General features: G+C 38.2%; 1 protein-coding gene, 3 long non-coding RNA genes and 1 pseudogene across 6 annotated transcripts in view; 2 read left to right on the forward strand and 3 right to left on the reverse strand.

Annotated features, from left to right (window-relative positions):
- The window catches only part of MEIS1 (Meis homeobox 1), a 138,258-nt gene extending 137,054 nt beyond the window's left edge, over nucleotides 1–1,204 (forward strand). For both annotated transcript variants that reach the window (XM_007970426.3, XM_007970422.3), the window contains one exon: nucleotides 1–1,204. This exon is cut by the window's left edge and continues 308 nt beyond it. The gene's annotated coding sequence lies outside the window, so the exon portion shown is untranslated.
- A 2,266-nt stretch (nucleotides 1,205–3,470) lies between these two features.
- Nucleotides 3,471–446,289, forward strand: LOC119627259 (uncharacterized). Of its 2 annotated transcripts, XR_005243376.2 has the most exons (8): nucleotides 3,471–4,020; nucleotides 80,518–80,614; nucleotides 90,603–90,666; nucleotides 106,521–106,572; nucleotides 368,592–368,761; nucleotides 388,819–388,851; nucleotides 389,888–389,938; nucleotides 445,476–446,289. It is a non-coding gene; the product is annotated as an uncharacterized lncRNA (long non-coding RNA). The 2 variants fall into 2 exon arrangements; XR_005243374.2 differs by lacking the exons at nucleotides 368,592–368,761; nucleotides 388,819–388,851; nucleotides 389,888–389,938; nucleotides 445,476–446,289 and adding an exon at nucleotides 112,433–113,663.
- LOC119627258 (uncharacterized) lies at nucleotides 111,742–118,096 on the reverse strand. The gene is made up of 3 exons (XR_005243375.2): nucleotides 117,987–118,096; nucleotides 114,773–115,256; nucleotides 111,742–112,147 (listed from the first exon to the last, which is right to left on the reverse strand). It is a non-coding gene; the product is annotated as an uncharacterized lncRNA (long non-coding RNA).
- On the reverse strand, nucleotides 238,919–241,375 carry LOC103220996 (DNA (cytosine-5)-methyltransferase 3A pseudogene; annotated as a pseudogene).
- On the reverse strand, nucleotides 341,470–342,458 carry LOC103220140 (uncharacterized). The gene is made up of 3 exons (XR_005243157.2): nucleotides 342,262–342,458; nucleotides 342,125–342,182; nucleotides 341,470–341,652 (listed from the first exon to the last, which is right to left on the reverse strand). It is a non-coding gene; the product is annotated as an uncharacterized lncRNA (long non-coding RNA).
- Nucleotides 446,290–502,623: the final 56,334 nt, after the last annotated feature.

The raw sequence follows: 502,623 nt of genomic DNA on the forward strand, positions 1-502,623 counted from the left end.
AATTGTGACTGATTTCAAATCATGTTTTTTCTGCAATGACTGTGGAGTTCCATTCTTGGCATCTACTCTGGACCAAGGAGCATCCCTAATTCTTCATAGGGACCTTAAAAAGCAGGAAATACCAACTGAAGTCAATTTGGGGGACATGCTAAATAACTATATAAGACATTAAGAGAACAAAGAGTGAAATATTGTAAATGCTATTATACTGTTATCCATATTACGTTGTTTCTTATAGATTTTTTAAAAAAAATGTGAAATTTTTCCACACTATGTGTGTTGTTTCCATAGCTCTTCACTTCCTCCAGAAGCCTCCTTACATTAAAAAGCCTTACAGTTATCCTGCAAGGGACAGGAAGGTCTGATTTGCAGGATTTTTAGAGCATTAAAATAACTATCAGGCAGAAGAATCTTTCTTCTCGCCTAGGATTTCAGCCATGCGCGCGCTCTCTCTCTTTCTCTCTCTTTTCCTCTCTCTCCCTCTCTCTAGCCTGGGGCTTGAATTTGCATGTCTAATTCATTTACTCACCATATTTGAATTGGCCTGAACAGATGTAAATCGGGAAGGATGGGAAAAACTGCAGTCATCAACAATGATTAATCAGCTGTTGCAGGCAGTGTCTTAAGGAGACTGGTAGGAGGAGGCATGGAAACCAAAAGGCCGTGTGTTTAGAAGCCTAATTGTCACATCAAGCATCATTGTCCCCATGCAACAACCACCACCTTATACATCACTTCCTGTTTTAAGCAGCTCTAAAACATAGACTGAAGATTTATTTTTAATATGTTGACTTTATTTCTGAGCAAAGCATCAGTCATGTGTGTATTTTTTCATAGTCCCACCTTGGAGCATTTATGTAGACATTGTAAATAAATTTTGTGCAAAAAGGACTGGAAAAATGAACTGTATTATTGCAATTTTTTTTGTAAAAGTAGCAGTTTGGTATGAGTTGGCATGCATACAAGATTTACTAAGTGGGATAAGCTAATTATACTTTTTGTTGTGGATAAACAAATGCTTGTTGATAGCCTTTTTCTATCAAGAAACCAAGGAGCTAATTATTAATAACAATCATTGCACACTGAGTCTTAGCGTTTCTGATGGAAACAGTTTGGATTGTATAATAACGCCAAGCCCAGTTGTAGTCGTTTGAGTGCAGTAATGAAATCTGAATCTAAAATAAAAACAAGATTATTTTTGTCATGCTGACTCCACTGCTTGAAACATTTGTTTACTGCCCCCCAGATTTTTAAAGATTAATGCAGTAAATATAAAAATTAATTTTGGCTCCCTAAGCCATATATGTATTTGACAATTTTAACCACAAAGTAAGTTATTTAATAATAACCACTGATTTCTTTAAGCTGACTTAATGAACTCCTAATATCAGCAAATTTGAGGCCTAAAGGCACTAAACTAACTCTAGACTCAGAATTACATCCAACAGAATTACTCATCTAATATCATTGAAATTATTCTTGCACATAAAGGCAACCTAAGTACAAAGTTAAGTCTTTTACTAAGGATGTTACCTAGGATGAGCAGTATATGTTTATTAGGAAATTAACTACACGAATTGAAGAGACCAGACTTCAAAATCTAATTTTTATAAATATGCTCTATGTTCTCATTGGATAAAACTGGTTATTAACCAATTTTCCAGAACAGCTGTACAAGACTTCTGCATGGCAGCCGGCTAAATGGTACAAAATAATATGTTTAAGCTGGAATAGCTTATAATTTTATTTAAATAAAATTGCTGCTATAAAAAGTGCTTCCCAAAGCTAAGGAAAATATACAAATATTTTAATTAAGGCAAATTCGTTTTAAAAAATAAACCTTTTAGCAGTGATTGCTTTGTAAACAAAGGATGGGTCGAGGAGAGAGAGCCTTAAACTCAAGTCTGACATTCAGGCCCAAGTCACCCTATAAACCGGTCCTTAGCAATTCTATTTTCTATTCGGAAAAGAGAAACCAGCTGTGGGTTGGCTTTACTAGGTGATGTGTGATTGACTGATTCACCTGCTGGAGCAGCAATGCATTCTCACCTTTTGCTGGTTTCTAAACACGTGGATGCACAGAGAGCAAGGCTCAGCCTACTGCAGCCATCTCTGGCAGCGCCTCTACCCCTCCCCAGCCCATAGATGGGATTGTTTAAATCTCCCTTGTTGACCCAGTGGTAATTCTTCCTCTACCTAAATAGTCGATATGAGTGAAATCATTCTCTTTTGATAGGTGGTTACTAGCAGTTAACAACCATTTATTTACTTTAAAAATTAATAATAAACTTTATAAACTAACCGTCTGTTTGCTTCTCCTCCCCAGTACATGCCTGGGTGAGTTGGTTATTTTCAGCCTTTATTCCTGAGGAGGCTCAGGATGGGTGGGGGAGGGAAAGAAAGGGGAGGAGATGTGGTGGGGAGAGAGAGAGACGCGACAGGGAGAGGGAGAGAGAGAGAGAGAGAGAGAGAGAGAGAGAGAGAGAGAGAGAGAGACAGAGAGAGAGGCCCTAGGGGAGGGAGGTTAACAAGTGAAGAGTAGTTAGGGAATATGGTGACTCTGAAGAATGGAGACCAGTAGTGTCCAGGAATTAGAAAAAAGAAACTGCTATTCCGTGCGTTCCCCGCTCTGTGAGCCATTTAGGTGAGAGCCTCGCTCTTCGCAGTTCCTTTCTTCCCCTGCCTTGATGCCCTCCCCTCTTAATGCTATTTTAGCTTTTCCTCTTGTAAATTTCAGAGCCAGCTCAGAGGTTATTGAGGACACTTATCCGAAAGAGGCAAATAATAGAGGTGCTGAGAGTGTTTTTGATGTTTCTTAAATGGCAAAAACAAAACGCCCTCCTCTAAACAAGGGCACAAAATTGTACCTGGTTTTTATTTTTATTTGGTGGAGTGGGGAGGGGGCTGGCTCTGGCTGAATAAGACTACTTTTTAGTATGATTTAATTTTTTTCAAAAAATTAAAAAATATTTTACTCTATCATATTTAATCAGCTGTAATTATAACACATTCAAAATGAATAATATGCCTTGACAGTATTTTTATTGTTATTGTTCATTGCATGATGTTCGACTGCTTTAGAAGCACAGGAAAGAGAAGTAAACGCGCTACAAATGGGGAATTACCCTCGTTTAGCATTAAAATTCATTTAGATAAAATTGCCACAAACATTTAAATGGGAAGATTAGTTCCCCCTCACGCCTTATTGCACTCGCTCAATGGTTCCGTTAAGAACATTTTACACGTTGGAAATTCCGTCTTCTCAGACGGCTTGCTGTTTCCTAGTTACCCACATTCAAAGCAAAGGCAGCAGCAAAGGCAGCCGCAGCAGCAGCAGCAGGAAAAAAAAAAAAAAAAAAGTTTGGCAACTGGTCTGCAATTCATCCGCTGCTCGCCCCAGTCTCCCCTCCGCCCACTGCAGTCTGCCCCCACCCCTTCCCCTTCCCCACCCCTACCTCTTTCCCCTTATTATGTAATTCGCAGAGTCCCGTCCTCGAGGAAACACGTTGCCTAGTTGTGTAGTATTTATATACAATGTTAAAATACAAAGAAAGACCCCAAAATCAGTCGAGTCGGTTCCTCTCTGGGTCTCCCTCTCCCTCTCCTGTTCTAAAATGAGGGTTTAGCTTGAATGTGCTGAGTTTCTCACATCCCGTACCCTGAGGCCACAAGGCACGTTTTTTTGGCTTTCGTTTCTGCCAGGACTTTTCCAGGAAATTCACCACTGCTTTTTGCTTGCATTAGAAACGTGTGAAAGAATTAGTTTGAAAAGTCCATGCACCGTCTAGCTTTTCTCCCCCCTTTTCCTCCTCCTCCTCTCCTCCTCCCCTCCTCCTCCTCTTCCTCCTCCTCCTTCTTCCTCTTCCTCTTCCTCTTCTTCTCTCCTCTCTCTCTCTTTCCCTCTCCCCGCCACTCTCGCACTCCCCCATCCTCTTCTCTCCCCCTCCCTTCGCAGAGCCACAGGAAAAGAGGAAAGTCGGCTTCGACTGCCATCTTTTGGGGATTTGGAAAAACGACTCGGTAGGAAACGGAGGGAGGCGGAGGTGCGGGAGTGGGGGAAACCCCCTTATTATCCAGTGTCGGAACTGGCTCCCTTAATCTGATGCTTAAATATTTGATGTGGAAAAATTACCCATAAAATTAGTTACTAACAATTTCAAATTGAAATCACTTATCGAATTATAAACGCATTAAAGCTGTATGGATGGTATTAGGAGTTCCTCGGGAGGCAGCGGGTGTCTCCTTGCAGTGAGCGGGGTGGGGCAAGTTTCGCCCCGGGGAAAAGCGCCCCCAGCCGAGCCCGGGGGCAAGGACGGGAGGGCGGCGCGGCAACCTGGGCGCAGGGTCCGGGTCAGGGGGACCGAGCGGGCGGCCAGGTCCGGGCAGAGGCTGCGGCTGGTTCGGCTCGCAGGGGCGGGGAGAAGGGGAGGGGAAGGAGCCTGGGTGGGAGGCTCCGACCCCGGAGCACAGGCGCCTACCAGCAAACTTCGTAGTGAAGTCGAAGGATTCTGAAAAGGAAAAACACAAGCCCTGCCCTCCCCTCCCCTCTCGCGTCTCCCAAGCGTCAAGCAGACTTCGCGCTCAACTTTGCGATCGGGGTTAGTTGCTGTGTGCAGTGTCCCCCAGGTGTGCGGGAGGAGAGGGAGGGGAGAGGCTCCTGTCCTGGGGTTGGGCCCGGCTCCGTGCCGCGAGTGGAAATCCCGCGGGCAGCTGCGTGGAGGTCCAGTCAGGACGTGCTACCCCTGAGTCCCACGATGCGCTGGGTCCCGGCCTAGGCCCAGTGCGTGGGCGGGCAGGTCTTTGCCCGGACACCACAGCTCTGGCCCGGGGCGCTGCACAGGCGCCTGCCTTACCCTCCTGCCCTCTCTTCACCCCCATCTAAGAGTATAGTCTAAGGGACTGTTGACTTTGTCTCTGGAGATGGGGCGACCAGGGGTCTGCGAGGGAGGCTGTGGAGAGGCATCTCCTGGGTGGGCGTCCTCTTTCCTTGGAACCTCTCGGAGTGCTTTGTAGTAGCCCGGAGACTTCCTAATAGACTTTGCCACATCGGGGCCCCAGACTCCAGAGTCCCATAGTGGCCCTGGGAGCGCGACCCAGAAAGCCTGGGGACTCGAGGGCACAGGGAACGAGCGCACGGCCCGCTAGGAGGGCGTTGGGTGGGGAGTGCTGGAGTCTGGAGCAGCAACCGAGAAGCCGTAGAACGCACCCCGACGTCCTAGGCAGAAGCTCCTCAGGATCACTTTATAAGCTCTTCAAACTTTGCCCAGCCTTTCGGATACCCGCAGGCCCTTGGCCCATGGGAAGGCAGTAAAAACGTCACTTCATGCTGCAAAGCTCCCGGGTAGGAGCTTGGACGCCGATGGAGAGAGGCGTGGAATTGGGTAGTGGGGCGCCCTGCCTGGCTGGGCACTTTTCCTTGTCTCATTCTCGTCTCCCATGCCATGCCTTGCCCACTGGCTGCTAGCGGCGCGTTTCACTTAGGTTGGCCACGGAGAGGAGACTACGGGAGGCTGGGAATTCCAAGGTTTGGGGAAAAGGTAGTGAGCGAGAAAGGGGGGTCAGGCAACTGAGGAAGACAGCTGATGGCGGGGAGAGGGAGGGCTCCCTTTTCGGCCCGCTCTACCAGCCAAGGCGTCTGAAACATTCTCTCCCTAGGCGGAGCTGAAAGGAAAAACAAACAACGTATTGAGCAATCAGTTCGCCAACGTTTGAGCTTTAAAGAGCCTTTGCTCTGAAAATAGTACCCTGGGGGTCTCTGTCGGGAGATGGGGGAAGCATTTTTAGGGCCTCGATTCTGGCTTGCCGCGCCCTACGGGTCACCCCTCCGCGCGCTGCCTCCTGACATCCCGGAGCGCTCAGCCCACTGAGGGGAAACCCGGGCGGTGAAGCCCTGGAGAAAAGGGATTTAGTTTTAAGCCAGTCTCCCATCGATCGGGTCGGTAATTTCTACCCCTGCCCACTCTCAAACACACTCACCTCTACCCTAAAGCATTAAGTTCATTACGCGAGCAATGATCTTAATCTCCAGGCGGAAAACGAGTCCCGGGACCTCGCAGATTGGGGAAGCAGTGAATAAAGTCACCTGCTTCGCGCACCGCTTGGCCCGCTCCTCCCGGTGGGGGCCGTGTGTGGCAGGGAGCGCCGAGAGGGGGTCCCTAACTCCACGCCGAGGCGGACCGGGCAGGGGTCAGAAACCCTGTGTCTGTTTTCTGCGGGGTGACGACCTCCTGGAAGGGTGGGATTGCTTTTGCTTGCTTTGCTTCTCCCCTCCCTCTGCCTTTCTTCCTAGGCCTCCCTCACACCTCAGTACTCTTTCTTCCTCCTCCCCTCCCCCAAAGTGGCAACTTCCCCTTCTCCACCTAGCGTCCAGAGGTTCTGCCCCTCTCCTAGTCCTCCGCAGCCTCAGGGCCGTCGCAGAAGTCTGGTAGCCCGACGCCTTTTTGCGCCCATCTACCTCACCCACCTTTCTGGGCATGGGTGGGTGGGGAATGATCAGTGAGGCTCTTTTGAAGCCGCTTACTGAAGGCACCCAGAGGCTTTAAAGAACCAGATTTCTCTATTTAGGGGCGATCTCTGCGCCCATTGATAACTCCATCCCAAAGAAACCCAGCACAGCAGCAAACACCCCCAGCAGTCGCCTGCTCCTCAGCCCCCGCCTTGGCACAGAGCAGCGTCTGGCACTGCGGGGAGATGGAGGCGAGCCACGCGCACCCGTTCCCTTACTGGCCGACCCGCGAGGCGCCAGCTTGTTCTGGAGACTCAGTTTCCACTGGACAAAAGCAGGGGAAACACAACGCAAGGGCTGTGCAAATCCACGTTCCCGACACCCCTCCACCCCATCCCAATCTGATTTTTGAGACGTGCATTTTCAGGTAGTCCTAAACTGTGAACAGCGAGCTTTGTGTGTTATCTAGTGGGGGTGGGGATGAAAGGGGAGGAGACTCCCACTGCCCGTTCCAGTCTTTAATGTCTGAAATAACGAAATGCCTTGTGTAGCAGCTGCTGCTTGAGCCAAAACTAACTCTTTGGAAGACGGAAAAGAGTGAAAGGCAAAGAAAGACTGTTCATTTTTTTTCTTTTGGTGCCGTTTGGGATGTCATCTGTTTCCTTGGCGACTGTGTTCAGCCCCCGGAGCCCCTGGGCTCCTGGATTGTTAGGGGGGAAAAGCATGCTATTTCTGCACCGTCATTTATCACTGTCACCGCATAATGATTCCCCTTGCAGCCCCTTATTGATGTTTGTAATTGCATTATCTCATAAAGGAGGATGATCAATGAAACCGAGCCGTGCATTCTGGGGTCAGAGGAAGCCAAAGTACTGTTTGTCCCCTTTAATACAACAAGTACTCATTATCTTTAGGTCTGCATTCAAAAAATGATCTGATCTAGGGCTGACCCTGTCGGACATCCCAACACTTTCTAAAACGCGGTTTGTGTAACCTTTTGCTTAAATGCTAAATCAAGTACCTGTCTTGCATTTCAACGAAACAAGATGCTAAAACCGAATGAAAACAAGCATTGCTTTTCTTTTTTTTCTGGGAGGGGTGCGATCATCCGAAGGCGCACGAGATTTTACACTGTAACTGCTTGGTGATCTAATATAGAAATGGCAGTCCCAATCCACGTGAGTCCTAATAAATGGGGGAAAAAATGGGGGTGAGGGGAAAAAGGTAGGTAGCTGTGAGCTTTTAACAAGGTCAGTACTAAAAGACCAGAATAAAACCACATCCAGTTTAATTAATAATAGCTATAAACTGAAATAATTCCCCATGATTCTGCCCTTGCTTCTCCCTTTTACAGAGTCATATCTCTTCGGTTTAGATAAATGACTTTTGTGGCTGTTCGATTCTCACAACAACAATAACTAAATCAGTTGCACACTGTTATCTAAAACCATCTACAAACTCCAGCAAATAAAAAGAAGTTCATTTGTCTATTAAGGCAAGTATTTAGTTGAGCAGAAATGTCCCAGTAACACTGAATGGAGTTCATGTAATCCCATGAAAATCAAGTCATCTTGTTTCACTGAAGTAAATGAAAAAATACAAAGGAGAAAAGGTCCAAGTGCAATTTTAAACTAAATGCATTATTGGACTGTCACAGTGAAAACGTGATTGTTCGGCCAGGAAGGGGGCGGGGGGCGGCGAGTGGACATTAGCTTAGCTCACACATTCAACTTAAAGGTTTTAGAAAGGAATGTATTCCAGATTTGGTGATCATTTGTGGAAAGAGGAGAAATTGAAACAATTCTAACTCATCATTTTAGTATACTAGGGGGAATCATTCCTTCAAAAGCAGAATTAAGCAAAGAGCTTATTTTAAACAAGTCTGTATTAGCAGAAAAAAAAGTTTCCAATCTTCTGAAAATATATGTCCTCTCTATGTTAATAAGATGTTGACAGAGAGAGAGAGAGAGAGAGAGAGAGAGAGAGAGAGAGAGAGAACTAAGTCCAGGTGTTTTATTTTTAAAGTTCTAGATATTTATAAATTAATGATAAAAATAAATGTTTTACATAAAAAGATCTAAATGAAAAACTTTCATTATAGTTGAGAAAATGAGTACTTAGAGTGTGCTCTGATAATTTTACACTTTGACATAAAACCTTAAATTGAATAATAAAACAAACGGCTAAAATATTACCCCTTGGAAAAATAACTTTAAAAATAAAGCTAGAAAAGTTTTAACTGTGTTGAACCATCACTTTTTTCTCTGGAAGGCAGATTATCCTAAAGAGTATTATTTTCCAGAAATTCTGTCAAGGCACTTTGAAATAATATATGTTTGTATTATTTAATATTCTGACACTTTCGTTCTTTGAAAATGCTCAGACTGGAATGGATACGCAGTCATGCATATATTTAATATAAATGGTATCTTGTCGTTAACATAAAATATTAAAGAGAAAATAAAACTTTGAGCTTTGTCAGTTAAGATAGAATTTTTTAGCATAATACTTTGGGTTTCAAAACATACAATTGAAACCCCTTGATTTTAACCAATCAACACAAGTCTTACTCTTATTTGGTTGGGGATCTGGCATCATATACTCTTTCTATTTTTAATATTTAGTGTTTTAGCCCACGGTTAAAATAATGAAAAATTAGTCTCGTTTCAAAATTATTTATTTATGGAACGAACATGATTAAAACATAAACACACAAACTGCAGCTGCAACAGAAAAAAAAACTTGATTTATGGTTATTAAATCTTTGATCGCCATGTTAATGTTTCTTTTTCTACCTTTCATTTGCATTTTAATCTATCGAATCTTTACAATTTTGCTGCCTCCTATTTCAATGATTGATTACAGATCTGAAATAAGAAAAACCAAGCCTAGCTTTTCTTTTCCTTTCTTCTCTTTCTTTTTTCTTTCTCTTTTACTTTTTGTCCCCCTCCCTTTCCCCCCGGGTAGATTTCTGAAACTTTCTCTCTATGCTAATGTAGACAAGACAAATTAATTCTGCTCTTTTAAATGTCAAAGATATAAATAAAAAATGTTTTCTGTCCCAAACGTGAATATTTTCCCAGCTGCTTGTTTTCGAGTTGTAAAAGATCATCCCAGCAAAATGCAATTAACAGCGAAACACACACACACATATACACACACACTCGGCGGTGCGGAAATTTTTTAAAGGACGTGTTGTTCTGAGTTAAAGAAAGGTGAGAAGTTCACTGTCCCTTCACCATCTTCACCATCAGCAGCCTCGCTGCGGCTCTCCTTTCTCTCTCTCTCTCTCTCTCTCTTTCTCTCTCTCTCTCTGTCTCTCTCTCTCTCTCTCTGTCTCTCTCTCTCTCTCTCTCTCTCTCTCTCTCTCACACACACACACACACACACACACACACACACACACACACACACTCTCAGAGGTTTGGTCCCTAGTTCTATCTGTGATCAAAGTCACACAAACAAAAACAAGCCTGATGGGGGCTTGCTGTTTTTGAGTTGATTTCTTGAGATAAGCGGTGTAAAGACAAAAGCGGGAGCAACGCAGGTCTGTTTGTTTTCTTTCCCCGCCGCCCCACTGTCCCTTTTCTCGTCTCCCCGCGCACCTCCCCGGACGCCCTGCCAGGGTGGCTCCCCGGATGAAGCGGTCATTTGCTGTCCGCTTTGCGGGGACGGGTCACTTTCCGCGCTGGCGTGAAAGCAAGTGTGGCGCTGCTTTTGGAAGGCGCCGGCCGGACGTCGGCTGGGCTCCTTCTCCCGGCGGGGCTGAGGACCCCCGGGGCTCTGCGAGGCTCTGGCCCCGAACAGATTGCGTCTCCCGCCTGGCTGCCTGTCGGAACTGGGGTGGGAACCGCGTTGTCACAGTTGCGCGCAGGAGGCGAGCCCTAGGAGTGAGCGCAGAGGCTCTCTCCCCAGCCCGCGGGTCTGGGAACCTTTCAGAACGCCCCCCTCCCCAACCCCTACCCGTGCGTCTGTTCCCTAGGTCGAGCCCCCCTCGTGAGGTTTTAACGACCGCGGACGCAGGGGAGCCCACACTTGAGCGAGGACAGACTTCTCAGGCGGGTCCACGCTGCTCGCGCTCGCGTCCGCGGGTAGCGCGCTGTGCCTGGGTCAAGGGGCGAGCTGCGAGAAGCAGGAGGGGTCACGACCCCCAGAAATCCTTCCATGGGCACACACACAATCAAGAATGGGCGTGAGGGTCTTGAGAGGTAGAACTACCCTAGGCAGGGCTTCTCCAACTCGGCCTTTGGACCCCGCGCGCGCCCAAGGGCGTGCCCACCGCGGAAGCACAGATCATCTTCCCCGGACTGGGTGTCCGGGAGCCTGCGTTGCTCCCTTTTTCCTAGCGGCCCCATAGCTGGCTGCCGCGTGGGGGGCGATCTTCATTAACTTGGACGCCCAACGTGGTTGAAACAGAGAGGAGGAAAAAACACATTTGATCTGGGCCGACCCTTTGTCTTGAAGCAGATTAGGCAGCCTAGAAATAGGAGGAAAAACAGAAAGTCTAGGCAGGAAAACTTATTGTGTTCACAAAATATAAAAATGATCCGAGCGGTCTGGTACCTCAAGGGGCGAAGATAGATCCTTGTAGACGAGTGCGAAGACATGACTGGGAAGATTTAAAGTGAAAGAAACGGCAGATTATTAAGAAAGTAATAGTAAGGTGTCCCATACACTACAGTTTTATTGTTGGGTAGTAACTACCCGATTTATTTATTGCCGGGGCTATATAATAGAGATAATGACCACAAACTCAAGATAAATTCTTAGGCGCCCAGCCGGTCAATTCTTTTTTATTTAAGAGACTGAGCCTGAAAGGTGAGCCTCATCCCCTCCCCTTCTCGAAGATCCGTCTTGCTTTCTACCATATTATAAGCATGACATGCAAATAAATAAGTGCTGCTGGGTCTGTGTGGGTAGGCCAGCAGGATTTATTTCAGGTGAGGGAGGAACACACACGGAATATGAATTTCCGCAGGAGCGGCGCCGTGATTCCTTCCCTCTCCCTCTCGGCCACCCTCTACTCAGGGTCTCCCTCCTTTTCTGTGGGAGCAGAGAGCATCCCCTGTTAAAAACATTAACGTGTCATGTCTCAACTCCCTATTCCTTGACATATAGGTCTGGGGAGGGATGGGGGCACTGCAAAATGCAAAACGCATCCCCAAAGTAGGTTGACTTGCTGGGACTGCTGAAAGCGATTCTGGTGGACAAAGAGAAGGGTGAGTTGTAATTATGACTTCCAGTAGGGGAGCACTATAGGAAGTATGTTAATATCATTTTGAAATATGCACAATAGTCCAAAAGTTTGCTGTCCCCGATCTGGCATGGGTCCTCCCCAGCCGGATGGACCCCAAGGGAAGGCCTCCTGGCACCTTGGGACCTGCCCGCCTCTCTTGGCCCTCGGTTTCTCTCCCTAGGAGCCAGGTAAATACTCCCCTGGCCAGGTGATGGAGTTAAAGATGACCTTGCTCGTTGACCGCCAAGGTCGGAAGGGAGCTGGCGGCCTCAGGTGTATGCTCCACCTGACGCCCTGGCCGCAATCATAGTCACCGGCTGGCCTTTAAGGGGGCGGCCTCCCAGAGCTGCTCTCCCCACCTGCGCTCTGCGACCACTCAGGCAGATCCGGAACCTGCCAAGACGAAGTCAGTCAGCATCCTCTTCCGATCTTCTTTTTTTCTTCCTCACTTTTTGGATAATATTCAGACATACAGTGTTTCAGTTTCACAATAATCACGTACATGCAGAACTTCCTTTGATCTATGTTTGGCCAGAGTGGTGGGGGGGAAACACCTGACAGTGAACTGCGGTGAAAAAGAGAGAGGCGCAGGGGAGATGGGAGAGCCAGACGCCTGGGGTGAGGGAGAAAGAGGTGCGTGTGGGGAGATGGAGACCTAGAGAGAGCAAGAAGTAGCAGATGGAGGAGGAAGGTAGGGCGAGAAAGTGAAGAGCAGCTGCGAGCGGGAAGAGAAGAGGCTGCTCCTGTAATTTGGTGGTTTGTGTGAAGAATGGTATTATGAGGCTGAAAGAGAGGACAGTCCTCGTCAATCTTTTACCATATTGGTGTCATTCAAGCACAACTTTATCTTTGAACCAGATTATCTGTTCCAATGATTTCCATAAGAACATAAATTATAATCTTCAGAGCCTTCAATATTTCTTTCGGTACTTTATTACGTGTTGTTGCAGAGGCCATTTATGAAGTGAGTGATTCAACTTTTAATCTTTTGAACATTAAAGTGTATTCCACCGAGTTTCCTTTTCAAAATAATCTAAAATAACAAAAAGAAACTAAGCTCATTACATGAAAAAGTGACAAGCGTTTTTGCTCGCAGCCTGGCAAGTTGCCTTATTCACTTCAAAGGATGATGAACTAATTGTTTCCAGAGTTTATAAGTAATTAAGCTATTATTTGGGGAATTTATGTAACAGTTTTATTCACATTAGAACTTTCTGTTTAAAATAGCCAGAGACAAATCTTCAAAAATGCCAAGATTTTAATATTGAAAAGCCTTCTCATTATTGTTAATAAGGAAAACCATTTTTATTTTAAAAAGCACTGGAAAATGTAAACAAATATAGTTTTCTCCAGAGTATATGATAAGTGGAGATCATTATGGATAATTAATGCTGAAAGGAAAATGAACATGTAATGGCTTCCAAAAATTAAAACATTTGTAACTATCAAGTTAAGTTCTAAAAAGTTAATTTTTAAATCAGCTGAATTTATCTAAATATGCCTGGCAAGAAAAAAGATATGTATATATATTTTTACTGTCCTTTTAGAAATCTATAAAGAAAGTTTTAAACCTTAAATAATTTTAGCATTTTTAAACCAACTTTTGGTGCCTAGGTAATAAGAGTTAATGCCCAGAGATGCTAAGTACTGTAGTTTCTCTAATTTTGCAACAAAGAAATATATTAAGTCACCCATAGTTTAAAATAAAGAAAACATTATAAAAATATTTTGAAATATATAATTCAAATACCACTTTCATAATATTTCAATGCATGTTTGTTGGTTTTAAATAATTAGGTTTGCCCTAAATGAAACAAAATTCATTAAAGGAAAAAGTAGGACTTTAAAAAGAAATGATGCATTATTTTGTAAAATTCAGCAAAGTATAAGACACTTTAGTTTAATAGGCATTTGTATACCTAACAATATACTATTTTAACATAATTTTCCCATCAAGGTGGTATTAGCTCTGTTTGTTAGAAGATGCCTGTTTCACTGTCACATGAAGCATTTCAAAAATAATAAAATTTTCATATTAGGAGGAAATATCTTTGAAGAATAACAAATACAAATGTGAAAATCCAAGTAAATGCCTATAAAATCTTATTTGAAGTAAAATAAATTTTCTGGAAGTTATTTGGAAAAACCTAAAGCATGTGGTAGTTCAATATTAATTCCCCTCACCATAAAAAAATTGGGAGTTGTCTATAGCAATTATTACAAGAGGCAGAATATATATATTAAATAGGAAAAAAAACCACAAACCATTTAGGACATATCCACTTGTTTCAAGTAAAATCCCTCTAAAGCAAAAGTATGGAATTTGATGGAAATTGTATATAAAATGCTTTGTATAATTCACGGTCAGTGTTGTTTTGTGGACTCTGTATAAACTGTGGCAATTTAGATCTGTCATCGTGTCACAATGTCTGATTCAATATTTGCCATAATATGTTCTCTTTATTAGCACAGACTAGCATTACATTATTAAAAACAAAAACTAAAGCACCCTGGTTAGTAGTAATGCAATCCCAATTGTCTAACACCCTGCGATAATTGACCTTCTGGACTCCAGGCACTGGGATTCACTTTCAGACACTTAGCTGTTTAAACTGACTTCATTACAGGAAGACAATGGTGACTCTGTTGCAACTGACACCTGCACTATTTCACACAACACATGGGCCATACCTCGCCAAGTCAGCCACCACCATGATTCACACCAGAGCAGGAAGTCAGCTCAAGACAAATTTTATAATATGAATATGCTGTTATGATTAAGGAGAAATGAATTCTTTTTGCATAGCTCTCTACAATCTTAAGGAGACAATTAGAAGCCTGTTTTCTGGTTTCCTTGTGTTACAATATTGCCATATGCAAAGATGTTTGCATTACTTTATGCTGAAGTTTAAAAGTTAAAGATTTTATGGCACACAGCATTCAAAGTGTCCATAATAACACAGCACATAGATAGAAAAATACTGTTGTGGGAGGCTGAGGCAGGAGAATGGCATGAACGTGGGGGATGGAGCTTGCAGTGAGCCAAGATTGCACCACTGCACTCCAGCCTGGGCGACAGAGCAAGACTCTGTCTAAAAAAACCATATATATATAGTGTTGTATCACACCTATGCCCTTGTTGAAAAGAGTCCATTAGTGGAAAGGTTTGGCGGAGGTGGCTAGCTCAGTGACCAGACTTGGAGACACTCTGATTAGTCATCCTAAATTAATTGCTAGAACACATGCAATTCATTCTGCATGGATCTTTCTCCTGATCTCTAAACAATAATAATATATTTATTTTTTATAAATCATTTTGTATTGCAGAATATGGTAAAGCATTTTTTAAATTATATTGAATAAAATAAAATCTCAGAGGGTTCTAGATTTTTCTGAACTCATAGAGAGTCCTAGTTGTGAGTTCTAGATTTTTTTCTGACTCATAAGGGAATATTGCTCTGTCCTCAAAGTGCTAAGTGTCTCTTAGAATTCTGAGACACTTTCCTTTGCTCTTCTCTGGCCACCAGAAGGAAAGTGACAGTGCCTTATTGTTCCAAAGTATTTGCTGAAGGCAATTAACACCTTTACTGATTAAGTTGCTTCACTGAAATAAAGGTGACTTTTCTACCAATGACTAGATTGTGATCTAACAGACTGAAAAATAACATGCCATATTCCAAAGAGAGAAGCCCAACTTCTAGGGCACACCTCCATCCCTCCCCAGCTTGTAAAAATCCACAGATTTACTAGTTTTTATTTAAATTTTGTGTTATGCTAGCCTGGATCTTGTCTTAAATCCTTGAACATTTCTAGCATACTCCATCAAATGCTTTGTAAGACTGAAAAAATTCTCTGTATGTTTGTGGGTTTTAGAATCTTAAGCAGTCAACAGGACACTGTAGATACTGAAATTAACAGGACATTGTGTCCTCAAGAGCTCATCTTAGTGTAGAACTGATAAAAACTCCACAGTCCAAATCCATAGCAGTATACACAGGTGGTGTGGGAATACAAAAGTTAAACCAAGAAAATGGAAGAAGGGAGCCCCCAGAAGTCTTTGTCATTGGCTAAGGTTAGGGGGAGTAGAGATCAGGGTATGTTTTTACATCAGAGTTTAACCAAGTAAACAGAAACCACTCTGAGTGTATACAAGGGAAAGAATTGAATGCAGGAAATTGGTTACACAGGGTATAGGAGAGGCTGCAAAGCCCACCAAGTATCAGCAAGGCCACCCTGAGGCAGGAAATAGCAGGAAACTGTAACCACTCCTAGACTGGAGGGACAGAGGGCACAGGTGAGTCACCAGACTCCAGGGGGTGGGCCTACTTGGTAGAAGATGTATCCAGGGCAGGCATGTCCAGTGGGAGCTGGAGCTATGGAAGGGATAAGGGAGGGAGACACATTCTGGAGTCCTGCAATCTAGAGCAGAGCAAGGAAGGGCGAAGAATAGCTTTGAAAGGAGACAGTTCCAGGAGTGGCATTTCTTATTATATTTTTTAAAATGAAAACTTTCATATTTATTTCTGAAGATACTCATCTGAGAATGCTGGAGAAGGAAGAGAAGAATGTTCCAGGCAAGGGCACTGAATTGGAAGAGAAAGTGACTTATTTAGAAAGTCACAAGTTTGCCAGTGCAGTCCTAGTAAAGAGGCAGATGTGGGACATTGTAGGACACGAGTTGAAGATTCTAACAGCCAAAGACATGAAATGACCAGTGGCTTCTGTAACAGCTTTACTTGCTCTCAATCATTAAGCCCCAGAGGCCGGGATTATAGAGACTATAGGGGTTAGCATTGCAAAACGCTGCAAAAATAGACACAAGGGTCTCTGTATAGGTGCAATGCTGCCCACCAACAAATGGCATTTCTATGAAGAAATACAGTCATCATCCTGGGCTGCCTTCAGTTAACTTATATTGTTATCTGATTCAACCACAAAGCCAGTGGAACATCGATTCAGTCATTTTAATGAAAAAATTAGACATTGCTCACTAACCCAAAGGAAACATCTTTGTAGCCAGTTTGGTGTTCAGAGGGCTAGATAAAAGGTTTTGTCTACTCCTAGATAATAGGAATAGCTCAGTCCATGACCTCACAGGTGTCAGTCTCATGAATGATAGTTTGAAGGAGATGGAAGTAGAGCCAGGGAGCTAAGAAACCAGTGAAAACACTGTTGTGATGATGGTGGGGATGGGAGGTGAACGTGATGATTACCAGAAGATATTAGGTGATAGGAGCACAGAGGAGGGGGATGAGATATTGAGAACCATGGCATGGTTTCTGGTTTGGAAAATTCAGCAGATTGTGGTTCCATTTGCTAGAAAGATAACCTTAGAAGAAAGAACAGATTGGAAAGGAGGATGTTAAACTTGTTTTAGATACTTTGAGATTAAAGTACTTTTGATTTACCAAGATAGAGATGCTCATTAGGACAATGAAAATATGGGTCTGCATTTTAGTGGAGTCTGGGCTGGAGATAAAAATTCGGGAGGAGTCATTGGAGTAGATGAGATCATTCACAATCTCTTTCAAGAAGTTTATGGTGAAAGAAAAGAAAGGAACAGTCCATCAGTAATAAAGGGGAAAAAGGATATATAATTTTGAAGATGGGAAATACTCGAACATATTTGCATAATGAAGTTAAGGAAGAGGATATGCTGAACTTGCAAGAAAGAGTGTTAAACAATGGAGAAATCCATCATCCAGGTGAAGAACGGAGGAACGGAGCTATTCCTCAGCAGGGGAAGAACCTAGCCTCCAAGGTTGAAAGCAGATAATGGGTAGAGTTGTATGTCCAGGTGGGGGGTAGTGGAGGAAGAATTTGGGAGCAGTTCATACTTAAAACTTTCACCTTTTTTTTTTTTTTTTTGAGATATGGGTAGAGATGCCATTTGATGATGAGTGAGGAAGTAGGAGGGTGACCACGTTGTAGTACTTAAAGGTCTGTCTCCCAGGAACTCCCTCAGTCCTGGACACACTGAGAAGTTTGGTCACCCCAAAAGGAAAGGAAAGGGAAAGGCTTGAGATGAATGTGAAATATTAACAATCATCATGGGAAATGGGAGAGGGAGCTGACCAGAAATGCGAAGCTTGCTAGCTGGCATCGAGAACTTACGTGGAATTGGAGATTAAGGGGCAAGGTTTTGTGCATGGCTGTGTGGTTTTCTTCAGCAATGCCTAAGCATACTGAGTATCATTCCAGGAGAGAGTATGTTCATGCATCCAGGGGTGTGTTTGAAGTACTTTTTAGAACCCAGAAATGTGTAATATCAGAGTTCTCATTCTGGGAACAGGAAGACAGAGTGAAATCAGCAGCAAGGTTGCCAGAACCCTGTTAGCTAGAAGATCATTCTGTCAACGATGTACATCACTCTTGCTTCGTGTTTGCAGTCAGCAAATGGCAGTTTTCACAATCCACAATATCTTGAGGTGCCCCTGCCGTGCAGGCATGTATTCATAATACCTCTTCTCTCTGGAAGGGTAATTTAGACACTGCAGTCATTAAGCAATGTCTTGAGGTAAAAAGCACCCACATGCCTGTAGGTGAACATTATCTGTTATCCCAGCTCATCCACAAGGTGTGTCACGAGAATATTTTGCCTGTGTCATTGACTAAATTATATACTTTTATATTGATAGGAATTTCACCTGTTTTTGGTTATATAAATAAAGAAAAATGTAGATATGTGACTGTCTGGCTGGTCATAGGGCAAATGGGGCAATGAGGTCCCATAAGTAGATTCAAGTAAACATATGGAGTTTTGACTTTTCTTTTTGGAGCAAATGCAATTGGATAGCTCCCAAATAGATGAAGGAGTGTTTTCTCTGGTTTTTGCCCTATACCTGGGACAAACCAGTACCTCTAAGTTTCCAATACAGGACAGACAATAAGCTACAAACGGGACTCAAACTACATGATGAAAATCTGGAAGTGAGCTTGGGTTGAGGAAGGTACTCAAATCTCGTCTGAAATTTGATGCAGTTTGGCTCAAAACTTTCCAGGAATTGGCTGAGGCTCTAGACAATAGATTGAATGGTGTTCCTCAAAATTCATGTGTTGAAGTCCTATCCCAGTACATCAGAATATGACTGTGTTTGGAGATAGGGTCTTTAAAGAAGTAACTGAGGTTAAATGAGGTAATATGTATGGGCCCTAACCCAGTCTAACTGGTGTCTTTATAGGAGAGGAAGTTTGACATAAAAAGAGGCACTAGGGATGCTGGAGCACAGAGGAAGGACCCTGTAAGGACACAGTGAGGAAACGGCCATCTGCAAGCCAGGGAAAAAGGCCCCAGAAGAAAGCAAACCCACTCATACCTTGCATATTAGTTCATTTTCATGTTGCTGATAAAGACATACCCAAGACTGGGTAATTTATAAAGAAAATGAGGTTTAATGGACTCAGAGTTCCATGTGGCTGGGGAGGCCTTACAATTATGACGGAAGGTGAAGGGCACATCTTACATGGTGGCAGACAAGAGATAAATGAGAGCCAAGCAAAAGGGGAAACCCCTCATAAAATCATCAGCTCTCATGAGACTTACTCACTACCATGAGAACAGTATGGGGGAAACCACCCCCATGATTCAATTATCTCCCACCAGGTCCCTCCTACAACACATGGGAATTATGGGAGCTACAATTCAAGATGAGATTTGGGTGAGGACACGGCCAAACCATATCACCTTGATTTCAGACTTCAAGCCTCCAGAACACAAGAACATAAATTTTTGTTAAGTCACCAGGTCTGTGGTATTTTGCTATGGAAGCCCTAGTGAAGCAATACAGGGAGGTTTAGAGTTTGAATTCCTCAACAACCTCAGAAATTGTGGATGTATCAATTATTTTTTAATGTAAAAACAAATCTAGAAGATATCTACTGAGAAACTCTGTTTTTACCTCAACTTTATTTATCAAATATTTACCAAACACTTTTGTAGCACTTACTGTGAGAGGTGCCTTCATTATTCTTTTCAGCTCTTGAACCTTTCTTACTCTCCTTCACCTCATCCTGCATGTCTATCAGCATGAACACTATTAAAGTCATTTTAAAAATACACAATTTTTTAAATGACAATACTTCTTTTTTTTTTTTTTTTGAGATGGAATCTTGCTCTGTTGCCAGGCTGGAGTGCAGTGGCACAATCTCGGCTCACTGCAACCTCTGCCTCCTGGGTTCAAGCAATTCTCCTACCTCAGCCTCTCGAGCAGCTAGGACTACAGGTGTGTGCCACCACAACCAGCTAATTTTTGTATTTTTAGGAGAGACAGGGTTTCACCATGTTGGCCAGGATGGTCTCAATCTCTTGACCTTGTGATCTGCCTGCCTCAGCCTCCCGAAGTGCTAGGATTACAGGCATGAGCCACCACACCCAGTGACAATACTGCATTTTTAACAAAGTTAAGTTATGGCATCTGTAGGCAGCGTTTTCATTGTGTTTAGTAGGAATTAAGCCTGTATGTGAGCATAAAGCTATAGTCAATAATTTTACCCCCTTTATGACTGTGAAATTTGGGCCAGTCACCCTACCTGGTTAATTCTCTACAGTATTTAAGGTATCTATCTCACGTTGATTCTAAGGTTTGGCACTTTTAATTAAAAATGCATTTCTAAAATACTTTAGAACATTTAGAAATGTCAGCATGATGATGTTGACAGGGGAATCTCCATGGCATTAAGTTGTGTGTTTCTGTATTGAGAGCAGATTCTACTAAAAGTATTGCAGAAGAGCAATAGAGTTCATGTTGATAGACATGCAGGATGAGGTGAAGGAGAATAAGAAAGGTGAGCCTATTTGTAGCTGTTGGCTTAGAATAATCTATACTGACCTGTAAGATCTGCTTTAGTAACAATAACAGGTAATGTACCGAACCTGCTATAAGCAGAGGGATGTTCATTAAATGTTTTCCTTTGGTGAATTTTCCTGGTCATTGTTCCTGGAAATAATACGGAGGACTGGAAATTGGGAAATTTTATAAACTAATCCTAGTGTTCCCGGACTGGGCGCGGTGGCTTAAGTCTGTAATCCCAGCACTTTGGGAGGCCGAGGTGGGTGGATCACGAGGTCAGGAGATCGAGACCAATTTGACTAACACGGTGAAACACTGTCTCTACTAAAAATAAGAAAAAATTTAGCCAGCTGTGGTGGTGGGCACCTGTACTCTCAGCTATTGGGGAGGCTGAGGCAGGAGAATGGCATGAACCCAGGAGGTGGAGCTTGCAGTGAGCCGAGATCACACCACTACACTCCAGCCTGGGTGACAGAGCAAGATTCCATCTCAAAAAAAAATAAAAATAAAAATAAAAATCCTAGTGTTCCCATTTACTTATTGTGTGGTTTTGGTAAAGTCAATCATAGCAAACATCAGTTTGTTAGCCTGTAAAATGGGGATGACTCTATCTTTGAACCCTACTTTAAAGGTGTTATGAGAAGAATATTAAATGACTGACGTCTATGTGTTGCTTTTTAAAACACGCTATCCAAATTTAAATATTATATTGTTATTGTAGTTGCCATTAAATGGTTTAATTTAGTAATCCTTTAAAATGGCTTTCTCCAATTCTAATTGAAGTAGCAACTTGGGATCCCTTAAGTGATGAAAATCATAGCAAACACAATCTCTTGTTGATCAGGTTTCCCAGAAAGATCCCTGGTTCCACCATATTTCAGGGAGTATCTACTGGAGCTTTGTCAACATCAACTTTTGTTTTCAGTCTTACATTAGACAATGCTGTTTTTCTACAAATGTCCCCAATATTACCTTTTTAAAACTCAGTTGAAGATGTAAATATTACCTCAGATGAAAAACTTTTATAACCTAATGTCAAGTTGCATGCGGGAATGTGTCATCTCAAAGTGTTGTGAGAAAGGCTCTTTCCCCTACAGTCTCTGATTCTATCCATGCTGTAAAACATCGGTCTCCAACCCCTGGGCTGTGAGCCTTTACTGGTCTGTGGCTGTTAGGGACCAGGCCACCCAGCAGGAGGTGAGCCATGGGTGAGCGATTGAACCAGTAAAGCTTCATCTGTATTTACAGTCCCTTCCCATTGCTTGCATTACTGCCTAAGCTCTGCCTCCTGTCAGATCAGCTGTGGCATTATATTCTCACAGGAGCATGAACCGTATTGTGAACTGTGCATGTGAGGGATCTAGGCTGTGTGCTCCTTATGAGAATCTAATGCCTGATGATCTGTCACTGTCTCCCATCATCCCCAGATAGGACCATCTAGTTGCAGGAAAGCAAGTGCAGGGCTCCCACTAATTCTACATTATGGTGAGTTGTATAATTATTTCATTATATATTACAATGTAATAATACTAATAGAAATAAAGCACACAATAAATGTAATGTACTTGAATTATTCGAAAATTATCCACCCCCCCCCCCCCCCCCCCCCTGCCGATCATGCAGGTCCATGGGAAAATTGTCTTTTATGAAACTGGTTCCTGCTGCCAAAAAGGTTGGGGACTGCTGCCGTACAACATTTATTTGAATAGATTAATGAACATAAGCTGTATCACTTTTTTTTTTTTTTTTTTTGAGACAGAGTCTCTTGCCCATGTCACGCAGGCTGGAGTGCAATACATAGTCGCAGCCTACTGCAACTTCCGAATCCTGGGTTCAAGCGATTCTCCTTGTCTCAGCTTCCCAAGTAGCTGGGATTATAGGAGTGAGCCACTACACCAGTTAATTTTTTGTGTGTGTTTTCAGTAGAGATAGGGTTTCACCATGTTGGCCAGGCTGGTCTTGAACTCCTGACCTCAGGTGATCCGCCCACCTTGGCCTCCCAAAGTGCTGGGATTACACGTGTGAGCCACCACGGCTAGCCTCACTATGTATTAACAAAGCGCATTAAGCATGTTGCTCTCATTTCCTGTGTTGAGACATAGATAAATGTTCATTAAATATGAAATAATTCCCATGAAATGCTGCTTTTGAACCCAAATTATAATTTGGGCAATGATCCAAACCATCTAGAGTCTTTGCCATGAATCTCAGGTGTGGGAGCAAACTAGAATGTGTGTATGTGTGGAAGTGTGGGTTAGGGCGAGTTGTCATTGCTGGGATTGGAGGATTGGCATAGATTTAGAGGAGTTTAACTTTTTAAAAACTTCTCTATTATGGAAAGTTTTCAAATGTACACAAAAGTCAAGAGACTGGTATAACAGACTTCTATGTATTCATCACTCTACTTCAAGAATTACAATGATCAACATTTTGCATTTGCATTTTGGTCCTTTTTTATTTTTTTATTTTTGAGATGGAGACTCACTGTCACTCAGGCTGTAGGCAGCAGTGCAATCTTGGCTCACTGAAAACTCTGCCTCACAGGTTCAAGCAATTCTCCTCCTGCCTCATTTTCCTGAGTTGCTGGGATTACAGGTGTGTACCACCACCCTGGGCTAAGTTTTGTGTTCTTAGTAGAGATGGGATTTCACCATGTTGGCCAGGCTGGTCTCGAACTCCTGACCTCAAGTGATGCACCTGCCTCGGGCTCCCAAAGTGCTAGGATTACAGGTGTGAGCCACTGTGCCCAGCCTGACACTTTGGTACTTTTGTTTCATCTATTCCCTCCCTTCTCTCTGTCTCTCTGTCACACACACTCGTGCGCTTTCTTCCTCCACTTGCTCTAATATTTTAAATCAATCAAACACTAGATATCAGTTTATCTCACTTTTAAATATTTCAGAACGCATATTTAACTAGTAGTGATTTTGTTTTGTTTTAATTTAAGAAAATAACTTTTTCACTTTGATGTAATTTTAAACTTATAGAGAAATTGTAAGAATAGTACAAGAAACTCCTAGAATCCTTTAATTCTTTACTCAGATATCACTAATTGTATACGTCTTAATTTTCCTTTATCACTCTCTTTTTCATATAATTTATATACTTTTTTGTCTGAATCATTTGAAAGTAAGTTGGCGACAATATATTCTTTTTCTTTTTCTTTATCTTTATCTTTTTTTTTTTTTTTTTTTGAGACAGAGTCTCACTCTATCGCCCAGGCTGGTGTGCCATGGTGTGATCTTGGCTCACTGCAACCTCTGCCTCTCAGGTTCAAGTGATTCTTCTGCCACCTAAGTAGCTGGGATTACAGGTGTGCACCAACATGCCCAGCTAATTTTTTTTTTTTTTTTGTATGTTTAGTAGAGATGGGGTTTCACCATGTTGGCCAGGCTGATCTTGAACTACTGACCTTGTGATCTGCCCACCTTGGCATCCCAAAGTGCTGGGATTACAAGCTCGAGCCACTGTACCCAGCCTAACAGTATACTCTTTTACTACTAAATCAGTTTCTATGTTTTATGAACAAAGACATGTTGTTACATAACCACAAGATAACTACGAAAATCAGGAAACTTAATATCAATACAATACTATTATCTAATCCCCAGCCCATACTTAAATGTTATCAATTGTCACAATAATATCCTTTATATCATTTTTTTCCCTAATCCAGAGTCTACTCCAGGATTGTACATTACTTCTCGTCACGTCTCTTTAGTTTCCTTTAATCTGGAACAAGCAGTTCCTCAGCCTGTCTTGGTTTTTCTTGACCTTGACATTTTTGAAGAGTACAGACCAGTTATTCTGTGGAATGTCCTTTAGTTGGGGTTTGTTTGATGTTTCCTTATGATTGGATTTAGGTTATGCTTTGTTGGCAGGAGCACCGCAGAAGGGATGTTGTGCCTTCAGTACACAGTATCAACTGGCACATAATGTCCGTTTGTCTCAGTAATGGTGACATTCACTTTAATCATTTTGATCACAAGTTACTGTCTGCCAAATAAGAGTTATTTTGAGATTATTATAGAAATATTCTGTCCTGCATCAAACGTTGGTCCATTAGTGTTAACACCCATTGATGATTCTCTATTATTTTAATATATTTATCAGTTGGCATTCTATTGTAAGGAAGCATTTTGCCTTTTTCCAACTTTATTTATTCATGCACTTTTTTCTATTAAAAGGGGCTAATGGATTCTTTTATTTAATGGGTTTGATTTATTACTACATTATTTATTTTTGATGTTTTTTATTTATTTTTAGATTTGGTCAATAGAAACCACTCCAAGTTACCTCCTGTGTCTTTTGGATGTCCTAAAAGAGGCTTAACTTCGTACCTTCCATGTTGAAATGGAGACTGAGCTCAGCTCTCCTATTCACATGCTCAGTTTCCAGTAACAATAGACTTTCTATCCAAATCCTTCTGTTATTTTTTGTTTTTAAAGTACATCCCTGGAGTGAGTCGGTGTGGTTAGTGGAGTAGCAGGAAAAGATTGAACTGTTCTCATGTAGGGGAAAGTCCAGTTGATAGTCTCTTTTGGCCCCTCATGGCCGCTATCACGAAAAGTGTTCCCCACTAAAAAGTCAAGCAACAGGCTTCCTAATTTCTGGCTTCTGTCTGAAACAGGCTTTTTGAGCCAGTTAATTGAACATAAATTACAAATGACCTTGGAGGGATTAACTTGCATTTTGGGGTCATCTCAGCTGTATAGCTATTTGGGTGCTCTCTGACTGCTTGTGCTTTTATATACTTTTCAGCTAAGTTAGAGATGAAAATGTAGCACTCAGTGACATTACAGGAATTGTTGACCTTCTCTGGTCAGTTTGAGGTCAAGGAATTAATGCAGAGAATTACCAGAAGATCTATAAATACACATTTCTTACATGAGAGGTGTCATTAAAAAATGATGTTCATTTTACTTAACTGTTTCAGATCCATGTGTAGTATGTGAATAGCAGTCATATAAAGTTTTGGGGAACAATAAGATAAGATTTAAATTAAACATGAAAAAAAAATCTACACTAGCAGTAGGTTTCCTAAAATTCCATTGTGATTGAGCCATTTTAATGTTAAAAATAGGATGATAAACCCATATTCAAAAGAAGAATTATTGTTCATGTCAAAGGCTAAAAACATTCTTTCGAGGTCAAGTCAGTCCTGAAAGTAATCAGGGTGGCCCATGTCTTATGTTTTGCTCAGCCTCTTTGGTATATCAAGAGGTTGAATTAGAAATTGGTATGCCAGCTTATCCCTGATGAATGAGTGGGAAGAGCATGACCTTCAGAAACACAGACCTGGGACCAAATAGCACTACTGACATTGATTAGTTCTCCATCTTTGGCAAGTTCTTTTTATCATTCTAAGTGTCTGTTTTCTATCTATGAAGAGAGTGTCTCAGTCTGTGCCACTATAACAAAAATACCCAAGACTGGGCAATTAATAAGAATAGGAATTTATTCCATACCATTCTGGAGGCTGGGAAGTCCAAGATCAAGGCACCGGTAGAGTCTGTGTCTGTGATAACTGCTGTCTGCTTCCAAGATGGTACCGTGTTGCTGCATCCTCACATGGAAGAAGGGGCAGTCTCTGTGTCCTCTCATGGCAGAAGAGCAGAAGGACAAAAAAGGGCCTACCTAGTTCCCCCAGTCCTTTTAAAAGGTCATTAATTTCATTATAAGGGCTCTCTTCTCATGGCTTAATCACTTCCAGGACCTCACATTTTAATGCTGTTGCACTGGGGGATTAAATTTTAAGATGAGGGTGGGCGTGGTGGCTCATGTCTGTCTGTAATCTCAGCACTTTGGGAGGCCAAGGTGGGTGGATTGCCTGAGGTCAGGAGTTTGAAACAAGCCTGGCCAACATGGTGAAACCCTGTCTCTACTAAAACCACAAAAATTAGCCAGATGTGTTGGCAGGCACCTGTAATCCCCACTACTCGGGAGGCTGAGGCAGGAGAATCACTTGAACCCGGCGGGGTGGAGGTTGCAGTGAGCCGAGAATGTGCCATTCTGGGTGACAAGAGCAAGACTTTGTCTCAAATAATAAAAATGATGATAATAAAAAGAAAACAAAATTTAAGATGAATTTTAGAGGAGACACAAACACCAAGCCATAGCAAAGGCTTAACAATGTGCGGGATTAGTGCAAGGAATAAAAGCTACATAAAACTTTTACACAAAGTGTAATGCCAACACAGAGGCACAGAGGAGGCTCTCCATGAAGGTGATTTCTCATCTTTCCCACTCTTTCTTCTAATAGCATAACTATCACCATCATTTATTAATTGCTTACAACGTGCCAGAATCTGATTTGAGTGCTTTACATGCATGATTTGTGAGAGAGGAATTATTATCTTCAATTTGCAGATGAGAAAAACCAAGATTTAGACATGTTAAGGACCCTTGACCAAATGTTGGTGCTGGGGTTTTACATTTGAGGCCAGAGTCCAAGCTCTTATTTTTTATTTATTTATTTTTTTTTGAGACGGAGTCTCACTGTCGCCCAGGCTGGAGTGCAGTGGCCGGATCTCAGCTCACTGCAAGCTCCACCTCCCGGGTTTACGCCATTCTCCTGCCTCAGCCTCCCGAGTAGCTGGGACTATAGGCGCCTGCCACCTCGCCTGGCTAGTTTTTTTTTTTGTATTTTTTAGTAGGGCGGGGTTTCATCGTGTTAGCCAGGATGGTCTCGATCTCCTGACCTCCTGATCCTTCCGTCTCAGCCTCCCAAAGTGCTGGGATTACAGGCTTGAGCCACCGCGCCCAGCCAGTCCAAGCCCTTAATCATCTTGCTCTCCTGCCTCTCATAACTATGACTCTTTTAAACCATACACTTTATCTACATTTGAAGTAGTAACTCATGGGTTTACTAAGTGGGTGCAGTTGAGAGTCCTAAGGTATGGCAAGGGAGACTTGAAAACCTGAACTAGAAGCAGAAATAATTAAGAGTGCAGGAGAAAAGATAGGGAAAGAGTCAGAGATAAACTTACCAGGTAAACAATGGTGGAATACCACTCTCTGTGTCTCTGGAGCCTTTGATTGCTTACCTTATTTTAAATTAGAGGTTAAAAATATACGTGATTATCCTACACGTTTACCTGTGTAACAAACATGCACATCCTGCACATGTACCCCAGAACTAAAAATACAAATTAAAAGAAAAAATAAGTGATAAAAATACACATGATTAGTCCTAATATTAGGTAGGTGCAAAAGTAGTTGCGGTTTTTGCCATTAAAAGTAATGCTACTATTTAGCTACTATTTCTTGAGCATGTGTACATCAGGCATTACATGCTTTATGGGATTCTCACTTTAAAGTTATAGGAGCCCTATGAGATATATTTCCCCCTTGTTCTTAGAATATGCCTTGAAAAATATTTCACACCCTAGTCATTTAAGCATTTCTGTGCAGAGGCTGCTTGTTGTGTACCCCAACATTGACTTTCCCTTCCTTCTTAAGAAGGGAACCTGAGGTTTAGTCAGGCCCCTTGCCATTCAGAATTAGAGATAATTCCCAGCCTCTCTTGCAGCTAAGTGTGGACGTGTCCAAACTCTGGCCAAACAGATAGAAACAGAGGTGCTCTGTGGGGTTCTGGGAAAGCTGTTTAGAAGGAGTGGACTCCGCTAGGGGAAACCCCTTTGCCCTTCATTTTTTTGAACCTTTATTTTAGGTTTGGGGATACATGTGAAGGTTTATTATGCAAGTAAACTCATGTCATGGGGTTTGCTGTACAGATTATTTCATCACTTGGTTCTTAAGCCCAGTACCCAATAGTTATATTTTCTCCTCCTCTCTCTCCTCCCAAACTCCACTCTCAGGTAGACACTAGTGTCTGTTGTTTCTCCTTTGCCCTTCTTTTTATTCCTACTTGTTAGGTAGCAATTGGAATATTATAGCTAAGTTTTAGCAACTATCCTAAACCATCAAGTGGCTTTGAGGATAGAAACCACCTGGTAAGCTGGCAGAGCAGAAAGAGAGAAGCCTAAGGTTACTGATGACATCTTAAAGTTGCTTTACCAATCCTGGGCTGTCTACCTCTAGTTTTACACAAGAAGGAAACTTAATTTCTTCTTTCTTCCTTCCTTCCTCCCTCCCTTTGTTCCTCTCTCCTCTCCTTTCCTTCCCTCCACTCCTTCCTTCCTTCCTCTCTTCTTCCTTTCCTTCCACCCTCTCCTTGCTCTTTTCCTTCCTCTCTCCCCTTCCTCCCTCCCTCTCTCTTTCTTTCTGTTTGCCACTGTTAGCTTGCTTTCTTCTCTTGTATATAACCAAGTGATTCTAATTACAGCTTCCAAATAGATGCCTAGCTTCCTATGGGCATATTTTGATATATTGGGAAAGCCTGTAAAGCTCTGAGGTTACTGGTTCAACCTTTAGTTGAATACACTTAACTTACAAAATATTAAGCTATCATGGACATATATACAGTTGAATATTTTGGACCTTTATGTCCTTTAACATCTTTTCAGGCTACAGCACTTTTAGCACTTAAAATATATTGACAGCAAACTCACAAGTGTTTCCTCCATTTAATTCAAAGAAAGATGCATTTGGAAGAAAATTAAAGTCTTGCTGCTCTAAAGCTATTCCTATCAAGTCCATCAGAGACTGCACAGCATTCAAGGTCATGCTGCAAACAGATTTGGAATGGGTTTGATGCTTTTGTGACGAAAGTTATTGCATCAAACAAAACTCAAAATTTATTCCAGGTGGGGTCCACCCCCCGCCCCCATCGCCATGCTATCTTAACATCAAACACAAAACTGACACTAAACAATGCTGTCCTCCTGATATACTGAACTTTGGGCACAAGTAGAAGGTGCCTAACAAAGACATGGTTTGATACTTGGGTAAGTGGGTTGGTGAAAGTGAGTTTTCCACTTAAACGTGATCCATTTGAGGATAGCTAAATAAATAGCTAAATACACGCTCTCCTGCTTATTATATTTATGGTCATTTTTGTCTCAGCAAAAGATACTGTTATGGTGAAAATATATTACACGTGTCCTTTGCTGACTGAGAGAGTTAAAATGAATAGAACAATAAAGAAGAAAAGAAGAAAAAAAAAATGGAAGAAATCCCAAACTTTATCACCAAAGCCTTACAAAGACAAATATGGGCAAAATACATATTTAGAGACCTTGGCAAAAGAAAATGCAAATTTGAGCAATTAGCCGAATAATTTAGCCAAAAATGGTTGAGAATATTTATTCTCTTTTAAAATCTTAATTGTCCATCCCATCATAGGCTAGATTTACTGAGTTTTCTAGACAAAGTCGTAAAGCTTTCCTTAACTTTGCGGGAACATGGATTGTAACTACTCAGTAACCACTACCAGTGACTACTTGTTGAAAAGACACCATTTGCAAGACATTGCATTATCTTTGTGGTCATAAATGTATTGTCCTATGAGTTAAATGAAGATTGTTAATAGACTCATAGGATCATACCATTTCAGTGTTTTCAGGAAATTTAGATCTATCGATTTCAATCCTTTAAATCCCTCCCGCAGCACCATTTTAAAGATGAGGAAACTGAGGCCCTGGAGACTTTTCACAACTTGTACTTAAATTCCACTTGTAAAGTAATGGTGTTTTATACTTTTTACTAGTTTTCTAAAATGGTCCAGTGGAGAAAAAGAAGCTTTTGTTCATTACTTTGAATTTGTTTCTAGTTATGTTTGGTATCATGTTTTTCTTCTGTAAAGATTTATCAATAAAAAGATTATAAGATCAAAACCTTCCAAGGGTGAGTTTCCTTAACCTTGTTGAAAATTATTGATATTAGATATTATTACCTACAAGAGACATGGACTATGTGAAAAGACTTCTTTTATTTTCAGTGATAGTACACTAAGCCTTGTAGCAGAACAGAAATAGCAAACTGCATATGATTCCAAAGCAAATCAAGTTAAGTATCTTCTATGGACATATAGTCAGATAATAAAACTCAAGAAAATAATGTATGTTCTTCTCTATTTTCCACTAAGCTAGAGAATCTCCTTTAAACTTTGTATGCAGTATGGAAATAAGGTTTCTGAAGTAACCATTACAACATGTTTTCATGAGTGTTTATTAAGAAGGCCCAAACATTTTTCAGTAATAAATCGGCTGACATATCTATAGATTTAAATCTTTTATTGGTTACTGATTAACTTAACTGCTCTGCCTGACAAATCTTTATAATAAATAAGCCAACCAGTGAGCATTTCACAATGAAACCAACTTTGTTTAAAGGACTATCAGTAAAACATGATTTATGCGCTAATGAATTTTGCAATCAGCATGTGGTGGTGTACAAGTTTCAACATGAATCTAAAATGCAGAAATCCGAAGACACTGAAGTTATTAAAAATCACACCACAACGCAACTACTTTTAATTAAAAAGAAATATATCACATTCATATTTAGCAGCAACATTATAGCATATGAAAAGGAGAACTCAGGGTTACTCTTTGAACATATTCTAACAAAATATGGCTGTTGCTAATATACTGGTTAATGATTCCTTCTCAAAATAAAATTACTTGCTATGCTGATGCAGATTTTTAAAAAAATCAAAATAAGGAACAATGTTTTTTTGTATACATATAAGCCAAGTGAATAGACAAGATGATCCATGATGATGATTCAGTAAAATAAAAGTTGCTTATGGAGATATATATATGTGTGTGTGTGTATATATATGTGTGTGTGTGTGTGTGTGTATATACACACACTTTCAGTATGATTGAATTCTTCTTGGAATGCCTATGTAAGTCACTGGACTTCTTGTCTCTGTTTGAATTAATTAAATTGTTGACAGTGAAATTGTCAAAAGTAGCTTTGGTACAAAAGATGATTCCCAGATCTTTTTTTCTAAAACTTAAAAAAAATTCTGACAAACTTGAAAAAGTTTTAAACATCTGTCTGGACAGATGTCAAAATGCAGAGTGTTATACCATTATGCTGTGTAAGTATCTGACACTATGTTATTACTCTTCAGTTAAATATTCACAGTGAGATTTTATGATCTTTTTAAAAGAAAACTTGCATGAGAGAGTAACTTTATCTTGCACAACACATAAGCACTTTAAACAAATGAATTTCAGAGTAAACAATGAAAAACAACTTTTTGTGCTAGTTTTATATCATATTTTAATCACTTTGGATTTTCACATCAGGATTTTACAAATCATTCAACAGTATGTAATGGATAATGAACCATGTTATTAATTTTGAATATTTCGCTGGAAAGAGAATTTTAGTAAGAGTCATATATAAATAGCATAGAGAATTACATATGGGAAAAAGATGGCATTGCTAAATCCTAATTGTTGTGGAATATATACTATAGTAAAATAATGTTTTTCAAGAAATGAGAGATGAAAACTGTCGTGATATTATAAACGCAACAGTAATTTAGAAAGGAAGACTTCACTGAAAGGAATATTTAGATACAGACACTGGGTTGCTGAGATGTTATTTCATTCTGTGTTCATCTCTACCCCAAATCTTCTAGATTAGATATATTATAGTTAGTTTATTTGATGAACATTTTCATATTAGGATTATAAGTGCCTGAAAATAGAATTTTTAATGCTTTTAATGTGATTAGGGAAGCAAAACCTCTCTTTTCTCCCTAGAAATTACTAGCCCCTTTTGCACTAAATAGCTACCTCATGCAAACTGCCACAACTTCCTTGTATTGCCAGAGAGAATTCTTCAACAAAACACTGCAATTCTCTGTCAAAGAGACTAACAATAGCAAGAGCATCTCACTGTTTTCTTAATGAGATGTGAATGGAAGTGTGAAGGTGAAAAGACAGATTCTAGATTGTCAGATTCTAGGTTGACTGGCAAGGTGAGACCACTTCTTTAGCAAAAGGAACCCGCCTCCTTGAAACGTCATGTTTGATATAAACAGAATCTTCCCTCCCTTCCTGTCTTCCTTCTTTTCTTCTGTTTCATCCTTTACTTGGGGAGCCATCCTCATTTGTCTTAAAAATTCTGAGATAAATTCATTTGCTCTCGAAGCCATCAGACTTGATGTTGATAAATTTAAGTGGTGTAACTTTGGAAAACATCAACTTATGTGTTAATTTCCTTTGTAGCGAATACTTGGTGATAGCCTGGCCTCCAGGTCACACTGTATAGCCTACCTGCTATCAATATCATCATTATTGTTTTAATCATTAAATTAAACTGAATGAAGTTGGTGATGAGCTGTCAAGAAGTCTCAGGGACAAGGGCATGCCATGCCCCATTTCTTCTTCTAAACACTTTGTACCTATTCATAAACATTGAATGAGATTGTGTCTGGGAACCTATTGTACACTGCAAAGCACAGACATAAGGGCAGATGATGCCAGTGGTGATTATGATGATGCCCAGTAATGTTGTTCATTTTTAGGCTAGAGATCTGGTAGCAGTCTTATGTTTTCCGATTAGGATACAGTCTTGAATAGCATAATTTGTACTGATATAAACTAGATTTAGCCATCCCCTGGGATTCTAAAGTATTCTCTTGTGATGCCTCTTCCACTATTGTACAGAATTATTTAGCCAGTACAAGAAAAATTGATTATTTTTTCCTTCTTAGTTTTCTAAATGACATTGTCCAGATTAATTAGAAAATTGCCCAAATCTCTCTTTACTCTGCTATGTAGCACTTGCAAGAAGAAAAAAAGCCAATTTCATACAGAAGTTGCTCAAAATTAGTCAAAAGCAACCTTTGTTCCAGTCCTGTACACATTAAATAATTCTCATTGATCAAAATAGGAAGTGACCCTGAGAAGGAGGGAGAAGAGAGGAGGTTTGCAGATGGACTTTCTCCCCCAGTGTCATTTTCAACCAGGTAAAATGGAGTTCGAAAGGCCCAAATTCTCAGCAGATTTGCACAGCACAGTAATAGCCTTTATACTTGGAAATTTATGGGCCATGGACAGTTTATAAGAAACGATGTAGTTCATCAGAGAGCTAGACTGATGGGGCATATGGGAGCATTCTGCACAGGAAGTTGGGTTTTGGAATAATACTTACTTTGATAGAGTTGTTTTGTTAGCTAAGTAAAACAGTAGGGAAGCCAATGGCCACTTAGGCTTCAAACATAAATATATATTTATAAGTCACCCAGCTGCCTAATTGAGAGCCATAGTGTTTTCACTGAGTATATCTTCAGCAGAAAGCAGTAGAAACAACAATATCATCAACAAAACCCCAGTCTTGGCATAGATTTATTTAATCAGTCTTTGATACTTTGGAGATAATTGAATGCTCTCTAAATGTTGCTCTTTTAAAGCCAGAGGGTGAGGGGATGGTTAAAAAGACAATTTTTTTGTTTTTGTTTTTTAAAGTGGGGCGTGGTGGTTCTTTTATATTTAAGATATTAAGGTGCAAAGATATGAAGTTAAGGTTTATATTACACTTGGGGTAGCAGAGGGCTATTATCAGAGATTTGAAATTGCAGTTCTATGGACTCCTGAAGGGGAGAGTGGGGGAGCTCGGAGGAGCAAGGGCTGGGCATACAATTGTCTGGTGCTTTCAGGTTTCACAGAAGAAGGTTAAGCAGGAGGTGGCTTGTTAAATTTGAGCAGAGAACTGGAAAATAAGATTTCACACTCCTGAGATGGGGAAGGCTGGTGAGTTTGGAGTTTGTCTGGGAGATTTGAAAAAGGTCGAGTGTGCTATAAAGTTTCTGAAATTCTATTTTAGTGCTTATGAACACGAAAAAAGTAAGTGTTATGAAAAAAAGCAAAGGGCATTTTAAAACTCAAATAATTATTTGGCATGTCGAAATAAAATACACATCCACTTCTGCTTGGCTGGACCTCCTAGAATTCAGGCCTTACTAACGATGTCTTGTTACTGTGTCCTCCATTCAAGCCCTCTCTTTCTTTTCTCAAGCTTTTTTTTTTTTTTTTTTTTTTTTCCCCCTCTTTATGGCCACTGCTTTAATTATTTCTCTCTTTGCATTAAGACCCTGAGCTGAACTTGTGTTGCAAGTGGCAGCATGGGAGTCAGAGATTTGGGTTCTAGTCTGAGGTCTGTTTCTTGGTGTGATCTTAAGGCAGGACACCAACTCTCGTTTGGCCCTTGCCTTCCAACTTGGAGGAACCGGGGTTGGGTCCCTGAGGTCTTTCTTAGTTCTGACATTATTTTATCTTAGACTCAGTTTTGTTACTTCAATTCTTTCCTTCTCTTCTGGGACAGGCGTGACCCTTTTATTCAACTTCCTTCCTTCCTGCCTGCCTGCCTGCCTGCCTTCCTTCCTTTCCTCCTTCCTTCCATCTCACTATGTTGCCCAGGCTGCTCTCGAACTTCCAGGCTCAAGAGATCCTCCCACTTCAGCCTCCCAAGCTGTTAGGATTACAGGTGTGAGCCACCACGTCCAGCCAATCAATTGCTTTTTATAAAAGTATTCATTAATGCTATTTGATCTACTTTTACATTTAATTCTCTTTGTCAATTGTTTTTCTATTTTTCACTTCTGATTTTACTGGTATTCTCTTTGCTCCTTGGTTCCCTCTTTTGAGGCTGATTTTATCTTTAAATTGTTATCTAATATAGAATATAATATTCTGTCTCTTCAAGCATTTATTTTTTCCTTGTCTTCAATGTTTGATTTTTAATAGGTAAAATAACACTAAACACATTTTAGGCATTTTATAAATATTTCTTGATTGATTGATTGGTTTAATAAGATTCCCCATGTTTCAGATTGCCCATCTTTTCAATTTGGCTTTGGACTCAGGGCTATCTCCTGTGTTTTTGTAATTAGAGTTAAAGCCATCCTTCACCTACTATAATATGATCACTGGGTCAGGCAACTCACACCTGTGCAATCTCTTGTCTTAAATCCTCTATTCTTAAGGGGCTGACTTAAAAGATGACTCAGTCTCATTTCTTTTGCTCCCATCCAAAATGAACAGGAAACATAAAAGGCATTAAGTATATTGGATAGCAGTCAAACTTCTAATAGTTCAGTTGTGCTAGGAAAATTAAACTTTGTAGTGTCAGAAACTCCCAAATGCTTTTTTTTTTTTCAACTTGCAGGACTATAAAATGAGAGGTGTCTCTACTAAGAGTTACAAAATGTTCTGAAATAACAACTCACTGGAGAAATACAGATAAGAGTCCTTAAAAGTATAACTCGAATTAGATTCACATTTCCCTGTACTATGGAACATTAAAAGAATTTAATAGCTTGAAGGAAATGTTACTCATTGCCCATTATCTTCCTACTAATCTACGTATTTCTAGGAAAATGTGATACATTTTGTATTATATTAAGCACATTTTATCATACACTTAAATAGACATTATTTATTTTTTAAATCCAGAAAGGCCAATGATTGGTCTTTGTTAATTAACATTTTATTAAATGGAACTCATGATAGAGTAAAATAGAAGAAAACCTGTTTCTTCATACTGCTACAGTAAGTAGCTAGTCAGGCATGAGCAGGGCAGGAGAGGGCTCCCCAACACCACACCAGGAATGCCAGGCGACCATCAGGTGATGGTCGGGTGGTTGTTAACTCTCGCTCTAAAATAATAATTGGTCACAACTGGCACCAGGGAAAGGCCATCTCCCAATTGGTAGAAACACCTGAAACTGGTGAGCTGCAGTTTCCCAGTAAAATCTCAGGAGTTGGGCGAGTGGACTCAAGCATGCGCATTAAGAGGCAAAATGGCAGAGTTTAACTGGTATATGACCTTCCTCTAGGAACGCAAGGCTGGTAAGGGAAAAACGACTCAAGTGAGCATGTGTACAACTCCAGTAAACACACTGCACGTGCTCCCTTCCCAAGGGCTACCAGGCCACTGTGCATGTGGACAGCCCACCCCGAGGGAAGAATTAGGAGAGAAGTAACACAGGACCCCAGAAGTATGCCAGTATATAAAATTCCAAGTCAAAATGTCAAACCATGCACTTGACTCTCTCAAGTCGCCTGCTGGCCCTCTTCCAAGTGTATGTTACTTCTTCGTATTCCTGCTTCAAAACTTTGTAATAAACGTTCACTACTGCTCTAAAACTTACCTCAGTCCGGGTCTCTGCCTTAGGCCCCTCAGTCTAATTCTTCCTTCTGAGGAGGCAAGAATCGAGATTGCTACCGACCCTCATGGATATGGATTTGCTGCCGGTAACTAGTATTATTTAACTTATTTTGCTAAGATTTTCCAAGAGGTTTTATGTTTCTTGCAGTCCCACTATAATCTGGTTCTCAGTCTTGCCATTTCAAATTTCCTTTAAGGAGGTATTGGGTTTTGCTTTGAAACACCAACAAGTTGGTTGTCACTAGAGGCTAAGGCCAAGCTCTTGCCTTAAGGGACATACCAAACAACAATCAGAACTTTTTGATAAAAGAGGAGTTTGTAAATTAATTTACTAAAGGTTCATTATGGTATTCCCATAATATATTTTCCTAGAACTTTACCAATAACTTTTTTGGCTTGCATAACATTTTAGAATACTTATGCTTGTTAGAAACGCCATGATTACATTAAAAAAAATTTTGTTGTTATCTATCCACTACTCATGATGCTAGGCTAAATCCTGCTGAAAAGAAATACAAGCATTATATTGCAAAAAGTTACAGACATTGTAAAACCTTGGAAGATAGAGACTGGTTAATGAAATTACTGAAAAACCCAACTACATAGTATTACTCTTTTAGATATTTAAAATTAAATAAAAAGAACTGATCAGAATCCTTCTTAATTAAAGTTTGCTGGTATATGTCGGTAGACGTCAATGTTATAAAGTGCAAAATAAGATTTTCCCATCAATTCAGTGAATTATTGTCTAATTATATTTTATTTATTTATTTTTGAGATAAAGTTTTGCTCTGTCACCCAGGCCGGAGTGCAGTGGCACAATCTCAATCTCAGCTCACTGCAACCTTTGCCTACCAGGTTCAAGCAATTCTCCTGCCTCAGCCTCCTGAGTAGCTGGCATTACAGGTGCACAGCACCACACCCAGCTAATTTTTGTGTTTTTAGTAGAGACGGGGTTTCACCATGTTTGCCAAGCTGGTCTCAAACTCCTGACCTCAAGGGATCTGTCCACCTTAGCCTCCCAAAGTGCTGAGATTACAGGTGTGAACCACCATGCCCAGCTTATTGTCTAATTTTAAACAGTTTGATGCCTATGATGTATGAATTTGTTCATCAAAAGAAATTTAGAACAGTGAACCTCAAGGGGTGTGAAATTATTTTTTAAGGACAAGAGGAAGAATGATGGTTACTTTTGCTCTTAAGAAAAAGGAGGTTATATTGTTCTGCAACCTATTTTTTGGGAAGGTCTGTGTCCTGGCTCTTTTCCTTCTAATTATGTTGGGAAGTACAATGACATGATAAGGCTTTTACAAATTTATTTAAATAAATGAAAGTATTGTCTTAATGTAGTAGTGCATTCAGCCTTGATGTCTACAAACCTTCGGTATGTTGCAGTGATTTAAAAGTACCCTTACAATTCATACGTAAGGATGTTATATGTATTCCAAAAGAAAAACTATTAATGCTAATCCCGAGTAAAGCTGTGAGTCTTAAAGGGTGCCTTGTCCACCAAAAAGGGATTAGAATAGGCCCATTGGTTCAGGGATGTGAAGGATCTTGGCATACACTTGGGCTTCAGGTGAAAAACTATGAGAGTCACCTGATGGAAACACCATGACCAGGAAAGGGATCTGAAAGTTTCCTGCTCTCATCATGTGGACAATTCAAATCAACAAATTATCCTAAAAGAAGTCACAAAATAGGTGAAACATTTAGGATTCTAGCAGGAGCGAATGAAAACTGCTTTTTTTTTTTAAAATTATACTTTAAGTTCTAGGGTACATATGCACAAGGTGTAGGTTTGTTACATATGTATACATGTGCCATGTTGGTTTGCTGCACCCATCAACTCATCATTTACATTAGGTATTTCTCCTAATGCTATCCCTCCCCCTGGTCTTCACCCCATGACAAGCCCTGGGATGTGATGTCCCCCACCCTGTGTCCATATGTTCTCATTGTTCAATTCCCACCTATAAGTGACCACATGCAGTGTTTAGTTTTCTGTCCTTGTGATAGTTTGCTCAGAATGATGGTTTCCAGCTGTATCCATGTCCCTGCAAAGGACATGAACTCATCCTTTTTTATGGCTGCATGGTATTCCATGGTGTATATACGCCACATTTTCTTAATCCAGTCTGTCATTGATGGACATTTGGGTTGGTTCCAAGTCTTTGCTATTGTGAATAGTGCCAGAATAAACATACCTGTGCATGTGTCTTTATAGCAGCATGATTTATAATCCTTTGGGTATATACCCAGTAATGGGGTCACTGGGTCAAATGGTATTTCTAGTTCTGGATCCTTGAGGAATCACCACACTGTCTTCCACAATGGTTGAACTAGTTTACACTCCCACCAACAGTGTAAAAGCGTTCCAATTTCTCCACATCCTCTCCAGCGTCTGTTGTTTCCTGACATTTTAGTGACTGCCATTCTAACTGGTGTGAGATGGTATCTCATTGTGGTTTTGATTTGCATTTCTCTGATGACCAGTGATGGTGAGCATTTTTTCATGTGTCTGTTGACTGCATAAATGTCTTCTTTTGAGAAGTCTCTGTTTATATCCTTCATCCACTTTTTGATGGGGTTGCTTGTTTTTTTCTTGTAAATTTGTTTAAGTTATTTGTAGATTCAGAATATTAGCCCTTTGTCAGATGGGTAGCTTGCAAAAATTGTCTCCCATTCTGTAGGTTGCCTGTTCACTCTGATGGTAGTTTCTTTTGCTGTTCAGAGCTCTTTAGTTTAATTAGATCCCATTTGTCTGTTTTGGCTTTTGTTGCTATTACTTTTGGTATTTTAGTCTTTGCCCGTGTCTATGTCTTGAATGGTATTGCCTAGCTTTTCTTCTAGGGTTTTTATGGTTTAGGTCTAACATTTAAGTCTTTAATCCATCTTGAATTAATTTTTGAATAAAGAGTAAGGAAGGGATCGATCCAGTTTCAGCTTTCTACATATGGTTAGCCAGTTTTCACAGCACTATTTACTAAATAGGGAATCCTTTCCCTATTTCTTGTTTTTGTCAGGTTTGTCAAAGATCAGATGGTTTTAGATGTGTGGTGTTATTTCTGAGGCCTCTGTTTTATTCCATTGGTCTATATGCCTGTTTTGGTACAAGTACCATGCTGTTTTGGTTACTGTAGCCTTATAGTATAGTTTGAAGTCAGGTAGCATGATGCCTCCAGCTTTGTTCTTTTTGCTTAGGATTGTCTTGGCAATGTGGGCTCTTTTTTGTTCCATATGAACTTTAAAGTTGTTTTTTCCAATTCTGTGAAGAAACTCATTGGTAGCTTGATGGGTGTGGCACTGAATCTATAAAATACCTTGGGCAGAATGGCCATTTTCATTATATTGACTCTTCCTATCCATGAGCATGGAATGTTCTTCCATTTATTTGTGTCCTCTTTTATTTTGTTGAGCAGTGGTTTGTGGTTCTCCTTGAAGAGGTCCTTCACATCCCTTGTAAATTAGATTCCTAGGTATTTTATTCTCTTTGTAGCAATTGTGAATGGTAGTTCACTCATGATTTGGTTCTCTGTTTGTCTGTTATTGGTGTATAGGAATGTTTGTGATTTTTGCACATTGGTTTTGTATCCTGAGACTTTGCTGAAGTTGCTTATCAGCTTAAGGAGATTTTGGGCTGAGATGATGGGGTTTTCTAAATATACAATCATGTCATCTGCAAAGAGGGACAATTTGACTTCCTCTTTTCCTAATTGAATATCCTGTATTTCTTTCTTTTGCCTGATTGCCCTGGCCAGAACTTCCAACACCTATGTTGAATAGGAGTGGTGAGAGCGGGCATCCCTGTCTTACCAGTTTTCAAAGGGAATGCTTCCAGTTTTTGCCCATTCAGTATGATATTGGCTGTGGGTTTGTCATAAATAGCTCTTATTATTTTGAGATGTGTTCCACCAATACCTAGTTTGTTGAGAGTTTTTAGCATGAAGAGCTGCTGAATGTTTTCGAAGGTCTTTTCTGCATCTATTGAGATAATCATGTGATTTTTGTCATTGGTTCTGTTTATGTGATGGATTATGATTATTGATTTGTGTATGTTGAACCAGCCTTGCATCCCAGGGATGAAGTTGACTTGATTGTGGTGAATAAGCTTTTTGATGTACTGCTGGATCCAGTTTGCCAGTATTTTATTGAGGATTTTCGCATCGATGTTCATCAGGGATGTTGCTCTAAAATTCTCTTTTTTTGTTGTGTCTCTGCCAGGCTTTTGTATCAGGATGATGCTGGCCTCATAAAATGAGTTAGGGAGGATTCCCTCTTTCTCTATTGGTTGGAATAGTTTCAGAAGGAATGGTACCAGCTCCTCTTTGTACTTCTGGTAGAATTTGGTTGTGAATCCATCTGGCCCTGGACTTTTTTGGTGGGTAGGCTATTAATTATTGCCTTAATTTCAGAGCCTATTATTGGTCTGTTCAGAAATTCAACTTCTTCCTGGTTTAGTCTTGGGAGGGTGTATGCATCCAGGAATTTATCCCTTTCTTCTAGATTTTCTAGTTTATTTGCATAGAGGTGTTTATAGTACTCTCTGATGGTAGTTTGTATTTCTGTGGGATCGGTGGTGATATCCCCTTTATCATATTTTTTTGCATCTATTTGACTCTTCTCTCTTTTCTTCTTTATTAGTCTTGCTAGCAGTCTATTAATTTTGTTGAGCTTTTCAAAAATCCAGCTCCTGGATTGATTGATTTTTTGAAGGGTTTTTTGTGTCTCTATCTCCTTCAGTTCTGCTCCGATCTTAGTTATTTCATGCCTTCTACTAGCTTTTAAATTTGTTTGCTCTTTCTTCTGTAGTTCTTTTATTTGTGATGTTAGGGTGTTGATTTTAGATCTTTCCTGCTTTCTCTTGTGGGCATTTAATGCTATAAATTTCCCTGTACACACTGCTTTAAATATACGTTGTGTCTTTGTTCTCATTAGTTTCAAAGAACATCTTTATTTCTGCCTTCATTTCATTATTTACCCAGTAGTCATTTGGGAGCAGGTTGTTCAGTTTCCATGTAGTTGTGCAGTTTTGAGTGAGTTTCTTAATCCTGAGTTCTAATTTGATTGCACTTTGGTCTGAGAGACATTTTGTTGTGATTTTTGTTCTTTTATATTTGCTGAGGAGTGCTTTACTTCCAACTATGTGGTCAGTTTTGGAATAAGTGTGATATGGTGCTGAGAAGAATGTATATTCTGTTCACTTGGGGTGGAGAGTTCTGTAGATGTCTATTAGGTCTGCTTGGTGCAGAGCTGAGTTCAAGTCCTGGATATCCTTGTTAACCTTCTGTCTCGTTGATCTGTGTAATATTGACAGTGGGGTGTTAAAGTCTCCCATTATTATTGCATGGGAATCCAAGTCTCTTTGTAAGTCTCTAAGGACTTGCTTTATGAATCTGGATGCTCCTGTGTTGGGTGCATATATATTTAGGATATTTAGCTCTTGTTGTTGAATTGATCCCTTTACCGTTAGGTAATGCCCTTCCTTGTCTATTTTGATCTTTGTTGGTTTAAAGTCTGTTTTATCAGAGACTAGGATTGCAACCCCTGCCTTTTTTTTTGTTGTTTTCTATTTGCTTGGTAGATCTTCTTTCATTTCTTTGTTTTGAGCCTATGTGTGTCTCTGCACGTGAGATGGGTCTCCTGAATACAGCACACTGATGGGTCTTGACTCTATCCAATTTGCCAATATGTGGGGCGTTTAGCCCATTTACGTTTAAGGTTAATTTTGTTATGTGTGAATTTGATCCTGTTATTATGATGTTCGCTGGTTATTTTGCTTGTTAGTTGATGCAGTTTCTTCCTAGCATCAATGGTCTTTACAATTTGGCATGTTTTTGTAGTGGCTGGTACTGGTTTTTCCTTTCCATGTTTAGTGCTTCCTTCAGGAGCTCTCATAAGGCAGGCCTCATGGTGACAATCACTCAGCATTTCCTTGTCTGTAAAGGATTTTATTTCTTCTTCACTTATGAAGCTTAGTAAGGCTGCATATGAAATTCTGGGTTGAAAATTCTTTTCTTTTCTTTTCTTTTTTTTTGAGATGGAGTCTCGCTGTGTCACCCAGGCTGGAGTGCAGTGGCCAGATCTCGGCTCACTGCAAGTTCTGCCTCCCGGCTTTATGCCATTCTCCTGCCTCAGCCTCCTGAGTAGCTGGTACTACAGGCGTCCACCACCTCGCCTGGCTAGTTTTTTTATTTTTTTTTTGTATTTTTTTAGTAGAGACGAGGTTTCACCATGTTAGCCAGGATGGTCTCAATCTCCTGACCTCGTGATCTGCCCATCTCGGCCTCCCAAAGTGCTGGGATTACAGGCTTGAGCCACCGTGCCTGGCCGAAAACTCTTTTCTTTAAGAATGTTGAATATTGGTCTCCACTCTCTGCTGGCTTGTGGAGTTCCTGCCAAGAGCTCTGCTGTTAGTCTGATGGGCTTTCCTTTGTGGGTAACCTGACCTTTCTCTATGGCTGCCCTTAACATTTTTTCCTTCATTTCAACCTTGGTGAATCTGACAATTATGTGTCTTGGGGTTGCTCTTCTCGAGGAGTATCTTTGTGGTGTTCTCTGTATTTCCTGAATTTGAATATTGGCCTGCCTTGCTAGGTTGGGAAAGTTCTCCTGGATAATGTCCTGAAGAGTGTTTTCCAACTTGATTCCATTCTCCCCGTCACTTTCAAGTATACCAGTCAAACGTAGATTTGGCCTTTTCACATAGTGCCATATTTCTTGGAGGCTTTGTTCATTTTTTTTTTATTGTTTTGTCTCTAAACTTCTCTTCTCACTTTATTTCATTAATTTGTTCTTCAGTCACTAATACCCTTTCTTCCACTTGATTGAATTGGCTATTGAAGATTGTGTATGCATCATGTAGTTCTCATGCCATGGTTTTCAGCTCCATCAGGTCATTTAAGGTCTCTCTGCACTGTTTATTCTAGTTAGCCATTTGTCTAATCTTTTGTCAAGGTTTTTCGCTTCCTTGCTATGGGTTCAAACATCCTCCTTTAGCTTGGAGAAGTTTGTTATTACCGACCTTCCGAAGCCTACTTCTATCAGCTCATCAAAGTCATTCTCCGTCCAGCTTTGTTCCATCGCTGGTGAGGAGCTGCGATCCTTTGGAGAGGAGGTGCTCTGGTTTTTAGAATTTTCAGCTTTTTTGATCTGCTTTCTCCCCATATTTGTGGTTTTATCTATCTTTTGTCTTTGATGTTGGTGACCTACAGCTGTGGTTTTGGTATGGATGTCCTTTTTGTTGATGTTGATGCTATTCCTTTCTGTTGGTTAGTTTTCCTCCTAACAGTCAGGCCTCTTAGTTGCAGGTCTGTTGGAGTCTGCTAGAGGTCTACTCCAGACCCTGTTTGCCTGGGTATCACCAGTAGAGGCTACAGAACAGCAAATTTTACTGCCTAGTCCTTCCTCTGGAAGCTTCATCCCAGAGGAGCACCCACTTGTATGAGTTGTCAGTCAGCCCCTACTGGGAGGTGTCTCCCAGTCAGGCTACACGGGGGTCAGGGACCCACTTGAGGAGGCAGTCTGCCCATTCTTTGAGCTCAAACATTGTGCTGGGGGAACCACTGCTTTCTTCAGAGCTGTCAGACAGGGACGTTTAAGTCTGCAGAGGTTTCTGCTGCCTTTTGTTCAGCCATGCCCCGCCCCCAGAGGTGGAGTCTACAGAGGCAGGAGGCCTTGCTGAGCTGCAGTGGGCTCTGCCCAGTTCGAGCTTTCCTGGCTGCTTTGTTTACCTACTCAAGCCTCAACAATGGTGGATGCCCCTTCCCCTGCCAGCCTGCTGCCTTGCAGGTAGATCTCAGACTGCTGTGCTAGCAATGAGCCAGGCTCCGTGGGTGTGGGGCCCACCGAGCCAGGCACAGTATATAATCTCCTGGTGTGCCGTTTGCAAAGACCATTGAAAAAGTGCAATATTTGTGTGGAGTGTCCCATTTTTCCAGTTACCGTCTGTCATGGCTTCCCTTGACTAGGAAAGGGAAATCCCCCATCCCCTTGTGCTTCCTGGGTGAGGTGATGCCCTGCCCTGCTTTGGCTTGCCCTCCATGGGCTGCACCACTGTCCAACCAGTCCCAATGAGATGAACCAAGTACCTCAGTTGGAAATGCAGAAATCACTCATCTTCTGCATCAATCACACTGGGAGTTGCAGACCAGAGCTGTTCCTATTTGGCTATCTTGGAATGGAACGTGAAAACTGCTTTGTTAATATGCTTCCTTCACCTCCAGATTTCTCCCAAAATGAACTCCCATAGACCTCATAATGTGAAGATACAAACCTCTATGAGGAAGAATCAGCAGACATAACAAATAAGAGATTTGTTATGTAATGTAATGGCCCCCAAACTGGATATTATAGAATAATGTAAATAAGATTATGTATCCAATATGTTAATTAATTAAGGAAAAAATAAGGAACCGAAATCACAAAGAAACATTAGAAAACCATGGAAAAAGTAGGACCCTATTTATAAAATAGCAAAATAGAAGATAAAGAAATAAAAATATCATTGAAATTAAAAAATGTAAATACATTTTTAATTTATGCTAATTTAAACATTAGACAAATAGAATAATAAGACAGAAATGTATCTGAGCATGTATAAAGATTTATTGTTTGACAGATCAATGAAGAAAATTACAGAGTATTTAGCAATTACCACTGTGTCAAATGATAACCATCTGGAAAGAAGAAAACTGGATTTCTGCTTTATACCAAATAAAAAATCAAAGTTGAGATAGATTAAAGATCTAAAAAACACCCATATTTTCAACACCTTTGGGAAAATTATAGGAAAATATTATATCAGGGTGTAGAAGAACTTTATAAGTAGTCGCAAATAAAATTGTGTCCTGCAAAAGAAAGAAGTTAGACCCCTACCTCACATCATATACAAAATTAACTAAAAAATGGATCAAAGGCCTAAATATAAGAACCTCAAACTACAAAATTCTTAGAAGAAAAAAAGAGTAGATCTTTATAACTTGGATTAGGTAATGGTTTCTTAGCTATGACAGCAAAAGAATAAACAACAAAATAAATGGATAAATTGTACTTTATCAAACTTAAAAACATTTATGTTTCAAAGGATACCATCAAGAAGGTAAAAAGAAAACCTATAGAATGTGAAAAATATTTGCAAACATATATCTAATAAAGTACCTGTATCCAGAATATATAATGAACACTTAGAAATAAACAATAAAAAGACAAATAACCCAATTAAAAATGGGCAAATGATTCACTAGACATTTATCCAAAGAAGATATAAAAGTGACCAATAAGCTCAGGAAAGGATGCTCAACATTGATAGAGAAATGCAAATCAAAGTCACAAACAAAAAGATACCATACCATTTTACACCCACTAGGATGGCTATAATAAAAAAGATGGACAGTTGGAGTTTTGAGGAGTATGTGAGAAAAATTGAACACTCATACATGAATAGTGGAAATGTAAAATGCTCCAGCTGCTTTGGAAAACAGTCTGGTACTTCCTGAAAATATTAAATACAGAGTTTTCATATGACTCAGGAATTCTACTCCTAGGCAGAGTCTCAAGGTAATTGAAAATGTATGTCCACCTAAAACTTGTAGCGTATGTTCATACTGGTGTTAATTATCATAGCCCCAAAGTGGAAACAACCCAAATTTCCATCAGTTGATGAGTGGATAAACAAAATGTGATATATCCATGCAATGGAATATTATTTGGCCATTAAAAGGAAGTACAGTTACATGTTACAACATGCATGAACCTTGAAGCCATTATGCTTAGTGAAGGAAACCATCACACAAAGCCACATATTGTAAGATTTCATGTATATACAACATCCAAAATGGGTAAATCCATAGAGACAGTAGTAGATTCATGGTTGCCAAGGGCTGGGGGTGGGCGAAATGGGAAGTGATTGCTAATTGGTATGAGATTTTTTTGGGGGGGGTGATAAAAATGTTCTGAAATTAAATAGTGGTGATAATTACACAACTTTAAATATACTAAAAACATGGAATTGCATACTTTAAAAGGGTAAGTTTTATGTTATGTGAATTCCATCTGAATTTTAAAAAGAAGAAAAAAATTTAAAAAGATTGATTAACTTAATGTTGAAATTTAAAACAGTTTTATGAAAGAGCATATATAACTAGCTATGTATCATTATCCAGGATATATAAATGACTCCTACAAATAAATGAAGCAAGGGCAAAATTTCCACCAAATAATATACATTAGGTTGGAACAGGAAATTCACAGAAGAGGAAAACCAAATAATTAATAAAACACTTAATAATCAGTGATATGAAAACTAAAACAATGACAGGCTTTTCTGTGTGTATTCAAAGACATGCTAATAGCAAAACTTCAAAAAAGATGTATGTCCAACAAAGAAAGAATTGATAAATTACAGTATATTCATTTAATGGAAGACAGCAGTGGCATTAAAATGAATAAACTAAATCTATATGTACTATATGTGAATAAATATAAACTACAGGTACATAAGTGAATAAATCTCAAAATTATAGTATTGAGTTAAATTTTAAAATACACTTAAATGTAACTTGCTATACAGCATGTTGTTTTGTGTACATCCTTATGTAATAACAGAGCAAAAATCTAGAGAGAAGATTCACAGCATCTTCAAATTATTGGCTAAATCTGGGGAGGAAGTGAAGTGAATGATCAGGAAGATAAAAGGACCCTTCTTTTTATTTTATTTTATCTTATTTATTAATGTATTTATTTTATTATACTTTACGTTCTGGGAAACATGTGCAGAACATGAAGGTTTGTTACATAGATATACATGTGCCATGGTGGTTTGCTGCACCCATCAACCCGTCATCTACATTAGGTATTCTCCTAATGCTAACCCTCCCCTGGTCCCCAATCCCTGACAGGCCCCAGTATGTGATGTTTCCCTCCCTGTGCCCATATGTTATCACTGTTCAACTCCCACCTATGAGTGAGAACATGCCGTGTTTGGCTTTCTGTTCCTTTGTTAGTTTGCAGAGAATGATGGTTTCCAGCTTCATCCATGTCCCTGCAAAGGACATGAACTCATTCTTTTTTATGGCTGCATAGTATTCCATGGTGTGTATGTACCACATTTTCTTTATCCAGTCTATCATTGATGGGCATTTGGGTTGGTTCCAAGTCTTTGCTATTGTGAATAGTGCTGCAATAAACATACGTGTGCATGTGTCTTTATAGTGGAATGATTTATAATCCTTTGGGTATATACCCAGTAATGGGATTGCTGGGTCAAATTGTATTTCTAGTTCTGGATCCTTGAGGAATCACCACACTGTCTTCCACAATAGTTGAACTAATTTACATTCCCACCAACAGTGTAAAAGTGTTCCTATTTCTCCACATCCTCTTCAGCGTCTGTTGTTTCCTGACTTTTTAATGAACGCCATTCTAACTGGTGTGAGATGGTATCTCATTGTGGTTTTGATTTGCATTTCTCTGATGACCGGTGATGATGAGATTTTTTCATATGTTTGTTGGCCACATAAGTGTCTTCTTTTGAGAATTTTCTGTTCATATCTTTTGTGCTCTTTTTGATGGGGTTGTCTGATTTTTTCTTGTAAATTTGTTTAAGTTCCTTGTAAATTCTGGAAATTAGCCCTTTATCAGATGGATAGATTGCAAAAATTTTCTCCCATTCTGTAGGTTGCCTGTTCACTCTGATGATAGTTTCTTTTGCTGTTTAGAAGCTCTTTAGTTTAATTAGATCCCACTTGTCTATTTTGGCTTTCGTTGCCATTGCTTTTGGTGTTTTAGTCATGAAGTCTTTGCCCATGCCTATTTCCTGAATGGTATCTCCTAGGTTTTCTTCTAGGGTTTTTATGGTTTTAGGTATTACATTTAAATCTTTAATCCATCTTGAGTTAATTTTTGTATAAGGTATAAGGAAGGGGTCCAGTTTCAGTTTTCTGCATATGGCTAGCCAGTTTTCTCAACACTATTTATTGAATAAGGAATCCTTTCCCCATTGCTTGTTTTTGTCAGCTTTGTCAAAGATCAGATGGTTGTAGGTTTGTAGTGTTGCTTCTGAGGCCTCTGTTCTGTTCTATTGGTCCATATATCTACCAGTACGATGCTATTTTGGTTGCTGTAGTCTTGTAGTATAGTTTGAATCAGGTAGTGTGATGCCTCCAGCTTTGTTCTCTTTGCTTAGGATTGTCTTGGCTATATGGGCTCTTTTTTGATTCCATATGAAATTAAAGTATTTTTTCTAATTCTGTGAAGAAAGTCAAGGTAGCTTGATGGGAATGGTATTGAATTTATAAATTACTTTGGGCGGTATGGCCATTTTCATGATATTGATTCTTCTTATCCATGAGCATGGAGTGGTTTTCCATTTGTTTGTGTCCTTTCTTATTTCCTTGAGCAGTGGTTTGTAGTTCTCCTTGAAGAGGTCCTCCACATCTCTTTAGGTTGTATTCCAAGGTATTTTATTATCTTTGTAGCAATTGTGAATCGGAGTTCACTCACGATTTGGCTCTCTTTGTCTATTATTCGTGTGTAGGAATGCTTGTGATTTTTGCACATTGATTTTGTATCCTGAGACTTTGCTGAAGTTTAAGGAGTTTTTCTGCTGAGACGATGTGGTTTTCTAAATATACAATCATGTCATCTGCAAACAGATAATTTGACTTCTCTTCCTATTTGAACACCCTTTATTTCTTTCTCTTGCCTGATTGCCCTGGCCAGAGCTTCCAACACTATGTTGAATAGGAGTGGTGAGAGAGGCCATCTTTTCTTGGGCTGGTTTTCAAAGGGAATGTTTTCAGCTTTTGCCCATTCGGTATGATATTGACTGTGGGTTTGTCATAAATAGCTCTTATTATATTGAGATACATTCCATCAATACCAAGTTTATTGAGTGTTTGGAGCATGAAGGGGTTTTGAATTTTTATCAAAGGACTTTTCTGCATCTGTTGAGATAATCATGTGGTTTTTGTCACTGGTTCTGTTTATGTGATGGGTTACATTTATTGATTTGCATATGTTGAACCAGCTTTGCATCCCATGGATGAAGCCGACTTGATCATAGTGGACAAGCTTTTTAATATGTCGCTAGATTCGGTTTGCCAGTATTTTATTGAGGATTTTCACGTCAATATTCATCAGGGATATTGGCCTGAAATTTTCTTTTTTTGTTGTGTCTCTGCTAGGTTTTGGTATCAGGATGATGCTGGCCTCCTAAAATGAGTTAGGGAGGAGCCCTCTTTTTCTACTGTTTGGAATAGTTTTAGAAGGAATGGTACCAGCTCCTCTTTGTACCTGTGGTAGAATTTGGCTGTGAGTCCGTCTGGTCCTGGGCTTTTTCTGGTTGGTAGGTATTAATTACTGCCTCAATTTCAGAACTTGTTATTAGTCTATTTAGGGATTCGACTTCTTTCTGGTTTAGTCTTAGGAGGGTGTATGCGTCCAGGAATTTATCCATTTCTTCCAGATTTTCTAGCTTATTTTTGTAGAACTGTTTAGAGTATTCTCTGATGGTAGTTTCCATTTCTGTGGGATCAGTGATGATATCCTCTTTATCATTTTTTATTGTGTCTATTTAATTCTTCTCTCTTTTGTTCTTTATTAGTCTGGCTAGTGGTCTATCAATTTTGTTAATCTTTTCAAAAAACCAGCTCCTGAATTCATTGATTTTTTTGAAGGGTTTTTTTTTGGTGTCTATCTCCTTCAGTTCTGCTCTGATCTTAGTTATTTCTTGTCTTCTGCTAGCTTTTGGGTTTGTTTGCTCTCGCTTCTCTAGTTCTTTTAATTGTGATGTTAGGGAGTTGATTTTAGATCTTTCCCACTTTCTCCTGTGGGCATTTAGTGCTATAAATTTCCCTCTACACACTGCTGTAGTTGTGTCTGAGATTCTGGTATATTGCATCTTTGTTCTCATTGGTTTCAAAGAACGTATTTATTTCTGCTTTGCAGGTTGTTGAGTTTCCACGTAGTTGTGTGGTTTTGAGTGAGTTTCTGAAACCTGAGTTCTAATTTGATTGCACTGTGGTCTGAGAGACTGTTTGTTACGATTTCTGTTATTTTGCATTTGCTGAGGAATGTTTTACTTTCAACCATGTGGTCAATTTTAGAATAAGTGCTATGTGGTGCTGAGAAGAATGTATATTCTATTCACTTGGGGTGGAGAGTTCTGTAGATGTCTATTAGGTCCACTTGGTTGAGAGCTGAGTTCAAGTCCTGAATATCCTTGTTAATTTTCTGTCTCTATCTGTCTAATATTGACAGTAGGGTGTTAAAATTTCCCACTATTATTGTGTGGGAGTCTAAGTCTCTTTGTAGGTCTCTGAGAACTTGTTTTATGAATCTGGGTGCTCCTGTATTGGGCGCATATGTATTTAGGATAGTTAGCTCTTCTTGTTGCATTGATCCCTTTACCATTATGTAATGCCCTTCCTTGTCTTTTTAAATCTTTGTTGGTTTGAAGTCTGTTTTATCAGAGACTAGGATTGCAACCCCTGCTTTTTTTTTTTACTTTCCATTTGCTTGGTAAATCTTCCTCCATCCCTTTGTTTTGAGCCTATATGTATCTTTGCATGTGAGATGGGTCTCCAGAATACAGCATACTGATGGGTCTTGACTCTATCCAATTTGCCAGTCTCTGTCTTTTAATTGGAGGATTTAGCCTGTTTACATTTAAGATTAATATTGTTATGTGTGAATTTGATCTTGTCATTATGATGCTAGCTGGTGATTTTGCCCGTTAGTAGATGCAGGTTCTTCCTAGCATCAATGGTCTTTACAATTTGGTATGTTTTTGCAGTGGTTGGTACTGGTGTTTCCTTTCCATATTTAGTGCTTCTTTCAGGAACTCTTGTAAGGCAGGCCTGGTGGTGACAAACTCACTCAGCATTTGCTTGTCTGTAAAGGATTTTATTTCTCCTTCACTTTTGAAACTTGGTTTGGCTGGATATGAAATTCTGGGTTGAAAATTCTTTCCTTTAAGAATGTTGAATATTGGCCCCCACTCTCTTCTGTCTTGTAGAGTTTCTGCAGAGAGACCTGCTGTTAGTCTGATGGGCTTCCGTTTGTGGGTAAACTGACCTTTCTCTCTGGTTGTCCTTAACATTTTTTTTCTTCATTACAACCTTGGTGTATCTGGCGATTATGTGTCTTGGGGTTGCTCTTCTTGAGGAGTATCTTTGTGGTGTTCTCTGTATTTCCTGAATTTGAATTGTTAATCTGTCTTGCTAGGTTGGGGAAGTTCTCCTGGATAATATCCTGAAGAGTGTTTTCCAACTTGGTTCCATTTGGTAATGGAGCTTCTTGAAAGCTCCTCGTCACTTTCAACTACACCAATCAAATGTAGGTTTGGTCTCTTCACATAGTCCTATAATTCTTGGAGGCTTTGTTTGTTCCTTTTCATTCTTTTTTTCTCCAGTCTTGTCTTCGTGGTTTATTTCATTGAGTTGATCTTCAATCTCTGAAATCCCTTATTTCACTTGATCAATTTGGCTACTGAAACTTGTGTATGCTTCACGAAGTTCTTGTGCTATGTTTTTCAGCTCCATCAGGTCATTTATGTTCTTCTCTAAACTGGTTATTCTAGTTACCAGTTCTTGTAACCTTTTATCACAGTTCTTAGCTTCCTTGCACTGGCTTAGAACATGCTCCTTTACCTCTGAGGAGTTTATTATTACCCACCTTCTGAAGCCTACTTCTGTCAATTCATCAAACTCATTCTTTATACGGTTTTGTTCCCTTGCTGGTGAGAAGTTGTGATTTTTTGGAGGAGAAGGGGTACTCTGGTTTTTGGAATTTTCAGTCTTTTTGAGCTGTTTTTTTTCCCCAATTTTCATGGATTTATCTACCTTTCATCTTTGATGTTGGTGACCTTCAGATGGGGTTTTTGAATGAGGGTTCTTTTGGTTGATATTGATGCTACTGCTTTCTGTTTGTTGGTTTTCCTTCTAACATTGAAGCCCCTCTTCTGCAGGTCTGCTGGAGGTCCACTCCAGACCCTGTTTGTGTGGGTATCAGCAGTGGAGGTTGCAGAACAGTAAAGATTGCTGCCTGCTCCTTCTTCTGAAAGGTTTGTCCCAGAGGGGCACCTGCCAGATGCCAGTTGGAGCTCTCCTGTATGAGGTGTCTGTTGACTTCTGCTGAGAGTTATCTCTCAGAAGGGGGCCAGGGATCCACTTGAGGAGGCAGTCTGTCCCTTAGCAGAGCTCAAGCACTGTGCTTGGAGATCCTCTGCTCTCTTTAGAGCCAGCAGGCAAGAATGTTTAAGTCTGCTGAAGCTGTATTCACAGCCACCCCTTCCCCCAGGTGCTCTGTCCCAGGGAGATGGGAGTTTCATCCCTAAGCCCCTGACTGGGGCTGCTGCCTTTCTTTCAGAGATGCCCCACCCAAAGAGGAGGAATCTAGAGGTGCAGTCTGGCTACAGTGCATTTGCAGAGCTGCGATGTGCTTCACCCCATTCTAACTTCCCAGTGGCTTTGTTTACACTGTGAGGGGAAAGACACCTACTGAAGCCTCAGTAATGGCAGACATCCCTCTCCCCACCAAGCTCGAGCAGGTCAACTTCAGACCGCTGTGCTGGCAGTGAGAATTTCAAGCCAGTGGATCTTAGCTTGTTGGGCACCATGGCGGTGGAATCTGCTGAGCAAGACCACTCAGCTCCTTAGCTTCAGCCCCCTTTCCAGGGGTGTGAATGGTTCTGTCTTGCTGGTGTTTCAGGTGCCAGTGGGGTATGAAAAAAACTCCTGCAGCTAGCTCGGTGTCTTCCCAAACAGCTGGTCAGTTTTGTGCTTGAAACCCAAAGCCCTGGTGGCATAGGCATCTGAGGAAATCTCCTGGTTTGAGGGTTGAGAAGACTGTGGGAAAAGCTTAGTATCTGGGCCTGAATGCACGGTCCCTCATGGCACAGTCCCTCAAGGCTTCCCTTGGCAAGGGGAAGGAGTTCCCCAACTCCTTGTGCTTCCCAGATGAGGCAATGCCCCACCCTGCTTGGGCTTGCCCTCTGTGGGCTGCACCCACTGTCCAGACAGTCCCAATGAGATGAACTGCATACCTCAGTTGGAAATGCAAAAATCACCCATCTTCTTCATTGGTCTCGCTGGGAATTGCAGACCGGAGCTGTTCCTATTTGGCCATCTTGCCTAGTAGCCAACCCTTCTTTTTTAAATTTAACTTCTATTTTAAGTTCAGGGGTACATATGCAGGTTTGTTATAGAGGTAAACTTGTGTCATGATTATTTCATTACTCAAGTAGTAAGCCTAGTACCTATTAGTTATTTTCCCTGATCCTCTCCCTCCTCCTAACCCTCTACCCTCCAACAGGACCCAGTGTGCGTTGTTCCCCTCTATGTGAATAAAAGGACACTTCTATTGCATTTTATTTCTTTTAAAATGTCAAAAGAGGACGGGCACTGTGGCACATACCTGTAATTCCAGAACTTTGGGAGGCTGAGGTAGGCAGATCCCTTGAGCCCAGAAGTTCAAGACCAACCTAGGCAACATGGTGAAACCCTTTCTAAAAGATACAAAAACTAGCTGGGCATGATGGTGCATGCCTGTAGTCCAAGCTACTTGGCAGACTGAGGTGGGAGAATCACCTAAGCCTGGGTAGATTGAGGCTGCAGTGAGCCATGATTGTACCACTGCATTCCAGCCTGGGTGACAGAGTGAGACCCGCTTTAAGAGCAAGACCCGATTTCAAAAAAAGAAAAGAAAAGCCAGAAGAAAGCATAGCATAATAAAAATAATTGTTATATTTGGTAATTGTCAAATATGGTGTTTTAAATATTATTCTCTATTGTCAACATGACAGCTAAACATGGTGTCATGTTTATATTTATGTATTAATAATAATGTAGTAAGTTTTGTCATAGATGTGCCCAATGTTTGCCTTTTGTTGTTGTTATTGTTAAATTGCCTGTTTGAGTCCTTTGCCTACATTTATATTAGAATGACTAATGTATTGATTGGGAATTGTGTTTGGCCGTGAATAACACAAACCTGGAAACAGTGGATTAAATAAAGACTTATTGTTTTCTCTCAGAATGAAAAGTCCAAAAGTCAAAAACCTAGGATTGGTACTGTGTCTCCATGATGCCAGCAGAGAAATGGACTCGTATCTTTCCACTAAGCCACCCTGGCATGTGCTTTTCATCCTTGGGATTATGAGACGGCTGCTTTGCTTCCAGAATCGAGTCCGTGTTTCAGGCAGGAAGAAATGAAAGAGCCAAGGACGAAATGTCCATGCCAGCCAAGTCTGCCCTCTCCCTCCCTTCCCATGCATCCACATATTTTAAAGAACATTTCTGGAAGTCCCATCAAAAACTGCCCCCTCCCTTTTTTTTCAGTTGCCAGAACTAGGTCAGATGATGACTTGTATCCAGGAATTCAGCAGTGTTTGTTTAATCTTTCCCCCAAGCTGGGGTTATGTAGACAGGAATAAGAATGGATACTGGGAAGAGATCAGTAGGTTTTCGTAGCTGGCAAACAATGATGATAACAATATTGATGATGATCATAATAAAAATCATCACAGTTACCATTTATTGTGTGTGTGCTGTGTGCCAGGTGTGTAAGCTCTGTACGTTTTTCTTGTTTAAACTCCCAGATCCTTAAAGTACTTGTGTTGGCACCCATTTAGAACTGAGGAGACCGAGACTCATTAATGTGGAGTAACATGTTGAAAGTCATGTGGGAGGCAATGCAAACTTGAATCCAGTTCTATTTGACTGTTAAGATTGTCTGGGACTGTACTGGCTTTAGCAGTGAAAGTCTCACATTCTAGGACACCTGTCAGTCATGGAACAGTGTGGCAGGGGTCACCTACTGAAGCTCAAACGGTATTAGGGTGTAAGTTCAATTAAGGTTTTTTGAATGATTAATTTAATAAGTATTATTTATCATTTCACATAAGTTTAAAGACTTGCAATACATTAAGAATGCAACCTTTTAGTTATATGTATTTTCTTTTGCTTTGTAGCTTTTATGACTCTTTTTGATATACTGATATTTAAAAATTTTATGCATCAAATATGTTTTCCTTTATAATTTTTTCCTTTGCTTTTATGTTTAGATATTCTTTCCCATGCTATTGACCAAAAGTTATCTGCATTTTCTTCTGGTCCTTTTATAGTCTACTTTGCAATTCAAAGTGTAAAATGGGGATATGCAGGAATGGGCAAGACTTGCATGCACATGTTCCATCTCCCAAGTTTGGGTGAGTGTTTCAAAACTGTATGCTTGTATGTTTGAAATGTTCATCTCAGGAACAGATTTAAAATCCATAACTTAAGGGAATGAAAACTCTTTCCAATGCATTTCCAATGTGCAATGCACATGTATCTGATCTGCAATCGGCAAATGTCAAAATGTGTCAGCTCATTTCATATTCTTTTAAACTATCCTTTGATTAAGGAGTGCTGTATCAACTTATGTGAGCCTGCAGTCAAATCCACCTTCAAATTATTAGCACCTGGTGAGAAATGTCCTTCCCATTCTAAACACAAGTTCATCATGTCTTATTTGTAATTCATTTGATGATTTTGATATATCATTATAAATATTATACGTGACTAAGCCTTTACACTGAAGCTTTGTTCTTGTAAAAATGGCAGAAAATGTGAATTGCATACTCTGTCTCTGATACAGATGTGTGGATCTAGACTAGGCAGGTGTGGTGCTAGGCTGAGTAAATCACCAGTTCCAAATGTCTTTATGTTGGGAAACATGATGTCATTAATGTTTATCTTGTACCACTGGGTCTAACTTAGTTTTCTAGCCCATGGAGTGGGAAAATGTTTGTGAATTCATTGTTATTGACAAATAATTATTAGAAAATAAAATTAATACTCTAGTCTAAATGTTGGCAAACTTTTGTAAAGGGCCAGATGATAGCTATTTTAGGCTTGACTGGCCATAAGATTTCTAATGCAACTGTTCAACTCTTCCTTTGTAAAAGCAGCAATAGACAATACATAAACAATGGGTTTGGCTGTGCTCCAATAAAACTTTATTTACAAAAACAGGTGGTCTACATGATTTGGTCTGCAGACTGTATTTTGCCAACTACTGTGTAGTCAAATAATTGCTTCTTTCACAATTATTTCTTTTTTTTTTCAGAATTCTTTGAAAACTATGTATTAGATTCCTCATTGTTATATAAAAACTGTTTATTATTTCAAAGGTGGAAATTTATTGCTATCCTGGAATATATTAAACAAGTTCTCCTATAATTGATACTTTAAGACTTGAATGTCTTAAAGTTAAATTGGAAAGTCCTTTGCAAATTATTTCAAGGGAAGTATCATGGTGTAAACATTTCAGAATTGTTTTTTGGGAATAGGTTGTGCCAATTGCAAATGAAAAGTTAGTTTCTCAAAGCTTCTCTCATATTAGTGGCCCATAGCTTTCTTCCCAAACAAATCTTTCTATCTTCTGCCAAAAAGCTAGATATAGCTCTTAGTTTCAGTGGGCTCCACGCTTAAAGGCAGGAAAGCATATGGGTGCCATACATTTGTTAGTATTTGTCTCTACAAAAATCACAAAAATTGAACACTCCAGAGCTCTAAATTACAAATTTGGATGGTCTGTCTTATTGCAGATCACAAAGGCAACGTGTGCAAAGTTCATCATATTGCTTCATGCTTTAGTAAATCAAAATGACTGACTGGAACTTTTACATCTTTTTTCGATGGATTCTCTCACGTTATAGACTGTAACCTGTGTGTCAATCTCTAATTGGATATCATTAATCACATTTCAAAGCTAAATACAATTGGGGGATGTAGGTTTTATATTTATATGTCAAAATATGTACATTTTTATGGGTAGGCAATATACAAACATATATGTATATATGAACAAACAATATTTATATATATAATTTTTAATAATCAGCCTCTTATGGGCCCTGAATATGCATGAATTTTTATTTATGCAAAATTTCAATGATATCAGTGTTGAAAGGAGGTTGGAATTCATGCTTTGAAAGACTTCACAGTCCATGATAGGGCTTTTGTTGTTGTTCTTGCATTTTTTGTTTGTTTTTATAGTCTTGGCAGACACTTGTTTATTGTTTGGTGGTTGCCTTATTTTTGGAAGCACCCTCAAAACAGTTGGAGATAATATATTACAAATAAAGTGGATGTTCAAGCTGGGGATTTTTATCTTTGTTCAAAAATAAGGTGTAATGTTATAGTAATAGGACTGAGTTTTTCCTGTTTTATAATGTAACTTCAAAAATTTATAGCATTAAATCCCCACAGGAGAAAGCAGGAAAGATCTAAAATCAACACCCTAACATCACAATTAAAAGAACTAGAGAAGCAAGAGCAAACAAACCCAAACCTAGCAGAAGACAAGAAATAACTAAGATCAGAGCAGAACTGAAGGAGATAGAGACACAAATAACCCTTCAAAAAACCAATGAATTCAGGAGCTGGTTTTTGAAAAGATGAACAAAATGGATAGACCACTAGCCAGACAAATAAAGAAGAAAAGAGAGAAGAATCAAATAGACACAATAAAAAATGATAAAGGGGATATCACCACTGATTCCACAGAAATACAAACTATCATCAGAGAATACTATACACACCTCTACGCAAATAAACTAGAAAACCTAGAAGAAATGGATAAATTCCTGGACACATACACCCTCCCAAGACTAAACCAGGAAGAAGTCGAATCCCTAAATATTTATTACAATAACAAGTTCTGAAATTGAGGCAGTAATTAATACCTATCAACCAAAAAAACCCCAGGACCAGATGGATTCACAGCCAAATTCTACAACAAGTACAAAGAGGAGCTGGTACTATTCCTTCTGAAACTATTCCAAATAATAGAAAAAGAAGGAATCCTCTCTAACTCATTTTAGGAGGCCAGCATCATCCTGACACCAAAACCTGGCAGAGACACAACAAAAAAAAGAAAATTTCAGGCCCAATACCCTTGATGAACATCAGTGCGAATATCCTCAATAAAATACTGGCAAACTGAATCCAGCAGCACATCAAAAAGCTTATCTACCAGGACTTTTTAAATGCTTTAAGCAGTGGAAGGGTCACTGAAATATGTACTGCCTCCTAACATTAATTTCTGAAGAACAACTTTCATTTGAATATGGAAGCTAAGATCTGTTTTGAAAACCTCATTACTCTATATTCATATCTTGTAAAAATACACTTACACACTTCCTTAGAAATGTAATTTGGACAAAAATTGCATTTCCAAAAAGAGTATTTCTAAATAGTCAAGTTTATTTTTAGTAATAAACTAAGTTTATCTGTAAAACTAAGGGGCTGAAATTTAGCCAAACATAACAAAGTAAATATATAAAAGCAATAAAATAGACAATATTATCAACAGGATTTATAATTTTTGTCTTTCAAGATATCCATGGATGCTTTGCTGCTAATTTTTCAGACCAGTGCAAAGCTATATGATTTGATAATAGGAGTTTCCCTCCCAAGTATCTGTAACTTATACAGTGTTATCTTTGTGGGTGGTATGCTGGGATATTCTGAAAAGTCATTCTGTATTCCTCACATAATGGAACCAAGTGCTGGAAGAGAGCAAGAAGAACATAGTCAGGAAAAAGAGAAGCATTCAGAAAAACACCACATGGGGGTTTAAAAATTTTATAATAGTCCGGGGGCGGTGGCTCACGCCTGTAATCCCAGCACTTTGGGAGGCCGAGGCGGGCGGATCACAAGGTCAGGAGATCGAGACCACGGTGAAACCTCGTCTCTACTAAAAATACAAAAAAAAAATTAGCTGAGCGCGGTGGTGGGCACCTGTAGTCCCAGCTACTCAGGAGGCTGAGGCAGGAGAATGGCGTGAACCCGGGAGGCGGAGCTTGCAGTGAGCCAAGATCGCGCCACAGCACTCCAGCCTGGGGAATAGAGCGAGACTCCGTCTCAAAAAAAAAAAAAAAAAAATTATAATAGATTTAACTTGAGGAAGATAAAGTCTTGTATTAACAGATAAATAGAAGCAACTGCAAATATGTTTGAATGGAGACTATGGTACATATTTTTCTTTGCTCCATTTCTTTTTATCTCTTAAAATACATGTGTGTTCCTTCATACAAAAATTTATTGTTAATTTTCCAATTGCAAAAGTACTTAATAAAGAGCACTTTGAAAACAAAGTAAAATAGTAAGAATTACCTATCATTGATGACCTAGAGACATGAATGGTAAAACTTGAATTCATGCCTTCTCTTTTTTCCTTTTTCTTTACTTATATATTTTTTGTTTTTACAGAAAGAGGATCCATCACATCACATGGGTTTCATAAGTTGCCCTTTTATATAGCAGTGTACTTAAATATCTCTGACATCTTTTTTGTCAATGTGTTTTATTCTCAAAATAATTTTAAAAATAGTTTTTATCTAGCTCATTTTTTAAATCTTAAAAGCAATGCATATTTATTGCAAAATAATTCAGAAAATATACGTAAAAGAGATATCGTCTTTGATACTACTGCCAAAAGTTGCTGAAGTTTGTTTTACGGGACACTTGAAAGAAGTTATTTATAAGCCGGGTGTGGTGGTGCACACCTGTAATCCCAGCATTTTGGGAGGCCGAGGTAGGCGGATCACTTAAGGTCAGGAGTTCAAGACCAGCCTGGCCAAAATGGTGAAACCCTGTCTCTACTAAAAATACAAAAATTAGCCAGGGCAAAGTGGTGGCGGGAGCCTGTAATCCCAGCTACTTGGGAGGCTAAGGCAGGAGAATCACTTGAGCCCAGGAGGCGGAGGCTGCAGTGAGTAGAGATCAAGCCACTGTACTCCAGCCTAGGTGACAGAGCAAGACTCCATCTGAAAAAAAAAAAAAAAAAAAAGAAGGTATTTATGCTAAAATAGGTTTAGGAAATTGGGGGTTAAACGTACATAAACAGGTTTTCTTTTACCACAGGACTTCTCAGAGGCTTTAATATGCTGATGTGTACTATGATATTCACACAAGGGAGGTAAAATGTAGTTTCCCAAACTTATTTGACGAGAGAAGCTTTATTTCAATAGATTAGTTTTTCTTAGAACACACTTTGGTATACAGTGTTCTTTACACACACACACACACACACACAGGGGCATACTCGAACAATCTTTATTTACTTATTACTAGGTGATTAATAATTGGATAATGAGCTTAATATATCATGGTTATCTATTCACATTAATAACTGATCCACATCATCGTTTTAATGGCCGCCAAGTATACCACTGTTTTCATGCATCTTAACTTTTCAAAACAACTTATTGATGGACATTTAAGCTGTTTTCGTTTTTTTGCATTTGCAAATCATGCTGAATCAATACCTTTGTACATTTCTGTATATTTGTTCAATAATTTCTTTAGGGTATACTCCTAACAAAGAGACTGCATGGGCCTTTTCATCTTATCTGTATTCCCAGATTAGTTTCTTTGCCTAGGAATATGACAGTTTTTAATACATTTAGGATAGTTTTTCATAATTAGGATAAAGAATTGTCCACTCATGAAGTATGAATAGGATCAGAGTAAGCTGTCAGAAAAATAGTTTCTTAAATACTTGCAATTATTCACAAGAGTAATATGCATTTATGAAGGAATAATTATTAACACTTTCTAGGATGGAAGCTTAATATAAGTGATGTAAAAAAATTAGAAACCAAATTCCAGAAATATTATTCTCCCCCCTTCCTTCTACAGAATAAAAAAGGTTAAAAGGAACAATACCTTCCGAATTTTAAATGAAAAAGAAACACATTTTAAGTCCCAGTTAAGACGTAGAAATAGACCCACATTTATTTGTCTCTTCTCATTAATTAAAACCTGAAATACCCCATCCAGTGTTTTATGACTACTTTCTATCAAAAATCCCATAAGTTATTGCATTGGAGTTTACATAGGCTGAGATCTCATCCCGCTTTGAATAAAAAGTCAGAAAGCAAATCTGTTTGATCAGATTTGCTCTGAGTATTGGAGTCTACACTGAAGCTTTTGAACAATTATATACAGGACTGAGCAAAGGCTATTGTTTGCTTATGTGGTAGATTGGAATCGCGAATGTTAATGTTATCTGCAAGAACACTTTTTAATTTATATCAAAATTGTATAAACAGGGTCACCAGTGCTAAATGGGATGTCAATGACCTATGAAGATCAGAAAGTAAGCAAAGGTCTTAAAATAAGCAAGTAACCTGAACACCTTGAGAATTGTTGTATATTGAAAGGCATTTGTTTACATAAAGAAAGGGAAAATTACTTAGTGCTAATTCAGTTTGTGGCAGGCTCCTTCTTTCTCAATCCATCAGCAAAATTGTGATGGACCAAAGTTTCACCCTGTCTATTTTAAAGGGCTGTGGAGAAAACCAACATGAACCAATGGTTCATTCACGTCCTTTGAAATCATGGGCATTCAGAAGCTACTTCCTTTATGGGCTATTTAACTTCAGGCCAAGTTCTTTTTTTCAGGATGAGCATCACTGAGGAAAGAGGATAGCCAGGAAACTTGAATAAGATTGAAGGAGTAAGATACAGCCGGCAGGAAGAGGTAGGTAGATTCACTGAGGACATGTTCAGGGATTTCTTTGAAGCCCAAACTCCCAACTTTAAAAGGAATTCCAGACAGATGGAGAACAAATGGGAACATGTTTTGGGGTGGGTGAGCCACATGTTTTGGTTTCAGGGGTGAAGGAGTGATGCGTCCAAAAAATGTTTGTGTAAAAAGAGGAGAATGAATTAAGAAAAAGAAACACTATTTTTATTATGACTTATTAGATACATATGATTATGGATCTGAAACTGAGGTAAATTAAAAATTCACCAAAATATTGTCATCCTCCCTTATCCTTGGGGATACATTCCAAGAACCTCAGTGGATTTCTGAAACCGCAGGTGGTGCCAAACCCGATTGCTGTCAATTGAAACACATTTTTGTTCATTTCTTCGACAAATTTAATGCCTTTTCTATCTTAATTATTTATCAGACCCTGTAACCTTAACATTTGTAGCTAAGGTGTGACAGCAAAACTGGTACAAATTTGTTTTTCCTTCTTCACAATTTAATGGATAGAAGATTTATTCTTACCATAGATCTTAGCAGATCTTAGCATCCCCAGCATAGGATTTTTTTCTTTCCTTATTAAGTCTAGAACTTTCATCTTTTCACTTAAAGGAAGTATTTAATACCTTCTTTTTGGTGTATTCGAATGGCTAACATCATTACTCTTGCCTTTCGGAGCCATTATTAAGTAAAAGAAGAGTTACTTGAACACAGCACTGGGATGCTGCAAGAGTCCATTTGATAACCGCACCAGTTACTATTAATAGGTGACTGACTGGAGGGTAGTGTAGACAGCCTTCCGAGTCACCAAGGACGTGATTCCAGAGGCAGTGTAGTCTAGCAACTATGGCTCTGTGGTCATACTGCCTAGATTTGGATCCAGACTCTTCAAGTTACACTGCATGACTCTCAGGAGGTAATTTGGCCTCTCTGTGCCTGACTTTCCTTATCACTAAAATGAAAGTAATAATAGTTTCCACCTGCTAGGTTAGTTGTAAAGAGTAAATGAGCTATTAGGTGCAATGTGCTTAGAACAGTGCTTGACACATGTAGTAAGTCCTCAATGAACGTTAGTCATTTGTTTGAATAAAGACCCACTAAGCTGGATATACTTCTTGTTCTCCCTCCCTTCCCTCCCTCCCCCTCCTTTGCGTTCTTCCTTCTTTCCTTCCTTCCTTCCTTCCTTCCTTCCTTCCTTCCTTCCTTCCTTCCTTCCTTCCTTCCTTCTTTCACTTTCTCCTTTCTTCCTTCCTCCCTCCCTTTGTCCCTCCCTCCCTCCCTCCCTCCCTCCCTCCCTCCCTTCCTTCCTTCCTTCCTTCCTTCCTTCCTTCCTTCCTTCCTTCCTTCCTTCCTCTTTCTTTCTTTCTTATCTTTCTGTCTTTCAACAGGGCCTTACTTAGTGGCCTAGGCTGGAGTTCAGTGGCTCAATTTCGGTTCATTGCAGCCTCATACTCCTTGGTTTAAGCAATCCTCTCTGCTCAGCCTCCCAAGTAGCTGGGAACACAGTCGTGTGCCACCACATCTGGCTAATTTTTTGATTTTTTTTTTTTTTTTGGTAGAGATGGAGTCTATGTTGCTCCTGGGCTCAAGAGATCCTCCCGCCTCAGGCTCCCAAAATGCTGAGATCACAGGTGTGAGCCACAGGGCCTAGCCACCATTCCTTTTGATATCTTAATTTATTTGGTTCTTAATGACTGTTTTTTTGTCAAGAGTCACTTCTCAAAATATAAAGTCTATTAATTATTTATATTTGAGTGGACCCACCCCAAAGCTGCTATCAATTAATAAATACTACAGCAGGGTTTAATTTGTTTCCATATTTACTCAATGGGATACCACTTTGGGGGAAGAGCAAGAAGTGCTGAACCAGTGGGAAGCATCCTAGGACAAACCTAACCCACCCTTTTCTACTTTATACTAAACAGCCCACCAATTATAATTTTGCTAATTACAAGGAAAATGTTAAGCCTACAATTTTTCATGCAAAGCACTAAAGAAAGAACATGCTAATACAATTCTGTGAGATAAAATAGAAGGTTGTGATACGTTTTCTGGCTCCTTGCCTGAACCACGGGAAGAAAAAAGTGTCTTATTTGAAGGCAGTCATGAAAGGGGAGGAGCTCATGAAAGAGTCGCATAGGTTGATTGTGAAAAAGATGATGTGGAGGAACTCCAGAGTCTCTGTTTTAGTTGCATGCTGTGGAAAGCCAAGTTAGCATAGAGCTGAGGATGAATTCCAAACAACCACATGCTTGAGGCATCAAAAGACAGAGACAGGAAAGGAAGGACAGGCAGGCGCGAGCGCGCGTGCGCGCACACACACACACACACACACACACACACTCTCAAAGGAATTATTTTAAAGCAGTAAACGTGTCTTTTACTGAAATACCAAATTTTATTTTATGGGTTTTTTTTGTTGTTGTTTTTGAGTAATATATGTCAGAGAAGGGCACTCTCATCCTCTCAATGTTTGAGTTTGTTCCAGTGTTGATCCAATCCTAACTGCAAGATTTGTTCAGTGAACAAAGACATGCATCTTTAAAGCCAAAGGTCGTTTCCCTAAAACAGTGATTCTCAAACTTTTCGATCTCATATCTTTATACAACTTTTTTTAAAATTATTGAGAATTTCATTTTGTTATTATATCCATTGATATTTACCATATTAGAAACTGGAACTGAGAAAAAACTACTTATTCATTTATCTAAATCCCATTTCACATTTTGACAAAAATTTTTTTTTTTTGTGAAAACATATTTTTCAAAACAAAAAAATAATGAGAAGAGTGGCAAAATGTTCAGCTTAATAGATGACAGACTCTCATATCAGTTTCTCAATTTAATTTGTATTTCATGTCATGTAGTCTCTAGAAAACTCTGCTGTACTATAATGAGAGAACAAGAATGAAAATGGAAAGAACACTTTAGTATTTTGGGGGAAATAGTTTTGAATTCATAGACTTCCTGAATGTGTCTCAGGAATACCCCGGGAATCTCCATACCGCACTTGGAAAACTACTATCCCAGGACAAAGTCGTATGCTTGGTCAAGACTGAGTGGCCTGATTTAATTGTTGCTGTTGTTATTGCATAACTATAGGTTATTGGTTTTAAAAAGCCCATCTCTTCACACTCTGAATTTGGAAATATCTTACATTGAGAGTGACTTACGACAGCTGTTGGCCCAGTGGCAGTTGTGATGTAGTTATTACCTGCTCAAGCCTGAATTTGGTCATAGCTATTCATATATCATCTTTTTTATTGAATTATCTGCATTGTTGTTATTATGTGTTCAGAGTTTAATTGTCATTTAAAGTCTCCTTCTCTTAGAATTTATAGTATAGTATAGTTCTGAGATGAGAAGTTACTATAGAAGCAGAAAGGCAAGAAGAGAGCAGTGGGGCATATATTTGACATTAAGAAAGCAGTTTTGGGAGAAGGAGTAGGATTCTATATTTTCTTGCACAAGAACAACAATGTGCTTCATGGTTCCAAAAAAGGTACTAAGTCCACACGTATCTGTGGCTGAATTGTGTGTGGTTAGTGAGAAATGTGCAAAATGATTGCCTTTCATATGCCAAACCACACACCTGAAGACACAAAAACTTGCCAAATCTCTTGGTATCGAGGAGAGATGCTGCTCAGCAATGAGAGGATGATGTGACCAATTTACGTGTCATGCAGGATTATCATTAAGGTAGGGTGTCATTACTTAATTGGCAGCCTTTTTCCTTTCTTAGAGGTTCATGAAATAATTCATGTCTTTCCATTGATGACACCTTAGGTTGGATACAATACTCACAACGACATTTTTAACTGGTGCATTAGTTTCCTAGACTTGTGGTAACAGGTTACCACAAACCAGGTGGCTTAACACAACAGAAATTTATTCACTCACGGTTTTGGGGACTAGAAGCCTGAAATCAAAGTGTCAGCAGAGTCATGTACCCTAACACTGGTGGAATCCCTTCTTTCCTCCTTCTAGTTTCTGATGGTGGCTGTAATTCCTTGGTGTTTCTTGGCATGCAGGTGTATCATCCCAGTCTTTGCTTCTGTCATCACAGGATGGTCTCCTTGTGTACCTCTGTCTTCACATGGTGTTTTTCCCTCTTTGTAGGGACACCAGTCATATTGGATTAAGGGCTCACCCTACTCCAACATGACCTCATCTTAACTAATTACAACTATAAAATCTCTATTTCCAAAAAAGTCACATTCCGGGGTACTGGGGGTTAGGATTTCAACATGTCTTTTGGGAGGCTATAATTCAACCCATAGCAACAGGTAAGGAACATAGCATTTCTATGTCTGTGGCAGAGAAAATTCTATGAGTTTCCAAATTCTGTTTTGTATCCCTCTCTCCTGGGCACAATAAAGATTTTATTTTCCAGTTCCCTTGCAGTAAAGCAAGAGTGTGTGATCAATTATGGGCAATGAAATATGAGAATAAGTGGCATGTGTCACTTCTGGGCTGAGGCAGTAAAAAGCTGCCGTGTGAGTTTTCAGTTTCTTGATTTTCCTCAGGTAGTGAGTGTAAGAGCAATGTGTTGAGCTAGCAAACCCACAAGATCATAGCAGCCTGGATCTCTGAGTCACTATATGGATGAGGAAGCACTACACTGTTGAGTCTGACCTAAAGCAATCTTTATATTGTGAGAAATTTGTGTGTGTTAAACCACTGAGATTTTGGAGTCATTTGTCACAGAAGCATAATCTAGTCTATCCTGATTAACACATGAAGATGCACCAAAAGGTAGAGGATGGCATGAAGTGATGAATTTCCAATTAACTTTCTATAGCCATATCTATAAATTCTTTCTAAGGATGAAATACTCCTTTTAACATTCAAAAATCAATCAATGTTACACACCACATCAACAGAATAAAGGACAAGAACTACATGATTATCTCAATAGATGCAGAAAAAAACATTTGACAACATCCAACACTTTGTTATGATGAAAACACTGAACAAATGAAGACAAGTCAACTTTCTCAACCTAACAAAGGGCATCTACAAAAAATCCATCACTATGATCATATATAATGGTGATTTCCTCCTGAGATTAAGAACAAAATGAGAATGTCCACTCTCATCAGTTCTGTTCAACATTTGTACTGGAGGTTTGCTAGCCAGAGCAATTAAGCAAGAAAACAAGATAAAGGCATCCAGACAGGAAGGGAAAACGTAAAACTATTTTTATTCACATGTGATATGGTCTTACGTGTAAAAAATTTTAAGGAACCCACAAAAAATGATTAAATATAATAAATTAATTGAGCAAAGTTGCAAGGTACAAGCTCAATATATGAAATCAATTTTATTTATATGTATTAGCAATGAACAAGCCAAAGTGAAGTTAAGAAAACAACTCAATTTATAATAGAATTAAAAGAATAAAATTCTTGGGAATACATTTAAAAAGTGCAAGATGTGTACACTGAAAACAATCAAACATTATTGAAAGATATTAAAGAAGATCTAAATAAATGGAAAGGTATCCCATGTTCATAGATTGGAAGACAGTATTGGGTTTTGTTTGTTTGTTTGTTTACTTTCTTAAGTTGTATTTTAGGTTCAGGGGTACATGTCAAAGTTTGTTACATAGGTAAACTCATGTCAGAGGGGTTTGTTATACAGATTATTTCATCACCTGTGAATTAAGCCCAGTGCCCAATAGTTATATTTTCTGCTCCTGATAATATTGCTAAGGTGATAATACTCCCCCAAATTGATCTATAGATTCACACAATTCCTATTAAATTCCAGTTGCCTTTTTTTTTTGGTAAAAGTTGATAACTAATGTTAAAATACATATGGAAATTCAAGGAACCCAGAACACCTAGAACAACCCTGAGAAACAGCAAAGTTGGAGGACTTACTCATCAGAATAAAATTAACAGGCTCACACATACTGCCTTTCAGAAAAGCAACATCTTTATTTTAAACATAAAATTAATATATTCTTACTTGTACTAGTCAGGATAGGCAAGGTCATTCTTCATGAACAAACTCTCCAAATCTTAAAAGTTTAGAATAATAAGAGTTCATTTTTTACTCTAATTAAGTGTCCACTGGGGATTGGCTGAGAGCTTAGATCCACATCTCATTTCCGAACCTAGACTGATGGAGCCGTCACTATCTCAAACTTGAGCCACCATCTCAGGGTTTTGTGTCAAGAGAAAAGAGCTCAGAAGGATCCTGCACCAGCTATAAAGCATTCCAGCCTGGAAGTGACACATACCATTTTTGCTTATAATTCTTTAGAAAGAACCAATCACGTGGTGCCACCCAACCACAAGGAGTCTGGTATAATTCTTTCATGGGCTCCCATAACAAAGAAATGCAACTCTGTAGTGAAGAGATAGCTTATCTCTTGTAAGAAAATCAAATGATACAAAACCATTTCACTCAGTAATACCCTGGAGATTATCACCGTTAACAAGGTGGCATATATTTTCTAGACTCTTGTAGGAATATACATATCCACACATACACAATTTAATTTTAAAAATCATACTAGAAATGTCATTCTAAAATCCGTTCCTCCCTGGGCCCCCAATCATATAACAGTCACATTTCTCCACAAAAAGACATATAATTTTACCTCACATCTTTTAGCTGCTGCGGGCTAGGATGGACTGTGATTTACTTCATTTACTCTGTATAGAGTTATATTTAGTTTCTTTCTAGTTTTTGATATTATTAAACACTTTGTAATCAATACTCTTGCACATGTATCTTAGCTAACAGTAAAGGTTTATGACTGACTGAATAAAGATGTCAACAAATGAATGAATGAAGATAACCAATCACCAGTGATTTAAGACTCCAAACACACCGTGAGAGAAGTAAAAAATGCATTATTCTAACCTTTTTCACGTTGTTCAGCATGTTCCAGAATGGCAATAAAGGCAGAGGAATTCTTAACTAAGCTAATGTAGCAGTTCATTCACATTAGCGTTTCTAGAGTTCATTGTACCCCTGGATTCCTGTTCAAGTAAAAAATTTTTTTATTATAAAACTTAATATCCACTCTGAGAGCCTGTGGAAATAGAAAGTAGATGGCAATGTTATTGCCGGAAGTCTGAAGCTCCCAAGACATGAACAAGATGGTAATGTGACCCCTCATTTACTTTTTATCTTCAGCTTCAATTTTTTAGTCATCATGTATCTAGAATGACTAGTGATTTAAATGAGAAATTGGAATCTAAAGATAATCTGAGTTTTAGTAGTTTAAACCAATCACCAGTGCACCAGCTTGAAAAGCTTTGTGACTTTGACTGTGGAGGTATTTACAGTCCCAGGAGGAAAGTGTCTTTGGCAGCTCTCAGTTTTGATGGGTTAAGTAGTTTGTAGTTGGTTTTGGAGAGGGTGTTACTGTGGAAGATAAATGAGTTCCTCAGTTTATGAACTTACTCCCCAGGCTGCTCAACTCAGCTAAGCTCTCCTGGCAACTGCTCGATGGGGTTCTCACTGTGAGACAGTCAGCACCGTGCTTGAAGCCCTGCAGGAAAAACAAACCCCACTGAACCAACCAAAATACTTGAGAGAACTTCAGTAGTTTCAGTAAATCCTAAATCAGAGAAGAAGATGGGATGTGTGTGAGTGTGTGTGTGCGTGTGCGTGTGTGTGCGTGTGCGCATGCATGCTTATCATACATCCTTATTCACATGAACTTTATAAGGACTCATCATAAAAGATGACTGAAAGCAACCAGAAAAACATTCTTCTTAGGCTGATCTATTTCATTTTCAATTCAAGCTGTATATAGTATGCATAGCGTATTTTAAAGATCTGTTTAATTTTGGCAATTATATTTGAGTAGTTATTTTCTTAGTCTGTGTGTGTGTGTGTGTGTGTGTGTGTGTGTGTGACAAGGGGGTGGGGGAGGGTGGAGAGAGAGAGAGAGATGGAGAGAGAGAGAGAGAGAGAGAGAGAGAGAGAGAGAGAGAGAGGGAGAGAGATTTGGCCAAGGAGATAATAAGGGGGAAGGTAAATAATATGAGGAATTGAAGCAAATTATTATGTCTGATTTGGGAATATAGAACAGGAATGTATCAATTAACTAGGAATGCACTACAAAATGCCATAGATTGGGCTTATTTCTTACAGTCCTAGAGACAGAGAATTTTAAGATCAAGGTTCCAGCAAGGTAGGCTTCATTCTGAAGCTTTTTCTCATGGCTTGTAGGCAGCCACCATCTGAATGTGTGCTCACATGACTTATTTGTATGAGCACATGGAGAGAGAGAGGTGGAGAGAGGTGTGGGGGGGAGGAGGCAGCACATTAGCTCTCCAGTGTGCTTTCTTGTAAGGGCACCAATCCCATCATGAGTGCTCCTCTCATTACTTCATCTAATCCTAATGGTCTCCCAAAATCCCATCTTCAAACACCGTCACGCTGGGGGTTAGGGTTTCAACCAATGAATTTAGGGATGCACAAACATTCATTCCATAATAAGAGGTGTTAAATTCTTTGCTCACTAATCAGTCCCCAAAAATTTCCTAGGAAACTGAAGTTTAAAACATTTCTATTTTGGACAATCTCCAGGTTAAAAATCTCCACTCTGAAAATGATGTCTACACAAACATTCTTTGTTGCCCCTCCATCTTACACAGGGTTGAACGTCTTCACTTTCATTCCCACCCTGATCTCTTACATCAAATCCTTGTGAAGTTTTTAAAATGGTAGAGTCAGAAAAAGATTAAGGAAAGAAGCAGGGAAAAGCAAATTTGAGAAACTGTTTCCAGGGGCCAACCCCTGGATACTCTCCTGTTTGCCAATTTCCTACTGCTGCTACCCAAACCTTTAATTTGACTTCACTTTCTTACCTGTCTGAAATTTGACAATTAACGATGCATCTAAGCTAACAAGCATTAACATTTTAAAAATGCAAGTGTGTGTGTGTGTGTTTGTGTATGTGTTGAGGAGAATGTCATGTTAATAGACTATTAATTATTTTGACAATAGTAGGATATTGGTCAATCCAAGTCCTTTTCTTTCTAGCAGATAGTTGAAGCTAACTGCACTGAGATCACAGAAGTTGTATGAAGAGGAAGAGATGGAGTATGGAGAAGTGGATATGGGGAGAGGTCAGAATCATGCACCAATGTGTTCACCCCAGTACATATGGCAACTCAAAAGGCTCATTTCCCATAATGGACACTGTATAAATATTTGTTGGATGAGTGAAATGAAGAAAGACTATTGAAGCGTCTTTGCGGTAAATACTAAAAGTTGGGTGTTGGGTCTTATAAAACGATGCTGACACAACATAACAACTTCTTTTAACCTTTGCCAAAATTTCCTGAGTGTAACTCCCTGTTTATCTTTCTTTTGATTTTCTATCAGTACATCCTGAGCTTGATCTTGGGGGTTATCCGACATGTTATTATCACTTAGATAAACTGTTCACTCTCTGTAACTTGCACCTGAAAATGAACAAGGCCAGCCTCTTGCAGAAAAGGGATGACCTTTGTCATGTGCATAATTTACAAATATTTTCCCCATTCTGTAGGTTATTTATTCCGTTGATGGTTTCTTTCATTGTGTATGCAGAAGCTCTTTTGTTTAGCTAGATCCCATTTGTCAGTTTTTGCTTGCAATTGCTTTTGGCATCTTCCTCATGAAATATTTGCTTGTTCCTATGTCCAGAATGTTATTGCCTAGGTTGTCTTCCAGGATTGTTATAGTTTTGGGTTTTACATTTAAATCTTTAATCTATATTGAGTTTATTTTCATATGTGGAATAACGAAGGGGTCCAGTTTTGATCTTCTGCATGTGGCTAGCCAGTTATCCCAGCACCATTTATTGAATAGGGAATCCTTTCCCCATTGCTTGTTTTTGTCAGCTTTGTTGAAGATCATATAGTTGTAGGTGTGCGGCCTTTCTCATAAGGGCTCTCTATTCCGTTCCATTGGTCTATGTGTCAGTTCTTGTACTAGTGCCATGCTGATTGGGTTACTGTAGCCCTATAGTAGAGTTTGAAGTCAGGTAATGTGATGCCTCCAGCTTTTTTTTTTTTTTTTTTTTTTTTTTTTTTTTTTTTTTTTTTTTTTTTTAGGATTACCTTAGCTATTCAGGTTCTTTTTTGGTTCCATATTAATTTTAAAATAGTTTTTTTCTAGTTCTGTGAAGAATGTCATCGGTAGTTTAATAGGAATAGCATTGAATCTATAAATTGCTGTGGGCAGTATGGTCTTTTAAATAATATTGATTCTTCCTATCCATGAGCATGGCATGTTTTTCCATTTGTTTGTGTCATCTCTGATTTCTTTGAACAGTGTTTTTTAATTCTCTCTGTAGAGATCTTTCACTTTCCTGGTTAGCTGTATTCCTAGGTGTTTTATTCTTTTTGTGGCAGTTGTGAATGGGATTGCATTCCTAATTTGGCTTGCAGCTTGGTTGTTGTTGGTGTATAGGAATACTAGTGATTTTATCCTTTGCTTTTGTATCCTGAGATTGCTGAAGTTGTTTATCAGCTTAAGGAGCTTTTGGTCAGAGACTACGGGGTTTTCTCAATATAAAATCATGTCATCTGCAAAGAGTAATTTCCTCTTTTCCTATTTGGATGCCCTTTATTTCTTTCTGTTGCCTGATTTCCCTTGCCAGGACTTTCAGTACAAATGTTGAATAGGAGTGGTGAGAGAGAGCATCCTTGTCTTGTGCCAGTTTTCAAGGGGAATGTTTCCAGCTTTTGCCTGTAAAGTATGTTGCTGGCTGTGGGTTTGTCATAGACGGCTCTTATTACTTTGAGGTATGTTCCTTCAATACCTAGTTTATTGATAATTTTTAATGAAAGGGGTGTTGAATTTTATCCAAAGACTTTTCTGCATTTGTGGTTTTTGTCTTTAGTTCTATTTACGTGATAAATCATATATATTGATTTGTGTATGTTGAACCAACCTTGCATTCACTCAAGTAGGGATAAGGCCTACTTGATTGTAGTGGATAAACTTTTTGATGTGCTGCTGGATTCAATTTGTCAGTATGTTGTTGAGGGATTTTTGCATTGATGTTCATCAAGGATATTGGCTTGATGTTTTCTTTTTCTGTTGTGTCTGCCAGGTTTCAGTATCAGGATGATGCTGGCTTCATATAATGAGTTAGGGAGGAGTCCCTCCTTCTCAAATTTTGGAATAGTTGCAGTAGGAATGGTACCAGCTCTTCATTGTACATCTGGTAGAATTCGGCTGTAAATCCATCTGGTCCTGGGCTTTTTTGGTTGGTGGGCTATTTATTACTGATTCAATTTCAGAGCTTGTTATTGGTCTGTTAATGGATTCACTTTTCCCTGGCTCAGTCTTGGGAGGGTGTATGTGCTCAGGAATTTATCAATTTCTTCTAGATTTTCTAGTTTATGTGCATAGTGGTATTCATAATATTCTCTGATGGTTGTTTGTATTTCTGTGGGGTCAGTGGTATTACCTCCTTTGTCATTTCTAATTGTGCTTATTTTGATCTTCTCTCTTTTCTCCTTTATTGTCTAGCTAGTGGCCTATCATTTTATTTTATTTTTTCAAAAAACACAACTTCTGGATTCACTGATATTTTGAATGTTTTTTCCTGTCTCAACCTCTTTCAGTTCAGCTCTGATTTTGGTTATTTCTTGTCTTCTGCTAGCTTTGGGGTTGGTTTTCTCTTGGTTCTCTAGTTCTTTTAGTTGTGATGTTAGGTTGTTAAATTGATATCTTTCTAACTCTTTGATGTAGGCATTTCGTGCTATAAGTTTTCCTCTTAACACTGCCTTAGCTGTGTCCCAGAGATTCTGGTATGCTGTATCTTTGTTCTTACTACTTTCAAAATAACTTCTTGATTTCTACCTTAATTTCATTATGTATCCAAAAGTCATTCAGGGGCAGCATACTCAATTTTCATAAAGTCATATGATTTTGAGCAAATTTCTTAGTCTTGATTTCTAATTTGATTTTGCTGTGGTCTGATGGAGTGCTTGTTATGATTTCAGTTCTTTTGCATTTGCTGAGCAGTGTTTTGTGTTTATGTGATTGATTTTACAGTATGTGCCATGTGGCGATGGGAAGAATGTATCTTCTGTTGTTTTTATGTGGAGAGTTCTGTAGATGTCTAGCATGTCTGTAGATGTCTAGCAGGTCCATTTGATCCAGTGCTGAGTTCAGGCCCTAAATATCTTTGTTAATTTTTTACCTTGATGATTTATCTAGTACTGTCAGTGGGGTGTTGAAGTACCCCACTGTTATTGTGTGGGAGTCTAAGTCTTTTTGAAGGTCTCAAAAAACTTGCTTTATGAATCTGGGTGCTCCTGTGTTGGTTGTATACATATTTAGGATAGTTAGGTCTTCTTGTTCAATTGGATCCTTTACCATGATGTAATGCCCTTCTTTGTCTTTTTTTGATATTTGTTTGTTTAAAGTCTGTTTTGTGTGAAATTAGATTGCAACACTTGCTTTTCTTCTGTTTTCTATTTGCTTAGGAGATTTTTCTTCTTCCCTTAATTTTGAACTTATGTGTGTCATTGCATGTGAGGTGTGTCTCTTAAAGATAGCATACCAATGGGTCTCAGTTCTTTATCTACCTTGCCACTTAGTGCCTTTTAATTAAGGCATTTAGCCCACTTACATTCAAGGTGAGTATTGATACATGTAGATTTGGTCCTAGTATCATGTTAGCTGGTTATTTTGCAGACTTATTTATGTGTTTGCTTTACAGTGTCATTGGTCTGTGTACTTAAGTGTGTTTTTGTAGTAATTGATAATGACCTTTCCTTTCCACATTTAGCGCTTCTTTCAGGAGACCTTGTAAGGCAGGTCTAATGGTGATGAATTCTCTCAGCATTTGCTTGTCTGAAAAGGATCTTATTTCTCCTTTGAATATAAAGCTTAGTTTGGATAGCTATGAAATTCTGTGTTGGAATTTGTTTTCTTTAAGGATGTTGGCTATAGGCTCCCAATGTCTTCTGGCTTATAAGGTTTCAGCTGGGAGGTCTGCTGTTAGTCGGATGGGCTTCCATTTGTAGGTGACCTGACCTTTCTCTCTAGCTGCCTTTAACATTTTTTCTTGCATTTTGACCTTGAAGAATTTGATGATAATGTGTCTTGAGGATGATCTTCTTATGAAGTATCTTACCTAGGTTCTCTGCATTTCCTGAATTTGAATATTGACCTCTCTAGCTAGGCTGGGGAAGTGCTCGTGGATGATATCCTGAAATACATTTTACAAGTTGCTTATACTCTCCCCATTTCTTTCAGGGATATCAATGAGTCATAGATTTGGTCTCTTTACATAATCCCATATTTCTCAGAGATTTTGTTCATTCCTTTTTATTCTCTTTTCTCTATTCTTGTCTGACTGTTTTATTTCAGAAAGCCAGTCTTCAAGCTCTGAGACTCTCTCTTTCACTTAGTCTATTCTGCTATTAATACTTGTGACTGCATTATGAAATCCCCGTAGTTTGTTTTTCAGCTCTGTCAGGTTGGTTATGTTCTTTTCTACACTGGTTATTTTGTCTGTCAGCTCCAGCATCAGTTTACTGTGATCCTTACCTTCCTTGGATTGGGTTTCAATGTACTCCTGCGTCTCAATGATCTTTGTTCCTATTCATATTCTGAATCATATTTCTGTCGTTTCAGCCATCTTAGCCTGGTTCAGAACCCTTGCTGGAGAGGTGGTGTGGTCATTTGGAGGAAAGGAGGCACTCTGGATTTTTGAGTTGTCAGGGTTTTTGCATTGTATTGGTTCCTTTTCATCTTTGTGGGCTGACGTTCCCTCAGTTTTTGAAGTTGCTGACCTTTGAAATGGGTTTTTTTCTTGTTTTATCTTATTTGATGACCTTGTGAGTTTGATTGTGGTATAGGGTTAAATTCAGCTGACTGGCTTAATTTCTGGAAGATTTTAGGGGGCCACTGCTCAGCTCCCAACTCCTAAACTGTGTGCTCTAAATCTGGGGTACTTGTATCTGGCTCCAACTTTGTTCTTTGGCTCCTCAAGGTTAGGAATCCACTGTGGTGGGGGTGCTGAGGTGGTCCCAGACTGCTGGTCACTACACTCTAATTGGTAGTGTCATCCAGTTTCATAGTGTGGTGACAGTGGAATCTGTCCTAGTTCATATGTGCTAGCAACAGCTGCAGTGGCAGTGAGGTGGGGTGCACCCTCCTCAGCTGCAGCAGGGTGCTAATGGATGCCAAGGTGCCTGCCTCCGTGCAGGTATTCACCACAGTAGTGGAGGCAACATGTCTCAAGGGGACCAGTGGCTCCTGTTGGCAACTGTGTTTACAGTTGTGCTGATGGTGGTGTTGGCACGGGGTGGAGCACCGGCAGGCACAGGTCTGTGTGTGTTCTCTGCACCGCAGGCCGGGGTGGTCGCTCAGGGCAGGGGAGGGTCTGCTGTTTTCTGTACCTAGTTTCACTCTCGCAGCAGTGTTGGTGCAAGAGCAGGGCACTGGTGGGGTTGGGGCTTACTGGCTCTGTGCCTGTCAGGACTCCGACTGCAATGGCAGTCAGTATGGGGAAGTGGGATGGGCTGCACTCTCACTGCAGCAGGGGCAGGGCAGGGTGCATGCACATGCAGCATTGGTGGGGTAAGGAAGGCAATACCGGCCTGTGTACACAAGTCCAGCAAAATAATGTGGGTGGTTGCTGTGGGCACAGGGGAAGCTGCTGTGTGGGGAGTGGTTGAGCTGGTGCATGGCCATGGGGGCCACCCTGCTGGAGCACTACACTGGTTAGGCATGGTTGCCAGTACAGGAGCCATGATGTGGGTTCCCAGGGCACCCGAGGCTGCCTTGCAAGCAGGCCTGGCCAGGCTGGGGCGGCAGGAGAGGTCAGCAGACCAAGGAGTGCCCAGATCAGACCAGGCTGATCTGATGGGTAAGATCAATCTGTAAAGTTCAGGTCTGACAGTTCTTTTAGGGCTAGAGTCTCCTATGGGAGCTACTTGACCCTAGGCGGATGGCTGTCTCTGGTTGTGCTTTGCTACAGATGCAGTGACACCAAAACATCTGAGTTCCACATCATTGCTGCCCCTACCACTTCTCTAAGCAGCTCTCCCTGCCAACTTGAGTGGTGGTCGAGGGGTCTCCTCCTGCAGTGATTCCAGAGCCCTGTGGTGAGAGTCAGTTGCTCCTTGCCAGGAGTTACTGGAAGCCAGGAATAAGTCCTGGTGTGCAGTAGCCCTGTGCAGGGTTCCCAGCTTTGTCTCCCTTCAGCCCATCTTCTGTGTCTTCCCTCTGTCCATCCTCGGGGCCTTCCCTCTGAAGATCTGTTAGGAGATGTCTTGGTCCCTCTGTGGCAGCTGTTCTAGTTGGCTACCTCTAGTCGGCCATCTTGCCCTCTCTCTGAATCCATACTTTCTATGGAAAGATTTTCCTAGCCAAACCCATCTTTGGCTTAATTTCATTGATATATTTATTTTTATGTAACCTTTAAAAAAGTGCATTATAAGTTATCTTTAAATTATCTATAAATTACCTATCTATAAATTACCTTAATTAAGTTATCTATAAATTACCTACAATAAAATACACAGATCTTAAAGGTCCATTTGATGAATATTGACAGTCACAGTTTCATGTGTAACCACCACACAAAACAATATATAGGACATTTCTATCATTCAGAAACTTCTATCCTTCCACGTTACTGTCAACTGCCACACCCCACTCACATACAACTGCTTTCTAACAACTATAACTAAAGATTAGTAGTGTCTGTTCTCAGACTTCATGTAAATGGAAACATACAGTATACACACACACACACACACATATATCTATATGTTTCTGTCTTCTTTGTATCAGTATGATGATTTTGAGGTTCATTCATGATGCTTTGTGTAACAGTATATTGTGCCTTTTTACTGTTGTGTAGTATTCCCTTGCACAGATTTACCTGAGTTTTAAAGGGGCTTCGCAGGAATAAGAACCTTTTCTCAAAATATGAATTAGAATATAATGACTGAAAGAGAAATGTAGAACTAAAGGGCAGAATGATCTGTGTTGAGTACTCACTGTGGATTTCCTGTCATATTTCTCTCCTTATTTAGGGACTCATCATTAATAGTGTCAGTGGATTTCTTCTTTCCTCTGTGTGTCAACTGCAGACCTACACTTGATAGCATTTTGGCCACTAACCTTGCTTAATCTTGTGCTAACCCTTTTGCTATCAATTTCAGACTCCCACACCTGGGTGCCAGACCCACACAACTGTTCCTATCACTGCTACTCCAGCTCCTCAGACATGCTATCAGCCAAGGAACTCCTTTGCCCAATTCCCTCTAAGAACTGCAAGATGCAGCAGCAGTCCCACATCCTCGGCTGCATGTATCTGGCATGCAGGTGTTAGTTTTTATAGTGCACCAGGTGGGAGAGATGCCACTGGAGTAGGCGAGGTTCCCAGGTCCCTTTTTTGGGGATTGCTCTTTTCGTGTCCTTGCACATACTGATCTGACTGTCAAGACAGACCGAGCTGGGTAGCTGAGGACAGAGAGGAAGGAATAGTGCTCTTCATCTTGGGACTTGTCTTTGAGAGGCAACTGAACAATTTTTGATCAATTACTGAATAGCACAAGCCTGGATTCTTCAGAGAGGTGATTATGACATGAAATAAGCACACTCTACAGGTGTTTCTTGGATGCATAACTTCAAATATACAGTTTTAAAGAAGTCATAAAATAAGTGATTTTCCCAGAGAAACTGAAATTACATTCTGAAGAGTGACTTGGCATGATGTCCAGTTAGTTGATATATGACTTCTTGCAGGTATTCCTTTGCATCCCTGCGGCAGTGAAGAAAGCCATTACTACCAGGGAGAAGCGTGGGATTAGTCAGTGACACATGGCTGTCACCACTTGTCTTACACTGTTATTAATTTGTTTAACAATTCTGCTTAGCCATTTATTCACCCAGTACTCCTTAGCAGCAAGGAGAAACGTATCAGGGCAACCAAGCCATGGCTTGGAGCCACGACGTGTATAAATGGAAGGGTTAGTTTCACCCTACTGTTCTTTTCTTCCCCATCATTCTTTCTCCTCTCTTGAAACTCAGGCTCTCAATGGGTGACCATCATGTGGTATATTTACATAATGGGATAATATGCAATGATGAAAAATGTGTAAACTAGAGTAACATGTATCGAAATGTATATATCTTTAAAAGTATGGAGTAAAACAAAAACTAAATCACCTATGTACAATATGATGCCATTCATACAAAATTTTAAAATATGCAACATGATTCTGTATGTTGTCTAGGGATAGTTATATATATGTAAATCTATAAAAATATGCTTCAGATTAATATCCTCCAAATTCAGAATCAGAGTTTCCTTTGGCTGGGGAGTTGGAGAGAGATGCACTTGGAAGGAATACACAACTATGCTTGTAATGTTTAATTTTCTAAACTAGGCCATGACCCAAATGTATTTGGTACATTGTTATTCAGATATTTTTACATATTCAAAAATATTTTACAATAAATGAATAAAAATTAATTAATAAAATAAGATCATTGTTGGTTTACATTGTCTAAATCGTTAAACTTCCAAAGGTTTAATATTCATTCATTTTCACCAGCTGCCAAATTCAAGATTTTGGCAAAAAAATGAGATTGGTATGGAAGTGGGTATTCTCTTTTTTCTCTGATTTTACAACCTTTTAATGTCAATGAATTATTATTAGAAGGCAGTTTGACCCTCTGAGACAAATACATGGTATTATGTACACCTAATTAATGATATAGGACACAGGATTTTAGATAAATGCTGGTGTAACCCCTTTTCTCATAGAATTCTGCAATTCCTGTATTCATTTATGAAATATTTATTGAGGCTGCTATGTCTATTGCTGTGGAGTAGGTATCAGGACAGGTGCAGGTAGAAAAAAATGTCACTTTACAAAATGTGAAATACAAAATGAGAAGTAGAGAAAAAACCATGATGAATTCTAGCCAGCTTGGAAAAAGGAAATGCAGCAAAGTACAATGGACAGAAACCTGTCAGGAGCATCTGTACAAGAATGGATAAATGGGGTGTGCTAAGTCATTTCACTTTGTCTGAGTCTGGTATGGGGTGCTGCAAACTGGACATGGGTCAGGGCCTTCTGGAGCTGAGATCAAACCTCTCAGACCTCAGCCCCGGGCTTGCATTCCTTTCTGGATTATCAAGATCCTGTAGCTCAGATCCTGTGAGAAGAGCCCTTTGTCTAATGAGAACCTATGACAGCCATTCTGGGGACCATGCTGGCCTGGTCTAGAGCTGTGGGCAATGCTGACATCCAGCACACTTGAGGATGCAAGGAGCACCCTATGAGAATGGAGATGCAAAGGCAGAGGAAGAGAAATGATGCAATTTCTTTTTCAGCTAGGGAGAAGTATAGCAGAAATGAACGAGATCTGTGAGGAAATTTATATTAGGGGATAAACAAATGAGTTCTGTGCCCGCCTCTTTAAGTCTCTTCAATGCCATGTTCATTTCTCTTTTTTGATTACCAGGTAGTGCTGTCCTCAGTCTCTTGGGGCATACTTCTTTCCCGATCTGGCACAAACGACCCCTCAGGGCTTAAAGACTTGCGAATGATGGATGATCAAGGTATGCATTTCTTAATCAAGCTGCTGTATTTGCCCATCTAAAGAACTGTTTAAAAAACACATCTAGCAGATCTCTGCCTCCAATGCTCACATATTATTTAACTCCAACGTTTACTTTTGAAAAATCTAACTAAAATCTTATTCAGGCTGTGACCAAAGGAGAGGGCAGGCTAAAAAATGTCCTATGCAGGTGAAGGGCATTTTTTTTTTTTTTAAATTTTCAATTCAGTTGCTGATTTTGTTAGCTGCTGTTCTGACCTTCCAGCTAACTTCAGGATTGTTTCGGTTAAGATTGAAAATGTAAATTTGCATGGCAAGAGTGCTTTTCCAAAGGGTGCTGTTTAGATAGCTCTTCAAATTGTTGGATGATAATGACTATTGTCCCTTACCTTTCAAAGCTGAAGGAAGGTCTGCAGCCTGTTTACCTGCCCAGCTTATCTAGTGAGAACCTACCACGTGTCCAGCCATGGGCGGGGTCCTTTCTACCCAATTAAACCCCTCTGCCAGAATAGCAAAGATCAAGTTTCAAAAATGTTATTCTCACATATTTACAGATATTAGGGAGCAACCCAACAAAAAACAAACCAATATTGGTAATGCTATTCTAGAACATTCAACTTGTTTTACTCTTGCTGACATTTTCCTTTGGGAAAAGTAGTTTGATAGTGAAGATAGTGAAATGATGGGACTTTACAAGGAGATCAGATCCACAGATAAAAAAAAAAAAAGAAAAAAAAAAAAAAAAAAGAGCCAGATGTGCAGGCCCTTGTCTGTAGTCTCAGCTACTCACGAAACAATAGTGGGAGGATTGCTTGAGCCCAGGAGTTTAAATCAGTGTGGGCAATGCAAAAAGCCTTACCTAGTAAATCTCCAAGCAAGTCCCTCTAGAAGTATTCTGGGTGCAACTGTTATCCTCTATGGGACTTCTCTCTCATGCATTACACTGTCAGATTGATCCCCATCTCTGAAAGCCACCGTTGGGTCCCTGCTTCAGTCTGAACTCCTGGGAAATGTAGCATAGCTATTCCTCTTCAACCAAAGATTGGAAGCACTCACTTAACGGTAGGTTTATAGAATGAGAGGAAGTAGGTATTTGACCATTACTTGCCATTCTTCCCACTTGGAACATTTGGGCCTTTGTTGAGCTGTTCGTAGTGATAAGTTGAAATAATAAGCCAGATTTCTACCTTACTCTTTGTTGTGCATAAGATGCTTTACTGAGTACTTCAAATTCACTAATATATGCACTGAACTAGTCATCCCATGTACATTAATTATCTACTGAGACCAAGACCAGAGTGATCTGCTCAATCGAAAACCATTCATATCTTTGAAAAATAAAATTTACTGCTTTTATACAATTTATAATAGTTCCCCCTTTTTTGGGTACTTGATATGTGTCAAGCCCTGACATGGTGTTTTTTTCATACATTATTGTTAACCACGACAACAATACAGAGAGGTTGGTATTAACATACCTATTTCATAGATGAAGAAACTGGGGCTGAGAAATATTATGTGACTTGCTCAGACTTGTATAGACACCCAGTAGCAGCATTAGGGTAAAAACCCATTTCTTATCATATCTTGGAATCTGTTCTCTTTCCATTGAACCAAACTTCTTTCCTGTTCAAACCATCAGTGTGGTCAGTCTGGACCTGGTTAGATCCCTGCAGCTGCTGAATCCACTTGCCTCGTTTGGAGCAACCAGAACAGAAATGTGTTTCATCGGCTTGAGCGAGAAAAATTCATTACAATAGATGTGCTTTATGTAAAGTGGCCCTCCTTTAAAAGGGATTTGCCTTTTCTATACAGCGTAGGACATTAGAAGGGTTTTGCCAAAATAATATACTTTCCAGTATGAATCCTTTTCAGGGAACTTTTGGTTGTTTCTCTCATCATTACATGGGGTATCAAGCTGAAAGCTTTGCCATCCTGGCTACTGAATCCTCAGTCACAGTAAAGTTTTAATTTTAGTTTTTACTAGCATTGAAAATGTAGCAATAAGACACATAAACAGGACATCTAATCCATGAAGTCCTTTGGTACAAGGGAGATTTTCTATCTGCCACTTGGAAAACTTGTATGAAATAAACCCCAATTTGGGGTGTTTTTGGAGGGCAAAGGGTGATGTACCCTATCTGATTGGACTTAGTGATATATTTTAACCTGTGATTTATGCAACCTGACATTGACATTCATTTAGCTCAGATTACAAGTAAAGTAATTCACTCCCTAATGAAGTGTACCCTGCATGACATATTGACCATGGGAGCTGACAATCATTGCTTTAAAACAGACATAGGTTACACTTTCTTTTGTCATTGAAAGTAGGTTATCAGTTAATAAACTTAAAACAGGGCCTGCTGACCTGCCATTCTTCCAGAAGTATTTTATTAGAGCATCAGAAAAGCACATACCAAAATTTACATTGTAATGGAAAAAAGAGTGAAAAACTGCATGAACTCACTGTTGTTCAGAGGAATAGTTTTTCCATGCATTTATACAAGTTCTTTCCAACTTTTTATTTTGGAAATCTTCAAACCTATAGAAAAGCAGAAAACATAGTACCGTGAACACCTGTGTACTCTTCACTTGGATTAATCAGTTAATATTTTGTCACATGTGTGTACTCTCTTTTTCATGTGTACACACACACACACACACACACACAATTTTAAAGTAAATTACAGACATTATGACAATTCACTCCTAAATACTTTAGCATGAATCATCTAAGAATCAGGACATTCTTCTCTATTACCAAAATATCATTATCATACACCTAAGAAAATTAACAATTCAATAACAGAATCTAATATAAAGTCTGTATTCCAGTGTCTTCAATAGTCTCCAAATGTATTTTAAACTTATCTTTTAAAAATCAGAATGCAGTAAAAAATTTCACCTTGCATTCGGTTGTTATGCATTTATACATAATTTTGTGGGGAATAAAAGTGAAAGCACAGGAGCTTTGAGCCACAGTGACTGAAAGCACAGTGATAAAGTGTTGGTTATGTCTTATGCCAAAGTATTTTTCAAGGATCTCTCTTACAATGTATGTATCCCATGATAGTGGTCATTTTTTTTTTCCAAAATATTTCGATCAATTTCCCATTTGACTATATTTAAATGGTGGGCACATGGAATATGCTATTACGTATTCATATTTTTAGAAACCTCAGTCTCATTGAATAGTTGAGTGTTTTATTCTGTTTCCATATAAACTGTAGGATTAGAATTCCAAATCTAGAGGATTTGTTCCAACCCCACTCAAAAACAGAAAAAGAAAAAAAAAAAAAAAAAAAAAAACAAGAACTTTCCTGAGTAAAATGCTTTTCGGCATTATGTTGAGAATGAATTATAAGTTTCAAATAATTGAATTTTCTTCTAATTTAGACTTTTCCTTATACTCCTGAAAGCAAAATGTGTTGTAATTAAAAATGGAAAGAAAAATGAACATTCACTAGGGAAAATATAATGGTTTTATTACTGCCACGGACATTTGGAGATCAAGTTTAAGAAAATGGTTGAATTCAATGTTGCAAGTGCACTTCTCATCTATAATTACACATGTCTAAGGTCTTGTAAAGTGACTGTATAATTGCTTTAGAGTTGCATTTAAAGGAAATATTGAGAAACTGCATTTCATGAATTACAGTTTGCATGGATCTTATATACTTTATTTTATGTCCTTGTACTTTCATTAGCAGTGCAAAAGCTATTGCAGAAAATAGAAGAGGGGAACTATGACCTTTTATGTTCACTTTGCAGAAGATAGTAACTTTGTTTTTAAAGAAGCAAAACAATATTATCCTCTTCCATAATAAATCATAAAAAGGCTTATGAACAATGCTATATATTTTGAAACAAAAACAAAAATATCTTGTCCATTGGTGATTGCTATTGAATTTTAAAATTAGCTAGAAGTTTTTTCTCCATCTTTATATGTGTATATATACACACACATATATACCTATATACACACACATACACACACACACACACACACATATATATATATTTTTTTGAGACAGAGTATCACTCTGTCGCCCAGGCTGGAGTGCAGTGGCACAATCTCGGCTCACTGCAAGCTCCACCTCCCGGATTCATGCCATTCTCCTACCGCAGCCTCCTGAGTAGCTGGGAATACAGGCACCCACCACCATGTCCAGCTAATTTCTTTTTGTATTTTTAGTAGAGAAGGGGTTTCACCGTGTTAGCCAGATGGTCTCCATCTCTTGACTTTGTCATCTGCCTGTTTTGGCCTCCCTATATTTATATTTTTTTAGAGACTGCCTCACTCTGTCAACCAGTCTGGAGTGACATGATAATAGTTCACTGCAGCCTTGATCTCCTGGGCTTAAGTAATCCTCCTACCTCAGCTTCTATAGTAGCTGGGACTACAGGTGTACCACATTACACTGGCCAGGATCACTTAATATTATAATAGAAAGTAGATAGGTGTTGTAAGGACTGCCTACCTGTTCTGGTCCACAGGGCCTTCCACATACACACAAACGTCCTGATAGCTACACATACTTTCTATAAAGTTTAGGTTTATTCTGGCCTCTCATAAGAAAATTCTGGGCTTAAAACATAGCTTCAAAGTGCTGCACTGCTCCCCTCACTAACAGATGGTCAAACTAAACACATGTCCATGTCAGCCTGGCTAAACTGGGTTGCAACTCTAGAATATCAATTTAGTACATGTAGAGATCTATTTGTTACACACACACACACACACACGCACAAAAACAACCAAAAAAAAAAAACACCCCTAGACTTGTCAACACAATTGTCTATAATAAATCCAAGGTCTTCTTGGAGAAACATTTTGACCCATACTCCCAGATGGTGCTTCACTTGGTGAGGGAATTAGGACCTTTCTTTATTATTTTTGGTTTTGAGTACCTTCTTGGAGGCAAGCTATAGAAAGAAAAGTGCACAAATGATAAGCTTAGTGAGTTTTCACCAAGTGAATGTCCCTGCATAACCTGCCTCCAGATTAAAAAAAAAAAAAAAATCGGAACATTTCCAGCACCTTGGTGACCTCCCTCATGTCCCTTCAATTCAGGAACCCAATAGGAACTTTAGTACCTTACTGATTTTAATCTCAGCAAATGAGCTTGCTCTACTTTTTGCCCAGTCCCATTAATGAACCCTTCTTCATTTTTAGTAACAACAGAAATGCAGAAGGCACGACTTCTTCATTTCTCGAAGCTGTCTTCAAGGGGTTGGTAAACATGACGGGAAAACTCTTGAGTGATGCAAATGTGGCTTTTCACCTTCATGCCTGCAGAGTGACTGCTACTTCATACTCTGGAGGCATGTACCAAAAGGGTTGTAATAGGGGCAGAAGGGATTGTCCTGGGGCATGTACACAGTTGTATTGATATAAGTACCTTAGTTACAGCAGATAAAAAGCTAAAATTTTCTTAGTCAAATAAGCAGAGTATTTAAATGCATTAAATGCTGGGGAAATCTATAGCTAGCAGGAAATCCTGGATAATTAACTCTTCAAATGTCAAAAGGTAATGCAGACTTCTTTCTGTATCTACGAATCTTACTCTCCACATCGAGTGTTACTTCTCCAACCAGAAGAATCGCCTTGTGAAATAATTTGGGTTCTCTTTCTTGCTATTAACAGGACAACAAGGAATGGGATGGGGGAGGCAGAGGGAAAGGGGTGGTCAGTTAGACCTGGCCCTTCACGCTATTGGGTGGGCATAAAAGGAAATGGACTGGAACGGTCCATATCTTTTCAAGGAGTTGTCAACTCAAACTTAAGAAAATAATTCTAGAGATGTTAATATTTTACCCTAAGCCTTTTGATTGTGCATGAAATGGAAGTGGGTGAGGTTTAGCATGTCACTGAAATTTGCCGTTGATGCATATCCACCATTCTGAGAACTGTATCCTGCCTCTATGATTTAGCATGACAACTGGATTATATTTATACAATTAATTAATATTTGCTTGACCACTTTTATCCAATTTCTTTCCATAGCACATAAAAGAGAACCTGACATAAATTTCTCTTTCAAAACAATTGACTTAGCAACTGCTGACCTTCTGTTCTGTCATTCTAAGGATTGATTGGATATTGTTGAATTGTTTCATTCTACAGTAATTAAACATAAAATTAATTATGCTAGTAACCCATTATTTTTCTGAACCAAGGACTAAGTCATTTGTTTTTGCTTGGTTACTCAGAGAATCTGCCATTAGGTGAACAGGGAAAAGGAAATTGTACTGTTGCAAACAGAAACTAAATATTTTAAGGCACATTTTAATGGCTAAAATATAATCTGAAAGCTTTTCATTTCTATATGCACAGCATATGGAATTTGTTTAATGTAATTTAGGCCATAAATCTTTTACCATATGATATGGTCATTTAAATATTTTCTCAGGTGGCTAATCATTTAGAAAACATGTCAAAGAAGAATATATGTTAAGAAAGAGAGATAGGTGAATAAAACTGGAAGCATCCGTAAAACCATCATGAATCTCTAATTCCTGATTTGGTTTGCTGCTCACCCGAAATGAAATTTACTTCACAAGTCATTTTCTTTGTTAGTTTTGTATAGAAAATGCTTAAAATTATCCTGATATTGTGAGCATTAAATCTGCTATTGAGAGGCATACAAGTATGGCAGGATTAAATTATCAAAATGTATGTGCTGATAGAGACCAAAATAGGTTTTTGCAGTTTTCATTAGTGCAGGTCATACTAATTTAATTAACATGATTGAAGACAGTATCACTAGATGAGGCAGCATATACCTAGCCCTGGCCTATTACTCACCCATAGGCTATAAAACGATGCACCTGACACATGGGTATGCAATCTCACATATTTCACATTTGGACCCTGCCTTTTACTGCAAGGTTCCTATGGCTTTGGAATATGTGGTGAACTTCATCAGATGAAATTCCTGATGCTTTTCACAATTCACGATCCTGATCAGTATTTTAAATATTGAGCAAATCTTTGGCTTTTACTTTATGCAATGTGGACTGTCATATTTATTATCTAGACTGCTGAGCACCCCGTTTCCTTATGTGACGATTGTGCTTCCTTCTAAGTTTAGACTCCTCTCCTCCTAACCTGCCTGTGGTTCTGTGACTCATAATAGCCCACTTTCCTGGCCACAAGAGTGAGTGTGAGGACTAAGGGAGTCAATTAATGGCTCTTTTCAGGATTTGTCTGGTTGGAAATTATAGAGAAGACAACTTACCTACCCAACATCCATTTCTTTCCTTTTCCCCTGTGAAGAAAATCCCATTAAAAAAAATAGTGATAGTGTTTCCAGTTGAAAATATCCATCTCCTCACATTCTCCTGGAGTCAAATGTGATCATGTTCCCATTTCTGGCCAATGTGATTCAAATGGAAGTCTGCAGTCTACACTGGCATGATATTGGTGTCCTGATAAAAGACCCAGCTGACAAGTGACTTTTGCCCTTACTCCTCTTCCATTTTCTGCCTGAAACTTACACACCATGGACTAGTCTTAAGCCTGCTAAGAACAATGGAGTAGGAATCAACAGGACCCTGGATCATTGATGACTGGCTCAAGTAGCTGTGCCAGCCTTCATCTACTCCATTTCAGAATTCTTGTTATGAGAAAAATAAAACTTCTGTTTAGTTATGCTCATGTGAGTGGGTTGCTGTCATACTAAGCAGGACATTGCCCTAATTGTTATAATTCTTTTCCTATATTAAGGTGGATTTGTAGAGAAGGCCAGCGTGAGAAAATGAGTCAACTTACAAAGAAAGAGTCAAGAGACCAATAGCAAGACCTGGTCTTGTGCCCTGAATTTTTACGCAGCCTGGGGTTATGTTATATGAGCCCATGCAACCCTGCTCTGCTGAACTTTCCTAAAGTTGGTTTCTATCACAAATACAAGAATTCTTGGAAATATGAGAATAAAAACACACTCTCCATGCAACAGATATTCAAAACCTTGAATCAGTTTTTCTTAGCACTAATTCCCTATTTTCTGGGATGGGAAGGAGGAGTCCTGAGTTCTTAAGTTGACAGTACAGGTTTAGGGGCTTTGGAACATCACCCAGCATTTTTGAACCTCAGTCTTCTCATCTGCAAAACAATGTGAACAGATTAGAAGTTCTCTAGGGTAGCTTCAGTTCTAAATGACCATGACTCCATGCACATTTTCCACAAATGTGGGCTGGAAGGGAGGATGTAAAATACAGAATTCAATTATGAAAGAAATGTACTCAGAGATTTACCATAAACACCTGCTCCTACAGAGTAATAAAAAAGAATAAAGTTACAGCCCAAGTAGAGATTTTCTGTGGATGAGGTTGCACATGTTCTGGTTATCAGTCTATAAAGGTGGTGTGTACAGAGTCAGGGAAAGAAACAGACTTTTCCTCAGGATTAAATTACTTCTAAGCACTGATGTTTAGATTTGAAGACTTTCATCCTCAAATATGAAAACTATCATACTAATAACAATAATTACAGATAACTACATACTATGAACTATGCTATTTTGTATGCATTATCACATTTCATCCTCAGTGATGCTTTGAGATAGAGAATCATATTATTTCCATTTTATAACTATTTGCTATTTTTTTAGTTACAATCAGAATAATTCCAAATTTGTAAATAGTTAAGGCTTATTTTTTGCTGTTTTCAACAAAGCAGAGAAATCTGAATATCAGTGTTGATTCCAAAGATATTTCTCCATTTTCTCACTACATATTAAAGGAAATAATGGGCTCCAAAGGAAATGTTGATTGGGAATTAATTGTGTAACTGCCTGTAAAACAATTTTGCCTATTAATATACCAGTGCAAGAGAAGAATTTCCTGTTGTATAGATCAGTGAAAATCCAGAGGCACTCAGTGAAGTAAAGTTGCATTGACCTTGGAGAAGATCTGAGAGACAAAATCTACATATTTAAATACAAAATTGTCTTTGTAACAAATGTTGATTAGACTTAAGAGACTGGATTTTAAAAAGAGAAAAAATCCTAACATTTGTTGAGCTCCTTCTGTGGAGCAGGCATTGGGCTACATCCTCTTCACACTGCATCTCATTTAGTCACCAAGGAAGCCCAGGGTAGTAGATATAATTGATTCCATTTTACAGAGGAAGAACAGAGGCACTGAGTAACTTGCTAAAAGTCACACAGGTGGGAACGAGTGAAAGGGGCTGTGAGCCCAGCTCTTTCAGCTGCCAGAGTCTGAGCTCTTGCAGCAGATGGGAGTGTGAGTGTCAGTTTTTCAAATTCCATGATGGGAACCCTGGAAAGAGTCAGATGTCTAGTGAATGAAGGGGAAGAATGAGCTGTAGATTGTGACTGGTCTTGTATTCTGAGCAGGCAAAGAGCTGAGATTAAAGAGTTTAACCTGAAGAAAATTTGTTGTGTTGGCTACTAACCAAATCTGTTTTAATTCTCCTGGAAGCTCTGGACCCATGTTGAAAGCAGACTTCTGTAAGTTTTCCTGAGTTGATGTCTGGGCTTTTTCCTCAAAGGAGATAGATGTGAAGCTCTTAATCTGGTGCCTTCTAGCATGGGGAGCAGAAAGTCAGAAGCCAAGATGCCCTGACTGATCTGTTCTTCTGTCTTGAGGAAAGAGTATACGTTAAACTATTTCCATCTGATGTAAATTTTCCGGTGCGGGAAAACAGAGGAAAAGTTTCTTATCACTCCGATTGAGGAACAAAGGAAGGTAAAATAATAATCTCAGTCCACCAAAAGGTAGAGAAATGGGTCTGGGCCCACCTGAAAATATAGTGTGCTTTGTGCTCTCTCTCTTCTTCCCCTCTATTCAAGTAAGACCTGGAAACTCTTAAAAACCTCCAGGGAGGTAGGTAACACTTTCTCTTAGTAACCCTCTAAGTCCATCATAGTGCTTAATAACCCTTATATAAGGACTTTTCCCCTCTAGAGCAAACTTAAATCATTTGGCTTGCAGGTTAATTCTATTTTCTCTCTTCTCTCTAGTGAGGAGAAAGAACAGCTGTTTACCATCTTCCCAGAGTTGAATTGAACACACCGGAACAGAGAGGTATCAAATCACCCTCAGACTTTCATCATTCAGGCAAAATGGCATTGACATGTCAGTAGTTCTCAAAGTGGTTCTCTGAACAGCAGGATCAGTTTCCCCTGGGAACTTGTTAGATATGCAAATTCTCAGGCCCCACACCAGGTCTGCTGAATCAGAAATTCAGTAGGTGGCCCAGAAGTTGGTGTTTTAACAAGTCTTCCAGGTAATTTTCATGCTATCTGAAGTCTGGGAACTCAATATTTATAAATGATATCACATGTAGATATTTTGATCAGATATGGGTGACTATTACTAGTAATTATTTGAATAATTCATAATGTTTTTCTACATTTGTGTGTATGTCTGTATATAAGAATGTATATCATTATGTATTGATTTAAGTGAGATTTCTAGTTTGGAATCAGTTATTCTTGTAAGATATGGTGAAACTAGTGAGCATGAGAATTGAACCTTTGGCTCTGGCCTCATGATTATACAACTAGCGAAAGTCTAAGAATTTCAGTTGTGTTATGACTTGTGTTAAAGAGTTATGGCCTGCAGAAAGTTTTGAGTTTCTTCCAAACATTTTAAATATTGTTGCTGTGCAATGGTAGTCCGTGCACAGCTGGTAACATCCCCATTTCAAATCTTCCTCTTTACAGAAACTCTCATACCATGATCAACGAGATGCTAAGCTGCCATGACCCAGGGGCCCTCTATATCTTTTCTACTAACTCTTGATAAAGTTGACCTATTTTGAAGGACCTTCTCCTTGTTTTTCACTCAAGCTTAGCTTTGGGAATCTTGCCTATACTAAAGTGAGATTAATGTTTTGAAATATTACTTAGACTCCTTAATTTGTCTTGATTATTCTCAGATTATGTTGCATAGTCAACATAACTCCTGTTCTTCCCCTACAAGCTTTAATGAGGTATAATTGACCCATAAAATTGTATGAATTTAAGATGTTCAATGTGACGATTTGATATACTTATATATCCCTATTTTTTGAAGAAGCTGAGAAAACACATCCAGGCTGCAAGACTAGGACAAAAGATTTTCCACCATTTTTATATGGGTGTACATAAGCCAGCAGGAAATCTTTATCAACCATACCCTTTTAGGCATAGATCATATCTGTTTTGTTCACTGCTGCGTAACTGTAACTAACCTTGGGCTTAGCACAGGTATGTAGTCAATGAAAACTTGCTGAAAGAATGTATGAAGGAAACCATTTTTATGACTATTTCAATGAGGCAACTAGAAATTCTGCTTTAAATGACACCTGGAAGGATATATGAGAAATCTTGTAAAAAACTTTATAGAACCTTTTAGAACACACTCACCGAGGAGCCGATTTTTTTTTTTTAATGTTTAAAATGAGCATGTTCATTAGTTAAAAAAAAAAAAAAAATATATATATATATATATATATATGAGACTTAAAATATTTGTTTGGGGATCTCAACTCAGGTTATTAAGATGTTCCAAAACATGGTATTTATCTGTTCAAATCCAACTTTTAGTAATAAATATTTGCCAAGGTAGATGTACCCTAAATATCCAACAGTTTATTTAACAAAATAACTTGTCTAGAATAATCAAGAGTTCTCAAAAAACTACTGGTTATGAATAAGATTGACTATTAAGACATGAAACACATCATATTTTTTTCCAAATGTTTTGAACCCTTAACGATATACTTTTCATGTTTTTCACTTATTTGCAATATTTTTGTCATGCATATTCTTCAAACAAAACCTTCTCTTATCATGTTATCTCTTTTCTTCCCCTGCTGTCAGTTTAAGATATAAAGTGCTTTTTCTTTCAATAAAGTTGGGGGGGGAAGATCTTATTTTTAAACTAACTTGGAATGGTATAATTTTTTAAAAAATCCAACATTGATATATTAATAGCATGTACTCAATGTCAGACAGTGTTGTATTTCACAAATGTTAACTTATTTATTATTCACAGGAATTAGGTACAAACACTATCCTCATTTTGCGGGAAAATTTGGGCACAGAAAGGTAAGGTGATTTTCCCAAGGTCGCGCAGTCAGGAAAAAGAAGAACTGGGACTCAAACATAGATAGTTTGACTACAGTCCAGATACTTCCTATTGAACCATGAAGCCTTTCTGGGATTATGGCTCTATTTAGGTCATCCTAGGGTATTCTGTCCAATCTTGGGTTTGGGGCGGAGAGGTTCATGTTGAGGATTTATGGATTAGGAGCTGTAGCAGCTGCCCAGATTTTCCATTTTTCTAGTATTAAAGCGGTGAGTTTAAAAAGCTGACATTTGTAAAAGATAATCATTTCTGAATTGGGAGGGTGGTGGTTTCCACTATTTACATGGGACTTTCACAAGCAGAAATAAATTTGCTGAGAAAAATGTGATGTTTTATCTGAACTCCAATTACTTTATTTTTTAAAATAGAAGTTAAAAGTCTCAGAGACAGTTGTCAATAAAGGTTTTGGCTGAAAGTAGTATGTTTGCATGCACCTCCCTCTCCTTCAGATCTTTTCCTTCACCCAACCCTGTGGAAAGTAAAAATGCCAAGAAGAAAAATGGGGAAAGTGATGCTATTAAATATAGCACAGGTGCTATTTTCATAGGTGGTGGGAAGTTTTAGCTTTTCTATCTTTTACATTCTCTATGGAGCTTTATCACCATTTCTCAGGGATACACATACGCAAGAGGGTCCAGGATGACTGGGGAATTGGGTTTTATTCACTTCACTTGTTTCAGGTAGGGGGGAGATTGTGAAAGAGTGGGAAAACAGCAAGAGCCTACTAGATCAGTATCTGTCTTTAAAGTGGCATTCAATTCAATAAAATTTTTAGAGTGCAGGAGTAGAGTTTTCTGATTTTACTTATTTATTATGGCAAATCTTATTCAATTTTATTATAGAAAAATCAAAAAAAGATAACTGCCATGGGTTTCAGCTTTCTTAAATCAGACCTTAATTTGGGAACTGCCCCCAAAAAGTCCCCTCAAGAAAAATCTACCAATACCATTTGCAACTAAAATGGTAAGGAAAGATATTATAAAGTATTAAAATAATAAGGAATACCTTTTTATTCTGAGAGAAAGTAAGGTTTTATATAATTCAACTTGCAGAGTTCAACATTTTGCAAATGAAGGCAGCAACATGTTGGAGCCTTTCCACTCTAGTCAATGGATAAACTCTTGACCCTTAATATGTAATGAACATACGCAAATAATGGAAAATATTTTCCAACCGCTGATTCTTTTGCTCATGTTACCAAAGATCGTTTCATAGTTTAAATCATTGAAATTAGTTTTGCTTCCTTCTCTTACCTTAGTAAAAATATTCTAAATCTGTATTCAAAATCTCCATATCCTTTTGGCTTCCAACTGAGAGTTGACAAATATTACAAAGAAGCAGTTAAAACCTGTCCGTTAAAACTTGTGACACTTAGACTATTTGTATACACATGACCTTCAAGGTTATAAGAAGGTAGTCCATTAATCCCTCTGTCTGGAACTTTATGTTTTCCCTTTACTCTTAAAATGAATGAAGTTGATAAGGAATAAATATCACTAGAACCGCATGATTTTGGACCAAGTTACCTGAATTTCCTGTTTGATAATATTCTGTTGAAGAACCATTTACTGGAGGAGCCAAATGCACATGTTCATGGTGGTGGTGAGGAGGAGGTGGTCAGGGATGGGGAAGGAAGGTGGGGGTGGGTAGGGTGGAGAGCATTACAAAAAGAGACCACAGTGTTCTACCCTGTGCTGCTGGTGTTTTCAGATTAAGATGGGGGATTAAGGAATTTTACTCAGCAATTTGAGATGCTTTGTTAGGGACTGAGGAGATTTGAGCTGCTTTGTTCTCAAACCACATGTTAGTGAAAAAGCAAACAGGCACTTAATCCTGACAGACAGCAGAACTTGACATCAATTTGCCCCTTGGGAGGTGACCAAGAGTTCTCTATGAAGGGCTAAAATGGCCAGCCCTTGTTTTCCTGGAGCCTAATGCCAACATTCCATCCTAACCTGTATTCCTCAGCAGTGGGGCTATAACTTATTTGGTTTGACTAACCAAGAGTTTCTAGATACTATGGACTTTTATATTATTTTAAAAAACAAAACAAAAACCTTTTAAATGCAAATAACCTACAAGGTGGCAAATATTCAAAGAGTTTTCAAACACAGTTAATAGTTTGGTCACTCAGTCTTGAAGTGAAATATAGAAAGGTTGAGATTTTTTTTTTCCTTTTGAAAATAATGGATGGTTTCCTCTAACAATAAAATCACAGGGCAACATATCAATTTTGGAACCCATGGTTATAAAATAAACATCAATTCTTATGTAGATGTTTGAGGGAGATTCTCCTGAATAACCAGTTATATTTTAAGGTCATGTCCTTGAAAGTCACTGAAGTAGGACGAAAGCAAACAAAATGAATAGGAAAGAAATTAATGGCTTCTTAAATTGAATCGTATACATTATAAAACTTAAGTATACACAGTTATATCGTCTGGCACACAATCTGAAATTGTGGGATAAAGGCTCACTTTTCCATCTTGAGTTTGTGCCACCCTAATCCATTGACCAAAAGTGCACTTTTAGTGGCCTATTGATTTACTCAACGTTGGCATGCATAGGGAAGCCATTTTTAAAATCAGAATGGAAGCAGCAAATTTATAAAACACATTTTAAAGCAAATCTTTCTATTATAAAGATTTTCTAGTTGAATATTCAGCTTGAATCAATAGCTACTGTACTCTGGTAGGATGTAAAAATCTGCTACATCTTAATAATTGAAAAGCACATTTTGTCACCATTGCAAAGTTGCTACATATTGCACTATTTAAACACAGAACTTTTGAGTCAAGCCAAGCCTCTGCTCCTGGTCAAACTTATCTCTTCCCTATAAACTCAGGAAAACGTATCTTTTAATATCGACACTATACTTGATTTTCTCCATTCTGCTATACACTCAACATCTTTTTCTTAAATAACCATAGAGTTGTTCAAATAATCTTTTCTTTCAGCATTGGTGCAGCCCTCTTTATGTTCAAATAACGCTAAACTCATTTTTAAATGAGCACGAACACATGATGATAGAATATTTTTATAAGAAAGTGAATGTCAGCTGGGCCTGGCAGCTCACACCTGTATAATCCCAGCAGTTTGGGAGGATGAGGCAGGAGAATCACTTGAGTCCAGGAGTTTGAGACCAGCCTGGACAACATGGTAAAACCTCATCTGTACAAAAAACACAACAATTAGCTGGGTGTGGTGGCATGCACCTGTAGTCCCAGCTACTCAGGAGGCTGAGGCAGGAGGATCACCTGAGCCTGGGAGGGTGAGGGTGCAGTGAGCAAAGATGACCCAACTGTATCCCAGTCTGAGCAACAAAGTGAGAAATTGTCTTAAAAAATTGATGTCACTTTATATTTCCAAAGAAAAATGGTTGTTTTTGATGTTGAAGCTCTAATTTGAGGAAAAAATACCTGTGCACAGGGCAATGGGAATGAGCCTAAAAAAGTGTTTGTATGCTTAGTTGCCAATTTGGGAGACAAGAGACAATTTCCAATATTTTGTATATCCTTAATTATTTATTATAAAAACCAGTGGGGACAGAAATCTGAAATTTAAAATATTATAAAGAGACACTTGCATTAATTTTATTTAAAATACTATATGCTTGGCTTTAGATGACTTTCGAGTTGTATTGTTTCTCTCTCCTTTATGAAGGTTTACCAGGCATATTAAAAGGATCAAATACAAGGTGAACTAAAATCAGAAACACAATATTCATTTATTTAACTCTGGTACAGTAGAGCAAATTCAGGGTGACTCAAGGGACACAATGTCTTGTAAAACATATGTACTTAATATAAGGGTCATAAAACTTATTAAATTAAAAGCTAGGTTAAAAATAGGAAGAAAATTTATGCTGCTGTCTAAAATAGCAATAATTTCCCTTTGGCCTTTCCCTTTCCAAGTAATATGGGTTCTGGTCAGGAGGAAAAAAAAAAAAAGGCAACTTATAAAATCTTCATTTTGGAGGACCAAATGCAAATCTCTTTTAACTACACCGTGCATTTTAACAGGCAAGTGATATGGCTGAAAATAGAGTAGTAAGAAGATAAAATGCTAAGCCTTAAAAAGTGTACTTGTGATGAGGATTCAAGAATATAGGTGGCATTATTCCTGAGTACAAACAATAAACTCCATTCATGTTAGCTGGTAGCCAGGAAGAATAGCTTTAGGGGTATGGGGACAGTAGAAAAAATATTAAAAAATAGTTGATTTGGCTTTGTGGCAGCAGGACAGTGAGTAGGGAGCACAAAGTGTGCACTGCTGTTCAGTCAGGGCGCAGTAGTGCTTCCCTGGACAAAACTTTCTACCCTTGTCCAAGTAAAATTTGGACTGTAACAAAATCTATGTAAACTAGAAAATTTGAAGTGAAGATTGACCTCTTATTTTGTCTCACTCTGCTGCTTGTGGTCCACATCTGTGTAGTAAAGGACGCATTACCCTTACAAACAACTTCAGGGTTTGAGAGTGAGGGTGGCCTCAACTTTGTAAGCACTTGCATTATTTTTTAATCCGTGCAGCTAAAATATATTGAGTTTGCTTGAATGTTTATTCTGAACATGATAGCCATTTTCCTTGCTGGGGTTCCTAGGTATAACACCTTAGTAATTCGAAACCAAAATAAATATCAATTTCCTTCTACTGTAGTCACATGGGGGGTTGTTTGGAATTTTATCTTCACACGAAAGTCTTAAGGCTGTTGAGAAAGGGCTGTGCTGGTCATTTATCTGTTTGCTCTCAGACTCACTCCCATCCTTTCCTTGCTCTTTTGTCTTCCAAGGGGCTTAACCCTGCAAAGTACATTGCCATCTGGCTTCCACAAAGGTTCTGCAAAGGGACATGCTGGTTAGGGAGGAGGAGAGAGGCTGGGATAGCCATTCTCCCACTCTCTCACCTGCATTGAAAGTGCTTCTGCAATGGCTACCTCTCCCCTGAGGTCTCAGACCTGCCTTCTTCTCTTTGTCCTTCTAGTTAAGGGGTGGCAGTGGCTTTCTGTCTTGGCCAAACTCTTGGTGATTTCATCATCCCCATTTGGACTTTCAGTTCTTCCAACACTTTTGTAACTAGCTCCTTAGATTAAATCTCCAGGTTGAACTACTTGGTAGGGATTCTGTTTTTCCTGACTAATGCCAGGACCAACTGCTTTACAAAAATTATTTCCAGGTTATTAGTTTGAAAGATAAGAGATTCTATTTGATGTCTTTGGGGTCTTTGTCTGTTGGCCAGTGGGTAGGCTGTTGAGTCATAGAAGTCACTTTGGCAAGGTTCTCTTTTTGGTTGAAGTGAAGCAAACATGTCTGAAGGTGAAATGAGAAAGTAAGAACTATTCAAGGTCTTTACAGGGTGGACATTTTAGTAACACAAGAGAAGGTGAACTGAAAGGGCTGTGTGGATATGTTGTTGATCTTCGCGAACTCCCTTGAGCTGTATAGCACTGACAATGGGGTGCTGTTATAGCCTTTGGAAAAACTCAGCTAAAACCCCATAATCCATTTTTCTTTCATCCTTGCAATCTTTTTTTTTTTTTTAATTCTGTAATGAACTAGCCTGATATTGTAAATAGCCTCATTTGAGCTAAGATGGGCAATATAAACACACACACTCAGACAGCAGTAGAGGAATTCTGAAAATCATACACCAGTTTCTCTTTCTTTCTCTTTTTCCTCTTTCTCTTCTTGTTCACATTTTCTAATGAAGTTAAAAGTTGGTTCTCATGATAAAACTTCATAGGCTGCTGTCTGGAATGAGTTTTCCTGAAAGAGCTCTAAATGCTGGGGGAAGGAGGGAATGTGGGGTGGGGTGGGGGAGAATCCAGACCTCAAACCCAATAGCTTTGCCATTCAAAATACCAGCTTGAAGGTTGACATTTGCAGGGACCTTGGGAGTATAGCATGTGGGGACTTTTATCCTGCTACTTCAGTGACAGCTGGGCCTGGTCCAAACAACACTGCCAGTAATATTGTCATCGAGTGGGATAAGTGGAGCTGGAGGGGAACTTCCTTTTAGCTTTAGACTTTAGACTACAAAGTCTCAGAGCCTTTGGGCATTCATTCACCATTCAGTGCACTTACACTGTCCTGAAGTTTATTTTCATCAGGCTGTTAGTAGGGCTTGGGAAACCTTGAAAATGGAATGCTCAGTTTTTGTGAAGATTTTCTTTTGAACCCACAGATTGTATGAAGTTTAAGCACATTGTTCACTGTGTAATTATAGATGAAATATTAGAGAAGTGGACTAATTATACACAATGCACTCAAACCCAATTAAATTAGCATCTGTGGTGAACGTAAGGATATTCTCTTTCACTAACAAGAAATACTTTCTGAACAACAGAGAATAAAATCATTAAATTGGATATGCTGTAGAGATTATAAATATCCTATTAGCATATAAAATGAGGATTAACCTTATTTAATCACTGCATGCCAGATCATCAAAAGTCATGTTGCACCCCCATAATGTTGCTGTATTAATTCTACAAAAATAACAATAAAAAACCCTACTATTAATAAACATAACTCTCAATAAATGCTGTTCTTGTCTACTAAATTAAACTGTTAGAGAAATTCAAGTATTCCCATAATTGCTTAACAAAATAGCAAAAATACTTTTACCTATTCATTGTAATATTATGGCTGATTCAGATTTGCGTCATCTAGTGACTGAAGAGGTGTGTCTTCCTGGCTGGGCAAATTAGCCTACTTCAAAATAAATAAAATATACTATCCATCCCAGCTAGCACCACAAGTGACCTTTTGAAAATGTAAATTAAGTGATTGCAAATACCAAGAGTGTATTCAAAATGAAAACGTATGGGCTTTAGACATAGTGCCACCATTGTTCCAGGGATTAATTGGCAGACTATGAATCCAGGGATATCTACCTTTCAATCTGGGTCATTGAATATTCCATTGGAAGATACTCATGACCATTGTTTCTGTGATGAAATCATCAAATCTGGATGGAGCAACAACAAAGGGGATTTGGGATTATCCAGATTCATGTTATAGCTTATTATGAATATTGATTGGATGCAGTAACAAAAAGCAAATGACAGCTAAGTTGAAGGCAGCCATTTTGTATATCATGTTCATAGATTGCCGTCTTTCCCAGCTGAGGGACAGAAACCAGTCAACAGGGATGGTTGATTCAAGAGGAAGTCTTTGTCGGAAGAGAGTGAAAGAGCTAAAATCAATCTTCCTTGCTTTTTCTTTCTTCCCTGTTTCTCTTTCTTCTCTTCTTCCCTCCCTCCCTTCCTTTGTTTTTTCCTTCCTTCCAAAGAGTTCTTTATATTTCTTCCAAAATTTGAAGGGCGTTTTTTCTTTCATTCTTGTGAAAACCGTAATTACAGGGCCTGGAATATAAATGTATTTATAAATATTGAGAATAATTATGGCTATTACAACTTTGTATTTCTAATTTGGTGAATTAAAAAAAATCAACACATACAATTATTTTTCAGTGGAACCCTTCCACTTAGTTTGGCTACTCATTTTTATTTGAGGAAGTAAGTTCAGCTTAAACTGTAAAAAATCAGATGTAATTGGAAAGAAATTTAGAATAAACTGGAGGTAATCGGTCTGCGGGTGCATGGTAGGGCACACTGTGATGGGCCCATGGGCAGGGACTGAATCCAGGAATAAATGTGGAGGGCAGAAAAGTCTACCTGGGAAACTGAAATTTAATAAACACATCAAATACATGAAAGAAAATGTGATTTTATCACACTAGAAGTGTATCTCTCAGTAAGCCAATTCAAAGAAAGAAAGCAGAATGCATGCGCAAGTCAAAGTCCTTTTTCATCCTCAGGACCAAAGCTGCTTAGCCAAGGAGTTTTTCTTTCTGTCCAGGTGCCATACACCATTTAAGTTTTTTTCCAGGTTCCTTGGATTTTAAAGCCACTTGCACTACATACGTGTAGTGCAAAAAGAATATATATTCTTTTTTTTTTGAGACGGAGTCTTGCTCTGCCCTGGCTGGAGTGCAGTGGCACGATCTCAGCTCACTGCAACCTCTGCCTCCCGGGTTCAAGCGATTCTCCTTCCTCAGCCTCCCGAGTAGCTAGGATTACAGACGTGTGCCACCACGCCACCTAATTTTTGTATTTTTAGTAGAGACAGGGCTTCACCATGTTGGCCAGCCTGGTCTTGAACACCTAACCTCAAGTGGTCCACCCTTCTCAGCCTCCCAAAGTGCTGGGATTACAGGCCTGAGCCCAATGCACCTGGCCAATATATGTATATTTAGAAAATCTTCTGTGGCTCCTTTATTCTATAGAGAAAGCAATATGTTGTGAATACAGTGTTAATAATAACTACTATATTTGCCCTTTTCGACCAAACCAACAATTGTGAGTTTTAGCTTTTATTTTTGTTCTCTTTAAGCTCAATTAAAAAGTACTTTTGCCTTCCAGGAGGCATTTATACAATTTATTTGAAGTGCTGGATGAATTAAAGAAAATCCTATGCCTTAAAATCTTAGATGAACTGATAGATTTTCCATAACAGTATTACTTTAAAAGACTCTTTTTCTTCCCCCTTCTTCCAGGTCTCACTGGCACAGCAATTTAGCCTTGCCTCAGAATTGTTACATTATGGGCAAATGGTCTGGTTGTGACACAGGATCGTTTTCAGAAAAGCAGCAGACAGTGTCTAGAGGCGGGAAAAAAGGTCTTTATTGAGAAGGTCAAAAGGGACATAAAGGCAAAAACTGACTTTCACCGAAACAGAACTGGAGACCAGGCCTCCAGTGTCCTTTTTGTAATGCATTGCTTGTTTTCAGGTCCCGTGATAGAATTCTTCCATAACAGACAGAGGACTTTGTTAAATTGTAAATGAGTACTACTTCAAGCACTCTGTGGAAATATATTCTCCCCCTATAGCCCATACATTATTTCTGCTTATAGTGGCTCACATTTCCCGTAACTATCAGAGAGAACTTAATTCAACTCACACCACATCACTTTACAATTGTGCAGGTCTCTTAATCAACCTTTGTATCAGCCACGAATGTGCAGTATGACCTAATTTGAAAATGTCTCAAAGTGCTGACTCAAACTGTTAGTGAATAAAGGCTAGTCATTACCATTATGACACTAATGTGATGCAAAATAAAATTGAGTTGCATCAGCTGGACATTAGTTTGCAAAAATATTAGTGATTGAATCCATTTTCTGTTCATATTTTATTTATACTTATATATGTATATATATGCATATGCATATATTTATTTTTTGTTCGTTTGAAACAGGCTTGCGGCAAAATTATTGAGGGCAGAGGAAGGAAGCCACATTTTAACACTAGATAAAGACACTGGGTTAAAGGCTGATCATATGTATATCATGATCTCCTTTCTATAAGATGAAGACATGTTGCTGTTGAAATCTTATTAGGATATTCATATGTACATAAGCAATAACATATGAAAATTATCATCTTGTTCTGTACTCTGGTGCTAGATTCCATGGTTTCTAACAGCCCTGGTACTTCTTACTACTTCATATTACTCAAAAATTCTGACATTGTATTCACAAATAACAAAAATTTGAGATTTATTTCTTTCATGGGCCTTCTTTCCTTCTTCTTTACTTGACAAAAAAATTACTTTGAGATAGAAATACCTTTAATAAACACTGTCATTAATTACTTGTGAACAAAAGAAAGTGAGATATAAAACTAGACATTATTTAGCCTCATCCCTACTGATAATACTTTGTGGAAGGCAACATCAATGATCTTTTTCTTACACAATTCAGAGGATTTTGAGGAAAAACTCATCGGTTTATTTAATACCTATGCATCCCAAAGCTAGCATTGGTTTCAAATTCTAAGCTGATAAGTAGTCATTGAAAATAAATGAACAGGAAACTTTCTTAATTTAGAGAACTTTTCCTAATGATAAATGAGGAACTCCACTCTGTATCTCATTTTGGGCCTCTGGAATTCTGAAAATCCTGAACATAAAAGTGATATATTAGTGATAAAATACTTCTGATTTTATTTCTCTAATGGTTCTAACAAACCTAGCACACAAATACAAAGGAGATATGTTGTCCTTTAAAATTGTCAAGGACAAGAAATTTTGGCTATCAGGAAATTATTTAACCTGCTTCCAATTGAGAGAATATACGTCTTCATAATATATCACCATAAGCGATCAGTAGAGAATACAGCTAAATTAAAATGCTGGCAAGCTCAGTTCATTCACTTTTTAGAAAAACAAGTAAAACCTTCCAGCAAGATGTGTAGAAATTTTCTACTATGTGATGACTTTCATATTTGAGTCCATTTTACATTGTGTAATATGTGACTTGGGCTGTTTTTATGACCTGTGCTTTATTACCACATTAAGACAATCCACATTTCAAAAAAGAAAAAGTTTGAATAATTTCAAAGTGAACTTGCCAAAACCAGCATTCAGAAGCATGGGTGCTCACGCTCGCAAACACAGGCACACTTTCAACTTACCTAAAAACGGGGATCGCCCTTTGTAGCTAAAATACAATCTTTCTTATTTTTAGGTTACCGTGAAAAAAGGTATGTGGGTGTGATTCCTGCAAATGGATTGCCAGTTTCTTAACAGTTCATCATTCTTAAATGATAGAAGTATAGCAGCACCCTTCTGAAAAACATCTTTTCTGTAGATTTTACTTTGTCCATGCCAGGACAAATTGCGTGCTAAATTGAATAATTCTGAGATGTGAGACACCTCCATAACTGTCCTTGGACTACCAAGGAGCTGGCATTTCTCTTTGGAAGATGAGGGGAGAATGCTCCATGCCCTCTTAATTGATGATTTACTGTGCTTTCCCTTGGGACCACATCCGATGATCTGTAAGCTTGTTGAATTTTGAGGCAGATACTAAATATAATCAATATATAAAAATATAAAAAAAGGAGAGAAAAAAATGCAATGAAAATTTATGACCTTAACATTCCTTCAGGGTCAAGCAATTTATCAAATTCTCTCACTTTCTGGTTTCAATTACACAGCCATTGTGGAAGGAACTTATTTTAGCAGGTTCATTTGCCTCAGTGGGGAATACAGGACTTTGGCCTAATGCTTCACCTTTAGTGCAGGCCATTTGGGCCTTAGAACAAATACCAATCATCACTCTTTGGGAAAAAAGAATCTGCATCGGCGTGGCCTATTGGAATGGGGTTTCTGTCAAGGTAAACGGTTGTCGGCAATGACTGTGGTAGAGTGGCGATAAATCCCATTTTATTGCTGAAAAATTCCAGCTTCTCTCCATGCCTGACAGCTCCCCACATTCTCATACCCATTTGGGCAATTTCTGCACTATGTCCATCTGGTTCTCATTACCTCTCAACCTGCCTGCGTCTGATCCAGAAAAAGAGCAGGTCAGAAACGGGGCTGGCGGGGGGGGGGGGGTAAGAAACCAAGGTGATGAACAAAACAGAAAGCCGGGGGGTGGCCCATGGGGTTCGGGGAAGAGTTGAAGTTGGGCAGAGTGGGGATTCCAGCTAAGACTCTGAGTGGTTTTGAGAAGGGGCCATATCAATTATTAAAAATGATCATGACAGAGTTGGAGCCAGAAGCTGGAGAAACCTGTATCTTTAGACTCAGGTATTAAAAAGACACCTGTTTTAAGGTGAAAGAGAGAGGAGAGAGAGAGAGAATGTGGTAGGTAGAGGAGGGTGGGATGGCATCTCTATTAAGAGCACTGCCGGCTGGTTATCAGAGAAGAGGACCTGTTGTAGAAAAGCACAGAACCCTGTGTACACAGTTGGCAGGCTTCTAAATATGCAGGCGGATCAAACTCTGCTAGAGATTCGATTTTGGTTCAAAAACATACGTTTTTGAGGACAAAGAAAACTCTTGGCTCTCCAACTTTATTGTCTCCATCTCTCGAAGAAGAATAATATTTAAAAACTAACTTGTCTTAATTAGGGCATTTAGAATGACGGGACTAGCACTGAGTCACTTGGGAATTCATAACCCGACATATAATCACTTTTGGAAAGGAGTGCATTTATGCCTTCAAAAAGTTGGCCTCATTTTCTGAAGCTGAAATCCTTTTGATCATAATTACTTCTGACCTAAAATTACCCACAGTCACCATACAATGCCACGCTGGGACAAAAAAGAAATACACATTGTAAGTATCTGATAACAGATATAAACTATCGGCCAACTTAAATAGTACCATAATTTAGACTACGATGAAACTATACAACTATATATTTTTGAATATAACATTTACTCATTATTATTATTATTTGGGTGCAGTGGGTGGGGCCATTGTCACAAATACTAAAATAAGAGTGGTTAAAGTGTATCGAAGTATAAATGATAAAGATCTGATAACTTTCCATACAAATTAGAATCAGATGAATGATTGCATGGATGTAGTTATTTCACCACCTGTTTTGAAGTCAAAGTTTGTATGTAAATGTCTTAAAACCAGGTATGATTGTGTATTCTGAAATATGTTGGAGAGCTGTGGCATTGTTATGATTTGTAGACAGAATCTCTCATGTTAGGTATGTTTGGATGGACATATTGAATGGTCTCTTAGTACCTTCTGGATCCCAGGGGTCCAGAATGTATTTCAAGTCCTCAAAATGGACATTTTTGACAGTCAGAACCCCCAGTACTGCATTGAATGTCTGGTTTTTATTGGTTGAATTCCAATATCGAAATTACGTTAAATTTTAGTTGCTGAGCCAGACCCTTTAGGCAAGAAATACTGTCTTCCAGTAATCGGGATTTAATTTCTAAATTTTCAAGTCATGACTGCTCAAAGGAGGTTTTATGAAATATATCTGAAATAGTAAATGAATCCCACGTAGACATTTAAATTGCGAAATTGTGGCTAAAAATTTTAAATTAAAATGATAAGATAATTTGGATTGACATACATTAGAAATCATAAAAATGGAAGTTTGTTACCTTTAAAATCAATATTTTAGTCAATAAATAAAACTCTAAAACAGACGTTTTCACATGGACATATTAAAAGGCGTAAACTTTTAGCTAGGGTCACATATCTGTTAAAACGGTCTTGATTTTAATGGTGTCTCTAATTTGGAAAGTAATTTCAGATTCTTAGCCAAGAAGAATCTTGCTTGAACTTTACTTTTCTAGGCTGTACATATAGCAGAGAAACGTGATCATTTAAATTCTAAAGGATGTTTGTTTCTTTTAATAGCATAGCAGAGAATTAATGGCATGGGGGAGAGGGACGTGACAACTTAACCTGATGCTTGATAGCTGTTTACTTATGAATGTGTGCCACAGATTTCAGTGTCTGTAAAAGAAGGGGAAATAAAGAAACCGATGGCTTTTAGGGAACTTAAGACACATGGAAGAAAGTGCTTAGAAGGCTATTGAAATATTTACAAAACAAATCATTTACATTAACTTTCTTATGTGTAGAACCTGGAGTGCCCGTGAAAAAACAGAACCAATTTTGGCTATGAGAAGTATTTCAGCATCAAAATGGTTAATAGTATTATAGCTTCAAAAGAGCCTATTGGCTCACCCTCAAGGATGCCCTGCAGTTGTTGTTAAAGTCATCAGATGAAGCTAGCCTTCTCAGCTAGCCTTTAGATTTGTCTGCTAACAGTAAAAATACTATAATAAATCGGTAACATATGTTGCCAGGCAAGGAAAAGTGATATAAATAAAGAGACTGGGAGACCCAAACCAAGTACAATGTGAAAAGAATTTAACTTTCAATCTATTTGCTGGCTAATTACCATTTGAAAAGTAATTTGAAAGTGTTACTGTTATTTGCTGATATTCTTCCTCATTTTTCTTCTTTTCCTCTTCAGATTGCATTCTTACCCAAATTCTCTTCGTGATTGCCTGCTTTGCGGCTTTGGGGTAAGTCCCAGTTTTCCACAACCTTAAGAAAAAAAATGCATAACATAAAAGATGCCAGAAAGACTTATGTGTCCTGATATTCGGGGTCTGTGAAATATACATGGGTTTGTTACTGGGGGTGGGAGGCATAATGAAATAAAGACAAGGGGTTTGTTTCCGCAAGGATCAAAAGTGTGCGAAAGTGTGCATATGCAAACGAGGCTCCCATCAGGAAAGCCACCTCTGGAATGGAAATGACAAAGCTTGGAACACACACAATCAATTATTTTCACCAGCATTTAAAATATAGAAAACAAAATCTGCTTTGGGAATTGACTGAATATTTTATTTAGCTTTTTTATTGAGACATCCTTTGAATAATGGCATAATATAAATAGTTTTACAAAGCAACAATATAATCAATCTCTAAACTAGAATATAAATCAAGGATTTCATTAACTGCTGGTAGCCAGTTTAAATTGTAGTCTTGTCCATAATGTCTATCTATCTATGTATGTCCAAGTTATATTAAAAACCTTTAAATGGCTTTGTAATATCAGCTACATCTAGCTATTATAATAATTAATGGTACTGTTTTATAAATCAATACATGTATTCTTGATAAATTCATATCCAGTTAATGGTGTAATTTAAATAAAAAATTAATGTAATAAAGGACATACAGAAATGGGCAGGAAATCTTTAAAGGTTAAGAGTCAAATTTGTCTAAATTCATTCTTAACCTGTTTTGGAAAAGTTTATATTTAAAATCAGCTGACACTTACCTTGTTTCTGTAAAACTAATCTTGCCATTTCTGGTGGTATCTAGTATTAAATTTGTAAGATGTTTTTTGACGTTGTTTTAATTACATAGTTACAATACTGTGGAATATTTTACTGTCGTTGTACTATTTTGTGACTATTGCATATTCTTCAGTAAAACAGAAGAAAACAAACTAAAGACCTCATACCAGTAATTTATTTTTAATTCACAAATGCATGCAAATGATTTATTTTTTGAAAATCTCCAAAGCTATATACACATTTTATTTAAGGGGAAGAAGGACTGACTAGTTCAAATAATTTGCATGTGGAAGAGCCGAGCATTTTCACTGCTTTCGCTGAGTGAACATTCCAAGAATTTTGGAAAGAAAAGAAAAACGCATGAAAGAGTCTGAAATGTATTTTAACGCTGCACCCGGGTACAGGAACATTCTACCAAAAGATGAGTGTATTATAGTTCTAATTTAAAGAATACATACCAGAGACATATTTAAAAAATAACAAGATTTAGAAAAACAACCAAAGGTTGTATGTTATCAAATACAATATCCAATCTTTCCAAATAAAATTTCATTTGGTTTCTAAGAGTAAGCGTTTTACAAAAAATATCTTTCAAAATTATGCAGACCAGTCTGCCCTGCCATCCTCCTTGACATGGTGCAGAAATGTTCCTTTAATCCACTGAGCTTTTTCTGACATTTTTCTTAACCTTGCTGAGCCTTATTTAGAGCACCAAAGGAGGCGTGTGCAGTTTCCTTTGACACTGATGGGTATTTCAAAATGTTACAGAGAGAGGGGGGAAAAAAAAGAAAGAAAAGATTTGCTGCCAGTCACTTCATCAATAGAGCTACAGAAGCAATTACTATTTGTTAAAAGTTTACATTTCAAATGAAGCTAAATTTTAAAGAAGTCTCATCCTTTTAGAAGGACTGGTGCTTGGAAGAGAGAGGAAGAGAATGCACATTAGTGATTACATGTTAAAGTGCACTCAAGTACTGGAACCATTTAAAATGTATTGTGTTTTTAGTCGAAACCTGCAGCAAAACCACTCCTAAGAGGCTTAATTTAGGTTTTATAGGAGGAACATAAAAAAGACCAGGTTATAGCAACATGCTGAAATATGGGGTACATTTTAAATATCTTCATTTAAAAACGTATGTTTATTTCCCCTCCTGGGATCACTAACGTGCGTCTCCACAGAGAAAGCAAGGACATGCATTCTTAAAAATTATCTGTTAAAGGGATCACATTCCAAGACAGGTTTGGGCATTTTTATTACTACAGATAACCTCTTAATTATGTCACTGCCTTCCACTTGTTAATCAGGGACATTCAACATAGTTAACCATGGAGTAGTTGCCTTTAGAAGAATACATTATTATTAAGGATTAGAAACACATTTTATTCCTATAATCATATTACATGTATGGTTTTAGCACTGCTAAAACCCTATTTACCTGCTTTAAATACATAACACCTAAGAAAGGATCTAGATGCCTATAACAATGTTGTTCATTACTTCAAACTGTGCAGTTCATGAAAAGCTTCAAGAGACAGATAATTTTACTTTTCCTGTCTCCCCGCTCCACCTCCCCCATGTCCCATGCAATTCCGATTTGGATTGATTTTAGGTTTCCTGTGCAGCCACCAGTATCTGAGATACTCAGGTACTCTTTCAGAGACCAAGGTGTAAGTGAAGTAAATAAAATCATGTTTCACTGTTGCTTTATCAACCCTCCTAGGTAGTTTTTCTGCCAGCCAACCTGCACTGTTAAGACCCATAAAATTATGCAATAGTGACTTCTTTGGAGGTTCTCTAATCAGATAATGGCTGGTGTTAGGAGGCAAGGGCCCAAGGCAATGTTGCTGGTACTTAACACTGTGGTTGGTCATTACTTGTCTAGTAGAGACCAATAAACAGCTGATTACTATCCTATACGGAGCCAATATTTTACATTTATCCTGGTTATTTTTTCCTTTTCTTTTCAAGTTCTTATAAGAGGAAGTATTTGTCAAGAAGATCTATGAGTAGTAGCCTCCCAGGCACCTTAAAAATAAGAATATTCCTACCATGAAATGATGGCTTTTGTGGAAAGGTGGGAATGATTCTGGTTTTTACAAGAGCAAAGGTTTGATTTGTTTCAAGTCCATTTCTTTCAGACAGGGACACTCCCCCACACCATCCCTGCTGCTCCCTGTCCCTTTCCCCCTCTATGACAGGTTCACGGGCTGCAACCAAGGGATTTTAAAATCAAAGGTTTATATCAATATTTGCACTCTGGCAATAACAGGCCCATTTTGCTTCCTCTGTAAGCCTGTGATAATTGATGCTTCATACCTGGAACTATGTTTCATTTATCTTTTTACTCATGAAGATAGTATATAAATAAAAGGTAATTTATGGAAAGGAACCAACCATTTGAAATAATAATCCTAAATCCAACTAGATAATCTTTTAAAGCTGTAAGAGTCAGAGATGGAGATTTCTAAACTTCTAAAGAAAACTTGATTGCAAAGAAGAAACCTGTGCATTTTTGAATGCTTGTTGAATTTGAATGTCTGTGTGGGCCAAAAAAGAATCAGAGGGACAAATGGAAACCAGGAAACAAAAGGTGTAAATTTTAGATGTGTTTTAAATTAATGTATTTAATGACCAATTATTAGACTCATTACAATTTTATTGACTTTCCCTTTACATTTGGATATAATTTTATACTAGCCAATGCAAACTGCAAACTGGTGAGTCTCCTAAGGTGCTTTTCCTTTCCTGGGATCCTCATCTTAGAATGAACAGAGGCACATCGATAAGAACTGGACCTTGATTTCACAACCTCTTACAAAGCCAGGCAATTCTTGAGCCAAACAAACAAAGGGGGGTGTAAGCGATTTCATTTATTTTGATAATCCTCCTCTTGCACGGGAGCATTTTGCTGTCTTTGTCAAAGTGAATGACAACAATTTGGCCAACTCTCTCTGAGCTGCACTCAACAGTGACAGGCAAATTATCAGAGGCCCTGCACTTCTTATTATCAGAGGAGAAGCCATCAGGGGGACGCATGGAGGATACCTCTCCCTTGTCACTATTTGTCAGTGGGACAAGGGCCACTGCTATGGGTAGCTGACAGGTAATTTCAACAATAACAATTACTCCTATTACTGGTGTCATAAACAATTCGCCCAAGGCATGACAATAGCAAAGCTTTATAATTCAATGCCATATAAATAAATGCCAGCAGGTAACAAGTAATTTAGCTCCAATCAAGCTTTCACCCCAGCATTAATATTGTTATTGTAAGAAAATGGAAAATTGAAAAAATTCAATATGTTAATGAATTAAGAGAGGTTCAAGGGCTAGACAAGAGGAGTTGGAAAAAGGAAACCAAAATTATTGTGGTATCATATTTGGTGCCATCCTGGGGGCCAAACATCAGTATAATTACTTTAAGACAAGAAGGAGAACTGGAGTGCCTTAGATCTCAGAGCAGGGAAAAATGTGACGTGAGCTTTCAAAAAATCCACCTAACTCCAATTTCCAAAGAATATAAGTAGAAATATGAGAATGTATATATACAATGTAGCATTTCACTGGCTTTCTTTTTCTACCTGAAATATTTCATATGAAGCAGAAGCATGAGTATCAAAGGAATGTTTGCATCTGTTTAAGAAAATTGTATTGGTACCTGCTTCCTTTACATTAAGTCTCATAATGAAACTATTTTAATACTCCTTTTTTATCTGGGGTGAAGGTAAAGCTGAAAGTCACCTTTGCTCTCCAGCTGTCCACCTTTTGGAAGTGGACTAGAGGATACAGTCTTATCTTCACACATAAAACTTCCTGATCAAACCAATTTGCAATTTTAGTATTTGTCCAGCAAGACAATGTGCCATCACAGTGACAGCAGTAAAAGAATTTGAAAATCTCTAATTAGGAGAGCTGCACACCAATTAACGCATGTCAAATTTCACTTCATCAAGTGCCACTCTAATTTTCCCTCTAAAAATTAATGGATTTTTTTTCTTTTGGTATGTGTGTGTGTCCCCTTAAGGCAATGTTGATTCAAATCTGCTCAAGATGCAGTGTTGCACAGCTAAGCATCTTCTTGATTACAATCCGCCACACTTCTAACTGCGCTCATTCGCACTGCCACGGATACTTTGTCAACAGTCAAATTACACCACGCTGATAACAATGCATAATGGTGTTCCTCCTCCAGTCCCCTGTCAGGAGAGGGGCTTCATAAAAATGTGATGTTTTCTTCTCAACTGTATCTAAAGGAAGTTTGTATGACTAGGTCCCCAGTCAGGCGTTAATTTTTAAAATTAGTTTGTTAATTTCAAAAAAAAAAAAAAAAAAGAAGAAGAAGCAGCAGCAAAATGATGGCATATGAAAAGTCCTCACTGGAAAAAAAAAAAAAAAAATCAGCAAAGAAGGAGGAATGGAGAATATCTATGGCCAAAGTTTTACTTAAACACTTTGTTCGGAGACATTTTCAAGAGCACTATTCTTGGTTAAAAACCAGATTTTTTTTTCTTTACTTCTGGTCTATAAACATTGGAAGCCTCTCTTGAACAGACTGTATTTAGATTGTGCTAGAAGTTTGTTTAACTGCCATATTTGCCAGAATCCTCAAAACATCACAGGACACAGAAGACAAATGACTGTGTGTGGGGGGCGGGGGAGAGGGGGTGCGTAAGGGGGTCAGGATTGCATATTCCAGATAAATGTTGATTCACTTTTAACTATTTTTTATCCTAGTTGCTTGTTGCGGATTGGTGTGTCTGAGGCATCAGCACACGTGGGGAATATTTCTCACTGAAAAATGAAAGAAAGAAATGCAGTGATTAGAAGATGATTTTACATTCAGTCTTTTTAGAGATTATTCAGATTTCTTATTTTTCAAACACAATCAAAACCAGAACAAAAACAAGGAAATTAAACAAAATTTTAAATCTATTCTCTTATAGATTCTTCAGGGAGTAGAGAATATTCACAGGGTTGACATCTCAGCCTTCTCAGCGTATAAGCATATTGTAATCCTATTTATTCACTAAAAATGTAAATTCCTCTGATCTACACTTTATTTTCTTTAATCTGCAGGTTGAATACAGCTTCTTATTCACTGACGACTAACTCAAAAATTTAAAACGATATTTTTAGGTTTGTATTTCTGAATATTAAAAGTGTCTTCCTTCTCCTATGGCCCCACCCCAGCATGTTCTTAAGTGTCTCTTTCAAACAAAAGAAAATGACATCCCCCTTTCAACTAGCCAAACATTAGATTCTCTCAGAACTGACTGGGGATTCACTAGAAGTTTTGCAATTAGATTCATTCAAATTGAATTATTTTCTTTTTTTTCCAAACATCGTTCTTAGAACTTTATAAATGTAGCAATACTGGCTTCACAGTTTCATGTGGCTCGTTTATAAATAAAGGTATTTTAATAAAACCAAGTTCTATGTACCTTTGAAAAACAAAAAGCTGGAACAATCTCACATTAAAACATTACAAAAGGATTGTAAAGGGAAATTTAAAAGGAGAAAACTTGATTATATAATGCAATCCAGCAGTAATCAATTTTACCTTCAATATCTTGCTTTTGTTTTCAAAATGCTAAATAAACAGTACATAATGCATCCCTCATCAGCCAAACCATGGAGGCTCTGTGCTCAAATAACAGGAAACATATTCAATTTTCCTAACAGAAGACAGTTCATTAAGCTGTGCCACATCAAATAAAACTTTAATTTCTCCAGCATCAGAGTCGCAATGAAAGCAATTGAAGAAGATGAGCCATATGGTACTTCTATCAGCAAACACATATTGCTCATTCCCCCAAAGTTTTCTAATTCTGCTCCCCAGACCTGTGTAATATAGATAATGTGCTCCGAGAGCAGCAACCATGAGCTATCTAGTGTACACTTCTAATACTGTATTTAATGGGAAATAATGAATCATAAAAGCCTAGAGAAGATGGCTTTTGCTAACCTAAATCTCAGCTGTAATTTCATTGTTCTGTGCCTAAGATGCTGTTTGCCCTTTCCAAACAACAGCAGTTGAACATAATTATGCTGCTTCGAACCTGGGCTTGAAAAAGCATCCCTAATATAACCAACTTTCTATTAACTCCTGAAATTCTGAGTTTAATGATGCACTGATACAGGCCTTGACATAATCAAGCATGTATCATTTAAAAATCCAAATAAGCATTTTTCCCCTTCTTCTCTTTGGTCAGACTGCTCAATGCTTTTATGCTTCCTCCTCCGCCCCCTGCTTGCGTCCATCCCCCACCCCCCACCCCACCCCATGCAACAGGAGTGGCATGATTAAAAATGAGGAGATTTTCTTGTTATTAGCAAATTTGACATTTGCCTGATGAAATGCACATAAAATGTGAAAGCTACACAGTACTCAGAAGAATGTCTCCACTCCAATCCTAGCTACCAAGATGAAATAATTTAGGTAAAGGAAATGTAAAGGTCCTTGTACATCTCTTGCTGCGGAATGCTAGGGTTGTGTTATAAATGAAAGAACCAAATATTGCTGAGCTTTTAGAGTGATAGTATTTTGGCACATGTGAAGCGCATAGTGTTCCTTCTCTCACCTTAGCTGCTTTGACAATTCACTTAAACACAATACATATGCCCAAACACAGCAATGTGTGTGTCGTGAGCCCAACCTTTCTCTGGTTTAAGATCTTGGGGCTGGGGCTTTGTTCATTTTTAGGAAAAAATGTTGCCTTTTCCTCTAACTAGGTCAATAATTCCAGCTTTTCCATTTTTAAAGCTTATCAAATCAATATTTTACCAACATGATGCTAATTTAGAACATCATCAAATAACACCGTGGATACATATTGAAAACATATTTTAATGGTTTTGTTTGTTTTGGCATCATATGAACCAAGAACAATTAAATTAAAAAGAGACTTTTAAAAGTTAGAGATTGCCTTTTTAAAGCTTATTAAAATCAGCATGTTAACATGCCTGTCTCTGAATTAGCTCTCACACTTGATTGCCATCATTAAAACTAGTTGTTTGGGTGCTGCTCAAAGCCGATTCTTACTAGTTATTAACTTGAAATCTCTTTCCATTGAAATGTAAAAAAAAAAAAAAAAAAAAAAAAAATTCATTCTCACGAGTGGAAGAAGCAGTCACCAAAACATGAACTAGCACAGCAAGCCAGCAACATTAAACCACGAAAAGACCAACAGGTAAAATAACTACAGTAACATCTAAAACACACTCATGAAAAAAAAAAAATCACAACAACAACAAAGAAGCAGTCCATTGATTATATTTCATGAATGCCTTAAAACAAATGTTTAAACAGTTTTCTGAAACAGTGCAGAAAACCTCTGCATGCTCCACTGGGTTGCAATGACAATGGTCTATTGCAATGTAAAACACGCTGGAGGATAAAAAGGTGCTTTTTGTTACCATTTTATCAAAGCTGTTCATCTTCGAGCTGCAGGCAGCATTTTGCTGGAATTGCAGATATTTCTCTGTCCAGGCTCCTTTGTTTGTGCATCTCATTTGCATATATTTATCTCCAGCTGAGGGTGCGTTCTGCTCATTAAGGCCTCCCTTCACATTATTTCATAAGCCAGCTGCTGAGAGGGATTTCACCTGTGGTGACTGAGAAAAGAGGGGTGAAAAACTAAATTCTTCATAAAAAGGAAATCTTCTGAGTCTCTTCCCCTATAAATGGGCACCATTTGTGTTAAACAGCCTCTTGTCATGATAGATGCCTCCAGAGGTCAGGGGTTAAAGTTGATTTGAAGGTCAGCAGTAAAACAACAGACAAACCAGACGCCAAACTGGTTCCTTAGCTGTCGGTGGGAGCTGTGGTACAACCAGGTCTTGAACCTTTTTCAACCTCTAATAAAACAGGGGATGAATCTGAAGTGGATCAACCAGGCCCCTGAGGAAGCAGCACAGAAAAACACAAATAATATCAATATCAGGCAGCCACAGGGAAACAATGGGGCATTTCTCCGTGCTACATGCATGCTGCTATTGTTTCAAGGGCTGGGGAATTAATTCCACTTATTTATTTAAGGCGTGTCAACTCACTGCCTAAACCTGTTTCAGTGTCAAGATGAATAAAACTTTTATGGCTCATAAAATAGAGCCATTCATCTCAATGTTCTTTGTGGTGCGTTTTTTTTCTTTTCTTTTCTTTTCTTTTTTTTTTCCTGACATACTGAGCTAGGCCTCTGCTCTGAAATGGTTACATCTGAACCCATTGGTGCTACGATCCACACCATATTAGAGAAAAAAATTATTTTACTGGCAAATGGATCTCAACAGAAATGACACAAGGAAGCATTTTAGCTACGATGTAATAGCTCCAAATATTCTTCTAAATAATCCGCATGCAGTTGCATCTGTTTTGAGTATGCATTATTTACAAAGCAGAAGTTTTACTATTTTAGAGAAGTTCAAAAGAGATAGCAGTAAAGATATTAGTTTTCTAGAATACTATGTCACATATTTCATTTTACTTTAGAAATGCAACCTTGTTAGGATAGCTCTTTCCCATTCATCATTTTTTGCCCAAGTTTCCGCTGTTCTGTAGTCAGCTTATACTGATGTAATAATCAAATGCCTCCTTTAATTCAACTGCTTAGAATTTTATGCTTAATTTTCAGCATAAAATAGCACACATAAATGGAAAAGAAAATGCATTTATGTGCTTTTTGGATTATAAATTTTTTAAAAAGTTCAGTTATAGAATTAATTTTACTTTTGATTTCCTGACAAATGACTTTAATAATAATATAATATAAACAGGTTAACATTCCTAAAGTGCCGCACACAATGCGAAGCACATGTATTTTCTCATGCAGTTATTAATAATAATTCAATCTAAGTCACACAGGTCCCCTTAGAATGGACTGTAACAACATTATTATCCACAACATATTTTAGTTGAGACAAAATGTTCCAGTCACACAATATCATCACTATAGCAGATCATTATAGCTTTAACAGATGACATCATGGGAACATAGTTGCTTTATATCAAAATGAGTAAAAAGAAGCAATTCGATGATATTTAACAAATTTTCTAATCACAGCCTCAGTCATGCATATTAACATTTTTGCTCCATTGTAATGTAAATGGATTTGTGGAGGATTCACTTACTGTCTTGTCCTGGTTGCTTTGTTTTTGAGTTCTCTATTGAATATTGTAGCCTTTACCTATGACGCTGGATTATTTCTGATGTAGTCAGTTGGTAGGTAAGGGTTTTCTCCCACGAACTCAAGTTTTTTCAGCAAGTAGATCATTTGAGAATGGCTCCAAATAAAAGTTGTGCTTTCACATTTTGCTCGTACACAAACATATGGCCCTGAGGAAGATGGATTCATTTGGGGTGCTAAGCACTGCTCAAGATATAAGTGCTTTTTATTTTGCATTTGAACTGGTGCATGCCCCTTAGAGATGGACCAGTTGCTTTACATACTGGTGGCCCATTTACAAAGCAGCCCTGTTTGAAAACAGATGCTTTCAAGTGGGTCACCAGGCTTTAAGAAAAATATTTAAAGTCATAATTGGTTGGCTTTTGGTCATCTATGGCAATGTGTTCTCATTTAAACATAGAGCAGGGGATTTTTCTTCTATAACCAATTACAGTTTAAAAAATGCAACGAATCTTGCTTCACACAAGGAGCTTAACTTGTGGTTGGAGAAATTTTCCAACTTATTAAATGTTGTTTATATCCTCATTTTTGTAGACCCTTTGTCTTCCCAAAGCATTTGATAACTCCCTCTGTAACTGACTTATCAATTTTCTTTCTGACCTTTCATTTTAAATTTAACCACACCCAAACCCCCAAACCCAGAACCTCCAAGCAACTAGACTAGAGCGAAAATATACAATTTACTCTCTCCATATCTCCACCAATGTCTTTCGTTTTTCTTGTACTCTAATCTAATCGGTAATTCGTAAGCTTTGGCCAAATAGTTAAAAATGTTAAGTGCTAGCAAAGCCTTTTACCTCCCCCTCAGATCTGTCTCTGTTTATGGAATAGGTCCCAGTTTCCTCCTCTTCTCCTTCAGCCCGGGGTCTTCAGGTCAGAGCACTGTAAATACACACAGCCCTTGCTGGACCCATAAATCTGAGCAAAGGGCAGGCCTATATATTCAGATAAGCAGGGGCAGAGATAGGGGCTTGAAAGGAGGGAGAACTAGTGGAGTCTGAGGCTCTGCAGCCCTGTTCAGAGAACTGAACTCAAAAGACCAAGAATCCTTAGTGCGGAAGGAGGAATTTTGCCTTGAAACATCTCCTCTTATTTCTAATGGACGAGGTTGGCACTGCTTCCTCTTGGTTTATTTTATTTTTTCCACATTGCTTATATTCACATCCTTACTGAACGTATTATCTTAAAGACAATCAAATTAAACAATAAATTTAATTTATTTCCAATGTCTTTTTTTCTTAAGTGTGTTTGTGTTTTGACCTCTGTGTGTGTGTGCATGTGTGTGTGTGTGATGTTTCTTGAAGTCATTTTACCAGAAATTCTTCTCTACTGTAATTTTTCAATCCCAAAGTTTTCGACTATATAACTATATTCTTAGTTACCACATTGAATCCCCAAGAAAAATACATCTAAAGGAGGAATGACAAAGTGACAAATAAATGCTTACATACCCTTCAGTCTTTAAGGCTTCCATTTTATTCCTGGGTTCAAGTATTTTCTGTTGGATTTTCACTTCTTGAAATTTTCAGTGACTCCTGGAAGACCATCCTTCTTGGGGGATGCACCCATTGTGACCACAGATAAGGTAACCGTGGAAAATCCTGGGCAAGATGACCATGGCTGAGAAGATCCTTTCTATCACACTTGACAGAATCACTGCATGATTCTTCTTTAGATACAATGAGTGGCACTACAGATTCATCTGGGTCATTTCAGACTCCAGGAAAATGTGTCACTCGATTTGTTTCTGAGCAATGTTTTGTATTTTATTGTATATATGTATATATAATTTTAATCTGATTTCTCTAGGTTATTCTTTTTGGCTAATAGAGAATCGATTTTTTAAAAATACTAATTCATGTTCCTCAAAAGCTGCTTCTTTTCTTCTTTTCCTTGGTTGAAAAGTTAGTGATAATTCCGGGTAATTAAGAAAATTTTATGGAAAAAAATTGCCAAGAAAGTAATTGGGCTGGGAGCCCAGCATGTTACACCTACAGTAGAGCCTCATTTTTGACAAATCTCTTAAATGAAAACAAAAATAATGATAATAATCATTAGGTATCATTTATCGAGCACTTACTTTGGAAAGCAATGTACTAGGAACTTAAGATGTATATTGATTTGTATCTTTACAAGTGGTAAATGATGTACAACTCTACAGTCTCAATCTTATAAATGAAAAAACCCTCCGATTTGAAAAGTAAAGAAACTTAATCCAGAACACACATGGAAGCCCAGAACTTGAAAGTGGTTCTGGCTCTAGAGGGCTGTCTTCTGAGCTGCCTCTCATAGCCTCAGGTTCTGCATCTTCAGGATGAGTGTCTTGGGTGGAAGGGGGTCTATGCAGGGGTGATCTTCCATGGCCAGTTGATTTTCTCCAGCCCCTACTCTCCTGAGCCTAGCCTTGGCATTTTCAATAGCTCTCTGGCATCTGGGCCTGTCTCTCAAAGACCTCCTGGACCACATGTCTGAAACCGAACTCACTGATTCTCTACCTGCCGTGTCTGTACTCTGTGATCCATGTGATGTTTAATGGGAGGGAGCACCCTTGATTCTGTAGTCTGAGCTTAAGGCTGTCTAACTACCTACCTTGTTTCACCTATCATGATTATCATCCAACCTGGCAGAGAAGTGACCTGTGCAGGGGGTGTTACAGTCTGACCACCTGGGTTTGAACCCGGACTCCCCTGTTTACCAGCTGTGCAGTGCTGGACAAGTTACTTTACTCTTCTGTGCCTTGATTTTTTTCATCTGTAAAATGGAGTCTAAAATATTATTTATTATTTATGGTGGTCTAGTTCAGACTGTTGGTAATGTTTGACAGAACTATTAAAATAGCCTTCAGGCTGCTGTTTCTGCAGTGAGGCTCTTCCTTTGATAATCCAGCCCCTCTGGATTGCAGAATAAAATAAATAATAAACATGATAATTTCCTGCTTAAAAATCTTTGAGACTCCCTACTGCCCTCAGGTCAAACTATTGAATCAGGAAAAGGCTTTCATTATTTTCCTCCAACTGCCCTTTCCAGAGTCATTTTCCACCATGACCCTCTAAACAATTTCCACTCTAGCAGCAAAAAATTATACATATGATGTTCTTTTATGTCTCCAGACTTTTGACTGTGCTGTGCTCTCTCTATCAGGAATGCCCTTCCTTCCAGTTTCCATGTAGCAAAAGTACATTTATCTTGCATGGCTCAGTTCAAAAGTCACTTTTTATTTTTTAAGGCAGCATAAATTGAGTCAGTCACTTCTAGAATGCATTCCTCTGTTTTAGAACCTAGTATGTTGATAGCAATCATATGCATGGTAATTATTTGTCTACCACTAGGCTGTGGACTGCTGTGGGGAGAGACTGTTTTTTTTAAACTTAATATCTTTTGTTCTAGGGCCCCACATGTAGTGGGAGCCTCCCAAATTTAGATTAATATATAAAATATCTTTCCTCACTCCTAAAAATGACTTAGAGCAAATGTGAATCAAATGACTGTAATGTTGTTAACTAGTTGAATTAACTCCTGTTAGCTTAAGATAATAAAGGCAGTGAACTTGTAACAAAATTAAATTAAAAACTGAAGTGCAATTATAGTGTTCTTACTGTCTCCAAGATAAAACCATGATATATTTTTTTCCTAGCACACATGTTACATTTTTTTCTGACATCATAAGAAAATCTGAGAACGGAAATCCTTTCAAGCATTTCATTTGATATAGAACATCTATATTCCATACAGCATTTCATTAGGAAAGGAGCCTGCTTTTCTCTTATCTGCCCTTACTCTAAACATAATATCTTATGGAGACAGTATACTCGTGGTTAGGATCAGAAGCTCTGAATCTGGAATGTCTGGGTTTAAATGCTGGTGTGGCCATTTATAAGCTGTGTAATGGCTGGAAACAGTTTTCTTGGGGCCTGCTATCTCATCTATAAAATGGGTACCCTGGTAACATTCAGTGTAGAGAGTGGCTATGAGGATCAAATGAGTTAATGCATCTAGCACTTAGATGAGAGTTCATGTATCTCGCACATAGATGAAAGCCTGGCTTATACTAGATGCTCTAAAAATGTGTCTTCTTATTTGATTGGTGTTTATAAGAGAGGCACCTGAAATCCTGATAGAAAGCTGAGGAGGATTTCATCATCAGGGAACAGTGGAAAGAGATGGATGAGTCTTGAGAGCGTGTGAGAATGTCCCTTCGCCTGTGTAAGGACCAGTTTATCTATTTCAGATATAATTCCAACACTTCCATGATTTAATGCTTCATTTCATCATTTTACACATGGAACTACATGTAGGAACGAACCCAAGTATAAACTTGGCCATCAGGAAAGTTAGCTCCAGAACTATCTTGCCTGAGTTTGAATCCCAGTTCCATGACGTGCTGGCTGTCTCACCTTGGGCAAGTGTTTTCATTTATTAAAGATTAAATTTTTTCATCTGGCAAATGAGGAAAAAAGATTAATTTTTGCCTTTTACTTGTGGTGAGAATTAAATGAAAAACCATCATTCAACATGCTTATCACGGTGCCTGTCATATAGTAAGTGCTTAATGTGTTGACTACTAGTTTCATGTTGCAAATATTATTGAATATTTTTACCACATGGTGTGGTTTTATCATGTAGTTATTGAGAGTAAAAACATTTATTTATGTAGATTTAAAAACATAAGGTGAACACCTCTATACTCACCATCCCAGGTTAAAAAAATAAAAGGTTGCCAGTTTCTTAGAAGTCCCTGCAGACCTTTCTGGGCACATTCCCGTCTCTCTCTCCAGCGCGTTACTGTTCTCCTGGCCTTTGGATCATCATATACTTGCTTTACTTTAAAATTTTAGTTCTTATAAATGTATCACTAAATAGTATGCTATTTGGTTTTGTCTTTAATGAATATTATAGTAATGTAATTGATACACATTTATATATTCTGTGTTTTGCACTCAGCAGATGCAGCTGGATTGATGCATGTACTATGGTTCATTTAGTGTCATGCTGAATAGTATTTTATGATATCAACACCCTACAGTTTACTTTGCTATTATTTTTTCTATTGATGGACATCTGGACTGTTATTTATTTATTGCTATTACAAAGCCTGCTGTGTAGAACATTCTTGTACATGTGCCCCTATAGAAGACTTTCTATATATATACCCTGGTGTCTATATAAAGACTTTCTTTAAGAAGTTAGACCTAGGAGTCGAGTTGCTCACTTGTAAGATATGGGAATATTCAAATTTACTTGGTAATGGTAAACTCTTTTCTAAGTGGCAGCACATGAAGGAGTTTTTGGCAGAAGATTATTAGGTACATAATTTCGGATCCTCATAAAAATTATAAATGTGGTAGTTAGTCTCCAAGATTCCACAGTTTCAATATAAAATCCAAATCATCCATGTCTCTTGGTGTTCACACCCTTGTGTGGCCCCTCCCACATTATGCCAAGGTTGGTCTGTGTGACCAGTATAATTCAGGAAGAGTGATGGTATTGTTGCTTCTGTTTTTGGATATCTTTCTTCTTGTCTCTTTTGCATCTCTCACTCTGGGGAACACAGCTTCCCTTTTGGAAGCAATTCTATGGAGAGGTCCATGAGGTGAGGAGCAGAGGTCTCCAGCAAACAGCCAGTGAGGAACTGTAGCATGCCACCAGCCACGTGATTGAGCATAGGAGCCAATTTCTAGCTCCTTGGGTCTTGAGATGTCTACAGTTTGAGAGCTTGACTAGAACAGCATGAAAGATCCTGAACCAGAATTGCCCTGCTAAGCTGTACCTGGTTATGAGTCCACACACACACACACACACACACACACACACACACACACACACAAATGTGAGATTATAAGTATTTGTTGTCTTGAGCTAAGCTTTGACGTAATTTTTTATGCAGCAAACATAGCTAATATATATTCTATTAAAGAGGTGAAAAATTCCAGGTTCCCTTAAGGAATATGTGAAATAAAGTAGGATATTAAAACAAATAGATTTGAAAATGGGTAACATTAAAAGTTGATGCACCTATAATTCTAGGTGCTATTACGTTAGTTAGCCATGTTAAAAAAATAAACAAACCCATAGAGATGGGAGACCAAGGATAATTTGTGATTCATTATCTGTAGCAACACATGTCAAGTGTGTTCACATTTTTTTAGATGATCTTGATTTATCATTATTAGAGTCCTTTAGATGTCTTTATAAGTTATTCTTGATGCAGAAACATTGATTGTAACATAATAGCAAAAAAGAAGCCATTTAGTTATACAGAAATAAGAGAAAAGTTAAATACGTCATATACCTACTCAAGAGAATATTATAAAGTCATGATAAATATATATATTTTTTTAAGTGACATATTCCCAACATAATGTTAAATGACAAGAGCAGGATATGCTATACAAACAGTATAAAACCAACTATGCAGTGACTTAAGGGTGAAAATGGCATCTCTTAGTTGTGAGATTACGTGGGAATTTGTTTTCTTCATGAAACTTCTGTATTTTCAAAGTCTAATAAACATATGTTAAGACTTCTATTGTTAGAAAAAAGTGTATTTAGCATTGAATAAATTACTCTTAATTCATTTTTAGTAATACAAAGAAATGCGGACAGCAAACTTTGCCTTCAGATTGGGAGGAAAATCCCTATCAAATATATATCAACAATGAGCATCTGGAAAGGTTCTGGTTGCTATTTCAAGTTGGCTTCCTTTCACATTATCTTGATCTTTGGATCTAATCATAGTCTTCAATCCTGTTATAATTGCTGGTCCTTTTGATTTCTCTTACAGAAGTGAAGATATATTCTAAGAAGTGTATCCTTAGATGATTTCATGGTTGTGTAAACATTATAGCATGTATTTACATCAACCTAAATATTATAGTATAGCCTTCTACACACTTAGGCTGTGGTGGTCTAGTCTTTTGCTTCTAGTCTACAAACGCGTACAGCATGTTACTATTCTGAATACTGTAGGCAATTGGAACACAATGGTAAGAATTTGTATATTTAAACATAAATGTATAAGAATTAGTATATCCCAACATGCAAAAGGAAATGTTTTATGATAACATCTTACTACGGCTTCAATGTCACTAGGCCATAGATAGGAATTTTTCAGCTCTATTATACTCTGATGGGACCACCATCATATATGTAATCCACTGTTGGTGGAAATGTCATTGGAAGCTATGACTTTTTTATTCATTGTTTTGTGGACGTCAGAGCTATTGGTGAATCAGGGTAAATTCACAGAATGCTCTAAATGTAAATGTGACTAAAGTGTATATTCTTCAGTTTCTGCTCATGAAGTTGAGAAGAATAAGGTAAATGAGATTTCATGGAGGCACTATGGAGGTGAGGGTTGCCTAATACCTTTTTATTCCAGAAATGATTTGTATCTAAGGTAGCCAATGCTGGCATAATTGAAGAAGGAATTTAAGTTGAATAGGAGCTGGAGTCATTGCCTGAACAGTGACACTTCATGGCATCATAGGTATAGACATTTTTGATATTAGTTAAAAAAGAAAAATTCTCAAAACTTAGTGTTTGAATAGACTGGAAGTGTTCTTTTTTGTTTTAAAAATGTTCTTTATAACAACATTTTTGCCCATTAAATTAAGCTTGGAAAAGACCTTAAAATAGAGTATTTAATTTGGAAGAATTAAGCAAAGTTCTACCACGCAGGAACTGCTTCAACATGTTGGTGTATTTATTCTGATACTTGTATTTCCTTTCTGCATTTCCATTACACCCTGGGCTTTTAGCTTGCATGCTTTGTTATTACTGTATATTTCCTTCTAGATTGTCACTTCCCTGGGGACAGAGGCTATGTCTTTCTGGCTTATCATCTTTTCCTCACCTTAGCATTTAGTAGGTGCTTAATAAAAACATGTTGAATGACTAACTTGGCTGGACAATTACATGGAAAAGAGGAAATTCATGAGTAGAAAAATAAGTGAAAGTAAAGCTCTATGCCAGTTGAGACTATTGGCAATTTGAAGTGTCAGTGTCCTACTGCTGTTGGTCCCAGGTGCCATCAAAGGTAGGTGGAACCAAGGCCACGTACCAGGTGCCACCCGAGTGCTTCAGGGCCATGCCAAGTGGAAGTTCTGGGAAGGGTACTCAGTCAGTGCCAAGGAAAGAGATCAAAGCTGGGTTTCTGAACTCCTAAAGGGCAAACCAGAAGAAGGAGCTCATAACTGAAACTTTGGGCTTAGCAGGAAAATATCATGGCTTCTGGCTTTATTTGAAACCTCGAACACTGAATCATTTTTGCTTCTCAAAGCAGTGAGCTTTTTTGTTTTATCATGTACAAAATACTGATCTCAGATATTTCAAGCAATAAGAAAACATATTACCAGTTACGGCAAGCACTCACTGGAATATATAATTTGGTGACTCTGCAAAGATCTAATCATTCCAACATCATGATTCCAAGCATTATTTTATTAATCATTGCATTTATAGAGAATCTCTTAACCAGTATTTATTGTTTAGATTTTTCCAGTGCCCTCATCACTGAGGTCTCTGGTTGCGTGTGTAGAAGATTAAGAGATACAATAAACTAAGAAGAATAGATCAAGCAACACACACTAGACCTAGGCCAAACTAAATAAATATGTCTATTTCTAAGGCCTGGAATTCAACAAGAACAGAAACAAATTCTTGCATACAAAAAAGTAAAATTTTTACAAGAAAGAGATTTCAGCCTTAATTTGATCTGATTTTGTTTAAGTTAAGCAGTTTTTTATCTAAAAGCCAGTGTTCATAATTATTCTTTTCAATTATTTTTTCATATTATTTTTCCAACCATGGTTTGAAGATAATAGGAGCCATGAGGAAGCAGAACCAAGAAATTAAAAATAAAATTCTCCAAGTTGTGAATTGAGGACAAGGCATGTGTTTCCAACTCAAAACAAATAGCTTAAAATCCTTTTTGAATCTGGTGTTAATAAAATCAACCAGAACAAATTACAGCTAAATGCAATTCTTCCTAGTGTCAGTTACAAGCCAAATCCCCTAGTTTAGATTCTGAATTTTAATTTCTGATCATGGGTGAATTACTCACCTCCTTGTGCCTCAGTTTCCTCTCCTATAAAGTGGGGACAATAACAGTATCCATCTCACAGGGTTGCTGTGAGGATCCCACAAGGTAATATGTGTTAAGTTCTGAGAATAATGATGGACAAATAATAAGTGCTATATAAATAGCTGTAATTACGATTAAACAATGAAGCAAAACACTTGCCTGTTGTTCTGGATCATTTCATCTTTTTTTCTTTACAAGAGAATGCATTTGTTCCTCTTTCTAGTTTTACAGTTCATTTTATACTCCTTCTTATCCTTCTTTACAAGACGACTTCTCTTGTTCTTGTGTTGGTAAGTCTTTCTTTAACTGGCCTCTTATAAGGTAGAATGCTACAACACTCTGGGGCCAGAAAATGGCTCAAAGGTGTCTTTGTATTTTTTGACATTCTAGAATCAGCCACAGCATGTGATCCACATTAGAAATCTGTAGGAAAATAAGAGCAATTTCTTAAAATCCTTTTGTGTTCTTATTTTTACTTTTTGAGACAGGGTCTCACTCTGTCACCCAAGCTGGAGTGCAGTGGCATGATTACAGCTCACTGTAGCCGTTATCAACCTCACTGGCTCAAGCAATCCTCTCGCCTCCGCCTCCCAAGTAGCTGGGACCACAGGTGCACACCATCATGCCTGGCTAATTTTTTTAATTTTTCATAGAGATGGGGGTCTCCTTATGTTGCCCTGACTGGTCTCAAACTCCTAGGCTCAAGCGATCCTCCCACCTCAGCCTTCCAAAGTGCTAAGATTGTAGGCCTGAGCCACTGTGCCCAGCCTTTCTCTGTTCCTAAAATGCATCTCTTTATAAATTTGTGTCCTGGAATGCAGGTGCTTGAGTACCTCATTTTGCTATTATTTAAAAATGCGGAATAAGAGAAATTTTTTTTATGTGAGTATCATTATTGACATGACTGTGCATAAGAAAGCTGAATATACTGATTTTTTCCTGGGAGATCTGAGGTGAGAAACCAGTTGTCCATTTCACTGGCTCTTCACTTGGCCATCTCCTCCATGGTGAAGCTGTGCAGTGGACAGAGGTCTCTGGACAGCAGAAGCTGCACCCTGATGCTCTACCCGTTATTGCGGACTCTATCACATGGATGGTTATTTCAGTTCCCAAGCTTCAGTTACCCTGACTATCCTATGTGAGCTGTACAACCATACCTATATCAAAGCAAGAACTTTGTCCAGGGGGCATTAGACCAAGTGGTCCAGGACCCAACTCTTAGGTTGACTCAGTTTACTTGGTTTGCTGGAAAAGCCTTGTAATTCTTCCTACCTATTGAAATGTCTTTAAAATCCAGCACTCAAACAAGAATATCTCTTGCCATGGACTTTTTCTAAATCTATTTGCCTTCAGCTATGGAACTGGGAAGACTCTTTCAAAGGGACATTTTTCTCCTCCCACCCAAAGTGATAGTCACCTTGCTAAATGCCATTTGGATCATGTTGCTTCCCCTCGAGAAATCCTCCAATTGCTTTTCCTAGAGTATGGGGTACCATAACAGTATCTACATGTCATTCACAGCCCTTTGTGCTGGACCTCTGGGCTCTACTTTCCCACTAATATCTTGGCTTTGACCCTAATAAGTGTGACACTTTCCCTCATTTGCTGTATTTTCTCTTCCTCATCCCTTGCCTTTGGATGGATTATTTTTTCTGTTGTTGAGGTATTTCTTTGCTTTTTTGCTAGGCTAAATCCTCCCCTTCCTATACATTAAACTCAGGTGTCTTGTCCTCTAAGAAGTCTGTCCTGAACTCTAGGGTGAGCTGGATGATGCCCTCTGTGCCCATCCAGTGCTGACAGCATTAGCCTCACTGCATTGTACCTGCCTTTTGGTTTTCATGTTGTTCATTGATCTGGAAGCTTCTGAGGACAGGGACTGAAACTTTTGTTTTGGCAACTCCTGCACCCAGTCCAGAGCCTGGCAGATGGTAAGAAGGTCACTAAATGCTTATTGAATGAATAAATGAATGAAGCCTAAATTTGATAAGTTCTCCCATATGATAATTAGAGACATTGTAAACCTAGACGACATTATGATTTTAGGCAGATTTATAGCTAGCGAAAAACTGTTCCCAAAGAATTTAGAGAAGGAAGACATAGATCAGATGATAAATGTATGATGGTTTATAAGAATTAGAAAGAATATAAAGTAAGATGCAGGGGCTCCTGAACCTGGGGAGGAGTTTTCAATAGGTAATATACTCAAATGAGTTAGCTTTGAAACAGATGAGGTGAAAAGTTCTGCTTTTAGGGATTAAAAAGTTCATTAAATTAATACAAATTGTTGGAAGAGAACTTGTCAAAATAAGCCAAGAGTGTAATAGAAGCTCTCTAAACTTTTATTATTATTAACAGTTTATTAAGCACCCAGTACCTGTTGAGCATTTTCAGTAAGTGCTTTAAATGTATAACCTTATAGGATTTAGCCCTCATCACATCTCTATGAAGTAGGTCGCTGGTAATATTAGCCCTGTTTGTGAATGAGGAGCTCAGGTTAAAGTATTGTAACCCACATGCCCAAGCTCACAGGGTTGGAAAAGGTGGGTCTGACTGGATGAGTCCAAAAGCCATGGATTGGAGGAGGGACGGTCTCACTTCATTCTGCATTGTCAGATCGCGGGGAAAGATTAGTTCTATTTTGAGTGACCATTTTAAGATGGTTATAGACAAACTAGAGTACATTCTGTAGGGGGAAGCTGTTGTGAATTTAGGAATGACCATTAATCATGTCTTGTTCTCTTACTCAGATTTCTGAACCAACTGGGAGATACAAAAAGAAGTCAGACAAGGCCGGGCACGGTGGCTCACGCCTGTAATCTCAGCACTTTGGGAGGCCAAGGCAGGCGGATCAAGAGGTCAGGAGATTAAGACCAATCTAGCTAACACGGTGAAACCCCATCTCTACTAAAAATACAAAAACTTAGCCAGATATGGTGGCGGGCACCTGTAGTCCCAGCTACTCGGGAGGTTGAGGCAGGAGAATGGTGTGAACCCGGGAGGCAGAGCTTGCAGTGAGCCGAGATTGCGCCACTGCACTCCAGCCTGGGCAACAGAGCAAGACTCCATCTCAAAACAAACAAACAAACAAAAACAAGTCAGACAAATAGAAATCCAAATGTCAGTTTTTTCAGAGGAAACTTATGTTGTGGTTAAATAGATGGGCTAATCCTGTACCCCTAGCCCCACATTAAGTGTAGCCACCAGAACTGTGGGTTCACCATGGAAGGGCCTAAGCCTGCCTGCTAAACTCACCACAGGCAGGGAGAAAATTGAACTCTGCAGGCTGGTCTGAAGCAGCAGGTGCCATAGACCTATATGGACTTAGCCAGCCATGCCCAGGGATGTCTCTCAGATTCAACAATCACGCCAGCTATTCCTCTTCTTATGGGCAGGAAGGAATCAGAGAGAGGGTAATAGTGTGACTCTAAATCTTCTCAGAGACACATAAAACCCAGGAATAAAGTCCTCATCCTTAGCCATGGCCAGGATGCTAATTGTCACAACTGTGGGACCAACAGGTGGAAAGACTGGTGTAAGAGTTAAATTTATGTGTCCAATTGACTGGGCTGTGGTACCCAGATTTGGGGTCAAACATCAGATGAATTGCTGTGAAGGTGTTTTGTAGATGTGATTAACACTTGAATCAGTAGACTTTGAGTAAAGCAGATGAACTTCCATAATATGTGTGGGCCATATCCAATCAGTTGAAGGTCTCAGGGGCCAGAAGAAATACTCCTCAAGACTACAATATCAACTCTTTCTTGAATTTCCAGCCTGCCCTACAGATTTCAGAGCTGCCAGTCCCCAAAATTCTGTGAGCCATTCTTTAAAGCCAGTCTCCCTCTCTGTCTCTCACTCTCTGTCTCTCTCTAGACATAGGTACATATATATATATAGATGGATGTATGTATACATATACACGTACATATATATGAATATCTCCTATTGGTTCTGTTTCTCTGAAGAGTTCTGATTAATACAATGTGGAATGTGGGAATGTGGAATCTGTAGCTGAGGAGTCAAGATGGTGATCATGGAAGCTCTTTTCACATTTCTGATGGGTTCCCACAGGACAAACTATGTAGCATCTGAGATGGTTTAAATGGAGCGTGATAACCTTGTTGGTCGTATTATAGAAGAAATGCTAATGTTATGAGAAGGCTGACTCATGGCTGGCTGTTTGGGTCACTTCGACCTCTTTTAAGAGTAGTGAAGCTATTTTATGCTTCTGTTAAATAATCTAATACCATTGTGTTTTTTTTTTTTTCACATTTCATTGTTTGTGAATTTCTTTCACATCTCAGTTTATTGGTTTTCCCATAGTGCATAGCACACAAATAGGCAATTATGGAATTGAATTAAGAGTTTAATAATGGTTCATTAGGAACCAAATTTCAACTTTAAATGAGCACATATTTCTCTATTTTTTTGTGTTGCTTTGTTCCTATATGTATTTCTTTTAAAGTATTCATTTGTAAAAAATGACCAGCATATTGGTAAAGTCCGGTATTACTTGGTTATTTAATTATAAATTAAAGTACATAGCTCACAAGATTTTTGGATTTTTGACCAGAATAAAGCAAGAAATTAAAATACAAACAAGAAAATAACCTAACTCGTAAAATAACATTTCTCTGAAATCAATTATCTTAAATTTTCACAGGAAATAAAATTAGGAGAAATCTGCTAAATTTATCCAAAAGAATACAAGAGTTTTGGAATATAAAAAAGTACTACTTCTTTAAATGCTGATGAACACCAGCTTTATCATTTCTAAAGAAGAGGATTTTGGTGTTATTTTTTTCTCCCAGTGAAAAATTTTACGGCTCCTACCTGGTAAAAGGACATGGGCTTGAGCCTGATATTTGAGACTATATAAATAGCTGATCTGGAAATTTGGAAATTTCAAGCCAATTTTATCCTCTTTCTTTTAACTGCAGTTTCATGCTCCCCCCTCTACTCCTTCAATTATCCCATGAACCCTCTTGGTCATTCAGGGTTGATGAAGCCATCATGCCATGGTCAGCTGCTTAACTTTGCACTCTATGAGGGAGGAGGGATCTTTTTGAAGCCCTGCCACCATTGCCCTGTCCAGCTCATCTTGCAGGGCAGTGAACAAGAGCCTGAGCAGAAGGTATCAGAATCTTTGGAAATGGGACCCATCAGATGTTTCACATGTCAAAGTGTTCTGATGAATACTCAGGTTTGAGAGCTACTGGTTTATAGCAGTTCAGCTCCTCATCAACACAAATATATGCATATTTGTGGTATTCCTTCAGTAAAGACGGCTCTGGTCACATTGAAACAGTGAATATGTGCCTTTGTGTGTGTGTGTCTGTGTGTACATGTGTGTGTGTGTGTGTGGTGTTTAGGGGTAGAAGTGATAACCAGGATTGACTGCAATGTCCCATGAAGCAGGGGCAGGGCTAGTTTCTATGAACTATCTCCATTAATCAGTGGGCCTGCATTCCTGGAAAATATTCACTCAGGATCCCCAAGGCTACCTAGAGCAAAGGTGGCCCAGCCTGGGTCTTGGCATAGTATGATCTCAGGGTGTCCAGGCTGAAGACAAGGTGAATGTCCTGCCTCTGCTGCACTGGGCTTGGGAAGCCTGGTGTGCTCCTGCCCCCTCCTTGTCAGGGAACCCTGGACAGGGTCTGGGACCTGAGCTCAATTCCCAGACCCACCTCTATTGAGCTATGTGACCTTGGGTGTGTCCCATGCTCCCTAGGCCATCTGTGGTGAATAGGCCATATGACAGGCCATCTCAGGGAGGTGGGCAGGGATGGTGCTCACCATACAGGCCTGCCTCACCCCTCTTCACCTCCTACTGTACGCAGAAGACTTCAGTATTGCACATCCTTCCATGAAGGACCTATCCTACCAGAAAAAAATTATAAAGCAAAAGGAAATGATTTATCGTTCACTTTCAGCTCGGAAACTCGACAGGCAGGCCTTGACTTGGTGTCCTAACTTGGCAACCCTGTGGTGCTAGGTTTTATACATTATTTCAAAGGGCTAGAGTTCCCCTCTGAAGATTTGTTTTCTGGTGGTGGGCTTAGCAACTCTATTTTTTTCTTCTTAATCTATTTTCTTACACAAAGAACTAATGCCCCCAAGTACAATTGCACCCAGATTACTAGACTCTCAACTTAAACATTACCAAAAGCTATAATTTTGAAATTCTTTTATCTATCCCAAGCTAATAGCAGTTTTGCATGTCTTTATATTGTTTTCATCTGTTTCTTAGCCCCCCTCCTCTTGGGTTATTGTCTCTGGAATATGTGCGGGCTTGTTTAATTTTAGTGCTGAATTTGGGATATGGAAAAGATTACTCTTAATTATATTACTTACTTATTGAAACATAATATATTTATATGGACTTTCCGTGCTCCAGAAGCAGTGTGCTCTTTTATGAAGACATTGCTGGAGGTTGCCAAGGCGGGGATCTGAATTGAACGGGATCTGAATCTAAAGCAATCTAGGAGTAGATCTATCCTGCAGCATCTTCAAACCAGCTTCTCAAATACTTCTTTCAACACGAAACATTCATCCCAGCCCTGCAGCCAACCAGCTCAGTGCTATTTTTTCTACAATTCAATGAACCTGTGAGGCCCCATCTAAAACAATCACCACAGCAGAACCTTGGGGTCTGACAAAGATTTCCCTCCCAGGGAGAATAAGGCATGTTGAATTGGTTTGAATCAATGGGGCATTTTTTCTCTTGTTGGCCTGGTGATTACAACCCTGTCTCTTAAACTGCACTGGGTCAAACCACAACCCAAATGACTTTTTAAAATGATACAATGCTATTAAAGAATAGAAAATACATTCTTGGTCAAGCTATTACCAAGTAGAAAAGAAAAAAAAAAAGTCATCACTTTGAATTTCTTACTTTGTCAATAAAATTATCAACCTCAACTTCCTTTATGTTTCTTGGTGCCTGCTGTTAAGCCGTGCGTCAGAAACCCCCAGCTTTGGATGTTGTCATAGAGCCCAGACACCATATGCTCCTCTGTCATGAGAGCAGGACGAGCTACATGATTCGTGGGGGAGCACAATGCAAAATGAAAGTGTGAGGCCCCCTGTTCAAAAATTATGTCGAATTTCAAGACAGCGACAGCAGAGCGTTTAAGGAAGTGCTGGGCCCTTCGGAACCGCGCAGGTCACATGTGCATGAAGCTAGACCTTGTTCCAAGACAGACCTAGTTGAGGAGGCAGAAGAGTCCATTTCCTTCTCTCCTGCTTGTCAGCCCATGTTATTTAGGTTTATCTCAGAGGTCTGCTTTCAATTCTCCCAACTCAATGAACTGCCTCTCTCCTTTCCAAATTCGCTCCTCATCTGGGACTCTCTCTAAACAAGGCGTGCAGCTCGGTGCAAAGTTGAGTCACATTGCCAAGTCCTCCAAGGCCTGATGAAAGCCTTGGGGCGCCAGGAGGGGCAGAGAGGCAGCCCTTGCACCTCACCATGCTGCTCTGCTCTGCCAGAGGTAATCGCTTTGCAGATCCTCAACTACATCTCCAACTGTGGCGTTTTCTCTCCTTTGTCCTTCTGACAAAGTCTTTTATAATTCTCTTTAGATGTTCCAGGGCTTTTTTTTTTTTTTGCTCTTTCAAATAATTGTTATCAATGCCTACTAAAAGCCTTAGATCTTCTCCTCCTCCTTGTCTTCACTGTAAATATTTTCCCTACTCTTCAGCAGCAATATTATGGCTATACATAGTAACAAAATCTCTACAACTATCTTAGTTTCTTTATTCTTGTGTTTTCAAAGACTCCCAAATCTTGCTCTATTGGTGTTTGTTGAACTTTTCTAATAAGATAACTTTTAAGAGAAAGTTAAATACATATTTATAACTTTTCTATGAAAGTCTGCCTGCTATCCCCACTCCGAAATATATTAGTGATTTCTGAGCATAAAACACAGATTGATTTTGTGACATTATGAACTGGTAGTCATAGTTTGCTTAGTGATAACTATGCCAAACACAAGAGCATGTGGACATTGTTGCCTCTAAACCTAGCTGCATTCCCTGCAAACTGGATGCCCTCAGAGGAGAAGGGTAAGAGGATCCTTTATAGAATATTTTTGCTGGTAGTGGTTGCCACTAGGCAATGACATTCACAGATGTTAGCAAATGGGTGGCTCAATTAAAAGGTTACATAAATCAAGTTCAGGACCTCTGAATCACCCTACCACAGAAAATTGACAGATGCATTGAAAATGAAAATTAAATGCCAGGGCTGCATGAACCATTTCTTCCTGTTCTGTTCAATGTTACTACTTGTTTAGGGGGCACACTTGGAATTTCCACTTCTGCAAGTGGGACCCATTTCTCTCTGAGTCTTAATTCCTCCTGATGACAGGCTGAATATGGCAGTGACTATAGTCTCAGGAAGATACATCAGAAGCCATGCAGTCAGCTTCTCCAATACTTTCTTTCCTATTAATTTCTACATGACTTTGGTCACATCACCAGATGCCTTGATTTCCACATTTAAAAAATAGCAATTGTACCTGTGATCATGGTTTATTTTTTTTCTTTGCAGGGATGTGAGTAATGTGGATAAAAGAAATACCTGTGAGAGAATTTAGAAATATTTGAAAGGAAGAACTCTTCCTTCAAATGTGTTTTGTTTTTAGAGATAGGGTCTTGCTATGTTGTCCAGGCAGGATTTGAACTCCTGGGTTTGAACCATCCTATCACCTGAGCCTCCAGAGTAACTGAGACTACAGGTGCATGCCACCGTGCCCAACTCAAATGTGACTTTTTTTTCTCTCTCTCTAGATCTTATTATGGGATTCCCCACTCATTTATTTGTTATTTTGAAAGACAAGACAGTAAGGTTTATACCTCTGAATGTTTTCTCACTATGTAAGCAAATTTGGACCTAGCTTTTGCATCCATGGCTTCTTGAAAAGAAAGTCTCCTTGAGCCTCTGAGGCTGAGTTCTTAGTACATTAACCCTCCTCTTCTGTGTTGCAACTGTGATATAGGAATGTCTAGTTAGCATCCTGATTTATTTGGTTTTGTTGAGTGTGTGTGTGTGTGTGTTTTCCTTGAAGTGTTCTTGGTGTGGGCATATGTGTCTAATTAAAAAAGTAAATTGACAGGGTTGCATAGATTGTTTTCCCATTCCCGGTCCAGACACACCTCATTTTATCGTGCTTTGCTTTATTGTACTTCATAGATATTGAGCTTTTTAGAAATTGTATATTTGTGTAACCCTGCTTTAAGCAAGTCTATCAGTACCATTTTTTCAACAACATGTGCTCACTTCATGTCTGTACATCACATTTGGGTAATTCTCATAGTATTTCAAACTTTTTCATTACAATTATATCTGTTACGGTGATCTGCCATCAGTGATTTTTAATGTTACTGTTATACTTGTTTTAGGACATCACAAACTGTACTCATATAAGATGACAGACTTAATTGATAAATGTTGCTTTTGTTCTGATTGCTCCACTGACTACCCAGTCCCTCATCTCTCTTCTTCTCCTTGGGCCTCCCTGTTCCCTGAGACACAACAGTACTGAATTTAGGCCAATTAATAACCCTACAATGATCTCTAAGTGTTCAAGTGAAAGAGTCACATATTTCTGACTTTAAATCAAAAGCTACAAATGATTAAGTGAGGAGGGAAGTTGAAAGTCAAGATAGGCTGAAGGCTAGGCCTCTTGTGCCAAATAGTCAAGTTGTCAATGTGAAGGAAATGTTCTTGCAGGAAATTAAAGGTTCTACTCCAATGAACACATGAATCATAAGAAAGCAAAACAGCCTTATTGTTGATATGGAGAAAGTTTGAATGACTTGGATAGAAGATCAAACCAACCACGACACTCCCTTAAGCCAAAGCCTATTCCAGAGCAAGGCTCTAACTCCCTTCAATTCTGTGAAGCCTGAGAGAGGTGAGGATGCTGCAGAAGAAAATTTCAAAGCTGGCAGAGGTTGGTTGATGAGACTTAAGGAAAGAAATCATCTTTATAACATAAAAGTGCAAGGTGAAGCAGCAAGTGCTGATACAGAAGCTGCAGCAAGTTATCCAGGAGATCTAGCTAAGATCATTGATGACAGTGGCTACACTAAACAACAGCTTTTCAATGTAGACAAAAGAGCCTTCTATTGGAAGATGCCATCAAGGACTTTTTTAGCTAGAGAGAAGCCAGTGCCTAGCTTCAAAGGACAGGCTGACTCTCTTGTTAGGGGATAATGCAGATGGTGACTTTCAGTTGAAGCCAATGCTCATTTGCCATTTTGAAAATCCTATCGCCCTTCAGAATTATGCTAAATCTACTCTGCCTGTTCTCTATAAATGGAACCACAACGTCTAGATTACAGCACATCTGCTGGTCATCCAAGAGCTCTGATGGGGATGTACAAGGAGATTAATGTTGTTTTCATGCCTGTTACCACAACATCTATTCTGTAGCCCACGGATCAAGGAGTAATTTTAACTTTCAAGTCTTTTATGTAAGAAATACATTTCATAAGGCTATCACTGCCTTAGATAGTGATTCCTCTGATGGATCTGGGCAAAGTAAACTAAAAGTCTGCTGGAAATGACTTACCATTCTAAATGTTGTTAAGAACATTTGTGATTCATAGGTGGAGGTCAAAATACCAATATTAACAGGAATTTGGAAGAAGTTGATTTCGACCTTCATGAATGACTTTGAGGAATTCAAGACTTCAGTGGAGGAGGTAACTGCAGATGTGGTAGAAATAGCAAGTGTGCTAGAATTAGAATTGGAGCCTGAAGATGTGACTGAATTTCTGCAATCTCCTGATGAAACTTGAATGGATGAGGAATTGCTTCCTTGAGATGGACACTATTCCTGGTAAAAATTCTGCGAATATTGTTGAAATGGTAACAAAGGATTTACAATATCACATAAACTTAGTTGATAAAGCAGTTGCAGGGTTCGAAAGGATTGACTCCAATTTTGAAAGAAGTTCTGCTGTGGGTAAAATGCTACTAAACAACTTTGCATGCTAGAGACATCTTTCCTGAAAGGAAGAATAATTCAATGTGGTAAACTTCCTGTATTGTCATATTTGCTTTATTGCGGTGGTCTGAAACTCAACCTAAAATTTATCAGAGGTATGCCTATACATCAGTTCCTTGAAGAATGACACTTTGTTAAATGTCCTTTTGTTATAACGTTGATGAAAAAATCACTTCCTGGCCGGAGCCACAGTTTGTGTCCAGTTTGCTTGTTTTCTCTATGTCTACATGGGTTTTCTCTTGGTACTCAGCTTCCTCCCACATCCCAAAGATGTGCGTGTCAGGTGAATGGGCATGTCTACATTGTCCCAGTGTAAGGGAGTGTGGAGATGTGTGTGTGTGAGTGCACTGGGATAGGATAGCGACCTTTCCAGGACTGATTTCTGCCCTGCCTCCTGAGCTGCTGGGATAGGGTCCAGCCACTGGCGACCCTGAACTGAAATGAGTGGGTTGGAAAACGAGGGAGTGAATGAATGAATGATTGAATGAATAGACATTATTGTAAAATAACAATTCATAACTTCTACAACAATCATGCAAACGCACCACAGTAAACAATGCATTCTGAATCCACTCAGTAAGCCTGCCAGATTTGTTCTTGTTTGTTTGTAAACTGCACAGTGGTAGTAGGTGCTCCTTACAATTTTTCCTTTGCAAACATTTATTTATTGATTCAATCCACCATCACTAGGACTGCTGTCACTCACTGATTCACCAAAAAATTGGGTAATTATCTTGTTTCTACTAACCTTTCTTTTTTAAAATTATTATTATATTTTAAGTTCTAGGGTACATGTGCACAACGTGCAGGTTTGTTACATATGTATACATGTGCCATGTTGGTGTGCTGCACCCATTAACTTGTCATTTACATTAGGTATATCTCCTAATGCTATCCCTCCCACCTCCCTCCACCCCACGACAGGCCCCAGTGTGTGATATTCCCCTTCCTGTGTCCAAGTGTTCTCATTGTTTAATTCCCACCTATGAGTGAGAACATGTAGTGTTTGGTTTTCTGTTCTTGGGATAGTTTGCTAAGAATGATGGTTTCTAGCTGCATCCATGTCCCTACAAAGGACAGGAACTCATCCTTTTTTATGGCTGCACAGTATTCCATGGTGTATATGTGCCACATTTTCTTAATCCAGTCTATCATTGATGGACATTTGGGTTAGTTCCAAGTCTTTGCTATTGTGAATAGTGCTGCAATAAACATACATGTGCATGTGTCTTTATAGCAGCATGATTTATAATCCTTTGGGTATATACCTAGTAATGGGATGGCTGGGTCAAATGGTATTTCTAGTTCTAGATCCTTGAGGAATCACCACATTGTCTTTCACAATGGTTGAACTAGTTTACAGTCCCAACAACAGTGTAAAAGTGTTTCTATTTCTCCATATCCTCTTCAGCACCTGTTGTTTCCTGACTTTTTAATGATTGCCATTCTAACTGGTGTGAGATGGTATCTCATTGTGGTTTGGATTTGCATTTCTGTGATGGTGAGTGATGATGAGCATTTTTTCATGTGTCTGCTGGCTGCATAAATGTCTTCTTTTGAGAAGTGTCTGTTCATATCGTTTGCCCACTTTTTGATGGGGTTGTTTTTTTTTTCTTGTAAATTTGTTTGAATTCTTTGTAGGTTCTGGATATTAGCCCTTTGTCAGATGAGTAGATTGCAATTTTTTTCTCCCATTCTGTAGGTTGCCTGTTCACTCTGATGGTAGTTTCTTTTGCTGTGCAGCTCTTTAGTTATTAGATCCCATTTCTTTAGTTATTAGATCCCATTTCTCAATTTTGGCTTTTGTTGCCATTGCTTTTGGTGTTTCAGACATGAAGTCCTTGCCCATGCCTATGCCCTGAATAGTATTTCCTAGGTTTTCTTCTAGGGTTGTTTATGGTTTTAGGTCTAACATTTAAGTCTCTAATTCATCTTGAATTAATTTTTGTATAAGGTGTAAGGAAGGGATCCAGTTTCAGCTTTCTACTTACAGCTAGCCAGTTTTCCCAGCACTATTTATTAAATAGGGAATCCTTTCCCCATTTCTTGTTTTTGTCAGGTTTGTCAAAGATCAGATGGTTGTAGATGTGTGGTATTATTTCTGAGGGCTCTGTTCTGTTCCATTGGTCTATATCTCTGTTTTGGTACCAGTACCATGCTGTTTGGGTTACTGTAGCCTTGTAGTATAGTTTGAAGTCAGGTAGCGTGATGCCTCCAGCTTTGTTCTTTTGGCTTAGGGTTGTCTTGGTAATGCACACTCTTTTTTGGTTCCATATGGACTTTAAAGTAGTTTTTTTCCAATTCTGTGAAGAAAGTCATTGGTAGCTTAATGGGGATGGCATTGAATCTATAAATTACCTGGGGCAGTATGGCCATTTTCATGATATTGATTCTTCCTACCCATAAGCATGGAATGTTCTTCCATTTGTTTGTGTCCTCTTTTATTTCATTGAGCAGTGGTTTGCAGTTCTCCTTGAAGAGGTCCTTCACATCCCTTGTAAGTTGGATTCCTAGGTATTTTATTCTCTTTGAAGCAAATGTGAATGGGAACATGATTTGGCTCTCTGTTTGTCTGTTATTGATATATAAGAATGCTTGTGATTTTTGTACATTGATTTTGTATCCTGAGATTTTGCTGAAGTTGCTTACCAGCTTAAGGAGATTTGGGGCTGAGACAATGGGGTTTTCTAAATATACAATCATGTCATCTGCAAAGAGGGACAATTTGACTTCCTCTTTTCCTAATTGAATACCCTTTATTTCTTTATTTGGTCTAATTGCCCTGGCCAGAACTTCCAACACTATGTTGAATAGGAGTGGTAAGAGAGGGCATCCCTATCTTGTGCCAGTTTTCAAGGGGAATGCTTCCAGTTTTTGCCCATTCAGTATGATATTGGCAGTGGGTTTGTCATAAATAGCTCTTATTATTTTGAGATATGTTCCATCAATACCAAATTTATTGAGCGTTTTTAGCATGAAGGGCTGTTGAATTTTGTCAAAGCCCTTTTCTGCATCTATCGAGATAATCTTGGGGGTTTTGTCTTTGGTTCTGTTTATATGCTGTATTACATTTATTGATTGGTGTATATTGAACCAGCCTTGCATCCCAGGGATGAAGCCCACTTGATCATGATGGAGAAGCTTTTTGATGTGCTGCTGGATTTGGTTTGCCAGCATTTTATTGAGGATTTTTGCATCGATGTTCATCATGGATGTTAGTCTAAAATTCTACTTTTTTTTGTTGTGTCTCTGCCAGGCTTTGGTATCAGGATGATGCTGGCCTCATAAAATGAGTTAGGGAGGATTCCCTCTTTTTCTATTGATTGGAATAGTTTCAGAAGGAATGGTACCAGCTCCTTCTTGTACCTCTGGTAGAATTTGGCTGTGAATCCGTCTGGTCCTGGACTTTTTTGGTTGGTAGGCTATTAATTATTGCCTCAATTTCAGAGCCTGTTATTGATCTATTCAGGGATTCAACTTCTTCCTGGTTTAGCCTTGGGAGAGTGTATGTGTCCAGGAATTTATCCATTTCTTCTAGGTTTCTAGTTTATTTGCGTAGAGGTGTTTATAGTATTCTCTGATGGTAGTTTTTATTTCTGTGGGATTGGTGATAATATCCCCTTTATCATTTTTTATTGTGTCTATTTGATTCTTCTCTCTTTTCTTATCAGTCTTGCTAGCGGTCTATCAATTTTGTTAATCTTTTCAAAAGCCAACTCCTGGATTCATTGATTTTTTGAAGGGTTTTTTGTGTCTCTATCTCCTTCAGTTCTGCTCTGATCTTAGTTATTTCTTGCCTTCTGCTAGCTTTTGAATGTGTTTGCTCTTGCTTCTCTAGTTCTTTTAATTGTGATGTTAGGGTGTCAATTTTAGATCTTTCCTGCTTTCTCTTGTGGGCATTTAGTGCTATAAATTTCCCTCTACACACTGCTTTAATGTGTCCCAGAGATTATGGTATGTTGTCTCTTTGTTCTCATTGGTTTCAAAGAATATCTTTATTTCTGCCTTCATTTCGTTATGTACCCAGTAGTCATTCAGGAGTTTCCCTGTAGTTGAGGGGTTTTAAGTGAGTTTCTTAATCCTGAGTTCTAGTTTGATTGCACTGTGGTCTGTGAGACAGTTTGTTATAATTTCTGTTCTTTTACATTTGCTGAGGAGTGCTTTATTTCCAACTATGTGGTCAATTTTGGAATAAGTGCGATGTAGTGCTGAGAAGAATGTATATTCTGTTGATTTGGGGTCCAGAGTTCTGTAGATGTCTATTAGGTCTGCTTGGTGCAGACCTGAGTTCAATTCCTGGATATCCTTGTTAACTTTCTGTCTCGTTGATCTGTCTAATGTTGACAGTAGGGTGTTAAAGTCTACATGATTTTTGTGTAGGAGTCTAAGTCTCTTTGTAAGTCTCTAAGGACTTGCTTTATGAATCTGGGTGCTCCTGTATTGGGTGCATATACATTTAGGATAGTTAACTCTTCTTGTTGCATTGATCCCTTTACCATTATGGAATGGCCTTCTTTGTCTGTTTTGATCTCTGTTGATTTAAAGTCTGTTTTTATCAGAGACTAGGATTGCAACCCCTGCCTTTTTTTGTTTTCCATTTGCTTGCTAGACTTCCTCCATCCCTTTATTTTGAGCCTTTGTATGTCTCTGCATATAAGATGGATCTCCTGAATATAGCACATTGATGGGTCTTGACACTATCCAATTTGCCAGTCTGTGTCTTTTAATTGGAGTATTTAGCCCATTTAAATTTAAGGTTAATATTGTTACGTGTGAATTTGATCCAGTCATTATGATGTTCACTGGTTATTTTGCTTGTTAGTTGATGCAGTTTCTTCCTAGCAGCAATGGTCTTTACATGTTGGCTTTTTTTTTTTGCAATGGCTGGTACTGGTTGTTCCTTTCCATGTTTAGTGCTTCCTTCAGGAGCCCTTGTAGCGCAGGCCTGGTGGTGATAAAATCTCTCAGCATTTGCTCGTCTGTAAAGGATTTTATTTCTCCTTCACTGATGAAACTTAGTTTGCCTGGATATGAAATTCTGGGTTGAAAATTCTTTTCTTTAAGAATGTTAAATATTGGCCCCCACTCTCTTCTGGCTTGTAGAGTTTCTGCCGAGAGATCCGCTGTTAGTCTGATGGGCCTCCCTTTGTGGGTAACCCGACCTTTCTCTCTGGCTGCCCTTAACACTTTTTCCTTCATTTCAACTTTGGTGACTCTGACAATTATGTGTCTTGGAGTTGCTCTTCTCGAGGAGTATCTTTGTGATATTCTCTGTATTTCCTGAATTTGAATGTTGGCCTGCCTTGCTAGGTTGGGAAAGTTCTCCTGGATAATATCCTGCAGAGTGTTTTCCACCTTGGTTCCATTCTTCCCGTCACTTTAGTTACACCAATCAGACGTAGATTTGGTCTTTTCACATAGTCCCATATTTCTTGGAGGCTTTGTTCATTTCTTTTTACTCTTTTTTCTCTAAACTTCTCTTCTCGCTTCATTTCATTCATTTGATCTTCAACCACTAATACCCTTTCTTCCAGTTGATCGAATCGGTTACTGAAGCTTGTGCATTTGTCATGTAGTTTTTGTGCCATGGTTTTCAGCTCTATCAGGTCATTTAAGGACTTCTCTACATTGGTTTTTCTAATTAGTCATTCGTCTAATCTCTTTTCAAGGTTTTTAGCTTCTTTGCGATGGATTTGAACTTCCTCCTTTAGCTCGGAGAAGTTTGATCATCTGAAGCCTTCTTCTCTCAACTCATCAAAGTCATTCTCCATCCAGTTTTGTTCTGTTGCTGATGAGGAGCTGCGTTCCTTTGGAGGGGGAGAGGCACTCTGATTTTTAGAATTTTCAGTTTTTCTGCTCTGTTTTTTCCCCATCTTTGTGGTTTTATTTACCTTTGGTCTTTGATGATGGTAACGTACAGATGGGGTTTTGGTGTGGATGTCCTTTCTGTTTATTAGTTTTCCTTCTCACAATCAGGACCCTCAGCTGCAGATCTGTTGGAGTTTGCTGGAGGTCCACTCCAGACCCTGTTTGCCTGGGTATCAGCAGCAGAGGCTGCAGAAGAGTGAATATTGCTGAACAGCAAATGTTGCTGCCTGATTGTTCCTCTGGAAGCTTCATCTCCCCAGCCGTGTGAGATGTTAGTCTGCCCCTGCTGGGGGGTGCCTCCCCGTTAGGCTACCTGGAGGTCAGGGACCCACTTGAGGAGGCAGTCTGTCTGTTCTCAGATCTCAGACTCCATGCTGGGAGAACCACTACTCTCCTCAAAGCTGTCAGACAGGGATATTTAAATCTGCATAGGTTTCTGCTGCCTTTTGTTTGCATATACCCTGTCCCCAGAGGTGGAGTCTACAGAGGCAGGCAGGCCTCTTTGAGCTGTGGTGGGCTCCACACAGTTTGACCTTCACAATGGCTTTGTTTACCTACTCAAGCCTCAGCAATGGCAGGTGCCCCTCCCCCAGCCTGGCTGCTGCCTTGCAGTTAGATCTCAGACTGCTGTGCTAGCAATGAGGGAGGCCCTGTAGGCATGGGACCCTCCGAGCGAGGTGCGGGATATAATCTTCTGGTATGCCGTTTGCTAAGACCCTTGGAAAAACGCAGTATTAGGGTGGGAGTGACCTGATTTTCCAGGTACTGTGTGTCATGGTTTCCCTTTTGCTAGGAAAGGGTATTCCCTTACCTCTTATGCTTCCCGGGTGAGGCAATGCCTCGCCCTGCTTCGGCTCTTGCTCGGTGGTCTGCACCCTCTGTCCTGCACCCACTGTCTGACACGCCCCAGTGAGATGAACCTGGTACCTCAGTTGGAAATGCAGCAATCACCCATCTTCTGTGTCACTCATGCTGGGAGCTGTAGCCTGGAGCTGTTCCTATTCGGCCATCTTGGAACCACCCCCAATCTTTCTTAGGTACATATATCTCACATGCATTTCACTGTTTGACATTAGAAGTGTTTTGGTTTGGACTCTTTTAGAAGTTTGGTGATATTTTGGGAACCAGAAATAGGCTGTAGGAACTTAATTCTTGTTTATATCAATTAGCCCATAGTAATATTGGTTTTGCTTAATGTTGCAGTTTCCAAAAACATATGAATATTGTTAAGTGAGGACTTACTGTAATTGTTATGCAACTTCTGTTCTGATAACAACCCAGTTGTTGTTCTTTTCAATGAAATGATATTGGAAGGAAATAGCCCTTTGCATTGCTGTAAACTAACAAGGCGTCCTCCTATCCGTGGCTCACTTGTGATTCCTCAGCACTTTGCTGCTCTTTGGCACTCTGGGCAGCAGATCTCATCTGCTGGTGTTTTCCCTTCACTCTGTCATGCCATCAAATACTTTTTGCTAATGTGGCCCAGTTTCAGTTTGTTTCACCAGAAAATAAATTTTATTTCACAGCTTCATAGCTCTTCATCCTTCCCATGTTACTCCAAACACATGCTCACTGGGCTTCCATAGCTCATCAAGTAATTTCTTACACACTCTACATTATAAGAACATTCCCTGTTTGCCTTCCTTGACATCTCTTTCTTAAACTCTTTTCCGACATCAAAATCCTCACTTCCTGGGAGAAAAGACTTGTTGTGAAAAGAGCATATGTGGGATTCAGAGTTTTTAGATTCCAGTGTTACCTCCTTCTGCAACTCACTAGCTGTGAAAATTTAAGCAATTGCTCCATCTTAGTTTTCTTACTTGTAAATGGGAATGACAAACAGGACTTTCCCCGCAGAGGTACTGTGAGGATTACTTGAGATAATACATGTCAAAAGCTGTTCCTAGAGATTTCAAAATGTGTTCATTGTTATTTCAGCAGATCGTTTTTCTTCTAGTTTTTACTTTGATAGACTCTCAATTCATGCAAATAATACATGGCCTATTTGCAGTTTAAATTTAATTACAGATTCACAAAATATGTGGTTACCTTCTCCTAACATTAATCGTTGGTACCAAGCCAGGTTTGACCTTTTCTACCCAAGGAATTTAGAGTTGGAAATAAAAGGCAAAATTATAAGAAGGAGAACTAAGTATAGTTCAAGTCCTAAAGTATGCTAATTAACACATTTGTTTGCCTTTGGAACATCTAGGAAAACAACTATATACTAATTCTCTTAAAAATGATTTATTTAAACATTTGTGGAAGATTCAGGTGTGTGATTTTAATTGCACAATTAATTAATTATTGGTGAGGTCCTTTTATTTCTTCCTAGTAATCAACATAATAAAACACTGTAGTATAAATTATGGCAGAAAAGAAAATTAATAAATGTAGTTGCAGGTTTTAATTTTTATTCTGAAAGTATGTTTAAACAATTGATTATTAATTTTAACTAGATTTTTTCTTCTTCCTCGCTCTTTCCCCCTTCTCCCTCTTTTTGCTGATTAATTCATTCCTTCCTTCTTTCCTTCAGTTTATACAAACAAAACACAATAATGACAACAATGCTATATGAAGGGCCTTACCTAAAAATATTTAAGCTGTGAAAAGATGAAAACAAAGGAATGGACAGCAATGGCTAATCTGGTATTTGTCTATGAATTAATATGTAAGAAGGGAAAAAGGTTGCTGATCGTGTATGTGTGTGTATTTATATTTGTTTGTTTATAAACAATCTGGCACATTCATGCCCAATGAAGAGTTAATTACAATGGCATTATTAGGACTCTTGTAAGAAAATAGTGTCATGTACATGGATATTCATTTCAGCATTCTTTGCAATAACAGAGCCCTAGAAACAACTTAAACACCTGCCAATGGGGAAATAGTAAAACACATTATATTGCAGCATTAGGACAATGGCATAGCTCCATTTGTGATGGAAATGTTTACATAAATGTTCATCAAGCTATAGGTTATGTGAAGAAAGTTTTGCTTAGAAGAACATAGTATTATGCCCCAATCATTGTGTGTGTGTGTGTGTGTGTGTGTATGTATGTTTATGTGTAGCTGAGCTTATATTTCTGTGTACAGTAATTATCTGGGGAAGGAAATTAGAGTTCTGATTGAGACAAAGACATTTTTACTAATTGATTTTTTAAAAAAAACAATCATGTATATTACATCTTCACTTAAAAATACTACTTATAAAAGAACTTAGTCTTTTTGGTTTCAGAACTTGAGTATCAATCTAGGGTCTATCATTTCTTGGCATCATGATCTTAGGCAAGACATTTTGTTTCTGAGTCTCAGTTTTCTCACCTGTAAGATGAAGATGATGATGTTCATCACACGAGTGTTATGCAAATTAACTGAAAAAAGGTCTGTGAAAGTGCTTTCTAAGCTCTCAAGGGGTGATTACTGTGGGATACTTTTCTTAATAATCATCTTCCTCCACCTTTTCTACATAGTTTCCCCACAGCCCACTGCCTCACGGAAGATGTCTGTCATTAAAGGGCAAATGATCTCCTTGGAATTCCTAGTTGGCCAGGAGCACTGCCTGAGAAGGAAGGCTGAAGAATTCAGGGAAGGTTTAAGTTGGATTCCACCAACCTTTTCCCACAATTTGATGAGCATTTTAATTCTGTGCAACTGGACTCAGTGTTCCCAGGTCCTAACTCAACTCTGAAATGGGATTCAGAAATCCTCACTGCATTCTCACCTGTCCAGACAAGATGGAAAAGTCTAATTCCATTTCAATTCATTATTTGTTCAACCAGTAGTTATTGAACACTGACTGTATGCTAGGTGCTCAGGGGAATTCATCAGTCCCCTGGGGTTTACAGTAGAGCAGACACAGCAAATACTTGTTACTATTGTGCACAGTCATGAGAACTTATTTTAAATAAAGGATGTTGGTGAATGAAACACATTTACTAAATCCAACGGCTGCCGTCACAAGAATATCCTGCAAATGCTAGCCTCTTGTTCTCTATTGTTAATATATGAAAAATGTGACTACCTGCCCAGGTGAGTAAAGACACTTCCTGTACATATTTTTCAAAATGTATCAATGGTCAGGGGGCCAGTAGGAGCTAGACATGAGGGTTTTCTAAGAGTTTCACCACGCCTTCTATCCTGGGTCTGTGAGTTTGATCCTTGCATCTCCAGGCATCTGCACAGGACTGTGAAAGTTAATGGGAGAAGCAGAACAAATGGAGATTTCTGGAGACAAGACAAAGACATCTTTTTAGGACTTACCATTATTGATGAAAACTTGAGAGGAGTGACAGGTCATGAACCAACTTTGGATCTTCTTTCATAGAAAGACCATGATTCATATGCAGCAACTTCCTTCCCTTTCCAGCCCTCCCCCACTTGCCCTCTCCCGCAAACCTTCTTACTCACCGCAGAATTTCACTGTGAGAGAGCTTGAATTGAAATAATTCATGTCTGAAAAAGAAACTTCTTGTTAGAACACAGACATCATTGACAATTAGCCAGGATTCCAATGAGAAAAAAGGGAGGCCCAGACAAGGTAAATGCATTTGTGTTTATATAACATGTGATGTGTTTTGAAGTTCTCCCCAAGGAGAAAGGCCTTCTCTTCTACTTCAAAAGTTATTTTCATGTTTTTGAAATTACTGGAAAATTATGGGCTAAACCCCCTTCACACGTAATTTATTTCACCCGGTATCTCATATTTTGTGATAACATGCAAATACCATATGTTGCACTTTCTTTTTATATATGGAGGAGGGAGGGGAAGAGAACTGGCAGAATTATCACTAGGCACTGCAAAACCTTCCACTGAAATCCACGTTTACCATGGTGACATTTACTAGTTACGGCAGAGCTGATCAACTGCAGATTTTCCTGCTGCTGAGGCTAAATTGCAAGCTGCTCATAGTGCCATCAGATGCTGCTGGGTTTCCAGCCAATGAGAACTTTGGGAATACTTTCCTCCCTCCCTGTTTTCCACTGCAGTAGAGCCCCCATGCCACCATGTGTGCAAAGTCGGCACACACTCTGCTGTGTTTGAACTTGATTGACCTCGCACAGCACTTTCTTAGAATAAATACAACTCCCATCATCTTATGGGTTCCAAATGCTGAAGCCAGAAATCCCAGGGCCTTCATTTTTGTTTTCCCTAACATGTATTTACTTTTCTAAATGAAATGGTCAATATCTAGGAGTATACATATTCATAAGACTGAAGAAAGCGGAAAAAAAAAAAAAACCCCACACATCTTGCATTCTGCTATTCTATTTCATCTGAGGCAAAATGTTTTATGCCAGGCCAAGTGAGTCAAAAACACAAAGCTATTATTCAGCCCATAGCTGCTTCAATCATTTCTTTACCAACAATGGTGAAAAGATGTGATTTTACAAGCAAACAGGAAGAAAAAGCTTGAACACACCCTGGGAACGTGTTTAAGACGTTGATTTATGTTTCGTGCTGAGTCTTACACCTGCAGTTCAAGCAAAACCCAACTTGGCTGCCCCACAGAGTCTGGTTTATTAGGTATCAAGGAGTCGCAAGAAGCTATGTAATTAAAACCGTAATTAACTGGAAAAGGAAAGTGCCACCTGAGTTTTGAGAGGCTGTCAATTTTATTTCCATTACAGCTCTCCTTCTGTTTCTCCTCTCAGACTTTTTCTTTTACTTTGCTTGATCAGAAAACAATATATACATACACACTATGTACATATTTGCTTTTTAATGTAGTTAAACCTGCACTAATGGCTACTTCTTATGGAAAAAGTCACAAGAGTTGTTACCTGCTTTGGGTTTTCTAGATCAATTTGATCAGAGGAGAGGGGAAACTGTATGAAATGTGACATCCAATATGGTACCTACCAGCCACATGTGGCTATGGAGCACTCGAACTGTGGTCAGTCGCAGTGAAGACGCGCTGTAAGTTTAAAATACATGTCAGATATTGAAGATGCAGTACAAAACAGAATGTAAGAAATAGCTCAGTGATACTTTTTATATTGATTGCTTGACAAGTGGTATTATTTTGAATATATTGGGTTGTGTTTATTTTTTTTTTTAGAATGACTACTATAACATTTAGAATTGGACAAGGGGCTCATGCTATATTTCTATTGGGCAGTGCTGATCTAGAGGTGAGGTACTGCATAGCCTGCTGAATTATGAAAAGATGTACTAGAAATACTTTTCTGGTCCTTTCTGCCATCCCGAGAGCTGAAAGGGTTCACCAGCAGGGAGGAATTAAGAGCACTTGGTGGCAGTGTGCAAGGGTACTGGAACATGTTATTAAGGCATATGTTTATAATTGCCGGATTGTTCAACTCAATTTCTCAATGAATGGCTCAAAGGGAGATGTGGGAGCAGCACAACTGGAGCTTCAAGGGTCCTTTCTTCTGTAACTGCCCCTTGGCCAAGAGAGGTTCAAACACACCATGAAATATGTGAGCACCAGAACGAGGAGTGCTAGAAACTTCAAATGGAAGTACTGAAAAAGAGTTCAAAACCAACAAGCATGCCTTAATTTGTGAATTAAAGTTCTGATAAAACAATCTTTTAAAGAGGTCAATCCATTTACATTAGATTCTGTAAACATCCGGCTCACATTATTACACCATCTTTCTGAACCACGTCCCTGGTGGGTTATGAAAAGGATTTGTAATAAAGACACAATTATATAAAAGTTTTGAAGGTGGCTAGGGGTGAGGGCTTTTTGGTACTTTATATCTGAAACAGGCAAAAGATTTAAAAATAGCCTAGTCTTCCTCTTTTCCTTTTTTATTTTTTGGCCTGGGGAGGTAGCAGAGACAGTTTTGACACATCCAGAACTGAATGCAGTCAACGGAGTGAAAAGATAATCTAGAGGATGGGAGAAAATATTTGCAAAGTTTTCCACTGACCGGATTCATATCCAGAATATACAAGAAACTCAAACATCTCAACAGCAAAGACATAAACAATCGATTTAAAAAATGGGAAAATGATCTGAGTAGATATTTCTCTAAAGAAGACATACAAATGGCCAAGAAATATTTTTAAATGCTCAACATCATTGATCATCAGGGAAATGCAAATCAAAAACCCACAATGAGTTAATATCTCACCTCAGGATGGCTATTATTATAAAAGACATAAAAGAACAAATGCTGGTGAGGATGCAGGGAAAAGGACCTCTTATGCACTGTTGGTGAGAATGTAGACTAGTACAGCCACTCTGGAGAACATTGTGGAGTTTCCTCAAAAAACTACAAATAAAACTACCACATGATCCAGCAACTCAACTACTGGGCATTTATCCAAAAGTAAGGAAATCAGTATATCAAGACGTCTGCATCCCCATATTTATTGTAGCACTAGTCACAATAGCCAAGATAGGGATTCAACCTAGGTGTTCCACAACAGATGACTGAATAATGAAAATGTGATACACACGCGCGCGTGCGCACACACACACACACAATGGAGCACTATTCAGCCATAAAAATAAATAAAATCCTGTTATTTTCAGCAACATGGATGGTACTGGAGGACATTATGTTAAGTGAAATAATACAGAAAGAGAAATTTAAACACTGCATTTTCTCACTTATATGTGGAAGGTAAAAATAGATGATCTCGTAGAACTAAAAAGTAGACAGAGGATACTAGAGGCTGGGAAAATTAGGAGGAAGGGGAGGATAGAGAGAGATTTGTTAAAGGATACAAAATTCAGCCAGATAGGATGATTAAAGTCTAGTGTTCTATATCACTGTAGGAGGACTATAGTAATCTATATTATACAGTTTCAAATAGCAAGAAGGAGGATATTGAACGTTCCCAATGCAAAGAAATGATAAATGATTAAGATATGGATGTGCCAGTTACCCTGACCTGATCTCTATACATGTCCTGAAACATCATGAGGTACCCCCAAAATACATACAACTATGTCAATTAAAAAAAATTAAAAATATAATTAAAAAAGAGGAATGCAGCATATTGTTTCTCTATTACCAATATAAGAGTGACAAATTGATCAATTGAAATTACCCAAAGGAAGTTAAGACACTGAGAACCCCTTTCTTTGGCCAGAGTGGGGGAAAATATTATGTGTCTTTCTAGCCTAAATCTTTCCCCACGTCTCTGCAGTCACACATTCTTTAAGCTGCATTTATTACAAGGTAAGGGTCTCTGGAATCTTCCAGTTGAGAACAGGAATACGTCACTGCGTAATTTTGGGAAGTGAGCCTGAGGTACTCAGAACAGATGACACAGGGGTCTTAGGTCCTGATTCAGCTACAAGTCAGCAGGGCACCCCAGGACCATCTGTGTTCTATAAATTACAGTAACGCTGGCACATGCGGCTTGTAAATCACCCACGAACAGGCTTCACCTCGTGACACACGACATGAACCCTGTTGTATATTCCAATAAACTCCCATAAACCATCTGATATAAACTCCGGATTATGTTTCTTTGGGGGTTGGAATACTTAGACTTTTCTTTGCTGGTCTGATTCCCTTTCACATGTGAAGTGAATACACACGGCATGTTCCATTCCCTTTCCCATACACTAGCGTTTTGCTATTTTTCAAGGGCAGAATTTTACTTAGTGGCTGACATGAGCAATTTTGTGAACTTTAAAGGACCAATCTTTTTTCCCTGTTGCCTTCTTTAATAAACTTGTTTCTTTCAACACCACCGTGAATGTCAAAGTCTTGTGGTTACTACACATGGAAAATACGATTTATAAACAGCAAATTAATGACCAAATTGTCAGTAACCAACTTCACTGAATATAAATAAACGCTTATCATAAAGGGTCATATCACTTATATGGCTTTGCTGGGTTTCTGGCAATTTACACGGCTGCCTTCTACAATAGTTTTGTGTGTGTGTGCAGGAGCACGAGGAGAAAGAATAGCAGGAGTGGAGACAGCATTCAATTCCATTTATGGCTCCTCCATAAATGCTTCCAAGCAACTGTTTTTGGTTGGAACTCAGTGTTATCTTATTCATGGAGTCTGGTCCTTCCTCCATCTTCAGGGAATTCTTTTCCGAGGAATTCCTTCTTAAGGCTCATCACGCTAACTTGTTGGTCCACATGCCAGAAAAAGTGGCAGAAAAAAATACCTAAATATAAGCTCTTCCCAAGACATCAAGCTATGCTTCTATTAAGAAACATGGTCATTTTTTTCCTTCTCTCTACTTTTCATTTTTTTAAAAATTTATTTATTATTATTAAACTTCAAGTTGTAGGGTACATGTGCACAACGTGCAGGTTTGCTACATATGTATACTTGTGCCATGTTGGTGTGCTGCACCCATCAACTCGTCATTTACATCAGGTATAACTCCCAATGCAATCCCTCCCCCCTCCCCCCTCCCCATGATAGGCCCCGGTGTGTGATGTTCCCCTTCCCGAGTCCAAGTGATCTTATTGTTCAGTTCCCGCCTATGAGTGAGAACATGCGGTGTTTGGTTTTCTGTTCTTGTGATAGTTTGCTGAGAATGATGGTTTCCAGCTGCATCCATGTCCCTACAAAGGACACAAACTCATCCTTTTTTATGGCTGCATAGTATTCCATGGTGTATATGTGCCACATTTTCTTAATCCAATCTGTCACTGATGGACATTTGGGTTGATTCCAAGTCTTTGCTATTGTGAATAGTGCTGCAATAAACATACGTGTGCATGTGTCTTTATAGCAGCATAATTTATAATCCTTTGGGTATATACCCAGTAATGGGATGGCTGGGTCATATGGTACATCTAGTTCTAGATCCTTGAGGAATCGCCATACTGTTTTCCATAATGGTTGAACTAGTTTACACTCCCACCAACAGTGTAAAAGTGTTCCTATTTCTCCACATCCTCTCCAGCACCTGTTGTTTCCTGACTTTTGAATGATCGCCATTCTAACTGGTGTGAGATGGTATCTCATTGTGGTTTTGATTTGCATTTCTCTGATGGCCAGTGATGATGAGCATTTTTTCATGTGTCTGTTGGCTGTATGAATGTCTTCTTTTGAGAAATGTCTGTTCATATCCTTTGCCCACTTTTGGATGGGGTTGTTTGTTTTTTTCTTGTAAATTTGTTTGAGTTCTTTGTAGGTTCTGGATATTAGCCCTTTGTCAGATGAGTAAATGGAACCAAGTTGGAACCTAGTAGGGCAGGCCAACTACTTTTCATTTTTTAAAGCAGTAATGACAAAACTACATTTTCATTTATTTTTGTCACACAATTAAGGTACTTTATTTGGACAATTCTTTCAGTTCGGGGTATTTTGATGTAACATTAAATTATTGTCTTTATGCCACTTTTTACAGATACACAGATGTAAATGAAAAGGAGAGACCATTATTTTGTTGTGGAATTTAAATGAAGCATAAAATATTTGTGAGACAAAATTCAGTAGCTGCTTAAGGGGCTAAAGCATGAGATAATTCAGAATTAATTTTATTGGTCTGATGTATCCTAGTCATATTTAGCTGAAAGTTATGTTAAGTTTCCACATTTGTTGTCTGAAAAATGCATTGATTATTATTTTCCATATAGTAACTCTCAAGCCTACATAAGGAAAACACAATGCTATCTTTAATGATTCAAGAATTGTAAAAGGTTCACATACTCCATAGAAATTAGATAACTTTTTTTCAAAGTTATAGTAGGTCCTTGAGATATAAACATTCTAAAATCAGATAAAGTCTAAATGTTCAGGCTTTGCTGAGAAAATGCCCCTATGACTGAATGTAACACTCTTAGTGGAAAAGAGGTAAACATTAAATTTTACTCAGACACAGAGCAGCTCTGCTATGAATTCAAAAACACAGCTTCCAGAAACTTCTAAATACATAGTATCATTCCTTACTTATCACAATTTATTCTATAAATTTAGGGATTTATTGATTGTAGTGGAAACATTTGCAAATAATTTAAAAATTTCATGACACATTGTACATCTCAAAGGATTTCATTCAGTTCTTCTTTTTCAACTGTAATCAGTAATTTTTTTTTTCAAGACTCTTAATATGTTGAACTAGGGTATAGTTAAGAGATTGTTGGAAATTCCCAGAAGGAGATTTAATAAAACAAATATGAACAAAGATGAACTTTGTAGAATTGTTATTTCTTTCATTCACATAATTTTTGAACAAGTTCTGTTTCTGCTTTCTATTACATCTAAATAGTTCTCATTTTTATTCAACATCAAGAGATATTAATGTGGGTGCATCAAATCAAAGTTTGGGTTCTTTGAACCTATCAAACTACTTTTTTCAAATATTTGGGGTCTGATAAAACCCAAAATACATACTAGCAGCACTTTTTCCATTAATTTTTAAACCCATGTGCATTTTGAGAAAAATTTGATCCATATGGGTTCTGGTTCATTTATGCTTTACTCATCAAAATGCTTTTTCTTGAAGCCCATGTCCAAGAAATCTTTTGAGCCCTGTTAAGTTTTTTGAACTTTGCCAAGAGTAAACAAAGTTGAACACCAGAAGATTCAAGTTGGTTTGTAATCCTATCCCTATGGAGTATTAGTGGGTTCTAAACTTGTATTAAATACATATTCTCATCCCTAATAGGTAGTTGGACATCTCCAGGGGAGGCTTGAGGCTTGATAGAGAAAGCAAAAGTCAGATATATGTCAACAAAACATCAGAAAAATCTCAGAATGCATCACAATTCATTAAAATTAATTTGATTATATTTTATTTTGAGTACATATGCAGAGATGTTCCCTTGAATCAGAACTGGAAGGCTAAAAGGCATCTCAAGTGGGTAACCAAAAAAAAAAAAAAAAAAAAATTCAACAACAATTCCTAAATATTGGGATTTGGCTGGAAATAATCATGAGAAACATTCAAGTGCTTTTTTGGGGAAAAAATGGGAATGTGGTCTATGGTGCTTTGTTTTTCTATTTCTTCCCTTTCGAATATCTATTTTCTTCCCTTTCAAGTGTCTATTGTCGTTGTTTTTTGCTTTTGTTGTTTAAATTGTTTATTTTTGTGCCTTTTTTCTTCTCTGGAACTAACAGGCCAAGTCAAACTAAGGTCACAAGTAGAGATTCCATTTTAAGGGACTAGCTTTTGATTAGTTTGGATTGTTAGTCTCAGAAATTCTAGAAGAGAAAAATTTAAAAATTATTACAAATAATATAAGATATTACTTCTAGAGGCCATAGAAAATAAAATCTCCTAACACTGCCATGATTGGGATTATATTTGGAAAGAGTCCTTGTCTTTTAGACAGTCCTATTGAAAAAAAAATGTAATTATATATATATATGTATAGATATAATTGAATTATATCTATATATATAATTGAAATGGCATGATCATTGGTATTTATTTCAAAACAGAGTATGCATTAAGGATATAGGTGGAGGTATAGATGAAGCAAAATAACTGTCGTTGCTGGATGCTGGGCATGCTAGTGTTCATTATATCACTTGTTTTCCTTTAGCTTATACATTGGATGACTTCTATGCCTACTATGCAGGCTTTGGGTCCACTCAGTCAAAGCTATAGTCACGCCTGGATCAATATCTAGCCTCAGCTACTCCAAGTATCTCTCCTGCCTCTTGAGACATCTGCAGAAACCTACCATCATTATGATGCAGAAATATATTTTGAAAGTATGAGAAAATTAGCACCCCTTGGTGCTGACTTGTGGGGAGAAGGAGCTGCTGGACAATTCTGAAGGATATCTCACACAGCCCCTTAGAAAATCCCTAGAATAATTGCACCCCCAGTTCCCACAGTGTGATCAGCTTGATAATATATTCTTAGATGGGTATTTACCCCTTTCCTGTCACAGTCTTCCTGGTGTCCTTCTCCTGTTCCTTAGAATTTCTTCCTAAAATAAACTACCTGCATTGAGCCCTTATGATAATTTCTAAACACATATAGTCTTAGCCCAAACCTATCTCAGGCTAAGAGCATTTTTATGCTTAAATTTTTTCATAATAAAAAGTTTTAATAAATGTTTTTGCTTTACCTTTTTATATCCCTAATACAATCCAAATTTTATTTAAAAATATAGGAATAAGCATTACTTTAACAATTAGAATTTTATATTGCTACTATTCTCTTAGAAGTTATATTTATGTTTCATTTCTCCCATAGAATTTTAATATTGTTATGATTTAAAGTATTTTATTGATTATTCAATCATGATTCTCTGTCCAAAAATAGCATATAAATTTATTTTATTAATTTTTAAATTTCCTGTAACCATAAGCCTTGAAGCATTAAAATATTTATTCTAGATTGAGTTAATATTACATATATCTATTACACTCAATTGATCAAAAATAATAAAAATATATTTCAAAGTTTAAGAAACTGCTATTAAACATAAAGAGTAAAATTTATTGGAAACACATCTGTTAGTGAAAGGGATATAGCTTTCAGTTCATATGTTGTGGAAAAATATTCCCAGAATGAGAAAGCCTTCAGCATCAATTTTGTTTTTTTCTTTTCATTGTTAAAGATGAAAATTTTGAGAAAATTTGCTCATATAAATAGGTAAGAAGAAGAAATTTTTAAATAGCAGTGTTACTCAGTTTCTTGAAATCATTTTGAGTTGTGTTAAAAATCATATTGTGGTATATAATCAAAAATTATTTTTATTGGAATATTGGCAACATTATTAGTTTTTCCTGCAATTTTATTGATAATGAAAAATTGGAAACCTACTTTCTTATCAAAGGATTTATTAGAGTCATTAACTTTATCAAGACACCAATATTTTGAAGCATTCCTTGTTTGGCAGTGCATCCTGGGAAGTGCACTGTAATAAGATATGATGGGCGAGAGATGCCATTCTTTTATAAAGTAGGAGAGGAACAGTTGTGAAGCGGAGGTTTTCTAAAATGTGAGTTTTTATTTAAATTTAGATGTAATTTATATATCGTAAAATTTACACTTCAAAATTGTACAATTCAGTGGTTTCTAGTAGTTTCCCAAAGTTGTGCAACCATTAGCCCTATTTAATTTCAGACTATTTTTATTACCCCAAAAAGAAACTGAATAATTATTAGCAGCCACACATAGTTTTCTCTCTGCAAGTTCCTGGAAATCACTAAGGTACTTTCTGTCTCTATGAATTGCTTATTCTGGATATTTCATATGTAGTAAGTGGAACAATACACTATGTGACCTTTTATGGCTGGCTTCTTTCACTTAACACAGTGTTTTCAAGGTTTATCCATGTTGTGGCATGTATCAGCATTTCATTCATTTTTATGACTGAATCATGTTCTACTGTATATTTTCTTCATTCATTGATTGATGGGTATTTTGGTTGTTTTGACTTTTTGGCTGTTAGGAAAAATGCTACTATGAACATTCATGCTTTTTGTGGAGGTGTTTTCTATTCTCTTGGGTATCTGCCTGGGAGTGGAATTGCTGAGTTATGTAGTAACTGTTACACTTAACTTTCCGGGGCACTAAGAAACTGTTTTCCAAAGTGTAGGTAGCATATTACACTCCCACCAGCCATGTATGGGGATTTCGGTACTTTACATCCTCGCTAACACTCATTATTTTCTGGATTTTTGATTAGAGCCATCTTAGTGGACATGAAGTGATATCTCCTTGTGATTTTGATTTGCATTTCCCCAGTGGGTGGTGATATTAAACATCTATTTATTTCCATTTCCATATCTTCTTTGGAGGATTGTCTATTCAAATCTTTTGCCTATTGCTAACTGAGTTATTTGTACTTTTACTGTTTAGTTGTATATGTTCTTTGTATTTTCTAGATCTAAGTTCCTTATCAGTTATACGATTCACAAATATTTTCTCCCATTCTGTGGATTATTTATTTTTTCACTTTATTGATAATGTCCTTTGATGCACAAAAGTTTTAAATTTCAATGAAGTCTAATTTCACTATTATTTCTTGTTATTGCTTGTGTGTTTGGTGTCATGTCTGAGAAACCATTGTCTAATCCTAGGTTATAAAGAGTTACACCTATGTTTTCTTCTAAGGGTTATATAGTTTTAGCCCTTATATTTAGGTCTTTGGTACATCCATTCTGAGGTATTTGGTATGAGGTAGGGGCCCAACTTCGTTCTTTTGCATGTGGATACCCAGTTGTCCCAAAGTCACCTGTTGAAAGGCTTTTTTTTCCCCCATTGAATTTTCTTGGTATCCTTGTCAACAATCAATTGACCATAAACGTATGGGCTTATTTCTAGACTCTCAATTCTATTCCTTTCATCTGTATGTCTAGTGGTACCATCCAATCTTGATTTTTCATAGCTTTATATCAAGTTTTGTAACAGTGTGAGTCCTCTCACTTTGTTATTTTTTCAAGATTGTTTTGGCTATTCTGGGTCTCTTGCATTTTCTGTGTGAAATTTGCCATAGCTTCTAAATTTCTTCTTCTTTTTTTTTTCAATGAAGTCTCACTCTGTCGCCCAGGCTGGAGTGCAGCGGTGCAATCTCGGCTCACTGCAGTCTCCGCCTCCCGGGTTCAAGCAATTCTCCTGCCACAGCCTCCTGAGTAGCTGGGACTATAGGTGCCCACCACCATGCCCGGCTAAATTTTTGTATTTTCAGTGGAGACGGGATTTCACCGTGTTAGCCAGGATGGTCTCCATCTCTTGACCTTGGGATCCCCCCACCACAGCCTCCCAAAGTGCTGGGATTACATGCATGAGCCACAGCGCCAGGCCTATATTGCCATCTTAACGATATAGTTGACCCCGAACAAGGTGAGGGTTAGGATCACCAACCCCCAACACAGTAGAAAATCCATGTATAACTTTTGACCGTCTCCCAACTTAACTACTAATAGTCTACTGTTGACTGGAGGCCTTTGGATAACATAAACACTCTATTAACTCATATGTCGTATGTTATATGTATTATATACTGTATTTTTAAAATGAAGTAAGCTAGAGAAAAGAAAATGTTATTAAGACAATTGTTTAAGGAGAAGAAAATCTATTTACTATTCATTAAGTGAAAGTGGATCGCCATAAAGGTCATTTTCATGTTGAGTAGGTTGAGGAAGAGAAGAAGGAAGAGGGGTTGATCTTGCCCTCTCAGGGGCAGCAGAGATGGAAGAGGTGGAGAGGGTGGAAGTGGGGAGGCAGGTGAGGCAGACACACTCAGTGTAACACATATGTTTTATTGAAAAATATCTGTGTTTAAGTGGACATATGCAGTTCAAACCCATGTTGTTTAGGGGTCAACTGTATTAAGTCTTCTAATCCATGAACACAGAATATCTTTTTCTTAAAGTCTCGTTTAATTTCTTCCAACATGGTTGTAGTTTTTAGTATGTAATCTTGCACTTTTATTTGTTAAATATTTGTTAAATTATTTATTTTGTGATGTTACTGTATGTGAAATTACTTTCTTAATTCCATTTTCAGATTGTTTGTTACTAGTGTATAGATATACAGCTGATTTTTGTGTATTGATCCTATACTCTGCAACCTCACTGAACTTGTTTATTAGTTCTGATAGCTGTTTTGTAGATTCTTCAGGCTTTTCAATAAGCAAGATAAGGTCATTTGCAAATAGAGATAGTCTTATGTCTTCTTTTCCAACCTGGATACCTTTTATTTTTTTGTCTTGCCTAATTGCTCTGGATTGAATCTCCAGTACAACAATGAATAGAAGTAGTGACAGCAGATAGCCTTGTATTGTTCCTGTTCTTAGAAGAAATTATAACGTTAGCGTTATGTTTTTGTAGGTGTCGTTTATCAAGGTGAGGAAGTTCCTTCTATTCTTAGGTCTTTAATCCCTCCATTTTGAAGTATATGATATAAGGAAGGGGCCCAACGTCTTTTCAATGTGGATATCCAGTTGTCCCAAAGCTACTTGTTGAAAGGCTTTAGTGTGATATATGTATGTGTGTGTGTTTTATCACAAAAGGATATTGTTGGATCTTGGCAAATGCTTTTCTGCATTCTTAAAGTTTTTTTCCATGACTTTATTAATATAGAATATTACATTGATAGATTTTCACACATTGAGCTGACCTGTCTTCTTGGAATAAATCCTACTTGTTTATGCTGTATAATCCTTTTTACACATTGTTGGATTTGGTCTGCTCACATTGTGTGGAGAGTTTTTGGGTCTGTATTCATAAGGCCTATTGGTCTGTACTTTTCTTTCTTTTTTAGTAATTGAATTGCCTGGTTTTGGTATCAGGGTAATACTGACCTCATAGAATGAGTTAAGAATTGTTCTCACTCCTTCCATTTTTTGTAAGAGTTTCCAAAGGATTGGTTTAGTTCTTTCTTAGGCAGATCAGTTTTATAGAAGTGGAGAAAAGTCTGAACAATGTGGTTATAAGGCATTAATTACTTATGTCAGGTATCAGGCTTTTAGATATTTGAATATGCATCTTATTTTCAAAAATATTGTAAAGTCATTTATTTATTAAACAAATTTATTTTGTTTAGTCATTTATTTCTTAAACAAAAATTAAAAAAATGTTTTGTAAAGCAATTTATTTATTAAACAAATATTTATTGAACATCTACTGTGTGCTAGACCCTGTGGTAGGAGCTACAGGTGAGACAGAACAACATGATCTATGCTCCGTAGAAGGTAACAGTCCAGTGACAATGAGAGACAAGAAAGAAGTGAAACAAATAAACAAAAGCCAAACAAATACTTACTGTTGGCAAGGAAATTACCTATATGTCTCTCTAACACAACCTCCTTAATGTCAGAAACAGTGGCTTAAATGCATTCTGTACCCGATAAAGGTGGAATCATTTATTTTGGTATGATTGTTGTCCTATAGCTTGGCTGAGAAGGTTAGGTTACACACGTGGAATAATAAGAGAATTATTTAAGACAAAATAGGATTTTATAGTTCTCCTGCTATAGTAAAGAAAAGGAGTATATTAAGGTTTGAAAACCTAACTCTCCAAGTCTAATGTATAAGGCAGATAACAACTTAACACTACATCCACAAAGTTAACCATTGTTCAGATGGTGGCTCTTAACATCAGTGTTTCTTAAACTGTCATATGCAGGAAAAAAAAAAAAAAAAAACCACCTAGAGATCTTCTTAAAATGATGATTTTGATCCCACAAGTCTGTGGGACCACAAAATCCTGCATTTCTAATACACTTCCGGATACTGGCTGTGCTACTGGTCCACAGACCTTACTTTGAGTGATGAGATTTTATCTCCCTTCCTTCTTTCCTGAAAGCAAAGAACCAAGAGATATCTGGTGAATTAGATAGGAAAAATTTCCTTCAGATTTTCCAAGGTAACTGAGTGGCTACAAAACTATCCATTGATGAGACAGCTAGAAAAATCACCTGAGTCTTCATATAACTCAGAGTAACATATGAGAAAACCAGCAGAGAGGGAACAGGGAATGCTTATCCTCTTGAATGATGTTATTTATGCCGAAACTTAATTATAAGCAAACATCCATCTTTCCTGTCAAACAATGCAATGCACATAGGCCAAATCATTTTTAATGTAAATATAAATGATTCTTGTGTGTAACCATTGGGGAGATGGTTAATGGGGGGAGGGAGGAGGAGGATGGATAGTTAATTCTACTTTGTAAAGGAAAAATTGCCTCAACGCCTTGAGATTCTCTACTTATTAGAAAAAAAGAAAAAACCCATAAAACATTGGTGATTGGGAATTGGCTTCCTAGTATCCACAATGCAGGGATTTGCCTTGAAGAATTTTACTTTATTTCTGCCTTCCAGTCAGATATTCAACATAGAAATATGTGTTTCTTTTATCAGCATGATGATTTTTCCCCCCTCATTTATATGGTTGTGTTTTCTGGCACATTTCTGTCCCCACAAACAGTTCTCTGGAGTTTTATGTATGAAGAAGCTTTTAAGTAAAAGATCAATTTGGTAAAAACCAAAATTATTCATTGAAACCAATATACTATATGCTGTGAAATCAGAAAATATAGAAACCATGAGCTCTTCTTATTGGTACATAAACTCATGCATTTGAGACCATTGCAAAATTGAAATCACTCAATTTCAAATGCTCTTAAAGTACTAGGTAACTCTGTAAATCTTGATAGGAGAAAATAGGGAACAAGACTAACAAGGGGTGTTGGGCATGGGTCCAGTAGGGAGCTGATTCAAGAGAGGAAAGAGTATGCATATTGACCAACCCAGTAATCGGGATTAAAGGTATTCACTTTGGTCTATAATCTAATATATATACAGGTATACAATGCAATTTTTACAAATGATAGGCAGAAATATGTCCAATAATTTTTGGAAAGCATTTCAAAATCAACTTCCATTAACATGCATTTTTATGCCTGCTAATATGTTTGGGACTGTATTAGAGAATATAAAGGATACAAAAAGGGATAGGGCATTGCTCCTAAAGTCAAGGAAATTATGAGCAAACTGCTAAAGTGATGCTCATCTTGAAGGGAAATGTGAAGAGAGAAAGAGAGAGAGAAAGAGAAAGAGAGAGAGAGAGAGAGAGAGAGAGAGAGAGAGAGAGAGAGCTCACCTCTGTCTATGATGCCTAGGAGACTTTCTAGAGAACATGTGTTTAGGAGGTAGGGGATCAGTGAGTTGAGTCATCTCCCTAAACTGAGAGAAGGACAGGCTCTGGCCTGGTCCCAGGCATTAGAGGGCCCCCTCCAACTCTCCTTGTTGTGTCCTCCCTATGAAGCAAAATCTGCTGGGCCAAATGCATGTGCCCACATAGAGTCCAGTCCTCTTCTAGACATGCTTCAGGTCCAGGCACTTAGAACCATGGGATTGCCTACTTCAATGACCCTGGGTTGGCTTCCAGGGCTGTGCAGGTGCGGATGCCTCACTGCTACAGGGCACACTGAGGCTACCTCACAGGTCTTCATCTGCTGGCCAACTCTTGGGAATGTTCCCAGTGTCCTCAGCACTCTGAAGATGATTTCTGTGAGGCCATGTGGAGGGAGAAGGGTGCTCATGATAAAAAGGAAAGTTGTTGCCCAGGTCATATTTACACTTTTTTATATCAACCAACTTCTGGTTCTGACGGAAAATTGGAATTGAAAATCAAACTTGAGACTCTTAGCTCAGTATACTTTCCCTGTTTTACATTTTCTTCACTGTATGTTTGCATTTTCTCCCCAAATTTAACTTGAAGGTTTTTCTTTTTTTTCTTTTTTTTTTTTTTTTTTAAATTTATTTATTATTATTAAACTTCAAGTTGTAGGGTACATGTGCACAACGTGCAGGTTTGCTACATATGTATACTTGTGCCATGTTGGTGTGCTGCACCCATCAACTCGTCGTTTACATCAGGTATAACTCCCAATGCAATCCCTCCCCCCTCCCCCCTCCCCAAGATAGGCCCCGGTGTGTGATGTTCCCCTTCCCGAGTCCAAGTGATCTCATTGTTCAGTTCCCACCTACGAGTGAGAACATGCGGTGTTTGGTTTTCTGTTCCTGTGATAGTTTGCTGAGAATGATGGTTTCCAGCTGCATCCATGTCCCTACAAAGGACACAAACTCATCCTTTTTTATGGCTGCATAGTATTCCATGGTGTATATGTGCCACATTTTCTTAATCCAATCTGTCACTGATGGACATTTGGGTTGATTCCAAGTCTTTGCTATTGTGAATAGTGCTGCAATAAACATACGTGTGCATGTGTCCTTATAGCAGCATAATTTATAATCCTTTGGGTATATACCCAGTAATGGGATGGCTGGGTCATATGTTAGACCTAATACCATAAAAATCCTAGAGGAAAACCTAGGTAGTACCATTCAGGACATAGGCATGGGCAAAGACTTCATGTCTAAAACACCAAAAGCAACGGCAGCAAAAGCCAAAATTGACAAATGGGATCTCATCAAACTAAAGAGCTTCTGCACAGCAAAAGAAACTACCATCAGAGTGAGCAGGCAACCTACAGAATGGGAGAAAATTTTTGCAATCTACTCATCTGACAAAGGGCTAATATCCAGAACCTACAAAGAACTCAAACAAATTTACAAGAAAAAAACAAACAACCCCATCCAAAAGTGGGCAAAGGATATGAACAGACATTTCTCAAAAGAAGACATTCATACAGCCAACAGACACATGAAAAAATGCTCATCATCACTGGCCATCAGAGAAATGCAAATCAAAACCACAATGAGATACCATCTCACACCAGTTAGAATGGCGATCATTCAAAAGTCAGGAAACAACAGGTGCTGGAGAGGATGTGGAGAAATAGGAACACTTTTACACTGTTGGTGGGATTGTAAACTAGTTCAACCATTATGGAAAACAGTATGGCGATTCCTCAAGGAACTTGAAGGTTTTTCTTGGAACTGGCACTGAAGTAGAAAAAATAACTGGAATAAATTGTCTTTCCACCAACTCTGGCCATTTCTCTCAAATCCTTCATACCATTTCCTATTCCCTTCTTTTAGTTTGGAGGAAATCAGAAAGGAGAGAGGACAGGCCAAAAGGGGAAAGAGAGAAAGAGGAGCAAAAAGAAAAGATTTCCCTGGTGCTGCTTGCATCTCTGCTCTGGGGCTACTTGCCAAGGTATAGAATTATAACTGCTGATGAGCAGAGAGGAAGACTGCTCTTCATTCTTTCTTTCTCCAATCTCCAGAGCTGACATGGAATTAAGAGAATCTCCTTCTTTATCCACAACCAAGAGCAGACACTGGTGGCAGTAGTCCATACTTCATGCTAGGTAGGAGTTTCTGACTTAGTTTCACGGTTTGGGGAAAAAAATGCCATCTACAATGTTTTCCTAGTTGTGACTTTTCTAAAGAAAAGCTTCAGTTGTTTCCATAGTGGCCTTGTGGCTGGCACTATTGCCTGCCTCACTGCCAGCCGCTAGGGAGCCTGTTTTGGCAGGAGAGGTGGTGGAGATGTTTCCTTTATGTTCTATCTGTATGTTTTTATAATTATTGGCTGATATGGTTTGGCCTTGTGTCTCCACCCAAATCTCATCTTGAATTGTAGTTCCCATAATCCCCACATGTTGTTTGAGGGACCAGGTGGAGATAATTGAATCATGGGGCAGTTCCCACAATCCTGTTCTCGACAGTGAGTGAATTCTCAGGAGATATGATGGTTTTATAAGGGGCTTCCTTCTTTGCTTGTCACTCATTCTCTCTCCTGCCACTCTGTGAAAAGGTGCCTTCTGCCATGACTGTAAGTTTCCTGAGGCCTCCCCAGCCATGTGGAACTGTGAGTCAATTACAACTCTTTTCTTTATAAATTACTCAGTCTCAGGCATTTCCTAATAGCAATGTGAGAATGGACTAATACACGGGTTGGTGTGTCAGAAGCTACTGCTTTGATCTTATTGCCCTATTTCTGTATCCATTAGATCCCTATTTGAAAATGCCTTTCTCTTTCTTCCTTATGAATTCACAAAATTTAAACTTAAATCCTCTCCATTTTCTGCAGTATCATCAAGCTGGCCTTGTGATAGGTGACATATTTTGGACCAAATGACCAGGGCATCATTAAAAAATTCATTAGCCATGTCTCTTAGATCCTAGAGTGTCATAACATTAGTAGAAACTTCTAAAAGAGGGAAGATAGTAACTCCAGCCAACATTTTCAATGCACCCTTTTAAGGGAAATCTCAATAGCAAATGAATTGTACCAGTCAGCCAGTAAAAATTAACCACCTTTAAAAGGCTGCTTAGGCCTGGAGTGAGTTAAAAATAAAGTGTAGAATGTGGTCACTGCCCACAACAGGATAGGAGACAGTAAGAGTTGTCTTAGACAAATAACCAGAAATGTTTCTTACTGTATGTCCTTGGCTTTAGGTTGTAGAGGGTGGCTTTTTGTTTGTTTGTTTGTTTGTTTTTGAGATGGAGTCTCACTCTGTAGCCTAGGCTGGAGTGCAGTGGCACAATCTCGGCTCACTGCAACCTCTGCCTTCTGGGTCCCGGTTCAAGCCATTCCCCTGCCTCAGCCTCCTGAGTAGCTGGGATTACAGGAACGTACCACCATTCCCAGTGAATTTTTGTATTTTTAGTAGAGATGGGATTTCACCATGTTGGCCAGGCTGGTCTTGAACTCCTGACCTCGTGATTCACCCACCTTGGCCTCCCAAGTGCTGGGATTACAGGCGTGAGTCACCGTGCCTGGCCTATAGAGGGTATTTCTATGTTTGAGGTCAAATTCAGATAGTAAACTTTATATGCTGGGTCAATTATTCCCTAGATCTGAGGGATAAAATTTGTCCAAAGAGGTTTTAAGACCAGGTAAATTACAGGGAGACCTATTTCCTCTTAACTGGTATAGAATTAGCCTGGCTTTTAATGGACTTCTCTTTCCAAAGAAACAAATATGCAAACAAGTCAATACAAACATGTAGATTACACACACCAACTAAAGAACATCAACACAACCAACAAGGCAAATGGGAGTGTGTTTTTCCAGGTGGAGAAATGAAAAGTCAACATGTTAGAGGAGTTCTGGGAGATTTTGAAAGTAAATGTGTGACCTGTACATTTATTCAAATATGACATTTCCTGAACTGTTGTTATTCAGATATAGTTTTGAGAGCCATAATATGTGTGCTATGGAAAAAAAAAAAAAGGTAGCCAAATTAATGGAAGGGCAAGCATGGTATTTTATTTCACAGAATCTAAGAAACTTTGATTATAAGATGCACCATTTTTTTTATGGACTGCTAAGGAAGAAAAAGCACTGCTAATTAAACTATGTCATGCTATTGATTCTAAGATGCAGCCCAATTTCACAGATGTTAAAATGTAGAAAACAAACATGAGTCTTAGAATTGATGAAATTTGGTATATCTTCTCTTTTAAAGATTTATAACACATTTTAATGGCTTTGAGAAATCCCACAGGAAAGAAATCTGTTTAATTCAGCTTTCTCTTATTTTTCTAACACGAATACTTTTACTGGGCAAATGTCTGTATGAATTCATGCATTTAACATGTTTGACGGATTTACTTCATTCTCCATGCAAATCCCCTCACTCTCCAGGCTCTCTGGTAACCTTCCAGCCTTTGGGCTTTCCTGAAGCTCTGAGTTCTAAGCATCCTGGGTTACCTTTCTAACCCTGAACACCTATTTGCCATTATTCATCTTTCACCAATGATTACACACATATTCTTGTTTCTGCCAAAAAATGCAAAGTTACTTCTTCTCTGACACTTCCAATGCAAGTGTGACCTGCTTGAAGCAAAAGATGATTGCTACTTTGTTTTTTACTGACCTCAGGACCTACCATAGAGTTTTCCACACATAATTAACTAATAAGTGATGCTGATTGATGGGATTTTCAGGTAAATATGCATCCATTTCTAGACACTAAAGGAAAAATAAACTCTTCCTGGAATTTCACTTATAGAACTCAATGGCAATCATGGTTGTAAAAGGAGAGAGATATTTGAAGAGAGAGACAAGGTAGAGAGTTGATTAAAGAAAAAACAAACAAACAAAAAACGAGGTAGTAAGTAGTATGTACACAAAAGAACATGAGAAGCAAGTTAGACTGACGGCTACATTTAGGATTTGAGCACTAGGCTGTACCTCTTCTCTAGAGTAGAGATCAGCAAACTATAGCCCATGGAACAAATATGATCAGTTTCCAGGTTTTATTAAACAATGTCTTATTGAAACACAACCATGGCTATTTTTTTACATAAAGTTTATGGTATCTTCCATGCTACAGTGGCAGAATCAAGTAGTTGCAAAAAAGACCTTATGGCCTGCAAAAGCAGAAAATAAACTACCTGACTCTTTATAGAATACGTTTTCTGATCCCTGCCCTACAGCAAGGACACTTGCCCAGTTATAATGCGGGAGAAAGTTTTCACTGTCTGGAGCCTATTTCTCTCTTCCTTCTGCCTACATTCAATGCCAAGGGAAGGCTATGATAATGTTTCATGGTACCTAGTATTTTTACTTTCTTCCTGGAAATCCCAGTGTTGTGTAAAAGAAAGAAGAAAGAAGAGGACATGCATGGCAGAGCTACCCATGCCTTGAGAGCTCAGATAGACTATTGGCCCTAGTTCCCTGGTAAGTGGAATGTGAAGATGATGCTAGAATAATATATTAAATGTATCTTCCTTTTCTGGGAAAGCAGCTTTTTAGCTATATCACTACTCATGCTCATTGTACATATATCTCGTTAAAGGTTTTATTGCTTCAAAATGAGCTTCTGGTTGAGATAATAGTATTGAATCAAGATTTAGTTTATATTGAAACAGTTTGATTGGAATATCATAATTTGAGGAAGCAAGGAAAAGGCCAAAAGTACTTACATTGGATGTAATTTAGTAAAAATGGAAAGTTCAGGCGTTTCTGGCATATAGAGTACATTTATAGCATTTTGACTTTTCACATTCATCTTTTAAAGTTCCCAGTTACAACATTTTCTTTTCTTGGCTCCTTAAAAATAATGAATAATTTTTCTCTGTACCCATAGCTTGAGATATTTTGTTATGTGTTAATTCAGAAGATAAAATTTCTCTTGAAAATGCTCACTTTGGTCTGAATATTATAAATGAAAAGTCTTAGAGCTAGAATTCTAAAATTACCTCTATCATTGGGTTCACATCATTCAATTGCTTTGAGAGTCTTACTTAGGAGTCTGGAAGTGGTCACCATCTGTTCAGGATATCAACTCCAGAGCTGAGTTCTCATTGAATGAGTACCCCCATAAGCTTCACATTTTGAAAAATTAGCATTGAGTAGGTGCTTTTTAGTAAGCATTAAAAGTCTTTGAAAAGTCATGCCCACCCTCCATCCTGGGAGAATCGCATGTCTTGGAACTCCTAAAAAGATCTCTGTCACTGTCTGTTGTCCATCAAATATTTGTCTTTTTCTACTTCTAGGCAGTTAGTAGTATATTTTCTTGCTTTCTTTATGTTTGAAATTGCCATCGCTTTGACTACTGAAATGGGAAAGGAACTTTTGTATCACTTCTCTTTGGAAGTGTTGAGACTCCACGTGCAAATTCCCTCTACCACTTCCTCTTTTTGCAGCCATAACAGTCAGCAGCATTTCAAATAGTATGGGCTCTGCAAATCTGGGTTCCAGAGTGGAGTGGTGTGCAGAAGAGCTCTCAGCCCACTTGTGCAGGATATGTAGTTAGAGCAAAAAACAAACCTTTGTTTTTTAAGTCACTGAGCTATGTAGTTTCATTTGTCACTGCAGTGTAACCTGGCCCTTCCTGACTGATTCAGTATCTCTAAGATGGCTCATTCATTTATTTATTTAACTCTTCATGGTGAGAGTAGGCTCTATCAAGAAACAATCAATTAGTTTTCAAAGAGACTCATATGAACACGTGGGCATGGCAGTTTAGTCAATGGTTTTATATTTGTATACCTCTGGGATACAATAGATACTCTATATTGTCTGCTTACTTTGTGTTGTTGTAGTTGTTCTCTATTTATTTTATTCCCAAGGAAAAACACATTTGAAGGAATACTTTAGAAATTGAATGTGTTAAAGGCAGTCCAGCATTCCTTGGAGAAAGCAACCCTAAGAAGGAATTGAATGGTATTAGGCCTGGGGGAAATGTAGCTAGAGAGTAACAAGCTATTAGCAAATTGGGTTGCTTTCAGCATAACATAACACAGCATAACAGGATAATATAAATACGGATTAGCACTCACTCCAAGTTTTTATTGCAAGAGGTACAGTTGATATGAGTGGAGGAGTAGCTGAGATGAAGATTTAGAAAGAAAAACACATTTTTGTGTATGTCAGATCATCCATTTCTGGGCTCAGTTTTAAGCCCAGGCATTATGATTGTTAACAATTTGTCACCTTTTTAAACTTAGAGACTAAGGCTCTTCCCACACTCTTGAAAAGCATGCACTTGTTTTAGTTGCAGAGCTATCTTTCTTTTCTCTTCTGTTTAGTGGGCAGCAATCTCTTCCAACAGCTTTCTGTCAGGACTAGGCACTTCCAGACCTCTGAGAAGGCAGCTGCTGGAGAAAAGAAGCCACTTGACTGGTCAGTGTAGGTTTGTGCCTGTGTAGAACAAAGCGATGTTCTTTGCCTATTGTTCCATCTATAGCCACATGCACATATTAGCAGCAATAATAAAATATTGCCGCATTATCCCCAAAGTATAGGTCTCTGATAAGATAAAAGCTTTTTTCCCAGAGGGGTTGGTTAGTGTAAGGGACTGGGAGATTGGAAAGGAAGGAAATATATTAACCCTGTGGTTCTGATAGAAATGGCCTCTTCCATTACAAAGAAAATGCACACGTTAAACATGTGTGACTAGCAAAATCATAAGAGATCGGTTACCATCTCACTGTACTTATCTTAGTTTATAGGACTAGTAAATGGTTAGAATGCTGCAGACTGCTCCAATAAGAAGAGGCCCATGAAAGACATACAATGAGTTAGATAATAAAAACAAAACAAATAAACAAAAAAAAGAATCAGAGCAAGAAACATTATTGGGTAAGTGGAAACTCAGAAAATACCCCAAATATCTACAGTGTTCCTTGTGAGATTCACACAAGAATTCCTTCTTTTCATGCCCTTGGATGAATCTATTATTTGTGGATAATTTTCCTTTATTACAGTCTTTGGTGTGAGAATATATGTAACATACATGTAAGTAATGAAGCAGAATACTACAATAAACAACTGTGAAGTCACCACCCCATTTTAGAACTGCAAACATTATTGCAATTGCTTATATAATCCTCTTGTATCCCACATCCTGCCTCCCAGCCTGAGGACGAATTTGTGTTTAAGATTTCTTGCTTTATTAAAACCATTTACATATACACATACACTCACACCTCCACATCGTGTATTGCTTTGTTTTACTTTTTTTTGAGCTTTTTAAATATGGTATACCTTTTGTTGTCTACTGAGACTTGCTGTTCTTACTCAATATTCTGTTTCTAAGATTCACCCATGTTGTTTGTGGGCTTCTAGTCCAGTTATTTTTCCTGCTCTATAATTTTCCACTGTGGGACCATACTACAGTTTGTTCATCCGTTCTCCTGTTAGTGGGCATTTGAGGAGTTGTTTCCTGGTTTTCTGCTGCTGTGAACAGAACTTCTATGATTATTCTTGTTCATGTCTCCTGGGGTACCTGGGCAGAAGTTTTTCTGGAGTATTACTCTGGGTTGTACTGTGTATGAATATTCAATTTTACACTGTAATGTCACATTTTCTTTAAAAGTAGTTATGCCAGTTTGCTCTCTTACCATCAATGTATATGAACAAAAATTCCTATAAATCCACACCTTCCAATCTTTGATATCATGTCTTAACTTATGCCAATCTAGTATATAAATGGTGTCACATTGTGATCCTAATCTGCATCTCCATGATTGCTAATGAGTTTGAGCATCTTGGCAAATATTTATTAGCAATTTATGTCACCCCTGACTTTTTTTTTTTTTTTATTAGCAAGGTAACTATCTATTCAGCTCTCATTAGAAGAGAAAGAGAAGTCAGTTGATTGAAGTCTTGTAATTAGGTTCAAAACTGGTAGGTGATAGATGACCAAAAGCTAAAATGAGTACAATTGCTTCTCCTTATGATAGCAGAATAGGGCTCTAGAGTGTCCATAGAATTTCTTAAAAATCCTATAATTTTGTATTAATCTGTATGTAATAAGGAACACTGAATTATATCAATAATGATATATGACAAGTGAGGGTTTTCTGTATTCCTATCAGTTAGTACTTCATAGTTGTAAGCAACAGAAAACCACTTTGGCTATCTAAGAAGATTATTTATAGCAATTCTGTTCACAATAGCAAAAAAAAAAAAAAAAAAAAAAAAACTAGAAACACTGAAACACTGAAATGTCCATTAATAGGAGGGAGAATGGATGAATCCATTGTTGGAGAGCAGAGCATCCTGAATGATGGTCCCAGTGAGACTGCACATGGTCCCAGAAAGAATCTAGATGCTGTTTCCAAAAGAAAGGATGGCATGGGTGTTAGGTTGGAAACAACAGACTTCGAACACCTTGACTCACTAAGATCTTTCTTAGGTGGAAAGGCTAAAAGCCGTTGTTGGTTCCCAAAGAAGACAAATGGAAGTTTGATTTTTTTAAATGTATTTTTAACATAATCCATCATGAGCAAATAATGGAGTTGGATTATATTTTTTTAAACTATACTGACATTCCTTTTGGCTGAGGTTTTCTAGGCTCAGCTAATAGCCAATCAAAGAAGTTAATTTGTGCCAAGATGTGAAGATGGCAATGACCTGGTCCAGGGTAGGAGTATGCCCCAACCCCAATGCTGACTTGGACCCATGGGTACTGGTGACTTGAATGTTAATGAACACATTCATGTCCCCTTCCTAGTTAATTGTAAACCACTGGGACAGAAACTAGATCTCCAGTCACAAAAAAATTGAAAACTGCTCTCATAACCCAGGGGAATGGCTGACTGCTAAGATTTCTCTGGGTCCTATCATTGACAGAAGCCTTGTTTAAATTCTATCTCTTCATCAGAGTTTGAAGTTGGCATGAAGTTTATATGAACAATAAATCCAAAATCTGAGCAAGTCAGATACTAAGTGTCTTGGTTCTGGCATGGACCCCCTAAAGCCTGGAAGGTAGAAGGTGTTAAGGTTGTAAAATCCAGTTACCTTTACATATAGCATCAGAGGTAAGGGCAGCCCCATTTGAAATTGAAAGGAGGTATGACCCACAGCAAGGCGATATATAATTAGAGTCATTTTGCTCTAACTTTTATATTTAGAAGGAGACTTATCTTATCAAAGCATTTGACAAAAATAATTAAGATATAGAAGCAATAACAGAATTTTAAATAGCAGTGTCAATAATAACAAAGATAATAGCTACCACTTACTGATTTTCTCCTCTGTATCTTGCAAAGTACCTTATGTGTCATATCTCTGACCCTTACAGCAATTTTTTCAGTAGGGTTCCTATTCCTATTTTAGTTAAGAAAGCGGAAGTGCACGTTAGTTAAATAACTTGCAAAAGGTAACAAGCAATATTGCTGGTGATGCCACATTCGAAATAGTAGAATTAAAATTATGCACAAAATGAATTTTAGTACACATTTGACTTTCTCCTGAAAAGATACAGTATTTGATTATATATAGAATTTAATAACTATGACTGGGATTTCTTTGCAAGATTACATCAATATACCCGGATAGTAATTGTGTATGAAACAATTAGGATTGAAACAGTTTATTTCTAATTGGTGAAGGAAAATTATGTATCACTGGTTGCTTTCCCTCCTTGATAAAACACTTTTGACATTTAGTGTCCCACTTGTGAAATGGCTTTGGCAAACCCCTTTTCTCTACTTCCTTAAGTGGTATGGAGTAGAGGGCAGCTCAGATGAGGCCTGCCTTTTGACTGGATAGAAAAAAAGAGGGACTGGAAAATGTCAACTTATTTGGTGAAAGAGAGTCCTATGTTTGGATCTGCTACAATTTGATCTCTAAAATCTTGGGACATTCAAAAAATGTGACCTGTCTGGATAGTAGCATCATAACAACACTATTAAAATTCTGTTATTTCATTTAAGCAAAATATCTAGATTTAATAAACTTTAAATCCTCTTATATACAAGAAAGTTTAATAAAGCTCAAGAAAACCATGGTCCTTTCTCCTGCTTTAATTTATTGCTTATTGGCCGACAACACTCTGTTGGAAGTCACCAGGCCTGGGTGTGCTATTCCTCTGGTTCATGCACCATGGACTGGAGCTCTGTGTTTTGTGCAGCCGTTATCTTTCAACTCTCACTCTGATCAGCAGTCTTGCACAGCTTGATCTCCCCTTTAATTTAGAATTTTTCTTGTTTTTTTGGCTGCTGGCTGCCTTCAGAAAGGAATGAGCATTCTCAGTGAGTAAATGTAACTAACTCCCCAACCCTCACCCTCTTCCCACCCCAGCAATCATTAGTCAGAACATCTGTTCACCCTGCATTTAGAACATGATAGAGCTCACACTGGGATTTTTGGTTAGGATCTTTTAAACATCAATTATTTACTAGACTGAAAGATCCTGAAAAGAAGGAATCGCATCCTATACTCAACTGTAATTCTGAGCCTGAGCATAAGGCCTAGTACCTATTAGGGCCAAGACAATAGTTGTTCAATCGCATTGAATATTTACATCTGAGATAGTAACTCAAGTTGGTCACTAGACGAGAAGAACCAGAAGTACCACATTTTGTCAGAGAGATTTATGTTATAATTTATCCTTCATTGGGGAAGAACCTTGTTAATGACCTTATTCTTTTTGCATCATTCCTCTTACACATTTAAGTCTGAGGGGCAGTAGTGAGAGTTCAGTTCTTGAGCCAGACACATGTGGAACAGATCCCAGCTTTGTCACTTTCTAGCTGGGTACCTCTGGGCAAATTGCTTCAACATTCTAAGCCTCAGTGTTCTCATCTCTAAAAGGGACATATATAGTCACAACTATCTTAGTGTAGAGTTTTGAGCTGGTATCAGTAAAGTTTATGTAGTGAGTGCTCAGCGAATGATTGCTATAATGATTACTATTTTACAACCAGAATCAAAATTGATATTTATACCACAGTGAACCTGTAGCCAGCTTTTCCATTCAGCTTCATAGATATGAATTTTGCACCATCTGAAACAGTTATTCAAAGAAATAATTATTTGCTTTACCTTCATGTACCATCAACAGACATCCAACGATAGTTGCAACAGTATGATTATTTTGTGGCAGAAAATGAATCTTTTGCCTTAGTGACCATCTTCAAAAATATACTTTTAATTGGCCATAAGATGTAGATCTCAAAACAAGTTTTACTTTATTATTTATTTTTTATTTATTTTGTTTATTATTTTATTTTATTGAATATCAAGTCTTGCAGTGTGTACTAGTCAGCCATTGCTGAAAAACAAACCATTCCAAACACACAGCGACTTGAAATAAAAGTCATTTATTCTCACCCACACAATTGTGGGTTGTATAAAAGTTGGCTGATCTAGGCTGGACTTGGCTCGTTGGCTCTGCTTTAAATTGCAGGTCTGGCTAAGTCCAAGTTCTTATTCCATGTTGGGTTCATGTCTACTCCATATGTGTTCTTTCATTCTGGGTGTAAGCTCTTCTCATGTTGATACTACAGGCACAGAGGCAGGCATATTTTAAGCCATTGTTTGTATCAGACCTGCTAACACCCCACGGGCAAAGCAAGTTACATAGTTGAATTAAGGTCAGAGAAATATATTTATCCTGTAGAGACAGAGGGTCAGAAATAAATATATTGAGAAATAATTAATTTACCAGGAAGTAAAACAACATGGAAAATTCTAAATTAAGACCAGTGGATTTGTGAATAATTTCTTTCTCCAGGGAATTTGATAGCAATAGTGACTGAAAAAGAGACTCCTTTTAGGGGTACATCTTCAACCAAGCTTGTATCCTAAGTGCTCAGAATTTAGACTGTTCCATTCCATATGTCTAAGAGGGAGGTATGCAAGAGAGCTTTAAAAACCCAGCACTTAAGAAAATAGACTGACGTGAGTCCTAGGGGATATTTCTAAAGAGTTCGCTATTACTTCTAGCAAATACAATTTATGCTTCGTGCAAGAGTACTATTTTGGGCTTGTTTTGTTTTGTTTGGAGAGAAAAAGTAAGTTGTGCTGTGTTTGGTTTCATGATTTTACTTCTGAAATACCATGTTGGGCTTTGCCTATTTGTGTTAGTAGAAGCTTTTATTTTGGGAGATTTTTCAGTATCCAGGTTATAGGAAAAATAAAACATTAACACATACTGCATTCTAGATTTCCAGGTGTGTGTATTTTTTGGGAGGTGGGTGAGTTGGCATTGGGCAAAGTGTCTACTCACACTTCTGCTTGCTTTCAATGAGGTCTTATAAAGAAGAACTGTCTTGAGGTCCACTGTTGGCCATGGATAGCTTTATTTAATAAAATATGGTGACTGAAAACAGGTCATTTAGACATTTACCACCTGCAGGGAAAGGAATGTGTTTGGACAAGGAATTTGTATTTTTTGAGAGTGCAATTGTATTAAAATAAACACTTCTGGAGCCAGGTTTTTCCTTCCTCGTCCTTAAGATCAGCAAGCTGAGGGCCTCTCAGCTTCTCTCCTTTGGGTCCCATGTGAGAGAGAGAGGCTGACTTAACTGTGTGGGATGTAGCTTGGGCACTGGACTATTTAAATCTTTCCTGGTGAATTAATTGTGCAGCTAATGTTGTGAACCTCTAATCTAAAGTCTTGCTAATGCCATCTTTGTCATCAGAAAAGCTCGCTGCCTATAGATTAGCATTCAGTGCTATCCCCAGTGGTAGGGTGGGAATAACTGACTGAATGTTGTCATTGTGGCTGGAGATTTGCATGTTATCTCACCGGATTTAATCTTCACAAAAACCCCACAAGGTGGATATTGTTGTCCTCATTCTACTGATGAGGAAATAGAACCTCAGAGAAGGACATAGCTTGCCCTCAAACATAGAGCTTTTAATCACAAGGTTAGGATTTCAGTCTCAACTATTATATTCAAGGCCCTGGACCCTTCTTTACTCTGAAATAAAACTGAGTAGTCACTGTATTTGCCAGTCTCTAAGCTGCCTTCTAAGATGGAGAGCAGTTTCTCATAGATGAGTGTGTGGAGGGATATATAAACAGCAGAGTGAATATTAAGCTAAGATAGGAACAGGCAGCAGTAGCTTGATGCAGATGCAAATTGAAGCTAGGTATGATAAATAAAGAACTAGGAGAGTAAAGGATTAGATCGGAGGTGGGTAGTTGTAACCTGTACAGTCATGCACCAAATAACAATGTTTCAGTCAGGGATGGACTGTATATACAATGGTGGTCCTATAAGATTATAATGTGGCCAAAAAAATTTCTATTGCCTAGTGATGTTGTGGCTGTGTTAATGTCACAGTGCAGTGCATTACTCATGTGTTCTTGGTGATACTGTTGTAAAAAAATCCCACTGTGCTGCCACTCACATAAAAGTATAGACAGCAAAAATTCATATGAAAAAAATGCTCAAAAAAAATGCTCAACATCAAAGTACAAACCACTGCTCAAGGACATGAGAGAGGACATAAACAAATGGAAAAAACATTCCATCCTCATGGATAGGAAGAATCAGTATCGTGAAAATGGCCATACTGCTGAAAGTAATTTATAGATTCAATGCTATTACCATAAAACGAACATTGACATTCTTCACAGAATTAGAAAAACTACTTTAAAATTCATATGAAACCAAAAAAGAGCCTGTATAGCTCAGACAATCCTAAGCAAAAAGAATAAACCTGGAGGTGTCATGCTACCTGACTTCAAACTATACTACAATGCTACAATAACCAAAACAGTATGGTACTGGTACCAAAACAGACATACAGACCAATGGAACAGAATAGAGACCTCATAAATAAGACCACACATTTACAACTATTTGAGCATCAACAAACCTGACATAAACAAGCAATGGGGAAAGGGTTCCCTATTGAATAAATGATGCTGGGAAAACTGTCTAGCCATATGCAGAAAACTGAAACTGGACCCCTCCCTTACACCTTATACAAAAATTAACTCGAGATTGATTAAAGACTTAAATGTAAAATCCAAAACCATAAAAACTCTAGAAGAAAGCCTAGGCAATACTATTCAGGACATAGGCATGGGCAAAGACTTTATGATGAAATTGCCAAAAGCAATTGCAACAAAAGCTAAAATTGACAAATGGGATCTAATTGAAGGACTTCTGCACAGCAGAAGAAACTATCATCAGAGTGAACAGGCAACCTGCAGAATGGGAGAAAATTTTTGCAGTCTACCTATCTGACAAAGGTCTAATATCCAGAATTTACAAGGACCTTAAACAAATTTAAAAGAAAAAAGCAAACAACCCCATCAAAAAGTGAGAAAAGGGTATGAAGGAACACTTCTCAAATGAAGACATTTATGTGGCCAATAAACATATGAAAAAAAGCTCAACATCACTGATCATTATAGAAATGCAAATGAAAATCACAATGAGATACCATCTCACTCCAGTCAGAATGGCAATTATTAAAAAGTCAAGGAAAAAAAGATTCTGGCGAGGCTATGGAGAAATAGGAATGCTTTTACACTGTTGGTGGGAATGTAAGTTAGTTCAGCCATTGTGGAAGACAGCGTGGCAATTCCTTAAGAAACTAGAATCAGAAATACCATTTGAGCCAGCAATCCCATTACTGGGTATAAATGCAAAGGAATATAAATCATTCTATTATCAAGATACATGCACACATATGTTTATTGCCACACTATTCACAATAGCAAAAACATGGAAACAACCCAAATTGCCATCAATGATAGACTGGATAAAGAAAAAGTGGTACACATACACCATGAAATATTGTGCAGCCATGAAAAGAAATGAGATCATGTCCTTTGCAGGGACATGGATGAAGCTGGAAGCCATCATCCTCAGCAAACAAACACAGGAACAGAAAACCAAATACCACATGTTCTCACTCACAAGTGGGAGTTGAACAATGAGAACACATTGACACAGGGAGGGGAACAACACACACTGGAGTCTATTGGGGGTCGGGGTGAGGGGAGGGGGAGCATCAGGACAAAAGCTAATGCATACAGGGCTTAAAACCTAGGTGATGGGTTGATAGATGCGGCAAACCACCATGGCATACACATACCTTTGTAACAAGCCTGCATGTTCTGCACATGTATGTGGAACTTAAAGTAAAAAAAGAAAATTAAACAAAGAAAAAATGTTCAGCACCATTAATGATAAGAGAAATACAAATCAAAACTGCAATGAGATATCATCTCAAGCCAGTTAACATGGCTTTTATCAAAAAGATAGGCAATAACAGATGCTGGAGATGATATGGAGAAAGGGAGAACCTTGTACACTGTTGGTGGGGATGTGAATTACTACAGCCACTATGGACAACAGTAGGGAGGTTCCTCAAAAAACTGAAAATAGAGTTACTATATGACCCAACAATTCCACTATTGAGTATATGTCCAAAAGAAAGGAAATCAATATATCAGAAAGATTATCTGTACTCCTGTGTTTATTGCGACACTTTTCACAATAGCCAAAATATAGAATCATCCTAAGTGCCTATCAATGGATGAATGGATAAAGAAAATGTGATACATACATCTATAGAATGAAATATTATTCAGTCATAAAAAAGAATAAAATCTTGTCATTTGCAGCAACATGGATGGACCTGGAGGTCATTATATCAAGTGAAATAAGCCAGGCATGGAAAGACAAATATCACATGTTCTCACTCATATGTGAGAGCTAAAAAAGCGGATCTCATGAAGATAAAAAGTAGATTGATGGTTACCAGAAGCCAGGAAGGGTGGCAGAGAGGGAACTTGAAGAGAAATTGATTAATGAGTACAAATATGTAGTTTGATTGAAGAAATAAGAGTTAATATTAGATAGATCAGTAGGGTGACTGCAGTTTACAATAATCTATTGTACATTTCAAAATAGCTAGACGAGAATAATTAAAATGTTTCTAGAATAAATAAAAAATAAAAATTGAAAGTGACAGATATGTCAAATACACTGATTTGATACTTACAAATTATATGAATATATTAAATCATCACATGTACTCTAAAATAATGTACCTCGATTATGTAGCAATAAAAATAAAAGAAAACAAGAAAATAAAAAAATAAATAAAATGGATTTGTAAATCTAGATAAGGAACATGCAGGAATTCCTTGTATTATTCTTGTGAGTTTTCTGTCAGCTTGGCATTCTATGAAAACAAAAGGTGAAAGAATAAATTAATGTTAAGAAAAGGCTGTGAAACAATTTTCTTCATTTTAAATGAGCATTCATGAAGCATTTATTAAGCTGTTTAGGGAGGTAAACAAAAAAATAGCACATACAATTATATATAGTACATAATAATAATAATCAACAGTTATATCACTGTTATACGGTATTTATACTTTTTATTGTTATTTTGGAGTCAACTCCTTCTCCTGATTAAAAAAAAAATCTAAATTAACTGTAAGACAGACTCAGGAATTTCCTTCAGGAGGTATTCTAGAGGAAGGCACTCTTACAGGAGATAATGCTCCATGCATGTTATTGCTCCTGAAGACCTTCCAACGGGACAAGATGTGGAGGTGGAAGACAGTGATATTGATGATCCTGACCCTGTGTAGGCCTAGGCTAATTTGTATGTTTATGTTCTAGCTTTTAACTAAGAAAATTTTAAAGTAAAAAATAAAATAAAAGATTTTAAAAGTAGAAAAAACATATAGAAAAGGATATGGAAAAATATTTTGTACAGCTGTGCGAGGTGTTTGTTTTAAACTAAGTGCTTTTACAAAAGAGTCAAAATAGTTAAAATATAAGTTTATAAGGCAAAAAGTTACAATAAGTCAAGATTAATTTAATTTTGAAGAAAGAAAAGCAATTTTTATGAATTTAGTGAACTTTAAGTTTATAGTGTTTATAAGCTCTACAGTAGTACACGGTAATGTCTTGGGCTTTCACATTCACTCACCACTCACTCACAGACTCACCCAGAGCAACTTCCAGTCCTGCAAGCTCCATTCATGGTAAGTGCCATATTCAGGTGTTTAATCGTTGATACTGTATTTTTACTGTACCTTTACTATGTTTAAATACACAAATACTTATCATTGTATTACTATTTCCATACAGTATTTAGTATAGTACCACGATCTACAGGTTTGTAGCCTAGGAACTATAGGTTATGCCACATAGCCTAGGTGTGCAGCAGGCTATACCATCTAGGTGTGCACTCTGATGTTCACACAAAGATGAAATTGCAAAGTAGTGCATTTCTTAGAACTCATCCCATTGTTTAGTGATGCACGACTGTACCTGTATTGGCTAAAGAGAACTCGCCAGATGTTTCTTTGATTACAGAAAGGTGGATGGGAAAAATGGAAATTTCCAAAAATGTTGAAACATTGGGAGAAAGGCTGTTGAAATGGGATTCTGGGGATTGGGAGAATAGAGGATAGGCAAGATGATTCCAGAGGAGCTGCTTTGGAGAAAGTTTGGAGATGGATGTGAGGTGAAGAGAAGGGGAATCAAAGAAGTGCTTGAGATCAAGAGAAAGGTATGCGTTGAGCTGGGGAAGCTGGGTGAGCAGGGCTCTCAGAAGGAACAGTCCTCCAGACTGAGGCCTGGCCTCACCTAGATATTTAACACAGGAAGCCCCTGTTTTCACAGTGATGGCTGGGGAGGAGCCAGGTCTGTTTCAATCCCTCTTCATCCTGAATTCATAAAACAAAACATAAACCTCAGAAGAAAAAAGATCAGATGAGATGAGTGAGAGGTATAGAGAACAGAGAGCAAGACCATGAACTCAGATAATGAGCAATAATGACAAGATAGGCTTTCCTCTAGTTTTCTCTAAAATTTTGCTAGGTAGTGACAACGTGAACATTTAGGACTGTAGGTTTTACTTGGATGATTTAGTTTAGATGTGGGTTTGTCCCTCAGAGCTGAAAGTATTAATACTTTCAGACACTGAGCTGTACTGCTCTTGTAGTTTGTTTCTTGTTAATGTTTCTGAATTAGATCTGGAGTGACACACTAATAAAGTTCCTCTTTGGTCTCTCAAGGCTGAAGAGTGATTTTTGCCTTCTTGTAGTATATTAATAAATTAGAAAGCTTCATTTACATTCTCAATTCACTAATAATAAAATCTTACTGTGTTGCAGCAAAGTGTGCTTTTATCGATTATTTGTATTTATTTGTACATGCTCCTATTTTATTCTTACAAAAGTCTTCTGAAATTGTCGGAATGGGCTTCATTATCCCCAATTTACAAATAGAGAAACTGAGGAGGTTTGATGTGGTTGTGTGATCTGCCCTAGGATCCTGATTAATAAGTTCCTCAGTCAGCAAATTCACTGGCTTGCGTGAAGGGAGCTACAGTGTGGTCTTTGTGCTGCATATTTTGCTCTTCAAAGTGTTTTCTGGTCTAGAGCCATGTTTGGTCCATGGGAACCCTGGGTAAGATAAGGCAAGTATTCCTAGCCATTTCCGGGATGCGGAAGCTGGGGCCTTGAGAGAAGATGTCGTTTTCTCAAGTTCTCTGTGCTAGGCACAATGAAGTTCTCCCAGGACTTTTGTTTTCACGTTGGGATTCCTATCTTTTGTGATGATTAATCAATACTGGTGAATAATCCATTTTCCTGGAGGAAAAGAAAGGAAACAGAGGAAGAGCAAGGACTGCTTCCACTGGGAATGAGATTTTCCTAGTTACTCTTTCTGAATTGTAATAGAATGGGTGGAATGCATTGATGCTGATTCTTTAAGAACAACATTCCCACTTCAAATTAAATGGCGGGTTATTTGAATGATGATGATCTTAAACTTTGTATGTACATTTAACCCCAAACTCTTCAATTTTGTCAAAACCAGATCTTTCTGTTTCAGTCATTTTCCTTCCCTCTTTTTAGTGATTTTTTTCTGCCTCACACCATTGCATGCACCCCCTTCACCGTTATTCAAGAAGCACCGCGTTCACTGAAGAAAGAGAGGACAAGATGATCCACTAGGGTGGAGGGAACTGAGTATTTTCACTTCAATCTCATTTTTCTTATTTTTAATTTCCAGTTTTGTGTTTGCTTTATAATGGATATGACATATTGGTAAGTTAGTGTATTACATATATATATAAAACACGTAATATATGTGTGTGTGTATATATATGTCACATAACCACACAGACATAATGAGGTGAGTGCACAAAATATTTTAAGTTTTGGTCTGTATGTTCATAAAAGTTTGGATACCTCTAGTGTTATGAGTTGAATTGTTTTCCCCCAAAAATAATGTGTTGAAGGCTTTAACCCTCAGTATCTCAGAATGTGACCTTGTTTGGAAGTCACATTCTGATTTAATTAGTTCACATGCAGATTTAATAAGATGAGGTCACATTGGAGTAAGATAGGCCCTATTCCCAATATCACTGGCATTCATATTAAAACAAAACAACAGTCATATGAAGACCCAGAGAAACAGGGAAAATGTCCCGTGAAGATAGAGAAAGAGGTTGGATATCTACAAGTCAAGGAGTACCATGGTGATATGGTTTGACTCTGCGTCCCCACCTAGATCTCATGTTGAATTATAATCCCCAATGTTGGGGGAGGGACCTGGGGGGAGATGATTAGGTCATGGGGGCAGATTTTCCTCTTGCTGTTCTCATGATAGTGAGTAAGTTCTCACATGATCTGGTTGTTTTAAAGTGTGTTGCACTTCCCTCTTCACTCTCTGTCTCTCTGGCTGCCATGTGAAGATGTGCTTGCTTCCCCTTTGCCTGTCCATCATGATTGTAAGTTTCCTGAGATCTCCCAGCCATGCTTCCTGTACAGCCTGTGGAACTGTGAGTCAATTAAACCTCTTTTCTTTATAAATTACCCAGTCTCAAGTAGTTCTTTTTAACAGTGTGAGAGTGGGCTAATACACAAGGATTGCCCGCCATCCACAGAAGTGAGGACAGATGCATTGAACAGGTTATCATTCAAAGCTTTCAGAAGGAACCAGCCTTGCTGCCACCTTGGTTTCAGACTTCTAGCCTCCAGAACTTTGAGACAATAAATTTCTGTTGTTGTAAGCCACCCAGCTTGTGGTACTTTGTTATTGCAGTGCTCAGAAAATAATATACCTAGTTGATGTCAACAAAAAGTCACCAGAAATAGTTTAAGAAAACTTGACAAAAGGACTCAGGATGAGAAAATGTATCAAGTGCTTTTGAAAGACATCCCATTATTAGGGGAAAACCATAAGCATCTCCACAAAAGTATCGCGTTCAAAAAAGTGCTTGGTAGATTGGGAAATGCCGTCAGCCTTTCAGAACAAGTTGAGTGGTTAAAGAAAGACATTGGGAGCTTGAAAGAGAAACCAGAGAGGCCTGGGGATAATTTCTGCTGGTTTATTTTTTTTCCCATTTGTTTATTTTCTACAAGTCAGATTTTGGAGCAATTAGCAAAATATCATGCAAATATTCCCAGTGTGACTACACATGAATAACTTTAATTCTGCTGAACATTTGTCTTGTTGCTACAAAATACATCTGCTATTTGCATTAACTTAATCTGTTAAGATATTGTGAACTAAACCACAGACTTCCAGAGACATTTAGGAAGCAACTTCCCATTTTTATTGGACACTTTTGACTAGCAAAATCTGCTTTTGTGATCACGTGACCCACCCCAGGAACACCTCTTTTCCCAGTGCTGTTTCAGACAATATAAAAAGAAACATAATGGAGCATCACATAGGGGAAGTGTTGGTAGAGCAGAAGGATGCTTATCAGCAACAGAAACAAGCAGTGGAATGAATAATTATAGAAAATGGGGTAACAAAAGAGGGACAGAAATAGATTGAACTTTTGACATGTGTAAAGTACCGTGTTATGTACTTCACATACTTTATATTATGTCAATCCCATGACCATCCCATAGGGTAGACCTTAGGGAGTCAAATCATTTACCCGGCATTAAACACAAAATAAGGAACAGAGTTGGGGTTTCGTTTATTCAACAAATGCACCTACTATATGCCAGATAATGTTCTATTAATTGGGTGTAAAGAGGTAAAGAAAAAAAAAAAAAAAAAAGAAGATGACAAAGAAGAAAGGCCACTGTTCCTAAGGAATTTAATTCTAGTTGTGAGATCCAGACATATAAAAGTAAGCAGACAAATACAGAAAACACTTTCAGGGAGAGATGAATGTTTTTAATAAAGCTGTGTGATGTGATAGTAAGTACCTGGCAGAGAGACTTCTTTCGACCCAGTGATCATGGAAGATATCTTGAAGGAAGTAACAGTAGCTAAGACTGGACCCAGTTATGTAAAGAAGAATATTCTAGGGAGTAAGAAGACCAAGTGCTACAGGTCAGAATAGAGAAGAGTAAGAGATGCAACTGGAATGTTTTCAGCAAGCGGTGATGTGACTCATTACAATTTCTACAAGATTACCTTGGCCGCTATGTAAAGAACAGATTGTGCAGGGCAAGAAACTGAGATACTGGTCCAGAGGCAATTGTTTTTGTCCAGGTGGGCATGGATGGGGCCTTAGACCAGGGTGGAGGTAATGAAGATGCAAGGAATGGACAGATTGTACATGTATTTTGAAAGCAGGTGCTATGGTTTGGATATGTCCCCCAAATTTGAATACGTCCTAGGTAAATGGCATCTGCTGGTAAATGGTAGAGGCTGGACTTTATCCCTGGAAACCTCCATCTGAGCTAGGGATCATAGGCCAGTCATATAAGGTCTCTGTAGAATAAGAATAACAACAGGGTCTCTTTTATAAAGTTTTTGTTATAAATAGACAGGGTTAAAAAAACAGCTTTTTAAAAAAGTTGTTGTTAAAAGAGACAGGATCTCTTTTATAAAGTTACTGTAAAGTTCAATATATGTAACAAATAAGAGTGTCTGGCTCATAGAAAGCTATCTATCTATCTATCTATCTATCTATCTATCTATCTATCTATCTATCCATCCATCCATCCATCTATCTTATTTAAGTGGATATGTCCAGTATTTGAACGTAGGGTTGAGTTATGCCCAAGCTCATGCTCATTATTTATAAGTTGGAAGAAAAGGGTAAAGTTGATTAAAGTTTAGTGCTAGGGACACCTACTCTCTCTCTCCTTTATCAATGAGCTCCCTACTGGTTTTCTGCTTCCCAACCATGCTGTGGCCAAGGTCTGTCTAAACCCACTAAACCCCCAAAAGCATGGCATTTCCTGGACCTAAAGCCTACATAGTCTCCCCATTGCCCATAACGTATAAAACCCATGGACCTTAACTCGGACTTAATGAATGACCTCCATAGTTTGACCTCAAGTGCCATTTTTGGTCCTTTCTCCTCATGTTACTTTCCTGGCCCAAATTAGTTTTCTCATTATAAGAGGAAAACAATATCCACTTTCCATATTTGTATAGTCATTCATTAATTTATTTATTTTAAAGATGCCTTTTATGCACTAGCATTGTGCTAAGAGCAGGGGCAATTGAAATTAATTTATATGTTGGTTCTGCCCTTGAGATGTTCTTGATCAAGTGACAAAGGCATATGTAAAGCACACTTTGTAAAACAACACAGTGTAAAAAGTATACAGTACATACAAGATGACAGACACCCACAGAAGGGAGTGGTGGGAGATGAAGACAACGGAGCACCCACTTGCAAGGTGAAGGCAAGAGTTAGGAGGAAGAAAAGAGGAAGAGCGTTCTAGCAGGGGAATCTGCCTGCCCAATGGCAGGGAGGCATGATGCTTTCGTCATATTTTATGGTTTCACTCTCCTTTTTTCATACCAATTTTTTATCCAGTCCTGCGACCCCTTCACTTTCAAGGCTACCACTCCAGTTACACTGCAACCTGAGGTCTCATAAATTCAGAACGCTGTTGTGATTGAAAGTATGGACCTTGGAGTTGAGGTAAAATACACCGTTTTTGGCCCCACCAATGAATATCTGCTTGAGCTTAAGTGAGTTCTTTATCCTCGCTGAGTCTTGGTTTCCTCATGTGTGAAATGCGGATCATGAAAAAACCCTACCTTATAGTGGTGGGGGGAGGTTAAATGAGGTAATACATGTAAGTCTCTTCTGACAATGTCCTCTTTGTGTGCTGCTCCTTTATATATTTCCATTCCCTCCCTACAAATTCAACACATGACTTAGGGACAGCATGTACCACGACACAGTTGCTCAGTGAACTAACACATGCACACATGGGTCTGGCATTATTAGTTTCTTGACTTCCTATCCTCAATCTGTGGCTAAGGTTTTAATTATGCTTCAGTAAATGACAAATTATTTAGATAGAGTTTCCTCCTGGATCAAGACTTTTAAAACATTTATTTAATTATTATTATTTTTTAACCTCTAAATCCCTATTCCTGGGAAATGTCCACTTTGGAATTTCTTTTCCCAGAAGGAGCAATTCAACAGCTTTTAGAAGGTTATGATTCAACAGGGACTGTTCAAGTTAAGACATAGGCTCCTCTGAGGCTTCAGTACAAGGAAGGCACGTTTAAGGCCTTGTTAACAGAAGTATGAATGTTCATAACAGAACCTTCCATATCTTTTGTATCCCAGACTCATTCCTCTTCTATAACACTCTGATTTGCATTACTTTATCAGCTGTACCTCCAGGGGCTTTGCTGATAATTCACAAAAGAAATAAATCTGCTATTGGCCCTTGTTCCCCAATTATTAGGTTAGTGCAAAAGTGAAAGTAATTGAGGTTGTTGGCATTACTTTCAATGTCAGAACTGCAATTCCTTTTGCACTGACCTAATAGTTTTCCAATGTATCCAAGATCACTTTCCAGTTTTTCTTCAGCTTTGATTTCTCAGTGCAGTGGGATGTGATTGAAGTGCAAGGCTTGGTTCATCAACAGTGAGTGCTGCTGTTGCAGTCACACAAAGAACTTCTCCAACTTCAGGCGGGTCTCAAGAAAGGGCATCCCAGGAGAGGACACCTCTGCCTGCTTCCACACCAGGAAATGTCCTTGTAGAGTGTCATTAAATGAAATAATCACTTGAGCTTATTTCTTATGGTATGATACAGAAATCTACTGAGCTGAAGTGGTTGGGATTTACTGACAACAAACCCCAAACGAAAGTACACAATAGACAGAAGTAGATCAGAGAAGTTGGCTGTATTTGTAATTGGAAATTCATGTTTTTAAAGTCTTGATCCAAGAAATTGACATTTTAGAAACAATGTCTAATTTTACTAGTTGATTTTTTCTGTTTTTCAGAGGTGGAGTGGAATGGGGGAGTGGGTCATAAAAGTGAATTTGTATCTATGTGAATACATACACACACACACACTTAGCTCTGTGTGTGTTTCCTTTGTGATATTTTTGAAACACATATTGACTTTTGCCCCTAAATTATTTGTTTAAGAGTGCTGAAGGAGCTTATTATTTATTTCTTCAATCAAATCAGTAGAGATGTGGGGCTTTCTTTCTTTATAGCTGACACACCCACTATAACACACCTAGTGGGTATTTAAGACACCCACTTTCTTTTCTTTGTTCACTCCCTAAACGTCTGAAAAAGTTGCAATTTCTCCATTAGATTGCTCTTTCACAGCTCGAGTTGCAGTTAGCACAATTGCAGAAAATCTCTGGTCCCCACTTTGAATTCCCCTTTAATGTCGCTCCCCAGAAATTCTTGTTTAGACTCTGTTTCCAAGTTGAATAACCAGAGAGGTATCGTGCAGCCTTTAATCTGAGATCAAGAGGTTGTCTGCTTAAGAAACAACATGGTTCCATACATGTGGTACTAGGAATTGTGCTGTTTCATTTCAAAAAGACCTGAGGAGGTAGGGGAGGTAGGGGTGTGTGTGTGTGTGTGTGTGTGTGTGTGTGTGTGTGTGTACTGTAGCTGAAATATAACTGTTCTTTTTCTCAGAAAAGACAAGAAAGATCACATCTTGGTTCTCAATGCAGCTGGCAAGACAGATATTAATCCATGACTTTGAATTCTATAGTCAAAAGTACTTCTTGGAGACTTACTTGGTATCTAGCGGTAGCCCCCTCCTCAGAGAGCTCACAGCTACATGAAGAGACAGGAAAAAAGAACCTATGGCAAGAATGAACAGGACGCATAGAGCAGAACCCTTCAAGCAACTTTATTTTTATCCCTACCTCTTCCTTTAAACCTGTTCAATGATAACTGAACTGGATGAAAACTCAGAGCCCTGCTGCTTTTTTATTTACTTTCAGGTGATGAAAGTCCAATGGCCACTTTGAGGGGAAAAAAGTCATTAGGATCAGTGCAAAGCAATGTTTCTATTCTCTTGCAGAGGTAAGTCTTTACCTCTGTTCTCCAACTTCTCCAAGTGACCCCCTTCTCCCTTTCTTGCTCACCTCTTCCCTGCTCTAGGACTTATCGCAGGCCCTTCTGAGGTTACAGAGAAAAGTCAGAGAAATAGGACCATTCTTTCATGACTGGTACTGTTGTAAGGTGGCTTTGCTTTCTCTGGGTTGGAAACGGTAACAGATGGTTAAAGATGACTTTCTTCTGGGGAAACAGTTCATAGCTGTGCAGAGATTGCCTGCTGGACACCCCCTACCCTTCTCTTGACACCAGGGCTGTGTATTTCTTGACTTGCCCTTTCTTGTACCTACCTTTAGCTCTACTTCCTCTGCCAGTCTGTTACTGCTGGGGCCCTCATCTCCTCTGTAAGACATAATCTTTTTAAAAATGACCTCAGTCAATACAAAAAAACTAGCCGGGCGTGGTGGCGGGCGCCTGTAGTACCAGCTACTCGGGAGGCTGAGGCAGGAGAATGGCCTAAACCTAGGAGGCGGAGCTTGCAGTTTGCTGAGAGATACGGCCACTGCACTCCAGCCCGGGCCACAGAGCAAGACTCTGTCTCAAAAAAAAAAAAAAAAAAAAAAATGACCTCAGTCTGATTCTCCTGGGGACAAGTGACATCTGGTCCACAGGATTTCCCACATTTAACCAGTCATTGGAGGGAGGTTCGGTTCACTCACAGGCTGCTGAACTTCCTCCTGTTGTGTATAGGTTATATAGTGATTAGGACTATGGGAGAAGAGAGAAGTAGAGAGATCTCAGTGTTCTCTGCATGTGGGTGGCAGTCTTAGGGCAGACTTTGGGGAGGAAAAGTCTGTTTCTGGGATAGAGAATGGAAAAAAACATGGACTATCATGGGATACTGGATCTGTGTGCTCTCTGCTGTAGACATTATGAGAGTTCCAGGCCGTTCCTCGCAGCCCTTTCATTAGGCTTGGGTGAATAGGTAGCATCCTCCCCGACATTGCCAAGAGGGGAGATTTTAGGCTGCTGAACAGCTATTACCAAAATATTTTTTTCATAATTCCAACTCTCCTAATTATTTTGTATTATCCTTGTGCAGGGAAAGAAGTTTGTTGACTTTGGAAGCCTGTCATTAGTTATTTCCTTTGCAGATTTGCATCTTGCACTTCACATTGGTGTTTCATAGGTACTGAATTTTGGTACTTCACTTTTAATCTTTATCACCTTGATACGTGTGTTTTATGGTTGAGGCCGTAAGACTTCACCTCCTTTTGTGTATAGGTTATATAGTGATTAGGACTATGAGAGAAGAGAGAAGTAGAGAGATCTCAGTGTTCTCTGCATGTGGGGTGGCAGTCTTAGGGCAGAATTTGGAAAGGGTCTGTTTCTGGGATAAAGAATGGAAAAAAACGTGGACTATCATAGGAGACTGGAAAGGATTTGCAGTTAAGGGGGTGTTGTGTCAGTTCAGCCTCGAGAGGAGCTGGAGCAAGCCTATGGAGGTGAGAAGGCAGAATGGCTTTCTACAATGGCAGGATTCCAAGATGACCCCCTGTGACAGCCTTGAGTGAGGTGACCAGGACTTGTGATATGATGGGATGTCACTCATGAGATTATGTTATGTTATATGCAAAGGTGAACTGAGTTTTGCAGATGTAATTAGAGTTCCTAATTAGCTGACATGGAGTTAATCAAAAGGGGGGTTTTTCTCAGTGCATTTGACCTAAGGAGGTGAGCCTTTAGATAAGAGAGACTATCCTGCTGACCTGGAAGAAACTATACAGTCATTTCGTGAACTGCCCAGGGGGAAAGGTAGCCTGTAGGAGCTGAGGACTCCAATCCTCAGATAAAATCCAAGCCTTGGATGCCTCCTTGGTTACAGCCCTTGGAGTTCCTGAGCACAGGACCTAGCTAGGGCACGTCTGGATTCCGGACCCATGGAAATTGAAATAATAAATGGCATTGTTTTAAACTGCTCAGTTTGCTACTCAGCCACCACACCTCTCTTCATGAAACTGTTTTATGTTGAAACATGTTGAGAGGCAAGGATACAAGAGCTAGGGAAGGGCCTAGTTAGGTAGGATTTAGGATGCCAGACTTGATGAGAGTGATGGTAATTCAGTATAGACCCAGACATGTGTTACAAATATCTGGTTTGCTCATGTTTCATATTCTTTACGGGTTGACTGAGGGTGTTTCTTAACATTATCCCACCCCAGAACCCATGCCAATGGGCATTTCCTCTGCCATGGCTGAAGACAAATAAGAGAATATAATGAATTGTAAAAACACATTTATGCCTTCTGCCTGAAAATGCCATATTTTCCTTTTGCTCATGTTTTACTGGCCAGAGGAAGTTGCACAGATACACTTAACTTCCAAGGCTCTGTGTGTGAATGAACCAGACATATTTATTGAACTTTATTAGTGTAAAATAGTCACTTTAGATTCTTGAACAAGAAGCTGACTTGATGACAGCCAACCTCTTAATTTATATCCCAGTGCCTTCCTTCCCATCCCACGTTCTGAGAAGGTGTACAAGGTTCCACTGCAAACATGTGAGTTTAGTATTGGCTGTTCGATCCTAGACAGAACAGTGACCAACACTAGGCAAACATATACATATCTTTTCTTGTTAACACAAGAAACATCCTCTGTTAGAAAAAGAATAAAAGATGTTTCTTGCCCAGTAGTCCTGCTGGACCTAAAATGGATTTTGAAAAGCCCATATTTACTCTAGAAATTTCCATTTTCCTGCCTCTTTTATGCCTTCTTGCACTCTTTCTCACCTCTTCTGAGAGTCAGTTTTCTAGTTAATTCAGGATCAGATGAGGATGACTCAGCAGATCTTCAAAGATAGTTGATAGGGAAAATTATGAGAGGTATTCTAGTCAAAATGGTTGCACTATGCCTTAGAAAAGAGTGCAAGAAAATAGAGGTATAGAAGCTTACCCAGCATTACCAGTTGGATTTATTCCAGTTAGTAATAACATCACCACCGCCTTTAAAATTTTTAGGGCACTTTCATCTCTCTGACAGTTGATATAAAGAGGACAATTGTTATGACTTCACTCGTGATAAATAAAAAAATTGCAAGACAGAGAGTGTTTGACTTGCTTTTCTTCTTCTCCTTCTTCCATCAAAATGATCTCTTAGAAAAAAAAAAACATTTCTGGTATTTTAGTTTGCCAAGAATTATCTGAATTTTAAGCTTTCAGGTGAAATGGAGTTTATCTTCTCTGCAAAAGTTATTTCAGGCATACACAAAGATATGGTAGAGACTGGTACGCAGTGGTAAAATTACAGACAGGGATTGCCATCCTATTGATCCTTTGGAGGTCTGGCATGGGTGAGGGAGCCAGAAAATGACTTCAAAAGTGAGAAGATGAGTGAATATGCAGAATGTGACAAACCCAGCAAATAGCCAGGGAAATGGCTGGAGAAATCAGACAGAAGGCCTTACAGAATTCAGAGAAGGAGAGAAGTCCAAAAGGAGGAATGGGTACACTGTCAAACCCTGTAGAGAAAACTGATGAAAGGAAGAAGGTAAAGAATTCTGTGGATGTAGCAAGTCAAGGTCACTACTGACCCAGTCAAGAACCAGTTTGCAGAGGGGGAATGGAAGCCAGATTGTGGGACACAGACTGATTTCCTAGAAGGTGTAAAGGGAATTGGTGAACAGGATCACAGATATGGTAAGAAGTACAACCTCAAGATAATGGTCGAAGTTCTTACTATGCAGGAGATCTACCTGTTTATAGGTAGAACAAAGTAGTATCAGTAGAGAAGGCAAAGTCCATTCCACACGTGAGAGATGATGCTGTTGCTGGAGTCAGGTCCCTGCAGAGGCTGAACCTCAAGTGCAAACATCAGTCCCTAACAGGAAGAGGGAGCTCTTCTCTAGAGGTGAAGTCCAGTGGAAGGAAGAATGGGTCTCAGAAAGGAGGTGGGGAGGGGCTGGAAAGTGAGGCCATCCACTTCTGGAGGGCTCAGTTTACTTTATAACCAGACAGAAAGCTCATCTGTAGGGAAGGGAAGATGAAGCCCCAGGGCCTGTGTAATTTTGCAAAAAATGCTGTAGTGCTCATTTTGGAGAATTTAGGTAACATGGAAATGCTTTCTTGTCTTTGAATAAGGCAGAAGGGAAACCAAGTCCGGGAAGTTCTTTGAACCAGCTCTCCCTTCACATCTTGTCTTATCCCTGGCCAGTCTTGAAATACTATGTCAAAAGTAGGGAATAAGGTAAGACTAGTATCTTCGATCAGGTCTGAAGGGACCATGGCTTGAACAGAGACCTGGCCCTGTGACTTCTGTCAGTGTTACCGGGGCATGAATATGAAACTTGTGAGTTCACCTTTTTAATTTTGGCACGTGTACATCATGAAGAATATGACATTGATGTCTCTTTTCACATTTGCATCTGGGAGAAAGATAGTTTGCCTCAGTCAGTCAAGAGAACTTTCTTCTTTGTTAAACTTTGTGAGGGCTTTGTGGTTTGAGTTTAGTGCTTTTCTTTTGGAGAAATGTGTTTTATGTTTAGGGGGATTTGTCATTTGTTCTGTCGAAGAGCATCTCATAAAAGACACTTTTTTTTTTTTTTTTTTTTTTGCAGCTGTTGTCAGTAGAACTGGAGGAGGGGTTTTCATCTACATAGATTAGGTTGATGTACCAATCTCTTTCTTCTCTGGGGTTTTTAAGAAATCTTCCATGATTGGTTGAGCATGAGGAATCTCCCTGTGACAGCTCTATAAAGAAAGAAAGACAATAAAGACAACCTAATAGGCAGTCAGTCGATGAAGATTTTTGTCTGGAATAAATTTAGCGCATCTCATAAAGTTTTTATAGATGCTACCTTTCAGATGCTTAGAATATTATTATCCATCCCAACATTTCTCTCTTCCTGATTTTTCTTACTCTTGCCTAAAAAAACCAAAAACCAAAAAACAAAAACTTTAAGGATGTTCTTCTTGGTCTATTTTAAGCTCTTAGCAGAATTGTTTAAATGGCTGATTTTTCTTTTTCCACTGCTTGGTGATCTTTTCCTATGGGATTTCATTAGAGTCTTCCACAAAAATCTGACAATTAGTGGGTGTCACAGTGAAATTTGTGATTTGTATTTTTACTTGGCTTCAACATATAAGCCTCAAAAGGCCCTGCATAAACATGAGGTTTTGGTAGTTTTGTGTCAAAATGAAAGAAAAATGAAATTATGATACAGATAAAATATCTGATTACTTTCAATTAATAGAACAGAAAGTTACCCCAAACCTAGCTTGTAGCAACTAAAAGCAAGCCACCTAAAAATTCACCTTACAAGTGAGAACAGAACAAAATAAAACAAAAAAGAGTTAGGAGCTACATTATTCAGAATAATACATACCTTTTAATGCTGAGGGTTTTCTTGTGGGTACTAGATCCTCCCTCTCTTTCCCCCATCCTCCCTCTCTTGTCTGTTTTGGGAAGCAGGGAGTGTCAGTTCACAAGGAAGTAAGGATTCTAGGGCAGCTGCAGAGGAAATATGTATGTGCCAGGTAAAAATATATTCATATGTTTCCACATGGATGGTGTTTGATGAGCCTGGCTTAATGTCCCCTGGGTCTGAGGAGTTGTGAGACTCTCTAGCATATTTTATTATTTAATGGGATAGAGAGTGTGTCCTCACAGTGAGGCACCCATCATGGTCACAATCCTTGCTAATACCCTTTGTATAAAAAACTGAATTCTTTTCTTCATTTTCTGCCAAAAAGTGGGATAGGGTAAAAGGAATCTGAATCAAGAGAGAGTTATCTCCTGGAAATCTTCCTCTTCCCTCTTTATAAGTTAAATGTTTTGATTTCTGCTAATGAAGCTTCCCTTTTCATAGCAAGAAAAGAGCAGTGAAAATGTGTTTGAATTTTTTTTCTCTTTCAGAGAGAGAAGCATATTGGGGTCGTAAAATCATACCTTTTCTATGATGTTGCCATTGCTTCTTTATATCCACAAGGAGAAACCAGGTATTCAAGGATTTGAGATTTGTTTTTCTTAAAACTTTAACAAATCTATATATACATGTATATATGTATATATACATATATTTATACATATATACATTTATACATATAGTTATATATAAATGTGTATATATTTATACATACATTTATACATATATACACATATTTATATATATACGTGTGTGTGTGTCAGAAAATGCTGAAGCCAGGAATATAAATCCTAAACCCATAGCTGTGACTCCCTTTGCTTCTTACCTTAAGAGATAAGGAAGCTCCGCCCTGGAGGAAGGCTAGGTTGGCAGGGAGCTGGGAACAGGCATCCCAGAAGAAGTGGCTCTGAGATGCTGTTGGGCATCCACATAGGAGCTACGTCTGGTGGACTGATCTCAGGTGCTTATAGTACCCCCTGGTCTCCAGATAGGTGGAAATCACCATATGGAACTTTAGACTTGGAACTTTATTCTGGTTGCTAAGACAGATAACAGAAAAAGAAACAGTATTGCTCTGGGAGTTCACAATTGTGAGCTTTCATAACAGCAACACCATTTGCTCATGGTGTAACCTTGGGCGAGTGAAGTGACTTAATCTGGCTGCATCTCTATTCTTCTGTAAAATGTAGATAGTAACCCCTGTCCTACTTATTTCATGAGTGTGGCATGAGTCAGGTAGTGCAGGGCATGTGGCTGCCTTAGTGTAGAAGTAAAAGTGCTTTGTAAACTGAAGAAGCTTATGACTGAGTGCTTTCTCTGTACCTGGCCCTGTGCTGGGCTCTCTAGTAAATGCCCAAGACCTACAGACCACAGTCCTCACTTCTCAGTGGGCTGAGAGGTTAATTCAAAGAAGGAAAAAGCAGTGACAGTGTCAGGTACCTCAGCAAGGCTGTCCTAGTAAGCAGTAGGCAGGTGTATTTAATGTATTTAATGTCAAACTCCCTCAGAGGTATATGGACCGTGGAGCTGGGGGGCAATAAAGGAGTTGCCATTTTTTTATTGTCTCTGAAACATACACCCCCTTCCTTCCCTCCCCACATTTTTAAATCTGTAAAACCAGTTGTCTCTTACAGTTAGGGGTTGGTTATAGTTTAAATAGTGGCTCTTTTTTGTTAGTAGTGGAGAAAATAATGGTATACTTTACAATCTGTGGAGTCTTACATTCAATACAATACTGTACAGGAAGAAAACTACCATATCTGTGATATCTGATGCCACTAAGTCCAACGTTGAGAAGAATTTTAAAGAGCCTCTCAGCATCAAAACAATTGAATCTATCATCAAAATAATTTTATAAATTGGGAAAGAGATATTTCACATGGTTATCTTTATCCAGATATTTTGATTTTGACTTTAAGAGGATACAACTGCTTTATTCTCTTTAGAAATTAATTAATTTCTATAATTTTTTTTTAGAAATAAATTCTTATCTAGGGGCAAAAAAAAAAAAAAAAAAAAAAAAAAAAAAAAAAAAGACCTAAGACCAGAAATTACGCCAGAAGTGAAGAGAAATCACTGGGTTTGTAGCCATGAACTTTTATCTTGAACACTGCTTTCTTTCTTTTTTTTTTTATTACACTTTAAGTTCTAGGGTACATGTGCATAACGTGCAGGTTTGTTACATATGTAAACTTGTGCCATGTTGGTGTGCTATACCCATCAACTCGTCATTTACATCAGGTATAACTCCCAATGCAATCCCTCCCCCCTCCCCCCTCCCCGTGATAGGCCCCGGTGTGTGATGTTCCCCGTCCCGAGTCCAAGTGATCTCATTGTTCAGTTCCCACCTATGAGTGAGAACATGCGGTGTTTGGTTTTCTGTTGAACACTGCTTTCAAATCCAGGCAGTCAGTTCTAAGTCAACACTGTGCTGCTTCCATCTTTTTTTTGATGACATACTCCTCTTTTTTCTTTATACTCGGTACACTAGGACTGAAGAGTCATATTGGTGACACTATACCTTGGGAATCAAAAGCAGGCTGGGATTGGCAGTGAAGGAAAATGAGAGAAGAAGTTTGTGTAGGAGAGAAAAGACATTTCCTCTATCCCATTAAGATCTGTGTTTGGACCTGAAAATTAAACAGACAAAAGACAGATTAACAGGGAAAGGCTTACAGATTGTATTTGATGTTAATATTTCTACATGTACACAAAGGGTTCACACATAAGAAATGAAGACCCCAAAACATGAATAGGCCTGAGAGCCAATATACCATTTTAGCAAAGAATGATAAAGTTTTTGTGGAGATGTGACAATATGAAAGAAAAAGGAGTTTGGGCTAGAGATGGTAAGTTATGAAAAAGTTACTGGGAAACATAGAAGAGGAGTAATGGAAGATTATCTCTGAAGATTTGTAGAAATTCATCTCAGCTTTGATTCTCTCTCTCCGGTGATAAGAATGTTCTCTTCTTCCTGGTACAGAGAGAGCAATTTTCCCATGGAAAATTTATGCCCTGCTTTTAGAGAAAAAGGGAAGTCAAAGAGCCCTTCCTGCAGCTTTTATTCAATGGCCTTCAGCTCAAAATAATCAATATGCAAGAACAGTATTTTTGGGATGGCATACTTTGATTTCTTTCATTTGTTCACATCCTTACGCAGTCATGCATTGGCTAATGATGAGGATACATTCTGAGAAATGTTTCATCAGGTGATTTTGTCATTGTGTAAACATCATCCATTATACTTACACAAACCTAGATGGTATAGTCCACTACACACCTAGGTTATATGGTCTAGCCTATTGCTTCTAGGCTACAAACCTGTACAGCATGTTACTGTACTGAATACTGTAGGCAATTGTAACATAGTGGTAAGTATTTGTGTATACTTAAACACAGAAGAGGTACAGTAAAAATATGGTGTAAAAGATTTTAAAAATTGTACCCCTGTATAGGGCACCTGTATTATAACTTCATGGGAACACCATTGTACATGCAGTCCACTGTTGAGGGAAACGTCATTATGTGGTGCAAGACCGTACTTTCCTTGAAAGAAGAAATTGGATCTACTTACCATTTTTAAATGCTTCTTAAATTTTCACTTGGCCTTTTGCCCTAGGGTTCCAATATATGGTAGACTCCTCAGGGCACCCCAGTGCCTGGTCTGAATCGATTCCTGGCTTTAGGATCGCAGTCCTCTTCCTGGCATTTTTTTTTCTTCTTCTGTGCCTTGACTTTTTTGGTTGTTGTCATTAACAAAGCTGACTTCCATCTTGACCTGCTCCCCATTCCTGCTTGTTCCAGCAGGTTGGTTGAGACCCTCAGTTCTATCAGCTCCCTAGCCCTACCATTCCTTGCCATCTTTCTTGGGAAAATCAATTCTTTTTTCTATCTCCTAGCAGTTTAGAATCAGACAGCCTCTGGGTTCAAATTTGGTCTTTCCTAATTAGCATCTCTATTGTTTCCTCAGTTGTCAGCACTCAGCATATGAAAGTTATTCTTTGTGTAATCTTCTTTTTACTTCTTGTTGTAGTGGTGGTCAGGCTAGTAATACTTGGGGACAAGGTGGGCCTTGCAGTACTACTCACATTAATTTGTGATGGCATGTCTGTGCTCTTTGAAACATCTAGCAGCCCTTCTCAAAATTTTCTAGCGGATTAAGTCCTCATGCCCAAAGACATCCATTGTATGTAATAAATTAACCTATCTCCTCTGCATCTAGAACAGCACTGGCTAAGTACTTCCCTTGGGAGAATTGAGAAAATAGTGACTGAGATCATTTTCTGTGGGACTTAATTCTCTCAAGAAACCTTGTTTGGAAAGAATGGTTAAAGAATAGATTTCCGTAATTTATGATGTTGAGCTTACATTTGAAAGCTGTTTGATTTAGAAGAATGAGTGTGACTCAAAAGGGAAGGAAGCTAATACATGAATTCCAAATATAGCATGTTTGTAAGGCATTCTGAAGACTCTATCTGCAAGAGGAATTTTTCTGTTGTTTATAGTTATCCTCTGTAGACCTGATCCTGAAACCTATTTCCCAAGTAGTAATCTTTATTTTTATATTATTGAGCCTCAATGCTGATCATAGACTTTCCTTGCAGGTAGTGCTAAATGAGAATGTTGATGCACTTATTTTGGAAGCCACTGGGGAATGCCGTCCAGAATTTTAGCTGATCTTACTTTCACTGCACTCTTTTTATGGAAAATATATTTTTGGTTGACATTCAAAAAAGAGACAAGAATGGGCAGATGTCTGGAATAAGACTGCCACATCAAGTCTTCCCTTTCATTTGCCTCTCCATGACAAGCAAAGTAGTGTTTGGAGATGTGGGAAAACTTTCCAAACTCATTTGAATTGTAAAGACACAAACCCCAAAAGTACATAGATGGTGCTGGTTGTTCTGAACTGTGGTGGGAAATTTTGGATCAGAATTACCACTCAGACTGGAGAGAGAAGGTGGTTGAGCACTTTCTCTTTGACAACATCCAGACCTTATGGAGTAGATGGGAACAGAGTGGTGAAATCAGAAAGAAGGGTGGATGAATTTTCCCCAAATAAATCATGTGGTTAAAGAAGGAGAAAGAGAACTTGCTAGAACTCTGAAGGGGCTTCTTGGCTAGAATGCATTTACCTTTGGAAATAAAAAGGTGTTTCCAGTGGTCTTTTGGAAGCTGTATGTACTAGTCTGTTCTTCTGTTGCTATAAAGCAATAACCAAGACTGGGTAATTTATAAAGGAAAAAGGTTTCATTGGCTCAGGTTCTGCAGGCATAGCAACATCTGCTTCTGGGGAGGCCTTAGGAAGCTTATATTGGTGGGAGAGGTTGAAGCGAAAGCAGGCACATCACATAGCAAAAGCAGGAGCAAGAGAGTGCAGCGGGAGGTGCTACATGCTTTTAAACGACCAGATCTCAGTAGAACTCACTCTCTATTGATTCGACAGTATCAAGGGGGATGGTGCTAAACCATTCATGAGAAATCCACTCTGGATAATCCAGTCATCTTCCACCAGGCTCCAACTCCAACATTGGAGATTACATTTCAATGTGAGAAACTGGGTGGAGACACACATCCAAACTCTATCACTGTCCATCATTAATGGGTTTTCAGGCTCTTTGAAACGTTCTCTGACTGTATTATTACAGACTCATTTTGATTCAGGAGAGACATAAAAAGAGTGAACATGGATGGGATCTGTTAGCAAGAAAAGCAGCACTATGACATTCTCAATAAGCCCCACATTCAGAGCACATACCCCCAGCTCATTCCAACACAAGTTACACTAATTTAACGTCATGGTGACTCTGGTATAGTGAAACTTTAATTATGGCTAGAAATTGGCACAGCCATTTCACTTTTTTCAGTCTTGTACTTAGTCTTTTTCAAGGGGCATTAATGTTTAAGCTATTTAGCTAAATGAAAATTATTTTTATGAAAAGGTAAGCGATCTATACTCTTGTATTTAGGAGATATTTTGCTTTTCCTGTAGAGATTTGTCTTCACTTTAAAGTTTAAACATGAAATAAGCCATGGAAAGAAAAAAGAAAAAGACAAAGAAAAAGTGGAATAGTAAATCAGAAGAATTTCTCTTTCAACACCTCCTTCAAATGAGCCTACAATTAGATAGGGATTGTCAACATCACATGCATTTGCCAAAGCCTAATCATGTTTTTTGGATTTAGTGGAAGTAGGGATATTAGGGGAAGAGAAAGTTAGACAGGAAATTCTATGCTTGGAAACCTAACTGTTTCTGTGTGTTTATGAACAAACTAAACAAAATTGATAGTCCTCTGAACATCCAGCTGAGCTCACCTGTGGGAAATCCCTGGCTGTCCTCTGGCAATGAACTTTTAAATAGCTCAACTGATTGAAAAGCAGGGTTGAGGAGGTGATTTTTTTAAATTCGTGGTAAATTTGTAAAACAGGCTATAAAAGAAAGCATTTTTCTAATTCTTCAGTTGTTTATTCATTTATTTATTTAATTTTATTTGAGATGGAGTTTTGCTCTGTCACGCAGGCTGGAGTGCAGTGAGGCAATCTCGGCTCACTGTAACCTCCGCCTCCCAGGCTCACGCCATTCTCCTGCCTCAGCCTCCCGAGTAGCTGGGACTACAGGCGCCCGCCACCACTTTTATATTTTTAGTGGATATGGGGTTTCACCGTGTTAGCCAGGATGGTCTTGATATCCTGACCTCGTGATCCGCCCGCCTCAGCCTCCCAAAGTGCTGGGATTACAGGCGTGAGCCACCGCACCCGGCTCTTTGGTTGTTTATTGCCAGGTATCATAGACCCAAGTGCTTCCCCACCTGTCCCCATTCACATCTAGATAGCAGCAACTTCATAGATTGGGAAAACTTTCTAACAAATAACATACCAGTATTATGGAACATTTTGTGATCCATTCGGTTGAAAACAGTTTTGGGGAGTCATTTCAAAATGGGAAAAATCAGTGCCTACAGTAAATGAAGTTGTTCTTGTGTTACCTGAGGAACAAGTTAAGGAGGGAGGGATGGGCACCATCACAGGATGCAAAAACTCAGGGAGAGATAAGATCCATGACATCAATCAAAACCAGAAGCACTGGACTTACTACTACAACATTACTTTACCTTGACTTGCACAGGTTACGAGGAGATGTTCTGTGTATCCCATTCTGAGTCCAGGATCAGAGGGATGACCTGCTGGCTGGTTAGGTTTAAAAATACCCTGGTAGGTGTCTTCTAGTATCTAATTCCTGGGCAGGATAGACCTTTTACCGTCAGCTTCATTCTGAAGGTATCGCTAGAAATTCAGCCTTACAGTGATCTTTGAAAACTGAGCTGGTAGCTTTTGGGGGGCTGCTAACGAGAATCATATAATGACACTAAAGAAAGATCTGAATGAACATGCCAGATGACTGCACTTGTGTTCACTGAATTGGCTGTAAGATGAATCGTGTTTGGGGCTGCCTTAGCACGCAGCCTCTCCTAAAATTTGGCTGTAGCACGTATTGAAATAGAATGGAAGATAAAAGTGGTTTCAAGAGTGTGATGAAATGATTGTGTTATTGAAATGCTAATTTAGATGTGGCAATTGCCTAAGAGATAACTCTGCCTGTGAGACAGCCTGCACATCTGAGCCCATATCCAATGAAAACCTTTCCTCCAGTGTTGTGTGTTTGCGTGTGTGTGCGTGCATATACACAGATGTCTTACTCTTTGACAAGCCCTTTTACGAGTGTCAATCTTTGTATGTTTCCACCCAGGGGATTTTTCTGTCACTACTTTAGCATACATTTTTAATTATTGTTGGTTGAACACAGTCTCTCCTTTTCAAATACCATTGCATGCTTGACAAGATTTGGAACCTTCTAGAAAAGGGTCCCAGGCTCAGAGGCTCTGATTATGAACTAGCGACTAATTTGCTTGACTAGAGCATCCACCTAAGGCAAAGGGAAGAAAGTGGAGTGTGGCCAACTCAGGACCAGTCTAGTGGAGAGGCCATTCTCAGAGACCTTTGACCGAGACCCCTCAGGTGAAATGGCCTCCTCCAATCACCTCAGTTAGCCTCCCCTGCAGTCCTGAGGCACTGTTGTCACTGTGGATAAACAAACCTCAATATCTGAACCACAGGCTCTCCCTGCAGCATTGCAAATCAAAAAGTATATACATATTTTGAAACAAGACAAAGGCATAGGTTTTTAAAGCTCAGCATGGTGATAAATAAAAATGTGCAGCAAATCTGCCATTTGTGTGTGACATCTGAGGAGCAATTCATCAGGACTTAAGTTTACTTGTAAAGAAGATACTCATGAAAAATTGTCAATATCACACTAATTGTCGGGGATATTTATTCTGTTCAAGTTGCTTTCTCCATTAGCACAATCGCTAAAATACACCATTTGGCCTCTGGAGTATTTACACTTTCCTTTCCCTAATTATGAATGTGGAGGCTGCTGAAGCATAATACCTGGGAAGCAAAAAGGATCTAGAGTGAAACGGAAAAAAAACAAAAACAAAAACAAAACCCACGACAGAGATGAAAAATGCCATGTTGGAGCTTGCAACCCCTGGCTCAGCAAGGCCTTCCAGGTCATTCATCTTGCCTTTGATTTGTCTGCCTTTTCACTTCAAATAGGTTTACAGGTTTTTAGCTGAAACCAATTAAAGAGAGCCAATTGGCAGGGTTAGCACTTGTGGTGTTTATGGTGTGCATTGTATTGATTTATGCTGCTCAGCAGCTACAGTGAAAAGCAAACTATATGAAGAGGAAACCTCAGGCTGGGGAGGGATTACAGTGCATAGGATTAGTTCGAGGACAGTAATGAACAACGCCATAAAGAAAACTGCTGACTCTACAAGTGCAAGCAATAGGAGTATTTTTGTGAGAAAGACAGACTCATGGCTGTAATGTAGTGACAAGTAATTATGCAAGATGCTTAGTATCAATTGACAGCGCAGGACCCTTTCATTTGAAGTAGCAGAAAAGGATGCAGGGAAAGGGAACACATAAGGTGGTTGTGTTGTGGCTTCTTTAGGCTTCCCCTTCCGGGCAAAGACAAAGACAAAGACATAGTTGGGTGGGGCCTAAGGGAATGAGTTCCAGGAGAACAGAGTATGAAGTTATCGAGTGGTGAGACAAGGATGAGATTTTTTTTTTCTTTTTTTTTGAGACCGAGTCTGGCTCTGTCGCCCAGGCTGGATTGCAGTGGCGCAATCTCAGTTCACTGCAAGCTCCGCCTCCTGGGTTCACGCCATTCTCCCGCCGCGGCCTCCTGAGTAGCTGGGACTACAGGCACCCACCATTACACCAGGCTAATTTTTTGTGTTTTTTGGTAGAGATGGGGTTTTCACCGTGTTAGTCAGGATGGTCGCGATCTCCTGACCTCGTGATCCACCCACCTCGGCCTCCCAAAGTGCTGGGATTACAGGCGTGAGCCACCCTGCCCAGCCGAGATGAGGAGGACATTTAAAAAATCTTACAGGGCCGGGCGCGGTGGCTCAAGCCTGTAATCCCAGCACTTTGGGAGGCCGAGACGGGCGGATCACGAGGTCAGGAAATCGAGACCATCCTGGCTAACACGGTGAAACCCCGTCTCCACTAAAAAAATACAAAAAAAAAAATTAGCCGGGCGAAGTGGTGGGCGCCTGTAGTCCCAGCTACTCGGGAGGCTGAGGCAGGAGAATGGCGTGAACCCGGGAGGCGGAGCTTGCAGTGAGCTGAGATCCGGCCACTGCACTCCAGCCTGGGCGACAGAGCGAGACTCTGTCTCAGAAAAAAAAAAAAAAAAAAAAAAAAAAAAAAAAAAAAAAAAACTTACAATATTGGAAATAGCTGGTTGGTCACTTAAGCCTGGCAGGGTCAAAATATTGAGTGAGATATTCTGGAAAATGGGAAGCGTTGTGGGAAATACGCATGCAATGAAAGTGATAAAGAAAAGCACTGGGTAACTTCTGAGGTCCTTTCCTGCCTTCTAGCTTTACAGGGCATAGAATATTCACTGTGATGTCCATAGTCTTGAAGAGTTGATGACTTATATGCTCAATGATATAACATCATCTGAATTGGTAGGCGGTAGAGAGTGGGCAAAGTATTGGCATTTTTGAACATAAGACTAAAAGATTCTACTTTTGGGACGGGAGGGTGAGGAGAACCATAGCTTTTTTGTTTGTAGGCCTCTGTAGCGCAGGCTCATGAAATTCAGGAATGGTAATCGAAAACTCTTTTGACATGTCTTACAGATTCTTGAAGACAAAAGCTTTGATTATCAAAGAAAAAAATGTTTAAACAAGTTAAATGACCAGTTTGGTTTGAAAAATAGCTCAGGCTGCATTGTCCTATAAGACTTTTATGACTTAATGTTAAATTTCATAAAGACAGGTGAGCCAGGTGCAGCCTTGAATATTTGTAATGATAACAATAATAATTATGAGGTGTTAATATTCAGGGCTTGCCTTTGTTTAATAGCTTATCCTTTTTTTTTTTTTTTAAGTGCCATACATGCATTGACCCTTTGATTATCAAAAACATCCTGTGAGGTTATATAAGGTTAGGCATCATTATCCCCATCTGAAAGGTGAAGGAATAGCCTCACGTAGCTTAAGTGATTTATTGTGGCAACTGATAAGGGGAAGGAGTAGAAAGGAATGAACAATTACTGAAGACTTATGACTCACCAGATCTTGGACTAGAATATGCATGTGTGTGTAAGACCTCAAAACTACAATCGAATCCCTTTTTTTTTTTTTTTTTTTTTTTTTGAGACGGAGTCTCGCTCTGTCGCCCAGGCTGGAGTGCAGTGGCCGGATCTCAGCTCACTGCAAGCTCCGCCTCCCAGGTTTACGCCATTCTCCTGCCTCAGCCTCCCAAGTAGCTGGGACTACAGGCACCCGCCACCTCGCCCGGCTAGTTTTTTGTATTTTTTAGTAGAGACGGGGTTTCACTGTGTTAGCCAGGATGGTCTCGATCTCCTGACCTCGTGATCCGCCCGTCTCGGCCTCCCAAAGTGCTGGGATTACAGGCTTGAGCCACCGCGCCCGGCCCGAATCCCATTTTTTACAGAGATGAAATTAGACTCGAACAGGTGGAGCAAATTGACCCCTCCTCAGTAACAAGCAAGAGAGGACACTAGGTTTTGAACCCAGGTACCAAGCCCTAGCTACTCCTCTATACTTTCTCTCTCTTGACCATAATGGCTATTTTGTTAAAAAGAAATTTCCCTGGTCCAGAACGTAAGGAGCTTAGGAGTTTTCACTCCATCCTAATAATAAGTAAAAAGCTGTACAAACAAAAAATCAACAACTCTTCTCAGATCCTTCCTTGTCCCCATAATTGGACGGACAGGCAAATACACCTTACAGGAGCAGAAACCCGGGAGGAAACAAGTACTGGGGTAGGAAAACCTGAACTGTAATTGACAAATTGCTGGAGGCTCAGTGTGGACAAGTTCGAGAGGTAAACATTTCAAGTGGATCCAGTTATTGAGGGAGTCCTCACACTTTTGAAGAGTTGTATCTCTAAAAGCTCTATCAGGCAGGTTCTCACAGTGAGGATCAGAGAAAAATAATCCCCTTGGGCTTCCTGTACAGAGAGGGAAAAAGCGACCATCTTGAAATATACCAGAGCATTCTGTTCTTAAGGAGGGCCTTCCCTCAGCAGAAACTATTTTGCCAGAGCCTCATCTATGCAGGTATTGTTATCAGAGCCTAACCTACCTGGGGGAAAGTGAAATAGCTTCATCCCATTCCAGCCTTCCACGTGGACGAATAGATAGAGACAGAGGACTTTTGGGGCAGTAAAAATACTCTGTATAATACTACATGGTAATATCATTATACATTTGTCCAACTCCACATAAAGTACACCAAGGTGAACCCTAGTGTAAACTCTAGTCTTTGAATGATTATGATGTGTCACTGTAGGGTTCTCAATTGTAGCAAATGTACCACTCTGGTGGGGGCTGCTGATGGTGGGTGAGGTTGTGCATATGTGGGGGAATGCGGTACATGAGAACTTGCTGTACTTACTACTAAATTTTACTGTGAACCTAAAACTGCTCTAAAAAAATAAACGTTATTTAAAAAAAAAAAAAAGGAGATTCTACTTAAGCCTCAGGATCCACTCAGGGCAAACTGGAGAAGCAGTGTGATCGGTTTGTAGTTCTTGTCTTCTTTCAGTATAGATGAACTCCCTTTCAGTTTATATGCTTCTTCCACTGAATAACTTTTCCCTATCTTCCATAGTACAGTCAGGCCATAGCCTCTTCTTGTCTCCTAAAACCTATGGTAATTTCCTTTGTCACTGCATGTGGAAGTAAGACAACCACATAATTTATTGTCCAAATCAGGACAATTTTGAGATGAAAGAAGCTGCTATTAATAATTACTCCAGGAAAACAGGGATACCTTGAGTTGTCCAGGGCAAAACAGAGAGAATGGTCACTCTACTTATGGCTTCAAGATTTCCAAGGGGAGCTGAGTTTGGGTGTGTGTGCCTGTGTATGTGGATAGTGGATTACATCCAGTTTGGTAGTGACCTTAATTACTCCACCAGTAAGCAGTGGGCTCCTCAAGGGTATCTGCCTTACTTTTTTCCTGGCATACAATGTCTCCACCATTTAGTAAGAGTTCATGGAGTGAATGAATAAGATAAAGGATTAGGTACTTCTATGTTTCTTCCATATCAGCTTCCTGTATTCGGGTTTCTGATTCCATCAGTGGGTTTTCTGTTTGTTCAGCATCCTTCACTCTGTCTTGGTGATATCATTCCTCTTAGACATGACATTCTCAATAGCTATTATCTCTCACGTTGGTTTTTCTTTCAGATTTCTTGCTTTTTTGTCTAAAGTCACACTAAACCAGAATTTGTAACAAATTTGTGTCCTGGGAGTTGGAAGTTGGGTTGGTAGTACCAACCTGATGAAGTGTGGTAGAGAAAAGCTTCCAAATTAGTGTATTATGGAACATATATTTAGCATGCATATTACAGGAGAAAACAAGAAGTGAAGTTGATTTAGAGGACTACTGTGGAGTTGATAAAGAAAAAATACATGATAAGGTCTTGATAACACAAAATAATCTTTTAAACCAACCAAATGAACAAACAAAATACAGCAGATTCTCATTACAAGGGCTGGATATAGACAATTTTAAGCCTGGATCAGGCTAAGCATAGGGAAATATACAGTATGACTGAGAACCTGGATTGCAAGTTAGAAAATCTAAGTTCTAACTTTGGCTAAGAGGAGTGGCTGTGTGGCTTAACCTTCGAGGCTCTAATTTTCTTCATCTGTGATGGGAGGGAATTCAGACCACATATTCTTTGGGGCCTCTTCTAGATTTAATGGTCCTTTTCATGATTTTTTGAAGGTGCTTAAACTGGAACACCACAGAAGCAGAAGAGGCAGCTTACACTGTGGCTTGAATCCAAAGAGACATTGCTTCCTAGGCCTCTACGACTCTATTCTCATAGTATGGAAGCCTCAGACCTTCTGTGTCCTGCTCATATATTTATTGGAAGGATCATTTACCTTCAGAAACAGGGCTCAGAATGTCCTAGCTTGGAGAAATTTAGACCAACCACATAATTTCACAAGAAAGAAGCTAATACTCAGATAGAGAAACATATCTAAATTCACAGAGCCATGTCAGAGTGGAATATGTGCTAAATCCTATGTCTCCTGACATTGCCAAGTCTTCTGACACTTCACCTCATTCACTCACTCACTTATTCGTTCAATAATTTCTGAGAGTGTACTATTCAGTCAACACCTTTTACACCTGTCAGGATTCAAAAATATGAAGAAGAAATAATCCCTATTTACAAACAAGGTCTTTTAAGACATACGTGTTGATAAACCTCATTGTTGACATTTCTTTTGCAGTTGTTTTCATTCATCAGCTGCCTGCCTTAATATTACCACTGAAGAATTTTGTACGTTTGTTTTTCTGGTGTGGATGGCATGGCAGAATGGTAGATACTGCATGGATTAAAACATGCTAGGCTGCAGAAACAATAGCCCTCCATCCTCTATCCCCTGCCAAATAGAACAGCTTACAAAATGACTGTATTATTTTCTAATTTTATGGGCTAACAGAAGCTTTGCTCCCTGCAGCTTTTCAAGGACCCAGACTGATGGAGGTTGTGCTGTTTTTAATACGGACTTACAGGGTTACTCGTGGTACCACTATTTGGCCAAATGAAAGGAAAGAGAACAGATAGATTGCTTGTAGTCATTTTATGGACCACACCTTGCCATGGCACTGAACACTTTTCTCACATTCTGTTGGCTAGACCCTAGTCACGTGACCACACATAAATGAAAGGTAGGCTGGAAAATAGAGTCTAGCTCAGTGCCCAGAAAATTAAAAAAAAAAAAAAAAATCCATTTCAGTGAACTGTCAGCAGTCTCTGCCACATTGCTCTATGCCTAAACCTCACCATCTATTAAACCATTCTGTGAATTCCTATCCAGATTTAGTTCCCTTGTGGAGGGTGATTTGTATCTATTCTTAAATGGGGGTATTCATCCCTATTGAAAGTTAACATACTTGCTTTTTTGTGCTAGATGTCTTTAGTATTCTGCAAGTAAATAAACGGTTCAATATTGCTGTTTAATAATTGAATACAGACCAAGAGCTGTAAAGTTTTCTCTCTCTGTCTTGCCTGATTTATTCCTCACCGTGGACAATATACATCTTTTTTAAAATTTATTTTACTTTGAGTTCTGGGATACATGTGGAGAATGTGCAGGTTTGTTACATATGTATACATGTGCCACAGTGGTTTGCCACACCTGTCAACCCGTCATCTAGGTTTTAAGCCCAACCTGCCTTAGGTATTTGTCCTAATGCTCTGCCTCCTCTTAGCCTCCCACCCCCGACAGGTCATAGTGTGTGATGTTCCCCCCCCGTTTCCATGTGTTCTCATTTTTCAGCCCCAACTCATGAGTGAGAACATGTGGTATTTTGTTTTCTGTTCCTGTGTTAGTTTGCTGAGAATGATGGCTTCTAGCTTCATCTATGTCCCTGCAAAGGACATGAACTCATTCTTTTTAATGGCTGCATAGTATTCCATGGTATATATGTGCCGCATTTTTTTTTCTTTTATCCAGTCTATCATTGATGGGCATTTGGATTGGCTCCAAGTCTTCGCTATTGTAAATAGTGTTGCAATAAACATACGTGTGCAAACATGCATCATTACACAACATCTCACTTACATAATACTTTTATTAAAATAAGCAAAAAAACAAAAACAGCAACAGCAACAACAAAAACCCCTGCCTACCTTAGAGGTAGTTCTGAGGAGTTAAATGGAGGGAGTTTTTTAAATATTATTTTGTATATTTTTAAACTTTTATTTTAAGTTCAGGGGTATAAGTGCAGGTTTGTTACATAGGTAAGCTTGTGCCATGGGGGTTGTTGTACAGATTATTTCATCACTCAGGCATTAAGCCTAGGACCCATTAGTTATTTTTCCTGATCCTCTCCCTCCTCCCAAACTCCACTCTCCAAAAGGCCCCAGTGTGTGTTGTTCCCCTCTATGTGTCCATGTGTTCTCATCACTTAGCTCCCACTTATAGGTGAGAATATGCGATATTTGGTTTTCTGTTCCTGTGTTAGTTTGCTAAGGGTAACAGAGTTAATTACACATATTTTTTAAAAACTGAAAGATTACTGGAGAAATAACTTCTGTTTCATGAGAGGAATACATTTATATAATTATGGAAATACGATTTTGCCTACCATTAACAAATCAACATTAGAACATTTTTAACCCCCCAGCAATCTTTTTCAGCAACATCTGCGACCTCATCGCTAAATTTAAACTATGAAATTTGATCATGACATAGGTATGAGTGCTAGACCAGATTATGATATGTTTTTAAAGAGGTACAAAGGGAATCCTGGACTGAGGGAGTCACTTGAGTATAATTTTAATTTTAAATGCCCCAGAAAACAGTAAATACTCTTTGTCTAGATTTCTATATGGCTCATTTCTGTACTTTATTTTCTGTTCATATCTTTTTTTGGGGAAGGCCTCTACAACTACCCTATCAAATATAACCTCCCCCATTACTCTCTACTCACCTTACTAGATTTATTTTTATTTTTATAGCACTTTTGCTTGCTTGCATTACATTATATATTCAGTTGCTTGTTTGTTATTGTCTTTATTCATCACTAGAATATAAGCTCAAGGAGGGCAGAAACTTGATCTGTCTTGTTTGTTATTGTGTCCCCAGCAACCTTGAACAAATAGTACCTGAATTAGACTAGATGCTCCATAGACTTTGGTTGAATAAATGACTTGCTTGTTTCATGTAGATGCAAGATTACTTAATGGCCATGATGGAGGCAATGGGCATTGGTTATGACCCATAAGTGCTATTCTGGGTGGTTGCATGCCCAGAGCCATTGTAAACCTGTGCCGGTTAAGCCTTTGCCGCTGAAATGACTGCCCAAAACTTAGTGGCTCAAAGCAACAATATTTACTCAGCTTATGATTCTGTAGGTCTGCAATTTTGGCTGGGGTTTAAGCTGGGTGGTTCTTTTCACCTTGGCTAGGCTCATTCATGCATCTGTGGTCAGGTTTGAGTCAGCTAGGTGACTCTGCTTCCAGAGTTGGCTGACTGTCACCTGTGGTAATGGGGGTGACTAAGTCATGTGTCTCTCATCATGCAGCAAGCCAGACCAAGCTCCACATTGCACATGCTCAGGATTTCAGAGTTAGAGCAGAAAGTGGAAAGCCTTTTGAGGCATATGTTCAAAACATGTACAATGAACTTCTGATGCAATCTATTGGCTGGAGCATGTCATAATGGCAGCCTAGATTCAAATGATGGAGAAACAGATTTCACTTTTAAAAGGATGGAGCAGCAAAGTCTGATTTTTAAGAAAATGAACCTGGGAAATGCAAGAATTTGTGACCACTTTTGAAATCTATCACCAAGCCTTTATTGTTTTGCCCTGAAGGACCTCCTGATCTTGTACAGATTCATATTCCACTAAAACATGATAAAACCAAGGTAACTAAATGTAGAAAGTTCAAATGCATATCTAGGAGCAACATCCTCATCTGCATAAAAAAGCCTTTTCTGTGAGGGAGGACTGATTGTTCGCCATCTAATAGCCATTTCGTTTTCCTTCTCCCCCACAATATTAATTATATTCTACTCTACATGCATCTCTGCTCAGCTATCTACCTTACCTCTCAATAAAAAGAGAGAGTGTTTCAAAATAAATAGCCTGATACACTGTAAAGATGCTGCAGGTACTTAGAAACAATATTTTCTAAATATTTATAAGCTATATTTCAAAATCTGTTACATTCAGTGAATGATGTAAATAAATATCAGACCTGCAAGTCACCATCCCACAGCTCCAGTGCAGCAAGTCCAATTACTCATCTATAAACAGACAAGTCATCATTTAAAACTCTGTCCTCTGACTTAGAGCTCTGTCTTTGGATTCTATCCAGCGAAACAAACCTAAAGTGTAAAACTTGTTTTTTCTTACTAAAAGAAATAAGAATTTCTTTATTATGAGGGAGAATGACAGTGTTTATTTTATTTGCTTTTGAATTGCTTTAGGACATAAGAAAAATCCTCTGTGCAAACTGGTTCCAATCTCAATTGGAAGAGGGTGGAGGGGCATGGGGGTGGGAACAGGAGGTGAGAAAAGGAAAGAGGAAACAGAGCATTTTTGCAGAGAGCTTGAGCTTAATTTTCTTGAAATGCTCCAGGCTTGCAGAGCTGCAGGCTGGAAGGACAGGTCAGCCAGATGTCAACACTTAGGTCACAGTTCTGGAACAATGTTCTTATTCCCTTACATGGTTGCAGGATATGAAGATGAGAGGGAAGCAGGAAAACCCCCAAGTAATTCACATTATGTGTCCTTGTAGACCATCCACACTCTCGGCTCTCTCTCTGTCCTGGTAATGCTCATCTCCCAAGAGACCAGATCCAGATCTAGAAAGAGAGATAAGAAGTCTGCACTAAAAGCCTGGACATAGTGAAGTTCATAGATGGAGTTTAGGCACTAGGCTCTGAAGGTTTTGGGAAGGAATTGTTCAGTGTGGTGTGGGATTTTGTAGGTCTTCCATGGAATCTTTAAAGGTAGGGAGCAGATGAATCTAGAAAAAGTACCTCTGGCAAGATGAGCAAAATTGAAAAGCTAGAAATGCAGGTCAGGTACTTATGGCTCTTGAGAAGGTGACACTGAACGCAGAGGGAAGGTGGTCTGCAGGCAGAGAGGTTTGTGTTGGGGAGCAGTGAGGGCTTTGAAGGCAGAGACCAGGTGGGGGGCTTCGGATTTATTCTAGCGGTAATAGGAATCCACTGAGGACTTTTATACCAATATTTAAAAATGAGCATGTGAGATGTGGACAGGAGAGTTGTGTGACACTTTCTAGCAAGATTGAAAGTCCAAGATCCAAGCACCCTGTTCCCAGTGATGTATCTCAGCAAAGGTACATGGAACAAAGCATGGCCTATTGACCATCTATAAACCACCAGAATGATGAAGAATTTCTGTGTCAGTGGTAGATACTGACTAACAAGGGAAGAAACTGAGTCAACCTCTCTGTTTCCCCATCTCTCTCTCTCTGAGGTTATTATATTCAAGGCACAATCATAGGATTACATTCTCAAGGGGTGATGGTTAATTTTAAGGCTTTTTGTCAATGAGTGCAGAGAATGATCCTTCTGGAAACTCACTGTGCTTGACAACTTGAAACCATCTCCTTTTAGTTTCTCCACTTCCCACAGTGTTTGCTGCTGGTATTGCACTATAAATCTTTACAGGCAAATTATTTAAACAAACAAATAAATGAACAAATAAACAAGCCTCTTGGGCTAATAAAATATCCCCTCCATCATTCCTCACACCAGCCTCTTTTCTCTCAATATAGTTTTCATTTATTCAGATCAATCCTTTCTGATCACTTATATTAGTTCTCTCTTTTCCAACTACTCTAAGGCAGATTACTATCTGGCAAGGGCCGCTACTGAGTTTTTATCTTTACTTTTTTGTAAAAAGTATCAGATCAACCCATCTGTTTCCACTGTCCTCCAAGCAGATAAAGGTTCTCAGTGAAAGGTAGTATTTTTTATTTCACAGAGGTGTAAAAGCCCCCTTTAACTCATTTCTCAGATTTTACTAGATACATATACAAATCTTCAAAAAGTTAATAACTTTCCATATTATGCAATTATAATCATTTATTGCAGAAAAAATCAAATCACAGGTAAATATAGAGGAGAATAAAATAAAAGAGAATTCGAATTTACAAAGGTAATGATCAGTAACTATGTGCGTACACACACACACACACACACACACACACACACACACACACATTCCTATACTCAGATTTTGATCTAGGAATCAAAGAGATATAAAAATTGTTTTATTTTTCTAAGCATTTTTAGACAAAATTTGAGTTATAGTCAGTATTATTCAAGATGTAGGAAAATATATGACATTGCTGTGTTATTTATGTAGAGTCCATTATGAGCAACTTAAAATATCAGTATTTTCCTGGTTTATTCAAGGTTGGCAACACTTAGAGCTTCTTCACCAAATTTAATACTTTTTTTAAAAAAATCAAGGTCATAATAAGTATTACTGGAGAAGGAAAACAGACCAGCTGGTAATTATTGTGGAGCCAGCTACTAAAAAGGGTTAGGGATCTTTTAATAAGTCTGTTAGCATTTGCAGTACTGTCTCCTTGCACCCCAATTTGAGATTATACAGCCTCCACATAAATATTTTTAAAGATCCAAATTAGTTCTTTGAGATGTGAACCACAGAACCGGTTTTCTTTGCTTAAAAAAGGTAGTCCCATTGTTTAGAAGCAGTCAAGTGCTTTAGCCTTAAAGATACAGTTTATCCAAAGAAAAGGGATTGTAATCAATGCAACATACAGTCTTGTTGAATACATTCTCCTCAGCAAGAACTTAGCAGTTATTAAAGCACCTCTCTAGAAACAGAAATGACTTAAAATGCCTTAAATCTATTGTGTTATTTTCCCCAAAGGTTTATTATGAGTAAAAGATACCTTCTGAGTCTAAAAAGAAACACTTTGGAAATTAATACAACCTAGGAAAAAAACTAGTAGCTGTAATTAGTCTATACTCTCAACAAACATACAACAAAATATCCATATGAGAGTGGAACACATTTTTGTCTGAACTTAGTTCTGATTCAGTATAGTTTTTTTTTTTCTTAAGTCACAATAATGTAACTTAAAAAGTTTCTGGTAATATTTATTGTATACAGCCTAGAAGATGAAAAGAATGTAACTATTATTCTTGGTTTGTTTTGAGGTTATTTACTTAGGGCTAAGCACCTCATTTTTCTTGTGTACAAAAAGTAATTATGCAGTCAAAAGAAATATAGCTCATATACTTCAAAACATATGAAAAATGTAAAACTTTATTACACACATTAATTTCTAACAAAGGACATCTCTAGCATCAGTATAACTGGGACAAGCCAGATAACTGATGTATCTATTCAGATGTTTCTCCCAAATGGGTTTTATAAAGGCAAACAAACAAATAAACAATTTCTTCTTTTATGTCTGCCTCTCTTTTATAAATTTTCACTTCCCAATATAGGCAATAGTTTTGGGAATTTGTGTGTGTGTGTGTGTGCATGTGTGTGTGTGCGTGCACACATGTACATTAATATATTGTTTGTTAGTCTTGCTAGTCCCTCATTTCTCATTTCTAATATGTTGTAAAGCAAAGATATGAAAACCTGCAAATTATGAACTAAATACGTTCATGGTTTTCCAACTTGGATCTTGCCCATCCTGACCTAATGGAAATGTCAGCATATTCTTGGAAAGTCACGGTTAGTGTGAGTGAGCCAGGCCTGTTCTGGTTGCCCTCATTCTTTCACTCCCCGAGCAGTGGCTCCTGGATAACAAGGTCTGGATTCTTGCCACTCTAGGCAGGAAGATTTGTGGCTTGACTTTGGTTGTCTCGGGGGTCATGGTCGATGCACTGGGGGCATCATGCTGCACAATATGGTACGCAGCTCATGTAAAAGTAAGGGGTGGGTGGCTCTCACCCTGTACACACTAAATAATAACTGGAGAAACCTTTTGATCAATGAAAGAAAAAGAAACAAAAGCAACACAGCAAACCTTACCTTATGTAAGGGAACAGAACATAAGATTTTAAACTGTCAAGCCAGAAGCAGTTCATGGAATCCCCTCATCCTGGCTAAATATGCCAGAGTTATCTGATATTTGAAGCTATTTATTTTTGAATGTAAGTAAACAGGAAGTTTGTGAGAGAAAGTGTAAGTGTATGTGTGTGTATATGTGCTTGAGGGTTGGTGAAGCCTCAGGGAGTGGTTTAGAGTCATGAGAAATATCACAAGGAAAAGGAATAAATAGTTCCCTTCAGGATAAGGGAATCTATGGTAATATAAAATTTTTCAGCAATAAGAAGCTTTGCACTCATCGAGTTCCAGCAACATGATATTCTGAACATCTAAATAAGATAAAATCTGTAGGCTACCTTGATGAGTAACTGATTTGATGATACAATGATTTAATTTCACAAACCAGATTATTTTGAAGAAAACAACTGATACAGAAGTCAAACATTGCTGAAATATAATATGATTTTCCCCTTTTTATTCTTTCTTTGTTTCCTTCTGCAGTAGTAGTAGTAAGGGAAAATCTTCAGAGAGTGTTAGCTATGTATGGTTTTTAAGAATTTTCTGAATGTGATTTTTAGGAGGACCAATTAGACTCTGGATGGAATGTCAATACTCCAACCTTAGCTTGCCAGAGAAGAAATAGCAAGCTTGAGTTTGACATCCTCCCTCTTGTTCTTTTCAGCTTCCCTTATATGATGTCCAGTGTGTTTCTGGGTGGTTGGACAGGAACTGACATAAAGAGATTCCTGAAGAAGTTGTCATTCAAGTGCAAAAAAAGTCACCTTGACATCTAAAAATTAAACTTGTAAGCAGTTAAATAAGAACAATTACTCTATAGTTAATACAATTGCACTTATGCACATTCTTAGGTGATTTTTGATATCATAAAGGCCTATATCTCTTTAAAATAGTCAATAATATCTTTAAGCCAGGTGTCTGTAGGTTCATGTCTGTAATCCCAGTGACTCAGAAGACAGAGATGGAAGGATTGCTTAAGCCCAGGTCCTGAGTTCAAGACCAGCCTGGGCAATATAGCATAAAAAAAGGAACGATATCTTTAAAAAGAAAGACCCTCAAGTTTGTCTGTTTGTTGTCAGATTATACACTATTTATGGAGATGACTCTAAGAAGTGTGAAGTTTCCCGTGAAACTTTCCAAGGTCTTTCACCCTCCACTGAGGGTCAATTTTATATACTAGATGTAGTGTCAAAAGCCCACAATACTCTCAGGGGCTCATAAAAGTATTAACTTCTTTTAAAATCAGAACGAAAAGTGAATTTTTGTTCTGATTTTAAAAAGAAAATGTTTGTGTATGTAGTAGTATATCCAACACTGCGACAGAATACAATTTGCTATTTCTTCAGGGAAGAACGGTCCATAAAGGTAAAAGTGCCTCTAGGGCTCATGGAAGTCACAGTATGACCCTGCCTCCATTCACTGTCTTGCTCTCTAAAACCTGCTTCCCTGTTTGCACTTTTAAAATTCATAAAGTTCAATTTCTTTATCTGCCAAATGAGAGTGTTATCTCATAAGGCTATTCTGAAGATTAAATAAAAGCAAACCCAAGAGCATTTTGTAAACTGTAAAAAACCTTTCACAAGTGATATCCCATTATTATTGTCTTGGTTGTAATCATTATTGTGTGTCTGGTCATGGGAGCCAGAAGTCTGGGATTAAATTTGAATCCTGTCTCTCTATCTCTTCTTCCAAATGGCTGCCAGCTCCTCTGATTTCTACCTATGCATGTCTCTGAAACCCACTTTTTCTCTTCCTTTCACGTTGTTATCATACTTTCTCTCTCTTTTTAAACCTTTTTTATTATGGAGAATTTAGACATAGAAGAAGAAAAAAGTCTAACAAATCTTACGTCCCCATTACTGAACCCCCAAAATCCATCTTGCTCTATTCATATCCCCAACCAGTTTTGAGACAAATCTCAGGCATCATGTACTTGTATCCACACATATTTCAGTATGTTTCAGTACAAGATACAAACTTTTTAAAAAATCACTGCAATACTATTATAACCCCTAAAAATAGCAATAACTCTTTAATTCATTAAATATGTAGTCAGGGTTCATATTTACAATGGTCTTACCAATGTCATAAATTTTAAAAAATACTTTTTATCAGTCAGACTCCAAATAAGGTTGTAACATTGTGATTTGTTGGTCTGTAGGTTCCCTCTCAATCTTTTTTTTATTTCTCTGCCATTTATTTATTTATTAATCTTTTACCTATGCTGCTGCTCTAGCTGTCTTGTACTTCCAAACTCTTTTCTCTCTGATTTACCTTCCATGTTGCTACTGAAACGATGTGCAATGGATTAATTCATGTGATTCTTATGCTTAAAATACTTCACTGACTTTAACATGTCTACAGGATGAAGACCACGTGTATATTTGTTAATGCAAGGTACTGTTAGCCTTCAATAATATGGGGTAAACATACTTTTCCAAATTGAACTTTGATTTTAAGTTCAGGGGTGCATGTGCAGGTTTGTTACATAGGTAAACTTGTGTCATGGGAATTATTGTACAAATTATTTCACTATCCAGGTATAAAGTCTAGTACCCAGTAGTTATTTTTTCTGGTCCTCTCCCTCCTCCCAGCCTCCACGCTCTGAAAGACCCCAGTGTGTGTTGTTCCCCTTTCTGTGTCCATGTGTTCTCATCACTTAGCTCCCACTTATAAATGAGAACATGTGGTATTTGGTTTTCTGTTCTTGCATTAGTTTGCTAAGGATAATGGCCTCCAGTTCCGTCCATGTCCCTGCAAAGAACATGATATCTCTCCTTTTTATGGCCACATAGCATTCCACGGTGTATATGTACCACATTTTCTCTATCCAGTCTATCATTGATGGGCATTTAGGTTAATTCCATGTCTTTGCTATTGTGAATAGTGCTGCAGTGAACATATGCGTGCATGTGTCTTTATGGTAGAACTATTTGTGTTCCTTTCAGTGTATACCCAGTAATGGGATTGCTAGGTTGAATGATAGTTCAGTTTTTAGGTCTTTGAGGAATTGCCACAGTGTTTTCCATAATGGCTGAACTCCCACCAACAGCATATAAGCATTCCTTTTTCTCCATAATCTCATCAGCATTTGTTATTTTTTGACTTTTTCTTAACAGCCATTTTGACTGGTGTGAGATGATATCTCATTGTGGCTTTGATTTGTATTTTTCTAATGATCAGTGATATTGAGCTTTTTTTCATATGCTTGTTGGGTGCATATATGTCTTCCTTTGAAAAGTGTCTGTTCATGTCCTTTGCTCACTTTTTAATGGGGTTGTTTGTATTCATCCTGTAAACTGTTTTACACACTTTCTCAGATTAATTTTCAACTATCTCTCCTATACCTATGACCATATACCTCCACATCCAACCCTTGAACTCCAGGCCCAAATGCATTATTATCTTTCAGGACCATTACTCAGACTTTCCAGAAAATCCTTTTATTCCAGAAAAGCTCTCCTCTGGTCTTCTCTGCCTATCAAAATCTTACTCATTCTTTCCAGACCATTTTGAATTTCACTTCCTTTCTGATAACTTTGCCAATGCTTTAGATCTAAATTTTCCCACCTCTACCCCCTCTGTGCTTCCATATACATTTTGATGATATACTTCTGATGCTGGTGATAATGACAGCATCCAAAAACTTAAATGCTTTAACTCATTTAATATTCCCATCTACCCTATACAGAAGGTACTATTGGCCGGGCTTGGTGGCTCACGTCTATCATCCCAGCACTTTGTGAGGCAGAGGTGGGAGGATCGCTTCAGCTCAGGAGTTTGAGACCAGCCTGGGCAACAGAGTGAGACCTCATCACTACTAAAAATTAAAAAAAAAAAAAAATTAGTCAACCACTGAGGTGTGTACCTGTAGTCAAAGCTACTCGGGAGGCTGAGATGAGAGGATTTCTTGGGAGGTCAAAGCTGCAGTGAGCTGTGATCACACCAATGTACTGCAGCGTGGGTGACAGAGTGAGAGACTGGCTCAATAAAAGGTACTATTATTATTCCTATTTTCAGACAAGAAAATAACAATATTAGCTAATGTTTACGCAGTACCCACTGAGTTCTAGACACTGTTCTCTCCAAATATAATTCTCATGGAGCCTCCTTGATGTGGGTTCTACTGTTATCTTTATGATACACTCCAGGCAAATGAGGCAAGAGATGTCAGATAACTTTGCCCGATGTCCTACAGTTAGTAAGTGGCAGAGCAGCAGGTTATTTGCCTCTGGAGCCCATACCCTGAACCACCGTGCTAAGCTGCAATTACGATGAAAAATAGTTCTTGTTAAAAAGATGTGAGTATGTGGTGTGTCTGTGTGTGTTATTCTATAGTTCTACCTCTGATGCATATATTTCTCAAGGCCAGCACTTGTCTAATTTCTCTAGCACAATACTGTGCACATATTAGACAGTTAGTCAATGAATTAAATATCTTGAATTCTCTGAAGTATTTAGCAATTAAAAAATTATTTAAAATGAAGAGCTATAATTTCTGAAATTCCATACAATTAAATATAAAATCAAGACCAAGTTTACCAAAAGTGAAAGGATTTACATATTTTAGCAGCATATGTATTATGTAAAGCAAGACATATTACCATTGAGCTAGAATATGCTAATAACTAAATTGCATGCATTCCTCTGCAGTTCTTAAGGAAATGCATGACAGAAAATATGGAATATTAAGCTATAAAATGATGCATATTTCCAGGTTTCCCTTGATATGAGGTATTTCACAAACAGGCCCATTGTCATTATGTAGGTGTCCTAACTGTAATGTATGGAATATTTATTGAGAGGTAGACAAATTATTTCATTTACTCATGCAGCAATCAGGGCTGAAACTTGAATAGATTTGGGGAGAAGACGGGATGAATTGTTGAAATTGTATTTGAGATTGCTTTGACTGCTCCAATTTAGAAAAGAAGCAAAGTAACTGATGCCTCCTCCCAGGGTCTGAGGTTGTCATTCATTTGAAATTAAGATGGATAATGAAACTACAGAATCACTGGTTTTAGGATGATTGAGCGTCAAGACAGATGCCATTCACTTCAATCTTGAAGACATCTTGTATATTCTTCAGTGAGATTCTTCCAGCTTATTGCCAAATACCGTAGGAAGATTGTTGCCTTTCTAAAGAATAATAATTCAGTTTGGTTTTTAATTTTAATAAAGAGTTGGAGAAATTCATGGGTAAGAAATAGAAGCCAAAAGCGATGACATTGGTTTTTAGCTCTGAACTATGAATTCCTGGATGACACTGAGCTGAGAGGTTTTGTAATTCCATCCTTTGGAGCTCTCTCAGGGACAAGGTCTATGGCACAGAGAGTTCCTCAAACCCCTGGTACCGTGAATGGTGTCTACACTCCCAATTTCTAATGGCTTAACTTCATTTTGTAGGAATGAGTTCTGCTTTTCCAAAGTAGCAGAGAGAGAGAGAGGGTGCTGGTGTCTGCAGATACCCTCACCTCCTGCAAAAACAAAAACAAAAACAAAAACAAAAAATCCCTTAACTAATAACACCTCACTCCAGGAATAAGACCTAAGATCAGAACAATTTTGGAATCCTAATGACTTATCTAACTGATCTCAGAGCAGATCAGATCTCTGCTTTGCTCCCTGCATTCTTGATTTCCTAGCAGGAAACACATCCTTAAAAATTACCTTCGGCAGCCGGGCACAGTGGTTCAAGCCTGTAATCCCAACACTTTGGGAGGCTGAGGCGGGTGGATCACGAGGTCAGGAGATCAAGACCATCCTGACTAACATGGTAAAACCCCGTATCTACTAAAAATACAAAAAATTAGCCGGGCGTGGTGGCAGGCACCTGTAGTCCCAGCTACTCAGGAGGCTGAGGCAGGAGAATGGTGTGAACCCGGGAGGCAGAGCTTGCAGTGAGCTGAGATCGCGCCACTGTACTCCAGCCTGGGCAATGGAGCAAGACTCCATCTCAAATAAATAAATAAATAAAATAAAAAATAAAAATAAAAATAAAAAAATTACATTCAACTTATTTACCATATTTTGCCATAGACCTTTCTACATTACTTTATCCAAGACAGGTACAATCCTAAACTTCCAAGGTGTTAGAATTCCAAAAAAACATAACATATGTAGCTCATCCAAGTTTGGTTTGAGCCTAACAAATAAGAGTAAATTTTTTAAAAGGACTTAACTCAGCATTTGCTAGGGATTGAGACATGACCCTTCTGTGGCTGCATATTTGCATCTGTATGGACAGGAGAGAAAGAGTAAAATTTTTGGTTCGTGTTGTCCTAAGAAATAGATAAAAGCCAGTGGTTGTTTAGTGGAAAAGAATGGTCTTTTGTGAACATCTCACATGCTTTTTCATTGGTGGTTACTGTTCAGTTGGACAGGTTAAGTATTGTTAGTATTACTGGGTTCCATGCTACAGATAATGCAAGCAAACATGGACTTTGTGTCCTAAAGTTTGTTATGTAGTTCAGATTTTAACTATTCTGTGCTTTTTTTTCGTATTAGAAAATTCATGAATCAGAACGATGTCCTTTCTCTGATCATGTATCAGGCCTGTCTTTTGATTTTATAAGAGGTGTCATTGTATTTAATAAGCCTTCCTTCAAGAAGCTTATAATCTAGTTTTTCATGGTTCATAGCTCTGTATGGAATTTAACAACTTCCTGGTAAGTGATGTGCAAAAAGATATGGAAATTATGAGCAGCCCAGGAGGTGGTGGTATTGTTGCAAAATAAGATAGTGTAGGCTGGACATGGTGGCTCACGCCTGTAATCCCAGCACTTTGGGAGGCTGAGGTGGGAGGATCACCAGGTCAAGAGATTGAGACCAGCCTGACCAACATGGTGAAACCCCATCTCTACTAAAAATACAAAAATTAGTTGAGCGTGGTGGCGCTCACCTGTAGTCCCAGCTACTCAGGAGGCTGAGGCAGGAGAATTGCTTGAACCTGGGAGGCAGATGTTGCAGTGAGCTGAGATCGTGCCACTGTACTCCAGCCTGGTGACAGAGCAAGACTCCATCTCAAAAAAAAAAAAAAAAAAAAAAAAAAGATAGTGGAAATGATTTATCAAGACACAAAGAATGGCAATACACCAGAAAAAGTCATTTATGTTTGTAACAGTAAACCCCAAAGATGAAAGAAATCCAAGATTAGTATGACCAAAGGCAGATGCAAAAAGGAAGGTAAAGTTCACAATCATTTTGGCATTCAGGAAAGCCCTGAGAAGTGCAAGCCCTCATGAAACTTCTTCCCCAGAAATAATTCTTTTTAGCGAGGGGGAAAGATGAATGTTCAGAGTTGCTGGCCTAGAGCCTAGAGCTTCATTCCTTGAATTTATACTCCCTTTTCTCCCTTTTGGCCAATCTTCAAACACTACAAAGAATGGAGGGGTTAAGATCTTTCCTAAATGCGGCCCCTCAAAAGTTGATTTTTATATGTGTTTTTCTTATAAGACTTTGGATGTTAATGTAACACTCCAAAGATGTATTTCCAAATTCCAAATCATCTGTACTCTCTCCCAATTCTGATTTAGAATACCCTCAAAGTTTTTTGAGTCTGTTAATTTGTCTTGAAAACTGAGAAAAGTATTACTTAGCATTTTTGAAGGCTATGAAAGGATGATTTTGTTTTCCTTTGGTTTAAGAAAGTTTTCAGGTTTAGGAAAATGAAGTGGATAAAAGAAAGTAGGGGTCAGGTAAAGCCAGCTGGTATTAAAGAGGGTGAAAAGCTTTTAGAAATATGTATTTTTTTCTTGATGAGCTGTACAATTAGATCTTTCCCCCAGCAAATTATTCCCACTAAATTCATTTACCATGAGCAAAAGACCAAAAAAAACACCACAAACGAGTTTCAGCCTTAACTTTTAATTTGCTGGTTTTTGTCAGTGTATGTCACAGCATTAATTTTCTTTTCCACCTAGGAGAAAAGATCATAAGTTATTAATACTACTCTTCTTCACTCTGTCCAGGGGGAAGGAGGAAAATACCCCTATCACTAACACCCAGTTGTTAAAGCATAGAATAAAAGAAAAGTGAGAATGAGATGTAGAACGAACTTTCCCTATGTGTTACTATACACAGAGGAGGGGGGATTTTGCACTGCAAGTGTGTTCTAGAAGTTGATTTTTCATCAGATACCCCCTGCTTGCTAGATATATGTCCCAGCCAATATATTATTGTGAGCCTGAGTATGCCACTCTCTTAGAGGCCCTGTTAAAGTTTTGGTGATATTTTCACAAGTGGGAGTTTTTTGCTTTCTATTCCTTATTTGCCCATTCTTTATAAACTAAATGTTGTACACTCAAAAATTAAATTTGATGGCACTTCACCCAGCTCTCAGAAATATCTTCTGCCTCTCATCCTTGAATCTGAAGAGACTGAGCAAGGCCACATGTTGATTTACTCCAGGACCCTTAAAAGTTTGTAAAATGCCTTTAAATGAAAGAGGAGTATACTAGTTAGCATGCTAAACCCTGTTTGTAATCTGCAACCTTACAAGGAGACAAAGCAGCTCTGGCATCCCCTAATATACCTGCAATAAAGATAAGATGATGGCCCTCGAAGTAAACATAAAATAATTGTACATAAAGCTGTATGCAAAAAGGCTTTGTTCCTAAATACTGAAAAGGCAGTCACCCTGAAACAATGGGGCAAATTAGCATGCAGCCAGCCCAAGGCTCTTAGCTGCACACACACGCACACACACAAGCTCACAGTGACGAATGCTTGGTGCATGCTGGGAGGTCAACACTAAGAATCTTTCTTGGGAAGGCAGCATGTCAGATTTCAGACACTTTCCCTACAAATGGGCTTTTGGTGCTCAAAGGGGGGGCTTTCTGATCCAGATAATAAAGTCCATTTACATGAAAAGATGCCGCTTTCAATGACGTGATTAATTTCGGAAATACCTGGCATCTGAATGAAGCTGAGACTTCAAGAAATGACTGATGATGAGAAAAGATAATTAGGCAAATGTCAAGAGTCCAGTGTTGTGCTTGGTGACAGGGGCTGGCCTGTCTAGGTTATCGTATACTCATTCAAAATGGAAATGAAAGGCCTTTGTGGAAAGTTGGGGATGATCAACCTACAGTTACATATAAACTCTTTTTAGCTCATGTTTCTCTGGTTTTTACCCCATCATGACCAATAGGGAGCTGATGCTTACCTTCAATGACTTCTCAGCGAATTCCAGACAAAGCTGGACTTGTTTTTCATGAGGTCTGCAAAATGCAAATTTATCTTGCCTTACATGTCATTTGTTCAAAAGTAACCTCTCTGTTCTGAGCCCTTTCAAAAATCTCACTGACTTCTCCTCCCCTCCAAAAAAAAAAAAGCCAAACACCATTTAATACTCTACAGAAAGGACTTTGAAGACAAAGGCTGAAGTGGGAGGTAATGCAAATCTACTCCCCCTACATTGTTTTTGAGCCCTTTCTTCCTTTTTTTTAAAAAAAAACAAAAAAACAAAAAAACAAAAACAAAAACAAAAAAACTCAGCAGTTTTTTCATTGGTGAATTGGAGGATGACAATGACTCTAGAGACCAGTGGTCTCCACAGGATAGAATTTATGGAAAGCAGGACACTCTCAGCGGACTGAGACTGAGGGAATAGCTTTCCAATGGAATCTTTTCAGATAAAGAGTTTGTAACTGTGGCAAGAGAGAGGGGATTCTTGCCTTACTTTTTCTGCCTTACCATACATCTTAATTTCTCCAAAAAGATGTTCATTAGAGACCATATGTTTGTACATATACCAAGGTGGTCCATGAATGCGTGTTAGCAATCCTAACCTCTCCACTTTACTCCTTTTTCTTTTGCCTGACTAGTTCCTATAGGAAAAAGGTGACTCTCCATGAAGCCATCTCCAGGCAGTGGAACCCCTGGAAAGGGGAAGATCCCAAGAAGATCCTTGCTAGCCATTTAGGCCCAGGCATGCTAAGTAAGGTTTATATCTGATATTAGTTAATGGCTGCTATGGGTTGAAGTAGGTCCCACTGCCCCAAAAGATATACCAAAGTCCTAACCCACAGTACTTCAAAATTATTACCTTATTTAGAAATAAGGTCATTGCAGATATATTTAGTAAAGACGAGATCATACTGAAGAAAGGGGGCCCTTAGCTCAATCTGCCCAATGTTGCTATCAGAACACAATATGAAGGTGCACGGGGAGAACACCAAGTGGCTACAGAGGCAGACATTACAGTGACACAGCTACAAGCCAAGGAATGCCAGGGATTGATGTCCACCACCAGAAGCTAGGAAAGGCAAGGAGGGAGTATCCCCTACAGATTTCAGAGGGAGTAAGTTCCTACTAACACCTTAATTTGGGACTTCTGGCTTCCAGCATTGTGACAATACATTTCTGATTTAAACCACCTAGTGTGTGCTACTTTGTTACAGCAGTTCTAGGTATTGTTGGAGGAAATGAACAAAATAGTTATATCATTCAACATAGCAGGCCTGTGAAGAACTAGAAATATTGTCTTTTTCCCTTACCTGATTCCTTACCATCTTAACCCAATTCCAGCAAAGCAGATAGATATGTATATATTTATGAAGAGACAGTGTCACCTGTCACAAATAGTGACATGAAACCCCGTATTGGAAAGAAGAAAACGGGGCCGGGGGCCGTGACTCATACCTGTAATCCCAGCACTTTGGGAGGCCGAGGCAGATGGATCACTTAAGGCCAACAGTTCGAGACCAGCCTGGACAACAGGGTGCAACACTGTCTCTACTAAAAATACAAAAATTAGCCAGGCATGGTGGCTCATGCCCGTAGTCCTAGCTACTCAGGAGGCTGAGGCATGAGAATTGCTGAGCCAAGATCATGCCATTGTACTATTGTACTCCAGTCTGGGAGACAGAGTGAAACTCCGTCAAGAAGAAGAAGAAGGAAGAAGAAAGGAGAAAGAAGAGGAAGAGGAGGAGGAAGAGTGGGGAGGAGGAGTGGGGAGGAGGAGAGGGAGGATGAGGGAGGTGGAGGGGGGAGAAGGGGAAGGGGAGGAAGGGGAGGAAGAGAAAGAAGGGGAGGAAGAGGACAACCTGCCTCTAAAAGATGGTATAACTGTAAACGTACTGCAAGCATACATAAAAATGCTCATCAAGTGTCAGGGCAGCCCCCCAGAATGAAATACTCAGTGTTTTTAGTGAAATACTATACATTAAGTACATTAAGTGCACTATATGAAACTCATTAGTCTGTAACATAAAATGCCATTTAAAGGAAGACGTGAAAGTAGAAACAAACCCAAGTGTCAGTCTGCTTTATTCCTTTGGAGAAAATATATTAAAATATATTCATAACAAGTATGTGAAGTCTTTGTCTAAATCTGTTTCTAATAGTGGAATAAAACTGAAAAGCATTGAAATTACTAACTGTGTGGAAATTTCTACTTGCATCCTTTCAGGATAATTTTAAAAAGCTATGATCCCCAAATCTTAAAACTTGATTATTACTATATTAGTAAATATCTATAATTCGGCATGAGTTAATTTCCTTCAAGTTTTCAAAACTTGCTTTAGCGATTACATTGCTTAGTGGCAGGTTGTGCAAATGGCAATGTATTAAGGATAAAAAACAAAAGAGTCTACTACTGTTTATAATTCATTTATATGACATCGCATAGAGATATTTACTCAAGTATGCCATTTCTTTGGTTTCGAGTCTCTGCTACTGTTCAAACCATTTAGCTTGGCAAATAAACAATTTTAAAATCGAAAGATGCTTTTTGATTTGGGGACTAAAACATTGCATGGATGGGAGAGGGTCCCACAATCCAAATACAATATGATTGCATTTTCTTATTTGCTTTTAATCATTTGTAAATCCTGAGATGCTTAACATTTTATGTTTAAATATTATCTCAGTAGAAAGCTTTTCCCCTGCTTATGCATAATTTCATCTGGAAATTAATATCTCCCACTTATAATGCATCAAAAACTAGAAACATTTTTGCTCCTTAATGGTGTAGAAATTAGTCTAATTTTAAAGCACTCAAGAATATAATTATTTACATGTACTAGAAATATTAACTAGAACTATTTGATCAAAGTATATGGAAAGTTGGAGAAAAGAAAAACATTTTTCGAAGTTATAAATAGCTGACTACATTAAATGTTACCTAAAAAGAAATAATTAGGTTACGTGAACATTCTGGATAATAGAAAAATGTGTTCCTAGAATACTTTGAAAATTAAATGTGTTTTCATATTTTCAGAATAGCGTAAAATACTTCAAGATCCTTTATTTTCTGTTAAAGCTAGTATGTATGTAAACATTTCTTTGGTATTCTTGGAGGTGATAGAAAAAAATAAATGAAGTGTTAATTTAGTAAATGTGTTGCCAGTTGTGCTAAAATTGAATGCAATGCATATATGTCAATTGGATGTATATATAAGTATAATAGTTTTATCATTATTATGAAATGTGCTTGGTTTATAAATGCATTTGCTCATTGTGATGATTCCTATACTCAGCTAAAATGAGATTTATCATTTTTCTCCTTTTGTTTATAAAAGTACAGTTTATATTTCCTCTGTGATTGATTATATTCCAGAAAGGTCTTGTGATTAACCATATAGTACATTTTTTATTGACTTCTTTCACACACCAATGGCAGGGCCCAAAGGATATTCTGGGTTTACAGGAATTTTCTAATACACATGTTCCCTTCTGCATTAAAGCTGCTAATTAGTGCTTTTAAACAGCTCAACATTGAATTGTTGGAAGGCACCATATCAGGGCTAATATAAAACTGTTTATGTGGAAGAATATATACAATAAGAAGGTGTTAAACCCAACACAAATTGAGTGGCAGGGGGTTTCCACTAGTGCTAATTTTATGTTTGTTTTGTCTCATTTAAAGTTAAGATTCCTGTGTTATAATTGTGATGTGGAACATGCTGTACTTACAGATGGACTGAAATGTGTCAATTTACGAGCTGCATTTGTCTAGCAAAGAAGTCAATGGGTAGTTTTATCAGGCAATAGCTATTCCTAAACACTAGTTTTTATTTTTAACAGGACATATGGGTACTTAAAAAAAAAATATATATATATATATAATAACTATGTTATATAAGACATGTTAAAATTCCAATTCCTGATAAGTATGTTTAGTGAGATTTTTATTGTATTTTGATATGCTAGTTGAACAGGGCAATAATACATTAATAGAATTTTGAATGTCTCAAGACAGTTTCACTACAAAAATCAAATGTACATGTGTTTAAACAAATCCAAGAGTTTTGTTATCTTAAGTCAGTTTCTGCTGACTTGTGAATGAATCAAGCTGGAGGAAAGCTTAAGAGGTGATATATTAGCTCCTGTGTCCTCAATTTTCACACAGATAGAACAATTAGGAAATTTTTCTATTCTTAGGCCCTTCTAGAAAAATTTCTCTTTCCCTCATCACCTCTGTCGAAGTTTATTGATTGGTTTCACAACATGACTACAACATCATTTTTGTGGCTGCCTGGCCAGATCATCTGAACTTGAGAACAGAAGGACCTCCGGGCAACCTATGGGGAAGCATGTTTCCTTAATGTGAGTCTTTCTTTCATCAAAGCACACTATTTTCAAAAATGCATTCTGTCAAGCTTTATTTCTTACTATAGTCCCTTCTAATACTCTCTATGTAAGGCTGAGAGTTAGGAAGGATTTGTCGATTTGATTTTTGTTTCATTTTTAGTGCCTTTTAAAAAAACTTTATTGTGCTTTTGAATATGAATGCTTGGGAGTTCCATGATGCTGGACATGGAGAAGGATATATTTCTTATAGACATTCAGCTGGATTTGGGGAAAGTCATATGGCCAACCACATGTCAAATCTTTGGGGGAAAAAACCCCACATAATCAATAAACTCTTACCAAGTTTAAGAAAAAAAGAAAAGTCATAAATTGCCAATGTCAGGAGTTGAAAAGGAGATATCACTACAGATCCTTCAGGTATTAAAAACAACAAAAGTCAGAGAACAACTTTGAGAATGAGATTGAAGACTCATGTGGAATTAATTACTAAAAATAGACAATGTATCCCACCTGACACAAGATGAAATCAAAAATATAAATAGTCCTAGATATATAACTACTATTGAATCTGCAATTTAAACCTTGCCACAAAGAAATCATTACACTTAGTTGGCTCCACTGGTAAATTCTCACGTACATTGAAAGAAGAAATAATATCAATCTCATACAAATGCTGTTAAAGAATAGGAAAACAGGAAACAATTCCCAACCTACTTTATGAAGCTAGCAGTGTATTGATAACAAATCTCGACAAATAATATGGGAGGTAAATTATAGACTGATTCCTCTCATGAATCTGTATACAAAAATAGTAAAAAACATATTTAGAAATCTTAATCTAGTGATTTGTAAAAAGGATAATACATCACAACCAAGTGGTGTTTATTCAAACAATGCAACGTTGGTTTAACATTTGAAAAAAATGACACAATATAATTCACCACATTAATAAAACAAATAATTATATGACTATATTAATTGGTATAGCAGAAAGCACGTTTATGATAAAAAAAGAAATCTCAGCTAACTAGAAATAGAAAGGAATTTCCTTAATGTAATAGAGTATGTACAGGAAATTTCTAGTAAAAATTGTTCTTCATGGTGAAATGTTGAGAATTTTCTGCTTTATACAGGAACAAAATGGTGCTGTCACCACTTCTATTTAATGTAGTGCTGAAGGTCCTATCCATAGCAATAAAGCAAGGAAAAAAGAGATAGATGAATTAGAGAGGAAATTATAAAACTGTCATTATTCATGGATGACATGATTGTCTATACAGAAAATTCAAAACAGTATACAGATAATCTATGAAACTTAATAAGTAAATTTATTAAGGTTTCTGGATACAAGTTCAACAAATAGAGTTCCTTTAATATTACAATGAATAAGCCAATATTTATACATTGTTTTCAACTAAAGCCTACATTTCATTCAGATTTCCTCAGTTTGTTATCTAATGCCCTTTTTCTATTACAGGATCTCATCCAAGATACCATGTTACATTGAGTTGTTAGGCCTCTTTAGGATCCTCCTGACTATGACAATTTCTTAGACTTTCCTTGGTTTTTATGACCTTGACATTTGGAGAAGTAGTGGTTAGGTATTTTGTAGACTCCCTCTCTATTGGAATTTGTTTGATTTTGATTTTTTTTTAATGACTAGACTGTGGTTATGGCTTTTCGGGAGAAAGACCATAGAGGTAAAGTGCCATTTAAATCATGTTATCTAAAGGGCACACACTATCAGTATGATTTATCGCTGTTGATGTTGACCTTGATCACCTGGTTGAGGTGATGTTTGCCAGGATTTTCCATTTACTCCACCCTACCTTCCCTTCTATACTAAACTTTTTAAATGGAGTCACTGTGGGCAGCCCCCACTGAAAAAGTGGGAATTTATGCTCCCTTTTGTTAAGGGATGGGTATCCATATAAATTATTTTTAACTCTTTTACAAGAGAGATGTGTCTCTTTCCCTGTATTTATTTATTCAATAATTTATTGATATCAGTATTGACTCATGGATATTTATTTTATATTTTAGCTTATGATCCAGTAAATACAATTTTGTTTTATTTTGTTGTGCAAATTGTTCCAGCTTTGACTGTTGAGAGCTCTTTCAGTTGGCACCTGTGTTCCTTTGACATGCTCTCATCAATGTGTGATTTTTTCTTCTGTTTTTGAGCACTTTCTTACTTTCTGGCTCTCTGACATGCTCCAGTCCTAGAATTAGGCATTTCTCCAAGGATCTCTGGTTCATTTCATTGTATTTTTATATACAACCATCAATTAAAAAATAATGTTTTAATAAAACAAAGCAATTCCAAATGCTTTAGAAAAAAAAAGATCAAAAAGAGGTTTAAGACGAATATACTGAAAGCTTCAGAATATTATTAAAATAAACGAAAAAGATCTGAATAAATAGAGGAACAGAATTGGAGATTCAATATTGTAAAGGTGTTTATTTCCCATATAAATTGATCCATAGATGCAATTCAATTTCAATCAAAATGTCAGAGGAAATATTGTGAAAATTGATAAGTTCATTCTAAAATTTATAGTAAAAGTAAAAGGTCAAAAATAGTCAAGATAATCTTGAAGGAGAAGAACTTAATATAAAGCCACAGTAAGTAAGAAAGTGTGGCACTGGCTAAAGGATAAACAAGTAATGAAATAAAGAAATGTTCCGGCCGGGCGCGGTGGCTCACGCCTGTAATACCAGTACTTTGGGGGGCCGAGGCGGGCGGATCACGAGGTCAGGAGATCGAGACCATCACAGCTAACACGGTGAAACCCCGTCTCTACTAAAAATACAAAAAATTAGCCGGGCGTAGTGGTGGGTGCCTGTAGTCCCAGCTACTCAGGAGGCCAAGGCGGGAGAACAGCGTGAACCCGGGAGGAGGAGCTTGCAGTGAGCCCAGATAGTGCCACTGCCTTCTAGCCTGGGCGACAGAGCGAGACTCCATCTCAAAAAAAAAAAAAAGAAAGAAAGAAAGAAATGTTCCAACAAAATAGAGTCTTGAAAAAGAATTACATATGTACGGCCATTTCTACTCTCTAATATTTTAATATAAACAATTCAAACATAAAGAAAATTTGAAAGAAGTTTACAGTGAGTATATCCACCACCTAGATTCCAGCATTATTATTTATAATGCTTGCTTATTGGATATGTATGTATCCATTAATCTGTCATATTTATTGTATTCCAAAATAAATTGCAGACATTACTACATTTCAACCTAAATATTTCAGCATGAATAATATCAACTAGAGTTCAATATTTCTTTACAATTCTTTACTTCTGATGTAAAACTTCATATATGACAAAATATACAATTATGGCTATAATTGCTGAAATTTAAGAAATTCATATACCTGTGTAACATAATCCCCTATGAAGTTATAAAATATACCTATTATATTAGGAAGAATATATCTATTATTTCATCATGTCTATTCCCAGTAACTCCCTGTTGCATTCCTCGTCACTCCCTGTTGCATTCCTCAGAGACAATAACAATTCTGATCTTTTTCACTATAGCATTGTTTGTATGTTCTGGGATTTAATATAAATGGAATCATACAGTGTGTTCTACTCTTGTATCTAGCTTCTTTCATTCAGCTTAATATTTTTGATTTATCCATGTTTTTGTACATATTGAGAGTTTATACATTTTTATTGAGTAGTATTTCATTGTACTAAAATATTAGTTTGTTTATCCCTTCTATTGATGGACAATGGGCAGTTTCCAGTTTTTTTCTATTATGAATAAAACTGTCATGAATGTTATTTTTATGTACTTTGTGAACATAGGATTTTATTTCCATTGCATAAATATCTAGGGGTGAAATTGATGTGTCATAGGGTAAGTCTATGTATAGTTTTACAGGAAACTGCCAGAACTTTTTCCAAAATAGCTGTAATATATTACAGCCTTCTCAAGTACCTAGTTTAGGGTACAGAGAAAGCAAGTGAAAATGCAGAGAATACACTGCCACATCTGTTCTTGGATCCAAATTTTCCTAGTTAGTTTTCTTTTCTCTGCTTCTTAAAATCTTCTTATGCTTGCTTTATATATAAAATTAAAGGATTTTAGCTGTACTTAGTGGGAGAAATGGGGAGAAATGTATCTTCTTTTTCTTGTTTGAAGTTGGAAATGTATTGCTATTTTTATTTTATTTCATCTTGAGTATGCTGATAATAGGTGGGAACAGGGTCTGTCAGGCAGGGTCTCTGTATGACTTTTTCCTGGCAGAGGAAGGACAGAGCTTGCTGTGAGTTTGAAGACAGAAAACACAGCAGTCAGAGTTTATGAGTAGGAGAAAAGACACAGCAAAACTAAGAGGAATTTTCTGATCTCTGTTTTACGGGAAGATGCTTTGAAAGAAAAAGGCTCAGATCACTATTGAGGGGTGCCAGTTGATGGGAAGGGGCATATGGGCAGAGCACAACATGAGTAGCTCAGAACAACAGCAAAGAAACAAGTGAGATGTGCATCTGTGAGTAGTTCCTAAGGTGTTCACGACATAGTTAAATGGTGTTTTCCAAAATCAAAAAACTAGTAGAGGCAAGACAAGGGCAGTGACAAAGTAATTGCCTCTAGTTGCAGGATGTGATGTAAGAAAACAAGATAATTCCCCATGTCCCCGAATTCACTGGCCTGCCTTTGTCTTCAATAGTGCAACTTTAGCTGGAGAGAGGAATCTGTCAGATATAATCCAGGCAGGTGAAATGTTGAAAAGAAATCTGACATTGAGCTCGGGTTAGTTTTGAGTAAAGTACTTGAGTTGGGAAGAAACACGCAAGACAAAGGAACAACAAGAAATATATTTTTATAATTAATAAGGGGGCACCAGAGAAGGTGATTTTTTTCTTTGTAAGAGAGAACAGTAAAATGGGAACCAATAGAAAATAAAGACAATTAGTAGAGATAAAACTTTCAGTAATCACAGTGCAGAAAAAAACATTATTATTGGTATAGAAAAATACCTTCTTTTCCTTGTTTTCAGTTACTACTCACAGATTGTGATATGGTTTGGCTCCGTGTCCCCACCCATATCTCATATTGATTTGTAATTCCCAATGGTAAGGGAGGAACCTGGTGGGAGGTGATTGGATAATGGGGGCAAATTTCCTCCTTGCTGTTTTCATGATAGTGAGTGAGTTCTCAAGAGATCTGATGATTTAAAAGTGTGTGGCACTTCCCCCTTCTCTCTCTCTCTCTCCTGCTCTAACACATGAATATGTGCCCACTTCCCCTTCGCCTTCTCCCATGATTGTAAGTTTCCTTGGGCCTCCCAACCATGTTTCCTGTACAGCCTGTAGAACTGTGAGTCAACAAAACCTCTTTTTTTTTTTTTTTTTTTTATAAATTACCCCATCTCAGGTAGTTCTTTATAGCAGTGTGAGAATGAACTAATACAGAAAATTGTTACCAGGAGTAGGGTACTATTATAAAGATACCTGAAAATGTGGAAGCAGCTATGGAACTGGGTAACAGGCAGAGATTAGAACAGTTTGGAGGGCTCAGAAGAAAACAGGAAGATGAGGGAATGTTTGGAACTTCCTAGAAACTTGTTGAATGGTTGTGACCAAAATGCTGATAGTCATATGGACGGTGAAGTCCAGACTGAGGTGGTTTCAGAAGGAGATGAGGAACTTATTGGGAACTGGAGTAAAAATCACTCTTGCTATTCCTTAACATATATAGTATATAATTATATATAAGCATTATAAAAATTACTTTATATAAATATATAAAATTATTATATAATTATATCTAATATAAATTTATTTATATTGCATAATTCATTTTTATGATATTTTAATTATATTTATAATCCTTAAACATTTTCAATGAGTTGCATAACACTGGGGTTAACCATCCTTTTCTATGTTTAATAGTCATGTGCTTTTTCTTTCTAACATTTGCATGTTCATATAATTTACACATATTCTTATACATAACTTTTTGTGTCCATTTTTCTTACTGATTTAAAAAAGCTTTTTGTGTATTGAGGAAAAATCTCATTCACAAACACAATTTTTCAAGAAATATAACTATTTTCAAATAGTGAACTTAATTTATATTATAAATCTTTATTTCTGTGGATGCCAAAAACTAAACTTTAAACAATGTATGGTTTCCCCTCATTTTCTTCCCAGACACGAAATACAAGCTTTATTGGGCACTAATGATTGCAAGCTTATAGCTAAGGAACAAGATTTGACTAGTTGACGTGCTGTTACTTGACATGTGAGGATTTAAAGAAAATTGGAGCCAACATTTAAAAATTAAAATATTTCACTTTCAAAAAAGTGAAAACTTGCAGTTCTTGTTGAGAAGTCAGAATATCTGTCCTTATTGGGCCTACATTCTTGCAAGAAAGAGATTGCCTTGAGCTGAGAGGCAGCTACCCATTTCAAAGGGTGCATGTGTGTCACGTTTAATAGGGTTGTATCGGATTTATTTAAAAATTATGGAACATACATGTATATGCATGTGTGTGTAGGTACCTAATTTCCACATGTTTACATATGCACCTATCAATAAATATGTAAACATATATGCTATGTGCTTATAGAAAGAATTTCCATTAGGATATAAATCACAACAAACTATTGTTACTATATACTTCTCCCCGTTATTATACACCTGCATATTTCACTCATTAATGTTACCTGTCTAGTTCCTGTAACTGTTTGAGTTTCCAATCTTTCCTAAACATTATGGAAAACATGCTCATTATAAGTAACCTCTTTAAAAATTGATACTTTAAAATGTTATCGTCTGGGAATCGTTAGTAGAAGATATTCTTATATTAAGCATATATTATCCAGACTATATAGACAGGAATCTTTTTGATCACCTGAGACCGTCCGTAATTGGCTGCCTTATTTCATCCATTCATCTCATTTAAAAAGTATTTTTTTTGTGTCCATACATAGTAGGTATATACATATATATATTTATGGGGTACATAAGATGTTTTGATACAGGCGTGGAATGTGAAATCAGCACATCATGAAGAATGGGGAATCCATCCCCTCAAGCATTTGTCCACTGAGTTGCAAACAATGCATTAATCTCTTGTGGAATATTTGCCTGGATGTTCTATTCATACTATTGGCCCTTCCGCACCTCCCAGGAGCTGAATTTGATATGATGAGCTTTGTCCTACTCTCTCTAACTTTTGTGAAGTTATGTATGTATATGTAAGATATATTTTTAATCCATATTTATGTTTTTGTAATCTGTATCAACATGTGTGATAAATGAAAATAGTCTGAAGCTCAGTTCTTTTCCTGAGTATGTGACATTTATCCCCTAGAAATCTTTTGTGCTACACAAGTAAAGAAGTCACAGAGTAAAGGTGGTGTGAAAGGGAAAGCAGGCATTGTTTAATAGACAGACTGAGGTCAGAAGAAAAGAGAAATATAAATAAGTTATATGCATATATTATGTTCCAAGGAATGTTAGTGGTCTGTAAAGAACAATGAACTATCTTTCTACATCTCTGAGTTCTGAACTACTGAGAAATAGACCTAAAGAGCTAGATATGCAAATGGATGGCAATTATGGAAAACCTAATTGAAATTGCATAGGGAGACTATTAATTCTTATTGCCAGACACTGAATTGCTAAAGTGAAGTGGTTATGAGGTTTTAACCAATTTTATTCACAGTTATTTAAGTAACAGTATTATAACTATTATGAAAAATTCTGTTTTTGTGGATCCAAGGCTAGAAAAAAGAAAACAAATATTTTCAATACATGCAGTGTTTCTGTTTTTCCCTGCTCAGGGTGGACAAATTGTAGTTACTATTTCAGATATTATATACTTAACATTCTTGGACTGCTTTTTTTAAAATTTTATTTTTAATTTTTATGAGTACAGATTAGGTGTACATATTTTGTTTTTTGATTTTACACCATCTCTTACTTGGTATGGATTTAGTGTATGGCATGCAGGAGCTGTTTTCTTCAGAGGGAAAAGCTGACATCCTCCGGCTTATAAAAAGTTTCTAACAATATGTGTTTATAAATTGCTTACTTTGAGATGGACAGGTGAGAGGGACTATATAATTGCCAAATATTACTATCTGTCTAAGTCTAGCTGAGTGAACAAATCTTTTTAATGCCCATTTTAATGACACAGTTGTTCCATATGGTGGACTTCAGAAGTATAAAAAAATCCAGAGTTAGTACATTCCCTGAAGAGAACCAGACTGTCCAGGTGTGCCATATTTTAAACTCAGGGTAGAATTAAGAGGCACAGCTTTTCAAAATTCAGGCCCAAACAGCAGCTCAGATCAAGTTAATTTCTCTATTGTTTCAGACAACACAGGGCTCTTTAGTTTATGAAACAAAACCATGTCCTGAAAAGGTGGTCCTAATCATTTTATGTGTTTGAGTTAGCATGGATTTTAGTAAGAGGAAGTCCCTGGAGCTGAGATTAAGTTATTTGCATAATTTTTCTTAAGTTTCTTAAAGACTCGGCCTGGGCTTCTTTCTGGTGATTCCATGAAGATGGTGTTCCCCAGAGAGGTCTTTGATAGCATCTTTTAGTTCTTGATGTGTTTTTTCCATTGTGGTTCAGAGCTTTTCATGGCCTTTAGTTTGATAGAACAATGAGGCACAGGCACCAAGGTCTGCCAACCTCAGAAATTATGGTACATTCAGGAAATAGATTTTATTTTAAGAAGAGTCTAATTATTACTAAGACAGATTCCTTTTTCCTCTTTCCTGGTGTATTTCTTATTGAAGTTGATTCCTCTTTTTTCAATTGATTTAAACTTTCTCTTGCAAAATAACTCAAATGTTGAATGTGGCGTCTTGTGGGTGTCTGACACCATTAAGGACTGGAAGAGAAAAGTCTGAATAAGACAGTGCAACCAAGATGATTGCTCTTTGATATGCTGATGGAAGGGTCTACTTAGCTTGGTGGGTTTACCTCTTGACTGATCCAATAGTCAAGGCATAGACAAAATGAGGACAATGTGGACCACGTTGACCCCAAATCATGTGTACAGGTGACATTATCTAGCCTAGGTACCAAATGAGTGCTTTGAGCACAGAGAAGATGGAAAGAGAGTCAGACCTTGGAATATGATCCAACTCACCTAATTTCTTGTCTTGATTCTCAACTAAAAAAAAATAGTATTTGTTCTCCTTTTAATAACTACTGTGTACTAACTTGGTGTACAGTTTACAAAGTCAGGTTTCTTAAACCCAGTCTGAGCCTCAAGGGGAAGGCTGTTATTATTATAAGCTACAGACTAGGAGAAAAGTCTTTACGAAGCTGGGTCTTGGACCTCTGGAAAGAGCCCCCTCTAGTACCTTGAAGGGGTGCAACATGAGACTGATTGTAGAAGTGGAAAATAACTGGAAATTGGAAATAACTGCCATTTCCAAAGCGAAGGGCTGTAGCTGGGGTGATGCTGACTAGAACAGTGAGCAAACAGGAAGAAGCATGCCCCTTCTGCCTCTTGAGGTTTTCTGTCTCTTTCTGTCATTTCCATTAGTAGAATACAGTTGGAAGCCAGCTAGCCAAGGAGAAAGGATGTTTATAGAGTCCCATGCCCAGCATCCCAAAGCTGAACATAGAAAGGTGGGTTTGGAGCCAAAAGACATAGTACATCCCCCCCATCCTTTTTTTAACTTTTGTTTCAGGTTCATGGGTGCATGTGCATGTTTGTTATATAGGTAAATTGTGTGTCACAGGGGTTTGGTGTACGGATTATTTTACCACCCAGGTAATAAGCAGAGGACCTGATTAGGTAGTTTTTCAATCCTCAACTTCCTCCCTCTCTCCACCCTCAAGTAGGCCCTGTGTCTGTTGTTCTCTTCTTTGTGTCCATATGTATGCAATGTTTAGTTTCCACTTATAAGTGAGAATATGTGGTATTTGATTTTCTGTTTCTGCATTAATTTGCTTAACATAATGGCCTTCAACTCCATCCATGTCTTTTGCAGCAATATGGATGGGAAATAGTAGAAAACAAAAGTGTTTACAAAAAAAAAAAAAAAAAAAAAAACGTAGGTGGGTGGCGGAGGAGGAAGGGGAGGGAGCTCGGTTTTGTTTTTAAATAGAGCTGAAGAAAAACATTGAAAAATCAGGAGATGATGTCCAACCCTTTCTGCAAGACAAAGCCCTCCATTATTTCTGCCTCTGTAGTTTTGTTTTGAATTCCTTCTTTCTCTTCTGGGTGCTGATACTTCTCTCCATCCTTACATTGCTAGGTTTTACTATGTTTTGTGGTTTTTTTTTTTTTTTTTTAGTTTGTTTAACCTTGTGTCACTACCTTAGTTTGCCCTCATGTCCCTTACACACAAGCAAAATACTCCTTCAGTGGAGTGAAGAAATGGCAGGTGACTGCCATGGTCCACGACCCACCCAACACTCTCTACCTTGCCCAATGGCTCCTGTTGGAGATGTCAGTATAACGGACGGGGAGGCCAAATACCCTTTCCATTTCAGTGCACCTAAGCTGTCTTCCTTCTCATTCATGAAGATAGGGAGATGCTGGTCTTTGCCATGCATTATGGAGTTTGACCTAGTAGTAATGGTCCTCTCTTTGCTGATCTTAGCTCTCCTGCCATGCTCCAGACACTCCTGCAGCTCCAGCTTACACTCACAGTGAATGCCAATGCCCTGCTCATAGTGGGAAGGTTACCACAGGCATAGCAGTTCTGGTGTGCAGCTGACACTTCTTTGGCACAGGATTAGAATAAACAAATTGTGAGATGTCTCTCTTGTGACTAATGTCCATGGCCACTACACTCCCAAGGAACCACTAGAAGGGCAATCATCTCCCTCCTTGGGCTGTGCATGATGCAGAGGTGGTAGAACTCAAAGAACTGCTGGCCAGTGCCCTTGTAGGGTCCTTCATGGGCAAGGTTGACAATGGAGAGGTCATTGAAGAGAATGGACCCCACTCCTGGTTCTGCTTTTGCATGATGGTTCTAGCGTCCCCAACGTACATGATCCTCCCCTGGTGCCACAGCATGCCCTCCGTGATGGCATCCTCACACACCTCCGAGACATGTAGTGGTCTACCCAAATGCCCAGCCCTTCAGCACCAGGAGCCTCATATCAATCCCATCAAAGAGAGACAGCACCTAGATGGGCGGCTTCCTTTTCTCAGCTGGGACAGGCAAGTAGATCTCCAGAGGGTCAAATTCTTTGTTATGGTTATTGGGGAAGAACATCTGGAGCTGAGATGGCCAGTCATCCCATCGCTGCAGCAGCCCGTAGGTGCCCTTGTGCTCACACATGTAGCAGTTCCAGGGATCTTCCTTAATGGTCACCTGGGCAACCTCTGGCCCAACCAAGAGGTCTATACACTCCACGCAAAAGCACCTGCAGCAGTTGTTCCAGCACATGAGCACCTCATGCCCCCAGCAGCAGATGGTGCAGCAGGACTGATAGCCATCATCATCATACTGGTATGCCCACTCCAGGAAGCAGTTCTTGCAATGTTGTCATATTCCTAGTACGAAGAGGGGCTGTCCAGAGGGACATTGAGGCTCCTACAAGAGACACAAAGTTCCTTGATGTTCTGGCACTTCTGCCTCACCTTGTACACCAGCTACTCTTGTGTGTTCATCAACAATCTCCTTGATGTTGAGCCTCCTTTTTTGTTTTTTTTTGAAACAGAGTCTTGCTCTGTCACCAGGCTGGAGTGCAGCGGCGCTCTCAGCTCACTGTAACCTCCGACTCCCTGGTTCAAATGATTCTCCTGCCTCATCCTCCCCAGTAGCTGGGATTACAGGCACATACCACTACACCTAGTTAATTTTTGTATTTTTTAGTAGAGACGGGGTTTCACCATGTTGGCCAAGATGGTTTCGATCTCCTGACCTCGTGATCCACCGGCCTCAGCCTTCCAAAGTGTTGGGATTACAGGCGTGAGCCACCACGCCCAGCCCAATGTTGAACTTCTTAGCTCTGCTCTTTCAGGGCTTTTTGGCTGGAGGGGGTGGTGCATAAGCAGTTGCCTCAGGGCAACACGTGTGCATAAACTTCTGTGTTGGGATTCTTCTCCTCTTCTTGTGGCTCCAGTTTCTTGGGGGCAAAAGGCTGGAACCTCCCAAAGGTCCATCCAAATATCTACTTGCTCTGCAACTCTGTGACCTTGGCAGTGTCACTCTCATTGCTGTCATTGCTCTCTGGGAACAGCTCCCCTGTACACTGCTGGCCACCGGCAGGACTTTGTAGATGGCTTTGCGGTACATGGGCTGCTTGTTGTATTATAGGTGGCCTGGTGGAGCACACTGCAAAAGGAGCTCAGTGGCATCAGCTTCTCTACATACAGCACTGAGAACTCGCTTCTCCAAACCACATGACACAGTGGGTGCCTTTAGCTGCTCGACTCTGGCCTGTCATCCACCAAGACACAATGTGGCCTCCAGGAGAAGCCCCGCAGTTTTCCTCATATCAACTTCCTAGTGCCAAAGCCCCAGCTGTCCTTGTACTCTGGTTCATCATCACCCGCTTTGGTGTACTTGTTCCCAGCATCAGTCCCCACAGGCTCAGGTGTGGTAACGACAGTGGGGGATATGGGTTGCTGGGCTGCCACACAGCAGCAGGGCTAGCCTCTTCCACCTTTGCAGACCCTCTGAGCCCTAGTTTTCTTCCACAACATTCATTACTGCAGTGACCTTGGCCTTTCTTCTCAGCCCATGAGGCCACGTGTAGCCCTCTGAGGTCCGCTCAGCATCTTCAGCATGTTTTACTTGGAATTCCACATCCAATTAATTGCCAGTCCTTTCAATTTCACTCCTAAGAGATGCGATGCCTTTTTTTTTTTTTTTTTTTAGCTGATACTACTCTCATTTAAACCTTTATTACTTCTTGTCTAACTCATTTCAGAAGCTTCCTAATGGGTCTCCTCTCTTGCTCCTACCTTTTCCCTTATTAATCCAGATGAATCCACTCAGATCATTGCTCTGATTATGACTCTCTGCTGACCCAGATACTGGGATGAAGTCAAAATTCCTTGGCATGGCTCTCAAGGCTTTTCACAACCTCATCATCCAACTTTTCAGACATGGCTGAAAGATATGAGATGATGGGTACGTAAATTTGCTTGTCTGTGGTTAACCACTATATGTAAGTGTATACAACCACTATATGTAGGTTTCCAAACATCATTTGTACAGCTTAAATATATATATACAATAAAACAAGCAAGACAGGCTTATCTTAAAGAATCTTCACCCTATAACCTCTGCATACCTAGCTCTACTCAGGACTTCTGACTTGCCAAAGGCCTCTAGATTATTCTTTCCTCTGGGCCCATGGTCATTTAGCTTCTGCCCCGAATGCATTTCTCACCTTCACTTGATGCTTCAAGACTTTACTTAAATGTCATTTACTTCCATGAAGAAAGTATTGGAGCTTATCATAGACTCAGCACAGTTCACTGCAAAGCTTTACAAAACTTACTAAGCACTTAGTTATTCTGCAAGGCGCTATTAAAATTATCATTTTCAACAGATACATTATTTTAAAACGCAGTACATTTTTAGAAGTCAATGAATTTTTGGAAGGTAAAAGAATTTGTGATTTTCTTTTCCTTTTAGTATATGCTTTATATACTTCCACCTTTATCTTTTCATTTTCTTAAAGATAACAGTGGAAGTATACAAAACATACTATATATGTATACAAATTATATAAAGAATAGCTCCTGCAGAAATGATGAGGATGGTGATGACAAGTATTGCTAACATTTATTGAGCACTTACTATATGTTAAGCACTAACTTCGTTAACTTGCCCTTAACTTGTGTGAGCTTGTTTCATTTGTACAACCCCTCAGTGAAGTTCATACTACATGATTCCCATTCCACAGCTAAGGATCCTGAAGACAGGAAGCCTAAATCACATGCCCAGCTAATATGTGTTGGGTCCAGAATTTAAATCAGGGAGTCTGTCTTCAGAGCCCATGCCATTGACCCTTAAATAGCACCTTATAATGAAATTGCATATATATTTCCACCTTTATCTTTTCTTCTTCTTAAAGATAAAAGTGGAAGTATATTAAACATATACTAAAAGGGCCATCAATAATTCTTTCCTGTCAGGAAATCAGTGAAAACTGTATCATCTATCTATCTATCTATCTATCTATCTATCTATCTATCTATCTATCTATCTATCTCATCTATCTATCTCTATCTGTCTATCTATCTATCTCATCTATCTCTATCTATCTATCTATCTATCTATCTATCTATCTATCTATCTATCTTCTTAAACCCTCTTAAACCCAAAGAAGACACTTTACTTAGAAGTAGGGGCAATTTACAGAAATCTGAGACACAGATTCCATACCTGAAAGTGAGAATGTACTTAAAGGAAATATTGACAGGAGGAAGAGCAAATGCAGAGGAACTGACACATTAATCAAAAGTTAAATGATAGAGACACGGGCATGATTATGCATGTGTGTGTGTGTGTGTGTGTGTGTATATATATATATATGAGCTAATGGAATGTGTGAAAAAGATAATATAATCATTGGACATGAAATAGATGCAACTTAAGGCTTTTCAATAAAGCTTTATTAGGGGATAACCCAAGAATACTCCAGAAGAAGGGGAAAGAGAAATTGAACAAATTTTAGAGGCAATATTGAACAAGTGAAAATAACTTTAAAAATCACAGATAGCTGAGTTTTACCTGAGATTTACTCAGGAATGTAGAATTCAGAAAATAAAATAGAGAAGAGAGATTTCTTAAATTATTTATTAAAATGAAATCAATTTCTTGTGAAGTTGGAACTAGAGAGTCTCAGATGCAACGGATAACTCCTGCAAAAATGATAAGGATGGTGATGATAACGCTTGCTAAAATTTATTGGGCACTTACTATGTGTCAGGCACTAACTTAATTAACTTGCCCTTGACTTGCGGGATGTTGTTTGATTTGTACACCTCAGTGAAGCTCATTCTACAAGATCCCCATTTCACAGGAAAAAAATCCTGAAACAGGAAGTCTAAGTCATATGCCCAGCTGACATGTACTGGGTCCAGAATTCAAATCAGGGAGAGTCTGGCTCCGGAAACCATGCCATTGACCCCCAAATAGCACCTTACAATGCAAAGAAAGGACAGATTCTTAGAAGTAATGGGTTTATTGACAGAGGAAATAAGCCTCTTCTACAGGTTTCTAACATAACTTTGAAATAAAATAAGGGTCATGGGGCAAGGGAAATTGACAAAGGTGATGACACAAGCCCTATTAACTAGTTTGTTACTGAGAGGGGCGGGGAGGACTTGTGAGTCCTGAGAGCTCCCCCTGAACAATGCTGCCTTCAGTCCAAATTGTTGCTGAATGAAGGGGAGGGGCAGGGTGGCTAGGTGATCAAAAGCCCTTCAGAGAAGGAGGTGGAATGGCAGCCATGGGCCCTTCTCTGTCTCCAGAAGTTCACTGTACTGAATTTAATAATTGCTTCCTATTAGTGCCTGACTGTCTGTTCCAAATAAATCTACCTGATTGGGATGGATTTGGTGTGGGAATATCTGTTCCAGCCTATTAGCCAGCACCTTTCCTGAGATTTCCCTGTCCACATTTATTAAGGAGATTGGGCGATAATTCAGGCTGGGTTCAGGTTCTCCTCCTGGTTTAAGAATTACAAAAATTAGTGCTCATCGTAGACCCAAAAGTCAGCGTTTTGTTTTCAGCTCATCCTTGTCCCTTCTTAGCAATGGAGGCAGAAGTACCTTGCTTTGGGGTATGAAACCTGATTATCAAGCATCAGGGCTCTTGGTACATTCCAGAAAGTGACAACTTTTAGGGGTAAATTTTCATTTTTTCACTTTGATCTTGCCCTCTGAAAGTGGCTGTGTTTCTGGTTATACTCGTAGCTTCAGTCATTCTCAAGCAGACCCTTTAAAAAAACCTGATAGAGCCTAAGGAGGGGGCATCAGTGACTTTCCTTGGCACTACTTGTTGGTTTAGGAGATTTTTTTCTCTTTTAATGAGTTAATGTCAAAAAATGAACATGGAGTTGGAGTCTTCCAGTGTCCCATTTTCTACCTCACTGTGGGAAGCAGGATAATACAGAAAAAGCTCTCTGTTCTTCTCAAAAATGGAATCTTCACACTGCCAACTGCTCTGCTAGCTGCAGACATGTTTCTGGGTCTCCCCAAGTCCTAAACTCACCACAAGTGCATGATCCAGCCACCAAAGAGCAGTGCTGTTGTTCTAGGAGTCACTATCTCATTTGTTGTTGATAGTGTTGCTATTAAGCTCTGACTATGGGCCAGACACTCTTGTAAGCACTTTATCTGCAGTAACCATTTAGTATTCACAAAAAGCCCCAGCAGTAAGTACAATTATTGGTCATCCCACTTAGTAGAGATGAAAGCCAAGACTTAAAGAGACTAAATACTTACCCAATGCCACGCAGTCAGTAAGCTGAGACTCAAGCACAGATCCATCAGAACCCAGTACTGGTGCTCAATTCACTCTCCTCTTCCACCTTTTAGTCCTTACCATCATGGCACAACGTAGGGGTCAGCGGAATGCCATCAGCACAGAAGACAAGGAGAGCAGAAAAGAGCAATTGGGTGGATTCAAGGCCGTGGCAGCCTCGGAAAGACTTTTGAAGTGTAGAAGATAATTTGGCCGTACTGGCCGTGTGCTAATGCTTGAAGACAAGTAGTCAATCGACATTTTCAGAGGCAGCAGCAGAGGCTCCCAGCTCTGAGAGGTAGCAACTGAAGGCTGGACTGTATCTACCCATCTCACTTAACCCTTACAATGCCACCCCCAACACCATTCCCATTTTACTAATGGAAAAACCAGGTTGAAGTAGTTATCTTACCTACCAGAGGTCACAAAGTTAGAAAGTGTCAGGGCAGGTATGTCAGTCCAGCTGGAGACAGAAGGTCAGAAGGAAGAAAGTGGAATGTGACCAGCATATACATCCTGAAATTATTTGGGGAAAGATTTCTATATAAAGAGAGATAACACACAGAACCAGCATGGAATCTGCTTCTTCCTTTCTCTGTATCTGTTTCTTTCTTTCTCTTTCTCTCTGCCCCTCACCTCCTGCCCCTGTCCCTTCCCTTCCCTATACACACACACAACCCTAGTGCAGTTGAAAAGGAAAAAAAAAAAAAAAAAACCGAAACAATGAGATTTTTAGGGAGGAAAACCAAGCAGTATTACTGTATTACTTTTCAACTTGTTTAATTCTTGACAGCCTATCTAGTAAAGTGAGGGAGATTAGTAGTATGCTTTATCTAGAAAGGCCATTAGTGATTGGGTGCGGTGGCTCATGCCTGTAATCCCAGCACTTTGGGAGGCCAAAGCAGGAGGTCAGGAGTTCAAGACCATCCTGGCCAACGTGGTGAAACCCTGTCTCTACTAAAAATACAAAACCTAGCCAGGCGTGGTGTCAGGCACCTGTAAAATCAGCTACTCGGAAGGCTGAGGCAGAGAATTCTTGAACCTAGGAGGCAGGGGTTGCAATGAACGAAGATCGTGCCACTTAGACTCCAATCTGGGCAACAGAGCGAGACTCTGTCTCAAAAAAAAAAGAAAGAAAGAAAGAAAGACCATTAATGATTTAATTGTATCTTTGATAGTGGGTCTACTTTTTGATTCCTTAAATATGTTAGAATTATCAGTAGTATGTACGTGATCCTACATAATGTAAAAGTCATATTTAATTAAATTAATGTAAGTGAAATAGTTCAGTTGGCTTATCTTGTTCATTTTCTCTAACTAAATATCAACTTACACTAAAAATTTTATTAATCACAGTAATGAGAATTTTTATATTAAATATATATATTACATTTAGTTTAAACGTTAATAGTCTACATTATTTTAATAAATTGTACTAAGGGAGTATATATGGAATAAGTCTCTCATGCAGATTTTATTGGTTGCTGCATAGTTAATAGACACTAATGTGATCAGAGCCTGGATGTGATCATAAGATCAGTAGTTAAAATGATTGAAATATAAATTAGGAGCTGGAATAATTGTTTGTTAGAAGCTCAGATAATAACTGTTTGGTAATGCTCAGAGGGTTGGAGAAATAAAACATTGAAATGTACAGCAGTAGCAGGGGAAAGAAACATTTCGAGGCAGACAAAGCCACGGCATGCTTTTCTGCTAATTGCTCCTGTCTTTCTCTCTTGCTCCATGGAGGCCTGACACCCACCTCTGCCCTCCCTTATCTCACCCCTCTGGATTCCTCGGTGGCCTCTTACTCCACTTCTGTCTTTCTCTGTTCCTGGTTTCTTTACTCACAGTCTGTAAGTCCTCACTGATGATGACAAACACCATGCAATCATCTGACTATTAACATGTCTGATTCTTTGAGAACTGGTAGAAAAAGCACTCTTGTTTCTTATGGGCTGGAATTCTCTTTCTTCTAGGCCAGGGATGGCACATCTTCCTGTCAGGGACTCTCATTGATGCTAAAATATTTTAAGCTTTGTGGCTAATACAATTCTCATTGGAATGGTACAACTCTGCTCTTATGGGTTTAGAAAGCAGCCATTAGACAACAGTATGCAAGTGGGTATGGCTATGTGACAATAAAACTTTACAAGAGCAGACATCAAGCTGAATTTGGCCTACTTGCTACAGTTTGCCACCTCCTGTTCTATGTTGTCTAATGTCCTGTTAACCCAAAGACACATTTAGCTTTTTCTCTTAAAGGGAAATTCTCCGTTGAAATGTCATTCTCAACAATGGAGTTATAATAAATTTCTTATACTTGTGTGTGTGTGCTGTGCATTCCTGACAAGGTAAAATGGACAATTCTTAATAAAATAGAAGCAATATACACTCCATGCCCTGATAGGCCTGGAAGTTAATTTTAAAAGAGTAAGATTGTATTTAAAAGACGAAATCAACTTTTCTGTCTTATGCAGCAATGAAGACTTTCTCCATATTGGTGAACAGGCCTAATCCTGAAGACAGACTTTTTGGGTAATTTTGATAGTGAATTTTCCTATCTGGACTTTTGCCTTTTTCTCCTAAATTCTTGATAGAGTTACTGGAAAACCATTTTTCTCTTTGTGGAGCTCTTGCCTCCTCCCTATCCTCTACACTTCGATTAATTCTCCTGCCTCCTTCATCTTTTAGGATACTTTTCTTGCTGGTTTGATTGGAAAAGTTCAGGCTTGTTTTCCATGGGGGTTTTGGTGCATGTGAGCAATGTGCCCTCTCAATCTCTTGACGACTGAGCGGACACATTAAGGAAGTTAGGGATTTCTGACAGCAATCTACATTACACTTCAAAGTCTCTGACAGTGACTTTTGCATAAAGGGCCCCTGATTTCCTTTTCTTCCACTCAACTGGAAACTGTATAATTTTAACAGTGTTTCCTCTTAATCTCTTCCCCAGACCAACTGTTTCAACTTTTGACTTCAATTACTCATTTTCAATGCTTGCGTGTGTTAAATTCATTAATTTCTATTAAATTCCCTTAATTTACTCACTATGGGCAAAGCACTGTGAAAGACAATGTTGATGGAGACAAAGATTTAAGATACCTTCTGCCCTTGAGGCACTAATCATTAACCTAAAATATAAAGTTCCATGTGATAAGCCCTAAATGAGTGGCGTAAAGGAAGTTGGTAAAGTTTAAGGGACGTAAAGGCTGTTGTTTTAGGGGCTAGAGTGTACTAGAGGAAATTTTGCTCCATAGTATCCATGCTGCTTACATGTCAACAGTACCCAACTTGCTTTGGGGTTACCATAACCTCCTTAGTCTTAGCACATTTACTCACTATGACACTGACTTTATTCCTAGGGGTATCTCATGTTCCAAGCCAAGATAATGCTCCCAGTCCACCCACCTGACCCAGCTGGGTTTACTAATAATCATAAGACCCTAATCCGGATCTCAGATTTTTTCTTTGTGCCACCCAAGAGGCAGTTTCCCTCTTCTGTTGTGCTGGGTTTTTGTGACAAAGGTGTCTTGAAGCTATTGTGGGGCCACCACCCAGATCCGCAAATACAGCCAACCCAAAGCAGACCGATGAGGACCTGAGTTCTGCTGACATCGTTTCAGGTCTACATCAGTCTGGAACTGAAGCTAAACCAGACTCTTCATCTTCATGAGCCATATATCTTTTAGCTTAAGCCAGTTTAAGTTGAGGTTTCTGCCACTTGCAACAGAAATGTTGATAAAGCATATGGCAGTAGGGCTTGGACTTGAACGAGGAGAGTATCTTCACAGGTAAGGATGGGATCACAGCTTCCAAATATTTTTATTTACCTACAAACTTCTGTATCTGACAGTGTTGAATACAATTTTCAAGTTGGGTTAAAACACTGATTCAAAAGATGCTGGAGTTGGAAGCACTCTCTGTGTTTGTCACATTGCCCACAGACACATCATTGTAGGAATAAAAAAAAATAATCAAAACGGGAAAGGGCATGTCTGAGCATTTTAATGTATTTCCTGCTGGAACCCACTTACATTCCTTGGTGGCATCTCCACTAGCAATCTACATTGCACTTCAAAGTCTCTACAGTTGGCTTACTTTTTCACCTGGCATTTCTGGGCTTCCAACCTCATGGGGTTTCTTAGCAGAAAATTGCTATTTTTATCCCTCTGTGGATGTATGAGAGGAGAGAAGAAAATTAACATTTTTGGCAATCCACTATGTATCTCAAGTTATAAAGGATCTCATTTAATGTTTGCCATAACTCTAAGCAGAAATTACTATTATTCTCTTTAATGATGAAGAAAGACTTGAAGGGCTTATTTAACTTAGCAAGATAGCACAGAAAGTCCACTGAAAGATCAGGATTTGAATCTAGGTACTGTTGACTCCAAAGCCCCTACTGATTGCTTTACAGTCAGTACGCTGATAGCATTTTCTACATTATCACTGGCTAACAAGTCATACTCTAGCTTCAACTTCTACCCATTGCCTAAGGTAGAGGAGCTGCGGAAAGATCAAGGAAGAATTTCTCTGCTTTGGCTTCTCTGTCGCCCTTAGTGGGGCTAGGTCATTACTGTGGCCTAATGTCCAAGCTCTTTTCTGCAGCTTCCAGGGGCATCATTGTCTTTGGGGGCAGTTGATTTACATCCCTCATGATTGGTGGTGATGCCTTAAGACTGAGAGTGTGGTGTAGTGGTTGTGACTTTCAGCTGCTGTGAGTCTCTGCAGTTTCTGTTGTTAGCAGCAGCAGCTGTTGGGAGGGGTAAAGTAGGTCTCCAGCACTTGTCACCTCTTCAAGCACTTCCGGGCCCCTCACAGCTGGACAGCCCAGATTCTATCAACACTCTTTAGAGTGCTGTTCACAGCTGGATTCTTGGTCAGCTCTGACACTGCACAGCTTTTTCAAATAACACTACTTCCAAAGACCATGCTCAAAGTCAGCACTTTTACTCTCCCCATTGACACCAGCCTTATATTGAGACACTGTCCCTTAACTAGCAAACCTGAAGGACCCAGTGCACCTACTCGGCAGAGCCCAAGGGCAAGTATCCACGCAAGTTAGCAGTTGTCTCTAATTCCTCCGACTTCATTAATCACACAGACCAAACTCCAAGATCATTCCTGAAAATCCAGCCATTTGCAAGGATAGACAAATAAACTTAAAGTTTGGTGGCTAATTTCCTAGACTTAGAGTAGGAGGGCTCTGCATTTGAATCCAAGTTCTGCCACCTAATAACTGTTATTACTAGACTTCTCCTGAGCTTATTACTCTCATGCACAAAATGGGAATAAGTCCTACTCATATGGTAAGGCTTTGTGTCCTCAACAAATCTCCTCTTGAATTGTTATCCTCAGGTGTTGAGGGAGAGACCTGGTGGGAGGTGATTGGATCATAGGGGTGGTTTCCGCCACACTGTTCTCATGATAGTGACTGAGTTGTCACGAGATCTGATGGTTTTATAAGGGGCTCTTCCCCACTTCTCTCTCGTGCTCACTCTCTCTCCTGCCACCTTGTGAAGAAGGTGCCTGCTTTCCCTTCTGCCATGACTGTAAGTTTCTGGAGTCCTCCCCAGTCATGTGGACCTGTGAGTCAATTATACCTTCTTTGTTTATAAATTGCCCCGTCTTGGGTAATATCTTTATAGCAGTGTGAAAACAGACTAATATATCTATTTCATGGAGTTTTTGTGAATATTAAATAAAAAAAGTAAAGGTGCTTGGTATTAATACACAGTATGTACTTGGAACATAGTAACTATTACTGCTGGGTATTCTTGGTTCTACTATTATCTCTTCATCTTCATTTGGAACCTATTTCTTTAGAAAATAAAAATACAAAGGATCTTATGACTACGATGAATCTTGGTATTTTGCACCTCAACTTTCCAGATATGGGTGGAAAAGAATCACTAACACTCTAGGATGTATCCTGAAGATATCCCTGTATTTAGTTGTTGAAACCAAACAACTTTGCCTCAAGTGACTCAACTCTCTATTGTTATAGTGCAACTTACTCTGGGAGGGGTGGAGCTCACATTTTGGAAAGTAGAACTTGCAAAGAGGGATGAGTTTCAGGGTCAGTGATTAATCCTTTTTGCTGTGCTTTGCAAAGTCCACAGGTCCTCAAAGGGATATCAAGACCTTTTACCCAAGCCCCATTTGCTCTACAGGCAGCGAATTACTTTCAGAATAATGTTTTTGTTTTTTAGAATAATGTTTTAGAATAATGTTTTGTGTTGTGTTGTTGTTGTTGTTGTTTTAAATTGGGCCCTACGTCTTGAATTTTCTGAAAGATTTTCTGCCGTGCAGGAGTTCTTAAATCAGAAGTAAGAAAGTCATGACATCCGTATTGCTGAGTAGGAAGGAATCTTGATTCCATGCTCACAGCTTTCTTTGATAGGAGTGGGGCAGGAATAAGCATATCTGGAAGGGAAGAAGATGGCAAGATTCCTCAGGATCTTGGAGATTCTATCATCACATATCTCTCTTAGGTTTGATTTTAAACTTGCTTAGGGTTGACATGGAACTATCATCTGAAGAGCTCTATTAGAGTCAAACCTCTTTCCAGAAGGCAGGCAGCATTTCTGCTCACATTCTTTTCCTTGGAATTATGTTATCTTTGGCAGTCAACCACCAGGCTTACTAGCATGCTCTGGTGCTGAAGACCTTTCTATGTTTTTCAGTTGAGTACAGAACTGTGGGATGGCTAATACTTTTAGGATAGTACAATTAAAGCAGAGAAAGAGCATATTGATTGATCCTCTGCTGAAAATGGGCTGCATAGGTTGAATGAAAAGGAGGGTTACTTAATGGGTCCAGTTCTGTTATAGATATTCTAAGTCTGGAAGGAAATACAAAGCTCAGTTTTTTACTTAAGGAACTTATGTTTGTGTTGGCAAGGGAAGACTAAGGCACATGAGGCAACAGGCTAGATGAAGGAGTGTGTGATTAAGTGACAACCGAATGGTACAGACAGAAAGTGCTCTAGGGGCCGGCCTTGGGAGAGATGGCAGAGACAGCTAAGTGTTGACAGGTTTGCAGTGATCTGATGCATTTGTGAGATGCTTGCCCAGGGTTACAAATGCAGTTGTGACTGTGAACATGGCAGATTCCAAAAATCACATTTCAGTGACGATTTCATTTTTCTCAAGTCCCAAGTCCCTGTTGATTGAGGAAATCACATTGGAAACATTTCAAGATCACAGGATAGTATTTTGTGCTTTCTAAGAAGCTATTTAACTGATAATTTCAACAGTTCTCAAGCTTTAGTAGACTTCTAAATTTCTAAATGCATGAGACCAGAATCTGCCTTACCAGCGACTAACCACATGACCTCAAGCTTGTAAACCTGTTAAGTTTTCCTTACTCTGCTGCATGGGGGTGACAGTACTATCCTCACAGGGTTGTTATGAGGCTCATAGGAAGATAATGCATACAAAGTGCTTGGTACATGGAAGGGGTTTTGGGGCAAGACAGGTTTATCACGGTCATTAGTGGACTGGAAAAAAACACCTTTGACATGAATATGAAATCAGAAAATGTGGAATCAGTAAGGTATCAGAGTGGTCACCTGGGCCAAATCTTCATTTCATAGCTGAGGAAACAAAGACTAAGATAAACTAAATTATTTGCTCAATAATTGAGAGCCAACCAGCAATAGAGCTGGACAAACAACTACGTCTCTTAACTGGCATTCCATACATTTCTCTATCACATGACTGCCGACCTGGACGGGCATGACAAGTCACTGAGTCCAGCAGCTCTTTTCCTTCCTTCTGCCTCTTTCTTTCACTGTCCTCCTCCAATACCATCAATACCCACTCTGTGTGAGATTGAAAAGTAAACAAGATACAGTTCTTGCTGTCAAGGAATTGACACCATAGACAATCTAGCTGCTCTCATGGTTCTCAGATTCACTGGGGGAAGGGAGTGAATGAGGAGATGGTCTGACACGGAGACTGAAGCTCAAAGGGAGAGACAAGTGAGGGGAATTGTTCAAGTTGGAGTCTAAGGGTAGGAAGATTGAGCTCACATCCTTGCCTTAACCTTGAGCACATTACTGAAATGCTATTTGTGCATAAAACAGGGTTGATAATAGTATCTACTTTCTAGTATTGTGCAGATAAATGAGGATGTACTATAATGCTTGGCATGTAACAAGCATTCTGTCAATGTTAGCTGCATTAACATAGAGAAGGCACCAGTGGCATCCTGTGTAGGAGATAGCAGAATACTAAAAACAGAATCATGGAATCATGAGAAGGGATGTCTAATGCCAAGTAGTAATCCTATTTCAACGCTTGGAGGAAAGTCCTTGTCAACAGTGATTTCTTTGCTTTCAGGGAGTGGCCCCAAGACACTGTACCACTCAGAAGACTCAAAGTTACTACAGTCTTTTTCTAAAGAACGAATTTGTTCACCCTTTCAACTTGGCACCCCACAGGGAGATGTAGCTCAACAATATGGGACCACCTGAATTTCTTGGCAAGTCAAGTTGATCTGGACTCCTTAAAAAACATATTTTTGTCTGATGATTATTTCTTAAATCAGTTTCTGTTCAGCCACTTTATCTGGGTACCTGAGTTCCCCTTGTTCCTTCCAGCTGTATTTCAGATCCATTTTTTAATCAGCCCTATGATTGCACAGTCTTTTCAGACTTTTTCTCAGTGTAATAAGAATACCCACCATTTCCTTTTACAGTGATTTATGACTTTATTAAGGCTCTTAGATTTCTGTTCAGATTTCTAATCTGTTGACTTGGGTTATTTTGTATGATTTAATTATTGTCAGAGGTTTTGCTAAAGGTAGAGACACCTGAATTTAATTAATGCACTGTTTGCATATCTCACATCATAAATAATGATGCTCAGTAAATTACATCTTAATACTAATCCCGTAGTACTCTTTATAAAATCTCCTTGTATTTAAAGCCCTGCCATTGATCAAATCCTCATCGATAGCACTTAAAATCTAAATTTTTCCCTAGGACCTTTCTGACCACTATGGTGTTTCTTTTCTTTTACTCAATTATATAATAGTTATATCCAGCGCTTTTAAAAGTTGACTGGTAAAGATGGAGAGCAAGGAGACCAAGACAATTTGATTTCTTCTCTGAGGTTTTCTTCTGCAGACATACAAATATTAAGAATCCAGTGGGGGTGTCAGGAACTAGTTCACATATTTCTAATTTCTTAATCGCAAATAAACACAAAGATTGCTGTGGGTTATGGTGAAGTTCATAGGCCACTGTCCAGAATACAGTTCCTTCAAACTGTGCAATTCAAAGTCACCACTTTAATAAATTATTTCAATTTTACTTTCATCAAAGAGTTAAAAAGCCAAAGCCTTTTAGCATCTCATTTCACTTATACACATAGCCCATTATAACCTGCATAAACAAGGATGACAAGTTGAGATTAATGAGAGTCCCCAAGTGACAGAACAATTTAATTGTCAGAAATCATAGGAGCTGAACTTTACCAGTGTATTTATGTAAGACAGCCATAGTCTAAAAACTTCCTTAATTGATTATGACCAATAAGTAATCACTTGGAAAGCAGTTTTCTGGTATACAAATAACAAATGACTCATAATAGTTAATTGAGGTATTAAGATGCATAAGGGAAGAATATTAGATTGACTAGATAAATGATTCATAGTGCAAGGCAAATAATTGGTGAGTTCATACTCTTAAGTAGAATATAGCTCATAAGCAACACTGAAAGTACATCAAATAAAGGGAACTGTGTTTGCTAAATGAACTCCCAGCTAATTGGGTACTTTAGCTATGTGCACTCCAGACTCCAATGGATCCTTGCTTTCAGGCAAAGCAGTCCTCTTATAGATCTGTCTAAGCCAGAATTCTTACCTTGGATCCTGCAAACCTTGCAACATGAGGGTGAGGCTGGAGGGTGGAAGCGGTAAGTGGAGCAGCCAGACACATGTAGAAAATGGATTGCACTGTGGCTGAGCTGATAATATGGCACCCAACCCTAAATTTCAAGGCTAGGTCTCTGAGTGGCCAGGGGCCCAGTGTTCAGGGGTCCAGGGCAACAGTTGTGCTGTCCTTTATCACTCCCCCTGTTCTGGGCTGACCTTACTAGAAGGTGGCAGGAGTTGCTTTCTGTGACAGAACTTTGAGAATCCTCTGCACCTAAATATATCTCTACCTCAGTTTGTGCTAGATTGTTCTCCCTCTCAAATACCAGATGTTTAATGCCTTGTCTTTTCAGAGTAGCTCAGATGGATATAATTAACACTTTGCAGAGATGAGAGCAAGTCCCTGCCAATAGGAAATGTAGGAGATGCTGGAAGGAGACACATGAGACCATTGGAAACTGAGGAAGAGAGTGAGATTGTCGAAGGGAAAATTTTCTTAATTCATGACTTTGCAAGTGGCTGTCTCAGGCCATACGTCCCAGTCCCAGACTTACCATACCCCAGGCCCTATTTCAAGTTTCACCAAAAGAAAAAAGAAGAGAAGAGGGAAGGAAATAAGAGGGAAAAGATGGAGAAATGGGGGAAGAAGAGGGACAGGAGGGGAAGGAGAAGAAAGAAAAAGGAGAGGAATGAGAGAAGGTGAAGAAGTAATTAAGTAATTTATTAACTAAATAATTAAGAGTATAGGTTCCAGAACTACTGTGTCGTGATTGTGGGACACATCACTTAACCGTTTTTTGTCTCAGTATTTTATCTGTAAAATGGGGAGATAACAGGTCCTCCCTTGTAATGACTTTGGTTATTAAATGAGTTCATACAAAATAAAGTTCTTAGAGCAGTTCCTGGCACAAAGCAGTCAATGAGCAATAGCTATTGTCATTTCTAAGCATTTTTCCATACATGCCAGGCACTGGTATCTAACGTTCAGTGGGTTATGTAATTTTATCAGTGTAACAGCAAAAATGAAGTGGCTGAAACCAAGCTTTCAAGTGCCAGGTTATTTTGTTGTTGTTGTTTCGTTTAAAAAAATTTTAATTTTGGGGTACATAGTAGATGTATATATTTATGAGGTAAATGAGATGTTTACAATGAGTAATAATCACATCAGGGTAAATGAGGTATCCCTCACCTCAAGCATTTCTTCTTTCTTTGTGCTATGATGTTCCAGTTTCATTCTTTTATTTTGGAGTTCATAATTAATTATTGTTCACTGCAGTTGCCTTATTGTGCTACTGAGCACTAGATCTAATTCACTCTTTCTAACTGTATTTTTGTACCCATTAACCATCCCCACTTCCCCCCATTCCCCGACCCCTCACTACCCTTCCCTGCCTCTGGTAACCATCATTCTACTCTCTGTCTTCATGAGTTCAATTGTTTTACATTTTAGTTCCCACAAATAAGTAAGAACATGTAAGTTTGTCTCTCCATGCCTGGTTTATTTCACTTATCATAATGACCTCCATTTCTATCCACGTTGTTGCGAATGACAGAATCTCATTTTCTTTATGACTGAATAGTACTCCATTATGTATACGTACTCTTTATATCTGCAAAATAGGATTTTAAAATCCTATTTTTTTTAAAAGTTATCTTCTGCTGATAGTACACTGATGGGAAACTTCTCCAGTAGCAAACTGGGTATTCCCCCTTGGCTTCATCTTAGTTAATTCAAAAATAATGACATATTTAGTTCACTTAGGTGAGAGATAAGTGGTATTTGTTATGTGACTACAAAATATGTGACCAACACAATTGTAGGTAGATGATGCCTTGTCTGATTTAATCCCCACCAAAACTTTGAGCAATAGAAGATATTCTCTTTTTATTTTGAAAACGAGAAGCTGAATTTGGTCAAGATTAAGTGACCAAACTCTGTGCTTTGTACCCTTCCCTGCTGGGGCCTCCTCATTCCCAATTTTGCCTGACACATATTCTGGCACAGAAGTGAGCACTGAATAAATGCCAGTAGAATTCAATTCTACAAATGCTTGAGTTAGGCTTCATGGTTAATGGGTGAATACATTTAGATAGAATAACACTTTTCCATTCTCCCAACTACAACACCAACACTCAGTGCCTGATGGTGGTTTGGGAGCATTAGTTAGAATAGGAGACTACAGTTTCATACATACTTATTCTAACTGTAAAGTTGAATTGATTTATTGAATGCATAGCTATAATATGAATATATTGTAGCTATAATATTGGGTACATATGTGTACATAGCTACAATATTGAGTACATATGTGCACTCCCAATTATCTGGGAGTTCACTAAGCAATACAATAAATACAATAATAAACATATAAAGAAAATCTTTATGGATTTTAGTACAAATTGTGAATTTAGAAATAGGTCACAACTCTCCTCTGGGAAAATTCCTGTGACGGCCTCTCACGTTCCTTGGCGCAATGAGCCACAGTTCTTAGAGGTATCTGCCTTTCTTTGAGCATGTACTGCTCCTCTCCAGATATCTGCATCCTCACATCTTCACTCCTAGAAATCTTAGCTGAAATGTCAGGCATCTTCTCAATGAGGTCTACTGTCACCACTTTTTCTTTTATTTTTTGATATATGGTCTTTCTCTGTTGCTCAGACTGGAGTGCAGTGGTGTGATCTCAGCTCACTGCAACCTCAACCTCTTGGGCTCAAGCGATCCTCCCACCTCAGCCTCCTCAGTAACTGGGACCCCAGGTACACATCACCATGCCCAACTAATTTTTATATTTTTTGTAGAGATGGGATTTCACTGTGTTGCCCAGGCTGGTCTTGAACTCCTGAGCTCAAGGGAGCTGCCAGCGTTGGCCTCCCAAAATGATGAGATTATAGGCATGAGCCATGGTGCCTGGCCCCTCATCACTTTATTTAAGAAGGCAAGCTACCTTCATCCCCAACTCCAGCTTCCTAACTCTTAACTCCCTTAGTCTACTAAATTTTCTCTTTCTTACTTAGCACATAACATGTTTTAGCTTATGGAAGAACTTTCTCATTTATTATCTTTATTGTTCATTGAGCTTCCCCCCGGCCCCAGGAGAATGTAATCCAGGAGGGCCTGGATCCCTCTCTTTTATTCATGGATATATTCCAAGTACCAAGAAGTGCATCTGTTCAGCAAAGCCTGAATGAATGAACAGATAACAAAAAATATTTGTTGAATGACTAGAGGGTAACTTAACTTTTTCTCAGATAATTCAGTATTTATAATGAAGTTTAAGAAATGCTTTTGATTAAACTATTCTCATTATCTTAAAGTTAATAACGATCAACTCCAGATCTTTTTAAAAACTGTGCTCATTTTATTTTCTGTCCTGTCTTTCTAATTTTCACCTAAAGATGTAAAACTAAATATACTATTTGTTCACTTTGCAAGTACAAAAAAACTCAAATATGAAAAATTTGACTTCTAATGTTTGGTGACTGTCAGATGCAAAGAGAATGTGCTGCCATCTTCCTCTGTCCAACCCGTTTTCACACACAAGGCAATCCAAGCACTAAGGTGTCAGTCGTGTGCTCAGGACTGCCCTGCTGATAAGTGGTTGGGATTTGGAGGAGACACCTAAATACTGATGGTTGACCTCCCAGCACTTCTTGTTGGACTCTATCACACTACCCTATCAACCTGGTTGGTGTGTTATGCATGTCACTCTACTAGTGACAATAGGGGAATTTATTTCTTAAATCTCATGAATGTCTTTTCTCCTTCTTCTCTTCTTATATCATTTCTCAGACAAAGGAGTTAGGTGAACTGCACAGTGAAGAGAGCTCCTGCTGTGGTGGTCCAGCTCTCATCTGGCACTTCTGCTTGATAAGCTCAGAGCAGTTCTTTTAGACTGCCTCTTGTAGGCACGCTTGAAAAATAACCCAGTTAGCATTCCCCTAGCCTCCATCTATGATTTCATTGGGAAACTATGCATTAGATACTTTGGAAATAAATATACACAAGAAATTACAACTCAGTTTGAATGACCCTCTACCTTGGAATGTCTAGAATTGTGAGTTATACGGCCAAGAAATATGTCCAGGCCTGCTGGCTCAAAAAGTTGCTATTCCTTATATGGAATCTGGACAGACAGGGAAGCTGAAGTTGTGTAAACTAAACGGAAATTTTTTTTTTTCCCAGCCACTTACGTACCTCATCCTTGACCTATTTCATTTATAGGTTCCTTTAAGATATGCTGCCTTGAGAGTTCATTGCCTTCTTGCCAGTCCTCCAACAACAATTTTCAGAATAGCCAGTGCTTTACATGGATTTTAATTATATTGGAAAATCCAAGGAAAGGGCCAGAAAGGCCATGAGGGTGGTGATGCAATTATATCGGTAGAAGGTTAGACCTGCTAACAGTGAGGGGATCTGGTTAGAGTAACCCAAATACAGTCGACTCACTACTGTTGGAAATTTTAAAATGTAGACATTCAGAAATGTTTAGTCTGGTTTTCAGTAAGGAAGAAGGGCAAGTAGATTCAGACAAGGACCTGCATGCAGCACAATAAGTACTTTTTTTACTGTATTTCCTTGATAATGGAGAAAATGAAACAACAAGCTATGAACTTAAAGCTAGAAAGAAAAATTCTATTTTTTGATAGGAGTAGTTATTTTTTCTTATACAATGTAAGTGTATGGGGACACAATGTAATGAATGGGGACATTTTGCAATCTTGGCTTACACAGAATATTTTAAAGTCAGCAATTCAGAACACTCGGGGTACATTTGCTTTCGCTAATCCTTGTCAGCGGTTCTGAAGTCTTTCTAGGTTCAAATCTCAGCTATACCATTAACTAGGATAAGTTTCTTATGCTCTCTAAACTTTAGTTTTCTTACTTAGAAAATGAGGATTAAAAATCGTACCTGCTACACAGAATAGTTGGAAGAGTTTAACAAGTGAAGACAACATAAATAACAGAGACTGATGAGTACTTAGTGTCACATAAATAGAAACAATTATTACTCTTACTAGCCATATTTATTGATTAAATAGAGCTTTCCAAAAGTAGAAAGTAGATCATAAAAAAGTCCCATTCGTAATGAAAAGTGGACCCCTGAGTCTGAACACACTGCCTTGTTACTCAAAATTTCTTCTTTTCTAGACTTAGGTGTATATTTTCAGTAGAAGTGGGGAAAAATGACAGTTACCTAAACAATCCAAAGGAAGTGCTGGATCTTTGCATTTCTTATTGCAGTTCTTCAGATGAAAACTTGTGTTTCCTAGATGCTTAAATTAGAGTATGATCTTACGCTTGTACTTCACGAGGTTGCATTGGGATGTTGATATTTACGGATTGACCTACAGACTAAAAAACAAAACAGAAAACCAAAACAAAAACAGGCAAAATGATCTTCTTCTTAAAGTCTGGATGATGATATTCACTTATACGGCTTTCATTTCAAGGCATTTTTTTTTTCAAAGTGCGGATTCCCCGAAGAGCAGGCTTCATTCAGGGTACCCCGAAAGCACGTGGAAGTGACCCCACTCACTCATGTGAAAGAGAGAAGCTCACCTTTGAGAAACATATTAGAATTCCAAAATGAGTAAATCTGAAAGAAGATATTTTAGTTGTAGCACACATATTGGTTTTGTGATTTAAGACTGGTGTTTTTATTTTAAATGCACAGCAGGAGGGAAAGGTGGCGCCGTAAGCGTTTCTAGGCTTAGCGCCTCTACAGGTCTGATCGAGCCTTGGTCTTGCAGATCATTATAATACTTTTATAGCTATTTAGGTATTTTGTCACCAAAATAAATATATATTTTACTTTTAGGCAAGTCTAAAGGAGGGAATCTCAAATTTGTTTACAAACTCAGGAATGGAAATAGAATGAGTACCAAGTATTTCTGTATCACTTGAAAACACCATTCATGGTCAGAGGTGCTGATCTAATTTAGGCTCTGGGTAATTTTGATTTTGATAGACCTGATTTTCTAGTTTTTAAAATCTCTAATCACCAAGCATCTAGTTTTTGCTCGTTAGAGAAGCTAATGCTCTCATAATACTTTTTATTTTCCATTTTCAGCAAAGCTAGCTTTAAATATTTCCTAATGCTAATGGCTGATTTCTCTAAGCAGTTTAGCTGAATCTAATCTTTTATTACTGTTGATGCTCATCTCTATTTTCAGAGGGTTAATTTGCTGACTTTCTGCAAAGTTCAGTTTTTGTTACATGTCTGATCAAGCTTAACATTAATTTCCTACATTATACTAGCCAAAGGAATGTTTGTTTATGAGCTTAGAGTCATATTTATTAACATCCATGATTAACTGGAAATTGCCCCGTGTGGTATTTCAATCCACACATGTGTTTTGATTAGAAAAGGGACAATTATTCCATTTGCATTTGATTCTAACACAAATGGTATAATTTTCAGCTCTCTAAGTAGTGAAACAGTTAGTAGTGAAGAAAAAAAAGGTAAGGCCTTAGAAAGGCTTCCATTGTGGGCCGGGCGCGGTGGCTCAAGCCTGTAATCCCAGCACTTTGGGAGGCCGAGAAGGGTGGATCACGAGGTCAGGAGATCGAGACCATCCTGGCTAACACGGTGAAACCCCATCTCTACTAAAAAATACAAAAAACTAGCCGGGCGAGGTGGCGGGCGCCTGTAGTCCCAGCTACTCAGGAGGCTGAGGCAGGAGAATGGCGTGAACCCGGGAGGCGGAGCTTGCAGTGAGCCGAGATCCGGCCACTGCACTCCAGCCTGGGCGACAGAGCGAGACTCTGTCTCAAAAAAAAAAAAAAAAAAAAAAGAAAGACTTCCATTGTGGCTGTGGCTTTCTTATCACTTAGACCCCAGTATAATTTTGTTTTTGGTAGCACATTTCTATAAAATAATTGGTATTGATAATTACCTTAATTGTTCATATACTCTGGAAAGTGTCACTGGGGCATTATCTATTATGTTGCCTGACATTGATTATTGTGCACTTTCAAACATATTTCATCCTTTTTAGGACTGGCTGTCTATTTAGATTTAATACGTGACAAATATTATGCATGTAGAAATCCAGTAAACAGGAAAAAGTATATTTTGAGAAGGTGATTTATGTTCTCTTTAATTCCAAGTACTTTCTCTGACGCTTTCATGACCTGATCTAAATCTCCAAGTTCCCTTTTTTATCCAGTAGAATACAATTTAGCTTCTCACGGATTGCTTGGACACATGGCAAGGGATTCTTTCTGAGAGTGTGATGCCACAGGAATCTGGAATCTGACTTTTTGAAGCTCTGCCTGAATGATTAGTAGCTCAGGGTGGTCTTTAGAAGCTTTAGTGCCAGCATAGAGTCTCACGGATCCCCAAGGCATGACTGGTCTGGTTAGCCTCTCTGGAACTGCTGACACAGGAGTCACCTCCTTGGAACTGTTTGTGGACCCAGCCACTTTCCCTGGAGATAAGGACAACCTTTTCGAACCAAAATTCTTGCACCTTTCTGTTAGACTGGGGTTCTGTTACTCTTTTATTTGCAATTCAGAATGAAAACTTTGATAAGATTATCTGACTTTTGTTGTTGTCTTCCTTGGGTTGAGAGCTAACTAGGCACTTAAGTTTTGGTCCTATTATCTTTTTAGGCTAGGTCTAACAGAATGACAGAAAGGCACCAGGAGCTAGCACAATTCCCAACAGTCTCTATAATAGTGACTCACTGAACGAATGAATGAATGAATGAAAGAACAAATGAGTTTTTCAGATACCTATGTGACCACGGACTTGATGCTCCCATTTCAAGCTTCTATGATATCAGATTTTTTTTTTTTTTAACCCTGTTTGGCCAATTAGCTGCACCCAAAAGTTTTGCTCTAATTCCTAAAAAACTTCATATGAATTGGAAATGCCTCTTTCTTTTGATCAGGTTTAATCTGCATAGAACCCCCTCTTCGTGCCAGAATGCCAGCTTTAATAAATCAGGCAGCTCAAATTGAATAAATCTATTTAAATACTTATAAAATATTAAGGATGCATTTGGGAAAAGCCTCTAAGGTTATTGTGGCCCCCGTGCACCTCACAGTAACTAATTTATTAAGCAGTTTGCAAACCTGGGAAGAAAGGAAAAAGAAAAATGGTTTCATAAACCAAGAGCAGAAGCCAATTTTTCAGCTCAGATGATGAAAGGAAGCATGCATTTCTAATCAAAAAGACAGATAAGCCTTCTCTCTCCCACCATTCCCTCACCGGCAAAGTGCCTTTTCATCATCAACAACACTCCATTCCTAATGGCTGCCTGGGCCTTTCTGCACCTTCTCCATACACTGGTAATGTACACACAGCATCCCTTTGAAACAAGAGCCCATTAGCTGTGGCAGACTACCTTTTCACATGACGCTCTTCTGTTGCAAGTCATCAGCACAGTGTTAAATCATTCTTACTGGGCATGCTCAGAACCCTGTCAGAGGGATAAACTGATATTTAGAGGCATAGCATGAAAATTGGTTTTCAGCCCCCTTGAAGGACAGTCAAAAAAAAGGGGGGGGGAAAGGGAAAAGGTCATAAACTAGACAGGTAACACCAAGCTCATTTTTTCTACCTTGGAGCTTTTCTTCTTTGGATTTCTTTGGGTGATCATTTGTGACTCTCATTGTGATGCATGTCATGGCTGTCCTTTTGTGCATAGAGTCAGGATCCACATATTGTTGTTGTTAGATATTCCAGGTCATTCTGCCCCCCACCCAACACTTAGTATTACTCCCCTCCCCCAATAAGTCAATAAACATCTGTATTAATGACAGCTGTCATTTTAAATGAGTTTGGCCTGCCTTGTAGGGTTCAGAAGTGTTATCTTTCCATTATTCTTCATTCTATCATACACAGGTGTCACAAAGGGGAGCAGTCATGGGGGCCTATAGAGAATCCTACCTCACAGGTCCTTAGTCTTAATGGCTTAATGGTCTCATCATTTTCCACGTGCCACCCTGAAAAAGCGCCCCCTTGTTCCTCCTGCCTCTTTCCACATGGGTTTATCAGGCATGAATTTTATGTAATAATAACCGTTTTTTGTTTAATACAACATATGTAAAGCATATGGAAATGGTTGGAAACAAGAAAGATAGAGCTTGTAAGGGTCACTTTGTTATTTATTTTTAAAAGCCAGAGTCAACAAATTGCACAGTATACCTAGCTATGGCTTATCCTAGACTCCTCCACCACGTTTATGCAGGAAGTAATAAACATAAACATAGTATTAATAGCAGTCATTTATTAATAATAAATTACTAATTTATTAATAAAAGAAATGGTGTATTACTTTTATTACGCAAAAGTAATAAACATAGTGTCAAAGTGCAGTGATGGTTTTCAAAGACCCACTGACTGGAAAAGAAAGGGTTTATTAAGGTTAGCCTATATTTTCTTTTACTCAGGGTAAGCAGGAGGAGGGGACTTGATTTCTGACATGTTGCACATTTATTTGGAGTCATTTGTTATTTTAGGCCTAGATTCCTAAGTGCATTTTCTTAAGGTGCTTATATGCATCCTGTATCCATGTCTTTCTTCCCCCAGGAAGCTGGTTGGGACATGCTCAAAAATGGGGCTTGAGTGAGTTATTTTTCTGCCAGTGAGTGTGGTGGAAGGAACTAGAGACTGTCATCTTTACTGGCAGGCATGGTGACATTTCCCCATGGCTCTGAGTAATGCAGGGGGAGATCAAGACCAAGTTGAGTATTGCTATTTCCGAGCATAATTCATTTCCTTGACAATCACTAATGCCTTCTGACATTTCTCACCATAGCCGGGGCCTCTGGGGACAGAGCCCTGTGTGGCTACAGTTGCTCTGATCTGGCCCAGTTCAGTTAGTTTCAGACATTAGCATGTGGGAGTTTCTGGGGCCCTGTGATTTTCTTTAGATGGAGTTGCTCCCTTTAATGGGTCACCACCTGAATCATCAATGCTTTGATGAAGCATTCAGCCAAGTAAGGGCAAAGCACAACCGTCAGAGAACTAATACTGACTTTCCCCACCTTGCACCGCAACCACTCGCCAGGCAAGTGGCAGGAGAAAGGCTGGCAGTTGCACTGGCTTTTCTGATGATAAGATTCACCTGGTCATACAAAGACTGCCCTCTTCCAGAGAAAATCGGATTCAAAATGTCTCCTCTGAAGCCTGAGAATCTGGCTTTACTAGGAGCCCCCAGTGATTTTCCTTAACAGGAAAGGGTCTTTGTAAGGCTTTTGGGCAAAGTTCTTACGTGCCGAAAATTCCTGCCTGGACAGCAAGTTGATGGGCATTTTGGCTTGTTAAATGAACAAAGTCTACTGGATAAAATGATCCCAAAGAACAAGCTCAAGTATCAGAGAAGGGTAAAGGGAGGAAAGAAGAACGTGACCAGATGAAAAAAAGTGTATCAAACCTCCGGAAAACTCTATAAAACTCGAGGCAGTGGTGGGGGTGAGGGGATCGGATGGGGGAACGAAAGGAGACTCAAACCCCAAGATAGTTATCTCTGCCTTCTTGCAAGGACTGGTTTTAATCACTTTCTTGTACCTTTTGCTGGTGTCATTTGTCAAACCTTTGAATAAAAGTTGCAAAGCGAGGTTATTTAGCGGGTACTTTCATCCGTCTCCAATTATTGACCAGAGTAGGGGGTGTTTTGCCATTCCTTGGGTCTCCAGCCTGTCGCCTGCTTTTGTTCTATCCTGTAAGGCTCAGCACCAAGCTGGAGTGGAGTGCGGAGCCCACCCCCTTCCCTGCTCCCAGCCCCCCAGGCCTTTCAAACAAAGCCCTTTGCAGCCTGTTGCATGCACCTTCTGGGTGTGCGCTCCTGGAGTCTGCTTTAGAGACTTCCTCTTGTGGGGATTTACTGATTTGAAACAAATCCCTTAGCTTTGTTCCTGAATCCCATAATTTTCAACTGTGTGATGATCAGAGTTGTTCATCAGCCTTAATAACAATGTGGTAGAAGCAGCTTTCTTCCTGCTGCTGTTCTGTCACTGCTGTGCCACCTGCTCCATCCCTGGGGGTGCCTGCTGCTCTCTGCCACCAAGCTCAAGTGTCTGCAGTTGACCTCACCAATTGTTGAGAGGAAGGATGGGCACAGGTACATGCGTCAGATGGAAACAAGAATATCCTCATGTACAAGATTTGGCCCCTTATGTTAAATCCAAAGACAACTGAAAATGTCAGTGGCTAAAGTTTATGGAGCACTTAGCATGCTCCAGGCAGTATTCCAAGGGTTGTGCATGGGTTAATTATTAATCCTCACAACAACCCTACCAGGTCAGTAATATTATCAAGCACATTTCTCAGATCCAGTCCATGATCACATGCACAGGAGGTGAGAAAATGGACTCAGGCCCGCAGACCACTGACATGAGACCTACTGAGCATGTGGCTGGTCTTGAAGGGAGGTGGGAATTTGACGGAGGATAGTATCTCTAGACAAGGGGAGGAGGCATAAGGGACTCTGTGGGTTGAACAGGCAGCAAGAAAGCACTCGGAGAAGCATTCTAGATGACAACTTGTGTGAAATTAAAAAAAAAAAAAGTCCTAGTAAAGGTTTCAGGAAAGGCCAGTATCTGGAACTGTAAGATGATTGGAAATCATCCTTTGCCTCGAACCAACTGAAATGCACAGAAACAAGGCATAGGTGGCAAGTAAGGCCAGTGGATTGATCAGGAAGAGGGACAGAGGGCATGTATAAACTGTCACTGCTGCAGGTTCACTCAGGGCAGAGTCTGGAACCAAGCTATCATGACTTGATGCCAGTGAAGAGAATAATTGTGTTAATTGATATATGAATTTAAATATAAACACTTTGAAATGTTGAATTTTGAATTCACTTGGTCCTTTATGAACTTTGTACATAACTTAATTTCAAAAAGTATTTATCTGATTTAAATTGTATATAAGACGATGATACTGGTTTCATTGCTAAAGGTATCTCTTTCCTGGCCCATATACATTATTTTTCTTTTTAGCCTTTCTTTAAAACGATGCAAGGGGAGATAGTATTATATTATCTAGCACATTTAATGCAAACCACATATGTATTTTGAAAATTCATATTTTTTATTTTTTTAGAAACAAGATCTTATTTTGTTGCCAAGGCTTGAGTGCAGTGGTGACTGTAGCCTCTAACTTCTGGGCTCAAGGGATCCTCCAATTTCAGCCTCCCAAGTAGCTGGGACTACACCCATGAACTACCATGCTCGACTAATTACTTTTTTATTTTTTGTAGACTTGGGTCTTGCTGTGTTGCCCAGGTTGATCTCAATCTCCTTGCCTCAAGCAATCTCTCCACCTCGGTCTCCCCAAGTGCTGAGATTACAGGCAGGAGCCACCACACCAGATCTTAAACATGTTTGCTAGACACATTAAAAACATTAAAAAATATTAGAGAACATTATTTTCAATAATATATTTTGTTTAATCCAGTATACCAAAATATAATTTCAACATTTATTCAACATAAGACATTAATAAAAAATTTTTACATTATTTTTCTTGAACCAGGTATTTGAAATCAGGAGTGTATTTTACATTCTTGGCACATCTTAGTTCCAACTAGTCACATTCCAAGTGCTCAATGGCCACACGTGGTTCATGGCTATCATGTTGTGGGGGCACAATTCTAGTGGTTGAGAGTCACTCCACTGGTCATGTTCTGGCTCTCTCGCCTTTTAGCTTACAGCCTTAGAAAAGTTCGTTAACCTCTGTCAGCCTCATTTTTCTCACCGTAGAGATAATAATAAGGACCAAATGAGTTCACGCATGAAACTGCACTGAACCTGGGCACAGTGTTGAGCTCCTGGGATGCCCTCAATAAATTTCAACCATGCCAGGACTATTAAAGCAAAGCTACTGCGTACGCTGGCTTCCATCATTCAGAACTTGCCCAGACTAAATGTAATGTTCAGTTTCTGAGAACGTTAGACTCTCCTTTTCTCTCTATAATTGTTGATTATACACATGCACAGATACACATCTGTATTATATCTTTATTTTAATCTAGCAATTCTCAATCTTTTATGCCCCACACCCCCCACCCAGGGAACATTTGGTCATGTCAGGAGATGTTTCTGTTGTCACAACTGGGGGTGCGGGTGCTACTGGCAACCTAGTGGGTGCTGCTAAGCATCTTACAATGCACAAGGCAGCCCCTCCATGACCCCAAATTTCAATAGTGCCGAGGGTTGGAAATCATTTTAACGAGACTAAAATGTGGACACACATGTGTATATGTGCCTTTATTATTCTTTGATGTCATTTGGGACAATTTAGAAGGTAAATTATAAGTAAACTATCCATGATCCTTGTGATGTCAGTTACTTGTTGTGTAGAAGGACTCTGCACAAGAAATTCCCTACATAGGCTTCTTCAGGCTTTCGGGAGGGGAGGTAGTATGGTTTAGGGAGTCAGATGTGGGAGGCAGATGAGCTCCCACACTCCTGTGACCCGCCACCAGTCAGTGGAGGCTCCACCATTGTGGGGCTGATTAGAACATGACAAGAGTTTGGCCGCCGCTGGACTTGCTTGCTTGCCAGGAGAGAGTGCCATGTGAAAGCTGACAGCTGCCTTCCTGCCCCCCGGAGTCTGCAGGGTCACAGGAGCCAAGAGAAGGAGCGGCAGCCCTGCAGTGCCAGCTCTGGGGCAGGTGGCCCCATGACAAGGGCCCTTCGCACTACTTTCCCCCAGTTGTAAGCTGTGACACATTTACTCAATTCACTCCAAGACTGCTGAGAAATGGTTCCACTGCCCGCCTTGTAGCTCATTTTAGAGTGCCCTGTTTATTCGCAGGCTTCCTTGGGGATTTGTAGGCTCCAAGCTACAAGGGGAGTGCAATGGCTTGCTTTTTCTCCTTTGGGTTCTCTTGCCGGGGTTTCTTCTAGTCTTGGTTTCTACAGTTCTGTGCTTCTTCTTCTTAGTATTGTGCTATTTTCCCTTAGGTTTTTTTCCCGTTAAAGCCTTTTGGGTTTCTTGGGTTCGTTTTAGAAATATCTTGTATACTGCATTGGCATCGAGGCTCACTTCATAAAAAGCCCCAACGGAGGGGGGATTTCAGTTTCCTTTGCTCTAGAGTGTACGGAAAACTCACTTGTGGATCTTCTTGCTGCAAAAAGCTGCTTTGGTGCTTTCTTGATTTCTGCCTTCTTGGGGGTAGCTGTTTTATTTGTGATTTCCTGGCTAACTGTTGATGATGTGTGTCATTCCCTCACACTGCCCTCTGTTCATGAAGGTGGATGTGTGGTTGTGGAGAAATACAACATTGTGAAGCAACTTCAGCTTCTCATGCTATACCTGGTAGCAGGGCTGGTATAGCAGAGATGCCCTGACTGCAAACTGCAGTGGCCACTGGTTCTGGTGACCTAGTTCTAACCCACCCCAGACCAAAAGACCACACTCAACAAAGGAGTATGAGCTGGGAGCAGAATCCCCTTATTGTCCACTAAAATTCACAGTAAGCGTGGGCCCCAAAAGGAAATATTCTGGCTTTAAGACCATGTCTGGTGAACAGACAAATTAAAGCCGAGTGGCTGGCTAGTTGCCTTGCCAATACTGGGGAGCTATTCCTGTCCCGCATGGCTTCTACTCTCACCGAATAATCAGGTTCCTTCTGGCCACCTGGAAAATGCAGAATCAAACACCTGTTTAAGTAGATGTGGTGAGCCCTGGGCCTGCCACCACCAATCCATCTGCAGCGCACGACATAACATTCACCAGCTGCTTTACTTAGCATGAGGTGGGAGCGCGACGCTTTGATGAAAGCATCAACAACACACTTAAACCACCACTGAGTCCAATGATTTCCACATCAGTGGGGAGGCACAGGCTTGCAACCTGGAGCCTGCCAAGGTTTGCCCAGGCTGGGGGATGGGAGGGAGGCTGTAGGAGCACAGCCCAAGCTCAAGTGAGCCTGGCCCCGCTGCTGACCTCCTGAGACCTCAGGCTGCAGCAATCCTTCTTCGGGAGCAGACTGTGGCTTGGCTAAGCCAGCATTTGAATTCTAGTAAAATGAGGGCATTCTGTTGGAAGCAGCCATGGAGACCATCATTTTACATAGAGCAGTTCTCGCCTTTGTCTGGGTAGAGCTCAGCTTATGGAGAAAGCCTGAGGAAAGAGGAAAGGGGAAAGGTTTTATTTTTTGCCTCTGCATTTGGGCGTGTGTTTGCATTTTGTGTTTGTGCGGGGCGTTTGCATTTTTCCTTTTGGTTAAAGTGATGTTGAATCTGTACTCCTTTAATTTCATTGTCACCATTCTGGTCCTAATAAAAATGGTCTTTAAACACAATTAATCATGTGGTACAAGGCAAACTGCATACTCTTTCCCAATACACAGATTCCCTATATTCTCAGCAGCTGATGCCATTCTAGAGAATCTCAGGTTATTTTGAGGGGCGGTGCCAGAAGAAATATCAGAGCCTGCTTCTTAAAACAATTTATGAATAATTGAGTAACAACAAGGGAATCGCTCATCTTTTTTCTGGCTTAATGTTTGCATCAAGGCATAATCAGAAATGGAACTGTATCTTTTATTGAGTGCTTAGTATGTGCTAGGCACTATGCTAAGTGTGTTATATTAATTAAGTAATTTAATCTTCACCAGACTACTAGGGAGATATGACAGTTTGCAGTTGAAAAATCAGATGCACAGAGAGGTTAAGTAACTTCTCAAAAGTCACGTTGCCAGCAAGTGCTGGAGACAGGTTGTGAATCAGGGCCATCTGGGTTGAGAGCTGGCAAACCGGGCTGCATCCCAGACTGCTGGAATCCCATGATTGTATAGTTTTAGAAACGAATTCATTTGTAAACATTTAATGGTGAGGCAATTCTAAAGTACATGCTTCCAACATGTAGGCAACTCTTTCTCAGGAAGCCTAAGTGCTTTCTCCTAAAAGTCTTACTCAGGATCCTGGAGAGGGGAGGTTTTGAGTCATCTCCTCTTGTTAACTGGGTTCTCACATACTTCAGGGGCTATCCTAGTCCCCTGGGGGATTTCCAGTCCTATCTACTTCAAACTGCTCAGAACTCTGTGAGCAAAATAATTTGCTGATGTGATGTGAAGGAAATGTGGGAATTGCACAGTGTAGAAAAGCAAGGACATATTTCCAGCCCCCGAATGGTTTGCACGAGGAGAGGTGAGGATGCCTCCCCATCTGTCTGTCTTCCTCCCACCTCTAATTGTCTGCTTCCTTCTGGAGTTGCCTGCTATCCTAATGTGTCCCAGGTATCCATTTGTTCCACTAGCATGAGAGAGCAATTGTCTTCAGCCTGTGGAGTGTGACTGTTTGGCCGAGGGCCCGAATCAAAGTCTTTAGTCACCACACTTGACAAAGGGATTTATCACCAATGGAAAGACAAATCAATCTACTGAACCTTAACTTGGTATTTCTCTGGGAGTCATACCAAGGCTCAGAAGGTCACTCTCTAGCATTAAAAGACCAAGGTTTTCCAAGACCAATGCTATCCATTATAACTTCCCCATAGCCAAGAAATATGCCTTATTGACTAATAACATAAGGGGTAGAAGAATGAGGGCACTGGAGGAGAACCCTTTGCAGTGAATTGATCTTTCACACATGTTGGCTGAGGACCAGAGGCCAGGATGGGCGAAGGCTTGGTAGGAACCCCCACCTGCTCCAAGTGTGCCAGAAAAACTCTGATTTTAATATAAGGTAGACTATTTCCTACGTTTTATTTAATTCAATTCCAACGGGAGGAGAAGGCAGAAAAAAACAAATACAGGAGACATAGAATGTAGCATCAACTCTCCACTGATGAATTGTGTGACCTTGAAAAAGTCACCAAAGGGCTCTCAACTCAGTTTCCTCAGGGACTGGGCCAGATAATCTGTTATCTTCTGCTCAGCAATAATAGTAATAGTTATAATTTCAATGTGTGTGGATGGGGTTATGCTTCCATTTTTCTTTGGGAGTCTAAAGAAAGTTGAAGATTCTTCATATCGTGAAAAATGTAAGGAGCAACCAAGTTTATCGTTTTCACTGCAGATCGTGTGTTTATATATATTCAACAGCTGGAACATAATATAACTTTTTTTTTTAGTAATTTCAAAACACATGCCATGTGCTGCATGGAGATTTCTAGGACTTCTACAATCGCTGACTTTAACACTCACCTCTAATATATTCTGACTTAAAGTGTGCAACCTTGTTTAAAATGCACTGCTAAAGCATATATTTTCATGTATTGCTATGTCTGAATGCATGATAACCAGGTCGAAAATCAAATTATCTGTGTTAGGGTGAATATTATAGTGTGAATACTGCCTGCTGTGCTGTGAATGAATCTTGTAAACACAATCAAATGCATCTTTCCCTTTCTCACGCATTCAGACCCCCACCCTGCTTAGAGAGGCAATTCTTCACCTTCCGCTTCCCATTGTCACAGCAGTTCATGTTTACCGTGGGTGACATCTTCAGCTTCCATGCAGCATGAGCTCTGCCAGGTTGCAACTGAGCATTCTCCTCCAAACATCAGCCTTCAGATTAAAGCTGTTTCATGAATAATGAAAAATAAATAAATATCATCCTTATTTCAGAGGTTTGTGAAATGCTTTGTTTAACTACAAGTGTCTGCTGAGAAATTTCTGTTCTCTTAAACTGTTTTATTGAGGGCAAAGGGTAGATGTTTAAAGGGAGCCATGTTTGCTCCATTGAGAATTTACTTAATTATCCAAATAGTGGAGGAGAGGGATGCTGTGTGACATTCAGAGAGGACCCCAAACTTCAGGAAGCGGTAAGCCAGCAGACAGCTAAGGGCTTTCAGGGAGGAGAGTGAGTCCTCTGCTAAGTCACAAGCCCCAAGAACATGCTTTTCAGTCATGGCCCTACAGCTGTCTAAACACTCTGTGAGCAGCCACGATAGTCATTTACAGAGTGCCCAGCTTAGATAATGAAGAAGCACTAAGGGAAGACTTCATCTGAAGAAAGAGGCTCTGTTGTTCCAGTGCCATACAAGGCAAGATTTCTGTGAGATCGTAGCAAGGATGACCCGTGCACGGTTGTCCTGGATCTCTCCTCCTGCTGGCAACATCCTTGCCTGATGTTGCCAAATCTCCAAAGTTCGCAACTGCAATGTTCAGAAAGGGAAAATAAACTGTGAGTTATGGGGTTACCCTGACCAGTTCTTCCTGTAACAACTCAGTTAATCTCTCCCTTAGCAAAATAGTAAAGGTGCTGGTATTAGAGATGGATTGCTCTCTTCTTCCCTGCCCTTTCTTTCTTCTTTTCGTACCTGTTCTTATCTGAAACCCCAGCACTCACTGCCCACAAAGGACCTACAGCTCTCAAACAGGTCTCCACCCACTTCTCACTGCACAGCACCCACGCTGGGCAGCCCTTCAGTACTTTCCTGGGCTCCTCACTCTCCCTGTCTGCCTGTCTGTGGATCTCTGGTCAATCAGTTATACACTTGATCTTAGCCGAAAAGCTGAGATATGAGGATAAATCAGTTCTGATGTCTGAGTATCTGATGGGGTTTCATGGATTACCCTCCTCAGGCAGGGTTCCCTTCTTGTCAGAAGTGTTCAATGTCCAAAGGAAGAAGCAATGGTGACATTACAGGCATTGGGGCAGCCTGGGATCCTTTTAGCTGTGGATATTAAAGCTGTTTCATGAATAATGAAAAATTATTCAGGCAGCTGCCTAACCACAGACTGATGCTGGTTGTTCCTGGGAAACTTCCTTGTTGATTTATCATAGACTTTGAATACTTGCAAGCCCTCTCAAGAATAACAGGAATCATCATTCAGGGATGTGTGTGACCCTACTGATCCCCCAGTCTTTTCAAGTGGTGAAAATAAGGCTAGAATGAACCTTAAGTTAAGTTTTAAAGGGGAGGAAACATCACAATGAGCGATCCTTTATGCTCAGTGTGGATGAGAAAAGGGGGTTCTCACAGCTGATGATGACGCTGTGTTATTAGCAGCCTGTATACAGGACAAAGTAAGTTTTTAAAAAATGTATCTGACAGAACTATCTCCATCGTCCTGCAGACTTCTCCTCCAGGCATTGACTGATGTCAGCAAAAAGCAATCCAGGAAAATGCTAGAGAAATGCAGGGATCAGCTTGAAACATGTAACCCTGAAGATGACAATGCTTCTTCATTTTCACCTGCACCCTCTTTTCCAGCATAACCCCACACTTTCAAGTGTGCAGTCTGTTTCACCCACTTAAGGTAGACCCATTATCTGAGGAAGAATAAGTCAGGACTCCTCCACTTTTAAACAATCCCCAGAACTCAAGGCTTGGTACTTCTGAGGACTCCATCTGGGAGACTTTAAGATGGAAAGGAGTTGAGAATTCCCAGAAAAACATGAAAAACAGGAAACAGGATCCCCTACGGCCTCTGAGCTGTTGCTTCACATCCATTACCCACAACTCAGCACAGAATTGTGCCTCTGGAAGAAAGCAGGTTTTCTATGCTCTCCCAATAAAAGCCGTAAGAGTTACCTTCTGTTTATGCTTACTGAGTGCCAGGTACTGTGCTAAGTGCTGTACACATGTTACTGTATTGATTGATTGATTGATTGATTGATTGATTTTGTTTTGTGTTTTTTGGGATTTTTTGAGACAGAATCTTGCTTTGTCACCCAGACTGGAGTGCAGTGGCACGATCTCAGCTCACTGCAACCTCCACCTCCTGGGTTCCAACAATTCTCGTGCGTCAGCCTCCTGAGTAGCTGAGACTACAGGCCCATGCCACCATGCCCAGCTAATTTTTGTATTTTTAGTAGAGATGGGCTTTCACCATGTTGTCCAGAATGGTCTCGAACTCCTGGCCTCAAGTGATCTTCCCACCTGGACATGCCAAAGTGCTGGGATTACAGGCGTGAGCCACTGCACCTGGCCCATATGTTATTGTATTTAATCCTCAGACATCCCCGTTATTGTCCTCCTATTACAGATAGGCTCACGGAGGCTTAAAGAAGTTAATCACTTGCTTAAGTTTATACAGTTGGTGAGTAGCAGAGCTGGGATTTAAACTGAGATAGCCAGACTCTAGAGACTATGAAAGAACGTAAGTGTGCATGTATCTCTGTGTGAACAAACCCCAAATAAACCCCTAAAGGGCAGGGACACTGTTTTGTTCTTTGCTATAAACTGTCATCTAAACATCAGTCCTTGACATATAGTAGACACTTTATAAATATTGGTTGAATACCTGATGAGATTAAAGCTAAAGCTTAACTGATTTCAAAACTTAAAAAAAAAAAAAAACCAGATATTTGTCTTTTTATTTTAACATTTCAACCGATGGGTGTCATATTATTTTATTATCTTAAAGTTCTTATGCAAATAAAGAAACTGGGGCTTAGAGAGTTAAAGAGATTTAGACAATTCTCACAGCCAGTTAGTGATAACCATAAAAACAACTAACATGTCACCACTGCTGTGTACCAGGCACTGTGCTCTTACTTTACATTTATTAAATTATTTAATCCTGAGAATAATCCAGAGATGTAGCTTCTATTATCTCACCCCCCACACACACTTTTTTGTATACTTTAAGTTCTGGGATACATGTGCAGAGTGTGTGGATTTGTTACATAGGTATTATAGACGTTCCCTGCACCCATCAACCCATCATCTATATTAGGTATTTCTCATAATGCTGTGCCTCCCCTTGCCCCCCACCTCCCGACAGGCCCCAGTATATGATTTCCCTTCCCTGTGTCCGTGTGTTCTCAGTGTTCAACTCCCACTTATGAGTGAGAACATGCAGTGTTTGGTTTTCTGTTCCTGTATTAGTTTGCTGAGAATGATGGTTTCCAGCTTCATCCATGTCCCTGCAAAGGACACGAACTCGTCCTTTTTTGTGGCTACATAGTATTCCATGGTGTATATGTGCCACATTTTCTTTATCCAATCTATCATTGATGGGCATTTGGGGTGGTTCCAAGTCCTGTTACTGGGATAAACATATGTGTGCATGTACCTTTATAGTAGAATGATTTATAATCCTTTGGGTATATACCCAGTAATGGGATTGTTGAGTCAAATGGTATTTCTGGTTCTAGATCCTTGAGGAATCACCACACTGTCTTCCACAATGGTTGGGCTAATTTACACTCCCATCAATAGTGTAAAAGCGTTCCTATTTCTCCACATCCTCTCCTCTGTTGTTTCCTGACTTTTTAATGATCACCATTCTAACTGGCATGATATGGTATCTCATTGTGGTTTTGATTTGCATTTCTCTAACGACCAGTGATGATGAGCTTTTTTTTCAAGTTGTTGGCCGCATGTCTTCTTTTCAAAAGTGTCTGTTCATATCCTTTGCCCACTTTTTGATGTGTGTTTTTTTTTTTCTTGTATATTTGTTTAAGTTCTTTGTAGATTTGGGATATTAGCCCTTTGTCAGATGGGTAGATTGCAAAAATATTCTCCCACTCTATAAGTTGCCTGTTCACTCTAATGATAGTTTCTTTTGCTGTGCAGAAGTTCTTTAGTTTAATTAGATCCCATTTGTCAATTTGGCTTTTGTTGCCATTGCTTTTGGTGTTTTATTCATGAAGCCTTTGCCCATGCCTATGTCCTGAATGTTATTGCCTAGGTTTTCTTCTAGGATTTTTATGGCATTAGTCCTACATTTAAATCTTTAATCCATCTTGAGTTAATTTTTGTATAAGGTGTAAGGAAGGGGTCCAGTTTCAGTTTTCTGCATATGGCTAGCCAGTTTTCCCAGCACCATTTATTAAATAGGGAATCCTTTCCCCATTGCTTATTGTTGTCAGGTTTGTCAAAGATCAGATGGTTGTAGATGTATGACATTATTTCTGAGGGCTCTGTTCTGTTCCACTGGTCTATATCTCTGTTTTGGTACCAGTACCATGCTATTTTGGTTACTGTGGCCCTGTAGCATAGTTTGAAGTCAGGTAGCATGATGCCTCCAGCTTTGTTCTTTTTGCTTAGGATTATCTTGGCTATCCAAGCTCTTTTTCCGTTCCATATGAAATTTAAGGTAGTTTTTTCTAATTCTGTAAAGATAGTCAGTGGTAGCTTAGTGGGGATAGCATTGAATCTATAAATTACTTTGGGCAATGTGGCCGTTTTCATGATGTTGATTCTCCTATCCATGAGAATGGACTGTTTTTCCATTTGTTTGTGTCCTCTCTTATTTCCTTGAGCAGTGGTTTGTATTTCTCCTTGAAGAGGTCCTTCACATCCCTTGTAAGTTGTATTCCTAAGTATTTTATTCTCTTTGTAACAATTGTGAATGGGAGTTCACTCATGATTTGTTCTCCATTATTGGTGTATAGGAATACTTGTGATTTTTGCACATTTATTTTATATCCTGAGAATTTGCTAAAGTTGCATATCAGCTTAAGGAGATTTTGGGCTGAGATGATGGGGTTTTCTAAATATACAATCATGTCATCTGCAAACAGAGACAATTTGACTTTCTCTCTTTCTGTTTGAATACTTTCGTTTCTTTCTCTTGCCTGATTGCCCTGGCCAGAACTTCCAATATTGTGTTGAACAGGAGTGGTGAGAGAGGACATCCTTGTCTTATGCTGGTATTCAAAGGGAATGCTTCCAGATTTTGCCCATTCAGTATGATATTTGCTGTGGGTTTGTCATAAACTGTTATTATTATTTTGAAATACATTCCATCAGTACCTAGTTTATTGAGAGTTTTTAGCATGAAGGAATGTTGAATTTTATCGAAGGCCTTTTCTGCATCTATTGAGATAATCATGTGGTTTTTGTCATTGATTCTGTTTATGTGATGGATTACATTTACTGATTTGTATATGTTGAACAAGCCTTGCATCCCAGGGATGAAGCCCATTTGATCATGGTGGATAAGCTTTTTGATGTGCTGCTAGATTCAGTTTGCCAGTATTTTGTTGAGGATTTTTGCATCAATGTTCATCAAGGATATTGACTTGAGTTTTTCTTTTGTGTGTGTGTCTCTGCCAGGTTTTGGTATCAGGATGATGCTGGACTCATAAAATGAGATAAGGAGGAATCCCTCTATTTCTATTGTTTGGAATAGTTTCAGAAGGAATGGTACCAGCTTGTCTTTGTACCTCTGGTAGAATTCAGCTGTGAATCCATCTGGTCCTTGGTTTTTTTGGTTAGTAGGCTATTATTTACTGCCTCAATTTCAGAATTTGTTATTGGTCTATTCAGGGATTTGACTTCTTCCTGGTTTAGTCTTGGGAGGGTGTATGTGTCCAGGAATTTATCCATTTCTTCTAGATTTTCTAGTTTATTGGTGTAGAGGTGTTTATAGTGTTCTCTGATGGTAGTTTCTATTTCTGTGGGATCGGTACTGATAACCCCTTTATCATTTTTTATTGTGTCTATTTGATTCTTCTCTCTTTTCTTCTTTATTCATTTGGCTAGCAATCTATCTATTTTGTTAATCTTTTCAAAAAACCAGCTTCTGGATTCATTGATTTTTTTTGAAGGGTTTTTCTTGTCTCTATCTCCTTCAGTTCTGCTCTGATCTTAGTTATTTCTAGCCTTCTGCTAGCTTTGGAATTTGTTTGCTCTTGCTTCTCTAGTTCTTTTAATTGTGATGTTAGGGTGTTGATTTTAGATCTTTCCTGCTTTCTCCTATGGTCATTTAGTGCTAAAATTTCCCTCTAAACAATGTTTTATCTGTGTCCCAGAGATTCTGATATGTTGCATCTTTGTTCTCATTGGTTTCAAATAACTTATTTATTTGGCCCTAATTTTTTTTATTTACCCCGTAGTCATTCAGTAGCAGGTGGTTCAGTTTCCATGTAGTTGTGTGGTTTTGAGTGAGTTTCTTAATCCTGAGTTATAATTTGATTGCACTGTGGTCTGAGAGACTGTTTGTTATGATTTCCATTCTTTTGCATTTGCTGAGGAGTTCTTTACTGCTAATTATGTGGTCAATTTTACAATAAGTGTGATGTGGTGCTGAGAAGAATGTATATTCTGTTGATTTGGGGTGGAGAGTTCTGTAGATGTATATTAGGTATGCTTGGTCCAGAGCCGAGTTCAAGTCCTGAATATTGTTGTTAATCTTCTGTCTTGTTGATCTGTCTAATATTGACAGTGGGAGTGGGGTGTTAAGGTCTCCCACTATTATTGTGTGGTAGTCTAAGTCTCTTTGTAGGTCTCTAAGATATTGCTTTATGAATCTGGCTGCTCCTGTATTGGGTGCATATATATTCACCCTAGGATAGTTAGCTCTTCTTTTTGCATTGATCCATTTATTGTTATGTGATGCCCTTGTTTATTTTTTTCATCTTTGTTGGTTTAAAGGCTGTTATATCAGAGACTAGGATTGCAACCCCTGCTTTTTTTTTACTTTCCATTTGCTTGGTAAATATTCCTCCATCCCTTTATTTTGAGCCTATGTGTATCTTTGCCTGTGAAATTGGTCTCCTGAATACAGCACACTGATGGGTCTTGATTCTTCATCCAATTTGCCAGTCTGTGTCCTTTAATTGAGGCATTTAGCCCATTTACTTTTAAGGTTAATATTGTTATACGTGAATTTGATCCTGTCGTTATGATGCTAGCTGGTTATTTTGCCGCTTAGTTGATGCAGTTTCTTCATAGTATCGATGGTCTTTACAATTTGGTATGTTTTTCCAGTGGCTGGTACCAGTTGTTCTTTTCCATGTTCAGTGCTTTCTTCAGGAGCTCTTGTAAGGCAGGCCTGGTGGTGACAAAATCTCTTAGCATTTGCTTGTCTGTAAAGGATTTTATTTCTCCTTTGCTTATGAAGCTTAGTTTGGCTGGATCTGTAATTCTGGGTTAAAAATTATTTTCTTAGAGAGAGATCCACTCTTAGTCTGATGGGCTTCCCTTTGTGGGCAACTCAACCTTTCTCTCTGGCTGCCTTTAACATTTTTTCCTGCATTTCAACCTTGGTGAACCTGATGATTATGTGTCTTGGGGTTGCTCTTCTCTTTGTGGTGTTCTCTGTATTTCCTGCATTTGAATGTTGGCCTGTCTTGCTAGGTTGGGGAAATTCTCCTGGATAATACCCTGAAGAGTGTTTTTCAACTTGGTTTCATTCTCCTGGTCACTTTCAGGTCCACCAATCAAACATAGGTTTGGCCTTTTCACATAGTCCCATATTTCTGGGAGGCTTTTTTCGTTCTTTTTTGTTCTTTTTTCTCTATTCTTGTCTTCATGTTTTATTTCATTCAGTCAATCTTCTATCTCTGATATCCTTCCTTCTGCTTGATTGATTCAGCAATTGATACTTGTGTATGCTGCACAAAGTTCTTGTGCTATGTTTTTCAGTTCCATGAGGTCATTTATGTTCTTCTCTAAACTTGTTATTCTAGTTAGCAATTCCTGTAACCTTTTATCAAGGTTCTTAGCTTTCTTGCATTAGGTTAGAACATGCTTCTCTAGTTCGGAGGAGTTTGTTATTACCCACCTTCTGAAGCCTACTTCTGTCAATTCATCAAATTCATTCTTCATCCAGTTTTCCTCCCTTGCTGGCAAGGAGTTATGATCCTTTGGAGGGCAGGCATTCTGGTTTTTGGAATTTTCAGCCTTTTTGCCCTGGTTTTTCCTCATCTTTGTGGATTTATCTACCTTTGGTCTTTGATGTTGGTGACTTTCGGATGGGGTTTCTGTGTGGACGTCCTTTTTGTTGATGTTGATGCTATTCCTTTCTGTTTGTTAGTTTTCTTTCTAAGAGGCCCCTCTGCTGCAGGTCTGCTGGAGTTTGCTGAAGGTCCACTCCAGACCCTGTTTGTGTGGATATCACCAGTGAAGCCTGCAGAACAGCAAAGATTGCTGTTTGTTCCTTCCTCTGGAAGCTTCATCCCAGAGGGGCACCTACCAGATACCAGTCAGAGCTCTCCTGTATGAGGTCTGTCGACCCTGCACAGAGGTATCTCCCAGTCAGGAGGCATGGGGGTCAGGGACCCACTTGAGGAGGCAGTCTGTCCCTTAGCAGAGCTCAAGCGCTGTGCTGGGAGATCTGCTGCTCTCTTCAGAGCTGGCAGGCAGGAATGTTTAAATCTGCTGAAGCTGTGCCCATAGCTGCCCCTTCCCCCTGGTGCTTTGTCCCAGGAACATGGGAATTTTATCTATAAGTCCCTGACTGGGGCTGCTACCTTTCTTTCAGAGATGCCCTGCCCAGAGAGAAGGAATCTAGAGAGCATCTCCTTTTTATAGAAGTAGGAATTCAAACACAGAGCAGCTAAGAGCTAGCATTTACATGTTTATACATGCTACATGGGAGAATTAAATCAACATGAAGCCGGGACTGGACTCCCATGTCTTAACAGTTATTCTTATATTTTGATACAACGTTTTACTGAAAAGGGGACCTAAGACATTAATCTTTCTCCATCCGACAGAACTTAAGAGCCAGATAAGGTAACAGACATTCCTGGGGTCACACAGTACCTAACCAATGGCAAAATCAGCCCACATACTGCCCTGCCCAGTGAGTTAGACACTGGCCATATGTGGCTATCTAAATTTAAATTAATTAAAAGTAAATAAAGTTAAAAATTCATTTCCTCAAGTTGCACTAGCCACATTCTATGTGTTCAATAGTTCACATGTATTTAATGGCTATCATAAGGGATGGGACAGATGATAGATTTCACTACCTCTGTTTTGCTCTCCTCATGTGCTTATATTCCTGTCAGTAGCACACTATGCACGTGTTTCTCCACTAGATATGACTGTGTGCTTTGGAACCAATGCTCTGCATTTATCCATTCATCCTTGTTTTCCTTATGTTATAGGCTCAACATTTTCCTAGGCAACATGGGGCCCTTTGAAGAGCTTTGTGCTTAACTTAAAGAGCTAAGACCTTTGTTTGTGAAACAACAGCACAATTTAGAGTAAACATAATAAACCCTTAGATGTATGTTATTATGAAGAGTTTACAAAGGACTTTCATATGCTATTCTGTCATTTGAACTTCAGAATAACCATGACATAGAATTGTATACATTTTATACATGAGAAAGCTGGAGTCCTGCAAGTTCAAATAACCAACTTGAATTCCCATGTCAAGGCCTAGATTCGATCATTCGTATATGCGTGGACATATTGGAGGAATTCAAAGCAAGATATATTACCAGGGAGGGAAATTTTCTGATTTTCGTTGTTGATGTCTAGTCTATACCTGGCCCAGGAAGGGCAAAGATGAGTAAGTCATGAATGAAGCATAGTTTCTGCCCACTCAGAGCTTATAATTCAATTGGGAAAGTAAGTCCCATATATCAGTAGATAAAGCGTAAGTTAGCAAGTAGCAAATGTCATGGTATTGTGCAGTTTTGCTCTTTGTTGTAGGCTCATTAACATGAGGCCTACCACACAGTAGGCTCTCAATAAACATTTGCAAAATAAGTTTTTGTGTGCATGCAGTCAATGCTTAAGTCCAGGCAAGGGAACAAGGAAATGTATGTAACAATCCAAAACCCCCAAATGTGACTCCATCTATTTATGTAGTTGTCAATTAAAATGTACACTGATTTCTTTCATTGCTTGAGCTGTTTTTCTGATAGCAATTTTTACATAAACACAGCTTTACCTCAGGAAATTGACTAGGGCACCAGATTGCCAAGTAAGACTAAAACTATTGTGGGAAACAGCAAAAACAGTTTGCATTTAAAATAAAAATAGGAATGGAGGAATGATACAGGAGAACTAGTCACAGACAGCTTGCCATTAGACCCAAAATGGAAGAGACTTTTGGAAAATGCTTGGGAAGATAAGATTGCCACTTGATTTTAGGTATTTTTTTCACTTGACCTGATTGCTAGTGGAAGAAAAAGCTGGTTTCTGTAAAATATATTGAAAGCTTCTTGAATAAGTCTCAATATCCAAGAAAAATTTTTAATTGGTTATAAACAAACTTTGTCCTACAAATAATAATGTCAGTGTTTCATTAGGATCAATTCTTGTTTTTCGAATTTTGAGAACTTAAGACTTTAGTAGGTCTATGTTTTATTCATCTTCATCATCCCAGTAGAGAATGCACGAATTAGCAAGTAGATGAATTATATTTGGGAACAATTCTAATCTAATTCCAATCAGAGATAAAGATGTAATTGTAATGGTTTGGCACTATCTTTTTAAAACACAAGTTTTTCTTTTTTTTCTTTTCTTGCTCTGTTGCCCAGGCTGGAGTTAAGTGGCTCAACACTGCAGCATTGAACTCCTTGCCTCAAGAGATCCTCCACTTTGGCCTCTTAAAGTGCTGGGATTACAGGTGTAAGCACCATGCCCTGCCAAATACAAGTTCATGGTTATGAGGGGAGAAGCCTACAAGTAGGTATAACAGGCTGCAATCTCCTGAACCACTTGAGTGAAACTGGTCCCAAAGCTGAAATAGTCTAAAACCTTGAAGTAGATGATGTTTAACTCTGATACTCACACATTCCTTTCTCTTTCTCTTGTCCAGGTCCTACCTTAGAAAGCAATTTATGCCTGATATCTTCACAGGAGCATCTACAATTTAAATTAGGGCAGAGAGAGAGCCCCTAGGGGATAATTCTCTAGTAGCTTAATTGTGAATACTGCCATCCTTTCATATGTGAATTTCTACAACAGCCTCCTAATAGGTCGCTCTGCCTCCAGGTCTTGTCCTCTGCAACTCATCTATCACGTCTCTCTACACACTAGCTCTTCATTGCTGATAGAATAAAGTAGGCCTAGCATCATCTGAAATCAACCTGCTTGTAAAACCTAATTTCTAACTTCTCCACTCCAGACAATCCTCTCAGCTCATTCCTTTATAATTATATTAATATTTAATGCTCTTTAAGGCTTTGACCATCTCCCCTTCCTAAAATTGCATCTCCTAGTGCATGCATTGCCCTGGCATATAGTAAAATGCAATACTTACTGAATGGATGGATGGACAGATAGATTTCATCCTTGCTTTTCTTCCAACCTTAACTCTTATACAAAGCTTTTACTTTACTAACACATTTTATATTTATTTAGCCTTGCTTTGAATCCTAGACTACTTTTCTCTACTTATTATTTAGCACTCAGCATGTACTGACTTGTATTGTTAATTATTAATTAATTAATTAAATCGATGACCATTATTTTGTTTCTGTAATGTACCAGGTACTGAACTAGGCACTGGGGATACAAACAAAGGAACTTCCTGTTTATTGTAAGGTGCTTTCGGTGCAGAGGGGAACAGATAAGAAAATCACCAGTCACTGCTTTAAAAGGTATACACAGAGAGTGTTGTGTGAACTTGGGAAAATCAAGAGGAGAGGGATTCAATAAAATCTGGGGGGCTCAGGAAATACTCAGTCCCCAAGAGACGATAATGCTTGTTTCATGCATTTGAAATGTGTTTCATTTGTGTGTGTCTTCCTTCCAAGTCTACCTGGACAGGGTTTTGTTTTTTTTATTTTTATTTTGTATTTGCTGAGAGCTTCACATCTAGTAATAATATTCATCCTTTAACTTTTTGAGTTGCTTTACCATGATTAAAGAGATTCCATACCCTTATCTTAATTAGTTATCCAAAAATTCATCTGATTTTTTGGATATCAGGACAGGTAAAGGAGACCACAGGATCCAAGAGCAATATTCATTCAGTCTCATCTTCAGCATGCATTTAAAACGGAGGTTTTCTGATGCCAGCTGAGTGCTCAATCCCGTTGAAGTTGAAGGGATGGGGTTATTTAGGGGAGATGGAGATCTTCTGGTCTGCTTTTATTAATGGCTCTGAGCTGAATCAGCTCCACCTTACATGATAGCTGATCCAGCCCTTATTTTTGAAAGGGTAAGATTCATTCCCTACAGGGCAGGTAGAAATGACATTTGGAGAAGACAGCTTTAAGAAACATCTGGAGGTGTGAGGCTAGATAAATGGTCTAAGCAAGAGGCATTCTTTTTCAAATGCGTCATACGAAAGTTATGACAGGAGTATTCCAGCTGCAGCAGAGAACTGGAGTCTTCCCAAGGGTAAGGAAAGAGGAGACATTTATGCTGACAAATAGAGATCAGTATCAAAGACTCTCAAGTTTAAAAAGTTAAATTATGATGAGTTTTGGTGCGAGTTCTCATGCCAAAAGAACTTTTCCTTCTAAATGTCAGGTTACTCCTCCTTTACTTCTGCTAGTGGAGTTTTCCTTGTCTTCAGGACAGTACTATATAAATATGGCAGAAATATGTTCCTGGGTCATAAGAGAAAGAAAAAAAAATCCGCCTCAAGTTGCAGCACAGTGCAAGTTTGTAATCCCAGAACTTTTCTCCAGCTCTCAATATCTAATCCTTGAAGCCACTTGGTGAAACTCAAAGATTACATGGTAACTTGACTAATAATTTAAGAGCTGCCAAAAGAACAAAATATAGTCTCCCCTCCTCCTGAGGAAAGATCCATGAGTCACAGGCCTAAAATCTCCAGCATTTAGGCAGCAAATGTAGAAGCACTGAGCAGAAAATGTCCAAACTCTTTCAAAACTGGAAGAAACCCAATATTTTGAAGGCACAAAGATTTGTAGCCGTCACTCACCCATGTAAGGTCCCAGCACACTCATGAGTCTGGGATGGTCCAAACCAGGGTTATCAGTTTTCAGTGGGGCAACTTTCTTGAACAGAAGGCCATGAAAATATCAATTTTCTCTGTTCATGTTGCTGTTGATTTCTTTTATTCAAGAGACCATTAAAAACAAAGCTTTGGAAACTTAAGTGTGAGGCCTGTTTATCTTAATAGCTTTATTTACTTGCAAAGTTGGTTCTGGTCTTAGGTTGCAAAGTAATGACACTGTAGTCAAGATATGTGCATGCATGTTATGATAGATGCATTGGTTAATTCACTGTAGTTTGTTACTGTAATGAAAAATACACCATTTTATCCCTGTATTGAAGAGAATGAAGTAGGACACATTGTGGGATTAAGAGCCTGGGTTTTGAGGTTAGGCACATTTGGCCAATCTAATCACAAGTTTCATGACCTTAGACAAGTTTTTTAAACTTGTCTAAGAATTAGTTTCTTCATCTGTAAAATGATGATAACACAAGCTATGATGTGGGATTATAAGACAGATTTAATGAGATAATATATATAAAGCCCTTAGCAGGGTGGTAGGCATATCATCAGCACTCAGTAAGTAGTAGGTGTTATTTTTGCTGCTATAGCTATTGCTACCATCATCTAACTACCATGAACTCTTATTGAATCCATACTCTCATCTAAGACACCAGACTCTTTTTATGCTTCTAGCGATAGTTTATCGGTACTTGTCAATGCACTAAGCACATGAGGTGCTTTGATCATGGGAATTAAGAGTTCCAAGCTCTATGTGTGATCTCAAGGATGGTGTATCCTTCTGGTTGAGCCAATTAACAAGAGGGATGGACATGTTGAAGTATGACTAGCAGAATTACTTTAGGATAGTAAAACTAAGTCATTTATAGAAAAACTGAGAAAACTGAGGATATTCAGTAGAGAGATAACCTGGGAGGAATATCATTGCCCCTTTCAGATATGTGAGGAGTTATAGTGTCAAGTAGAGATTGAACCGGGTCAGAGCTTCTCAGTCTCAGTGGTACTGACATGTTGGGTTAGATAATTCTATGTGTTGACCTGTGACTTATATGGTGTTTAACAGTACCACTGGCCTCTCTATACTCTATATTTCAGTAGCATTTTTGGTAGTTGTAACAACCAAAAACGTCTCCAGACTTTACCAAATGTCTTCTGAGAGCCAAAAATCTGGGAGTCTTCTGAGAGCCAATCCCTTTGTTTGAAAACCACTGGACTAGATTATTCTTATATAACAGAGCAGAACTATGACCAGTATGGAAATGCCTACAAAGATGCTGTTGGTTGATCCCAAGGAGGACCTTATTACTACTATCCAGCAAGTTCCCACAACAGAACTGACACTTCAGAGGGCAGTGAGCTCCCAGTCACTGGAGGCATTCAATCTCAAGCTGATAAGCTGCTGGGGGGTTTTCTTAAGTAGAGTGTTCATTTGGGGAAGATTTTTGGTCTTCATTATTTCTATCTTCCTAATTCTCTCAAACTCTACATTCTTTGTAAAATAAATTTCTGTCATCTCAGATGGTCTAGCCCATCCTTAACAAGCAGTTATAAGAAAAGGACTAACATCCAAAGAGGACATCAAAGGTCTGATCTGAGATCCCCTTCTATTTGTGATTTGCTATTTGTGAATTTCTAAACTTCACTGGGCATAAGGATCCCAGATGCTTTTTCTTATTCAAATCCAACATTCCATGGTTCTGGAATATTGTTTCCTAACTGTAATGTCAAACCAGAAAATTTCCCTGTCACTGCTTCTTCTTTACAGTTCATGGTTTAGTCAACAACCTGGAGGAAATCTCATTGACTCAGATCTAGAGATTCTGTTTGCTGAGGTGCTTAGCTCTTAAAATCTGAAGGAGAAGAATAAGATAAAAACTCAAGGTTTTTGGCAGATACACAGGTAGATATTGCCTTTCACTAACAAATAAGGAACATGGTTGAGCCCCAAAACTATTTTCTGCAAAACCCTAATGCTAGATTCCCCGTCTGCTAGAAACCCTAGAAGATAATCTATGTATAGTGATCGAATTTAACAAAATAAAGTATTCTTCCATGTAGTGGATTTTATGCCTTGAAAATTCAGCATTTACTGTGTGTCTTCTAACACTGTTATGGTTTTCAAATATTTTAAGTTTGGGATGCTTTTTATTTTCTATGTAAAGTCTCTAATAGGATTATATTATGTTATCACAGGTCCTGCTTGCCATATAGCTCACTGACCAAGTCTTTCTAATATTAGGAGATAGGATCTACACACTTTCATGTAATGCTAGATGAATATGTCTATTGCAAAGGCAACAAACTGCTTTTGAAAGAGGATAATATGTTCTATAATTGTGAGATCCATGCTCACCTCTTCCTACCAAATTAACCATAACATCATCTGCCTAAAATGTATCCACATCTGTGGTTCAGAGATCTACTTCATCTGATATCCTCCTTGAGGCTAATAAACAAACCAAAGACGGAGCCAGTCCAAACACAAAGAGGCTACAGATAAAAAACAGAGCATGGCAAGAGGAAGAAAATACTTGAACTTTTCAAGCAAGGATGCCACCCACTTTTAGATTTATAATAGATGGTCCAATAGCATTTTAAAGTGACTGTATCCATTAGAATAGAAGAAGTTATAATGCAGTAACAACCCCCAAATTTCAGTCCCTTAACAATAAAAGGTTATTTCTTGTTCCCAGCCATCTTGGGTCTACTTCAGTACTGCTCCATGTTCTGTTTACTCCACGATCCAGTTGACAGAGCAATTTTTCTTTGAGACATTGCTGGTCATTGAGCAGAGGGAAAAAGAAAGCTTGGAGACCACATACTGGTTCTCAAAGCTTTCGCATGTCAGTGACACATATTTCCTGCATATTTTACTGACTGTAGAAAGTCCTGTGGCCAAGCCCCATCAACAGAGGAGAGAAATGTAATTCTCCTTCATTCAAGCTTCAATATTATAAGCTTTCTTGGCCCTTTTCCTGTGGAATTAATCACTGTTCAGCAACAAGCTGAACCATGTAAACTTAAAAAATGGGAGAACACCTGTGTGTGCCCATGCATGATGCAGAATTTGGATCAGCATTTCTTTGTCTGAGGACCTTTTCTTTCTCCTGCTGAGTTGGATGGGGAATCTGAAGCCCTGTCATCTTTCCCACAGCCCCCTGCTAACTTTGAGAGAGAAGGCACCAGCTGTGTTCCCTGATGGAGTGGGGATGGCAGCTGCAAGCTGAAACACCATGTTGTCTCATGTAGTTTCTCTGTCAGTGCATCTATGGATGTGTGACCACCTTGCTAACTAACCACTTGTAGAGGCATTTAAAATCCATGTGTCTGGCCTTATTACAGCAAGATCATTCCACAGGAGCTGAGCATGAGTGTGTAGCACTGATGAGCTGCTGTCTGTCTAGTTACTTTGCCTTTGTGGGCTTCTCTCTCTTTCCAGTTTCCATTGCTTATGACATGAGTATTGTCGAAATTGTGTCAGAGTAAAAATCCCTCATCGACTGTAAAAGGAGAAAAACAGGCAAATGTGGCATGTAACTTGTCTGCATAAATCTCCTATGTTGCTTCACCCCTTTATGGAATAAAAGAGCTCATCCTGAAGTTCTCTTCATCGCACATCAGAACACAAATTCATTGTTTTCTTTCCTCTGTGTCATAAAACAGCATTGCCTCCTAAGCATTTGACAAGCTTCTATTCTGCAAAAGCTCCAGAGCATCCCCAAATAACAAACTTGCAACTTCAAGACTTGATGGTGTCAAATGCTAAATGGTATCTTGTTTGGGCAGCCAGAGGGCATAATTAGATTTGAAGTCATCATCTATAATCTACTAAATTCATGATTTTATGATATGATTAGGCATGCTCTTCTCTGCAATGGCCTAAAAATAAGATAATGCAATGGAAACGGAATTTATTGGATATATAAACAGCCCTCACTCTGAGATGGTGCTTTGTCTAGGTCAGATTTCTTGTGATTGGCAGGAAGCTGTGACAGCTCGTATTGTATGTTTCTAAGAGGAACATGGGTAGAAATGGTCAATTAGAACTGCCACTCAGCCTCTCCTCACTGTGGCTGCCGTTGGGCTGCCTCTTGAGCTCTGAACTAGCTGTTAAAATGGGGAAATCCTGCTCCCCAATGTCATTGGGTTAAGTAGGGTGATACTAGGAAAACTTTAATTGCATGCCCACACCTCTAAAGTTACAATCCAGCAAAAATGAACCAACTTAATGCTTGTGGGATAGAATTAACCATCCTCCAGTTTAAGTACAGGATAGTTCGAGTGGAATATTTCCCCTCTCGATTTTCTTCATAACCACTGAGAGACATCTATCTCTTTCCCCACTGCATAACCCTTTCCTCTATGCACAAAAATCTTCCCCTACCCCCACTACAAAAAGACACACTCCCTCCCAGAAGTATGTAAGGACACAGCCATGTATGGGATTTTTTTCTCCTCTTTCTTCTTCCAGTGTCCTGATTTCAAGGTGAATGGGGTCAGTAGAGAGAGCAGCTGGTAGGAGCCAGTCTTTAGCTGATTTCCTCCTCGAGTTGTGGGGGCTGCTGCCAAGTCATTCATCTCACCCTGCATGTCTGTTGAAATGTTGCAAAAGAAAACAGAAGGTGAGTTCAGTCCAATGTGGGCAACTCAACAGACAGGCGGGAAAGGCATACAAAAGTTTAATCAATGCCATCTGAAGAAAGTGTCTTGGTACTGAAAGTGAGCTAAAAGAGTGTTGGGTTTGGAGCTGGAAAGTAAGATTTTCTTGAAGTGGTCTTTGGAGTTAAACAAGCTAGAAAGACTAAGTGAAGAAAAACAGAAAATAATAGAAGAGAGTAGAGAAGAGGAGAGGAGGAGAGAAAAGAGAGGGAGAGAGGAAGAAAGGGAATATGTAGAGAAAAGGAGAGAGGAGAGGAAAGACAGACCATTCTAATCACAAGGGATAGATGGAGATTAAGGAGGAAGACTCTCCTGAGGGGTCAAAATGGTCTAGAGCCTTTTCCTAATGGACTGAGTTAAAAAAGAAGGAGGAAGCACTTAGACAGATTGGGTATAGAGTAAGCTTAAGCTAAGGTAATGGGTAAACAATTAATCTTGAGGTGGACCATGAGGAGACAGAGTGTGTTGGAGCATTCTTCCACAAATACCCCTTTCTTCCATAAATCACAGTTCTCTCTGCAACCCCTTGGGTTGGGGACCCAGATGAAAACTGATGAAAAAGGGGTATCAAAGAGCCACCCTGTGCTGTTGGTTGACAGCTGCTTTATGTCCTATTTTCTGGCTACTACTGAAACCATCTCCAAGTCTACACAGGAAGTATAGGAGGTCTTGGCCCTCCCGCTGCTCATGCAAGAGGGAGAGCCTCCAGCAGGTCCACCCAACCTACTCCCTTTTGTCCAGTGTGAGACTCTCACTTCTGACAGCTCATTTTGAGCAGGAGTTTATGTTGGGTTAATTCTATCAGAATATAAATGCTTTGTCCTCGTTGATACAAAGGACTGTATTGAATACTTTCGTGGCTCATTTTATGGACTCAGACTGGGCTAAAATGGCAAAAAAAATAAAAAATAAAAAATAAAATAAAGCCAGGGGCTGACTTGCTGCTATGGAGTTGATTAGATAGGAACAATGAGTTTAGATGAGATGGAAAAATGTGGGTGAATGATCCTACTACTAGTCATGTGAGTCATGTGGTTGTGGCCAACATTTAGAGCCCTTAGAGCTCAGAAAGAGTGGGGCTGCTCAGGAATGGGCCTTGGAGATAGAAAGATTCATCCTGGCCCTTGAAGTATGAGGAGGGAACTGCAGAAGGAGTAGGACCAGGAAAGCACCCTATATTAGGCTAAGGCAAGGTCACTAAAGAATTTTATGAATTATATTTTGGAATTCTCTCTTCCTCCTTTTCTGCTTCACTACTTATCAAATTAGCACCCTCTTGCCATTTAATGAACTTTTGATATGTTTCTTTAACCTGTCAAGTTTATGAAGGGGAAATTCCATGGCAATTCCTTATAATTTATAACACAGTTTGCTCAGGATGTAGTAAGCATGTTATGAGGTTCTGCAGTATAACTGACAATGCTGTAAACACTGGAAATCAGGAAAAGAGGTCCACATACTCATGTACATTTATTAAGTAGCTGCAAGTGAAAACCTGGGGGGATAGCACTGAAGAAAGTAGGCAGAAACCTGCCCTCATGTGGCTTCCATTTCAGTGGGCTTGGAGACAATAAAGAAATTTACACCAAGGTGTGTAAGACAGTAGATAATAGCCAGTGTTATGAATAGGAAGAAGGGTAACAGGCATGCTGGTGGCTGTGATTTTATGTTTCTATTTCATATGGGTTGTCAGGGAAATTTTTCTGAGGAGCTGGCATTTGAGCAAAGACCTGACTGAAGAAAGGGGAGCATCCAGGCAGATCTCTGCGGAAAAAGCCTTTTAGGCAGATGAAATGGTCAGCGTGAAGATTTCAGGTCGACATATCCATGACCTGTTTAAGGAATAGTTGGGAGGCCACATGACTGAAACTGCAGAAGGTGGAGATGAGGTCAGAGGTGGCCAGAGCACATGAGACCTTTTGGAAAATGTTAAGTCTTCCTGATTTTATTCTAAATATGATGGAAAACTGTTGAAGAGTTTTGGCTAAAGGAATATGAACAAATACATTACAATATGCAGAATACGCTGGAGTGGGATGAAAGCTGAAAAGATAGAAAACCAATAAAGTACAGAGCTTTGCAGAAGCCACAGTCTAACAGGGAAACAGAAGTGGCCAGAAGTGCTCGAATATAGTGTTATGAGGACCCAAGTAGAGGAATGTTGGAGTTCAGTGGGTACACCAGGGAGGTGGAAATGAGCTTGGCCAGGGGATCCAAGGACAGTCTCACGGAGAATTTACATGTCAGATGCATCTTGAAGATTGAGCAGGAAGTTTTTGGATACAAGAAGCTGAAACAAGCCTGACTCACAGAGGAGCAGCACATCACAAAGGAAGAGGCACCAGAGAATGTAGCTTGTTTTAAGGACATCAAGCTGTTGAAGATGACTGGATCACAAGTGAGCATGGTGATTGGCAAGAGGTGGCCAGAAAAGCTAAAGCATGGAAAGCCTCATTTGTGGGTGACTTTTGTTTGTGACAATAGAGGAGTAACCATTAGAGTTATGGGCAGTGAAATAAAAAGCAGCATTTGTGTTTTGGAAAGATTACTCTGCCAGTAGTGTGAGGGGAGGTAGCTGTTTCTACTTCATCTGGAATTTGGAGTCATATAGAACAGAATTCAAATCCCACCTAGAATAGTTATTTGCTGGGTGATCATATATAAGTTTCTTAATATCTCTCAGCTTTTATTTCCTTGTTTATAATTGGGAAAAACAAGTATCTTCTTCAGGAGAGCTGTGAATATTAAATTTTAAAAAGTGTTTAAGACTGAGCATGGTGGCTCAAGCCTGTAATCCCAGCACTTTGAGAGGCCAAGGTGGGCGGATCACTTGAGGTCAGGAGTTCAAGACCAGCCTGGCCAACATGGTGAAATCCCGTCTTTACTAAAAACACAAAAATTAGTTGGGCATGATGGTGGGTGCCTGTAGTCCCAGCTACCCGGGAGGCTGAGGCAGGAGAATCACTTGAACCCGGGAGGCAGAGGTTACAGTGAGCCAAGATCATGCCACTGTATTCCAGCATGGATGACAGAGTGAGACTCTGTCTTAAAAAACAAAAACAAGCAAATACAAAAAGGTGTTTATCATAATAACTAGGTTATCATAAGGCATCAATTATTTAGGGTTACTTTTATTATTACAAAGAATTGGGGTGGAGACAAATGGGAGGCAGGCATACTGGTGAGGAGACTGTCACATGAGGCTGGGAGACACATGCCAAGGGCCCAAACGGTGATAGCAGGGGAAGAGGGGATGAAGAATACATTAAAGAAATATTATAGACTATAATTGACAGAACTTGATTTTTTTTTTTGACCATGAGCATTGAGATGTTGGGGATGACTGGATCACAATTGAGCATGGTGATCCCCAAGAGGTGATAAAATTTTCTGTAAATACCCAAGGAGATTAGTGTGTAATGTGACCATTTTCAAAATCCAGGAGAATAAAGGAGGAAAGATTATCCAAAGACTTCTTCAGCTCTCAAGTGGGATGTGCTTTACTATTCCACTAAGACTACTCACAAAGGGAAAGAGGTAATTCCCCCAAAGAAACCCAAGAACTGTCAAAGAAGAGAAATAGACCCAAGGTAAAAAAATGTAAAAATGAAATTACAAATGTCAGCTCAAATGTCTTAGACTGGGCTCTTCGAATGTGTGGGAGTGAATTTGTATTTTGATGAAGAGGGCTATCCTAGTATTATCAAAATTAGTGAATGTGTGAATGGTCTTTGATACTGCGGCTGAAAGCGGTGATGGTATTGATGATATTGATGATGATCTGATCTTTTCTAAGATGATACACAATTGTCCATACTTAGGGAAAGTCCTTCCAGGACTTAAGTAAACTTTTGTCAGCCTTCCCACTGCTGCGATTCTGTCATGCATCCCTGAGGACTGATACTACAGTGTTGTGAAGTCATAGATGGTGCCTCATTCAATGTTACCACCTTCAAATGTGACTCAATTCAATCCCGGGGCTCATAGAAATTGCCATATGAAAATGACATTTATTTTTCGTCAAGATCGTAGGTAACTTCTGCAATTTTCTGAATTGGCTTTAGGAGAAATACAAGAGATGAGGTGGCAGAGCAGTACTTTTGTGAGCAGCCCAGAGAAAGGTCTTCATTTTGCTTATTTCCCTGGTCGAACTCAAGCAAAAAGCTTGCCCTGCTGAACTGCACTGAACACACAATTTTGCCCAGGATAATTTCTTCAATATCAAAGAACTAAGTTTGTATAAGCCTAAGCCACATTGCAAACAATGGTACTTCCTGGATGAAGCATGACTAATTAGCTGTGAGGGTCATTGCTGTTTGGCCCCCGAACCATATTGACGTTTCAAGACATAGTATAGAAATGCACATAGTTTTCATACAATAAAAGTTAGCCTCTTAATGAACATCTTATCAGGGAAGCCCAGCTACAATGTATTTCTAGAACCTCATAATGATTGCATTTACTTTATGTTTTGGTGCTCTTCAGCTGAAAAGAAAAAAAAAAAATGGCTGGAGAAAAATGTCAGGTTAAAGTTCTGTGGTATGACCAAAGTAAAAACTACTACAGTATTGTCACATGCGAATGAACTACAAAGCAAATACCCTCAATTTTTTCTCATAAATATTCGGCAAAGTGTCAGCATTTTCCTTGAAGTAGCAGCAAATCCATGAGTGGGAGGTCTTCTGTTCCACAGCTGCTTACGACCATTGTTATGTCTGGGCATAAATTACAAAAGTCAGGATTTCAACCACGGTGGAAAAGTCTATAAAGATTTCTGTCCCTTATTAACTACTGTGTGACCACTAGGTTTATGAATGGAGTTAAAAGTTTTAAACAGGAACAAAAATGTGGTAAGTGCTCTCGAAGGCATTATGTGGAAATTTTTTCACAGTAGTGGAGACCAAGCAGAGAGGCAGAGAGAAAGAGAAGACATTTAAACAAGCTGCACACATAAATGACTCTAGGAGAGAAGGAATAAAAATCCGCAGGTCTTCCAAGAGCTGGCAGGGGCCACCCACCAGTCATAGCAAACAGGAGTACTCTTTCTGTGCTAAGTAAATAAACTTAATTGTACGTTTGTAAGACCACGGAAGGTCTAAACCAATAATTTTTTTCCAAAGTCTGAAATATCTCTATTAAAAAGTTCATAGAAATGAGAGCTGTCTCTTTAAAATCAATACCAAATTGGCTAGGGCTTATAACTGCTCAGAACAGAGCTAAGGGGCAAGCTGTTAAAAAATATGGTTTTTATAAACAAACTTGACATTGCAAACTTAATGCAAAACCCTATGTGTGCAGCATCACTTGTGTGTACAACTTGTTTAAATTAGAGCTGCAGGAAAAAGGAAGTAAAATCGACTTATTAACCTTTTGTTTAACAATTCTTACACACTATATTTTGAAGTAGATGATGGTGTCTCCCTAGCCTTCCAAAAGTTAAGACTCTGTCAGCATTTTCTCCTGAAAATTTTTATGCATATTTTTGAAAGTCCAGCTCTAAATATGTACTCTATACGTGAAATATTTTTTTGCTACAGACTTACCTGAGGTGTCAAAAAATTCATTGCACTGCATTGAACTTAGAGAAACATTGTAAACAATACTTAACTAAGGTTCTTCCTTCTCCCTGGTACTTAAAGATTGAAAATAGAGGTGGTATCTTTTTTCTCTGGAAATTTATTAACCAATATTCCCTCACTCCAATTCAATCTCCTTTGGTATTTGAGGAGAAACCACAAAACACTACTTGTTAATATTGTTTTAAGCCTCACCCTCTTGCTTCATTGTATCTTTGGTCAGATCTGCTTTTAATATGCCACTTTGCAAGTTTAATTAAAATCATAACAGCTCAATCCTATGAGTTTGGACAACACTGGATATCAGCACAGATTTCAGGAATTACGAAAGAGACATAAAATCTCTCTTAAAATTGAGCAGTTGGCTTAACCAATAATGTAGCCTGAAAAGTCTGTTTCTTAAACACATAAATATTTAACATGACTCAAATGCAGTTGCTCTTACTATAATTATTCCAAAAGATCATGTGTTGCTCTTGAGAGTGATTTTCTGAATGACACGGTTCTTATTTGAGTTTGGACCACCTTCCTTGTGCAAGAAATCAGTTTGGGCGTGCTCTCAGAATGACCTGAAACACATTACCTCCCTCTGCTCCTGAAAATCCCAACTGGTGGTTTGTCACCCATGGCCTATTGCATTCCTAAGCTTACAAAGATTTTTAAGTCTTTTAGATGTGCCACAGGATTTTATTTTTGATGATAATGTTTATTTGCATGTAGCCATAACTGCTGAAGCAGTCAGACTACAGCCACATTAGTGTTTTGCCCCTTATGGTGGAAGATGGTTAAGGATGGCCTGGTGCAATTTGAGCTTGGAAAAGATTTACCAGATGGGATGATTTTGAAGAGGTTTGATCATTAACTTGGATGTGGACCATATAGTACTTTCTGCATGATTTATCTGAAGTGATTAACTACTGTATTGCTTATTTCCACAGTGCATTCTGTGATCTTCCTGGAATCATGCAGGGTATGCTTAGTTCTACTCTATTAATTATATGGGGTATCTTCAAATCTTTCTTCTATTGTTTTGCTATTAAGCATTAACTAAACATTTTCTTTGGCCTTTGTTATTCCTTTGTAAGATTGTGGCATTGCCCTGTTCAGTGCCTCCTTCCTGTCCCCAGGGGAGGCATTTTTTGGAATATACAAACTTACACCTCTAAAATATTAAGAAGAAAATCTCTCACTAAAAATACAATATGATTTCAACCACAAAGAAGATGTTAAATTTCATTTTGACATGATGAGTTTTACACACACCCACAGAAGTCTGATACTGGGAGGTGAGCTAAGGACAGGGTATCCATTTAAGCTCTAACTGTTGCTGGGGTTTGTGGGATTCAAGCAAACCCTAAATGCTATAAGAACATCTCTTCAGATTTAAATTTAGTGAATAAAAACTCATTTGGTTTATACTCACATATTTTGTTTTCTTCCTCCCAAGTTTCTTAGTAGTTATAGAGATGCTGGCAGAGGGAAAAAAGCTTTATGTGAATGTATCCTATTCAGAAATTTTCCTCAATGATCACTGCCAAGGTCTTTGAATTTGCTGTTCTTAAAAATGGAGACCGTATTATAGTCAAGGTTGGAGCTAAAATTATTAACTTCTCTCCTCTATACCGAATAAAATCATGCCTGGCTTGTAATTTACTTGCATTAAGAAACCAAGTAGAGAACTTGTCCTACTTACAACCAATCCTCTCATTGGATAGTTTAGGACATCTGTAAATTCAATTTGATGAGTTCAGACAGAATTTCATATGTGCAGAAGAATAAAATATCATTGTCTGATTGTTGCCTATCTGACCTTGAAAGTAAAATGGGTGTCAAGCCATAATTTTTGGACCTCTCATTTGTACCACATAATGAAGAGTCAGAAAGGATTTATTTTTAGAGATATTTCAGGAGTACCAGTTTGAAACACATTAAATTATTTCCTATTTTCTTTACTTACCACCTTGCAAACACTGCCAGAGCTTCAGGGAATATTTTTCTTCTTTTCAGTGCCAACAGAAAATTGAGCCTAGCACAGGTATCTACACTGATAGCCCATGTTGGATCCAGGACGAAATGTTTTCAAAACTTCAGTGTTTGTGTTACACTACTGTGCTTTATGTTAACTCTTACTGACTCACAGCAGCTGATGATACTCAGCCTCATGAAATGTAATCTGCTACTTATATTTCAGGGAGATACACTTCTACAGAATCTAACTCTGGGTAGCTATCTGCTTATTCTCCTCCTTCCTGTCAGAGAGTGACAACAGCAGTAATTAAGTTTGAAAACTTACTGTCATTCTGACTCTTGTTATTAGGAACCCATTAAATTACAAAATAAAAATTAGTCTATCTTATGCTCAGTGCTTAGCTCGATCCTTCCTTCCTTCCTTCCTTCCTTCCTTCCTTCCTTCCTTCCTTCCTTCCTTCCTTCCTTCCTTCCTTCTTTCCTTCCTTCCTTCCTTCTGAAATGTGCAGAAAATGAAATTAAGGCATTAACAATAACAAAGGGTTATTGTTTCCTTTAAAATGTATGGCACACATCAATATCATTTGTTTATACATTTTTGATTGCAAAACAAATATATTTCTCTGTAACGTAGACAAATTAGGCAGTATAGAAAAGCACAAATGCAAAAATATTATTCATATATCTATTACTTAGAGAAAGCAATGTTTTGAATATTTTGTTGTATGTGCTGTAGTCTTAAAAATTACATTAAATTGCACAAGATATTAAGCAACCTATTTTATTTACTAAACAGTAATTGTCGGTATTTTCACATGATATTTTCTTCTACAACAATATTATAATTGAAGTATCTCTCTCATGACACAGTTGTATCACAATTTGTTTACCCAATTACCTATTTTTGTTCATTTAGAACATTTTCAGTTCTCACCGGTACAAATTCTGAGTTGATTTTCTATGGAATAGCTGAATTTTTACTGCTTTGTAGAAGATCTTCACATCTTAAAGATATTAACGTTTTGGTGTATGCATTTGTGACATATATTTAAAAATTTTCCAATTTGAATGTGACTTTTTAATTTTTATAACTTATTTTTACTTAGAGCAATTATTTCTTTATATAGTGAAATATGTTTTTCTTTATCCATATTCAATTATATAACATATATTACTACTTTTAAAGTTTTGCTAAGTAAATTTTCTTAATTATTATTACTTAAAAAGTATTTTCTAGTCTCTCCAATTTATTCTTTTTGATGAATATTATAACTGTTCTGTGATGTTTCAAAAGGATGTCCAGGGGTGACTGGATTTTCATTATGTGTACACATTCATTTTTATGTAACTGATATTTTAATGTAGTGAGTCAATCTGGCAATATGTCATAGCTATTCATTTTTTGAAATTTCATTTTCTGCACATTTCTTTGAACTTATAGAGTTTTGAACTTTTTGCTAATTTGTATGGAATCTTCAAATATTTCTAACTGGTTATTGACTGCACACAAAAAATCTCATTTAATTTTCCATATTCCTTATTTTAAAATAATTATTTTTGTGTTCAACTTAGAAAATGTAAAATATAAAGAAATTTAACTCCACCACAAATGCATCATTCAAAAATATTTACTTTTCTTATATCAATATCTATGTTGGCAATCTTCTCTATCTTTTTAATATACGTATGTTTAGACACTCTTTTTCTTCAAAAAAATTGGTGCCATAATCTTCATTGTCTTCTGTAAACTGTATTTTCTACTAAAATATATATTTATAACTTTTTTCTCACTCTACTTTATGGGCAGTACAATATTTCCTAATCCATCTATATTGTTGAATATTTACATGGCTTCCAACTTTTGCATATTAGAAATTGTTATATAACTTGCATAGAGACCTACAGATATCAATAATGATTTCTTGAGAATCTGTTTCCAGGAGTGGAGTTGCTGTATTAATGGGCATTCAGACTTTGAAGCTTATAATAGATATTGCACAATCTTCCAAAATTATTTTTCCAATTTACTCTTCTATGAGCAGCATTTATTTGTCTTTTAAACCCTGGATATAAATATTTGTCATTTTTATTTCAAATGTTATCAACCACTTGTCTAGTAAAAGCAGTAATTAACTAATTACATTTGCAGACAACAAACTTAGCTATTTTTATCCTTTTTTGGCAATTTTCTCACTGATGACATTTGCCCATTTTTGGGTATTGATATATTTGTCTTTTGTCTACAATTTTCAACAGGTTTTATGCATTAGAAATATAGAATCTTAGATAAATTTTAATTATTTTAGAGATCTCTAGTTGTCCTAAATTTTAGGTTTTTTAAAGGTCTTTTCTATGGATTTGAATTTACAAAATTTTTCATCACCATGAAATTATATATATTTTAGCCTATTATTATTTTGAGTGGCTTTATGCTTCTTTACTTTTAAAGTTTAAATTATTGCTAATGTACTTGGAGTATGCTGTGAAATTTATTTTTTCTAAATATTAGGAAATTGTACCCATCCACTTATAAAGTAATCCATCCTTATTACACTTATAGGAAAGTTATTACGTGGTGTACACTTTCAAACTTTTCATTATTTATGCTCCTTTTTCTCACATGTATTATTACATAAGAACCTCCAGAATAGAAATAAATAATTATTAAACATTAGGCTTATTATGTTTTCGAATTTAATGAAAATGATTCCACTATTTCACATTTATTATGATATTAAGTATTGTGTGTGCTGTTATGGACGTTTTTAGTATTTAAGGAATTGTTTTAGTATTCTTATCTAGCTTTTTTAAAAATCAGGAATGATTATTGAATATTATCAAATTCTTTTACAACACCTCTCAACTGGTAGTGATTTTTTAAAACACTTTAACTTTGCTGTGGTACATTATACAATTCATCTGCCAGAAATAAAAGTGATTTTCTCATAATTTATTATTCTTTTAGCATAGTATTAGATTCAATTTGCCAGGGGTCTTTTTGTTTGTTTGCTTTATTCACACTGTTTGTATTCTGTTTCTTTCTACTCTACTTATACCCTATTATTACTGGGTTTTGTAATCAGTAATATAGAAACTTTGGGAAATAAATCAGAGAGATTTTCATATTTTTGTTCCTCTGAAATTACTTAAACCACATAGGACAACAAAGAACTTTGTGTGTGTGTGTTGTGTGTGTGTGTGTGTGTTTCTGCAGTATTGTCTGCAGAAAATGGAATAAACACATCTTTTGTGGACAGTTCAATGAGTTTTGTCAAAAGCATACACTCAGGTAACCTACATCCAAGGCAAGATATAGAACATTGCCATCCCTGCAGAAGGGTCCAGCATGCTGCTTGCCAGTCAGTTTCCACCGCACATCCCAAAGGTGTATGTTCTGATGTCTATCATCTGTCTGTTCTTGTACTTCATATAAATTAAATGATGTGTTTGAGATTTGTTCATGTTGTTGCGTATATCCATGATTCATTTCTTTGTATTGCCAAGTAGTAGTCCATTGTATGAACATACTCCAATTTGTTTATCTATTTATCCAAGAGTCTCTAATTTTTTAGGCTCTTATACAGCTTTTTTATTTATAAGACTAAATAAATGTATTTTAATACAAGTCTCATACAAGTTTTTCATGGCTGTATGCTTTTATTCTTCTTAACTGAATAGCCAATAGTAAAATATTTAGGTTATAGGATAGATAATTAGTTCAACTTTATAAAAAACTGCCAAACGGTTTCCCAAAGGTTGTAACTTTTGCAATCCTATCAACAAAGTATCTGGGCTTAATTTGCTCCACACCTCACTAACATTTGGTATTGTTAATCTTTCTAATTTTACCACTATTGTTGGGGTATGACTGTATGTTGGGATTTTTATTTGCATGTTTTTGATCAGCTCCCAGGCCATGGACTGGTACCAGCATTAGATCCTCATAAGAGTGTGAACCCTATTGTGAACTGTTCATGTGAGGAATATAGGTTGTGTGTTCCTTAAGAAAATCTAATGCCTGATGATCTGTCACTGTCTCCTATCACTCCCAGATGGGACCATCTAGGTGCAGGAAAACAAGCTTAGGGCTCCCACTGATTCTATATTGTGTTGAGCTATATAATTATTTTATTATATGTTACAATGTAAAAATAATAGAAATAAAGTCTGCAATAAATGTAATGCACTTGAATCATCTTGAAACTATCCCCTCCTGGGTCCAAGGAAAACTTGTCTTCCGCAAAATCAGTCCCTGGTGCAAAAATTTGGGGACTGCTGTTTTTGATGACTAGTTGTATTAAAGTATCATTTCATGTGGTTTTTGGTCATTCATTTATCTTCATTTGTGAGGTGTCTGTCCAAATATTTCACTCATTTTTGAAATTGAGTAGTCTTTATTATTGATTTGCAGGAGTTCTTTACCTATTGTGGATATGAGTCCTTTGTTAGGTAAATGTATTGTAAATATTTCCTTCCTGGCTTCAGCTTGCTCTATTTATTTTCTTCACATTTTGGCATAATAATTAAGTTTTATATAAGACATTTAAAAATATGTATCTTATTTAATATATGTTTGTTCATATCTTTCTATTTTAACATGCAGATTATTCATTTTTATTCATAATTAACATAAAGTAATTTTAATTTAGGTTTTCTCTTTGAATAAAAAGTTACTGAAGAATAAGATTTTTAGTACTCCAGTTTTAGAAATTAATTTATATTTTCATTTTTAATCTGTGCCTTTATTCTTTTCCTGTCAGAAAATGTGACCTTAATTATTTCTAATATTTTCAATAAACTGATTATTATGAGGCACAGTTCAGATTCTCTTTCAGGAATAAAAGATATATTCATTTCTGCTGCATTTGCAGCAGGCAGATAGCCCTCAGTTATCAGAACATTTAGGGACTGCCTCCACTGAAGAGCCACTGTACCCAATGCCATACTCCTTTCCCTGGTGAACCAAGGCCAGTTTAACTCTTTTATGTTTATTGCTATGAATGATATGTTTGGCCTACAACCCAACTCTCTCACCAGAACTTTGGATGGCATGAAAGGATCATTATATCACAGCTGTACTACATCTTCTGTCTTATCCTGACTCCTTTCCTTCCCCATTATTGATATTGATCCTCTTGAATGCTAATCTCCATCTTAGAATCTGTTTCTCTGGGAGCTTAATGTGCAATAATTACTAAGAATGGTGTGTGTGTGTGTGTCTGTGTCTCCAATAAAATAATCAAATTTTGTAATTACAAGGGTATTGCAAAAACAAAACAAAACAGTAACAACAACAACAGCAACAAAAACAAAAGCAGGATGTATTTACATTCTTTTTCTAGCAGATACAAAGCCTGATACATTTATTAAACTCAGTGTTAATATGCGTTGTTATAGGACTGAATATTTGTGTTCCCCCACCTCCAAATTCATATGTTAAAATTGTAACACTCAATGTGATGGTATTAGGAAGTGGGGCCTTTGGGAGGTGATTAGGTCATGAGGGTGGAGCCCTCATGAATGAGATTAGTGCCCTTATAAAATAGACCCCAGATCTGGCTTGCCTTCTTCCCACTATGTGAGAATACAACAAAAAATCAGCCATCTGCAACTAGGAAGAGGAATCACAGCAGAATCCAAGGATGCTAACATCCTGATCTTGGACTTTCAGCTTCCAGAACTGTAAGAAATGAATTTCTGTTGTGTTAGTCACTCAATATATATTTTATTATGGCACCCTGAGATAAAACATTTATCATATCATGTTTTCCTTACTTTTGTTTGTGTTTTGACTACTTGACTCATCAAAGAACATTGTCTTCATTCTCCTGTTATTGACATTTAAAAATTTATTCTTAAATATTTTATATCTTTGTCTTATATTTTGGCATAATAATATTGCCTATGTAGAGAGTAATAGCAATATATTGTTAGTGAATTGTATCCTATATCAGCAGGAATTAGTTCTCTCTCTGTGTTTTTGCCTTAATTTAAAAAATTTGATATTAATGTTGCAGCATTTTTATTTATTTTAATTTATATTTGTCTAGATTTTTACTACTAACTTATTTGTGTGGTCTTCATTTAGATATGTTCTTGAAAATTGAAAAAGTTGTATCTTCTAAATCAACATGTTTTTAAAAAAATAATGTTTAATTCTTTCATGTTTATTGTTATTACTGAAATATTTAGCCTTACGCCTGTCGCTTTCTATGGTTTTGTTAGTATTACTTTCCTATTATTTTGTTGTTTTCTGAATTTATGATTTAAGTCATGCTTTCTTTGCTATATCCTTTTCTACTGTAATAATATCAATATATTTTGTTTTCATTCAATTACTGATTACCTTCCAGGTTTTCAAAAGCATTCTTTAATCTATTTTGTTTCAATTTTAGAGTAAAAAAAGATAGTTTGTAATCTCCCACTATAGAAGAGGGGACATTTATCAGGTTTTTACTTCTTTCCAGTTCTTCTCAATTTTTAGATTTTGGATTCTGTTAGTATAATCTGGTGTCTACAATCAATATTATTATTGAAGTTTTACTTTATAGTATATATTTTTCTTAAAAATCATTTCAGTTATTACATTTTTGTTCCATTTTATACATTTAATTTTCTGTTTTTAATTTTTATACTAGTTTCTTAATCTTTAAAATGCTTTTTACTACTACTGTATTTTAATTTACTTGACATTGTCCTTATTATACATATCCCTCTTTTCTTGTACTGCCTTTTTATTTTAGTCTATTTCATTCTTAAAGCTTCTTTGTCTGTTATTTCATAGAATTTATGTGTTTTTGCATTCAAATGAGCACACTACATAATTTACTGAATAATCAGAGATTTTTTTCTAATTTTCAAAGCAAGCAAAATTATCTCTTGTTAATTTTTTATGTCCTATAATACCTGCCATTGTATTTCAGATATCCTGTGGGCTCAATAATTTTGGTTCTTTGAATTGTAACTTCAAATTAGGATTCAGCATATGCTCTTACCTTGGACCCTCAACTCTAGCTTTTTTATTCTGAAATCCAATTTGAACCTCATATCCTGACTAATTATATAGTCATGCATATATTTGTATATTAAATGTATAAATATATATTAAAGATGGAGATACATTTTGAGAAATGTATCATTAGGCGATTTTGTCATGTGAACATGCTAGAGCGTACATACACAACAAGGTGTCATAGCCTGCTACACACTTAGATTACACAGTATAACCTATAGCTTCTAGGCTACAAACCTATAGAGCATGATTTAATCATCTCTAAACATAGAACAGGAAAAATACAGCATTATAATCTTATGGGACCACTGTCATGTATATACATATATTATGTATATTATATATAATATATAATGTATATATAACATGTATATTTATATAATGCATATTATATAATGTATTATTTATATTATATGTATATTATATATAATTTATTATGTATATATAATATGTATCTCATATATACATTATATATACATATTACATTACTTGTTTTTTCCTGCTCAAAAATACTGACTTCTAATGCCTATAAAGTACAGACTGCTTAACCTGGCATTGAAACTCTTACATTATCTGCCTCTATTTTTATTTTATATGATTTAAAAAATTTTTACTACACTTGATCTCAGCCAAAGGCTGATAAGTGTTTTTTAAAATTTTTAATTGACAAATAATAACTGTATATGTTTATGGTGTACATTGTGATATTTTGATAAATGTCTACCTTATGGAATGATTAAATCAAACTAACATATTCATCCCCTTGTAATACATATATTTTTTCTCTTAAGAACATTTAAAATCTATTCTTTTAGCAATTTGAAATGTACAATACATTATTATTAACTACAGTCACCATGCTTACAATAGATCACTAAAATTTATTTCCCCTGTCTAACTGAAATTTTGTACGCTTCGATCAACACCTCCCCTCTCATTCTTCCCCTCCAGCCTTTGGTAAACACCATTCTATTCTCTGCTTCTATTAGTTTGACTTTTTTAGATTCCACATGTACATAAAATCATGCAGTTTTTGTCTTCCTGTGACTGGCTTATTTCACTTAGCATAATGTCCTCCAGATTCATTCATGTTGTCACAAATGACAAAATTTCCTTCATTTTTAAAGGCTGAATAATACTCCATTGTGTGTAAGTACATTTTCTTTATCCATTCATCTGTTGATGGACACTTAGTTTGCTTCCATATCTTGGATATTGTGAATAATGCTTCAATGAATGTGGGGGTGCAGATAATCTCTTTGATATATTGATTTCAATTAGTTGGGTATATACCCAGAAGTGGGACTGCTGAATCTTACGGTGATTGTATTTTTAGTTTGTTGAGGAAGTTCTGTACTGTCTTTCATAATGGCTGTACTAATCTACATTCCTGCCAACATTACAAACGTTCCCATTTTCCTAAATCCTCACCAATGTGGATGTTGTCCATGCTGTCTTTTGCCTTTTTTATGATAGTCACCTAACAGTTGTGAGGTGATATCTTATGGTTTTAATTTGCATTCCCTGGTGATTTGAGATGTTAAGCTTATATATATATATATAATACACACGCACACATATACACACACACACACCTTTTCCCATTTTAAAATCAGATTGTTTGTTTTCTTGCTATTTTAGTTGTTAGATTTCTTTATGTCATTTGGATATTAGCCTTTTATCAGATGTTTGTTCTATAAATATTTTCTCCAAGTCCATGGGTTGTCTACGAATTCTACTAATTGTTTTCTTTGCTGTGCAGAAGCATTTTGATTTAATACAATTCCATTTGTCTATTTTTACTTTTGTTGCCTGTGCTTTTGAGTCCTATTAAAAAAAAAATCATTGTCCAAACCAAAGTCCTGGCACTTTCTCCCATGTTTACTTCTAGTAGTTTTACAGTTTCAGATCTTGATTTTAAGTCTTTAATCCATTTTGAGTAGGCTTTTTTATATAATGTGAGATAAGTGTTCAGTTTTATTCTTCCTTATGAGGATATATAATTTTCCCAAAACTATTTATTGAGGAGACTGTCTTTTCCCCATTTTGTATTCTTAGCACCTTCATTGAAAATCAATTGACTGTAAATGTATGGGTTTATTTCTGGGCTCTCTGCCCTGTTCTATTGGTCAGTGTTTCTGTTTTTAGTCCAGTATCATGTAGTTTTGATTACTCTAGCTTTGAAGTATATTTTGAAGTCAGGTAATGTGATGTGCCTGGCTTTGTTCTTCTTGCTCAAGATTGCTTTGGCTATTCTGTGTCTTTTGTGGTTCCATAACAATTTCACAATTGTTTTCTATTTCTATGAAAACTGACATTGGAATTTTGATAGAGATTGCATTGAATGAATAGCTTTGGGTAGTATGGACATCTTAACAATATTAAGCCTTCCAATCCTTAAACATGGAATAACTTCCCTTTATTTGTGTTGTCTTCCAATTCTTTCATCAATGTTAATTTTATATCCTGCAAATTTACTGATTTTATTTGCCAGTGATAGCAGTTTTTTTGGTGAAGTTTTTAGGCTTTTCTATACGTAATATACTATTATCAACAAACACAGAAACTTTCACTTCTTTCTTTCCTATTTGAATGCCTTTTGTTTCTTTTTCTTACCTAACTGCCCTGGCTAGGACTTCCAGCAGTATGTAGAAGAGAAGTTACCTGCTCTATTTTGAAGTTCAGTTGCAACTCTCCACCCACTCCATATAGTTACTCATTTCTACTCATTTACCCAACTCTTTCCCTTATCAGAAATTCTACCCTCAACTGTCTGTTTAATGCTTAGGTAGTCTTCAGAGCACACTTTCAGTTCTTCCTCTTGCATAAAGATTTTCTGGATCACTTCTCCCTAAAATGACCTGCCCTTAATCTGAACTCTTGTTTCATCAGGCACTTCTCTTTTATTACCTTGCAGTTGTTGGTATTTTGGTAGGTGTAGTTATCTGATCTCCCGGTGGACTCTGAAGATAAGGGTCACACCATTGTAGTTGTTGCTGTTGTTGTTACATGGTTAAAACCCTCTGATTCCTAGCTGAGAGCTTAGCCTTCATTGTTTCTACAATGAATATTTGCTTTTTGATATACATGAAATTTACCCATCATTCTCAGACACATCTATTTCTGATTCTCATTGTTCTATTAAAACGAAAAAAAAATTCAGAAAACAATGTCAAAATCAGTGCATAAACAAAACGCACCATGTCAGAGAAATTACTTACCAGTCTGTAATGAAGGTAATGGTTCAGCAGCACTTTAAAAAATTATTCTAATTTTCTGTTTTAAACTGTGGCTCTTTAATAAAGCATTGACATCCTCCCTCTTCTGACTCCAATCCCTTTTGCAGCTTCATTGTTCTCTGGCAGAGGTTGCTTGAGGTTTGTCATTGTCTTTCAACTCAACTTTGAGAACCAGAATTTAGACTATGGTTCCCACACCTTGATCAGTTATTAGGTCCAAAGGCTTTTAAGGCTAAGTCAGGCATAGTAATAGTTTACAAGACTAAATTCCTTGGCAAGGAAAATGACATCTGTAGAAAGACGGGAATTTTTTTAATTTTTTTTTTTTTAAATGAGTTACTGCAGATGGGACTGGTGATTTTCCTTGGCATTGAATTTTATGTCACACAAAGCCGTGTGCTCTTCTAAAAACATTGCCACAATTTGTTGACTCTTTGTCAAAAGTTTTGACAGTTTGTTGGCATATGATATATTCCTGCACCTGTCTGGATGAACTTAAAATTTTGTGTATTTAAAAGAAATATTTATAAATACTTCAGCATTTAACATGGATTCAAGAGCACTTAGTGATTATTTAGAGCACCTAAATTTTGAAATCCAATCCTAGGTCTTTTGGGGGGTGGTTAACTTAGTTTCTTTGGCAGTCATATTAAGGAATAAAAGGACACTTCCAAATAGCTCAGTGATTTTTTTCCCCAGTGAGTCTTTAGTCCCATCAACTTTTTTTTCATAATAAGCATGTAAGATCTTTTGAGTTGCATTTTTAAATGAGGTGTTTATTTTGTCCTTTAAAAACAAAGATTGAGACCTGTTCAGTGGATACCCCTTTTAAGAATACTCTCTCTCATACTGTCCGTTTCCTTGTGGCTAGAAGAAATGAGTTTTGTGGTTGTCATTTTAATCAAGACATAAAATCATTGAACAATCCACAAGTGTTGGCTCTAACATTTGGGCATCCTGTGTTTTTTTTTTTTGTTTTGTTTTGTTTTTTGTTTTTTTCCCAGAAAGAATAATCCGTAACTTTTCCTTAGCTGGGGATTAAGGACAGCCATGCCAAATGCTGAATAAGAGTTTCATACATGGGCATGTAATTGACTGCAGTGTTGATGCCATCCTACTCCTGGTATTTAAGTAGTTTAAATACATTAAAACACAAATGTTACCAAGGGTTGTTAGTCTTTTCACTTCATTAATGATAGGGTTTCTGAGGGAAAGTATGGCGTAATAAAGTTGGAATGGGTTCCACTTCTTCCTGATGCTTGCTAGCTGTGTCTCTTTGTACAAGTCACTTGTCCCTTTCTGAATCATCAAATACAGATCTCTCAAGAATGGCTAGGAGGATCAATTGAAATGATACATGAATCAGTAATAAATTGTTATTCTTGTTAGCCAGGAAGAAGGGGCATGTGTAATCTATTGGCCATGTCTGAATGAAGCTGTATAAAGTATCTGTGAGGTAAAAGGAGATCTGTGAATGAAAATGGGACAGTTGGAGAAAATGGGTTCAGCTATGAAGAGTAAATATTCTGCATTGGTCTTCCCATCATTGTCCATCACTCTTTTCCTGCAGTAATTAAAAGGAAAATTGTATCCAAGGAAGAGTGAGTTGATATAGTCGTCCACATATCCCTTTGAATACCAGCATTTCTGACAGTGTGCTGAAAGCTGTGGCTATCTTTAAGACTATTAGGAAGACTGAATTTCCTGAAATTGATCTCCAGAACGATTTTGTGTGGCCAGAAATGTTCATTGAATAGAGATGTGAGAGGAGACACGAATAAACAAAATATGCATTTCTATTTTAAAATAGATGTGAAGTTAGGAAGAAGAAATGAGAATTGGCTCTCGGCTAAAGGCTTTGGAGTTGGAGGAACCGCATTTGGTCTTACTCTTAATTTCATAGACCATGAAACTGAGTTTCTGAGAGAAACTGACTTGTAGGGTGAGTTCACACCCTGGTTTGTTGAGTTCCTGTCGCTGCAGCTTAATTTGCCTTCGCACCTTCCTTTCACACTCACAAGTGTCTGGTTTACACAATGCATTACACGACCACCAACAGTAGCAGCAGCAGCAGCAGCAGCAGGGCTAAGACTGCTCTCCAGATCCGCTTCTCCCACTACTTTACTATTGTTTTTTCCTTAAGTGTGCTGGAACTTGTTCTGTTTCTCAAATAGGAATTTGAAATTATTTTTTAAAAAATAATCTTGAATACAAAAAAATTAGCCGGGCATGGTGGTGTGTGCCTGTAGTCCCAGCTACTTGGGAGGCTGAGGCAGGAGAAGTGCTTGAACGCAGGAGGCTCACATTGCAGTGAGCCGAGATTGCACCACTGCACTCCAGCCTGGGCAACAAGAGTGAAAACTCTGTCTCAAATAACGATAATAATAATTTTGAGATTTTTTTTAAACATAATTTTGAAATTATTTTGCCCATGTGGGTGCTGATACAATCAGAGATGTTTAAACTTTAAGAGGAACATGAAAGATTTCAGAAACACTACGAGAGTTAGGGCAAGACATTTAGGGGAAGAGACTTTTGGGCAAACTTGGTCAAATAACGTACTTGATATTCATTTGGTCGGAAATAAGTAAGTACCTATGTGTCTTCCATCCTATATGAGAGGTTACCAGTCCATGTTTTATTGCATTCTTTTTACATCTTTTTGTCAAATAAGCAAATAATTATTGATCACTTTATAAATGTAAGGCATTTTGAAATTATTAAAGAAGTGGCAGTGGATGATTCTCTAGGAAACACCAACAGCTTTAAGAGTTATAGTCACCATTTTCTTAACCTATGAATTTTCATTTAATCTGGGAGAGTCATGTTAAACTAATGGTGAACACCCCCCAACATGAATTTCACTTGCACTCTTAACAGTTCAAGATGGTTTTGGGAACAGATATTAGTCACCTGAAAGATATTTGGAATATTTGAGTAAGTTGGTGGCTGGGTGGAGGGAAAGGAAGGAGGAAGGAGAGAATTTCCTAGTACTACTAAAATCACAACATCTAGTTCATTTCCTTCATGAGCCCAGACCACGCAGGCAGCACTGCCTGTGGAAGGAAGAAAAAGCATTGTGTGCTCACTACACAGGCCTGAGGTGCATGTGACCTTATCCTTGAGCGGTCAGAAGCACGTCAGAAAGCCTTCCACTGCGGCTAGTGAATAAGAGCGCTGTAAAACCTGAGAACACAGGACCTAATGGCTTAATGGTTTTGGCTCTGCCTTGATTTGCAGGGGCCTATCTTCTTACATAGTCCATGAGCTGTTTCCAACCTGCACTTGATTCCCTTAGTGGAGGGAGAAACAGATGCGCAGTTGGCAAACTGGGAGTCTAATTCAAACATCTAAACAGCACTGCTTGGAGGAATTCAGGATGGTGTCCAAGAGTAGGAAGGGAAATGTATTTGAGAACAGGGACTCTTAAAGCTTACTTTTGTCCTCTGCTCCCCCACCTCCGCTCCTATACTGTCTTTGGCATAGCTTAGTCATTAATAGCAGTCATTAGTGGTGAATGACCTGGAAGAAGCAGAAAGTGGGGATGGGTCATATGTGGTGAAGGTCTTTGGCAGCTAATAAGGAGGCTTTCTGAAGTTGCTTCCCCAGTTGGATGGGATGGAAACTTTTATGAGCTTGAGTCACATTCAAACAGATAGAGTTTTGTAACTTAGCATTGTGCAAGTTATCTGGAGCTAGAAACCTCTGGGAATTAGATGTCTTTCAATTTCCAGGGTGTAATGTATATAAAAGCCTCCTTAGGCATGATCTTTCCTCCAAAAAATACCTTCTCCGAAGGATGTCTTGGGAAATTTTATCCCATGTTTACTGAAATGTTTAACTTCTTATCAGTTGAACCAAGAGTTAGTTTGTATGTAAGACACACAACTGAAAAACCACAGGGTTAGAGCTACCCAAGTCCAAAGAGTTTCCCAGGAGGGCAACTTCTGGATCCAGACATCAGGCTTCTAAAATCATTTAAAGTTGACATAAAGTGATCCTATTCACAGGTTATAAACAACTTTTTACTTTTAAGCCGTAACAGTTAGAAACTGTTTATTTAGTTTTGTAAGTGGTACATTCAATAGGTTCCACACAGGGCATCTATCCCAATCTCGGCCATCACTCGGGCCTCCTTCTTTCTTCTCTCTGCCCAGCCGTATCTCCCAAATTCATCATGACTCCCAACCCCCACCACGCACACTCTGAAAGTGGCCAGATTTACCAAGTGAAAATACAGAACACCTTGTTAAATCTGAATTTCAGGTGACAAAAGCCCACAAATCCTTTCTTTTAGCCTAGGTATATTCTATGCAATATTTGAAGCATATTTATACTAAAAGATTATATATTGTTTATGTAAAAATTAAATTTAGCTGGACATCCTCTATTTTATCTAGCAATCCTATCCCCACTCATAGCCTTTACAAAGTAGCAACATTTATAGTACATTTAAATTGAAACTGCCTTGTAAGCTCAGTTGAGATCATAACAGAAAAATGTATGATAACATAAAAACTCCAAATACTTGGAACACTTGGAATTTTTCAAAGTTTTTTTTGTGTGTGTGGTGGGGTGTAGGTTGGGGGGCAGGAGTGTTCTTTCTTTATTCCCTAAGATGCATATAGAGAGTCTAGAAGTCAGTAACTATCTTGAATTAAATGGGGATCTTTTAAAGTAACTTCTCTGTTCTAGCAATCCTGTAATACGTTTAAATCTCAGCTTGGCATACATCCATACCCACAAGTAAAAATATTTTTCTTTGATCAAGGATACAATGGAAAGGGTGAACATCAAGGGACTCCTTTCTTATCTATATGTAGCTAATTCAGATAAAATCCTGTAGGTTATGAAAAAACAAACAATAGTAGAATAGTTTGCCATCTTCGAAATCTGGGAAACAGATTAGGTCTCTAGACTGAGAAAAAACATGCTTATATTTAGCTATGTGCTTTTCCATCAGAATTCAAGCTAATCTAAAGGAAAAGAAAGCAGAGTAATGGTTGCTTGAGGATGGGATGGGAAGTGGGAGGGGCAGAAGAGAGGGCTTTGCAATGACATAAGAAAACTTTTCAGGATGACGGATATATATGTACCATTTTGGTTGTAGTGATGTTTTCATGGATGTACACATACTTCAAAACTTATCAGATTATACCATAAAATGTGCAGCTTATTGTTTTAATTATACTTCAGTAAAGTTGACACAAATTTTATTTGTTACAAAATAAAACTAACACATGATTAATTCTATTATAATTTTAAAGAAATTAAGGAAGTCATTTTGCCTATTAGAATGACTGGAATTAAGAAGCTTTCTATGAAGGTAAGATGTATGTCTTACTTACCTCAATTGCTGAAACCTCAGGTGGTGGCACAGGTCCTGGTACATAGGAAAGGTACATAGTATATTTTGAACAAGTTGTTAAATAGAAGCCGTATAATCCCAGAATATAGCAGAGAGAAGGATATGCTGGTTAGGATAGGAAGGTGTGTTAATTATGTGTGGCTGCTAGGAACAGAATACCAACCAGTGGATAAGTCACACAAGTATTTATTCTTCCATGTAGTACTAGTTCAGAAATAGGCATCCGAAGGCTGTCGGGTGGCTCTCCAAAAGTGTTAGGAACTCAAGATTCTTCTGTTTTTTCTGCTTCACAACACATGGTTCCCATCCTCAAGGATAACTAATTTTCACAGATGACAGACAGAGTTGCAGCCATTACAATTGACTTCTAGACTGCAGGAAGGGGATGGCAGCCCCTTTCTGCTAAGACTGTGCCTTTGAAGTGGCCTTATCTGGAGACCCACATGACATTTTTATATTTCATTGGCTGCACTTAATGGCAAGGGAGGGTGGAGAAGGTAGACGAGTTTTCAGATGCCAACGTGTACAAGTGAAAAGCAGGTTTTGGAAAACAAGGAAGAAGAGAATGGGCATTGGGTAGCCACCAGCTGACCCTACCATAGAAGGACTTGATATTACTTTTATGATTACTGTTGCTCTTGTTCTTGGAATCAAGGTTGAATGGTAATCATTTCAGGTTTATGGAACACTTTTCTAGGTGACTCTTCTACCTACACAAGTCTTTTATTTCACTATAAACATTGGTCAGACAGCAAGTGGATTGAAAGAAAAGAGGCTAACCTAGAAGAAACTAACAACCCTGAATTCCATCTTAAAGACTCCTACCAAGCAAGGAATACAGGTCAAAGGCCATTATAATGAAAAGATTGTCCGGATTCTTTTATTTTGTTGTATTGCATATTTCTTAAGGCAAATGGATTATTGCCTAGGGCTCCAAAATCTTTTCTATATAGAGATTTTTGTCACAATAGTATTTGTTGTGATAAAATTTGACCTATATTATACTTCTTTACATCTGCTGCCTAATTTCCCTTAGGGCAGTGGTTTTCAAAATTTTTTAGATGGGGAAAACTTTCATTGGAATAAAATCTTGTGGAATAATACAAATAAAATAAATAAAATAGATGTGGCTTTAGGTGAAAGACTGTGAGTAGAAGTAACCCTCAAACCCCACGGCTCATCTAGTCTCCCATCACAACCCACTTGTGTAGACCACATATGTATGTTCGAGCCATGGTTTAAGATCTTGTAAATTATTTATTTTTAGTAACATTTAAATCCCATGTAGTAAATACTAAGAAACAGTTCTGGAAAATATTTTCCTTCACTAACTCATTTTTTAAGATACAGTTAATCTTCCAGTTTGTACATCAGTTAAGAATTTGAGAATTAATAACAATTTGGTGTTTTTAAACGGTGTCTTGGCTTGAAAAATAGAAGCTAGTCAACCACTGAGGTTATGCTGTTGTAAGGTCTTATTTTAGCATGGAAATACAGCTCTTCCCTGCATTATGATAGCACACATACTTTCACTCTAATGGGAGGGAAACGTCTACGCTCATCCGCAATTTAAGAAACAGGCCGACGGGCGCGGTGGCTCGCGCCTGTAATCCCAGAACTTGGGGAGGCCAAGGCGGGTGGATCACGAGGTCAAGAGATCGAGACCACGGTGAAACCCCGTCTCTACTAAAAATACAAAAAATTAGCCGGGCGTGGTGGCGGGCGCCTGTAGTCCGGCTACTCGGGAGGCTGAGGCAGGAGAATGGCGTGAACCCGGGAGGCGGAGCTTGCAGTGAGCCGAGATCGCGCTGCCGCACTCCAGCCTGGGCCACAGAGCGAGTCTCAAAAAAAAAAAAAAAAAAAAAAAAAAAATTGGCTTTCAGAAAGTTGAGAGCTTTATTGTATTGTCGTTGTTTCTTTTCTTTTGCTTTGCTTGTCATATCCATAACTAAACTTTGTGGAATTCATTAAAAATAAGATCTGAAGTTCTTATTTAATAAATAAAATTAAAAATAAAAAAATGTTTAGAGATGTATCTTTGGAAACAAGATTATTTTTAAAAATTGCACTTTTTTATTATTGTATTGTTGTGAAATAGGGGCCCACTTTCCCCCCCCCCAAAGGAAAACAGAAAGAACATGGGTATGGATAATTTTAGGAGACAATTTGGCATTTGCTAAAACAAATAAGGACTCAACACCAAAAGAATTCTGATTATAGTCTAATACAATGCATAACAATATCTATTTTTGGCTGTATAAAGTAACTCTATGAAAAGTTACTTTATATTCAAGTAGGTTATTAAACTTACTTGTGTTGTATGCACATCTACATTACTAAGTCAGTGGTATTCAAGGGGACAGTACTGTCCTCACACATGGCAGTTAAGAAGCATATGGGGGTGCTTGTAGATTGTTAGTGTTTGCAGTGTGGTACTGGCAACTAGTGAATGGGGCATGGGTGCTACATGTCCTGCGATGCTCTAGAAAGTCATTCAAACGACCCATCACCCATGACCTGCAGAACTTGTGGATGTCCCACTAGACACCTACTCTGTGTTATACATAAATACAAAGTATCTTTTCATGACTTAAATGTACACTGACACTAAACATTAGCAAGAGATATAGCTTTATTTTGTTCACAGTTTTATTGAGATCTCTTTCCTATTTGAGAATGTCATGTCACTGAGAGCAGAACCATTTACGGCATGGACTTCACCACCAGCGCTCTGTGTGTAGCATTCTCAGTGATGATTCAAATAACAGGTAGAAGCATCTTCTAGGGGACTTCTCTCTGAGCATGACATGCTGAACTGGAGATTATTTTCTTAAGAACTATTTTACTTTCATTGCTCCTTTATATTTGATTATGCATGTTGGCATTTTACAATTCCTATTTATTTTCTTTCAGGAGAGTAAAGGGGGTTATAACAAGGAGATGCTGGTTCTGATACAGTTGAGAGCCACTAACTCAGAGTTTCACAACTTTGGCACCATTGACATTTTGGGCTGGAGCATTCTTTTGTGTTGTTGTTTTGTTGCTTTTTAAATTTTTTAATTAATTATTTTGTTTTTAAAATTTTGTTTTAAATTGACACATAAGTGTATATATTTATGGGATACAGTGTGATGTTTGATGCATGTATGCATTCTGCAGTGATCAACTCAGGGTATTTAGCACATCCATCGTCTCATACATTTATCATTTCTATGTGGTGAGAACATCCAAACTTCTTCTAGTTATTTTGAAATACACAGTATAATATTGTTAACCATAGTCACCCTAGTGAGCAATAGAACACCAGAACTTATTTTTCCTATATAACTGTAACTTTGTACCCATTGATTAATCTTTCCCTATCCCCCTCCCCAGCCTCTAGTAACCACTATTCTGCTATTTGGAAAATTCTTTGTCGTGGGGCTCTATCCTGTGCACTGTGGAATCTTCAGCACTATCCCTTGCCTCTACTGACTGGATGCCAGTAGCAGCCTCCTTCCCTGTCCTCCTCAAGTTAAGACAACCAAAAATATCTTATGATATTGCCAAATGTCCCCTAGGGGACAACATAGACCCTGGCTGAGCATCACTGAACTAGTATGAGAGACGATAAGAATTCTAGAACTGTCAGATGTGTTCCGTTTTTCATTATGTATTGATAAAAGCCTTGGCTATGTTCTTTGAAATTGCTGCCCATGGTTGTGTGGTGAACCCCAACATCCTAGTTTCCTTCAGTAGCCAATCGTGACCATACTAGCTTATTTCAAACCTTGTGGACATCTGTTTTAGGAGGAAGGACATCGAACCTGGAAGATCTGCATGTTAGCCCAGGTTTTCCGTAACCTACTTGTGTGACCTTGGGCAACTCATTTCATGACTCTGGGCTGCAACTGCATCTGCATAAAGTGAAGGGTTGGGTTAGATAAACTGAAGTGCCTTCAGTTCTGAAAGGTTTTAATTCATTTCTTTCTGACTCACCTCTTTAAAAATCTGTTCAAATGTTGGCAATTCTATATGCAATTTGGCAAGAGACACCTCAAACATACTAATAAAGTACAGAGTGAGTTGAAAAACGTTGACATTAATTTAAAAATTATCATTCAGAGGATTTTTAAGTAGTCCAACTGAAGTTAGAAAAACAGATTAATTGCTGCTTAACAGAATCTAAAATTATTTTAAACCCTTGTTTGTAAGAACCTGGCTCAGAAATTGAGGAAAAAAAAGTCTCGTTGGCATAATAATAATAAAGTAATATACCTGGACCTTTTTGGGGAGCAGAGTGAGCCAATAATTTGGCCGTAATCAGGATAATGAGGAACAGAAAACTTGAGGACTTAAAATGAGAGTAGTATCCGTATCAATGAGTCTACCTCTAAAAGGCCGAACCACATGGATGACAGATGAAAAGCAAGCAAGTTGTAAGCTGTTTCTCCCATACAGCTAAATACTTGGATATTTAGAGATATAGAACTTACAAATAATTGGCTGAAATTTCACATTTTTTTCCAGTAGCTTTGACATAAGAAAGATAGGGCTGACTTATCCCTCTTAGATATGGAGACAACAGGCACCTCCAAATCTAAGAGATTTCAATTACGGATATTCCCTATTTTCTCTTTCCTCAGCTATCAATGGGTCCTGAAGGCAGTCTATTGGTCAATGGTGATAACTGAATCAAACGCCAAACTGAAAAAAGCATTGCAATCCTGCTGAAGGAGAAAGAAACTTACTAAAAATCTACTGTATGTCAGGCATACATTAACTCTAATCCTCAGAATGGCTTGCAGGGTCAGCATTGTCATTCCCATTTTCAGATGAAGAAACTGAGTCTTTGAGATGACTTACCCAACCTTAGTTAACTCCTAATGGGAGCCTGAAAATTTCTGGTTCCCATGTCCACACTCTTTCCAATGAACACTCTTTCATGTCCACACTCTTTCCAGTCAAGGTCTATACTAAGAGACCCTTAGGTTAGCTGAGGGTGGTTCCAGGGTTAGAATTGTGGTATGGCTAACCTCTGGTCAAGACACAGTTGGAAGTTTGTAAAGTTTGGGCAATTTGTGTTTGGTTCTTCTTTTTGTCTCTCTCTCCTTCCCCTTTCTTCATTCTTTGCCCACTTGAAGATCCAACTCTGCTCCTGACATCAGTATCTCCAGACTGCTTTCTAGATGCTCATGAGTTCCATTGCACCATATCTCATCAGAACAGTTCTCATGGACTCCTTCCTGAGTTATTTATCCCGAATTTCATTTTCTTAAGACTCTGCTCTCTGCTGGGTGGTGATGTGTGGTCATGGCTTTGCAGACACAGCTGCCTTCCACTGGGTTAGTTGACTAGACTTCCAGAAGACCAGACATTTTAACTGAGATACAAATCCACCCAAGCACATTAGAGAGAGGTTGGAGTAATGCTGCAGATATCAGGCACCACAGTCTTGATGATTAAGTAGGAAGGTCACCTCTTTAACAGGGCTATCAACATTTTAATGGGGATTAAAGTCCTGAGCTCAAGTGGTAAAACCGATAAGACATTTCAGGATAGTGATTTTAAGAAGGGCAATAAAAGAACAACTGGGCCTTTCTGGGTCTCTTGAAACATATCCTCTACTAGACCAAATTCTTCCTGATGATAAACCAATTTTTGATCAAGACAATAAATGTCTGGGTGCATATGTCTAAGTTGGCTTAATTGGAACACAAAAAAAGGAAATTTAATGTTTCACTAATAAAGAATTCCAGCAGGACACAAATAGCAGCAACTATTTGTGAGTTAGTTAGACTAGGCTCCATGTGATCTCAGCTTCTGTAGGATAAAGATGTCAATTATTTCATTGTACTCAAAGAGTTTCTATCAATTAATCAATCATCCAATGCTTTCTGAGCACTTGCTGTGCCCAAGACCTTGTGCTGGGGTGGAGATAAAGGGTCTTGCTAAAATACGAAGGGCTTAAAGTAATTGAATATATTCACAAAACCATGTAATTTAATGTGAGGTTTTGCAGCAGGACATGGAATTGATATATGTATTATATACTCATTTATTAGTTTATTCATTTGACAAAAATTTATATGAAGGCAGAATATTCCAGATACCATGCTAGACATTGTGAGATATAACTGAGAAACAGATGCAGTCTGAACTCCAAGGGTCAATATTTTGGTAAAGAACACAGGTACGGTATGATGCTTCCAGTAAAATGGGATTAGGACTATGAAAAGATCAGTTATCTGGGCAAGTTTTACCATGAAAGCACACAGGTCGGGTGGCTAGACCTTGTCTTGAGGTGATAACAAAAGCATTCTGGAGGAGGTGGTGCCCAAGGGAGACCTGGTGGATAAGGAGTGAGCCAGGCCAAATGTGGAGGGGTGGGGGCAAGAAGGAAGGAGGGAACAGTATGTACAAGGACTGGAAACAAGAGAGGCTGGCCAAGTGTGGGACAGTCAATAGCTCAGTATGGTAAGAAATTAGAATTTAAGACATGCAAATTGTGGAGGATGTAAGTGGAGAGGGAAAGAAAGGCTGATTCATGAAGATAGTTGAATTCATGCCAGGGTGTTTAGATGTTATTTTGGGGACAATGGCGAATCACAGATGAATTTTAATTATGGCAGCCATTTCAATCATTATAATGTGGTAGATATGGGAAAACAAAGTAATTTTGCTTCTCTGGAAAACATAGTAGGCCAACAGAAATGCCTGAAGCTAATAACCAAACTACCTTGAAGATTTTGACTCATCTGTGGTGGTAATTGTGGCATGAAGTGTTCAGAAGTGTTTTTTGTTTTTTCCATGGATCTCTCTTTGGTGAGATTCCTTAGGAAATAAATAAAAGATACTTTTGAATAAGAAGTTAGTAAAAGTCATAAAGGACTTGAGTTAGAGTAGATATTGTGCAGCTGTGTCTGGCTGAAGCCAGAAAGTGAAAATTAAGCAGCTGACACATATCTCCTTATAACTTTCATTGAACAGACAGCCTCCCCTGATCCCCACCACTCCTGTCTTACTCTACGTACATTTTTTAATGTGAAAAGGATTAAAAAATGTTCTAAAGTTAATAAAATATACAACTTGACCTGGTTAATCTGAACCAGTTTGCAAACTCCCTTTATATTTGGATAAAAAAAATAAACCTTCAGATTAACAAACTCTTGGCAAATTCCCTGCCTCTCATTTTAGTAAATTCTTTACTAGTTACATTTCCGGCTCTCCAGACATGGGGATGAATTAAGCCTGGAAAAAACACGCAGGGCTGTAATTATATTAAGCTTTTTTTTTTTTTTTTTTGCAATAAGAAAAAGTGTGTCAGAGCATAAAGATATCCTTAAGGTGACATTTGCTTTGACCTGCCAAGTTTTGGACTATGCCCCAGGTTCTTGGATCCAATAATAGAGAACATTTAGCCAAAGACACTTTCTACCTTTCTGATCATTACAGATTTTGTCATTAATGTAAGTGATAATGCTCCTGGCTAGACAAATTGAAGGGTAGAGGTGGGTGGTTCAGAGAAAGCTGGAAGAACCTGAGTTGACCTAAGTTTTCAGACTCCAGCTTTAAAGTTGCTTGAGAAACCGGGGTCTGGTGAACAAGTGAGGGAAAGTGCATTAGGGAAAGTGTTGTCATCCTCAAATTGGAGAGCAGTCAGATGTCCCTCTTATTTCCTCCCTAACATCCTTCCAAATTTTCCCCATGACTTAACTTTTTCCAGAGGCCTTTCCTAAGATGGAATCTACTTCTATCTTAATTGTTTTCATAGGATTATTCCAATTGGAATGATACAATATTGCTTTCAACTTGGTTTATGTTCCTAGTTAGGTTTTGTTTTTCTTTTTCTATGATGGTTCTGCATCTTCTGCCTTGCTCTTGGCACTGCTCAATGCTATCTATACAATATGTGATTAATACTTTGTTGAGGGCATTGTGAAAGAACTTAATGCTCAGTAAGAGAAAATGTAGAAAGCCAGCACCCAATCACCTTGCAGGAAATTTTCCCTGCATAATCACATTTATTACTCTCATAAAATATAACACTACCCTTATTACTATTGGCAGTAAAAGAAAGCCTCTAATGTATACCTTTCTGCCACACCTCATACACTTAACTATTAAGGGAATTCTAAATAGAGACATGGAAAGACATGGAAAAGGCCAAATTCTTCCAATGGGAGCCAAATGACCTGGAGTGTGGAAGTTTGATTCTGAACTTAAAGTGGTCTGGGAAAACATAAACCCTGATATCTGAAATGTGACCCAGTGGCCCCTCCAGTGTTTTGAAATGGAGTCCTTCTTTTAAAATATTCTCCTAGTCTTTCTTTGAGGAAAAGTAGTCTGAAGCTTACTTTCAAAGCCCTTAAGTGTAAAAATAAACACGCATTCAGTCAATGGGGCCCCTGATGCCTTGCTATACCACAACACATGTTTGAGTCATAAATCATGAATCTGACAGGTCTATGACGATGCATTGTGTTAATACATCATAATGACAATACTGACGATGCATTAGTGCAATATATCCTGAAAGCCTATCACTTTAGAATTCTGTGTTTATAGATAGCAAAGGAAGGATCTGAGGGTGGTGAAACTGAGAAAGAGAGAGGCACATGAGAGGGTCAAGAATGATGATCATCTTTTTTTTTCTGACAAAGCAAGAGCCAGAAAGGGAAATCAAGTTTCCACCTCTTGGGCACTGATACCTTCCCTTTCTGAGTAGTTGTGTCATGTATGCAACTCTTGGAGGTGTATACTCTGCTGAATCTAGGTCATACCGCTAGGTGTTGGCAGAGCCAGACTGGATGCAGACTTCTGAGTGTCAGCCACACACTTTTCCTAACACCTCCAAGCTTTAGGGTGAATGAAATATATCCTAAGTACATGAAACTCTGTTCTAAATGATCCCGTTGACCAAACGTTTTGGTTATGTTTGCACATGCTGGTGTGTGCTAATGTTTACAGTCCTTAGCAGTGAGCGGCCTTTTCTTCCTAGGCTTCTCATAAAGGATGGAGTTTGATGCAGAGCCTAGGAGTGGCAATGCAATCATTTCATTTGTTGGGCATTCACTGTTAGAACAGTTTGGGCCCCAGTGTTTATTACACCTGGCCCATCAGACCAAGCCAAGTGTTAATCACATATCTGCCTCTTTTGCAAACCAATTGATCAGGCCTATTTGCTTTTTTTTTTTTTTCCAGGAGAATATTTGACAATGATAAAAAACAGTTAGTCCTTAGGTTTAGCTTATGGTCTTGCCTATAAAATAAATGAATTATATGGCTATTGTGCCATCTTTGCAATGGGAACAACTGGAAAAATTGCATGCTCTTCGTGAAAGAAACCTCCTGTATATCATATCTATCAAATTTTCAATTGTCAGTCACTTCCAGTTAACTCATAATTGGCTTTGAAATTCTTCACTTAATTCATTGCAATTCAATTTTAAGACTTCCAAAAACAAACAAAAAAACAAAATAAAGAAAGAAGTTAAGTAGAGCGACAAAAGTTATTCATTTAGAAGTGCAATGATCATACGGAGGAAGAGAAGGAAACTCAGTGGAACTGATATGTCTATGATTAGGAAATAGGCTGAGACTTATTTTTGTATCACTGAAGAGTAAACTAAAAATTTAAATTAGATTATACAATGCTGGTTATTTATACGCACACATAGTCAAGTACATCTGTAGGTAAGGACAAGCATCTTACTTTTAAAATTCAAATTACAAATAAGTTTACTGAAATACACAGATAAGTACATTCTTGAAATTAGCAAAACAGCATTTCTTCTTCAACCAATTCTGGAATTCAGATTTTGCCAATGATCGCAAGTGTCTACATGGTATAAGCAAAAGTTTGATGCATATGAAAGTCAAGCAAGAAAGTGGGTAGTTCTTATCTGTTGGCATTTTGACACTATACTGTCACATTTTGTGAGTGTATGTTTTGCTATATAGAGTCTACTTCTATGGACTTGCAAATAGTCTGTTTCTTTGTAGACTTGCTGTACAGATGCAGGTAGAGATTTTTTACATCTTCCATACTATATCTGTATTTCCAAAGTGTGGACCCTTGATGCCTGTCTATTGGCGATGTTGATGTTTGCTGATATAATACATTTCTAATACCTTGACTTCCCCACCCTCCCCACCTCCAAACTTGAGATTTACAAGTATGTTTTGAGAACATTCGATGAAAATTAATAATAGATGCTTTTATGGAGATAAACAGTTTTCAGAACCAGATTATATATTTAAAAATACTCATGGATATTTTCTATTCAGCCAGTTTCTACCAGTAAGTGTGGCAGCCTGTGGTAGGAGGAACTTTATTACCTCCCACTGAGTGCTAGGGGACCATAAGGTAAATAACTGACTCTCCCTCAATGGCTGTCTTGCAGCCTGATGGAGTGAGTATCTACAGAGGGACATTTACTCCCAGAGCTCACCAACTATGGCTCACTCCCGCCTGAGCAGGATCCACTGACCATCAACTTTGATGGTTATTGCTGCCCGAAGAATTTTAAGGTTGCTGTAGAGAATAATGACAAAACCCAAGGGTCCTGTGGCAAGACTCCAGAACTTTGAAGGTCCTCAGCTCTCTGACCAGTGGGCTTGTGGTAATATTTGTTGCTCTTGGCCTTGGAGCCAATCTGTTCCACACCCAAATGAGCATCTGGAGAAAGTTTGACTTCTAAGAACTGTTCCCAGAGGCCATATCTGTCTCTCCATTACTAGAATAAAAATAGCCCTGGCTACTCCAACATACCCAGCTAATGAAAAGCTGTCTTATTTAGCCCAGGCGACTTACACCAATGACCTATAGGTCGACTTTCTCCTGCCCTGTTACATTTCCCACCAAATCAAGGGCATAGAGGACTTAAACATCTGTCTAAAAAATTCTTCTCGTTGTCATTCCCCAGGATTTATACATCATTTTGCTCTTATAAATCTACAAGGTATTAATGCATGAGACCCAGGGGAAGGTACATGGACAGACATGGAGAAAAGCTTTCCTTTCTTGCTCCAGGGCCACAGACATCTTAGGGCCTCAGTTTCCTTGTTTGTATAATGAAAACTTGTATTAATGAAAATTAAGGTTATGTCAAGCAGTATCTTATGCTTAGGGTATATCATTATAACGTTTAATAGTAAAGTGAACAAACCTATACTGTACTATCACAATTACAGAAAACAGCTTTGAGGCCTACAGATTTTTCTGCAGTTGGTGATGTTAAACCTGCACTCTGTAATGAGATAACAAATCCTTTTTGTTTCCCACCACTATCAGAAACATATTCCAAGGCAATCAGACCCTAAGCAGGTCCTCTCACACCAAATTTCCCCAAACTGTCCAAACCGAAGTTGGGGTTCATCCATTTAGAATCCCTGTGGGACTGTTTGTTTCTTTTCACATGGCCACAGCCCACTCCTGCTTGGTCAGTATTCTATGGTGTACTTCTTCATCAAACTGCCAAAATTCTAGTTAAGTCTTCTGTTTGGGGAGACGCAACCTGAAAATTTGTATTCGAACACTAAAACATACCCATGTTTCTGTTTTATATCCTAAGACACGAACTCAAATGGGAAGTTCCTTTTCCTGGGCTACTGAAATAGTATATTACTGTAGTGTGGAGAGAAAAAATTGTATCTAAAACCCAAATCACCTCCATGAGAGGGTGGGTTCTTGACCTCAGAATTTTTGCTTTGATGAGAGACTCAATGAGTTGGCCTCAGAGACATTTAGAAGGGGAAAATACAAGGAAATTAAGAAGAATGTGGAATTTCTGGAGCAATCTTGTGAGTCAACAGAAAAAGAGAAATGAGAGAAGAAAGAGAAGCAATTGGATAATAACAAGCTAGGTGAAGGGGCTAGTATTGTGCCATGTGGACTTTCAGGAACAGGGACTGCCCCCGTTGGTGGTCTGTGTTGCTGTGACATAAACACCCTCCTACTCTCTGCATGCCACATCCCAGCTGCAATGAAGTCTCTGTGCACACAAGTGTATTGTGTTAATACAATGATTGTAGAGCTGGAGGAAGCAGCTGAGTTTTTCATTTCGGTGCTCTTTGGGCACAGCAGGCCCAGAATGGCAAGATCACCCCTTCCCTGAACTGATCTAGGAAACGTAAGAAGTTCAATCCAGAGGTAACTATGAGAACACCACTTCTGAGAATTTGCAAGAATCTCAGGGACTCTTCCAGGCTCCCATAAAGCATGGAATGTGAGGCTTGTGACTATCTTATCTCCATTGTAAAGGGCAGGGAGACCCCAGCTGACATATGGGTTCCATTATGGGGGAAGACTTTTGTTACAGCAGCGTTGGGAATTAAGCTAATCTCTTTGTATCAGACTTTATCTGTTTGTGGTAATATTTTGTGGAATAAGATAAGCCCTGGAATATATTCAGATGTGGGTGATAAGTGATTTTATAAGTCGGTTTTGCTCAACATGGACTATTTGACTTCTAATGCAAATCTCCCTCCTCCCATACCACCCCCTGAGAACACACACAAAGAACAAACCCTTCATCACCACTTTCTCTTCCATCCCACCTCTAAATTCAGGTGAAACAGTAAACGCCTGCTGCTGTCAATTGACTTGTGATTTTCCTTCTCTCACGTGGCTCACCATTTTGTATCATTTTCCCCATCCTAATTTCCCTGCAGCAGGTTCTGTTTTCTGCCTTTAACCCTTGCCTATCCTCATGGCCAGCCCCTCCTCTGCGAAGAGGGGGCTTCACTTCTTCTTACATCTTCAATGCACCACAGTGACCTTAGAGGCTGATGCAGGTGCTTTGGGAGACCAGTTCATCAAGTGCTGCAGACAGCGAGGGCTGGGGTGAGCCATCAGCCCCTCAAAACTATGGTCTAGAACTGCCCTGGACCAGATTAGTAATGGTGACCTGGAGGTGAAAGGCTCTGTATTCCATTACCAGTCTCCTGAGTAATCTACCTAATTCAGTATCCTTTCATTTAATTGAAACATTATTTTCTCTCTGTTAGCCAGGGCACTCAAGCTGGTATAGCAGTGTTAATCTTTCAGCTGATTTCCATCTTTGCAGAATTACCTTTCTAGCAATTAGACCCACTGGTATAAATTTGCTTTGCTCCTTCCTGGAGTTCAACATTAAAATGGAAATCTCCAAGCTCAACACGTTTTCCTCCAGGCTGACCCAGGGCAGGTATTAATTAACTGGGGTGTCGTGAGAAGGTTGAGCTGAAAAAGCCAAGTAGGAGAATGCTACTCTTGGGATGTCTCTGCAGCCAGCAGATGGACTAAAGAGGGTGAGACCCGGATGGAGAAGAATCACATTTAAAGTTATGTGAAATGACCACACTATTAGTGAACCGGGGAGCAGAACAATGGTTGTTCTGGAAGTACATCAGTATGTTCAGGTAACAAATCTTCTGCATCTTTTGTTGAAGTGTGAATGTAACTAATTTGTGAACATTCTCTAAGACACACAGGGTTACGGTGATAAACCATCTCAGCTTGTTGGGGACTGAGAGGTTCTGGGACCAGAGAGACTTTCTGTGTAAAATTGTCAAAGTTCTGCAAAAACTAGGATGTGTTGGTCACCCTGTTAGGTCCAAGTTGTTGTTTTAAGCAGTCTCATTCTGTCACCCAGGCTGGAGTGCAGAGGCATGAGCTTGGTTCAGTGCAACCTCCACCTCCCAGGTTCAAGCGATTCTCCTGCCTCAGCCTCCTGAGTAGCTGGACCATGGCTGGCTAATTTTTGTATTTTTAGTGGAGATGGGCTTTCACCAAGTTGGCCAGGCTGGTCTCGAACTTCTGACGTCAAGTGATCTGCCTGCCTTAGCCTCCCAAAGTGCTGGGATTATAGGTGTGATATGCCAGTTGATTTCTCACATTTCTTGCCAAATGGCAACAATGAGTTGATACTCATCCTTTCATTTTCTGTCGTTTGACTTTTCTGAAATCTGGTGTCTGCTCCTACAATAACAGAGAGATGAACCCTGGATTTTCAAGGTGGACAGGATTGCTAATTGTCAAATCCAGTGACCTTCTCTTAGAACTTGCCCTCTCTCTAGCATTGAACACAACTGAATACATCTCTTTTTTGAACTCTCTTCATTTGATTTCTAGGGCTGTGAAATTTTCTTATTCTTCTTTCAAACCATGTCTCTTTGTCCATTGCTTGAATTTCCACTGGCAGGCATGCCTGTTCTTTCTCTGCAGTTATTCCTGTAGATGCTGCTGGTAATCTTCCTATTGCTTCTCAGTCCTGCATTTTATGCTCTGCTTTATGCTGCCAGGGCTGGGAGTTAGCAAATTCTTATTTCCTTGGGTTTACTCGCCAGGTGGTTTGCCATTTGGCTCTGTCAGTAGAGGCACTTGGGGGAGGTCAGAGGGCAGGAGAAAACTAGAAACCTCCTTCTCCTGACTCCAGCAGGGTGGCAATCACTCACGGGGACAGGTGGTTGCCATGGCACAACAGAATGTCGGGGGTTCTAGTCTCCAGAAGCCTGGGCAGGGGCGTGTCTTCCCAGAAGCTCAAGCCCTGGTCAATGGTGAGTCTAGAACTAAACTTTGATAGCTTTTCCAATAGCACAGAAGCCAGTGAAGCTGAAGGCTCCCGCCCAGGCACATGCAACACTTGGATCCTCTGGCTATTGGCAACCCCACCTGTTGCTCTTCTAGCCCTTTCGATATTGTCATAACCAATTCTGTGCCCTTACGTGTGAAATATACAGAGTGGCTTGTGGCTTCCTGACTGAGTCTTGACTGATCTACTCTTGGGCTTTCAATTTTTGTTTGTTTGTTTGTTTGTTTGTTTTAGGGGGTGTGGGGAAGGAGCCTTACTCTGTAGCCCAGGATGGAGTGTGGTGGCACAATCTCGACTCACTACAACCTCTGCCTCCCAGATTCAAGTGATTCTCTTGTCTCCACCTCCTGAGTAACTGGGATACAGACACACGCCACCAAGCCTGGCTACTTTTTGTATTTTTAGTAGGGATGGGGTTTTGCCATTTTTAGTAGGGATGGGGTTTTGGTCTCAAACTCCTGACCACAAGTGATCTACCCGTCTCGACTTCCCAACGTGGGATTTCCCAAAGTGGGAATTCTTAATGATATATAAAAGACTCGACCTCAGGTCTGCATCAAAAACCACTGTCAGGACCTATCTACATGACTGTAATGCTAGTTTATACTATACTAGTCATCCTACAACTCTTGATCTTCCTTCGCAATTACTAAACAGTGACTAGTGACAAAACTATCATTCTTCTATTTATTGTGGACACTTGCCACTCCCTTGCTTCTAAAACCTAATCAATCACCAATTCTTGTCTTTTTATTAAAAAAACAAAAGTATTTCACATGGGTCATTTTGTTTCCTTTCCTTGGTTTTGGCCTTTGTAACCTCAAGTCTGAACAAAAGCAGTATCTTTCTCATTTGTTAAGAAAATACTATTAATACCTGCTGTCTTGTAAAGTAGTGGCTACCCTGAAGAAAGTACTTATTTACATGATTTCCAGACAAATTGCCTTGACCCTAGGATACATGCTGTCTCCTCCTGCAGATGAGGTGACTGAAGCTTAGAGGTTAACTTTTGAAAAGTCACAGGGGTATTAAGTGGAAGAGCCTGGATCTGAACCTAGGTCCTTGTCACTCCATAACGTATGTGTTTTCCTTCAGTCCCTCCCTTTTTAGTCTCTTCAACATCAAATCTGTCACATAACCAGCCTGGTTAATATTCCTAAAGTTTACTTTTAAATCACCTGACTCATAGAATTCAGTGAATACTTACTGAATGAACTGAACATACTACTCCTCTAAGTAAACACTTTTGAAATAAAGTTTTAACAGCTTGATTGAGGTATAAAAGGCATATAATGATCTACACATATTCAAAGTGTACAGTATAATAGTTTTTGATATATATAAACCTATGAAATAAATCATTACCATAATCAAGATAATGGATGTCTCCATCATTTCCTAAAGGTTCCTCATGCCCTCTCTCATTTCTCACTCCCACCTCTCTCCACACCTACCCCCTACCTTATCCCCCAGTGATTCCCAGGAAAGCACTGATCTGCTTTCTTTCACATAGATTTGTTTGCATTTTCTAGAATTTTATATAAATGGAATCAGACAGTGTGTAAGATTTTTTTCTCTAGCTTCTCTCACTCAATGTACCTATTTTGAAACTCATCCATGTTATTTCAAGTATTGTTATTTTTATTGTTAGTGATAGCCCATTATATAAACATTAATTTGTCAATTCATTCAGTTGATGATAGCCACTTGTTTCTAGTTTTTAGCTATTACAAATAAAGCTTCCGTTCAGCATTCACTTATTAAGTCTTTGTCTAGGCATATGCTTTTGTTTCTCTTGGGTCAACGTATAGAAATGGCATGGCTGGGTCATGAAGTAGGTGTATGTTTAACTTTTTAAGAAACTGTCAAACTGTTTTCAAGTAGTTGTATCGTTTTACATGCCCACCAGCAGTGTATGAAAATTCCTGTTGTTCCACATTCTTGTTAACACTTGGTATGAATGGTCTTTTCAATATTAGCCATTGTAAAAGATATGGTAGTATCACATCATGGTTTAAATTTTCAGCTTCCTAATGACTAATAATGTTGAGCATCTTCATGTGCTTTTTGTCATCCATACATCTTTGCTGAAGCGTCTGTTCAAATATTTTGCCCATTAACAAATTAAGTTGTTTGAATTTGAGATTTCTCATTATATTTTAGATTCAATTCTTTATCAGATATGATTTGCAAATAGTTTCTCCTAGTCCATGTCTTGTCTTTTCATCATTGTCTTCTAAAGAGCAGAATTTCTTACTTTTCATGAAGTCCAGTTTATCAAATTTTTGTTTAGTGCATCATGTTTTGGTATTATATCTAAGAAAGTTTGACCTAACACAAATTCACAAAGATTTCCTCCTATTCTTTTTCCTAGAGGTTTCAGGGTCAGGTTTTACATTTAGCTCTGTAATTCATTTCAAGTTAACTTTTGTATACAGTTGTATTGGTTGAGGTATAGTTTTTGCCAATGAATATCCCATCTTTTTAGCACGATTTGTTGAAAACATTGTACTTTCTCTATTTAATTGTCTTTGTACCTTTGTTGAATATCAACTGACCATATTTATATGGATCTGTTTCTTCTCAGTTCTGTTTCAATGATCTATTTGTCTGTGTTAATGTTGATAGCACAATCATTCTAAAATCAATCTTGATGTTAGGTACTGTAAGTCCTCCAGCTTTATCTTTTTGAAAGTTTTCTGGTCTATCTTAGGTCTTTTGTATTTCTATGTGAATTTTAGAAACAGCTTGCCACTTTCTACAAGATCTTGCTAGGATTTAGTTGTGATTGTATTGACTCTATAGACAATTTTAGGGGAAATTGACTCCTTGATAATATTAAGCCTTCCAGTCTATAAACATGGTATGTTTCTCCATTTACTTAGATCTTCTTTAATTTCTCTCAGCATTATCTTATAAATTTTATTATATAAATTTTATGTATCCTTTTGATGCTATATAAATGGTGTTGATTTTTTAAAAATTCATTTTCTGAATGTTAATTGTTAGTCCATAGAAATACAATTTTCCCCAAATCTACAAACTTGCTAAATTCACATTAGTAATTTTAAAAGGGATTATATAAGATGTTGTATATAGACTATGATATAATCTACTAGTAAAGATAGTTTTACTTCTTTCTTTCCAATCTGGATGCCTTTTTTCTTGCCTTATTAAACTGGCAAGAACCTCTAATGTTATATTGAACAGAAGTGTTGAGAGTAGACATTCTTGTCTTGTTCCTGATCTTAAGGGGAAAAGCCTCCAATGTCTTCATTTTAAGTTTATTGTTTGCTATAAGTTTCTTAAAAGTTCCCTTTATCAGATTAAGGAAATTTCCTTCTATGCTTAATTTATCAAAAAGTTAATCCTATTTTCATGTTTTCCTATAAATATTCTTGAACTTGGTCAAATATTTTTTCACTATCAATTCCTGGCTTTTGAATTTCAAAAGCCTGTGTCTCATGGTCATGAGACTAACTCATGTTTATATAAAATAGATTTTGCAGAAGTGCTAACTGCTTTTCCGCTCACTCCAGCCTTTCCTACGTGACTAAAGATGAGAAAGAATGAACAGGGCAGGAAAAGGGAAACAGACCTGCAAGGACTTTCTAGACAGGGGCCACTTCTTTTTCTAGCCTCTAATCCAATGAGTAGGAGGTTCCTGGAACCATGAGTTGGCCAGTGTTCCGTCGTATTTATCATGTTATGCCTTTGCTACCATGTTAGTTGATCTTGCTTTTACAAATGGTTATTCACTTCACCATTTTACTGGTTAAGTGGATTATTTTGCTTTTACTTTTATTTAATGCCATCTAGCTTTTTATTATTTACTTAAAAAATTTAAAAAGTATGTAAGATAATTTTCAGCTTGTCTACTTAATTTTAAATCTAATCATTTTATTATTTGTTTTATCTTCAGCTTACTTCAAAATTGAAAGCAAGAATCATTGACTTGAGGGTGGGATCTGTGAGAACTGTCTATAGTTTAAGCAGGAGTGACTGGAAGCCTTTCCATTTCCCACGTCCTCTTCGGTAGGTTTTTCAAAACCACCTCAACATTCCTCAGGGCTGCAGCACTGCAGGGAGCGCTGCTCAAAACTGTGTTCCATGTAAATGTTAGGAGGAAACTGCTCCAGGAATTCCGTTCACATTTGCATACAATACAATGTGCATAATCTCTGAAGTTGCACAACAGTGATACTGGCCACCTTGCAAAGATGATACACTTCATTTTAAAGTCTTTCAACTGAAGAAAACAATAGCTGCATGGGTCAATCTCTCCTCCAAAGATCACATTAATCCTGCATTCAGTCACAGCACAGCCAAACCACTGAAATAATGTTGTCTTTTCACAGCACAAATCATCCCAATCCTTTACAGGGATATGAATTATTTAAATTGATGATCTCTTTTCAGTACAACTGAACAACAGGTAAATAATATGCATAGTATAAGAGAAATTGTATAGGAAGTTTCCAGCCAGAAAGGGCTCTCAAATAACTCATTTATTTCATTTTTGTTTACAATTTCTAAAAATTCCAATATTTTTATGTTATTTTAAAAAGTGGATAAAATGTAGAAAAGCAAGATAAGAATATGGAACTAAAAGCTAAAAATGGGAATTAAATAGCATATGTCATTTAAGTTTAATTTTGATAATGACCCAAATTACCTTCAAGGTAAGCAGTTGTCAGCCGGGCACGGTGGCTCATGCCTGTAATCCCAGCACTTTGGGAGGCCGAGGCGGGCAGATCACGAGATCAGGCGATCGAGACCATCCTAGCTAACATGGTGAAACCCCATCTCTACTAAAAATACAACAACGAAAAAAAATTAGCTGCGCATGGTGGCGGGCGCCTATAGTCCCAGCTACTCGGGAGGCTGAGGCAGGAGAATGGCGTGATCCTGGGAGGCGGCGGAGCTTGCAGTGAGCGGAGATCGGGCCACTGCACTCCAGCCTGGGCAACAGAGCGAGACTCTGTCTCAAAAAAAAAAAAAAAAAAAAGGGTAAGCAGTTGTCAATAGATGCTTCTTACAGGAAGAATTTTAAAAAGTTCTGTAAGTGTATAGACTGAAGGCAAAAATCAAGTTGGTTGGAGCTGGAATTAAGATTGAGTGTTATCCAGATGAAGGCAGCACCACCAGTGATGAATGATCCATACACATACACACACACACACGCACACAAAACAAACACAATTTTATTGAATACTTGTCCAGTCTTACTCTATAATTATACACGACAGTTTCCTAAAGAACACCTCTGAGGGTAAGTGAACTGACGGCAGGCTCCTTTACTCCCTAAATTAAAAGGCAAACGTGGATAGACCTAACTTTCTACAGAGTAATTTGATTGACATTCACTACTTCCTCCATAGATGTTACTGACCGCCAACCCAATGAGGTTCTTAGTAAATAAACCTTCCAAATACCCTATCTGAGGTTCACCACTGTAAGGACTCTATCCCTGTTGTGGGTCCTAGCTAATTGATACCCTCATTAAGTGCTTGTATACATTCCATTTTTTTCTCTGCAGTTTTTCTAGGTGGACAGAGCTCTTTAGTAGGGGCTGCAGAAGACACTCTATAGATGGTTGATGAAGTACTTCAGAAGTGTGCAGTGTTGTGGGGAGAAAGATATGCATACATGAAAGATCTGCATGTAGTCAAGTGATAGACTCAATTGGATGATATTCTGTAGCCAGTTATACCCACCTGCCTTCCCACACAGAAAAGATCCCATTGAATTCCCATTGTGAAAGAATCACATGGCCTGCTGTGTGGAGAATAGATTATAGAGGGACAACTATAGAACCAAGGAAACTAATGAGGAGGCTTCAAGGAGAAGCCAGGCAAGAGATGATGGTGGCTTGGACTAGAGGATAATGGTAGAGAGTATATGTATTTTGGTGTTAACATTTTTTTTTCGCTCTCTCTCTTTTATAAAAAACATTTTAGCATCTTTGAAATTGGAATGAGTCTTGTGATTGATGGCTTCTTACCATCACTGCAGAACAAGAGACATAGAGATGTAGTTGCCACTTTTCTGCACGCACACATAGTTGGTTTTGCATTTTTATTCTCACTCAATTGCATCACAGGTTTCTGGAGCTTTGCAGCTTCAGTTCAAAATCTGCAGGAAGCAGAGCATTGCATTGACCACTACTCTTAATGTCACTATGGATGATATTTTGTGGAAAACCATGTACTTGTATGATTCTGAATGGAAAGCAATTAAGAAGCTAGGTTTTGAAATCAATAATCTTTTTGGAAACTTTAACCAACTTATTTCACATACACTTTCCTTATACTGAATAGTGATATATGGCAAACTTACGTTTACATAAGTGTAGAGGTCTTCAAATACTTATAAAATAAATTTCTAAGCAATAGCACTGGTCATAGATTGCTAGATCTTTTTTCTTTCTTAGGGGTGGATAAGAGAATCATGTACCTCACAATTGCTGGTAGCTTAGATTCTATAAATTACTGTATTTTCAGGGTAGATTTAATGAGAAGAATGAGAGAAAAAGAGTCAAGGATGACTCCAAACTGCTTTGTCAGAGCAACCAATAACCTGGAGATCCCAGTCACATAGAATGGGGTAATAGTCCAGAGAGGAGAGTGGGGCAGGAGCCCTTCTTGGGGCATGTAAGATTTGAGATGCTTCTTAGGCATCTGCATTAGTTTTCTAGGGCTGTTGTGACAAAATACTAAAACTGGGTGGCTTAAAATAACAGACATTTATTGCCTCACAGTTGTGGAAGCTAGAAGTCTGAAATAAAGGTGTCATCATGTTCTCTCTGGTGACTCTAAGGAGGAACACTTCCTTGCCTCTTCTAGCTCCTGGTGTTTGCCCACAAGCCTCATTATTCTTTGACTTGTCCATGCATGCCTCCAGGCACATTGCCCTCTTCTCCCTCTGCATCTTCACATCATCTTCTGTCTGTATGTGTCTGTTTCTGTATCTAAATTTTCCCTTTTATGAGGACACCAGTCATATCAGATCAGGGTCCACCCTAATGACCTCATTTTAACTTGATTACCTCTGCAAAGACTTTATTTGCAAATTAAGTCATATTCTGAGGTACTGACACTTCAACGTATCTTTCAGGGACTGGGGGAGACACAATTCGATCCATAACAACACCAAGTAAAGATGTCAAATAGACAGATGTCAACGAGGCCGTCTGAAGTTAGGAGAGAGGTTTGCTCTGGAGACAAAAATGTGGGAGTCATCACCATTCTAAATGGTATAAATAAGACTGGATGAGATCACCAGAAAGTGAGTGTAAACAGAATGAAATCTGAAGTTATTTAGAAGTTGGAAACTGTGGAAGAAATGTCAGCATGTCGTATTGGGTAGATGTGGTCTAGTGCCTCATGTAGGTGGAACTTATAAACATAATGAGTCTGCCAACCTCAGAAGAGCTTTGAACTAATTTTTTTAAATGCGTATTACTGAAGAGAATAGGGCTGAGTAGGTATTCCTAAGTCAGTTTATCTAAATAAAAACTACTCTCAAAAACACAGTCAGATAACTGGTGTTACATTTCAGTAAAACATCACATTAAAACTCACTAAAGAATAAAAGATAATAGGCATGGATTCTGCAGAGTGCAAAAGAGTCTAACCTTAAGTGGGCAGGCTTTCAGTTACAATTTATGAAAATTTTTTGGATTGTATAGTCACACAAGTAAGTTTTCCAAAAGTAAAATTTTCTAGTTGTGACGGAATTTAGAGTTGAGTGTCGTTTTCTAACTTCCTGCTGACAGACGAGGAAAGAGAGGTCTGGAGCTACCCAGGGACTAACCCAGCTAAGACGGCATACCAAAAAGGACATGACCCAAGACCAACAGAGTCCCTTTGCTTCCAGTTCAATGTGCTTTCTAGCACACTGCATCATTACACAATTGAAAGAAAAAACACCAGAGAAGTTATGAGAAGAGTCATAACTTTAAACACAAAGCCTTATTCCAGTAACAACAAGGTAAAAATGTATAAAGATCACAGTTGCGTATCAGATTGCCATGGATATTTTGTCACCATTTCACGGATCTTTAGAGTTTCACTGGACAGTAACCTAGCTTGAGAAATTCAGTTTAAATGTTGTTAGAAACAAAAATAAAATAAAGTAAAGCTGCTTCCTCCACTTAGGGCAGTTTAGTGTGAAGGCAAAGAGGACACTGAAGAGACTTCCATGAGGTGAATGCTTACGTCTTGTTCAGTTACTCTCAATAATTAATAAACTAAACATTAAGATTATTTGAATATCAAAATATGACCATTCTCTCCAAATAATATGATCACCCCTCCTTGTGAATAACCCTTAGACTTTATCAGTATCTTTCACTTTCAATTTGGTATAGGCTCAAACTTACAGCACTTCCATAATAAAGGTTAATCTCTCTCTCTCTTTGTGTGTATGTGTGTCTGAGAAAGAAAGTTCCTCAGTAAAAAGTTACTAAGTAGTAAAAAAAAAAGTTGAAGCTTTGCAGTTAGACCTGAATTCATGCTTTAGTCTATTACTGATCAGCTATGTGACATTTCCACGTTTCTTGATTTCTCTGGGGTGCAGACATCCCTAATTTGAGAATTGGGATGATATTACTCACTTGTAAAGATGGCTGTGCAATATAAATGACTTAGTTAAGATATATGAAATCTTAACACGGCACTTGGTACTTACTAAATATCCATAAATGGCTTCACAGTAAATGTTTGTTTTAGCCATTTTTCTTCCTGTGGACAACATCTCTGCCACTGTTTATTTTCTAGTCTATCCAGATCAGATTGTTTTATTCACCTTATTGTCATAGGTAGTAAAAACCAATGCAAATATGTTTTATAATGTTGTGTTTCTTTTTATTCAAGAATCATAAACATTTACAATCCTTCAGACACCTTTTTAGTTGATCTCTTTTTGTATTTCTTGATTCCATTCAAGTTACAGAATAAGTAGCTCTTGTTTATGTATCAGCATATATCTGTTTACTACTTAAGACAAATACTGTTTTCCTTCTATTGAGTAAAAGAAAGAGTTGCTTTTATAGAGTATAAATCTGAATTCATTTCATATCTTTACTTCACCCTAACTGCACAGACACCACCTTCAGGGTATATAGTACATAATCAATTTAGGAAAAAATAATTTTGAAAAAAATCCCATTTCATTGTGGTTTCTCACATATTTTTAAATGACTTAAGCTATTTTTCAAAAAGCTACTTAAAAGCTTTCTAACAAAAATTTAGATCTTTTCTCTGTACAATCACTACCCTGCCTATGACTAACTGATCTTTGAGGTTTAGACAGTAGCTTTGCTTAAGAAATATCATCTAAATTTTGTCAGAAACATAAATAAAGTGAAATAAAATGCCCCTTCAACTTGAGGCAGTTTTGTAAAAAAGCAAAGAGGAAATGAAAATGATTTCCAAAAATGTACTCTTTTGCTGCATGCTCAAACCTGAGTCCTTTTTGCCTAGCATTCATTTAAAAAGAGCCAGTTAGACTAAGGCGGGCAGATCATTTGAGGTCAGGAGTTCAAGACCAGCCTGGCCAACATGGTGAAACCCTGTCTCTACTAAAATTACAGAAATTAGCCAGGTATGGTGGTGGGTGCCTGTAATCCCAGCTACTAGGGAGGCTGAGGCAGGAGAATCGCTTGAACCCGGGAGGCAGAGGTTACAGTGAGCCGAGGTTGTGCCACTGCACTCCAGCCTGGGTGACAGAGCAAGACTCTGTCTCAAATAAATAAATTAATTAAAATGAAGAAATAAAAAGAACCAGTTGTGGATGATTGGGTGCCAGAAGTTCAGCACCTTTAGCTTGAGGACTTGAGGACTGTAACGAGAGGGGGGCTAGCTGTTGTCTGTACATCTGATGGTTCCGGGAACTTGCCTAGGGAACGCTTCATCTTCAAAGAAACACTTCCCTCACATCAAGTCTAGCGCCTTCGCATGTACAACTCATTTGACAAGCACCAGCTGTAAATAAGTCTGCACTCAGGAGCAGGAATATGTAGAGTCCTAGCACCTTCTGTAAGAATTATAAATTGCCCAATTTCAGGATGGAGTGAGATGCTTTAACAAAAGTTCAGAACAGTGGCAGATCTGGTACCAAATCTATTGCACACTAATTGTTTCAATGAGATAATTTTGAGGTAATTACACCTCACCAACCCACAAGTAACCTCGCTCAAGCTGTACTTAATCCAGTGTAGCTTGCTATTTTCAAAAGGTCAGGAAATCTCTTTCCTCACCTCTAACTGCTCACCTTTCTTGGGTGCACTATGGGGATGCATAATTCCAACGGAGTGGAAATTCAGTCGGTAAATGAACCCTAGACATAAATATTCATGGCAAAAACTTTTGGAAAAAAGTCAAGAAATGAGGCTAAGTAAATCACACCCCACCTCTAGAGGTGACTAAGATATGCTCTGACAATTTGCATGGATTTGCTTAAAATCTTTGCTCTGTTATTTAAGAACTATTTTCATGGCAACTAACACATCCCCTGGGCCAGTATTTGGGCACCACCTTCATGCTTTGGCTTATTGAAGAAGAAAGCAAGTGCATTTGGAGCCTCTCAAATTCTTCTTATGCCTGTGATACTTTATTCCTTCTCTACGATTCTGGTCCTTAAAAAAATAATTCAAAGATTTAAACATTTTCTAATGCAGACAAATATGTCTCAACTAACATAAAATTACTTGGAAGCTTGGAATTTTTTGTACACTGTGAAGCCTGCTGTTGAATTCATTCATTGCCAAAATTGGGCTAAACAACACTCAAACATTGATTCTAATGTATTTTATAAATTATAAATTCTACTAAGTCAATAACCCTGCTCCCCTTTCCCATTCAAAATATGTATGTAGGTGTGAGATGTGTTTTATTATAAAAACAGCCATCCTTTAGTAATAACAATGACTTTTCTCTTTATTACTTATATGGTTTGGCTCTGTGTCCCCACCAAATCTCATGTCAACTTGTGATCCCATGTGTGGAAGGAAGAACCTAGTAGAAGGTGATTGGATCAGAAAGGTGGATTATCCTCTTGCTGTTCTCATGATAGTGAGTGAGCTTTTCCAAGATTTGGTTGTTTAAAAGTGTGTAGCACTTCCCCCTTTGCTCTCTCTCTCCTGCTCTGCCATTGTAAGACATGCTTGCCTCCCCTTCACCTTCTTCCGTGACTGTAAGTTTCCTGAGGCCTCCCCAGTCATACTTCCTGTATAGCCTGCAGAACTGTGAGTCACTTAAACCTCTTTCCTTCATAAATTACCCAGTCTCAGGTAGTTCTTTGTAGCAGTGTGAGAATGGACTGATACAATCACAAACACCAGACTTAGTTTTTATAATCTTTAACTCAAAGATGCTTTCAAAAAGTTACCTTTTATTCAAGATTCAACACACAGAAACCTCCTGGTGTGACTACAGTTGCAGAAGCAATACGTAAGGGGAAGACCTTTTATGACGCTTTACTTTGTACTTGATCTTCTTATGCCTTGGGAAAATTAGTAACAATTTCCCTTGTCAGGATGAGCCATGCACTAAGAACCATCCTGGGAGGAACCAGAAATTTTGGTTCTGTTTAGCATTTGATAATCAAACAGTGCAAGTAGCTATGCCTTGTGGTCTTGTGTTGTTGGACTTTGCCCAGTGGCAGTCAGTGTAAACTTGCCTGTTATAATTAACCAAATTCAGGATAAAGCAGAATTTCTTAATTCTATGCTATTAAAGTTGTTAAAATATTGATATACAAGTAATTGTTTTGTCTTATTTTTGTTCTCTTGTTTCTTTGTTGTACCATTGACTAGTGTGGGAAACCCCCTTAATCCAATGAATTTGAAGATTGGATTTAAGGATTAAAATCACAACTACCAGATAAAACTGTGAGAGTTCTGCTATGATCCCCCTGGTGGCACTCTTTTTTGGCAACATTTTCTTTTTAACTATAGATTAGCTTAGAAGGAGGTATGTGGCTCTAGTATGCTCCAAACATGTCTACCTTGTTCTTTATAGTTTTCTCAATTCTGCTACATGATATAAAAACAAAAATAATATCTTTTTACAAATTCTTGTGGTAATCCTATATGTAATTATATAAATAGCTTTGAAGAAGTCTACTTGATTACTTTCTTGAAAATTGTGGATTAACACACCAAAAGGTCACCTTATCCTTCCACTACCAAATTGTAAAAGAAAGAGGAAGACAGCATGTATGTGTTTAGTGGCTCTTGTAAATGTGATGCCATATCTTGTATTTTTCATCCTTGATTGTGGCAAGACCACAGGGCTGTAGAACAGGACTATGTCATCTTATGCTTGCTTTATGTGTGACCTTAGGCAAGTTGCTTCCCCTCTTCTTTGACTCAGTTTCCTTACTCTTACAGCTGCTGGTCCAGCAGGTGTTCAGGAAACAGTTTGGAAAATGACTGCTTTCTGCCTTAAAATATAATGTTTTAGGTGGACAAAAATGAATGTTCCTTCTTTGGGATCTGGGCCTTCCATCTTAAAAGGTCTATTTCCCATCACATTTTCTATAGTATGTGCTTATGAGCCTCAGGTGGAAAACAAGCAGTTAGCCTTTGGAAGGGCTACAGGTACATGCAACCTTCCTGACATATAAATTGTTTTAAAACGGGTTTGGTGAGACATGAATATACCATTCCAAATTCAAACCCAAACTCAAAATTTTTCTTTTCTGTTTCTTATTTTCCAGGGATTTCCAAGAATAGTCATTTCAAAGTTCAGTTGTGAAATAAAATCCTCATATCACCATCCAGAGATGTTGAACCATAACTAAGGGGAACTAGAAAATGTACAATTTGCTCTCTTACGGCTTTCACTATGATCTTGTGAGGTTTTTATTATTACTATTTTTAGTAATCATCTCAGCAATATAATCAGAGCAAAAAAGATTCTAAAGGCACAAGTCAAAGAGGAATCTTAGTTTTCAGTAGGAATATCCTCTCAGTCCCCTTTCTTCAATCTTCTGGTTTCATAAAAGAGGTGATGTCATAATTTATGATGTTAAGCTGACTAGTGAAATGTCATTGTAGAAGTGATGTTTTAATTGATGATGTTAGGCTGGCTAGCAAGAAAGTGTCAAATGTCACTTTTCTGACATAAACTGGCAGTTACGATTATATAATATCAATTATTCTTTGGAAAACTGCATTAGATCAGTTAGAGCTGAACCAATTTAGTTTAAGCAGGTTCATATTATTTTTTCCTAGCCGCTCATCCATTTCTAATTATTAGGAGTAAGATACACTTTGGATGTAGTTTAGACTTTGATAATGTCCTCTTTGGAAAGGTAATGGGTGTCTTACATGGCCTTTGTGTTGCAAAAAGAGGTACAAGCAAAGTCTGTAATGACCTTCCTGAAAGGAGGCTGCACCTTGAATTGCTTTAGCAAATCATCCTCCTCCCAAATTAAAACTCTTGGAATTATTTTAATTGTCAATTGCAATTTAAGTGAAATATGACATTGTGAAGGAATAGTTTTTAAAAAGTCTTAGCTTATTTTGGTTTTCTATGCATGCCAGCTGCTAAGTTAATTTAAATTGAACCACAAAATACTAAGCACACTTGCCTCTGCCCTTTCCTTTGCTTTCCAAGTAAAAAGAAAAAAAGGGAAGTGAAGACATGCTTTCTCAGATTCTTTCTCCTTGACTAGGATATCATTTTGAAAATGTGCTGAGTTAATTAGAAGGATATAGGAACTCACAACTCAAAAACTGAATGATTAGATTAATAGTAATAACAAATACCGTGGTATCAATAGCTACTATTTGTTGCAATTACTATATCCAGGCACTGTGCTAATCCTGTAGATGTAGTCCCTTATTTATTCCTCACAACAAATCTGTGAACTAGATATGATTGGTATCATTTTGCATATGAGAAAAAGGAGGCTTGCAAGTACTTTGGCATGAATCAGAAAATAAACATTTTGTAAATGTTAAGTATTTTCGGGAGTATTAGTATCGTTTGGTGGAAGACAATCATGGGGAAATACATCAACGGAGGGAGTCACCTTTCTCAGCCTCTGTCATGATCATACCCAAGGTGAAGCATGGCAGCTGAATCCCAGCGTGAAGGTTCAGTGCTAGCATAAAGAAGAGCAAGGAGAAGTTGGTGAAGCTGGGGCAAAGTGAGGATATGTGTGTGTGCAGGTGTGTATGTTTGTGCATAGATTTGCATGTGCATGTTTGTGTGCAGGTGTGTATGCACAGGTGTGTGCAAATGTAGACTTGTGTGTACACATTTGTGCTCATGTACATACACATATGTGCACCTATGTTTGGGGGGTAGGAACCAGGATGGGGAGGAAGTATAGAGTAGTGCCAAGACAGGAGTGATATCAGCCTCCTTTAACATGTCTAGTGCAACCTGACCATCGGGTACAGATTTAAGAACAGACCATCCTTCTAGAGTAGGGTCCAGGAGGTGTCATGTTGAGCTTGGCATTGACTATCCAATGTCTGGATTTTGGGCTGATCCAGTGGGGTAGACTTATGGGGGAGGGGTTAGAGGGACTAAGGCAGCAGGTAGGCTCTGAGGGGGTGGTGTATACTTACCACGTGGCACAGCTGTATTTCAAAAACTGAAGAGCAGATACAGTCCTACCATTCAAAGCTGAGGACATGAACTCATAGATTATTGGCCTTCTCTTGTCCTTGCCATATCTCCTATTTCCAGTTCTATCCACACTTACTCAAAAATGAGCTGCCTTCTTTCCACTGCTATAGAAGGGATTTCCTTCAAAACATTAAGCTCATAGATTTTTTTCAAACACTTTAGTTCTACAGGACTGCTTTCCTTCTTACAGGTATTATGACTCTGTGTGTGTGTGTGTGTGTGTGTGTGTGAGAAAACTAGAAAAAATTCGAACCTGGGGCTGAATCAGTCCATTGGAATCACAAAGGAATGTGAAGTTGTAAGACAATATCAGACATTCTAGAACTTGGGTGAAAGGTTTTCACATTCTCTCTCGGGTTCTGTCAAACCACATCACAAAAAGAAATTAATCAATAAACATATCAAATGAGAAAACATCACATTCTTGTCCTTGGCAGCATTGTATGGCTTCATGATGCTTCCTCATGGCAGGTTATTGTATGTGCCTCGGTCCAAGTCTCTTCCCTTTGTTCTCTTCTCCTTCTCTACCTTGGTTTCACCTTGGTTTAGGAGCAAAGCCAAAGTATTTCATTTGGAATCTGAGGAAAAGACAGAAATGGTTCCTGGGATTTTGAATTTTCCTCTCTTGCTCCAACCTACAAGAGAGGCAACTCTGGAGAAGGTGGGACAAATAACAACTAACACTTATCTAGTATTTTGTGATTTTGCAAAGTGCTTTTATAGATAAACTCACTGTTTCTTACAACAGCTTTGTGACATCACGATTATTGTTTCCCCTGGCAGAAAACAAAATGTCTCAAATAAGTTAAGCAAACAGCTAATAGGTTTTCTGAGATACCATGATGTCTCCAATGTAATGTGGGATTTTTTAACTATCCTCACTCTGGTTATTAGGGGAAATCCTCAGCACCCATGCCAGGACTCTAAAATCATGTAGGCTTGAACTTTCCTTGATTTAAATAATGACCATGACTCACTCGCTCACTCACTCACTCACTCCAGTTCCAATGGAGGCTTGAAGTCAGTGGGTTAATGCTTTTTCCTTTTTCCCTTTTTCTATTCCGGGAAATAAATACCTTTTTGAGATACGTTTTATTGAGCAAATGTGGATTGACCTTCTATTATGTGCCAAACGCTGTCCTATGGCTTGGAATATGATTGTTAGCCAAATCATGCCTTTCTACAGTTGCATTCTCATGGAGTGGGGCCTAAAAAAATTTTTGATAATGAATTGTGGCACTAGCTATTCTATGACAGTTCTTTGCATTAGAAACAAGTCACTAGGTTTAGCTCACAAACAAGGAGAGAGGATTGCACTGGGCATGTGTACCAGTAGTTGGTGGTCTTTGGAAGCCATTTTAAATAAATTTCTATCAAAGGATCTGAGAATGTCTCTCAGAGGCCCAAAATATCCCTCCCCAACAATGACATGCTTAATAAATAAAATCTATAAGCCAACTTCTCCCTTCATGTGATGATTTTCTGTGTCTCATAGCTTCAATGTCTATCTCTTAATTTCCACTAAGAAACAAGCAACTAAAAACTTGAGGTGTTACCCTTTTGAGGGTTAATTCGCTCTCCACAAGGGTTTTCCACAGCTGAAAATCTTTTTATTAGATTAACTCTTAAGCATCACATCTGATCTTCTAAGCCACACCTGTATCCTGTGGCAGCCGCTGTTGAAACCAACAGTTCTGTGTAGGGTCCAGTCAGTCTCCAGTAAGTACGGCTTTGCTTCAGGCCCGAAATGCACACCTCTTGCCTCCCGCAGGTGCGGACTTTCTTTACCGATGTCACTGCACTGAGAACTGTAGAAACTTAGTGTCCAAGAACATGCATCCTGAAAGTGGGAGTGCTTAATACCAGGTTAGAAGAAATGTTCACCAATGGGGACTGGAAGTCAGTGGGTAAATGCTTCTTCATTTGACTTTTCCTGCCTCAGGAACATTTTGCAAAGCATTTCATTCTGCTTCTCAGATGATCTCACAGGACTGAACGACTGGTCACCCATGGTGATATACTTGCATGGACTCTCTCTCCTCCCTTGTTTTATTCTGGTTCCCTGGAACTACATTTCCAAATAAATTACTCACACATGGCCTTTTTCTTACACTTTGCTTCTTATGGAATCTAGGTGAAAACAGTCTTTAAGCTTTAATGGCTCAAAAAAGAGTGGAATCAATACATTACTGATGATGAGATTCTGTGCTATATACAATACACCTAAGCTTCAGTAGTTACAATGGCATTTTATGAGGTATGTGACTTACAAGGCGTTGCCCATGCTGGGCACTGGAATATTCATTCTCATAGTCACTTACCACACTGGGCTCATACATTTCTATTTTGATAGTTAGAAGGTTTTAAAAATTTGAGCCATATAAAATGAAGATGATGACAACAACAAAAACAATGAGTAAGACTCACTCTATAATGAGAATCATATGATATTTTGTAAGTGTTTATACACATGCACTTATTCTGGGCAAAGTTATCAGGATGAACACCAGCAATGACATTTGGTGCAGGCTGAAACTCAGGGGCAGAAGGGTCAGCAGGCCCTGAGTTCTCTGCTCACCCTGCAGGGCTGTGCTTGACCAGGGAAGCTACTGGATATACCATGAAGCTATTACTCCCTTGAAGGAACCTCAGTCTCTACTGCTATCCCTTTTTATAATGCTACTGTGTGAGAATACTTAGTTTAGGACCAATGTTTTTAAGGATGTTCTGAAAAAAATATAGATGACCAGCATCTGGAAATCTTAGGGTTTCTGGTTACTTAGGAAGTGATTTGAGTGCAGTCTCTCATGCAGTCTCACACCCCATTACCAAAGAAGGAGGCCATTAGTCCCAGATAGGTCATTTTAAGGGAGGCCAAGGTCATTGTCAGAGAGCTCCAAGGTCACTTATCAGAAAATCCTACCCACCTCTTTACAAAATAGAACAGATACACAGTGGGCTTGGGTGATGATTTTCCACTTCCTCACAATTTAGGATTTAGTGATAACCTTTAGCCAGTGTGTCCAAGAGAATATTCTTGAATGGCTCCTCATTCTTGATTTGCCAAATTTGGCTCCTATCGCACATCATTTATACCTCTTGGTTGGGCAAGGTATGCTTCTGCTTTCAAAGGTTTTATTATTGAGTGTTATTCTTCCTTAGGCCCTTCACAAGAGCAGAGTCATCAAGTTGAGTCCTCATTAAACAATTTTCATGAAAAGTTGCCTGCATCCATCATCCTCTGTGGAGCGCTAGTTGTGGCTGGCTCTAGGAGGTTACTGTACCTCTCTAGCTCTTAAAGCCATCCTGCAATGCCTGCCTTCTCTGTTGCTGGATTAATAGGTTCTCCTATGGACTTTGAAATTGGCTTGGTGGATATTGGAGCCATGCAGGAAAAAAAAAGACATTAAAACATTTCTTTTCCAAAAAAATTTTTTTTTGCTTGCAATTGGAATTGAAAAGAAGTCCCATTTTTGTAATATGACAAGGTGCTCTCTGTGAATAACACCGTTAAATTTCCTGTCAGCTACCCTGGCATAAGAGGAGATCCAAGATGTTACCATTTCATTTCGTTGCTTTATAGGTTTCACTAGGTAACATGATAAGCATGTCATGTTAAGGCAGTGATATTGTGGGCACCTGAGAGATCTTCTCAGTTCCTTTGGCAGGAAAGCTTCTAAACTGGCCCCAGTGATCTCCGCCTCCTGGCATCCCTGTCCTTCTATAGACTCCTTCCCTTGTATGTGGTCTGAAGCTAGTGACTTGCTTCTAATGAAGAAGTGATGGTGACTTCCATCTGGAAGGCACCCTCTCTTTTCTCTTCATTTTGATTGCTTTGATGAAGCCGGCTCCCATATTAGAGCATGTGACATCATATGGCAAAGAATTGAGGGACGCCTCCAACCAACACACAGCAAGGAAAGAAACCCCCAGCCCAACAGTCATGAGGAACTGAATCCTGCTAACGAACGAGACAGTCAGCTAGGAAGCACATCTTTTCGGTTAAAGATGAGATGACCACAGGCCTGGCTGACAAGATGATTGCCTCCTGTGAGAGACCCTAAAGCCGAAGACCCAGCTCATCCAGCCCAGATTCCTGATCCACAGATAAATAAATGGTTTTGGGGTACTTCATTACACTGCAATAGGTAATGAATGCAGTCCTGCTCCAATTACAGGGGTTAGGAGGCTGTCTCTCTTTTTTGAGCCATTGCAACAGCATCCTCTGGTCATAATGCACAGGAAATGTCTGTAATCTATGATCTCCTTTGAATGCAGGCAGCCATTTTCCACTCCTGGATCACTAAGCAACATTCAACCTGTCAGAAACTAGGGCATACAAATTCTATTATAGCCACTATATTTAACACAGGAGCCTGGATAATAAGGTCAGAGATGTATTTTACAGCCTTAGCCTGGCATCACATCTTTTCTGGACTAAGGGCATTTTATATGGTTCTGATTGAAAATAGCAGTTATTTTTCCCCCTGATCGGTTATCTTTACTGAAAATGTACATTGCTGCCGCTCCTGACAAGGAGGACTTGTATTAGACACCATGGGCTTGCACCTGAATACCCAAGTGATGCATTACATGAATACAATTTACATAATGAGCCAGGCAAAAGGCATGTGTTAGAGTGTACATGCTTGTCAACATTTAAAAATCTTGCAATCCTGACAGAGAGCTGCCTCTTAGAGTGAAGAAAAGAGTGACACTCATCCCTCCAGCCTTCAAACTCTTATCTGTTGCCATGCCACAAATATTACTCATGGAGGATATTCGGATAATTCACACCAAGAAATAAACCTGTTACAGGTTAAAATGTTTATAAAACTCGCATATTGGACTTATCTGGCTACCTTAGAGCAGATTTTTTTTCTAATTTTTCAATAAATATGAAAGATTAAATTCAAGCACCAAGGGGATTTTATGGTTAAGTCACAATTTATAAGTGGGCATTAATTACCATCAGATAAAAATGAGATTCCTAAGGAATTATATTTTGCCTTCTCATTGTGGCTGTTTTATCATTATAGACCTTGCTAGAATGAATAATTAAGAAATTACAATAAATAACTATATTATAGAAAGGCCCTGGGATAATGAAAACTACAGTGTTTGGCACAAGTTTTAGTCAATACCTCTAGATCTGGGTCACATGCCATCCCTTTGGCTACATTTAGAACCTAAAGATTGACTAGGCTATAACAATTAAACTTGAATTTCAGGATTATTTTAACTTTTTATTAGGTTTGAACACCCTGAGATCAGGTAAAATGAGCTCTAGAGATTCAGGTGGAGTTTTCGGATTACTGGTAGTTTTGGTTTTTTTTGAGACAGGGTCTCACTGTTTCACCCCGGCTGGACTGCAGTGGCACAGTCACAGCTCACTGCAGCCTTGACTTCCTGGGCTCAAGTGATCCTCTCACCTCAGCCTCCTGAGTTACTGGGACTGTAGGCATGCACCACCATGTCTAGCTAATTTTTAATTTTTTTCTTTTTCTTTTTTCTTTTTTTTTAGAAACAGATACTATATTGCCCAGGTTGGTCTCTAATTCTTGGGCTCCAGTGATCCTCTCCCACTTACCACCTCAGCCTTGCGAAGTGCTAGGATTACAGGAGCGAGCCGCCATGCCCAGCCTACTGGTAGTTTCAAATAAACTTGCGTGTGGACTGAATACATACCACACCAACTGAAAAGTGACATATTTCCTGGTTTGCTTTTTACCCCATATTTTGAGATTTAGGGATTTACTTTTATGATATCAAAATGTATCTCCTTGATAGAAGAAAAAAATACACAAAAATGGCGATTTTGCTCCTCAGAAATTCCACCCAACTCCATCTCCCCAAGATATACCTTGTTTTTATTAATTCCACCTTTTCAAAAGGCAATACAATTTATACAATACACACTTTTATTGTCCCTTTTAAATTTTTAGTTCTTGTCCTAAATAAAGTATTTTGAGGTATCTGTTTGATACTGCAAGTACTGCTGTTACCTTGATCTAGTCACTAAGTATTAATAAGTGCAGCACCAGACCAGGGACCACACCATCAGCTTCCCAGGCTAACTCCTGTACCTGACATAAGGAGGCCGGGAATGCAAAAAGAATAAAAAATTCTGACATGCTGTGGCATTTATTTGCCCTATAACCTACTGACCTAGACAGATTTTCTGGGGTAGGAAAGCATAAGCCAAACGCTGACCTAAATGGAACCTATCAATCCTGCTCAAATGTTAGCCAGCTAGTAATTACCTTACACAGTAATGCCAAAATAATCAAAAGGCCTTTCCTTTTGGAATGAAAGGTGATCACCTGTACTTTCTGGAGGCTCTGGCCCTTACCAGTCTCTGGTGCTATCCTGCAAGTGGACAATGATGGCGTTGATAAATGGGGCTTCCCCCAGCCTGCTGGCTTTCTCTCTTGACCTTCACTTCCAGTGTCTTCCCACTTCAGGTTCTTGCATTTGAAGCTGCTTTTGCTAGAAGGCTCTTCCTCACTGTTCTTCAAATAATCTTCATTCGGCTGGCCTCTTTCATTTAAGGATCCAATCAAAGGCTACTCTCTGTGATTAACCATTCATACTTTTCAGTTACCTTTGGGTTTTGGGCGGATGCATTTCTTGAGTCTCAAATCCCAAATCCATTATTTACTAGCTACGTAAACTTAGACAACTTATTAAGCTTATATGTACTATAAGTGTAGATGGATGTATTCATATTTATCCTTCATTATTCCAAAAATATTTTAAGATAACAAAATCTGTTTATATTATTTAGGTGTTTCCCATTTGTAGTGCCTTGACATTTCTCTTTTTCTTCTCAATGGCCATAATTTGATTCTAGGACCCATGTAACTCCTGTGGGTTTTCCTTTCTCCTTCATATTTTATTATCAGGCCACAGTTATTTATATGTCTTACTCCTCTTTGTAAGCTGATAATGACAATTTATGTAAAGCAAAGACTGAGTCTCAAAGGCCTAAATTAATTGAGGGTTTGATACCAAAGGTTAGACAAACTGGGCAAATTACTGTAACTGAAAATAAAGGCTTTTTGGTGGTGTGAAAATTTGGCCCGTATTTCTCAGACTTAGGTTGTCTATGTTGTTTTATTGTATGATAGTTGCTCAGCATTTTATTTCATTTCAGATGTAAAATTACTTGAAATTTATAAGATTTGGGACCATTCTATCAACTGTATTTAAAAATCTGCTGTGTGACTATTGATAGGAATGAGTGAGTTCTGAATTACTTTCCATTGGAACAGAATTTGTTGGTCATTGGTTGGTAACATTCTTGGATGTCTTTGCTTGATAATTTTGAAGACACCACATTGGTAGCAGTGAACTGATATATAAAAGAAGTTAACAAACTGTGAGTTCTTCTTTATGAGTTGTTGCAATACAAACAGGCTGCTGAAAACTTTTACTGTTGACTCATGAGATGAACATTAAAACTAATTTGTACTATTTGTTTTGTTTTGCTGATTTTTGATGAAGTTGTTTAAGCGCCTTTTGAAACAAGACACGAAAGATGCATCTACCATCTACAAGTTGCATCTTCTATCTGTGCCATGTGTCTGTGTAGTATGTCTGGACTCCTAAGAGCTAAATTAGCTAATAATTGAATATCTGCAATGTGAAAAAATAATTAGCTCATTAAATTTGTAATATAATATGGGGGACTTCTGACAACAAAATTAGTTAATTTAACACTCTTGAGATGTTTACTTTGAAATAAGAAGTTTGGTAAGCAATGAGATATAACAGTCTTAAGATAGGAAAAGGGTAATTACAAATGGAGAATAAGAGAATTGAGGCACAGCCTGAACAGATGTGGTAAAAAGGATGTTCTATCTTTGAACTCTAAAAATGTTCATTTACCTTGAATTGCATACCTTTCTCTGAATTAAACAGCCCAATCAGTATATAGAATACTAAAACAAACAAACAAACAAAATCTAAACACACAGAGCCAAGAGGTTTCTGGATAATGAAAGAAATGTAGAACTTCTTTTAGGATTAGGATTTTTTTTTTTTTTTTAAGAAATGCCTTGTGATTATGACATTCAAATTCCCAATTTAAGAAAGATGAGGTAGGTGACACTACTATGTCCCTTGTTAGATAAAGAAAATAGTGACAACGATAAAAGGATTTCATAATTTAGGTTTTAAAATCCCATTGAGATGATATGGTTTTACCTGATAACCCCAGCTACATATCTGACCAGCTGCAATTATCTGTTTTGTATGAGTAAATACATTTCTTCCTTACCTTTGTCGCATGCAAGAAATCCCCACCCACTGGAATGATTTTGTGACACAGTGACCTATTGAACAGAGACTCCCTTTAAAACTACGCATTCCATTGCATGTCTTCAACCTTTATCTAGAGCTGTCATTCTCTTTGTAGGTTGCACATTAAAGTTACCAGGGGAGCTTTTAAAATATGTCCATGCCTGAATCCTAACCACAGAAATCCCAATTTAATTGTTCTGTGGCAGAATCCAGGCAATGGCATTTTAAGAACACCTCACTAAGGTGCAATCAGGTTGTGCCACATTTTGTGTACAGCCAGGTTGGTGATTTTATTTTCGCGCAGCCAGGTTGATGATTTTAATTCTCTTTCTCTCATGGCAATTGTTGAGCACCCTCAAAGGACCAGATAGTCTCAACCTTGTTCAAGTTCACACATGGGGCTTACGCGACAGGGAGATCACCTACGACCCCAAGTTCTTTCCATCACAACCCTTCACTCAGCATGAAGAGGAGAGGAGTCTGAAAAGCGTTTCCTTTTAGCAGGCTCCGCTTCTCTGTGTTGGCAAGATGCCCCGGGAGAACTGGCTTTCAGGCATGCACGCAATGGAATGCAATATGGACCTTGACATTAATCAGACTGTGTCTTTTCCTCTTCTCTGCAAAAGCACAGCACAGCCATAAGGTGAAAAGATGGGGCAGTTTCATCCTGGCTGGATTTCTCCTTCTCTCTCTGTTGTTGGGGAGCATGAAGCCCTGAACTTCAAGCACTTATAATAATGTTTAACAACAAGCAAAGAGCTCTGGTCAAATTTCTGGAGGGAAAAGCAGTGAGAGGTTAGAAGTCACCAGTTTCTTCTTGCTTAGGAAATGAAGCTTTTAATTTTTTTCTAGCTATGCTATCTTTACTGAGTTTTATGTCAGGAAATATGCACCTGGTGATAGCCTGTTGCTGAAGTAAACTTCAGGCTTTTTTCCCTCTCTTCCTCTTTCTGGTTTCCTCCTGAAACTTGGGTTCATGACAGCTTGTTGTTGGGCAGGGCATTAGCCTTTTGTAATTTATTGCTTTTAGATTAAATCTGGGGAAACTCAATATTGCAGTTGAATGATTAGAGCAATACCCTTTGGAGTAATAAATTTTCTTTGGTGCTGTGCATCTCCAGATCATGTTTCCCTTCTAATTACATTTACATAAATGATATTCTGTAAAATTAAATTAACATTCAAACGGTTACACTGGCAGGGAGAGACAAAAATTAGTTACCAAGTTGCATCTCTTAAAAAAAATCTAGTTCTTTTCATAATATGAATCACTACCCACTCTCAAGTGTCAGCAATCAGCACAACCTTGGTGCCAGAACTGCACAGGGATGTTTGTCACCAGTTAATGGAGATGTTTTGTTTCTTTCTTGGAGATTTAGACTGTAAAGCCTCATTAGACAGTGAGTATAGTGACTTTTCAAACTTGGCTGCTAATGAATTGCTAATTTTTCTTCAAGGTTCTTGCCTTAAAATTCTGCAGTGATCATGGGGAATGTCCAAATTGAATATGCACACAGAACTTTGTTACGGTCTTTGCCTTCCTTGCCACCCACCCAGAATTGTTTTCAAGCTTTGGTTTTCCAGCCTAGGCATTAACAGAAGGCCTGTCACGGGTGACATCAGGATCTTCCTACTCTTTTATGATCTCTTTACCACTTCAGGATGTTTCCATTATAAAGAGTGTGGGTTTCTTTAGAAGTTGCACTACTTGGAGGGGTTGAATCAGAATAGTCAAAAATCTACAGCTTCCTTGTCTTGGCTAAGAATGTTACCTCCACCATGTTTATCCTCAGAACAACTTCAGAACCATATCCATTATTACTTTCAGTAAAACCAATCAGTGCCATGTCTAAATGGATGATCCATCCATTTTACAACATGTTGATTGATGCAAAAAGTCATTTTATTTATGTTAAAACATAAATTGACTACGGGCTATTTTTATTTAAAAAAAAAAAACACAACAACAACAGTAAGTTACTGCAAAAGAAGCATCTCTTCAGGTCCTTGAGGTTCAAGTGAAGAGATGCTTACATGGAGTGCTGGTGGCACGAACCGCAGCTGCTTTCTTCTCCCTGTTAAGCACCAGAACCTGTGATTCTTCATTACCTGAATTTGGCAAGACTTTGACCACAATTATACCCTTAGATCATAGTTACATGCATTGAAATGTCTGATAAAATGTGGCTGTCAGGAGTCCACTCTCATAATAATCTTTTAGTGACCATAATTATAACATAAGATGATACAATTAAAAGAAGAAAGCAAATACCTCTTTTCAAAGAAGTCTGTCCTTCCCAGATCCTTGCCCAGATCAGTCTACTTGGACTCCACCACATCTAATGGATTTCTCATAATCTCCTCTTTCTTGGGCTTACATTCACTTAAGACTCAATTATTCATTTCACATGTTTGTATTGAGCACCAGCAATAGGCCAAGTATTGTGATTGTCACTGGAGATAAAATGGGAAGCAAAATATGTAGACTAGGAATGGTGGCTCACACTTGTAATCCCAGCACTTTGGGAGGCCGAGGCAGGTGGATCGCTTGAGGTCAAAAGTTCGAGACCAGCCTGGCCAACATGTTTAAACCCTCTCTCTAATAAAAATACAAGAAAAATTAGCTGGGTGTGGTGTCATGTGCCTGTAGTTCTAGTTAACTGGAAGGCTGAGGCAGGAGAATCGCTGGAACCCGGGAAGTGGAAGTTGCAGTAAACTGAGATCGGGCCACTGTACTCCAGCCTAGGCGACAGAGCAAGACTGTTTCAAAAAAAAAAAAAAAAGAAAAAAAAGAAAAAGGAAAAAGTAAATGTAGCTCTGGATTCATAGAGATTACAGTCTGCATGGAAAGACAGATGTATAGATGTTAATTAAATAATCATATTGATAAATATTTAATTGCAAACTGAGAATAAACACAGTCTTAAGGAGAATATAAACTCAAAGAATCTATCTGAAACTGAAGATGAGGGGTGAAGCTTGAGATCAGGGAAATCTTTCTAAGCAAGTGAGACTTTAGTTGAACTGAGATGTCAAATATGGGTCTAGGTGAACCAGGAGTCATGGAGGGTAGTCCCAGGAGGGAGGTGTGGTGACTTTGCCAGTTCAAAAGAACAGCATGAGCTCATGCCCTGCACCAGGAGGGAGCCTGCCATGTTTGATACCAAAGGAGGGCCATTGTGGCTGGATTAAAGGAAACTTGGGGAAAAAGGTAGTGAGGTTAGTGAGACCCATTAAGTGAGATATAAAGCAAGACCGGAGGTCATGCTAATGATTTTGGTTTTATTGTCAGAACAACATGAAACCATGGAAATGTCATAACGAGGGGGGTAACATAGTCATATTTCCATTTTTAAAGATCACTCAGTATGGGAAATGGATTGTGGAGTAATCAGAGTGGCTGTGGGGAGAGCTCTTAGGAAGAAATTACAGTAGTTCAGTATTCTAAATAGGAGGAGTAGTCACAGAGATGGGAAAAAAGTGAATGAAGTCAAAACATAATTCAGAGGTAAGTTTGGTAATAGATTGTGGTGGGAGAAGGATAAGCCAGTGGCAAGAATGTCTCTTGGGTGTCTCGCTTTATAAATAAATGAGTAATGGATGATGGAACAATTAGGGAACATGAGAACAGACCTTCCATGCATGACATTGTAGGAAAACTTCACATACTACTTTGACCCTGCCATTGATAATGACTTGCTGACCTTACCATTTCAGCTCCCTCTTTCAGTGTCAGCTGCCACAGTCCCATTGTCTTGAATCTTGAGAAGAGCTATAAGCTATCAAAGATGATGCTTAACTTGAAACTCAGTTCTTCTATCTGGGCTTTTTCTGTGAAAAAGGGCTTCCTACCTTCTAATTGATTTACTCATTATTTCTCTTGTATCAAGAGTTGATTTATAGTATATCCAAAGACATGTACTAATGAACCATGTCATAATGGAGTTCTACATGGTGCAAATGCCTGTAGTTCATTTTATACCTCTCATGCAGCACTTACATTATGCCATAAATCACAGTTAGTTTCTTACTTGCCTTATCTCCCCTATAAGTTCAAGCTCCTTGAAGACAGGGATGTTGCTTTGTGTAGTTTTATGCCTTGCATAGTACCTAACATAGTGCGACTTACATAAGTACACATCAATATGTATTCACTAATTCTGTCTTCAATGACCAGGGGCTGTGGGCTCCCTAGGAAGAGCAATTGCAGTTATCCAGGTGTAGGGTGATAAGAAATTGAGGTAGGAAATAAAGGAATACGAATATCTGGCATGGAGTAAATATCCAATATATATTTGTTGATTGATTGAATTTTAAGAATTGACAGGTAAAGAGGGAAAAGGTCAAAGTGAAGGATGGGAAATATGCCCATAGTTAATAAAAAATGCCACTCTCCTTTGTACCTCACCTCTGGTGTATGCTGTTCCTTTGCCCGCAACTCTATAACATTGCTTCCTCTTCTTCCTATGGGATTCAGCTCAGTGGTCACCCCCTGAATAGCCCTTTCCTCATTGGCTTGTCACAGGTGGCAGTATCTTCCTTCACAGTCTCATTAATCATACAGACTATTCTGTCATTCAACACCTTTTTTCCTATTTAAGGTATACACCTCTCTATTCTCATGGAATTTCACAGGGTCAGCTTCCAGCACAGAAGAGACACAATAACAGGACAGATGGGTAGAAGGATAGAAGGATGAACAGGGATCCACACACAGTTGAGCTTAATTTCAGCAGTACTTATGTTACTATCCTACCTCTAAAATACATAAATGTGATTGTTTTACCTGCCTGACATTCCTTTTTAAAGAAAACATAACTGTTAAAAATTATAGAATTACTTTATTCTAGAATTACAAAGTTCAGGTTAAATGTAGGTACAGCTGGGATATGAGTCAGAAAACAAGAATTCTATCCTTTTGTGTCTAAAAGTTCAGTGGCTTTGGACAAACCACCTAAACAATGGTTTTAGTGCAATTTTCTTTAAAATAGGCATAATAGTCTATCAGGCAATGCACGTGGAAGCAAATTATCAACTGGGACTGTATAGACATAATGGAGTGTCACACCAGTACTGGTTGCTGCTGCTGATGTGAGGGAAGTTGGTGGTAGTGACCATCAAGCTGTCATTCATCCCATACACAATTATTGGATGCATAGTGGGTACCTGGTATGCTAGGTGCTTTGGAAAGGAGGAGAAGTTTTAAAAGATGTGGTTCGTGTTCTCAAATTATTTTTGATACAGATAAGAGAAAAAAACAAAGCAAATTAAAGACAAAATATGTGCAAGTGCAGGATCACATACAATCAGATCATTTGTGCCATTTCGGTTTTCAGAAGGAAGTGGGTGAACAAGGGTACGCTTTCACTTTTATACCAGGAGAGGCGTCTCTTCCTTTGCTCTTCATAGCCACCTTTGGGTTTTTCATGATCTGATTGATGAGCCCTCATATCAGGATCTACTAACAGGTACTTCCCTTCTTTGTCATTCACCTACTTTCTTCACTGCAACTCAGTTCTGAACACCCCATGCAGCTGAGACCTTTGGCTCAATCCCTCCAAACACCACCTGCATGCTGTGGAGGACCAAATGCTCCTGCAGCCCTGGCTTTCCCAGGTGGGATGCTGGGTGCAGCTCTCAGAGCTGGATCCAGCCTGCTGGCCTCTCACTGCCTCCATCTGGGCCTGCTGTCAGTGGATGGATGCCCAAAGCATGGGCTCACCCACCCGAGGTGAACAAATGGGACCAGTGCTCCAGAGCTCCTTGGGGAGAGCGATGAAGACTGGTCACTGGAACCCTTCATTGCCTGTGACTTATACACCAGGGAAAGGTTAGAGAAATTTATGAGTGGGCACCATATGCCAGCCCAACACCTGCTTCCTCATATGGGGCATGAATACAGGACAGTGCTAAGTGCATTAAGGATGAGCCTCAGGCATACGCACACAGAAAAATGCAGTTTAACTGCTTAGGGGGATGAAGATTCCAAGGCACTATTAGGAGGAGTTTTCATACTCATTTTTTCAAATTGTAGAGCACAAAATATAAATACAGGCAATGCTGTTCTCTTTAGGGGTGCTGAGAGTCCCTGAATCTTTTCCTTAGTCTTCTTCCGGGGGTCCCTTGAGCTACTCCCATCAGTGCTGTGATTCTAAAAGACACAGTTTCAAAACAACTCTTTTGGTTGGTTGAGAAAGGAGAGCTGACTTTTTTTTCTTTCAGTATTTTCTGTATTAAACCCTGGGGAAAGACTTACCACATTTAAACATAAAATGTTTAGATGAGGATTCATCACAGATTGGACCTTGTTTATCAGTATCTCAATGAAGTCAGTTATGAAATTTACTTGAAGTAAACAATCAGTACAATCAGCATTCTTTTGATAAGCTGACTGCTTTGCAGAAGAGAGGGAAGTACAGTGTTGGGATCTTGATGTTGTCCTTTAAACTTTCCAAATCTACTGGACAGCAAAGTCATGTTTCTACTATACTATTGCTCAGAGTCGGGTTGTAATATCCAAGTCTTGGTTGATAATGTCAGGCAGGCAGTCATGAAAGTAGGAGGAAAATGGTGGAGTTACAATGATAGTATCACCCTCAGATTTTGCCACTTTGGTTTTAAAAATGGTGATGATGGATGTCACTTTGGAGCCTAGATTTTCTCAGGACTGTATATGACATGGTTCTTTGGAGTAATATTATTTAAATATTCATCTGAAAGAAATAAAAGTCATTGTAATATTTTAGCCAATGAAAACACCTATTCTGACAAGCCACTGTTACATAATTTGGATTTGGCCAGAATTTGAAAATTTGTCTTTCTGAGAGTAAAATGATGAGGTAATTAGTAAATGTCCAGGCTCTTTCACTTGTGTGCTATTGGACAAATTGCTTCTCTGGGCATATTTCTTCTGGCATAAGCTTCTTCATCTCTGAAAGGGGGATAATACAGGGATATGGTTTGGCTGTGTCTCCACCTAAGTCTCATCTTGAATTGTGGCTCCCATAATTCCCACATGTTGTGGGAGGGACCTAGTGGCAGATAATTGAATCATGGGGAAAATTTCCCCCATACTTTTCTCATGGTAGTCAATAAGTCTCACAAGATCTGATGGTATAAGGGGTTCCCCCTTTTGCTTGATTCTCATTCTCTCTTGACTGCCACCATATAAGACGTGCCTTTTACCTTCCACCATGATTATGAGGTCTCCCCAGCCACATGGAACTTTGAGTCTATTAAACCTCTTTTTCTTTATAAATCATCCAGTCTCAAGTATGTCTTTATCAGCAGTGTGAAAATGAAATAATAGATACAGTAATATAACCCAACTTATAGGATAGTTGGAATGATTAAATCCAAACTTACGGAGCACTTGGAAAAGTGGCACTCAAAAAAATTGTAAAGCAAGTCACTGTTCAGGAAGCATGGCATAGTGAATTATATTATGAATCAGGCATGTGAGTTCTAATCCCAGTTCTACCACTAAATGTGTCTGTTAATGCCCTGGGACTTTGGTCCCCTGACCTGTAAAAAGGGGTGTTTGGGCCAGTTGAATTTGAAGGCATTTCTGATTCTAACAGTCTACGGAGTTCTGAACTATTTGGGTCAATGGATTGCTAAGAATTTTGTCTTTTGAACTGATTGATAGTCAGCATATGACCTTTTGACATAAAATGGTGTGCTAATTTCCTCCTTTTTTGACATCTCACTTCCTCTATTTACTCCTGGTGTCCATGAATTCCACCACTTAAAGGAAAATTAAGAACTAGTTTGACTTGTAATAGAGAAATACTGAATTTTTTTAAAAAGTTTCATTTTTCTGCTGCTCTATTTTGTAAAAAGTAGTAGCTTAAAGATATGAATCTAATGAGAGGAATAGAGAAAATGGTCAGTTTTCCAGCTCTTCCTAATTTAAGATTTCACAATATTATTTTATTAGTTTGAAGTGAATTTCTAGAATTTTAGGCATCTTTATAGCATAAATGTTAGGTTGAAAACATTCTAAAACAAAATATGACATGTTTAGTCATTTTGATGACTTTTTATTCATTTTTTAATGTTTTTATTTTCCATTGATTTGGAAATTCCAAAAATAACAGATTTTGAGGTTATACCACAGGTTTGAGGTGATACATGACAGTATCATCCATTTCAGGACATTTTATACATTGGAGTCAATATTAAAACTTCTATTTCTATGTTTTTAATCCAACTCTACTGTTATAATCCTGTATATGCTTTATAAAGAACATGATACATTATTATTATGTACAGTAGTACCTATGGCACTGCCTGCTCAAACATGATTTTGGTTGGGGATCTAATGAAAAAGGTTTGGAGGCCACCTCTTTGGACAAGTATAGCATGCAACACTGGTCCTAATGGGCTGTAAGTTTGATCAAATAGTTTTATGTTCATAAATTCATAAATTGAGTGTTTATTGAGCACACATTGTATGCCTGATCCCATGCTAAGCATTTGCTGTTCATATGATTTTGTTTATAAGTTGTGCTTCCCAAACTGGAAGTGGTAAGTTTACATGGTACATTGTTGGGAAAGACCAAACACATGGCCGTAGGATGGAGTTTATTTGTATCAGATTGTCCTCTCTTTACTTGAGTGGCTTTAATCTTTTACCTCCACTCTTCTTGCGTGCATGTTTGGCAAATTGGTAAGTGTGAGACCATCAAACACAATGCGTATGTCTGAAAACAAATGACAAGAGATGTTCTCACAGGACTGACAGGGGGAAAGTTCATTCCTGCAAAGTTTGGCACTTTGTGGCTGGCTGGCTGACCGCTAGGAGAAGGAAGATTAGAGAAGATTGAAAAGAGGCTGGCTGGAATCAGAAATAATGGGCTAAGTTTTAGAGGGCAGCTGGAGCAGGCTCAGCATTCCAGCTATTCAGCTACTCTCCAAAGACAGTGTAATGTGTCATCATTAAGGTTTGGAAGTCATAAAAGAAAGAGTTAAAGTTTAGGGTATCTTAGGACCCCAAATTAATTATATATTTCTTATATGAGGTAGAATATATATGACATTTCCCAAGGCAGCATGTGGGCTCCTAAACTTACAACGTACATCTATCTTTAGGGAGCTTGTATTTTATTGGAAACATGGTCCTGAAGGGCTGCTGATGCATGTGAACAAGTACAGTCTTGAATTTGGAGTCTAAACCATCTTAAACAAGGTTGGTGGAATTTGTATGGAAGGTTAGAAAGAGAGAAATAGGAAGGCTAATGGGTAATAGCTTACCTGATTCAGAACTCAAAAATGCAAGTAATGCACAGATACAATGATTGAGTTACCAATATGATTTAGACCAATATCAAATACTGTCATGGAGCTCATGTTGGACTAGGAGTTTATTCAATGCATGCATTTGATAAAAACATACTTAGCACCTGCCACATGCTGGGCATTGTTGTTAATCCTTGGGATACGTAAGGGAACAAAATGATAACAAAGAGAAAAGAAAATTTTTAAAATCCTTAACATTTTGTAGCTCGTATCCAGTGAGGTGTCAATGAAGGTGACAATATATTTGCGACATTTTAAGACAGAGTAAACATGAGTAATAGGTGAGAATTAGCAATGTGACAGTCCACTCAATCTATGTGATACATCACCATGATGCTGTGAATTCTCTTCAGAACCATCTATAGTAAGAGAGGAAGAGCCAGGAGTAGACAGAGAAATGGTATCAGAAAAATCTGGATTCGAATCTTGGCTCTACCACTTATTAGCAGTCTAATCTTGGTCAAGGAATTAAACTCTTTGTTTTAGATTATTTGTCCGTAAAATGAGGATGAGAACACCCATCTCACTTGTCTGTGGTACAGATTAAGTAAGAAACCATATACAAAATGCTCCACAGGAGCTGGCTTACAGTAAAAACTTAATAATTTATATATCTTCCTTTTACTTCCTAGTTACCTATGACAATTATATAACTTTCTTCCATACTCTTAAGAATGGTATATAGGCCATGTTATTACCTTTTTTACATTGGAGGTAAACCAAGGCAAAGAGCAGTTGGGTGAATGTTTTGACCATGAATAATTCTGATCTCTGCTCATCAGACAGCCTTCTGTAATAATCTTGATTAATCTGCCTTTTTCTTTACATTTTAGTCAACCATTTGAGGCTGACCATTGAGGTTTCTGCCATCGGCAATCTTTTCATATTTTTCTATTCATTTTGATCAAAATGCTTCTTAGTGGAATGGTTGAAATGAAACAACCACAAAGACTTATGTGCAAAATGTGGAAGGAGACAATGAGGGTCTGATATTCTTAAATATGTCTCTGCAACTCTGCAGGCAGAAAAGTAGGTCCTGCCTCTGGGATAGTAGGACCTCTGCGGTTCAAAGTTCCAGCTCAAGGTGAGTAGACTCGAGTAATTTCATAGAGCTGCTGGGACTGTTGAATGAAGTAATATCTAGAATGTCAAGCATTTTGCTTGGCACATAGTGGGTACTGGCTTTTCCTTCCTCTGTGCCTGGCAACACCATAAAACAAAACTCAGCTTTCACGAGATTACATGGTAGATGAAGCAACTTTGAATGCACATTGTTCTATAGCAAGGTAGGAAACATGGTAACTTCATGTGAAAATGAGGAATTTATAGAACAAAAGAGCTATATTCTTCAGTAACACTGGTATCCTTACAGCTGGAAAGACATTTTTCTTAAGTGGTTGGAGCTTGTCATTTGGCTAGATACATCCTATTTATGGTGACTTTCTCTAAAGCTCATGATTAATGTGGGCTTTTAAAAATTGTTTTTCTTTGTGTTATGTTTCTCTCCAGTATGGTCGAATGCTGGTTTTAATTAAATTTAGGAAGGAAGAGAAGGGGGGTTGGGTGGCCTGACAAAGTTGAAGAGCATCAGTGAAAATCACATTTATGTTTAGAGCATGGCATTTGAAAATAGAATAAATAATATGAAAGAGAGGACTTCTCCAAATGGGAAAATAATGAATATGCTTAAACTCTTGTATATGATTCTCATTTTGGCTGAAGATGGGATTCTTGCTTTGGGAAAAAGTTTCTTTATTTAATTATTAACTCTATATATTTTATACATACCACCCCAAGAATCACCTTTCTGTTTTATTTTCCTCCAGAATAAGTCATTATTTTGTAGAAGTGAATTTCGCTCTTTAATTAATCATATGTTGACTTATGCAACTTTAGCTATAATGTAATTGAAACTTGGAGCAAGGCTATTCCGCACTGGGCTAAGGTTAATTATGCAGTGATGAAACTATACTACTTTTGGCTAAAATTTACCTTTATTCAGCATACTCTTTTTTTTTAACAAAAAGTACAAATTAGTAGCATAAATAAGATTACTTAGGAAAAAAATTGCTTTCAAGCACTGAAATAACCTACTTTCATTTATAACAGCTATGTTATTTAGAAACTAGTCTCATCTATTTCTCCAAGCAGTTCCTTAAGAACTTTCAGTTGGTAACAACATGAATGGATAGACTCAGACTAGCTGAAATCATTGTGGGTATTTGGGAGTCATAAAATAGTAGTTCTTCAAAATATTTCCTTATCTAGATTTTTTTAAATGGTTTCAGCCTGACCTTCCCCTTGGCTAGTTCAAATAAGTAAAATTAGTCTGCATTCCTAAATCATTCCTGAATGTCCTAAGTCCCAAATTCCAATCAGTGGTGTCTGCCTGGCAGTGTACTTCCTTGTGGGCTGCCTCTCACCTGAGGCAGTAACCAAGCTCACTAAGAAGGCTGATTAACCCCCTCTCTGAAATAAGATTAGGATTTAAAGTGTGCATTTTTTAATGAAAGGGAAAACTCTAAATTTAAGGCAGTCATGCTTCTTGTAGGCAGGTCAAAGATTGAGTAGATTATGGGGTGAGGGAGATGAAGAAGGGAGGAGGAAGATTTATGTGCTCCCTGGTATTTGAAACCAATTTGCAATTGGCCCCTGGAGTCCAGAGATTTACATATTGTGTAGTTTGAAAAAATGGATGTGAAACTTTAGAGTAACACTCAAAAGTGCCTCTTATAAGCTTTCTTGGTCAATAGACTCCCTGATTAATTTTAAAAAGAAAATAAAAAATTGAATATTGAACAAAATTATTTTGCTTGAATACATAACCATTTATCTGGCAATACTGGGCAGTGGTTAAAGGTACAAATTCAAGTATTCATGAAGCTTTGTGAATTTGGGGAAGTTTCTTAGCTTATTTATGCCTCATCAATATAAAAAGGGTAATAATAGTAATGAATTAAACCCTACACACTCAGTGTAAAAGAATTCAACACTATATGTTTGTTAAAAGAGGAGGGAAGAGAACAATAATTTAAACTGCAAGAATGATTCCATCTGCCATTGAACTCAATATGTATTTTCCCTGGTAAACATGAGATGGGAGATAGGAATCTGCTTTTTCCTCATTTTGTCTTATTTCCTGAGGTCCTTTTGCGATATAAGCATTTCAGCTAGCTTAGTGTGCTTCTACTGTTTAAAGAGACAGTATACACTTTTATGCAATAGGATCCTAAATGCATAAGCTGCTGTTTATACCTGGGGATCCACTGACCAGTGATGGAGGTCAACTGGCTGGACCCTTCTTTTTGAGAAACGTTTGATCTGTAATTAACACGATACCTTTCTTCCCTACGCCTTTTCGATAAGAATATAGATGGTTTATGTTTTCTGCTTTACATGTTGACTTTAGAACTTCACTAAGTATGATGTAACTCCACCTTTATCGCTACTCTTTTTTTTTAAATTTATTTTTTATTATTATTATACTTTAAGTTCTAGGGTACATGTGCATAACGTGCAGGTTTGTTACATATGTATACTTCTGCCATGTTGCTGTGCTGCACCCATCAACTCGTCAGCACCCATCAACTCGTCATTTACATCAGGTATAACTCCCAGTGCAATCCCTCCCCCTTCCCCCCTCCCCATGTTAGGCCCCGGTGTGTGATGTTCCCCTTCCCGAGTCCAAGTGATCTCATTGTTCAGTTCCCACCTATGAGTGAGAACATGCGGTGTTTGGTTTTCTGTTCTTGTGATAGTTTGGTAAGAATGATGGTTTCCAGCTGCATCCATGTCCCTACAAAGGACACAAACTCATCCTTTTTTATAGCTGCATAGTATTCCATGGTGTATATGTGCCACATTTTCTTAATCCAGTCTGTCACTGATGGACATTTGGGTTGATTCCAAGTCTTTGCTATTGTGAATAGTGCCGCAATAAACATACGTGTGCATGTGTCTTTATAGCAGCATGATTTATAATCCTTTGGGTATATACCCAGTAATGGGATGGCTGGGTCATATGGTACATCTAGTTCTAGATCCTTGAGGAATCGCCATACTGTTTTCCATAATGGTTGAACTAGTTTACAATCCCACCAACAGTGTAAAAGTGTTCCTATCTCTCTACATCCTCTCCAGCACCTGTTGTTTCCTGACTTTTTAATGATCGCCATTCTAACTGGTGTGAGATGGTATCTCATTGTGGTTTTGATTTGCATTTCTCTGATGGCCAGTGATGATGAGCATTTTTTCATGTGTCTGTTGGCTGTATGAATGTCTTCTAGATGCAGAAAAGGCTTTTGACAAAATTCAACAGCCCTTCATGCTAAAAACACTCAACAAATTCGGTATTCATGGAACGTACCTCAAAATAATAAGAGCTATTTATGACAAACCCACAGCCAACATCATACTGAATGGGCAAAACTGGAAAAATTCCCTTTGAAAACTGGCACAAGACAGGGATGCCCTCTCTCACCACTCCTATTCAACATAGTGTTGGAAGTTCTGGCTAGGGCAATCAGTCAAGAGAAAGAAATCAAGGGTATTCAGTTAGGAAAAGAAGAAGTCAAATTGTCCCTGTTTGCAGATGACATGATTGTATATTTAGAAAACCCCATTGTCTCAGCCCAAAATCTCCTTAAGCTGATAAGCAACTTCAGCAAAGTCTCAGGATACAAAATTAATGTGCAAAAATCACAAGTATTCATATACACCAGTAACAGACAAACAGAGAGCCAAATCAGGAATGAACTTCCATTCACAATTGCTTCAAATAGAATAAAATACCTAGGAATCCAACTTACAAGGGATGTAAAGGACCTCTTCAAGGAGAACTACAAACCACTGCTCAATGAAATAAAAGAGGACACAAACAAATGGAAGAACATACCATGCTCATGGATAGGAAGAATCAATATTGTGAAAATGGCCATACTGCCCAAGGTTATTTATAGATTCAATGCCATCCCCATCAAGCTACCAATGAGTTTCCTCACAGAATTGGAAAAAACTGCTTTAAAGTTCATATGGAACCAAAAAAGAGCCCACAATGCCAAGACAATCCTAAGTCAAAAGAACAAAGCTAGAGGCATCACGCTACCTGACTTCAAACTATACTACAAGGCTACAGTAACCAAAACAGCATGGTACTGGTTCCAAAACAGAGATATAGACCAATGGAACAGAACAGAGTCCTCAAAAATAATACCACACATCTACAGCCATCTGATCTTTGACAAACCTGAGAGAAACAAGAAATGGGGAAAGGATTCCCTATTTAATAAATGGTGCTGGGAAAATTGGCTAGCCATAAGAAGAAAGCTGAAACTGGATCCTTTCCTTACTCCTTATATGAAAATTAATTCAAGGTGGATTAGAGACTTAAATGTTAGACCTAATACCATAAAAACCCTAGAGGAAAACCTAGGTAGTACCATTCAGGACATAGGCATGGGCAAAGACTTCATGTCTAAAACACCAAAAGCAAAGGCAGCAAAAGCCAAAATTGACAAATGGGATCTCATTAAACTAAAGAGCTTCTGCACAGCAAAAGAAACTACCATCAGAGTGAACAGGCAACCTACAGAATGGGAGAAAATTTTTGCAATCTACTCATCTGACAAAGGGCTAATATCCAGAACCTACAAAGAACTCAAACAAATTTACAAGAAAAAAATGAACAACCCCATCAAAAAGTGGGCAAAGGATATGAACAGACATCTCTCAAAAGAAGACATTCATGGCTACTCTTAAAAGGTAGTTGGTTCATAGAAACTGAAAGTAGAAGAGTGGTTAGCAAAGGTTGGAGGGAAGGAGAAATGAAGAGTTATTGTTTAATGGGTACAGAGTTTCTGTTTTAGGATGATGAAAAAGTTTTAGAGCTAGATAGTGGTGATGGCTGCACAACACTGTGGATGTACTTAATACCACTGAAATGTATGCTTAAAATTGGTTAAAGTGGTAAATTGTATGTTATGTATATTTTACCACAATAACAACAAAAAAGCAGTTGAGTAATTTCCATGAGAAAATAATGCATAGCAAGCAATTAGCACAAAGTCATGAAGAGCCAATGCAAATTAACTACAATTATTAAGGGGATAATTTGGTTACTATTACTATTCGGCTGTGGTTTATACATCAGGGCTATCTACCTGATTTTATGCCTTTTGACTCAGTCTAATTCATACACAAGCAGAGATGGGATGAAATGTTTCTCCTGGCCCCTAGGTACGTTTTGGGGCATAAATCTCAGAATTCCTTTCTGGATCCCATTAAGTCCTTGCTCTCTCTCTCTCTCCTGCTGCCCACATCTCCTGTGTTCCTGTGTGTACCCAGTGTGGGCATGCTTTTTGGGTTTTTGCTTCCACTTCTTCTCTATAATCACTATTTGGACTTGTCTATGTTACTCTATTATTCTTTGTTCTCAAAATCATATGGGGTTCCTTTTCCCATTTCCTCTACTTCATTGCCCAGGATCATTTTCCATATGATGAGCCTCAGTCCTCAATCCTCAGTGCAATGATTAGTGACTCAACTGGATGACCTATGTACCAGGCTCTGTCCCAGCTCTCTTTCAAGAGGTTCAGACATAGTTTCCAGAGTAGGGACCCAGAGGCCTCAGGAGCTTCCTTTTAGAAACATTTAAGGCTAATCTTCTAATTGGGACACAGTCCCTGCGTGTGCCTGGGAAAAGTAAGAAAACAGAGATTGAGGACCTGGTGTGAAGAAGGCCAGGAATTAGAGAAAATGCAAAGGGAGCCAAGGTCAGAAAAAAAATAGTGGAATAAGAATGACAGAAGGTGTTGAGAACATAGAGAAACCACACTGAGGTCAAGGAAATGAACAAAGTTCTGTATAGACAACTCTGACTGGAGACTCAGTGGCTAATTATCTCTCTGAGCATAGCCGACCGTTTAAAGTTGCAGACCAATTCCCTCCTCTACCAATCATCTCTCCTCTTACAATGGCTGCAGCTGAATCTGCATTAGAGTGTGCAGAATCAGAGAGAGAATGTAACTCATTGTCTTATTTTCAGATAAGGCATGACCCAGAAAGGGAAAATGCTCAGCTCCTGCTAACCCAGCTGTTCAAGTGTGTTGGGGGGAGGGGGGAAAGGGGGATTTTGGACTTCAACTCAAATCTCACTATTTTCAGTAGTCCCCTTGTGCTCCGTGGACTCCCATGGGTGAGGGCCATGATGATGGAGTTGTGTAGAACCATACCGAATATAGCACCATATGCACTGCAGCAGGTAATAAATGCTGCTTGATGGTGGTGGCAATGAAGATGATGATGTTTATGGCCATAGAGAAAACTCCATTTAGATGAAATTAAATGATACTGCATGGATGAGAGAGGAAAATGCCAAGCTATTTAATGGCTGACATGTAAGATGAATTTGGTAATGAAGCTCGGGGACTTATCAGGCCAGAAAACTGCATTCTCTCATTATATAGCCCTTAATGACCCACTTATTACTAATATAAAGGGAAAGATATACATATAAACACATGTTCCTGAATGTTTGGCTGCAAGAAATGAAACCAGTACACCAGCTTGAGGGGTTAGCAACAGACGCTGTTTCTGTACGAATGATCAAATTTGCTGTTTTCCAGCTGGAAGATGACAACTGAAGTAAAAGGGTAAAGGATGATTTGACTATACTTATACAAAAGACAGGAGAGAGAGAGTAATGTAAAGAGAGCAGGTGGAGCTAGCTAGCTCTAAGAATTGCTATGGGGAACCTGGAAGAGGAAATAGATTTATTTGGAAACATGACTTATGTCTTCTTTTCAGATGTGCACTTCTAAAAGTACTCAGTTTTTCACTTACATGGCATTTATTTCTCTGACAAACTGAATTATCCAAGATATCACTGAAAACTATCAGGGAAACCAAAATGGAAGCCACATCTATTGACAAAATCATATGCACTTCACTCAGTAAGAGTTCTTCTTAGGTCCTTGCTCAGAGTTCATTCACTCTTATTTGACACCCAATCTTAAAGAGTTACCTAGTTTCCTATCTCATAGTAAATTATAAGCAGTACAACATAAGGTGTGAATGGCACATTCTTTAGGACCAGAGCAAGTGACACCTGACAACTTGAAAGTGAGAGGAAAGAAAGAAAACCATGCAACAAATAAACAAAAGAAACTTAGAATAAAAAATACCATAGTGATGTGTTGTCATTTACTGCAGAGAAGTTCCTACACATCACTTTGCTCCTTTGGGGCATTGCTGATTTATATCATAGCCAAAGGAACTTTGTGTCAGTCATGGCATCTGAAGATTTAGAGGCTTAGACCAGACAATCTCCAAGGCCCCTCCAAAAAAAAAAAAAAAAAAGTTTTCAAAAAAGATTTTGATGCTATCCTCACTGCAAAGACCATATTCAGACATGGTGTAAAAAAAATGTTGGCAGTTGCAGCATTAATCTCAGTTATCTGGAAAGGTGTCTTCCTGGGAACACTATACCATGCTGCTGTCCCACTGATATGACTTTGTTTTGACTTTGCCAGAATTAGAATCCCAGTCTACCATGTATTAGTGAATGACCCTAGGCAAGGTACCACCCATTGCTAATCCCAGTTTCTTCATTTGTAAATTGCAAATTACAATATCTACCACTTAGAGCTGTTCTAAGTCTTAGTGGCTTGAACCAATGTGTGTCTAGTGCTTAGCTTAGTGGCTAAAACATAGGAAATGTTCAATAAAAAATATTTATTGCTGTGTTGTTGGCAGTAATAATAACAATAATTTCCCCTTCTACTTTGGTTTATGTGCACACTGCAGGTATAAAGGATGAAGTTGTAGGGCAGGAAGTCTTATGACACTCAGAACAGCTACTCAATGGAAATCACAAACAGAATGAGTTTCATCCACGTGTCAAGACACTACTACCAACAAAGCTATTTCAGAGCACCTATCCTGAATACCTAGCTGTCTCTTCCACTTAAAGCAAGGTATGTATTAGTTTAACCTTATTCAGCTTATATGATAATTTTGCAAACTTTATTTCATTTGGCCTCTACAATAAACTTGTGAAAGAGGTACAGTCCACCCCATATCACAGATGAGGAAATGAGCTATTTAGGATTTAAATAACTTGTCTATATTTAACCAGCTCTTAGAGAAATAAACTTGAAGTTTATACTCTGACTCTAATGGTATCTCCTTTTGGTAATGCTGCCCACATACTACAGTTGATAGCTTACAGTAGAGTTGTTAATGATTTGGGAAAGAATTGGTCTTGGGACTATGTGGGTTTTTTACTGCTTTAGAGAATACCTTGAAACTGCATAGAATTGGATGAGAAATTCACAGTAATTCAGAGAAAACTGAATCAAAGCTTTATTTTGTCCAACAAATACTTTATCTATAGATAATTTGATAGTACAAATAAAATATGAGAATTTTTTTCTCTTTAAATAATTGGAGAGAAAAGGGGCCAGTTCCAAGATGGCTGAATAGGAACAGCTCCTGTCTACAGCTCCCAGTGTGAGTGATGTGAGTGATTTCTGCGTTTCCAACTGAGGTACCAAGTTCATCTCACTGGGGCTTGTCAGACAGGGGGTGCAGCCCACAGAGCATGAGCTGAAGCAGGGCGAGGCATCACCTTACCTGGGAAGCACAAGGGGTCAGGGAATTCCCTTTCCTAACCAAAGGAAGCTGTGACAAACGGCACCTGGAAAATTGGGTCACTCCCACCCTAATACTGCGCTGGTCCAACGGTCTTAGCAAACAGCACACCAGGAGATTATATCCCACGCCTGGCTCTGAGGGTCCCATGCCTGGCTCAGAGGTTCCCACGCCCATGGAGCCTCGCTCATTGCTAGCACAGCAGTCTGAAGTCGAACTGCAAGGTGGCAGCAAGGCTGGGGTAGGGGTGCCCGCCATTGCTGAGGCTTGAGTAGGTAAACAAAGCTGCCAGGAAGCTTCAACTGGCTGGAGCCCACTGCAGCTCAAGGAGGCCTGCCTGCCTCTATAGACTCCACCTCTTGGGGCAGGGCATAGCCAAACAAAAGGCAGTAGAAACCTCTGCAGACTTAAATGTCCCTGTCTGACAGCTTTGTAGAGAGTAGTGGTTCTCCCAGCACAGAGTTTGAGATCTGAGAACAGACAGACTGCCTCCTCAAGTGGGCCCCGACACCTGAGTAGCCTAACTAGAAGGCCCCCCAGTAGGGGCAGACTGACACCTCACACGGCTGGATACCCCTCTGAGATGAAGCTTCCAGAGGAACGATCAGGCAGCAACATTTTCTGTTCAGCAATATTCGCTGTTTTGCAACCTCCACTGCTGATACCCAGGCAAACAGGGTCTGGAGTGGACATCCAGCAAATTCCAACAGACCTGCAACTGAGGGTCCTGACTGTTAGAAGGAAAACTAACAAACAGAAAGGAAATCCACACCAAAACTCCATCTGTACGTCACCATCATCAAAGACCAAAGGTAGATAAAACCACAAAGATGGGGAAAAAACAGAGCAGAAAAGCTGAAAATTCTAAAAATCAAAGCACCTCTCTCCCTCCAAAGGAACGCAGCTCCTCGCCAGCAGTGGAACAAAGCTGGACAGATAATGACTTTGGAGAGCTGAGAGAAGAAGACTTCAGACAATTAAACTTCTCTGATATAAAGGAGGAGGTTCGAACCTGTCGTAAAGAAGCTAAAAACCTTGAAAAAAGATTAGATAAATGGCTAACTAGAATAACCAGTGTAGAGAAGTCCTTAAATAGCCTGATAGAGCTGAAAACCTTGGCACAAGAACTACGTGACAAATGCACAAGCTTCAGTAGCCGATTCGATCAACTGGAAGAAAGGGTATCAGTGATTGAAGATCAAATGAATGAAATAAAGTGAGAAGAGAAGTTTAGAGAAAAAAGAGTAAAAAGAAATGAACAAAGACTCCAAGAAATATGGGACTATGTGAAAAGACCAAATCTATGTCTGATTGGCATACCTGAAAGTGATGGGGACAATGGAACCAAGATGGAAAACACTCTGCAGGATATTATCCAGGAGAACTTCCCCAACCTAGCAAGGCAGGCCAACATTCAAATTCAGGAAATACAGAGAATGCCACAAAGATACTCCTTGAGAAGACACATAATTGTCAGATTCACCAAAGTTGAAATGAAGGAAAAAATGTTAAGGGCAGTCAGAGAGAAAGGTCGGGTTACCCACAAAGGGAGACCCATCAGACTAACAGCGGATCTCTTGGCAGAAACTCTACAAGCCAGAAGAGAATGGGGGCTGATATTCAACATTCTTAAAGAAAAGAATTTTCTACCCAGAATTTCACATACAGCCAAACTAAGCTTCATAAGTAAAGCAGAAATAAAATCCTTTACGGACAAGCAAATGTGAGAGATTTTGTCACCACCAGGTCTGCCCTAGGAGAGCTCCTAAAGGAAGCACTAAACATGAAAAGGAACAACCAGTACCAGCCACTGCAAAAACATGTAAAGACCATCAATGCTAGGAAGAAACTGCATCAGCTAACGAGCAAAATAATCAGCTAACATAATAACAGGAACAAATTCACATGTAACAATATTAACCTTAAATGTAAATGCGCTAAATGCTCCAATTAAAAGACACAGACTGGCAAATTGCATAGAGTCAAGACCCATCAGTGTGCTGTATTCAGGAGACCCATCTCACATGCAAAGACACACATAGGCTCAAAATAAAGGGATGGAGGAAGATCTACCAAGCAAATGGAAAACAAAAAAGAGCAGAGGTTGCAATGCTAGTCTCTGATAAAACAGACTTTAAACCAACAAAGATCAAAAGAGACAAAGAAGGCCATTACATAATGGTAAAGGGATCAATGCAACAAGAAGAGCTAACTATCCTACATATATATGCACCCAATACAGGAGCACCCAGATTCATAAAGCAAGTCCTTAGAGACTTACAAAGAGACTTAGAATCCCACACAATAATAATGGGAGACTTTAACACCCCACTGTTAACATTAGACAGATCAACGAGACAGGACGTTAACAAGGATATCCAGGAATTGAACTCATCTCTGCACCAAGCGGACCTAGTAGACATCTACAGAACTCACCACCCCAAATCAACAGAATATACACTCTTCTCAGCACCACATCGCACTTATTCCAAAATTGACCATGTAGTTGGAAGTAAAGCACGCCTCAGAAAATGTAAAAGAACAGAAATTATAGCAAACTGTCTCTCAGACCACAGTGCAATCAAACTAGAACTCAGGATTAAGAAACTCACTCAAAACCCCTCAACTACATGGAAACTGAACAACCTGCTCATGAATGACTACTGGGTACATAACGGAATGAAGGCAGAAATAAAGATGTTCTTTGAAACCGATGAGAACAAAGACACAACATACCAGAATCTCTGGGACACATTTAAAGCCATGTGTAGAGGGAAGTTTATAGCACTAAATGCCCACAAGAGAAAGCAGGAAAGATCTACAATTGACATTCTAACATTACAATTAAAAGAACTAGAGAAGCAAGAGCAAACACATTCAAAAGCTAGCAGAAGGCAAGAAATAACTAAGAGCAGAACTGAAGGAGACAGAGACACAAATAACCCTTCAAAAAATCAGTGAATCCAGGAGCTGGTTGTTTGAAAAGATTAACAAAATTGATAGACCACTAGCAAGACTAATAAAGAAGAAAAGAGAGAAGAATCAAATAGACACAATAAAAAATGATAAAGGGAATATCACTACCAATACCACAGAAATACAAACTACTATCAGAGAACACTATAAATACCTCTACACAAATAAACTAGAAAACCTAGAAGAAATGGATAAATTCCTGGACACATACACCCTCCCAAGACTAAACCAGGAAGAAGTTGAATCCCTGAAGAGACCAATAACAGGCTCTGAAATTGAGGCAGTAATTAATAACCTACCAACCAAAAAAAAATCCAGGACCAGACGGATTCACAGCCAAATTCTACCAGAGGTACAAGAAGGAGTTGGTACATTCCTTCTGAAACTATTCCAATCAATAGAAAAAGAGGGAATCCTCCCTAACTCATTTTATGAGGCCAGTGACATCCTGATACCAAAGCCTGGCAGAGCCACAACAAAAAAATAGAATTTTAAACCAATATCCCTCATGAACATCGATGCAAAAGGCCTCAATAAAATACTGGCAAACCGAATCCAGCAGCACATCAGAAAGCATATCCACCATGATCAAGTGGGCTTCATCCCTGGGATGCAAGGCTGGTTCAACATACGCAAATCAATAAACGTATTTCAGCATATAAATAGATCCAAAGAAAAAAACCGCATGATTATCTCAATAGATGCAGAAAAGGCCTCTGACAAAATACAACAACCTTCATGCTAAAAACTCTCAATAAATTAAGCATAGATGGGATGTATCTCAAAATAATAAGAGCCATTTATGACAAACCCACAGCCAATATCATTCTGAATGGGCAAAAACTGGAAGTATTCCCTTTGAAAACTGGCACAAGACAGGGATGCCCTCTCTCACCACTCCTATTCAACATAGTGTTGAAAGTTCTGGCCAGGGCGATCAGGCAGGAGAAATAAAGGGTATTCAATTAGGAACAGAGGAAGTCAAATTATCCCTGTTTGCAGATGACATGATTGTATATTTAGAAAACCCCATTGTCTCAGCCCAAAATCTCCTTAAGCTGATAAGCAACTTCAGCAAAGTCTCAGGATACAAAATCAAAGTGCAAAAGTCACAAGCATTGTTATACACCAATAAAAGACAGAGAGCCAAATCATGAGTGAACTCCCATTCACAATTGCTTCAGATAGAATAAAATACTTAGGAATCCAACTTACCAGGGATGTGAAGGGCCTCTTCAAGGAGAATTTCAAACCATTGCTCAGTGAAATAAAAGAGGACATAAAGAAATGGAAGAACATTCCATGTTCATGGATAGGAAGAATCAATATCGTGAAAATGGTCATACTGCACAAGGTAATTTAGAGATTCAATGTCATTCCCATCAAGCTACCAATGACTTTCTTCACAGAATTGGAAAAAAACTACTTTAAAGTTCATATGTAACCAAAAAAGAGCCCACAATGCCAAGACAATCCTAAGCCAAAAGAACAAACCTGGAGGCATCACGCTGCCTGACTTCAAACTATACTACAAGGTTACAGTAACCAAAACAGCATGGTACTGGTACCAAAACAGATATATGGACCAATGCAACGGAACAGAGCCCTCAGAAATAATACCACACATCTACAACCATCTGATCTTTGACAAACCTAACAAAAACAAGAAATAGGGAAAGGATTCCCTATTTAATAAATGGTACTGGGAAAACTGGCTAGCCATAAGTAGAAAGCTGAAACTGGATCCCTTCCTTATACCTTATACAAAAATTAACTCAAGATGGATTAAAGACTTAAATGTTAGACCTAAACCATAAAAACCCTAGAAGAAAACCTAGGCAATACCATTCAGGACATAGGCGTGGGCAAGGACTTCATGTCTAAAACACCAAAAACAATGGCAACAAGCCAAAATTGACAAATGGGATCTAATTAAACTGAAGAGCTTCTGCACAGCAAAGGAAACTACCATCAGAGTGAACAGGCAACCTACAGAATGGGAGAAAATTTTTGCAATCTACTCATCTGACAAAGGGCTAATATCTAGAACCTACAAATAACTCAAATACATTTATAAGAGAAAAACAAACAACCCCATCAAAAAGTGGGCAAAGGGTATGAACAGATACTTCTCAAAAGAAGACATTTATGCAGCCAACAGACACATGAAAAATTTCTCATCATCACTGGCCATCAGAGAAATGCAAATCAAAACCACAATGAGATACCATCTCACACCAGTTTGAATGGCGATCATTCAAAAGTCAGGAAACAGGTGCTGGAGAGGATATGGAGAAATAGGAATATTTTTACACTGTTGGTGGGTCTGTAAACTAGTTCAACTATTGTGGAAGACAGTGTGGCACTTCCTCAAGGATCTAGAACTAGAAATACCATTTGACCCAGCCATCCCATTACTGGGTATATACCCAAAGGATTATAAATCATGCTGTTATAAAGACACATGCACACGTATGTTTATTGCAGCACCATTCACAATAGCAAAGACTTGGAACCAACCCAAATGTCCATCAATGACAGACTGGATTAAGAACATGTGGCACATATACACCATGGAATACTATGCAGCCATAAAAAAGGATGATTTCATGTCCTTTGTAGGAACATGGATGCAGCTGGAAACTATCATTCTCAGCAAACTATCGCAAGAACAGGAAACCAAACACCGCATGTTCTCACTCACAGGTGGGAATTAAACAATGAGAACTTGGACACAGGGCAAGGAACATCACACACTGGGGCCTGTTGTGGGGTAGGGGGAGGGGGAAGGGATAGCATTGGGAGATATACCTAATGTAAATGACGAGTTAATGGGTGCAGCACACCAACATGGCACGTGTATACATATGTAACAAACCTGCACGTTGTGCACATGTGCACATATACTTAAAGTATAATAAAAATAATAATAATAGGAGAGAAAAGGATGTTTTCAAGCATCTTTAAACTTATTTGGAAACATTATTTTCATATAAAAATCCAACCACCAGTTACAAATCAGCCTTGTCCGAGTTGAAGGAAGTCTGCAGAGATCTAAACTGGTGAAGGGCTTAGTGGAATGTATTGGCTTAGTTGGTATTGAGTTTGATATAAAAAAAAATAGCATATTTTATGTAAAATAATGCATCTTTTCCCTTTTAACTGTTTTCTTATTAAACCAAATAACCCTTTCTCCCAATTAAAAAAGCAGGAAAGGGAAAAGGAAGAGAGGAAATGAATATTTATTGGGCATCTAAACAGAAACATATACTTTAATAGGCACTTTTACATGCTAACTCATTTAATTCTAAAAATAGTCTTCTGCATTAGGTACTCATTATTCTTTGAATTCAAAAGAAAAAGTCTTCAGGAATTTGTACAACAGATATTCTGAATGTATTTGTGATCGTATGTGAAGGGTTAGAAGCAAGTCACACATTTCCCAAAAATATGTTTTGTTTGGCCTGCAATATTGTTTTTAAAATTTTGAGCCAATTTCCAGCTTAAAGAAAAGTCAGAAACTCTGGCAGTGGTGGGCCTACATCCAGAATTGCACCAAGTGGCTGGAGTACAGCAAGGACTGCCCTTTCCACAGCCTGTGATACCTACTTTGTAATAGCCACACTCTGGCCTGTTCTGCTTGGTGATATTTTCTCCCATGTCTTTGTCAGTGTTTTGATGGAGATCCATAAATGATGAAAATCTTCTGTGTGGATTGTTACCGAAGAGCTTTGAATGTACTTATTTGTTGACCACATATGTCAATTTTCAGATGAGAGCAAAATTGAATGGGGGGCAGTTGTTTGGAGCATCTTCTGAGGACAGCACTGTCTAATGGAAATCACTTACCTTTTTGTTTCTGCTGCACCTCAATGACACTGGAGCAGATGTTGAAAGCCCCGGCCACCGTCTTCCATTCCTCTCTGCCCATCTTCAGCAAATATTTACAAAGCAGTTGGTGTGTGCTCAGCAGTGTGAGAGATATAGAGGTGACTGATGAGTACCTGCCCTCAAGGAACATATAGCCTAGAAGAGGATTAAAACATCAGAGGATATAACTGCAATGTGAGAAACTCTATTTATAACAAGAACAAACAAGGGCCCAACACATATAGGAAAGGCTGATTAATTCAGACTTAGGGGATCTGGTTGGGTTTTTATAGCAAAAGTATTATTTAATTAAGTCAGAAGTCTGAGTAGACATTTTTATCATGGTAATATATATGCAATATAAAATTTACCAGTTTTTAAATGTATAATCAGTGACATTAAATACCTTCAAAATGTTATACTACCATCACTATCATCCATTGGGTAGACTTTTGATGGGTAAAGAAAGTGGTATTATCAGGTTCAGTCACATGTATTTGTAGAACAACATGAACTAATTTACTCATCTGCTGCCTCAACCCAAAGACGATTTGATATATATTATAAGAAAATGTAGTATACAATAAATCCAATCTATAAAGTTTCATAGATAATTAGAGCAAAGAAATGAATGTAAGGCTACAAGACAAATTTGTTCACAGAAATTTTCTATAAATTGGAAACAAATTTGTGCACAAGCTTCATAGCTATAAAAGTGAAGGGAATGCATGATTTTAAAAAAATCCTTTAATGTAAAATTGTTATTGTAGAGGTTTTTTCTGAAATAATTTGTGATTCTCTCATATATTTGTTGTACCCTATATTTGCACAAACTGGGTTACTTCTGATTTTCTTACTTTAAAGTGGCTGGGGATTTTTAAAAGATATGCTACTTCTTTGAGATATTTCAGAGCTCAGCACCTAAGTAATTTATTTATTTTAAAAGGAACATTTACATTAATTTTATTTAAAATGACATATTTTATAATTTTTATAGTTACAAGGATAACAGTAATAGTAATGGTTAAGAAACGCTTACTATGGGCCAGAAACTGGACTAAATATTTTGCACTTATGATTTAACTTTATCCTCACAACATAGCTATGATGTATGTACTTTTTCCCCCTCTGCAAAGTGAGGCATACAGAAAGTAACTCTAATAAAATGATCTTTTGTCTCATATTCACATTCATATTTTGCATTGACCAATTTTCCTGTTGCGGGGAGTATGTTAGATAATAGTCCCTGTTCTTCCTACCTCATGAAGGGGTTGGAATAAATATGATACCTTGTATTATTTCATGACATGACCTGTGAAAGTAAAGAACCAGATAGAGTTAAGGCATTCAGTTAAAAAGTGAAATCTGAGGTCCACAAGCAAAGTCATCAGGTAACAGGTAGGAGGGATTGATGACTGGGAGGAGGGAGGAGACAGAGTTCAAACTGACTGTTTTCTTTTATTTTTGACATGAGATCTCACTCTGTCACCCAGGCTGGAGTGCAGCGGTGTGATCTTGGCTCACTGCAGCCTCCACCTCCTGAGCTTAAGTCATCTTCCCACCTTATCTCCCTGAGTATCTGGGACTACAGGCCTGCATCACCATACTCAGCTAAATTTTGTATTTTCTTTAAAGACGGTGTTTTGCTATGTTGCCCAGACTAGTCTTGAACTTCTGGGCTTAGGCGATTCTCCTGCCTCAGCCTCCCAAAGCGTGGGGATTGTAGGCATGAGCCACTGGGCCTGACCTAACTATTTTTCTTTTTGACTTATGTGGCTGGGTGGACTACAAAGCCAGGCATGAGATAGCAAGTGCATTAGTCTGTTCTCACATTGCTATAAAGAACTACCTGAGACTGGTTGATTTCTAAAGAAAAGAGATTTAATTGACTCACAGTTCCACAGGCTGTACAGGAAGCATGGCAGAGGAGGCCTCAGGAAACTTTCAATCATGGTGGAAGGTGAAGGGAAAGCAGGCAGGTCTTATATGGCCAGAGAAGGAGAGAGTGAAGGGGAAGGTGCCACACACCTTTAAACGACTGGATCTCATGAGAACTCACTCACTATCATGAGAACAACAGGGGGGAAGTCTGCCCCCATGATCAAATCACCTCTCACCAGGCCCCTCCTCCAACACTCCAACACTGGGGATTATAAAACAACATGAGATTTGGGCAAGGACATACATTCAAACCATATCAGTAACAATAACAATACTCTAGAGCAAGGGGTTGGCAAATATATTCTGCAAAGGGCCAGATAGTAAATATTTTAGGTTTTGTGGACCATATGGTCTTTGTCAGAACAACTCAACTCAGTTGTAGAATGAAAGCAGCCATAGACAAAAAAGAAATGAAACCGAGTGTCTGTGTTTCAATAAAACTCTAGAGAACGGTTCACTGGCCCTTTGTAAGAAGGAATCAAGGCTGTATTCACCCACTTCTCTACAGTTTCCTACAGGCCTTTGTAGTCCTCTGGCTTCTTAATCGACATTGACTGGGATTTCCAGATCATAAATTCTTTTCAAACATATATCATGTAATTCTCACATTACCCCAGTGAGTGGATTGTTCCCTGGCTTTATGGATGAGAAGCTATTATCAGATACTTACAGGCCCCTGCACAAGGCCACTAAGTGACCAAGAAGAAACACTAGTGTGAAGCCACATGTTCTGACTTTGTAGGCAACTACTCTTGCAATGTGTATCTTTCTATCTGCACAGATAATAACATGAAAAATTAGCCTCATTTTGAATGACTTCGCTGATAGTGCCTATTGATTGCTCATACTCTGGATATGTTGTTTACTTATTCATCCATTAAACCAGTATTTACTGAAAGTCTCTTTCATGCCAAAAATGAAGCTAGATCCTAGTGATATAAAGTCTGTCAAAAACTTATATGAGTCTTTCTCTTAGAGAATAGCAAAGAAGAAACATTACTCAAATAAGACCAAAAATACTACATTATTTCTATTGTAGTAAAAACTGTGAAGGAAAAATATCTGTGAAGGAGAAGTATTCCAAATGTTTGAAGCCTATTATAGGGATATTTGATTCAGTCTATAGAAGTCAAGGAAGACTCCTCCTAAATAAGGGATAATTAATCAGGAAGTAAAAAGAGAAGAAGGATTTAACAGGGCAACAACATTTGAGGGTGGAAGAGTTAGCTTTCCAGACTGAGGAGCCTGCATGTGTAAAAGCACTGTGGCAGGAGGGATCCAGACAAAGGTCATGTTATGGTTCTGACTGTCATCTTCGAGACCTCCCTGAGAGTACCTCTTTACTATTGAAAACAAAGTATAGTCTTTAAAATATTTAAATAGAGGAACAATATGATCCTATTTTCATTTTGAGAAGATTGTTTTACTGCAATAGGAAGAGTGGCTTGGGCATAAATGGCTTGGTCTCATGGTTATGAGACCCCACTAGGAGTTATGGTGGCAATCACAGTGGACACAGAAGTGGATAGATGCAAGAGAGAGCTGGGAGGTAAAATCAGTAGGGTCAGTGGTGAACTGAGTGAAGGAGGTGAACTAGTGGAGATACTAAGAATGTCCCCTGGTTTTCCAAACGTGGAAGGCTAGTGGCTCACTCACTGAACTGGAAGCACTCGTCTGGGATCTTTTAAGTGCAAGTATGAACCGTGTGATTAGCCTTTCACATTTTGAGTTTGACGTGCCTTTGACACATCAAGTGAAGCCATCAAATAACACTTATATGTCTTGACTGTTCGAAGGAATAATCTAGAATGAAAATTTGTGAGGGATGACTGGTAGTTGAAATCAGCTGAGGTGTATCCATCTTCTCTTCATATATGCTTCAATTTTGTTAAGTGAGGAGAAAATATTTCCTATAATCTAATAAAATAAAATCAGTAAGTGATTAAACCAACTCAACGGGGTGGAAACAAAGACTGTCCATCACAAGGGACTTTCTCACGCATACAGTGCAAAAAATATACTTTTAGGTTTGAAAACAAAACTATACTCTCTTAGTTAAGTGGAGATAAATTTATCCCAACTCACATTTGGAATTCAGGAAAAACTATTAGTAATCACCTAGAGCATGCTGCAAGTCTTTTAGTCCATTGTAGCTGAGAACCAGGGTGAAAGTTTTGAAATCTGCATTGTGTAGAAAGGGCTTGTTGTTTGTTTATTGCGCATCTTTCTCTCTTTATGCCTCCTCTTTGCCTGAAGCTACCATCAGGAATGAGACGTTGCAGTTGTCATTTTCTGGTGAAGTATGTAAAAATAAACATGAGCTAAATGCACATTTATGTGACGTTTAAAAGAGAGGCACTGCAACTCTACATCTGATTTTACTTCTTCCTTCTTTGCTTTCTTTCCTCGTGGTTTTTGTCTATGGTTTCTGCTGCAGCCATGGGTGACTGCTGTATGGAATCATTAAAAAAATGGAGTCAGCTAAAAGGGGCAACTGGAAAATAATAAATAAACACTGCTATCCGGAGGCACAGATATTAGTTCTAACTCTTCTACAAACTGTGATCTCGAAAACAAAAGACTTAATTATTTAATTTCTCTATAAAATGCAAAAGGAAGTTGGTTAAAATATTCCCTAGAATCACGTATCTCAGAACGAGACACTTAAACCAATCACCCCCTACCGGTGTACCTGGCATCAGAAGGATGCTGGAATGGGGGCTACCCATATTCTTAGAACAGTACCTGGCAGATAGTGGGTCCTCAGTAAATATTTGATAAATAGATGGATGAGTAACAAGTAATCATTGGTCTCTTTGACGTTCTCCTAAGTCAAAGAACTCATTCAATTTTTCTTTCTTCTTTCATTTCCTTTTAAGATACCTCTCAACACATCTTCCTTGTATTAAAGTTCACTCAAAGTGTGTCCAATAAATGTTTGCTAAATTTCTGTTTAGAAGATATCTGAAATCTTTTTCTAGAATTCCTACCAGTTATTAGTAAAGGACCTACAAACTCTAATGGTAGGCTCTGCCAAGGTACTTTAAAAATAAAATCTTCCCGTAGGAATTTCCAGTTTAAAAAAATCTTACAGAATTCTAACAACATGAGCAGCCCACCTCTCACCCTGGAGACTTTGTCTTCTCTTTCTCCTACATACATTTCTTATTATAGTCACTGCCTACCTTATCCAGAGTCCTTGGTTAGTAGCATCCATGTAGCAATTCACTCCTCCTCACATTATCCAGGAAGCTTGCTAAACTCTTCTTTGGGGAATCAGTGGCCCTGACTGGGGATTCAGAATACATACAAATGAATTCAATGCAGTCGTTTGCCATCCAGTAGTGGGAACAGACCCTAAATAGTCACAGAGTGATGGGAGATGCTATACCAAGTGCTACGCTGCTAAGAAGAGTGGGGTACTGACTGCCCAGGGAAGCAGTGAAGACAACTCAGAGAAAGGACGCTGGAATGGAGCATAGAAGGATGAGTGGTAGTGGGTCAAGAAAGGAGATGAGAGGAGGGCACCTTGAGTAGAGGGTTGACAGTGGCATGTAAAAGCAAGTATATTCTAGTAATAGGGAGAAGGCAAGTATTGTTGAAATCTGGTTTCCCCAGACCCCCTCCCCAGGGTGGCAAAGCAATGTCTTCCTGCTGAGCTCTGGTTTCCCAAGTTCCTGCTCTAATGCCACCATCTGTACCCAGTTCTCCTGGCAAGATGCTTTAGGCTACCCTTCATGCTGGGCATAACAGGTGTTACCAGTGGTGCCTATGCCTAAGGTAAAGCTGACAAGTATCCCCGTGCATGAGAAAAACGGGAATCATATCTGCTTGGTATAATGAATGACATTTCTTGAGGGAAGAGGCTTTTTCTTCACACATTTGTGGATTCTCAAGAGATGGCATACAATCACACATTACAGGGAACTCCAAACTCCGTTAACCTTCTGTCATGTCAGGGCTTATAGGACTTTTTAGTATATTTAACTTATATCATTGAAATTGTCTAAAATTGAACAGGAAAGAAGTTTCTTTTGGAAGCTCCTTATATGGATTTATTTGATTTGGGGGAAGAGAGCATATTGGTTTTTTGCATTCAGTAGAGTTACATCTTAAAGTGTAAAAGTAACATTCCAAATTTGGGGGCTCTTATCTTCATAATTGTATGCACTACTTCTTTTTATTTTTTCAAATGGACACTCTTTAATTTTTACTGGATTAAAAACTTTGATAATTACTGAATTTTAATTTTCATGTGAAACACCATTGCCACCCCACTTTTCCCCTGATTTATTTTTTCTTTCTAGAATAAAAATTATAATTTTTTAGCACTCTGTCACTTTAGCCACACAGCCCAGATTTGCAGCTTGACCTTGAAAACACTATAGAGTGACATCAATTTCTGAGTCAAGTTACCATAAGGACAGTTTTAGTGCTGGGCAAAACGGGTGTACATCAGCTCACAAGTGTCTCATGCACACTGTCTCTGTTTTAGTTACCTTGGGTTCATACCATTACATTTCCCTTGATTTATGAATCTGAATTTCAACCAGCCTCATCTTAAGTGAATCTTTCAGCTTCCCTTGGGGAAGACTTCAGCTTGGGTTGAACTGAGCGTTTTCCTTCCCAAGGAGACTTGATGACTGAAAGTAATGTTCTTTCTGCATTGATGAATTTGTTAGGATAGTTGCCATGTATTTAAACACTGTAATAAAAAGCCTGGAGCATTTCCAATCTATTGAGTCCCTTCAGTTCTTTGTGCCACTGTGCCCCTGAGATTTACCATTTGGTTCTTTAGAAGTAACCCGGACTGGTAATTCTCAAGTAAATACCTGGTGCAATGGCTGGTGCTAATGGGCTGCAGAAGAATCTGCTGGGAGCAGATTCTTGGCAAAAGTAGAGCTTCTTGGACTTTACACAAAGCAAATCTGATTCAGTAAATTTATGCCGAGACCCAGGAATATGCGTTTTTAGAAATCTCCAGAGCTTTCTGGAGTCAAGTTCAGTTGCCAGAATTTTCTGAAGTTCTTCTACTGTTATTAAAGAGGAAAATTATGTCCTGAAGGTAAATGAATCACAAACTCTTTCAAACCATGAGATGCTTTAGTTTTTGTTGGTATGAGAATCATAATGTGTCTCAAATTGTGATTTGCAATTAATTTCTAGTTTTATTGCATGGTATTAAAAAACAAAGCATAAATAATTATTACTTTGAAGAACTTCTTGAGATTTTCTTTGTGACTAGAATGTGAATTTTTTTTTTTTTTTTTGTAAATATACCATTGGCACTTGATAACTAAAAGTTAGATTCAAAGGTTTAAAAAAGTGATGAGATTATTCAAGTCAGTTTATTATTTTACTCTGAGTACTTGGTTTGTGAAAAATTGAGAAAAGTGTGTTAAAATTTCAGTGTCACTTCTGATTTTCTCTGGTTGAACTTGGATTTCCGTTATTTATGTAAGTATATTAATACTATCATTGAAATTTCACTTGTAATGTGTCAAAAATATTTAATATTTTAAAGATTATATGTCCTATCAACATAAAATGGTATGCCATTTAATATGTTTTTTCTCAAATGCAACTTTATTTTACGTTGGTGTTTCCACCTCTGTATTCTTTTAGTTTGCATTTGGTTATTTTAACCCATCACGTACTTCAAAACTTTTATTATCATTTGTTTTGGCCACGTTTACTACATTGAGAACTAGGCTCTGAGGTTACACTATGTCTTGGATCCTGATTCTAATACTTACTTGCTATGTGATCGTGGGCAAGTTTCTCAATATCTATAAGCAGTGCAATGAGTTTAGGTAAGACCTTCACACATGATACTCAATAGGTATTAGCCGTTATATGATAATGGCAATAATAGTAGTAGTCATGGTAGTTGCGTAAAAGTAAGAGTAGAAGTAATATCATCTACTATTTCATTGTGTGCTATTTTAGTATCCTCTCTTCTTCTATTTTTTAAATGTCTTTTACTATTGCTTATTTGTCCCTTAAGTTTTCTCTAGAGATTTGAAATCTATTTATGTTATTAATGATTTACATATAATAATTTAAATTTTATATATTTAAAGTCTGACTTAGCTCCATGTTTTCACCGTCAAAAATGAAAGGTCGATATTGAGCTTTCTTTTGAGATATCTAAAAATAAATTGTTTTTATATTCTTTAATTTCCTGCCTAATTTATAAGTTTTCTTTTTAAATAATCTTAGATCTAAATGGTTGTTCATTTTTTATATTACACGTATTCTTTATAAAAAATTATTTTGACATTTGTATTGGCTTATAACCATAATAACATTTATTTAAACATTATTTATCTTAAATACTCACTACTATTTTTTTTCACATTTTCCTTTCCAGATACTTTATACTTTCACCAGTGAGTTTAAGCCAATCATTAAGTAATGTTTTTACATTTGGATATATGGTTGGAATATCTGTTTTCTTACATGTTTCTGTTAGTATTGCACATAAATGATTGGCTGGATTTAGAATTTCTAGGTTATAGTCTTTCCTGTAAGTAGATGTAATTCAATTATCTTTTGGCATTTAGTATTTCAAAGGGAAAATCTGATGATAATTTTATATACATATGTGTGTGATATTTACATGTTTATTATAGTTCATATGTTTATATACACATATATGGGTAAGCATTATCTATCTGTCTATCATCTATATAATCTTTTCTTTGAAGATAGCAACAGTAATGGGATATTTTATCTTCAAAAATCAACAGTTTTGGTCAGCGATTGCTAACTGGGGGATTGCTTTTCATTAATTTTACCTAATATTTGATGAATCTTGTTGAAATAATTTTTTAATTTTTTTTGTAAATCAAGAAAGTTTTCTATTAATTCATTGTCTATTGCTTTTCCTTCTTTTACTATTTTACCTCTTGTAGAATCCTTAGGGAGTTCTTATATCTGCCCTCAGTCACATATCTTTTATTTCATCATGTAAATATACTAATGTTTTCTCGGAGTTTGAGAAGAATTCCCCCTCTTACCTTCCAATTCTCTTACTCAGCTTTCGGTAGTATTTAATGTGTTGATCACATAATCCGATGTGTTTTAAATTTATGAATCATAATTTTCATCTCCAATGAAACATTCCAGATAGTAAAATTTTCCTTTTGCATAATTGTCTGCTCTTGAGATATAAAGCAACATCCTCACAAGTCTTATTAAGAATACCAATTAGTGCCTTTTTAAACTTGATGGTTTCACAGTGAGTAAATGACAAAGCTACATTTCTGATCCCAAACCCTGAATTCTTAATCCTTATGTTTTACAGTCCCTTATTTTAATTCCTGTAAGTATAAGATTCTGTCTTTACTTTAAATTTTTTTTTTAAAAGGGCACATCATGTCCAGATGCTCATAGCTTCATTACATTTGACTGGTTAATGGTGAGCCGTTTTTTACATCTGAAAACTAGGCTCTTTTCCCATTTAAAAAGGTGTCCTATTACAGCTTGATTATTTCTCTGGTGTATTTGTCTGTTTCCTTCTAAAAAAAAATAGCAATTGCCCCATTGCCTTTGCTCAGAATTCTAGGAGCACTTCCTTGGTTAACATCCATCAGTTGATAAGTTTTTCTGTGGCGTGGACCTTGCTGATTGAGGAATTTCATTTTCATAAAGTTAATCACAGGAAATGAAAGTCACACTGCATCCTGGAAAGAGTGCTGTGCTGGAAGGAAACGTATCACCTTTCTGTGGCCAGTAGATGGGTGCTAATGAGGACCTCACCTCTCTGTAAGCCTTGGTGGTCTCCTTTCAAAATGGGAAGAATAATAATTGCCACATCTGCCCACAAGATCAAGGGAAATAAGGCATGGGATAGTGCTGCAGAAATTGACAAGTACATTTTAAACACTCAGAAATTTTAAAAGTTATTTTTATTGCCAGATTCAGGACAGTGATCAATGCATATAAAATATCATTGCTGAAAACAAACTAGTCTGAAACAAGAAGTCCAGGACCATCACGTTACAAATGAGAAAGCTAGGGTCTAAAGAATATAAGTGACTTGCTCATGGTTCCCAGTTTGTAATAGATAGGGAGTAAAACCCTGCAACTCTCCAGCAAAGAGATCTGTGTTACTTTTATTTGTGCTTGAGACAAATTTTTCACCGAGGAACAATGTGGTAAAAGCCAGGTCACTTGCTGTAAAAGCTCTTTGAGATCTCTCTGAGACCTTTTTTCATATGTAGATGTCTTAGAGAGTTAATCTGGGGTGTAGGTGGTGAACCAGCTTGGCTGGATGCTACAGGCCACTTCCCTGGTTACTTCATGGTGATTTTTGAAATGGTTCTTCCTGCCGAGTGATAAGAACAGCTTCCCCAGGGAAAGTACAGGTTTCACAGATGAGCGAGTTCTCTAACTTTTTTTTCTGGGATACTCCTGTTAGAGCAAAACTTGAAGTAAAGAAACTAAGAAAAGCAAAATCTTACTCTGTGGAAGAGATAATCAAAAACATTATTTCAGTAATATTCTAAGATATCCTAAATATTATACCTAGCATTGTAACTAACATGATAGATTCATATGCAACACAAGGGAAGGATGATAAACTACAGCAAGCTCCCACATAAAAACCCACCTTTTTTTCTTGTCCAAACCCCCAGATGTGTACCAAGTGATCAGTGTTTCCATTAAAAGTTCAAAAGATGGAATCCAGATGTTTCTTTCAGCTCCATGCCCTTTGACCTCTCATGCATTTACTTGCTCTTGGAGTTTTTGGTCACATGACTCTCTGAACTTTATGTTCTACCTAAATAGCTCTGAAATTTACTCTATGATAATGGAGCATAGAGTTGTTTGGGCTGGGGATCAATTTCATGTCTATGAAGTGCTGCTGAAACTTTAAAGTTTTTTTCTTTCAATTTTTTTTTTTCAAAAGACTGTCTGTGTTTAAGTCATGTTATCACTATTCTATCTGGAATTTTAAGTGCTGAACATTTCAAGTGCCAAATGTTTGACCCACTTTGGCAATAAAGGGTTGCAATGGATGAAGGTACTAGTAGAATATAAATTATCTTTCTTAGTATTGCATATAGAGCATTCATAGACATATCACTGTGATGAGGTGGACAAAATGTTCTAAGAAACAAATTGCTTTAAAACGTATTTCTTGGCTTTCAATAACCAATCAAAAAGCTATCTACACTTACACCACATAGCAACAAAAATTGCTTTGAAGAAGATAAACAGCTCTCTACCCTGGACACAAATGTGTTAGTTCCTAGCCATAGGATGGTAATAGGATCCTTTGAAAATTTAAAACAAAAGCATGTGGAAAATTACACATTTACAGTGGCAACTATTCCATGTGATGTGGAAAGTCAGTTGTAATATATAATGGTAACTGAAGAATGCAGCATGTGAACTTATTTTTTCTCTAGCTCTATGAGCAGTTCCCAAATTGATTAGAAGTAGTAGTTATAAATTTAGATTCCTGCTGGGAAAGTAACAGTAAAGCCATGTTCATTTTTAACATTTTTCAAAGGTCCTTCGAAATGCCATTTTTCATACCATAAATCTGTGGTAGTTGAATGTTGGGTTGCTTCCTTCAAGGAATGTTGAGAGTACGGTTGCAGTTTGCTGTGGTCAAGCTTGGTGGAAAGAAAGTGTCACTAATGGGGACCCAAAAGGATTCTTAGAGTATCTAACCAATGTTGTTTTTGACAAAATCATATTGCTACAACTGAGGAAGATTAGAGGAAAAAAAATCAGTTATCTGAGACTAAAATGATTCTTACCAATTATATTTGGCAGGTTTTCACCCTTTAATATTTTGTTCCTGGAAAGGCCTGTTCTGGAAAAAGAGAGATGCTGGCTTATCCATGTAGGGCAGATCCAACTAGGGAAAGCAAAATAGCATCTCAACATTATTCCTCTCTGAAAAATCTAACTTATTCACTAAGTCTTCTGATACACTGTTTATTTGGATAGGATTCAACTGGCTCCCTGGTTCCCATGCCCACTGGGAGGCAAGTTAGTCCACAGAGTAGGAAAACTGACCTCCTATTTGTTTTCTGGAGCTAGGAGGATGACTTTGTCACTTGAAAAATGAATTATTTTCTTACATTTCCTATCACCTCTGTTATAGGTGATGAATGTAAATTACAAAGTAAAAAATATTTAGCTATAGTCTTTACAGCTATAAAAACAGTTTTTACAGCACTTTTTTTTTTTTTTTACTTTTAGTGTAATAATTAGGTAAGGTATATTGCTACTCAATTTACCCACATTTCATTTCATCTGGCTCTGTGACTTGCATTTATTTCAATGGCATTAACTAATACAGATGGAGTAATATAACAAAATTGACAATTGGCCGAAAAATCAGTTTCAAGTAAGAGTGTTTCTATAGCTAGTGTTCTACTAGCCAGGTAGTAAAATAAGGCAATTATTTGGCAATTTAGGTACAAGTAGAATTATATTTGTTAAAGAATGGGAATCAAAATGATATGCATAGTTGGCTGCATATTTTATTCATTCATTTACTTAATCATTCATTTATTTGACAAATATTTATTAAGTGCCGAAGGATAAAACATTGTTCTTTGTCTTACAGAGCGTCTAATGGTTAGGACGACTGGATACACATGTAAGTCATCATCTTTACGTACTTATTGTCACTTGGATCTGGCAGGTTGACTATTGAATAGTCTGATTGGCACTAGTAAAATTGCTAAACTGCTATATTTCAAGTTACTTCTATTTTGCAACACTTTAATGGAATTATATAATTGTCACATCAGGAAAAACAGAAATTATTTGAAAATGACTCAAACTTAGTAAAAGTATACTGATCCATAAATTTATTAATAATTAAATTAGACATTTATACCTTCACATATTTCTTAAAGTAGCAATTCTAATTTTAATACCAAGTCTGCCTCCCGAAGGACTTTATACATATTCTCAAGAGCCATGTGTGGCTTGGTCAGTGCTTTCAGTTTTATTCTTGTGTCTTCTTTTCCCTCTTCTGTCAGACCCCGACTTGCTGTCTTAGGCCCTAACATCCTCATTAATACGGATATCTTTGTTAATGGTGCTGCTGTTGGTAGAGTAACTGATCGGTTGAGATGGAGTGGCGGTTTCTATTTAACTTTATTTCACTTTTTCTGCTTTAAATGAAAACTCGGGCCACTTGGAACAATTCTGGTCACTGTCTAATAATAAAGAGTCCTTGGGTCACTTCAATTCATTACGTCACAGAACCAAGTCACAAAGTAATTAAATGATCCAATCGCATCAGAACTCCAAAGCCTGACTTACCTTTAAGTTGCCTCTCAACTCTAGCTTGTACCTGCTTAAGGCTGAGGCCCTGCAACAGTGAGTGTGTGGGAAGCATTTGTCTTTCTATGTACTCCGTCTCAGCTTACACAGACAACTTCCCCCACCCTCCACCTGTGGCTTTTCTCCTACCCGGGGGTTGAAGGTAGGAGTGACAGAGAGTGGGGAGAGGTAAAGGGATAGAAAAATGCCACTTTGCTGAGAAGTATCATGCTCTCTGGATCTGGAGTACTGTTAAACTCATTCTTTCCCCATGGGCAGCTATTTGTCATATTAAGAGATTCCTGGCTAGAGCTTTTTCTCCTAAAGTTCTCTTAACTATGGTGGATGAAACTGTATTCCAGGTGATCACTGAAACTTCTTGAGAAGAAAATTGCTCAACTGCTGTATTTCAGGTTAGTGCTATTTTGCAACACATTAATGGAATTATATAATTGTCACATCAGGAAAAACAAATTATTTGAAATGGACTCAAACATAGTAAAAGTAGACTGATCCATAAATTTATTAATAATTAAATTAGATGTTTATACCTTCACATGTTTCTTAACGTAGCAACTCTACTTTTAATACGAAGTCTGCCTCCCAAAGGACTTTATTTGCCCGTTGTGGGACACCTGTACCTTGTGGGTACTGAGTGTCTCATTGCTGCAGGAGATCGTATTGGGCAGAACCCAATGCAATGCCACCCTGGTCTTCTCTTCCACACCTCCCTCATGTGATTCAATGAAAACACGCTTGCATATCTTGTCTTGCCAACTCAGAAAGTGCAGGGCGGTCTCTCCCCCACCACCTTTCACCACCTATGCAGGCAGCCAGCCTTCTCTAGATCCCATGAGAGGTGCTGGCATTCCTGGGATCGCAAAGGGCCCTCTCAATGCCTGAGGCTACAGGAAGACCCAAATTCACCATCCCAAGAGTCAGGCATTAGTCAGGGACCCAGCTCAAGTGTTAAGTAGTTTCCTGAAACTCTGCCTACTTGGTTTATGTGACAACAAACACCCTCTTCCACTCACCCACAGGAAGGGAAGATGAAATGACAACACTGGAAACTCTCAAAAAAAAAAAAAAAATCCTCCCTACTCTTCTTGAAAAAAATCCTCTTTCCTCTGCAATCTCTTTTATCTCCTGCATCTGGTTGAGTGGTCAAAGAGTTCTGAAACAGTTTCTGAGATCATTCTTTTTATCAGTCTTTATAAGCACGGTGGCTGGGGGTCCATCTCCCACCCCTTTGTGCATTATATCTATCAGATTAGGGTCTCGGTGAAGATTGGGACAGGGAGAGTCCCAGGCCAGCTTTCATTTGCGGTAGCATTTGGAATATGAGAAATGAGTGATTTAATTTTTCTAATATATATGAGGGACCACCGTTTCTGAATAAAGTAAATCTCCTACTGATATGGTCCTGTCCCTTGAAAGTCTGCCTCACATCTAGTCCATTCCTCTGTCTCAGATAGGTAGAGACGATTTATTGCACTTTATAAACCACAGAATTTGAGGTACATGGCTTCTAGGTATGGCCCAAAAGCACACTGATGCCTTGGGAAATCCAGATTCTCTGTGTCTAGTATGTTCCATAGGCTACCTCAGAGATTCTCCTGAGTTTAGCAGATTATTTGCCAATAAATAATCAAAATGCTGTTAAGTGTTGAGAGAAAGGGAATGAATTCCAGGCTGAAGTGACCATAGAAGGCTCTCCTCAGATGGTGCTACTTCTTTTTAGCCATTGTTATAGCTCCAGATAATGAGTCGCAACCAATTAGCAATCCTCCTAGAACGATTGACTTTAGAATCGATAAAAGCTTCAGGCCTAAAATCAGCCCAATGCTTAAATTCTTATAAAGAAAAGAAAATACAGTTTGGATTTTAAATTTTACACTGTCCTGAACTTAAAAAGAGTACTTAAAACACAAGTCACAAGGGTTGACCAGGGCAATTCCAAAAAACTTTTTCAAGGCGTGTTGATGCTTGCAAAAGATCAAATCACTTGTTGATTTCATCAATTGTATAAACTATTTTAACATTGCACAAATACTTTTTGTTAAGACTAGCAATGGACATCTCAGGCTTTGCTGCCTTTCCTACATGAAGCAGCGTAAATTAATTGGTCCCAGCTTGTACTTCTGTTGTCGAATCAACACAGTCTGGCCGCCTTTTGTGAAATGCCAACTAACGGATCAAAGCCTCTGGAGAATGACCCCTATTTTCCCCCAAATATGTGTGGTTTTCTGGAAATCCATATCTCTCGCCTCTTTAAATGTCTGTGGGTTATTGCGAGAAGACAGTTCCCATCATTTTTACTTAGGCCCATCTTGTTCCTAATTTGCAACGTGTAAGCTATCTGAGTGTTCCACGCCCATGAAGGTCATGTTTTAGTGGGTTGTCCATGTTTCTGCCCAGTGACGTGCATTCTAATTCTGGCTGTCCCATCTCTGTTTCTAGTTCCATCTGAAGCAAGCCTAGGTTAGTTCTTTGTACCTGCCTTAACCTTCCTTACTATACAGGTGACCATGCAGACCCTCTGCTTCCTAGGAGAAGATGCTAGGAAAGAAAGCACCAGTCAGATATCTCAGCCATATAGGGGCTGAGTAAATATTGATTATTAATATTAACATTAGATTAATGTTGTGAATGTACATAATATTTATGCTTTTAGCCATTTATAAGTATACAATTCAGTGGCATTAAGTACAATCACAATGCGCTAGAACCATCACCACTATCAACACCCAACACTTTTTCATCATCCCCAACAGAAACTCTGTACCACTAAATAGTAACTCCCCTTTACCCACTTTCTTTAATAACAATGAAAGATACCCAGATGGGAGAGAAGACTGTTGAGTCAGGGTCCTCTTAGCACTGCTTAGAAATTCCCATGGTGGACAACTGATGGGAGAGGAAAAAAAATAGAAGAAAAATCCAAATGCTGTCTCATGTCGTATATATAAGGAAAAGCTGGGGAATTGTGCCTTTCTGTTGGTTGAAGCCATTTTCAAGATTTCAGTGTTTTGGTTAGCTTTTATTTTCTTTCTTCATATTCAAGCAAATTAAATATGAGCAAAAACTGGAGGGAGACACCACTATGGCCCTGACATGGAGGAGAAAGGAGATGTTCTTGACTACCTAACATATACCTTGCTTTCAAGACGAGCTGCAAAATAGGTTACTTGGGCAGGCACTGCACTCCAAAGATCTTGGCTCAGGGCAACTGGACCAGATGACAAGTTGATAAAGACCAGGGCTGGCCTCCACCCCTCTCTCTGCCTCTCAGGAATGACCCTCCCACCAGCACCGCTGTGCAAAAGGACAATCCATTTTAACAGGCTGTGTAGCTCCAGGGGCTCAACAAAAGCAAATCAGCTCCATGTCCCACAGTAAATCGTCTCTAGCTGAGTGATGTCTGGTTCCTTTCTGGAAAGAATGCTCTTCACTGAGTTGTAGTTTGCCAAGGGTCAAATATGACAGAAATGAAGTGTTGCTAATAGTGATTGAAAAGGATTCCTACTGTTTGTGGTCAGTGCTGGGTAGTAGAAAGGCCAAATTTGTGGGCCAGAAATCAGCAGGAGACAGTAAACTTTCCCCGAGACTTACTAAACTTTACGTCACCTCTGCTCTCCCAGCCATTCTGTCAGCCCTGTTTGGGGGAAACTGATATTATAATTGCTAATCTCAGCAAGGGCCTAACGTGCAACCTGAAGCTTTTTTCAACCTTTGGTGCAATTAGGGCGGAGGGCAAGGCTCACAGACACTGGTGGGCTCTGCCCCCCTCCTCCCAAATTGACCCACTTGGGTTTCCTCCACACCCTGACATCCTCTAGACAGGTAACTGAGCAGTGCTGGCTCCTAGCTTTCAGGGAGAGAAACCTATTCCTGCTCAAACTGGCTGGGAGCTATTAAAGGTTTAAATGTCACCTCAAAAGAACTCTTTGCTAACCTTTAAGTGGTGGCGTCTCCAGGGCTGTTTGGGGCAGGATTTGCCCCCTCCCAGGGAGTCTGGAGAGCTGAGAACATTTGTGTATGCATTTCCTCCACCCCTCCTTTTCTTTTTCTCCTTTCAGGGAGTTATCACTGTACCTTCAAAGGGGGAATTTGTGGGACAACTGGCACCTGCTGGACTGGGCTTCCCAATGAAGGCTCTCTTGGCTGAGTGTATAATTTCATTTAATCCTAAATAGCCCCTTTTACCTACTGTCGACAAATTCCCTTTAATCCTAACCACCACCTACGAGAATATTTACCATCAAAAGGAGACAAATCGCTATTTAAATGTGGATTTACTCAAGTCTGAAACTATGACAGTGACATACAGTAAAATGATAATATGTAAATAACAACTGGAGACAGATTTATCTTCTGAGAAAGCTGGGCAGAGCAGTGGATTAAAGTCATATGTGATCTACTTTGAGTGGACTCAATTCAGACCCAGCGTTCAGTTATGACCAACAACGCCATTCATTCTGCTTACTTCAATTCATTTGGCCCTAGTTCTCAATGACCCTCTGTTACCACGCATACACCTCCAATAAGTAGGCCTTGATGTTTACAGCACTTTGGAGAAGAATAAATGCAAACCACACATTATTTATGGGTGTGCACTCTTAGCTTAAGAGGGATTTGTCAGGAGTGTGAATACAGGTAGAATAAGTAGATGTATGTTAGCGCAGACAGCCTGGTTTCCAGAAGCTAACTAAAAAGAAAGGAGCTAAATAAAATACCACCCCAAGACAACAGCTTTCAATGATTGCCCATGATCCCGAATTCCTCCCAATGAGTTGAAAGGAAATCTATACCAGATGGCATTTTCCTGAATCAGCCAAGTGCACCAGTCATTCTCGCCTCTTAGTGATGGGCAGCAGTGCCAAGGAAGAGCCGGCCTTTCATTTTCTCCCTCTGCTTGCCAGTCACAGAAAGCAACTTTGCTTTCTAGGGATGAGTTTCCTAATCGCATGGAAATGTAATTAGAACAGTTAGAAATGGAGCTTTTTTTTTTTCCTAAAAAAGCAGATACCAAGCCAATTGTGCCCTGTGTTCTTTGGCAATGGTGGTCTAATGAGCCTAAGCCAGAACTGGGAAAATATGGAACACACATTATGTCACTTATTTACATGGTGATAATCTTCTCAATTGAAAGTAGCTCAAAACATGTAAAGTCACTCACAACTCTTAAATGTATGGAAGGTGAGGCATAAAAATCACTGCATTGTAACACAGCATTAGAATACATTTTATTGAGCTCACTCATATATTACAAGGGAGAGCTGGCCTATGTTAATCACAGTCTCCCTTAAATTATCTTGCCCCAAGACACCAAGTCTGAGAATGAAGACAAATATGTTCCATTGAAAAAGCCAGAATAGATCTGACACCTCTAACTTGAAAAGTACAATACCTGATATTGGAGTGTTTGTAGGTTTTTTTAAGAAAATTGTTCCCTATATAATACCCATAGGGTTGGATCCAGGGTATTCTTCATTCACAATTTAATATGGGGAAGTTAAAAAAAAACAGGGGTCCTACATATACTTCCTTCTGCCAAGGAAAATACATTCATGAGAAAGAAACAATATCCAGTTAATTTATTCAGCTAATTACTTTTTAAATGTATTTTCTTACCATATAGTGTAATTTTATTAGTGGATAAATTATTTCATTGTGTTGTTTACTATCTTGGCAACTAAAGTTGATCCTATTTTAAGTATGTGAAGATCTGGAACACTTGTTGGTAAATAAAGGGCAGAACTTTTTTTTTTTCTCAAAGATTCATCACTGATTTGGAGAAGAAGCAGGAAAGGATGGGGATGAGGAAGAAGACAGCAGTAATAAAATATGATTGACTATGAATGACAGATTTGTTTCTAAGCTATGAAACTCTTCCTCAACATGTTACGTAAAGGTCACTTTGGTCAGATCCAATACCTTGGTGATTCAAATGTACAGCTGTTTGTTTAACAGAAAGTAGAAGAAAACACCAATTCAATCTAGGAAGAAACTTGACTGACAGAATAGACTAAATGTGCATGGTCCAAGAAAGATTTTTCTGTTTAACTAAATATAGGTATCCAACAGTTAATAGTTGAGGTAACCAAGGGCCTCCAGATGGTTACAAAAAGATAATCTATCAATGTTAACTCAGGGCCTGAGTGTCTTGAAATAATGGGCTTTGGGTCTTGTTCTTGTATGATAGCCTCTAGAAAGCATAGACGTCTCACTTTATTACTTGAGGGTCCTTTTTTTTTTAAATGAATCAAGTGTAACCTCAGTTGCATTGTGATAACTTAGTTCACTTCTGAACTTGACAATGTATTCATCAACAAACGAAGGAGAGAATCTTAGAAGGATGCATATTTGCTGCTAATGTCCACTTAACCAACAACCATGCATGCTTTGATGACCTTCAAAATGGTCGACACTTGAAGAAAATGGATCTTGCATTGAAATGCATTAAGAAAAAGTTTTAAAACCCATGCCATCTGTGGGTTTGAACTGGGTATAATATCAATTTTTCTCCCATGTCATCTGTGGGTTTCAACTGGATATAATATCAATTTTTGTCAGAACAGTTTTCATGCATCTTCTGGACTCCAAGTTCAGGGAACAAAATGGTATTAATGATACCATGAAAGTAAAACGAGCATCTTGAAGTTCAAGCTTCTCCCCTAATAAAGTAGCAGAGGGGATCTCTTCCTTCAGTTGCCACTGAGAATCAACAACAACTGATGGCCTGAAGTTAACAAGCTAATATTTCATCCATGGATACCAGAGTGTTAATGGCTAAATGTGCCAGTGGAGGAAAGGAGCACATATGCAGCTATTTGCCCAACACAACTTCTGCTGTCATGGCCTATTAAAACCAGTTTACATGTGCATGTCGAATTTGATGAATATGTATGTGACCCTTTTCAGAGCCATCACTCATTGGGCTATGGCCCCATGGCAGGAAAAACAGCACCTCTCATTAAACACAGCATGAGTTACAGGCATGTTATGTTAATATTTCTTCAGAACTTTAGGGGGTTTTCTTCTTCTTCTAATAAATCGTGTGAAGAAAATAATTTAAAAGTATAATTGATTTAAATTAAAACCTTTTTCTCATTTTCTTCTTAACTATTTGATTTGGTGTGTGGGTTCTGGAAAGCTCTTTCCTCAGGAAGTTGTTGGACATGTTTATGAATTGTGCTTTGTATCACTCATTTGGGACTCCCAAGGTAGGCCCCCTCCTCAGTGGGAAGTTTAGCAAGGCTAAACAGGAGACCTTTCTGTATAGAACTTGAAAACTCAGGAAAGACAGGGCTCCTTTGGGCCATGAATGAATCATCTGTTAACTCACAGTTCTTATCAGCGGATCTGGCACACAGTAGGTTTTCAACAAATGGTAGCTACCCTGATCACTTTTACTATTGTTATTTAAGCTAGAGTTAAAACAATCTTTGTGCTAGGGAAGATAAGAGGCTTTCTGAACGTGCTTTTCAAAAAAGCTAGGGAAAAATCAGAATAGTGTTTCCCTTAAGTAAGTACACATAAACTATTGATGCAGTAATTCCAAAGATTTATGCTGAAAACCCTAAAAGGCCCAACATGCCCAATTCCTCCCATATCCCTCCTACTCCCACTTCTGTCAAAGTCTCAGAATATCCTTTTCTACCCACTCTGCTCCTCTGGCTCTTCCCTGGTGTCTGCTCAATGGTTAAAAGCTGTTTGAGGGCAGGGGTGATGCTTGATACTCTTCTGTGGCATCCCATATATCTAGCTCGGTGTCTGGGAAACAGTGGGCACCCCATATCTGTGGGTCCCTCCTCTGCAGATTCAACCAACCTGGAATAGAAAATACTAAAAAGTTGTAATAATAAGTAATATAACAATAAAAATATGCAAATTTAAAAGTACAGTTTAATAACTATTTACATAGTGTTTACTTTGCACTAGGTATTATACGTAATCTAGAGATACTTTAAATTATATCAGAGGATGGGTATAAGTTGCATGCAGATAGTAGGCCATTTTATATAAGAGACTTGAACATCTGCAGGAGTTCTGGAACAAATCTGCCTTACCCCATTGATAAGAGGAACAACTGTGTAAATTGTTATAGCCTCCCAAAATTGATCCCCTAACTCATGACCCCTTTATACCAAAACCTTGAAGAGCATCTTCTCTAAATATGTGTGCTGATGTACTGGATGATTACTAACCTATGACTGTAAGTGCCTGGACAGCTTAGCCACTGTCAAGAGACAGTACCTAGGGAAGAGAGGATTTTGGTGAGGAAAAGAACATCACTTCAAAAGGAGCTACCCTGCTGGAAGGCTGGGCTCCCTAGAGAGTTATAATACAGGAACATGAAATAAGAGCTTAGAGTTGGGGTTCTAATCTTGATTCTGCTTTTGTCTGGCTGTGAGGCCAAGAAACATGTTTATTTTAGATGTCAATTTCCTTGTTTGCAAATTATTGCCAAAGTCCTCAAGATCTGAACTGCTCTCCACAAAAAATTTCACTCCACTTTTAAAGAATTGGTCTTGGTCTCATATGTTCCTATATACTGTGATGTATCAGAATATTAGGAAAGATAATTACATATTTAACCTTCTATCACAGGTCTTTTCCCCCTGTGGAGAGGAGACGGCACATTCCTATAATTCTCAAACAAAGATTCTCACATTTCTTTCCCCCTTTCCAGCATCACCATCTGCAAGCCTAGAATCTGGAACTGGGCTGTTTCCTGTGTGATCTGGTTGTCCATTAAAATCTCCAGACAGTACTGAGGATCCCTTTTGAAATTCCTCATTGTGGTCACAGGTCTTCAGATCGACTCTTAGAAGGCAGAAAACCAAACCGTGCAAGAAGTGGGAAAGTGCATTTGCCGAAGTAATAGTAGCCAAAGTTCAATGAGTATTAAGTTACCATTGGCTATGTCTTGTTCTAAGTGCTTTACATTTTTGCTTCTTATTAACTCATTCAGTCTGTACAACTACATCATGAGATAAGTGCTGTTTTTATGCTTACTTTAAACAGTAAGAACTGAGAGGCAAAGAAGATTAAAAATGTATCCAAGGTCACACAGAACTGGTAAGGGAAGAAGGCTGTATTCAAACTCTGGGCAGCCTGGCCCCAGCATCCTAGCTGGTTTTTTTTTGTTTGCCATTCTGCCACAGTCTGTGTGAAATTTCTTCTCCCAGGTGTACACCTCCTCTGGATAATAGATTTGGAAGCAGATAGAGTAATGTCTTCTATAATAGAAAAATCACAAACTCAAACAAAAACAAATAACAAAACAGACCTAGTTTCTCACCAGAGAAATCTTTTTCTTGCTCCAGCTTTGCTGGAACCAGGTTTTATTTGTGTGGTGAGCATCAGAGAAGAGTGGCTTGAAATTTGGAGACTGCTCCATGTGTGAGGTCAGTTTCATTGGGACCAGCTCTCCAGTCTGAAGTAGGAAGCTGAAAATGCCAGTGGGAACGGTGGAGCGCTGTCTCCCAGGCTTCACACCATTACTCTTCCCTCACTTGAGAGGCCCCCAGCTGGCTAAGCAGCAGCCTCAATCGCCAAAGCCATCTCCAACTCACTGTATAAATCTAGCGCCAGAGCTGCCAACAGACAGTGCTGGATAAAGTCTGTTCTGCTCCCTGCCAACCAAATGGCCCCACAGCATAAGGTTCCAAGTTTTCTCAGTCTCATAAAACTTGGCTGAATGAGGCAGCGGTGCCATGAAATTTGCATTTATCTTGTGCACCTGACACTTCCCATCATAATGATGGAGTGCTTCCCTCATGTCAGAGTGCTTTTGGCTCTTAGGGAGGACAGGAAAGCAGAGTGGAGGTTGGTTGTGGGATAGGCTAATCAAAACCAGGAAGAAGAGTAAATCCGTAGGCATGAAGAATGAAAAACAAGGTATGGAAGAAATGGAAGATGGGGGTGCTGTGGGAGCACTGGGGGACTTAAGATAAAAGCGCATTCCAGGGCCCCTCGTGCATTTGGGTCATCAGTCATTTGTGCTTTACAGGGACAATCTTTCTGGTGACCTCCAGGCCCTGGCATGCAGCATCCATGCAGCTGCCTCAGGGAAGCTGATCTCCTCTTTCATAGCACATTATTGTGTGTGCGTTTAGAGCTAGCCTGCAAGAAGATTGACCTACAGGGTCTATAGGTTGTTGTAATGAAATGGTTTTGTTGCGTTTTGTGTTAAGGTTTTTTTTTTTTTTTTTTTTTTTTTTCTTTTTTTTTTTTTTTTTAATTGTGAGTTGAATATTTTATTTTATTTTTTTTTCTTTTTTTTTTAAATTTATTTATTATTATTAAACTTCAAGTTGTAGGGTACATGTGCACAACGTGCAGGTTTGCTACATATGTATACTTGTGCCATGTTGGTGTGCTGCACCCATCAACTCGTCATTTACATCAGGTATAACTCCCAATGCAATCCCTCCCCCCTCCCCCCTCCCCATGATAGGCCCCGGTGTGTGATGTTCCCCTTCCCGAGTCCAAGTGATCTCATTGTTCAGTTCCCACCTACGAGTGAGAACATGCGGTGTTTGGTTTTCTGTTCTTGTGATAGTTTGCTAAGAATGATGGTTTCCAGCTGCATCCATGTCCCTACAAAGGACACAAACTCATCCTTTTTTATGGCTGCATAGTATTCCATGGTGTATATGTGCCACATTTTCTTAATCCAATCTGTCACTGATGGACATTTGGGTTGATTCCAAGTCTTTGCTATTGTGAATAGTGCTGCAATAAACATACGTGTGCATGTGTCCTTATAGCAGCATAATTTATAATCCTTTGGGTATATACCCAGTAATGGGATGGCTGGGTCATATGGTACATCTAGTTCTAGATCCTTGAGGAATCGCCATACTGTTTTCCATAATGGTTGAACTAGTTTACAATCCCACCAACAGTGTAAAAGTGTTCCTATTTCTCCACATCCTCTCCAGCGCCTGTTGTTTCCTGACTTTTGAATGATCGCCATTCTAACTGGTGTGAGATGGTATCTCATTGTGGTTTTGATTTGCATTTCTCTGATGGCCAGTGATGATGAGCATTTTTTCATGTGTCTGTTGGCTGTATGAATGTCTTCTTTTGAGAAATGTCTGTTCATATCCTTTGCCCACTTTTTGATGGGGTTGTTTGTTTTTTTCTTGTAAATTTGTTTGAGTTCTTTGTAGGTTCTGGATATTAGCCCTTTGTCAGATGAGTAGATTGCAAAAATTTTCTCCCATTCTGTAGGTTGCCTGCTCACTCTGATGGTAGTTTCTTTTGCTGTGCAGAAGCTCTTTAGTTTGATGAGATCCCATTTGTCAATTTTGGCTTTTGCTGCCGTTGCTTTTGGTGTTTTAGACATGAAGTCTTTGCCCATGCCTATGTCCTGAATGGTACTACCTAGGTTTTCCTCTAGGATTTTTATGGTATTAGGTCTAACATTTAAGTCTCTAATCCATCTTGAATTAATTTTCGTATAAGGAGTAAGGAAAGGATCCAGTTTCAGCTTTCTACTTATGGCTAGCCAGTTTTCCCAGCACCATTTATTAAATAGGGAATCCTTTCCCCATTTCTTGTTTCTCTCAGGTTTGTCAAAGATCAGATGGCTGTAGATGTGTGGTATTATTTCTGAGGACTCTGTTCTGTTCCATTGGTCTATATCTCTGTTTTGGTACCAGTACCATGCTGTTTTGGTTACTGTAGCCTTGTAGTATAGTTTGAAGTCAGGTAGCGTGATGCCTCCAGCTTTGTTCGTTTGACTTAGGATTGTCTTGGAGATGCGGGCTCTTTTTTGGTTCCATATGAACTTTAAAGCAGTTTTTTCCAATTCTGTGAAGAAGCTCATTGGTAGCTTGATGGGGATGGCATTGAATCTATAAATTACCTTGGGCAGTATGGCCATTTTCACGATATTGATTCTTCCTATCCATGAGCATGGTATGTTCTTCCATTTGTTTGTGTCCTCTTTGATTTCACTGAGCAGTGGTTTGTAGTTCTCCTTGAAGAGGTCCTTTACATCCCTTGTAAGTTGGATTCCTAGGTATTTTATTCTCTTTGAAGCAATTGTGAATGGAAGTTCATTCCTGATTTGGCTCTCTGTTTGACTGTCACTGGTGTATAAGAATGCTTGCGATTTTTGCACATTAATTTTGTATCCTGAGACTTTGCTGAAGTTGCTTATCAGCTTAAGGAGATTTTGGGCTGAGACAATGGGGTTTTCTAAATATACAATCATGTCGTCTGCAAACAGGGACAATTTGACTTCTTCTTTTCCTAACTGAATCCCCTTGATTTCTTTCTCTTGCCTGATTGCCCTAGCCAGAACTTCCAACACTATGTTGAATAGGAGTGGTGAGAGAGGGCATCCCTGTCTTGTGCCAGTTTTCAAAGGGAATTTTTCCAGTTTTTGCCCATTCAGTATGATATTGGCTGTGGGTTTGTCATAAATAGCTCTTATGATTTTGAGGTACGTTCCATCAATACCGAATTTATTGAGCGTTTTTAGCATGAAGGGCTGTTGAATTTTGTCAAAAGCCTTTTCTGCATCTATTGAGATAATGATGTGGTTCTTGTCTTTGGTTCTGTTTATATGCTGGATTATGTTTATTGATTTGCGAATGTTGAACCAGCCTTGCATCCCAGGGATGAAGCCCACTTGATCATGGTGGATAAGCTTTTTGATGTGCTGCTGAATCTGGTTTGCCAGTATTTTATTGAGGATTTTTGCATCGATGTTCATCAGGGATATTGGTCTAAAATTCTCTTTTTTTGTTGTGTCTCTGCCAGGCTTTGGTATCAGGATGATGTTGGCCTCATAAAATGAGTTAGGGAGGATTCCCTCTTTTTCTATTGATTGGAATAGTTTCAGAAGGAATGGTACCAGCTCCTCCTTGTACCTCTGGTAGAATTCAGCTGTGAATCCATCTGGTCCTGGACTTTTTTTGGTTGGTAGGCTATTAATTATTGCCTCAATTTCAGAGCCTACTATTGGTCTATTCCGGGATTCAACTTCTTCCTGGTTTAGTCTTGGAAGAGTGTAAGTGTCCAGGAAATTATCCATTTCTTCTAGATTTTCCAGTTTATTTGCGTAGAGGTGTTTATAGTATTCTCTGATGGTAGTTTGTATTTCTGTGGGGTCGGTGGTGATATCCCCTTTATCATTTTTAATTGCGTCGATTTGATTCTTCTCTCTTTTCTTCTTTATTAGTCTTGCTAGTGGTCTGTCAATTTTGTTGATCTTTTCAAAAAACCAACTCCTGGATTCATTGATTTTTTGGAGGATTTTTTGTGTCTCTATCTCCTTCAGTTCTGCTCTGATCTTAGTTATTTCTTGCCTTCTGCTAGCTTTCGAATGTGTTTGCTCTTGCTTCTCTAGTTCTTTTAATTGCGATGTTAGAGTGTCAATTTTAGATCTTTCCTGCTTTCTCTTGTGGGCATTTAGTGCTATAAATTTCCCTCTACACACTGCTTTAAATGTGTCCCAGAGATTCTGGTATGTTGTATCTTTGTTCTCATTGGTTTCAAAGAACATCTTTATTTCTGCCTTCATTTCATTATGTACCCAGTAGTCATTCAGGAGCAGGTTGTTCAGTTTCCATGTAGTTGAGCGGTTTTGATTGAGTTTCTTAGTCCTGAGTTCTAATTTGATTGCACTGTGGTCTGAGAGACAGTTTGTTATAATTTCTGTTCTTGTACATTTGCTGAGGAGTGCTTTACTTCCAATTACGTGGTCAATTTTGGAGTAAGTACGATGTGGTGCTGAGAAGAATGTATATTCTGTTGATTTGGGGTGGAGAGTTCTACAGATGTCTATTAGGTCTGCTTGCTGCAGAGATGAGTTCAATTCCTGGATATCCTTGTTAACTTTCTGTCTCGTTGATCTGTCTAATGTTGACAGTGGAGTGTTGAAGTCTCCCATTATTATTGTATGGGAGTCTAAGTCTCTTTGTAAGTCTCTAAGGACTTGCTTTATGAATCTGGGTGCTCCTGTATTGGGTGCATATATATTTAGGATAGTCAGCTCTTCCTGTTGAATTGATCCCTTTACCATTATGTAATGGCCTTCTTTGTCTCTTTTGATCTTTGATGGTTTAAAGTCTGTTTTATCAGAGACTAGTATTGCAACCCCCGCTTTTTTGTGTTCTCCATTTGCTTGGTAAATCTTCCTCCATCCCTTTATTTTGAGCCTATGTATGTCTCTGCGTGTGAGATGGGTCTCCTGAATACAGCAGACTGATGCGTCTTGACTCTTTATCCAGTTTGCCAGTCTGTGTCTTTTAATTGGAGCATTTAGTCCATTTACATTTAAGGTTAAGATTGTTATGTGTGAACTTGATCCTGCCATTATGATATTAACTGGTGATTTTGCTCGTTAGTTGATGCAGTTTCTTCCTAGCCTTGATGGTCTTTACATTTTGGCATGTTTTTGCAATGGCTGGTACCGGTTGTTCCTTTCCATGTTTAGTGCTTCCTTCAGGGTCTCTTGTAAGGCAGGCCTAGTGGTGACAAAATCTCTAAGCATTTGCTTATCTGTAAAGGATTTTATTTCTCCTTCACTTATGAAACTTAGTTTGGCTGGATATAAAATTCTGGGTTTAAAATTCTTTTCTTTAAGAATGTTGAATATTGGCCCCCACTCTCTTCTGGCTTGAAGAGTTTCTGCCGAGAGATCTGCTGTTAGTCTGATGGGCTTCCCTTTGTGGGTAACCCGACCTTTCTCTCTGGCTGCCCTTAAGATTTTTTCCTTCATTTCAACTTTGGTGAATCTGGCAATTATGTGTCTTGGAGTTGCTCTTCTCGAGGAGTATCTTTGTGGCGTTCTCTGTATTTCCTGGATTTGAATGTTGGCCTGCCCTACTAGGTTGGGGAAGTTCTCCTGGATGATATCCTGAAGAGTGTTTTCCAACTTGGTTCCATTTTCCCCCTCACTTTCAGGCACCCCAATCAGACGTAGATTTGGTCTTTTTACATAATCCCATACTTCTTGCAGGCTTTGTTCATTTCTTTTTCTTCTTTTTTCTTTTGGTTTCTCTTCTCGCTTCATTTCATTCATTTGATCCTCCATCGCTGACATTCTTTCTTCCAGTTGATCGAGACGGTTACTGAAGCTTGTGCATTTGTCACGTATTTCTCGTGCCATGGTTTTCGTCTCTTTCATTTTGTTTGTGAGCTTCTCTGCATTAATTACTCTAGCCATCAATTCTTCCACTTTTTTTTCAAGATTTTTAGTTTCTTTGCGCTGGGTACGTAATTCCTCCTTTAGCTCTGAGAAATTTGATGGACTGAAGCCTTCTTCTCTCATCTCATCGAAGTCATTCTCCGTCCAGCTTTGATCCGTTGCTGGCGATGAGCTGCGCTCCTTTGCCGGGGGAGATGCGCTCTTATTTTTTGAATTTCCAGCTTTTCTGCCCTGCTTTTTCCCCATCTTTGTGGTTTTATCTGCCTCTGGTCTTTGATGATGGTGATGTACTGATGGGGTTTTGGTGTAGGTGTCCTTCCTGTTTGATAGCTTTCCTTCTAACAGTCAGGATCCTCAGCTGTAGGTTGTAGCTGTAGGAGATTGCTTGAGGTCCACTCCAGACCCTGTTTGCCTGGGTATCAGCAGCAGAGGCTGCAGAAGATAGAATATTTCTGAACAGCGAGTGTACCTGTCTGATTCTTGCTTTGGAATCTTCCTCTCAGGGGTGTACTCCACCCTGTGAGGTGTGGGGTGTCAGACTGCCCCTAGTGGGGGATGTCTCCCAGTTAGGCTACTCAGGGGTCAGGGACCCACTTGAGCAGGGAGTCTGTCCCTTCTCAGATCTCAACCTCCGTGTTGGGAGATCCACTGCTCTCTTCAAAGCTGTCAGACAGAGTCGTTTGCGTCTGCAGAGCTGCTGCGTTTGTTATTATTTACTGTGCCCTGTCCCCAGAGGTGGAGTCTACAGAGACAGGCAGGTTTCCCTGAGCTGCTGTGAGCTCCACCCAGTTCGAGCTTCCCAGCAGCTTTGTTTACCTACTTAAGCCTCAGCAATGGCGGGCGCCCCTCCCCCAGCCTCGCTGCTGCCTTGCCGGTAGATCACAGACTGCTGTGCTAGCAATGAGGGAGGCTCCGTGGGTGTGGGACACTCCCGGCCAGGTGTGGGATATGATCTCCTGGTGTGCCTGTCTGCTTAAAGCGCAGTATTGGGGTGGGAGTTACCCGATTTTCCAGGTGTTGTGTGTCTCAGTTCCCCTGGCTAGGAAAAGGGATTCCCTTCCCCCTTGCGCTTTCCAGGTGAGGCAATGCCTCACCCTGCTTCAGCTCTCGCTGGTCGGGCTGCAGCAGCTGACCAGCACCGATCGTCTGGCACTCCCCAGTGAGATGAACCCAGTACCTCAGTTGAAAATGCAGAAATCGCCGGTCTTCTGTGTCGCTCGCGCTGGGAGTTGGAGACTGGAGCTGTTCCTATTCAGCCATCTTGCTCCGCCTCCGTGTTAAGGTTTTGAATGGGAGAGTTGGTGGGGGAGACTTTAGAGTTTCAGTTGAACGTGAGAACAAAAATAAAAAGGAAAAATAAAACTCGTACTCAAGTGAAAGTTCCCTTATCTGCCTCTTAGTTCATCTTGCTTAAAAGTTCTCAAATTTGTTTTAGTTAAAAAAAAAAAGGGGGAGGTGGGCACGGGGTGGGAAGCCTCAGTGGCTATAGAGATTGGACTATACAGCAGAAGTCTAGGTTCAAATCCCAGATCAACCATTTACTGGTGGCCAAAGTTCTGAGTCTTTCTTTGCCTCTCTTTCCTCACTGATAAAATAAAGATATTAGAAGGAGTATTTTATAGAGTTGTTCTGTGGTTAAATGAGATAATGTGTGCTATGTACTTGGTGCAGGTGCCTTGTAGGTACCATAGGTGTGGGATAATACTTGACCTCAGGACTTTGGAGGGATGATTCAGGGTTTTAGAAATCTTGAATCTCATGTCTCTCAGTTATAACTCCACCATAAAAATTATTGTCTAATGTAGATCTATTTTTTAATGTCTTAGTAAGATTCATAATCTCTGAATAATTGTTGTAGTTAGGGTTGGTAGAAGGCCACCCATTTAAACAATTACGTATTTTCTCTATTGGGCTCTTGTCTATTAGTCAGATTTTTCCCTACTAGATCTGAATTTTTGAGGATCAAATTCCACTACTGCCTCAATTCTTTGTCCCTTTCTCAGAGACAAAACGTTTACTAGGCATTTATGGTACTCTTTTCTACTAGAGGAACTGGCCTACAGTCGCCCAATATGATGACATGGATGGTGGGCTTGAAGTTTCCTGTGCACTTGGAAATCTAGGGCCACGCAATATTCCTGTGGTCAATGAAAGTTTCTTAGCTATTCTTTGACTACCACCAGCCTAATTCAAGCCTGGATGTGATAGCTCATGCCTATAATCCCTCCAGATTTTATTAGCAGCAGTAAAGAAAAGTGCCTTCTTTTGGTAAGAAAGCCAAAATTAAGAAATGGAAAATTGATTTTGAAAGTGAATTGTTAACTTGATTCATTCATTCATTTATTCACTTCTTATCAAATATCTATTGTGTGCCAATTTATATTAAACATGATTCTGTTAAATTTTAAATTGCTTATATCTTCCAGAAAACAGTGTGTGTGTGTATATATAATACATAAAGTAATAGATATATAAAGTAACATATATGTGTATGTGTGTGTATATATAAGACATTTAAATTTATATGTATGTGTATATATACATGAACACACTCATATACACATACCTATATGTATATATGTATATATAAAGTATACACATATAAAATATATATGTATATATAAAGTATATATGTGTATATATAAAGTATATACGTATAAAGCATACATATAAAGCATAAGTATATATGTATAAAGCATATGTATATACTTTATATATGCATATATACATATAGGTATGTGTATATATACATATACATATACTTATATACATGTGTATGTATACATGTATATGTGTACACATATACATGTATACATATAAAGTATATGTGTATAAAACATTCATATATACTTTATATATATATACATGTATGTATATATAAAAAGTATGTATATATATGTATATATACACATACATATAAAGTTAAATGTTACAGTTTCTGAGCTGGTTCAGTGAATACAAATAAGTAAGCACACAAATAAACAAACAAATGAATAAAAACGGTCTTTGTTAAATATCCAGTGCTGAATTTCTAAGTTCCAAATTTTTGAATGAAACAGTCCAAAAATGGCAAGCAAATCTTTTCTGAAACATACGTGCTAACAATTACTTTGTCGATAGCCTCATTGTTTAGGAGAATCTTCTCTTATCTTCAAGAAGACTAAAAAATGAAGCTGACATTACTTGGAAGAGAATAAACAAAGTCTGTCATGAAGACTACAGGGATGAATGACACAAACCAGCCATTTCTTTGAGAGTCAGGAAGTATCTAGTTTATACAATAAGCTGATCTACCAATAAAAGACAATTGGTGTTGAAATATATGGCTGAGGAAAGTCCTAATGTTTCAAGGTTCAAAGTTATTCCAAAGAAGTCCTTGCTCTACAAATGTAATATTGAGATGACGTATTATGTGCTTACCAGAATAAACTAAAGGAACATCAATTCAAAGATATCTTCACTCCAGAAATATATGTATGGGTTTTGTTTGTGTATGAGTATATATGTATGTATGTATATTTTTATACATATATATTCATATGTACATAAATATATACATTAATGTTACATTTAGATAATATGTAATACTAAGATAGTATAAAATGGTATTACTTCAATGCCACTCATTTATAGTTTTTAAGCCTTTCTTAATTCAAATCTAGAGCATAAATTATACTAAAAGGTAGAATTTATACTAGTATTAAGAAATCATAATTTAGAATATGCTTTTGTGGGCAAAGTGAGAAGAGTTAGTAATTATTTATGAATCCTCTCTTGAGAATAAACATTTATTGCTGCTCTCATGAATTAGACTGATTTCAAACAAAAACCTGTTAGAAGATGTAATGAAAGAAAATGTCCCATTTATAAGAGTAATGAATAAGATAAAATACCAAGGAATAAGCAGAACAATAAATGAGCCAGTCCTGCATGAAGAAACATTTTAAATATTACTAGCAGTCTCATAAAAGACTTAAACAAACAAAAAGGTATCCATGTTCTTGGATAGTAAGATTCAAGGTCATAAAGATGTAAAATTTCTCTAAGTTAATTTTTAAATCTAATGTCATCCAAATTAAACTGACATTTTATAAGTTTATAAGAAAAAAGAATAAACAAAAATGACAATAAAACTGTGAGAACAAAGAAGTGTGAGGACAGATTAGCCCTCCTAGATGTTAAAACATATTATAAAGACTCAAATATCAAAATAGCGTGGTGTTGGAGAATAAATAGATAAATAAATGAGCTAATGGAAAGTCCAATAAACAGTGCAAACATACATGGATTTTAATAAATGGTTAAAGTGATATCTTAAATCAATGAGGAAAAGGAGATCGTTACAATAAATTATGTTAGAGCAATTGGAAAGCCAAATTAAACAAAAGAATTTTGACATATGCTTCACATTTTACACCAAGATAAATTCAAAATTGATTGAAGATTTTAATAATAAAGCCATAAAAATTCAAAATAGAAACTTGAAGAAATTCCTTCATATTCTTAGAGGAGGAATTTTTAACTATAACTCAAAATCTATAAGTATAAAAGATACTGATAGTTTTGATTATTATATAATATACTAAGAAATTGATTTACAGCAAAGCAATAAAATACCTAGAAATGAAAGACTTGTATGCTAAAAACTACAAAACATTGATGAAAGAAATTAAAACCTAAAGAAATGGAAAGATATCCTGTGTTCAAGAGTGAAAGACAATATTATTAAGATGGCAATGTTCTCCAAAGCCATCCACAGATTCAGTGGAATCCCTATCAAAATTCCAATAGCCAGTTATTTGAAGAAATGAAAAACATCAATCCTCAAATTCGTTTGAAATTACAAAGGACCCTAAATAACCAAAAAATGTACTGAAAAAGAACAATGTTGGAGGACAGATATGTTATCAATTTTAAAACTTTCTATAAACTACAGTAATCAAAACAGTGTGGTACTGGCAAAAGGTTAAACATGTATCCTTTTATTGGTTTATTCATGGTTTATTTTATTGGTTTAAATTAAATCAATTTATTGGTTTATTCATGGAAAAACAAGTTTATTGATTTATTCCTGGAAACACCAATTTATTGGTTTATTCATGGAAAAACCAGTTTATTGGTTTATTCATGGAAAAACCAATTGGATATCATTGAGAGTCAAGAAAAGAAATCCATAAATCTATGGCCAATTTATTTTTTAAATTGATATATAATAATTATATGTATTTATGGGGTACATAGTGATGTTTTGATACATACGATGTATAGTGATCAAATCAGGGTAATTAGCATATCCATCGTCTCGAACATTTATCATTTCCTTGTCTTGGGAACATTCAGAATCCTACTTCTAGTTACTTAAAACTATTTATTATATTATGGTTAACTTTAGTCATCCTACCACTGTAGTATGTCTTTAACACTAAAACATTTTTTACCTACCTGTAATTTTGTATCCTTTAACAAACGTCTCCCTATCTTTCACATCTCTTTGCCTTTCTCAGCCTCTAGAATCTTCTATTTTTACTTCTATGAGATAGACTTCTTTTTAGTTTCCACATGAGTCAGAACATGCAGTTTTTAACTTTCTGTTCCTCGCTTATATCACTTAACATAATGTTCTCCAGTTCCATCCATGGTGCTATGAATGACAGAATTTCATATTTAGTGGCTGAATAGTATTTCATTTTATAAATATACACCATTTTTTTTTACTCATGTATCTGTTTTTGGACACATAGATTGATTTCATATCTTGGTTATTGTGAATAGTGCTGCAATAAACATGTGGGTGCAGATGTTACTTTCATATATTGATTTCCTTTCCTTTATATAAATTCCCAGGAGTGGAATTTCTGGATCATACAGTAGTGTATTTTGGGGAACCTCCCAAAATACTACCTCTTCATAGTGGCTATACTAGTTTACATTCCTACCAACAATGCATACGAGTTCCCTTTTCTCTACATATTTTCCAGCATTTATTATTTTTTGTCTTTTTGATAATAGTCATCCTAATTGGGATGAGATGATACCACATTGTAGTATTGATTTGCATTTCCCTGATGATTAGTAATGTTGATCATATTTTCATATATTTGTGGCCATTCATGTGTCTTCTTCTGTTAAATGTCTGTTGAGATAATTTACCTATTTGTTTTCACTCTGTTGATTGTTTCCTCTGCTGTGCAGAAGCTTTTTAGTTTGATATAATTCCATTTGTTTATTTTTACTTTTATTGCCTATGCTTTTAGGTCTTATTCATAAAATCTTTTCTCAGACCAATGTCCTGATGTGCGTTCTGTATATTTTTTTCTAATAGTTTTATAATTTCAGGTTCTACATTTAGGTCTTTAATCCATTGTGAGTTGATTCTTTGTATAGGGTGAGAGGTAGGGATCTAGTTTCCTTCATCTGCATATGAATATTCAGTTTTCTCAGCACCATTTATTGAGGAGCCTGTCTTTTCCATGCTGTTCTTGGTGTCTTTGTCAAAAATCAGTTGACTGTGGATACACAGATTAATTTCTGGGTTTCCTATCCTGTTCCATTGATCTATGTGTCTGTTTTTATGGCAGTACCATGCTGTTTTGGTTACTACAGCTTTGTAGCATATTTTGAAGTCTGGTAGTATAATGTCTCCAGTTGTGTTCTTTTTGTTCAGGGTTGCTTTAGCTATTTGAGGTCTTTTGTGGTTCAACAGAAATTTAATTTTTTGTTTTTATTTCTGTGAAGAACATAATTGATATTTTGATAGGGATTGCATTGAGTCTGTAGATTTCTTTGGGGAGTATGATCATTCTAGCAATGTTAATTGTTCTGATGCATAAGCATGGGATATCTTTTCTTTTATTTGTATCCTCTTCAATTTATTTCATCATTGTTTTATATTTTTTCTTGTAGAAGTCTTTCACCTCCTTGGTTAAATTTATTTCTAGGTATTTTATTTTCGATAGCTGTTGTAAATGGGATTGGCTTCTTGATTTCTTTTTCAGCTAGTTTGTTTTTCATGTATAGAATTTATACTAACTTTTGTATCTTTATTTTGTATTCCGCAACTTTGCTGAATTTGTTTATCAGTTCTAAAAGTTTTCTTAGTGCTTTTAGGTTTTTCTATATATAGGATCATGTCATCTGCAAATAGAGATAATTTTACTTCCTCCTTTCTAATTTAGGTGCCCTTTATTATTTTCTCTTGCCTAATTACTCTGACTAGGACTTCCAGTAATAGGTTGAATAAGAGTGGTAAGAGTGGACATCCTTTTCTTGTCCTAGGTTTTACAGGAAAAACTTTTCCCTGTTCAGTAGGATGTTAGCTGTGGGTTTGTCCTATTTGGTCTTTATTGTGTTGAGGTTATTTCCTTCGATATCTAATTTATTGAGCATCCTTATCATGAAAGGTTGAAAGGTTGCTGAATTTTATCAGATGCTTTCTCTGTATCTATTAAGATGATTATATAACTTTTGTCCTTCATTCTGTTGATGTATGTTTCTTAATTTGCATAAGTTGAACCATCCTTGCATTCCTGGGATAAATCTCACTCAATTGTGATATATTATTTTTTTGATGTGCTGTTGGATTTGGTTTGCTAGTATTTTGTTGAGGATTTTTGCAACTATGTTTATCAGATACATTGGTCTGTAGTTTTCCTTTTTTGTTGTTGTGTCCTTGTCTTGTTTTGGTATCAGGGTTGTGCTGCCCTTGGCAGAATGAATTAGGAAGAGTTCCCTCCATTTCAATTAATTTTTGATAAAGTAGCCAAAATTTCTCAATGCAGAAAGAATCATCTCAAGCAAATAGTGCTGGATCAACTGGATATCTACATGTGAAAGAATGAAGTTGGACTCCTACCTTACATCAGATAAAAATTTAACTCAAAATTGATCAATGACCAAAATATAAGAACCAAAACTAGAAGAAAACATAGGGAAAATATTTTTTTTTGCTTCAAATACAACATTAAGAAAGTTAAAATACAACCTACAGGATGGGAGAAAATATTTGTAAATCATTTACATGGTAAGAGTCTAGTATCTGAAACAAAGAACTCCTATAGCTCAACAACAAAAAGACAAACAACCCAACAAAAAAAGTGGGCAAAGTGTTTGAATAAACATTTCTCCAAAATAGAAATACAGTATAAATAATGAACAGGGACATGAAAAGATGCTCAACATCATTAGTCATCAGGGACTCAAAAGTGTGAGATACTACCAGAAAAAAACAACAACAGAATATAACAAGTGTTGGTGAACGTGTGGAGAATTTGAAATGGTGGTGGTGGAAATGTAAAATGGTGTATCCACAGTGGAACACAGTTTGGTAGTTCTTCAAAAATATTAACAAATATGCATCAATGAGTGAGTGGAAAAACAAAATGTGGTACATACATACAACAGAACATTAGCCAGAAAAGAGAATGAAGTACTGAGTACTGACACATTCTGCCACATATATAAATTTCAAAAACATTACACCAAATACAGGAATCCAGAATCAAAGGTCACATATTGTAGAATTCCATATATATGAAACATCTAGAATAGGGAAATCCATAAAGACGAAAATCAGATTGGTGGATGCCAGTGTCTGGAAAGACATGGGAATAGGGAGTGACTGCATAATGGGTATGAGGTTTGTTTTTGGTTTGATGATAGTGTGTTAGGACTAGATCAGAGGTGGTGGTTGTACAACACTGTGGATTTATTAAGTTCCACTGAATTATACATTTTAAAATAGTAAGTTTTATGTTACACAAGTTTCACATCAATAAAAAAGTTCTGACAAAACAAATCAGCATAAAGTATGAACTTCAGTTAATAATAATGTATTAATATTGATTCACTAATTATGAAAAATGGGCCATACTAACATAAGATGTTAATAATAGGGGAAATCAAGCATAGGGTATATGGGAATTCATTTACAGCATTTTTCTGGAAAAGTAAAGCTACACTACATTAAATTTTTTAAAATACAAAAAATTTTAAAAAACAAAATTAAAAAACAAATGACAAACTCAGAAAAATATATCTGCAACACATGACAAACTAAAGGCTAATTTTCTCAACTTTAAGGACTCCTAGAAATTAAGAGAATGTTCCCACATCCAATAGGAAAATGGGAAAAGAAAAGTTTATCAAAAGCAAGACAAAGAGTTCATTAAAATATCTTGTTTAAGCATATGAAGAGATGTTTAACTTCTTTTATAAAAAGAAAGAAAGGTACATTTAAAATGACCCTATTGTAACATTGTTACCCACCAGAATGACAAAAAGCTAAAAGTTTGACAACATACTCTTTGGTAAGGCTGTGTAGAAACGGGCATTCATAATGATATGTATATAAACTGGTATAACTCTATGAAGGATAAGTTATCAATATCTATCAAAATTACAAATATACTCACTAACAATTTCATTTGCAGTAATCTGTCTTACAGATACACTACACACATAAGAAATGACATATGTACAAGTTTATTAATTTCAGTAGTGTTTTGAATAGTAAAAGACTAGAAAAATCCTGAAAGTCCACTGGGGCTGAACAAATATTATTTATGGTACATTCATATAATGACATACTACACAGCTTCAAAAAAGAATGAAGTAATTCTCTATGATGTGCCAGCATAAAATGATTCTGAGATTTAATGTTAAGTGAAAACAGTAGAACAGTATGTATGAATGCTATGTTTTTTGTAAAAAAGGAGATAGAAAAATGACAAATACATTTTCATTCGTTTGTGTATGAATCAAGAAACTCTAAAAGATATAGCAATAACAATGGTTATACCATTATACCTTGAAAGAGAAGGAATATTCTTTGGGTGAGTAGGGAGGCATAGGGTGGAATGAATTGAAGGAATGCATTTTATTAAGTACTTAAAAAAACTTGAACCGTGTGAAAGTATTACCCACTTAAAGTTAAACTAAAGAATACTTAGGGCAACCAATCAGAACGAATTTGTAATATACAGATTGGTGCAGACTTTCTCAAAGGAAGACATGTAACGAAGCCATTGTTTCTGAGGCTTCTTGTAAAAACAAGCTACAGACTTCCACGTATATGGAAATTGTTATGGAGACCAAGGTGCCCCAACACTTTGTCTTCTTGGACCTTGAAAAGCAAAACCATTGGTTTCAGGCAGTGTTGCTGGGCTAACCTCATCATTTAGGTGGTCTTGCCTTCCTCAGACTATGCCTCTGGCTCTACCTCCAGTGCCAAGAACAATGCTTGACACCAACTCAGCGCTAATTAGTATTTATTGAATGATTAAATTTAGGAAGCGCCTATCACTGTGTCTAAGTGGCTTTAGTCATAAATATTGACTCAGTGGTCAAAGGGGAATGAAATTGTTTTTTTTGAATGAAACATCCACTTTAACTTGACAATGTTTGGAACCTAAAATCAGAAAGAACCTTTTTTTTTTTTTTTTTTTTCCCCCATCCACTTGGAAATCAGGTATACTTCTTTGGGTCAGTTTTATTTTTATTTTATATTTTTTAGAGATGCAGTCTCCCTATGTTGCCCAGGCTGGTCTTGAACTCCCGGGCTCAAATGATCCTTCTGTTTTGGCTGCCTACAGTGCTGGGATTACAGATGTGGGACACTGGCCCAGCCTTGGGTCAATTTTAGAAAATACTCCCTATCCATCACAAACCACCACAAAACAAAAGTCATGTTTCTTCCCAGAAGAATGGTAGAAACTACTTGCGTGTTTTTTTCTATATTCTTTTCAGTGTGCCTGAGATATCTCAGGGGCAGGGAAATATTCCTTGAAGAAGACATTGACAGTCTCTTGGTGGAGGAGCAAATTAAGAAGGGTTGCTTCAACTAGGTGATTTTTATCCCTGTATAGAGATATCTTACATTTAAAACATTTTTAACATTTGAACAATTTTCATATGTTTTTCAAGCCTTGGGAATGCTAAGTATATCAGAATATGAAATTAGAATGAGAGCAGGAAAAATAGCCTTCAGATTTCCAAAATGAGAGTAGAAAATAGAAGAAAAAGAAGTGTGTCCTTATACAAAAATTAACTCAAGATGAATTAAAGACTTAAACGTAAAACCCAAAACCATAAAAACCCTAGAAGAAAAACTAGGCAATATGATTTAGGGCATAGGCATGGGCAAAGACTTCAGGACTAAAACTCCAAAAGCAATGACAACAAAAGCCAAAATAGACAAATGGGACCTAATTAAACTAAAGAGCTTCTGCACAGCAAAAGAAGCTGTCATCAGAGAGAACAGGCAACCTACAGAATGGGAGAAAATGTTTGCAATCTACCCATCTGACAAAGGTCTAATATCCAGAATCTACAAGGAACTTTAACAAATTTACAGGAAAAAAACAACCCTATCAAAAAGTGAGTGAACGATATGAACAGACCCTTCTCAAAAGAAAACATTTATGTGGCCAACAAACATATGAAAAAAAGCTCATCATCACTGGTCAGTAGAGAAATACAAATAAAAACCACAATGAGATACTATCTCATGCCAGTTAGAATGACAGTTATTAAAAAGTCAGGAAACAACAGATGCTGGTGAAGCTATGGAGAAATACGAACACCTTTACGCTGTTGGTGGGAGTATAAATTAGTCCGGCCATTGTGGAAGACGGTGTGGCAATTCCTCAAGGATCTAGAACCAGAAATACCATTTGACCCAACAATCCCATTCCTGGGTATATATCAAAGGATTATAAATCATTCTACTATAAAGACACATGTATATGTATGTTTACTGCAGCACTATTTATAATAGCAAAGACTTGGAACCAACCTCAATACCCATAAGTGATAGATTTGATAAATAATATGTGGCACATATACACCATGGAACACTATGTAACCATAAAAAAGAATGAGTTCATGTTCTTTGCAGGGACATGGATGAAGCCAGAAGCCCTCATTCTCAGCAAACTAACACAGGAACAGAAAACCAAACACCACATGTTCTCACTCACAAATGGTAGTTGAACAATGAGAACATATGGGCACAGGGAGGGGGAAGGGAACAACACACACCAGGGCCTGTTGGGGGGTGGGGGGTAAGGGGAGGGAGAACATTAGGACAAATACGTAATGCATGTGGGGGTAAAAACTTAGATAATGGGTTGATAGGTGCAGCAAAGCACCATGACACATCTATACCTATGTAACAAACCTGCACGTTCTGCAAGTGTATCCTAAAACTTAAAATAAGAGTGTTTGAACTTGGTTTACTATTTCAATTTTAAGCATCTATAAATGTAATGCATAAATCTCTCCCATTGTCAATTGCCAAGAAAAGTACCTTTGGATTTGATATTTAAGCATGGAGACTTATAATTTACCACTAGGTCAAGAGATGACTGGAAATATTTTTATGATAATTTGCTTATATTAATTATTTTCTTTAATGCTTTGCTGTTTTGTAGCTGAAGGGTTTTACAAAATGTTCTACTTTGGGATGAAACGACATCTTAAGCAGCATGTTTGTCAATGGGAAGACACTTCTCTTTCCTTCTCAGAACAGATTTTCTAGGTATGATGAAAAAGTTCTAGGTGGGATATCTGTGTGTCCAGGTATCACCTGGGTCTGTGAGGCAAGAATGTAATAAAGTTAACTTTCTAGGGAAATTTAGCTTATTTCATGAACCCTGAACTCACTTAGGGATTACAGGGAGACAGAAATGACTATTAAATATCTCCATCCATGGTATCTACTTACATAGAAAAGTATGTCAGTTAAAATATGTTAAACCAATTTCCAGGTAATGTCAACAAAACTCAGCAACATTGACAATTGGGTAGAAATAACTCATCTTGACAAGTGATTATGTAGATTAGGAAAGATGCAGGAAGTATACTATACGGCTGAGGAATGGAGACTGAGAATACATCCCCTGTTGACATAATGAATATCATAGCAGGTGTGTTTTGTTCTAGGTTAACTCCCTCAGAACTTACATTGAGACCACAGTCAGTCATACAAAGATGACAAAGATGGGAAAGGTATGAGTAATGCTTTGAGGTCCCAGGTATTTTGGTTCCCAGAAAAGTTCCAAAATATGTAAGATTTTCTTTTTTTTTTTTTTTTTAATTTATTTATTATTATTAAACTTTAAGTTGTAGGGTACATGTGCACAGCGTGCAGGTTTGCTACATATGTATACTTGTGCCATGTTGGTGTGCTGCACCCATCAACTCGTCATTTACATCAGGTATAACTCCCAATGCAATCCCTCCCCCTTCCCCCCTCCCCATGATAGGCCCCGGTGTGTGATGTTCCCCTTCCCGAGTCCAAGTGATCTCATTGTTCAGTTCCCGCCTATGAGTGAGAACATGCGGTATTTGGTTTTCTGTTCTTGTGATAGTTTGCTGAGAATGATGGTTTCCAGCTGCATCCATGTCCCTACAAAGGACACAAACTCATCCTTTTTTATGGCTGCATAGTATTCCATGGTGTATATGTGCCACATTTTCTTAATCCAATCTGTCACTGATGGACATTTGGGTTGATTCCAAGTCTTTGCTATTGTGAATAGTGCCGCAATAAACATCCGTGTGCATGTGTCTTTATAGCAGCATAATTTATAATCCTTTGGGTATATACCCAGTAATGGGATGGCTGGGTCATATGGTACATCTAGTTCTAGATCCTTGAGGAATCGCCATACTGTTTTCCATAATGGTTGAACTAGTTTACAATCCCACCAACAATGTAAAAGTGTTCCTATTTCTCCACATCCTCTCCAGCACCTGTTGTTTCCTGACTTTTGAATGATCGCCATTCTAACTGGTGTGAGATGGTATCTCATTGTGGTTTTGATTTGCATTTCTCTGATGGCCAGTGATGATGAGCATTTTTTCATGTGTCTGTTGGCTGTATGAATGTCTTCTTTTGAGAAATGTCTGTTCATATCCTTTGCCCACTTTTTGATGGGGTTGTTTGTTTTTTTCTTGTAAATTTGTTTGAGTTCTTTGTAGGTTCTGGATATTAGCCCTTTGTCAGATGAGTAGATTGCAAAAATTTTCTCCCATTCTGTAGGTTGCCTGTTCACTCTGATGGTAGTTTCTTTTGCTGTGCAGAAGCTCTTTAGTTTAATGAGATCCCATTTGTCAATTTTGGCTTTTGCTGCCGTTGCTTTTGGTGTTTTAGACATGAAGTCTTTGCCCATGCCTATGTCCTGAATGGTACTACCTAGGTTTTCCTCTAGGATTTTTATGGTATTAGGTCTAACATTTAAGTCTCTAATCCATCTTGAATTAATTTTCGTATAAGGAGTAAGGAAAGGATCCAGTTTCAGCTTTCTACTTATGGCTAGCCAATTTTCCCAGCACCATTTATTAAATAGGGAATCCTTTCCCCATTTCTTGTTTCTCTCAGGTTTGTCAAAGATCAGATGGCTGTAGATGTGTGGTATTATTTCTGAGGACTCTGTTCTGTTCCATTGGTCTATATCTCTGTTTTGGTACCAGTACCATGCTGTTTTGGTTACTGTAGCCTTGTAGTATAGTTTGAAGTCAGGTAGCGTGATGCCTCCAGCTTTGTTCTTTTGACTTAGGATTGTCTTGGAGATGCGGGCTCTTTTTTGGTTCCATATGAACTTTAAAGCAGTTTTTTCCAATTCTGTGAAGAAGCTCATTGGTAGCTTGATGGGGATGGCATTGAATCTATAAATTACCTTGGGCAGTATGGCCATTTTCACGATATTGATTCTTCCTATCCATGAGCATGGTATGTTCTTCCATTTGTTTGTGTCCTCTTTGATTTCACTGAGCAGTGGTTTGTAGTTCTCCTTGAAGAGGTCCTTTACATCCCTTGTAAGTTGGATTCCTAGGTATTTTATTCTCTTTGAAGCAATTGTGAATGGAAGTTCATCCTGATTTGGCTCTCTGTTTGACTGTTACTGGTGTATAAGAATGCTTGTGATTTTTGCACATTAATTTTGTATCCTGAGACTTTGCTGAAGTTGCTTATCAGCTTAAGGAGATTTTGGGCTGAGACAATGGGGTTTTCTAAATATACAATCATGTCATCTGCAAACAGGGACAATTTGGCTTCTTCTTTTCCTAACTGAATCCCCTTGATTTCTTTCCCTTGCCTGATTGCCCTAGCCAGAACTTCCAACACTATGTTGAATAGGAGTGGTGAGAGAGGGCATCCCTGTCTTGTGCCAGTTTTCAAAGGGAATTTTTCCAGTTTTTGCCCATTCAGTATGATATTGGCTGTGGGTTCAAGTCTCCTAAATCGATATCACAGTCTCTTAGATTTTCAGGCTTTTAAACTCAAATCTCAATCAGACCTTCTGAATTACTTCATTCTCGTCAATATTCACATTCTTTTTTTTTATTATTATTATACTTTAAGTTCTAGGGTACATGTGCATAATGTGCAGGTTTGTTACATATGTATACTTGTGCCATGTTGCTGTGCTGCACCCATCAACTCGTCAGCACCCATCAACTCGTCATTTACATCAGGTATAACTCCCAGTGCAGTCCCTCCCCGCTCCCCCCTCCCCATGATAGGCCCCGGTGTGTGATGTTCCCCTTCCCGAGTCCAAGTGATCTCATTGTTCAGTTCCCACCTATGAGTGAGAACATGCGGTGTTTGGTTTTCTGTTCTTGTGATAGTTTGCTAAGAATGATGGTTTCCAGCTGCATCCATGTCCCTACAAAGGACACAAACTCATCCTTTTTTATGGCTGCATAGTATTCCATGGTGTATATGTGTCACATTTTCTTAATCCAGTCTGTCACTGATGGACATTTGGGTTGATTCCAAGTCTTTACTATTGTGACATTCTTAGGTCTACATTGAAACAAAGTTGGAAGATAAAAAGTAGATTGTATTTGTTTGCCACCATGACTCTGAAGTTTATCCACTACTCCCACCTTCATTATGCCTGTCCTCTGGATCCCAGGAGAATTTGCGACTGTGCACTTTGATATTATCCTATTGTATTTCCTGAGCAATGTTACTGTTTCTTTGGTGCGATAATGAGCTCCTCAAGGGTGGAGCCTCTGTCTGGCATTTCCTGTGTTCACCCAATTCTTGACCCAGGATTCTGTATACCATGGAACTGGGCACACAGTCATCCTTTTAGATGATGACTGACCACAATGACATCTTACAAATATCTGCATTTAGGAATGTGTTAAGAGCAATGTTTCAGCAATAGAGCCAAATATCTCCTGTGAACCAGGAATTTTATGTCTCACGCTTGTCTTTTCAACGAGTTGTATATTTATGTGTGAAAATGTATGCTATTTGTTGCCACCTATCAAAGGTGTAGACTTTGTATAATTTCCCACATTGGACAATTTAAAAGTGTTTGTGAAGCAAAATTTGTTATGAGTGGAGTAATGATTTAATTTTCTACTACTTTTTTTTTTTGGAAATGGAGTTTCGCTCTTTTTGCCCAGGCTGGAGTACAGTGGTGCGATCTTGGCTAATTGCAATCTCTCCCTACCAGGTTCAAGGGAGTCTCCTGCCTCAGCCTCCGGAGTAGCTGGGATTACAGGTGCCCGCCACCAGGCCTGACTAATTTTTGTATTTTTAGTAGAGATGGGATTTCACCATATTGGCCAGGCTGGTCTTGAACTGCTGACCTCAGGTGATCTGCCCTCCTCGGTCTCCCAAAGTACTAGGATTACAGGCATGAGCCACCGCACTGGCCTATATACCTTTTTAAAATGACAGAGAAAGGAAAAACTAAGAAAACAGTATACTACTGGTTCTTTTGGGAAAGTCCCTAACACCAACCACCTGAGAGTACATAGAATGCTTCTTTTCTCCAAAGTCACTGTTATTTAATACTAACTTGAGTTCAATAATGAGCTTCTGGGGGTCCTAGAACCTCCAGAAAGCATTTGCAAAACTTTGCGTTTACACACACTTTACTAAGGAAGGGCAAGAGCTTTCATACTATAGTTCCACAGGGGCCAATGACCCCAAAATATTAAAAGCACCAATTTAGAATCTTACAATTCACTTATGAATCATTTCAGATGGAGCTCATAATCAAATGGTATATGGATTATAATAAATATTTCAAGTTATTTATTCATTTATTTAGCACACACAAAGTACTGTACTTCCAGATGCCGAGTACTGTCCTTGATGCCGGGAAGATAAGAACAATCAGCTCACAGAACGCAAATGTTAGAAACATTTCCCAAGTAAATAAAACCAAACAGAATTAGGCCAAGGTGACTCTCCTTTAAGTTTTCTGGTACTGATCTGACACTTTGTTCTTTCAAAGGTTGGTTATCACTACAAGTATATATTTTTAATTGAGTTACCATAATAACTATAAATCACTTCAATTAACATTAACTTCTATTGTGGCAGATATAATTAAGAATACATATGTGACTGTTTCTACCTTTTGTAATGAGCTTTCATAGTAATCACTATGAGAACTACAGTATTAAGTATAATTACTGAGTAATCTACTAGAACCCAGAATTACTTTATAATTATATGATATTTTCCTAAGCATACAGCATGTAGTTACTTTGAGAGTAAAGCATAAGAGTGACATTTTAGCAATCCATTATGTAATTGATGAAATTTTGCTAATAAATGTGAGTTAGCATTCATAAATGCTAGATATTTGATTTCCAAAATAAAGCCAGTGATTCATTCAGCCACTTTTTGAAAGGGAAGACACCTTATTTTAAAACCCTAATTCCAAGGGGGAAAATTGTCTGAACACACAAATCATGTGGTTTTAGAGTCCAAAGGTAAAGCCGATGGCATTAATTGTCTATACTGAAAGTAAGTGTGGGTTTAATATGCTAGAATAGGATTTTTAAAAACAGTTTTATCTTTGTCTGCAGCTCGTGTTTTGGCAGATACTTCTAAAAGTTTCTAATAGAAGCTTTGGGATATATTTTTCAAAAAATTATTTTCAGCTAAAAAAATGTATTTTCTGGCAGATGCAGAACTCACATTAAATTCTAAAAAGTTGAGGGGAGGATGAATGTGTTTTCTCAAGATCTGTGGCTTGTTACTTAACAAAGAACCCATTGTAAAATTTCCAAAAAACACCGTAGCAATCTAAGACAGAAAGAAAAAATGGCACATAGCAATGATCCCAATTTTTAGGAGCATAGAGAATTAGAAGACAAATTATATAATAAAGTATATTGATTACCTAGGACTGCTGTAACAAATTACCATAAATTTGGTGGCTTGAAACAACAATTTATTCTTTCACAGTTCTGGAGGCCAGAATTTAAAAAAAAAAAAAAATGTCGGTCAGGTGGGTTCCTTTATGGAGGCTCTGAGGGAGAATCTGTGCCATGCCCACCTACCAGCTTCTAGTGGCTGCCAGCAATCCTTAATGCTCTTTGACTTGTAGGCATAACAATAGTCTCTGGCTCCATCTCTACCTGGCCTCTTCCCTGTGTCTGTGTCTTCTTTTCTGTCTCCTATCTAGACACCTATTCTTGGATTTAGAGCCCACGCTAATCTAGAGTTTTATTATTCTAGAAAGACCTTTATTTCAAATAAAGTTACATTCTGAGGTTCCAGGTGGACATATCATGTGGGGGACGTATCCAGCTACTACATAAGGTATGAATGTACATGTGACATTTCAAAAGGAGTCAGAGCTGTGAGGTGTCCAAATGAAGCCAAAACCTTAGAAAGAGAGCTCTTAGACCTGGACATGATCTCTAGAGAAAAGTAGGACTTCTCCTTCCATTCAACTTGTAGGAAATTATCACTACTTAAGAGAAAAAAGGAATGTCAAGAAACCTAAATGGTTTAATAAGTAATATCATCCAGGAAGTGACCAAAGAGAGCCAGTATGTGTCACTGACTTCCCACAGAAGTGCTGTTTTCACTGCACTTCTTTCAGAGAAAGTAGCACTTAAAGGTGGCCTTAAGGGGTAGATAAAGAGGAAAGAAAAGAAGAAACCTGAAGTTATTGTAGGAGAAGGAAAATGGGCTCTTTTTGGTGGAATTCCTTGTGTCTGACCACTTTAACATCGCGGTGAGGTTATAACTACTACTCTATTTTATCCACCGAACTATCACCTTTGCCTGTACTCATTTTGTCACTGCCCATTTAGCCCTGAAAAAAGTGTTAAACAAATATATTTGAGTTGTAATGAACTAAATTGATTCAATTATAGTTGGGTGCCTTGGGACTCTGCATCGGTGAGGTTAATATATGCATAATTTATTTATCAGGGGATTTGTTTTGAAAGCATGTCTATCCCAGTTTCAGAGTTCAGCGACATAGATTAATTAACTGAACATTTTGAAACATCCTTGCACCCTTTCAAGAACAGAGAGAGCTCTCGCTGCCACTAGAGGTGTAGTGGCTCACGCCTATAATCCCAGCACTTTAGGAGGCCGAGGCAGGCGGGTCACCTGAGATTCAGAGATTGAGACCAGCCTGGACAACATGGTGAAACCCCGTCTCTACTAAAAATACGAATATTAGCTGGGTGTGGGTGGTAGGCACCTGTAAACTCAGCGACTCGAGAGGCTGAGGCCAGAGGATCGCTGGAACCTGGGAGACGGAGGTTGTGGTCAGCCAAGATCGCACCACTGCGCTACACAGCCTAGGCAACAGAACAGAACTAGGCTCCATCTAAAAAAAAAAAAAAAAAGCAGATAAAGGACATGTAGTTGGAATCCAAGATAGTAAGCAGGGAAAATATTGGAGGCTTGTGGGTCATATTGTCTCTATTGCAACTACTGAACAATGCTGCTGTAACAGGACAGAAGGCATAGACTATATGTAAGCCAATGGATGTGGCTGTGTTTCATAAAGATAGGTGGTGGACCCGATCAGGTCTATGGACTGTAGTTTGCCAAACTCTGTGGTGGGATACTTTTTAAAATTTTCAATCAATAGTACCTCCAGTCCCTTAGCTGTGCTTCAACCACTGACATGATCTTTTTCTCCTTTACTGGCCATAGCTAGGCAATCCCTACCTATTAATGAACACATTATTTCTACTCCTACAGCCATCTTCTTTGTTCAGAGAAGTCCCCATTATTCAGACTCTTCCTCAGGAATCTTTCTTGCTCTCTTGTTTTGTTTTTTCCTCCTTCGACATCTTTTACAAACCATAGGTAGAGTTACCCTTCTAAAATATCTCTCAAAAACTACGTTCAGTAAGTGAAGATTCCATGGAGTACTATATGTTCAAGCAGTGAAGTGCTAGAAAAATATGAGTAACATAGTCCATGGTATTAGGGATCAAAAAAAAACCAAAACAAAACAAGAGAATAACATTTAGACCAGTTAGCCTGTTATTCTTAACTCTCAAAAGCCTGGCTGTGGTCGAATATAAGTCAATTGAACAGACATGCATTGAGCAGGTAGCAAAGTGTTGAAGAGGGTGTGTTCTTGAAGCAGATCATTTACTTTCAAATCTCGGCTCCATGATTCTAACTGTGTGCCCTAGATGTGTTACTTACTTAACTTTTTCTCACCTGAAAATGGGAATAGTAACAGTTTCAATCTCATAGGATTGTTATGAAGATTAAATAATTTTTTGGGAGATGGTGCAAGTACTGACACATAGTATTAATGTTTTCTTTATTATCATTGTTATCATCATCATCATCAAATACCAATCACGTGCCAGTCCCATTGCTAGTGCTAAATATTTATTGAATTCCTTTTACAAACTAGGCACTGTTCTAGGTGTTGGGGATGTAACAGTGAAAAGATAGACTAAGCCTCTGCCATCATTATGTCATATTAGTCATTGGTTTATTCAACAAATATTCACTGAGGGCCTTTGATGTGCCAGGCACTTCTAGGTACTATGACAGCTGTTTATTAAGACTGAAAAATCCCTGCTCTCATAAACTTATGTTTAGTCATTTAGGTATGGTCTTTTCATCTAAACTATGTGTTTCTTGGGGCCAGTAACTATATCTTAATTATCCCATATCTCAGGAGCCTACAAAGGGATTATCACGTAGAGACTTATTTCATAAATATTAAATTAGTAAATGCATGAATGAATGAAAAAAAAGAAATGAACACCTATGTTCACTAGGCACAAATAAGTTAGCATCAGCTAATTTTGAATGAAGTTGAAATCAACCATCCTGGTCAGAATCATGTCACACACCATTCCATGAGATTCCTATTGAGGAACGTAACACCCACCCTACTTCTGAATTTGGAACCTCAGGTTTCACAGGCAGTGTGCATGGCAAGAGGGAATAAAATCCTCACAAGAAACAAGATTCCAAAGGAATATATTACACAGAACATTAGGTCTCTGAACAATTTGCAACAATAGAGATTCCAGCTAAATTTCTCAATTCACGTTTGCTTTCTATTTGAAGTAACAATGAAATAATGAAAAGTGTAAAAGATGTGGAATTATAAAAACAACCTGGAGACCATGTCTAAAACACCTTTAAAAGTCTTTGCAAATTAATTAACAATGATCTTGTTCTACTTGGAATAAAAATGGAGAGATTATATCTAATAACACTTTGTGATATATAGAAAATAAAGGACAATAACCGCCCCGCCCCCCTCTTGAAAGAGCGCCTGTTGTAATTAGGTGAGATAACAAAGTTTGTGCAGGATGAAGACCATGTTCAGGTACTGGGAAGAGCAGGAGAAAGGGGAGAAATTTGGGATTTTTCTCTGGCCTGACTTGTGGAAAACTTGAACACTTTAGACGCTTTATGAAAGCCTAGAGTATATTGCTCAATTTGGAAGATGTTTCTTTAAACAGCTTCAGAAATACAGTCTGACCCGTTTTCCTCAGCCATGCTTATGGGAAAGCTTATCAACAAGGAAACAGTTTTATAGGGAAATGTTTCAGAGACCTTCTGGCTGTCCCCACATGCAAATCATCAGGCAGCATGCACTTGGAGAACAAGAATATAATCAATTGCACAATGAAACATTTCCATTTCTCCTCTTGAACAGAAAAGAGGATTTAAAAATGTTCCAAATCCTAGAAACCTCACCAGTAAAGTAAGAATCTTGTAAAGTTCTTGCTAAGGCTCAGGAAAGATGTTTAATCATGTTAACCTCTATTGATACAGTGCTTGGTATAAAATTGCATTCTTTAGTATTGTCCTAAATTTCTAGAGAGGAAAAAAAATCCAATCCTAGTTGCTGTTTTTCCTTAGATAAGTAAGTTAAGGTCATGTGGACAAGCAGAAAATGAGAAGCTTCGACCATAGCCTAGTGACTATACCGTGTGTGTGTGTGTGTGTGTGTGTGTGTGTGTGTGTGTGTGTGTGGTTTGGAAGATGCTTTAAGATTCAAATACTGATTATGGGAGCTATAAGAAATTCTTTACATGTAGTCAGATTGGAAATGTGAGAGACACTGTTTGGGTAAGACAATACAGTTAATATGTCCCCATGGTAAGATGGTCACAGCATGAAAAGTTTGAATTTACTGGGATCCATCTTAACCCAAGGACCAAGCACATATTATGCTTGCTGGTCAGAGAGAAACAAATAAAAAAAGAAATTGCCTAAAAGGAAATCTACCTCATTCCGAGATAAAATTTACGTGAAATAGGGTTATAACAAGATTTACATTCTATAGTCATTAGGAATAAAGGGAATACTTGCAGATCTATCTTCCTAAAAAAAAAGTTGAAAAACTTTTCTGATGAAATCTTTCCATACTGTTTCAGTTCTGTCAGATACCACAGAAAAATGGTGGCAAGTTAGTGTATGTATCCACCCAGTGACTGACACGTATTCTTTGGACTTTAGATACCGATGTTTTCATTCAACTTAATATATCCATTATATTTCCTATCCATTGTATCATGTGAATTTATGTTTTGAGGAGATCAGGAAAAAGTCCAGTAAAACAGCTTGTTTGGGGATATCATTTTTAAAATGACTTCTGGAGATAGGATATCGCTATCTGGGAATTAATTTGGTGCTGATAGTTTTAAACATATATACAAATATACACACAGAGCAGGAAAATGATAGGTTTGATTGTTGCTATTAATATTTAAAATCATCCACAGATTTAATTCACTCACCATCATCTTCTTTTTGAGCTACTGTGCCACTGATATTCAGATATGTCAGTTACTTCAAGGGTTTTTTTTCATATGCATTATGGCTTATACATAAAAACAAATGGAAGATAGTTGTCTAGGAAGATTAATATAATTAAGCTGTGATGTATGTGAGAAAAATCTGCTGTTTCAACTTTTTCAGCGTGGAGGTATAATGACTCTTTTTCCTTTCTTAATAAGAAAGAAGACATTTGTGATTTTTGGTGGATGCTGATTGCAAACTCTTCTAGTGAGAAAGCATCATGCCATATGGGAAGTACTTCCATTGGACTCTGCTACTACCTGGAAAAGAAAGCTCACAATGGATACATGAAGATCAAAGTGGTTTTGTTATCAAATAATTATGGACTAGTCAGGAGGTGACCTTGGAAAAAGCTTGGATTTAGAAATAGGGAATCATTAGCAAAGGCTGCCTGAATCATCCTGATGTATCACAGGCAGAACAGAGCCACTGCTGCTGACAGCACAAGAGGTTTCTTACAACAATCTTTGGACAGAGTACTGTGGTCAGAAAAAGATAATAAAGAGGCTAGAACATGCACCATCTGGTCTAACAGAAGGGAAGATGGAAAACATCAACGGGGAGTTAGAATTGTTATGGAAAGCCAGACGGTGAAGCATTGATTAAGATTATTTCGTTGATTAGGTGATATCTCATGATTTATGCCATGGACAAGGAAAAGCAAATCACTTTTGTGTGTGTGTGTGCCTGTGAAACCAGGGTTTGGTATAGAGCTACAATTGTTTGAGACCCTGGGAGCTTCAGAAAAATCTCCCTGTCAAGGCATAGGAGGCCAAACTAAGAACCTAGGCTCCCTGAAAACATGAGAAGTATTTTCTAGTGCGGTAGAAAAGGCATGGTGATCCAGCTGGGTCTCATGTGTTGGCAGAGGACTGGATAGCAGTGGGGTAGGATATTACAGAAGGGCTTCTTTTTTTTTTTTTTTTTTCCCAGAGAACTCATCGTTGCTGACTTTATAAAGGAAAACCAAGTCAATCAGTCTAAGAAGCTAGATCTAATGAAACCTATAAGTCTAGGTGCCATTTGGGGCATTGCTTACCACAGATTAGAAGCCAGTGTATGAGAAAATGTATCAGATGCTTGCCTTCAGAAATTTCCAAGGATTTTTAGAATAAGTCGAAGCATAGTCTTTAAAATTCATTTCTTTCTTTCTTTCTTTTCTTTTTTTTTTTTTTTTTTTTTTGAGATGGAGTTTCACTCTTGTTGCCTGGGCTGGAGTGCAGTGGCACGATCTCAACTCGCTGCAGCCTCCACCTCCCCAGTTCAAGCGATTCTCCTGCCTCAGCCTCCTAAGTAGCTAGGATTACAGGCGCCTGCCACCACGCCCAGCTAATTTTTGTATTTTCAGCAGAGACAGGATTTTGTTGTGTTAGCCAGGCTGATCTTAAACTCCCGGCCTTAGGTGATCCGCCCACCTGGGCCTCCCAATGTGCTGGGATTACAGGTGTGAGCCATCACACCTGGCCTAAAATTGATTTCTTAAGTGCAGTTTTCGTAGTGCTCTGTCTCCTTTAATACCTGTCTCTGTCAATAGTATTCTCTGTCCTTCTCATAGAAGTATTTTCTTCACAATTGCGAGCACTGACGATGTTCAGTTTCAATCCCCAGGATGAAACCAAACATCTTGGCCCTTAGCGATTGTCACATCCCTGTGAAATGTCTTCCTGTTTTCTAAGCACTTGAATGTGACTTCTTCTCCAACATCAGAACCAGCCTTTGTTATAGGCTTACCATGGGTCAGGAGCTTCGCAAAAATCGTATATACATTAGTCTCTATTTAGTTTTATCTCAAAAGAATTATGTGAGAAGGAACTATTTTTTAATGCCCATTTAAAATATACATATAAGGAAACTGAGGCTTTCCTTGAGACCGTCAGCTTATATGTGGTGGAGTCCAAATTTTAAAAGTCAGTCTGATTTCCAAGCCTTTACTCTTAACCACTGCTGTTTGTCACCTTGAACCTTTACCTCAAATATGTTATCTCAGTTTTAAAGCTGAAGGAACAAAAGTTCAGAAAGGGTGGTATTCTTGATTAAGCATTGGAATGGGACTTAACTCAAAAGCTTGGGCTAAAAATCTGGCTTCTTCCCCCATCCCGCTGCTACACATTTTCCCAACAAATAAACATATCTTCTAAAAAGGAATATCAAGCTGTGTCTTCTCTCTCCCTTGGATAGCTCATTTTATGAGAAGGGAGTTTCTTCATGATTCAAACCTGTCCTTTGCCACTTTATAAGCGATTTGTCACATGGAAATATTTGTAAGGTGTTAACTGATCTTTAGACGATACTTGAAATGTGTCGTCTAAAGATCAGTTAACACCTTACAAATATTTCTTGATGACAGAAAATACTAACTTCTTATACGAAGTGCTACATATTTTAAATTGAAAGCTAGAGTTTGAGTATGGACAACTGTGCCTTTCTTTGACTGGAAGTTCAGTCTAGGCAAGAATCATGAAGGATGCACTTATGATGTCGTGGGTTAAGTATCTAGCTCATCATTGAGAGGGCACATATAGGTATATACATTTGCTTCCCCATTTCACCCCAAACAGTTACAAGAGGATAGCATAGGGTATCAAAAATGTTACCTTCTGTAATTCATAAAGTTCCACTGAATAGAATTATCACCTTGAAATTACAGGGTAAAACTCCCTATACAAAAACAGATTAAAGACAAATTAGACTGTGGGCCAGGTCACTCTGATTGTTAATTAGTGATAATGGAAATACAATTAGCATAATGAGTTCCAATTACTGTATATGGAGAAATATGAGCATACTGCTTTCATAAATCTTGGTTCCAGGAAAAATAAAATGCATCTGGTTTAACAAAGCATGTCCTTCTCTTCTGCAGAAAGCTTCCTGGTAAATATCTTTTTGTGAAGCTAAATCCTTCTTCTGATGGGTTGTGATTTAAAAAAAAAAAAAAAAAAGCGATAGAATGGATTTGCCCCGTCTGATAGCTGAGCAGTTTTGTATTAGCTCAGCTTCTGTTTTAAGCTTCCTAGAAAATCTAACCATCTGTTTCTCCAATAGCGGGTTAAACACATTGGGAAGAATCATAGACCATCACATCAAATGTGCTTATTGTCTTTGAAATGTCGGTGAGCCCCCCTTTATGCCTTTGATAAGCTGTGAAATCGGAAAGCCAATTACAGTCACATATTTACACAAATCTGAACAGCTTTTTGAAAACTCTGTGTAAGAATGAGTGGATGAGAAACAACAGCTTTACCCCGAGCTTTGGAAGCATGCCTGTGGGTGTGTTAATGAAGTTATTTTTAAGAGTTGCACTACAAGGTCTGTATATTTACTTTCACCTTGGCCTTACACTGTCTCAACTTTTCACTGCAGGCACTGATTAGTCTTAACTTTTGTAGAAGGTCCATCAGCTGATAGCACAATATGCCAGTTCTGTTGTCTTCTCTCTTCTATTTTCTCCTGCTACCTCTCATGCGATGAATGCTCAACTGTTGACAGATTACATTCCAAGGCTGGTTAAAACCCAGGCCATTTGGACAATGAATGGTAATGAATGTGGACTGTTCAGCCCACACAGGTGACATTACACCTTACACTGGGGGAATGTGCCATCTTCCTTGTTGTACCCTGTAAATCTGATAGATGCTATTAACCTTTTCAGTGAATCCCCATGGATCACTGCAATGGCAAATCTCAGTAGTAATTGCTAAGACAAAAATGCCCCAGCATGCCTATATTCTCTGTAAGGATCTATGAAATAGGCAAGTTGGCTACTCAAGTGCCTTTTCCCCAACTGCTGTCTTGATTTACTTTCAGCTGTCAGTCTGCACCCAGGCCACGATGCTTCCGAATCTTTCAAACAAGCACAAGTAGCAGATCTTGCAAAGTACTTAGAGCAATTCAATTCTCTTCTTTTTTTCCTGAACAGGATTTTGCTATAGAGGAGAACAGTGTATATCTTGACCAGGGGACCTACTATAATTAGCTGAGTTCATTGAGGAGAAACCTCCCTGTCCTAACCTTATGATTCACAGGGCAGTTCCCTTCTGGGTTTTGATTGTGGTTGTCATATTTTCAACCCAGTCAAGTCTCCTCAGTCTGTCTGGATGCATTTGTAAACTGGATTATTCAATAAAAGAAATGCTTGTCAGGCATCATTGTCCGTCAGCGGTTTGAGTTGCTTCCTCTAAAAATGGCTTTCACACTACTACTATCTCTCCTTGAAACAGACACACAGGCGTGCATGTGCACGTACACGCATAGGAATGGAATAAAAATGATCATTGACTCTCTGTCATCCCATATTTATTATGGAGGCATGGTAGAGCTTAAAAAGACAAGCTTCTCTCCCTAATATTTTTAATATTAAAGTATATATTAGATCTGCACTACTTTATAGATTTCAACAAGGGAAGGCGATGCATTTAGAGGCACATTAGGTATCCTGGAAAGAAGACGGATGTCCTGGGTCCTGGAAGGTGTTGCATTGCATTGACAGGCATAAAAATGTGTGCTTGATAAATTCTGATTCTAATGGATACTTGATAAATAACTCTGGCAGGGTCTCGGGCAATCGTTGAAACTCTCTGGGCCTCTTCCTACTTACAGTATGAGGAATTTTGCCTAGATGTTCTGACTTTTCTTTCAGCTCTAACATTTTGTGATTCTGAGGGACAAACCCACAGGAGATAGAACATAAAGAAAGCAATACCCACCTGTATCATTTAGAATTAGATTTAGATTTAGCTATGCCTAACAGAAGAGCCCCATATAGAATAGAGACTCATATCTCTAGCAAGGTTTGGTAGTCCTCAAAAGGCTTCCAACCTCAAAGACTCCTCATTATTCAAGATGGCAGTGGGTGCTTCAGTCATCACACGTATATTCTGCACAAAAGGAGAAATACAGGTGGGGATAAAAGAGTGAACCATCTCTATAGTCAGTCTTTTAAGGAACTTTCCAGGAATCCCAACTCAATGACTTCTGTTTATCTCTTATTGTCATATGTAGTTGTGAAGAAGGCCAGAAAATGGAGTATTTTAACTGGTACATTGCAGCCCAGAATAAACCCAGGTCCTATTAGTAAGGAAGAAAAGAGAAATAGACTCTAGGTAGGGAACTAGTAGTATCTGCCATGTCATCCCTTTCCCCTTCATTTAAAATATTTCTGTACTATGGTCCCTGGTCCCAGAAAAGAGTCTCTCCAAAATACAGAAATAATTTATTTTCATTTTGTAACCATGGCTGTGATGATGGGTGATCAAGTCCCATTCAATGTGACACTTATTCCTTGAAAACCAAGTAGGAGGTATTCTGTTGTATAGTCTTTCACAGTGCAAATTTAGAAGTTCATTTATATTTTTTAAAATAATCCCCATTTGTAGATGACAATAAAAGTGAAAATAAACATTTTTGGGGTGTGTGTGTGTGTGTGTGTTTACACAAAGTTAACAAGGAAGTCATATTTAATTGAAAATAAGTAAGTTCAAAAGTTGAGTCTTTCTTTTAAAATTAACTATATTTATGAAAAAACAATAGATTTTATCACAACCAATGTCTTTGGTTTAAAAAAGAAAGCAAAGGGATTATTGTGCTATTGTCAACGTCTACTTGAATGAAAAAGTTTAATGAGCTTTCACTTTTAACACAAAAAGATTCTTACTGTTTTTGTATGCAATAAGAAAAATTGAAAGCAGACTTCTATTACACAGCAGTCAATCTTCTACCAGAAGACTAATTTTTGTTCCCCCAAACTTGGCAATGTCATATTTATTTCAGAAATACTATTCTAAAGTGTGAGCAGGCCACCCAGGCAACAGCTTATCAGTCTCTGAATTTCAAATTAATTCTACCTCTTTGTGGTTGATTTTTAAGGGTTCCCACTGATTTTTACCCCATTTGTCATTCCAAGGTATATAGCAAAACAGAGAAGAATAAATGTGAATGGCCACAACCAGGGTAATTATTTTATAAAGGTCGAAACTTCTGGGGACTTAAGTCTCTTGAGGTTGTATTGATAAAATGAGATGGTATGGAAGATTCTAAGGTGATCTTTTTTACTGGCCTATAGTGCCTCATAACTCAGTTTTCTGAAAACAAACAAAAAAAAGCTTTCAGAAAACAAAATCACAATCAGCTTTTTGCCATGCAATGAAAAACTACATTTAGAGTCCTTAAATATTTTAGACGAGTCAATGCAGAATATCAGTTAAGGATCTGGGTTGCAAACAACAGAATCCAAGCCTGGTTAACCTAACCAAAAGTGAATTTACTGGAAAGAAACAGGTAACTCACAGAATTCAATACAGGAGTAGAGAACCAGGCTCCTAACACAGACAAATCTAAGAGTGAAGAGATGGTGGCAGCAAGAACCATGCACGTGTCTCATCTGCCACCATCATTGAATGAATGAACTTCAGCTATTGTTCAATGTTTGCTTTCTTCCATTTAGAGACAATATCTAAGGACAGAGAATCTGCTTGGCCTAGCTAAGGGACATGTCCACTTCTTGGCTGAACGAGGACTTGACGGTGCACTTTGATTAACAACAACCTTTGTACTATACAAATGGAGTTGAGGCAACTCCCTCGAAGGGTCCTGCTTTTGTCTGAAATGGGATGAATGGGTGTTATGATTTTCTGTAAAAACCAAAGCTATTATAACCATGCTTCTTAGACTTTCATGTGCATCTGAATTTTCTGGGTTTCTTATTAAATTTCACACTCTGACTCAATAGGTTGGGTCTGAAGCCAGATTCTACATTCCTGGAAAACACCCAGCTGACAGCCTTGTGGCCCACCATTTGAGTAGCAAGCCTTTATAATCATGAGCAATGGGAAGACAATTAGTTTTACATTTCTTAATCCACATATATTTATCTTTGTTTTAAGCGGGGTATAATTACATAAATTAATGAATAGATAAAATGAGTAGAACTTAAGTCCAAAATTTAACTTGTCTATATGCACCTATGCAAGGAACACTAAGCATCCCTCCCAGGGGATTTTCCTCCGTCTCTTTTTTGTGTCCCCCTCTACCCTCAGAGAGAACCACTATTCTGATTTCTATTACCATTGACTAGTTTTGCCTGTTCTTGAACTTTATTTAAATAGAATAATATAAGGATGTATTCTTTTGTGTCTAGCTGATTTTGTTCAACACAAAGTTTGTGAGATCTATCGATGTACTTGCCTCTATGATTCATTCCTTGGTATTGTCAATTAATATTTCATTCTGTGACTATGCTGCCAGGTTTACTACTTTTTTTGATGGACATTTTCCTCCCATCCAAATTTTTGCCATTATGAATAAAACTGCTATGAACATTCTTGGACAAGTCTTTTTTGTGAACATATACTTTTCATTTCTTCAAGGTAAGTACCCAGAAATGAAATAGTTGGGTCATAAAATATGTGTGCATTTGGCTTTGTAAGAGACTAGAAAATAGTTCTCCACAGTGGTTGTACCACTTTTACACTCCCACCAGCAGTGTCACAGTATGAGAGAGAATTCTAGTTGTTTTGCTTTTGGTGTTGATGATCTTTTTAATTTTAGCCATTCCAGTGTAGTGATAACTCATTGTGGTTTTAATTTGCACATCCTTGATGACAATCCATGTTGAGTATCTCAGCACAAACATATTTTCTTTTAATCTTTTACTGAATCTCATTTCCACCTTTAAAATACAATCTGCCTTTGAATCTAAGAAACATTTTGTTTACAACCTCACCCCATGATGGAATTTCAGCTTGATTCTTACTTGCTCTTTTAGATTATGCTTACCTCCCACAATTATTCCTAACTGAGAATTTTGGTCCTGAGTATCTGAGCATGGGCTGGCGGACATAGTAACAATATTTTCTCATGAAATAATGCCCAGTTCTTTCCTGATGGTATTTAAATTTGCCATCCCAGGCTCTTGTACTCAAATATATTGATAGTGTCCCATGTGTGTTCCCTGACACTTGGGTGTAATTGTGGTGAACTTTGAATTCCCATCTTAAGGTCAGTTATTAACTATTGATGGATTCTCCTTTTCTCCACTTAATGCTAAAGTATTCATACTAACCAAGACAGATGGGAATGGCTAAGGAGTTTTTCAATGCCATTGCTGTGTAAGCTGTCTTTTGCTTCCCTCATGTGAGAAACTCAAAGCACTTTTGTAGAGAAGATCATTTATTCAAGGTAAAGGGGAAAAAAAAAAGTAAAGAAAGAAAGTTCCCACATCTATTCTGAAAACCCCTCAGTTTTCAAAGTCCCATATACTTTTGCTGGAACAGAGTTTTTTGGTCATTAAAGATGAGAAAATGGCATCTTTGACAACAACCTTGGCTGACCCTTTTTGGAGCCAAATGGGATCTGGGTGTAAGAAGCATGGCCAGGACTTCAACATCCAGGACGAGTCACCCTGACAAACAGCGGCACCGTTTTTGGATTTCCCAGGAGGCAGAAGAGTGCCCTCTGAGATTTATAAACACATCCATAATAAATGGGAGGCTGAAGTTTAAACTGTTATGGAGCCTCCTGTGCTGTGCTGCCGAGGTCTCCTGTGATTTAGAGAGGTGACATTTACTGTGTGCAGACCTATTATTCAGAGTGACTGTTTGTGTATAGACAATATTTTAAAATGGCTTGCTGTAGATGAAAAATTCTTATTAAGTCAGAAAAACAGTTTAAGTAGGTAACACTCTCTCAGTTTAGTCTGCTATAAGTCTTACTGTCTTGCCACATGGAAAGTGCCTGGGGTGGGAGGTAGTGACACCTCACAGGTGCTGGCTAAAATACTATTTCCAGAGCAAACAGAATCAAGGCATCAGCTGGGACCAAGACACTAATTGCACATCTGAAGTTAAACTCAGAGGCTTTTTTTTTTTCAGGGTTCTTCCCTTTAATGCAGTTTTCCTTTAGTACTGATGCAATGCCATGGTTCAACCAATAGTGCATGGTAGAAAGAACACTGAGAGTCTAGAAACTAGGGAAGTAGGTTCTGCCACACTCTAGTAGTGTGTTCTCATAGATGTTCATTAACTACCGTGATCCTTGGTTTCCCTAATCTGCAAAATTTAAGGATTGGGTAAGGTAATTTCTAAAATCTCTATAAGACATGTCTCTTTTGTGTTGCCTACTTTTAGAGAGGAGTGCCTGCCAGGCCCTAGTAGCTGTATAGTACTTTATGGTCCAGCGAGAGCATTTCCACATCATCACTTTTTCTCATTTAAGCTCCATGTAGTCCTGAGAAAGGGGCAGAGAAATTATTGTTGTGCCATTTCTTCAAGTGAGAAAACTGAGGCCCGGAGAGGTTAGGTGACATGGCCAAGATCACATGGCTGGAAAACCCCCCAACCCCACAGTTCACCTCTTAGTCCAAGACTCTGTGTCATCACGTTTCTTATACTTCTGCCTGCCATAAGAGCTCTGGAAATGGTTGCGTGTGGTTCACCAGGAGAAAATAATTGCTGCAATAGAGATATGAATGGAGAGGGGTAAGAGGACAGACATAGACTCTCTTCAAAAATCTTCCAGGACAGACTGACATGTCTCTGCCTAATCAAACTCTACCTATTTTTATTTTCATTTTAGATTCAGAAGGTACATATGTAGGTTTGTTACGTGAGTATATTGTCCAATGCTGGGGTTTGGGCTTCTATTCACCCATCACCCATATAGTGAGCATAGTAACCAATAAGTAGTTTTTCAATCCTTGCCCCCCTCTCTCCCTCCCCTATTTTTGAGCCCCCATTGTCAATTGTCTCTATCTTTATGCCCATGGTACCCATTGCTTAGGTCGCACTTATAAGTGAGAACATGCAGTATTTTTTTTCTGTCCCTATGTTAATCCACTTAGGAAAATGGCCTCCAGAAACATCTATGTTTATATGAAGGACATGATTTAATCCTTTTTTTGTGTCGTCTAGTATTCCATGCTGTATATGTGCATATTTTCTTTATCCAATCTGCTGTTGATGGATACTTAGGTTGATTCTGTGACTTGCTATTGTGAATAATGCTGCAATAAAGATTTGAGTACAGGAGTTTTTTGATAAAATGATTTATTTTCCTTTGGGTATATACCCAGTAATTGGATTGCTGCATTGACTGGTTGTTCCATTTTTCATTTTTTTGAGAAATTTGTATACTGTTTTCCATAGGAGTTGAATTAATTTTTATTCCCACCAACAATGTATCAGTGTTCCCTTGTCTCTGCATCCTCACCAACATCTGTTATTTTTGCCCTTTTTAATAATAGCCTTTCTGACTGGTGTGAGATGGTACCTCATTGTGGTTTTAATTTGCATTTCTTTGATGATTAGTGATGTTGAACATTTTTTCACGATTGTTGGCTGCTTGTATGTCTTCTTTTGAGAAGTGTCTGTTCACGTCCTTTGCCACTTTTTAAAGGGGTTATTTGTTTCTTTTTCTTGTTGATTTGTTTAAATTCCTTATAGATTCTGGATATCAGTCCTTTGTCAAATGCATAACTTGCAAATATTTTCTTCCATTCTGTAGGTTGTCTGTTTATTGATTGTTTGTTTTGCTGTGCAGAAGCTCTTTAGTTTAATTATTTGTCAAGTTTTGTTTTTATTGCATTTGCTTTGAGGTCTTAGTCATAAATTCTTTGCCTAGGCAAGTGTCCAGAATAATTTTTCCCAGATTTTCTTCTAGGATTTCTGTAGTTTGAAACCTTATATTTAAGTCTTTAATCTGTTTTGAGTTAATTTTTGTATATGGTGAAAGGTAGGAGTCTAGTTTCATTCTTCTGTGTATATATGGCTAGCCAGCTATCTTAGGGCTCTTTATTATGCAGGGTGTCCTTTCCCCATTGCTTATTTTTGTCAGCTTTATCAAAGATCAGTTGGTTGTAAGTATGTGTCTTTATTTCTGTGTTCTCTGTTCTATATGGTCGATATGTCTATTTTTATACTAGTACCATGCTATTTTGGTTGCTACAGCCTTGTAGTATAGTTTGAAGTCAGGTAATTTAAGGGATTTAGCTTTGTTCTTTTTGGTCACAATTGATTTGGCTATTCAGGCTCCTTTTAGTTTCATATGAATTTCAGAATTTTTTTCTAATTCTGTGAAAAATGACTTTGATGACCTAACAGAAATTGCATTGAATCTGTAGATTGCTTTGAGCAGTATAGTCATTTTAATGATACTGATTCTTCCAATCCATGAGCATGGAATATTTTTCCATTTGTTTGTGTCACCTGTGATTTATTTCATCAGTGTTTTGTAGTACTCCATATAGAAATCTTTCACCCCTTTGGTTAAACGTATTCCTAGGTATTTGTGGTGTGAGTGTGTGTGTGTGTGTATGTGTGTGTGTGCATCCACTGTAAATAGAATCAAGTTACTGATTTGGTTCTTGACTTGAATGTTATTGGTGTATAAAAATACTGCTAATTTTTGTATATTGATTTTGTATCCTGAAAGTTTACTGAAGTAATTTATCAGGTCTAGGAGTCTTTTGGAAGAATCTTTAGGGTTTTCTAGGTATAGAATTATGTTTTTGATAGACAGAGGTAATTTGACTTCCTCCCTTTCTATTTGGATGCCTTTTATTTCTTTCTCTGGCCTAGTTGCTCTGGTTAGGACTTCCAGTACTATGTTGAATAGGAGTGGAAAGAGTGGACATCTTTGTCTTGTTTCAGTTCTTAAGGGAAATGTTTTCAACTTTTTCTCATTCAGTATGATGTTGGTGGAGGGTTTCACATAGATGGCTCTTACTATTTAGAGGTATGTTCCTTTGATGCCTAGTTTGTTGAGGGGTTTTTATCATGAAGGGATGTTGGATTTTATTAAATGCTTTTTCTGTGCTTAGTGAGATGATCATATGGGTTTTGTTTTTAATTCCGTTTATGTGGTAATTCACATTTATTGATTTGCATATGTTGAACCATCCTTGCATCCCAGAAAAAAAGCCCCCTTGATTGTGATAAAATCCTGAACAGACCAATAATGAGTTATGAAGGTAAATTAGAAATAAAAATCTACCAACCAAAAAAGGCCCTGGATCAAACAGATTCACAGCTGAATTCTACCAGATGTATAGAGAATAGCTGGTATGAATCTTACTGAAACTATTCCAAAAAATAAAGGAAAAGGAATTCCTCCCTAAGTTGTTCAACAAAACCAGTGTCATCCTGATACCAAAATCTGGCAAGGCACAACGACAACAAAGAAACTACAGGCTGATATCCCTGATGAACCCAGTCATAAAAATCCTCAACAAAATGCTAGCAAACCAAGTCCAGCAGCACGTCAGAAAGATAACCCATCCACCTATTTTTAAATTCCAAACTTGATTTTTTTCCTCCCCTAAGGAGCCTGTCCTACCCCCATCCTCATTCCAGCCTCTAGGATTTTTTCTCTTCTGAATTGCTGATTGAACTCCACTTCAGGATGGGTACAAGAGACATGCTCCTTCCTCCTCTCTTTTACTTTAGTACGTGTGTATTATATTTCTTCTGATTTGTTAATAAGCTCCACATGAGCAAGACTTTTGAATTTTATTAGTAGTTACACATATTCATTCACAGTAAGAAATCAGTTAGTGATGTGATTCACTAATCAACTAAGGCATCTACATCACCTTGCGTAAGGGTAGTATCAAGACAGAATGTTACACTCCTCTTTTTACATTAATGTAATTAGAAGCTGTGATATTACAACCTTTTTCACCTAACAAACATGGAGCCTTGTTTTCTCCATCTCTGCCATCACCTCCATTATTTTAAATCATATTACTTATTACTATAAGAACTTAAACTTTTTTATATGTTCCTCTGCCAACTAGAATGTAAGCTCCATGAAGATGTAGTTTTGTCTGACCTGTTCATTGTTGATTCTTCATACCTACAACAATGCACATTGTAGGTGCTCAATAATTACCCATTAAGCAAATGAATAAATAAATGCGTTTCAGGGTTTGTGACCACAGCATGTGACCTCCGGTTTGTACTTCTATCCTTATTCCATAAATGTTGCATGTCAATCAAGCACTTCATTTTCTAAAAATTTGAACACTAATAATCTATAAGAGTTGCCTTTTACAGTTTGTCTTTTTAAATCACTGAAGAAAGAGTAATCTTTGGGTACCATTAGGCATATCCATGATCATTATTTTGGTAAGAAATATAAACAATGTATTTTGTTTCAGATAAATCCTTTGTTTCTCCCATCACAATCCACTCTGGAAGTAGGTACTGAAGAGTTATTTCCTTCAAAATGATAGAACTTTCTCTGTTACTGATAACATTAAATACTGTTATGTCAAAATTAGTATCTAAACCAAACATTAGCACAGCAGATTAATAATGAAAGCCTACCATATAGCATGAGCAATAGAGTCAAACCTGCCAAGCTTGAATCTTTGCGTCTGCTGAGTAGCTCTGCAACTTTGGACAAGAGATTCTATCTCTCCAAACCTCAGTTTCTTCCCTCATATGCAAAATGGGTATAATAGTATCTATATCATGTGATTGTTGTGAAGATTAACTGAGGTAATCCTCTTATTTATTGACACACACAAAGATCTCAGTAAATGTTAGACATTACTATTACTACATGGAATTAGAAAAGTATTGCACACAATTTAAATGCAAATAGTAATTATACTATAGTACTCTGCATTTTTATTTTATTCTCCTAGGATGCCTGATTGCTCCTGCTAATTTAGCAGTAACGACATTCAAAACATATGTTTGTTCTTCTAAGAATGAACAATAGACAGACACGATTATTTGTTGGCTTTGGTCTGTTTGGATCATTGTAATAGGTGCCCCATATGTAGAAAGTACCATGAATTTCTACAGCTGATTAAAAATATAATTTTCTGAAGAGCCATGGTAAATCTCTTTTCTACAGACACCTTTTAATAAAAAACATAAATTATAAACCTACTTTTATGCAAACAATATTGGCACAACAAGAAAATGATTAAGATGCAGACAGGGTAGGTCAAAAAGACTATAAAAGGATTCATGCAGGTTGTTTGATGTATATTAAACAGTTGGTAAAAGTTTAAGTAGCATTTTAATTTTTGGTGTCCACATACTTATGACCAATTCAAATCTTACCAAAAGCAAACAGAACATTTTTTCGAAAGTACGAGTTCAGTAGAAATCACGAGAGCATGTAAAATCTGTCTATGGCCACTATTTTATTTAAAAAGTTTCAAAATAAAAAGAAGAGCAGCTCTGACTGTTTTTAATTTATAAAATTAAGTAATAGTTATTTTCTTTCATATCTAAGTTGATGTTTCTCAGATGTAGAACACCTTTAGTGATGCTTTGATTTTTCTCTTTGGCAACCCATGCTACACCTCATTTCTTGAGTCACTATGGCCTTGTGAGCAGCAATTTTCATGCAAAGTTGCAAAAACATTAAAAGAGGATTTCACATGACTTCACAAACTTCCTGGATGCACGTTTGGGTGTTTTGAACTAGTGGTGAACTCGAGTGCAATATCCCAGTTTGGCAGCAACATGAGGAGATCCCACCTCTGCTTGTTGATGTGAAACAGCATTCTTTCAACTTGAGTTTCCTGATGCCTCACTAGGCCGTGAGAACAAATGGGCTCATCTTAATGAAGTCTTGTAAAACAGTAACAAAACACATTTTACCCTGGCTCTTGCCATTATTTTTATGAAGCACATCTTCTTCAATATGCTGTATCTTAGAATTTGGGAAAAGCCTAAACTGTGTCTCATATCCGCTCCCACACGAGTATGGTCAGTTATTATCGGTCATTACTTGAGCTTCCTCTGTGTTCCACTCAATCTGTCATCATGCACTGCTATAGCTTCTACCTCCTTCTCTCTCAAGGACCCAAATCTGAGTCTGTAGGACTAGATGGTGCACATGTGTACACTATGCCGCATTTGAAATTGGTGTTTCTGTCTAACAGTCAAAACTCAAGTGTTGTTTTGAGTGGCTCACTTGACCTGAATTGACTTCCAAGAGGATTCTCAATTCCTTTATACTCTTAAACTTTAGACCTGTCTTGTCTATTTTCCGGAAATATATAGTAATTGAAGACTATGTTTTGATCATTGTTATATCTGGAATTATGTACTTTTTATCAAGTTTTACTAATATCTTATATGCACTACTGATATAATATAATTTAACATCCAGGATATGTATTGATCAGCTAATTCCATAATGGTGCTAAGTAACAAGTTATCATAAACATACTGGATTAAAGCAATAATAATTTATTCTCATTCATGCATCTGCTATTGGACTGGCAGTGAGAAGGTGGTTTGTATGCTGAAACAGGCTTGACTCAACTAAGCACGGTTCCACATTATACATCAGGTTCAAATCTTGTCTATATGTTTCCCATCCTCCTCATATTTGTAAACTAGCCTAGGCATTATCTTCTCATGATGATGATAGAAGCTCAAGGAAGAAGTGCGCAAGCGTATTTCAATCCTCTGCTTGTATGTTTGCTAATATCCCATAGGCAGGACATGTAGTCAAGCCTAAAGTTAATGGGTGGAGAAGTGTACTCTGCCTTTAGGGGGAGAAACTGTACAGTCACATGGCAGAGGACATGAATTCAGGAGTCGTGAATAAGTGGGAGTCACAGTCAAACTTACTATATGTATGAAGAACCTAAGTTATACCATTCACTTTACAATGCATTCTTTATTCTTAGCATTTACAGGGCACAGAGATACAGAGTGCACTAGAGAAAGATTTTGGTTTATTTAAATTCATCAACCATTCACGGAATACCTACTTCATATAACTTACTGAGCAAAAGCTAAAGGCATATATTGTACATAGAGTACCTGATTCCTGAGAGGCTAATGGTGGGAATTAGGAGAACTCATAATCAGTGCTGAGTCAAGACGTGGTGTAATCTCCCAATGTGTCCATGAGGCCTGCACTAGCCAGGAGTCTTATTATTTTGCTTTAATCTTTGTTGCTTTTTAAATTATTTCAAAGGCAATAAATATTTATTTTAGAAAATTGAGAAGTATATCTATGCATAAAGGAGAAAATAAAATATGCTCATACTCCTACCATCCATAAGTAAACAATTATTTGCTCTAATGAACTAGATAGAAAGATAGGTCAAGATCATGTAGACAAGTAGATAGATAGTAAATTGACTAATTGGTTGTAGAGGAGTGCTTTGCTATCTTTACTTAATATATCATGCATATATTCGATATCAGTAAATATTCATCTGCATACATGTCATTAATGTTGCTTAATATTCTGTCATGCTAATATAGTACATTTTATTTCACTAATTTATTGATGAACAGGTAAGTCTCATTTTTGCTATTATAGACAATATTGTTTTGTAAATGTACATTTCTAAATACTTGAAGTACAAAAAAGCAGAAGGGATGTAAAAGAAATATCAATAATGTTTCTTATCAAGAAAGAGTTTATCTTTCAAGAGATTGTAAAGCAAAAGTCCAAAGGCTATAGCTAGGTTCCAAATTTGGAGGAATAATCTAAAGAGAATAGGAATCTGAGTATGATCCAAGTAAGGGAAATAAAGGGGCATTTCAATTAGACACCCAAGGCCAGTCTCCAGAGAAGAGACAAGGACCATGTCATCCAAAATTCAAACCACAGAAGAAAAGTGTGTGTTCCAGGGAGAAAGACATTCTAGGATTGGTTGCTAAGGTGCATAAGATGAGGGTAGCTGGGAGGCAAATTATATAAGACAAAGGAACAACTCTGCACAAAGCAACACGAATGTGTGCACCAAATCCTGCTGATGTGGAAAGACATCCAGTCATCAAACTGCAAACAGCAGTGGGTTGACAAGTCAAAGGCACAGCTGAAAAGGCTTACAGGGCACGTCTACAGTTGCGGCACTGAAACAACTGATGGTTTCAACTAATAGAAAAATAAGCAAAACTGAGTTCCCATATTTTGTAGACTTGCAAAAATACAAATTAGTAATCAGTTCATGATCCATCTGTATCAGCCTGACTTTCTAAGGTGGAAAAAGAGCAAATCAATATCTTACTGCAGTTTTATAAGCAATGATATTGCATCTATCCCTAAGGCTGGTCTGCCATGGTCTAGATGTGGCTAGGAAGATACTCTAAAGCAAATTCTGACACCTAAAGTGAAATATTCCTATAGATTATCTATAAAGAATGCTTTGATTTAAATGCTAGGACAAGAGCCTCAGCATCTCAGAGAAGTGCCTAAAACTAGGGCACTCTGCTAAACTGAGAGTATGAGAATGTGCTCATTTGTATGGCATTAAATATCAAGCAATTCTTTTCTAAAATTTGGCTTTGAAGGCCCAGAATTTAAATTTACAGGGCTTTTGACTATCAAAAGATATTAGTGTAATTCATTCTATTTGTATAGCATTTATATTGATCTTTACATCAATTCAGTGAGGTATAGAAGGCAGACGGTAAAACACTACTATAATGGATCAGGCTGCTAAGAATTATGAAGGGCTGTGCTGGAGGTCACCCTTAGACCATGGGAATGACAGGCTACAATTACCATGTCCTGGCTACTAGTGCAGGGTCCTTTTCTCCTTACCCACCCACTCTCTTACAACATATTTAAGACAGCCTCAAATGTGTTGTTCAGAGAATTTGACATTCCAGATAATTTAAATCTCCACTTAAATTCCCAAATCATGTGGTTTTATTCCTTATTGTGGAAAATCTTTTTTAAACTATCAGTTGCTAAAATGTCTGTTTTGTTGTTCTAGATGTCAAGTTGAATGAACGAACTGGAATCTTTGATGATTAAACTGATGGAACAGATGATCAGTTATAATCCTCCAGAGTTGTGACTGTAGATAGTGTACGAGACTGAGCTGAAATTGTACTGAGGCCAGCAGTTTAAATTCTGAGCTCTTGAGAGAAGGGGCTAGGTGTGTTTTGTTCAATCTTCTATCCTGGATACCTACCAGATATCTAGCATGAAGTAAGCACTTAATGAATATTGGTTGAATGAATAAATACTATGTAAGTGATCTTCAAAGTGTGTTTTTTGTTATTTACTTCCTTCTCCAGAAAGTCAACTTATAAAGTAAAATAAAGAAAAAGAAAGAGAAAGAAATTAAGGAAGGAAGGGAGGGAGAGAGAAAGGGAGGGAGGAAGGAAGGAGGAAGGAAGAAGGGGAGGAAGGAAGTAAGGGAGGAAGGAAGGAAGGAAGGAAGAAATATAAGGTGGGAGGGAGGGATGAAGGAAGGAAGGAAAGAATAAATATAAGGTGGAAGGGAGGGATGAAGGAAGGAAGGAGAAAAGAAAAAGAAGGCAAGGGGAAGAACAGGAAGGAGGAAAAAATGAAGAAAGGGAGAAGTATAGGAAGGAGGAACTAAGGAAAAGGTAGGAAGGAAGAAGAAAGGAAGGAATAAATTAAAAGAAATTGTGAATTTTCAAGTACTGGCTTTACTTAGAAGAAGCTCTAATTCACTTAATCAATATTTTTATCCATTAAGATTTAAAATTAATTTCTTATTCCTGTTTCAATGTCCATCTCCTTCCCATTCTGTGAAACCAGGACAAGAGCTTCCAATTTTGTGACTCCTGGGTCCTCCTACCACCCTCAGGCCTTGGGAGTGAGGTGGGGATAGGAGAAGTACATTTCACTTGACCTGAAGCAGCTCAAATCTATCTTGAAGGGGAGTCACCTCCTGCTTCTCCTGGCTCACAGGATAACCAGTGTCCCCACAGTGGGCTCCCTGTGAACTGCTGACTGTGGACTGAGTTGCAGGATGAGTTCTCTCTTTGTGCATTCTTTGCTGACCATCTAAGTGGTGTGTCTGACTAGTTTGGCATGTTGCTTGTTAAAATTCATTCTTTTAAAGCCGAGTATCCACTTAGTTCCTCTCCTCTGAACTTTCGTCATTCATTATTAACAATGAAAGCCAAAGTGCATGAAACAAGTTCAGCCCTATCTGTTTCTGGCATGAAAGTGATGTCTTGGCATATTAATGGGGCACAGCTCTATCTTACATAAAATGCTGCCTGGGCCCACAACAAAGGCGCTGTCTCTCAGCGCCTAATAGGATCACCTACTTCAAATGTGAAACTTCCTTCTTTGAAATATTTGTTGAGATTTCATAAACCTATGAAGATTCTCAAACTCAAACAAAACCTTCTAGGCTTTGGCGCAAGCTCTGACTCTAAAGAGCTTTCTGTTCTATAAACCGGTTATTGGATCTGGGTCCCAAACGCAGACAGATGGGGAAGTGTGGGGGCATCAGGAGAGGAAGAGCTAGCTTTCCACTTTCTCTTTTTGATACAAAAATAAAAGTCATCTGGCTTTGACTGCAGAAAATGAATCATATTAAGTATTTTAAAAGCACTTTTTTTTTGGTAAGACCTAATTTCAGACCGATTAACACTTTAATATGAAACAGAAGCACATCATTTCATTAGGAGGCAAAATAAGGCCTCTCAGCTACCATATGTTGTCTCTTCCTTTGCAAGAAAGGAAAAAAGAAAAAAATCTCTTTTGAAAGTTCCTAGTGTAGATTGAGCTACAGGAGGGAATGTAAATTTGGCACCATCACCCACCCCAGGTGAGCAGAACGCATTGAGGAACCACACAATCACAGAGTTTTGTTTTTGTATTTTTGGCAATGCTCATATTCACTCTGTTCGGTAACAGAAGACCTGGCTGTTGCCCTAGAAAGCTGACAGAGAAACATTCTTTTGTGAAAACAGAAGTGAAAAGAATCTTTTAGTTTGTTCTTCCTAAGAATGTCTACGCTGACACAAAGGGCAAAGAAACACTTTGTACCATTGATTTCACAGATTACTTATTTATTAAATACATGAAACAAAATTATAGCTGTCCCTTTTCCATATTTAAATTTTTTTTAAGATAATGCCTTTAAAATGCACAGAACATGAATGCAGGAGCTGGTGTGATAGGAGAGAGCCTTATTGTACATAATTAACAGACACATAATGTCTGGTAACTAGTAATTTCCTTCTAGCTGAGTAAGGAAATAATTTAATCATGTTGATCAAATGAATCCCAGGAGCCTAGTGTAACATTATGCCTAAAAAAAAAAAAAAAAAAAGAAAGAAAAAAAGATAGAAAAGGAAAAAAATCTGCATTAACTGATAAAACACTACTTGGTCAAAAAAAAAAAAAACAAAAAAAAAAACAAAAAAAAACAAAAAAAACACCCAACATGGTTTCCAACCTTGTTTAGGTATCCTTAATAGTATTTAAAATGCAGGCCTGATTTTAGTAATTGGCTTAATCTGACATTTTGAGAACATTATTTTCCAGCACTGGTAGAGGCTACGAATATTGGTATGGTCCACTTTTCTATAACCAACTAATACCCAATTGTAATAGATGTATATTTCTCTCACCAATGAAAATGGTCCCCCCAACCCCTGCTTAGAGGAGTGTGCAGAAAGTGTGAGGAGTGGCTAAGTGGTAGTGGGGGTGATTAGACCACACGTCTATTTTCTTAAGAATCTCTCTTTCCTAGAATAGCATTCTATAGTCAACAACTAAATATAAAATCCCCATTGTTCATCTGTGAATTCCAACTTACTATTCAAAATGGGCAGGAGGAGGCATTCTTCTAAATTATTCCCCCAAACAAATGTCTCCTCAGTAGAATATATCCTAGTTGTGATAGTCTGGTGTTTTCTTTTGAAATCATTTGTGGTCTTTGCCATTGTTCTTCTGAACTACTTAGAAAAGGCAGGAGCCACCTTCATGGTATCTGAAGTTGGCTCTCCATAAATAGGTGATATAATTTAACACTTACCGTAATACATTTTATCCATCTATTGTTTGCTAAATAATTCCTGCAATAACACTTTTATTCTTTCCATAATTCTTCAGGGGAATGCTGGAGGAATAATATTTTTACTGCAGTGATTGATGTCAGGTCCTGGTGCTATATAGCCCATGAACAAGGTTATTGATAAGCATCAGGAAGATTGGAGGGCGTGGAGGGGGCAGGGAAAGCATTCAGAGGCCCCTGCTGCATGAAAAGAACATCAGGGATCAGGGGGTTAATACCATTTTATGAGGTTGTAAAAATCTACCCCAAGATTCTTGTGTTAGCAATATTCTTTGTGTAAGATGTATGTTATTAAAACAAGTAGCAGCATCTGAATTAAAGTGACAGTATGATGGATGACTACTAAAGGGGAATTGGAGCCGTTTGCAGCATTTTGGGCTAGATGTGGGAATTCTGCCTCAGAGGCAAGGAGCTTGGCAGACACATTGATTCTGGGCTGACGCATGTTCATAAATATGCCCCCAGAGAGGTGTGGCCTAGCAGAATTTACAAAATTATGTTCATGAATTATTTAACATTTATTTATGGATGCTATATTTAAACAGTATTTGCCAAGGCGAATGGACCATAGCTTACAAAGTGATCTTTAGATAATGCAAATTCTGCACAAGGCAGAGGTGGCGGGTGACTTGCCCAGTGATGCTAGGCCTATCAAAGCTGTATTAGAGGAGGTGAGTCCACCAAGGAAGGAGCTGCCCCTCCAGGACCCAAGGTGTTTCCTTGATGTAGCTGAGGTTCAGAGCAAGAGCACAGATCAAGGAGGACTTTTTCTCTTTAGGAATGTGGTTACATCAGAAGACAATGTTGTGCTCTTGCTGATTCAGATTTCAACATAAGGCATTCTTCCATTTACAGCAGTTTTTTTTTAAGGATTGCAAAATGTAACACTACCAGTTAAAGGTCATAAAGGAGGAAGGAGGCCGGGTACAGTGGCTCACGCCTGTAATCCCAGCACTTCTAGAGGCCAGGGTGGCCAGATCACTTAAGGTCAGGAGTTTGAGACCAACCTGGTCAACATGGGGAAACCCCGACTCTACTAAAGAAAAAAAATACAAAAATGAACCAGGCATAGTGACATACGCCTGCAGTTCCAGCCACCTGGGAGGCTGAGGCAGGAGAATTGTTTGAACCTGGGAGGCAGAGGTTACAGTGAGCCAAGATCATGCCACGGCACTCTATCCTGGGTGACAGAGAAAGACTCTCAAAAAAGAAAAAAGAAAAAAAAAAGAGAGAGAAAAGATTAAGAAAATGTTAAATGTTAGATGCCTCTCTAATCATGTTAAGTCATGTTCAAATACATGAAGTTAAAGTTATGATTTATAAATTTATTAATTTAGTGTCATAGAGTTTGGCATGGTGGATATGGCAGTGACCCTGGTGCTTATGAAATACTCTACTTGCTGTCACCATTTGCCATCCTCCTTGAAGCCGAGTGGGGCCTTGTGGTTAGGTCTTGCCAATGACATGTGTGTGAAGTGGCAGGTGTTACTTATGTGACAGAAGCATACAGGCTTTTGCTTGTCTGTCTGTCTTCTCCTGTGATAGTAAATGAAGAGGACACACAGTACAAAAGATTGAACTACTAGAGGGTGAAACCTCCCACAGCCCATCCCTATGACTGCAGCTGAGCCCCTACCAACCTGTATGAGATGAATAACATGACTGATAAATTAGAGTTGGTGTGTTAGTCCATTTTCACACTGCTATAAAGAACTTCCGTGAGATTGGGTAATTTATAAAGGAAAGAGGTTTAATTGACTCACAGTTCCACATGACTGGGAAGCCTCAGGAAACCTACAATCATGGTGGATGGGAAAGCACACACCTTCTTCACAAGGGGGCAGGAGAGAGAAGGTGTGAAGGAGGAACTTACAAGCACTTATAAAACCATCAGATCTCTTGAGAACTCACTCACTAGCATGAGAACAGCATGAGGGGAAACCACCCCCATGATCTAATCACCTCCTTCCCTTGACACCTGGGGATTACAGGTCCCTCACTTGACTGTGGGGATTACAATTTGAGATGAGATTTGGCTGGGGAGACAGAGCCAAGCCATATCAGTTGGGTTGGGTTAAGCCATTGAAATTTGGGGGTTGCTTGTTGCTGCAGCATAACAAGGACTGTCTTTACTAATGCAGTAGGTCAGTGCTACTCAAACCACCTTCCTGCAATAAAATAAGATGCTGGTGCCAGAATGTAAATCAGCACTCTACTCACTTTAAGAAAGTCTTGCTATGAAAAAGTGGTCAACTGAACTGAACATGGTACTTAGTGACAGTTGATTTATTTTCTGGCACAAGCTCCTTAACTAAGGACACCTGCCAAAGAGCAGTTCATGGACACACTATGAGAGGCATTGCAACAGACAGTAGCATATTTTCTCAAGTAGTTCTAGGTTCATATTTTGTTGTTTTTTTATAGATGACTGACATGTTTTAATGCTTCTTTTGCCTCTTGATAAGCCCAACCCTTTCCATCAGAAATGAGGGAGGCACAAACAGAAAAAAAAAAAGAAGTATAATCTGAAATGGACAAGATAACTTTGTGTAGAAGATAGACTTGTGATTTTACCTTTCTGCTAATTTAAAACCTACATCTCACCCCTACAAAATCAGAGCTAGACCTTTTCATTTTATTTTCTCATCAGAAACATAAGTATTTTCCTCCTCTAGCAAACCTGCTTTAAATGTAATAATAACCTGACCAATGGTGTTATCAGGGTATTCCAGGTTACTCAAAGCTAGGATGCTAAAAATGCCAAGAAAAAATAAAGCAAATAATCTGATTTTATCAATTCCTGAAAAGATACAGTGACAATAAAGAGAGGCAAGGCAATAGGATTGAGTTTTACTTTCCTAAAAGGGGGGAAATAGAAAGGAAACCTTTAAATATATATATCAAAAAAGACTCTGCAAAAGTTGAAACTCACTGGCTAATACAAAACTAAAATGATAATATATGTGCTTTAACTGCCATTTAAGTGATAGAAGTCTTTCCCTTTTAGTTGACAATATTGGTGTTACAAAGGTAGAGATGTAACCGCAGTGTCACTGATGTCTCCTTTTGCCACTCTTAGAGCAAAAGTACAAGCTAAGTTTGTAATCAGAAAATTGATACTACATGGTATATGTGTGGATTCTGAATGTGATGTTATTTTTAATTGATGTCTGATTGTAAAATTCCTAGGAATGTTATATGACCAAGTGCACACACACACACACGTGTGCGCACACACACACCTCTCTATCTCAATACTTACGATAGTTACTAGAGCTAAGAATTTAGTCAATTATTGACTCATTAAATAAATGAGTGAATACAGGTGAATCTGTTTGCATTATCCAGAAGGCAACTACTAGAAGCACTAACAAAACTAGTAAGAGAGTGTTTAACTATGGTGTTTGATAATGGCACTAGCATCTTAAGATATGAATTCTATTTCATTAATCAGAGCTTCCAATAAAATAATGTATGAAAGCTCCATAGAACTCTATGGTTTGGCCTATAGTGTTGAATTTTAGTTTTTTTTCTCTCTCTTTTATTTATTATTTTATTTTATTTTACTTTTAGACATGGGATCTCACCGTTTTGTTGCCTAGGCTGGAGTGCAATGTTGTGATCATAGCTCCCTGCAGCCTTGAACTCCTGGGCTCAAGTGATCCTCCTCAGTCTACTGAGTAGCTGGATTACAGGCATGCATCACCATGCATGGTTTAATTCACTCTCTTTATGAAACTTTTCAGAATTTTTAAAGGGTTCATAAGAAGTGCTAGAAAATTAGGGATAGACAATTGTACAGATAAATAGGGAAACACATTGTTCTTCCCTTAGTTCTAGTCTGCCAGGAAGCAGAGCCTGAGGCAAGGATGAAAGTTCTGTTTTTGTTTTGTTTTGTTTTGTTTTTAATTTGAGAGGCAGAAGCCCATGGTAAGGTAGGAAAAAAAAAAGAAAAAGAAAAAGAAACAAAGCAAGGGTAGATGCAAAGCAAGGGTAGATGCAAAGCGATGTGATGCTCTGAGCAATCTAGCTGGCATTTGCTACACAGTGAACTGTAATGGGGCATAGTGGGTTTCTCAGCCCATGTGTGTGCTAGGCACTCAGCGGAAACTGCACCTCAGAATAGCCCAGAGAAGGAAGAAATGAAAGGGAACTCACCTTCCTCGCACCCTGCCACCTCTTTTTGTTCATTGATCCAAGTTTACTCCACACAGAGATAACTCCCCAAGCTTGCATCCTTTAACCTCTTGGCAGCTGTGCCCAGAATCAGACCCCAAACCTCTCTATAGGGTGTTTGTCCCAAGTTAGGAAGTGGAGAGATACCTTAGCACTGAGAGGGCTTGGCATGAGGGAGGCAAGGTTCTGCATTTCCAGGACTTCAATTCAGACTACAGCTGCTGGGGAGCTATGCAAACATAGCATGAGCATGGGCATAGTTGCCCAAGAGGCACGTGTAATCTTTGTAGATAAACAGGCAGTTCAGTCTGAGAAAGCACACAAGGTTTGTGTTCAGCATGGTTCTCCAAGGTTTCAAGTGTCCCAAGGCATGAGTTTTTGTGGATGTTTTTCACAATGCCCTCCACTTTTTCTCCTAGTCTTTTTCCTTTACCCTCTTCCAGTCCACCCACCCTTTACTCCAGGTTCAGTGTTCACTCATTTGCCCACATTTACCACCGCACCCTGCTCTTCGTTGAATATCGTACCCAATGCAAAACAAGTTCTGCAGCCAGTGATCATTGTTTTTGAAGGAATACTTTTCTCTGGCATTGAAAACAAATGCCATCCTTTTTCTAAAGCACTTGCTCTATCCTCTCCAATCTGATGCCTCTCCCTTTGCTGTGTTCACATACTCCTTACATCTTTGTTTAGATGTTTGTCAATATCTGGTATGCCCATAATTATTTATGTGTATGTATCTACTCACTAAGTTGTTAGCTCCTTGAAAACAAACTATGAAATCTAGCAGAATGAGCTTGGATTTTGGTGTCTGGCAAGTCTGAGTTCTCCAGGACTCATTTGCTTCATGTTTTTATGGGTTGTCTCTTGGTTCACCTTTCTGGGTTTTATACCTTTTGCTTAAATTGTGGCAGTTGTACTTGGTTTTAGTGAAAATTAGCAAAGAAAATTTAAATTTAATGCTGATGGCTAATGGGGTGATGGACACAAAGTTGGTGCTAGATAAAGGCTACTTTTTGTCTTTATCCAATTGTTATATCCCTTTATCAGTACCAGTATAATGACTGATTAATGGAAAGTGTAAATAATTTCCAATTTGTGTAATACTAGGGAATGCATGTAGTAATTATGTATATGCCAGGTGCTATTCTTAGTGCTTTAGAAGAGTTTACTTATCTGTATTAGTCAGGGTTCTCTAGAGCAACAGAACGAATAAGATATATATATACACACACATATATGTACACACACACACATATATGCGTGTGTATAGATGTGTGTGTGTATATATATATGCACACACACACAAAGAACAGGGTGCAGTAGTAAATGTGGGCAAATGAGTGAACACTGAACCTGGAGTAAAGGGCAGATGGACTGGAAGAGGATGAAGGCAAAAGACTAGGAGAAAAAGTGGAGGGCATTGTGAAAAACACACATATATATGTGTGTGTATATATATATATGTGTATGGGGTTTATTAAGGGGTATTAACTCACATGATCACAAGGTCCCACAGTGGACCATCTGCAAGCTGAATGGCAAGGAAGCCAGTCTGAGTCCCAAAGCTGAAGAACCTGGAGTTCCACGTTCAAAGGCGGGAAGCATCCAGCATGGGAGAAGCATGTATGCTGGGAGGCTAAGCCAGTCTAGTTTGTCATGTTTTTCTGCTTTCTTTATATTCTGGCCACTCTGGCAGCTGATTAGATGGTGTCCACCCAGATTAAGGGTGGGTCTGCCTTTCCCAGCCCACTGACTCAAATGTTAATCTCCTTTGGCAACACCCTCACAGACACACCCAAGATCAATAGTTTGCATCCTTCAATCCAATCAAGTTGACACTCAGTATTAATCATCATACTATCTAATCCTATATGGAAGATAAAATTTTTATGTTAAAAAAAACTTCCATAGAACTTCCTATATGCCAGACACAGTTCTAAAAACTTAACATTTATTAATCATTTTAACCACACAACATTCCCACAAGGTTAGTACTGTCATTATTATCCACTTTGAAAATAATGAAGACACTGAGAGGCTAAGTATCTTGCCCAAAATGGGATTTAAACACAGTCAATCTGTTTCCAGCATCTGCATTCCATAGATTGTGGTATAATATATTATAAAATAGGTCCTATGTAGATAACTTCTTCATATATTTAAGAGTTTTTATTACCTTTAGATAAATAATACTTCTCTAGAAATTGCTAGTCCCTTTCTTTAAAAGTGCACATGTTATATACTTACTCCCAGAACAAAGGGTATGGCCTATTCAAATTGAGCAATTGACTCAATTGAACAGATTTAAGCTATTCAACCTAGCTTTGATGGTAAATGGTAGGAGTCAATTAGACACAACTAGTATAAATCACTATGCAAGATTGATATGACACTGCAGAAAGACAGGGTAAAGAGAGTTACTTATTTTTGCACCTATTTTCAATACCGTATCATATTGCTGTTCGCATTCATACCCTGTAGGACATTTCTTTCCAAAGATTCTTGCTTTCACATACAGCTTTTTATATATCCCATAAACCCTACCAAAGTTGACTCTATGTGTGTGCATGTGAATGTGTATATATTCGGAGGGGAATGATAAAATAAAATTCTCTCATTCATAAAAAATATATAGGCATGATAATAACGAAAGTGAGAGAACATTTTCCCAATAAAGTGCAACACTGGCAACATTGATGCTTACCTTGCAAATGAATTGAGATTGGGCCCAGACCCGAGTCACCATGATTTCATGAACCACTGAAGAATGTTCATACAATATTGAGTACCTTCCAATATCTGAAGGACAAAAGTGAGCACATATTAAAAATCTGAAGAATTGAATTTTTAGGCAAGGCCTCAGTAGAATCAGATAAATTTCTCATTATCTTCTCTCTCTTCCCTTTCTTTCCCTGAGGCAAGAGTGTGATGTCCTAACATAAACCTAATGTTGTCATCATCTTAAAGGATATGCTGTTCTTCCACTTATGCTGCCATATTTCATACACTATTTTAGCTATGAGAAAAGATGGTGCACATTCCAAAGAAATGTTATTTGGAGGGTATCAATGTCCATCAGAGAAGCTGTTCAGTTCAGGTAAGATGAGGAGAATTAGAAGAGCTTTTCTTTAAGCTAACGGTGTTTCCTTTTGAGTTAGGACAGATATTAATCATGTCTGATCTCTTACAAATAAAAAGGAAATAATCCCAAATGGCAGGGCATGTAGCTTTCTATCCTGGGGTTTCTCCCTCAGTTTTGGTATTTATGTATTTGAAAGAGATACCAGCATGATTGATATTAGTTATGAACTTCACATTTCTCCCCTAAACCAAATTCTAGTGAAAAAAACACAGCTGTCTGATAACGAATCTTCCTTTCATTCCTCCTACCCAAATCTAATTATCATTGAGTGGCAAGCTTTAGGTACATTCCTGTCTGAAGAACTCTCTCTCTCTCTCTTTTTTTTTAAATCCATTTTGGACATTGGCCTTTCTCACTCTGTAAGCTGTGCCTTTGACAAAACTGTGGGGCAGACAGGAAGTGGGGAGCCAGACCAAACCACCTCAGGCTACCTGTGAAATTGGCATAGTGCCACTTACACTGTATTCTAGAGTTCAGTCACATTCCAAAAGAGTGCAGAATATGTTGCTACTTTAGCAAAAAATATTTTTTAAATTTATTTAACGGATGATTGACCTTGAATACAATAGCCTAACTTCCTTGCAGAAAAATCCCAAATATCCAGAAAACAAATTCTTATTTATCTCCTTGGGGAGCCAAGGAGGAAAATAGCTCAAATTATTTTATAGTAAATCTGTAGCCTATAAAGAAGCTCATTATTTTTGAAAATAATTTAATCTGCTGAGATGCCACTATCTTGCCATGCCTACACGTAATAGGAGTTAACATGGTGATCTTAGGAGCTAGAATTGTAGATCTTCCAGCTCAGTGTCTCCCAAATGCCTACTTTCACCACACCATTTTTTCAGTGGTAGTGATTGAGGTTCATTTTCTCTCTCTCTTCATTCCTTCCTGGCAGAGGTGGAGAATTCACTTATTATTCCATAGTAAGATTTGGGTTAGGAAGAAACTATCTGTATTAGTTTGTTCTCACAGTGCTACAAAGAACTACCTGACACTGAAGAATTAATGAAGAAAAGAGGTTTAATTGACTCACAGTTCCACAGGCTTAACAGGAAGCATGATTGGAGAGACCTCAGGAAACTTACAACCATGGTGGAAGGCGAAGGGAAAGCAAGCACCTTCTCCTCATGGTGGCAGGAGAGAGAGAGAGTGAGGGGAGGAAGTGCCACACTTTTAAACCATCAGTTCTCATGAGAATTCACTCACTATCATGAGAACAGCATGGGGGAAATCCACCTCCATGATGCAATCACCTCCTACCAAGCCCCTCCACTAACACATGGGGATTACAATTTGACATGAGATTTGAGTGGGAACACAGATCCAAACCATATCACCATCCATTTCCCTCTCTGTTGCTCTTTGCTTTGCAAAGGAAAAGCCCGAGACAACATGTCTTTCTAGGGGTGATAGCAAGTAGAATAAAACTAGTGCTTGAACCTATTTAATATGGATTCTGGCTCCAAATTCAGTGCTTATTCCAGCACAACAAAAGTGGTATGTATTCATAGATGGTAAAGAAAAAGAAGCTCCACCATTACACCCCCATTCTTTTTCTCCAAGCATGAGCCTCTCTGTATTCCCATCATGGCAGGAGATAGTATGCATGGGAAACGAAAACATATCAAGTGCCTTCAGGGGGGATGAAGAATCTCACAGATGATGAAGAGGACTGAATTCTTCACGTAGGATTCTATACAAAAGAAAGTGGGAGGCTAAAACCACAGAAAAAGCAAAGGAGTTTGTTCAGGATCTAAATTTACTAAAAAGAGAGAAGCTCCATACAGATAGATTAACAGATCGGTTGACTTCGTGAATGTTTCCCATGTGAAGAATGGCAAGGAAAAGGGAGGAGCTGGATAAAGGACTTAAACTGTGAAGAAACTAGCAATAGGTCAGTGCATAAAATCTGCCTGGACTTGGGGCCGGAGTACAAATGGAGGACCATATGCACTCTGAGTAAATATTCAACGGATCTAAAACAAATTGCCAATCTGTTAAATAAATATATCTCATTCTCAAACCTTGATATATGTTCATTTATAACAACAAATTAGAAAAATATAAAGCTAAATTTTTATAATATTGAAACTTGGCAAAATATGAAAGAATCAGTCATTCAATTATATTGCACATATCTGAGTATTCTATTGATGGACCAGTGCTGTTGGATAAGTAATAACCTTAAGACAAATAATTCATAAATTCTCACATATTTTTCATAAAGTATATATCATCTGTATTTAAGCAAAATCACTGTTAATCACTATAATCAAGAGTTTTGCATAATTTATACATTACTGACAATAATGCCAAATTTGACAGCCTTTCATGACTTATTGTAATTATTTGGAAGTACTTTATTAATTTTAGTTTTAGAAACTTCAGTCTACTGTGGCAGTAGCAACTTAAATTTTTAAGGTTCTTAAATACACTTAGATTTAGAAATTAAATTAAAATTTTTATCATGTTTAAACACTTACATGGTTGCTTATGATAAATTATCATTATCAAAAATTTTAGACTATTTTATCTTTTTCATACAAGTTGTTAATATTTATATTTCAATTTTACCACTTCTTAACTAGTATCTAGATTTATACATTAATAGTAGGAATTGGTATTGTACTTCATGATTGTTACGTGTGGACACACACACACACACAAATGTAAGGAAATCATGGCTCTCCCAGATGCCCTGTAAGGCAGGCAGGTGGATATATACATTTCTACATGCATGGGTATGCGTACTCCCATTGCAGTCACCATGAGAGGGAAGGTCGAGCCAGGTTACCACCAAGAAATATGATTTTGTTCTAGGGGATCCAGTTTCTGACGCTGAAAAATACCAGAATACTCTCCAGCTAGAACAAGAAATGAGAAACCAAGATGGAATCATCTCTACACCAAAATTACAAAGTGCTGGGAAAACTGCTGAGAATCACTAATAACCTGCTGCTGCCGGTGCCCTGCCCCAGCAACACACATGCATCCCACTATGCTACTGAAGCTGCTGGCATGCATCAGCAAGTAAGAATCTCGCAGCCACAGCCATGACAAAGCGCTTTGGATGATACCACCCACTGGAGTGTTGTGCCAAGTAGACCAGGAACACCTTCGCCACTCCAGTGCAGCAGGTTCCAAACCTCAAGGGGACAGAGAATAAAGCAAGGGGACTGATACCAGCCCTCAGAGTTAGAGCATGCAGCCTAGAAGTGCTGATCTGAGCCTTGGTCCCCAAAAATCTTCCAGAAATGAAGGTAGTTAACTGAACCCCCCTTGTACCATAATGAAACCCCAAAGGGCATCAAAGAAGATAAAAACAATAAATAAAAAATAAAGATAAAAACCATCCAAAGGATGATAACTTCAAAGATGGAAAGAACATCAGCCTACACAGATGAGAAAGAACCAGTGCAAGAATTGTGGCAACTCAAAAAGCCAGAATGTCTTCTTGCTCCCAAACAACTGCACTAGTTTCACATAAATGATTCTTAACTAGGAAGAAATGGCTGAAATGTCAGACATAGAATTTGGAATCTAGATAGGAATAAAGATAATTGAGATTATGGGGAAAGTCAAAACCAACCCAAGGAATCTAAGGAATACAGTAAAACAAATACAGGAGCTGAAAGACAAAATGACCATTTTAAGAAAGAAATGGATGTGATGGAGCTGAAAGACATACTTCAAGAATTTCAAAATACAATCACAAATATTAACAGCAGAATTGACCAAGCTGAAGAAAGAATCTCAGAGCTCAAAGACTGTTTCTCTGAATTAAATTGCTTAGACAAAAATAAAGAAAAGATAATTAAAAAGAGTAAACAAAACCTCCAAGAAATATAGGATTATGTAAATAGACCATGTATATGACTCAATTATGTCCCTGAAAGAGAAGGAGAAAAAGGAAGCAAACAATTTGGAAAACATATTTGAGGATATCATTCATGGAAATTTCAACAATCTTACTAGAGAGTCATCATTCAAATTGAGGAAATGCAGAGAACCCCTGAGAGACATTAAACAATCATTCCCCAAGACACATAGTTATCAGATTCTCCAAAGTAGAAATGAAAAAAAAGAATGCTAAAGGCAGCTTTAGCTAAAGTGGCAGGATACCTACAAAGGGAACCCCATCAGGCTAATGGCAGACATTTCAGTAGAAACCCTGCAAACCAGAAAACATTGGGGGCCTATATTCAGCATACTTAAAGAAAAGAAATTTCAACCAAGAATTTCATATCCAGCCAAACTAAACTTCCTAAGTGAAGGAGAAATAAGATCCTTTTCAGATAAGCAAATACTAAGGGAATTTGTCATCACTAGGCCTGTCTTACAAGAAGTACTTAAGAGGATGGTAAATGTGGGAAAAAAAGACTGTTACCAGTCACCACAAAAGTACACCTCATTACACAGACCATCGACACTATGAAACAACTACACAATCAAGTCAGAATAATAGCCAACTAACAACATGACAGGATCAAATCTGTAAATATCAATATTAACTTTAAATGTAAATAGGCAAAATGCCTTTATTAAAAGGCAGAGGGTTACAAGTGGATAAAGAAGCAAGACTCAACCAAATGTTGTCTTCAACAGACCCATCTCACATGCAATGACATCCATAGTCTCAAAGTAAAGGAATGGATAAAAATCTACCAAACAAATGGAGAAAAGAAAAAAGCAGGGTTTGCTATTCTAATTTCAGATAAAACAAACGTTAAAGCAATAATGATCAAAAAAGACAAAAAAAAAGACGTTACATAATGCTAAAAGGTTCGATTCAGCAAGAAGACCTAACTATCCTAAACATATATGCACCCATTACAGGAGCAGCCAGATGTATAAAACAAGTTCTTAAAGACCTATGAAGAGACTCATATAACCACACAATAATATTGGAAGACTTCAACATTCCACCGGCAGCATTGGACAGATCATTAAGGCAGAAAACTAACAAAGACATCTGGGAACTGAACTCACACTTGACCAAATGGACTTAGCAGATATCCATATAACTCTCCACCCCAAAATAACACAATATACAATCTTCTCATCTGCACTTAGCACATATTATAAAACTGGCCACACAATGGGCCATAAAACAATTCTCAGCAAATTAAAAACAAAAAAACAAAAAAACGAAATAACACCAACCACATTCTTGGACCACAGCACAATAAAAATAGATATTAATACTAAGAAGATCATACAAAGTCATACAATTATATAGAAGTTAAATAATGTGTTCCTAAATGACTTTGGGGTAAATAATGAAATTAAGGCAGAAATCAAGAAATTCTATGAAACTAATGAGAACTCATATACAACATACCAGAATCTCTGGTACACACTAAAGCAATATTAAGAGGAAAGTTTATGGCAATAAACACCCACATCAAGAAGTTAGAAAACTATCAAATTAACAACCTAACATTGCAACTAGAGAAACTAGAAAAACAAGAGTAAACCAACCCCAAAGCTAGCAGAAGACAAGAAATTACCAAAATCAGAGCTGACCTGAATAAAATTGAGACGCAAAAAAGTACAAAACATCAACAAATTCAGGAATTGGTCATTTGAAAGAATAAGTAAGATTGACAGAACACTAGTTAAACCAATAAAGAAAAAAGAGAATATCCAGATAAGCAAAATCAGAAATGATAAAGGGGACATTACCACTGATCCCACAGAAATACAAAAAGAAGCCTTCAGAGATACTATTAACACCTCTATGAACACAAACTAGAAAGCCTAGAAGAAACAGATAAATTTTTCTGGAAACATACACCTTCCCAAGACAAAACCAGGAAAAAAATAAATCCCTGAACAGACCAATAATGAGTTCTGAAATTGAATCAGTATTAAAAGACCTTCCAACCAGAAAAGCCCAGGACTAGATGGATTCACACTCAAATTCTACCAGATGTATAAAGAAAAGCTGGTACTATTTCTACTGAAACTATTCCAAAAACAATGGAGGAGGAGAGACTCCTCCCCAACTCATTCTATGAGGCCACCATCATCCTAATACCAAAACCTGGCAGAGACACAACAAAAAAAGAAAACTTCAGGCCAATATCCTTGAAGAACATCAATGCAAATCTCCTCAACAAAATGCTAGCAAACCAAATCCAGCAGCACGTCAAAGCTAATCCACCACAATCAAGTAGGCTTTATTCCTGGGATGACAGGTCGGTTCAACAAATGTAAATCAACAAATGTGATTCATCACATAAACAAAATTAAAAATAAAACCCACATGATCATCTCAATAGAAGCAGAAAAAAAGTTTTGATAAAATTTAACATCTCTTCATGTAAAAAACACTCAAAACTAGGCATTGGAAGAACATATCTCAAAACAATAAAAGCCATCTGTGACAAACACACAGCCAACATCATACTAAATGGGTAAAAGCTGGAAGCATCCCCCTTTAGAACCAAAACAAGATAAAAATGCCCACTCTTACCACTCCTATTCAACACAGTACTGGAAGTCCTAATCAGAGCAATCAGACAAGGGTAAGAAATACAGGACATCCAAATAGGAAGAGGGGAAGTCAAACTATTTCCGTTTGTAGATTATATGATTCTATACCTAGAAAATTCCTTAATCTCTGCCCAATAAATCCTAAATCTGTTAAACAACTTTAGCAAAGTTTCAGGATACAAAATTAATGTACGAAAATCAGTAGCAGTCTTCCACACCAACAACATCCAAGCTGAGAACAAAATCAAGAACACAATCCCATTCACAATAGCTACAAAAGGAATAAAATACTTAGGAATACAGCCAACCAGGGAGGTGAAAGATGTCTGCAATGAGAACAACAAAACACTGCTCAAGAAATCAGAGATAACACAAACAAACGAAAAAACATTTCATACTCATGGATTGGAAGAATCAATGTTGTTAAAATAACTATATTGCCCAAAGCAATGTACAGATTCAATGATGTTCTTATCAAACTACCAATGACATTCTTCACAGAATTAGAAAAAACTATTTTAAAATTCGTCTGAAACAAAAAAGAGCCTGAATATGCAAAGAAATATTAGGCAAAAAGTAAAACGCTGGAGACATCATATTACCTGACTCCAAAGTGTACTACAAGGCTATAGTAACCAAAAAGCATGCTATGCTTTTTTTTGTAGTAACCAAAAAGCATACTATGCTTATTACCTGGATAATGAAATAAGCTGTATACCCACAAAAATCAGGATTCAAATGCAGCTGCCATTTGGTTCAAAGATGTAGGAAATACATATGGAAAAGCACCTCCCCCTGGGGCTTAAACAGTGTTACTTACAACAGTGGGAGTTTAGTGTCATGCTGGCAGGGCCAATAATGGATATTAGATCCTGAGTGAGGGAATACCCATGAGGTCTTGAGCATACTGCATATGTGTGTATTCGTGATATCTGGGCCCTCTAAAGCATCAACCCCCTTTTCAGCTTCTAAGCTTACTGGCTGGGAAAATTTGTCCCTCCTCACAACTCATTATTCAGTTGTCTCCACAGCCTATCTTTCATTCTCTAAATACTTCTAATTTCCATTAGCTCTTTTCATCTCTGCACTATGGTCTTCCTTCTTTCCATCCATCTTTCTTTTCCTCCTTTTTTAACTTTCTTTCTCCCTCTCCATTTCATTGCTTCCTTTTTATTTCATTGCAATTTCTGTTTTAAAACAATTTTTTTCAAGAAATACAGGGCATGCTGTCTCTTAGAATGTGTGTGTGTTGGAGGGGAGGAATGTATAAGCCTACAGAAAGACATATGAAATCATGAAAGTATTACCTCTCTTTAAACTTCTCAAATAAATATTTTCCCCACAGAAAATTACTATTAGGACCTTAGCTTTTATATTTCTGGACCATTTTCAACATAGTTTGAAAGTATATGCTTTCTTAAAAAAAGGAAAATAATCAGATATGTATCATTTTTACAAGTTATTTGTTTTCTAATCAACAATGAGTAATGGATCTCTTTTCATGTAAGCATATAAACTTTTAATTTGTACATAATATTTCATATTGTGAATCTACCATTGATTTAGCCATTTCTAATAGTTGCAAATATAGGATTTTTTTCCATTTTTTGATATTATCAAAAACCCTGCAATAAACACACTTGCACATTACTCTTTATTTACTCGTATATGTAAGGATGTATGCCTAGACCTGGTGCTGATGATTAAAGAATATTTTAAAATTTGATAGATCTACAAAATCTCCCTCCAGAGCTTCTGTTTACTTATACCACCAGTATATGGAAGATATTATTTCTTCATTCTCTGCCTAACATTAGTCATTATAAAATCTATTTGAAATATTATTTTCATTTTTACAGACTAAAAATATTCTGTTGTCATTCCAATGTGTATTTTTACGATGTGTATTTTATGATTTTATTATTTACTGTAAAATAGTATTTAGCATCTTTTCCTGTTTATTACTTATTTATATTTTTTCTTTTATGAATTTCTAATTGATAGCTTTCACTTATTTTTTTCTATTGGTTTATTTGTCTTCTCATTAATTTGAAAGAACCTCTTAAATATTAAGGGTAAAAACTGGCTAAATGGCCGGGCGCGGTGGCTCATGCTTGTAAACCCAGCACTTTGGAAGGTCAAGGCAGGTGAATCACCTGAGGTCAAGAGTTCGCGACCAGCCTGGCCAACGTGGTGAAACCTCACCTCAACTAAAAATACAAAAATTAGCTGGACTTGGTGGCGGGTGCCTGTAATCCCAGCCACTCAGGAGGCTGGGGCAGGAGAATCGCTTGAACCCTGGAGACAGAGGTTGCAGTGAGCCGATATCATGCCATTGCACTCCAGCCTGGGCGACAAGAGTAAAACTCCATCTCGAACAAACAAACAAATAAACTGGCTACATATACTTATAAATAGCTTTACTCCTGTGCCTCATCTATCTGTACCCTATTTACATTATCTATGCCATAGATAATTCTCTTGCTCTATCTTTTGTTTTTATCTTTGTTTAGGATATATATTTATTTAAAGATATTTTTACTTTATGCACAGTTAATAATGTCAATTTTATCTTTTATGGCTTATGATCTTTATGTTTTCTTGAAGATATAACCTACCAAAATAATACAAAATATTCTCCTTTATCTTCTTCTTCCAAGTTTATCATTTTGCATGATGTTAATCAGAAACTTCATCAATTCAGCATGTATTATAGGGGCTGAACACTATTATAGCCTCAATAGATACGTAATTATGCCAAGAATTTCAGTAAATTCTATGCCTCCTAATTTAAAATTATTTCTATTATATTGTCATATTTATAAAAGTTTATTTCTTGGCTCCCTATTTTGTCTCAATAATTTATTTGACAAATCAACATGATTTTTAATTCTGACATGTTATAATCTATTTTAACATGCCAAAGTGTTTTCCCTTAGATTTTTCTTTCTTATTCCAAATTTGCTTTATTATTTCAATCCTTTTGCTCTTCCAACTCTATTTTAGAGTCACTTTTTCATATTCCACTAGATTTTTTTCATCGGGATTGCATTGAATTATATTGGTTTCAGTAAAATTTTTATCCTATAATATTTATATGAATTCATTTTACACACAGGTGTATGGGATGTCTCTTTGCAGTCAGGTCAGAAATTTTCCAGTTCCTGAAAGTGTTATTTTTTGTCATATCATTTTCATATATTTCTTGTCAAATATGCTTCTATTACATTTTATCTTTTGTTACTAGTATTAATTGAGTCTTATGGATTTTGTTGCTATTGAGTCTTATAGCTTTGTTATTATGAATTAAGTCATAGTTTTCTATTACATTTACTAGAAAACATTTTTTGTGTATTTATGTTTTATTCAGATATAATCATTTTCAATGTATTCTTTTTAGCTATTTTAAAATAATTTTTATTACATATTATATATTTATGTATATTTTTATTATAAAATTTTCAAGTAGGTAGCCAAGGTGAATTGTACAGCTACCATCTAGATACAAAATATCTAGATTCTACCATTGACATTGTACTATAATTGCTTGTCACATATTTCTTCATATATCAGTGTTTTTCACCTAATAATACACTTTAGATTTTGAAACATTTCTAAGTAAACCATAGACATCAATACATTTTCTACATGCTTCAGCATTCACAGTATTAACTAGAGCTTTATATTTTTGTACATTTTTCTTTTAAAAGTAATTTACTTACAATGCAATGCACAAATCTTAAGTGAGTCTTCACTGAGTTTTGGGAAATGCACAAACCTGGCAACTAAAGCCCATTAGCCAGAAAATTCCCTTATTCCCTTTTCTAGTCAATCTGTGCTCTCACCTTCTCAAAGGCAACCACTATTCTGAATTTTTTCTCCATCAGGTAACTTATCCTTTTCTAAAAATTTTATGAGTGGTATTACATGCTATCTAATTTTTGTGTAAATATTATTTCACTTATTGTCTGTTTAGCGATAAAATTGAAGCACTTTGTCATGTGTTTTTGGCTATTTATGTACCATCTTTTGTAAAGTGCCTGTTCAAATATTTTGCATTTAAAGAATCAAACTGAATTTTGCTTTTTACTATTTGGTTGTAAGAGTTCCTTGTATATCATAGAAGTCAGACATTTTTTAGATACATTTTGCAAATATTTCTCCTCCCAGGCTGTAGTCACATATTTATGTATTTATATCTTTTGATAAACAGACATTGTTAATTTTGATAAAGTCTATTATGTTACTTTTTCCTATTGTATTAATATTTTCTGTTATTTGTCTATGAAAACTTTTAGTAGCCCCAAGTCATGAAGATATTATTCTTTGCTTTACTCCCAAAGATTTATAAGTTTAGCTTTTATTTTTAGATGTATATTCATCTCGAATTAATTTTTGTGTATTACACGAAGTATCAAGTTCCTTTTTCAAAACAATACTGATATTTAGTTATTCCAGCATCATTTGATGAAATTAGTTTTCTCATTGCATAACTTTGTCACAAATCGAATGACAAGGTATGTGTGAACATATTCTGGGTCTCCTGTTCCATTCCGTTTATTTATGTGTTGATCCTTATGCCAGTCACTGTTTTAATTATTGCAATTTTGTAGAAAGTTTTGAAATCAAGTCATGTAAATCCTACAACTAAATTAGTTTTCAAAATTGTTTTGGATAGTTTAGGTCCTTTCTAGTTCAGTATAAAATTTGAAATCAGTTCAATGTCTACAGAAAAGGCTACTGGGTTTACACTTGAAATTGCACTGAATCTATAGATAAATTTGGGAAGAATTGGCATCATAATAACATTTAATTTTTTACTTTATGAACATGGTGTATTTCTTCACTTATTAAGTCTACTTTAATTTCTTTCCATGTTGTCTTGTCATTTTCCTTGTAGAGATAATGCACATATTTTGTTATATTGATTCCCAAGTATTTTACAATTTAAACACTATTGTAAATGATTTTTTTAATTTAATTTTTCAACGGATGGCTAAAACTATATAAAAATTCTATTGAATATTGTATATTTACCTTGTATACTGTAAACTAATGAAATTCACTTATTATTTATGAAGTTGTTTTGTATATTAAGGATTTTCTACAAAAACAATCATACCATCTGCAAATAGAAATGATCTTTCTTCTTTCTTTCAAATCTTTACAGCTTTTGTCATATTTTTTATTTGCATTATTGCAATGGCTAGAACCTCTATTTGCACTTGATTTTAGCCAAAAGGCCTAGAAGCAGTAGAATATCCATTTGAATAGAAGTTGTAAGTAGATATTCTTCTTTATTACCAATCTTAGAGCGAAAGCATTTAATATCTTACCATCAAACAAGAAATTGTCTGTAGAATTTTCATAGTGACTTTTATCCGATATCTTGAATTTTCTAAGGATGTTGGCATAAACACCTGTTGAATCTTGCCAGATGCTCTTTCTATATTTACTAAAATAATCATGGGAATTGTTTCCTATTTACTCTCTTTAGATAGTGCATTATTTGATTTATTTTTAAACCCTTTTAGATTTTCTAAGTAGATGACAATGACAGTTTGTTCTCTTCTAATATATACACGTGTCATATGGCTTTTCTTTCCTTCTTGCTGTACACATTCAGCCCTCTACCATGATGCTGAGTAAACATCTAATGGCAACTGAGTTTATTATAATTCTTTTAAAATGAAGAATGGTAGTTGAACAATGCCTTTTCTAAATTATTAAAATAATCATATATTTATTTCTAAAATATATTAACAGATTTATTACATGCATGGATTTCCTAGTGCTGAACTATTCTTATATTACTAAACATTACTTGATCATGATACATTCTTCTTTCCAATAGATGACTATGAATTTTTATCTTATTTAAAGTTTTTGTGTGCATATTGTTTGTGCTCTGTTTTTTTTTTTTTTAATTGTAATATCAAGGCTATATTAGCCTTGTCTTAGGCAATTAGTTTTCTTCTTTTACAGTGTTATAGGAAAATATAAATAACAGTTATTTTCTGTTGCTTGAATGTTTGATTAAGTTATGTATAAAACCATCTGCATCTGATCTCTTTTCTTTACAGGCAAATGTCTCATAAAATTATCGATCTATTCATGTATCTTTTACTTTAATTTCAAAAATTCACATTTTCCTATAAAATTATGTATTTCATATAGAATTTCTTATACAAAATTATACATAATATGTTATAATTTTAAATTATCCTTTCTATCTATATCTATGGCTCCATTTTTGGTTCTAATAGTTTTTATTTATATTTTTTCTATATTTTTATAAGCTTTGACAGAGGGTGGCTATTTTGTTCATTGTTTATTAGAACTAGATCTTGGTTTTACATATCAATTGTACCGATTTGAATTTTGATTTCAGATTCATTCTCTCCTGTTTTATTATGCTCCCTCTTTATTTCTGGTTCCAAGCATTTTCTAATAAATGCACTTATGGCTATTAATTTTCTTTTGATTACTGCTTTGGATATAACTCCTCAGTTTTTCTACGCAGTGCTCTCATTGTCATTCACATCTAAGTAGCCTTTACATTATGTTTATTTTTTATTTTTTAACCCCAATATTAAATAAAATAGTATTTAAAAAATCTCAGCAGTTTGGGTTTTTTTTTTTGTATTAGCAATTTATTTATTTTTGTTAAAATGTACCTTATATTATTTCTGCTGATTGGAATCCTTTGGGATTTCCATTGTAGCCTACAATATTGTCAATTTTTATAATTTATCATGAGTATTTTAAAATATGCAGTCTTTATTTTATTTTTATTGACATTACCTATGTATTACTTTTGTCCTCTTGATCTATTACTTTTTGAAAAGGAGTGGTTGCATCTTACTCTGGTTAAATCCCTATGTGCTTTGAAATAATTTTTGCTTTATGAACATTTCCAAACTATATTCTTCATAGTATAAAAACCATCTTTTTGAAAAATTTTCAAAATGTATTCAGTGTCTATCATGTACCAGATACTTAGATATACTGGTCAGTAAGACAGAATTGTACTTTCTCTGCCTTAAGGTCATACAGTCTTCTAAAAATAATCACAGTAATTTCTGGTAATGATAATGCTATGAAGACAATAAGGACAGGGGAGTAAAGTAGGTTAAGTACATTAGAAAACAGCATTAATAATGAGCTCACAAAGACTTTTAAGCAGAGGAGTAACTATGTAACTTATATTAAAATAGAGCATTTTGGACGCTCTAGGGATGTTAAAATTAAAAACAGGAACATCATTTAACAAGCTATTGCAGTGGATTAGAAAAGGTGTGATGATGGTTTGCATTAGGAGCACGGTGGGCCAAATCAGGGAGGAGGATGTGATAGAAGTATTACTTTCAAGGCTTTGGCTTAAGCTACTGAATAGATGGTACAATTTTCACTGGACTGTACAGAAACACATTTGAGAATGTAGAAACACTAAGGACAGAAACACATTTGAGAATGTAGAGTATGAATGGGCATTTTAAGAGGTAACTGGGCAGGGATTGTGTGGAAAACAAGATTTGCTTTGAAAATGTCACAGTCCTTATTAACATGCAACTGGATATATCAAGAAGGAGGCTGGATACATGAGCCTGGAATTCAAAGGAATAATCAGGACTGGAAACTAACGTTGAGAGTTGATAGCATACAGATAAAGTCTGGAACTGGACGAATTTACATAGAGACTTTGCATAAATGAAGATATGGGAGCCGGTACTGATCCTGGATCGACGAGCACTTAGAAGAGCATAGAGAAGGAGAAGAAGGGGTGAGAAAAGGAGCTTGAGTTAGAGCAACTTAATAAATATAAATGAAACCAAGAGAAGCAAGTCAGACAAGACAAAAGAACATATGCTTCCAGAAAAAAGAAATGATCAAATGTGTTGAATGCAACTGAGATGTAGAATATGATGAGAATGAAAGATTATCACTATCTTTGGCCACATGGAAGAAATTAATAACCTTGACAGAAGGAATTTCCAACCAGAGTTGGGGATTGAAAATAAATGCAAAAGATTTGTGCGGTGAATGGGAAGTAATGAAGTAGAAGTAGCAAGTGTTTTGGATTTATCTCAGTGAAATTCAGAGAAACAATGTATTGAATTGGGTTGTTTTTCATGGTATGTACTGATGTAACAAAAGGAAAGGTCATTTCATCTAATAAATTCAATTCAGGAGATTGAGGTGATCCCATTTATTTCATTCAGTTAACTATTTAAACCCTGCATTGTTTTCTTCCTGGGATGTTCCCAGATCGATGGAGTAAATTAAGTATTTAAAGCAAACAAACAAATACAAACCTTGACCACTTTGAGTTGATGTGACGAATATTCCTGTTTTTCTGGGTCTATCAAAACTTCATTGTTTCTATTGTGAAATGCTGCATTCCCCATTAATTACATCATTTGGGAGATAATTCATCACTGCTGAAACTTTCCCACCAGAAACCTTGGACATGATACAGGTTTTCACTTTGGTTCCATTAAGATTTTATTTTAATACATCTAACCTTCTGTCTGACAAAGGTGATTTTTTTTTTCTTGCTCTACTTTTCATCTCTAGTGTAATGCCAAAAATGAGGTTTCTCATGCACAATCTTATTACTGGTAGCAATTGTGTCGTATCAAGTGACTTTTCTGGCAGCCAGCAGCAAGATTTTAAAAAACTAATAAAAAACTTTCTTTTCACTTAGAAATAGAAAATCCCAAGATGCTTGATTAAATGTATTCTGTCTCTTCTTACCAATGATTTCATGAAAATTGAATAGGAATACTTGATCACTTTACAACCATCTCCTTTCTTAATGAAATAAAGACATGTTGAAAATAGTATCTCTACATACTGTCTCAATGATCCCAAATGTGTGACTGATACTCACATAGGGAATCTTGTAACTAATCTTTTTAGACATATTAATTTATATTTCAGCCCAAACTCTTGATTCTTTTGAATAGGACTCAGAAGGGTAGGAGAAAAATAGCATTCATATTTTTAACAGCTAGAGTCTCTTTGAAAATCCCTTAGGAAAGAGACCTATTTTCAAAATAGAATAAAGCATGATTTTGAAGGAAGTTGCAATAGGTCTTGTGCAAAAATGATGGCAAATGGACACTGTGACCACTTCAGTTTGTGGAGGGCAGTTCTCACCAAGGCCTTATCTGGATTATCTGGAAGAACAGCTTTTATCTAAGAGGGATGTGAAGATTTGGCTGCTCAGAGAGGCATCCAAAGAGATTATAGAGATGAGCAGTTGTAATAAGGGAGTATTCTCAACAGCTGGGAGAAAATGTTGTTTGCCAAAACTACCCACTGTTATTTCATAAATTAAAACATGGATTTCTCTTAATTTTCAAAAGATGTTGTATCTACAAAAGAATATATGCTCAGAACAGTGACTGGTCTTCTTGGTAATTGGAGCAACATTTTAAGAAATCTAAGTATAAAACTGACTTAAGCCTTGAAATGCTTGTAGAAATCAGAATTCTGCCAGTAACATGTTGGGAAGGAATTTGCCAGATTGAGTTTCAGTGTTAATAGATTCAGATTTGTTTGCCATTCTACTTGATTGGTAGATAAAAGTGGTTATCTGTGGATAACGGAGTTAGCAAATGAATGTCAATGGATCAAAAAACAAGCCTTGCAAAGTGAAATCCTGGAATGTGGAAATTGAAGAACCCTTGTACCATGAACCAGTATTATCTGGTAGATACATGATAAAGTAAACCATCAGGAACCGTATCTGACATCTTTCTGTAATGACTGTAATGGTCAGAAATGTAACTCAGTGAAAACATTTCCTACTGATTTGGGGTCAATCTTAATATGTTACCCAGGTTAATGTCACCCTTTCTCTAGGAAATAATAAAGAAGTGGTTGTATCCTCATCTCAGAGGAAGTCCAAAGGGAACTTTGAATTGCTTGTAATGATTGCCTTCTATTGGCCTGAATGAATTAACTGCCTCCTCAGGGAATGGTGTTCGGTCTGTGCCAAAAAGATAGAGAACTTTAAGCTTGTAACTGAAGAATGTGTCAGGAATTAAAAAGAGGATGTCAGCAGATACCAAGATCTGCTGGAGGAGAAATGCATAGTCTATGATTATTAACGGGCCGATTATCTAAGCTCTCTGTTTATCCTCTAGTTATATTTTTCATGTAATAGCATAAGATTTCATTAAGGTTTTATTCTATGTCAGGCTCTGTGCTGATGTTTACTGTGCATTTAACCCACTGGGAGGGGTGTTATTGATACTGCTTTACAAATGAGAAGAATTGGGACCAAGAGATGTTAAAACCAAAACCAAAACAAAAAAACCTGTCCTGATTTACTCAGCTAGCAAGAGCAGAGTTGGGATTTAAAACCTAGACAGTGTGACTCTAACTATATACTCCTAACCATTATGCTACACTGTCACCTCTAACCTAAGGATTGGCCTATGCCACAAAGAGGCAGACAGTGTTTAAATCAATAAAGAGAATAAAGAAATTATCTCAACTGAATGCTAGCTTTGCATTTTCAATGAGGCACAGTTTTTTCTGCCCTCCATTATCAGAATTAGGGGAATTATATCTGCTAAGATTTTATATTTTGGGGGGAAAGTTTGGAAAATATCTAGCTGATAATCAAGGCAGTCAACTACTGCAACCTACATTATGATTGCTCCTGGTAAGAAATTGCATTTTTGAAAACATGGCATTTATGAAAACATAGATCAATCAGTACTCAATAGTTTTTATCCCTTTTACTGTAAATTTGACAATTAGAAAAAAGCACTAGAGATGAAGTCTTTTCACATAATCTTTATGCATGAGTAATTCCCGGCATAGACTCTAAGAAAGATAAAGGAGGATAATAATAGAATAGAAGGATATGAGAAACTTGAAAACCCCAGTATGTAAAACTGATGAGAGAGTGAAATGCCAGAACATTTTATTCACACTTAAGCTTCTAGGGAAAAATAATCGGTGAGGATCAACTTGTCCAAGGTTATCCAATTGTCTTTCTGGCTGAGCAATTTGATATTTGAGATTTTATTGTGTTTATCAAAACTCTAATACCATACTCAGAATATTCTCAATCAGCTTTGCTTCATTTTTTAGGGTTTGGGGGTTAGGAGGGCAATTTCACATTGTAAGATAAGTTACTAATAGGCATTTCTTTTTATCAAATAGTCATTTATGAGGTATTTAGTTTTGATTAAGTAGAAGGTATTAAACATTTTTCCACTAAGAACTGTTATGGTTGACACTAAAACTCTGTTGAATGACACACAAATCCTTTACTCATTTATTTTCTCAGTTTCGTGTTTGAAAAGCTGAAAATACCTTGTCCAATCTTTGGTTTGCTGTCAAAAAAATACGTTTCTTCCAGCCAAAGATAATAATAACTGTTCATTTTATCAAAAAGCCATAATGCAAAAAATGTCCCCCCCCCCTTTTTTTTTGTCATGGAAATATAAATTTAAGATTTAAGATTGGGTTGTTTGCCTGACAGAGTTAGAATCAGAGAGAGCATAATAACACGCGAAGAGTTTTGTAATGCCTTAAAAGTCTATATGGAGTTGCTGTGGTTTCCTAGAACCTTCCAAGTGATTTAATCTCTAAACTTCCAAGTCACCTAGAAACTTTTAACTCAGACAGTTTTTAAAATTGTGCTTTCTCATCTCTTCATTGAAAGATACAAGAAATTGAAATAATAGTAAACATAATTTCTTTTATCCAACTTGGCCTAGGAATAAGATAATCTTTGATTAATCCTCCAAACTGGAACACCAATTTGAGTAAAAGAGGTCATTATTAATAATTGCCACAGGTGTAAAATGCATCTGTTCAATGGGTGTTGTTACCAACCTAGAAGAAATTTCCCTAGACATGAAGTGACTAGAAATGACTACAGGAATTGAAAACTCTTAAAATTCAAAATACTTTGGAAAGAAAAATTGCTTTGTTCTCTGGAGGCCTGTGAGAGTACATTAAATAGCTATGGAATTTTATTTCAGGTGTTTTCTCTAGATGACCAGGTTTTAAATTCTGAGCTTACAAGGATAGTTACTTTATTTAGTTCAGCTTATTAGCACATGTTGAACCTAAAAATCTCATTATTTCTTTTTAGCAATTCTCTTTAGTTTAAGACTCATTCATTTCTTCCCTGACTAGGTCTACAAAACACCAGCTATCTGTAAGCAAGATTACTGGTTAGTTACTTTTCTAATGACTACTACGAATTTCCTCTGGTTCTTCTTAATGTCTCTGAGAAAACCATAAAGAAACCTGCTTGTGGGTTTTCCTCCACTTTTATGCTTAGGTTTGTAGAATCTACTTTTCATCCAAAGCATTATCTGACCTCCCCACTAATTTATTGTAACATTCACTGTCTCCTTTTCTGGGTTCTTGTAACACTTAATGTCCTTGATGTTCATTAGAAGCACCATTTATTATTGCATTATATTTGAGCAATATTTTTGTGTATGTATATCATAATATCTCCATTAGACTGCAAGTTATTTGAAAACAAGGACCAAATCGCATGTTTATTTTCTCTTTTCTTTTCTGCTTTCCCATAACTAACACAGAATCTTGCTATGGCAGGGATAGATTGGCATGTATTTTCTAGCCTGTACTCTTCCTCTCTCTAGGCTAAACACTCCCCTGCCGGTAGCACTGAAGATCTAGGCTGTACTTATAGGTGACACAGCTGGTTGCTCAAGGCTAATTTTTACCAAGATGGAACCTAACCCATGCTGCATCAGCTAGATTCTATTTTCTAAGGATAGGACCCAGGGAGGGCAATTAGTTTTTGTTGACTGCTTATCCTGAGTCAATGTAAAGACAGAGATGGGGTGGTCGTTTACGGTCATGTGGATAGTAGTCAACATGGCATGAGAACAAAAAAAATGAAGCCAGTCTTCCAAAAGAAACACAAGTGAGGGGCCATGTGCCAGGAAGTTGGAGAAAATAACCTAATCTCCTGTCCTTCTGGCCAAAGACACTTCCAATCACTCTTTTCCACATCTCCTAATTTTATCTTCTCCATAGCACCCATCAGAGTTTGAAATGAATTTTTTTTTCTTTTTTTTTTTTTTTTTTTTTTTTGAGATGGAGTTTTGTTCTCGTTGCCCAGGCTGGAGTACAATGGCACCATCTCGGCTCACTGCATCCTCCGCCTCCTGAGTTCAGATGATTGTCCTGCCTCAACCTTCCTCAGTAGCTGGGATTACAGGCCTGCACCACCACACCAGGCTAATTTTTTTGTATTATTAGTTAAGATGGGGTTTCACCATGCTGGCCAAGCTGATCTAGAACTCCTGACCTCAGGCAATTTGCCTGCCTCAGCCTCGGCCTCTCAAAGTGCTGGGATTACAGATGTGAGCCACCGGGCCTGGCCTGAAATGAATATTTTGTTGTTGTTTTTTTGAGATGGAGTTTCGCTCTGTTGCCCAGGCTGGAGTGCAGTGGCGAGATCTCGGCCCGCTGCAAACTCCACCTCCTGGGTTCACGCTGTTCTCCTGTCTCAACCTCCCGAGTAGCTGGGACTACAGGCGTCCGCCACCATGCCCAGCTAATTTTTTGTATTTTTAGTAGAGATGGGGTTTCACTGTGTTAGCCAGGATGGTCTTGATCTCCTGACCTCATGATCCACCCGTCTTGGCCTCCCAAAATGCTGGGATTACAGACGTGAGCCACCACGCACGGCCGAAATGAAATTTTTAACTTATTTGACCATGTGTGTATTTTGTATCTCTCCCTTCTAGAATGTACCTCATATCAGCAATGACTTTGGTGTGTTTACTGCTGCCTCTCTGGCGCTTGGAACAATATGCGTAACATAGCCACACTCAATCATATATGTAGAATAAATGAAGACACAAATAAATATTTAAATGAATTCTTCTTTCTTAGCAGTTTAAGGCACTTGGAGCACAGACCTTGTTAATACATTCAGAAGGAAAATCAGAACACGAGGTGTGACTCGGGACGGGGGAGTCACAGTGGAAAGTCCTTAACCAGGCTGAGGTCACATAGTGGTTTGGGGAAATAGAAGAGAAAGAAGGAACAGAGAAAAAGCGGCCCCAAAAGAGAGGTTGGGAGGAAATCAGAGAATAAGCTCTCCATTTAGAGATTTTGCCATTTACTGCCCTTGTCTGACAGCAGGTAAAGTAAGTGCCTCCAAACAGCCAGCTGCCAGGATAGCCTGAGAAAGGGGTGGGAAACAGGGGCTGCGGAGAACAGAAGACTTGGGGCCTTTTACAGCAAGTGCAAACTTTCACACCTGTCAGCTATAAATCAAGAGGTTTATGGGGCTGCAATATTTACACTGTAATTAAAAAATCATAAAGCAAGCACCCTTTCAGGTTGTGGAAAACAAAACTCTCAAGTTCTACAGCAGCGGCTGTTAATCAGTTACTCCTAATGATCTGCTGCCCAGATTGGGTGCTTACTCAGCCACAAACAGCAAACAGGACAATGGGAGAAAGTGGGATTTGCACCCGATAACGGCTTTCAGAGGTGGCCAGGACTTGGCCAGAAACCTTTCAGTTTATTGCACAGTCTCTGTTGGAGCTTGGGAAAATATTTTCTGTGAACCTAGTTGGCAGCTTAGGTTTCCTTCTCCCCTGCTCCCATGTGGAACTGAAGTCCATTTACTAAGGTGAGTATGGTGGTGGTATTAGGCACTGTGGGTAGGGTTAGTGGCAGAAACAGAATTTAACATGGGGGAATAACTTACCTATGGAAGTGGCAGACCCACCACATACACCTGGAATTGCACACCTGAGAACTGGGCAAGCTGAAGTTCACCTCAATCTTTTTGGTGTCTCCTGCCCTCCTGGTTCGCCCAGAGGCCAGGCCTACCAGTTGCTGTTGAGCACACAGAACATTCCAGGCCAGTTCTTCAGGCTCCTGCCTGCTTCTGCACCCTTTACTGCCCTCTCATTCCCCTTCACCTCATTTCAACCTCAGGGGCCTTCTTTCAGCTCCTGGAAGAAATGGTGTTCCCTCACCATCAGAGCCTCAAATGCTTTCTGCCCAGTATTCCCCTGCAGGGTTCCTTCTCATTTTTCAGATCACTGCCTTAGAATGGTATGCTCTAAATTGGAGAAGCCATCTCTGTGTTTTATTCCTTCTAAATTTGTTTTTTATTGATACATAATATTTGTACAATCCATGGGGTACGTGTGATATTTTGTTACACGCATAGAATGTGTAATGATCAAGTGGGATATTTACGGCATCCTTACCTCCAGTGTTTATCATTTCTATGTGTTGGGATAATTTCAAGTCCTGTCATTGTCTTCCACAGCACTTTCCACAATCAGTGATGAGATACTCATGCTTTCACTTTCTTCTTTTTCCTCACCATGTTGCTCACCCATGGCATGGCTCTTTCACACACCACTGAATACACAAGGCCTTACACAGTGTCTGGCATATAGAGGCTTAATATACACTTGTTGAATGAATGAATGAATGAATGAATGAATGAATGAATACCAATAAATTGTGCTTCCCAACTTGGCTTTCCAAGTTTGACAACCGGGATGAAATATCCAGAATGAATTGTTCCTCATTTTCTTTCTCGGTCACTACCTAACGTGGCTTATACAATATATAATTTTCCTTCCTTCCTTCTCTAACCCACAAAGTGGAAATTCCCACTGTGGTGGGAATTTCAACAGCTGTACGTATGAGGAGGAAGGTCACATTTTGGCAGGTATTAATTTACATCACATGGCAAATACTGTCGGGCATGGTGGGAGAATTCCTGGCCTTGCTTTCAGTAGACATGATTTTGAACATTGCCTCGTATACACATTAGAGTAAATCATTTCACCTCTATGACCTTCAATTTCCTTATCATTGCAATAAATACAAAATGAGCTATCATTTAAGGAAATCTTTTGCAAATGATCACGAAGACATAATTATTTCGTAATTTTTATTCCACTGATCATAAGGTTCTCCTGCATTAGAGGGTGGTCTGGGGTTCCCTGTCTACAATCTGGGGTCATGAAATTCACCTCCTTTCCTACCCTCCTTTGCCACCTGGAGGAATCTTCTCAACTTGTGCCCTCTGTGGGGACTGTCCCCTGTTTTCATCCACTGGCACCGTGCTTTTCCTTTGGCCCTGGCCATGTGATTACTGTAGGAGGATGCTTCCAAGGTCTCTGAGAATATCAGTGAAAGTGCTAACCCTGTCACCCTCCACAGTTCTTGTTTCTTGGGTTGTATTCATTTTATTAGCAAAATACCCAGGCCTAGTGAAATGTAATAGACTTCTACCTCCAAAGATAATTAGAGGCCCATGTATTTGCCAATTCAATGAAAAGGCAACCACAAAAGGAAACCAGCTTTTATCAGCACATGCTCACAGCTCAGATCCCTGTGGTGTTGTGCTGCTCTGGCACTTGTGAAAAAAATAAATCCTGGGAAAACTAGGTTGCATTAGGCTTCCTGTTAAACACAGGGAAGAAACAGCTGATGTCCAAATTTGCTAATTTCTGCTGATTCAGTTAGAGGGCAATGTGCTCAGCTAAGGAGGGAACTATCCAGGTATGTGAATTAAGGCTTGAAAACAAAGTGTAGGTTGTAATCAGTGCATCCAGCATTGAGTTGGAATCATTATTTAGTGAGAATTTCCCAAAGAAACTAGAAAAGATTTCCAAGCTTAACAGAGCTTTCTGGATTCTTCCTTCTCATGGACCTAATATAACAAAAATACAATCCCCTGGCCCTCCTTCAACCCTGGGATTTTAAGCAATGCTCAAGTGACCTTGTTTTCATGTCCTGTGGAAATAAGGCAGATACTGTTATCTCACCTGTATTAATACAGAACCCTGTATAACAAAGAAGTTGTAATTTATCAAAGGTCACACAGTGAGTCATTGCTGTAATCACAAAGCAAATGTTCAGGTTCTCATCTCCTTGGCAGCAAATGTTTTGTTCTCTAGGTTAGACTATCTTCTCTAAACTCTCATCATATGCCATTGCCTTCCCCTGTCGGTCTATCTCCAAGAAAGATACACACACACACACACACACACACACACACACACCCCTTACCTATTCATCCCATTCATCTCCTATCCTCCCACCTATCCACCCACTAGTCATCATCCATCCCATTTAGAATTGTCAGCTTTAAGAAAATCAGGACACCCAGTGAAATTTCAATTCAGATAAACAACAAATAATACTTTAGTATAAATCCCATGCAATATTTAGGACATACTTTTTCTGAAATATCATTCACCATTTATTTTACATTCAAATTTCACTGGATGCCCTGTATTTTATCTGGAAAACCTAATCCAATCACAAATGTCTACATTTTTTCCATTTATCTCCTAATTCCATGACTCTTTCATCTGCTTTTCTCCTTTAACCTCTATTATTTCAGATTTCAGCTAAACAAACTATAACCTATTTTCCCAGTGTTTCCAAACCTGTCCTGAGGTAGAGATGACCCTAAAGAGCCCCTCAGGAGCACTTATTTGTGGTTTCTAGACTGAAGGCTGGCTGTGCAACTTTGGGTAAGTATTGTAATCTCTCTAAAGGTCACTTTCCTTGTCTGTAAAATGACGGTTTCAACAGTTACTATCTCATAGTCCTGTGGAGAGGACTAAATGACAATTCACAGTCCCTAGCACATAGTATGAGCTCATTAAAGTGGCATTAAATGTCAGCTAGTGTGGTTGGGGTTGCTGCTCTTACGTTTGCTGTCATTTTTTTAGACAAGATCATGCCTAGAGAGCTGAAATTAGTTGTTGATGTTTACTTAGTGATGATGCTGCTAAATATTCAAGGGATAGTTTCTGAGACTCTACTGCAAATGTCAAATGCAATGTTTAAATTCAATATCTTAGACCTGCATCACTTGAAGACCAATTTGGCAGACACTGTTAGTCATTTGCCCAATTGCCATTCCCATTGCTTCATCTCTTCCTTGCTGGAAGAGCTTCAGTTTTAGAAAGTGCCTCTGCCCAGCCACACGTGTGTGCTGGGAAATGGTCTGTTTCCCAACGCAAGCAAGGACTTGTTATCATGTGATTGGTTTATGCATGGATTTGTGACCCCTCCCTCACCAGTGGGCCCTGAGGTATGCTGAGGGGCTTCTGGAAAAGATTTTTTTCTTGGTAATAAAAATATGTGCATGGGAAAACATCCTCTTCTGCACTGGATGGGACCACATCAAAGTGTAATTCTTGAAACTACCACAGTCAACTTGTTACCAGGAAAGGAGAGCTCCCCAATACCCTGAACATGGCAAAGTAGACAAGGAAAACATCTGTGTTGTTGGGGATTGTCAAGCTACTAAATTTTCCTTGGAACTGATTTGACTTTAGATTTCTTATTTTGTGAAACAATAGTTCCTTTTTCTGTTTAAGCATTCTTGATCTATTACCTGTGACTGAAAGCTCCCAAACTGATGCAAAACTTTGAACTACATAGGAAAGAGATGGATTCAATGGTGCTCACTTTCCTTTGGATCTCTGCAAAACTACATACCTACTCAACATGTTTTTGGATAGAATTTCAGGTAAGAGAACATCTTTCACCTCAAACATCGATTTCCTAAACTGTTTGTGAGCCATTTGCCTTTTGTGCAAGGGCTTCTGAGCATGTAGCTTTGGCTCGGTAAACAGCCCACTCCACAAGACTTTTGGAAAGAGATTTTCTCCTAGGAAACTGCAAAGAAAACTGTTTCTTGCTTAAAAAGACTGCTTCTCCTAGGTGCATGGAAATCTGGTTTTTTTGGACAGGTCCATGAACTTACTACTGCTTCCGAATTTCGCTTCTTTGCAGTGAATTTCTTTTATGTCACATATAAGCACACATGTATTTATTTCCTGTGAACAAGCGTTTGCTGAGTTTGTTATCAGCTTTCTGCTAGATCGTGGAGGCAACAAAAATATACAAAGAAACTGACCTCAAGGTGATTACCTTTTCTTTGGAAAGATATATTAACAATAATAATAATACAAGCTTATTAATTTAAAGTTTAAAAATGTTTTCAAATACACTGTCTTATACTGGGAAGGACTTAATAAAGTTCCAAATCTGATAAAGTATATATTACATGGACTAACCACATAAAAACAATACATTTTGTGCCAATACTTAAGGCACATATCAGTAATTTTCAGATTTCACAGTGCATCAAAATCACTGAGGAAAGCCTGCTAAAAGTATATAGGAGCTTAATTCATGAGGTCTTAGTAGAGAGCAGAAATGTGCTTGCCTGTTTTTCAAAAAGTGCATATGATTCTGCTGCAGATGTTTCATAGACCATGTATTAAGGGACACAACTGTAATAATCAAAATTACTAGCCAGGAAGTGGTGAGTCCAGTGTTGGCTTAAAGCACTGGTTCTCAAAGTGTGGTCTCTGAATCAGTAGTGCAAGTATCCACTTGGAACTTATAAGAAATATTCAAAGTATTTTTTCCTTCTTTTTTTTTTTTTTTTGATACAGGGTCTCAGTATGTTGTTGTCCAGGCTGTTCTTGAACTCCTGGGCTCAAGTTATCCTCCTGTGTTGGTCTCCAAAATTGCTAGGATTACAAGCATGAACCACCGGGCTTGGCCTTTTATTCTTTTGAAAAAAATGTTTTTTGGGTTTGAGAAGTGTTTAAATTCTTGGCGTTATCCCAGACCTGATAAATCATAAACTCTAGGAGTGAGGTCCAGCAATATATATTTTAGCAAGTCTTCCAGGTGATTCTGATGCATGCTAAAATATTAAGAAATGCTGACTTAAATATCTGGTAAGTACCCCTGGAGGAAGAAGAACTTGAGATACACTTGGTACAAATTGGATAGGATGAAAAATGGGAGAAAATCACTCCCTATCAGCTGTTACCCATCCAAGGCAGGGAGAGAGTCATGAGTAGGTTACGTAAGGCACTTGTTAGAAGGAGCTTGGCCTGACACAAGAGTATTCAAACCCAAGGGCTGCCTTACCGTGCCCAACCACTGACCGAGATGGCATTATTTGCCTGGAGTTTAGGAGGCTTTTCTGGGATAGTCTACATGGGTTGCTTCTTGAGCATACCTTCAGATTTGGCACAGACTAGTTGCTTCTCTGCCAAATAAGATATTGTGGTGAACTTATCTGGGGCGTGTAGGAGCCCCCATGGACAATCTTTCTTTTGACTCATCCTTCTCTAGCTAAGGATGATAACATTGGGTACAAGAGGCTTGAAGACAGCTTAATAAAATCATTTCATTTCTCCCTTTTGTACTTCTGCAAGGAAGGGATTCTTTTCAGTAAGACTCTGAAAAGGCTTTCAACATGAGGCCCATTGGTGCATGAGCTCAAATAGCTGTTGTTATTTTGATCATCACTTTCAAGAACTTCGGGGTTCTTTGGTTGGGTTAACTCGGACTAACATCTTCCATGGCATTCTCTTTGGTCAAGCAATTCTGGCTTAATGAGTATTGGGCAACTTCTTCTGTGGAGCTCCTCCTTAGAGAACTTAGAAATGGATTTTTTTTTTTTCCCCAGGCAGAAGAAATGGTAAACTTCACAGGTTTTGTAGCAAGTATTAACATACCATTATTGAAGTCTTGGGAGCCTTCACCTGGCTGGGTTTCTTGGCTTTATTTAGAGAAGCTGGGCCTCTTGGAGGGGACCAGCTGCCAGGATTGTTTTCAAACCTGCTTCTCTCAGCATAGTACTTACAGGACTTGATGAGACCTGTTGCCAATCTTCAGGGTTTTCTGAGGTCTGGTAAGAGGGTCAGGGAGGCAGCCACTCTTCAGAACTCTTTCATCTTCAGAAGAGCTTTCTGACACTAAGGTGATTTTGGCTGATGTCCAGGCTTCCTCAAGACCTGGACAAAATGTCTGGGAGTCAGCTGCTCCTTGACCCCACTGTACTTTTCACAAGTACTCTCTAAACCTGAGGAGACTTCTTGCTTGTCTTCAGGCCTCCCCAAATGACTGACAAGAATATCTCATAGGAAGCAGCTTCTAAGGAATCTCTTCTTCAAAATATGAGAAGACTTGGTGCTGGACATGAGGCCTCCGACAAGATTTGGAAAGATGAATTAAAGTCAGTTTGGAGGTGCACAAATGCACGCAAACTTGAGATTTGCCATCCTCTGAACCACATAAAAGACTGGAAAGGAGCCTTGGGAGGCAGCATCTTTACTGAAATTTACCCCATGACAGACAGCAACACTCTTTGGACCTGAGGAGATTTGTTGGCATTTATTTTTCACCAAGGATAAGGCACCCCACAACAGCAGTCGTCTCTTCAGAGATCTGCAGTCTCTGAGAACCTTCAGAGACTGAGTGTTTGCCTTTAGGCCCCAACTATGGCTGGGAAGGGAATCTTGGAGGCTTCACACAAATGCCTCCCTCAGCAGCAGCACTCTCTGCACTTGAGGAGATTTGCAGGACTTTAGGCTCCATCAAGGACTGGAAAGGCTATTGGGGGAACTGTGGCTCCGCAGAAATGCCCCCTTCACTAGCAACATTTATTGAGCCTGACAATACTGCTGCCCAGAATTAGGTCTCACCAAGGGCTGGGGATGAAGTCTGGTGGAAAGTAGAACCAGAGAAATGCTCCTCTCAACAGCAGGGCTCTATGGGCCAGGGGAGGCTCCTGGCTCCACTGTTGGCCTCCCTAGGGGCTGAGCCACCTGGGCTGGAAGGCAGTCCTCTTTTTAAACACTGCACTGGAAGCAGCACTCCACCTTTGCTTTATGTCACACTGTTGAATACTTACAGTTTAGTCAGGGATATAAAAGAGGCTGAGGAGACTATGTTTGTCCAGCCATGAAATAGGCCAGTTAAGCTGCAGCCTAAGAGACCAGCACTCTATCTTCCCTGGGAAACACCCAGAGGACAGAATGAATGGGTCGCAGCATGAATACTGCTGCTGCTTCTTTCACCACTTATTCTGAAAATCATCTCTAGTAGGAAATGCAGCCTTGGATTCTGCAGGCTTTCCCCAGCATTGCTCACGTTAGGACTACTGCAGCTTGAGTACCATTTTGTTCCTCAGAGCGGCATCCTGAGATTAGTGTATGCACAACAAGTAGTGAATCTAGAGTGCAAATTATTTATGTTGCTAACAAATTACAGTCATCCCTCGGTATCCACAGGGGATTGATTCCAGGAAACATGCATGCATACACACACACACACTGACAGAGTTACCAATATCTGTGGATGCTCAAGTTCCTTACATAAAATGCATAGTATTTCCATATGTGAAACCTTCAAATACAGCCAATCATGTGTGTGTGTGTAAATTATATATATATACACACACACACATATATATATAATTTATATGTATAGACTATGTAGTGTCTTATGAAAGTAAATCTGTAATATGAATAGAAGACTTATTATGTTACTGGTAGTTTTTAAACAGCTTGTACATGGATTATGTGTTAAATTATTAAAACAACCCTCAGGCAGGGCTTTTCAGCCTTGGCACACATTTGGGGACTGATGATTATCTGTTGTGGAGGCTGACCTGTGCACTATAGGATATCTAGAAGCATCTCTGGCCTCTATCCACTGGATGCCAGTATCCTCCTCATCCCCACCTCCAGTTGCGAAAACCCAAAGTGTGTCCAGATATTGTCAAAATCCCTTGGAGGAAAAATTTGCCTCCATTGAGAACCACTGCCCTAAGAGGAAGGCCCTTTTGAGAAAACTGAGGCATAAAGTGATTAAATATTTGCCTGAGTTCAGGCAGTTATCAAGGACAAGAATCAGGATTTAAATCCTGTCTATGGAGACTAAGTTCTCAACCACCATTCTTTATGTCACAGAATTATAATGTCTTCTAATATCCAATGTTCTACCAAGTCACTTAAGATACAACCAGCATCCTCGCGGTCTTTGATTGCTGATGGGTAAGTAGAAGATTTTTCATTTCCAGTTGCCAAGATCACTGGAAGGCTTAACATCAGGTCACACATGTCTGTACCTCCTACCAAAAGGTTAGGAACTGTGAGACCCTCTTTAATGTTGTTTCTGTCTTGGGGTGGAGGTGGGGTGTCTAACTTTCTTTCACGCAGAGAACATTTTTAACAACCTGTGTGAGAGGAGGATGACTTTGCTCTCATTCTGTACTGAACGAGGTCACTGAACTAGGTTTATCATCCCCATTTAATGCTTGATGACTCACTTCCTAAGGCCTCAAATGCTTTTTATGCTACAGGTGCTGTAAAGATTATGGAGTTGGTGTTTGCCAAGTGTCTAGAGATCTTGAATGTATTATTCTTCTACAGGGATTTTCTTTCATTTGCCAACCAGAAAGAACATAAAACTAGTAACTGTAACCCCCTAGTCAAAACCAGTATGTAAAAGGCTAAGACATTTGGCTTTATAAGGTGCTGTCAAAGACCACCCTTACTTCTCAAAGTGTGTTGAGTTCTATATAAAGGGAAAAGTATATCCAAGGTAGCGAATCCAAAATGACAACAGTCACTTGTTCTTTGTTCAGGACTTCTTGCACCTTATTGAATGGATTGCTGGCTCTTTAGGATTCTATGCCTCTCAAAACAGAAGCTTTTGTTTGGCTTAATTTTTCTGGGTAATTGCATCAGTGGTAATGCATTTATGCTCTGAAAATTTGCTATATCGACTTCTCAAATCCTAGCTTAGTAAATGATTTGTACTTGTTATTTCAAACCCATTTTCCTTCTAGCCTACCATTGCCAATGCTTTATTCATTATAGCATCATTAATTAAATGTGTGCATTACCTCATCAAGTTTGTATTTACCATAAAATGGCAAGATATGTCATTATCATTGATAAGCTGGTGGCAAGTAGAGAGTTACAAAAGCCACACACACCACAGATCTTTATCCTGCATTTACTGTTAAAATTCTACTTATCCCTCCTATAAGGTGACAATCTCAATTGAAAGGCTGAACAATTTTGTTTAAATCTCTCCAGTCAGCCAAATTCTGGCCTTTTATTTGAAAGGTTTTTATGCCACCTTAATAAATGTTATGTTAACTCATTAGGGTTAAGAATTTGGTTTAAATTTTCTGGAGGTATTTTTAACCAGTTTGATGAATGTGTGGATGATTAATGGAGAGGAATGTAGGGAGAGAAAACAGGGAAAACAGAGACCAAGCTTGTTTTGGCCCTGACAGCCCCTATTTCTCAACCCTCCAGACATGCATTTCTTGACTCCATGATGTTGTATGGGGCCTCCCTGCTACTTTCTTTCAGTCTACACTGCCTATATTTCACAAAAGCCAACAGAAATCATGTGGTCAACAGGTAAAGCAGTGCACACCGACAACCATTGTTCTGATGACACATGGCAGCATCCAGCCTCTCACTGTTGGAGTGGGCGCTCCACTCGGACCTGACCCAGCCAGGACTGCTCCTTCCATTAGTGATTTGAAAACCGTGGGAAAACTCCAATATTGTTCATTCCATGGAATGCTTCAAGGAGAAGTCTCTGGCTGAGAAGAATTATATGTTGTCTTTTATGAATAAACAAACATAAGGGACCAGTCCCAACACTGCCAGAACATCAGCAAAGGTCCTTGGTGGGAAGGATTTATTATGAATTGAGTGGAAAATACATGGAGCTGTTAGTTTGAGACTCAGCCCTGTATATTCTCCCTTGCTCCTTTCCCAAGTAGGTAAGTAGGCCTTTCTGCTCTGCTGATTGGGGGGAATTTTTATTGCCATCAGAGAGAAGTTGCTGTAAGAAAATTCTTTTGTTGCCTTTGGTTTTCTACGTGACTGAACTCCTCGTGGCATGTAGAAAACCAAAGATGACAAAAGCAAGGGAAAGGGAGAACTGAAGATCAGGAGAGAAAGATGGAGAAGATTCTACCCCTATCTCCACTCTGGTTGTGAAGCAGATACTTTTTTTGAGAAGTGAGACTTCTGCCCCATTCCTCAGTAGAGCCACCTACAGGTGGTCTCTAGACTTTTCTCGGGAGGAAATGAAGTGTTAGAATGAAGAACATCAAGTACTATGATGAACAGTATAGACTCTGAAGCCAGTCTGCCTTGGTTCCAATCCCAACTCACCATTGTGGGACCACTGGACACCACTTAATTCTTTATGCCTTGGTTTAGTTATGTATATGGTAGCAATAATTTTTAAAAATCTCATAGAGTACATGGGAGAATTAAATGAAGGAATTCATGGAAGATATTTAGGACATTGCCTGGCACATAGTGAGTCCTCCAGAAATGTTAACTTCTATTTTTTATGTTCAAAACCAATAAATAGCTCCATGATCAAGTTTAGCATAAAATCAACAGAGGCTCTTGCCTTCAAGGCCTCTCATGCACTTGAATAGGAAAGATATTGTGGCTACCATTTGGACTGGAGACAAGACAGTCTTTCTCACTTTATCTGAGAACCATGTCAGTCTCCAGAATTTTAGAGAAGCAGAGTCCCCACCTCAGATAATCTGGAGTTTGAATTTTCCAGAAATTGTGAAGGAAGGAGGGCAAATCCAATATTTGTAATTTGAGGAAATGAAAAACAAATGTGGCATGTCTTGCACATTTGAGTTTTATTGCAAATTTCTCACCGATCCACTAACAATGTCATCTGCCTATTTCTTCTTTATACAAAACAAATTCAAGATATTTATTGGCACAGCCAACCTAATTATAGAGATATCTGATAATCCAGACCAATGCAATCCAGTAAATGAGTTTAAGTGAGATTGAGAAAGGTTTTTTTCTAGGAAGGAGAGAGCCACATGGTGTGAGGTAGAGAATAAAGGCCATTCACAGCAGTGTTAAAGGTGAGAAAGAATGGGTGAGAGGACAATCTGCAACAAATGGCCCTGGGAAAACTGGACATCCATGTGCAAACAAGTGAAATTAGATCTTTACCTTACACTATAAGCACAATATTAACTCTAAATGGATTAAAGACCTAAACATTAAAATAAAAAAACTATAAAATTCCTAGAAGAAAACATAGAAGAAGAGCTTCACAATATTGGATACAACAATAATTTATTGGATATGACACCAATAGCACAGGCAACAAAACAAAAATAGACAAGTGAGACTATATCAAACTTTAAAACTGCTGTGCACCAAAAAACACAATTAACAGAGTAAAAAGGCAAATTATGGAATGGGAGAAAATATATGCAAATCATATACCTGAAAGGGGTTAATATCCAGCCTACATAAAGAACTTCTATAATTCTACAACAACAGCAACAAACAACCTAATTAAAACTGAACAAAGGAATTGAATAAACATTTCTCCAACAATGATAATACAAATTGCCAACAGCATATGAAAAGATGCTCAATATCACTAATAATTAGAGAAATGCAAATTAAAACCACAGTGAGGTAACACTTCACACCTTTAGAATGGCTCCAGTTTAAAAAAAAAAAAGAAAAGAAAAGAAAAGAAAAAAAAGAAAGGAAAGAAAAAGTGTTGGCAAAGACGTGGAGAAATTGGAACGCTTGTGCACTATTGGTGGGATTGTAAAGTGATGCTATGGAAAACAGCATAACTATTTCTCAAAAAATTAAAAATAGAACTACCGTATGCTCCAACAATTACCCTTCTGAGTATGCATAAGAAAGAATTGAAAACAGAGCCTGGAAAAAGTATCTGTACACCCATGATTATAGCAGCCTTATTCACAGTGGCCACGAGGAAAAGCAACCCAAATTCTGTAACAATAGCAGATAAATAATAAACAAAATGTTATATATATAATATATATACACACACACATATACACACACACAAAATGGAACATTATTCAGCCTTAATAAGAAAATACTGTCACAAGCTACAACATGGATGAACCTTGAGGCCATTACGCTAAGTAAAATAAGCCAGTCACAAATGGACAAATCTTGTATGATTCCACTTATACAAGATAACTAAAGTTGTCAGATTCATGGAAACAAAATAGAATGGTGGTTACCAGGGGCTGGAGTGAGAAGGAGTTATTGTTTTATGGGTACAGAGTTTCAGTTTTATAAGATGACAAAGTTCTGGACATCTGTTGCACAACAATGTGAATATACTTCACGCTACTGAACTGTTCATTTAAAAATGACTCAGATGGTAAGCAACAAGAACCGTGAAGAAAAGCCTTGATTTTAGGAGCCAAGACTCTTCAAGATTTTGTAGGAAAGTGAAGCCTGTGGCTGCAGTGATGAGGTCATAGAAGCAGGCCAGTTAGCTCTGCCGTTTAGCAGAAGCGGTTCCCCGACAGTTGCCAGCAGAGACCTGTCAGTGAAGAGCCCTCCTAAGAGCTGGAGAAATAGCTCCTTTAGTGATGTGTCACCCAGCAATCATGGTGGAAGCAACAGCCACTGCCCAGACCAAGTGTGAGCTGATTATAGCTGAGGCAAATGGAGGAAAATAATAGAAACAAGAGGTGCTCTTACAGTAGAGGAGGGAGAGGCATTGCAGGACTAATATAAAGACCAGCTGGAAGTTCCATGCAGGAACAGCATCCCCTGAAAGATACAATTTAAAGGACTTTTACAGAAAAACAGTGATCCTGGTCCTCTGCTGTCCATGTGACCCTAACAACTTCTGGGCAACATGTCCTCATCCATCAGATCAGAATAATTACATTTTCCCTGCCTACCTTGGACAAGATAGCTGTAAAAATAAAAACTAAGGTCATAAATATGAAAACGTTTTATAAATTGTAAAGTGCTCTAAAGTGTAGGAAATGAATTTGAGGAGGGAGCTTCTCAAACGCTAGAAATGGCTGACAAATCCCGAAGACTGGAAATTCTGAGCTTCAGCAGGTCACCTGGCAGAATTGTCTTTCATGAGAAGGTGAAGCAAGGAGCAGATCATACTAAGATTTAAGTACTAATTTTCTCCCATTACTGGTGGCTTCAATAATGTTTTTATCCCTCTGTTACTGGAACAAATGATGGATTTTGAGTTTCCGGGAGGGGAAAGAGCAGCATTAACTTAGAAGCATATCATTTCTTCCTTCTCATGGAAGACAGTTTTCATCTGTGAAAAGCTGACTCACTATGTGAAACTCAAAGCTGAAAACTTGAATTTATTATAATTATATCAGAATAATTTCCTTATATTCCTTCTCTCCCTTCTCCCCTCCCTCCCTCCCCTCCTTCCTTCCTTCCCTCCCTCCCTCCCTTCTTTCCTTCCTTCCTTCCTTTTCCACTTCTTTCTTTGCTTTTTGCTCACCCCTTTCTTCTTTGCTATATCTCTTTTTATCTTTCCTTTCTTCTGTAAACATTTTTAAACTAAATGACATTCATCTCCAAAATGGTCTTCCTATCCACACAATATCATAATAGACATAGTACCTATGCCATACATTAAACGTCATATTGAATGAGGCTGGGGCACGTAGGTTTCTGTACCTGGTCATCAGAGTGATTTTTTGACAATAGTTTATTAATCACTCAATTCAGTCACATGGACAATATGACTAAATTGAGAGATCACTAATACTTGTTACCTGATAAATTTAGGTAAGTACTCTGTAACTAATTGGTTAGGTAGATAGTTAAAAACGCCTAAGTTTGTTAAGAATGAATGGTAAAACTGGTTCTGTGTATGTTGCATAAGCCTTTCTGCCTCTTGCCCCTGAGATAGCCTCATTTCCTGATGATATAAATTCAAACAAGCTCATATTTATTTTTACTGCAGAAATAAATTTTGGTCAAGAATTTAAAGGGAGATTTGAGGGGTTTTTTCAAAGTTTCTATCTGAAGTCACAGAAAACAATATAGCCCCATGGATTGCAAGTTAAATATTGAAAGGAATAGACATCATATATAATTTTTCATTTATTAACTAAGATGTAAATCAAATGTAGAAGTTAGCAAATATCTAAGTAAATTATAATTTTCATCTCTATTAATAGCAGTTAATGCACCTAGGTATAGAGTAGGCTCTGACATTTCGAGTTGTAGTTACTGATTTTTTTTATTTATTTACAAGGAAGTAAAAGGGAAACATTTTTAGAACTAATATGTGATTCTGGGTTTTTCATTTTTATGGGTAATTCAAAGTAAAAAGGCTCATTATTGAATCTCTTGATGAAAGATTTTTGTTTGTTTGTTTGTTTATTGTTTTTTGGACACAGAGTCTCACTCACTCTGTCACACAGGCTGGCGTGCAGTGGCATTTTCACAATTCTCTGCAGCCTTGAACTCCTGGGCTCAAGTGATCCTTCCACTTCAATCTTCCTAGCAGCTAGGACTACTTCCCAGCAGCTGAGACTACAGGGACACACTACCACAGCTGGAATTATACACACACACACACACACACGCATGCACACACCCACACACACATACATATATAGGCAAGGTCCCACTATGTTGCCCAGGCTGGCTGCAAACTCCTGGGCTCAAGCTATCCCTCCGTCCGGTGCTGGCCTCCCAAAGTGCTGGGATTACAGGTATGAGCCACCATGCCCAGCCAATAAAAGTATTTTCAGAATTATCACCACAGTTTTCTTGGTACTCTCCAATTTAGGGCATCCCATTATTGAGATTAGGTGAGTTGGTCAGGCTCACCTGGTTGATTTTAAATAGTTCATTTAGGATTAGCTGTGAAATCTAACAGAGTTGGGTGTGAGTCTTCATGCCACCACTATATGCTGTATGATCTTGGGCAGGTTATTTAGCCTTTTTATGCTTCTATAAAATGGGACTTCCACCCACTTAATACAGGTGTTATGAGGATGTAAGTAGCTTAAACTAATGCCTGCCACAGAGTAAGTATTAGATTAATATTATTAGCAGTAACAGTAGTGTTCTTACTATTAAATAGAGAAATGGGACTAGGTATTCCTCAAGATCTCTTTCAGTTTTAAAATGCTATGAATTCATGTTCCAGACAAAACTGACTTAAGATTTGAGAAAATTTTAATAAGACCATCTGTTGTCAAGAGTTAGCCAACTCCAGGTAGATTTAACTTAGACAATTTCTTTATCATTGACCTTCGGAGAGTTATCAAGCTTGCAAGCCATTGTTCAAAACCAATTTCGAATATTACCATTGAATGCTATATCAGAAATATGTTTCCTATCAAAATAAAATATAGCCCACTTTTTAAAAAACTGCCCTTAAGCAAATATCCATGACTTTAAAAATTAATTCTATTTCCAAAGTTATGTTCATACCATTAAGGTTCCAGTTTGACTTAATGATATTGGCATAAACTCGTATACTCTTTACTAAGGTACAGCCCTTGACTTCCCTCTAGTACTCATAAGAGCCTCGTTGGGAACATCAACTGAAACATTACAGGGGAAGATAAAATATGAAAGAAAACACTCCCTGTTCCCCCACCCCGCCCCACCACATGCACACTTTTTGGAAGTTCAAATTTCACGCAGAAAAGGCCTTTGATTTCCTTTGAACCACAATCAGAACCTCAGTCCAGCTTTCCTGACATCCATGTGCAATGTTGCTGAGCTGCTTACAACTTCACTTTAGGACTCTAACAAAAGTCTTGGCAACTTGCTCTTGGAGTTTCTCAAAGCCACAGCAGTTCTTTCTCGCTTTTAATGAAATTCCTTTCTATTTCTCCAGGTATGACTCCCCTTGGACCAGCAAGGCATATTTTCTCCTTGAGTTAGGACAGCTTATGACAAATAATGATGGGGAATCAATAGACAGGAGGGAAATATTGGGTGAGAGGCTGAATGAATCTCTGAGATAAATTATTGACCATAGGCATGGCCAGTTCTCCTTTCACTTATATGTTCGTATTCCATCTCACTAACAACCTGAAAGAAAATCAAATATTTTGTTTGGGGGCTTCACTAATATCAGCAACTTTTACTATCTTAATGGCATTTTTATTGATCTCAGCTTTAATGGGAGCTGTATATATTTGATGTTGGTCATTTAAAGTAGAGGTGAGTAATAGACTTCCCCACTGAGGATCATAAAGCAGCTCCTTGTCTGGCAAGCACGGGAAGCAAATAGAAGACAGCATTTAATCTACTGTTCTACTGCAGTAATCGGGGGCTGAGATAAAAAAAAAAAATTAAAATGTAAAGGTTGGCGATTCCCCACCCCCAGGCTTCTCACCCCCTCCTGTGTCCTATCCCCCTTCACCCCTCCCCATGCTGACTCCTGGGCACACTGGTCATCAGCAGACTAACAACAAAAGGCCATTGGCGCAATGACCTTGGCTGTGGCATCACGCACTGGAGGAAAGAAATGAAGCCATTAGACTGAGGCAGGAGAACAGGTTATAAATCAAGCCATTTCCAATAAGCTGCCGTAATGGCCATCCATCATTGCCAGCCCAGCACACAGCAGACCATGAAGACACTGGAGCTGCTAAAGCTGAGACATAAACAATAATAATCCGGGCTTGATGTTTCAGCCCTTCAGGAAATTTAGGGACATTTGCTTTTCTTTTGTTTGTCAGAGGTGATATTTAAAGCATAAGATGTAATAAATAGAGGATAGGTGACACACTGGTACAGTTTACAAGCATTGCATTCTGGGTGGATTAAAGGAAGAATCAAAAGCTAAATTCCAAAAGTAGCCACTGCTTCTGGGATAAAACAAAATAAAAAGCAGACCCCCAACCAGAGAAACAAACTAAACATCACAATTTTCACGGAATGACGCTTAGATGTTTCTGGAATAGGTCAATAGGTCTCACTGCTTGGAGAATTATATCAATACTGGATGGTGATTTTGTTTGTATAAGAAAGAAGGAAAACTGGACAAGTGGTTCAAATTTGCATTTGTAACCAGGTTACAAGTGGTTAACTGGAATTAGATATGTAAAGGCTGTGTCTTTTAATAATATCTTATTGCTCACTTCTAGGGTATGATTCACCATAGTGTACTACCTTATGGCAAATATTTCAAAACAATGTTGTTAACATCTTAACTGCACTTGAGATTGTTTACTGGGGCTTTAGGGGGGAAAGACGCCAGGCAAAGAACTAGCTGTTCTTGTATGTCTTTTTTTTTTCTGAAAGTCTTTAAAATGATTTCCTCAGGTTATTAGGATTTTATTTCAAAGCTCTGCCCATCAGAGATCACTATCCAGCATATCTTTCCAGATTTCCCATTTCTATTCCACAATGCTCGCCCATCTCTATATCTTGATTTGATTACGCAAAATATCCAGGCCATCTTTTTTACATTATATGATATTTTCCACTACAAATAATAATGCCAGTTTTCAAAAACATATTTCAGATCATTAAAACAGCTAACGGGGTTGGATGGTCTTAAAATTTACAAGATAACCCTTATGGATTATGATGCTGTTTCAAACCACTCCGTAATGTAGTGGAGTGAACTTGTCTTGTACTAAAAGCCAACAGCAATTAAACTAAGTATAACTGAGAGATGTGTTGCAACCACAACAGAATGTTCAAAGAGCAATTCTGTGAAATATATGAAGGGATTGCAACTTTCCTTTCAAATTGGTCATTGCAAAAGCTCCATATGTATGCAAGTCTTACAGGGTATTTGTGCCATAGTTATAATACAAATACTAGAAGAAGGTTAAATAAAGTTCAATTAAACCGTGTAGTAATTGAGGTGAAAATATGTGCTTTATGGAAATTGCCGTGCTTCTCAACAGAAAGAAATCAGTTACAGCCAGGTAAAGAGATTTAGTCCCATATACTTTCTTTTCTCCCTAAACTTAAGATTCATAAAAGAGGAAAATGTACACTTAGATTCTTATACATTGGTGAACTACCACTCTCAAAATAGAATGTGTTAATTCTATTTTCAGACCAGAGTGGGGTAAGGTGATATGCCCTACAGCAAATCAATGCAGGCAATAACCATTTTTCTTCCTGGCTGAAAAGTAGGATGTGGATCACATGTCTGGGAACTGATTAAAATAGCTGAAGAAGCCGAAGATTCTTAATCAGATACATTTAGAGACATGACAAATTTTGATTCCAGGTAAGCCTGGAACATTTATCCAAAATGAGTCCATCTGTTCTGACATTTTTTTTTTTTTTTTTCTTTTTAGAGACAAATTCTCATTCTATTTCCCAGGTTAGAGTGCAGTGGTAGGATCATAGTCACCGTGGTCTCAACCGCCTGGGCTCAAAGGATCTGCCCACCTCAGTAGCTGGGACTGTAGTAGCTGGGACTACAGGTGGGGGCCCCCACACCTGTTCTTTTCTGACAATGTTTTTTTTTTTTTTTTTTTTTGAGACAGAGTCTCACTCTATCGCCCAGGCTGGAGGACAGTGACATGATTTTGGCTCACTGCAAGCTCCGCCTCCCGGAGTCACGCCATTCTCCTGCCTCAGCCTCCTGAGTAACTGGGACTACAGGCACCCGAAACCACGCCCGTCTAATCTTTTTTGTATTTTTAGTAGAGACAGGGTTTCACCGTGTTAGCCGGGATGGTCTCGATCTCCTGACCTTGTGATCCACCCTCCTCGGCCTCCCAAAGTGCTGGGATTACAGGCATGAGCCACCTCGCCTGGCCCTTTTCTGACAATTTTTAAGAAAATATTTTAAAATGCCTTTTGGCTTCCCTGGTATGAAGACAGGATCTATCTAACTACTAGAGAGGGGAACTTGGGATGGATTTTTCTTTCATTTTTTTGTGTTATCCTATCAAATTTGCACCGTCAACTAAATGGGGGAAGAATGGGGTTTGTCACAGACTTTTCAAGAAAGTTAGCATAAATTTTTAATGATTTGTCTAAATAATCCTATAATTAAGCATCCGAAGATGTTTTAATACAAATGTAATAGATTTGTTTTCTCATGAGCTGCTATTTAAATAGTCATTTATAATAAATATTTATAAGTGTTTATAAATAAAATATTAATTGCCTGAAATGACACTTTAACGCAGTGCTAACCATCAGTGAAATATGGCGTAGCATGAGCCTGTCTCACAAAATGTTTTGGAGGTTCTGACTCTACACTGGCACCATCATGGTGGCCTAAGGGACAGGCATAGCTGTGGGGGTGTTTCCAGGGCTGCTCTTGGACAGAAACAAACCTCTCCAGATGTTAGGATTGTTAGAAATGCCAAGCCACACTCATAGGTGGGAATTGAACAACGAGAATACTTGGACACAGGGCGGGGAACATCATACACCAGGGCCTGTCGTGGGGTGCGGGATTGGGGGAGGGATAGCAAAGTATAATTTAAAAAAAGAAAGAAAGAAAGAAACGCCAAGCCACAAACAACTCAACGATCTCCCTCCTCTTCCTTCTGCACAAAATCTCTACCAAAAATGGGACCATCTATTACTTGTGTTTTGCACAATGGAAGATTTCATTTTATCCTCCCAGGCACTTGTTCCAAAGTCCCAGTCTCTTTTTGCCTCTAGCCCTCTAATTGTGAGACCTTTCAGAAAGAGAAGGACAGAGAACTGAGTGTTACCCAGGTTGCTCACAGCTTGTGCAACTCGTTCTGTGCCAAGGCCAAATTGGATTATGAAATGGTAGATAGATAAGGAGACAGGAAGAAAAGATTGTAAACAGCCTCTACTCAGTTTTGATCTGGATAAGAAAGAAAAAGAAAAATTAATGATAGCCTTTTGAAATTTCCTTTTAGATTGAGTGTCTGTCTACTACTCACCTACCCAGGAGCAAACAGAGTCTCTGTGGGCCTCCGTACCTCCATCTGTGAACTATGAAAATAAATGTGTGCCATTTACATATTTTTAGGGACACTAATGAGAGCAACAGTTTATTTGTATTTATTCATTAATTGATTCAATTCATAAACTTTCACCATCTGCTACAAAGACTCAATTAACTAATTGTTATATCCCAGTTTGCAAGTATAATATTTTATAGAAATGCTAAAATGATAGAGGCAGCAGGGTACAAGAGCAAGGTTAGATTTTTTTTTTTTTTTTTTTTTTGGAAGAGTGTATCACCCTTTTGCCACGCACTTATCTTCAAGAAAATTTGAATATTGTGAATCTTCTGTGTTATGTAAAGGAAAGTGCACCCAGTGGGCAATGACAGACTTTGTTTATTGGCTTAGCTTTAGTGTGTAGCATCTGGTGCTCTGAATGAATGTTCTACTATATTTGAGCCTCAGTTTCTACATTTATAAAATGAAGAAGTTGGATGAGATGTTGTTAATGATAAGAATGCTAATAATACTTTATATTTATTTACTTTTTTTTTTTACCATTTAAATAGTTCTTGCTGTTACAGCATCAAACTTGATTCTTTTATTTATTTTATTTATTTTATTTATTATTATTATACTTTAAGTTGTAGGGTACATGTGCATAACGTGCAGGTTTGTTACATATGTATACTTGTGCCATGTTGGTGTGCTGCACCCATCAACGGAATTGAAGGTACAGGCATGCCTTGAGTTTGATGGTATAGGCACACCTTGCAGGTTTGATTTCAGACCACCACTATAAAGTAAATATTGTAATAAAGGTATATTATGCACATATGCATATAAGCATTTTAAATATATAATATATAAAAAGTGCATGTACCTTAATTTAAAAATACTTAATTGCTAAAAAATGCTAATGACCATCTGATCCTTCAGACAGTCATAAACTTTTTTCTGGTGGAGGGTTTTGTTTTATGGTGCATAGCTGTGAACTTAAGTGTTGGTGGCTGAAGGCTTGGGTGGCGGTGGCAACTTCTTAAAATAAGAGAACAATTAAGTTTTCTACATCAATTGACTCTTCCTTTCACAAAATGTTTCTCTGTTAAATGCAATGCTATTTGACAGTACTTACCCCCATCAAACTTCCTTCAAAACTGGAGTCATTCCTCTCAAATTCTGCTGTTGCTTTATCAACTAAGTATATGTAATATTCTAAAGTTTTATTGCCATTTGAACAACGTTCACAGCATCTTCACCATGAGTCAATTCAATCCCATGAAATCACTTTCTTTGCTCATCCATAAGAAGCAATTTTTCAGCCATTTAAGTTTTACCATGAGAATGCAGTAATTCAGCCACATCTTCAGCATTCATTGCTAAATCTCTTGCTATTTCCACATCTGCAATAACTTCCTCCACTGACATCTTGAACCCCTCAAAATCATCCACAAGGGTTGGAATCAACTTCTCCCAAACTCCTGCTAATGTTCATATTTTGATATCCTCCCATGAATCAATCATGGATGTTCTTAATGACATCTAGGATGGTGAATTCTTTCCAGAAACTTTTTAATTGACTTTGCTCAGATTCATCAAAGGAATCACTATTGCAGCTATAGCCTTCCAACATGTATTTTCTAAATAATAAGACTTGAAAGTTAAAATTACTCCTTGATCCGTGGGCTGCAGAATGGTGTTGTGTTAGCAGGCATGAAAACAACATTCACCTCCTTGTACATCTCCATCAGAGCTCTTGGGTGACCAGGTGCATTGTCAGTGAACAGGACTCTTTTGAAAGGAATCTTTCTTTCTAAGCAGTAGGTCTCAACAGTGAGCTTAAAATATTCAATAAGCCATGCTATAAAGAGATGTTCTGGCATCCAGGCTTTGTTGTTCCATTTTTAAAAACAATTTACTCTGTACAGGCAGAGTAAATTGAGCATAATTCTTAAGCACCCTAGGATGTTCAGAATGGTAAATGAGCATTGCCTTTGACTGAAATTCACTAGCTGCACAAGCTCCTAACAAGAGAGTCAGCTTGTCCTTTGAAACTTTGAAGCCAGGCATTGACTTCTCCTCTCTGGTTATGAAACTCCTAGATGGCATCATCTTCCACTAGAAGGTTGTTTTGTCTACACTGAAAATCTCTTGTTTAGTGTACCCACCTCCATCTGTGACTATAGCTAGATCAGGATAACTTGCAGCTTCTCCATCAGCACTTGCTTCTCCACCTTGCACTTTTTATGTTATAGAGGTGACTTCTTTCTTTAAACCTCATGAACCAACATCTGCTTGCTTCAAACTTTTCTCCTGCAGCTTCCTCACCTCTCACAGCCTTCATAGAATTGAAGAGAGTTAGGGCCTTGGTCTGGATTAGGCTTGACTTAAGGAAATATGGCTGATTAGATCTTCTATACAGACCACTAAAATTTTCTCTGTGTTAGCAATAAGGCTGTTTCACTTTCCTATGTGTTCACTGGAGTAATACTTAGTTTCCTTCATGAGCTCTTCCTTTGCATTCATAACTTGGATAAATGGCACAAGAGGCCTAGATTCCAGCCTATCTCAGCTTTCAGCATCTCTTCCTCACTAAGCTTAATCATTTCTAACTTTTGACTTGAAATGAGAGATAGCTAACTCTCTCTTTCACTTGAACATGTACAGGCCATCATTATTAATTGGCTTAATTTCAATATTCTTGTGTCTTGGGGTATAGAGAGGGCCAAGGGGAGGGACAGAGATGGGAATGGCTAGTTGGTGGAGCAGTCAGAACACATAACACTGATCAGTTAAGTTCGGCATCTTATATGAGTGTGGTTCATGACACTTCAAAACAATTACAATAGTAACATCACATATCACTGATGACAGATCACAATATGTAATAATAATGAAAAAGTTTGACATATTGTGAGAATTACCAAAATGGGACACAGAAGCACAAAGTGAGCCAAGCTGTTGGAAAAATGGCAGCAGTGGACTTGCCGATGCAGGGGAGCCTCAAACCTTCAATTTGTAAAAAATGCAATACCTGTGAAGTAGGATAAAGTGAAGTGCAAGATAATAAAGTATGCCTGTAGATGTTGTAGACCCTAATTCGACGAATGAAGATAATGAGGCTCAGAAGAATCAAAGATATCTATGTGCTTTCATACCACCAGCCGGTGACAGGCCAAATATTTATGTGTCCAATTTTTTTTTTTTTTTTTTACTTTTAGGTAACATTGTTTTTATAAAGTATGTTCTTAATACATGTTTTCTAAGAAGATGGTTTACAAAAACTATTTCACCCCAAAATTCCTCAATTTCTGTCATTTCTAATGGGCTTTTTTGTTCTTTGACCATTTCTGTGGCAGAGAGCTCTTAATGGATTTCCTGCTTCTGTTGACCATTGAAAGCTTTCTCTTTTGCATATTAAACATGGCAGCATTTGTTGTTAGGGATGCAATTCAGCTGATAATATACATCTCTGAGAAAGACAATGGAGAAAGGTAGAAATGTGTTAATTTAACATCAGCAATGTTATAGTTGAGAATACTGGCATTTGAGTGCATAAAAATGTTTCTGGCTATCGCTAAACCTTATCATTTACAATTCATTACTTATGAGTTGAGTTCCAGTATTCAATGTGCACTCTGCCAATTGCATTGTATCAAATTTCATAAAAGAAGGCAGTAAACATACAGATACCTGTTGCACAATCCCCTAGAAACCAATCCTCTGTGTAGTGCTCTGTGAAATTCTGTTTTGATTAGGTTGTTACATCTGGGACAGAACTGCAAATAGCGTTTGGCGGAGGAAAAATGTGGTCCTGTATAATGCTAAGATTAAAGTCTGTCCAATAATACAAGCATGTCAGCTGGGACAGGTCCTGTATTTATAGCGGAAAGGCCACTGAGTGAGGATTCATCACACAGGTTCAAGGGAGGTAGTGTCAATTACTTTGGGACCTTTTGTGATAACACTGGATGGACCACTGAGAAAGCGCCATATTTAATCTATTTCCTGCTTAAGTGGACAAAGAACTAGTAAATACAATAGAAAATAATCCCATCTGGACAGAAGGCAGAGAGGAGGAAGATGGGCAAAAATGACCTCGTGTTGTAGATCCTCTACAGTTCTAATTTTTACGACCCTATGATGTGAGAATCTAATTAATAGAATGACTTCTCTGAGTATTTCATGCTCTGTGCCTTATGTAACTCTTTCACATGGCAAGTTATATGACTTCAACTGCCATGCAGAGAAATAAGGTAAGCAATGAGGGAATAAATGTAATGGGTTCATGAATTAATGGTTTTGAGCAGGGGCACATTCTCAGTGGTGCACCATGTTCTGATGTCTTATGTATTTGCTATTCTGCAGCAGAATGACTTCTCCAATTAATTAGTCTCTTGATCAAGCACTGTCTGGTTGTGTGGATATGAGAGAAAGCAAATAAAAAGCTGCGTGTAAAATAATCACACACTGAAAGGAGATTCACTATGTTTGGTACTCATACACCATGCATGAGGTTCTTTGTAACAGGTCAGATTATCCACCAGATTTACAGATCTAATAAGCATAAGTGACAGATCCTGCATGTGACCACAGGTGGGAACAGCTGGTGGGTACTTGCCAAAAGCAACACATTTAACCAGCTGCCAGTGGAGCTTGCCAAAGCAGGGTCACCATGGAGCAGCTGGTCTTCTGGGTATGAAGCTAAAAATCTGTCACTAGTACTTCCCAATTCTCACTTGCTAGCTTACCTTCCAGTAGGCCCTTACTTAACAGGATAGGCAGTGCGGGTGTCAGGGAAGGAAAGCTCAAATTATTCTCAAGCATCACCATGTCCAGGAAATGTCTTTGGTCAACAAGAGGGCTGTTACCCCAACTGTAGCAGTGCACTTGATTGAGGCACCATGATCACCAACAGCATCAAGCTGTTTTTTTCTAATTGCAGTTCCTTTTACAAGGATGTACCATCTAATTACTAGGGAAACTTCAGAGGTGATGGTCTTCTTAAACAAGAGAATCTGGAGACTTCCAAAGACCATAATCATGGTTTTTTGACAAGGGTTGGATTTTCTAGGGTTAGATAATTAGCTTACACCTTGATATAATGTGGCATTAAGTATAAAATCTATGTTTGCTGTGGAAAAACAAAAAGTACATTACAAAGCACATCCATTATACAATTCACATCCCATCCACCTTACCATCTCCTCCTGCTTTCAGCTTCACTCCTGCAACTCCATAGTATAGTTATCTCAGCCCACTTTGACCAAAATGATAATTTAAATACAGATTTGTGTGCTATAATTAATAACATGTCTTGCTTTCTAGTGATATAATGACCGATACACATTATGTCACATGTCATGTAACACATCCTTTGTTTTTTACTGAAATGGACTTTCCTTCTACTCCAACAGGAATTCACATAAATTATTCTAATCAGGTGTCTTTTATAACCAATTACCTCTAATGGAATATAATACAGGAGCAAAGAGCTGACAATCTCTTTATGCCAACTCTACTTAAAACAGAACCGTGGTGTCCTATGTCCCAGTGTGAATTTTTCTTAACTTCTGTGAAGTCATTGTGTCAGAAGTTTTCACAGGACTAACATAATAATAACAATAGTTTTTGTATTCATTTTTAACTGGTACGTCTCTATCTTTTTGCGTATTCTGCTCCCTCTGCCTGGATTA

The sequence above is a fragment of the Chlorocebus sabaeus genome, chromosome 14 (assembly GCF_047675955.1).
Source record: "Chlorocebus sabaeus isolate Y175 chromosome 14, mChlSab1.0.hap1, whole genome shotgun sequence".
NCBI classification, from domain to species: domain Eukaryota; kingdom Metazoa; phylum Chordata; class Mammalia; order Primates; family Cercopithecidae; genus Chlorocebus; species Chlorocebus sabaeus.